General features: G+C 49.3%; 16 protein-coding genes and 2 long non-coding RNA genes across 62 annotated transcripts; 11 read left to right on the top strand and 7 right to left on the bottom strand.

Moving 5' to 3' along the window:
* The first annotated feature begins 10118 nt into the window (after window positions 1–10118).
* On the top strand, window positions 10119–85160 carry STAT3 (signal transducer and activator of transcription 3). 9 transcript variants are annotated; one of them, XM_054546200.2, is made up of 24 exons: window positions 10119–10459; window positions 50666–50794; window positions 52467–52611; window positions 53519–53617; window positions 59733–59828; window positions 60335–60416; window positions 60630–60724; window positions 60901–61052; window positions 64421–64579; window positions 64706–64798; window positions 66992–67051; window positions 68733–68762; window positions 68862–68955; window positions 69052–69099; window positions 72300–72383; window positions 73435–73533; window positions 73650–73785; window positions 74863–74915; window positions 75134–75228; window positions 75345–75484; window positions 75996–76208; window positions 81270–81312; window positions 81592–81704; window positions 82698–85160. In XM_054546200.2, the coding sequence occupies exons 1-24, from the start codon at window positions 10179–10181 to the stop codon at window positions 82751–82753; spliced, it is 2595 nt and encodes an 864-aa protein (XP_054402175.2). In that variant the 5' UTR covers window positions 10119–10178; the 3' UTR covers window positions 82754–85160.
* Window positions 85161–86533: 1373 nt separating this feature from the next.
* Window positions 86534–109346, bottom strand: LOC100461695 (signal transducer and activator of transcription 5A). Of its 4 annotated transcripts, XM_009251740.4 has the most exons (20): window positions 109212–109346; window positions 108484–108536; window positions 108266–108403; window positions 107788–107944; window positions 105754–105843; window positions 102000–102174; window positions 98544–98674; window positions 98158–98309; window positions 97569–97724; window positions 96997–97176; window positions 94021–94108; window positions 93798–93920; window positions 92742–92834; window positions 91997–92203; window positions 90941–91035; window positions 90714–90844; window positions 90105–90260; window positions 89331–89382; window positions 88945–89052; window positions 86534–87928 (listed from the first exon to the last, which is right to left on the bottom strand). In XM_009251740.4, exons 3-20 carry the CDS (start codon window positions 108391–108393, stop codon window positions 87766–87768), a joined length of 2385 nt encoding a protein of 794 aa, XP_009250015.2. In that variant the 5' UTR covers window positions 108394–108403; window positions 108484–108536; window positions 109212–109346; the 3' UTR covers window positions 86534–87765. The 4 variants fall into 4 exon arrangements, with proteins under 4 accessions (XP_009250015.2, XP_009250017.2, XP_002827563.2 ...); XM_009251742.4 differs by lacking the exon at window positions 105754–105843; XM_002827517.5 differs by lacking the exon at window positions 108484–108536 and having other exon boundaries at window positions 109212–109344.
* Window positions 109270–191283, top strand: STAT5B (signal transducer and activator of transcription 5B). Of its 7 annotated transcripts, none has more exons than XM_009251743.4 (19): window positions 109270–109350; window positions 158543–158680; window positions 163020–163148; window positions 165830–165919; window positions 167153–167327; window positions 170754–170884; window positions 171133–171284; window positions 171718–171873; window positions 172266–172445; window positions 173120–173207; window positions 173302–173424; window positions 174478–174570; window positions 178364–178570; window positions 180068–180162; window positions 180264–180394; window positions 182849–183019; window positions 187733–187784; window positions 188091–188198; window positions 188668–191283. In XM_009251743.4, exons 2-19 carry the CDS (start codon window positions 158678–158680, stop codon window positions 188792–188794), a joined length of 2211 nt encoding a protein of 736 aa, XP_009250018.2. In that variant the 5' UTR covers window positions 109270–109350; window positions 158543–158677; the 3' UTR covers window positions 188795–191283. The 7 variants fall into 7 exon arrangements, with proteins under 7 accessions (XP_009250018.2, XP_054402404.1, XP_002827565.2 ...); XM_002827519.5 differs by lacking the exon at window positions 109270–109350 and adding an exon at window positions 116254–116400 and having other exon boundaries at window positions 162992–163148; XM_054546427.2 differs by lacking the exon at window positions 109270–109350 and adding an exon at window positions 133526–133633 and having other exon boundaries at window positions 162992–163148.
* Window positions 191284–196161: 4878 nt separating this feature from the next.
* Window positions 196162–201616, top strand: GHDC (GH3 domain containing). 3 transcript variants are annotated; one of them, XM_024235440.3, is made up of 10 exons: window positions 196162–196293; window positions 196873–196956; window positions 197129–197409; window positions 197699–197820; window positions 197967–198468; window positions 199493–199685; window positions 199800–199871; window positions 199946–200079; window positions 200439–200524; window positions 200788–201616. In XM_024235440.3, exons 3-10 carry the CDS (start codon window positions 197142–197144, stop codon window positions 201001–201003), a joined length of 1593 nt encoding a protein of 530 aa, XP_024091208.2. In that variant the 5' UTR covers window positions 196162–196293; window positions 196873–196956; window positions 197129–197141; the 3' UTR covers window positions 201004–201616. The 3 variants fall into 3 exon arrangements, with proteins under 3 accessions (XP_024091208.2, XP_024091209.2, XP_054402400.2); XM_024235441.3 differs by having other exon boundaries at window positions 196164–196293; window positions 200350–200524; window positions 200788–200927; XM_054546425.2 differs by having other exon boundaries at window positions 196167–196956.
* Window positions 201617–204950: 3334 nt separating this feature from the next.
* HCRT (hypocretin neuropeptide precursor) lies at window positions 204951–207069 on the top strand. Its single transcript, XM_002827520.6, has 2 exons — window positions 204951–205328; window positions 206141–207069. The coding sequence occupies exons 1-2, from the start codon at window positions 205308–205310 to the stop codon at window positions 206513–206515; spliced, it is 396 nt and encodes a 131-aa protein (XP_002827566.1). The 5' UTR covers window positions 204951–205307; the 3' UTR covers window positions 206516–207069.
* A 2010-nt stretch (window positions 207070–209079) lies between these two features.
* Window positions 209080–231450, top strand: KCNH4 (potassium voltage-gated channel subfamily H member 4). Its single transcript, XM_009251745.4, has 16 exons — window positions 209080–209783; window positions 211623–211856; window positions 212171–212317; window positions 212421–212548; window positions 214348–214591; window positions 214915–215072; window positions 218628–218835; window positions 220317–220511; window positions 220942–221141; window positions 224076–224325; window positions 224941–225185; window positions 226143–226181; window positions 226353–226705; window positions 226977–227083; window positions 227991–228064; window positions 229850–231450. Exons 1-16 carry the CDS (start codon window positions 209708–209710, stop codon window positions 230243–230245), a joined length of 3054 nt encoding a protein of 1017 aa, XP_009250020.4. The 5' UTR covers window positions 209080–209707; the 3' UTR covers window positions 230246–231450.
* A 1700-nt stretch (window positions 231451–233150) lies between these two features.
* LOC134760491 (uncharacterized) lies at window positions 233151–234405 on the bottom strand. The gene is made up of 2 exons (XR_010137995.1): window positions 234287–234405; window positions 233151–233908 (listed from the first exon to the last, which is right to left on the bottom strand). It is a non-coding gene; the product is annotated as an uncharacterized LOC134760491 (long non-coding RNA).
* Window positions 234406–235062: 657 nt separating this feature from the next.
* RAB5C (RAB5C, member RAS oncogene family) lies at window positions 235063–265311 on the top strand. 5 transcript variants are annotated; one of them, XM_054546239.2, is made up of 7 exons: window positions 235063–235187; window positions 252492–252608; window positions 259723–259976; window positions 261515–261666; window positions 261924–262046; window positions 263456–263549; window positions 264392–265311. In XM_054546239.2, exons 3-7 carry the CDS (start codon window positions 259811–259813, stop codon window positions 264505–264507), a joined length of 651 nt encoding a protein of 216 aa, XP_054402214.1. In that variant the 5' UTR covers window positions 235063–235187; window positions 252492–252608; window positions 259723–259810; the 3' UTR covers window positions 264508–265311.
* A 689-nt stretch (window positions 265312–266000) lies between these two features.
* On the bottom strand, window positions 266001–268651 carry HSPB9 (heat shock protein family B (small) member 9). Its single transcript, XM_054546423.2, is given in 2 exon segments — window positions 266001–266723; window positions 266725–268651. Coding segments are annotated over 2 exon segments (477 nt in total). The 5' UTR covers window positions 267126–268651; the 3' UTR covers window positions 266001–266647.
* KAT2A (lysine acetyltransferase 2A) lies at window positions 268589–276628 on the top strand. Of its 2 annotated transcripts, none has more exons than XM_024234413.3 (18): window positions 268589–269000; window positions 269137–269260; window positions 269594–269739; window positions 269845–269934; window positions 270246–270427; window positions 270528–270719; window positions 271559–271665; window positions 271827–271937; window positions 272030–272166; window positions 272248–272456; window positions 272683–272809; window positions 274003–274113; window positions 274699–274842; window positions 275132–275246; window positions 275342–275378; window positions 275458–275521; window positions 275656–275740; window positions 275898–276628. In XM_024234413.3, exons 1-18 carry the CDS (start codon window positions 268662–268664, stop codon window positions 276089–276091), a joined length of 2514 nt encoding a protein of 837 aa, XP_024090181.1. In that variant the 5' UTR covers window positions 268589–268661; the 3' UTR covers window positions 276092–276628. The 2 variants fall into 2 exon arrangements, with proteins under 2 accessions (XP_024090181.1, XP_063574281.1); XM_063718211.1 differs by having other exon boundaries at window positions 268597–268853.
* A 211-nt stretch (window positions 276629–276839) lies between these two features.
* DHX58 (DExH-box helicase 58) lies at window positions 276840–288467 on the top strand. Of its 3 annotated transcripts, none has more exon segments than NM_001131127.1 (14): window positions 277067–277110; window positions 277544–277618; window positions 277838–278006; window positions 278236–278437; window positions 278820–279010; window positions 280370–280486; window positions 281660–281786; window positions 282033–282224; window positions 283857–284110; window positions 284682–284831; window positions 284925–285086; window positions 286056–286246; window positions 287559–287655; window positions 287925–288460. In NM_001131127.1, coding segments are annotated over 12 exon segments (2037 nt in total). In that variant the 5' UTR covers window positions 277067–277110; window positions 277544–277618; window position 277838; the 3' UTR covers window positions 288111–288460.
* A 2921-nt stretch (window positions 288468–291388) lies between these two features.
* Window positions 291389–362769, top strand: ZNF385C (zinc finger protein 385C). 4 transcript variants are annotated; one of them, XM_009251748.4, is made up of 9 exons: window positions 291389–291452; window positions 326563–326814; window positions 351763–351911; window positions 355272–355382; window positions 357827–357992; window positions 360582–360875; window positions 361412–361608; window positions 361932–362042; window positions 362526–362769. In XM_009251748.4, the coding sequence occupies exons 2-9, from the start codon at window positions 326565–326567 to the stop codon at window positions 362760–362762; spliced, it is 1515 nt and encodes a 504-aa protein (XP_009250023.1). In that variant the 5' UTR covers window positions 291389–291452; window positions 326563–326564; the 3' UTR covers window positions 362763–362769. The 4 variants fall into 4 exon arrangements, with proteins under 4 accessions (XP_009250023.1, XP_054402391.1, XP_054402389.1 ...); XM_054546416.2 differs by having other exon boundaries at window positions 291405–291452; window positions 361932–362027; XM_054546414.2 differs by lacking the exons at window positions 291389–291452; window positions 326563–326814 and having other exon boundaries at window positions 351077–351911; window positions 361932–362027.
* Window positions 297593–301128, bottom strand: LOC129054942 (uncharacterized). The gene is made up of 4 exons (XR_008519573.2): window positions 301014–301128; window positions 299606–300003; window positions 297970–298071; window positions 297593–297889 (listed from the first exon to the last, which is right to left on the bottom strand). It is a non-coding gene; the product is annotated as an uncharacterized LOC129054942 (long non-coding RNA).
* Window positions 338949–350955, top strand: C19H17orf113 (chromosome 19 C17orf113 homolog). 2 transcript variants are annotated; one of them, XM_024234895.3, is made up of 3 exons: window positions 338949–339084; window positions 346067–346797; window positions 348462–350955. In XM_024234895.3, the coding sequence occupies exons 2-3, from the start codon at window positions 346111–346113 to the stop codon at window positions 349947–349949; spliced, it is 2175 nt and encodes a 724-aa protein (XP_024090663.2). In that variant the 5' UTR covers window positions 338949–339084; window positions 346067–346110; the 3' UTR covers window positions 349950–350955. The 2 variants fall into 2 exon arrangements, with proteins under 2 accessions (XP_024090663.2, XP_054402381.2); XM_054546406.2 differs by lacking the exon at window positions 338949–339084 and having other exon boundaries at window positions 345351–346797.
* Window positions 362770–364025: 1256 nt separating the features above from the next.
* NKIRAS2 (NFKB inhibitor interacting Ras like 2) lies at window positions 364026–372235 on the bottom strand. 9 transcript variants are annotated; one of them, XM_024234896.3, is made up of 6 exons: window positions 372030–372235; window positions 369447–369775; window positions 367993–368100; window positions 367192–367265; window positions 367024–367094; window positions 365962–366016 (listed from the first exon to the last, which is right to left on the bottom strand). In XM_024234896.3, the coding sequence occupies exons 3-6, from the start codon at window positions 368084–368086 to the stop codon at window positions 365962–365964; spliced, it is 294 nt and encodes a 97-aa protein (XP_024090664.1). In that variant the 5' UTR covers window positions 368087–368100; window positions 369447–369775; window positions 372030–372235. The 9 variants fall into 9 exon arrangements, with proteins under 9 accessions (XP_002827570.1, XP_054402395.1, XP_002827569.1 ...); XM_002827524.5 differs by having other exon boundaries at window positions 364026–366016; window positions 367024–367265; XM_054546420.2 differs by lacking the exons at window positions 369447–369775; window positions 372030–372235 and adding exons at window positions 368639–368732; window positions 369382–369444 and having other exon boundaries at window positions 364026–366016; window positions 367024–367265.
* On the top strand, window positions 372227–412955 carry DNAJC7 (DnaJ heat shock protein family (Hsp40) member C7). Of its 3 annotated transcripts, none has more exon segments than NM_001132671.1 (14): window positions 372227–372316; window positions 389154–389242; window positions 392236–392360; window positions 393074–393187; window positions 394539–394613; window positions 399095–399213; window positions 399917–400070; window positions 400572–400736; window positions 401548–401639; window positions 405792–405865; window positions 407024–407170; window positions 407418–407570; window positions 412068–412130; window positions 412621–412955. In NM_001132671.1, coding segments are annotated over 14 exon segments (1485 nt in total). In that variant the 5' UTR covers window positions 372227–372239; the 3' UTR covers window positions 412659–412955.
* Window positions 412956–414225: 1270 nt separating this feature from the next.
* CNP (2',3'-cyclic nucleotide 3' phosphodiesterase) lies at window positions 414226–422663 on the bottom strand. 2 transcript variants are annotated; one of them, XM_054546198.2, is made up of 4 exons: window positions 421482–421737; window positions 420695–421367; window positions 417382–417521; window positions 414226–415935 (listed from the first exon to the last, which is right to left on the bottom strand). In XM_054546198.2, exons 2-4 carry the CDS (start codon window positions 421308–421310, stop codon window positions 415486–415488), a joined length of 1206 nt encoding a protein of 401 aa, XP_054402173.1. In that variant the 5' UTR covers window positions 421311–421367; window positions 421482–421737; the 3' UTR covers window positions 414226–415485.
* On the bottom strand, window positions 422574–464655 carry ODAD4 (outer dynein arm docking complex subunit 4). Of its 4 annotated transcripts, none has more exons than XM_024235086.3 (12): window positions 464394–464655; window positions 459957–460088; window positions 459543–459693; window positions 458758–458819; window positions 458365–458530; window positions 456512–456736; window positions 456121–456328; window positions 444985–445071; window positions 440284–440480; window positions 434360–434460; window positions 427867–427951; window positions 422574–424471 (listed from the first exon to the last, which is right to left on the bottom strand). In XM_024235086.3, the coding sequence occupies exons 1-12, from the start codon at window positions 464505–464507 to the stop codon at window positions 423981–423983; spliced, it is 2019 nt and encodes a 672-aa protein (XP_024090854.2). In that variant the 5' UTR covers window positions 464508–464655; the 3' UTR covers window positions 422574–423980. The 4 variants fall into 4 exon arrangements, with proteins under 4 accessions (XP_024090854.2, XP_063574894.1, XP_054402383.1 ...); XM_063718824.1 differs by having other exon boundaries at window positions 459962–460088; window positions 464394–464577; XM_054546408.2 differs by lacking the exon at window positions 464394–464655 and having other exon boundaries at window positions 459543–459821; window positions 459957–460030.
* Window positions 464656–475812: the final 11157 nt, after the last annotated feature.

Here is a 475812-nt window from a genome sequence, read left to right as displayed (position 1 = left end):
GGGTAGATCACTTGAAGTCAGGAGTTCGAGACCAGCCTGACCAACATAGAGAAACCCCGTCTCTACTAAAAATACAAAATTAGCCGGGCATGGTGGTGCGCGCCTGTAATCACAGCTACTTGGGAGGCTGAGGCAGGAGAATCGCTTGAACCCAGGAGGTGGAGGTTGTGGTGAGCCGAGATCGTGCCATTGCACTCCAGCCTGGACAACAACAATGAAACTCCGTCTCAAAAAAAAAAAAAAAAGAAAAGAAAAGAAAAGAAAAAAAGACCTGGTCCTGTCTGAGCCAACGAAATTTTCTGTGGCTGGAAATTAGAATTGCAAGCCAACAGACACATACACAGAGACTGAACATTTTCAGCAGCAGCGTCAAGTCAAGTCATGACAGGGGAAAAGCAGAACTTTTCCACAAACTCCCTCTGCTGAGGTTCCTGGAACTGCTGTTCCCGAGGTGTGGTTGTTCAAGTCTACTGGAATTTATGAGAGGTCTCAGTTTCTGTCCAACAAGTCCCGCCTCCCTCTTTGCTTTTTGTATAAGATAATAATGCCTAACATATATTGAGGAGATGCAATATGCCAGATGCTATATTAAATGATTAGCAGGTTGTCTCATTTAATCTTCACAACTACCTATGAGGTAGGCTCTTCCATATTGTCTTTTTTTTTTTTTTTTTTTGACAGCGTTTCGCTCTTGTTGCCCAGGCTGGAGTGCAAGGGTGCGATCTCGGCTCACGGTAACCTCCACCTCCCAGGTTCAAGCCATTCTCCTGCCTCAGCCTCCCAAGTAGCTGAGATTACAGGCGCCCGCCACCACGCCAGGCTAATTTTTTGTATTTTTAATAGAGACAGGATTTCACCATGTTGGCCAGGCTGATCTTGAACTCCTGACTTCAGGTTACTCAGCCTGTCTTGGCCTCCCAAAGTGCTGGGATTACAGGCATGCGCCACCACACCCAGCTAATTTTGTGTTTTTAGTAGAGACGGGGTTTCTCCATGTTGGTCAGGCTGGTCTCGAACTCCCGACCTCAGGTGATTCGCCCGCCTCGGCCTCCTAAAGTGCTGGGATTACAGGTGTGAGCCACTGCACCTGGCTTAGGACCTGACTCTTATCTGCTATGCTGCATGGTCAGCTGGAGAGTATCTTCCAACAAAAAACACTTTAATGCAAATTCACTAAAGTTAGAATTATGTTTTCTATTTGCAGATGAGGATGCTGAGGTTCAGAGAGGTTAAGGAGATAGCCCAAGGTTGCACAGCTTCTTCTGTGTCAGAGCCAGGATGTCTCGCCTCAGCTCCCCTCAGCTCTCAATTTAATGCAATTGCTTCTATCAACTGCTGTGACGGTCAAGGGACGAGAGAATGTGTAGGAAGGAAGAGGAGGATAACAGCTCTAGATTCAACGCGAAGTTAAGTAAAATGACTAATAAGATATCAACGTTTGGGAGGCCGAGGCGGGCAGATCATGAGGTCAGGAGATCGAGACCATCCTGGCTAATAAGGTGAAATCCCGTCTCTACTAAAAATACAAAACAAACAAACAAACAAACAAACAAAAACCTAGCCGGGCGTCGTGGCAGGTGCCTATAGTCCCAGCTACTCAAGAGGCTGAGACAGGAGAATGGCGTGAATCTGGGAGGCAGAGCTTGCAGTAAGCAGAGATCGCCCCACTGCACTCCAGCCTGGGCGAGAGAGCGAGACCCCATCTCAAAAAAAAAAAAAAAAAATCAACGTTGATGAGGAGGTCCCTGGTAGCCTTCAAGAGCTCTGTCCTATGAACAAGAGAGGGCAGAAACCACCTTGACGGAGCAAGTGGGGATGAGGACATGGGGCAATGAATGTGAAGTGATGGGGGTAACTTGAGGAAATAGCAAGGTCAATATAGGAGAAAGGAAGGATCTTCAAGTCAGAAAGAAGAGAACAAGTGGAGAAGATCAGGAAGGAGAAGAGAATTGAGAACACTCAAAGAGGGGAGAGGTGGGATCAAGAGCACTTCCATGCATTCATTATTTATTGAGCATCTATTATGTCAGCATGCTGACCGGGGAGTCAAGGGAGCCTGGAAGAGAGAAGACACCTCTTCCTGGAACTAACAGTATAAAGAGAGAGATAGATGAGAAACCCTGTAAACAGAGCTGGGTGTGGTGGCACACACCTGTAATCCCAGCTACTAGAGAGGGTGAGGCTGGCGGATGCCTTGAGCCCAGGGGTTCAAAGCTGCAGTGAGCTATGACCACACCACTGCACTCTTGCCTGGGTGACAGAGAGAGGTGCCAAACCCTGTCTCTACTAAAAATAGAAAAATTAGCCAGGGGTGATGGTACGCACCTGTAGTCCCAGCTATTCAGGAGGTTGAGGTGGAAGGATCGCTTAAGCCTGGTAGGAAGAGGTTGCAGTGAGCTGAGATCATGCCACTGCACTCTAGCCTGGATGACAGAGTGAGACCCTGTCTCAAAAAATAATAATAATAAAATAAGGCCGGGCACGGTGGCTCACGCCTGTAATCTCAGCACTTTGGGAGGCCGAGGTGGGCGGATCATCTGAGATCGGGAGTTGGAGACCAGCCTGACCAACATGGTGAAATCCCGTCTCTACTAAAAATACAAAATTAGACGGGCATGGTGGTGTCCACCTGTAATCCTAGTTACTCGGGAGGCTGAGGCAGGATAATTGCTTGAACCTGGGAGGCAGAGATTGCAGTGAGCTGAGATTGTGCCACTGTACTCGAGATCGTGCCACTGCTCTCCAGCCTGGGCAACAGAGCGAGACTCCATCTCAAAAAATAAAATAAAATAAGGCTGGGCGCGACGGCTCATGCCTATAATCTCAGCACTTTGGGAGGCCAAGACAGGCAGATCACCTGAGGTCAGGAGTTCAAGACCAGCCTGGCCAACATGGTGAAACCCCATCTCTACTAAAAACACAAAAATTAGTCGGATGTGGTGGTGGGCACCTGTAATCCCAGCTACTCGGGAGGCTGATGCAGAAGAATCGCTTGAACCCGGGAGACAGAGATTGCAGTGAGCCAAGATCTTGCCACTGCACTCTAGCCTGGGTTACAGAGCGAGATTCTGTCTCAAAAAAAAAAAAAAAAAAAATTAAATAAATAAAAAAGAACTGTGATGAATTCCACAGGAAACAGGATATAGAAATAGGGATTAACAGGCTGTGAATAACTTTAGATAGGCGTGATTAGACAAGGCCTGTCGGAGTAACAAGGAAACAGCCACAACAAAGCCGCAGAAGGAAAAGGAACAGCATATGCAAAGGTCCTGAGCTGGGAAGTGGACTGGCTGGAATTTAGTGGGCAGCAGAGATGTAGGTGGGGTAGGCAGGGCTTTGAAGGAGATGAGATAAAGAAGGACTGTATCTAAAGCCCCATGAGAATTGACTGGAAGAACAGAAGGACATGGTATGAATGATGTGTTAAGCGATACAGAAAAAAAATCATAGCCTTGAAAATATTGAGCTGGGGGCCGGGCGCGGTGGCTCACGCCTGTAATCCCAGAATTTTGGGAGGTCAAGGTGGGTGGATCACAAGGTCAGGAGTTTGAGACCAGCCTGCCCAACATGGTGAAACCCTGTCTCTACTAAAGATACAAAAAATTAGCTGGGCGTGGTGGTGCAGGCCTGTAATCCCAGCTACTTGGGAGGCTGAGGCAGGAGAATCACTTGAACCTGGGAGGTGAAGGTTGCAGCGAGCCAAGATCGTGCCATTGCACTCCAGCCTGGGCGACAGGGTGAGACTCGGTCTCAAAAAACAAAAAAGGCCGGGAGCGGTGGCTCACGCCTGTAATGCAGGCACTTTGGGAGGCCAAGGTGGGTGAATCACAAAGTCAGGAGACTGAGACCATCCTGGCTAACACGGTGAAACCCCATCTCTACTAAAAAAAAATACAAAACAATTAGCTGGGCTTGGTGGCAGGCGCCTGTAGTCCCAGCTACTCCAGAGGCTGAAGCAGGAGAATGGCGTGAACCTGGGAGGCGGAGCTTGCAGTGAGCCCAGATTGCGCCACTGCACTCCAGCCTGGACGACAGAGCGAGACTCCATCTCAAAACAAACAAACAAACAAACCAAAAACAAAAAAGAAAAAAAAAAGAAAATATTGAGTGGGGAGGACTGTTCAGACTGAAGGAAAGAGACACACCTGCATAACAATGTCTGAGGTGTTTCGGCAGAGAGAAGGCCCAAGGAGTTTGTGTTGCGCAGACCTGCTCTTCACTGTGATATTAGTGAGGGGGTTTTGGGCAGCCCTGGGTGAGCCTTTCTGTTGTTGAACCCCATGAGTTCAGCAACCCTCACAAGTTGCCCCTTGCTCCCTTTGGTCACTGCAGTGACTTGCCACCCACTTACCATCTCCAAGGTTCTCTTTCTTGCTATGCTTTCCTCTTGACTTTGGGTTTTACTGCTAATTCCTTCGGGGAAGAGGTGAAGCAGTTCTCACAGGATTAACGATAATTTTGGACACAAATATAGTTATAATTAAGGAAAAACAGATATTCAAGCTCTCAAATTAGACAAACTGTGCTTGAATCTGAATCCTGGCTCTGCCATTTACCAGCTGTATGTTCTTGGGGAAGTGACTTAGCCTTGGGTAAGTCTCATTTTCTGCATCTGTGAAGTCACAGTATTTGTTTGCCTCATGGGGTTATTGTAAGGATTAAATGAGTTCACAGATGTGTTACATGAATTACATGCTTAGAACAGTGGCTAATACATAGTCAACACTCTGTGTTTGTTAATGCTGATGTCATTATTCAAGACTTTTTTTGGAGACAGAGTCTCGCTCTGTTGCCCAGGCTGGAGTGCAGTGGTGTGACCTCTGCTCACTGCAACCTCCACCTCCCAGGTTCAAGCGATTCTCCTGCCTCAGACTCCCAAGTAGCTGGGATTACAGGCGCCCGCCACCATGCCCAGCTAATTTTTGTATTTTTAGTAGAGACAAGGTTTCACCATGTTGGCCAGGCTGGTTTCAAACTCCTGACCTCAAGTGATCTGCCTGCCTCAGCCTCCCAAAGTGCTAGGATTACAGGATGAGCCACCACGTCGGGCCTCAAGACTTATTTATTAATATTTAATTAATTCAGTCTTAGGTGAGCTCCAGGCTAGATGATAGATGCTGAGATTATGAAGACAGGCCTTAAGGGGTTCAAGTTTCCAGGAACCCACAGTTTAGGGGAAGATGTTTGTTAGCACGTGGCCAGAGAGTCAGCCAGACCTGATTTTCATTCTGAGTTTCCGCCTAGTTTCTAGCTGTGAGACCAGTCTTGAGCCAGTCTTTCACTTTCTCAGTCTTCGTTTCCTCAGTTGTAAAATAAGAATTATAATATTACCCACCTCACTGGGTTCTGGTGAGGATCAAATGAGATAATCTATGTAAAATGCTTAGCACAGTTCCTGGAACATAGTAGTACTTACTTAATCAATGTTAATTATTGTTTTTTTTCAGGAAGTAGGCCAATACGTGGATTTATTAGAGTTCAAGGTAGAGAATGTATTCTAGATGGGGAAACAACCTGCCAAAGGAGTCTGGTAGGAGATTAACTTTGCCAGTAAGCATAGAAGGAAGCCTAGAGGAGGTAATGTTGCAACAGGGCTTTGAAGAATGAGTAAGAGTTCTCAGGTAGGGACTGTGGAAAGGGAAGAGATTCCAGGTAGAAGGAAGACTATCCACAGAGGCATGAAGTTGCAGAAGGTGTAGATATGTTTGGAGGAAGGTAACACATTTAGTAGGGTTTGTGGGACTAGGCTAGAAAAGGAGGGATTCAGGTCAGCCTTTGTGGAATTTATTTTTTTTTGAGACGGAGTCTCACTGTATTACCCAGGCTGGATTGCAATGGCACAATCTTAGCTCACTGTAACCTCTGTCTCCTGAGTTCAAGCGATTCTTCTGCCTCAGCCTCCTGAGTACCTGGGATTACAGGTGCCCACCACCACGCTCAGCTAATTTTTGTATTTTTAGTAGAGACAAACTTTCACCATGTTGGTCAGGCTGGTCTTGAACTCCTGACCTCAGGTGATCCACCCGCTTCTGCCTCTCAAAGTGCTGAGATTACAGGCATGAGCCACTGTGCCGGGCCTGTAGGATTTTATGATTCAAATCAAGAGGGAAAAAGAAGGAACATCAATTGAGCTCCTACCATATGCATGGCACTGAATTATGGTGTTTTTTCTTTTTTTTTTTTTTTTTGAGACAGAGTCTCACTTTGTTGCCTGGGCTGGAGTGCAGTGGTGTGATCTCGGCTCACTGCAACCTCTGCCTCCCGGGTTCAAACGATTCTCCTGTCTCAGCCTCCCAAGTAGCTGGGATTACAGGCACCTGCCACTATGCCCAGCTAATTTTTTTGTATTTTTAGTAGAGACGGGGTTTCATCATGTTGGCCAGGCTGGTCTCGATCTCCTGACCTCAGGATTCGCCCGCCTCAGCCTCCCAAAGTGCTGGGATTAAAGGCATGAGCCACCGCGCCCAGCCATGGCACTGAATTAAATGGTCAGCTTTTTTTTTATTGTTTGTTTTTGAGACACGGTTGGTCTTGTTCTGTTGCTCAGACTAGAGTACAGTAGAACAATCATAGCTCACTGTAACTTCGAACTTCTTTCTAAGTTCAAGTGATCCTCTTGCCTCAGCCTCCAGAATAGCTGGGACTATAGGCATGCCACCACCACGCCCGGCTAATTTTTTGTAAAGTTGGTGTTTTGCCATGTTGCCCAGGCTGATCTTGAACTCCTGGCCTCAAATGATCCTTCTGCCTTGGTCTCCCAAAGCTTTAGGATTACAGGCATGAGCCACTATGCCTGGCCAGCATTTTTTAAATTTAACTTGGATTGGCCGGACACAGTGGCTCCCAGCACTTTGGGAGGCTGAGGTGGGCGGATCACTTGAGGTCAGGAGTTCAAGACCAGCCTGGCCAACATAGTAAAACCCCGTCTCTACTAAAAATGCAAAAATTAGCTGGGCATGGTGGTGGGCACTTGCAGTCCCAGCTACTTGGGAAGCTGAGGCAGGAGAATTGCTTGAACCTGGGAGGCGGAGGTTGCAGTGACCCGAGATCATACCATTGCATTCCAGCCTAGGCGACAAGAGGAAACTCTGTCTCAAAAAAAAAAAAAAAAAAAATTAACTTGGAGTTTATCTTGCCAGCAATAGGGAACCATAGAGATTTTTAAGCTGACTGTGACATGATTGATTTTTTTTTTTTTTTTTTTTTTTTGAGCCAGAGTCTTGCTCTATCGCCTAGTCTGGAGTGCAGTGGAGGGATCTGGGCTCACTGCAACTTCCACCTCCTGGGTTCAAGCAATTCTCCTGCCTTAGCCTCCTGAGTAGCTGGGACTACAGGCATGTGCCACCATGGCTGGCTAATTTTTACTTTTGTTTTGAGATGGAGTTTCGCTCTTGTTGTCCAGGCTAGAATGCAATGGCACGATCTCGGCTCACTGTAACCTTCACCTCCCGGGTTCAAGCGATTCTCTTGCCTCAGCCTCCCGAGTAGCAGGGATTACAGGTGCAAGCCACCATGACTGGCTGATTTTTGTATTTTTAGTAGAGACAGGGTTTCATCATATTGGTCAGACTCGTCTCGAACTCCTGACCTCAGGTGATCTGCCCGCCTCAGCCTCCTAAAGTGCTGGGATTACAGGCGTGAGCCACAGTGCCCAGCCTAATTTTTGTATTTTTAGTAGAGACGGGGTTTCACTGTGTTGGCCAGGCTGGTTTTGAACTCCTGACCTTGTGATCCACCCGCCTTGGCCTGAATGTTTATTTATTTAATTTTTAGGATGATGTCCCTGGCAGCCAGTGGAAGAATAGGATAGAGTAAGGAGAGAATAATCAGGTGGTTAAGGCAGTGGCCCAAGGGACAGAAATTGCAGCATTTAGCCAAGAGGAATTTGGCGGGGACATGGAGAAAGGCCAGCGTCTGGGCTGAAGAGAATTTTTGCAGGTCAAACCAATAGTCTCAGAGGTAGATTTTATGTGTTACTGGTGGGGAGGCCAATGAGGGAAACAGAGGCCAGCTCTTGAGAAGTCAGAAGCAGGGCAGAGTTTGAATGAATGGAACAAAGCTATGGGATGTAAAGGCCCAAAACCTGACTCTGAACCTGATATATTTCTGAGTATCTCTGTGATCTTGAAAATGTCATATTATGTTGTCTTTAGTTTTCTATCAGCGGATAATATGGCCTCTCCTATCTGCTACTCATGATTGTGAGAAAGAAACGAGGCAGGGAGTGTATAAGGTGTGTAAGTGCTTTGTAAGCAGTAAATCACTAAACAAATCCTAGACCCTATGTTATCAGGGAGGCAGTTAGCTGCATGGGATAGTGCAGTTACAAGAGAATATAGGCGGAGATGGGGGATATCTGTCCTTCAGTGTAGATAAACAGTCTAATCAATACACACACACTCTACAGGTAAATAAAACAATTTCCACACTGAGCTGTGTCTACCAGAGGGCAATAGGAGGTTCTCAATTTCCCACCACCAGTGACCCTATGAATTGCCCTGTAGATGCCTCTGACCCTCATTGGATATGAGGTGGTACGAGTGGTCTGAATCTGTAGACGTTAGACAGGCTTCATGTATCTGGGGAACCATGTGAGTAAAAGCTTGTATTGTTTCTGGGGCTAGAATCTAGTCTCCTTCAAACACTCAGAAGGATCTGTGACTCCCTTCAAAGGTTAAGAGTCATTGGCCGGGCGCGGTGGCTCACGCCTGTAATCCCAGCACTTTGGGAGGCCGAGGCGGGCAGATCACGAGGTCAGGAGATTGAGACCATCCTGGCTAACACGGTGAAACCCCGTCTCTACTAAAAATACAAAAAATTAGCCGGGCGAGGTGGCGGGAGCCTGTAGTCCCAGCTACTCCGGAGGCTGAGGCAGGAGAATGGCGTGAACCCCGTGGGACGGAGCGTGCAGTGAGCTGAAATCGCGCCACTGCACTCCAGCCTGGGCGACAGCGAGACTCCGTCTCAAAAAAAAAAAAAAAAGTCATTGATTTTTCTCACTAGAAATTAATAAGAACAGCTATCCTTGAGGAGAAGGAATGATGGGGGTAGCGAAAGATTTTCATTTAATATTTTTGACCTTTCTGAAGGGTCTGCATTTTCCAAACAGGAACATGTATTAGTTTCATTGAAAAAAATATGTCAGGGGTTATCTGAGCAGTGAGATAATGGGTCCTTTTTAGATTTTTGTCTTTATACCGGTTCGTATTAAACAAACACAAATATTAACAACATATTTTTAAAGACCCAAAAAAATAAAAATTAAAAACCCTGATAGTATCAGCACATACACAGAAATCACTCCATTATGCAAAGTTCATCCTCTATTATGAAAGGCAAAATGTCTGCATTTCCTATGAACCACTGGCTTAAATTCAGTAAAACTTGCATACCAAGTAGGCAAGGTGGAAAAGAAAAAGGCAGAACATTTCATGTATTTCAATTCAGACGCATAAAAATGTCAAGCCCTACACGTATCAGCTTTCGTATACACCGTCTTCTGCATTCGCCTGTACCGGCCAATGGGCTAGCTGGTCGGCGTTTGATGCTTGAAGTGATGGAACGGAGTACGGGGTTAAATCCACTACCCGCTCCCCACGCACTCTAGTAATTACTCTATTTCCACGTCATGTTTCCGGGTGTGTGTGTCCCTGCTCACGCAGAAACTGAAGTTCAAAGCAGGCGGAGTCACCCATGTTCTTTTTGTTGTCCCCAGAACCCAATTCAGGAGTTGGGTCCCCAGAGGATCTGGAGATACCTGGGGACTGTCTAACTAGCTGATTCCCACGTGGTAAGAGGCTCTCAACCTTGCCACCACGTGGTGCCAAGGGCCGGGAAAAGGGAGAGCGGGCAGGAGGGAGCTGTATCAGGGGCATTTAAAGTGCCTTGACGTCACGCACTGCCAGGAACTCAGCTGAGTTTTCAGCAGGACATTCCGGTCATCTTCCCTCCCTCCCCCCGGGCTTCTGTGCCCAAGTCCTCGGCTCTTCCCTCGCTGAGGCGGAGGGAGGAGCACCGAACTGTCGGAACAGCCAGCACAGGGGCGTATCAGTCTCCTCTTAGCTCCGCCCTTTCTCCTAGCTGCTCTCCTCATTGGTCAGTGGGCGGGGCTTAGGCTGCACCGCACACGCACTGGGACCTCTGGATGGCCGAGCGAGCTGGTCTTTCATGAATTATGCATGACGGCGTGCCTCGGCCAGGCTGGGGCTGGGCGAGGATTGGCTGAAGGGGCTGTAATTCAGCGGTTTCCGGAGCTGCGGCGGCGTAGACTGGGAGGGGGAGCCGGGGGTTCCGACGTCGCAGCCGAGGGAAGAAGCCCCAACCGGATCCTGGACAGGCACCCCGGCTCGGCGCTGTCTCTCCCCCTTGGCTCGGAGAGGCCCTTCGGCCTGAGGGAGCCCCGCCGCCCGTCCCCGGCGCACGCGCAGCCCCGGCCTCTCGGCCTCTGCCGGAGAAACAGGTGAAGGGGGTGCAGGGTGGGGCCGTCGGGGAGGCCTGGGGACCCGGGGGCTCCGCAGCGGCAGGGGGCCTCTGGGACCTTGGGGATGTTGTGATGGACGCTGCAGTGGGGCGGGGAGAGATGAAGAGACGCGGAGAGTCGCCCTGAGGGAAGACTCTTCGGGATGACAGGAGCGGGCCTCGGAAGGGACTCGGGGCGCTGGAGGGAAGTTTCGTTCTTCGGAGAAACAGTGAGAACGCGCTCGAGGGGGCACCGTGGGGCGAGGGCGCACTCGGTTGCGGCGGCAGGAGTGAGGGACAGTCCCCCGATTTCCTGCTCCCTGGGGCCCTGGGGACGTTCCGGCCACCGGAGCGACTGTCACGCCGACGGGGATCACCGGCGCGAGTGGGGGGTCGGAAAGCGCCTCCTCCCCGCCTGGCCGGCGGCTCCCGCTGAGCCACTTCCTCCGCTTGCCCTGTTCCCGCTCCTTCAGGAGCCAGCTGTGCCCTTCTGGAGGCAGGAATAGGTGTGTCTGTCCCCTGCAGCCTTACGGGCTGGCTGGTCGTGGGTAGGCTTTATTGCATAAGAATCAAGTTTCCTGTAGGGAAATTGACAGACCGGTACTCTTTCTAAATTCCCTCCCATCTTTTTCTAGGTTAAACTATGCTCCCCCCAGGTCCCCGCCTTGTAAAAAAGAGAGAGAAAAAAAGACAAAATAAAATCCCCATCAACCCGTCAAGCCAGCTCTAGAGAGAGAAATAAACCTCTTGACATTGTCCTTTTCCAAATACCTGGTAAAGTCGGCCAGAAGATAAATAATTGAGCCATTGCATTTACTGGATTGTGGTGTTGCTTAATTGCATAGGACAGAATGAACCAATCGAGAGGGGGAGTTTTCTGTCTCAGAGCCAAGATCTTGGGTAAATGCAGAGGAGAAGGAAACAAAGACAGGCTGGCCTTGAAAAAACCATGTGTGCAAACTTTACCTGCATTTGGGGGGTGTGGTTGCACTGAAGTTAACAAGATTCAAACTGTCGCCCAAGTTGGTATTTCCATGTTTGGTACACATCACTCTGTGCCATATCAGGTTGTTGTTAAGTGTGGTGACAAAATCAGTAGTTAGTCATTTTTTTTTTATTAAAAATGTGTATAGTGTGTACCTGCTGCTCTTACTGTATGTGCAACTAAAGGTTTACATAGTCTGTGTATGGGTTGTAAATTTTTGGCTGGCTGTGCTGATAAAGCATTGGGCTTGAATAAAGCAAAGCAGAAAATCATCTCAGTCTTTTATATGTGGATTTAGACTGTGTTATGACTTGGTTCAGCCAGTTTTCTATTTTATTTTATATTAAATATGTCTGTGTTCTCTGAGTCAGCACATTTATTTCCTTATTACATGTTCCAGACAGGAGTGCTAGCCCAGTTTTTGTTCAGTTTGCATAGTGGGATGGGGAAACAAGTCTGGAATTTAAAAAAAAATGTTTTAGAGGTTGGAGCCTTGATTTTAGTCTCTATATTAGCACATCCATCACAAAGAACCATTAGTAAATTCATGAATCTTTTGTTTTTTATGTAGTTCATTTGGGAAGAATAATCACTTAGAAATATCCACAGTGCCAGGCATGGTGGTGCACACCTCTGATCCCAGCTAATTGAAGGCTGAGGCGGGAGGATTCCTTGAGTCCAGGGGTTGAGTCTGGTCTGGGCAACGTGGTGAGAGGCCAGCAATTGGGTCTAGAGTCTAGTCTAAGCACCATAATGAGAACCCATCTTTAAGAAAGAAAGAAAGGAAAGGAGGAAGAAAGGAAAGAAAAAGAAATACCCACGGCACAGTTATGAATTAACCCACAAAGGACTTGTGAGGTGGGTAGTTCACATAACAATTACCCTAATATCGTAGATAAGAAAATTGAGGCCAAAGGATCAAGGCACTTGGCCAAGGCAGCAGAGTGCCATAGTGGTGGAATTTGTGCCTCCTTCTGTATATTTTGTGAAAAGTATCAGTGAAATTCTTTTTTTTTTTTTTTGAGTCGGAGTCTTGCTCTGTTGCCCAGGCTAGAGTGCAGTGGCGCAATCTTGTCTCACTGCAACCTCTGCCTCCTGGGTTCAAGCGATTCTCCTGCCTCAGCCTCCCAAGTAGCTGGGACTACAGGCACGCGCCACCACGCCCGGCTAATTTTTCTATTTTTAGTAGAGACCAGGGTTTTACCATATTGGCCAGGCTGGTCTTGAACTCCTGACCTTGTGATCTGCCCACCTCTATCTCCCAAAGTGCTGGGATTACAGGTGTGAGCCACCGCGCCCAGTAAGTATCAGTGAAATTCTAACATATATCTGAACAGTAAAATACCAACAATAGGCTGAAAGACTTCATGGGAGGTAAATATTCAATAAACAGGTGAAAAAAGAAATACAAATGGAGCTTGCTTAGATTATTTTTCTATCTAATTGCTATGTCTAACTCGGGAAGTGAAGAACTGTTTTTGGTCAGCATAATTTACCATCAGAATTTAGCTATTTACTAATGAAAAGAAATACTAATCTAGGTTTGTTTTAGATTAAGGACAGTCATGACCTAAATGTCATTTAAACCAGAGTGCATTGTGGCTTGATCAGTGGTCATTTCTGTCTCTAGAAAGTTGCTTTAACTTCCCTGCCTCTACGTGTCTCTTGACATTCAGATGTGAGATGGGGTAGAGGTGGTGACCAACTTTCCAGACACCTGAGTCCACACCTTTTTAGCTTACGGTTTTCTTAGGTGATGTGCAAATCAACAAATATATACTTTTTTTTTTTTTTTTTTTTTTTTTTTTGAGTTGGAGTTGCACTCTGTCACCCAGGCTGGAGTGCAGTGGCACGATCTTGGCTCACCGCAACCTCCTCCTCCCAGGTTCAAGTGATTCTTGCACCTCAGCCTCCTGAGTACCTGGGATTACAGGTGCCCACCACTATGCCCGGCTAATTTTTGTATTTTTAGTAGAGATGGGGTTTCACTATGTTGACCAGGCTGGTCTCAAACTCCTGACCTCAAGAGATCTGCCCACCTCAGCCTCCCAAAGTGCTGGGATTACAGGTGTGAGCCACCTTGCCTGGCCAACAAATATATACCTTTTGCAACTTTGTCAGAGTTGCTGTGAAGAATAAGTTGTATCTTGTTCACAGAAATTGCAGTCTACTGGGGGAGCTGATAAATGTTTTAACCATCTGGTGTAACATGTTGTCATCAAAGAGATGGTGAGACTTTACACTTGTGCTAACAAGGTAGCTGTTCTACATAAAAGAACATACAGTACAGATGTAGAACATTTCTGTTATCATAGAATGTTCTATTGGACAGTGCTACGCTGAATGCTACAGATCTTCAGAGAAAGGAGAGGTTATGAGGCCTGGAGTTGTCTAGAAAGTCTTTTTGCCAAAGAGGGATTTCAACTGGGTCCCAAATAATGGGTGGAATTTGATAGCTGTAAAGAATTTGTGGTGGCTTATGCCTGTAATCCCAGCACTTTGGGAGGCTGAGACAGGAGGATTGCTTGAGCCCAGGAGTTTGAGACCAGCTTGGGCAACATGGTGAAACTCCCTCTCCCCTAAAAATAAAAAAAATTAGCCAGGCCTGGTGGCGTGGGCCTGTAGTCCCAGCTACTGGTGAGACTAAGGTGGGAGGATCACCAAAGCCCCGGGGTGTGAGGCTGCAGTGAGCCATGATCCCGCCATCGCACTCCAGCCTAGGTGACAGAGTGAGACCCTATCTCCAAAAAAAAAAAATTCCTGGTAGCCCAGTAGACTAGGAGGGTAAGTAGGGGAGAAGTGATTACTTATAAAAGACATTGAATACAAGACCAAGGAATTTCAGTTCTGTTCTTTTGTAGGGGAAGCTTTTAAAACTTTGGGGGTGGCTGGGCGCGGTGGCTCACTCCTGTAATCCCAGCACTTTGGGAGGCCCAGGCTCGCGGATCACGAGGCCAGGATATTGAGACCATCCTGGCTAACACGGTGAAACCCCGTCTCTACTAAAAATACAAAAAAATTAGCCAGGCGTGGTGGCGGGAGCCTGTAGTCCCAGCTACTTGGGAGGCTGAGGCAGGAGAATAGCGTGAACCCGGGAGGCGGAGCTTGCAGTGAGCCGAGATCGCACCACTACACTCCAGCCTGGGTGACAGAGCGAGACTCTGTCTCAAAAATAAATAAATAAATAAATAAATAAATAAATAAATAAAACTTTGGAGGCGAAGCACTGATGTTTAATCATAGAGTTCTTACTATGTGTTAGGCACAGGCCTGATTGCCTGATGCTGGTTAATTTGTACAATGTAAATCAGTGCATATGCCCTCTGCCCTGGGGGAGTTATTAACTGGAGTCTGACATTGTACAAAGGTAGGTATCCTGACTAATTTGATTTGGTACTTTGGGTGAAAAAAGCATAGTGTGCTTAAGTGCAGAAGTGTTTTTTGAGGATTTTTGATTGGATACAAACCATCACTCATATTTTATGTCTTTTGCACTTAAAAATTTCACCATAACTTTTGAGTCATTTATAAAAATCACTGAAAGAGTACTTGAGGGACATCCCCGGATCCTGAGGAACTTCTGGTGTTCTGGAGCAGCCTCAGTGAGATCCAGGAGGATGACATTGCTGGGCTGGCCCAGTCCTTATTGATTATGGTGTAAAGAATTAATATGGTGGTTATATACTCTTTGTTAGGCATCTTGGCTTACAAGATGTAAGCGTAAAGTGTAGTGCACTTTAGTCAGTATGGCCACATGGTCCTTTGGTGGTAAACTGTTTGAGATGCCTCCAGTTTTTAAAAGGAGTGGCATATCGGGCCAGGAGCAGTGGCTCATGCCTATAATCCCAGCACTTTGGAAGGCCGAGGCAAGAGGATTGAGTCCAGGAGTTCGAGACCAGCCTGGGCAACATAGTGAGACCACTTCGTTTCTTTAAAAAAAAAAAAAAAAGGCAAAAACAGGCTGGGCATGGTGGCTGATGCCTGTAATCCCAGCGCTTTGTGAGGCAGAGGTGAGCGGATCACTTGAGGTCAGGAGTTTGAGACCAGCCTGGCCAACATGGTGAAACCCCGTCTCTACTAAAAATACAAAAATTAGCCAGGTGTGGTGGCACACGCCTGTAGTTCTAGCTACTCTGGAGGCTGAGCCAGGAGAAGTGCTTGAACCCGGGTGGTGGAGGCTGCAGTGAGCCAAGATCCTGCCACTGCACTCTAGACTGGGGGACAGAGTGAGACATTCTAACAGTGCTACACTGAATGCTACATGTCTTCAGAGGAAGGAGAGGTTATGATGCCTGGGAATAACATATGGAAGAATGAATTTCTGTTATGGTCAGTTCTCATTTGTCATGTTAGGATTACTGCAACTCTTACCCGGCCGGGTGCGGTGGCTCATGCCTGTAATTCCAGCACTTTGGGAGGCTGTGGGCGGATCACGAGGTCAGGAGATCGAGACCATCCTGGCTAACACGGTGAAACCCTGCCTCTACTAAAAATACAAAAAATTAGCTGGGCGTGGTGGCAGACGCCTGTAGTCCCAGCTACTCAGGAGGCTCAGGCAGGAGAATGGCATGAATCCAGGAGGCGGAGCTTGCAGTGAGCCGAGATCGTGCCATTGCACTCCAGCCTGGGCAACAGAGTGAGACTCCATCTCAAAAAAAAAAAGAAAAAAAAAAAAGGATTACCGCAACTCTTTAATTCAGATCAGCAAACATATTGAGAACCAGGTATTGCGTCAGGCAGGATCCAAGGATAATGAAATATTGTCCGTTTTCATGGAACTGGAGATATTGTAGAGACCAAGGTGTGTGCTGTGCCAGTATGGAAATAGGACAGGGGAGATGACAGGGCAGTGAGTGGTTCAAGACTCAGGCTCTGAAGTCAAACAGATCTGGGACTGAATCCTGGATCTGCCACTTCCTAGTCAGAATCTGAGCCTCTGTTTTCTTATCTGTAAAAGAAGATGATAACAGTACTTATCTTGTAGGTACCGTTGATGATTCAATAAGATAATGTGGATAAAATGCTTAGCATAGTGCCTGGCCCATAGTAAGAGCTCTGTAAATCTAAGTTCTTACTAAATATCCAAGAAAAGAGATTAATTCTCTTCAGGAGTGAGAGAAAGTCATCATTATTGAGGGGCTTTATCAGATGGGAACACCTGAATAGGGTTTTGTAGGATGAATAGGAATTCTTTCCAGGAAGTTGCGTTATAAACAGTTGCATTCAAGGCTGAAGGAACATGAGTGTGCAGAGGCTTAAAACAGCCTTGTGTATTCAGGGAGCTATAAGTAGAAGTTCTTAATTTAGGAGAACTAAACCAAGGGGAAAGGAGGCTAAGGAACCACAGTTCTTATCCCTTTTCTGTTAATAATTGGGTTTAAATGTCATTAAAATAAGTTATTTTGTCCTTTTTAGAAAAGTAATAACATGCTATTATAAAAAAATAAAGACTTGTAGGAATATAAAATGTGTGTTTTACATGTATCCTGTTAATTGACTTGGTTTTATTCTCCAGATTTTTTGCAGCCCTTTCTGTTTACCAGGTTATCTTGGACATATTTATTCCAAATTCCTTTTTTTTTTTTGAGACGGAGTCTCGCTCTGTCGCCCATGCTGGAGTGCAGTGGCGTGATCTCGCCTCATTGCAAGCTCCGCCTCCCGGGTTCACGCCATTCTCCTGCCTCAGCTTCTGAAGTAGCTGGGACTACAGGCACCTGCCATCACGCCCGGCTAATTTTTTTTTTATATTTTTAGTAGAGGCAGGGTTTCACCGTGTTAGCCAGGATGGTCTCAATCTCCTGACCTTGTGATCCGCCTGCCTCGGCCTCCCAAAGTGCTGGGATTACAGGCGTGAGCCACCGCGCCCAGCCTTCCAAATTCCTTTTAACAGCCTAGCAAAAGAATAATAAGGAAGGTAAATCTGCCCCTACAAGAAAATAATGCTTGGACGATCTGGCGTTCCTTCCTGCTACCCCCAGCCATAAGAATATATGACCTTGCTTATCGCTGAAATTTTACCTGACCTTTGAATTTTTAACTGCGTCAGCCAAAGAACTTATATTTTGAGTATCCTAAGGTGATTGCTATTGTAGTTTTGAAACACTTGGTTGGTATGTTTGAGGGTTTCATGGTCCAGAGTTACTATAGCAGTTAAAAAAGTGGACTATCAGGTCAGACCTCTTGGGCTTTAATCCCAGTTCTGTCTTCTCTTAGACCTTGGGCCTGCTGCTTTCACTTCTCTGGGTTTCAGTTTCTCTGTCCACAATTGTGGAAACGAGGTCCACTTGTAGAGTAGTTGAGAAGATGAAGCAAGATGATGCATATCAAGTACTTTGCATAGTGCCGGGCAGACAGGTAACATTCAAGTGCTAATAATTACTATTATTACTATTTATTTTTTGAAACAGATTCTCACTCTGTCACCTAGGCTGGAGTGCAGCGGTGAGATCACAGCTCATGACAGCCTTGACCTCCCAGGCTCAAGTGATCCTCCTGTCTCAGCCTTCGGGGTAGCTGGGGCTACAGGTGTGTGCTACCACCCTCAGCTAATTTTTTAATTTTTTTGAGTCAGGATCTGGTCATGTTGCCTAGGCTGAATTACTTTTATTAAAAACTATAATATCAGGCCGGGTGCGGTGGCTCATGCCTGTAATCCCAGCACTTTGGGAGGCCGAGGTGGGTGGATCACCTGAGGTCAGGAGTTCAAGACCAGCCTGCCCAACAGAGTGAGACCCCCGTCTCTACTAAAAATATAAAAATTAGCCAGTTGTGGTGGTGGGCACCTGTAGTCCCAGCTACTCAGGAGGCTGAGGCAGGATAATCGCTTGAACCCAGGAGGCAGAGGTTGCAGTGAACCGAGATCGTGCCCACTGCACTCCAGCCTGGGTGACAGAGTAAGACTCTATCTCAAAAAAAACGAAAAACAAAAAGCATAATTAGGGTGGTAACGCTTATACGTAGGGGCAGGTGGAATAAAACATAATTAGGAGGTCGGGCACAGTGGCTCACGTCTGTAATTCCAGCACTTTGGGAGGCCAGGGCGGGCCAGGAGTTCAAGACCAGCCTGTCCAACGTAGTGAGACCCCGTCTCTACTAAAAATATAAAATTTAGCCTGTTGTGGTGGCGGGTGCCTGTAGTCCCAGCTACCCCGGAGGCTGGGGCAGGAGAATCGCTTTTGAACCCAGGAGGTGGGGGTTGCAGTAAGCTGAGATCGCGCCACTGTACTCCAGCCTGGGAGACAGAGCAAGACTCCGTCTCAAAAACAAAAAAAGCAAAAAACTGTCATATCAAAAACTAAACTAAAATGGTAATATCTGTTAGATATTACAAAGTCAGGCAAATTATGATTCATGGCAGCCACTAATGACCCAAAGCAGAGAAAGAATAATTAGCAGATTCTAACCTAATGGGAAAAAAACTAAATGAATAGGGATGGGGGATTTACATTCTGTTAGAGGAAATTGAAGCTGTCATATAAAAGGAATAGGTAAGGCAAACTGTAAATTCCTGTTTACACAAATGCCCTTCTGATAAATCTCTGCATTGCCCACAGTCCATGATTACCTCTCACTTATTTTAAGTAATATTTAACACATTAAAAATGGATTACCACCCAAGGAATTGCTCCCGACCCAGAAAGTGCAGGTAGTGTTGAAGGTTTGAGGAGAAGAGGAATGATTAGAGTTGGTTGTGTCTCAGGAAGAAGCCAACAGGAGGAACCTTATTTTGAGTCAGGTAAAGGAGGTGGGAGTGAGGAGGCATCCCAGTGGCCAGGTATGAAGCTGGGAGCTGATTGCTGCACATTACTCAGCTGAATTAAATGTGCCCTCACATCTGTGTGTGTGCATACATGCAAATGTACATGTGTATGGGTTAGTTGGAGGGGTAGACCTTTATTTTCCTGTCCTGTAACTTTCCTTTGCAAACTAATCTGTAATCAGAATAGTGTTGCAGTTAAGAACCACCCAGCTTGTCCATGAAACAGGTTCTCTCACCCCATCTCCCCAGTTTTAGAGAAGGGAGGAAACAAAAGACAGTGCTTTTCTTTTTTCCTGGCCGTATGCGGGGCAGGAAGAAGCCAGCAGAGCTTGAAAGAGAAAGTAAACCTTCTGGGAAATAAACGGCTTGGCTTCCCTATTGTGGAGGAGGAGTGCAAATTATTAGGGGGATGTTTGGGTAGTTTTTGTAGAAGCCATTTCTGAAAACTGATTTGGATTAGCGAAGGTAAGCCCAATTTAGGAAAACCCTGCCCGGTCTGGTGTCAGCCACCTGTTTCCCGCTTTGTTTGATTGATTTGATTAGTTTGTGGTATTCTGACCTCTCATTCTTATTACGAGAGTTGGAAGATTTGAGTCTGAACTTGAGCACCTGCTTCGGTGAAAGCTTCCTAAAATGCATGTTTTTTCACATTTTTTCTCATGTTCATTTTGTTTTGATTTTTAGCAAACACTTTTTCTGACAGAATCTAAAAGCATTAGACTTTTCTTGTTTTCCCCTTCTGTCCCCACAATGTAATCTTGAAAACCCAGATGTTAGCTGTGTAATTATCTCTCCCGTAAACCAAACAAAGTGCAATATTGCATTGAATTAGCATTAAAATAGTCAGCCTTTGAATTTTTTTCTACTTGTGGTTTAGACATAATAAATATTTCATCTCAGACTGACTTTCTCTGACAAATCAGTTTTGCATTTGGGCCTCTTTTCATCAGTATGTTTAGGGAAAGCACATTTATTGAAACATTAACCAAAATGAAACATAATTAGGAGGCCAGGAGCGATGGCTCACGCCTGTAATCCCAGCACTTTGGGAGACCAAGGCGCGTGGATCGCTTGAGGTCAGGAGTTCAAGACCAGCCTTGCCAACATGGTGAAATCCTGTCTCTACTGAAAATACAAAAAACTAGCTGGGCGTGGTGACGCGTGCCTGTAATCCCAGCTACTCTGGAGGCTAAAGCACGAGAATCGCTTGAACCCGGGAGGCAGAGGTTGCAGTGAGTCGAGATTGTGCCACTGCACTCCACCCTGGGCAACAGAGACTCCGTCTCAAACAACCAAAAAAACAAAAACAAGCATAATTAGGGTGGTAACACTTATACATAGGGGCAAGTGGAATAATTGAAGCATTCTGGAGCCAGAAATAATCAATTGATTAAGAATAATCTGGCTGGGTGCAGTGGCTCACGCCTGTAATCCCAGTACTTTCGGAGGCCGAGGCGGGTGGATCACCTGAGGTCGGGAGTTCAAGACCAGCCTGACCAACCTAGTGAAACCCCATTTCTACTAAAAATACAAAAATTAGCCAGGTGTGGTGGCAGGTGCCTGTAATTCCAGCTACTTGGGAGGCCAAGGCAGGAGAATCACTTGAACCCGGGAGGCGGAGGTTGCAGTGAGCCGAGATCGTGCCATTGCACTCCAGCCTGGGAAATGAGCGAAGCTCCATCTCAAAAAAAAAAAAAAAAAAAGGAATAATTAATACTCATTCTTAATCCCATGTGTTATTTTCCATTTCTATTCTAATGAATAAATGAGTAGATTGCATGTAGCTAAAAGCATATGAGACACTTGAGAGTCCTAATTACTGTATTGAAGAGTCCTAGGTTCATAGAACCATCTAAAATTTCTGTTTCTCAAATGTGGTGGAGGATTTTGATAGTGGGGGAGGTTGTGTGTGTAATGGGTACAGGGGGTGTATGGGAATCTCTGTACTTTCTTCTCAGTTTTGCTGTGGACCTAAAACTGCTCTAAAAAAGAAAGTTTATTGTCTGGGCGCGGTGGCTCATGCCTGTAATTCCAGCACTTTGGGAGGCCGAGGCAGGTGGATCACGAGGTCAGGAGATGGAGACCATCCGGCTAACACGGTGAAACCCCGTCTCTACTAAAAATACAAAAAGTTAGCCAGGTGTTGTGGTGGGCGCATGTAGTCCCAGCTACTCGGGAGGCTGAGGCAGGAGAATGGTGTGAACCTGGGAGGTGGAGCTTGGCAGTGAACCGAGATCATGCCACTGCACTCCAGCCTGGGAGACAGAGCAAGACTCCATCTCAGAAAAAAAAAAAAAAAGAAAAGAAATTTATTAACTAAAAAAAACACATTCCTGGCTGGGCATGGTGGCTCACGCCTGTAATCCCAGCACTTTGGGAGGCCTGAGGCTGGCAGATCACCTGAGTGAGGTCAGGAGTTCGAAACCAGCCTGGCCAACATGGTGAAACTCCATCTCTACTAAAAATACAAAAATTAGCTGGGTGTGGTGGCACACGCCTGTAATCCCAGCTACTCAGGAGGCTGAGGCAGGAGAATCGCTTGAACCTGGGAGGTGGAGGTTGCAGTGAGCCGAGATCACGCCATTGCACTCTAGCCTGGGCTATAGAGCAAGACTCCATCTCAAAAAAAAAAAAAAAAAAAAAATCCTGTTTCTGCAGAAATATCCCAAGTGTCCTGGGTCAGCAGTGCCCCATAGATTCCATGGACGTTTACCCTAAGTTTTCCAATGGGAGTTCATACCTCTATAACCAGTGAGAATGTTTTCTGAGTAATGGGAATGGGATTGGAGATGTAGGGTAGAGAAGATCCATACAGTCTTTGGGTTAAACTTTTTCCCCTTTGCCTAGGAAAGATTAATGCTAATCTTAACCACAGATTTGTAGGAAGAATGTATCAGTTTTGTCATTCAGTTCTAGACTCCAGTTTTCTTTATTGTAATACCAATATTTTAGAGTAAATTTTGAAATGAATCAGTACAAAAGATATGTAGTAAGTGAAAAGTTAGTCTGCACCTTATCCTTGGGACTCTTTCCCAGGGACAGCTAGTTACCTACTATTTATCTCTCCTGAGTTACTTCATGTGTATGCATGCAAACATGTTATTCTCTGGGTGTTTTTCCTTCCATAGATAGCAGCAAATACACCAAAACCTGTATTTTGCTTTCTGTCACTTTATGTTAGAGAATACTCAATGCAAATACATGTGTATATACCTCATGTTTAAAAAATCTACATAGTAAAATTAGCCAGGCATGGTAGTGTGTGCCTGTAATCCCAGCTACTTGGGAGGCTGTGGTGGGAGAATCACTTGTACCCTGAGATCACACCACTGCACTCCAGCCTGGGTGACAGAGCAAGATTCTGTCTCAAAAAACAAAACCCAAAAAAACTACACAGTAGTATTCTAGGCTATGCATATCATAAATTTGATTTCCTAATGATAGGCATAGATGATTTGCCTGGGCGGCAAATTAGCGTTGGCTGTGTCTCAGGAAGAAGCCAACAGGAGAAACCTTATTTTGAGTCAGGTTCCAAAGACAGAAACATTGTTGCAATGAATATTCTGACATTTGTTTTTGGGCTTATATGAATAAATCTGTATACATATATTTTTAATGTTTTAATCATAATATGTATACTATTTGGAAATGTGGCTTTTTAGTTAACAGAGTGCATGTTTTACCCCATTGCACTTAAACATTAACTTGGGGGTAATTAAATGAGTCTGTCACTTGGACAGGCAGGAATTGTACCCCCCACAAACCCCCCATTTTTTTTTTTTTTTTTGAGACAGAGTCTCACTCTGTCGCCCAGGCTGGAGTGCAGTGGTGCGATCTGGGCTCACTGTAAGCTCAGCCTCCCGGGTTCATGCCATTCTCCTGCCTCAGCCTCCCAAGTAGCTGGGACTACAGGCGACCTTCACAACGCCTGGCTAATTTTTTGTATTTTTAGTAGAGGTGGGATTTCACCGTGTTAGCCAAGATGGTCTCAATCTCCTGACCTTGTGATCCGCCCGCCTTGGCCTCCCAAAGTGCTGGAATTACAGGCATGAGCCACCGCACCCGGCCTTTTTTTTTTTTTTTTTTTTTTTTGAGATGGAGTCTTGCTCTGTTGCCAGGCTGGAGTGCAATGGCGCCATCTCCGCTCACTGCAACCTCTGCCTCCTGGGTTCAAGTGATTCTCCTGCCTCAGCCTCCCAAGTAGCTGGGACTACAGGTGTGTGCCACCACGCACAGCTAATTTTTGTAATTTTAGTAGAGATGGGGTTTCATTAATATTCATTAATATTAGAAAATTGTCAGACTCACAGTGGTGGATACAAACTTTCTCAAATTCTGATTTTTACTCTAAAGCTCAAATTTTATCATTGGCAACAAATATTGTCAGTTGCTTTCCCTGAACAGACAGCTTCCCTTCTTTCATTTTTGAGAAAATATCTGCCAATATCCCAGTTGGTTTATCAGTCATTCTTTCTTATTTTTTTTGAGACAGAGTCTCACTCTGTCACCCAGGCTGGAGTGCAGTGGCATGATCTCGGCTCACTGCAACCTCCACCTCCCAGGTTCCAGCAATTCTCCTGCCTCAGCCTCCCGAGTAGCTGGGATTACAGGGGCTAGCTGCCACACCTAGCTAATTTTTGCATTTTTAGTAGAGACAGCGTTTTACCATGTTGGCCAGGCTGATCTTGAACTCCTGACCTCGTGATCTGCCCACCTCGGCCTCCCAAAGTGCTGGGATTACAGGTGTGAGCCATTGCGCCCGGCTCTATTATTTCTTTTCTTTCTTTCTTTCTTTTTTTTTGAGATGGAGTTTCGCTCTTGTTGCCCGGGCTGGAGTGCAATGGCGCGATCTCGGCTCACCACAACCTCCGCCTCCCAAGTTCAAGTGATTCTCTTGCCTCAGCCTCCCGAGAAGCTGGGATTACAGGCATGTGCCACCACGCCCGTCTAGTTCTGTATTTTTAGTAGAGACAGGGGTTTCTCCATGTTGGTCAGGCTGGTCTCGAACTCCCAACCTCAGGAGATCTGCCTGCCTCAGCCTCCCAAAGTACTGGGATTACAGGTTTGAGCCACCTGACCCGGCTTGCTTATTATTTCTTTTAAACTTAAAAAATAATAAATAAAGGGGCCATGAGAGCAGAGTTTGAGAAAGGTTGGTCTAAAGATTTTAACATAAGAATCCCTGGGTTATTTGCTTAAAAAGAAGAAAGAATCTATGCATCTGCCTGAGAGAGTCTGATTTAGTTTATCTGGGGTCATCCTCACAGGCATAGCAGATATTCTGATTCAGATGGTCCTTGGTCCTTAGTTTGAGAAATGTGGCTTTACAAGGACCATAGACTATAAAGTCTTCTTTGGATTAGTGAAGTCACGTCCACAGGGTTTAGAAAATGTTTTTGTTTTAGAGATAAAGGTAAGTGGAAGAGTAGACATGTAGTGAATGAGGGAAAATGCTTTAGAGATTTCTTTTTATTCTGTTTACTCTTCTTGGTATGCATGTACCTGAATATTAAGGATATTTTATGAAGTCATGACATTACCAGATTAATATTGGTTTTGTTTTAAGGTACTTTCTGACTGCTCGGGTTAATTTCTACAGATGATTCTGGTAAAGAATAGCCTTTAAGTTTTGTAAGTGTTGACTTATTTCAGATGTCTTAATAAAGTTAACTTCCAGTTATTACATGTAACATATATAAAGCTCTCATTTTCCTTTATTCTCGTTAATTGTTTGCATAACAAATTCAAAGGGAAATTTGCTTGGCAGAGATCAGATAGCAGAGATGAGATTTAAAAACAGGTAATTTGGCTGCTAGCCTGGGAGTTTGAAGACTCCAAGTTTGCATCCATGTGTAGTCACTTAACATTTCTGTCCTTATCTGTAAATGGGAATAACACCTACTTGATAGGGTTGTTACATTATCTTGGCCACCTCAGGTTCTCTTTGGCTGAGTGATTGACTGGAAAACGCAATGTGAATTCATGCTTCAGACTGGGTTCTTTTTTTTTTTTTTTTTTTTTTTTGAGATGGAGTTTCACTCTTATTGCCCAGGCTGGAGGCTGGAGTGCAGTGGCACAATCTCAGCTCACTGCAACCTCTGCCTCCCAGGTTCAAGCGATTCTCCTGCCTCAGGCTCCCGAGTAGCTGGGATTACAGGCATGCACCACCACGCCTGGCTAATTTTTTTCTATTTTTAGTAGAGACGGGGTTTCACTGTGTTGGTCAGACTGGTTTCGAACTCCTGACCTTAGGTGATCCACCCGCCTCAGCCTCCCAAAGTGCTGGGATTACAGGCGTGAGCCACCGCACCCAGCCCAGAGTAGGTTCTATATGGGTGTGCTTTTTGGAATTTAGATCATGAGCTATCCCCAACACAAACTGGATAGTGTTTCTTTCTAGATTCTCTCTAAGCGTGTATTCTCTTTCTTTCCTAGGCACGGCCACCACTTCACTTACGTTGTGGGATTATAATTTCATGAGTAGTGGAATTTCCTTAACCTTCTCTTGTGTGGGAGCTAATGGACAAAATGAGATATTCTCTGAAGAGTGGTTACATCATGCAAAACTATGATGTGTAATGAGGTCATTTAGTTTTCTAAGTACATTATACATTTTGATAAGATTTTCATAGAAAAGCTTGTCTCCTTGGGGAGATCACTCATCTTCCATCTTGACTATTATTTAAACTTTATGGATCAGATTTATCTTTTTAAAAACTTAACCATAAAGCTCAATTAATATATTTTAAAAATTAATAGACTTTATTATTTTTATTTTATTTTATTTTTGAGGCAGAGTCTCGCTCTGTCACCCAGGCTGAGTGCAGTGGTGTGATCTTGGCTCACTGCAACCTCCACCTTCTGGGTTCAAGTGATTCTCCTGCCTCAGCCTCCCAAGTAGCTGGGATTAGAGGCACCTGCCACCATACCCGGCTAGTTTTTGTAATTTTAGTAGATACGTGTTTTCTTTTTTTTCTTTTCTTTTCTTTTTTTTTTTTGAGATGGAGTTTCGCTGTTTTTGCCCAGGCTGGAGTGCAATGGCATGATCTCAGCTCACTGCAACCTCCGCCTCCTGGGTTCAAGTGATTCTCCTGCCTCAGCCTCCCAAGTAGCTGAGATTACAGTTGCCTGCCACCACGCCTGGCTAATTTTTTGTATTTTTAATAGAGACAGGGTTTCACTATGTTAGCCAGGATGGTTTCGATCTCTTGACCTCGTGATCCACCTGCCTCGGCCTCCCAAAGTGCTGGGATTACAGGTGTAAGCCGCCGCGCCCAGTCTAGACTTTATTTTTTAAAGCAGTATTAGTTTTACAGAAAAATTATGTGGAAAGTACACAGAGTTTCCATATACCCCTTACTTTCTCCCACAACTTCTATTATTAACAACTTGCATTAGTATAGTACGTCCCTTACAACTAATGAACCAACTTGATACATTATTATTAACCAAATTCCTGAGTTTATTTTATTTCTATTTTTATTTTATTATGATTATTTTTTAGAGGTAGGGTCTCACTGTGCTGTCCAGGCTGGGATGCAGTGGCATCATCATAGCTTGCTATAGCCTGAAACTCCTGGGCTCAAGCAATCCTCCTGCCTCAGTCTCCCAAAGTGTTGGAATTACAGGTGTGAGCCACTCTGTCCGGCCTGAAGTCCACAGTTTACATTACATTTCACTCTGTTGAGCATTCTATGGATTTTGACAAATGTGTGATGATGTATATTTGCCAGTACACAATTATATAAAATAGTTTCACTACCCTAGAAACCCCCTGTGCTCCACCTATTCATTCCTCTGCTGAACCACTGGCAACCACTGATCTTCTATACTATCGCCATAGTTTTGTCTTTTCCAGAATGTCATATAGTTGGACGTACAGTGTGTAGCCTTTTCAGATTGGCTTCTTTCACTAAATGATATGCATTTCAGGTTTCTTCATGTCTTTTTGTGGCTTGATAGGTTGTTTATTTTCATTGGTGAGTAATACTCTACTGTATGGATATACCACATGTTGTTTATCAAACATTCTCCTGAAGGATAGACATCTTGGTTGCTTCCAAGTTTGAGCAGTTATGAATAAAGCTGCTATAAACATTCCAGTGCAGGACTTTTCACCTCCTCTGGATAAATATCAAGGAGTGCAATTGCTAGATCATATGGTAAGAGTATGTTTAGTTTTGTAATAAGCTATCAAACTATATTCAAAGTGACTGTACCATTTTACATTCCCATCAGCAGTGAGTGAGAGTTCCTGTTACTCCACATCTTCACCAGCATTTAGTGGTGTCAGCATTTTGGATTTTAGCCATTTTTAATGGGTGTATAATGGTATACCTATTAAAATTGGTTTTTTTTTGGAGACGGAGTTTCGCAGTTTCACTCTTGTTGCCCTGGCTGGAGTGCAATGGTGCAATCTCGGCTCACTGCAGCCTCTGCCTCCCAGGTTCAAGTGATTCTCCTGCCTCAGCCTCCCAAGTAGCTGGGATTACAGGCGCATGCCGCCATGTTCTGCTAATTTTTTTGTATTTTAGTAGAGATGGGGTTTCACTGTGTTACCCAGGCTGGTCTTGAACTCCTGAGCTCAGGCATTCCACCTGCCTCAGCTTCCCAAAGTGTTAGGATTACAGGCGTGAGCCACCGTGCCTGGCCTCAATTTTTATTTTTTTTTCTGAGGCAGAGTTTTGCTCCTGTTGAACAGGCTGGAGTGCAGTGGCACAATCTCAGCTCACTGCAACCTCTGCCTCCCGAGTTCAAGTGATTCTCCTGCCACAGCCTCCCGAGTAGCTGGGATTATAGGCGCCCGCCACCACGCCTGGCTAATTTTTTTTTTTTTTTTTTTTTTTAATTAGAGACGGGGTTTCTCCATGTTGGTCAGGCTGGTCTTGAACTCCCCATCCTCAGGTGATCCGCCTGCCTCAGCCTCCCAAAGTGCTGGGATTACAGGTGTGAGCCACTGTGCCCCACCTATTTTGGCTTTTACTGTGAAGACGTGTTAGCCGCTGTGATGACTAGCAAGTGTGGCCCTCCACCCAGTCACTCTGGGCTCCCAGCTCCTGCATCCTGCTGCAGATTTGACATCTTCCCTCAGGTAACTTGTAGTTGTCTCCTGTCTACTTGCCCAAAATATAACTCTTAAACTTTTGTCTCCGCAAGTTTGTGCCTCTCTGCCTGTCTGACTTCCCCATCTAAATAAATGGTAGACCACCATCTACTGCTTTGTGCAAGCCAGAAATCTAGGAATCATCTTTTAAATTCCCTGTTCTGTCTTATCTCTGCTTTCATTCAAAGCATCAGCAAATCCTGTTGGTTCTGCCTCTGAAGTTTTCTCAAATACTGTTACTTGACTCATCCTGACTTCTGTTTCTGCTCTATGTTAGGCTAGATGCCCTGAAAGCTCTTTTGTACAAAACACCTAGAAATACTGGATAAACTGGGCTTAACAGAGAGGCCTGGTGTGGTGGCTCACGCCTGTAATCCCAGAACTTTGGGAGGCCGAGGTGGGCGGATCACCTGAGGTCAGGAGTTCCAGACCAGCCTGGCCAATACGTAGTGAAACCCCACCTCTACTAAACAAAAAAAAAAAAAAAAAAATTAGCTGGGTCTGGTGGTGCACACCTGTAGGTGGTGCATGCTTGAACTTGGGAGGCAGAGGTTGCAGTGAGCTGAGATCGTGCCACTGCACTCCAGCCTGGGTGACAGAGCAAGATTCTGTCTCTCAAAAAAAAAAAACAAAAAACAAAAAAAGAAAAACAGGAAAATCTTCAGAAGCAAAAACCAAACATAATCTCACCAAAGAAATGAGAAGATGGCTGGGCGTGGTGGCTCACGCCTGTAATCCCAGCACTTTGGGAGGCCGAGGCGGGCAGATCACCCAAGGTGGGCAGATCACCCGAGGTCAGGAATTCGAGACCAGCCTGGCCAATATGGTGAAACCCCGTCTCTGCTAAAAATACAAAAATTAGCCAGGTGTGGGGGCAGGCGCCTGTAATCCCAGCTACTCAGGAGGCTGAGGCAGGAGAATCGCTTGAACCTGGGAGGCGGAGGTTGCAGTGAGCCGAGATCATGCCACTGTACTCTAGCCTGGACGACAGAGCAAGACTCTGTCTCAAAAAAAAAAAAAAAAAAAAAAGGCTGGGTGTGGTGGCTCATGCCTGTAATTCTAGCACTTTGGGAGGCCAAGGTGGGCGGATCACTTGAGGCCAGGCGAACATGGCGAAACCCCATCTCTACTAAATATACTAAAGTTAGCTGGGCATGGTGGTGGGTGCCTGTAATCCCAGCTACTCAGGAGGCTGAGGCAGGAGAATCGCTTGAACCAGGAGGTGGAGGTTACAGTGAGCCGAGATCTCGCCACCGCACTCTAGTCTGGGCGACAGAGCAAGACTCCATCTCAAAAAACAACAACAACAACAAAAAAAAACCAACACATGGCCAAGGTGCAGTGACTTACATCTGTATAATCCCAATGTTTTGGGAGGCTGAGGCAGGAGGATCACTTGAGTCCAGGAATTTGAGACCAGCCTGGGCAACATAGTCAGACCTCATCACTAAAAAAAAATTTTTTTTTAATTAGCTGGGTTTGGCGGCATGTACCTGTAGTCCTAGCTACTCAGGAGGCTGAGGTGGGAGGATCACTTAGGCCCAGGAGTTTGATAGTTTGAGGTTATAGTGAGCTATGATCCTGCCACTGCACTCCAGCCTGGGCCACAGAGTGAGACCCTGTCTCTTAGAAACAAAACAAAACAAAAAAAAGAAACTGAATTAAAAACAACAACAAAAATGCTGCTTTTTGTTATTGAGTTGTAGCCCAAGTTTCTTGAGGATAAAGCATTGAAAAGCAGGCAGTAGATTTGCTATTTAAAGAGATTTACTTGCAGCACTATTCACAATAGCAAAGACATGGAATCAACCTAAATGCCCATCAGTGACAAATTGGATAAAGAAAATGTGGTACATACACTGTGGAATACTATGCAGCCATAAAAAACAATGAGGTCATGTTTTTGTTTGTTTGTTTGTTTGTTTTTGAGATGGAGTCTTGCTCTATTGCCCAGGCTGGAATGCAGGTGGCACGATTTCGGCTCACTGCAACCTCCGCCTCCCAGGTTCAAGCAATTCTCTGCCTCAGCCTACCGAGTAGCTGGGATTACAGGTGCCCTCCACCATGCCTGGCTAATTTTTGTATTTTTAGTAGAGATGGGGTTTCACCGTGTTGGGCAGGCTGTTCTTGAACTCCTGACCTCGTGATCCTCCCACCTCGGCCTCCCAAAGTGCTGGGATTACTGGTGTGAGCCACTGCGCCCGGCTGAGATCATGTTTTTGCAGGAACATGGATGGAGCTGGAGGCTATTATCCTTAGCAAAGTAATGCAGGAACAGAAAACCGAAGACCACATGTTCTCACTTATAAGTGGGAGCTAAATGATAAGGACTTGTGAACACAAAGAAGGAAACCACAGATACTGGGGTTTACTTGAGGGTGGAGAGTGGGAGGAGGGAGAGAAACAGAAAAGATAACTATTGGATATTGGGCTTAATACTTAATATTTTATCAAAATAAGCTGTACAGCAAACCCCTCTGACACGAGTTTACCTATATAAACAAACCTGCACGTGTAACCCCAAACCTAAAATAAAAGTTAAAAAAAAAAAAAAAAGGCTGGTTGCATTGGGAGGCTGAGGCAGGCAGAGCACTTGAGGCCAGGAGTTCGAGACCAGCTTGGCTAACATGGAGAAACCCTGTCTCTACTAAAAATTCAAAAATTAGCCAGGTGTGATGGTGCATGCCTACAGTCTCAGCTACCAGGGAGGCTGAGGCAGGAGAATTGCTTGAACTCAGGAGGCAGAGGTTGTGGTGAGCTGAGATTGCACCACTGCATTCCAGCCTGGGCGACAGGGCGAGGCCTTGTCTCAAAAAACAAAACAAAACAAAACAAAAACCTGTCACTTTGGGAATATCTCAAACCTAGTCATCCAAGTGGTTGTACAATTTTAGTGTCTGCATATCAATGTTTGGTGTGATCTACTTTCTTAGATTCTCAAATACTGCCAATGGGCACATGTCATGAAATAATGTCTTTTAGAGGACAAGAGAGTGCTAAAATCTCATTATTGCAGTTTAAGAAAAACAATTCTGTGACAGTGTAACTTTATAGGACATGCCTTTTTTTTTTTTTTTTTTTTTCTTTTGAGGCTTAGATTTTTATTTTTATGTTTTTAGAGATGGGGTCTTCCTGTGTTACCCAGGCTGGCCTCGAATTCCTGGGCTCAAGTGATCTTCCTGCTTCAGCCTCCTGAGTAGCTGGGACTACAGACATCCACTACTGCTCCTGGCTGGAAGTTTAGATTTTAATTTAAACTCTTCTATTGGGAAACTTTGTATGTTTGCTTTACCACTTATATTTGCATGCATTATTATACCTATTGTCTCCTACTTAAGGAAGGGCAGTTTATGCTGCTATATGAAGTGAATTAGCCTCCTATGGTACTTCAGTTTTCTCTATGCTAAAAGTGTGTTCCAGATTTTTGAAAAACTTATTTAATTTTCATTCATTTATTCAAATATTTGAGCATTCTGTAGTTGCTGGGGAAATAGCAGTGAACTGAAGGATGTCTTTGTTCTTATGGGGCTTAAGTTCCTAGTTGATCATATTGGAAGGAGATATATGAAAAAAGAAATATATGAACAATGGAGGGTGATGAGTACTGTAAAGGAGAATTCAGCAGGGGAGATGTTGCTGTTTTAGATAGAGGGGTGTCAAGGGACATTGTGCAGAGACCTGAACGAAGTGAGGGAGCAAGCCATGGAGATATCTAGGGAAAGAGCCTATCAGGTGGAGGGAGGAGTCCTAGGGCAGAAATGGGCAAGGTGTGTTCCAGGAGCAGAGAGGGGACAGCTGTGAGCAAGGGGAGAGCTGTAGGGAAGAAGGCAAAGAGAGACGTCTGGGGCAAAATGGATTGACCAGTGGGCTGTGGTAGGACTTTGGATTTTTTCCTGAGTGGGTTTTGAGCAGGGGAATGAAATGATCTGACTCTGGTTTTTTTTTTTTTTTGGAGACAAAATCTTTCTCTGTCGCCGAGGCTGAAGTGCAGTGGCGCAATCTCAGCTCATTGCAACATCTACTTCCTGGGTTCAAGCTATGCTCCTGCCTCAGCCTCTCCAGTAGCTGGGATTACAGGCTTGGGCCACCGTGCCGGCGAATTTTTGTTTTTATTTTTATTTTTATGTTTTTTGAGACAGAATCTCGCTGTGTCACTCAGGCTGGAGTGCAGTGGTGTGATCTCAGCTCACTGCAACCTCCTCCTCCCCGGTTCAAGTGACTTCTCCTGCCTCAGCCTCCCGAGTAGCTGAGATTACAGGCACCCGCCACTACACCTGGCTAATTTTTGTATTTTTAGTAGAAACGGGATTTCACCTTGTTGGCCAGGCTGGTCTCGAACCCCTGACCTCAATTTATCTGCCCGCCTTGGCCTCCTAAAGTGCTGGGATGACAGGTTTGAGCCACCGTGCCAGCCAGGACTCTTATTTTGAAAGGATCTGTAATGTGGAGAATAGAAGGTAGAGGGACAAGGATGAAAGCATCCAGGCCAGTTAGCCTAGTCTGGCTGTCTAGATAAGAGATGCTGGTGGCCTGGATTAAGGCTGCGTCAGTGGGAGGTTGCTGGTGGCCTGGATTAAGGCTGCGTCAGTGGGAGGTTGTAAGAAGGGCTCACTTTCCTTTTTTTTTTTTTTTTTTGAGACAGGATCTCACTCTGTTGCCCAGGCTGGAGTGCAGTGGTGCAATCTCAGCTTACTGCAACCTCCGCCTCCTGGGCTCAAGCGATACCCCCACCTCAGCCTCCCAAGTAGCTGGGATCACAGGCTTGCGCCACTATACCTGGCTAATTTTTGTGTAGTTCGTAGAGACAGGGTTTTGCCATGTTGCCTAGGCTGGTCTCAAACACCTGAGCTCAAGTGATCCACCCGCCTCAGCCTCCTAAAGTGCTGGGATTATAGGCCTGAGCCATTGTGTGCGGTCACTTCCAGATATATTTTGAAGATAGAGCCAACAGGATTTGTTAGTGGATTAGGTGTGGCAGGAGGAAGGGAAGGAGGAGGGGGAGGAAGAGAGAGAGAGACTGGAGTTGAAGTTAAGGCTCATTTCAAGGTTTTTAGCCTAAGCATGTGCAGGAATGGAGTTGTCACTTGCTAGAATGGGGGAGACTGGAGGAGAAGCTGGCTGGGAGAGGTTTTTAATGAAGGGGTTGGCTTTGGATACATTAAGTTTGACATGCATTTTAGACATCCAGGTTGGAGATATTGAAGAGGCAGTTGGCTATAGGTGTCTGATGTTCATATTAGTGGATGGAGCTAGAGACATAAATTTGAGAATTGTCAGTGTATAAATGTTGTTTTGAAAGAAAGTGGGGCTGAATAATTTAGAAAGGAGTGCATAGAGAAAATAAGTTTACTATTAAAATAGCTTTAACAGGCCGGGCGCGGTGGCTCATGCCTGTAATCCCAGCACTTTGGGAGGCTGAGGTGGGGAGATCAAAAGGTCAGGAGTTCGAGACCAGCCTGGCCAATAGGGTGAAACCATATTGTCTCTACCAAAAATACAAAAATTAGTCAGGCATTGTAGCGGGGGCCTGTAGTCCCAGCTACTTGGGAGGTTGAGGTAGGAGAATCATTTCAACCCGGGAGGTGGAGGTTGCAGTGAGCCAAGATCCCGCCACTGCACTCCAGCCTGGGTGACAGAGCAAGACTCCTTCTCAAAAAAAAAAACAAACAAAAAAAACTTTAACAGCAAAGCCTTTTCCTTTAAAATTATGAATTTTTTTCTTATGGAAGTTGGACTCTTTCATTATTAAGTCTACATTCAATCACTATGTTAGTAAAAATGTTGTTCTAGTCGCCGAATGCAATAAACCAGCTCAGACTTAGTGGCCTAAAGCAGCAATCATTTGATTTGATTATGTTCAAAGATACCGTGGGCAGGAATTTCAATAACAGCAGGGATGGCTTGTCTTTGCTCTGCGATGTCTGAGGTCTCACTGAGAAGACTCAAGCGGCTGGGGGCAATAATCATCTGGAATTTTCTTTACTCCTGTATCAGATGTCTGGGCTGCGATGATTCAAAGGCTGATTTCAGCTGAGACTGTAGACCACGTGCCTACTTGTGGCCTCCCCTTCTGCCTTGGGTTTCTCACAGAATGTGGCTGGTTCTGGAGAATGAGCCTTCCAATGAAATCAGGTGGAAATGACATCTCGCCACTTTCAGCATACTCTATTGGTTGGAACAGTTATGGACTTAGCTAGATTCAAAGGAAGGGAACAAAGACCCCCTCCTCTCAGAGAGTGCGGCATAATGAGAGAATTTAGGGCCATGTTATCCAACCACCACAAATGCCTTCTGAATTTGAGGTTCTGACTCAAAAGTTCATAGTTCCTTTGACTGAAGGACTTCTATATATCCAAGCATCGTCAGCCCCAGGTGTATTGTTCCATGTAAGTGACCAGGACTACCTTAGTATTTCGTATAGGGAAAGTGACCTGAATAAATTTGAGAAAAGAATCTTCCTTCTCTCCAGTAAGCACTGAGGTAAGCATTGAGCCATATTATAGGTTTATGACTTTGAGACTCAGAAATTTAAATTCTTGGCCAGGCGCAGTGGCTCACGCCTGTAATCCCAACACTTTGGGAGGCCAAGGCAGGCAGATCACTTGAGGTCAGGAGTTTGAGACCAACCTGGCCAAAACGGTGAAACTCCATCTCTACAAAAAATACAAAAATTAGCCAGGTGTGGTGGCGGGCACCTGTAATCCCAGCTACTTGGGAGGCTGAGGTAGAATGGCTTTAGTTCTCTTTATCTGCTTCATTTCAGTTGCCTCTCTTAGATGAATATTAATGACTTACATAGCATTTTAGATCAGTGGATGTTTTTCTGATTCTTTTATTTGAGCTTTGGCCAAAGATAACAGTACCCACAGGTTTTTTCCAGCTACTTGCCCTTCTCCCTTCAGTGGCCGTCGAGCCTGGAAAATCTGACATGACAATGTGCTTGCTCAACCTACCGCTGTTTTTCTTTTGAAAAGTTTGGCAGCCTGTTTCTGACTCCTATGAAGGTGAATTCCTCAGCATTCACAGTTTATTAGAAAAATACTTTGCTTCTCTCCAAACTCGAAATTCAAGATAGCCAAACCTATAGGCTAGAGCTGGTCTTTCAGGATGCAGTTGTCATGTTGATGCCATGCTTTTCAGTATTGTGGCCATCATCTGTTCAGTAGGGGAGGTGTACTTCTGTAATGGGAGGTGGTGTTTATGTGTGTGTGCAAGTGTTTATTTGGTGTCTTAAGTTAGCCTGTGGGAAATTCTAAATCAAGATGGTACGTGGTTGCCAGCAGAGAGCTGCTCCTCAAGTGAAGGAGGTAGAATCAAAGCCAATAGGAAAGAGCCTCAGATGCTTATATATGTACCGTGGGGATTCAGAGTGAAAGCAGTCATTGGACTAGGGGTGGGATTAGGGAGAGCCTGTCTGACAGACACAGGAAAGGGACAGATAATGCCACCCAGAGAAAAAAGCATTTTAGGCAAGAACAAATGAAAAAGGAACAAAGTCTGTGGGTGGGGGCAAGGAGGAGATAAGTTGACTTGAAGGAAGACAACACTTATGAAAGTCACCTGGAGGCTGGGTGCCATGGCTCACGCCTATAATCCCAGCACTTTGGGAGGCCGAGGTAGGAGGACAACTTGAGCCCAGGAGTTCGAGACCATCCTGGGCAACATGGTGAGACTGAGTCTCTACCAAAAAAAAAAAAAAAAGAAAAAAAATTATCCAGACATGGTGGCATGTGCCTGTAATCCCAGTTACTCAGGAGGCTGAGGTGGGAGGATTGCTTGAGCCCAGGAGGTTGAGGCTGCAGTGAGCTGTGATCATACTGTTGCATCCTAGCCTGGGTAACAGCGCAAGACCCTGTCTCAAAAAAAGAAAGTCATCTGTAGGCTGGAGAGAGGAACTGGAAGGGGCTAAAGTTGGCTGAGTAGTTAGCCTGAGATAAGGGTACAGATTTTGCATTGGACAATGAGATGTTACTGTGTGTTTTTGAGCTGGGGAGTGCTGTGATTTTACTCTTATTGAAGAGTCACTGAAGGATTATTCTTGAATCAGTGATTCTTGATCATTCTTGAATTTTTCAAACAGCAAAACTGGAAGAGTTGGCCTATTCCTCAGAATATTTTCTAATTGGGCGTAGTGTCCTCACTTGGGAGAACCTGGCTACACAGTTTAGTTGTAATTCACTCCAGTGGTTCATTCATTCAATACCTATTTTTAAGCACCTATTATGAGCCAGACACTATGCTGGATGCCAGGGTTCAGGGTAGGACACGCTAGTGAGCAAAAGCCAAGACTTTTCTTGTCTTCATGGGGTTTTCAGTCTAGCATAGTGGTTATGAGTCCAAGTTAATGGAGTCACAGTACTTGGGTGCAAGTCATGGTGATGGTGATAGAAGGAAGGCATGTGTGAGGGCCAGTGGCAGGCAGGAGCCTGGTGTTTTTGAGGACCTGAAGAAGGAGCAGAGTGAGTGCCAGGAACTTAGCCACCAGCTGGTACCAGCCATACGAGAGGGGCAGAGCCAGCCAGGATGTCGGTCATGCTAATAATGAGTACGAACACTTACATGCTGCATGCTCTTGGACTTCTGAGTACTACGTGTTCATTAGCTCGATGAATTTGTACAGCAACCCTGTGAGGTAAGCACTGTTTTCTCCCCTTTCTATAGATGAGGAAATTAAGGCACAAAGAGGATAAATAACTGGCACTAGCTACACGCTAAGTGATCTAAGTGGTGGAACAAGGATTCAAATCCATGCTATTCTGCCTTAAGATAACAAATCTTGTTTTTTAGCCTAAGAACAGAGCAGTCATCAGGAGGGTTTTAAGTAGGGGAGTGGCAAGATCAAGTTTGTGTCTTGAAAAGGTCTCTCTACCCACAGTGTGGAAAATGGCCTGGAGGCAAGCACACAGATGTTGGGAGACAGTTAACAGCTCTTGCCGTGGCCCCCTATGCATTTTGGCTCTGATGTTTCTGCCTGATTTTTCTCTTGCCTCTGCCTCTTTTCCTGAGGGGATGGCAGGTTTTACCAGTCAGCTGGAGTACAAACCCTGAACCCTTTTTGGTTAAATTATCTACTTTCTTTTCCTACAGCATTATTTTGAGTTGCTGCAGCTGTAATGTCTTGAGGGAATCGAGCCTGACAGTAATTTATAGAACAAACAGTTTTTAGAGACCGTGTGGCCCAATTGCCCTCTCAATGTTGGCACTCGTGCCATGACATTTACCATGCTGAGCATGTGACCGCCATCTGAACACCAAATGCCACAGGAACCTGGGAGGTTGTCACTTACTCCTCCCTTTCTCTGAGTCACCTTTGCCCTTCAATCAGTCACCAAGTCCCATCACATGTAGCTCTTTAATGTCACAGAAGATGGATGTCCGCCTCAAAGCACTTACAATGCTGCTACCTGAATTGGGCCGCCACCACCTCCCACCAGGATTATTTATTGCAGCCTGAGGGATTTTTTGAAATGTAAATCAAACTATCACTTGTCTGTTTAAAGCTTTTCAAAGACTTACCCCATTGCCCTTGGAAGAAAGTGCAGATATCTTGACAGGAGAGCCTTCTCCAGCCTCCTCTTCTGCCATGGTCTCCTTGTACAGTCTCTACAGTGTACCGCTTCATTAGAACCCTGGAGATTATTATTTGCTAGTTCTGGGCTTTGTAGAGCTCCTTAGGTGATTCTGAGGCGTATTCAGAGGGTGGAGACCTCTGTATTACTTCACAGGGAAGAATTTGGGAGAAGATGTTATGAGGAGACAGGTTCTAGTCCTGGAGTGATTTATCCTTTCTCGTACAGATTTCCAGGTATTTGAGGGTCCACTCTTCTGTAATTCATGTTTTTCTCTCCTAACCTCACTCCTGTTGCCTGCATCTTCTTGCTGAGCAAAATGTTCGAGGTCTTCAACTCCTCACACCCTGGTTGTCCCTCCCTGGATGTGTTTGTTTTTTTTAGTGTTCCATTTCAATTTTGATACACAGAATTAGAATAGCATCCAGATGTGGGTCTGTTACAGCTAGACTACTAGATCCTTCAAAATCCAAGTACTAGTATGTCTATTAAAATACCATAAGATCACATTGGCTAGTTACAATGGTTGGTTTGTGGGTTACTCAAAAATCAACTAAAATTCTTTTTTTTTTTTTTTTTTTTTTGAGATGGAGTTTTGCTCTTGTTGCCTAGGCTGGAATGCAATGACACAATCTTGGCTCACTGCAACCTCTGCCTCCCAGGTTCAAGCAATTCCCCTGCCTTAGCCTCCTGAGTAGCTGGGATTACAGGCATGTGCCACCATGGCCGGCTAATTCTGTATTTTTAGTAGAGATGGGGTTTTTCCATGTTGGTCAGGCTGGTCTTGAACTCCCAACCTCAGGTGATCCGCCTGCCTCAGCCTCCCAAAGTGCTGGGATTACAGGCGTGAGCCACTGAGCGTGGCCAAAATTCCCACTTTCTAATACTCCTGTAGTAGCTGGGTATGGCGGTCACATCTATAATCCCAGCACTTTCGGAGACTGAGGCTGGAGGATCGCTTGAGCCTAGGAGTTCGAGACCAGCCTGGGCAAGATGGCCAGACGCCATCTCTAATTTAAAAAAAAGAAAAAACAAGACTCCTATAGTGGTGAAGAACAGACATTCCGAAAACAGACTGTGCGTTATGATTCCAGCTCCATGCCTTTACTACCTGTGTTGTGACTTTGGATAAATCACTTAAAAAATTTTTTTTTTTTTTTTTTTTTTTTGAGATGGAGTCTTGCTCTGCTGCCCAGGCTGGAGTGTGGAGTGCAGTGGCACGATCTTGGCTCACTGCAAGCTCTGCCTCCCAGGTTCACACCATTCTCCTGCCTCAGCCTCCCAAGTAGCTGGGACTGCAGGCGCCCGCCATCACGCCCGGCTAATTTTTTGTATTTTTAGTAGAGACGGGGTTTCACCATGTTAGCCAGGATGGTCTCGATCTCCTGTCCTCATGATCCACCCGCCTCGGCCTCTCAAAGTGTTGGGATTACAGGCGTGAGCCACCGCACCTGGCCAAATCACTTAAAATTCTGTGCCTCAGTTTCTCCTCTGTAAAGTGGGATAAAAATAGTACCTATCTGATAGGGTTGTTACAATTATGAAATGAGCAAATAAATACGTCAAGTGTTTAAAACAGCGCCTGGCCTCTCGTAAGTGCTATATAAATTTTAGCTATAATCATTACTTATTTCAACTGCTCTTTAACCAAGGTTCTTATTTTTCATCTTTTTCTTTTGTTTTCAATATCACTTAGTGTTTTCACCTTTTACTCTTTTTAGGACCTAGAGCCATCCTAGGTGAAATACGTATGGAGATATTTGATCAGGTCACCACCCAGCTCTCCTGACCTCCCTTCTCTCCTTAAATTAACATGCCAAATCACAGCATCACTAACTCCTTCCCTCCAGATATGATAAGAGTGTGCATTGAAATGCATGTATTTTACTTAGCAGGGAAAGCTGATTGGTGATTATCACACTTAACCCCTAGTGAATCTGATGGATTAACCTGCTTTCCAGGGCACTAAGGAAATGGGTTTAAGATAAGAAATGTCTGGCTGGGCGCGGTGGCTCACGCCTGTAATCCCAGCACTTTGGGAGGCCGAGGCGGGCAGATCACGAGGTCAGGTGATTGAGACCATCCTGGCTAACAGGGTGAAACCCCATCTCTACTAAAAATATAAAAAATTAGCTGGGCGTGGTGGCGGGCGCCTGGAGTCCCAGCTACTGGGGAGGCTGAGGCAGGAGAATCACGTGAACCCGGGAGGCGGAGCTTGCAGTGAGCTGAGATTGTGCCCACCGCATTCTAGCCTGGGCAACAGAGCAAGACTCCATCTCAAAAAAAAAAATAAAAAATAAAAAAGGTAAGAAATGTCCATTAAAGGGAGACCCTGGGGGAAAGGAACAAAAAGGAACAATAACTGCAGCTCTGAGGATCTGGCACCAGCAGCACCAGTACAGAGGGATGCTGTACAACCATTATTGATTTTAACTTTACAACAGTTCTTCAAAGGAGAAAGAGTTCCCTGTTTTACTGAAGAGAAAGCCTATTTGGTAGTCAAATACCATTCCCAAAGACAAATAGCTAATAAATGTCAGGCAAGGTTTTGCACCCAGGCCCATCCAGCTCCCGTCTCTACTGTCCTTTCCCTCACACCACACTGATACAGAGGAATGTGTCTGGTTGGGGAAGTGGAAGTGTTCCCAAGTGGGGAGGTCATCTGATGTACAAATTTGGTCCGTTTTGTGGGTTTTCTTGTTTTAATTTTAGTTTTTGTAGAGCTCAGACCTGTTCTTAGGCAGCTTTAACAATCAACTGTGCACTCAGTAATTGACAAATCATGTTTGTTACTTTGAATTTAGAGGGAGTTAGGTTTGTTAAGCTCTTGCTCCTTCTTTAGAGATGGGGTCTAGCTCTGTCACCCAGGCTGGAGTGCAGTGGTATGATCACAGCTCACTGCAGCCTCAGTCTGTTCAAGTGATCCTCCCGCCTCAGCCTCCATGGGACTGCTGGGACTGCAAGCATGGGCCACCATGCTAGGCTAATTTTTAAAAAATCTTTTGTAGAGGCAAGGTCTCACTGTGTTGCCCAGGCCGGTCTTGAACTCCTGAGCTCGAGCGATCCCTCTTCCACCTTGGCCTCTCAAAGTGCTAGGATTATAGGCATGAGCCACCATGCCTGGCCTTTACTTCTTTCATATATTCAAATTTTGTCATATTAGTAGGGAACTATAACTCAAGTTTTCTTATAGGTTGATGTTCATTTTTACAAGCTTGATCTTCATTGGTTTTTAATTTTAAAGCAAATCCTGTTATATGTAATTGAACATTACAGTAATTATAGTAATTTGTTTCAGATTGGGCACTCAAGTGTTAATATTTTGTCTCTTTAGGAAATCAAAACTAGATTTATATATAGACTTCTTATTGCAAGTATCTAGTCTTAAATCTTATGAAGGTATTATTTGGACTTAAAACTATGAAACTGTGTGCTTACTATATAAGCGTACTTATTTTGAGTTATCTTTTAAACTTGAAATTCCATTCTTAATGTCTAGAGTAATTATGAACGGTTAAATTTTGAATGACTCTAATAGTTTAAAGGTATAGTATTTATTTATTTATTTATTTAATTTATTTTTCAAGATGGAGTTTTGCTCTTGTCGCCCAGCCTGGAGTGTAGTGGCACCATCTCGGTTCACTGCAACCTCTGCCTCGCAGGTTCAAATGATTCTCCTGCCTCAGCCTCCCAAGTAGCTGGGATTACAGGTGTATTTCACCATGCCTGGCTAATTTTTGTATTTTTAGCAGAGACAGGCTTTTGCCATGTTGGCCTGGCTGGTCTCGAACTCCTGACCTCAGGTGACCTACCCTCCTCAGCCTCCCAAGGATTACAAGCGTGAGCCACTGCACCTGGCCTACAGTATTTTAATGTGGACTCTCTGTCATCCATTATGCTGTTTATCCTGTGGTGAAAATTTTATGAAGATTGAGTGTTTTTCTCTAGCATGAATTGCTTTCTCTTACTTTTCTCATTTTTTTCCTTCCTAATCTACTTGCAGATACTTCAGATTATTTTTAGAACGTGGTATGGTGAGAACAAATAAATTGGGGTTTGCAAATCTAAATAAATTATGTGGCCCTCAGTGGGATTAGCAGTGTTGTATTGAAAACACCAATAGAAACAAAATAGTTCTTTTGTGTGCTTTAAATAAAAATTTCTTTTCAGGTCAGGCGCAGTGGCTCAAACCTGTAATCCCAGCACTTTGGGAGGCTGAGGCAGGCAGATCACCTCAGGTCAGGAGTTTGAGACCAGCCTGGCCAACATGGTGAAGCGCCGTCTCTACTAAAAATACAAAAATTAGCTGGGTATGGTGGCGCACGCCTGTAGTCCCAGCTTCTCCAGAGGCTGAGGCATGAGAATCACTTGAACTCAGGAGATGGAGGTTGCAGTGAGCTAAGATGGTGCCACTGCACTCTAGCCTGGGCAACAGAGTGAGATTCTGTCTCAAACAACAACAACAACAACAACAACAACAAAATATCTCTTTTCAGGCCAGGTACTGTGGCTCACGCCTGTAATCCTAGCACTTTGGGAGGCCAAAACAGGAGGGTCGCTTGAGACCAGGAGTTTGAGACCAGCTTGGGCAGCATAACAAGACCTCCACTCTATTTGAACAAACAAACAAACACAATACTCTTTTCATAGAAAAATGTTTACTACACAATAAACTTTAAAAGAATATGCAGCTGTATTAATGCTATGACTCCAATGTAAAAAAATATATATATATACACACACACACACACACATTCTGAAATAGATTTAAAGGAATTACATCAACATGTCAATTTTTTTTTTTCAGAGGCAGGGTCTCGCTGTGTCACCCAAGCTGGAGTACAGTGGTGCAATCACAGCTCACTGCAGCCTTGACTTCCTGGCCTCAAGTGATCCTCCCGCCTCAGCCTCCCAAAGTGCTGGGGTCACAGGCCACCACACCTGGCAACATGTCAGTTTTTGTTCTGGATAGTGGGATGGTGGGATATGGATGTTTTTATCTTTTATTTTCTTTTTTATATTTTTCTAAATTTTCCACAGTGAACATTATTTTATAATCTTTCAAACATATCTCTTAAAAGGACTGGTTCCTATAGAATTCAGTGCAAGAAATCTTCTGTGTTACTTTATACTTTGGTTGCCTTGATCACTGGGCCTTTCTTGATGGCAAAGAAGAGATTAGTGTAGGCAGCAGATACAACACAGGTATGCTCTATTTAAAATGCATGTATTTATAATAAAAGTATAGGTGGTACCCAAAGGAAAATGTCATGACACATTGCAAAGTGGAACAGAAATTATCTTTAGATCACTTTCTGTTCTGGATTAGTGTATGAGCCTGATTTTCGCCTCTCTTTCCACCTTCCCTCACCCTCGTTGTAAATCCGCTAGTGCATAGATGTGAAGTACAAGTCTTAACTTTAAAAAGTTTTATGAAGCTGTGTAGTAAATCCCTTTTGTAAGTGGTCTTGACTGCGTTTCTCAATATATCCTTTGGTTTCATTAGATTCAAGTATATAAATGAGAACTGTAACTTTGGACAGACTTTTTCAGTCCTCTTTACAGTAATAAGTTCCCCATTAGACAATAGTTGTTTGTTTTATGACTTGCTGTTGGTAGTTTATCCCCAAGGGGCTGAGAAATTCCTGTTTTGAAAAGTCCAAAAAGTCTTTGATGACTTGCTGTTTCATTTTTTTCTTTTCTCTTCAGTTATAGAAAACAGGATTACACCCACCTCGCCTTTGTACAGTAGCATCTACTATCTGCTGACTTAACCTGAGTAAATCCTTTGAATTGAGCCCCATATAATGTCCTAAGGCAGCCTATATAGAGTAATGAATTGTCTTCTCTCTTATGCACCCAGAATGGTACTTGGCACTCAAGTTGTTCCTCACATAACTTTGTGTGTTCTGGGGCTCAAAGAAGTAGTTATTAAGTCACAGCCTTGGGGAGAACATTCATCCTATGGCATTGAATGAAGTGTTGCCCAATTCTAGAATGTCTAATAAAATTTTTTTAAAAACCCTCAGGCTTAGAATTATTCCGTAGATATGAAGTAATGTAGTTAGAACTTAGTGGAGTTCTTTAGATTAACTTGTAATTTGAAAAACCAAAATTGAAATTGTGAAATAACATGGGCTTTTTGAGGTCTTTTCCAGTAAAACAGTTACAGTAAAGCTGCTTGGCAGTGATTTTCCTAGACACTTTGGCTAGTCATCTCCTGTGACTGCTGTTAATTAAATATGGTTTGTAGCTAAGCAGCCTATAAGGAGAAGACTATGGAAGTATTTGCATATTCTCTCCTTGAAAATACTACCTGGTCTTTGGCTTTAAGTTATACTTTTTTTTCCCCATGTAGAATAGCTATTAAAGTATTACCTATGGTGATTAGACTAAGAAGTAAAACATAAAATCAGTCATTCTTGGTGCCCTAGTGCCTTCCTTTTTTTTTTTTTTTTGAGACAGAGTCTCACTCTGTTGCCCAGGCTGGAGTGCAATGGCACGATCTCGGCTCACTGCAATCTCTGCCTCCCAGGTTCAAGCAATTCTCCTGCTTCAGCATCCCAAGTAGCTGAGACTACAGGCACCCACCATCACACCTGGCTAATTTTTGAATTTTTAGTAGAGACGGGGTTTCACTATATTGGCCAGGCTGATCTCGAACTCCTGATCTTGTGATCCGTCCACCTCAGCCTCCCAAAGTGCTGGGATTATAGGTGTTAGCCACCGTGCCCAGCCTGGTGCTTTAATTTTATGGAAAAAACTACTAGCTGGTTTCTGTTTTAAGAAATAACACAGGCCGGGTGCCATGGCTTGCGCTTGTAATCCCAGCAGTTTGGGAGGCCGAGGCAGGCGGATCACGAGGTCAAGAGTTCGAGACCAGCCTGGCCAACATAGTGAAACCCCGTCTCTACTAAAAATACAAAAATTAGCCGGGCGTGGTGGCTCATGCCTGTAGTCCCAGCTACTCAGGAGGCTGAGGCAGGAGAATCGCTTGAACCTGGGAGGTGGAGGCTGCAGTGAGTCGAGATCGCCCCACTGCACACCAGCCCGGGTGACAGTATTTCATCTCAAAAAAAAAAAAAAAAAAAAAAGAAATAACACAATTATTGTACTACTTACTAGCCCTCCTCTGTCCCCAGCTAAAAATAAGAACAGCAACAACCAAAAAATCCTTAGTTATATACTGGAAATGAATCAGATAATTTTCAATAACTTAACACGTTTTTAGGATATGTTAGTTTGAAAATGCAAATATTCATGCATGACCCCAGTGTTAATCTATGATGGAGCAGGTATAGTGGGATACTGTTTCATGGTTTAACTTGGATCTTCAGGGAGTAGACTGTGATGCCTCTGCATTTGTATCCAAGACAAATAATTAAATAGTCTATTTTTGGCTGGGCATGATGCCTCATGCCTGCAGTCCCAGCACTTTGGGAGGCTGAGATGGGAGGATCGCTTGAGGCCAGGAGTTCAAGATCAGTCTGGGCAACAAAGTGAGACCTTGTCTCTACAAAAACTACAAAAAGTTAGCTGAACATTGTGGCTTGTGCCCCTAGTCCCAGCTACTCAGATCCCTGAGTTAGGTGGATTGCTTGAGCCCAGGAGTTGGAGGTTACAGTGATCTGTATTTGCCACTGCACTCCAGCCTGGGTGACAGAGAGAGACCCTGTCTCAAAAAATAAAGTCTGTTTTTAAAATTAATTTTAAACACTGGAGTTTATTAGAAAAAGCAGATGGTTCTTTTTTTAAATCATTTTTTTTAGGAGAACCACCACTTTTTGGCTACATTGTCTAGAGTAGCAGTGTTCAATAAAAATAAGATCCAAGTCACATATGTAATGTTAAGTTTTCTTTTCTTTTCTCTTTTCTTTTCTTTTCTCTTCTTTCTTTCTTTTTTTCTTTTTTTGATATGGAGTCTCACTCTGTCACCCAGGCTGGAGTGCAATAGCACGATCTTGGCCCACTGCAACCTCCGCCTCCCGGGTTCAAGCAATTCTCCTGCCTCAGCCTCCTGAGTAGCTGGGACTACAGGCATGTGCCACCACACCCAGCTAATTTTTGTATTTTTAGTAGAGATGGAGCTTTGCCATGTTGGCCAGTCTGGTCTCAAACTCCTGACCTCGGGTGATCCACATGCCTCGGCCTCCCTAAGTGCTGGGATTATAGGCGTGAGCCACCATGCCCTACCAATGTTAAGTTTTCTAGTAGCCATATTAAAAGAAGTAAAAAGAAATGGGTGAAGTTAATTTTAATAATATATTTTATTTAACCCAATATATCTAAAATATTATCATTTCAACATGAACAAGATACTTTACATTCTTTTGTTTTTCACTAAGTCCTCAAAATCCAGTGTGTATTTTATATTGATAGCATATTTCAGTTTGAAGCAGCCACATTTCAAGTACTCAGTAGCCACATGTGGCTAGTGACTCCATACTGGACTGTGTAGATTTAGAGTTTCAGTAAATTTGTATGCAATAGAATCTACATAAATTGGCATATTATGCAGATTTCTTTGTATGCACATCAGTTCTTGCATAGCATAAGTCAAGTCATGATGCTTTTAGTCTATGAGGCAGTTTTTTTTTTTTTTTTTGAGACGTCTCGCTCTGTCGCCCAGGCTGGAGTGCAGAGGCACAATCTTGGCTCACTGCAACCTCCATGTGAGGCAGATTTTAACTTGGCCCTAATGCAAATATTGTAAGAGAGATCTAATGGCTTTTGATTTCTTTTGGAGGGCAATCAATACATGCCATGGTTGCAATGCTTCAGCATATAGCATGCACGTCAGCCACTGCTTTTACTCCAGCTAGTTCTTAGTGTACCTGTACTACTGCCCAGGCAGCATCTGTCCTGTGGCAGGTGAATCTTAGGGTGGAAGGAGGCAAGTAATATTGCTTTTTTTTTTTTTTTTTTTTGAGACGGAGTCTTGCTCTGTTGCCCAGGCTGGAGTGCAGTGGTGCGATCTCGGCCCACTACAACCTCCGCCTCTCAGGTTCAAGTGATTCTCCTGCCTCAGCCTCCCGAGTAGCTGGGATTACAGGTGGCCACCACCATGCCCGGCTAATTTTTGTATTTTTAGTAGAGACGTGGTTTCACTATGTTGGCCAGGCTGGTCTTGAACTCCTGACCTTGTGATCCACCCGCCTTGGCCTCCCAAAGTTCTGGGATTACAGGTGTGAGCCACCATGCCCAGCCTACATGTTTAAATTAATTAATTATAAGCAGGATCTCACTGTGTTGGCCAGACTGGTCTTGAACTGATAAGAGTTCAAGACCAGCCTAGGCAACATGGTGAACCCTGTCTCTACTAAAAATACAAAAAAAAGATTAGCTGGGCCTGGTGGTGCATGCCTATAATCCAGCTACTTGGGAGTCTGAGGCAGGAAAATCGCTTGAACCCGGGAGACGGAGGTTGCAGGGAGTTGAGATTGCACCACTGCACTCCAGCCTAGGCGACTCCATCTCAAAAACAACAACAACAAAGTAACATTGTTGGAATATTTAGTTAATTTATAGAAGCATATTGTCCTAACTGGGGCAAATACCTTATTCTGACATTCTCTCTATTTGCTTTACCGAGCTTTTTCACCAGTGGAATTTAAGCCCTTGATGCAGGAGGAGGGAAAATACCTTGGAGCTGTGCTGCCCATGTAAAGTACACAGGAGATTTAGAAAACTTCTTAGCAAAAAAAGAGTGTAAAGTATCTCATTAATAGTTTTTGTGGGCTGGACACGGTGGCTCAAGCCTATACTCTCAGCACATTGGGTGGCTGAGATGCATGAGTCTAGGAGTTCGAGACCAGCCTGGGCAACACAGTGGGACCCCGTCTCTACAAAAATAATTAGCCAGATGTGGTGCGCATCTGTAGTCCCAGTTACTTGAGAGGCTGAGGTGGGAGGATCGTTTGAGCCGGGAAGTTGAGGCTACAGTGAGCTGTGATTGAGCCACTGCACTCCAGCCTCGGTGACAGAGTGCCTGTCTCCAAAAAATAAATAAATAAATAAATAATAATATGTTTTGTATGATCATATGTTGAAATAACATTTTGGATATATTAAATGAAATAAAATACATTAAAATTAATTTCACCTGTTTCTTTTATTTTTTTTTTTGAGATGGAGTCTCGTTATGTCATCAGGCTGGAGTACAGTGGCACGATCTCGGCTCACTGCAACCTCCTCCTCCCGGGTTCAAGCCATTCTTCTGCCTCAGCCTCCCTAGTAGCTGGGATTGAAGGCATGCACCACCACACCCAGCTAATTTTTGTATTTTTAGTAGAGACGGGGTTTCACCATATTGGCCAGGATGGTCTCGATCTCCTGACCTCATGATCCGCCCGCCTTGGCCTCCCAAAGTGCTGGGATTATAGGCGTGAACCACTGCACCCAGCCTCTTTTAACTTTTTAAGTATGGCTACCAGAAAATTTAAAATGCATATGTGGCTTGTATTCTATTTCTGTTGGATGCTGCTGCCTTAGATTATTAATTATTCAATGTAAAGACTGCTGGGAGGTACTACCTGCACTTCCCTGAATATATGCTTGAGAGCTCCACCAGCCGTCTTCACAGTAGCAAGAGGGGTATTCTGAGTCTGTCCCCCAAAGAGGGAGGGAGAAGTGCAGCCCTCTCAGGTTCTGTCAGAAAACCTGATCCCAGGCCAGCCACGGTCGCTCACGCCTGTAATCCCAGCACTTTGGGAGGTTGAGGCAGGAGGATTGCTTAAGCCCAGGAGTTCGAGACCAGCCTGGGCAACACAGTGAGACCCTGTCGCTACAAAAATTTTTTTTAAAAAATTAGCCAGGTGCAGCGATGCTGCCTGTACTCCCAGCTGCTTGGGAGGCTGAATAAGGAGATTGCCTGAGCCCAGGAGTTAGAGGTTGCAGGAGTTAGAGGTTGCAGGAGTTAGAGGTTCCACGATCGCACCTTTCATTCCATTACACTTGCTGCCTTGAGAACAGAAGACCTGCTGGTTTTGTTTCCGGTTTGCTCAGTCATTTTTATGAAAGAGCCAGTGCTAACTAGGTGCTTCTTCGTGCCTTCTCTGAAAATCAAAAACTCTAGTATGTTTGCGTGTGTTCAGTCTCTCATTAAATGTTCTCACTATCCCAGAGAACCATCTCATTGGACCTCGGTCTGTACCTACCTTCATCTTTGGCTCTGACTTGTAATTATTTTTAGAACTTCTCCTTTTTTTTTTTTTTTTTTTGAGACAGAGTTTTGCTCTTGTTGCCCAGACTGGAATGCAGTGGCGCAATCTCAGCTCACCTCAACCTCCGCCTTCTGGGTTCAAGCAATTCTCCTGCCTCAACCTCTTGAGTAGCTGTAATTACAGGCATGCGCCACCACACCTGGCTAATTTTGTGTTTTTAGTAGAGACAAGGTTTCTCCAAGTTGGTCAGGCTGGTCTCGAACTCCCGACTTCAGGTGATCTGCCCGCCTTGGGATATATATATATATTATATATATATATAATCCCCAGAGTGCTGGGATTATAGGCGTAAGCCACTGCGCCCGGCCTAATTTTAGAACTTCTTAAAACGACTTGGCCTCTATTGGTATTTCCATGACCGATGCTATTCAGAAAGAGGATTACAGGTAATTAGCTGGCTGGGTTTCTCATACCAGAGCATTTCACTGCGATGTTCCTGAACCTGGGACAACTTTTATGCCTGGCATTTTTCTTTCCTTCTCTGTTGTCCCAGACTAAGCAATTTTTTAAATAGTTACTATTTGTTGAGTAGGAGAATCTCGGGCAGATCTTCCTGAATTCTCATTTATACTTTTAAACCTGTAGTCTTGGAATTAGCTGTCTGTCCCCCCACCCCAAACATCCAATTTCTACATTTTGGTCACAGTACAGGTTTACTGTGTATAACTAAAAGGGCTGTGGAGTAGAAAGAAAGGAACCGACATTTGTTGGGCATCTGTTATGTGCCATGCACTGAGCTGGATGCTGTAGGAATATCTCAATACCCCTGAGGCGTGGGAATTATTATCTCTATTTTATAGGTAAGGGAATAGAAATCTGGGAGTTAAGTAATTTTTTAATTTCACACACCTCTGGTAGATAATGGATTCTAGAACCTGGCATAATAGCCACTTGTCATCCCAGTATAAAAGAGATGTGTGGCCAGATGGGGTGGCTCACATATGTAATCCCAGCACTTTGGGAAGCTGAGGCAGGAGGATGACTTGAGCCCAGGAGTTCAAGACCAGCCTGGGCATGTTTTGTTTGTCTCACAAAACATTTTTTAAAAAATGAGTGTGGCATGGTGGTGTGTGCCTATAGTCCCAGCTCCTCGGGAGGCTGAGGGAGGAGGATCTCTTGAGCCCATGATCATGCCATTGCACTCTAGCCTGGGCCACAGAGCAAGACTCTGTCTTTAAAAAATAATAAAAATAAAAGGAGCTGTGATTATCCCAAGGTGGGGATTGTGAATGTGTTTGTATTGTTCTAAACTGGGAGAAACAGGCTGGGTGTGTTGGCTTATGCCTGTAATCTCAGCACTTTGGGAGGCCAAGGTGGGAGGATCACTTGAGTCCAGGAGTTCAAGGCCACCCTGGGCAACAGGCAAAAAATAGAGACCCCATCTCCATTTTTTAAAAATAAAATAAACTGGGAGAAAGAAGCAGGGTCCTCCCCTAGCATCTTTATCCCTAGTCGCAGACCTGACACCTGTGTTGGGCAATGGCTACTTCTAGATTGTTTACCCCTACTGGGACTTGTGGTGACCATATGCACACTTTGGTTTACAGTTGGGACCCCTGATTTTAGCAGGATGGCCCAATGGAATCAGCTACAGCAGCTTGACACACGGTACCTGGAGCAGCTCCATCAGCTCTACAGTGACAGCTTCCCAATGGAGCTGCGGCAGTTTCTGGCCCCTTGGATTGAGAGTCAAGATTGGTAAGTCCTTCTTAAGAGACTCTCCAAATTGTTAGGTTTTGGTTTGAGTCAAGAGACATGAACTCCTAATGTCATGCTTTGCTGTTTCATTAAAAAATGTATGGGTACAGGTGATGGGGAAAATGAGATCAGGAGATAAAGTGGCACCCTTTGGTCTTGTAAAGCCTTTTTTATATTAGAAGGGCTGTGGGCAACTGTCTTTGACACATTGAAACCGCCTGTATGGTGGTGGATGTCTTGAAGGTTGATTTGGACCTCATTTACTTGGGCAGATCCTCTATATATTCTGATAATCCAGTAATGCGGTAGACATATTTTTTCTCTGAATGTGAATTCTGTCATAGGTAGAACTTTGGGTTGATACTTGTAATTCCCCTTTAGTTAAAGGAAGGAGACACAGGGATGTATTAGTCTGTTCTCAATTTGCTATAAAGAAATACCTGAGACTGGGTAATTTATAAGAAAAGAGGTTTAATCGGCTCATAGTTCTGCAGGCTGTATAGGAAGCATAGCAGCATCTGCTGCCGGGGAGGCCTCAGCAAGCTTCCAATCATGGCAGAAGGCAGAGGGGGAGCAGGCAGGTCACATGGCCAGAGCAAGAGCAAGAGAGCAAGGCGGAGGCACCACACACTTTTAAACGATCAGATCTCACAAGAACTCACTGATACAAGGACAGTATCAACAGGGATGGTGTTAAACCATTCATGAGAAACCCACCCCCATGATCCAGTCACCTTCCACAAGGACCCACCTCCAACAGTGGGGGTTACATTTCAGTATGAGATTTGGGCAGGGATGTAGATCCAAACTAGATCACAGGATAAGGGAAATAGATTCCATTCACAGAGGAGATAATGGCACAGACGTCTAGCAACTATTTCCTTCACTTTAATATGCTCAGGCTCACCTACTGATTTTGGTTTAACTCAGGCCAGTGTTAATATGACCTGTTTTTTCCAGAATGCATACTCTGATTTGGTGAAAGGCCAGGAGGTGATTGACAGATGTTGGAGACAGGCCATCCCAGCCTGGGATTACTTATTTGTACTAATAAATCTGACCAGAGTTAATTGAAAGTTTAAAGCAAAACAGCGTATCTGTCTACTTTGCTCAAATATTTTACAAATACAACAGATTATGAGAGTGGATAATAATATCTGGAATAATTGTTTTTTTGTTTTGTGGGTTTTTTTTTTTTTTGAAACAGAGTCTGGCTCTAGCCCAGGCTGGAGTGCAGTGGTACGATCTCGGCTCACTGCACCTCTGCCTCTTGGATTCAAGCGATTCTCCTGCCTCAGCCTCCCGAGTAGCTGGGATTACAGGGGCCCACCACCACACCTGGCTAATTTTTTATTTTTAGTAGAGACAGAGTTTCACCATGTTGGCCAGGTTGGTCTGGAACTCCTGACCTTAGGTGATCCGCCTGCCTTGGCCTCCCAAAGTGCTGGGATTACAGGCGTGAGCCACCGTGCCTGGCCTGGAATAATTGTTAATAATTATTAAATTGATGGCATTTTATTGCTGAGCAAGAAGAATCTAACATGATGAATGGGTTATAGCATCAGGTTTGCTTTGTTTTTGTTTTTGTTTTCCTCTATCTTGATGGTGATTTCCGTGTTTGTGTGTATGCGTCGGCTTCAGAGCCATTCTTTATCATTCTTCCTTTTCCTAGGGCGTATGCGGCCAGCAAAGAATCACATGCCACTTTGGTGTTTCATAATCTCCTGGGAGAGATTGACCAGCAGTATAGCCGCTTCCTGCAAGAGTCGAATGTTCTCTATCAGCACAATCTACGAAGAATCAAGCAGTTTCTTCAGGTATGATGAGAAACTGAGGACAAGGAGAAACAGGACCCGCAGAGTCAGGTGTTAGCATTCTTTCCTGGAAGCATTTCTTTTCTCATTTGGCTAAGGAACGAGAATCTATCTTGTATTTTCAATCACAGGAGAAGTAATTAGCCCTTTCTCAAAGCTCTGTATACTTAGCCGTGAGCATCATTGCCTGAGAATCACTTCTCTTGTCATAGTTGAAGTAATAAAGTGATTGTTATGTTAATCATACATGTTAGCATGTTAACCGGGTCCACTGATATGAAGATGACTCTCACTGTTACATGTTAAAGGTTTGACCATAATGGGATACTTCTCGACTAGGTCAGTAACTTCCCTGCAAGACCAGGATAGCATACTGTGTAAAGACTCAGACAAGGCCAGGCACGGTGGCTCACGCCTGTAATCCCAACACCTTAGGAGGTTGAGGTGGGAGGATTGCTTGAGCCCAGGAGTTTTGAGACCAGCTTGGGCAGCATAACAAGACACCATCTCTACAGAAATTAAAAAAAAAAACTAGCCGGCTGTGGTGGCATGCACCTATAGTCCCAGCTACTCAGAAGGCTGAGGTGAGAAAATTGCTTGAGCCTGGGAGGTCGAAGCTGCAATAAGCCGTGATTGTGCCACTGCACTCCAGCCTGGCGGACAGAGTGAGAGCCAGTCTCAAAAAAAAAAAGACTCAGGCTAATGTGCCTTCTGTTACAGAAATAGTAACGACCTCCCCTTCGCCCCCCCCCCGACAGACAGCCTTCACCCAGGCTCTGAAGCCTTTGTTCCGTTGTTTCCTAGAGTAAATGCTTTCCTTGATGAATACATTAGTTTTAATGTGCCACAGTTCAGTCCACATCTCCATGGTCTGCTGCTGATTTTCATTCTCTTTCTCTCCTACTTATAGAGCAGGTATCTTGAGAAGCCAATGGAGATTGCCCGGATTGTGGCCCGGTGCCTGTGGGAAGAATCACGCCTCCTACAGACTGCAGCCACTGCAGCCCAGGTGAGACCTGAGACAAAACAAATCCCTGGTCTGGGAGGAATGGAAAATCAAACAACTTTATAATGAGAGAAATTATTAGATCTACTAAAAAAGAAGGAAAAGAAATTAAATAGATCAATAATCATAAAAATACATTGAAAAACTCTAAAAAAAAGAAAGTTCCACCCCCCAAAATACATTGAAAAACTCTAAAAAAAAGAAAGTTCCACCAAAAGAATCCAACAGACTCAATGGTTTAAAAGTTTTGTTTTGTTCTGACAAACTTTCTTTCTTTCTTTTTTTTTTTTTTTTTTTTGAGACAGAGTTTTGCTCTTGTTACCCAGGCTAGAGTGCAATGGCATGATCTTGGCTCACTGCAACCTCCACCTCCAGGGTTCAAGTGATTCTCCTGCCTCAGCCTCACGAGTAGCTGGGATTATAGGCGTGTGCCACCACGCCCAGCTAATTTTGTATTTTTAGTAGAGACGGGGGTTTCTTCATGTTGGTCAGGCTGGTCTCGAACTCCTGACCTCAGGTGATCCGCCCCCCTCAGCCTCCCAAAGTGCTGGGATTACAGGCGTGAGCCACCGTGCCCAGCCTGTTCTGACAAACTTTCATAGTACAGATTATTCCAATATCATTCAAACTTTTCCAAAGTATAGGAAAACAAGAGATGTTTTCAGCTTATTTTATGAGGCTGGAAAAATCCTCATATCAAAACCTAAAAAACAGCCAGGTGTAGTAGCTCACGCCTGTAATCCCAGCACTTTGGGAGGCTGAGATGGACAGATTGCCTGAGCCTCAGGAGTTCGAGAGCAGCTGCGGCAACATAGCGAGACCTCATCTCTCTTTTTTTTTTTTTGAGACAGAGTCTCTCTCTGTCTTCCAGGCTGGAGTGCAGTGGCGCCATCTTGGCTCACTGCAACCTCCGCCTCCCAGGTTCAAGCGATTCTCTTGCCTCAGCCTCCCGAGTAGCTGGGACTACAGATGTGGCCACCACGCCCGGCTACTTTTTTGTATTTTTTTTTAGTACAGATGGGGTTTCACCTTGTTAGGCAGGATGGTCTTGATCTCCTGACCTTATGATCCACTGGCTGCAGCCTCCCAAAGTGCTGGGATTATAGGCATGAGCCACCACGCTCGGCCTTTTTTTTTTTTTTTTTGAGACAGAGTCTTGCTCTGTTGCCAGGCTGGAGTGCAGTGGCATGATCTCAGCTCACTGCAACTTCTGCCTCCGAGGTTCAAGCTATTCCCCTGCCTCAGCCTCCCAAGTAGCTGGGACTACAGGTGCGTGCCACCACACCCAGCTAATTTTTTGTATTTTTAGTAGAGATGGGGTTTCACCGTGTTAGCCAGGATGGTCTGGATCTCTTGACCTCGTGATCCGCCCGCCTCGGCCTCCCAAAGTGCTGGGATTACAGGCGTGAGCAACCGCGCCCGGCTTAATTAAGGATCTTTCTAAACACAAGAAAGAATATTTATCAGAAGCCAAAGGGAGCACGATGCACAGTGGTGAAACACTATTCTCAGTAAAAACAGCAAAAGATAAGGATGTCTTTTACCATTGATACTTTTCTGAGGGATCCAGCCTATGCAAAAAGAAAAAGAAATGAGGGTACAAATATTGGAAAGCAAGGGACAGAACTCTTATTATTTACAGATAGATAGGTCTTCATCGAAGATCCAAGAGAAACAAAACTAACAGTAACAATTGGAACTAGCAAGGTTTAGAAAGGCCATTGTATACAAGATAAATGTTTTTAGAATCTGCAGTTCCCCTATTCAGTAGCAGCAGTAACCTGTTAGAAGATGTAATGAAAGTAAAGATCTGGGCCAGGCACGATATCTCATGCCTGTAATCCAAGCACTTTGGGAGGCCAAGGTGGGCAGATCACGAGGTCAAGAGATTGAGACCATCCTGGCTAACATGATGAAACCCCATCTCTACTAAAAATACAAAAATTAGCTGGGTGTGGTGGTACGCACCTGTAGTCCCAGCTACTTGGGAAGCTGAGGCAGGAGAACCACTTGAACCTGGGAGGCGGAGGTTGCAGTGAAACAAGATTGCGCCACTGCACTCCTGGGCGACAGAGCGAGACTCCGTCTGGAAGAAAAAAAAAAAAAAAAAAAAGAAAGATCTGATTCATAGTAGTAAAACTAAATGTATGCAATTTGCATATACTATTCGTATGTATGGGAAAATATCTGGAAACATATATACTAAATCATTAAAGTAGTTGGTCATAGGAGACTTTTTTACTTTCTGTGAGGGGTTTTACCTTCTTTAACATCCTATAATCAGGGACATTTTTTCTTTTTCTCCCTGACCCCCTGCTTTTTAAAAAATTGTGGTGAAATACACATAACATTACATTTCAAATTTACCTTTGTAACCTTTTTTTTTTTTTTTTGAGACAGTCTCATGCTGTCACCCAGGCTGGAGTGCAGTGGTATGATCACAGCTCACTGCAGCCTCAACCACCTGGGCCCTAGCGATCCTCCTGCCTCAGCCTCATGAGTAGCTGGGACTACAGGCACATGCCACCCTGCGCAGCTAATTTTTTTTTTTTGTTTGGTAGAGATGGGCTCTTGCCATGTTTCCCAGGCTGGTGTTGAACTCCTGGGCTCATCAACTGATGAGAAAGAGCTCTCCAGGCAGAAACATCATGTTCAAAGACAGAAACAGAAACGTGTGTATTCTTAGGAGAAGTGTAGAAAGTTCAGCATCTGATTGGGTCGGGGAAGACGAGCTAGTCAAGGCCACATGATGTTTTAATTAGTCATGCCTAACAGTTTACCACAAGGGGCCAACTGCTTCAGTTTGAACCCACAGCCCTGCCACTTGCTCTGTAACCTTAAGTAAACAATTTTTACTCTCTCTGTTCCTCCAATGGGAGTGATAACAATACCTTCTTCATAGAATTAATTCATACATGTAAAATGCTTAGAACAGTATCTGACACATAAGTGCAAGATAATTTAACTGCTTTCTGCTGCTGCTAACATCACTGTCATCACCCTCACCATTACTGTAGGAAATGGGGACCCAGTGAAGAATTTTTTTTTTTTTGAGACAGAGTCTCACTCTGTCACCCAGGCTGGAGTGCAGTGGCGCGATTTCGGCTCGCTGCAACCTCTGCCTCCCAGGTTCAAGCGATTCTCATGTCTCAGCTTCCCAAGTAGCTGGGATTACAGGCATGAGCCACCGCACTGGGCTAATTTTTTGTATTTTTAGTAGAGACGGGATTTCACCATGTTGGCCAGGATGGTCTCGAACTCCTGACCTCAGGTGATCCACCCACCTCGGCCTCCCAAAGTGCTGGAATTACAGGCATGAGCCACTGTGCCCGGCCCTAGTGAGGAATTTTAAGCAGAAAACTGATATGCTAAGGTGTGAGTGAGGTGGTAGATAACACTTAACTGTGCAGTGCCCTGTAGCCCAAGAGGTTAGCACACAGGCACTTGCCCAGGCAGCACTAGGATTTTCTGCTGAGGAAAACCTTTGTATTTTATCCTGCCCCACAAGATAAAAATAAGTGGTTTAAGTCAATTTGGATAGAGGCTCCAACTTACCATGGGAGGTAGGAAAGCCAAAGTTATCCCAAGGATGTTTTCAATCATATGGATTAGGGATCTGCAAACTGTGAGCGTGGCCCAAATCCAGCCTGCTGCTTGTTTTTGTGAATGAGGTTTTTTCGGAACCCAGCCACACTCATTTATCTATGCATTATCTGTGGCTGCTTTTGTGCTGCAGTGGCAGGGCTAATTTGTAGCAGGGACTGTATGATCCAGGAAACCAAAAATATTTACCCTCTGTCCCTTAGAGAAAAAGTTTGCAACCTCTGATATAAAGCTATAAGTTGGTTATTTGTGGCCTCAACCCAGGCCTCACTGCTATTTTTTCTGTTTACAATACCTGGCATGCTCTTAAGTGTCTAGAATGGGTTAAAGATAGAAGAATGGATGTAATCCCTGCTACCAGGGGCTGTCAGGCTAGTTGGGATTATAAGTACACAAACACTCAAAGTGAGAAAAACACAGAAGAGGATGTGTGTCATTTTGTCTAAGGAAGTTGAATAAGATTTCGCAGGAAAAGAAACATTTGAACTGAATTTGAAGGTGAGTGAGTTCAGGTGTGTTTGGGCTGAAGCCCAGGCCATGCTGAGTGGATAGCGGGTGGGGAGGGAGTGTGGAAACACACTGCATGCAGTGAAGAGTGGGGAGTCTGGGGCGACTGAGGCACAGAGAGGGAAAGTTTAAGTTATCAATTGTGTGAAACAGCTTTCTGTGTTGGCCTGAGATGTTTATAGCTGGAAGCAGTGGGGAGCCAATAAAGTTTTTTACAAAGGTATTAGAGGTGGGTTTCTGTGGGTGATCATCAATCACGTTTTCCCCCTTTAAGTGTAGTCCTGCTTGAGAAATAGACATGAGAGTGGAATGAAGTTTAAAACATCAGCTGTATTGTTGGTAAAACTAGAATGGAAAGTGTGGCTTGAGCTGGTAACCATAGGGGCTTTCCAATGCCTGTGCCCTGAGTTAGATCTTGGGGTAGAGAGACTGGGTGTGCAGAGCAGCACCCCCACCCCACCCCAGCCATCCATATGGAGCTTCAGCTGCATATGACCAACAAGGCAGAGGGATAGGCCTCTAGACCTGCTTCTAGAAACCAGGCTGCTGCTCTTGCTTGTGGTGGGCCCTAGGAAGGCAAGAGTGAGAGGAGGGAGGCACCAGCTTAGGTGCTGGGTTCTTTGAAGATCTATGTGTACACAGAGTCTTTCTCTCCATCTTACCAATCAGATGAGTCACTGTCACTGTGGGAAGAAGAAGCAGGGGCATGGGTCACCTTCCCAAAACTCCTAAGAAGTTTGTATTCTGTGGGCTTAGATAGGGACCATGGGAAAGGAAGAGAATGGTTGCCCATAAAACTGGCTGTAGTGTAGCCTCAAACTTCTGGACTTAAATGATCCTCCCACCTCAGCCTCCCAAGTAGCTAGAACTACAGGTATACGCCACCACGCCCAGCTAGTTAAAAATTTTTTTTTTTTTTTTTTTTTTTGTTGAGATGAGGTCTCTCCCTATGTTCCCTGGGCCGGTCTCAAACTCCCAGCCTGAAGTGATCCTCCTGCCTTGGTTTCCCAAAGTGCTAGGATTATAGGTGGGAGCTACCATGCCCAGCCCAAGCCTGTAATTTTTTTTTTTTTTTTGAGATGGAGTTTTACTCTTGTTGCTCAGGCTAGAGTGCATGGCGCAGTCTTGGCTCACCACAACCTCCACCTCCCGGGTTCAGGCGATTCTCCTGCCTCAGCCTCCTGAGTAGCTGGGATTACAGGCATGTGCCACCAAGCTCAGCTGACTTTGTATTTTTAGTAGAGATGGGTTTCTCCGTGTCGGTCAGGCTGGTCTCAGACTCCTGACCTCAGGTAATCCGCCCGCCTTGGCCTCCCAAAGTGCTGGGATTACAGGCATGAGCCACTGCGCCTGGCACAAACCTGTAATTTTTAAGTTTCATATGCTATTTATTTTTTGTTATTTCTTTAATTAATTCATTCGAGATGGGGCCTCACTATGTTGACTAGGCTAGTTTTGAACTCCTGGCCTCAAGCAGTCCTCCCACTTCAGCCTTTCCAAGTGCTGATATTGTAGGTGTGAGCTGCTACATCCAGCCTTCTTTCTTCTTTTTCTTTTTCCATGTGCTATTTGACGTTTTCCAAGGTATCAGCCTCCCCTTCTCCCCAAGATAATATCTTTTAATATGGAATTTCATCCCTAGGGCAGGACTTTTTTTTATTATCCCTCAGAAATATACTGGACACCACGTTTAAGTAGACATCCAACATCTGCTGTCATAAATTGTTTTGAATTTTTTGACATACTTGCCCATGAGCTTTTTGAAGGCATAGATCATGTCTTAGCTGAACATGTGGTCTCTTAGTGCCATAAGGGGGTTTATGGTATGACCTGTGTAGTGTCACCTGTGTAGTGACAGCACCACTGCCTCTGTCTCCCTTCCTCTCATGATGGCAGCAGCGTCTCAAGCCAAACAAGAAGGGTAGTTAGGGTGGGATGGAAGCTGGGTAGAGCTCTTCCTCTCCCCGTATTTCTGTGTTCACATGTGCATTGACCTCCTTTTTGGCAGCAAGGGGGCCAGGCCAACCACCCCACAGCAGCCGTGGTGACGGAGAAGCAGCAGATGCTGGAGCAGCACCTTCAGGATGTCCGGAAGAGAGTGCAGGTGATGCGAGTTACAAGCCTCGGGCAGGGAGCTTTCATTAATTTTTTTTTTTTTTTTTTTTTTTGAGACAGGGTCTTGCTCTGCCACTCAGGCTGGGCTGCAGTGGCATGATCACAGCTCACTGCAGCCTCGACCTCTCAGGCCCAAGCGATCCTCCTACCTCATCCTCCCAAGTAGCGGGGACCACAGGCATGCACCACCACGCCCAGCTAATTTAAAAAAAAAATTTGTAGAGATGGGGGTCTCCCTGTGTTGCCCAGGCTGATCACGAACTCCTGGGCTCAAGTGATCCTCCCAACTCAGCCTTTCAAAGTGCTGGGATTACAGGCGTGAGCCACTGCGCCCAGCCAACAGGGAGCCTTCTCTTGGGGATACTGCCTGCAGGTCCTGCATGTATCTTTTTTGAGGTTTTGGCTTCATTTGAATTCTCCTCAGGAACTTTATATTTTCTGTTCCCAAGGAAATCTTTCTTTACTTCTGTTTTTTTGTTTGCTTATTTTAAACAGGATCTAGAACAGAAAATGAAAGTGGTAGAGAATCTCCAGGATGACTTTGATTTCAACTATAAAACCCTCAAGAGTCAAGGAGGCAAGTGAATATTAGAGATGTTAAAATCTCTAGAAAGTGAGTTTGTGTTGTTGAGTTGAAAGACTCATTTGTCTTAACTCTGTTTAGATCTTAAGGCGGGCGGGGCACAAGGGAGTTATGGGTGCTCAAAGGAGCCTGGTCATTAAGGACAGGAGTATTCCCTCAGGTCAAGGAGTATTCCCTCAGGTCAAGGAGTTTTTTCTTCCTTCGCAGACATGCAAGATCTGAATGGAAACAACCAGTCAGTGACCAGGCAGAAGATGCAGCAGCTGGAACAGATGCTCACTGCGCTGGACCAGATGCGGAGAGTAAGGGCATCGGTCGGACCACTTCCCCCATGTGTCTCGCTCACTTGCGGGATTTCAGCATCTTGTGGCAGAACTTGCTTGGTTTCTAAGAAGTTCCTGCTCTGGAGTTGACTAAAGACTGTGGTTAGAGACGGTCTGAGGAAATGTTTTCTGACTTTGTTTTGGTTTCCAACCAGAGCATCGTGAGTGAGCTGGCGGGGCTTTTGTCAGCGATGGAGTACGTGCAGAAAACTCTCACGGACGAGGAGCTGGCTGACTGGAAGAGGCGACAACAGATTGCCTGCATTGGAGGCCCGCCCAACATCTGCCTAGATCGGCTAGAAAACTGGTAAAGGATGAAAGAAGCTTTTCCTTTCTTTCTCGAAAGCTAGATTAAATTCTGATCTTAACTGCAGGCCCACAGAATTGGTACTATATCTCCAACGTGGGGACTTTTCCATATTCAAATTTAGCCCAAGAATTAAAGTTTTTACTTTATTTCGGCCAGGCACTGTGGCTCACACCTGTAATCCCAGCACTTTGGGAGGCCAAGATGGGTGGATCACTTGAGGACAGGAGTTTGAGACCAGCCTGGCCAACATGGTGAAAACACATATCTACTAAAAACATAAAAAAATTAGCCGGGCGTGGTGGTGTGCACCTGTAGTCTCAGCTACTCTGGGCGGCTGAGGCAGGAGAATCACTTGAACCTGGGATACGGAGGTTGCAGTGAGCCGAGATCTTACTACCGCACACCAGCCACCCTGGGCGACAGAGTGAGACTCCATCTCAAAAAAATAAAAATAAAATAAAGTTTTTACTTTATTTGGAGAAACTTTGTTTTAAAAAATGTATTTACATTATTATATTTTAAGTATATTTTACTTAATAATTCAATTAAGGCTTTTGGTTTAACTATATTTAACAGATAGACAAACCTTTTAATTTTAGTTATTTTAGTTATCTAAAACGACACATGCCCTTTTTAAGGGAAAAAATTCAAATACAGAAAATTAAGAGAAGAAAAAATTTTTAAATCAAATCATCAGCAGTACTAGTAGTTAAAATTTCAATTGATGCTCAATCTAGACATCTGTCATTATGTATATACATGTTGTGTATATACACATAAAGATAGAAATTTATACAGTTTATATTAGGATCATTTTTTTTTTCTTTTTTTGGAGTCAGGGTCTCACTGTGTTACCCAGTCTAGAGTACAGTTATGCAATCATGGCTCACTGGAACCTTGACCGCCTGGGCTCAGGCAGTCTTCCCACCTTAGCCTTCTCAGTAGCTGGGACTACAGGCATGCACCACCACAACTGGCTAATTTTTAAATTTTTTATAGAGGCAGGGTCTTACTTTGTTGCCTGGGATGGTCTCAAACTCCTGGGCTCAAGGGATCATCCCACTTTGGCCTCTCAAAAGCTCTGGAATTATAGATGTGAGCTGCCGTGCCCAGCCCAGGATCTTTCTTTATATGCTTTTCTGTAATCTGCACTTCTACCTTCATCCAGCAAATCTTACTGCCCACCCTTCATGTGCAAGGCCCTATAGTGAGCACGTTGCACCAGCTTGCCTTAGGAGAAACTTGAGATACAGAGCCTGCACTGGAAATTTAGGGCGACTCTACATGAGAATGCCTGTCTATTCATATCCTCACTAACCCCGAGTGTTGTTAATTTACTGAAAGCAGTTTTAAATGCTTCCTGACCAGGGAACGAAGAAGCTTAAGTTCTGGGAATGGGAGGATAGAAGTGCCAGAAAAGAGTTGGGGAGTTCAGAAATCCCTGCAGCGGTCCCCCTCCCTCTCCTTTCACTTTCTGTCTTTCTGGTCTTTTGGTCTTTGTTACACTAGTGATAAACCATCAAAGAATGATGGAATGATGCTAAACTTCTCTATTTTCTTTTTTTTGAGACAGAGTCTCACTCTGTCACCCAGGTTAGAGTGCAGTGGCATGATCTTGGCTTACTGCAACCTCCTCCTCCCAGGTTCAAGCGATTCTCAGCCACAACCTTCCAAGTAGCTGGGATTACAGGCCCATGCCACCATGCCTGGCTATTTTTTTTGTATTTTAGTAGATCCACCTGCCTCAGCCGCTCAAATTTTTGGGATTACAGATGTGAGCCACTGCACCTGGCCTAATATTCTCTATTCCTGGAGATAGATTTAATGAGCTTTTTCTCCCTCTCTCTTCACTTATTCCTTGTGCATGTTATCAATATTTTGAAACATTATGTCATGTCCTTTGATCAGTTGAAGGCTGACATTGAAAAGGCTTATGGGGATTGGGTGTCGTGGCTCACACCTGTAAATCCCAATGCTTTGGGAGGCAGAGTCAGGAGGATCACTTGAACCCAGGAGTTTGAGACCAGCCTGGGCAACAAAGTGAGATCCCATTCCTACAAAAATTTAAAAAACTAGACATGTGCCATTACACTTCAGCCTGGGTAACAGAGTGAGACTCCATCTCAAAAAACTAAACTAAACTAAACAGGCATGGTGGCACACACCTGTAGTTCTAGCTACTCAGGAAGCTGAGGTAGGAGGATCACTCATGTCCAGGAGTTGGAGGAGGCAGTGAGCTATGATCATGCACTGCACTAGGCCACAGAGTGGGACCCTGTCTCAAAAAAAAAAGAAAGAAACAAAAGGAAGGGCTCATGTAGTTCAAGCCCTTCTCTTCATGCAAGGGGATGCTAAGGCCCATGATGGTGAAGGGCCTGGCAAAGCTTGCACAGATAGTGTGTGACAGAGCTGGCTCAAACCCATCTTTGGGAGCTGTCTAATCTCTTTTTCTGAGTCTTTATGTTCATAGACAAGTTAGGATGAGTAAAGTAAGTGCTAAATTCCATATTTCATGTTCTGCATATCTGGGCTCAGATGCTTGTCATTTTCCAATGGTAACTCCATCAATGCCTCCTAGTGGTATAAATTTTAATACTTCTTGTATGCCCAGCCCCCTTTTAGAAATTTGAGATTTTAGGAAGGGACTAGTAATAAAAGGTAAAATAAATTATTTTCTGGCCAGGCACGGTGGCTCACATCTGTAATCCCAGCACTTCGGGAGGTTGAGGTAGATGGATCACCTGAGGTCAGGAGTTCAAGACCAGCCTGGCCAACAAGGCAAAATCCCATCTCTACTAAAAATGCAAAAATTATCCAGGAGTGGTGGTGGGTGCCTGTAATCCCAGCTACTTGGGAGGCTGAGGCAGGAGAATCACTTGAACCTGGGAGGCGGAGGTTGCAGTGATCTGAGATTCTGCCACTGCACTCCAGCCTGGGCAACAGAGTGAGACTCTGTCTCAAAAAAAATAAATAAATAGGCCAGGTGCAGTGGCTTACACCTGCAATCCCTCAGGAGGCTCAGGCAGGAGAATCACTTGAACCCGGGAAATGGAGGTTGCAGTGAGCCGAGATTGTACCACTGCACTCCAGCTCAAAAAATAAATAAATAAATAATAAATTATTTTCTTTTTTTATTTATTTTTTCGGCATCCACCCAACATGGTGAAAAATTCCTCTTAATGTCACTGAACTGTAAACTTAAGATGAAAAATTGTAAATTTCATGCTATGTATATTTCACCACAGTAAAAAAATTCCTCGTTCTTATTGTAGTGGTCTCCATGTCTTCAGTATTTCCTTCCCCTTCTCCATCTCACCTGTATACATTCACTTTGGTAATTAGCACCTTTCTTAATTTATTGGCAGGATAACGTCATTAGCAGAATCTCAACTTCAGACCCGCCAACAAATTAAGAAACTGGAGGAGTTGCAGCAAAAAGTTTCCTACAAAGGGGACCCCATTGTACAGCACCGGCCGATGCTGGAGGAGAGAATCGTGGAGCTGTTTAGAAACTTAATGAAAAGGTAACTTAGCACCCTTGTCCCTTTCCCTCATCTAAAAAAATACCTAAAGACTCAAGTGGTAGAGCGAGAGGCGGGCTGACTTCTGGTCGCGGCCATGGCGCGTGAGCCCATCTTCTCTTTCCTCAGTGCCTTTGTGGTAGAGCGGCAGCCCTGCATGCCCATGCATCCTGACCGGCCCCTCGTCATCAAGACCGGCGTCCAGTTCACCACTAAAGTCAGGTAGGCCACGCCACTTGCGTTTCCAGTAGAGATTTTACTGAGGGACACTGTTAGGGGGAGGGTAGAGTTGGTGGCCAGGGTCGTTCTTTCCAGGTGTGGTGTCACAGGCAGTACACTGTTGCGGGGATGAAATTTGTTGCCATACTATCTGCTTGCTCTCTGATTCTGATGTCAAAAGCAAAAGAGCAGTCATCTTTTTGAAGGTACCTGGGCATATTCCTATGATTGTAGACCTGGAGTCTCAGGCCACAGCTTCTCCTTCTGCCCAAGGGACAAAATAATGTCGTCTATTTTCTGTTCTTTGAGGCTACTCTTCCCTGTGGATTTTAAAGGAAAGAGTAAGGCTTAGTGATGGGGAAGCTGAGAGGCCCCAGGGCAGGTGGGTGGTGGGCCTGTAGGGTGAGGTGTTACTTTCACACTCAAGTCAGAACAGGTGTGCTGGCGTTTTGACCTTCTGCAGCGAAATTTCCCTCCTCAGAAACTTAGTATGGTGTTCGGTTTCAGGATTAATAGAACAAAATGCCAGCTGCACTGCATGTGTTCCTGTAATATTTTTCATTATATGGCTTTGATTATCCTTTTGTGAATCTCTCACAACTTCAAGTTGTTAGTTCTTAGATGTTTTCTCAGTACCTTTGGCTTGAAGGGGTGATACTCATCTTTTGTTTTTGTTTGAGACAGGGACTCACTCTCACCCAGGCTGGTGTGCAGTGGCATGATCTCAGCTCACTGTAACCTCCATCTCCCAGGTTCAAGTGATTCTTGTGCCTCAGCCTCCTGAGTAGCTGGGAATAGAGGTGCGTGCCACCACACCCGGCTAATTTTTTTTTTTTTTTTTTTTTTTTTTTTTTTTTTTTTTTTTTTTTTTTTTGAGACAGAGTCTCGCTCTTTCAGCCAGGCCAGAGTGCAGTGGTGCAATCTCAACTCACTGCAACCTCCACCTCCCAGGTTCAAGCGATTCTCCTGCCTCAGCCTCCCTGAGTAGCTGGACCGACACATTCCACCATACCCGGCTAATTTTTGTATTTTTAGTAGAGACAGGGTTTCTCCATGTTGGCCAGGCTGGTCTCAAACTCCTGACCTTGGTGATCCACCCACCCCGGCCTCCAAAAGTGCTGGGATTACAGTGTGAGCCACCGTGCTCGGCCAATTTTTTTTTTTTTTTTTTTTGAGATGGAGTCTTGCTCTATCACCCAGGCTAGAGTGCTGAGGTGTGATCTCGGATCACTGCAGCCTCCGCCTCCCGGGTTCAAGTAATTCTCCTGCCTCAGCCTCCCAAGCAGCTGGGATTACAGGTGCCTGCCACCACGCCCAGCTGATTTCTGTATTTTTAGTAGAGACAGGGTTTCGCCATCTTGGCCAGGCTGGTCTCGAACTCCTGACCTCGTGATCCACCCGCCTCAGCCTCCCAATGTGCTGGGATTACAGGCGTGAGTCACCGCGCCCGGCCCTATTTTAATTTTTTTAAAGAGAGTGATAGGGGCCGGGCACGGTGGCTCTCGCCTGTAATCCCAGCACTTTGGGAGGCCAAGGTGGGTGGATCACCTGAGGTCGGGAGTTCGAGACCAGCCTGACCAACATGGAGAAACTCCGTCTCTACTAAAAATACAAAATTAGCTGGGCGTGGTGGCGCATGCCTGTAATCCCAGCTACTTGAGAGGCTGAGGCAGGAGAATTGCTTGAACCCAGGAGGCGGGGGTTGCAGTGAACGGAGATCGCGCCATTGCACTCCAGCCCAGGTAACAAGAGTGAAACTCTATCTCAAAAAAAAAAAAAAAAGAGAGAGAAAGAGAGAGAGATAGGATCTCGCTCTGTCACCTAGGCTAGAGTGCAGTGGCATGATCATAGGTCACTATAGCCTTGAACTCCTGGGCACAAGTGATCGTCTTGCCTCAGCCTCCTGAGTAACTGCGACTACAGGTACATGCTACCACACCCCGCTAATTTTTAAACTTTTTATAGAGGTGGGCTCTTGCTTTGTTGCCCAGACTGTTATGGAACTCCTGGGCTCAAGGGATCCTCCCAGCTTCACCTCCCACAGTACTGAGATTATAGATGTGAGCCTATAATTATAGACAGCTTGGCTTATTTACCTGTTGGAAATGAAGAATTATGAATTTTACATTTCTTCAAGAAAAGATTATGGGAGATTTTACTGACTTTTTTTCCACTGGATTTTTTCTTTTTAAATAGGTTGCTGGTCAAATTCCCTGAGTTGAATTATCAGCTTAAAATTAAAGTGTGCATTGACAAGTAAGTACTCCTATCTTAGCTCTTTTTTCAAATGAGGAATAGAAAAATGAGAACTTTGACAGACATCATTTGAACTAGAGACTCGATCTTTATTCAGAGATCTTCATTTTGTGGACAAAAGTTTTCAAAAGCCTTGGGGTGCGTTGTCATTTACGTGCCTGAACAAAGCCACAAAAGCTGGGGGTACAGATTTGATTTGTGGTTGCTATTGTGACAACCAGTCCCTCTTTTTCTTTGTTTAGTGTTTTACTTGTACATGTCATTCATGCATATTATATATAAGACTGAGATCATGTGTTAATGACTGGGATACGTTCTGCAAAATAGATCGTTAGGCAATTTTGTTGTGCAAACATTGTAGAGTATATAGTCCTTACACAAACCTGGGTGGCAGAACCTACTGCACACCTATGCTATGTGGCAGAGCCTACTGGTCATAGGCTGCAAACCTGTACAGTATGTTACTGTGCTGAATACCGTAGGCAATTGTAACACATCTCAATGAAGTAGGAATTTTTCAGCTCCATTATAATCTTATGGGACCACCTTCATATATGCAGTTTGTTGTTGACCGAAACGTCGTTATATGTTCTTTCCATAGATAGCACGTGGAAAGAATAGATCTCTTTTTTTTTAATTGTTCCACACTTTACCATATAATGGAATACTCAAAATTTCATAATACCTTTCAGGATGTGAAATACATATACCCTTTGACAACATTAGAAAAGAGAAAATGTGGGCTGGGTGCGGTGGCTCACACCTGTAATCCCAGCACTTTGGGAGGCCGAGGCAGGCGGATCACGAGGTCAGGAGATCGAGACCATCCTGGCTAACACGGTGAAACCCCGTCTCTACTGAAAATACAAAAAAACTAGCTGGGCGTGGTGGCGGGCGCCTGTAGTCCCAGCTACTTGGGAGGCTCTGAGGCAGGAAAATGGCATGAACCTGGGAGGTGGAGTTTGCAATGAGCCGAGATCACACCACTGCACTCCAGCCTGGGTGACAGAGCCTCCTTCTCAAAAAAAAAAAAAAGAGAAAATGCGGCTGGGCACGGTGGCTCACGCCTGTAATCTCAGCACTTTGGGAGGCTGAGGTGGGCAGATCACTTGAGGTCGAGAGTTCGAAACCAGCGTGACCAACATGGGGAAACCTCGTCTCTACTAAAAATACAAAATTAGCCAGGTGTGTTGGCGCATGCCTGTAATCCCAGCTACACGGGAGGCTGAGGCAGGAGAATCACTTGAACTCAGGAGGTGGAGGTTGCGGTGAGCCGAGATTGCACCATTGCACTCCAGCCTGGGCAACAAGAGTGAAACTCTGTCTCAAAAAAAAAAAAAAAGAAAAGATAAAATGCATACTTATTTTTAGTTGATGTAATTATGTGGAAATTTCATGAGAATGCACTGGAAAATAATGAAATAAGGGAGTTGACGAAGGTGGTAGGTTTAATAAGTACATATGCAATATGAAACATAGGTTCCCCTTCCTATGGGGAGGCAACCAACTGTGCCTGCTACGCAAAGGTGTTATGTTGCGCTGATCAACTGTAACTGAATGGTTTAAAGAAATGCCCAGGAGCACAGAGGTTTTTTCATGAGAGTAAATAACAGGTGGTCAAAGTAGGCTTTTTGAAGAAACACAGAGCCTATTTTATTAACAACGGTCTGTGTTCTTACAGAGACTCTGGGGATGTTGCAGCTCTCAGAGGGTAAGTTCAGCCTAGAGGCTTCCTTTTGTTCTGCTTAACCTAACTTCATCCTCCGGCTACTCGGTCACCTACATAGTTGATTGTTCCCCTGTGATTCAGATCCCGGAAATTTAACATTCTGGGCACAAACACAAAAGTGATGAACATGGAAGAATCCAACAACGGCAGCCTCTCTGCAGAATTCAAACACTTGGTATGTGGGAGGAGCTCCCCTTCACAAAGGGCCTCTGGCTGAGGGAGAGGGCTGGGGAGAGCCTCACAGGACACCTGCCTTTTTCTTTTCTTACAGACCCTGAGGGAGCAGAGATGTGGGAATGGGGGCCGAGCCAATTGTGATGTAAGTTTTGTTGGGGATGAAAGACAACTGGGGTGTTTTCCTTGAGGGAGAGGGGGTAAAGATCCTTCTTAATCTCCAGAATTAGAAACATCAACTTGTTCTTTCAGCTGTAGTTATTCCACTGTCACTTCCGGCCAAAGTGACATGAACAGAAGTTCCATGTGCCATGGAGCTCTCTGGCTTGGAACATTTCCGTGAATATCTGGGAGTTGGCTCCTCCTTAAGGAGAAGTGGAAAGTCCCTTGCTGAGTTGTTCTCCACACCCATGTGGTATAAAGCAGCTTTCCACCTTGCCTGGGGCTTTCCAAATTCCCCATCCAGCTCCTGCGGCTGACCCTGCTTGGCTCCATTTTTATGCTTGGCTCCATTTTTAGTGCCCTGTTTTTCTCTCCCACTGAGGTGGGATAGAGGGTGTAAAAGCAACAGATCTGAGTTAAACTTTAAAATAAATGACCACCTTGTGTTAGCTTGCTTAGGAAAAGGGTAAATAAAATAAAATGAACAAACAAAAACCCATCTTGTTCTTTATCCCCCTTATTTTCTGCTTTTCATTGACTCAGATTATTGGATTCTTATTGTCAAGAATAAACTTTAAACAAACAAACAAAAAAAGGTAAATGTGACCGAAAGCTAGTTTTTAGTCATTTTTAAAAATTGTGATGCCCTGTTCTTTTTCTCACGTTTGTCCCCTGAACAATTCTTCCTCTTTAAAATGTAGCAGTCCTAGCTGGGCGTGCTGGCTCACGCCCAGCACTTTGGGATGCCAAGGCAGGCTGGTCACTTGAGGTCAGGAGTTCAAGACCAGCCTGGCCAACATGGTGAAAGCCCGTCTCTACTAAAGATACAAAAATTAGCTGGGTGTGATGGTGCACGCCTGTAGTCCCAGCTACCGGGGAGGCTGAGGCATGAGAATCCCTTGAACCTGAGAGGTGGAGCTTGCAGTGAGCCGAGATTTTGCCACTGCACTCTAGCCTGGGCAACAGAGTGAAACTCTGTCTCAAAAAAATAAATAAAATAAAATAAAATGTAGCAGTCCTTTTAAAAAATGTGGAATTTTACTTGACAGTAGAGTGAAGTAGCCTGTATGCAATGATATGGGAAAATGTACATGATATATTTAGAAAAAGCAAAATGTAAAATAATTTGAATAGTATATTAGTATATGTGTTTTAAAAATACGCTATACTCTTATGTGTATTCATATGTATATTAAGAAATTCTGGAGGAATATACCAGCAGTGCTATGTGTATTAGTGCTGATGTTGGTATCCATGGCTATTCTAGACTGTCTCTATGATATTTGCATTTTAAACTGAATATATTACTTTTATAATCAGAAAAATAGTATTAAAAATGAATTATAAAATTATAATTCAATTTCTTTTTTTTTTTTGAGTCGGAGTCTCGTTCTATCGGAGTGCAGTGGTGCGATCTCAGCTCACTGCAACCTCTGCCTCCTGGGTTCAAGTGATTCTCCTGCCTCAGCCTCCCAAGTAGCTGGGACGGTAGGTGCACGCCACCACGCCCAGCTAATTTTTGCATTTTCAGTAGAGACAGGGTTTCACCGTATTGGTCAGGCTGGTCTTGAACTCCTGACCTCGTGATCCACCCATCTCGGCCTCTGAAAGTGCTGGGATTACAAGCATGAGCCACTGTGCCCAGACTAGAATTCAATTTCTGAGAATTCACTGACAACTCTTACTTAAAATAAGGTTGCTATACTGATGTGAGACATTGTTATAGTCAGTTTGGAAAACACTTTGGCAGTATAAAAATGAACATACCTGTAAACCAATGGTGCCATTCCCAGGATTTAATAGCAGAGAAATCTTTGCATATATGTCCCAGGAGACATGTATAAAGTGGACATCAGCCTGATTATAAGCTCTAAATGCAACCCAAATAAATGCCCATCAACATTAGAATGAATACGTGATTTGTGGTGTAGACACAATGGAATACTCCACAGCTGTGAAAAGGAGTACACTGCAGATACACATAACCATGTGGATTCCTTTCACATCAAGCGAAAAGTGAATCACGGAAGAATTCACTGGAGTCCGTATGTGTAAGGTTCACAAACGTCCCAAACTAAACAATAGCTACATTGCTTAGATAAACAAATATGGTAAAACTGTTAAAAAAAAAAAAAAAAAAGGCTAGGAAATGATAAACCCAAAAGACAAAATAGCAGTTATTTCTGAGGGAGGAGGGAAGGGGATGGGGTTGGGAAAGGGCACCCAGAGAATTTCAGGAGTGATGGACTTTTCCTTAAATTGAATGGTGGGTTCACATTGTTTTGTTATTCTTTGTGCCTTACGTATTTTACAAATAACCGATTGGATCTATGTAATATTATAATACAAACTGAGTAAAGGATTAGGTTGAGGATCATAGCATTGGAAGTTCTTGGTGTTGAAGAGAGTAAGTGCCGAGCAAGTTGTGTCCCTGGCAGTTTGTCTGTGACCACCTGGTGGCTTACCCTTCTTAGTGTGGTGAGGCTTGGCATGTCACTTTCCTTGGCTGTGGCTGTTAGTACTGAATGCCATTCTCTCTGAGGAAAAGCGTCCTTCTCTTTTTTATTGATTGATTGATTGATTGAGACTCACTGTGTCACCCAGGCTGGAGTGCAGTGGCGCGATCTTGGCTCACTGCAACCTCTGCCTCCTGGGTTCAAGCGATTCTCCTGCCTCAGCCTCCTGAATAGCTGGGACTACAGGCTCCCACTACCATGCCCAGCTAATTTTTGTATTTTTAGTAGAAACGGGGTTTCACCAAATTACTGGCCAGGCTGGTCTCGAACTCCTGATCATGTGATCCACCTGCCTCGGCCTCCCAAAGTGCTAGGATTGTAGATGTGAGCCATCACGCTCAGCATTTTAATTTAATTTTTTTTAAGACAGTCACTCTGTCACCCCAGCTAGAGTGCAGTGGCACAATCATAGCTCACTGCAGCCTCCATCTCCTAGGCTCAAGCCATCCTCCCACCTCAGCCTCTTGAGTAGCTGGGGTTATAGGTGTGCACCACCACACCCAGCTAATTTTTGTATTTTTTGCAGAGATGGAGTTTTGCTGTGATGCTTAGGCTGGTCTCAAACTCCTGGGCTCAGGCAATCCTCCTGCCTTGGCCTCCCAAAGTGCTGGGATTACAGGCGTAAGCCACCACACCTGGCCTAAGAGTGTCCTTCTCGTTACTGTAGGCTTCCCTGATTGTGACTGAGGAGCTGCACCTGATCACCTTTGAGACCGAGGTATATCACCAAGGCCTCAAGATTGACCTAGAGGTAAGTTCTGCAGCAGAATCGGTGAGAGGCTACATGGAGGGGTGACTCAGGACAAAAACTTCCACTGGGATTTTTACAAGAGAAGGTGGAATGATTACTGTTTGCTTAACACTGCATTTATTTTTGCTTACTTTTCTCCAAAAAAATCCTTGGCATCCCATCTGGCAATAAAGTCTTGCTTGAGTGCTTAGAAGATGTGTGTATATTGAGCTTTCAGCAAACTTGATATGAAAATCTCTATTTAGAAATTGATTGGCCGGGCGCGGTGGCTCACACCTATAATCCCAGCACTTTGGGAGGCTGAGGCGAGTGGATCACGAGGTCAGGAGTTTGAGACCAGCCTGGCCAACATGACGAAACCCCGTCTTTGCTAAAAATACCAAAATTAGCTGGGCCTGGTGGCGGGTGCCTATAATCCCAGCTACTCGGGAGACTGAGGCAGGAGAATCACTTGAACCTGGGAGGCAGAGGTTGCAGTGAGCTGAGATTGTGCCATTGCACTCCAGCCTGGGTGACAGAGTGAGACTCCGTCTCAAAAAAAAAAGAAATTAGAACTGACTTTATAAAGTTTGGGCATAAGAGTCTTAGCAGCCAGTGTGTTTAGTATACAGAAAATCATGGCAATGACATTCTTCTTTCCCAACTTCCTTGATTTTTAAATTAAGATATACCTAGAAAAGCAGGAATCCTGGTCTTTGATTCCTGAGACCTCCCTGTTTCATGTGAAGATACAGCTTCAAGTCTTGGAGAATGCCTCCAAGGTCTTAAGAATGGGGAATCTGTGGACCGTGAGTCAAGCTTTGAGCAAGTCAGGTTTTACAAGGGACCGGTATGTTCCGACAGCAGCCCGAGTTGTGTGGCCACACTGGGCATTCTTTCCACTCTGAGTGCTGACTGAGCTGACTCACTCACACTCTTCGCCTAGAGTTGGCAGCAGGTGTGGTTTATGGCATGCCCTTTCATTCTGAGCCCTGTGAGATGCGGGTGAAGAGATTTCCGAGGCTGTGAGAGCCCCGCTGCCTCCCCAGCTCAGTCCCCACTTCCTCCGCAGACCCACTCCTTGCCAGTTGTGGTGATCTCCAACATCTGTCAGATGCCAAATGCCTGGGCGTCCATCCTGTGGTACAACATGCTGACCAACAATCCCAAGGTTAGTGCCCCCTCCTTTTAGTTGGTGCCCCGGGATCTCTTGCGACTTATGGGTACCTAGTATAGACAATGAGCACCATCCCTCATCTAAACAAGCAAATGTGTTCTTTCCAATAGAACGTAAACTTTTTTACCAAGCCCCCAATTGGAACCTGGGATCAAGTGGCCGAGGTCCTGAGCTGGCAATTCTCCTCCACCACCAAGCGAGGACTGAGCATCGAGCAGCTGACTACACTGGCAGAGAAACTCTTGGGTCCGCATTTCACCCCTTCTCCCTCCCGCCCGCCCAGAAAAGGGATCCGGCCCATAGGGCTGTTCATTTGGGCCGTGTCTACTGAGCATTAGGCCATGTTTCTTTCCTGAGCAAGGCGCTGTGCTGGTGCCAGGAAACAGGGGAGTTGGGGAGTTGGGGTGCAGAGACAGTTTGCAGTTTTCAGTCGAGGTGATCATTTTTGAGGTGGGAGGTAGATTTCTTTTCTCCTGGTTGCTGTCTCATTCACCCACTCTATCTAACCTTAGAAGATCTTTTAAGTGTGTTGGAAGGTGGCGCTAAAGGCTTGACATTCCCTGTCCATTTTTTTAATAAACTATAGGCTAGTTGTTTTTTTTTTGTTTTATTTTGTTTTGTTTTGTTTTTTTGAGACGAGTCTTGCTCTGTTGCCCAGGCTGGAGTGCAGTAGTGTGATCTCGGCTCACTGCAACCTCCGCCTTCTGGGTTCAAGCGATTCTCCTGCCTCGGCCTCCCGAGTAGCTGAGACTACAGGTGCCCACCACCACGCCCAGCTAATTTTTGTATTTTTAGTAGAGACAGGGTTTTACCATGTTGGCCAGGATGGTCTTCGTCTCTTCATCTCGTGATCCGCCCACCTCGGCCTCCTAAAGTGCTGGGATTACAGGCGTGAGCCACTGTGCCCAGCCTAGGCTAGATTTTAAAAAAGAATTAGTGGAATATTTTATGTGCTACCTGGGCTAGAAGTAGCTTTGTTCTAATAAAGCTGTTGCCACCAAATACACCTGTCTGACACCCGATGTCAGCTTGTTAGTGAGTGCTGCTGTTGGTTCCCAGCCCGCCACGCGAGGTTGAGAAGAGCAGGGGGACTTGTTACATCACCCTCCATCCCTGCTGGGCTACCTAGCAACAAAAGTGAGTCAAATGATGGGGTAGTGTTTGTCCTCATGTGCACACACACAACAGTGCCTACCTTCAAAGATGTGAAAGCCAATTATTTTGTGGCCCATTGTGAGACAAATGTGTGTGTGTTCTGTTTTAAGAAATAACCTCTTGACTGCAAGCTGAAAATGTACTACTTGACTCTTTCTTTTCCTTCAGGACCTGGTGTGAATTATTCAGGGTGTCAGATCACATGGGCTAAATTTTGCAAAGTAAGCAGTCTTGTTAAATTCTCGTGGGAATGGGAATGCTCACCTGCACGGCTGTCGTTGAGGGCTCTGGCTTGAAGGCCCTGAACTCTTGGTCCATTGGCCAATAGGACCTGCCTGAGGGTAGACGGGCCTGAGGATTTGGGTGATGCACTGCACCCCTAGGAAGGGAAACGCTGGGATGGCAGTAGACTTGGCTTTCCCATTACTCTTTTCTGCAGGAAAACATGGCTGGCAAGGGCTTCTCCTTCTGGGTCTGGCTGGACAATATCATTGACCTTGTGAAAAAGTACATCCTGGCCCTTTGGAACGAAGGGTAGGTGGGACAGAGTGTGCACAGATGTAACCAAGTCCCCTGCTCTCAGCAAGCCAGTGGCAGGGGATGGATGCCCTGTTAGCAATAACAACACTGTTCCTCCTCCTTGGCGCCAGGTACATCATGGGCTTTATCAGTAAGGAGCGGGAGCGGGCCATCTTGAGCACTAAGCCTCCAGGCACCTTCCTGCTAAGATTCAGTGAAAGCAGCAAAGAAGGCGGCGTCACTTTCACTTGGGTGGAGAAGGACATCAGCGGTAAGCGAGGCTCCCACCCACCCCACCTGCTGGCGGCTGCTGAGGCCTCATCACCGCTTCTAGTTCCAAGCACCTACTGCCCCCTGGTGGGCGGAGATGGCCTCGACTCCCTGTTTCACTCAGACTCGCAAAACACATTTGGGTGACTTCTAAATCCTTCCAGCTGAAGGATTGGTTTGCTTTGTTTTGCTTGCTCCAGTGACTATTTGTTGAGAATTTTGCAATTTAAATTGTATTCTTCATCTCTTTTTCTACTTAACCCTGTTAATATATCTTACACAAGTAGTTATATTCAAGTTTATTTTCTATGACCCAACTGGTAGCCTCTTCTTAATTAGAAGCCAGCCTGAATATTTCCACAGTGCCAGGCCACTGAACAGGGTATTCAGGGTCTCAGCACTAGGGTGGCTTAAGTCTTTTCCCCTTCGAGGAAAGAAAAAATGGGCAGTTTTCTCTGAGATGACCTAGCTGTAGGTTCCATGATCTTTCCTTCCCACGTCCTGTGAGACAGGTAAGACCCAGATCCAGTCCGTGGAACCATACACCAAGCAGCAGCTGAACAACATGTCATTTGCTGAAATCATCATGGGCTATAAGATCATGGATGCTACCAATATCCTGGTGTCTCCGCTGGTCTATCTCTACCCTGACATTCCCAAGGAGGAGGCATTCGGAAAGTATTGTCGGCCAGAGAGCCAGGAGCATCCTGAAGCTGACCCAGGTAGTTGTTGATTTTCCATGTTCCTGGCATTTAATTTTTGGGAAAAGTTGGAAATTTGGGGATCCTTGGAGGATAGATAGGCAAATGCCTGAATAACCTGGGGGATCCTTATTTCTCCTTATGGGAAAGAATTGTAGTGAGTGCTTTTGTTGGGGTGACCGATGGGATTTGAGAGGAGAATCAGAATCACTTAGAGTAGTGCAGTTCCTGCTCCACAGAGAGTGCATGAGTCTAAAGAGGGGATACAGCCTGGGCAATGTGGTGAAACCTCGTCTCTACAAAAAATCCAAAAAAATTACCCGGTGTGGTGGCACACATTTGTAGTCGTAGCTACTTGGGAGGCTGAGGTGGGAGGATCACCTGAGCCAAGGAGTTCAAGGCTGTAGTGAGCGGTGATCATGCCACCGCACTCCAGCCTGGCTGACAGAGTGAGACACTGTGTCAAAAAATAAAAATAAAGAAGGGGTTAATACACATACGTCCCCCAAAACATGCCTACAACATGAGAAGGGAAAGTGAGGGCAGTTAACAGGATGCCCTGCTGGCACAGTGCTTCTTAGTAGATGCTAGAAGGTTTGAGGCCCAGATTTCAGCCCAGCATATGGCTTTTTGCCTGTAACTGAACCATGTCAGTGTGCCAGCTGGTCTGAAGAAAGGGTTTCTGGAAGAAATGATTATTAGCTGCGTGGGAGTGTGGTTTACAGCAGAGTAGAAGAGCTGGGAGCATCGTGTTTGAAGGGGAAGACAGTGACTGGGTGGAGGGGCAAGGGATTGGTATTTAGAATGTGCAAGTATTAAGAAGAAGGTATATTTTAATGTGTAAGAGGATATGTACTTATATGTTACGTATAAATTATTTTAGCTGGGCGAAGTGGCTCATGCCTATAGTCCTAGCACTTTGGGAGGCCCAGGCGAGAGGATCACTTGAGCCTGGGAGTTTGAGACCAGCCTAGACAACATAGTGAGACCCTATCTATACAAAAAAAAAATTTTTTTTTAATTAGCCAGGTGTGGTGGTTTGTGCCTGTAGTCCTAGCTACTCGGGAGGCTGAGGTGGGAGGATTGCTTGAGCCCAGGAGGTTGAGGCTGCAGTGAGCCATGATTGCACCACTGCACTCCAGCCTGGGTGACAGAGCAAGACCTTGTCTCACCAAAAAAAAAAAAAAAAAAAAGAGAGAGAAAAAGAGAAAAATTAAAAATACTGTAATCTCAGCTGGGCATGGGGATTCACGCCTGCAGTCCTAGCACTTTGGGAGGCTGAAGCAGGAGGATCACTTGAGGCCAGGAGCTCAAGACCAGCCTGGCAACATAGCAAGACCCCACTACACACACACACACAAAGAAAAGAAAGAAAAAAAAAAGAAACAAAACTGTAATCTCTGCAACTGTCCTCAGTGTGGAGGGGGTGGCCCTGTCTGTTCCCATTCAGCACTTGCTGTTTTGACTCTCTGGGTTCTGTGTGCAGGTCTTGATGTTGATGGGGAGTCTCTGGTTTGCCATTCTTTGTTTTATTTAACTTTCTGTAATCATAAAGCCAATGATGGGCTTTTTTTTTTTTTTTTTTTTTGGAGACTGAGTCTTGCTCTATCACCCAAGCTGGAGTGCAGTGGCACCATGTCGGCTCACTACAACCTCCACCTCCCGGTTCAAGCAATTCTCCTGCCTCAGCCTCCCGAGTAGCTGGGATTATAGGCTTGCGCCACCATGCCCAGCTGATTTTTGTATTTTTTGTAGAGAAAGGGTTTCGCCATGTTGGCCAGGCTGGCCTCAAACTCCTGACCTCAGGTGATCCGCCCACTTCAGCCTCCCAAAGTGCTGGGATTACAGGCGTGAGCCACTGTGCCTGGCCTAATGATGGGCTCTTTAATGTGTTCCTTTAGGGTTGGCGCCTTGCCCTAGTTGCTGTTGAAAAAACTATTTTTGTCCAAATAGCACACACACAGAAACCTACCAACTTCCCTCCCACTTTTTCCTAGGAATTCCTTCTGAGGGATTTCTTGGGATGGGGCAGAATGGGGCTTGGAAGAGGGAGTTGGAGCTAATTGACTGTTGCCTTTCTCCTTTGTTGGGGTCCTGAGTCTTGTTCCCACTGTAAAAGTTACTCACTTCCTGTCTGCCGCCTATCTGTCTTTGCACGTGTGCTTCAGTTGGGAGATCTGTTTATCAGCCCCTGCCACACGGCTCTTTGTTCCTTCTGCAGAGGACGTTGGGGTCCCACGGCTGGTCCTTTTGACTCATTTTGCTTTCAAGGTCCCACCTCCCAGTCTGAGGCTGCATCCTCCATTACCATCCCCCTTCCTGTGGGCTGGGAGGCCAGGTCCTTTCCTGCCCAGCGATGTCAGCGTTTCCTCAGGGGCCAGGCACATCAGGAGAAAGGAACTAATTACTTGAGTAATTTGCCTTGCCTTGCTGAGAGGAGTGTGCCCTGAGGGACTCCATGTGAGTGTAGTGACGGGTGTGGGGGTGTCCCTGTGTTATTATAAAATGGGTGCCTTCAGGACAATGAGCATGTGACCATTTCCTCTATTTCCATCACAAGAGTATTATGGTATGAGGGTCTCAGGGTTAGATTATCCTCCCAAGACTCTTCTCTCTTCCTTCTCTACTGGAAGCCCACATAGCATTTCCTTATGGCTTGAGGGAGAGGTTCGGAGCCACTTACAAATTAGATAAAGTACGTTTACAATCTTGTACAAAGCCACACATGAAGTCATTTTTCTCAGCTTTTTTTTTTTTTTTTTTTTTTTTTTTTGAGACTGAGTCTCGCTCTATCGCCCAGGCTGGAGTGCAGTGGCGTGATCTTGCTTCACTGAAACCTCTGCCTCCCAGGTTCAAGAGTTTCTCATACCTCAGCCTCCTGAGTAGCTGGAATTACAGACTTGTGCCACTATGCCCGGCTAATTTTTGGATTTTTAGTAGAGACCAGGTTTCACCCTGTTGGCCAGGCTGGTCTCGAACCCCTGACCTCAAGTGATCTTCCCACCTGGGCCTCCCAAAGTGCTGGGATTATAGGCGTGAGCCACAGTGCCCGGCCTTGTTTTTGTTTTGTTTTGACAGTCTGTCACTCTGTCACCCAGGCTGGAGTGCAGTGGTGCGATCTCACCTCACTGCAGCCTCTGCCTCCCAGGTTCAAGTGATTCTCCTGCCTCAGCCTCCTGAGTAGCTGGGATTACAGGCGTGCCACCATGCCCAGCTATTTTTGTATTTTCATTAAAGACAGGGTTTCCCCATGTTGGCGAGGCTGGTCTTGAACTCCTGGCCTCAAGTGATCCACCTGCTTCAGCCTCCCAAAGTGCAGGGATTACAGGCATGAGCCACTGTGCCCGGCCTCAGCTATCTTGATTGCTGGAGAATTAAGTCCTTTTCTGTCTAGGGTGTCAGCTCCCTAAGGGCTGGGCCAAAACGGTTGGATTTATAAGACACTGGAGCCCTGCCTCAGTAGCTCCTTTGAATTCTGCACTGAATTGATCAGTTTCTTGGCCCAAAGTAAACTCAGATGGCGGCCCAAGAGCCACTCTGCAGTGCCTTCTTTCACATGGTCATCATGCTCTCTGATCCCTCAGGTTCTGTCTAAGCCTCATGTTTTACGACCGTGCTGTTCTCAGCCCACCCCACCCTGCCCTATGCCTTCTCAATGGTTTGTTCGCCTGAATTCCTCAGATTTCATGCCAGTATCCCCAAGGTTCCTTGACCTCTTGGTGTAAGCATTCAGCATCTAAAATTCATTTTATTCCTGTCATCGCATTTCTAACTGTAGAACAAGAATTATAAATGACAAAGCTCATAGAAAATTGGCACCTTGTCTTCCCCCTCCCTCTTATTTTATACATAAAAGAGAACATGGGCTGGGCATTGTGGCCAAGGCTGGGCATGATAGCTCATACTTGTAATCCCAGCACTTTGGGAGGGTGAGGCAGACGGATCACCTGAGGTCAGGAGCTCAAGACCAGCCTGGCCAACATGGTGAAACCTTGTCTCTACTAAAATTACAAAAAAAATTAGCTAGGCATGGTGGCGGATGCCTGTAATCCCAGCTACTCAGGAGGCTGATGAAGGAGAATCGCTTGAACCCTGGAGGCAGAGGTTGTAGAGAGCCAAGATGGCGCTACTGCACTCTAGCCTGGGCGACAGAGCAAGACTCCGTCTCAAAAAAAAAAAAAGACAAAAATTAGCCAGGCATGGTGGTGCTGCCTGTAGTCCCAGCTGCTTGGGAGCCTAAGGCAGGAGAATCATTCTGACCCGGGAGCAGGAGGTTGCGGTAAGCCAAGATTGTGCCACTGCACTTGAGCGTGGGCAACAGAGTGAGACTGTCTCAAAACAACAACATCAACAACAGCAACAAAAGAGAGAGACCATGCCTTGCTCCAGGTCTCTTAGCTATTGAAGATGTACCTGGACCCAGGTCTCCGGCCTTCCAGTTGAAGCAATTGTACTGCCTTACAAAGTCACATTCTCTTTGGTGCTTTTTGATTGACATATTTATCCAGCTACAAAGTTACGCATGCCCTTATCCAAAAATGTGGTAGAGGCCAGATTAGTGCTGGTAGGAATAGGAGAGATAACCTTTGGCTTTGGAACCACAAGCATTAGCAGTCTCTATGTTCTTTAAAGACTCTATGTTGGTATTTAGGCTGGACACCACTGCAAAGACTACACAGGCTCGGTTCCTGCACGCAGAGAAGTTATCTAAGAGATATGACGAGGCCGGAATAGAATCCTCAGACCACGTGGAGGCTGTTAAACTTTTACATAATCTAGGGAAAGAAGGGACACAAGGTTGGCATTAGTCTAGGCTCAGGTGGGAAAAGGTTATGCTGAAAAGTCTCTGCAGCTCAGGACAGCTTTCTGCGAAGAACTGAAGTTCAAAGCTGCTAGTGCCTAGGAGATCAAATAGTATAGATGAGGGCAGACAACCCTGAGGGGCAGATGGAGCTTTCCAGACAATCTTGGCATGAGAATGGAGTGAGTTTCAAATCAGTCCTGCCGAGGCAGATGGCTTCCTCCGGCTCTGCTTAGTGAATGCGAAGTCACAGTCAGTAAGAAAACTGGTTTTCTTCTTCCCAGGCGCTGCCCCATACCTGAAGACCAAGTTTATCTGTGTGACACCGTAAGTGGCTTCCTTTCCCCATTTTGCTTTCATTTCTAATATCCTCAGTTATCCCTGGGAATAGGACACTGGGTGAGAGTTAATCTGCCAAGGGTTGGAAGCCCCTGGGCTATGTTTAGTACTCAAAGTGACCTTGTGTGTTTAAAAAGCTTGAGCTTTTATTTTTCTGTTGGAGACCAGAGTTTGATGGCTTGTGTGTGTGTGTTTTGTTCTTTTTTTTTTTCCATTGTGTCTTGTCAACCCCCCGTTTCCCCTCCTGCTGCCCCCCATTTCCTACAGAACGACCTGCAGCAATACCATTGACCTGCCGATGTCCCCCCGCACTTTAGATTCATTGATGCAGTTTGGAAATAATGGTGAAGGTGCTGAACCCTCAGCAGGAGGGCAGTTTGGTGAGTATTTGGTTGACACACCTTTTCCCTATAAGAGAAGTTGGTCCCCTTTGTGTGATGGTCTCACATGTACACACCGAGAGCTGGTCACTCGGAATGGTAGGAGGTTCTAGAGCTTTGCCCTCCAAAAGAAATGGTAGGAATGCCACATGTGTGAGTATAAATCTTCTAGCAGCCACACTGGAAATAGACGAAGTTAATTTTTACAATATATTTTATTTAACCCACTAAATCCAACATACTCTCAATTTAACATTTCAGAAAAAGTTGAGGCTGGGTGGGTGGCTCATGCCTGTAATCCCAGCACTTTGGGAGGCTGAGGTGGGTGGATCACTTGAGGTCAGGAGTTCGAGACCAGCCTGACCAAAATCTCTAAAATATAAAAATTAGCTGGGCATGGTGGCGCATGCCTGTAATCCCAGCTACTCAGGAAGCTGAGGTGGGAGGATCGCTTGAGCCTGGGAGGTGGAGGTTGCAGTGAACAGAGATCGTGCCACTGCACTCCAGCCTGGGTGACAGAGTGAGACTTCATCTCAAATAAACAAAACTAAACTAAAAGAAAAGAAAAAGTTGAGACCTTTTTTTATTCTTTTTTTTTCATACTAGGCCTTTAAAATCCAGTGGGCTTTTGACAGCCACAGCACAGCTCAGTTTGGACAAACCAAATCTCAAATGCTTGGTGGCCACGTGTGTCTCAGGGCTCCTGAATTAAACAGTAGATCAACGGCAGAAGATCTAAGGACAGCCTTAGACCTTCTGTAAACATGGAGATCTGGGAATCAGTTAAGGTGGGAAGGAGAAAGGACCCTTCCAGAGGCAGGATCCTCTAGGGAGGAGAGTAAATCTGGCTTTTCTGACCATCCCTGGGCCTTAAGGGGCAGGAGATTGGATAGCAGTGGTAGCCTGGGCGCTGTCCTCTGAAGGACTGGGGGCGTCGCCTGCCAGTTGCAGAGGGTGGACAACTGAACTAGTTTTCCCTGTCTGTCCCTCCAGAGTCCCTCACCTTTGACATGGAGTTGACCTCAGAGTGCGCTACCTCCCCCATGTGAGGAGCTGAGAACGGAAGCTGCAGAAAGATACGACTGAGGCGCCTACCTGCATTCCGCCACCCCTCACACAGCCAAACCCTAGATCATCTGAAACTACTAACTTTGTGGTTCCAGATTTTTTTTAATCTCCTACTTCTGCTATCTTTGAGCAATCTGGGCACTTTTAAAAATAGAGAAATGAGTGAATGTGGGTGATCTGCTTTTATCTAAATGCAAATAAGGATGTGTTCTCTGAGACCCATGATCAGGGGATGTGGCGGGGGGTGGCTAGAGGGAGAAAAAGGAAATGTCTTGTGTTGTTTTGTTCCCCTGCCCTCCTTTCTCAGCAGCTTTTTGTTATTGTTGTTGTTGTTCTTAGACAAGTGCCTCCTGGTGCCTGCAGCATCCTTCTGCCTGTTTCTGTAAGCAAATGCCACAGGCCACCTGTAGCTACATACTCCTGGCATTGCACTTTTTAACCTTGCTGACATCCAAATAGAATATAGGACTATCTAAGCCCTAGGTTTCTTTTTAAATTAAGAAATAATAACAATTAAAGGGCAAAAAACACTGTATCAGCATAGCCTTTCTGTATTTAAGAAACTTCAGCAGCCGGGCGCAATGGCTCACGCCTGTAATCCCAGCACTTTGGGAGGCCGAGGCAGGTGGATCACGAGGTCAGGAGATCGAGACCATCCTGGTTAACACGGTGAAACCCTGTCTCTACTAAAAGTACAAAAAATTAGCTGGGTGTTGTGGCAGGTGCCTGTAGTCCCAGCTACTCGGGAGGCTGAGGCAGGAGTATCGCTTGAACCCGAGAGGCGGAGGGTGCAGTGAGCCAAAATCATACCACTGCACTCCAGCCCGGGCGACAGAGTGAGACTCTCAAAAAAAAAAAAAAAAAAAAAAAAAGAAACTTCGGTTAACAGCCCTCCTTGGTGCTTAAAGCATTCAGCTTCCTTCAGGCTGGTAATTTATGTAACCCCTGAGACGGGCTTCAGGTCAAACCCTGAAGATATCTGAAGCTGCAGCCTGGCCTTTGGTGTTGAAATAGGAAGGTTTAAGGAGAATCTAAGCATTTTAGACTTTTTTTTAATAAATAGACTTATTTTCCTTTGTAATGTATTGGCCTTTTAGTGGGTAAGGCTGGGCAGAGGGTGCTTACAACCTTGACTCCCTTTCTCCCTGGACTTGATCTGCTGTTTCAGAGGCTAGGTTGTTTCTGTAGGTGCCTTATCAGGGCTGGGATACTTCTGATTCTGGCTTCCTTCCTGCCCCGCCCTCCCGACCCCAGTCCCCCTGACCCTGCTAGTGGCATGTCTCCTCGCGTGTTTAAAGGTCCCTTGTCCTGTTTGTTTTAGGAATCCTGGTCTCAGGACCTCATGGAAGAAGAGGGGGAGAGAGTTACAGGTTGGACATGATGCAGACTATGGGGCCCCAGTGACGTGTCTGGTTGAGCTCAGGGAATATGGTTCTTAGCCAGTTTCTTGGTGATATCCAGCGACACTTGTAATGGCGTCTTCATTCAGTTCATGCAGGGCAAAGGCTTACTGATAAACTTGAGTCTGCCCTCGTATGAGGGTGTATACCTGGCCTCCCTCTGAGGCTGGTGACTCCTCCCTGCTGGGGCCCCACAGGTAAGGCAGAACAGCTAGAGGGCCTCCCTGCCTGCCCGCCTTGGCCGGCTAGCTCGCCTCTCCTGTGCGTATGGAACACCTAGCATGTGCTGGGTGGGCTGCCTCTGACGCAGAGGCATGGCCGGATTTGGCAACTCAAAACCACCTTGCCTCAGTTGATCAGAGTTTCTGTGGAATTCTGTTTGTTAAATCAAATTAGCTGGTCTCTGAATTAAGGGGGAGAGGACCTTCTCTAAGATGAACAGGGTTCTCCCCAGTCCTCCTGCCTGGAGACAGTTCATGTGTCATGCAGAGCTCTTGCTTCTCCAGCAACACTCTTCAGTACATAATAAGCTTAACTGATAAACAGAATATTTAGAAAGGTGAGACTTGGGCTTACCATTGGGTTTAAATCATAGGGACCTAGGGCGAGGGTTCGGGCTTCTCTGGAGCAGATATTGTCAAGTGCATGGCCTTAGGTAGCATGTATATCTGGTCTTAACTCTGATTGTAGCAAAAGTTCTCAGAGGAGCTGAGCCTTGTTGTGGCCCCTTAAAGAACAGGGTCCTCAGGCCCTGCCCGCTTCCTGTCCACTGCCCCCTCCCCGTCCCCAGCCCAGCCGAGGGAATCCCGTGGGTTGCTTACCTACCTGTAAGGTGGTTTATAAGCTGCTGTCCTGGCCACTGCATTCAAATTCCAATGTGTACTTCATAGTGTAAAAATTTATATTATTGTGAGTTTTTTTTTTTTTTTTTTGGTATATTGCTGTATCTACTTTAACTTCCAGAAATAAACGTTATATAGGAACCGTCTGATAGCATGGCAGCTCTGTTTGGCTGGTGGAGGCTTCCTTTTCCCCTGCATAAGCTCTGAGGGGGCCTCACACACAGGTGGGGCCTGGGATGGGGGCCGGAAAGGGTCTTGAGAGGAGGTGGTTGCCTTAGTCCCCCCCTCCCCAACCCCCTTATGTTAGCCACCAGCCCGGAGGTAAGGGGTCCTGGAGGAGCAGGAGGTCAATAGTTAGAAAGGTGTCAGAGTGGAGGCCTCCCTCCCCGGCCCCCTCCTACCCCCCAGAGCGGCCTTGTCCTGTCTGGGGTCAGATAAGCCACCTAAGCGGGGTGGGGGGTAGATACTCCCACTGCACCAAGGCCTTCCCTTCCACAGTTGGCTCCTTTATCACTTTCCCTTCAGTTCACCCAGCGGGGACAACACGCAGACACCCGGTGGTGGCTGCAGGGCCCCCGGCAGCCAGCGGTGATAATGCAGGGAAAGGCGCCCTGACCTCAGCTACACGGGCGCCCACAGGGCTTCTCCCCACCCCTACACGTGCTCCAGCGCCCTGGAGACCGCGCCTGGGAGCTACGAGCGAGCACCTTCCCTCGCAGAGATGGAGCAGATTAGCCCCGTGGGGCGGTGGCACCTGCCCGTCCCCTCCCCTCCTCTCTTCTCCCACCCCCGCCTGCCCCCTGCTCTGGGCCCCCTGCGCCTCCCTCCTGGGGCCCACGAGCCGCCCCTCTCCCTCACTTCAGCTCTGAGCTCAGAAGGAACCTGCCCGCAAACCTGGCTCCCAGCCCCGCCCAGGGAGCGCGCGTCCCTGAGCCCAAGGGCCCCAGCGGCAATAGGGACTGGCTGCAGCCGGCGGTGCGGGGGTCCAGCTGGGGTGAGCCGGTCCCCGTTGCTGCACCCCCGCCTCGCACAGTCGCCGGCAGCCAGCTGAAAACAGCGCAGCCGCGTGGTGCCACCTGCTGGTCTCTGGGAAGGAGGAGGATGGGACGGTTGTTGCGGCTCTGGGACTGCCCCTGGCCCCGAGGGTTGAGAAGCATCTTGGCGCCGGGCCCTCAGCAGCCAGCTTCGAGGCTGCTGGGAGCAGCAGCTGCTAGGAGAAGCCTGGGTCAGAGTTCTGCCCACCCGCGCCCATCTCCATCTTTTCCCCAAACCTCGAGTCCCCTGCTTTTTAAGGAATCTGTGCCCCCTAAACTGGCTCCTTACCCTTGTGAGAAGCATTGACAGTATTCCAGGGGTGGCCAGCACCCTGAAAACCACAGCAAAGCAGGCAGAGTTAAAATTTAAGACGAAAAATGACAACATCAGGCATGCATGGGGGAAGGAACAGAACAACCAGCTCCAGGGGTTCCCATCACCCAGGGAGGCCACCAATGCCCCAACCAGGAGCCATAGCAGCAAATTTATGAAAAAAATATTTTATTCCAAAACACTGTTTACACAAATGTGTGGTCTTTGTACAAAGTACAAAAAAATCCCTCTTCTCATCCCCACCTCCCTTCAGAGAAGTTTAAACCTTGGGCTCCCAATCTTCCATGGTCAGCTGCCCCTGACTGCGAGTCCTACAGCCTCAGAGGGAGGAGCGTGTGGGGTTGGGAGCAAGGCCTTCCCAGACCACAGCCAGTTACGCAACAGCGCAAGGCCTGCTCCAGGCCCCACCTCCCAGCGGAGTCAAACCAGATCAGCTTTTACCCCTCACTCCAGATTCCACAGGCACGCAGCATATGGCTGATTTGCAGCTTGTCTTTCACCGCAGTTTTTTTTTTTTTTTTTCCCCAGGAGGCAAGAGGACCAACCCTCCAAGTCCCGGGGCCCCTGTCCACCCACCATATCCTAGATTCTTCCTCTTTGTCGACAAGGTTACAAACAGAGAGGCAAGCAAAGAAGGCTGGGGCCCGACGGAGGGGAGAGAATATATATCCCGGGGAACGTGGTCAACAGCATCATAGACTTGAATGAAGTCCAAGGCCAAGCAGCCAAGCAAGGACTAATTCAGAGCAGCTCAGAAACCCTCACTCAAACTGGCGGCCCTGCTGTGCTAAGGACATGGCCAGGCCCAGATGCGCTCTCAGAGGGTTCACTGAGAGTCTGGAGTCCACATTCACTAAAGTATAAAATACTACTCAAAAATGAACCCCAGCCTCCCTTCTGAGAGATGAATCGGTTACATCAACACATGAGGACAGATGCATTTACATAGACCCACACACATACTCTCTCTCTCTCTCAGGAGGGCAAAGCTTCTCACTCTGGAGTGAAACTTAAGCTTACAGACATTACCCGTCTCCCCTCCCTCTCTGAATCATCTCATTCAAATAGCTGCTGAGCAGATGAAGGGCACAGGAGGAATAGGTCTGGCTGCACTGAGTGCCTGCAGTGACAGAGGCTCGGTCTCTACCACGACAGAGATAGAGTTGGCGCATTCTTGGATGCCATGATCTGAAAAGGGCCACCTCTGCTGCAGCCACATCCCAGGACTGCACAGGGGAGGCAGGCGTAGCTCATGCACAAGGACACACACACACTGCACATGCATGCCTGCAAAGGTGTCAGTGTACACAGCCTTACTAAACTCACAACACGAATGCTTCACATTGAATATTGTTTCCAAAGAGAAGCGTGGGATTCAAACATTCATGAGAGGGAGCCTCTGGCAGAGGTGAAAAGACCGGCAGGGGGCGAGAGGCGCGAGTCAAGACTTTCCATTGGTCGGCGTAAGAGTTCCTCCACGTGCCTGGCCACATCCATGGTCTCATCCAGGTCGAATTCTCCATCCTGATCGAGTACGTGGTCAGGGCTGGTAGAGACGGGGATGTCAGAGGGAGCTGGCATAGTCTCACAGCCTCAAGCCCCCCTGGGGACAGCCTCCAGCCTGCTCTCCACTCAAACCTGTCTCATGAGAACAGGACCAGTTCTGGCTGGATGCCCCACCCCACTCCAAGCTGGGTAGCAGTCAGCCCACTGGCTTCTGCAGACCCCCACTCTATTTGCATCTCTTGCTAACTCACTGAATAATCTTAGGGAATTCATTTCCCCTCTCCCTGTCCTCATCTTAAAACCAGGTGGCTGACACAGTGGGCTCTGCCCACCTGCAATGATGCTCAGCTGCATGGTAGGCACCGCCCCATTCACTGAGCACCTAGAACAGCTGAATCTTTTCACTGAGCACCTAGAACAGCTGAGCCTATTGAGCACATGACTCCAATTTTTACAGCCACCTGGAGAGTGGTTATTGAGCCCGTTTTATAGACGAGAAAACCAAGGCCATGTCAGGAAGCTTGCTCTGGGCCACCTGGCTGGGAGGTGGTGGAGTCCGGATTGGAACCTGGGATCTTCAGTGGTCCCACTGGAAGGTGGTACCTCCCAGACATCCAGCCCTGGCTATCCACAGTGAGGAAGGGAATTAATTCTCTACCTTGTTCCCACCAGACTCAAGAACCACCACCCCATTCATAGCTACCCTGTATCAAGCCCTTCCAAGCCCCTCCCCGTGGAACTGCTTCACCCACACTGTCTCATTTTAATGCTCATCCCGTTCTCATGAGGCAAGCATTCTTGCCTCCGTTTTACACATAAGGAAACTTGAGCATCAGAGGCTCAATCATTTTCCCAAGATCGCAGTTAGTACTAGAGTGAGGACTCGACCCTGCTATGTCTAGCTTCAAAATGCTCTGTTTTCCTGGCTGATCTCACTCCTCCTGGACCTGGGCCTAACCAGAGCTCTGGACCCTTTGCCCACCAGCCCTCCAGGGGTCCAGCCTGGGGCCAAGTCCCCAGTTCTTCCCCTGCGGACCCCATGAGAACACCACCTACTTCTGTGGGTACAAGTTATAGTGAGCCTGGGGGCACACAGCTGGGGAGGGGGCCTGGTCCATGTATGTGGCGCTGCCGCCCCCGGCATCTGCAGATGCGTTCACAAACCTGCAGAAGGAAGAGAACAGAGCTTCAGCCGCCAGGGAGGCCGGGGCAGCTGACTTGGGGAGGGGACCGAGGGGCATGTTTGTCTTTCTCGGGGTGTAGAAGGACAAAGTGCCCCACTCGGCCCTGGGGCTCCAGCTACAGGAGTGGGGACTCCCTCCCCAGGGCTGAGACAGGTTCCCTGGGGGAGCGGAAAGCTGGGCCCAGGATCAGGATGGGAGGCAGGGTCTGGGGGAGGAGGAAAGAGGCAGAAGGAGAGCCAGAGCCACCTGGACACTTACTCAGGGACCACTTGCTTGATCTGTGGCTTCACATATCCATCAACAGCTTTAGCTGCCAAGGGAAGAACAGTGGTGAGAACCAAAGTCTCTGGGAACTCCCAAGTGGGCTGGAAGCCCACGCCCCATGCAGTCTCCCTCCTGCTCACATCACCTTGTGTTCTCAGCTGGGATGAGATTTCCCAAGGACCCCCAATAAACACCAGCTGATGAATCCTGCCTGAGGGTCACTGAGACCCCTGGCTTGAATCCCATTCCTTCTGGTTCTTTTTCTGGCCATTTGATTTCCCTCTCCCTGCTCCTACCCCTGTCAAAGAATGAGAATCAACAAGCAAACCCAACCAATGGATTTGGGGCGTTGGAAGAAGAGAGACTTCTCCCTTTTGCTGCCTGCACTCCACTCGGGGGAAGGTTTGTGAGCAGGGTGTGGAGAGAGCAGCTGGTGAGGTGGGGAGCTGAGCGCTATCTGTGGGCTCGAATGATCCCGGCCACTCCCTACAGTGCTGCCACCCCTTCCTCCGAGGGTGCAGAAGTGAGAATCCATGCAGCTTTCACTTTGCAGAGAAGAGAGCTGGGACGGGTTTCTCATTCTCTCTCCTCATCTGTGAGCCCTGAAATCCTTTCCATCACCCCATGGGCCAAAACCCACAGGGGACATGGCCCCTGGGCTCCTCCTGGGGAAGCCCCCACGGCGCAGCCCAAGGCTTTGTCTATGGGCTGGGGAAGAGCCCGGGGGAGTCAGCCGGCAGGGTCCTGGGGTCCTGGGGCAGTACTCACCCAGCACAGGAGTGTAGTACTTGGAGAAGACCTCATCCTTGGGGCGGTCAGGAAACACATAGATGAGATAGCTCAGGTCCCCCAGCCGGTCAGCCAGGGACCTGATGGAGAAATCCCGCGTGGTGAATGGTTTCAGGTTCCACAGGTTGCGTTCCGCTGTGAAAAGAACAGCCTCATTCCCATAATCCACCAGCAGCAGGAGGACCAAGGTTGTGGGGCTTTAGGGCAGGCTTGCAAGAGTCATCTGGGCTTTTATATACTAGCTTGCGCTGCAGCCCCAGCCTGTAGGGAAGAAAGCTGATGCGGGATGTTCTACTCAGCAAACCAGATGAGCAGATACCAACAAGGCTGGGTTGTGGCAGAGAGGGGAGGGCGTGAAACTGCAGGAGGACTCGCCCAGCCATCCTGGAGCCTATGGGGCTGGGGACTTCAGGTTCTCCAAAATGGAAAACAATAGAAAGAGAATACATTTCCAAGCCACAGCCCTCTCATACTAAGCTTCCCGCTGGGTACCTTCTAAGGACACAGGACCGATGGAGGGTGTGGGGGAGGGCAAGGGAACAGGAGACCGGGCCTTGGGGCTGGAGTGTGGGCAAAACGGGCACTCACGGGAGTCAAACTTCCAGGCGATGGTGATGCCCCCGATTTCTGAGTCACTAAAGCGCAACAAGAAGGTCCCATCGGGCTTGTTGATGAGCAGGTCATGGGCCTGTTGCTTATTCACAAAACCTAGGATGGCCCTGGGTGCACGGAGCATTGAGCGTCACCACTGGGCCACAGCCACAGTCCCTCTGCGCCCACAGCTGGCCCCTGACCCTGCGGCCCCCTTTCCTTACCCATCATTCCAGTGGGGCTTGTGGTGCTTCTTCAACACCTCCATCACCCCGTCAAACCACTGCCAGAAGGTGTAGTTCCAGCCCGGCAAGTTCTCCTGAGGGCCCAGGAACCCCAGAGTCAGGGCTGGTGCCCCAGGTCACAGGTGGCCCAGGAAAGTCAGGACCCTCCTGCCCCCACCCAGTCTTCTCCCAGTTCTTCACCCCTGCTTGCCACCACACTCCAGCAGACCATAAAGGGACATAGCCCCCAACTTGTACCCTAGGGACCCAGAGAGGAAACTCACTTCTAAAACACAGGGGTCCAAGACCAGCCCATGGGTGGGAGTAAGAGGTGTAGAGAATAATCCAGGCTGGATGGGGCCTCCAAAGTCATCCCCTCATTTTACAGGTGGGGAAACTGAGGCACAGAGAATGGATGGGTCTTCAAAAATTAGTGAGGAGAGAGGCAGAAGGAGAGTCAGAGCCACAGGCGCGGTGGCTCATGCCTGTAATCCCAGCACTTTGGGAGGCCGAGGTGGGCGGACCACCTGAGGTCAGGAGTTCGAGACCAGTCTGACCAACATGGTGAAACCCCATCTCTACTAAAAATACAAAAATTAGCCCAGCATGGTGGTGGGCACCTATAATTCCAGCTACTCAGGAGGCTGAGGCACAAGAATCACTTGAACCCGGGAGGCAGAGGTTACAGTAAGCTGAAATCACACCACTGCACTCCAGCCTGGGTGACAGAGTAAGACTCTGTCTCTAAAAAAATAATAAAAAATAAAAAAAATAAAGAAAGAAAATTAGCAAACACATCTAGGCCCAGAACCCAAGGATCCTGACTCCCAGCCCTGGGGCCCTCCGTCATCTCGCTCTTGGCTTCGCAACAGCACAACTCCTATAGCCCCTGCCTGCATTTCTTGAGGCTAGGGGCCCCCAGCTCTCCTGGTTGTAGGAGAGGGTGGTTGGGGGTGGAGAGTGGGGTGCTAGCCCCAGGCAGTAACCTGTCTGTGAGGCGGAGGAGCAACAGACCCCGGTGGGCCCTGGTGGGCGGCTGGCGGCCGGGCCCCTCACCCTGTTGAACTGGGACCAGGACACGGACAGGCCACTGTAGTCCTCCAGGTGGCTGCTGCTGTTGTTGAACAGTTTCTGGGCCAGGAACACGAGGTTCTCCTTGGTCAGGCCCCGGTTGCTCTGTACTTCGGCCTTGAATTTCATGTTGAGTGCCTCACACAGCTGTGGCCACAGCACTTTGTCAGGCACGGCAAATGGCACCCTGCCCTGAGAGGGAGACAAAGAGAGGGGAAAAGGTAGATTGAGGGAGTTGGAAATATTCACACGCACACGAGATACACAGACACCCAGAGACAGGGGAGACTGAGACAGATCCAGAAAGGTGACACAAATGCAAGGGCAGGAAATGCAGCGGCTTTTATATACTAGCTTGTGCTTTCTTCCCCAGCCTGCAGGGAAGAAAACCGATGCAGGGGGTGGGGGCATGTAGGGACAGAGACGCAGACCAGGCAACAGAAAACAGAGAGCAAGGACCCAAGCCATCTGCCAAAGGAGGATCCCAGACCAGGATCCAAAGACCAAGCTCACAGACCTCACAGACCCCAGTCCAGGAACCTGGAACCCAGACAGAGTGCCAAGGCCATGGCGGAAGGCAGGCACCCAGCACCCCAGCCCTTCTGGCCTTACTTCACCTCTGGGCTGGCCCTGGAGAAGGACCACTCAGCAGGGGCCCAAGGGGTGGGGCTGACCCCAGGTGAGTCCTAGGGCCTGGGGCTGCTGGGGTAGGGCTCTCACGGGCACTCACCGGCTCAGCAAAGGCGTTGTCCCACAGCACGGTGGCCGTGGCATTGTGGTCCTGGCTGCCGTGGACGATGACAACCACAGGTAGGGACAGAGTCTACAGGAGTCAAAGGAACCCAAGTTGATGGGGCGTGACCACCACATGCCCTCTGCTTAGGCAACATGCCCAATCTGCTTTATTTTTTTTTTATGTATTTTTTTTTTGATACGGAGTTTCACTCTTGTTGCCCAGGCTGGAGTGCAATGGTGCAATCTCGGCTCACCACAACCTCTGCCTCCCAGGTTCAAGTGATTCTCCTGCTTCAGCTTCCCAAGTAGCTGGGATTACAGGCATCTGTCACCACACCTGGCTAATTTTGTATTTTTAGTAGAGACGGGGTTTCTCCATGTTGGTCAGGCTGGTCTCAAACCCCTGACCTCAGGTGATCCACCCTCCTTGGCCTCCCAAAGTGCTGGGATTACAGGCAAGAGCCACCACGCATGGCCGCAATCTGCTTTATTTTCTTTGAGACAGGGTCTCACTCTGTTGCCCAGACTGGAGGGCAGTGGTGCAATCACAGCTCACTGCAGCCTTGACCTCCAGGGCTCAAGTAATCCTCCTGCCTCAGCCTCCAGAATAGCTGGGACTACAGGTGTGTGCCACCATGCCCGACTTTTTTTTTTTTTTTTTTTTTTTTGTAGATACGGGTTCTCACTATGCTGCCCAGGCTAGTGAACTCCTGGACTCAAGCAATCCTCCCTCTTCTGCCTCCCAAAATGCTGGAATTACAGGTGAGAGCCACCATACCTGGTCCCAACCCACTTTCCTCACCCACAGTTCCAAACACAAGCCCCTCCCAACAATATGTAGGCACAAGCAAACAAACAAAAACTACAACCGACTTCTTCTTAGCCCATTGCCTAAATTGTCTGGGTTAGTCCCAGATTATAACCTATCAAACAGGTACCCACAGAGTCAAAGCAGGCTGTCCGATGGCATTGCTGCCAGGAGTCCCGAGGCAGGCCCCACCACCTCTTGGGTGCCCTGGAGCAGTGGGGGCAGGAGGGCTGGGGGCCTCACCTTCACCTGGAACACAAGCTCATTGCTGCCAACACTGAACTGAGACTCAAACAGGACTGTGAACTTCTCCTCTGTCACGGACTCTGCACCCCGCCGGTCAGCACGCTTGATCCTCTTCAGTGACTGCAGGGTGGGAGATGACAGGGGAACAGGCAGATGGCGGCTACTTACAAGGACTCGGCTCTGGGCAGACCTGCCCTCCGAGGGTGGGCCCCGTCCTCACCATGTTCCTGAAGTGGGCGCTGAGGGTGCCCGTGGCTTGGTGGTACTCCATCACGCAGCAGTTGTTCAGGATCTCACCACTGCACTCACTGCAAAGGAGAGGGGGGTCCCAGCTCCACAGGGGCCCCAGGCCAGGAGCATGGTCCTGTCCATACCTTGGGCTGGGGTCTTCACTCAGGTCAGCCCTGCCAGCAGCCCCTGCCCCCCATCCCCTAAGAGTGTTTCTTGGTGTCTTTCTGGGTTACTGACTTCTCCATCAACCTGGTGTCCAGCACCCAAGGCAAGGTCTCCAATGGTGAGGTCTGGATCTATCATTAGAAATTCCTCGATATCAAGATTGACATGAGGGGCTTTGGGGACTTCCAGTAGCTTCTAATGCACTTACGATAAAAACCACAACCACAGTCTCTGAGGATCCCTATGGTCAACACCTACCCACCCCCCCGGCCTCACTGAATTCCTCTCCCCTCACTCAGGACATGCAAGCCCCATCAGCCCTGGCTGCCTGCTGAACACGCCAGGCTTGGACATTGGCCCTTGCTCTTCCTGTCACCCCAAACACTCTTAGCCTTCTCCTCCTTCAGGTCTCAGCCCAGACAGCTCCCCAGAAAGGCCTTCCTGGACCACTTATCTGGTGCAGCTTACCAGGCTGACCTTTCCTCACCCCCGCCTTAAACACATCTCCAACGCTAGCAGATTGCTCTTTTTTCTTTTTTTTGAGATAGAGCTTTGCTCTTTTTGCCCAGGCTGGAGTACAATGGTGCAATCTCGGCTCACTGCAACCTCCACCTCACGGGTTTAAGTGATTCCACTGCCTCAGCCTCCCAAGTAGCTGGGACTACAGGCACACACAACCATACCTGGCTAATTTTTGTATTTTTAGTAGAGATTGGGTTTTGCCATGTTACCCAGGCTGGTTTCGAACTCCTGATCTCAAATGATCCTCCCACCTCAGCCTCCCAAAGTGCTGGGATTACAGGCGTGAGCCACCGCGCCCAGCCTAGATTGCTCTGTCTTAACTTCTTTTCCAGTGTCTATCACCGGTTGGCCCTGCTGATCTTTTAAAGTGTATTATCATCAGTCTCCCCAGCTGCAATGCAAGCTCAAAGGCAGTGAGAAGATCATTTGTCTTCATCTTCACCCCAGATCACATGGTAGGAAATCAGTAAACTTTTTTTTTTTTTTGAAACAGAGTCTTACTCTTGTTGCCCAGGCTGGAGTGCAATGGCACGGTCTCGGCTCACTGCAACCTCCACCTCCTGGGTTCGAGCAATTCTCCTGCCTCAGCCTCCCGAGTAGCTGGGATTACAGGCGTCCACCACCACGCCCGGCTAATTTTTGTATTTTTAGTAGAGACGGGGTTTCACCATGTTGGCCAGGCTGGTCTCAAACTCCTGACCTCATGATCCGCCTGCTTCGGCCTCACAAAGTGCTGGAATTACAGGAGTGAGCCACTGCGCCTGGCCTTTTTTTTTTTGAAACAGAGTCTTGCTCTGTCACTCAGGCTAGAGTGCAGTGGCACAATCTTGGCTCACTGCCACGTCCACCTCCCAGGTTCAAGTGATTTTCTTGCCTCAGAGTAGCTGGTAGTTGGGACTAGAGGTCCAAGTAGCTGGAGCTACAGGTGTACGTTACCAAGCCCAGCTAATTTTTGTATTTTTAGTAGAGACAGGGTTTCACCATATTGGCCAGGCTGGTCTCGAACTCCTGGCCTCAAGTGATCTGCCCGCCTCTACCTCCCAAAGTGCTGGGATTACAGGTGTGAGCCACCTCGCCCAGCCTCAGTAAACATTTTTAATTGGATGACAAGGGATGGGGCCATGTCTTCCACATTACTCATTCACTCATTCCTTCATCCCCTGAATACACTGTGGGTGGCCTTCCCTGACACTGGACACTACCTCTCCACTCTCTGCCACACACAACGTCTCTGTACTCTTCCCTCAGGATGTGGCACATAGGCTCTGCCTGAAAGTCCTCCCTCTCTGCTACTTCCCTCCCTATCACTAGCTACCTCCAATTCCACCAGGAGCCTAAGACTGTCATTTCCTTACTCCTGCATCAAGACCCCCTTTCTCGGTGCCCTACACGTGCCCCTGCCACATGGCTACACCACCAGGCATTTCCCAGCATCTGCTGCCTGCTCTGCTGGTCAAGGGGCTGGGCGAGGAGACAGCCCAGTTCTGTTGGGATCACGGTTTTGTCCTCAGTGCGTAGCACAGGTTCTAGAACACGGCTGCAACACCATACTTTGTGAGATTATTTTGGAGACAGGGTCTCACTCTGTTGCCCAGGGTAGAGTGCCATGGCGCAATCATACCTCACTGTAGTATCAAACTCCTAGGCTCAAACGATCCTACTACCTCAGCTTCCCGAGTAGCTGGGACTACAGGTGCGTGCACCACCATGCCCAGCTAATTTTAAAATTTTTTGTAGAGATGAGGGTCTCCCTATATTGCCCAACTCAAACTTTTGGGCTCAAGTGATCCTCCCACCGTGGCCTCCCAAACTGCTGGGATTACAGGGGTAAGCCACCGCATCTAGCCTAGCGCCATGCTTGTTGCAGGGACAGGGAAGCATCTGAGTAGGAGGAGGGCAGTGTACCATCTGTCCCAGATTTAATGATGGCTTGACATGATTGTTTGAATTTACAATGGTGTGAAGCAATACACTTTCAGGAGAAAGTGGTGTGATAGTCTCTCACAATGCTGGGCAGTGGCAGTGAGCCTCAGCTCTCCGGCAGCCACACCATCCCTAGGGTAAAGAACGGATACTCGGCTGGGCGTGGTGGCTCACACCTGTCAACTCAGCACTTTGGGAGGCTAAGGTGGGAAGACTGCATGAGTCCAGGAGTTTGAGACCAGCCTGGGCAACACGGTGAACTAGGGGACAAGACGTAGCTGGATGCAAGGACAAAGACGGGGGTGCAGGTCCCCCACATCTAAGCTTGGGCAGGGGAAGGGAGAGGCACAATTACTTGCGGGTGTTCTCGTTCTTGAGCAGAGACTTGGCCTGCTGCTCACTGATGATGGTGGCCTTCACCTGGGGGGGGTTCATGTGCACGTTCAGCTTCCCGCCCACCAGCAGGCGCACAGTGGCTGCAAACTTGGTCTGGGTCTTCAGGACCTGAGGAGGCTGCTTCTCAATGATGAATGTGCTGCGTGGGACACAGGGACAGACACACGGTGATGGGTTGGTGCAGGGGAAAGGGCTCTCAGTCCCTCTGTGGTGGGGGTGGGGCTGCCTCCCGTGGGGCTCAGGAGGTGATGAGCTCGGGCACAACCTCTGTTCCCGGGGAAGCCGTGAGAGTCCAGGGAGAGGATGGAGAGGGGAGTGAGATAACACAGAAGCTGGCATGGGCTGCAGCCCAAGGGCATCTCTTGCAGTGTCCACAGGAGAAACTGGGCAAGGGCCACAGCAACTGGAGATGGAGTGGGGAGGGATGAGAGGCAGGAAGTGGATCTGCTGGTCTGGAAGGCACCTGTGGCTCCCCACACGCAGGCAGGAGCTGCCCCAAGCTCCTGGGAATGGCCAACAGGCAGCAGTCACCTGGTCACCAGGGCTGAGATGATGTCCGTGATGGTGGCGTTGACCTCGGCCAGCATCTCCTCCACTGGGCCGGGGATGGGCAGCTGCTGGCAGAGGTGCTCGGCCCTGCGGATCTGCTGCCGGTTCTGCCAGATGATCTCGGCCAACTTCTCACACCTGCACGAGAGCCCCAAGGCCAACAGGAGGACAATGGCTCCTCTGCACAGACGCCAGTCCCCAAGACACAGCTCCCGCTCCCCCAGGAAGGCTCTGTGCTTTCGCCACACTTCCCACCCATGGGAAGAGCAGAGCTCCCTGCCTCCCAGAATTAGAGACGTACACAGGAGGGGCGACCCTGACTAGGCCCAAACAGCCCGAGCATCACCCCACACACCCGAGCCCTGTCCCATCCCCAGGACAGCAGCCCCCTTCCTGGGGGAGGTGCACAGGATGGGGGCCAAAGTCTGATTGAGGAACCAGGCTCCCTGGAGAAACAAGAGCTGTCCCAGGATGGAGGGGGCCTGCTGCAGGAGCCAGCACAGGACGCAGAAGCAGCCGGGGTCCCCACCAGCCCCTCCTGCCCTGCCCGCTGGCCGCCCCACACCATTACCAGGACTGTAGCACGTCCAGGCTGCCTTCGGGGGGCCCGCCGTTCCCGGCCAGTTGCTGCCGCCGCTTCCACTGGATCAGCTCGTCATCCAGGATGATGGTCTGCTGCTTCCGCAGCAGCTGCAGGGTCTTCTGGTGCTTCTCGGCCAGCTCCTGAGGGAAGGAAGGAGAGCAGCCCCTTCTGGGCTCCCAGAAAACACCGCAGGGCCTTTCTGGGAAATGACAGGGCAGGGCCCAGGCCGTTCCCTCTCCCCGAGCTGCTCTGTCTCGCAAGGCCCCCAGGAAAAAAGGCCTCCTGCCCTCCCAGGTTCTGCTCTCATCCTGGTCCCAGCCCTCCCTCAGGTCCCCAGAGACTGACTTCATGGCACCCATCAGGACCCCACTCACCACGCGGTACTGCTGCAGCGTCTGTGCCTCACGCTGCAACCAGGCCTCCAGAGACACCTGCTTCTGCTGGAGGGCCGTCTCCCGGCTCAGACGCTCCTGGGGGCTCAGCTGGGCCAGTGGGCCAAACTGAGCTAGAGGAGGGGAGAGGAAACCATGATCATCACCTCCCAGTGTCCAACAGAAGGCCCAGAGAAGCCCACTCACCCGTTCTGGAGCGAGACCCTCCCGGGCTCAGATACTGCATCAAGAGCAAGTCGGGGTTCCTGACAGCCAGGGGGGCCAAGATGAATGGGCGCCCCAGGAGGCGCCTCTGGGCCCTGCTCACCAGCCTCCTGACTCTGAGCGTCCCCTCTGGGGGCACACGGGTGCTGGGGAAGCTGGGGAGGAGGCCTGCCCGTCTCCTGCCCGCCTGCCTCACAGGGCTGCCAGCCCTCTTCTCGCGGCCCGGTGTGGGTCCAGGCTGTCTGGGGTACAAGTGTGCCCATGCCCTTGACTGTAGGTGAACCTGGGCAAATCCCTTTCCTTTCCTGTGCCTCGGCTTCCCCACGTGTAAAACGGGAGATTCTCGGCACCTGCCTCAGTGGGGTGCTTGAAGATTAAATACATGAGGACATGGAAGATGCCAGAAACCTGCCTGACATGGGTGAGCTCTGTGTGAGGTTCATCCGTCTTGGTTAACGGGGAACAGGACAGAGAGAAGAGGTGACAGAGACAAGCAGCTGCTCGGCCCCATCCCTCCCGCAGCAAGGCCTCCTCAGGGAACCCCGGCCCCGGCGGCTCTGTCTCGTCCCTGAGCACAGCAGTCCCTCCTCAGGGGAGGATGAGATTCTTGAGGGGCTGGAAGGGGCCCAGCATGTTTGTCCAGGTGGGCTCACTGTGAGCCCAGCCGACCAACCAAGGGACACAGACAGACCGCAGAGGGAGAGCATGTCCAGGGCCACTGGGGATGCAGAGCCACCAAGATTCTCTCAGGAAAGGGAGGCTGGAGGGAGGCGGCTTCCCTCTACACCATCTGTGAGGAGTCTCATTGATGGCGGGACAGGGAGTAAGTCAGGCCTCATTACCTTTTAAAAATTATTATGAAATAGGTAAGACACAGGGAACGTGGAACACAGGAGCACCTGTGTATCAATAACCCAGCCTAAGAAAGTAAACATGTCCACAGTTACAGCCACCACCGCAGGCCCACCCCACCTCCCAACGACAGCCCCTCTCCACCACACTGGGACTATTAATCCCTTCCCGTCACCTTCTCAACAGCCCAGCGTCCTTGCTTGAGCTGAGTCAGAAGATGCGCGCATCAGCATGTCTCAGTCGACATGCTGGCCCCTGAGGGCCATGTCACCCTGACCCCAGCCCTGACCCATGGGATGCACAAGCTGGGACAGACAAAAGCAACTCTATGTAGCCAGGAACAGCCCAGAGCTAGAACTCAGAACTATGGCTCCAATCTCACTGCAGGTATCAAGCAGGAAGAGGATCATCCAGGCACGGACAGATCCAAGGCGTCTGCACGGCTACCTCGGGAATCCTGCCCAGCCACAGGGAGGGTGGTGGTGATCCCAACACCTGGGCCCAGCCTTCCTATGCAAGGGTCCCACTTAGGGCTCTCCTGGAAATTTGCAGAAGCTTTTGGGAAGGAGGCTAGGGAGACAGGAAGCAATTTCCCTATTCCACTGGAGGCAGCTGAGCCTTCCCTGGCAAAAGCAGATCAATAGTCTGTGTTTCTGCTGAGTGAACTTGACAAATGGGACTGAGAAGACACTACATGATAGATCCAAACCCAACCTGAATCCAAACCTAATCCACCACCATGCACAGGAAACAGAAAAGCCAGGCACGGGATCAGAAATACTGTTGACAGTCTAAGGACTTGGGTAGGAATAACCGCCCAAAATCTTCCGTTTCCATTCTCAGAAGGAGCTGCCCTTCTTCTAGGGCCAGTCTGGGATAGATTCAGATGAGGGGAAGTTCTCTTAGAATTATCCTGTCAGTATTGGCTGTGCGCAGTGGCTCACGCCTATAATCCTAGCACTTTGGGAGGCCGAGGCAGGCAGATCACTCGAGGCCAGAGGTTGCAACCAGTCTGGCCAACACGGCAAAACCCCGTATCTACTAAAACTACAAAAAAAAAAAAAAAAAAATTAGCCAGGCGTGGTGGTGCATGTCTGTAGTCCCAGCTACTCAGGAGGCTGAGGCATGAGAATAGTTTGAACCTGAGAGGCAGAGGTCGCAGTGAGCCGAGATCGTGCCACTGCACTCCAGCCTGGGCAATAATAAATAAATAAATAAATAAGCAAATAAACATTTAGAATTATCCTGCAAGTATTTGCATAATAGCTGCAATATTCAGGCATTGTGCTGGTCTCAGTGTACACAAGGCACTGACAGTGCAGGGTTAGGAAGAGAGCTTAAATAGCTATAATAGAATTCTAAAAAAATTAGCCGGGCATGGTGGCCTGCACCTGTAGTCCCGGCTACGCGGGAGACTGAGGCACGAGAATTTCTTGAAGCTGGGAGGCAGAGGCTGCAGTGAGCCAAAATCATGCCACTGTGCTCCAGCCTGGGCGACAAAGCAAGATTGTCTCAAAAAAAAAAAAAAAAAAAAGAAAAGAAAAAGAAAGGAAAAGAAGAAAGGTCTAAAATCAATGACCTAAGGTCTACCTTAAGAAACCAGATTAAAAAGAGTAAAGGAAAAAGCAGTTTGACCCCCCTTGTTCTCACTAAGATGGGGTGTTACATTTCTGGGGTCAGTCTGGAATGGGACATATTAATAGATGGGCCATGTCCCATGACTCCTCAAATTGGGGTTAGTTCCTTTCAAGCTAATTTGATTTTTTTACTTCCCCACATCTTTATCATGGGAGCCATTGGCGAACTACAGACCTAGGATACAGGAGAATTTTCTACTGTCACCCCTTCCCCCAGGCCCACATCCTATCCGTGAGGCTCAAGAAGGCCCACTTTGGAAGTTCCACCTCTCCCAGCCTGGTTCAACCAGAAGACTTCCAATCCAGGTCCTCCCTCTGGTTAGGGAGCACTGTTCATATTTACCTATTTGTGTAGATATTTACAGAATATATACCATTAAGGAGAGAATACTGGTTAATAAAGTACAGGAATTTTATGATATATCTCTAGTTGAGATCCAGTTCTGTAACTTACAGGCAACCTAGGCCAAGCTACTTGTTCTCTTTGAACCTCACTTTTACCATCTGCAAAAGGGGGGATAACACAACTGTTCACTTCATAGGCTTGTTGAGAGGGTTGAATTAAATAATGTGTGCCAAGTGTGACCTACGGCAGGGGCTCAATCACCGGGAGCCATTGCTTCTACCAGGCTTTGGGCAAAGTGCTGAGGAGATGGACACTGACCCAGCTCTACCCTCTAGGAGTCCATAGAATGTTCCTCACTTCCATCCTCGGGATGCACAATGTGCCTTCACTGCGCCTCACCTTGGATCCTCAGGCTTTCCTGGTACTGGATGATGAAGTACTCCTGAGTCTGCTGCAGCTTCTTCAGCTCATTCTCTGTGTCCTGCGTGACCAGTCGCAGCTCCTCAAATGTCTGGTTGATCTGAAGGTGCTTCTGGGACATGGCATCAACCAGGATCCCAGCCGGAGAGCTGCACTGGAGACAGATAGGGTGGAAATAACTCGGGAAGAGAGGATTGGAGAAGACCACAGGCATTAGAAAACACCAATACTACAGACCCCAAACCCCAAACCCCAAACTAGGGTAAGAAGGGAAACTAGGGCAAGAAGGGAGGGTCATTTGCCTCAGAAGGAGTCATTTGCCAGAAGTGGGATAAAAAAGGGAAACAGAAAGGAGAAACAGGTGACCCGGCAGATAATGGCACCTTCAAAGTGCAAATGTCTACGTCAGAGCTGCCCTCCACTAGAGTATTCCAAACAGGGTCCATCTAATTTCCCTCCCAGGGACTAGAACTCAACACGTCCCAGGTGTCACCTGGGTTTTCCCTCTAATGATGATGACCCCTCGCTCTACATTTATTTGCTGACTCAATGAGGTGGACTGCAGTAGATCCTAGGGACATAGGGAGGAACAGGGCTGTGTGAACACATATCATCTCACTTAAGACCCCCTTGTGATTGAAGGAAGAGGGAAGAGGCCGAACCTCTCACAGGCATCCTGGAGACCCCGAAATGAAGTTAGGGGGAGGCATCAACAAGCTCTCCTTGGATCCAGCCATTCCTTCAGCACATTCAGGAGAATCGCTTGAACCCAGGAAGGGGATGTTGCCGTGAGCCGAGATTGCGCCACTGCACTCTAGCCTTGGCAACACAGCGAGACTCCGTTTCAAAAAAAAAAAAAAAAAAAAAATAGAGAGAGAGGGGGTAGAAACCAGGTCACAAAGGGAGGGAGCACATGGCTGAAGGGGAGCAAGTCCTCAGAGCCTTTCCAATAAACTATTCTCAGAATAAAATCCAAACCCCTTCCCATGGTGTCTGCTGGCCATAGCCCTGCCTACCTCCAGCCCCAGCTCGCTGGGAATGTGTGCTTTCTGTTTCTGTTCCTTGAACACACAGGCATGTTCCTGCCCTGGGGCCCTTGCACTTATTGTTCCAACAGTCTGGAACATTCTGGCATCAGATCCTCCTGAGGCAAAGCACTTTAACTGGTACCATTGCAGAGGGGTCATCTCTGACGAGCCAGTTCACAGTAGTGCTGCTCCTATCTAAGTGTGTTGTTCTTGTATTTGCTTACATGTTTCTGTCTGTCTCCCTGCACAAGGATGTGAGGTTCCCAAGGGCTAGGACCTTGCCTTTCCTGTGTACTACGGAATCCCCAAGTCCTAGGACACCAGCGGTGTTCAGGAACAGCTTTATGGTTGGAGGAAGGAACGAGCTCCCAGATCATGACAGCACCAACACCATGGACATGGATTTGTCAATGAGGCTGAAGTCATTTTTAGGTTTGCAGATAGCTCTGTGATGGCAACAAGTCAGGGACACAGGGGCTGTGCTGGAAGACCCTTTGTGACCTGGTTTCTAACCCCTCTCTATCTTTTTTTTTTTTAATGTATATATACAGAGTCTCACTCTGTTGCCCAGGCTGGGGTGCAGTGGTGCAATCTCAGCTCACTGCAACATCCCCCTCCTGGGTTCAAGCGATTCTCCTGCCTCAGCCTCCCGAATAGCTAGGATTACAGGCGCCCGCCACCATGCCTAGCTAATTTTTGTATTTTTTAGTAGAGACCGGGTTTCACGATGTTGGTCAGGCTGGTCTTGAACTTCTGACTTCAGGTGATCCACCCACCTCGGCCTCCCAAAGTGCTGGGATTACAGGCGTGAGCCACCACGCCTGGCCCTCTCTATCTATTTTTATCCATGGCAACTCCCCACTTGGTTCCTTCTCCCCAGTTACACTGACCACTTACAAGTCTTCCAAAGTGATAAGAAGGTTCATGCCCTCCTGCTCTCGCAGCTGCGGTCTTTTCACTAGAAAATTCATCCCTCCTCTCCTGCCTTTCTCCACTGTAGTTCAGACATGCCTGTCCACAGGACACTCCCCTGCCAGCCTGCCCCAATCTGAGTTGGGTGTTTTTCCACCTAGGCCCCCTTAGCACTCATCTCATCTCTAGAGAATCCATCACTGCCAGAATTCCTTCCAGGCAAGAACCAGGCCTTTATGTGTTTCTCTTATGATAGCTCAGCATCGGACACACAGTAAGACCTCAATAAATGTCTACTGAGTAAATCCTGAAATCCGTGTCCACAACAATAAATATGTAATAGGCCGGGAGTGGTGGCTCATGCCTGTAATCCCAGCACTTCGGGAGGCCGAGGCAGGTGGATCACTTGAAGTCAGGAATTTGAGACCAGCCTGGCCAACAGGGTGAAACCCTGTCTCTACTAAAAATACAAAAATTAGCCGGGCATGGTGGTGGGCCCCTGTAATCCTAGCTACTCGGGAGGCTGAGGCATGAAAATCTCTTGAACCCAAGGGGCGGAGGTTGCAGTGAGCCGAGATCATGCCACTGCACTCCAGCCTAGATGATACAGTGAGACTCAGTCTCAAAAATAAATAAATAAATAAACAAATAAAGAAAGAAATAATAAATATGACCTGTGCTCCGGTCACTGTTCTAAGATTTCTAACTGTTACGTCATGTTGTGAAATTCATTTTGCTCTACTGCAGATAGTACAGCACTGTGCCATTGTACATGTAGATGCCCAGTGCCTTTATTATTTCAGAACTGGGGAGATGTGTCCCTGTTACCCCTCCCTGGGCCTCACTTCTCTGAGCCTGCCTGTGTTAGTTCTTCTGACACAGATAGGTATGATTGCTATCTCCATTTTACAAGAGTAGGAACAGGCTGGGTGCGGTGGCTCACGCCTGTAATCCCAACACTTTGGGAGGCTGAGGCGGGTGGATCACGAGGTCAGGAGTTCAAGACCAGCCTGGCCAACATGGTGAAACCTCATCGCTACTAAAAGTACAAAAAAAATTAGCCGGGCATGGTGGTGGGCACCTGTAATCCCAGCTACTCGGGAGGCTGAGGCAACAGAATTGTTGAACCTGGGAGGCAGAGGTTGCAGTGAGCAGAGATCGCATCACTGCACTCCAGCCTGGGTAACAGAGCAAGACTGCATCTCGGGGGAAAAAAAAACAGTAGGGGCCGGGCGTGGTGGCTCATGCCTGTAATCCCAGTACTTTGGGAGGCCGAGGTGGGCGGATCAAGAGGTCAGGTCGAGACCATCCTGGCTAACACAGTGAAACCCCGTCTCTGCTAAAAATACAAAAAATTAACTGGTCATGGTGGTGGGTGCCTGTAGCCCCAGCTACTCAGGAGGCTGAGGCAGGAGAATGGTGTGAACCTGGAAGGCAGAGCTTGCAGTGAGCCGAGATCACGCCACTGCACTGCAGCCTGTGTGACACAGCAAGACTCCGTCTCAAAAAAAAAAAAAAAAAAAAAAAGGAAAAAAAACAGTAGGAACAGAGGCTCAGAGGGATTAAGCAACTTGCTCAAGTCACACAGCTAGTAAGTGGTAGAGCCAGGGACTGGACCCAGGGGGTCAATCCACCCCGGCGTGCAATGCTGCCGCCTCTTACACTTGCCCACGTCCCTCATCTTCTTGGTGCTCTCCTCGTGCTGCTGTTTTATATAAACACAGTTGTTTCTGGAGAGAAGGGCATATGGAGGGACTTCTCAACACCCCTCCCCATCCCCAAGGGACACTCACATTGTTGGCTTCTCGGACCAGCCTCTGTTCATTGTACAGAATGTGCCGGATGCAGCGGACCAGCTCCATGGGGCAGCGGTCATACGTTTTCTGAAAGAATCCAACAGCAGCCTCCAGCGCCATCCTCTGCTCCAGCCATGCCAGCCCCATGCTATGCCCAGCCCTTCCTCTCCTTCAGCCTCTGCCTCAGCTTTTCCCAGGGAGCCTCGGGAACTATCCCCAGACACCTCTATATCTCTTTTCCTCATCCTCATCTTCCCCTCCAAGATCTTCATATCTGGTTTGGAGCAAATTAAAAACCCACAGTTTATGAGGCACTTTCTCTCTTTTTTTTTTTTGAGATGTAGTTTTGCTCCTGTTGCCTAGGCTAAAGGTGCAATGGCGTGATCTCAGCTCACTGCAACCTCCACTTCCTGGGTTCAAGCGATTCTCCTGCCTCAGCCTCCCGAGTAGCTGGGATTACAGGCATGTGCCATCACGCCCGGCTAATTTTGTATTTTTAGTAGAGGCGGGGTTTCTCCATGTTGGTCAGGCTGGTCTTGAACTCTCGACCTCAGGTGATCCACCTGCCTCGGCCTCCCAAAGTGCTGTGATTACAGGTGTGAGCCATCACACCCAGTCTTATGAAGCACTTCCAATCTACCATATCTTTTGACTCTAACACAGGGGTCCCAAACCCCTGGGCCATGGACTGGTACAGGTCCGTGGCCTGTTAGGAACTGGACCACACAACAGGAGGTGAGCGGCGGTGAGCAAGCGAGTGACGCTTCATCTGTATTTACAGCTGCTGCCTATTGCTCACATTACAGCCTGAACTCCACTTCCTGTCAGATCAGCAGTGGCACTGGATTCCCATAGGAATGCTAACTCTATTGTGAACTGCACCTGCGAGGGATCTAGGCTATGCACTTCTTAAGAGAATCTAATGCCTGATGATCTGTCACTGTCTCCCATCACCCCCAGATGGAACTGTCTAGTTGCAGGAAAACAAGCTCAGGGCTCCCACTGATCCTACATTGTGGTGAGTTGCATAATTATTTCATTGCATAGTACAATGTAATAATAATAGAAATAAAGTGCACAATAAATGTGATGCCCTTAAATCATCCAGAAACCACCTCCCTGCCCAATCCCGGTCCGTGGAAAAACTGTCTTCCATGAAACCGGTCCGTGGTGCCAAAAAGTGGTGGGGGACCACTGCACTAACAGCATGGAAACCCTAGGACATAAGCAGAAACTATAATCCCCATTTCACCAATGAGAAAACTGATGCTCAGACATTATGTACTCGTCCAGACGCAACCAGGTGAGAGAGCAGATGACTCCAGACTCAGAGCATCTGACGCCAAAGTCAAGGTACTTCCCACCATCCTGCCCCTGGCCTCCTATATTGCCTCCCCTCAGGCTTCTCCTCTTTTCCCCTCTTCTGGGATGGACTTGTATTTCCCTGGCACCCTGCTGTCTGTATTGAAGGGCTCTCTAGGAAACATAAGTGAGTTCCAATAAGTGCTTGACTGTGATCACTACCCACACCCCTTTCCTGCTTCCACAAAAACTCCCTCTCTTCCTCCATACCCCCTCCCCTCAAGTAAAGACGAAGCTACATCTTATTTCTAAACTCTCAATTCAGAGCCCTTGTGTCCAGCTCTTGTCTCTGGGATGGCTCCACTCTCACCTTAAAAGACCCCAAGAGGGAGGTCTGGTGGCCTCATTTCTAGAGTCTGCTGGTCTTCCCTTCTCCAACATAGGAATCCTGACTCAGTCTCCCTCCATCCCTTCTGCTGCTTCCATAAGGCCAGTTCAGCCATCTCCCTTTGTTGGCAACAAACACCTCCCACCCTTGCTTTGCAATATGCTAAAGAAATCCGACAGGTCGAATTTAGAAAGAGGGGGTGGGGGAAATCGAAGAAAAGTTCCCAATAAGTTCGTGGTCACATGGTGAGTCAGTGGCCAGGCCAGGAAAAAACCCAGGGATTCTGATGCTGGAACAAGATGATGCTGCCTCCCCGTAGGTGGCCCAGTGCCTACACCCACCTGGAGCTGCGTGGCATAGTGCCCCAGCTTGATCTTCAGTAAAAACCCATCTTCCCCCACCTGGTGCTCCGCCTTCTTCTGCAGCTCCTGCACCAGGCCCTCCAGGAGCTGGGTGGCTTGGGCTCTGTCCTGGGGATTGTCCAAGTCAATGGCATCCCTTGGGGTGGGGCAGGAGAGAAAAACCTACTGTGGCACCTCCTTGGGCAAGGAGGTCAGGGACCCGGAATAAAGTAGAAACCCCAGGCTCATGACCGAGGGCACTCCAGGGCCCACAAGACTTGTTCCCAGCAGCTCCACAGACATTCTAAAAACATTCTCTGTCCTCCCAGGCTTCCCCTTTCCCAGGGACACCACCCCTTCCGCACAGAGAAGGACAGGCAGGACCAGAGTCACGCCAAACCACCATGAGTAGAACTAGAGGCCAAAGGGCCTGGATGGTAGGGACCCTCTGAGGAGGGGCAGGGCGGGACGTGCCTACCATGGCTGGCTCTCAATCCACTGGGCCAAGTAGTGCCGGACCTCGATGGGGAAGTGCTGGCCGTACAGCACCTGCATCTGGCGCAGCGCGTCTCCCTGCAGCTGCTGGGCCTGGATCCAGCCCGCCATGGCCGTTCACCTAGGGCGAGCCGAGCGCTGAAGCGCTCTCTTCTGCAGAGGCCAAGGAACCACGCCTGCCCCTGGCCCTGCCATGCCTACCTATTCCTGGACTGCCGTCAGGCCAGGGCCCTCCCCTCCCGCAGATAGCTTTCCTGTATGGGAACAGAGATGGTGAGGAGTGGAGGGCGGCCCATCCCCTCCAACAAGGAACCCGCTGAAGGGGAGGGGAAGGTGCTCTGCAGAGGCAGGTGCCCTCCCCGTCTTCCTCTCCCCTTGCCCCACTGGAGCTTCCCCAGTGGGGGGGACAGCCAGAAACTGAAAGAGAAACTTGATGGCGGGAGGCCCACAGGCCCTCTGGAGAGGGCTGCAAGGATCCCCCAGCCCGCCTCGGGCTCGGTTTCTGGGAAGGGGAGATATTCCAACCCGAAGTTAGGCCAGCGCCGCGACGGCTCCCACTCGACGGCTAGGGCTTTTCGGGCACGTGGCTGGGGTTGTTCAGGAGACAGGGCTGAGGACTTGGGCGCTCCCCTCTTCGGCTGCTCCCCCAGCTGTGCACTAGTGTCTCCCCGGGTCCAGCCCGACAGTGCTCCCTCTCCGAGGCGTGCCAGGACGGCGCCCTCCCTGGCCTCTGCCTTTCATCCCCGACCCCTGTCCCCACGTCCCCCCCGTCCCTCGTCCCTTGTCTGCGCTGCGCCAACTCCCTCGCAGTGCCGGGGACTGATCCCCGCGCTGCGCTCGGCCGTCGAGCTCCGGGTGCCAGAGGCCGGGGCGGCAGTAGAGTGTTCCCTCTCCGCGCGCCGCCGAGGACGCGCCACCGGGCCACCCACCTGGTGGGGCCGCGCAGTCCGGCAGCCAGGCCGGCTCTGCTCCCCGCGGCTCTCGCTCCCGGCCGGGGCTCCTGGCGGCGGCGGCAGCGGCGGCTGTTACTACAGGAAGGAGCGGAGAGCAGCGATTTCCTCCTCAAAGGTCAGCTGCCTGCGATAGACCATACACAGCGCGCGAGCCCGCGCCAGCACCCCTCCCAGCCCCGCTTGCTCCCTCCCTGCCTCCACCCTCAGTCGCCGGCTCCCCTGCGAGTGCGCAACAGCGGCGGCCGTTCCCGGCGGGCGGCAAGGCGGGGCGGCGCCGGGCGTGGGGGCTGCCCCGACGGCGGGGTCCCCCGGGAGTCCCAGCCGGCCCTCGGCTGCGGCTCCGAGGGAGCGTCCCGGAACCGGGGCGGGTCAGAATAGCCGGGGGAATGTGGTTGTCGGGGGGTGCCGGGAAATCCCGGGCTCTGGAAATCCCAAACCTGGGCCTCAGTTTTCTCATCCGCAAAAAGGGAGGAGGGAAGGGTGGACCAATTGGCGACGCCTTCCAGCTCTGGCGCGTGTCATCTTTTGAGCCCCTAGATTAAAAAATAAATGTGTGGGGTGTGTGTGTGCACGCGCGTGTGTGCGCATGTGTGTCTTGGGGGCCACAAGTTTTGTGACCTCAGAGGCAAAACTGTAGGGAGGGGAAGGACTGGGGATTCTAGTGAAGCCAAGATCACCCCCACCACCGCGGCACCTCCCTCCTTCTTTTACTCCCGCCATCTAAACTCAACCCTGACTGAGGAACTGGAAAGAACCTTGGCAGTCATGTGTTTCAGCCCTCCCCCCTCCACAATTTTGCAGGTAAGAAATGGAAGTCCTGCGAGGCAAAGGGGCTTGCCCGGTGCCACCCAGGGCCACACAGTGGGCACGTGGCCTCACCAGCCGACTGTGATCCATAAACTAGCCAGCACCCCCGTTCACCCAGCCTAGTTACTTATGAGGCTGGTTCTACCTTCAGAAAAGTCCAGGGAGGGACCGTCTTGAGTCCTCCCAACTTCGAAACTGCCTACAGGCCTTGCCACAGCAGTGAACATCCTGTCTAGAGCCTCAGTCCCCCTCTCCAAGAGGCCCCTTCCCACAGGCCCAAGGGGTTTGGTAAGGTCGGGCTGGATGCCTTCCATCCCCTTTGCCCAGCTTCCCTCTCCTCTGGGCCTCCCCTCTGCCTGGCAGCGGGTTGGCAGCACCAGAGGAGGGGCCAGCCCAGCTGCCCACTCACAGCACAGCTGGGCCAAGACTGCATGTCCTGTTGGGGCGGGGGGTGCATTCTCATCTGCCTCCCTCCCCAGCTGCTTCTCAGAGCTGCCCTTTTCTCTCCATTTCCACTCTCCCTTCTTGCCCCTTACTACCTCTCCCAGTTTCATTCTTTTAACTTCAGAGGAAAAAAAAAAAAAGAACTTCAAAGCTGCAGAAGCCAAAATGTCTGGGTTCTCCCCACCTCTGTGTGGTCACAGTGTCTTAGTTGGCAGGATCACGAGGAAAGGAATTGAAAACTCTAAGGTGGTGCATGGAGGATGTAGGGAAGCCTTGCTTCCCAGATGCTCTGCAGGGGGCCCCAGGGAGGAGGAAGTAGAGCCCCTCTCCTCTCCCACTCTGAGCAATGGATTTGGCAGGGGAGGGTCAGACACAGAGCTAGGGGGTCACCTGGAATGAAAGCCAAGTGCCACAGCTGGAAGTGACCATAAAGATGATTTTACAAGTGGAAAAACAAAGGCCAGAGAGGGGAAGTGACTTCGCCACCATCATGCAGCCTGTCAGTGGCTGGATACAAACCCATTGCCACATTTGGGTGGGTCCCACTTGGCACCTGTGCCCTCCAGCAGTTGCCTTCAGGCAGGTGTGGAAGTCAGTTGATGGGAGCAGATTCCTCAGGTTTTCAAGTCCTCTTACCCAGGTCTGGAGGGCAGAGGGCCACCCTTGCCATGCACTGACATCTGGGCACCTGATGGGGTGGGGGTGGGGGTGCCTGCTTAAGAGAGGGGATCCTGCCTGCTCTCTTCCAGGCAGCCACCTCTCTAGACTCCTCCTCCAGGGCCTGCAGAGGCCTGTTGCTCCAGCAGGCAGCCCCACCCACCAAACATCTGTCTTGGTTGGGCTGGGCTTGGCTTTAGTGTGGGCAGTCCTAGGTCCTAAAAAGCTAGCATTGAGGTGCCAGAGAACAGAATGGGAAGGATGGGCCTAAAAGGGTGTGTGGCTGTGTTTTCAGAGCCCTCCCGTGCCTCCCACCCAGACCCTGTGCCCAGTGGCTGTGCTCTTGGTTGACCATCTCCTCATTTGGTCTCTGACTATAAGGCCTCGAATATCTGTGTCTTTCATTGCACATTTCCCCCTCTGGGTTTTTTTGTTGTTGTTTTTTTGTTTTTTGTTTTGTTTTGTTTTTGAGATGGAGTTTCGCTCTCATTGCCCAGGCTGGAGTGCAATGGCGCGATCTTGGCTCACAGCAACCTCCAACTCCAAGGTTCAAGCAATTCTCCTGCCTCAGCCTCCCGAGTAGCTGAGATTACAGGCATGTGCCACCACTCCTGGCTAATTTTGTATTTTTAATTTTGTATTTTTAGTAGAGGCGGGGTTTCTCCATGTTGGTCAGGCTGGTCTCAAACTCCCGACCTCAGGTGATCCACCCGCCTCGGCCTCCCAAAGTGCTGGAATTACAGGCATCAGCTACCGTGCCCGGCCCCTACTCTGGCTTTTATTCTCTCTGTGTCTCTCCCTTGTCTCATTAGGTCTCCATCTGGTTCTCTGATTCTGTCTGGGTTTCTCTCCATTTCTTTGTGCCTGTTCTCCCTTTGAGATGCAGTGGGGAGGAGGAGGAGCTATGGAACTTTTCCAGGATGGGCAAAGGGCACCCAAGGGAGCAGAGGGAAGGATGTCAGAGTTGGGTTGGGAAGAGGTGACTGTGGTCGTGGCTCCAGATAACACAACTACCCAGAAATGTCAAATTTGGGGTTTCTTTTTGCTTTCAGTCCCCTGGTTTGGCCTCTGCAATTTCCCACCACAAAGCGCCCTGGTGATTTTGGGGAACCAGGCTGTGGAGGAGAAAACTGAGGCCACAGGATGGGGGTTCAGGAAGATCAGAAACTGTCAAGGGTCTGACTGAGCTGCGGTCCGAGGCTGGCCTCCTTGCCCCTAACTGCTCTTCACCCCCAAATCCAAGTCACAGCATTAGACGGGGAGTGAGGAAGGATTTTAGAAATCTTACAGAAATATGTTCCCCAGGCTAGGTGCAGTGGCTCACGCCTGTAATCCCAGCACTTTGGGAGGCTGAGGTGGGAGGATCACTTGAGGCCAGGAGTTTGAGACCAGTCTGACCAACATGGTGAAACCTCATCTCTACTAAAAATACAAAACAATTAGCCGGGCGTGGTATCACGCACCTGTAATCCCAGCTACTCGGGAGGCTGAGGCACAAGAATCTCTTGAACACAGGAGGCGGAGTTTGCAGTGAGCCGAGATCATACCACTGCACTCCAGCCTGGGCAACAGAGTGAGACTCTGTCTCAAAAAAAAAGAAAAGAAAAAAAAAAAAAAAAGAAATATATTCTCCAAAAGAAGACCTCCTGTATTTTATTAGGAATAATAATAGTCTGCAGCCTAGGCTTCAGTTGGCACACTATGCTCGTATCCTGAACTATATCAAGGCACATTTGTGTACAAACATGGTTGTGCTCTTCAACTCAACAGATCCTTTCAATAACCTTGAAGGCAGTCAGGGCCAGAATCACACCCTTTGATTAGTCCATGAAAGAAACCTGCCCAAAGCTGTCTGGCCAGTAAGTGCACAGATGGCACCAGGATCCAAGTTGCCGGGCCTTGTGGGCAGGGTCTCAGTATAACCTTTCTAAGGTTCCCCAAGCTCAGCACACACTAGCAGAGTGAAGAGGCCTCTCTGGGCTGGGCTAGCCCACCATTTTTCTGCGGTGTGGAGCATGGCACCTCCATTCTCACCCAGCCTACACCCCTGCTCTATTGAATGGGATAGTGTGCTCTGTGCACACTTACATGAAGGTGGGTTTGAGTTTATGGATTAAGAGAATTATCCCAAAGGGCCGGGCACGGTGGCTCACGCCTGTAGTCCCAGCACTTTGGGAGGCTGAGGTGGGTGCATCACCTGAGGTCAGGAGTTCGAGACCAGCCTGGCCAACATGGTGAAACCCCGTCTCTATTAAAAATCCAAAAATTGGCTGGGCGTGGTGGCGCATGCCTGTAATCCCAGCTACTGAGGAGGCTGAGGCAGGAGAATCGCTTGAACCAGGGAGGTGGAGGTTGCAGTGAGCTGAGATCACGCCATTGCCCTCCAGCCTGGGCAACAAAAGCGAAACTCCGTCTCAAAAAGAAAAAAAAAAAAAAGAGGGAGAGAGAAAGAATTATCCCAGGTCCCCTTTCTGCCTTGCCCTTGGCAATCAGGTCTGCCCATGCCCCTACTCTGGGGAGAACAGATTGAGGTCACCTTGACCTGACCTTCCTTGGGGGGTGGAGGGAGGTGGTACAGAGATGCCTTTGTTTCCTGTGCTCCAAGTCCCTTCTTCAAGGAGAGTTCCTGTTACATGGGAGCCAGAGGGGAGGTGGGGTAGGGGTGAAGGGCCTTCCTAAGAAAGCTGGAGGCTTTCTAGGAAGTATCTTTTCACCCTGCGGCAAAGGGGAGAAGCCCTGGAGCACTTAAACATCCTGTTTCACCCCCACCTTGCCTCTGCTTGGACAGTCTACCTGCACTCCAGCCCCCACCGGAGAAGGCTTCTAGAAGTGGGGCCATGGGCCCATGCTCGGAGTATACCCCACCTCTGAGGCCAGGCCCTGGTACCTCCCTGTAGAAATGCCACCCCCATTCTTGTCCAAGAAGACAGAGCAGGACCTAGGGAGGGTGTGTGTTTATATGCAAAGGGTGAGGAATTCTGTGCAAATCTGGGGGAAGGGAAGGAGCTGCCGGAGCTTGGGTGAAGCCCGTTCCTGCTGCTGTCCCCTATCCACCACTCTTCAGGGAAGTCACTTTACAGTGAAGTCACCAAGAGAACACAAGGCCATCCTGCCTGAGGCATAGTGACTGTCCTCTGTTTCTGGGAATAGCGTGAGGGGAAGGGTGTGGGACTGGACAGGGTGGGTAGGAGGGGAGTCCTGCCTCTTCTGCCCAGCTGCCCAGCCTGCCTGCCCTGGGGGAGAGGCTTGTAGGCTGGTTTATTTCTGGACGAAGAGAAGAGGATGCAGAGTCTGTGCCAGGTTCACATTTCCCAGCCAGTCAGGTGGGCAGGAGGAGCCCACCCTTTGCAGCCCTCATTGCAGGGCCAGGCCCAGGAGCCTGGAGAGAGGAGCGAGGGCACACAGAGCCAGGCAGCTGAGTGGAATTGGCACTGTCCTGGGCGGCCCTGGGTCAAGCCTGGCTTCTCATCCTCATCCATGATGACTATCAGTCCTCTCTTCCCGCTGAGCTAGTTTCTCCTCCTTCCAGCCCAACAAGAAATCTTTTGTGCCTTGGCCAGCCCAGTACCCGACCTCAAGCCCTCTGGGGGTTGTGTTTGAGGAGGCTGAGCATCTTCCACAACACCTCCCAGTACTCTGCCACTTTCCTTTGTTATGACTGGAGGAGGTTCCTTTCTGTAGAATCTGTTTCTCATTGTTTCTTCGTTTCTTAAGTCTCAGATCTACCCACATCTTCCTTGCTCCAAGCCTCAAAAAAGTGCTTCAGCCAGGCCTTTCCCCTTACACTGGCCTCTCAACTCCAAGAACTAGCCCCTTTCATTCCATCTACCTGGAATGTCATTCCTCCCTTGGCCACCTGGTGAAATTGGCCTCATCTTTCCTAGGGTTAGTGTGGCCTCCAAGCTCCCTGAACCTACCCTGTGCAAAGCACTGTGTCAGGTGTTGGCCCAGAGTGTGGGACTGGAGCAGTGCCCTGGGTAGGCGAGAAGGGTTTTTTGACCAGCTGGAGACCTTTGTGGCTGGTGTCATTCTGGAGGTGAAGAGAAGGCCGCTGGAAAGAGCTGCCCAGGGAGGACTATGGGAGAACTTGCGGTTCTGGGCCATCTCTGGACATGAACGTTTTGCATACACACAGGGGAGCTCTGTGTGTCTGAGTGGGGCCGGGAGGGGTCCTTCGCTCTTTTTTGGCCCCTGCAGCTTGGCTTCTGGAGCTTTCCTATGTCTTGCTTTAGTGCTAGCCCTTGGAGGGTTGCCAGGGAAACCGCTGGCCAGCTCCGGGAGAGAGACGAGGCAGAGGAAAGGAGAGTGAGTGACTCAGGCTGGCTTCCCACACACTGCAACCCCCTCCTCAGCACGTGGAAAGGATCTGGGGGACCCCCTTCCCCTGGATCCTACAGATGACCCTGTTTATTCTTTCTTTGGAGAGAGCAGTCCCTCCCGCAGCTCTGACTGGTGGGAGCCAGCCAGATTTTCCCAGGAAGGGAACCGGCCCCAGTCGCCCCGTCCTCCGTAGGTTCACCCTGGAACACAGACAGGTGAATTCGGCCTGGGCGAATGTGAACTCCTGCCGTGCCCATGCAGGCGGCAGGAGCCCTGGCTGAGACGCCCTCCCGGGGGCAAACCCAGGATAATTATTGATCGGGGCCGCTGTGGACTTCTGACCTCGGCCTCGGAGGGAGAGGACCCGGAACGCGGGCCTGGGCTCCCAGGGAGGGAGGTGGGCGGGCCGCGGAGGGGGCCAACCAAAACGACCACGACAGTGCGCCCTAGCCCTGCTAGTGGTGGTCGACCCAACCCAAACAAAGCAGCATGTGCTTGCGGTGCGGGGTCGGCTAGGGAGCCGAGCCGGGAAGACACCCCACCGCCGCAGAAAGGGGGTGCGCGCGGCGCCGGCACCGGCCCCGCCGAGCGCGCTGCCACCTCGGGTTCGCCGAGGGGGTCCGGGTCCTTCAGGGGCGGCCGCGGAGGGGGCGCGAGGGACAGAGGGCTGGCGAGCGCGCGCCGGGCGGAACCAGGAAGCGGGGCGCGCTCCGGGCTGCCAGCGGCGCGCGTCCCTGGGCCTCCGCGCGTGAGCGGCGCGCGCGCCCCCGCGGGCCCCGGCGGGAGGAGAGTCGGCGGCCGGAGCCGTCACCCCGGGCGGGGACCCAGCGCAGGCAACTCCGCGCGGCGGCCCGGCCGAGGGAGGGAGCGAGCGGGCGGGCGGGCAAGCCAGACAGCGGGGCCGGAGCAGCCGCGGGCGCCCGAGGGGCCGAGCAAGGTAGGAGCTGCGGGGCGAGCCCTGGGCCCGGGGCCGGGGGAGCCAGGCCGGGGAGCCAGCCCGGGCGGGGCCCGCGCTCCAGCCGCTCAGCCGCCCGTCAGGGCCGCGCCGCCGCCATCGCTCCCGGGCCGCGGTGGCTGCGCGCTGGGCGAGGGGCGCGCGCGGGGAGAGGGGGTCCGGGCTGGCTGCCGGGGAGGCTGACGGCAATGCGGGGCGCGCGAGGGGTACTTGCGAACGCCGCGGCACCGCGGGGGGCGTGCGCTTTAAAGGCTGCGTGCGCGTGTGCCGAGTGGGTGTGTGGGGACCCCGCGCCGACCCCCTAGGAGCTCAGGGGGCTGCTGTCAGCCGCCTCACACCTTCACGTTGCAATTCCGAATAGCCCCAGCCGTCTTCCTTGCTTTAACTTCTTTCTTTCAAAAGAGGTGCCCGGGACTCCAGGGATGGGATGAGCCTGCGGGGGTGCCTGGTGCGGTGGGGGGTATTAGCAAAGCTTCAAGAAACAGGGCCTTATAAGGAGTCAAGACAACAAATACGAACGTTTCGATAAGACTCTGGGGGGCGGGATCCCACATCAGGACCCGCCAGGCCTGGGCTCGTGCGTGTGGCCGTGGGATGCAGTGTGGTTTTTCTTTCTAGTCAGGGATAAAGGGTTAAAACTGCTCCTGGTGTCGGGGATAGATATGGAGAGTCGGAAGGGGAGTTGTATCACAAAAGCTGGTCTGAGGCTAAAGGAATCTGGCAAGATGGTCGGGGTGATCAAAGAGGAAAGAACTCACGCGGAGCAAGAGGCGGTTGCAAACACTTGTAGCCAGCAGTGATGGAAAAGGCAAAGAAGAAAAACAAGTGCCAGCTTTTAGAAAGACGGGATTAATTAAAACCACAAGAATTTTAAAGGCTAAAAGAGATACCGATTCTCTCTTTGCCAAAGAGCCAGAGTCAGTTCTTTTCTTCTTGGTCCCTGTGATCCCGCCATACCTTCTATCAAATAAATAGTGCCAAAAGTTGGTCAAAGAATGTTAGAGCTGGAAAGGAACCCAGCGATGATGCCACATTCTTTTATTGTACAAATGAGGAAACTGAGGCCCAGATAGGTGGAGTAAGTGGCCTGCTCAGGTGACATGGCTGTTTGTTGAGTATCCAGGGATTGAAACTTCAAGGACTCTGAGATTCGTGCTCTTCCCAAAGCATCATGCAGCATATAGATCTTTGCCTAGATGCAATTCCATACATTTTCTCTGCAGTGTCCTCAGGGAATGCCCTTTGAAAGGGCCAGCGTGACACCGAATATCATACTTGGGCTTATGTCATTTTTTTCAGTCTTCAAGTGGTGTTTATGGTCTGCTTGGATCTTAGGTTTCCAAAGCTGTTGGATAGCCGCCTGGGCCATAATAAGCTTTCAGCTGTTGGGTCTACATTATTTCAAATAATTTCGTTATCGTTCAATTAAGATAATAGAACTGTGCCTCTCTCCCCAACATTCTGTTATTGTCCATTTGCTTATGTTATATTGCTTTATGTTCATTGCCTGTCAGTTCCTAGGTGAGGATGTATTTTATTGAGTGTGCCTTTCATGTTTTAAAATTTCATTTTGTAGCACTGTAAATATTGGAGTGGTTCTGATCACTTCAAATGCGGAGAATCTTACTGATTGATTTTATTTTAAGGCTTTGGGTTGTTCTGTTTATTCATTTGGGTACCAGTTTCCATCTCATGGAAGATCACAGTTGTTAGAATGGACATGGCTAAATAAGAGAAGGGGCTGCTGATTTTAAGAAAAACTTCCTGTGTGACAATTTGTGGTATCTGTTACGTTTAATTCAAACAACACCACACCTTGGGTCAGGTAAGTGCGTTATCTAGGAGATGACTTGTTTGCTACTGTAGCCTCTGGAAGATGAAATTTCAAGCTCCAGATTGAGACACAGGGAAGGAATGGAGAGTTTTGTTGTTTTTTTTTTGTAAAGCAAACCGTCAGAAAAAAAGAGTTGATTTCTATCACCAGCAGTTTGTTTATTGCATAACTTGAAGCTAAACTCTGCACAAAATCTTTGCTGTATACCCAACTAAGTAAACTATCCCACCTTCTCATCAGTTCTCACCTTTTCAGTGCTTGTATTTTTTGCCCACGGGATATTAATATGGATTGTGTTAAGAAATTTAAGGTGTGTACTTCATAATATGTATGATAGTAGGAGAAAAATGTGCTATCATCGTTTGGAGTGTTACAACATAAATATTTTGGTCAACACTTCCTATCCTGCTCTGACTTTTCATCTCATCTCCATTTTCTTCCTCTCTTGATTGTTTTTATGTCATTTACATATGTAAAAGCCACATCAAGACTAAAGTTGCCGTTTATTACTTTTTGATACTTAAGTCGAGTTTTTTCAAATCATAGTATTGTTAGTATTCAAATTGTCTGTAATTTTTGTTAGGCTTATATATTATGAATCCATTTGTTGTGGTTTATTTGGCTTTTTGTTATGTAGGTAGGTGACACAGGTAGTCTTATTGTAAAAGGAAGACGTTATAGATAGGTAAATAACATGCTCAAGATTAGATGCAGGTTACAGGTGGAATCGAAGGAAGCCTAACTATTTTCGTGCCCTACAAACATGTCTGTATCTCATAAAGTTATTCACAGATTTCTGGACATTCGATCTGTGACACATTTTTTCCCTTTCTGTTAAGAGTGTAGATTACTGCATTATTCCTACAAAAGGAAGCAAAATAACCCTAGTTTGTATGATTTTTCTGATAATTTGAAACTTATTCTTTTAAAAAGCTATCTGGCAATTCCAGGTTACTGGACTCTTCAGAAGAATATCCTTTTATTTTGATACTATAGAGTGTCAAAGTATCAAAATACTTTAACTGTGCAACTTAATAAAAATAATGCTTCAAAGTTAGCTCTACACTATCGCTGTCCTCAAACGTGTGGTATTTAAAGGAAGAAAATGTTTTTAATTCTGAGCTTTGTGAATAGAACTCTTCTAAAATCAGTTTTTTTTTTCCCCTGCAGTGTTGGAAACACAACAGTTTTATGCTTATTTCTGGGAATAAGAAAGTCAAACTTGACAATCTAGTTTCCATTGATCAGACAGTTTTTGTACTTAAATTTAAGTTCTAAGCATCAGAGTGATAAATATTTTTTAAAATTGTATTCACTCTTAATTATAGTGGCCTTATTTGAAGCAAAATCTTGACATTGGGTGTTTTATTAATGATGATCCTCTGCTACTGAAAAGCCTATGTCAGTTTGGAGAAGATTTTGCGCATCTAAATCTATGCTGTTTTTACTACTCAAAAGAGAAGAGTAATTTACAGGTGTTAGATTTTTAGTTGGTTGAATGAGACCCTCACTTTTGATGGTTTCAGAGTTGAAATGACGTTTTATTACTTTTGTTAGTTTGGGTCACACCCATCACTTCCTTGGAAGGTATCTTTGAGGTTTGGTTTCCTTTTTTTTTAAATGGTAATATTGGGGTGGGGGTGCTTCCTGTTTGTATTTTCAAAATTAGGTCCACATGTTAACCTTCTTGTAGTGTCACATTTTTATTTTAAACTTATACAGGCAAATATCAGATGCCATGTGGTTTGTCTCTGACCCTTTGCGCTACTTCATGACAGCTTTACTGAGTGAAGCCTGAATACCCAATCGGGAAGGCAAGATGTTCTTGTCTTTTCCCAACTCTCTTCAAAGTTTAACAGCCTTGGAAGGAGTCTTAGAACAGCAACAAAAGCACAATTAACAGAAAAATGGAGGTGCTGCTATCTGTTTCTCGCAGGTACTTGGAAAATGTACAGCACTAAGATAGAGTTGAAACATGTTATGTTGAGCCTTGAATGTCGGTGCTTCAAAGAGGAGTTGCTCTGGGTTTACATGATACAGAACCCCATGGTTTATATTAAGTAGTAATGATAGCCATTTTTCTGGACTCGCTTAAAAGCCATACACAGTGTCATGGAAAAGAGTTAAGAACGAGGTGAAATTTAGGGTATGGTATTAGAGCTCAGGAGGAATTACCTTCAGCCTTAAAACTCTTCCTTTACTCTCCTGGATCACTTAGGTGATAGGTCACTTTTAATATAAATGTTGCAGGATGAGTTAAGTGGAGCCTTGAGAAATATGTGTAGATTGTTTCAGTGATTAAAGCAAGTGTTCTTTTCCTGGCCTTTAACTGGCTTTATTCTAAGAAGTGTAATAACTAAATAGACTCCTAACTGAATTGACATTCAGATGTGTTTGCAGTTTAGGGGGAGTTTGCCTTTTCTAAATTTTCATTTGGATCCCATTACTAAAAGCAGTATTGCATTAGCATGGTGCACAATTATGTACAATTCAATTTGCAAATGAAGTTAATACTTGGAGTATCTTGACTTCCTATTCCCCTGCTGCCCCAATATTCAAGAAAGGAGAAGTTATAATTAGTCACATACAAGATGGTTTCTTCTTTGGGTTTATTCTTAATAACTATGTCCATTTTCACATGGATGACACCATTGAGATGATGAATACCTGTATTGATTGATTGATGAAGAACATTTATCTTTTTCTACCTACTTTTGGAAGCTAGCTTGAAAAATCTACTGCAACATTCACTCTTCATGTATTCTTCTATTACCTTTGGTACCCTGAATAACCTTTTAAAAAATTTTTGCACTTTTCTAATATGAGGAGAAATAGCTTCATATTCTATGCTAGTTTTTTGAGGTGCTTGTGCTGACTCATTTTTTAAATTATACTAAGATATAGAGCATGGTTTGAGAGCAGTAATGAGATTCTCAGAAAATATGAAAACTTTCCTTTCTGACTAGTTAGAGAAAGGTTGGGGAAGACAAGGGGAAATACATCAATGAGCCAATCAATTATTGTTATTTGTTGGGATTAATTCGGTGACTAATATTTTTAATGCCCATCAGGCTACTAAATGTGAATTTGGCTTTACCCTGTAATGATAACAGGACAAACCCAACAGGTTTCTAACATTGCTTGTTTTCCCCTGGTAGGGGATTTCTTTGCATATGGGAAATCAGGCCGAAGTTGCCAGTAACAGCCACATCCATGGTTTGTATTAAAAATAACTATTCATCATTCTGGGCTAGAGCTCTGCTTACCATGGCTCACCTGGGAAGATATTCTGATTATGTATCTAATCATTATGATGCCACCTTTCAAGAGGTGAGCAGACAATTAACAAGTCCTTCAAATTATGTTCAAAACCCAGAGTTTGAGAAAATGTTCCAATGCCTTCAAGTGTGAAGATAATAAAAATATTACCTAATGCTTAACCGTTCACTGACACTGTGCTGGGCAGACATTGTTTTCAGCTCTGGCCTTGTGTTAACTCATGGTTCTCAGAGGAGTGGGTATTATTCCCAGATGGAAGATGAAGAAGTGGCCACAGAGAAGTTAAGTAATTTGTCCAAGGTCACATTACTGTTCTTGGCGGGGCTGATTCCAGAGGCTGCATCCCTAACTAGTGTACAGCAAAAGCGAACTGGCCACTGCCACTTTGTTATAAGACATTTTGTTCTTTGAGGCTTGTATTTCTTTGTGTTCCCAAATGGAGTCTTGTTGGTTTTTGAATAGAAAATATTTTTATATGTTTAGGATTATTTTAAATGTTGATGAAGATGGTGATAAATATTTTTCCAATTAAAGTATATACTTCTGGTGGAAATTATATTAAAGCAGAGAAAGTCTTAATTTTTATTATAAATTGTCTTTTGTTCTTCTTCCCCTAGCATTACCGTATACATCATAGAAGAAGAGCTATAAGCTGTCTCCTTGGCCTCTGTTTACAAACAAAGGGATCATTTGTGCCAGTGTAGTGGGTTCATGTTGACATGCACGTCTGTACTAAGAACTCAACAATCCCACTCATTTTATTTACAACTTTATTTTGAGGGGATTTCTGTCCTATTCTTGTTGCATTAAAGCTTTTTAGAGCATCAGTCATGGTTTCTGAGACAGATTTAAGAATTTTACTTATTTGGGCTAATTTATTATTATTATTCTTTGAGACAGAGCCTCGCTCTGTCACCCAGGCTGGAATGCAGTGGCGCAATCTCGGCTCACTGCAACCTCTGTCTCCTGGGTTCAAGAGATTCTCCTGCCTCAGCCTCCTGAGTAGCTAGGACTACAGGCGTGTGCCACCATGCCCAGCTAATTTTTGTATTTTTAGTAGAGACGGGGTTTCGCCATGTTGGCCAGGCTGGTCTCGAACTCCTGACCTCAGGTGATCCTCCCGCCTTGGCCTCCCTAAGTGCTGGGATTACAGGCGTGAGCCACCGCGCCCGGCCTATTTGGGCGAATTTTTAAGGCAACTGAACTATTGTATGTCTAGAGCTCTGCAAAGGCCATTAGAAAATAGTCTCAGATTTTTTTTTTTTTTCATTTATGATGCTTACTTTCTCTCAGCACTTTTCCTTGGGAGTGGATTGTGAAGTTAAGTCTTGGAAACAGAATTCACAACCCTAAAGCATAGTGCTTTAACTTTGGAAGATCAAGTCACAGACAAGAAGAACTTCAATTCCCTGTGCAGAGTATAAACTTGTTCAAATAAACAGAGGATGTTAGCTTCCAGGATTGTCAACTGTCACCTTTGACCAGGGTTGAATTTTCTTTGAATGTTGGCAGAAGTTACAATGTCAGTGGAAAAAGCTTAATGTGAGGTATCTATAACTCAGAATTTCCTTATGTTTGTGTCAGTGAGATCCTACAATTAAAGCTGTTTCTTTTTTTCTATGTCTGATGAGTTTTAAAAGCCTTCACTGGGGTTTTCCAGCCTTTAGGTGAGAGTAAGTTAAAAAGTTTGTGAGAAACTATTTTTTGTTGTCTAAAATTCAGATCCTAGGTCGGGCCCAGTGGCTCACGCCTGTAATCCTAACACTTTGGGAGGCCGAGGCAGGTGGATCACGTGAGGTCAGGAGTTGGAGACCAGCCTGTCCAACATGGTGAAACCCCGTCTCTACTAAAAATACAGAAATTAGCCAGGTGTGGTGGTGCACGCCTGTAATCCCAGCTACTTGGGAGGCTGAGGCAGAAGAATGGCTTGAACCCAGGAGGCAGAGGTTACAGTGAGCCGAGATCACGCTACTGTGCTCCAGCCTGGGAGACAGAGCGAGACTCCATCTCAAAAAATAAATTAAATAAATAAATTCAGAGTCTATAGCTGGTGGCAAGTCACTAGTTTTGGAGGAGTGGGATTTTAAAAAATCTAACCTGGGCTAAATGTTAAGCTACATTCGTACATGTCATTGTAGCCTATATAAAAAGAAACTTGAACACTTAATCTCTTAAAGTACTAAAAATTGGAATTCATTGGCTTTGTAATATAGCATTCATTCTACAGTATATTTAAATAGGTAAAATGTTTTGTTAGAAATAATGCTAATTCTGTTTTTTTGCTTAATGTTTCTAAAAATCTTTTGGTCATCTTTTAGTTTAGGAAAAGTAGCAAATTAGAGATCTACAGAAATCTACAGCTCTTTAAAAATGAAACAGTTCACCCTGTGAATTTGTTTGCAGGATTGGTGATCTGTTTCTGATGCCAGGAAGGTGGGACTCCTATCTCATTTCTGATAGAAAGTGAGGGAAAGCTATGTATAGTGAGAACTGGTTACTAGATTCTTATCTCAAAGGTATGGAAGGTTTAATATGTAAGGATACAATGTAAATAGTCCCTCTTTTTGTATTTTTCTTTGGTTATTGTTACGTAACTATAGTCGTGTGTCACTTAATGATGCATGGTGACAAACTTCTAAGAAATGCATTAGGCGATTTTGTCATTGTGGTACCATCATAGAGTGTACTTACACAAACGTAGATGGTAAGCCCTACTGCACACCTAGGCTGTATGATAAAGCCTATTGCTCCTAGACTACAAACCTGTATAACACGTTACTGTATTGAGTACTGTAGGCAATTGTAACACAAGGGTAAGTATTGTGTATCTAAACATATCGAAATATAGAAAAGTTACGGTAAAAACATGGTATAAAGGATAAAAAATGGTACATCTGTATAGGGTACTTACCAGGAATGGAGCTTGCAGGACTGGAAGTTGCTCTGGGCAACTCAGTGGGTGAATGGTGAGTCAATGTGAAGGCCTGGGACATTACTGTACATTACTGTAGATTTTAAAAATACTGTCTGGTTAGGCTACACTAAATGTATTTTGAAAATTGTTTCTTTCTTCAATAATAAAAATTAACCTTAGCCTACTGTAATACTTTTACTTTGTAAACTTTTTACTTTTTTTTTTTTTGAGATGGAGTCTCGCTCCTGTGGCACAGGCTGGAGTGCAGTGGCGTGATCTCGGATCACTGCAACCTCTACCTCCCGGTTCAAGCGATTCTCCTTCCTCAGCCTCCCAAATAGCTGGGATTACAGGCGTGCACCACCATGCCCACCTAATTTTTGTATTTTTGGTAGAGACGGGGTTTCACCATGTTGGCCAGGCTGGTCTCAAACTTCTGATCTCTGGTGATCCACCCACCTCGACCTCCGAAAGTGCTTGGATTATAGGTGTGAGCCACCGTGCCTGGCCAACTGTTTACTTTTTACGCTTTTAAACTCTTTTGTAATAACACTTAGCTTAACACATAAACCTGTACAGCTGTACAACAATATTTTCTTTATGTTTTTATTCTTTTACTTTTTCTCTTTAAAAAAAATTTTTAACTTTTCAAAACTTTAAAAACTTTTTCTTAAAAGTGAAGACATAAACACACACATTAGTCTAGGCCTACACAGGATCAGGGTCATCAGTATCACTGTCTTGCACCTCCACATCTTGTTCCACTGAAAGGTCTTCAGGGGCAGTAACACATATGGAGTTGTCATCTCCTATGATAACAAAGCCTCCTGAAGGACCTGCCTGAGGCTGTTTTACAGTTAACTTTTTTTTATAAGTAGAAGGAGTACGCTCTAAAATAATGATAAAAAGTATGGTAAATACATAAACCAGTAACATAGGCATTTATTATCATTATCAAGTATTATGTACTGCACGCAATTGTATGTGCTAGACTTTCACATGACTGGCAGTGCAGTGGGTTTGTTTACACCAGCATTGCTACAAACATGTGAATCATGCATTGCATTACAACATTATGATGGCTACAGCGTCACTAGAGGATAGGAATTTTTCAGCTACGTTTTATTATCTTATGGGACCACAGTCACATATGTGGTCTGTCATTGACTGAAACGTCATTATGTGGTGCCTGACTACATATATGGAAACCCTGAGTGTAGTCATGTTTTACAAATGAGTTTATCTTGCAGTGAGTTTAAATATCAAGTGAAAACACTAATTGCGTTGTAATATATGAAGAGATTGGCCTTTCTCCTCATGTTGAAGGTATCAAAACAAAATAGAAAATATTTGGCTTTCTGAGTGGCATGGCTACAATTCACATGCTGAGTTGGTGATGAAGCAAGATCCCTTGACTTTGCAATACCAGAAAAATGCATATAGTTAAAAAAAAAGAGACAGGGGTCTTGCTATGTCTCCAGGCGATCCCTCCCACCTCCACCTCCACACCTCCCACCTCAACCTCCCACAGTATTGGGATTACAGGAATGAGTCACTGCATCGGGCCAAAAAGCATATAATTTTAAGGGAATGAGTTCTTTTTTATTTTTTATTTTTTGAGACAGTGTCTTGCTCTGTTGCCCAGGATGAGTGAAGTGTGCCAGGAATGGGTCCTTAAGTAAGAAAACTTATTACTTTAGACACACATTAAAAATTTTGTCCAAAAATGTGATATTTTCAAAATTTATGGTTTTGAATTTTATTATTTTAATTTATTATTATTATTTTTTAAAGAGTGGGGTCTCACTATGTTGCCCAGGCTGGTCTCAAAGTCCTGAGCTCAAGTGATCCTCCCACCTCAGCCTCCAGAGTAGATGGGACTGCAGGTGTGAGCCACTGAGCCTGGCTAGTTTTGAATTTTTATTACCCAAATGTGAAGAGGTCTAGTTTGCACAGAACTTAACATTATATTCCAGTTTTATTGGTAAATTTGAACAGGATATAAGTGACTTTAATAAATAACTAATAAAAGAAGATACATCTTATAGATATACATACATCTTTTTATATATATACATAAATATTTAAAACTTCTTTATGCCAAAAAATGCCAGAAACCAAAGCTAAGTGACAAAATAAGAAAAATATTTCTAATATATATGACAAAGCATTATGGGTAAATATTCGTAATATATAAGTAATTTATATAAGTAGTAAGAAAAAGATGATTCCCATAATAGAAAATGAACAAAAGAAGAACTACAAATAGCCAATAATCATATGAAACTGTGTTCACCCATACTGGAAATCAAGAAATGCAAATAAAAATGACAAGTTTTTTCAGTTAACAGATTTATGAAGACTAAAAATATTGAAAAATAAGAGCAGTGTTGCTTGGGAATGTGGGGAACTGGCACTTTCATACTCATTGGTTGAAATGTAAATGGGTGCTTTTTCGGAATGGCAGTTTGATACATGTATTGAGAGCCTTAAAAGAGTGCATACTCAAGCTGGGCTTGGGAGCTCATGCCTGTAATCCCAGCACTTTGGGAAGCTGAGGCAGGCGGATCACGAGGTCAGGAGTTCAAGACCATCCTGGCCAACATGGTGAAACCCCGTCTCTACTAAAAATACAAAAATTAGCTGGGCATGGTGGCACGTGCCTGTAATCCCAGCTACTTGGGAAGCTGAGGCAGGGAGTCAGAGGTTGCCGTGAGCCAAGATCACACTACTGCACCCCAGCCTGGTGACAGAGCGAGACTTCGTCTCAAAAAAAAAAAAAAAAAAAAGAAGAGTACATACCCTTTGACTTAGCAGTTTCATTTAGGTGAATTTCATTCTAGAACATCTGAAATATGTTTAAAGATTTGTACAAAAGGAGTGTTACTTAAAATAGCAATAAATTGGAAAAATCTTGGTGTTTCCATTAGAGGTTTAATAAACTAAATCATTTATTACACCTGTGTATAGCTGTCCAATGGAATACTGTCCAGCTATTTAAGTTATGTTATAAAACAATATTTAATGACCTACACAAAATTCGCTATATATTACTAAATGAAAAATGAAATTACAAACAATCATATACAATTGGGCCTGGAAAAAAGAACAGGCACTGAAAAAAGATTTCTTCTGGGTCGTGGAGTTCCGTGTGTGTGTGTGTGTGTGTGTGTGTGTGTGTGTGCGTGTGCGTGCGCATGCTTTCTAGTATCTTTCCATTTTTCTATAATAAACAGATTATGGCTGGGCACAGTGGCTCATGCCTATATTTCCAGCACTTTGGGAGGCTGAGGTGGGAGGATCACTTGAGTCCAGGAGTTCAAGATCAGCCTGGGCAACATAGCAAGACCCCATCTCTACAAAAAATTAAAAAATTAGCTGGGCCTGGTGGCACATGCCTGTGGTCTCAGCTACTTGGGAAGATGAGGTAGGAGGATCACTTGAGCCTGGGAGTTCGAGGCTGCAATGAGCTGTGATTGAGTCACTGCATTCATCCTGGGTGACAGAGTGAGACCTTGTCTCAAAAACGACAAATAAAAACAAACAAAAAAACAGATGATAATACAGGGAATCCTTTTGTAATCAGGAAAAAAGTTATCTTTAAAATGGCTGTGTGTATTGATTTGTCTTAGAATGTGGAATTTGTTTTTTGTTATCAGTGTTTTCTTTTTAGAAGCAGAAAAAGGAGTTTGTGATGTTTTTGTTATTTGTATAGTATCCTGTTTTTTGACATCTTTTGTAGAACTATGTTTAAATCATCATAATTTCATTTAACATTTTTAGAGTTTAAATAATTTGAACTTCAGGACTGTGTTATTTCCTATGCTTCGTGGTAGCCTGTATATTTTTACACAGAAGCTTATGGATAATTATATTGTTATATAATATAATAAATTGTTAGGGAGACAGAGGCGAAAGGATTGCTTGAACCTGGGAAGTGGAGGCTGCAGTGAGCTATAATGGTGCCATTGCACTCCCAAGCCCGGGCAATGGAGAGAGACCCTGTCTCTCTTTAAAAAAAAAAAAATTTGTTGTTTTTGGTTTTATATATATATACATATATACACACATATATACACACACACACACATGCTCTGCTAAGTTATTCATTTCATATTGAAGATGTTTTGAAAAAAAAGGTCGAGTTTGTTTTAACCTTGAACTTTGTATTATTTCAATATATTTTCTGCATTGGCTTTTCCCCTTCATGGTGATACCTATGAAGGCTGCTAGGCTATGGATTTCTTTTTCTTATAATTCCATTAGTCACACTTAATAACTTCTCTAAATCTTTATTATGGTACTTATTTGGGAATATCTGGTAAAGGAAATCTCTAGTGAAAGATATTTTCTCTTGGGTATAAGTCATAAGTCATTGCTAATACCAGAGATTTATGTTCTGCCTTAATTAAATTTACATTAAATAGTTTCTTTGTAACTAGAATTAGTGTTTAAAAGAATTTTCCTGCATGGACAACATAGCAAGACCCCATCTCTACAAAAAATAAAAATATTAGCACGGGGTGCTGGTGTACGCCTATAGTCCAGCTACTCAGGAGGCTGAGGTCGGAGGATTGCTTGAGCCTGGGAGGTGGAGGATACAGTGAGCTGTGATCGCTCCACTGTACTCTAGCCTGGGTGACAGAGAAAGACCCTGTCTCAAAATAAAAATAAAAGAATTTTAACACTTGACAGAGTTTAAAGAAGAGGAATGAAAGTAAATTATGAGTTGATATTTTAAGAGAATTAAAATAAAATTACAGCCTTAAAAATAGACATTTTTGAGCCCAGTAGACTTACTTATTTCATGTAAAATTTAATTAAGTAAAAATCTATTTTAGGCCAGGTGAGATGACTCATACTTGTAATCCTAGCACTTTGGGAGGCCGTGGGGGAAGGATTGCTTGAGGCTGGGAGTTCGAGACTAGCCTGGACAACATAATGAGATCCCATCTTTATTTTTATATTAAAAAAAAATCTGGCTGGGCATGGTGGCCCATGCCTTTAATCCCAGCACTTTGGAAGGCTGAGGTGGGCTCGTCGCTTGAGCCCAGGGGTTCAAAAGTAGCCTGGGCAACGTGGTGAAACCTCATCTCTATAAAAATACAAAAATTAGCTAGACGTGGTGCTGCGTGCCTGTAGTCCCAGCTACTTGGGAGCCTGAGGTGGGAGGGTGGCTTGAGCCCAGGAAGCAGAGGTTACAGTGAGCTGAGATTGCACCACTGCACTCCAGCCTGGGTGACAGAGTGAGACCCTGTCTCAAAAATAAATAAATAAAAATAAAAAATCTATCTTAACTTGATTGTGCATTGTAATTTATTATAGTGAAATTGCTATAACAGAATTTTATTTTAAGCCAGTTTGGGGAATACTGAAACATTTTTAAAAATCACGTAGTACTTTTTAGTGCTTTTAAAACCTAAATCCATAAAGTAGTTAATTAAAATGCATGAAGTAAATAAGTGTTTTTCTGTATTAAAGATAAAACTATAAACATATATTGTTCAATATGCCTACATAAATAAATCATTCTCTTCTTTTTGGTTCTTTTTTGCTTATCACCTCTTACCTCCTCTGCTTCCTAAAAACTTGATAATCTTGTTTAATTCAAAATTATGTTTTCTGGCCATACATGGTGGGTTATGCCTGTAATCCTAGCACTTTGGGAGGCCGAGGTGGGCGGACCACTTGAGTCAGGAGGTTGAGACCAGCCTGGCTCACTTGGTGAGACCCTGTCTCTACTAAAAATACAAAAATTAGCTGGGCGTGCTGGCGCATGTCTGTAGTCTCAGGAGGCTGAGGCAGGAGAATCACTTGAACACAGGAGGCAGATGTTGCAGTGAGCTGAGATTGCACCACTGCACTTCAGCCTCGGTGACAAAATGAGACTCCGTCTCAAGAAAAAAAAAAAAAAAAGGTAAGACATATAAACTAGGAAACTAAGCAATAATTGTGTACAGTATGTGGAATATTTATGTTATAGACGAGCACTGTTCAATGCAAATGTAATGTGAGCTCCAATTGTAATTTTCTTAGTCTGTATCACAATAAAAAGTAAAAATAAAATTAATTTTAACAATATACTTACTTTAATATATAAAAATTATCATTTCAACATGTGATCAGTATAAAAATTATTGATTAATGAGGTATTTTGGGCCACTTTGGGGAGCCAAAGCAGGAGGATCACTTGAGTCCAGGAGTTCGAGACCAGCCTGGGCAACATAGTGAGACCCAGTCTCTAACAAAAAAAAAAATTAGCTGGGCATGGTGATGTGCACCTGTAGTCCCAGCTACTTGGGAGGCCAAGGTGGGAGGATCACTTGAGCCGAGGAGGTTAAGGCTGCAGTGAGTCATGTTCGTGCTACTGCATTCCAGCCTGGGCAACAGAGTGAGACTCTGTCTCAAAAAAAAACAAACCAACCAACCCAAAAACCCACAAAAACACTGGGATATTTTACATTCCTTTTTTTGTACGAATGCTTCAAAATCTGGTGTGTATCTTACAGTTATAAAATCTCTCAATTTAGCCACCAAATTTTCACCAGAAATGCATGAACTGTGTTCAGATTTCATAAAACTTTCCGTTGATAAAGTAGATTCACATACTCAAGGTGTTCCAAACGTACTGAAAGGTTTTCCAAGTATTAAATTGAACACCAGTTTCCAGGTTTACATTTAAGTTAATTAAAATGAGATAAAATTTGCATTCAGTTCCCCAGTCGCACTAGCTACATTTCAAGTGCTTAGCACATGCTGCTAGAGGCTACCATAATAGACAGTGTGGTTATAGGCCTTCTAACGAAGGGAAATGAAATATAGGCTGTCTCCTGCTTTATAACATCTGGCTTACAATCAACAAATACAAATAGGGTCGCTTGGTGCAGCAAACCACCATGGCACATGTTTACCTGTGTAACAAATCTGCACATCCTGCACATGTATCCTGGAACTTAAAATAAAACAAAACAAATAGGGTCTCTTGCCCTGTGGGAACTGAAGCCACTGCTCTGTAGGAAATAAAAGTGTCTTTCTTTTTTGTTTTTTTTGAGACAGAATCTCGCTATTTTGCCGAGTGAAGTGACATGATCTTGGCTCACTGCAGCCTCCACCAATAGGTTCAAGCAATTCTCCTGCCTCAGCCTCCCAAGTAGCTGGGATTACAGACACCTGCCACCACACCCGGCTAATTTTTGTATTTTTAGTAGATACAGAGTTTCGCTGTTGGCCAGGCTGGTCTCAAACTCCTGACCTCGGGTGATCCACCCACCTCGGCCTTCCAAACTGCTAGGATTACAGGCATGAGCCACCACGCCCAGCACAAAAGTGTCTCTTACCCAACGAAAGTGATGCCCTTAAAGCTTCCTACCAGACCATCACCCCCAAGACACACCCAGACATCCACAGATGCACCCTCTTGTTTGAAAACTGCTGCATCCTTGCATGGCTGAAGCATTACCCATATCCTTGAAGCTCCTGCTTTCAGAGGACCTCTCATTTCTTGGGAGTAGAAAAGCCCTCTCTGGCCAGGTGCAGTGGCTCATGCCTGTAATCCCAACACTTTGGGAGGCCAAGGTGGGAGGATCACTTGAGCCCAAGAGTTTCAAGTCAGCCTGGGCAACATAGTGAGATCCTATCTCTGAACACAAAATTCTGAATAAAAATAAACAGCCCACCCTGTTTTAGGTATACCTCAACTGTCAAATCACTTTTAGGCAGGGTGTTTTGTTATTTTTGTTTTGTTTCAGAGTGTTGTTTATTTTTGAAACTGAATTTGTCTAGAAAAGAATCATATTCACCTTTTGGTCTTAGCTACTCTTCATTTTTATGAAATACATCAAGTTGATGCTTGAAATTGGGGATCGAGTTACAGATGAAATTTTTCCTTTTAAAAGAGAGTTCCCCCCAGTTTTGCTGTAGTCTTAGGAGATACTTAAGGGAGGGGAATCATTTTTAGTTCCCCCTAGGTGAGGCGGTAGCCTCCCCAAACTGCCAAGTTCCCACCATGACTGGTAACACCACCGTGTGAGGAATACTGAACAAACGGAGTTTCAGAAGGGAGACTTGTAGAGATTCTGGAATCTAGGTAGTGCCACTTCCTACTTAGTTTATCTTAATGGTGTTTGTTTGTTTGTTTGTTTGTTTTGAGACAGAATCTCGCTCTGTCACCCAGGCTGGAGTGCAATGGCGTGATCTCAGATCACTGTAACCTCCGTCTCCCGGGTTCAAGTGATTCTCGTGCCTCAGCCTCCCAAATAGCTGGGATTACAGGCACGTTCCACCATGCCCAGCTAATTTTTGTATTTTTAGTAGAGACGGGGTTTCACCGTGTTCCTCAGGCTGGTCTCGAACTCCTGACCTCAGGTGATCCTTCCGCTTCAGCCTCCCAAAGTGCTGGGATTACAGGCATGAGCCACCATGCCCAGCCTTAATGGTCTTTTTAAAGGATACCTGATTTCAGAAGGAACCTTTGAAGAAATGGCTAGAACTTCTGTGATTCTTTGGATATTGCCTGACATCTAAGCCAAATTAGTTGACCTTTTAATGTTAAATAAAATATTCAATAACTTTTACTAATGGGTGGGCTTTAGGGACCCCTTTATTTTACTACGTTGCCAAAAGTAGGTTCATTATAACATTGAAAACATCCTGATGTAATTTATTGAATGTAAAATTATTCCTCAATAAATTTGAGGATGATTTCCATAAAGGGAAACAAATTTCTTTCTTCCAAATATACTGTGACAGCCTATTTTGAAATATTTAAAATATGTCCCTAAAGACGAAAATTAAAGAGCGGACACAAAGTTGTTATGCTCTAAGGAGTCATTCTTTTGATTTAAAATTCATTATAATTCCCTGGTTGTCTAGTGTTAGGATTCAGCACTCTCATAAAATTCATTATATTGATTCTATAAAAGTATTGTGTTGAATTAAGAAACACGTGGACATTTTTAAGTGTTTCAAAATATTTTTGTTATACCTAGGTTTTCACTGTGATGGTATTTGTTGTTTTAGTGGAATTTGACCTATATTTTATTCTATAGGAAAAAGAAGAAAGTAAACATTGGCTAGCCATCTACCACGCTGTACAGCTATTTGTGTGTGGTCCCATTGTGAATTTTTAACTCCAGGCTCTATATTTTTAGTGCTTTGTGAAGATTGAATCTGCAAATCATCTTTGAAAGGTAAAGGATTTGATTTGATTGTGGCAATCATGAAAGTTGTCCTCTAAATAAAACTGTATGTCCTGGACCAAAGCTGGAATAATGCCACACTGAAATGATCTTAACTGTGGAATCCTTGATTGGACCCGATTTGTTTTGCACATACAATAGCTCCATAAAGATGATCGGCTTTCAGCAGAGATGAACAGATGTTCTGGTTTTATCAGAAATTGCTTTTGCATCACCAAGACTTCACAAAAGCCAGTAATCCCCCTGTTAGTCTGATGTTGTGGAGATGCTTTTAAAACTTTTTTCCAGATACTGGTTTGAATGCACAGACTTTGTCATTGACCTGTAAGATTCAATTGTCAGGTGGTATCTGTTTTCCCCCAACAGAAATAGAAGAAGAATAAAAACAAAAGCTAGAAAGTATAGCAGGGGCACAATTATTTATTTAAACTTTAAAGTATTTAATATTACATACCAGAATCTAAGTTCCATAAAGCATGTCTGTTTTGTTCACTGCCACATTCTTAGTACCTAGAACAGAGCCCGACATGTAATAGTTACTCAATAAGTATCTGTTAAATAAGTATAGTAGTCCTGCCTTATCCCCAAGGGATGCCTGAAACCTCAGGTAATACTGAACCCTATATATATATATAGTTTTTTCCTATGCATATATAATTCTGATAAAGTTCAATTTATAAATTAGGCACAGTAAGAGATTAAGAACAATGATAATAAAATAGAACAAGTATGTAGTCTTTTTTTTTTTTTTTTTTTTTTTTGAGACAGAGTCTCGCTGTGTCGCCCAGGCTGGAGTACAGTGGCGCAATCTCCACTCACTGCAAGCTCTGCTTCCTGGGTTCACGCCATTCTCCTGCCTCAGCCTCCCCAGTAGCTGGGACTACAGGCACCTGCCACCACACCCGGCTAATTTTTTGTGTTTTGTTTAGTAGAGATGGGGTTTCACCATGTTAGCCAGGATGGTCTTGATCTCCTAACCTCGTGATCTGCCCGCCTCAGCCTCCCAAAATGCTGGGATTACAGGCGTGAGCCACTGCGCCTGGCCAAATGTAGTCTATCTTAAAATACTGTATCTTACTATGCTGTACTGTGGGTAACAGAAACCATAGAAAACAAAATCTCAGATAAGGAAAAACTACTGCATTCCCCTTTAATCTCAATGTAGCAGGTGTATCCAGAGAGCTTCAACCCCCAGAAGGACTGAAAGTGTGCCTTTTACTGTGGAAGAAAGAAAAGAGAAGGGGCTGGCTCATGCCTATAATCCCAGTACTATGGGAGGCTGAGCCAGGAGGATCACTTGAGCCCATGAGTTAGAGACCAGCCTGGGCCACAGAGTGAGACGCTGTCTCAAAAAAAGTTGGGGGGATGGGGGAGAAGAGAGAGGAGACAGCAAATATCTCTTTGTTTCCTTTGGATTTCAGCATTAAAGATGGAAAAAATGTGAGTTTATTAGGCAAAAACTCATTTTTTAACCCCATTTTAAAGATTGTGGAGTTACACATATATATCATAAAATTTACCATTTTTAACCTTTTATTTTGAGATGGAGTCTCTCTGTGTCACCCAGGCTGGAGTGCAGTGGCGTTAGCTCATTGCAACATCCACCTCCTGGATTGAAGCGATTCTCCTGCCTCAGGCTCCTAAGTAGCTGGGATTACAGGTGCATGCCACCATACCTGGCTAATTTTGGTATTTTTAGTAGAGGTGGGGTTTCACCATGTTAACCAGGGTGGTCTGGAACTCCTGACCTTAGGTGAACCGCCCTCGGCCTCCCAAAGTGCTGGGATTACAGGCGCGAGCCACCGTGCCCGGCCATTTTCACTGTTTTAAAGTACAGTTCAGTGGCATTAAGCACATTCACATTGTTGTGTGACCGTCAGCACCTGGTCCATCTCCAGAATTTTTTCATCCTAAACTAAAATCCTGTATTCATTAAACAGTAATGAGAATAAAACTCTCCATTTGCCCCGCCCCGCAGGCTCTGACAACCACCATTCATTCTTTCTGTCTCTATGAGTTTGACTACTCCAGGCATCTCCTATCAGTGGAATCATACACTATCTGCCCCTTTGTGTTTATTCCTTTTCTCAACATGATTCTTTTGGTTGGAGACTTCACAGTTTTTCTTTCCTTTGATTGTTTAGTTTTTGCTTTGTACCTAGACCTGGCCAGTGATGCGTATGCAATGAGTATGCAAAGACAGGTTAATTCAGCAGCTTGTTGCGTACCACTAGGGAGTTATTAAAGCTTTGAAAATGTGATTCCTCATCTGTATGCCTGTGGCTTATCTACTCCAAGTCTTGCTGATAAACCTGCACTGACAGTAATAGCAAAGATTAGTCTTTCTCCATGTTTCATAAAACAAATTGTTCTCATTCTTACAGCCTGATTATGAACTGGAAAATTACAGGTACATTGTTGTAATTGTTTATACAGACAATGAGACATACTCTCCACAGGGGACCTCAGCTGCAGGGGAGGTTCTGATTGCGTGTCATTAAGAAATGACAGTTAAGAAACTCCTTTTTTTTTTTTTAGACGGAGTGTCGCTCTGTTGCCAGGCCAGAGTGCAGTGGCATGATCTCGGCTCCCTGCAATCTCTGCCTCCTGGGTTCAAGCAGTTCTCCTGCCTCAGCCTCCCGAGTAGCTGGGACTACAGGCGCATGCCACCACGCCCAGCTAATTTTTGTATTTTTTGTAGAGACGGGGTTTCACCATGTTGGCCAGGATGATCTCAATCTCCTGACCTCGTGATCCGCCTGCCTAGGCCTCTCAAAGTGTTGGCATGGGCCACCGCACCGGCCTTCTTTTTTTTTTTTTTTCATTTTAAAAAATTTTCTATTCGCATTACATCTTCCTTTCTCCCTACTTTTCCTTCCCTTCCCTTCCAGTTTGTCCCTCCCTCTCTCTCTTTCTTCCTTTTTTCTTTTTCATTCTCATTTTTCTGAGTAGTTGTTAAAGACACAGCCTGACCCTAGGGGTCCAAATATAGGTGAAACAGTCATAGCTCTCTAGCAGTTCACCTGGAGGGAGAGAGAAAAAGAGAGTAAGAGAACCAAAATGAAGGGGAAATATTCTTTTTTTTTTTTTTTAAGGACAGAAAGTAACTTGTTGAGGAAAAAGAGAAATATACTGGGAGTTCTGACTGGTAGGAACAAAGACAGGACAGCTTCGAAGAATGATTTGAAAAGTAATCTATGGAATTTAGCTTTAAAGCAGGATCTTGGGCTGTAGACTACTTTATTATTATTATTTTTTAAGAGACAGAGTGCAGTGGTGCAGTCATGGCTCACTGTAGCCTCAAACTCCCTGGCTCAAGCCATACTCCCACCTCAGCCTTCTGAGTAGCTAGGATTACAGGTACATACCACCATGCCTGGCTAATTTTTTAATTTTTATTTTGTAGAGATGAAGTCTTGCTGTGTTGCCCAGGCCGGTCTTGAACTCCTGGCCTCAAGTGATCCTCCTGCCTCAGCATCCCAAAGTGATGGGATGTTGTGGGCTCCTTTAGAGCCTCTTGAAATAGGGCTAGTAAAGTGATTTTCTACCACTGTATCTGTGCTCATTTACGTTGGGCAGATCACTTCTGCTTGACTTCATAGTTTCAACCTATAACATGAAGGGTCAACAGGTAGATTCGGAACCATCAGAGTTTAGGCCGAAGCCCATAGAATATGAAAGTTATTTTTAAAATTTATTTTTACAGTGTCTACAAATGCAGGTGTTAAAGTGCCAGAGACAGAAGTATTGACAATGAGAAATTATCCAAAACCAGGCCAGGCGCGGTGACTCACGCCTGTAATCCCAGCACTTTGGGAAGCAAAGGTGGCAAGATCACTTGAGGCCAGGAGTCAGAGACTGCAATGAGTTGTGTTCATGCCACTGCTCTCCAGTCTGGGCCACAGAACAAGACCCTGTCTCCAAAAATAATCATCATCATCCAAAACCAAGACTGGCTCATGTTGGAAAGCTGGAAATGGTTGTGATGGAATTCAGCAACACCAATACCTTGATATTTCTGACTTTCAGGATGTTAGGAGACTCTTTCAGTCCTTCCTGTTTAAATATGAATGGGTATGTATTGCCATTATTGCCCTGCCCCTGCATCTCCCAAATTTAGATTGCTAGTATTTATGTAAGTTTACTAGTCACAAATAGATTCTTGCATTTCCCATTTCTTGTCATAGGGCCCTCTTTGAGTTCAATATGCTTTTATTGGCACTTACTTTGGTTTTCTTTACAGCAGCAGCTGCTAATTAGTGACAGTTTCTGAGCAAGCAGCTTGTCATTTTTGGCAGAGATAGGGGACATCCATAGCAAGTCAAGACTATATTTTCATTTGCTAAATTTACTTTGCTACATGGAAATACATCTTGGATAAAAAATAGTCTGTAGTCAAAGGTGGCTGTGTTTACTGAATTATCTTCCTGAGTTGGCATTCTGTCCTGTAGTTGAAGAACTCACAGAGATGAAAAAGAAAGAAAGAAAGAGGTTCAATGTCTATCAGACTGATGCCATAAGTCCTGAGTCATCCTTCTAACATTAATCTACATTCTGGGTATAGAACCTCATCATCTTGTTTTGGCACAATCATAAATCTTTCTGGATTGTAGTTAGTGGCTATACATGGTAACTGAATGAATGAATTGTTGACAAATGTGCTTTTTGTTTATACTCAGCTTCTTTCTTGAGATATAATTAAAAGAAAGGTTAGTTTGCTTAGAGAAGATGCTTTCTTTGGAATTTTAGCTCATCTTATCATCATATTTCATGTAATTCTTTTTGAAATTGCTGCAATAAAGTGTTAGCTCTATTTTACAAACTTGTCATGATGTTTATGAGGGTGGCACAACTTGCTGTTTTGTTTACCTTGATTAGCACCAATGATGAGTCAAAACCTCCGTCATGGTTTCTATAAAGTGTGATTCACTCCCATTATTCCTGTAATAAGGATTCAAGTTAATGACCTCCACAGTGTTAAAAATATCCTGAAGGAAATAACTGACCTACCATCCATTTCCCCCAATTTAGGTCCTTTTTGTAACATGGAGGTCTATAAAAATTGTATTCAATACACAATTACTGAATACCAACTATGTGTATCAAGTACTATATTAGGGAAATCAAAATGAATCAGAGAGACATGGTCCTCGCTCCAGGATGGCTTACAGTCTATTAGTTGGCCAGCAGATAACTTAGTTGCTTTGGTTCTTATGCCCAGAGTGTAGGGTAAATTCTAATTCTAGAGGAGGAAAACATCCCATCTTTTAAAAACAGGATGATCAAAATGATCAAAGACATTGGATACAAATATTGTATTGATTCTATTTCTAGCTAAAGGTGTTAAAGATTGTTTGAGGCACCTTTCCTAGGCTTGTGGAACTGCCAGGCGTCCTTGTCCCAAATTTCCCCTTGATATATCGCACAGCACTGTTAAATTCAGAAGTTGCCTTCTGTATCAGAGTGTCTATTTCTTGATGGCATAGCTTGGAGAACCCAGATGATCTCCTAGCATTCACCTCATGCTTAATGTACATCAACAGTAACATAGTTATTTGTATATTTTCTTTCCTTTTTTTTTTTTTTTGAGATGGAGCCTTGCTCTGTCACCCAGGCTGGAGTGCAGTGGCACAATCTTGGCTCACTGCAACCTCCACCTCCTGGGTTCAAGCCATTCTCCTGCCTTAGCCTCCGCAGTAGCTGAGATTACAGGCACGCATCACCACGCCCAGCTAATTTTTTGTATTTTTAGTAGAGATGGGGTTTCACCATGTTGGCCAGGCTGGTCTTGAGCTCCTGACCTTGTGATTTGCCTACCTTGGCCTCCCAAAGTGCTGGGATTACAGGTGTGAGCCACCGCGCCCAATCTATTTGTATATTTTCATTTGAACATTTATTAATTATAGTAGGAATTTATCATGTGTACCTTGTCTCCAACCCAATGCACAGTGGCATCAGGTAAGTTGCTGTTTAGTTATTGGTATCATGTGAACAGGTATCCAGATGGCAGCTAACTTCAGTATCCTTTGTTATCCTGTCTTACACACTGGAGTGTTTTATAAGTTGCTTTCTCATTTCTATTAATGATATTTCCCCCTGTATGTAAAATGTTTTCTGCCATTAGAAAGCCTGAGTTTCAGATGTTCTGTGATAAATATTGGTGATGGATAATAATGTAACTAATGGAAACTCCTTAAGGAATTTGTGAACAAGTTTAACAAAGTTAACAACTCAGCTTCTTATAGGAAATGTTGCATTGCTAATTCTGACCACAAGCAGTCAGGATCTAGGTTTTGGCCTTATGGGAAAGTTACCCAAGCCCAGGACAGTTCTCGTTATTCTCCTCCCACTCACTTTTACAATCTAAAGCTTTTGGCTAATTTCTGATTGATTTAAAAGAATGAAGGTGAACCCCCCCACCCCCCCAAATATGACGTCCTTTGGTTGTGTTTGAAGGTTTGTCTTCTTAGTGCTAACCCTCAGGGAAGGGAGTCTTATTTAAAGCCTTTTTTTTGGATTGTTAAATAATCTTTTTGTATTCATTTGTGAATTGCATTTTGTGATAATTCATTTTGTGGCTCGTGTTATAAAGGAGTCTTAAACTGCAGGTATCACTGTCAGGAAAAACTCATTTGACTACCTGATTGATTTTTTTTTTTTTTTTTTTGAGACAGAGTTTCGCTCTATCACCCAGACTGGAGTTGCAGTGGCACGATCTCCGCTCACTGCATCCTCCACCTCCCGGGTTCAAGTGATTCTCCTGCCTCAGCCTCCCGAGTAGCTGGGACTACAGGTGCCTGCCACCACGCCTGGCTAATTTTTTGTATTTTTAGTAGAGATGGGGTTTCACCATGCTAGCCAGGATGGTCTCAATCTCCTGACCTCATGATCCACCCGCCTCGGCCTCCTAAAGTGCTGGGATTACAGGCATGAGCCACCGCGCCCGGCCTGGTGATGATTTTCAATAAGTAAAGCACTGTGGTTCACAGCCTGAGCTCTGAAGGTGGACGAAACTCCTTGAATATTTATTACTACTACTGTTATTATAATTCTATTACTACTGCTGCTAGTACTTTATTTTTCTCATTTCCCATGCTTATTCCTTTGCTATTATTTAAGGTTTGGTGATGAAGTATAGGAAAGGCTTGGAAATGAAGTCATTTATTTTGTTTCCAACACAAAACAGTTTCTAGTGTGGGTGTGTGGGTGGCTTAATTTAACATAACAAACTAATACGTTTTTCCTTGAACTCCATACTATCTTCATTTCAAACTAGGTATTCTCAGAGTGGGGTTAAAATACTCTCCATCATCAAAGCCCAGACTTTTTAGAACAAGAGCTTGTCTCACAAAAAGCCTGGTGTCTCTGTTGCCACCACAACCTGAAACTGACGAGTTAGAAACCACATAGAGCCGACGACATGGGGAACATTTTCTCGCAAGTTTTGTGTAGATAGTTAAGCCGGGAACCGATCTGGTTGAGAAAACGTTTAAAATCATCATTTTCCCTTCCTTCTCCTTCACTTTTATACTCAAAAGGGTCTAATTTTGCTCCTCTGGGAAGACTGAATGCGTAGGCTTTCATGTAGTTTAACACTCTCTTAATTTAAAGAAGTCTGGGTTTGGCGCAGTGGCTCACGCCTGTCATCCCAGCACTTTGGAAGGCCGAGGTGGGTGGAGCGCTTGAGTTCAAGAGTTCGAGACCAGCCTGGGCAACATAATGAAGCCCCGTTTCTACCAAAAATACAAAAAATTAGCCAGGCATAGTGGTACATACCTGTGGTCCCAGCTACTCAGAAGACTGAGACAAGAGGATTGCTAGAGACTGGGAGGCAGAGGTTGCAGTGAGCTGAGATCACGCCACTGCACTCCAGCATGGGTGACAGGGTGAGACCCTGTCTCAAAAAAAAAAAATTATATTTTCTATCCTCTTCCCCTTTTTGTTATGTGTTTTACAGTCTTTTCTCCATGTCTAATCTAAGAAACTTATATATTCATTGTCTATATACCTACTGGTTGTCAGCATTGAACCCTGCCTGTGCCCTAGCATGTTGTACAATGACTGACTTGACTTTATTTTGAGAATAAGTTCAAAATTTATTCTTTTTTTATCCCTAGTTGACTAGGGACTTTATCTGTTGTTGCATTTATTATCTCTAAAATACCATCTTCTTTTTCTTTTTATTTTTTTTGAGATAGAGTCTCACTCTGTTGCACAGGCTGGAGTGCAGTGGTGCAATCTTGGCTGTCTGCTACCTCCGCCTCCCAGGTTCAAGCAGTTCTCGTGCCTCAGCCTCTCGAGTAGCTGGGATTACAGTCACGTGCCACCACACCCAGCTAATTTTGTATATTTTTGGTAGAGACGGGGTTTCACCATGCTAGCCAGACTGGTCTCAAACTCCTGACCTCAAGTGATCCACCGGCCTTGGCCTCCCAAAGTGCTGGGATTACAGGCCTGAGCCACCGCACCCAGCCTACCATCTTATTTTTAGATGGAGACTTCTGGACATTGGTATAAAATCTAGATGGTTCCAGTCCTGACCTTTTCTTCATGTTTAATCTCACCTTCCTAACACTTCCACCACTGTTGAAAAAGTATAGCTCCATATGATCTTACTGCCCTTCATTCAGTCAAGCGAGACACTGACATTGCGTAGATTCTGGGTCTCACATTTGCTTTGTTTTTATCTAGAGCTTTACTGGAAACTAAATGCTATTGCGTACTAGCTGCAGAAGCAGGAGGGGAAGTTGGCAAGAATTCACTGCTTTCTGTTTGGTCTGTCTGAGGCAGCTGACCTTTTGGAAGGAAATCGCTGCTCTTTGCTTCTTCCGGTAACAGTGCCGCCTGTGAAAGAACACAGACACAGAAGGGCTCTGCCGTTATCCTGGCTGATGCCTTGCAGCATAAGCTGTTAGTTAAGAGGTGGGAGCCTTTTAGTGCATCTGTTGTGTGCTGTAGGAGCAAGCACTCAAGTTCCTACACCATGCTAAGTTGTGTGTAGATTTACTATTAGAGGTATAGTGAGAGACAGTCTGTTACCAGAAAAAGTAGGTTGCTTTAGCGAAAGTAATTGCATTTTATTTACTCCCACTGAGTGCTGTAGTAAATGTGGGCAATTATTTTGTGCACAATTTTAGTTCATCTTAATGTTAAATGTCCTGGTAATTGCTTTTTATACCTGGATAACCGTTTGTTTTTTTTTTCCCCAGCAGGACAAACATTTTGATTTGCTAAGACATGAGCTCTTATTAAATGTCATTTCTTCTCAGAATTAGAATAAGGTTCTTTTTTTTTTTTTTTTTTTGGACAAGATCTCACAATGTCACCCAGGCTGGAGTGCAGCGACACAATCACGGCTCACAGCAGCCTCAAATTCCTGGGCTTAAGCAATTCTTCTGCCTGTCTCCTGAGTAGCTAGAACTACAGGCATGCGCCACCACACTGGGCTAATTTTTAAACTTTTTGTAGAGATGGAGTCTCACTATGTTGCCTAGGCTTGTCTCAAACTCCTGGCCTAATCAATCTTCCCATCTCGGCCTCCCAGAGTGCTGGGTTTACAGGCATGAGCCACTGTGCCTGGCCCAGAATTAGCTTCTTCTTTTTTTCATACTTTTTTTTTTTTAGAGAATGAGTCTGGCTCTGTCGTCCATCTGGCATGCAGTGGTGCAATCATAGTTCACTGCAGCTGCTAACTCCTGGGCTCAAGTGATTCTCCCACCTCATCCTCCCAAGTAACTAAGACTACAGGTGTGCGCCACCACACGCTACTACTTTTTGTTTTGCTTTCTTTGTAAAGACAGAGCCTTGATATGTTGCCCAAGCTGGTCTTGAACTCCTGAGCTCAGGTGATCCTCTTGCCTCGGCCTCCCAAAGTGCTGAGATTACAGGTGTGAGCCACTACACCTGGCCAAAATTTAGCTTCTTAACAAACCTGCTACTCGTTGGATCCACTTTTTCTGCAGGACTTGTTTTACTTAAACACAGGTAGTAGGACACCCCACAACTTGGGATTATTTTCGGAAAGCTGTAGTTGGGTTTCATATCACCCAGTAAGCAAACAAGGGAACTAACCAGCTGATGAAGCATTTCTCTCTTAAAAGAGGAGATTTCAGTTTTGTATTGTTTTAACTAAAACATATTCAGTTCAGTTTTTATTTTGTTATTTGAAATGACATATTCAAGTTATGTCTAAGTAAAAATGAAACATTTTAATTCATGGCAAATTAAGAGAACACAGCTACCTGGAAAATGGGGCGAACTGCCATATCCTTCTGCGTTTAGTTTTGGTTCGGTGGATAGGTGTGCTTTTCTAAGGTATTATTGGTCTCTTCCCTAGATTTGCTGTTGATGGCAGAGATGGTTGGGTGAAGGTTTGTGTGGATGTACATAGAAGACATAGAGATTAGTACAGAGAGAAACATCTCAGGGCCTCCTTAGCAAGATTGCCCTGCAGTGCTTTTGTTCTTGGAAACTGGTCTGATCTGTTCCACTTTCAGGGGTAATGAAGAATCCAGGGGGAATACAAACCCTGCATTGGTTTTAGGTATAGGTTCTTGGCACAAAATAAATTGATATCAACAAAACAGGAAGATTTCTCCCCAGTTCTGTTGGCCTTTGAATAGGAGCAAAGTTAGGAACTAACAGCTGAGGTTTCCTGTGATCTGCTCTTGTAATGATAGTTTTCTAGACACCTTGAATTGTTACTCTTGAACTATCAACGGCCTTCACATAAGCCAGTTGTGTTCAGGTATGTGATTAGAGGTAAGAGATGTGTTTGTTTGTGTTTAGAAATGGGGTCTTGGTTTGTGGCTCAGGCTTGAGCACAGCGGTGTGATCATAGCTCACTGCAGCCTTGACCTCCTGGGAGCGCTCCCGTCTCAGCCTGCTGAGTAGCTTGGACTGCAGAAGTGAGTCACCATGCCCAGCTAGAAAGTTTTTTATTTTAAAGAAATTCTGGTACCGTTGTGAGTGGCTTTCTGTGTATTTCGTTCTAGTTACAGTTGGTACAAATTTGCTTAGTCATATCAAAGATGAAAGAGGGCCACTAATATATATAAATATATGTCAGAATTACAAATTAATCTGTTATTAACAGTCTTAAATCACTACTTGAAAACACATTTAAGGCACTATATATTTGAAAGTGAAAGAATTGCATTTCTTTAAAAATTTTTTTATAATTCTGAATTTTTACTTTATAATTCTGAATGTTCTACTTAAATCAAGGCGGCCCAGGTAAGGCAGTGTCATAACCTGGATATTATCATGTTAGGAAATATTTCTTCCTGTGTTTTATGTCTCTTTCAACTTGGTTCCTATGGGATAGTCAGTACCAATTCCCCATTGATTATTAAATTTATATCTCAAGTTTTACATTTTAAACACAATTTAATCAAAAACTTTACAAAAATTGTACCAAAAAACCCCTTCACCTAAATGTAACAACTGTTTACACTTCTCTTTGACCTTTCTGTATTTGCCCTCTTGCATACGTGTTGTATACACTTTTCATTTAACATTCTTTTATTTCTACTCTAAAAAAATGTGTCTATGGGCCAGGTGCGATGGCTCACATCTGTAATCCCAGCAGTTTGGGAGGCCGAGGCAGGAGGATCACAAGGCCAAGAGTTGGAGACCAGCCTGGCCAACATGGTGAAACCCCATCTCTACTAAAAATACAAAAATTAGGGCTGGGCGGAGTGGCTCACGCCTGTAATCCCAGCACTTTGGGAGGCCGAGGTGGGCAGATCACCTGAGGTCAGGAGTTCGAAACCAGCCTGGCCAACACGGTGAAAACCCGTCTCTATTAAAAATACAAGAAATTAGCCGGGTATGGTGGTGGGCACCTGTAATCCCAGCTACTCAGGAGGCTGAGGCGGGAGAATTGCTTGAACCTGGGGGGCGGAGGTTGCAGTGAGCCAAGATTGCACCATTGCACTCCAGCCTGGGCAATAAGAGCAAAACTCCATCTCAAAAAAATAAAAATAAAAAATTAGCTGGGCATTGGTGGCAGATGCCTATGGTCCCAGCTGCTCAGGAGGCTGAGACAAGAGAATTGTTTGAACGCGAGAGGTGGGGGTTGCAGTGAGCCAAGATCATGCCACTGCACTTTAACCCGGTTGAAAGAGCAAGACTCGGCCGGGCGCAGTGGCTCACGCCTGTAATTCCAGCACTTTGGGAGGCCGAGGTGGGCGGATCACGAGGTCTTGAGATCGAGACCATCTTGGCCAACATGGTGAAACCCCGTCTCTACTAAAAATACAAAAATTAGCTGGGCATGGTGGCACGTGCCTGTAGTCCCAGCTATTCAGGAGGCTGAGGCAGGAGAATCACTTGAACCTGGGAGGCGGAGGTTGCAGTGAGCCGAGATCGCACCACTGCACTCCAGCCTGGGCGACAGAGTGAGACTCCATCTCAAAAAAAAAAAAAAAGACAAATTAGCCAGGCATTGGTGGCAGATGCCTATGGTCCCAGCTGCTCAGGAGGCTGAGACTAGAGAATTGCTTGAACATGAGTGGTGGGGGTTGCAGTGAGCCAAGATCGTGCCACTGCCCTTTAGCCTGGTTGAAAGAGCAAGACTCTGTCTCAAAAAAAAAAAAATAAATAAAATAAAAATTTAAAAATGCGTCTACATGGTTTTTATATTTCAACATAGCTTTTATATTTCATTTAACTGGTTGCACCATATCCCATTAGATTAATATGTTATAGTCTAATCATCCCCCTAGTTTGGACATCTTGGTTATTTCTGGTTTCTCCCAATGGTATATATCCCTGGGAATTGGCCTAAATCAAGGCACTCGTCAAAGAAAATTTTGCTAGGTAGAAACTAAATACTAATTCTCAATGGTAAGAGGGAGGCCATGAACTTTAATAGGGAAAATATTGGTAACGTGTAGATTTATTAATAAATTGCCTGTTTTGTTTGTTTTTAACTTTCAAATAAGAGGAAAGGGATTTTGTTTCATTTAAGTAGTATAGAAACAGGGTATTGTAGTAGCTGAGGAGTTTTTTTCCTGAACTAAAAGATTTGAATTGTCCAAGAGACACATTCTAAGATGAGTTGATCTTGAATTACAGTACAAATATAAACCTTCACTAGAAATTCTGAGGCTGGCTGGGTGTGGTGGCTCACACTTGTCATCCCAGCACTTTGGGAGGCCGAGGTAAGAGGATCACTTGAGTCCAGGAGTTCATGACCAGCCTGGGCAACATAGCAAGACCCCATCTCTAAAAAAAAAAAAAAATTAGCCGGGCATGGTAGCACACACCTGTGGTCCCAGCTACTCAGGAGGCTAAGGGAGGAGTATCACCTGAACCCAGGAGGTTGAGACTGCAGTGAGCAGTGATTACGCCGTAGCACTCCAGCCTAAGTGACAGAGTGAGACCCTGTCTCAAAAAAAAAAGAAAAGAAAGAAAAAAATTCTGAAGCTAAGATAGGACTACATGGCAGCTTCAAATCATTTCTTATTTTTCCATAATGCAGATGGTCATTATTTTTGGGCTACAGCAAGTGCTTTTAGTCATCTGGAAAGTGATACAGATGTAGCTTCTTCCCAAAGGGATCGCTGAAGTTGCTGGCTGGATTTGGACATGGAGATAATGATAACACACGTACACTGTGGGCCACCATGGCACGAGAGAGCCCAACTTGCATGCTGGTGGCCTACAAGCTGCAGCACAACGTCTAAGAAGTCCAGATTTTTATTTACCACCAGGGACAGTTTCAAAGTGAGAGTCAAACCTCTGCTCTCATTGCTTTGTTTTTCTTTTTTGGAATGTTTATTGCCCTTAATTTTGATTTTGAAAAAAATGTAAATAACTGAAAAGCGGGAAGAATAGAACAATGAGTACTCGCATATACTTCACCTAGGTTGAGCCAGTGTTCACAGTTGTTAGATTTACTTTCCCACACTCCCCACCACTGTCACTCTTCCGTTTCTCCTCCCAAAGTAAGATGCAGACGTCATGGCCATTTACCCTCAAATACTTGACAGTGTATCTACTCCGAGCAAGGGCATTCTTCTACACAACCTGAATGCCATTGTCACTCTCAAGAAATTTAGCAGTGATAAAATAATATCTAATATATAATGATATAATGGCCTTTAGAGCTGTGGGTGTTTTTGTTTGTTTTGAGACAGAGTCTCACTCAGTTGCCCAGCCTGGAGTGCAAGTGGCGCAATCTCAGCTCACTACAACCTCTGCCTCCCGGGTTCAAGAGATTCTTGTGCCTCAGCCTTCCGAGTAGCTGCAACTACAGGTGTGTGCCACCGTGCCCAACTAATTTTTGTATTTTTAGTAGAGACAGGGTTTCACCATGTTGGCCAGGCTTGTCTCGAATGCTTGACCTTGAGTGATCCTCCGGGCTTGGCCTCCCAAAGTGCTGGGATTACAGGTATGAGCCACCGCACCTAGTCATGTTTTTGTTTTTGAATTACGCTCTTGGTGGTTGTGTCTCTTCAGTCTCCTTTAACCTAGAACAGTTCCACCTGTTTTCGGTGGGGGGTGGGATCATTGATTAGAGTCTCACAATTTGGATTTGTCTGATTGTTTCTTCATGATTTAGTTTGTGTATTCTTTTCAGCAAATCATATCTGGAGGCACATAATGTCAGTTTATCCCATGATTGGGGATGTTTGATCACTCGGTTAAGGCATTGTCCGACAGATTTATCCACGGAAATACACCTTTTCCCCTTTGTGAATAATAAGTAATATGTGAGTAGTACTTTGAGACTAAATGCTGTTCCCCAACAACTGTCACCTAATGGTTTTAGTAGCTGTGATGATCCTTGTCTGAGTCTACACTCTTTATTTTTGAGATTGTGCATTTTTGGCCAAGACTTTATATCCTATATTTAGATGAGAGTTTTAAATATGTAGTAACCTGCTGATTGAAACTTGATTTTTATATTTAGTAAGTAGGTCCTTTCTCTACCTTCTCCTTTATTCCCTCCCTTACCGTTTTCCCCTCCTCCATTCTCTGTTCTTCCCATTGTAATATGCAATGATTTGGCTGTGACATAAAGATTAATGACTGATTGTCTTCCCAGAATATTATCATCTCTGTGTTGCCTGGGCACATTTTTCCTTGTTTGCTTCTTTGTGAGCCAAATGCTTTTATTCTTTCTGTTCTCTTCCCATCTGTTTAATAATGTGATTTTTTAAAAAGAGAATTGGCTTCCTGATTGCGTGTAAGGTAGTATTTAGAAAAAAAAAATTAAAGAGCAGATGGCTCTGGTATTGACCTACTTCTAGATGTGATAGCCTTCTTACTTGATATTAGTCCAATTTTAATATGAATGAAGTCTTAATCCTTTATTGCTGCTATTGAATATTTTTCCATCCCTCAAAATCCCTATACTAGGCTGGGCATGGTGGCTCACGCCTGTAATCCCAACACTTTGGGAGGCCGAGGTGGGTGGATCACTTGAGGTCAGGAGTTCAAGACCAGCCTGGCCAACATGGTAAAACCTTGCCTCTACTAAAAATCCAAAAATTAACCAGACACAGTGGCACATGCCTGTAATTCCAGCTACTCAGGAGGCTGAGGCAGGAGAATCTCTTGAACCTGGGAGGCAGAGGTTGCAGTGAGCCGAGATCATGCCACTGCACTCCAGCCTGGATGACAGAGTGAGACTGTGTCTCAAAAAAAAAAAAAAATCCTTGTACTAGGTGACCACCACCATTTAATATATTTAATAATGTTGGTATCAACAGTAAAGCAGTAAATATAACTAGGGAATTTGCTCTTTTTTTTTTTTTTGAGACGGAGTTTCACTCTTGTTGCCAATGCTGCAGTGCAATGGTGCGATCTCAGCTCACCACAACCTCCACCTCCCAGGTTCAAGCGATTCTCCTGCCTCAGCATCCCAAGTAGCTGGGATTACAGGCATGCACCACCACACCTGGCTAATTTTTTGTATTTTTAGTAGAGACAGAGTTTCTCCATGTTGGTCAGGCTGGTCTTGAACTCCCAACCTCAGGTGATCTGCCCGCCTCTGCCTCACAAAGTACTAGGATTACAAGCATGAGCCACCACGCCTGGCCGGAACTTGCTCTTTATATTCTGTACAGAATCCTTAGTCATTCACTGGAGCTGATAGGTTTAACAGTTTTGAACCCTGGCTCCTTGCCTTGTACTTTTCAGATCAGAAGCAATGTTTATATGTCATCTCTTTCATCTGTCACGCAGCCCTAGCCTTTGCCAAAATCAGAGCCCCTCAGTATTAGTTTTCTTACTTTAATTTTTCATTCTTTGCTCTCTTTAAATTATGAAATATAACAAACAGGCAGAAAAGTACATAGAAAATGGCAAACCACCTTAAGTCCTCAACATGCGTGCAGCCTGGTGCAGGTTCTCAGGTAGGTCCAGCCCAGATAGTACCCCTTAGTAGTATGGGACCGACCCTGGAGCAAGTGTTTCACCTCTTTCTCTTTTTAAAAATAGCTTTACTGAGATATAATCACGCACTATAAAATTCACTCTTTGAAGTATATTCTCAGAGTTATACAATTATCACCACTATCTAATTCCAGAACATTTTCATCATCCCCTCAAAAAGCCCATACCTTTTAGCAATCATTCTCCATTTCTCCCTCCCCTCAGCCCTTGGCAACCACCAATCTATTTTCTGTCTCTATGGATTTGCCTATTCCGGATATTTCATAAAAATGGAATTTACAGTATGTTCCCTTGCATGCCTTTCACTTTACGTAATGATTTCAAGGTCATCCACACTGTAGCATGAGTCAGTACTTCATTCCGTTTTAACATCTGCATAATATTCCATTTTATTCATTGTATTTATCCACTTCTATCCATATTTATCTGTTTATCCTTTGGTGGGCATTTGAGTTGATTCCGCTTTGGGGCGATTATGGGGTGATTATGAATAATGCAGCTGTGAACATTTGTGTACCTGTTTTTTGTTTTGTTTTGTTTTTGAGACAGAGTCTTGCTGTGCTTGCCCTGTCATCCAGGCTGGAGTGCAGTGGCACAGATCTCGGCTCACTGCAACCTCCGCCTCCCAGATTCAAGCAATTCCCCTGCCTCAGCCTCCCAAATAGCTGGGATTACAGGCACCCGCCACCGTGCCCGGCTCATTTTTTTAAAAAAATTTTTAGTAGAGATGGGGTTTCGCCATGTTGGCCAGGCTGGTCTTGAACTCCTGACCTCAGGTGATCCACCCGCCTCAGCCTCCCAAAGTGCTGGGATTACAGGCGTGAGCCACTGCACCTGGCCTGTGTACCCACTTTCTGGGGACACATGTTTTCACTTCTCTTAGGCATATACCCAGGAGTGGAACTACTGGATAATGTAGTAATTCTGTGTTTACCCTTTTGCAGAATTGCCAGATAGTTTTCCAAAACTGTCTCACCACGTTACAATTCTGCTTAATCTTGATGACCCTCAATTTCCTCATCTATAACATGGGGATAATAATAGTGCCTATGTCTGAGGGATTTAGGATAAAGAGTAGATTCATAAAAGCACTTGTTATAAGTAATATAGTAAGTTCTTAGCTAGCTCTTGAATCTGGATGGGGGATAATAATAACACTGATAAATGTTATTTATTTCTCATCCTATTTCTGAAGTTTATTTTTATTTATTAGATGAATTGAAATATTTGTTGCTAATAATTCATAAAGCAGTATAATAAATTTCATTAGTTGTTTTTTGTACTTTAATTATTAAAAGTCAGATATGTCCTTGGAAGGAATAGGTAAAGGCATGGCTCCCTGCTGGCTTAGTCTTCTCTGTTCAACAACATATTGGAAGGAATGGAATGGGTAGTTTTCTTCTCCTTTTTTTTTTGAGACAGAGTCTCGCTCTGTCGCCAGCCTAGAGTGCAGTGGCATGATCTTGGCTCACTGCAACCTCTGCCTCCCGGGTTCAAGCGATTCTTCTGCCTCAGTCTCCTGAGTAGCTGGGACTACAGGAGCATGGCACCACGCCCAGCTAATTTTTGTATTTTTAGTAGAGATGAGTTTTCACCATTTTGGCCAGGATGGTCTCGATCTCTTGACCTCGTGATCCACCCGCCTCGGCCTCCCAGAGTGCTGGGATTACAGGCATGAGCCACCGCACCCGGCCTCTTCTTTTTTTTTTTTTTTTTTTAAGAGTTTAGTATGCATAGGGCAAAATCAAAGCCTTGCTGTTACTGTACCACCCTCACCCTTCACAATTCTCCGTTCTTTCATTCAAAGATAAGAGAACAGACTTCACAGTGCCTTTCCACCACCTCCCAAGAGTTCCTGTCTGTAGAAGTCCTTGTGCCAGTGAAATTGATTAAGAAATAGGAAAACCATCTTTTAAAAGGGCCCGGCACAGCCTGTAATCCCAGCACTTTGGGAGGCCGAGGTGGGTGGATCACAAGGTCAGGAGTTCAAGACCAGCCTGGCCAAGATGGTGAAACCCTGTCTCTACTAAAAGTACAAAATTAGCCGGGCGTGGTGGCGGGCAGCTGTAATCCCAGCTACTTGGGAGGCTGAGGCGGATAATTGCTTAAACCCGGGAGGCGGAGGTTGCAGTGAGCCCAGGTCACGCCACTGCACTCCAGCCTGGGTGACAGAACGAGACTCTGCCTAAAAAAAAAAAAAAAAAAAAAAGGCCAGGCACAATGGCTCGTGCCTCTAATCCCAGCACTCTGGGGGATGCTGACTTGGGAGGATCACTTGAGGTTAGGAGTTTGAGACCAGCCTGGGCAACGTAGTAAGACCTTGTCTCTACAAAAAAAAAAAAAGTTTTTTTCTTTAATTAGCTAGGTGTGATGGCATGTGCCCACAGTTCCAGCTACTTGGGTGGCTGAGGTAGGAGTATCCCTCAAGCCCAGGAGTTTGAGGCTGCAGTGAACCATGATCACACCACTGCACTCCAGCCTGAGTGATGGAGTAAGACCCTGTCTCAGATGGATGGATGGATGGATGGATGGATGGAAAAGTTTATACTGGAGGATATTGGTTAAGGAGAAGGATAGCAAGAGCTATTTGTGGAGGATTGATTTTTGGAAAGTTTATTAAATTGAGTTAAAATTAGAGATGGGAGAAAGAAGCCGGTTTTGTAAGTTTAAGGTAACAGTAAGAACAGTAGTGAGTACTTACAGAGCACCTGCTCTTAGCCAGACACTGTTTTAGGTACGTACATAAAACTAATTCATTCTTACAGCAGCCCCCTAAGGGGCATAAGTATTATTATTCCCATTGTACAAATAAGAAAACTGAGGCACAGAGAGGCTTAACGGGCTGTCCTTGGCAGAACCATATTTAGGTGAGTTCAGCATCATCTCTAAAAGTTTAACCCCAGTTTAGAGACTTTGGCCCTAGGATGGGGGGGTAGGATGGAGAATCAGAATTACAAAATGCTTTAAATTATACACATGAATCCAGCAGACCAAATCTACTGGATTCATATTATTCATATTATATCCATATTATTCATAATATTATTCATATTAACCCCCTACTCCCACCCCACGCTAGAATTCATTCACTGAGTTGGCAGATACACAGTGGGCCTTCTAATGTCAGACACTACTCTCCACTGCAGTTTAGCTAGGGCAAGACCTTCGTCACAGTGTTCCACAAGTCCTCAGAGAGAGTAATGTTTTTCTTTGTTATAGTTTGTATTTTACTTTTAGAAAGGAAAAGTATCTGAGAAAAGATATTTATGACTGAGACAAAATTATTCCAAATCCCACTCACTTATATCACTTATTTGTGTAGTGGACATTCATTTTTATGGTTTTCAGTAAGCCTGTAACATTATGAGCTATTAGACTTTGAAACTTTTATTAATAAGTGCCTGAGGGCCCGACTGATTTATTTGGCTCTCCAAGCCCATGGGTATATCCAGACATATAAGGTTGAAGTAGGTGCTTTATGCCTTCAGAAAGTACAGTTTTCTGCATCCAGGGCTGTCTTAGGTTGTTCTGAAATGCTTGTGAACACAGAGTGCAACTCAACCGAGCTCAAATAGTTCTCATCTTTGGCCTAAAAATAAGATTGCGAATCCATTTCCCAGTCTTTAGAGAATCCCCTGTGATGATTTACCAAAGAACAAACCACTTCCCTTGTCTGAGCATCACGCACTGAAATTGGAGCTGCCCGTAAATAAGCAGAAGAGGGCGGGTACTGGGGACAGAGGTACAGTCTTTGTGGATGCAGAGTAGCGTTCGATGGCTGGATGAATGCCAGTTAGAAGAATGAATGCCGGTTAGATGAATGCTACTCATATCAGGCATGTGGACATAGCTTGATAATGGGGTGAAGAGTTCTGACATGTATGAAGAAAAATACTACTTAGCTGCCAGGCACGCTGGCTCATGCCTGTAATCCCAGCACTTTGGGAGGCCGAGGCGGGCAGGTCACCTGAGGTCAGTAGTTCAAGACCAACCTGGCCAACGTGGTAAAACCCCATCTCTACTAAAAAAAATTAGCCAGGCATGGTGGTGAGTGCCCGTAGTCCCAGCTACTCAGGAGGCTGAGGCAGAAGAATCGCTTGAACTCGGGAGGTGGAGGCTGCAGTGAGCCGAGATCATGCCACTGCACTCCAGCCTAGGCGACAGAGTGAGGCTCCGTCTCAAAAAAACCACTACATAGCTTCTAGGTGTTATTCACATAACTGGGAAAACAGTTGGTTTTTTCCTAAACTGGGTATTTAGAATTTTATAATGATAATGTCAGTAAGTCATCTCATATTTCACATATAGATAATTTTCAGTTTAACAGTAAAATAAAAATGACTCTGTACTAGTTAGTGTACTTTTATTTTACACTTTTGAATAGCAGTGAGCAGAATCTACTCTCTAGCTCTATCAAAGCACTTACATGTAGTGAAACTATATTGTATTTATCAAAATAAGGTGATTGCCACTTGGTATTTACCAGCTGTTATCCTTCAAATGGGATGCTATTTTAGAAAATAATTATTATGGCATGTTCATAACTAGAATCATAAAAATATTCTACAAATTCTAAGAGCTCAGCATTCTACTCTTTGATGAAAACTAAGAAATAATCTAAAATTTAAGGCAAAATAGAGTGACATTTTTTAATACCCCTACATGCATGGTATATCACCACAGTATTTCTTTCCTAAAACAGTAAAAGGCTCCTAAATATGCTTGACCAGCAGGGCATGTTAAATATTTGTTTGTGTATTTATTCGCTCCGCAAGTATTTTTTGACCACTTTCCATGGGCAAGCCATTCTACTAGACACTGGGGACACAGTTGTGAATAAGATGTGCTTCTGGCCGGGCATGGTGGCTCACACCTGTAATCCCAGCACTTTGGGAGGCCGAGGAGGGCAGATCACGAGGTCAAGAGACCAAGACCATCCTGGCCAACATGATGAAACCCCATCTTTACTAAAAATACAAAACTTAGCTGGGCGTGGCAGTGTGTGCCTGTAGTCCCAGCTACTCGGGAGGCTGAGGCAGGAGGATTGCTTGAACCCGGGAGGCCCAGGCTGCAGTGAGCTGAGATCTCTGCACTCCAGTCTGGGTGACAGAGTGAGACTCCGTCTCAAAAAAAAAAAAATTGTAATTGATTATTTAAATGGAAATCTGTTCCGTTTTCATGCCTTGGTATTTCATACTGATATATTGTTCAATTATAACTTTGAAAAGAGCCGATAGAATCGGTCAAATTGTGTGTATACATTTATTTATGCAACAAAAAAATTATGATGCTTATGTGCCAGGTACCATTCTAGACCCAGGAGAAAGCACGGTGAACAAGGCAAAGTCATTGTGTTCATGGTGATTTCACCCTGGTGGGAAGTCAGTAAGCAAATATATGATCAATATCAGGAATTGATAAATGATAAGAAAAATAAAGCAGATTAAGAGGATAGAGAGTGACCAGAATGCCATTTTATTTGAGTGGACTGGGAAGGAGTCTCTGGGGAGATAAAAGTTTTCATAGCTTTCCTTCTTTTGTCTCTTGAGTCAGTTCACCTAATGAATGCAGATGCAAGAGAATTTTTGTATCTGTTGGTATCACTCACATATTCATTGAGAGCTATGGTGAGGGCCTACTTCTTATTCTTTACTACTTAGGAATACTAACACCCGAATTCTTCTCTTCATTCTTTTATCACTCTTCCATATACTTAAGTGCCTAAGCACCTTCATTCATCCATCCCTTATATAATTTTTTTTCTTGAGACAAAATCTGGCTCTGTTGCCCAGGCTGGAGTGCAGTGATGTAATCTCGGCTCACTGCCACCTCTGCCTCCCAGGTTCAAGTGATTCTCCTGCCTCAGCTTCCCAAGTAGCTGGAATTACAGACGCATGCCACCACACCTGGCTAATTGTTTTGTATTTTTAGTAGAGACAGGGTTTCACCATGTTGGCCAGGCTGGTCCCGAACTCTTGACCTCAGGTGATCCGCCCACCTCAGCCTCCCGAAGTGCTGGGATTACAAGCGTGAGCCACCGTGCCTGGCCATCCATTCCTTATCCTTCATCCAAAAATCATGATTTGGTATCTGTTCTGGTTCTCCAAAATCTTGCGATATGATTTATTTGATTAAAAAATATATTGTGCAGTTAAGTGACTTCCAGTGTTTGATGATAAAGTGGAATTGCTTTTGTAGAGAGCTCTTTTATCTAAGTGTTTTGGTGAACTCACAGCCACTGAAATTTGATGTCTTGGGTCAAATTGGGTCTTACAGTGATCCCAGCCTTAATGCCTAAAAGCCCTAAATTATACACTTCTCAAGTGTTCTATAGCATTGCACTAGTCTAAAATAGATAACTGGCACTCCCCTACACCTCATTGTTGGCTAACTGACTTGTCCCATAAATAGCCCAGTGTTATGTGATCAGACAACTACAACTAACAGAAGAGATTTTTGTTTCCTAACACACTTGTGCAGTCTCTGGTAGTAAACAAAATCCAAGTCCAAGTCACCGGCCCCTAACTGTAACCTAGTTCTTAGAAGAATTGTGCAAATCAGTAGCCAAATCATGTGGGATGGAATTCAAGATAACCCTGCCTTATACCAAACTCTACATTATGGAAAATAGTGTTAGAGCAAGATTCATTTTCAGCCCTTAGGGTTACTTGGAGTCCCTTCCCAGTCTACCCAAGTGTTTCTGCCCTAATCTGGTTAAACTCAAAGAGCATCTGCCAAATGAGTTAAAAATTGTCAGGTGAGTCTGAGGGGGCATCATGGTAGTTTTATAAAGCCGTTTTTTAAAAAATCAACAGCATGTTAAGAAAAAGAAACTACCGGCTGGGCACAGTGGCTCACGCCTATAATTCCAGCACTTTGGGAGGCTGAGGTGGGCGAATCACGAGGTCAGGAGATCGAGACCATCCTGGCTAACACGGTGAAACCCTGTCTCTACTAAAAATACAAAATATTATCCGGGTGTGGTGGTGGGCGCCTGTAGTCCCAGCTACTCGGGAGGCTGAGGCAGGAGAATGGCGTGAACCCGGGAGGCGGGGCTAGCAGTGAGCCGAGATCGCGTCACGGCACTCCAGCCTGGGCAACAGAGCAAGACTCTGTCTCAAATAAAAAAAAAAAAAAGAAAGAAACTATCTGCTATTGGAGTATAATGGTTCATATTTCCAACTCTTAGGTGGAATGTATTGTTTTTGTGTCTGAAAGATTTGTAAATGCTATAATTTAACAGAACATTGCTTCATAAATTCCTTAGGAGTAACTCAGGAGGTGAACCTTGGGGCATTTTTCCAGATAAATCTGTGCTCTTTGTGTGCAAAGCATTGCTGCTTAGGTAACTAGTGATAATGCATAGGGTTCAATCAACACTTTAGATATTTTCACTTTTCTTTTACTGGGCTTTTTCAAAATGGTGTATGTTTATTATATTTCTGAAGTCAAAATACCAAATCTAAAACATGTGATTTTTAAAAAAAAATCTCTCAGCTGGGCGCAGTGGCTCACACCTGTAACCCCAGCCCTTTGGGAGGCTGAGATGGATCACTTGAGGTCAGGAGTTTGAGACCATCCTGGCCAACATGGTGAAACCCCATCTTTACTGAAAATACAAAAATTAGCTGGGTGCGGTGGTGGGCACCTGTAATCTCAGCTACTTGGGAGGCTGAGGCAGTAGAATTGCTTGAACCTGGGAGGCAGAGGTTGCAGTGAGCCGAGATGATGCCACTGCCCTCCAGCCTGGGCGACAGAGCAAGACTCTGTCTAAAAAAAAAAAAAAAGCTCTCTGCTAATTATTTATTACTGTTGAAATGCTGCTTACCATGGCTGACAATTTTGAACAAAAGTAAAGAATATGTCTACGATGTCAAAGTTAGCAATTCTTTCCCTAATACTCCTTTTGTACTTTTGCTTATAAGACCTTAGTACGTTTCATAGTCAGAGCTTCATAGACACAGCTGTGTATCTTTTCATGGCCAGGCTGAGTGTCTACATTTTGAAAACATTTTAAAGTTAAAATTCAGTTCAAGAGTATTGTCTTTAGTCTACCAAAAGGGCTAAAAACATTTACTTTGGCCGAACGTGGTGGCTCATGCCTGTAATCCCAGCACTTTAGGAGGCTGAGGTAGAAGGATCACTTAAGGTCAGGAGTTCGAGACCAGCCTGGCCAACACAGTGAAGCCCCATCTCTACTAAAAATACAAAAATTAACCGAGCATGTTAGTGTGCGCCTGTAATCCCAGCTACTCAGGAGGCTGAGACAGGAGAATCATTTGAACCGGGGAGGTGGAGGTTGTAGTGAGCCAAGATTGTGCCACTGCACTCCAGCTTGGGTGGCAGAGCGAGACTCTGTCTCAAAAAAATAAAAATAAAAATAAATAATAAAATAAAAACATTTACCGTGGTAACTAAGTGAATATTTACTCTGGTGGATGTAAGGGGAAAATAAAGAAAAAACACCCAAAGCACTGATTATTTGTTCAACAGATTGTAAACCATGGCTGTGTGGATACAAGCTCAGCAGCTCCAAGGAGAAGCCCTTCATCAGATGCAAGCGTTGTATGGCCAGCATTTTCCCATTGAGGTGCGGCATTATTTATCCCAGTGGATTGAAAGCCAAGCATGGTAGGTAAACAAGGATGTTTGCATCATATTTTGTGAAACACAAGAATATTGGAGTTTGGTTAGAAAGATGTCATGATGGCAACTTTCAAAGTTGTATTTTTAAACATTTTTAAATGTGATCCATAAAAAGGTATTTAAAATTTTTTTTCTTTTTATAGGTGAAAGGTATTTAACCCCATCTTAGATTGAGGGGATGGAATAACTCTTGGGATTTTTAAAACAGTATTTGTTCCCTTTAATGGTAAATACTGTCTAAAAGCATTAGAATATTACTGCTAAGAAAGAGCAGCCAACAAATATGTTTCGAGTGCCCATGGGATGCCTAGCAGTGTCCTAAGTAGTAGAATTTATATGAAAAAAATTAAAGCCCAACATTGTGTTGTAATCCCAACACTTTGGGAGGCCAAGGCGGGTGTATTGCTTGAGCCCAGGAGTTCAAGGAAGGCCTGAGCAACATAGCAAAACTCTGTCTCTGTACAAAATACAAAAATTAGCCAGGTATGGTGATGTGCACCTGTAGTACCAGCTACTCGGGAGGCTGAGGTGGGAGGATCACTTGAGCCTGGGAGGCAGAGGTTGCTGTAACTCATGATCACACCACTGCACTCCAGCCTAAGCAACAGAGTGAGACCCTGTCTCAAAACAAACGAACAAAATTAAAGCCGTCATCTCCAAATAATTCAGTGTTTCACTGGACGTGGTGGTGCACATCTATAATCCCAGCTACCCAGGATGCTGAGATGGGAGGACTGCTTGACCCCAGCAGTTTGAGGCCAGCCTAGGCAACATAGCAAGATCCTATGTCAAAAAAAATAATAATAATTTAGTGTTTAATGGGGCAGATAGGTGTGAATATGCATATAATTTAATTATAATTTATTTCTTATAGTTTATTAAATATAAATTATTTTACATTTCTTAATAAGTTTACATCTAACAAAAAACTAAAATTAATAATTTAACAGTGGAGACATTGGTGTTTTTAATTTATATGTATTTTATATATACACATAAAGACTAAAAGAAAATTGGGTGAGTGTTGTGGCTCATGCCTGTAATACCAGCACTTTGGGAGGCCGAGGCAGGCAGATCACTTGAGGCCAGGAGTTCTGAGACAAGCCTGGCCAACACGGCAAAATCCCATCTCTACTGAAAATACAAAATATTAGCTGGGCGTGGTGATGGGCGCCTGTAATCCCAGCTACTCCAGAGGCTAAAGCACGAGAATCACTTGAACTCGGGAGGCAGAGGTTGCAGTGAGCCGAGATCGCACTGCTGCACTCCAGCCTGAGCAACAGAGTGAGACTGCCTTTAAAAAAAAAAAAAAAACTAAACAAAAATATACCCAAATGTTAACACTAATTACATTCTGGTGGTAGATTTGATAAGCATTTTAATTTTTCATTATTTTCCAGATTACTGATTACATACTTGGGGGAGGGGAGAGTTGTTTTAAATTTCTTTTAGAATTAGTACAGTGCAGTTGACTAACAGCGCAGGTTTTTAATTGGTATCATTATTACACACCAGGCAGCAGGATGTACACCGCTCTGCTCAGGGTCTGGGAGCTTGCTGGTTGGTTACAGTCTGTCAGTCGATCTGACATATTCATTTGATACTTCAAGCCTCACCGTCTTAGCCATGGGTCCTCTTTGACAGTCCCTGAGAGAACCAGCTTTGATGCTGCTATTTGCAAAGGGCCATATACCTGTCTGTAATGTTGCCTTAGAATAATCGCAATGTGTGTTAGTAGCAAATTTCTGTTTAGAAGCTAAAGATCACCAAAGAAAGGCAATTTTCTAGGCAATTAAAAAAATCTCAGCTTCATGTAATTGAGAGAAAAAAATGAGCTAAATATGAGAATGTCAGCTGTACCTCATTTAGTGCTTTCCACTCCCTTTTCATTTTTCTCTCCTGTTTTCCTGATTTGGAGGATTTAGAAAAACATGAGTAGGAAGTTGCTGTTAATTTCAGATTTCACTTAGCAGAGTTCTCATTTGGTGTTCTCACTGAATGAATTAAAAGACTTGTGTTGATATTAAGGAAAACTTGAAATTTTTTTAGCTTTGGTTTTCTTCAGAATATAAAGATTTTAATGAAGAATCTTCAATTCTTTTTTTTTTTTTTTTTTTGAGATGGAGTCTCACTCTGTCACCAGGCTGCAGTGGCGTGATCTCGGCTCACTGCAATCTCCGCCTCCCGGGTTCAAGCAATTCTCCTGCCTCAGCTTCCCCAGTAGCTGGGACTACAGGCGCCCGCCACCACACTGAGCTAATTTTTGTATTTTTAATAGAGACGGAGGTTTCATCATATTGGCCAGGCTGGTCTCTAACTCCTGACCTTGTGATCCGCCCATTTTGGCCTCCGAAAGTGCTGGGATTAAAAGCTTGAGCCACTGGGCTCGGCCAAATCTTCAGTTCTTTATGTTTAAGCCATCTAAGCAAGTCTTTTTTTTTTTTTTTTTTAACAGAGAATTAAGGTTTCAAGTAAAGAACCAATACCTGACTTCTGTGAGTTTTGCTCAGAGACTGGATCCTCTCAAGAGTGGGGTCCTGGCCGGGCGCGGTGGCTCACGCCTGTAATCCCAGCACTTTGGGAGGCTGAGGCAGGTGGATCACTTGAGATCAGGAGTTTGAGACCAGCCTGGCCAACGTGGTGAAACCCCTCCTCTATTAAAAATACAAAAATTAGCCAGGCGTGGTGGTGCATGCCTGTAATTCCAGCTACTTGGGAGGCTGAGGCAGGAGAATCACTTGAACCCGGAAGGCGGAGGTTGCAGTGAGCTAAGATTGTGCTACTGCATCCCAGCCTGGGCGACAGAGTGAGACTTCATTTCAAAGAAAAAGAGTGGGTTTCCAGACCAAGGGCATTGTTGCCAGTTGAAACAGAGGTGCAGGGCTGCCCTCATTCCTTCCAGCCTTTCATTTAACACATATTCTATTTAATACACAGGGCACACATATTTAGAATCTGACTTGCTTTAACTGCCTTCTCAAGGCGCAGATTGGGGTGTACTATTTGATGGAGTACGGTGTCACTGCTTTTTTTGTTTTGTTTTGTTTTGTTTTTGTAGAGACAGAGTCTTGCTCTGTCGCCCAGGCTGGAGTGCAGTGGCGCGATCTTGGCTCACTGCAACCTCCACCTCCTGGGTTCAAGCAGCTCTCCTGCCTCAGCCTCCCAAGTAGCTGGGACTGCAGGCACAAGCCGCCACGCCCGGATAATTTCTTTTGTATTTTAGTAGAGACGGGGTTTCACTGTGTTGCCTAGGCTGGTCTCCAACTCGTGAGCTCAGGTAATCCGCCCGCCTCGGCCTCCCAAAGTGCTAGGATCACAGGCGTGAGCCACAGCGCCTGGCTGGTATCACTGTTTTGATATACCTGTTGGTGCCTCTTTTTTGAAATTAGTTGCTATCTTCAGGGATTTAGGGATGGCAGAGCCTTTTAGCTACCACTATCTTGTTTGGCTGCAGACCCAGTCAGCAGTTATTGAATGTTATTTCAGTCCGACAGCTGTTTGGTTTCTTCAGTGACTAAGTAATTTGGTACTTCCCAGTGTCAATTGTTGCCTAAGTTGTAGAAAGAAAGAAAGAAAAAAGGAAAGAAGGAAAGAAAGAAAGGAGGGAGGGAGACCATCCGACCCCGTCACCAGTTCAGTAGCTTGATATCAATGCAAAGTCTGTAGCGTGGTTTCCCTTGTTTACTGGAAAAGTTGGCATTGCCTTCAGGTCCTGGGTCTGCATCTAGTGATATGAATGTCTGACTCGTATAAATTCTTGTAGGCACCCTCTGCCTGAATGTCTCATTTCCAGGGCTTCTTAGAAATAGCAATAACTTGTTTCACCTGTCTCTACCTAAGAAACCCGCAGATACCAAACTCCTTGAGTCTGGGAAGGACACGTAGCAGAGTCTTGGCCTTGTGCCTCCTTTACACCCATGAGGGGTAACTATAAATAGGAAATTATCCAAGTCCTTATTTCCTTCAGAGTACACAGAACCCTTTCCTTTTCCTTGCATTTCTCGGAGCAAATAGCATAAGCACCAAGCACATCATTGAGAGAAAGGAGGAAGGGCAGCATGTTGTTAAAAAAATTTTTTTTAAAAAAGAATGAAATCTGTATAATCCAACTATTTAGTAAATTACAAATAGATTAACGTAGGCATTGAGTCCATTTCTGTTGGGCTGTTTCTTAAAATTTGCAGTGAGGATTAAAAACATCACTTTAGTTGAAGAAAAAGTAGGATGTGTTGCGGCTGCATTTATACAGGCTCATGTGCGTGTATGTATACAGATTATGTAATTTTTTTCCCCTAGGGACTCAATAGATCTTGATAATCCACAGGAGAACATTAAGGCCACCCAGCTCCTGGAGGGCCTGGTGCAGGAGCTGCAGAAGAAGGCAGAGCACCAGGTGGGGGAAGATGGGTTTTTACTGAAGATCAAGCTGGGGCACTACGCCACGCAGCTCCAGGTGGGTGTGGGCTCTGGGGTCACACTTAATTACCTTCCCTCAGGGGTCTTCTTCCTGTAGAGACTTTCTCTCCTTCAGTCCAGCATTGTTGAGTTACACGTACATGCATAGGGTTCTTGTTGTGTGGTTTTGGTCTTTTTTTTTTTTTTTTTTTTTACTTTTTATTTGAGAATAATTTCAAACTTCCAGAAAGTTACGAGAATCATACAAAGATTCCCCACATATGCCCATATTCACCTGTTGTTGACTTTTATGTTGTTGTATACTCCTCGCTGTCTCTCTACACACACGTTTTTCAGTCACTGGAGAGTAAGTTGCATACCTTGTGTCCCTGCACCAGTAAGTACCTCTGTGCATTTTCTTTTTATTTATTTATTTATTTATTTATTTATTTATTTATTTATTTATTTTTGAGACGGAGTCTTGCTCTGTCGCCCAGGCTGGAGTGCAGTGGAGCGATCTCAGCTCACCGCAACCTCCGCCTTCTGGGTTCAAGCGATTCTTCTGCCTCAGCCTCCCAAGTAGCTGGGATTACAGGCTCCCGCCACCATGCCTGGCAATTTTTTTTTTTTTTTTGTATTTTTAGTAGAGACGGGGTTTTGCCATGTTGGCCACAATGGTCTTCAACTCCTGACCTCAGGTGATCTGCCCACCTCAGCCTCCCAAAGTGTTGAAATTATAGGCATGAGCCACCACGCCCGGTCCCTCTGTGCATTGTCTTTTTTTTTTTTTTGAGATGGAGTTTCACTCTTGTTGCCCAGGCTGGAGTGCAGTGGCGTGGTCTCGGCTCACCGCAACCTCCACCTCCCAGGTTCAAGTGATTCTCCTGCCTCAGCCTCCCGAGTAGCTGGGACTACAGGTGCATGCCACCACACCCGCCTAATTTTTGTATTTTTAGTAGAGATGGGGTTTCTCCATGTTGGTCAGGCTGGTTTCGAACTCCCGACCTCAGGTGATCCGCCCTCCTCAGCCTTCCAAAGTGCTGGGATTACAGGCGTGAGCCACACCGCACCTGGCCCCTCTGTGCATTTTCTAAGAATGAACCTTGTCTTGCATGGTTATAATACACTGACCAACTTCACTAAATTTAGCATTGGTATAATACTTTTAGGTACTCTTCTGAATTTCCATTTTGTCAACTAATTCAAACATGTCCTTTAGGGTATTTTTCCCTGCTGCAGTCCAGAATCCAGTCCAAGATCATATATTGCATCTAGTCATCATGTCTCTTTAATCTTCTTTAATCTGGAACCATTTTGCAACCTTACTTTGTCTTTCATTACATTGGCATTTTAAAATAATTAATGTAGGCTGGGTGCAGTGGCTCACACCAGTAATCCCAGCACTTTGGGAGGCTGAGGCGGGCAAATCATCTGAGGTCAGGAGTTCAAGACCAGCCTGGCAAACATGGTGAAATCCCATCTCTACTAAAAATATAGAAATTAACTGGGTGTGGCAGTGGACATCTGTAATCTCAGCTACTTGGGAGGCTGAGGCAGGAGAATCACTTAAACCTGGGAGGCAGAGGTTGCAGTGAGCCGAGACCGTGCCATTGCACTCCAGTCTGGGTGACAAGAGTGAAATTCCATCTCAAAAAATAATAATAATAATTCATGTACCCCCTGCTTTTTAAAGATAAAATGTTCCTCATTTGGGGTTTGTCTGATGTTTTCTCATGATTACGTTAACATTGCACATCTCCGAGCAGACTTCTAAATATAGTTGGCTGTCCATGTCCATGGGTTCTGTATCTTCCGATTCTACCAACCGCAGCTCAGAAATATTCAGGAAAAGAAAAAAAGTAACAACAAATACAAATAAAGATATGACAGAACAGCTATTTACATAGCATTTCTTTTGTATTAGATAGTATAAGCAATCTATAGGTGGTTTAAAGTGTATGGGAGGATTGTATGCGTTCTATGCAAAACGATGCCATTTTATATAAGGAACTTGAGCATCTGCAGATTTTGGTATCCAAGGGGGTCCTGGAACCAGCCCCCACAGATACCAAGGGACAACTGTAGGTGACGTTGTGTCCTTCTCGGGTATCACATCCAGAGACGGGCAGTGTCCCTCGTCCCCTCATTGATGGTAGTAGTTTTGATTGCCCAGTTGAGAGTGGCATCCAGTTTCTCCTCTGGCGAGGCTTTTAAAACTTACTTATTCCATTTTTAAGAATGTTCCCCAGATACTTTAGGCAAATTAAGATGCAAAAAGTAAAACAGCACTTTGGGAGGCCAAGGCAGGTGGATCACCTGAGGTCAGGAGTTCGAGACCAGCCTGGCCAACATGGTGGAACCCCATCTCTACTAAAAAGACAAAAATTAGCCAGTCATGGTGGCGGGCCCCTGTAATCCCAGCTACTCGGGGGGCTAAGGCAGGAGAATTACTTGAACCCAGGAGGCAGAGGTTGCAGTGGCCCAAGGTTGTGCCACTGCACTCCAGCCTGGGCAACAGAGTGAGACTCAGTCTCAAAAAAAAGGAAAAAGGAGTAAAACAATCTTACCTTTTCACTGTAATTGGATTTCCATGATGTGCCTTCTTGTTCCTGTTGGTATTGGAGGAACAGTGTCTCCTGTGATTCAGGAGGTCCCTCAGGAGGCTCCCCATCCTGAGGCATGGTTAGGGCCCATAGTGTGGAGTGGCACAAAGTGATGTCTGCTGTTGGATTCTTTCAGAACACGTATGACCGCTGCCCCATGGAGCTGGTCCGCTGCATCCGCCATATATTGTACAATGAACAGAGGTTGGTCCGAGAAGCTAACAATGTGAGTGTCCCGTAGGGATGGGGAGGGCAGTCGGGAAGTCTTTTCTTACCCACCTCCCTCTGGACCAACCTTTGTCAAGGTGACTCAGGGTGCACTGTTGGTGTCTCTTTAAAGAGAGCTTCGTCCTAAGGGGCACAAAAGAAATAGGAGACTTGACTGAGTGCAGCCCAGCACTTTGAGAGGCTGAGGCAGGCAGATTGCCTGAGCCCAGGAGTTCGAGAGCACCCTGGGCAACATGATGAAACCCTGTCTCTACCAAAAATACAAAAAAATTAGCTGGGCATGGTGGCACATGTCTGTAGTCCTGGCTGTTCGAAAAGCTGAGGTGGGAAGAGCCCTTGAGCCCAGGAGGTAGAGGCTGCAGTGAGCCATGATTGCACCCCTGTACTCATGGGTGATGGAGTAAGACCCTGTCTCAAAAAAAAAAAAAAAAATGAAATAGAAGATGTGGTCTCTGATCTTAACTGATTTATAACCTTGATGAGATTGCAACCACAAAACAATGTGAACAAGTGCAAAGTAATTTAACCTCAGCTGAATAATTTTTTAGTAAAGGCATGCTCATATTCAGGTGAGAATACTTAGGAAAGACTTTTTCCCTAGCCCCTGAATCAGGTGTGGAAGGAGTGGTCTGATCAGGTCACTTACAGGGCTGGGTCCACAGAGATCTTGTTTATGCCTCCCCCATCACTTCACCCTGGGGTCTCCAGGATGCCTGCGAGAGGTTTGGCCTCTTCCATGGTGGAAGCAAATGATTCCATCACGAGAATATCTTGAGTGAGGACACAGATGATGTGTGTTCACACGGCCCTGCTCCCCATGGCCTCCCTAATGCTTAATGCCATCCTTGCATTGGGTCAGTGAGTGGAAGAGGAATCACTCCACCTCCTCCTTAGTAGGAAAACCCAGGTGACACTGGAACAGGTTACGTTCTAGTCTCTCCAAAGGTAATTCAATGGACCTCGTTTGGGATACTCTGGTGGAGGTCAGATCTGAAATGGAAGCTTCTCCCATGCTTTGTGATCTGAGCTGTGATCTGTCCGCTCACTTGTTTCTCACTTTTGCCACTCCACCCTGTGTCTCATGATGATGTTTGCTGTTCCTCCCGACTCAAAATTTACCTTTTGGGGTCTTACCCTGGTTGTAGGAGCTGGCGTAGGCTTTTCCTGGGGATTAAGGCCTCAGGCTTCCTCCCATTCCCACTGCCTTGCACTGCCCCCCATCTGTTCCCAGGGTAGCTCTCCAGCTGGAAGCCTTGCTGATGCCATGTCCCAGAAACACCTCCAGATCAACCAGACATTTGAGGAGCTGCGACTGGTCACGCAGGACACAGAGAATGAGTTAAAAAAGCTGCAGCAGACTCAGGAGTACTTCATCATCCAGTACCAGGAAAGCCTAAGGATCCAAGGTGAGGTGCGGTGGAGGCACATTGTGCATCCTGAGGATTGGGCATGGGGACTGGAAAGCAGCTCTGGTGGGGTTGGGAGAAAGCCCGTTTTCCATTCGGAGGCAGCGACCTTTCTCTGAGTAGCAGGGACTTATTTGCATTGAAGACAGTGCTGAGAGGATGAGATTTAGGAAGGGGAGATGACAGGACGCCTGCCCTTGAGTGCATGTCTCACTTAGATCCCCACATCCAGGGAGCTTCTGAGCTGCCAGGGAAGACATTTCCTCTTTTGAGTAGTAGCTCACAGTCTAAATAAATACTAGCAGACAATACTTTTGTATATAGTAGGCATATTATAAGTGGAGCTTTACTAAAATGATAAATAGGAAATTATATAATTACATGTTTAAAAATTTTTCTGGCTGGGCACAGTGGCTCACACCTGTAATCCCAGCACTTTGAGAGGCTGAGGCAGGCGGATCACCTGAGGTCAGGAGTTCGAGACCAGCCTGGCCAACATGGTGAAACACCATCCCTACTAAAAACACAAAATTAGCTGGGCATCCCAGTGGCGCGTGCATGTAATCCCAGCTACTTGGGAGGCTGAGGCAGGAGAATCTCTTGAACCCGGGAAGTGGAGGTTGCAGTGAGCCGAGATCTCACCATTGCACTCCAGCCTGGACAAAAAGAGCAAAATTCTGTCTCAAAAAAAATTCTAAGCTGGGAGTGGTTTTGCACACCTGTAATCCTGGTGCTTTGGGAGGCCAGGGCAGGAGGATCACTTGAGGCCAGTAGTTTCAGACTAGCTTAGGCAACATAGTAAGACCCTATCTCTAAGGGGGAAAAGAAACCTTTCTAAGCAGGGACGTGTAAGTACTAAGGACCTGTCTTTGTAGTAATCTAATGGTCTGTGCAGTTATTCGCAGAGGTCTTCCTGGAACAGAGTACAGTTACACCCCTTAGGTAGCCCTTATGGACAGAGCTCCCCTAGCCTGGTATAAGTCCTGCTTAGTACTCGGGGCACAGAGAGCTTCAGTCTGTGGTGAGGCTGTGGAGCCCCACCAGCGCCCCCTTTTGACCCTGTAGCAATTTGGCAGTTTGAGCTTTAATAGTTTCCTCTCTCTGCTTCCATTCCCAGCTCAGTCTCAGAGAAGCCTTGGCTCAACCACCCAGCCCCTCCAAACACACACACACACACACAGCACACACACACCACACACATCACACACACAGCACACACACAGCACACACACGCACACCCCACAGCACACACAGAGATACACAGTGCACACATACAGCACACACACACACCACACACACAGCACACACACAGCACACACCACACACAGCACACACACAGCACACATACCACACACACACAGGCACACAACACACACACACAGCACATGCTCCTCTAATTCCATGTATGTAGGTTCCATTTTATGTCTATAGTGATACTATTTATTTACTCTTTATCTTCCCCACTGGAATATAAATCTTTGAGAAGGGACTATATCTTTTATCTCTGTACCCTGAGGCCAGCACAATGCCTGAAACATAACAGTTATTGAGTAAAGGTTGACAGGATGATTCTAGCCAGTCTTCCTTTTTTATCTGAATCCATCCTAGACTGACCCTAGAAGAAGGGCAGCTCCTTCTGAGAATGGAAACGGAAGATTTTGGGCGGTTATTCCTACCCAAGTCCTTAGACTGTCAACAGTATTTCTGATCCCGTGCCTGGCTTTTCTGTTTCCTGTGCATGGTGGTGGATTAGGTTTGGATTCAGGTTGGGTTTGGATCTATCATGCAGTGTCTTCTCAGTCCCATTTGTCAAGTTCACTCAGCAGAAACACAGACTATTGATCTGCTTTTGCCAGGGAAGGCTCAGCTGCCTCCAGTGGAGTAGGGAAATTGCTTCCCGTCTCCCTAGCCTCCTTCCCAAAAGCTTCTGCAAATTTCCAGGAGAGCCCTAAGTGGGACCCTTGCATAGGAAGGCTGGGCCCAGGTGTTGGGATCACCACCACCCTCCCTGTGGCTGGGCAGGATTCCCGAGGTAGCCGTGCAGACGCCTCGGATCTGTCCGTGCCTGGATGATCCTCTTCCTGCTTGATACTTGCAGTGAGATTGGAGCCATAGTTCTGAGTTCTAGCTCTGGGCTGTTCCTGGCTACATAGAGTTGCTTTTGTCTGTCCCAGCTTGTGCATCCCATGGGTCAGGGCTGGGGTCAGGGTGACATGGCCCTCAGGGGCCAGCATGTCGACTGAGACATGCTGATGCGCGCATCTTCTGACTCAGCTCAAGCAAGGACGCTGGGCTGTTGAGAAGGTGACGGGAAGGGATTAATAGTCCCAGTGTGGTGGAGAGGGGCTGTCGTTGGGAGGTGGGGTGGGCCTGCGGTGGTGGCTGTAACTGTGGACATGTTTACTTTCTTAGGCTGGGTTATTGATACACAGGTGCTCCTGTGTTCCACGTTCCCTGTGTCTTACCTATTTCATAATAATTTTTAAAAGGTAATGAGGCCTGACTTACTCCCTGTCCCGCCATCAATGAGACTCCTCACAGACGGTGTGGAGGGAATCCGCCTCCCTCTGGCCTCCCTTTCCTGAGAGAATCTTGGTGGCTCTGCATCCCCAGTGGCCCTGGACATGCTCTCCCTCTGCGGTCTGTCTGTCTGTGTCCCCTGGTTGGTCGGCTGGGCTCACAGTGAGCCCACCTGGACAAACATGCTGGGACCCTTCCAGCCCCTCAAGAATCTCATCCTCCCCTGAGGAGGGACTGCTGTGCTCAGGGACGAGACAGAGCCGCCGGGGCCGGGGTTCCCTGAGGAGGCCTTGCTGCGGGAGGGATGGGGCCGAGCAGCTGCTTGTCTCTGTCACCTCTTCTCTCTGTCCTGTTCCCCGTTAACCAAGACGGATGAACCTCACACAGAGCTCACCCATGTCAGGCAGGTTTCTGGTCTCTTCCATGTCCTCATGTATTTAATCTTCAAGCACCCCACTGAGGCAGGTGCCGAGAATCTCCCGTTTTACATGTGGGGAAGCCGAGGCACAGGAAAGGAAAGGGATTTGCCCAGGTTCACCTACAGTCAAGGGCATGGGCACACTTATACCCCAGACAGCCTGGACCCATGCCGGGCCGAGAGAAGAGGGCTGGCAGCCCTGTGAGGCAGGCGGGCAGAAGACAGGCAGGCCTCCTCCCCAGCTGCCCCAGCACCCATGTGCCCCCAGAGGGGATGCTCAGAGTCAGGAGGCTGGCGAGCAGGGCCCAGAGGCGCCTCCTGAGGCGCCCATTCATCTTGGCCCCCCTGGCTGTCAGAAACCCCGACTTGCTCTTGATGCAGTATCTGAGCCCGGGAGGGTCTCGCTCCAGAACGGGTGAGTGGGCTTCTCTGGGCCTTCTGTTGGACACTGGGAGGTGATGATCATGGTTTCCTCTCCCCTCCTCTAGCTCAGTTTGGCCCGCTGGCGCAGCTGAGCCCCCAGGAGCGTCTGAGCCGGGAGACGGCCCTCCAGCAGAAGCAGGTGTCTCTGGAGGCCTGGTTGCAGCGTGAGGCACAGACGCTGCAGCAGTACCGCGTGGTGAGTGGAGTCCTGGGCCTTTCCTGGGCATGGGTGCCATGAAGTCAGTCTCTGGGGACCCGAGGGAGGGCTGGGACCAGGATGAGAGCAGAACCTGGGAGGGCAGGAGGCCTTTTTTCCTGGGGGCCTTGCGAGACAGAGCAGCTCGGGGAGAGGGAACGGCCTGGGCCCTGCCCTGTCATTTCCCAGCAAGGCCCTGCGGTGTTTTCTGGGAGCCCAGAAGGGGCTGCTCTCCTTCCTTCCCTCAGGAGCTGGCCGAGAAGCACCAGAAGACCCTGCAGCTGCTGCGGAAGCAGCAGACCATCATCCTGGATGACGAGCTGATCCAGTGGAAGCGGCGGCAGCAACTGGCCGGGAACGGCGGGCCCCCCGAAGGCAGCCTGGACGTGCTACAGTCCTGGTAATGGTGTGGGGCGGCCAGCGGGCAGGGCAGGAGGGGCTGGTGGGGACCCCGGCTGCTTCTGCGTCCTGTGCTGGCTCCTGCAGCAGGCCCCCTCCATCCTGGGACAGCTCTTGTTTCTCCAGGGAGCCTGGTTCCTCAATCAGACTTTGGCCCCCATCCTGTGCACCTCCCCCAGGAAGGGGGCTGCTGTCCTGGGGGTGGGACAGGGCTCAGGTGTGTGGGGTGATGCTCGGGCTGTTTGGGCCTAGTCAGGGTCGCCCCTCCTGTGTACGTCTCTAATTCTGGGAGGCAGGGAGCTCTGCTCTTCCCATGGATGGGAAGTGTGGTGAAAGCACAGAGCCCTCCTAGGGGAGTGGGAGCTGTGTCTTGGGGACTGGCGTCTGTGCAGAGGAGCCATTGTCCTCCTGTTGGCCTTGGGGCTCTCGGGCAGGTGTGAGAAGTTGGCCGAGATCATCTGGCAGAACCGGCAGCAGATCCGCAGGGCCGAGCACCTCTGCCAGCAGCTGCCCATCCCCGGCCCAGTGGAGGAGATGCTGGCCGAGGTCAACGCCACCATCACGGACATCATCTCAGCCCTGGTGACCAGGTGACTGCTGCCTGTTGGCCATTCCCAGGAGCTTGGGGCAGCTCCTGCCTGCGTGTGGGGGGCCGCAGGTGCCTTCCAGACCAGCAGATCCTCTTCCTGCCTCTCATCCCTCCCCACTCCATCTCCAGTTGCTGTGGCCCTTACCCAGTTTCTCCTGTGGACACTGCAAGAGATGCCCTTGGGCTGCAGCCCATGCCAGCTTCTGTGTTATCTCACTCCCCTCTCCATCCTCTCCCTGGACTCTCACGGCTTCCCCGGGAACAGAGGCTGTGCCCGAGCTCTTCACCTCCTGAGCCCCTCGGGAGGCAGCCCCACCCCTACCACAGAGGGACTGAGCGCCGTTTCCCCTGCGCCACCCTCTCATAGTGCATCTGTCCCTGTGTCCCCTGCAGCACATTCATCATTGAGAAGCAGCCTCCTCAGGTCCTGAAGACCCAGACCAAGTTTGCAGCCACTGTGCGCCTGCTGGTGGGCGGGAAGCTGAACGTGCACATGAACCCCCCCCAGGTGAAGGCCACCATCATCAGTGAGCAGCAGGCCAAGTCTCTGCTCAAGAACGAGAACACCCGCAAGTAATTGTGCAGCTTCTTCTCGTTCCCTGCTACTTGTCTCATGTCCTGGCAACAGGAAAAAAAGAATTCTGCCTCCTGTGTCAGATCCCTGTTTGCCCTTCTGGCCTCTTCTGGGCATCAGCAAAGGAATATAAGGAAGTTCTTGGGCCTGGCGCGGTGGCTCACACCTGTAATCCCAGCACTTTAGGAGGCCGAGGTGGGCAGATCACCTGAGGTCAGGAGTTCAAGACCAGCCTGGCCAACATGGTGAAACCCCGTCTCTACTAAAAATACAAAAAAAATTAGCCGGGCGTGATGGCAGGCACCTGTAATCCCAGCTACTCGAGAGCCTGAGGCAGGAGAATCCCTTGAACCCGGGAGGCAGAGATTGCAGTGAGCCGAGATCACGCCACTGCACTCCAGCCTGAGCAACAAGAGCAAAACTCCATCACAAAAAAAAAAAAAAAAAAGTTCTCCTAGGAACTGTTTTCTGTGAAGATAGTTTGATCTTGTTTCATTTTGTAGAGATACGTCCAAGAAGATTACATGTATGTGTTATGTAGCTAACATTTCCTCTAAATGACGTACATTTTTAGCAAACTTCTCTATTTCCTGCTACCCCAAATTATATTATTTACTCCGCATGTCCTGAGACCCTGGCATGAGTTTGGAGCTGGTCTCTCTCTGATTTGCAGTGATTACAGTGGCGAGATCTTGAACAACTGCTGCGTCATGGAGTACCACCAAGCCACAGGCACCCTTAGTGCCCACTTCAGGAATATGGTGAGGGTGGAAGAAGAGGAAGAATGAATTTTTCCCTGGTCTTTGAGGGGAACAACTTACATCTTACGTTTCGTCTTATATTTCTTCTTTGTAGTCCCTGAAACGAATTAAGAGGTCAGACCGTCGTGGGGCAGAGTCGGTGACAGAAGAAAAATTTACAATCCTGTTTGAATCCCAGTTCAGTGTTGGTGGAAATGAGCTGGTTTTTCAAGTCAAGGTAAAGCCTTTCCTCAGCTCTGCGTGTGCGTGTGCGTGTGTGTGTGTGGTGTACTTTATGTTACAAAATAATTATTTTTATCACATAGCATCTTCTTCTTTTTGACTATTGGTAAACTGAAAATGGACTGACCTCACCCTGAGAACTGTTTCACTTAGATTCTCTTAAGACATGAACAAAGGCCAAGCACAGTGGCTCATGCCTGTAATCCCAGCACTTTGGTAGGCTGAGGCAGGCAGGTCACTTGAGGTCAAGAGTTCAAGACCAGCCTGGCTAACACAGTGAAACCCCATCTCTACTAAAAAGTACAAAAATTAGCCAGGCGTGGTTGCACGTGCCTGTAATCCCAGCTACTCAGGAGAATCACTTGAACCTGGGAGGCTGAGGTTGCAATGAACCGAGATTGTGCCACTGCACTCCAGCCTGGGCAAAAGAGTGAGACCCTGTCTCAAAAAAAAAGAAAAAAAAAGACATGAACAAACAAGGCCCAGTGCAGTGGCTCACATCTGTAATCCTAACACTTTGGGAGGCCAAGGCAGGAGGATTGCTTGAGTTCAGGAGTTCCAGACCAGCCTGGGCAACATAGTGAGACCCCGTCTCAACAACAACAAAAAATTAAAAAATAAAAAATAAAGCATGAACGAACAATAATGAACTGAACTAGCTGGAGAGGTAGACTACAAAATGGATATGAGAAACATTACTCAGGATGAATTTGAGTAAAGGTTGTGGTAAGTTTTAAATTTGTTATTTGTATTTTTTTCTCAGAAATATCTCCAATAGTCTTTTCTCTCTCCTGTTCTCCATGTAACTTTGAGAAACTTTATCCTTCAGAAATATCTAAGCAATATTGCTTGTAAAATATTTAAAATTTCTAAGATTGTGCCAGTATGAAAAGTCATATTATTCCTGGGGCCGTTTAGATTCTGTGTCTGAGAGGAACATTAACTGAAACTTGGAAAATAAAAGTGTTGTGATAATAAGAAAAAAAAAAAAGAGAAGGAGAAGAACTTGAGGCTTGTGGGCGCTCAGCCTTCTCTTGTGTCTTTTTAGACCCTGTCCCTGCCAGTGGTGGTGATCGTTCATGGCAGCCAGGACAACAATGCGACGGCCACCGTTCTCTGGGACAATGCTTTTGCAGAGCCTGTGAGTGGATTCCTTGGGCATGTGGGTCCCAAAATCAATGCCAGTGTCATGAATCTCATTCATGTATTATCCCTTAAAAAGCATAGGAAAAGGCCAGGCGCAGTGACTGACACCTGTAATCCCAGCACTTTGGGGGGCCGAGGCGGTTGGATGACCTGAGGTCAGGAGTTCAAGACCAGCCTGGCCAACATGGCAAAATCCTGCTTCTATTAAGCAATACCAAAAAATTAGCTGGGCGTGGTGGCACACGCCTGTAGTCCCAGCTACTTGGAAGGTTGAGGCATGACAGTCACTTGAACCTGAGCGGCAGAGCTTGCAGTGAGCCGAGATCACACCACTGCACTCCAGCCTGGGTGACAGAGTGAGACTCCATCTCAATAATAAAAAAAAAGCATAGGAAAAAAGACGCTGTTTTCTTTAGTGGGAGGCAGAATAGAAAGAATGTGGAAAGTGGAAAGAACATGGGCTTGACATCGGGCCAGGGTTTGAACTGAGACTCCACCGTTTCCTCACTGCATGACCACATGGGCAGTTCACTTTACCTCTCTGAGCCTGAGTTTCCAGCAAGTGTCTGCAGCACAGGGATACCCTTGCTCTACAGCCTTGTTAGGAAGATTAAATTAGATAACACAGAAAATGCTTGCCACACAGTCAGTACTCAGTAAATATTATTTTGAATCCTTGGGTGAAACTATGAATGGGATTTGGGACTCCCAGGTTCACTCCAGAGGTTAGATCTCTCCAGAGGCTTACTTTAGCATAGAAGTTGCTTCATACCCTCTTCCTTTCGATAAATGAAGATGCTGTTAAACGTCTTTTCCACATTTTAGTTTCTGTGATTCATTCCAGGTCTCATGAAGAATGAGATACTTTGCCTCAAGGAAGATATAATTTGGTGGATTTATGCACCCAAATGCTATCTGAATCCCACTAGCATGCTGCTTGATGAGCATTTTAAAGATCTCATAGGCTGGGTGCAGTGGCTCACGCCTGTAATCCTAGCACTCCAGGAGGCCAAGGCGGGCAGATGCCTTGAGCTCCAGACTAGCCTAGGCAACATAGCAAAATCCTGTCTCTACAAAAAATACCAAAAAATTAGCCAGGCATGGTACACCAGCCTGTAGTCCCAGCTACTTTGGGGGGCTGAGGCGGGAGGATCGCTTGAGCCCAGGAGGTCCAGGCTGCAGTGAGCCAAGATTGTGCCACTGTACTCCAGCCTGGGTGACAACGCGACACCCTGTCTCAAAGAAAAAAATTTTTTTAGTAGACAAGGTCATTTGTTACATATTTCCAATAGAGATTAGTCCATAAAAGCATGATAAAAGGGTAATCATTTGGGACATAAGAGTATGTCCTTCTCTAAGTATATCCAACAAACCTTGATTATGTTTTGTTTTGTGGCTGTTAGAATATAGGATTTGACTGTTAGTTCAGCAGCTCATTTACAAAACAGCATGGACAGCATGGGTTACCTTCCAGTTGTGTGTAAAGAAGGTGAAATGGAACCTTCTGGCTCATGTGGAGAGGCTTAACGTTTCCCAACAGTCCTCTTTAGAGAAAAAGTATTTTACTGCAAAGGTGAGATTTTTAAAAGAGTTTCTACCATGTTTCACTTACAAACTCTGAATTAGAAGCTCCTTTTTGAAACTGTCTGTCTGCCTCTTGTCCAGATAAGCCTCCTAGATAAGATTGCTACATCTCTCGTTTCCTTCCCTGCCTGTCCACAGATCACACTCTGTGTACCTTTGGCATCTCCTGCACCTTGTAATTACTCAAGTATCTTGTCTAAATAAATAAGCATTTTTAACATTCTCAGCTATGTTAATGACTACTTACATCTTATGCTATTTTATTTTTTTGAGACAGAGTCTTGCTCTGTCACCCAGGCTGGAGTACAGTGGCATTATCTCGGCTCACTGCAACTTCTGCCTTCTGGGTTCAAGCGATTCTCCTGCCTCAGCCTCCTGAGAAGCTAGGATTACAGGTGCATGCCACCACGCCCAGTTAATTTTTTATATTTCTAGTAGAGACCAGGTCTCACCATGTTGGCCAGGCTGGTCTCAAATTCTTGACCTCAAGTGATCCACCCACCTCAGCCTCCCAAAGTGCTGGGATTATAGGCGTGAGCCACTGCACCCAGCCGACCTTATGCTATGTTAAAATAAAGACTTTCAGCTGGGCACGGTGCCTCACACCTGTAATCCCAGCACTTTGGGAGGCCAAGGCGGGTGGATCATTTGAGGTCAGGAATTCGAGACCAGCTTGGCCAACATGGTGAGACTCTCATCTCTACGAAAAATACAAAAATTAGCTGGGTGTGGTGGTGCGTGCCTATAATCCCAGCTACTCGGGAGGCTGAGGCAGGAGAATTGTTTGAACCTGGGAGGCAGAGGTTGTAGTGACCCGAGATGGTGCCACTGCACTCCAGCCTGGGCAACACAGTGAGACTCTGTCTCAAAAAACTAAAAAATAAAAAATAAAGACTTGTGGCCAGGCACAGTGGTTTATGCCTGCAATCCAGGCACTTTGGGAGGCCAAGGCAAGCGGATCTCTTGATCCCAGGAATTCGAGGCCAGCCTTGTCAACGTGGCAAAACCCTGTCTCTACAAAAAACACAAAAATTAGCCAGGCATGGTGGTGCACGCCTGTAGTCCCAGCTGTTTGGGAGGCTGAGGTAGGATAATTGCTTGAGCCAAGGAGGCAGAAGTTGCAATGAGCCAAGATTGGGCCGCTGCACTCCAGCCTGGATGACAGAGCGAGACCTAAAAAATAAAAAACTTGTGGAAATTTATTCTCCAGATATATTTGCCTATGTGTCCTATGGGTCAAATTACATAAGAACATTGCAGCATTGTTAGTAATAGCTAAAGATGAGGCTGTAACACTGATGCCCATCTATGGGGGTCTGGTGAAATTTCTTTATGTGCTGATAGGAGGTCTCCCAGATAGAGGATTAAGTGAAAAGAAGATGCAGAACATGTGGATTTTGTGCTGTCATTTATGAAGAAAAGGAAAAGGTATATGTCATTGCTGGCATGCATAGAATATCTTTGCTGGGATACACAAGAAACTGTTAGGTGCCTTTAAAGAAAAGAACTGGGTTGCTGGGAGACAGGGATAGGGAGTGACTTCACTGTATAGCCGTCTATGCTTTTTGAATTTTAAATTGTGAAAATCACCTATTGAAAAAAATGTTTGTAACAAAATAAAATGGAGTACTATGGCTGAATGGGTTGAAAAGCAGTTTATTAAAAGTTAATGTTCTAACCTATTTCTCAATAAAGCCATCCAACTCAAAATTTCCACTCTTCCATACCAAGTTGTTTTACTTTGAGCTAGAATTCTTGGCAGAAGGAGTCGAAGGCAAGGATTCCACATGTGTACACACATGCCGACACGTGTACACACATACGCACACTCTCTCTGTTTGTACCTAGAGGACCAGTCTTTCAGATTTCTAAATTCCCAAGGTGTTTACAATCTTAAGAGCCAGACCTTGGTTATGTTTTGGTTTGTGGCCGTTAGAACAGAGGATTTGACTGTTAGTTCAGCAGCTCATTTACAAAACAGCATGGATAGCATGGGTTACCTTCTAGCTGTGTGTAAAGAAGGTGAAACGGAACCTTCTGAATTTCACAGAACCGTGTACCCCAGCAGAGTCCAAATTTATCCTCAGGCCCTGCAAGACAAATGTGTATAACCACTCCCAGCCATCAGTGTTTTTCTTTTGTGGCTTGAGGGAATAAATCATGCAACTGTTTTCTCATCAGATTCTGGCCTCTCTCCCTCTCAGGGCAGGGTGCCATTTGCCGTGCCTGACAAAGTGCTGTGGCCACAGCTGTGTGAGGCACTCAACATGAAATTCAAGGCTGAAGTGCAGAGCAACCGGGGCCTGACCAAGGAGAACCTCGTGTTCCTGGCGCAGAAACTGTTCAACAACAGCAGCAGCCACCTGGAGGACTACAGTGGCCTGTCCGTGTCCTGGTCCCAGTTCAACAGGGTGAGGGGCCCAGCCGCCAGCCGCTGTTAGATCAGTCCTTCCCGACCAGACGCTCTCAGGAGTCTCCCTGCCCTGGGCCCTTATTCTTCATGTCTCTAATACAATGTACCAAAAGTAATAGAAGCTTCTGACTAGATGGACAACTTGAGAGTTACCCAGGTCACATGTAGAAAATTACATCTTTGCATATTTTAAATAAGTTGACCTTTGTCTACAGTTAATGCATTTTCTTCCTTTGTAAAGGAAATAGAGCAAAGCAGATGTTAACATAGCTCATGAGAAGCAAAGCTTTTGAGGGGATGCGAACTCTGGGCCTCTCTCCCCTTCACTCTCTTATGTTCCCCATGTGTAATGCCAGATCAGGCTCCTATGGGACCCAGAACCCACAAAGAGGGATGCCGATGAAAGAAACTTCTCCTCTAGCATCTGCTAATTCAAACGTCACTTTGATTTTATTTTTATTATTTTTTTTTTTTTGAGACAGAGTTTTGCTCTTGTTGCCCAGGCTGGACTGCAATGGCACGATCTTGGCTCACCGCAACTGCCGCCTCCCAGTTTCAAGCGAGTCTCCTGCCTCAGCCTCCCAAGTAGCTGGGATTACAGGCGTGCGCCACCACACCCGGCTAATTTTGTATTTTTAGTAGAGACGGGGTTTCTCCATGTTGGTCAGGCTGGTCAGGCTGGTCTCGAACTCCCAACCTCAGGTGATCTGCCCACCTTGGCCTCCCAAAGTGCTGGGATTACAGGTGTGAGTCACTGTGCCCACCCTATTTATTTTTGTTTATTTATTTATTTTTGAGGTGGTGTCTCGCTCTGTCACAAGGAGTACAGTGGTGCATTCTGGGCTTACTGCAACCTCTGTCTCCCAGATTCAAGTGATTCTCCTGTCTCAGCCTCCTGAGTAGCTGGGATTACAGGCGCCCGCCACCATGTCCAGCTAATTTTTGTACTTTTAGTAGAGACGGGGTTTCACCATGTTGGCCAGGATAGTCTCAAACTCCTGACCTCAAGTGATCTGCCTACCTCAGCCTCCCAAAGTGCTGGGATTACAGACGTGAGCCACCACATCCGGCTGTCACTTTGATTTTAATTTAATTTTTGTTTCTTTTCCTACACCGCCCACCCCCAAGGTGTTTTAAATGTCCTTAATTTGGAGCCTAACAATGTGCATTTCTCAGAAGCTCCCAGGTGACACTGATGCTGCTGGTCACAGACCGCACATCGAAACTAGCAAGGGACGGGTCAGCCCAGCCCCAGGTGAAAGTGTCTGTAGCAGGAGCCCACTGGGTGTTGGTAACTGCAGTTTGGTATTTTCCCCTTCTTCCCTCTTTTCCTCTCCATGGGACCATTAGGTAAAACTCAGGTAGGCGGGGATATTTGTATGCCTCTGACAAGGGTAGATGTTTGTTTCCCATTTAATTTTTCCAATTAAATATGTGTATAATATTCCAAGTGTTACTCTTGTTTTCTTGTGTTCACTGTTGTATCTCCAACCAGGAGAATTTACCAGGACGGAATTACACTTTCTGGCAATGGTTTGACGGTGTGATGGAAGTGTTAAAAAAACATCTCAAGCCTCATTGGAATGATGGGTGAGAATCATTATTTCTTAAGGCACCCACAGAGTCTGAAGGTCTTCTTTCTGGCATCATAAGTCACACTCTGCTTCTGTCCTTTGTCCTTGGTGATCCAGGGCCATTTTGGGGTTTGTAAACAAGCAACAGGCCCATGACCTACTCATTAACAAGCCAGATGGGACCTTCCTGCTGAGATTCAGTGACTCAGAAATTGGCGGCATCACCATTGCTTGGAAGTTTGATTCTCGTGAGTGCCCCTCCCTTCTTATGTCCAAAGTTAGCTGCTTTCATTACAAAATTATTTTAACAAATAATTTAGTGGGTACTTACTATTTGTTGGGGTCAGTACTAATTATGGGAAACATAAATGTATAGCCATGACATACTTACTCATAATAAGGCAGCCTATGAAAAATACTATTATGGGAAACACAATTACTAATTTGGTTATACATGAAAGTATATGGCAACATGGTTATACATGAACGTTTAACCATGACATGGCTACCTATGATACAAGAGTCTGTGCAGAATCTCCGTTGCTTCCCTCTTAAAATGTTTGCCTGATTGTATTACTCTGCATAAAGCTTATTTCAGTGAAGAATTACTTTGATGATTTGGAGTTCTTACAGTAGTAAAAATATTCCTTTATCCTAATTAACATATGGATATTGCCATCTACCGTTTCTACCCAAGATGTTAGTTCTTTTCTTTTTTTGAAACAGGGTCTCACTCTTTTGCCCGGGCTGGAGTGCAGCGGCACAAACATGGCTCACTGTAGCCTCGACCTCCTGGCCTCAAGCAGTCCTCCTGCCTTAGCCTCCTGATTAGCTGGGACCACAGATGTGCACCACTACACCCATCTAATTTTTAAATTTTTTGTATGTTGCCCAGGCTGGTCTCGAACTCCTGGGCTCAAACAATCCCCCGCTTTGGCCTCCCAAAGTATTGGGATTACGGGTTTGAGCCACTGCACCAGGGCATCAGGAATGTTAGTTCTCTCCTCTGACCCTCACAATAAGAGTAGCTTGCTAGTTCATTTTCTGTGAATTAAAGTTTTTAATAACTTTTGGCTGGGTGCAGTGGCTCATGCCTGTAATCCCAGCACTTTGGGAGCCTCAGGCAGGAGGATCTCTTGAGGTCAGGAGTTCAAGACCAGCCTGGGCAACATAGCAAGACCCTGTCTCTAAGTAAATAAATAAATAAGTTAATTAGCTGGGCATGGTGGTGCTCATGGTGTGCGCCTGTAGTCCCAGCTACTCTGGAGGGTGAGGCGGGATGATCACTTGACCCCAGGAGTTCAGGGTTACAATGAGTCATGATCACATCACTACTCCAGCCTGGGCAACAGAGTAAGACCCTGTCTCTTAAAAAAAACAACAAAAAAAAAGTCTGGGTGCAGTGGCTCACGCCTGTAATCCCAGCACTTTGAGAGGCCAAGGCTGGCGGATCATGAGGTCAGGAGATTGAGACCATCCTGGCCATCACAGTGAAACCCCATCTCTACTAAAAACACAAAAAAATTAGCCGGGTGTGGTGGTGGGCACCTGTAGTCCCAGCTACTTAGGAGGCTGAGGCAGGAGAATGGCGTGAACCCAGGAGGCGGAGCTTGCAATGAGCCGAGATGACACCACTGCACTCCAGCCTGGGCAACAGAGTGAGACTCCATCTCGAAAAAAAAAAAAAAAAAAAATTCATCACTTTTAATAGCTCTTATGCTTTCTCTGGTTGTGGGCATGCTTCCTAGCTCATATATCTTTGTATGGGAAATCAGGCATTGGGGGTCAGTAAGAACTGTTTCTTCTACTGAGGGCCAGAATACTGTTAGAACTTGAAACGTCTGAGATCATTGGATCTCTTGGGAAGTGATTTGTGTATTACCTGCTTATCTACCCATGGCTTTTATTTTTATTTATTTATTTATTTATTTATTTATTTTTTGAGATGGGGTCTCTGTCACCCAGGCTGGAGTGCAGTGTCATGATCTCAGCTCACTACAACCTCCACCTCCCAGCTTCAAGCCGTCCTCCTACCTCAGCATAGTACCTGGGACAACGGATGAGTGCCACCACACTTGGCTGATTTTTGTATTTTTAGTAGAGATGGGGTTTCATCATGTTGGCCAGGCTGGTCTTGAACTCCTGACCTCAGGTGATCCACCTGCCTAGGCCTCCAAAAGTGTGGGATTACAGGCATGAGCCAACATGCCTGGCCCCCACCCATGGCTTTTAAAACTATTTCAGGCCGGGCATGGTGGCTCACGCCTGCAATCCCAGCACTTTGGGAGGCTGAGGTGGGTGGATCATGAGGTCAGGAGATCAAGACCATCCTGGCTGACATAGTGAAACCCCATCTCTACTAAAAATACAAAATTAGCCAGGTGTGGTGGCATGTGCCTGTAATCCCAGCTACTTGGGAGGCTGAGGCAGGAGAATCACTTGAACCAGGGAGTTGGAGGTTGCAGTGAGCCAAGATCGCACCACTGCACTCCAGCCTGGTAACAGAGTGAGACTCCATCTCAAAATAAGTAAGTAAATAAATAAATAAAAGTATTTCATCTATAACCCATGGTTATTTTTAAATGGAGATTTCTATTGGAGCCATTATAATGGCAAGCTTGAATTTATAGTATGTTTGGGTTTTAAGATTTCCTAATTCAGAAATCATGTTTAGAATGTGATTGTTCTGTTTATTGATCTAGAGGAAAGAATGTTTTGGAATCTGATGCCTTTTACCACCAGAGACTTCTCCATTCGGTCCCTAGCCGACCGCTTGGGAGACTTGAATTACCTTATCTACGTGTTTCCTGATCGGCCAAAAGATGAAGTATACTCCAAATACTACACACCAGTTCCCTGCGAGTCTGCTACTGGTAACAATGTTCGCATTCTGATTTGATTTTGTTGTGTGTGTGTGTGTGTTTGCATGCCTGCGTGTGTTATCTCTCTTGCATGAAAACCCACACAATTACCATTCAGTGAGAGCAGTTTGAGCATTTTCCAGGGCAGATGTAAACCTTGGGCCGGATTCTTCAGTCATACAGAAAACACATCTGCCACTAATCCCAAATATCAAATTGAAGAAAACAAATTCTTTTTAATATAAGCTTAGATCAAACAAAATTAGAGAGGTAAAATTTTGTTTTTCATGACAGAGATGGTTTTATTGCTTTCTGAGTTTAGAAGTATTACATATTTATTATAAAATTTTCAGAAGACACATAAAGGCATAAAAAAGAAAACAGCCTGGGTACAGTGGGTCATGCCTGTAATCCCAGCACTTTGGGAGGCCAAGGCGGGTGGATCATTTGAGGTCAGGAGTTCCAGACCAGCCTGGCCAACATGGTGAAACCCCATCTCTACAAAAAATACAAAAATTAGGTGTGGTGGTGGGCATTTGTAATCGCAGCTACTCGGGAGGCTGAGGCATGAGAATCACTGGAACCCAGGAGGTGGAGATTGCAGTGAGCTGAGACCGTGCCACCGCACTCCAGCCTGGGCAGTAGGGTGAGACTCAGTCTCAAAAAAAAAAAAAAGGAAGGTTGGGCGTGGTGGCTCATGCCTGTAATCCCAGCACTTTGGGAGGCTGAGGCAGGCGGATCACCTGAGGTCGGGAGTTCAAGACCAGCCTGACCAACGTGGAGAAACCCCACCTCTACTGAAAATACAAAATTAGCCTGGCGTGGTGGCACATGCCTGTAATCCCAGCTACTCGGGAAGGCTGAGGCAGGAGAATTGCTTGAACCCGAGAGGTGGAAGTTGCGGTGAGCTGAAATCGTGCCATTGCACTCCAGCCTGGGCAACAAGAGTGAAACTCTGTCTCAAAAACAAAACAAAACAAAACAAAAAAACAGATACCACACAACATCTCTCATCTAGAGATTAACCTCTGTGGATGATTTAGTGACTATTCTTGCACTCTATGTATAGATATGTATTATACATTGCATCACTCGATGCTTGAACTTCCTGTGTGGAGGTTATCTAGCAGCAGAACGAAGACCATAAACAAGGAAACATATTCAGGCCGGGCGCGGTGGCTCATGCCTGTAATCCCAGACTTTTGGGAGGCCGAGGCAGGCAGATCACCTGAGGTCAGGAGTTTGAAACCAGCCTGGCCAACATGGTGAAACCCCATCTCTACTAAAAATACAAAAAGTAGTCAGGTGTGGTGGTGGGCGCCTGTAATTCCAGCTACTTGGGAGGCTGAGGCAGGAAAATCGCTTGAACCAGGGAGGCAGAAGTTGCAGTGAGCCGAGACTATGCCACTGCATTCCAGTCTGGCGACAGAGCGAGACTCCGTCTCAAAAACAAACAAAACACAAATATATTAACTTAGTGATGGGCGCTCTGAAGACAAATAAAGCAAGGTAGAGGGATAGAGAAGTGGCAGGGAGGAGAGTGGAGGTGTTATTTTACTTGAGTGGTCAAGGAGGGTTTCTCTGAGGACATGTTTGGTTTTTTTGTTGTTGTTTTGTTTGTTTGTTTTTTTGAGACGGGGTCTCACTTTGTTGCCCAGGCTGGAGTACATTGCTCACTGCAGTCTCAAACTGCTAGACTCAAGGGATCCTCCCACCTCAGCCTCCCACATAGTTGGGACTACAGGCATGCACTACCAATCCTGGTTAATTATTTTATTTTTATAGATATGGGGTCTTGCTATGTTTCCCAGACTGGTCTCAAATTCCTGGGCTCAAGCAATCTTCCTTCCTCAGTCCCCCAAGGTTCTGGGATTATAGGCGTGAGCCACTGTACCCAGCCAGGATGTGATATTTGAAAAGACCTGAATGAAGTGAGGAAGCTAGCCATACAAAGATCTAGAGAAAAACATTGTATGCCAAGAGAACAAGTACAAAAATCCTGGGTTGAGAATGGGCATGTCTGGAAAGCCTCAGGAGGGCCAGGGAGGCTGGAGCCTCTTGAGCAGGGAAGATACGTGGTAGGAACTGAGGTCAGGGCACTCCAGCCTTGGAGTTCAGGGTGAAAGGTTGGGATTTGGACCATACCATATGTAATTTTTTGTGACTTTTTTTTTTTACTTGGAAATATATCCTAGGTAGCTGGGCATGGTGGCTCATGCCTGTAATCCCAACACTTTGGGAGGCCAAGGCAGGTGGATCACTTGAGGTCAGGAGTTTGAGACCAGCCTGGCCAACATGGTGAAACCCCGTCTCTACTAAAAAAAAATACAAAAATTAGCCGGGTGTGGTGGCAGGCACCTGTAATCCCACCTACTCAGGAGGCTGAGGCAAGAGAATCACTTGAACCCAGGAGGCGGAGGTTGCAGTGAGCCAAGATCACACCACTGCACTCCAGCCTGGGCAACAGAGCGAGACTCTGCCTCAAAAAAAAAAAAAAAAGAAATATATCCTATGCAGAGTTACAGCTCAGTAAATGTAATCTTCCAACCTCATTTTGATGATTGCATACAATCCCATTGTATGGTAAGTTACATGTTGGTTATTTAAGATACTTATAATTTGGGCCTGGGCACAGTGGCTCATGCCTGTAATTCCAGCACTTTAGAAGGCCGAGGAGGGAGGATTGCTTGAGCCTAGGAGTTTGAGACCAGCCTGGGCAACATAGTGAGACTCCATCTCTGCAAAAAAGAAAAAGTTAGCTGCGCTTGGTGGCGCATGCCTGTAGTCCCAGCTACTCAGAAGGCAGAGGCTGGAAGATTGGTTGAGCCCAGGAATTTGAGGCTGCAGTGAGCTATGATTGTGCCATTGCACTGTAGCCTATGTGACAGAGTAAGACCCTGTCTCACACACACAAAAAAAATCCTATTTCTGGCAGCATTTCTTTGGTTTTTAACTTCTTAGCCAATCTATAAAATTCTCTGTACACTGTAAAGCACAAAAAACATGTTATGAAAAGGTCGTTCCTGACACTTGAAGCCCTAGAAGAAGATTAGGGTAATAAGCAATTGGTGAACCCTGCAGCATTTCACCCTCTTGGGCTACTTAAATGATAAGCTCTTTGTCCTATAATCATAGTGTGATCGTCCTTGCCTAGTATAATTAATGTCGTACTGATTCCTATATTCACGTACCCAGAAACAATACTTCATTCTCTCATGTCAGATAATCATTCTTACCACCTGCTTACCTGGATTTCCATAGTCAGCCTTCTGAAAAGGTAACTGTGGTCGACCAGATCACGTGCAGGTTTATCTGCTCATCTGCCACCATCCCAGTGAGGATTCTGTGGGAAGCAAAGGACACATCGCGTTCTTGGCACCAACAGTGCTCACTGGGACTAGTGACATCAAAGTACCCCAAATGCAGAAACACCAGGTGTGAAGGAGCGTGCAGGTGCTGGGAAAAGTAGCCTTCCCTTTCCTGAAAGACTAGACACTCAGAGTTAGAGGAACCTCAGACATCATCAGATCAGATCAGCGGCTCTCCAGTGCCTAGGCCTTTCTGTAAGATCCCTGACATGTATGCACCTTCTGCTTGAAAACCTCCAGTGATGGCCAGGCACCATGGCTCACACCTGTAATCCCAGCACTTTGGGAGGCCAAGGCGGGTGGATCACTTGAGGTCAGGGGTTCGAGACCAGCCTGACCAACATGGAGAAACCCCATCTCTACCAAAGATGCAAAAATTAGCTGGGCATGGTGGTGCGCACCTGTAATCCCAGCTACTCGGGAGGCTGAAGCACGAGAATCGCTTGAACCCAGAAGGCAGAGGTTGCAGTGAGCTGAGATCGCACCACTGCACTCCAGTGTGGGCAACACAGTGAGACTCTGTCAAAAAAGAAAAAAAAAAACCTCCAGTGACAAGGAAATCAGTCCTTCCTAAGATAAATCATTTCTTTTCTGGGCAGTTCTACTTAGAACATTCTTCCCTACATGACTGAACATTTGTCCTCTTATGACCTGCCCCTCCTGGTCCTGATTGTATCCCCTGGGTCAGGTAGAACAAATCCTGTCTCTCTGCTGCATCTTGGACTTCAAGCTTTTCAAGGTGTTTTTTTTTTAATTAGTATGCAATTAGTGCTTGACTTAGATTTGTATTGAAGTCCATAGTTTCCATGGTTTGAAGAATTTATTGAAACATCCAAGCCAATTTGGAAGATATCTTGAATTTCAGTTTTAGTGCTGACCTTCTCCTCTACCAGGTCTTCCTAACAGATTGAAATATTAAATGCTTGGCCAAGTGCGGTGGCTTACGCCTGTAATCCCAGCACTTTGGGGGGCCGAGGTGCGCGGATAACTTGAGGTCAGGAGTTAGAAAACAGCCTGGGCAACATGGTGAAACCCTGTCTCTACTAAAAATACAAAAATTAGCCAAAGTGTGGTGTTGCACCTGTAATCCAGCTACTCAGGAGGCTGAGGCATCGGAATCATTTGAACCTGGGAGGCAGAGGCTGCAGTGAGCCGAGATTGCACCACTGTGCTCCAGCCTGGATGAGAGAGTGAGACTGTTTCAAAAAACAGAACAAAAAAATATTAAGTGCTTGTGTCATATCCTTAGATAAGTTAGGTGGTTGTGTTCTGTCCTAAGAAAAGATGTGATTCATAAGGAAGATCACATTTTTGTTTCACTTGAGAACTTTGATTCACCACGTTCTTCCCTTGGCAGCTAAAGCTGTTGATGGATACGTGAAGCCACAGATCAAGCAAGTGGTCCCTGAGTAAGTGTCCAGGTGGCTCTGGCTCTCCTTCTGCCTCTTTCCTCCTCCCCCAGACCCTGCCTCCCATCCTGATCCTGGGCCCAGCTTTCCGCTCCCCCAGGGAACCTGTCTCAGCCCTGGGGAGGGACCTGGGCTTGGTCACGCTATGCCAGTACCTGAGGCCCCACTCCTGTAGCTGGAGCCCCAGGGCCTAGTGGGGCACTTTGTCCTTCCACACCCCGAGAAAGACAAAGATACCCCTTGGTCCCCTCCCCAAGTCAGCTGCCTCGGCCTCCCTGGCAGCTGAAGCTCTGTTCTCTTCTGCAGGTTTGTGAACGCATCTGCAGATGCTGGGGGTGGCAGCGCCACGTACATGGACCAGGCCCCCTCCCCAGCTGTGTGCTCCCAGGCTCACTATAACATGTACCCACAGAAGTAGGTGGCATTCTCGTGGGGGTCCACAGGGGAGGAACTGGGGGCTCGGCCCCAGGCTGGCCCCTGGAGGGCTGGTGGGCAAAGGAATCCAGAGCTCCTCTAGGTCTGAGACCACCCAGCCCTGGCCCGGGCTCTGGCCTTTGGGAGGGAGAGATTTGACCAGAAGTGATTGGTGGTTTAGAGTCGGGTTGGGCAAATGTCATCTGTTCCCCTCTCTCAAAATGGAGATTTTTCTTGCTCTAAGGACTGAGTGGAGTTGTGATGTGTCTGGACAACCAGTGTGAGAGGTAACGGGAGGGCATTTCAGTCTGAATTGCTGTACAGCCAGCTGTTTGAATGGTTGTTCTTTTCCCATGAAGCCCCAGGCTGAGGGCATAGGCTGGCTCCAGACTGCTCCCCTGGTGGCTTGTGGGGCTTGGGGTGGTCTCTGACAGCCTTTCCCCTTCATCCCTCTTCTTTCCCTACCAAGCCCTGACTCTGTCCTTGACACCGATGGGGACTTCGATCTGGAGGACACAATGGATGTAGCGCGGCGTGTGGAGGAGCTCCTGGGCCGGCCAATGGACAGTCAGTGGATCCCGCACGCACAGTCGTGACCCCGCGACCTCTCCATCTTCAGCTTCTTCATCCTCACCAGAGGAATCACTCTTGTGGATGTTTTAATTCCATGAATCGCTTCTCTTTTGAAACAATATTCATAATGTGAAGTATTAATACTAGTTGTGACCTTAGTGTTTCTGTGCATGGTGGCACCAGCGAAGGGAGTGCGAGTATGTGTTTGTGTGTGTGCGTGTGTGTGTGTGCGTGCTTGCACGTTATGGTGTTTCTCCCTCTCACTGTCTGAGAGTTTAGTTGTAGCAGAGGGGCCGCAGACAGAGGCTGTGGTGGTTTTTACTTAGTGCAAAAAGGCAGTGAGTTTCGTGAAGCCTGGAAGTTGGCCATGTGTCTTAAGAGTGGCTGGACTTTGACGTGTGGCTGTTTGAGTAAGAGAAGGACAAAGGGAGGAGAAAGCACATGTGCTCCAGTGAGTCTTTGTCACTCTGTCTGCCAAGTAATTGATATATAACCGTGATTGTCTCTGCTTTTCTTCTGAAATGTAGATAACTGCTTTTTGACAAAGAGAGCCTTCCCTCTCCCCCACCCCTGTGTTCTTGGATAGGAATGGGAAAAGGGGCAACCTACAAAGATTGTTGGGGCAAGGGAAGTCACAGGTTTTCGGATGGGCGGTGGCTTTTCACAAAACATTTAGCTCATCTTATTCTCTCTTTGTCCTCTCTCCCCTCCTGGAATTGCCACTCAGTTCCCCTGGGTGTGCACACATGTTTGGAGAAATAGAGGAGAGAAAAGAGGGCCACGTAACTGAGAGCTTACAGTGCCAATGCCGTTTGTGTTCTGGCCAGAGTGGAGCGCGCAGCCCTGACTCCCAGGCGCTGAGACTGTTGCCTGGTTACCCAGGAAGCTACTGTTCCGGCTGCCCAGCCTTTCTCTGAGCCAGCGGATGCACAGTCCGCGGCGTTCTTCAGGCTTATTGATAATGCTTTTTGCAAATGTTGAATCATGGTTCTGTTTCTAAGTTGGATCTTTTTTGTTTTCTCCTTCCCACCCTAATTTGACATCAAAATTCTCTATTGTGCATTGGGCCCTGGGTCATTCAAACCCAGGTCACCTCATTTCCCTTCTCTGTTCACACCTAATGTCTTGAAGAGTAGGTGGCAGCAGTGTGGGCTGAACCTAGGCCAGCTTGCTCAGCGGGTCACCCTGCTGTGAAGTCCTGGCAGGTATTGGTAATGTGTGGAAATGCAGTCAGCAAGTTTGCTGGGGAGTTTGATAAAAGTATAAAACAAAACAAAAAAAGCCTCGGTATAATTTTGTTCCGTGACTGCTTCTGTAGCTTTACACCAGAAGGAAGGAATGGGCTACAGCAGGCAGTGGAGGAAGAGGAGGGTGAGCAGGTGTATTAAAATAGCTTACGGGTAAGGCCTAAAAGGTCACCCCTCGGCCACCTCTCCAAAAGAAGGGCATGAGCACCCCCAGGAGAGGATGGCCCCAAAAACCTTATTTTTATACATGAGAGTAAATAAACAGATATTTTTTTTACAAAAATAACTTCTGAATTTATCAGTGTTTTGCTGTTAAAAATATTCCTCTATAGTAAATTATTTATTGGAAGATGACTTTTTTAAAGCTGCCGTTTGCCTTGGCTTGGTTTCATACACTGATTTATTTTTCTATGCCAGGCAGTAGAGTCTCTCTGCCTCTGAGGAGCAGGCTACCCGCATCCCACTCAGCCCCTCCCTACCCCTCAAGATTTGATGAAAATTCCAACCATGAGGATGGGTGCATCGGGGAAGGGTGAGAAGGAGAGCCTGCCTGCTCAGGGATCCAGGCTCATAGAGTCGCTCCCTGCCCGTCACCCAGAGATGCTTCACTGGCACCTGCCTCTGAGACCTCGCTCTCTGTTACAGCAACCCTGGTTGGGGGGTCAGACTTGATACACTTTCAGGTTGGGAGTGGACCCACCCCAGGGCCTGCTGAGAACAGAGCAGCCAGGCTGTCCTGGCTCACTTTGCAACTGGCACTGGGTTGGGGAGGAAGAGAGCTGATGAGTGTGGCTTCCCTGAGCTGGGGTTCCCCTGCTTGTCCAGTTGTGAGCTGTCCTCGGTGTTACTGAGGCTGTGCCTAGAGAGTGGAGATTTTTGATGAAAGGTGTGCTTGCTCTCTGCGTTCTATCTTCTCTCTCCTCCCTGTTCCTGCAAACCACAAGAAAAGGTAGTGGTGTGTCTCGACCCCATCAGCCTCTCACCCACTCCCAGACACACACAAGTCCTCAAAAGTTTCAGCTCCGTGTGTGAGATGTGCAGGTTTTTTCTAGGGGGTAGGGGGAGACTAAAATCGAATATAACTTAAAATGAAAGTATACTTTTTATAATTTTTCTTTTTAAAACTTGGTGAAATTATTTCAGATACATATTTTAGTGTCAAGGCAGATTAGTTATTTAGCCACCAAAAAAAAGTATTGTGTACAATTTGGGGCAGTCACAAAGTTGTGTATTTTATGTTACAATAAAGGCTTCCTCTGAAGGGATGGTATTGAGTCCTGTTTTTACTTTTTTCTGTCACATGCCAAGGGAGGGCAGCTTGAACACAGGGAAAAGTTTCAAGTCATCAGCGTGACCCTGAAAAAGGGAACTGGTCGGATGGTTAGGAGTTGGCTGCCTCAGAGGGCACGTCATTAGCTCTGATGGCAGATGGGGCCTTTCATACCTTCCTGCTCATGTGATGTTTTGAAAATAAGAATGATGGTCTCCTAGCCTCCTGACTCCAGAAAGCTTGTCCTTTTTTCTTTTCTTTTTTTTTTTGAGACGGAGCCTGGCTGTGTCCCCCAGGCTGGAGTGCAGTGGCACAATCTTGGCTCACTGCAAGCTCCGCCTCCTGGGTTCACGCCATTCTCCTGCCTCAGCCTCTCGAGTAGCTAGGAATACAGGTGCCCGCCACCACACTCGGCTAATATTTTTGTATTTTTTAGTAGAGACGGGGTTTCACCATGTTAGCCAGGATGGTCTCGATCTCCCGACCTCATGATCTGCCCACCTCAGCCTCCCAAAGTGCTGGGATTACAGGCGTGAGCCACCACACCCGGCCGAAAGCTTGTCCTTAAGATTCAGCACATTTAGAGTACCTGACCCTGAGTTCAGCATTGTGTGTGGGATGAGAAATGGTGCCTTCCCCGCAGAGGCTCACAGTTGGAGAAAGGCAGCTACCACAACTGATGATGCTAGGATATCACTTCCTGCTGCAATTAAGGCATCCCAAAGTCATTACGCAAAAGAACATGCAGGAAGGCCACTGAGCAACTCAAGTTTTTTTTTTGTTTGTCTTGTTTTTTAATTGAGTAGCTGGGATTACAGGCGCCACCACTCCTGGCTAATTTTTGTATTTTTAGTAGAGACGGGGTTTCACCATGTTGGCCAGGCTGGTCTGGAACTCCCGACCTCAGGTGATCCACCTGCCTTGGCCTCCCAAAATGCTGGGATTACAGGCGTGAGCCACCATGCCCAGCCTGGAGCTGACTCTTAAGGAACAAATAGGGCTGGGCACGGTGGCTCACGCCTGTAATCCCAGCATTTTGGGAGGCCAAGGCAGGTGGATCACCTGAGGTCGGGAGTTCCAGACCAGTCTGGCCAACATGGTGAAACCCCGTCTCTACTAAAAATACACAAAAATTAGCTGGGCGTGGTGGCACGCGCCTGTAATCCCAGCTACTTGGGAGGCTGAGGCAGGAGAATCGCTTGAACCCAGGAGGCAGAGATTGCAGTGAGCCGAGATCATGCCACTGCATTCCAGCCTGGGCAACAGAGCAAGACTCTGTCTCAAAAAAAACAAAAAACAAAAAACCCAGCCACTCCACTTGTAGGTATCTACATAAGAACAATGAGAACATATATGTACAGAAACACTTGTGACAAATGTTCATAACAGCATTATGCATAATAGCCAAAGGGCAGAAACAACCCAAATGTCCATCAACTGATGAATAAACAAAATGTATTATGGTATATCTGTACAATGGAATATACAGCAATAAAAAGGAATGAAGTGCTGACACACAGGACATGATGTTCTCACGGATGAAGCTTGACAATATCATGCTAGATGAAAGAAGCCAGGCCGGGCACAGTGGCTCACGCCTGGGACTCCAGCACTTTGGGAGGCTGAGGCGAGGGATTACTTGAGTGCAGCAGTTCAAGACCAGCTTGGACAACACGGTGAAACCCCATCTCTACAAAAAAATACAAAAATTAGCTGGACGTGGTGGTGCACCCCTGTAGTCCCACCTACTCAGGAGGCTGAGGTGGGAGGATCACTTGAGCTGTGATCATGCTACTGCACTCCAGCCTGGGTGACAGAGCGAGGAAAAAGAAAAGAAGCCAAGTACAAAAGACCACATATTATATGATGCCATTTATAGGAAATGTCTGGGATAGGCAAATCTATGGAGACAAAGTAAATTTGAGGTTGCCTAGAGGCTGGGAAGGAGTTTGGAGGTAATAGTGAAAGGATACAGGGTTTGGGGGTTTTTTTGTTTTGTTTTTTTGTTTGTTTTTCTTGAGACAGAGTCTCGCTCTGTCACCCAGGCTGGAATGCAGTGGCGCCATCTTGGCTCACTACAACCACTGCCTCCCAGTTTCAAGCAATTCTTCTGCCTCAGCCTCCCAAGTAGCTGGGATTATAGGCGCTGGCCACCACACCCTGCTAATTTTTGTATTTTTAGTACAGACAGAGTTTTGCCATGTTGGCCAGGCTGGTCTTGAACTCCTGACTTCAGGTGATCGGCCTGCCTTGGCCTCCCAAAGTGCTGGGATTATAGGTGTGAGCCACCACGCCCAGCCTGAGTTTGGGGTTTTTTATTTTATTTTATTTTATTTTATTTTATTTTATTTTATTTTATTTTATTTTATTTTATCTTATTTAACGAATTGGGCAGTCTCCTGAGGCATAGTAGGCTCAGAGAGACTCTGCAGGGTTTGTTTTTGAGGTAATGAAAATGTTATAAAATTGTCTGTGGTGTTGGTTGCACGTATCTCTGGATATACTAGATCTTGAATTGTACACTAAATGGGTGATTTGTATGGTGTGTGAATTATATCTAATAAAGCTGTTATTGGGCCAGGCCTAGCGGCTCACACCTGTAATTCCAGCACTTTGGAAGGCCAAGGTAGGAGGATCACTGAGACCGGGAGTTCCAGACCAGTCTGGGCAACATAGTGAGACCCCCTGTCTCTACAAAAAAAAAATGTTTTTAATTAGCTGGGTGTGGTGGCACATGCCTGTAGTCCTAGCCACTCAGAGGCTAGGGTAGGAGGATTGCTTGATCCCCGGAGTTCAAGGTTGCAATGAGCTGTGTGTGACCAGGCCACTGAACTCCAGCCTGGACAACAGAGCGAGACCCCATCTCTAAATAAATAATAAAAGCAAATACAAGATCTCAGCAAGAAAAAACGTGAAAGTGAGGTGAGTTAGCCAGAGTGAGAACAGACCTGTTGAAAGAAGCTCAGCTGAGAAGGGAAGAGAGGTACTCAGTGAGTAGTAGCTCTCTTCTCAAAGGTATCCAGAAGCAAGTGAGGGGAGAAAGGGAGTGGTTTTAGTGTTTTGAGAGCCTAGGTCAAGAACACACCAGCCTGGGCAACATAGGGAGGTCTCGTCTCTACAAAAAATAATATTAGTTGAGTGTAGTGGTGCGTACCTGTAGTTCCAGCCCCTTGGAAGGCTGAGACAGGAGGATCTCTTGAGCCCAGGAGGTTGAGGTTGCAGTGAGCTATGATCGCACCACTGCACTCCAGCCTGGGCAATAGAGCAAGACCCTGTCTCAAAAACAAAAAACAACAAAAAAAGAGAAGTTTGTAATTTTCCTTGGGATAAAGGCAATAGGCTAACACAGATGGTCACTCAGTAACCAGGTAAAGTTAAGATAAACTATATGTGACTGGCTGGGTGCAGTGGCTCAGGCCTGTAATCCCAGCACTTTGGGAGGCCAAGGCAGGTGGATCACTTGAGGTCAGGAGTTTGAGACCAGCCTGGCCAACATGGTAACATGGTGAAACCCCGTCTCTACTAAAAATACAAAAAATTAGCTGGGTGTGGTGATGTGCACCTGTAATCCCAGCTACTTGGGAGGCTGAGGCAGGAGAATTGCTTGAATCTGGGAGGCGGAGGTTGCAGTGAGCTAAGATCATGCCATTGCACTCCAGCCTGGGCAACAAGAGTAGAACTCTGCCCAAAAAAAAAAAAAAACCAAAAAAAAGAAGTTTGTAATTTTCCTTGGGATAAAGCCAGCAAGCTAACACAGATGTTCACCCAATAACCACGTAAAGTTAAGATAAACTATGTGACTGGCTGGGTGTGGTGGCTCACACCTGTAATCCCAGCACTTTGGGAGGCCAAGGAGGGTAGATCACTTGAGGTCAAGAGTTTGAGACCAGCCTGGCCAACATGGTGAAACCCTGTCTCTACTAAAAATACAAAAATTAGCCGGGCGTGGTGGCACACACCTGTAATCCCAGCTGCTTGGGAGGCTGGGGCAGGAGAATTGCTTGAACCTGGGAAGTGGAGGTTGCAGTGAGCTGAGATTGTGCCACTGCACTCCAGCCTGGGCGACAGAGCAAGACTCTGTCTCAAAAAAAAAAAGATAAACTATATGTGACAAGTCCTCTTACTTGAGGACTGGTTATTGTTTATCTTGAAAACGTGTATGTAATGGGTTGTATGCGCTTGGCTATACAAAAAAGTAAGATTTCCTCCCTTCTTTGCAAGCTCTTAGCAGATCACCTGTCACGTACATCACATTCTGGTTGAATGCTTATTCAATAATAAAATTGTCTTCTTTCTCAACTATCTTGAGGGAGAGGATGGGTTTTTTGTTGTTGTTGTTGTTGTTTTGTTTGTTTTTGGGACGGAGTTTCGCTCGTTGCCCAGGCTGGAGTACAATGGTGCAATCTCAGCTCACTGCAACCTCTGCCTCCCAAGTTCAAGTGATTCTTCTGCCTCAGCCTCCCAAGTAGCTGGGATTACAGGCACGTGCCACCACATCTGGCTAATTTTGTATTTTTAGTAGAGATGGGGTTTCACCATATTGGTCAGGCTGGTGTCAAACTCTTGACCTCAGATGATCCACCCGCATCGGCCTCCTAAAGTGCTGAGATTACAGGCGTGAGCCACCATGGCCAGCTGAGTTGGGGTTTTAAGAGTTCTTAAGCTTGCCCCTCTCCCAGCTCAAGTGGCTTAATGGCGCTCTTTCCCACACACACCTTTCTGTTCCTTCACCTGCGCAAGTTTGAGGACCATGCTAGTCTGGTCCTAACTCCCCCAACTGCCAGCCTGAGCTAGCACCCAACATGAAGTCCTGTAGGCGATCTGCCCCTTTAAGAGCACCCCCCTCCTTCAGCTCCTCCCTCAGGCCTGGTGGCCGGATTTCCCAGTTGGGGCCCAGCCCTTTAAAGCCATCGCTCCTTCTTTCGGGCCGGATGTGTGCTGAGACCCAGAGTCACCCAGGGGTCTCCGTCACGTGCCGGGAGTAGGCAGAAGTGGGCTGTGACAGGTGCATGTGGGCATGGACCCCACAGCCTGGGGCTCAGGAGGGACAAGGAGCTGGGACAGGGTGGATCCCGAGAGAAAGCAAAGCCACTTGGGAGTGGGCAAGAGCTATCGTTTACGCAGCTGCTGTGTGCCTGACCGACCCTGTCCCAAATCCTTCCTGTACCTTCCCTTCCTCTGCCTTCTTTTTTTCCTTTTTTTCTTTTTCTTTTTCTTTTTTTTCTTTCTTTTTTTTTTTTTTTTTTTTTTTTTTTTGACAGGGTCTTATTCTGTTGCCCAAGCTGGAGGGCAGTGGCACGATCTTGGCTCACTGTAGCCTTGACCTCCTGGGCTCAAGCGATCCTCCCATCTCAGCCTCCCAAGTAGCTGCGACTATGGGTGTGACACCACGCTGGGCTAGTTTTTCAATTTTTTGTAGAGATGGAGTCTCCCTATGTTGCTCAGGCTGGTTGCGAACTCCTGGGCTCAAGTGATTCTCCTGCTTCAGCCTCCCAAAGTGCTGGGATTACAGGTGTTAGCCACCTCGCCCGGCCCACCCCTACCTTCTGAAAGAGGTATTCTTATTCTTATTCCCATTTTGCAGATCAGGAAACAGAGCTCAGTGCAGCCCGCTAAATTGCTCAGGGCCCTACAGCTAACAAGCGGCAGAGGCAGGATCTGCACTCAGGTCAGTGGGACTCCAAAGCTTTGATAGTCTCTCCTTTGCATCACCTGCCCCACAGAGTCCTGCCTTCTTCCCAACTTCATTTTTCCTTGGTTTTCCTGTATGCAGTAGAGCGTGGGAGGAGAAATGGATAATTGCTGCATGCCCCCATATCTGGGTTCCTTCCTTCTCCCAGGAGCTGCTTGGAGATGCTGCTGTGGCCACTCCTGCTGCTGCTGCTGCTGCTGCTGCCAACATTGGCCCTGCTCAGGCAGCAGCGGTCCCAAGATGCCAGGCTGTCCTGGCTTGCTGGCCTCCAGCACCGAGTGGCATGGGGGGCCCTGGTCTGGGCAGCCACCTGGCAGCGGTGGAGGCTGGAGCAGAGCACGCTCCACGTGCACCAGAGCCAGCAGCAGGCCCTGACGTGGTGTCTACAGGGAGCCCAGCGCCCCCACTGTTCCCTCAGAAGGAGCACAGGTGTGTTTCCCAGGGTCTGGGAAGGTGACCAAAAGAGAAAGAAACCCCACAGGACTGTCAGATTCCAGAGCCTGATGGCCCCCTTACCTCCTCCACTGCCAACGGAGTGGCCTGACCCAGAGACCCAGGACTGGCTCTCTTGTCCGAGATGAATTTCCCATGCTGGGTCCTTACATCCCCTCTACTCCAGGCCTATTCTCGGTTCCTCCCTCAAGGGTCTCACCAGTCTTGCCTGAAACTCTTGGGAAACTGGCTTCCTGAGGTGTTTCTGTTGTCATTGGGGCTATAGACATAAGCACCTTCCGGAATCGTCTCCCTCTGACCAAGGCCAGCCAGACCCAGGAGGAAGAGGGTGGAGAGCAGCCACTGCCCCCGACCTCAAACCAGGACCTTGGGGAGGCCTCTCTGCAGGTAATCTAGGATGGCCAGAGCCCAGTCCCACCAGAGACCTCTGACTTGCAGCCAAACCCTCCCATCATGGTGGGCAAAGAACCCTCAAATGGGGGCTCTGGGTCTGGCTCTGACACCAGACCAACACTTTCTCTTTCCTCCTCCAGGCCACCTTGCTGGGTCTGGTAGCCCTAAACAAGGCCTACCCAGAAGTGCTGGCTCAGGGACGCACTGCCTGTGTGACCCTTACGTCCCCTTGGCCCCACCCCCTGCCTTGGCCTGGGAATACCCTGGGCCAGGTGGGCACCCCTGGAACCAAGGACCCTAGGGCCCTGCTGCTGGACGCACTGAGGTCCCCAGGGCTGAGGGCCCTGGAGGCTGGGACGGCGGTCGAACTCCTGGATGTTTTCTTGGGCCTGGAGACTGATGGTGAAGAGCTAGCTGAGGCGATAGCTGCCGGGAACCCTGGAGCGCCTCTCCGTGAACGGGCAGCTGAGCTGCGGGAGGCCCTAGAGCAGGGGCCACGGGGACTGGCCCTTCGGCTCTGGCCAAAGCTGCAGGTGGTGGTGACTCTGGATGCAGGAGGCCAGGCCGAGGCTGTGGCTGCCCTCGGGGCCTTGTGGTGCCAAGGACTAGCCTTCTTCTCTCCTGCTTATGCTGCCTCGGGAGGTCAGTGGGACTCAAGGGCAGTGAGGTGGGGGCAACGGTCAGAGGTCACATGGCAAGCAGCCATGCATTGGGCCCTACATAATCATCTCATTTAATCCTCCCCAACAAGCTGCATGCTAGGGACAGCAGCCTCCTTTTACAAGCGAAGAAATTCAGGCTCTCTAGGTTAAGAGTCTTGTAGCTGGGTGCAGTGGCTCACGCCTGTAATCCCAGCACTTTGGGAGGCCAAGGCGGATGGATCGCTGAGGTCAGGAGTTCGTGGCCAACATGGTGAAACCCCATCTCTACTAAAAATACAAAAATTAGGGGGGTGTGGTGGTGCATGCCTGTAATCTCAGCTACCTGGGAAGCTGAGGCGGGAGGATTGCTTGAACCTGGGAGACAGAAGTTGTAGTGAGCTGAGATCATGCCATTGTATTCCAGCCTGGGTGACAGAGCAAGACCCTGTCTCACAAAAAAAAAAAAAAAAAAAAAAGGCCGGGGCAGTGGCTCACACGTGTAATCCCAGCACTTTGGGGGAGGCCAAGGCGGGTAGATCACCTGAAGTTAGGAGTTCAAGACCAGCCTGGCCAATGTGGTGAAACTCTGTCTCTACTAAAAATACAAAAATTAGCCAGGTGTGGTGGCAGGCGCCTGTAATCTCAGCTACTCAGGAAGCTCAGGCAGGAGATTCACTTGAACCCAGGAATCACTGAATCACTGAGCCGAGATCGCACCACTGCACTCCAGCCTGGGTGACAGAGCAAGACTCCATCTCAAAAAAAAAAAAAAGTCTTGCACACATTCATGAGGCACCAGGATTCACTCCCAGGTCTGCCCCCTCCAGCACCACAGCACTCTGCCTCTTTCCAGTGAGGGCCTAAGAGGCAGCCTGCTGAGCCTGGGGGAGCCAGGAAGGATGGGGTGGAAGGGCAGCAGGAGGATCAGGTGCTCAGAGGATCAGGCCTAGGGTCCAGGAGGGGCTATTGCCTGGCAGAAAGCAATGGCACCAGCAGACGCTGAGGAGGCTGCTTTGCTTCCACAGGGGTGCTGGGCCTAAACCTACAGCCAGAGCAGCCCCATGGGCTCTACCTTCTGCCCCCTGGGGCCCCCTTTATCGAGCTGCTCCCAGTCAAGGAAGGCACCCAGGAGGAAGCTGCCTCCACCCTCCTTTTGGCCGAGGCCCAGCAGGGCAAGGAGTATGAGCTGGTGCTGACGGACCGCGCCAGTCTCACCAGGTGATCAGCTGCATAGCCCCTGCTACCTGGGGCCCTATGGGACCATGCTGGGGGCCCGGGGCACGAGCTCAGAAGCCCTTGGGCCCGACCTCACTCCCACTTGCACCCCATCAGGTGCCGCCTGGGTGATGTGGTGCGAGTGGTTGGTGCCTACAATCAGTGTCCAGTTGTCAGGTTCATCTGCAGGTAGGTGACCCCGGGGAGCTGAAGGGCCATCCTTGTGTCCTGGGCTCCACTGCCTCTCCCTTCCTCCTCTTCAGGCTGGACCAGACCCTGAGTGTGCGAGGGGAAGATATTGGTGAGGACCTCTTCTCTGAGGCCCTGGGCCAGGCAGTGGGTCAGTGGGCGGGCGCCAAGCTGCTGGACCATGGCTGTGTGGAGAGCAGCATTCTGGGTGAGCTTCCCCACCGGCTCCTGCCTACCATCCTTGAGCTACCCTTCAACCCCTACCTCCCCTGCCAGGGGACTGCTAGGAAAGAGATAAGACTCAGCCTCCTTTACCACTCCTACAAAAGTCCTTCTCTGCATCTAACTCTCATCCATCCTGCTGCAGTCTCTACCCATTTTCTTTCCTGATCTGTCTCCTATTTAGGATCAAGCTCTAGGTTCCTCTCCATTTACCCCACTCCCCACCAAGAAACTCTTTTTTCCCTATGAACCTCAGAGTGGGGAAGAACAGATAGGGCAGAGGACACTAGACTTGGCAGCTGCCCATTCACCGGAAGTATGTGTGCACATGGGGTCTATTCACAGATTCCTCTGCGGGTTCTGCTCCCCACTATGAGGTGTTTGTGGCGCTGAGGGGGCTGAGGAATCTGTCGGAGGAAAATCGAGACAAGGTAAAGGAGACGAGGACAGGGTCTGACTGTAGACCCCTTCACTCTGCACACTCCCAGGGTGCCATGGAGATCAGGGCTGATGGGAAGGAGAGGGGTGGCGGAGAAGAAGCTCCCTGGGGCTCTGGGAGGGGAGGGCTGAGTCCCACAGACACACACCTGTCCACACAAAACTTCTAAACACATGTAGCCTGGGCACAGCCACGCATGCCTCGTGTGCACACTCACGGTCACACACCAGCTCACTCAGGCCGTTCTGTTCCCAGCTGGACCACTGCCTTCAGGAAGCCTCTCCCCGCTACAAGTCCCTGCGGTTCTGGGGCAGCGTGGGCCCTGCCAGAGTCCACCTGGTGGGGCAGGGAGCCTTCCGAGCACTCCGGGCAGCACTCGCTGCCTGCCCCTCCCCCTTCCCCCCTGCGATGCCCCGGGTCCTTCGGCACAGGCACCTTGCCCAGTGCCTGCAGGAGAGGGTGGTGTCCTGAGTCAAGGCCTGCCCCACCGCCCATCTCCCCCCAGAGGCCACCTCGCTCCTCCCTCTGGGACCCCTCCGGTTGGGGAGTCCTTGGCCAGGGTCTCTGACTCTGTGTCACCTGACATTTGCCCATGAGAGCCACTGGGCCTTAGAGAGGCCTTGGCCCAGCTGACCAGTTCTGAAGTATGGGCCTCTGGGGTTAGCAGACGCCAGCAGTGCCTGCCCGTGTCTCCGTGTCCGGTCATGAAGGACACTGCTAGAAAGTTACCATGCACACTGATGGTTTCCTGTATCACAGCCCAAGGAGGTTCTCTGGTGGCCACAGCTGTGTGCTCAGTCAGTGCACTGGGCAAGCTGGTAGTGTTGGGGGGTTAATGTCCCCAGGAGCAACCCTGAGTCAATAAGGAGCAGGACCTCAGCTTCATTGTCCTTGAGCAGGACAATTCTGAAGTGTATTCTACATAAACTCTCAGAGGATGCCCAGCAGGATGGAGTCCCAGTTGCCCGAAGCAGTAACCCATTCATTCATGTACTTCCTGCGGGGGCTCCCCCTTCCCTCTCTTCCCTACTCCCCCGCCTTGGGCTTCCTGGGATGGCTCCCAAATAAACCTCTTGCACCCAGATTCTTGCCTCAGGGTCTGCTTTGGGGAAACGGGAGTGGACCCCAGCCCAGCCATTCCCCCACTGAGCTCCAGGACTTTCCCCCAATATTCTGGTCTGGGCCTGGCAAGGCTGCATGTGCACACAGGAGTCTTGGAGGACTCGTGGCACATCCTAGGCCAGCACCCACAAACCACTTCTGCAGTGGGGAAGGGAGAGCTATTACTTCACATCATAAGGCATCGCCGTAGGAAGCAACTCTGGAGACCATCTGGGTTCACTGTTCCATACTAATGAGGAAACGCAGCCTCCACAAGGTTGTAGAGGCTAAAATAAAAGAAAGAAAGAAACTGGGCTAGATTTTGGCTTCCTTCCCTCCCACTGCCTGGGCTGGGGTTTTAAGGTTTTCCATCTTGGAGGCTGATGGGAGGAGCAGACCAAGACCCTGCAGCTCCTCCTCAGTAGAGGCAGCACTGGTTCCAGATGCCTCTGAATAGCTTCTCCATTCCATGTCCCACATCCAGGCCCTGGCTGCATACCCACCCAGCCCCCGCCTCCGCCTGTCACTCCATCCTGTTAAAATCTTCCTGTGAAGCTGGGCACAGTGGCATGAGCCTGTAGTCCCAGCTTCTCAAGAGGCTGAGGTGGAAGGATGGCTCATGCCCAGGAGTTCAAGACCAGCCTGGGCAACACAGCGAGACCACCTCGGAAAAAAAAAAAAAAAAAAAAACCCTCCCATGGTGGCCCCCATTGCCCACAGGATTAAGACCAATCAGCTTGGCCTATTAGACCCTTTGACCTTGGCCCTCACCTGTGTGTCCAGCTACCTCTCTCCCTGGCTTGAAAGAAGGCCTGGACTACGGACCACGCCTCACCTCCCATCTAAGGGTTGTTAAGCACTGTCAACTCCAGGAGTTTGCTCAAGTTGTCCCTTCTATGTAATGCCCTCCATCCCGCTGCCCCTGATGTAAACTAGCTTTCATGCAAGGCCTTTGAGGACCCCCTACCAGGCCCACCCCAGGCAGAGTGACTGGCTCAGCTTTGCTCACGTGGGCAGTAGTCCTCTCCTTCACTGAACTGTCATTATGCCTGAACTGCCTCCCACCTGGAATGATGAGCTCCTTGGAAACTGGGCTAGATCCTGTGCACAATTGCCCCCATGCCCAGTGCCTGGTGTGGCACACAGCAGGAATTCAATAAAGAGGTTGTAGGCCAGGTGCTGTGGCTCATGCCTGTAATCCCAGCACTTTGGGAGGCTGAGGCAGTCAGATCACCTGAGGTTAGGAGTTCAAGACCAGCCTGGCCAACATGGTGAAACCCTGTTTCTACTAAAAATACAAAAAATTAGCTGGGCATGGTGGTGCGCACCTGTAATCCTAGCTACTTGGGAGGCTGAGGCAGGAGAATTGCTTGAACCCAGGAGGCAGAGGTTGCAGTGAGCCAATATCATGCCTTTGCACTCTAGCTTGGGCAACAAGAGTGAAACTCTATCTCCAAAAAAAAAAAAAAAAAAGAGGTTGTGAATAAGAAGCTTGGGCCTGGAGATGACATGTGTTCTTCACTGCATGGCGGCTCACTCCGTGTTGACTGTAGAGTGGGACTACATTCCTCCCCTCCAGATAGCCTGAGCCAGGGAGAAAGCGGGGGAGGTAGAAGCTTTCTATCAGCCTCTGGTAGAAACTGAGTTTGGTCAGGGACAGTAGCTCACACCTGTAATCCCAGCACTTTGGGAAGCTGAAGGGGGAGGATGGCTTGAGCCAGGGATTTGAGACCAGCTTGGGAGACCCAGTCTCTACAAACAAATTTAAATATTAGCTAGGGATGGTGGCAAGCATCTGTGGTCCCAGCTACTTGGGTGGCTGAGGTGACAGCATTGCTTGAGCCCTGGCATTCGATGCTGCAGTGAGCTATGATTGTCCCACTGCACTCCAGCCTGGGTGACAGAGTGAAACCTTCTCAAGAAAGAAAATAAAGGGGGCCGGGCGCGGTGGCTCACGCCTGTAATCCCAGCACTTTGGGAGGTCGAGGCGGGCGGATCACGAGATCAGGAGATAGAGAACATCCTGGCTAACACGGTGAAACCCCATCTCTACTAAAAATAGAAAAAATTAGCCGGGCGTGGTGGCGGGTGCCTGTAGTCCCAGCTGCTCAGGAGGCTGAGGCAGGAGAATGGCATGAACCCGGGAGGCAGAGCTTGCAGTAAGCCATTGCACTCCAGCCTGGGCGACAGAGCGAGACTCCGTATCAAAAAAAAAAAAAAAAAGAAAAGAAAGAAAGAGAGAAGGCCAGGCATGGTGGCTGACGCCTATAATCCTAGCACTTTGGGTGGCTGAGGCAGGCGGATCACCTGAGGTCAGGAGTTCAAGACCAGCCTGACCAACATGGAGAAACCCCGTCTCTACCAAAAATACAAAATTAGCCAGGCATGGTGGCGCATGCCTATAATCCCAGCTACTCAGGAGGCAGAGGCAGGAGAATTGCTTGAACCCTGGAGGTGGAGGTTGCAGTGAGCCAAGATTGCGCCATTGCACTCCAGCCTGGGCAACAAGAGCGAAACTCCGTCTCAAAAAAAAAAAAAAAGAAGAAGAAGAAGAAAAGAAAGAAAGAAATAAAGAGGGAGAGAGTGAGAGAGAGAAAGAAAGAAATGCAGGAAGGAAGGAAAAAGGAAGGAAGGAAGGAAAAAAAAGTGGGGGGGGGGCCTGGTGCGGTGGCTCACGCCTGTAATCCCAACATTTTGGGAGACCGAGGTGGGTGGATCACTTGAGGTCAGGAGTTTGAGACCACTCTGGCTAACATGGTGAAACCCCATCTCTATTAAAAATATAAAAATTAGCTGGTTGTGGTGGCGTGCTCCTGTAATTCTAGCTATTCAGGAGGCTGAGGCAGGAGAATCGCTTGAACCCAAGGTGGAGGTTGCAGTGAGCCAAGATGATCATACCACTGCACTCCAGTCTGAGCAACAAGACCAAAATTTAGTCACACACACACACACACACACACACACACACACGCACAGAGAAAAAGAAAATTGGGCTTGGTTTTGGCTTTTTACCTCCCACTGCCTAGGCTGAGTTTTCAAGGTTTTCCATCTCAGAGGCTAGTGGAAAGGGCAGAAGGGAGAAAAAAAGCTAGGGGGAGGGGGGCAGCTAAGGAACTTTTCCATGAAGGAAGAAGGTCCTGGAGCCTGACAGTCCCCAGGGGCAGCGACAAGAAGCAGGGGAGGGAGAGGACTGCTGCTGGCTGCTCCACCCCCCACACACATAATGTGGGGTCTCGCGTCTGCATCTCTCCCGCCCCTAATTAGCAGCTGCCACCCTCCATATTGTCCCAGGCCAGCGCCTCTTTTGTGCTCCCAGATTCCTGGGTGCAAGGTGGCCTCATTAGTGCCCGGAGACCGCCCCATCTCCAGGGAGCAGACAGTCAGACAAGGGGGTGATCAGGGGCACAGTGATCCAACCCTGGCCTCTGAACGCCGCAGCGGCCATTCCTTGGGCCCGGCCTGGAGACGGCCCCCCTGCAGCAGGCTAATCTTAGACTTGCCTTTGTCTGGCCCGGGTGTGGACGCAAGTGCCTGTCAATTCCCCGCCACCTCAGAGCACTATAAACCCCAGACCCCTGGGAGTGGGTCACAATTGACAGCCTCAAGGTTCCTGGCTTTTTGAACCACCACAGACATCTCCTTTCCCAGCTACCCCACCCTGAGCGCCAGACACCATGAACCTTCCTTCCACAAAGGTAAAGATCCAGGGATGGAGGGGTGACTCACTATCCCAGAGAAGCAAAAAGAGCGCTTGCTCAGAGGGCTGGAAGAAAGGCCGAAGGTGTCTCCACTCTTGGTCTTTTCCTGGGTGTGCTCTGAGGCAGGAGCACCTGCCTTGGCTCACATTGGGTTGGGTGCTGTTTTGCTAAAAGCCTGTGTTTGCTGAGCTCTATGTGTCAGGTGCTCCGTTTGCACCTGTCATCTCTTTTCATCCTCCCAACAGCCTTGCAGAGTAGAAATTATTTCTAGTATACCCAGTTTACAGGTAAGGGAGCTGTGCCCTCTGAAAGGGCAGGAAACTGGTTCAAAGCAACGGAGTTCAGTCTCTCCTGCAAGGGGGCAGGCAGATGAGAGAGCATTCTGGAGTCTTGCTAGTTCCTGATTTCCACGTGTTTCCCTGCTGTGGAGAGGAAGTTGGGGGGACTCAGTAGGGCCCGGGTTTTTCCCAAGTTTACAACTTCTGCTGCAGACAGACAATCCTGTTTTCAGGTGGAGTGGTAAGTGCCCTAGTGGTGGCACAGTGGCCTAAGTCTCCAGAGAAGAGGGGGATTCACTCTGCCCAGGGGGTCTCAAAAGGCTTCCCGGAAGAGATGCTCTGCTGGGTCTTGAAGGAGGAGCAGAGAAAGTAGCCCGATACCAGCAAGGGCGCAAAACAAGGAGAACTAAGTGACAGCCAGAAAGGAGTGCAGGCCTGGAGGGGCGCGGCCAGAGGGGCAAGTCCTGGGCGTGGGAGCTGGTGGCGGGCGCCGTGGGAAGACCCCCCAGCGCCCTGTCTCCGTCTCTCTAGGTCTCCTGGGCCGCCGTCACGCTACTGCTGCTGCTGCTGCTGCTGCCGCCCGCGCTGTTGTCGCCCGGGGCGGCTGCACAGCCCCTGCCCGACTGCTGTCGTCAAAAGACTTGCTCTTGCCGCCTCTACGAGCTGCTGCACGGCGCGGGCAATCACGCGGCCGGCATCCTCACGCTGGGCAAGCGGCGGTCCGGGCCCCCGGGCCTCCAGGGTCGGCTGCAGCGCCTCCTGCAGGCCAGCGGCAACCACGCCGCGGGCATCCTGACCATGGGCCGCCGCGCAGGCGCAGAGCCAGCGCCGCGCCCCTGCCTCGGGCGCCGCTGTCCCGCCCCGGCCGCCGCCTCCGTCGCTCCCGGGGGACAGTCCGGGATCTGAGTCGTTCTTCGGGCCCTGTCCTCGCCCAGGCCTCTGCCCTCTGCCCACCCAGCGTCAGACCCCAGAAAAAAGGCAATAAAGACGAGTCTCCGTTCGTGTGATTGGTCTCTGTTCCTGTGCGGTCGCATCCTGCCCTTCGCGGGTGGCAGAGCGTCTTGCGGAGGACGGCTGGGCCTGGAAGCCCGGCTGTGGGGCACCAGCCTTTGCGTGGTTGAATCGGAAACACTCTTGGTTGGGGAGTTCCCAGTGCAAGGCCCTGGGGCACAGAGAGAACTGCACAGGTGCATGCTTGGATCGGGCCATGCGGGAGTCCTACGATGCTCTGCTAGGCATTCTGTAGCGGGGACTTTACCCAGAGACGCGGAAGGGGAAGGAAAGCAAGAAAGGTTGCACCGGTCGGGCGCGGTGCTCACGCCTGTAATCCCAGCACTTTGGGAGGCCAAAGCAGGAGGATCCCTTGAAGCAAGGAGTTCGAGACGAGCCTAGGCAACATAGTGAGTGAGACATCTCTCCAAAAAGTTTTTTTAATTAGCGGGGTATGGTGGACGAGAGGATTGCTTGAGCCCAGGACTTTGAGTTTGAGCCATAATTGGGCCACTGCACTCCAGCCTGGGCAACAGAAGGAGGCACTGTCAAAAAAAAAAAAAAAAAAAAAAGAAAAAAAAAAAAGAAAAGAAAAGAAAAGAAAGAAAGGAAAGAAAGGAAGGAAGGAAGGCAAGCTGCATAGAGGAGCAGAATCTAGCTAGGAAGGGGTGGGAGTCAATCCTGCTGAAAAGGCAAGGAATATGAACTTCAACAATGAGTCATCCAGAATGGCTGCATCATGGGGTACAGGGTGTGGGGAGTGGAGAGGCTCAGGAAGGGACACGGTTACAGTCAGTGCAGCCCAGCTCGCAAAGGCTCTCACAAATCATCAGGCTTTGCACTTTATCTTGTAGATAACAGAGTCATGGGACATTCTTAAGCAGGGGCAGTACAAGATTTTACTGCAACTCCAGCCAAAGACACCTGTTACTGGTGTTCCCAAAATCCATATGTTGAAGTCCTTACCCATGGCACTTCAGAATGTGGCTGTATTTGGAAATAAGGTCCTTCCAGAGGCAATTAGTTAAGATGAGGTCATACTAGAGTAGGGTGGGCCTCTAATCCACTGTGACTGGCGTCCTTATAAAAAAGGGAATTGGAACACAGAAACACACACAGGGAGAACCCATGTGAACATGAAGGTAGAGACTGGCTCCTACAAGCCAAAGAACACCAAAGATTGCCAGCACCCCCACCCCCACCCCCAGAAGATAGGGGAGAGGCATGCAACAGATTCTCCCTCACAGCCTTCAGAAGGAACCAACGCTGCCTTCACCTGACCTTGCTTGGACTTCTAGCATCCAGAACTGTGAGACAATAGGTTTCTGTTGTTTGAGCCACCCACTTTGTGGTATTTTGTTATGGCAGTCCTAGGAAACTAATATAACATCCAAAAGTAGAGACACAGGCTGGGCTCCGTGGCTTATGCCTGTAATCCCAGCACTTTGGGAGGCTGAGGCGGGCGGATCACTTGAGGTCAAGAGTTCAAGACCAGCCTGGCAAACATGGCGAAACCCCATCTCTACTAAAAATACAAAAATTAGCCGGGCATTGTAATGCATGCTTGTGATCCCAGCTACTAGGGAGGCTGAGGCAGGAGAATTGCTTGAACCCAGGAGGCAGAGGTTGCAGTGAGCTAAGATCATGCCACTGCACTCCAGCCTGGGCAACAGAGCAAGACTCCATCTCAAAAACAACAAGAACAAGAACAACAACAACAACAACAACAACAAAAGTAGAGACACAGAAAAATGCGGCACTTCTTAAGCAATCTAACATCCCAGATAATACCCAGCTCAGAGGGTGGGGAGAATTTAGCCTGCCCTCCTTGCCCATAGGGTTCCCACTTTCACTGCCTTCAGCTGTTTTGTCGTGGGAAGCAGCCACCCTCAGCCACAGAACTCAGCTGCCTCAATTTTCTGCATAGGTAGTGAGAAAGTCCTGTGTCTAGTCTCACTTTGGTCCCTCTTGCTGCTGTACTGGTTCCATCTTGGAGAAGTTAGAGGTCAAAGTTCACGTGTGCATCCTTGGAGATTTGCAAGCCATGACTCTGCCCACCTCGAAATTATCTTTTTCAGAGGTAGTTTCTCCCAAACTTGCCTCCAGCCTCTCTTCCACTTGAAGGGCAGCAGAGAGGAGGATTAAGACAGTAGGAAGAGGGAAAACAGGCAGGCAACTGCCCTCCAAGACACTTATTTTGTACCAAAGACATGCATTATGGTGTTACATTCTCACGGTAACTGCATCAGGTAAGAATTATCAGCTCCATTTTACAGGTGAGGAAAGTGGGCTTGGAGAGGCTATCACACGATTCGTGTCTAGAGCTGGGACTCTACCTGGTGGACTCCAAAGCTCTTTTCATTCCACCATGCTGTGTGCTCAGTAGGCAGAGTTCGCCAGGGTGTCTTGGGAAAACTGAGGCGGGAGGTAAGAGTGGTGCTTTCTAGAGTTGGGGTTTCAAGCCTTCCCATTGTCCATTCTCTACCAGCAAACTAGCCTCTTAACCCTTGCCATCTCAAACTGGAGCTACTGGCCTGGGGGTGCTGCGAAATACCTCAACTCCAGTAGGCGGCACTGTGAACCAGACACCAGCCCAGCGTGGACGGCGCGCGCGGGAAAACCCGCGAGGTGGAGCCACAAGGAGCAGCCAGGGAACCACGTGTGGGGGCGTGGCCACCATGGAAGAGGGCGGGTCTGTTATTCAAGCCCCGCCCATCATTTCAGGCCTCCCCTCCCGGTGGGCGTGCCCCGAATTCTCTCCCCGAGAGACACGCGTGGGCCGCTCCCCTCTGGGAGGAGGGCTGCCCAGAGGGGTGCGGGTGTCGCTAGCGGCCCCTCCCCGTGTGGGGCCACGTGGCGGGTGCGGGCCGAGCCCGAGGGGAAGAACCTGGCCCGTGGGGAGGTGGCGGGGGACAGAAACGGCGCTGAGCCGAGCCTAGAGCTACGGGGTTCGGAGCAGAGGCGGCGGCAGCGGCAGCGGCAGTAAGAGGGAGGGGAGGAGGCAGGCGGGCGCATGGGGCGCCCCGGCCCCTCCGACAGAGAGCCCCCTCCGGCCCGGCCGCGCTGAAAGCTCCCCAGCGCCGCGCCTTGAACCCACGCCCCGAGGCCATGCCGGTCATGAAGGGGTTGCTGGCCCCGCAAAACACCTTCCTGGACACCATCGCCACCCGTTTTGACGGAACGCGTGAGTGGGACGGAGGTCGGGGCTTGAGGTTCGAGCTGGGGGCCAAGTCTTCTCGGGGCCGTCTCGGGTCTCCTGGACATGGTGAGACCCGAGGCGAGGGGAGAGAATGGAGGTGCGGGTCTAGGAACTCCCAAAGCCGCGGTGCAGGAACAGGGCGGGGAGTGCCCTGCGAGGGGAGGAGGGGAAAGGGCCGAGAGCACGGGTGCCAAGGTTAGGGGGTGTGACTCGAGGCAGAAGACGCTCTTTGTGCGGCAGAGCGGAGGAGGGGCCTTTGGAGCCGCCCACTCTCGGGCAGAGCTGTGCTGGGGGCGTATATGGGGGTATCCGAGACACAGAAGTGGGGCAAAGTGGCCGGGCATTCTGGGGTCTGCTCCCAGACTCCAGCTCCCACTACCTCCAGAAAAAAAGGAGAAAAGATCAGACTTCAGCAGGACCTAGTTTGGATTGAGGTCGCGCGCCCCCAAATCGTGGGGCGTCAGTGTCTAAGGTGGATGAGGCAGGAGGAGGGGAGCGGTCTGTGCGACGGTGGGAACTCCCAGCTCGCCCAACGCAGCTTGGGTTTCAGGTTCAGCACCTTGGACAGCCACATCACTCCTTCCCCGCCTCTTCTCCCGCCATTCCCTCTTCCCACTCTGGAACCCAGAGATTCCCCGCCCTCACCTCCCCCAACCCCGCCATTCCCTCGGGAACCCTGGCCGGGATCTGGATGGTGGGGGAGCGGTACCCGAGGGCGGAAACTGAGCCGCGGGGCCCTACCCTCTTCCCCCCCACCTTGTTTCCATAGCGCCCATCACCGGGGCAACAGGCCCTGGGATGGAAGAAGGAGGCTGTGCCCAGAGCCCAGTGCCTCCCAGGCACCTTCAGTGTCCCCATCAGCCTCCCTGCCCCCAGACAGTCATCCCTCCTAGAGCACCAGGACTGGTTGTGTCACGGGCCCCATCTCTTAGCTGAGTCTCTGTCCCTGGATGGCCCACAGGAGTCCCCCGGGCCTCCCACCCATCGGTGCTGGAGGGAGACAGCTCGGGTTCTGCTGCTGAGGGTTGCTGGAGCTATATGCTCAATGCCCTCTCCCATTAGACTTTGAGCACTGGGGCAGATCCCCTGAAAGCAGCTACAAGAATGCTAAAAAGTGGACTTCCCTGGAAGGCAGGGAAGGAGGACAGCACTCATCACTGTCTGCCTCCACACTAAGGAGATCTGTGAGTTTGGATAATCTCTGCCTTTTGGTTTCCTATCAATAAATGGGTGTGGTGTCATCAGAATCTCTGCCCTGCTTACTCCGTAACAGGAAGAAAGCCAAGTGAACGTGGGGAAAAAATTTCACCTTCTCAGAGTAGCACTTACCATGTGCTAGACTTGTTCTCCCCAAGTTAACTCATGTAACTCTCACAACGACCATGTGAGGAAGGCCTATTACGCCACTTTGCAAATAAGGAAGCCTCAGGCACAGAAGAGGTCATCAACTTGCCCAAGGTCACACAGTTAGTAAGTGGCAGTGGAGGGTTGCAGGAGCCCAGGCTCTTACTCACCATGCTATACTGCCTTCTACAGTGACAGCTCACCAGTTGGAAGGCAGGGGGACGGATGGCATGACCTCCTGGAGTCCTTCTCCAACTCCCCATTAGACCTTGCTTAAGTCCTGTCTTAAGTCCTTGTCACTTTGCTCCATCTTCTCCTATTCTCAATTCAGAATATCCCAAAGTGGGGTCAGGAGCAACATGGAAACCTGGGAACCTTCTGGCTCTGTGACTTCTAACCCCAACTTAGAGGAAGTGCTGCCCACCTGGAAGCTAGCTTGCCTCCCAGCCTTGACCTGACCTTGACCTCTTCTTCCCACAGACAGCAACTTCCTGCTGGCCAACGCACAGGGCACACGGGGCTTTCCCATCGTCTACTGCTCCGACGGCTTCTGTGAGCTCACGGGCTACGGTCGCACCGAGGTCATGCAGAAGACCTGCAGCTGCCGTTTCCTCTACGGCCCAGAGACCAGTGAGCCAGCCCTGCAGCGTCTGCACAAAGCCCTGGAGGGCCACCAGGAGCACCGCGCTGAAATCTGCTTCTACCGCAAGGATGGTGAGGGGGCCCACCCCACCCTGCAGCTCTGCCTAGACCCCTAGCCTTATCCAGAGGGCACTGGGCACAGTAGGAGTCTGAGTGATTGTCCCCACACTGCCACAAGCTGACTGTGACGGAGAGTATCCCTGACCTCTCGGTCCTGGGTTCCCCCATTTGAAAGATGAAGGAATCAGCTGACAGAATCTCTGAGGTTCCTTTTGGTTCTTGCTTTGCCAAGCTCTTAACTATGTCTAGGAGGATGAGGGGGATAAGGAGAAAGGCATGCCACGGGGCTGCCCATGCTCCTCCCTTCCCTCTCTCCTTGCCTACAGGCTCGGCCTTTTGGTGCCTCCTGGACATGATGCCCATCAAGAATGAGATGGGGGAGGTCGTGCTGTTCCTCTTTTCCTTCAAGGATATCACTCAAAGTGGAAGCCCAGGACTTGGCCCCCAAGGAGGCCGCGGGGACAGTAATCACGGTAACAGCAAGTCCGGACGGGCAGTGTGAATGATCAGAAGCCCTCACCTAACCAGCCGCAAGGGATGTGCCCCAATGTATCTCTGCACCTTTCTTCCCAACAGAAAACTCCCTTGGTAGAAGGGGAGCCACCTGGAAATTTCGGTCTGCCAGAAGACGGAGCCGTACTGTCCTACACCGACTGACCGGCCACTTTGGCCGCCGGGGCCAGGGAGGCATGAAGGCCAATAATGTGAGTCCCACCCCCAACCCAACATCTCCCAAGTCCTCCAGCCTTGATTCTGAGGCACCTCTGCCACTGTCTCCCCGCTTCCCTGTCTGTCTGGTGTCCCTCCTTGGCTTGCTCCTCTGCCCACCCATTTCCCATATACTACTCTATAAGGTATATGCTCCATCCTATATCCTCCCCCAACATCCTTCTATCCCTATCTCCCTCATTCCCTTAGGTGATTGACATTACTTTGCTCCGATGATGTCACATTGCTCTAGCAGCAATGACCTCACCTGCCCGGGGGTGATAGGGTTATACCATGGATGGTGAAATTGCAAGCTGCTATAGTTCTAGGGAGAAAGCCCTCATTGCAGGCCTGGCATCTAGACCTGTATACCACCTCCTAGGATCCTGACCAAGCCAGGGGATTGAGTCCCCAACCCTCTGTTAGGGGTACAGGGAATGCGGTGGGCTATGCCAGCCTCTGCTCCCTGCTGGGATATACCCAGCCCCCACTGGGCCCCCAGAACCCAAGAGGAACTTAAGGGAGAAGTTAAGTACCCCTCAAGCTAGGGCACGTGCCGATTTGTCATAGTCTTCTTCTCAAGTAGGATGAGTGTTGGGCCAGGCACAGTGGCTCATGCCTGTAATCCCAGCACTTTGGGAGGCCAAGGCAGGAGGATTGCTTGAGGCCAGGAGTTCTAGACCAGCCCGGGCAACATAGTGAGACCCCTCCTCTAAAAAAAAAAAAATTAAAAATTATCTGGAGGCCAGGCTCAGTGGCTGATGCCTGTAATCCCAGCACTTTGGGAGGCTGAGGCAGGCGGGTCACCTGAGGTCTGGAGTTCAAGACCAGCCTGACCAACATGGAGAAACCCCATCTCTACTAAAAATACAAAGTTACACGGGTATGGTGGCACATGCCTGTAATCCCAGCTACTCGGAAGGCTGAGGCAGGAGAATCACTTGAACCCATGAGCCGGAGGTTGCGGTGAGCCGAGATTGTGCCATTGCACTCCAGCCTGGGCAACAAGAGTGAAACTCTCAAAAAAAAAAAAAATTATCTGGGTATGGTGGTGCATGCCTGTGGTCCCAGCTACTCTGGAGCCTGAGGCAGGAGGATAGCTTGAGCCCAGGAGTTTAAGGCTGCAGTGAGTTATGATGGTGCCACTGCACTCCAGCCTGGGCACAGAGTGAGACCTTGTCTCTAAACTTAAAAATGTAAAAATCAAGTTGGGTGAGTGTCAAGCCTTATAAATACCCTTGACAAGACATGATTGGTTCAAACAGGGGCCTGGGGCTGGGCACAGTGGCTCACGCCTGTAGTCCTAGCACTTTGGGAGGCTGAGGTGGGTGGATCACCTGAGGTCAGGAGTTCGAGACCAGCCTGGCCAACATGGCGAAACCCCATCTCTACTAAAAATACAAAAATTAGTCAGGTATGGTGGCATGCTCCCATAGTCCCAGCTATTTGGGAGGTTGTGGCAGGAGAATCACTTGAACCCAGGAGGCGGAGTTTGCAGTGAGCCAAGATCGCGCCATTGCACTCCAGCCTGGGCAAAGAGCAAGACCCTATCTCAAAAAAAAAAAAAAAAAAAAGAAAGAAAGAAAAGGAGGAGGGCCTGGGAAGTACTTGGCAGGAGAAGAAAATGTCAGGTGTCAGCCTCTGTGCCCCTCTCCTGGCCTTCTATCTCCTTTCATGGTCGAAAGTGCCCTTGCTGTGCCCACCTGCTCCCTTTCCCCATCCCCTGCCTTTCCCACCCCCCATCTTGGCTCCTCTTTCCCTCAAGTGTCCCCAACCGCCACCCCTCTCCCCTTAGAACGTGTTTGAGCCAAAGCCATCAGTGCCCGAGTACAAGGTGGCCTCCGTGGGGGGGTCTCGCTGCCTCCTCCTCCACTACAGCGTCCCCAAGGCCATCTGGGACGGCCTTATCCTCCTTGCCACCTTCTACGTTGCGGTCACCGTCCCCTACAACGTCTGTTTCTCGGGCGACGATGACACCCCCATCACTTCGCGACACACCCTTGTCAGCGACATCGCCGTGGAGATGCTCTTCATCCTGGGTCAGACCCTCTGCCTCACCTACCCTGGAGGGTCGGCTTGGGGGATCCACTTGGCCAAGCCTCACCCACTCCTGGGGCCCACATGACCCAGGCATTCAGAGCCCCTCCCTTTCTGCATCTTTAAGTCCCAATGGCCCATGTGTCCTGCTCCCCGCAGCTTTCAGCCTTGTGACATGTCCTCCCTAAGGACCAGCCAGAAGCCCAATCTATCTCTCCATGCCTGCCTCCTCCTCCAGTCTGGGTCTCCAAAGCTTGTTCCCAGCTTTCTCAGTTTCTTGACCCCTTGGCCAAGGCCCCCCAGTAATAGCCTCTTGCACCCCCAGATATCATCCTGAACTTCCGCACCACCTATGTGTCCCAGTCCGGCCAGGTAATCTCTGCTCCTCGTTCCATTGGCCTCCACTACCTGGCCACCTGGTTCTTCATTGACCTTATTGCTGCTCTGCCCTTTGACCTGCTTTACGTCTTCAACATCACCGTGGTGAGTGACCTCCGTCCCACCATCCAGCCCAACCTCCCAACTTCAGCACAGCATCTTCCAGGAAGGGACTGACCCCAAACCCAGATATGCCCCTTCCCATCAATCCATCTGCAGATATTTATCAGGCACCTGCTCTGGGCATAGCCCTGTGCTAGGTACTGGGAGGATCCCGGAGGGTCTGTGATCCTGGGGAGCTCAGCTCACAATCTTTGAGGTAAGCTGAGACAAATGAAAAGCTAACTATGGCTACCAAGGCGGCATTGGTCTGATGCCAAATGAGTGGTACTTTTCACATTTTTATTTAACAAACAACTGATGAGCATTTAGCTGTCTGCAAAGCACTGTGTGGGGCATGGCCACCGTGGGGAAAGGGAACAGTTCAGCCTCTAAACAGCTAAACTGGTGAGGGGGCAGGAATGCCGCAGAGCACATCAGGGACAGAAGAGGTGAATGGGGGTGGAAGATGGGGCCCGGGTATGCTACAGAGGGGCTGGGCTGACCTTGGAGTTCCAGGCTGGAACATGAGTGTGTGTAAAAATGATCTGAAGTCTGGCCAGCACCTGGGAAGCAAAAGCGCCCTTGTTGGGCAGAGGCTGGAGGGGTCTGGGAAGGTTTCCTGAGGGAGGCGGGAGTATAGCTAGACCTTAAAGGGTGAGTAGGATTTAGCTGGCAGGAGATGAGGACAGCAAGCATTTGGGGGAGCATAGTAAACCTAGACAAGAAGGTAGAGGCTGTGAGGTGAATTCAGAGGCAAAGAATGCCAGGACCTGAGTCCTCACAGATCCCTGGGGACACTCTGGAGGTGCTCTGAGTGGTCATCTGTGGCCCCAGCCAGCAGATAGTAGGTCTTCTCAAGTCCAGGGTGGGGCAGTGCTACCCCGCGTCCCCAGGCCCCCTTGGGTGTGGGGTGGGGAAGTGGGGAGCAGTTTCCTTGTGTGCTCTCTCCCTGCACTCAGCTATAGCAGGAAACCACCTACACGCAGCCGAATTTAACTAGCCGCCAACGGGCTGTGGGCCTCCTCTCCTGGCTGTGCACACGTGTGTGCACGCTCCCACACACGTGCATGTGTGTACGTCTGCCTCGAGGCTCTGACCATTCTGAGCAGATCTCCCTACCCCTCCCCAGGAGTGCGCCCACCCCTCTATGCCCACCAGGCACCATCAGCTGGGGAGTGGGAGACTATAGAGAGCCCCCTGCCCCTCCTCTCAGGTCCCTTTGGGAGCACATTACAGTTCCCTGTGTTCTTTCACACTCATCATCACATGGGAGCCCCACGGGGACCCTTCAGGGCAGATCCTTATCCTTTTTCAGAGGTAGGTACAGAGGCTCAGAGAGGTTCAGTGACTTGCTGAAGGTCACATAGCTAGCAGGGGCAGGCAGGAGATTAGAACCAGGTCTCTCCACCCTGGGCAATAGGTGAAACCCCGTCTCTACTAAAACACAAAAAATTAGCCGGGTGTGCTGGTGCGTACCTGTAGTCCCAGCTACTCGGGAGGCTGAGGCACAAGAATTGCTTGAGTCCTGAAGGTGGAGGTTACAGTGAGCCAAGATAGCTCCACTGCACTCCAGCTTGGCCGGGTGCAGTGGATCACCCTGTAATCCCAGCACTTTGGGAGGCCCAGGCGGGCGGATCACGAGGTCAGGAGATCAAGACCATCCTGGCTAACATGGTGAAACCCCGTTTCTACTAAAAATACAAAAAAATTAGCCAGGCATGGTGGCAGGTGCCTATAGTCCCAGCTACTCGGGAGGCTGAGGCAGGAGAATGGCCTGAACCCGGGAGGCGGAGCTTGCAGTGAGCCGAGATTGCGCCACTGCACTCCAGCCTGGGCGACAGAGACTCCGTCTCAAAAAAAAAAAAAAAGAACCAGATCTCTAAACTTCCAGTCTAGTATTTTTTCCAACATACCACCCTGCTTCCCAGGTAACCAGGGCCCCTGAGTGGATGGTCTGGTGAGATGAGGAATACCCCTGGGGGCCAGAGAGAGGTAGAGCAGAGACAGAAGATGAGCAGGCACTGGCAGAGCTGCAGACTTGAAGGAGCCAGGCCTGGATGTTCTAGTCCAAGGAGAATGACAGGAGTATCCCCAAGAGAGTGGGGCCCAAGGGCAGCTGACTGAGGGAAGCCCTGAAGAACTCAAGCTTGCAGTCAAGGGCTCTGGGAGCTGGGGGCAGGCATTAAATCCTGGCGAGGGTCCATGTGGAGGAATCAGAGCCATCTCCTTTCCAGTTCCTTCACCTAAAATTAGAGAAAAATTGCACAAGGTGGTCCAGGAGCAGTGTACGGCCAGGGCTGTGGGGAATGTTCCTGGAGGCCCAGGAATGGGCAGTGAGGGGCTTTCGTACCAAGTTCCCCAGGCACTGCCCCAGAGCCTCCAGTCCTAGCTGCCAGGCTGCTCCCACCCAGAAGATAAGCCCTGCCCATCTCCAAGATTGAAGGGCTAATCAATATTGATAACCACAATGCAGATGGTACTTGGGGTAATATTAGTGAATATGGGACACTTACTAGGTACCATTATCTCCATCAACCCCCAGCACAGCCCAGGCTCCCTCAGTCCCTGCTCTCCTGCCCCCTCAACTCTTCTGCTTGACTCTTCATCTGCAGCCGATCCACAAGAGGAAGTGTCCATAAACCTCCCCCAGCCCTCAAGTCCTTGCCTGTCCCCACTCCACTATGCTTCTCCATGTCTTGAAGGGGGGTCCCCATCACAATTGCTGCTGTCGCCACTGGGGCTCTACAGAGACTGTTGCCTATCACCTGACTCTGACCAGGGCTGGCTCGCCTACCATCTCCCAGTGCTTAGTGGCCGTACAGCACAAGGTGGACTGTGGTGTCAGTTAGCCCAGCTGCCCACCCTGAGTTCCAGCTCTATCATGTCCTTGGTCTGTGACCTTGAACAAGTCATTAGCCTCTCTGAGCCTTAATTCATTCATCTGCAAATTGGGAATGATGATGATAATTGAACTAAAGGTAAAAGTGTGTGTGTGTGTGTGTGTGTGTGTGTGTGTGTTGTTAAATAAGGTTACAAATGCTTAGCATAGTGCCTGGCTAAGCACATAGAACGTACTTACTAAGGCAGGGTACAGTGGCTCACGCTTGTAATCCCAGCACTTTGGGAGGCCGAGGCAGGTGGATCATGGGGTCAGGAGATCGAGACCATCCTGGCCAACGTAGTGAAACCCTATCTCTACTAAAAATACAAAAATTAGCTGGGGAGGGAGGCTGGGGCAATCTTGAATTGCTTGAACCTGGGAGGCAGAGGTTGCAGTGAGCTGAGATCTCGCCACTGCACTCCAGCCTGGCTACAGAACGAGACTCTCAAAAAAAAAAATAATAATAATAATTACAAAGCGTTAGCCACTGTTTGTTTTATTGTTATTATTCCCTTCCTGCTGCAATCCCCTGGCTACTTTCTCAGGACAGCAAGGACGTCTTTCCTGTTGCAGCCTGCCCTGGCTCCAGGGTGTCCGGTGGGAAGGCCCTGGGAGGGGACTCTGAGGGCTCGGAGGAGGTGTGCCTGCTGACAGCCTCCCCCGCCACCTTCCCGCAGACCTCGCTGGTGCACCTGCTGAAGACAGTGCGGCTGCTGCGGCTGCTGCGGCTGCTGCAAAAGCTGGAGCGGTACTCTCAGTGCAGTGCTGTGGTGCTCACGCTGCTCATGTCAGTCTTTGCACTCCTTGCCCACTGGATGGCCTGCATCTGGTATGTCATCGGGCGCCGGGAGATGGAGGCCAATGACCCGCTGCTCTGGGACATTGGTGAGCCACCGACCCCAAACTTTCACAGACCACCTGTCCACCTGTCCCATCCCCAAGCTGATGCCTCCACCGGTACCCACACCCCTCATCCCACATTCCTCTATCCATCCAACAAACATGCGTTGAGCTCTTTCTGGATCAAGCGTGGGAATATTGATTTGCAGACAAGGGCTCTGTTTTGGGGGGCAGGTTGGGGGGAACTCACAGCCTAGCGGGGGAGCAAGACCAGTGATAGTGATCAAAGTACAACGCAGGAAACACTCTGAGGGTGGAGGGGTGTGTTTCAGGCAGAAGGAGCAGCACGTGAAAAGTCCCAGAAAGAGCTTGGCATCTCTGCCCCCATCAATCCCTCCTTCTCCAAGCTTCATGGCCATGTGCCAGGAGACAGCCCCAGTCCCTTGGAATCCCTCTGAAAGGCCTGTCAGATCCCGGGCATGGTCCCTGACACCTCCCTTTCCTTTACCCCACACCTAGCCCACCATATCAATACCACCTCTCAAATGTCCCGTGAATCTGGCCTTTTCTCTCCATCCTCTCTGCCCCTTCCCAGTCCACTCCACCTCCCTTTCTCACCCAGGCCTGTGCAATAGCCTCCCTACTGATCTTCCAACCCCCTTCTCATCCCCCCCACAACCACCATCCTCACCACAGCCAAATGGGTGTTCCAGGATTCAACGTTGACCCGCCACACTCCTTCTGGGATTCCTTCAGTGGCTTCCCACTGCCCTCCAAATGAAGTCCACACTCACTGCACACCCTGGGCAGCCCCTCTCTCCCCACCTGCCTTCCTGTTCTCCCGTGCTCCCTGCGCTGCAGCCACACCAGCCTCTCCCCTGGGCCCAGGACATACTGCTTTCTCATGCTGGGCCTGGAACATGTTGTTTTCCTCTCTGGAATCCTCCCTCTTTTGTCTTCCCTGTCTACCTAGATGGGTTTTCTGTTCCCTGCCTCACTTGGAACCAATGTTCCTTCGGTTCCATGTGTCTAAACCAAAATGTCCTGTCCTAAGGAGCATGCCTTCCAGGCACCAAGTCCAGAACCCCCAACTGCCAATGGGTTGGCTTTCCCTAACCTATTAGGATTCCTAACACACCCTATACAATACTTTCCTTCCAGGAGCTCACCTCCCACCTGTAATGATTTATGTCATGTCTCTTTCCCCTCCAGGCTATAGGTTCCACCAGGGCAGGAAGAGTGTTTGGCTGGGTCAATTCCCCAACACTTTGTATACAGCAGGTGCACGATAAACTATTAGAAAGTTTCAGGAGCCTTTGAACACTCAGCAATGTAGTGAGTTGGCGGCCTTGGAATGCAACTGTAACCAATGCACCATGGGGAGACACAGGCCCAGGCCACTCCCCACATTTCCTGTGCCAACCCGTATATAAATACTTGCCGAAGGTCAAGCGTAGGTGGCTCAGGGAACCCTGGTTCTCCACTGCTGGCACAGCCAGGGCTCCCTGCATCCGTCCACCCTGCAGGCTGGTTGCATGAGCTGGGCAAGCGTCTGGAGGTGCCCTATGTCAATGGCTCGGTGGGCGGCCCATCGCGGCGCAGCGCCTACATCGCGGCACTGTACTTCACTCTAAGCAGCCTCACCAGCGTGGGCTTTGGCAACGTGTGTGCCAACACCGACGCCGAGAAGATCTTCTCCATCTGCACGATGCTCATAGGCGGTGAGGCCAGACCTGCCACGCCTCAGTGGGGCCCTGCGAAGCCCAGCGTGCACGGGGAAACTGAGGCCCAGAGAGGGCAAGACATCTGCCCGAGGTGTCTACCCAAGTCCAGACAGTCACGCATTCATTCATGGACGTTTCCTGAGTGCCCACTATGTGCTGGCCCTGGGGATGCCACAAACAGGCGTGGACTCTTGCAAAGGGGATGGGAAACCCAGGTTCATGACCTAATGGTGGGGAGGCCTGAGAGGAGCATGGGGTGTTACCCATCTCTGGATCACTTCCTATTCCCCACCCTTAGTCTAGTGCCTGGCACCCGGTAGGCACACAGGAGCCCGCTGGCTCTTGGTCCAGGACAGGGTGGGTTTGGGAGCTGGGGAGGTGGCCAGAGGGGTGGCCACCCCTGACAGGCCCGCTGCTGCTGCTGCAGCCCTGATGCACGCTGTGGTGTTCGGGAACGTGACAGCCATCATCCAGCGCATGTACTCGCGCCGCTCGCTCTACCACAGCCGCATGAAGGACCTCAAGGACTTCATCCGTGTGCACCGCCTGCCGCGGCCGCTCAAGCAGCGCATGCTCGAATACTTCCAGACCACGTGGGCCGTCAACAGCGGCATCGACGCCAACGAGGTAGCGTTCAGGGTCTCCCATCTTGCCCTCGCCCTGCCCTCTGCGTGGCCCTGCAGTGGGGTGGGGAAGGGGTCGCTGCCCCGGTGGCTTACAATGGAGGCAGGCCGAGCTCGGCTGCTCACACCTGTAATCCCAGCACTTTGGGAGGCTGAGGCGGGCAGGTCACTTGAGGTCAGGAGTTGAAGACCAGCCTGGGTGACATGGTGAAACCCTGTCTCTGCTAAAAATATGAAAATTAGCCAGCTGTGGTGGTGCACGCCTGTAATCCCAGCTACTAGGGAGACTGAGGCACGAGAATCACTTGAACCAGGCAGGCAGAGGCTGCAGTGAGCCAAGATCATGCCACTGCACTCCAGCCTGGGTGACAGAGCTAGACTCTGTCTCAAAAACAATAAATAAATAAAATGGAGGCGCTGAGCGCAGTGGCTCACGCCTGTAATCCCAGCACTTTGGGAGGCTGAGGCGGGCGGATCACAAGGTCAGGAGATCGAGACCATCCTGGCTAACACGGTGAAACCCCATCTCTACTAAAAATACAAAAAAATTAGCTGGGCATGGCAGCGTGCACCTGTAGTCCCAGCTACTCAGGAGGCTGAGGCAGGAGAATGGCTTGAACCCAGGAGGCGGAGCTTGCAGTGAGCCGAAATTGTGCCACTGCACTCCAGCCTGGGCAGCAGAGCGAGACTCTGTCTCAAAAATAAAAATAAAAATAAAAAATAAATAAATAAAATAAAAGGGAGGCAAACAGGGCCCAGGGGGTGAGGTATTGTTCACAAGGGCACACATTCACCCAAAATACAAATTCTTGTTTCTTTTTTTTTTTCTTTTTTCGAGGAGTCTTGCTCTGTCGCCCACGCTGGAGTGCAGTGGTGTGCTCTCGGCTCACTGCAACCTCTGTCTCCCAGGTTCAAGGAATTCTCCTGCCTCAGCTTTCTGAGTATCTGGGATTACAGGCACCTGCCACCATGCTCGGCTGATTTTTGTATTCTTAGTAGAGACGGGGTTTCACCATGTTGGTCAGGCTTGTCTCGAACTCTTGACATCGTGATACACCTGCTTCAGCCTCCCAATTTGCTGGGATTACAGGCGTGCACCACCACAGCCGGCCAAATTCTTGTTTCTTTGCACTTGAATATGGGAATGAAAGAGCTCAGGGCCCAGCTGATGTGAGTCTCCCTTCTGCCAACATTTCGTGAGTGCCTGCTTTGGGCCAGCCTTGGTGCTGGGCACAGAGAGCTTAGAGATGATGACACCCAGCCCTGGCCCTCAGGGAGACCCAGAATGGTGAGGGAGGCAGAAAGATGAACAGAGAGTGCGGCACTGAATGGGGCTGTAAAGGAGGGATGTCAGTGCCTTCAGGTCCTCGTTGTGCCTGGGTGGGAAGACGTCAAGGAAGGTGGCAATCCCAGGTAGAAATGGCCTTAGGAACACAGGCCAGAAGTGATGGCACAAAAGAGCAGAGTGAGCGCTTTAGGGAACTGAAAGTGGCTCAGTAAGCCTGCAGGAACAGGCATGTGAGTGCTGCGGAGGGAGAAGGCAGGGCAGGAGGGTACGATATGGGCTGGGAGGCAGCAGGCCCAGCTCAGGGATGGCCTAGAATTTAGATTTTATCCTGCTTAATGTTTAGGCTGGGGTGTGGTGTGGGGAACTTAGAGGGAATGGATTGGTGAGGTATCTCTGAGGATGGGATCTGTGGGACGTGGTGATCTCCTGCTGGTTGCCGGAGAGGAGCTCAGAGTGACTCCCAGTTTTCTGGCTTAGGCCAAGGGTGGGGATGGAGGTGTAACAGGGGGAAGATGGGCTTTGGGATGAAGGTGAGAGTCCCGGGTCAGGCCAAGGGGAGGGTATGGTGCCTGGGGGAGGTCCAGAGAGAGGTTGCCCAGTAGGTAGATGGGAATCAGCTCTTGGCTGGGTGCGGTGGCTCATACCTGTAATCCCAGGACTTTGGGAGGCTGAGGCAGGCAGATCACCTGAGGTTGGGAGTTTGAGACCAGCATGGCCAACATGGTGAAACCCCGTCTCTACTAAAAATACAAAATTAGCTGGGCGTGGTGGTGCATGCTTGTAATCCCACCTACTCGGGAGGCTGAGGCAGGAGAATTACTTGAACCTGGGAGGCGGAGGTTGCAGTGACCTGAGATCGTGCCACCGCACTCCAGCTTGGGTAACAGAGCGAGACTCTGCCTCAAAAAAAAAGAAAAAAGAAATCAGGTCTGGACCCAGAGTTAGGGCTCAGGGCACTCAGGTAGTAGGGAAGCCATGGGGCCAGTTGCCATGATGCAGGGAGAGTGCGGAAAGTGAGAGTCCAGGGTGTTGGCTGAGGAAGAGGAGCCTGGGAGGAAATGAGGAAGTGAGCAGTGGGAGACGTGGGAGGAACCAGGAGGAAAACCCTCACAGGAGCCCAGGGGGGCCAAGGGGAGAGTTCAACAAGCCAGGGTGGCCAAGGGGCTCCATATGAGGATGTGAACATGGAGTGTGGCCATAAGAGGTCATTGGTAGTGCCCACGGTCTAATACCAACTCTGCATTTTACAGACTGAGATACAGACTGGGATACTGAGGCCCAGAAAACGGAAATGGGTTGCCCAAGGTCCACAGGGACTTAGGAGCCGAGCTGACTCCTGGTCTCCTGACTCCCAGTTGAAGGCTGACCCCCAAGGGATGGCTTCTGAATGATGGGGTTAAGTGACCAGCATGTAGCCAAAGGCAGGGAACTGATGGGAGAAGACCTGGTCTCTGCCCCTGAAATTGGGTTGTGAGGTTCATGCAGCAAGCAAAATTGAGGTTAGACACAGAGGTTGTACTGAAGGTCTGGAATGGGTGACTTCAAAGAAAGGGCAAGAGGAATTCTCTCTTTGAAGACAGCTCAGCACATTTGTAGACTCAAGTAGTAGCTGCAGGGGGATGGCCAGAATGACCTATGCCCCTTATGCAGTTACTGCGTGACTTCCCAGACGAGCTGAGAGCTGACATTGCTATGCACCTGAATCGGGAGATCCTGCAGCTGCCGCTGTTCGGGGCAGCAAGCAGGGGCTGCCTGCGGGCCCTATCGCTGCACATCAAGACCTCGTTCTGCGCTCCGGGCGAGTACCTGTTGCGCCGTGGGGATGCCCTGCAGGCACACTACTATGTCTGCTCCGGCTCGTTTGAGGTGCTCCGAGACAACATGGTGCTGGCCATCCTGGGTAAGGACACCATCACCTCCTACTACCCACCCCGGAACCACCCCCCGCTCCCCCCGCTGAGGACTTGGGAATGGCCAAGATTCTAGGGAATGGGATACCCCTCATGGATACCTACAGTTCCTGCTGAGGAGTACTCTCTCGGTCCCTCCGCCCTACGGCCATCCCCTTTTGACAATTCCCCTCTGATTCTCCCCTAATCCCCTTGGGCATCCCTCAACCCATCAACCCTTCTCAGTGACTGTCCCCCAGCTCAGTTGATCCTTTCCCATTGCTCCACTTCCCAACCCCATTGACCTTTCCCCAGTGACCCTAAACTCCATTCACCTTTACCCTCTAACTGACCTGACCCCTCCGGCCATTGTGATTTTTATCACCCAATTCCATTGATCGTTCCTCTGGCCCTACTCACTCCCACTGACTGTCTCCCAACCTTACCAGTCATTCTCCACTGACCTTTTCCCAATTCCACTGGTTATTTCCACCAATCCCATTGACTGGCCCACCTTCAACCATCCTTCAAACACACTGACCACCCCTCAAATCCACTGAGCACCTCCAGCTGATATCCTTTTGTTCTCACTGCTCCAGCTGACTGTCCCCATCCCTTACCTACAGGGAAGGGGGACCTGATTGGAGCAGATATCCCTGAGCCGGGGCAGGAGCCTGGGTTGGGAGCAGACCCAAGCTTTGTGCTGAAGACCAGCGCTGATGTGAAAGCTCTGACCTACTGTGGCCTGCAGCAGCTGAGCAGCCAAGGGCTGGCTGAGGTCCTGAGGCTCTATCCTGAGTATGGAGCTGCCTTCCGGGCTGGCCTGCCCAGGGACCTCACCTTCAACCTGCGCCAGGGCTCTGACACCAGTGTATGTACACACCCCTGATGACCACCATCCTTCCAGAGTCCCTTCCTCCAAAGCAGACCTTCCCAGCCTGAGAGTCCCATGAACCTCCCTCCACCCTAAAAACATCATGCCTAAAGCCCAGGCACCCTCCTCCATTGCCCCTTACCTGCTTCATACCTTCCAACCCCGCTGACACTACACTGGCCATCACCCAGGGCCCTGGCCGTCTCTCATCGCCTTCTACTCCCAACTCTACTGCCCCATCTGCTGACCACCCCTCAGCCCCACTCCAGACTCCTGACTCCTTCAAAGGACCCTCCCTTTGTTTTTGTTTTTGTTTTTTTGAGACAGTCTGGCTCTGTCACCCAGCCTGGAGTGTAGTGGCGCGATCTCGGCTCACTGCAGCCTCTGCCTCCCGGGTTCAAGTGATTCTCCTGCCTCAGCCTCCCAAGTAGCTGGGATGACAGGCGTGCATGCCATGCCTGGCTAATTTTTGTATTTTTAGTAGAGATGGGGTTTCGCCATGTTGGCCAGGCTGGTCTCGAACTCCTGACCTCAGGTGATCCACCCGCCTCAGCCTCCCAAAGTGCTGGGATTACAGGCGTGAGTCACCATGCCCAGCCAGGCTCCTGCCTTTAGAAACAACCCCCTCATGTGCTCCTCTTTCAAGCCCCTCTCTGGACGGGGCATCATGCCCTGGGGCTTCCTCTTCTTTTCTCACCAAATGTCTCCTGAGTCCACTTTGTTTTAGGCTCTGGGCCAGGCCTGTACATTACACCTTGGGCCTTGGTCTTTTGCTGCTTTTCAGTCTCACTTTGCTATGCAGTGTTTGTTTGAGTTAGAGTTGTAGTTTCTGACTCAGCTCCACAAAAGACTCCACATTCTCAACCCCATAACACTGTTGGGTGGGACAGGGAGGGTCTGCGCTATGGCCACGGGAAGGCAGGAGTGGGCTTGAACTCTCCTATGTCCCCACAGGGCCTCAGCCGCTTTTCCCGATCCCCTCGCCTCTCCCAGGTAACACCCACGTCCTGGGTGGGGTTGAATTGCCTTGGGGAGAGGGTGAGATGGGTAGCAGCATCCCCCTTTCCCTGGATGGGGAGCTGCATCCGCCGGCGAAGGCTCTTACTTAATGAAGGGGTCTGTTGTTCACTGTCCTGCGACATCAGCTGCCCCCTCTGCCCGCAGCCCCGCTCAGAAAGCCTCGGCTCCTCCTCAGACAAGACGCTGCCATCCATCACAGAGGCCGAGAGTGGCGCGGAGCCTGGGGGTGGTCCCAGGCCCCGACGGCCCCTCCTGCTGCCCAACCTCAGCCCAGCACGGCCTCGGGGCTCCCTGGTCAGCCTTTTGGGCGACGAGCTGCCCCCATTCTCAGCCCTTGTCTCCTCTCCTTCCTTATCCCCATCCCTGTCCCCTGCCCTGGCTGGCCAGGGCCACAGCGCCTCCCCTCACGGCCCCCCCAGGTGCTCTGCTGCCTGGAAGCCCCCTCAGCTTCTCATTCCCCCACTGGGAACCTTTGGACCTCCGGACCTCAGTCCCCGGTGAGACGCCAGCCTTCCCTGCTTTCCCAAAACCCCTACTGGCTTCCAGAACCTTCTCTGGGCTCTATCCCTGGCGTTCCAAACAGTGCTCCATCCCGTCTCTGCCCGTGTGCCCACCGCACCCTTCCAACCACAGCTTGCAACCCCAACCCACTTTCACTGCCGCTCTTGCTCCGCCCCCTGGCACTGCTGCCCCCAGTCCCCCTCTGTCTGCTCTGCTCTGGCCCTTACCCTCACCCCATGGTGCTGATGAGCACTGCCCTGTCCCCAGGATAGTGGATGGCATTGAGGACTCTGGCAGCACAGCTGAGGCCCCTTCATTCCGGTTCAGCAGGAGGCCTGAGCTGCCAAGGCCCCGCTCTCAGGCGCCCCCTACAGGTAAGGGCCAACAGTGGACTTCAACCCCGTCATCCATCTGCCCATCTACCTGTCCAGCCATCCCATATGTAGTAGGGGCCTACCATGTGCCAGGTGCCATCCTGGGAATACACAGATAAAACAGACCTGGCCCATGCTCTTGGAGTGAGTCTAGCAGGGAGACACCTCTGTACACAGATAAACAATTCCAGATGCTAAATACCATGACAGACAAGAACAGGACTCTGTGGTAGAAAAGGAAGGTGCCCACTCGACTTCCTTGTAGAGGAGGGGATGCTTGGGTTGCTTCTTAAAGGGTGGGTGGGATCTTGAAGAGTGGAGCAAAACAGTTATTGAGCTGGGCATGGTGGCTCATGCCTGTAAATCCCAGCACTTTGGGAGGCTGATGAGGGTGGATCAACTGAGGTCAGGAGTTCGAGACCAGCCTGGCCAATATGGCAAAACCCCATCTTTACTAAAAATACAAAAATTAGCCAGGCGTGGTGGTGCACACCTGTAATCCCAGTTACTCGGAAGGCTGAGGCAGGAGAATTGCTTGAACCTGGGAGACAGAGGTTGCAGTGAGCTGAGAGCACACCACTGCACTCCACCCTGGGCAACAGAGTGAGACCCCATCTCAAAAAAAAAAAAAAAAACAGTTGTTGAAAGGCATGAAAACCAGAGGGATGTTGTGTTCAGACACCAAAGGGAAGCTCTGTACCAAGGTGGGGCAAGGGGCAGGATGAGGCTGGAGAGTTACACAGGGGCCTCAAAACCAGGCTAAGGAGTTTAGGTTTCCCATCTCACAGACCCTAGAGCTTTGTCTCCCCCTGCTTTCCGCCTGCCCAATGACAGGAGGATTCCAGCCCAAGTTATAGGCTCAGGTATTAATGCTCCATGAACTCACCTGCATCCCTTCACCCTGCAGGGACCAGGCCCAGCCCAGAACTGGCCAGTGAGGCTGAGGAGGTGAAGGAAAAGGTTTGCCGGCTGAACCAGGAGGTGGGTTGGGGCTGGCTCAGAGATGCGCCTGATATAACAGCATTTCAGACCCGACACAGTGGCTCACTTGAGGTCAGGAGTTTGGGACCAGCCTGGCCAACATGAAGAAACCCCATCTCAACTAAAAAATACAAAAATTAGCCAGGCACCTGTAGTCCCAGCTACTCGGGAGGCTGAGGCAGGAGAATTGCTTAAACCTGGGAGGCGGAGGTTGCAGTGAGACAAAATCACACCGTTGCACTCCAGCCTGGGCGACAGGGCAAGACTCTGTCTCAGAAAAAAAAAAAAAAAAAAAAAAAAGAGATATTCACGCTAGCTAGATGACCTTGGGCAAGTCCCACAACTGCTCTGAACTTAAATTTCCACATCTAAAATGGGGAAATAGTAATATGTGCTTCCCAGAGTTTTAAGGATGAAATGAGAGTGCATATGTGCCTGGTCCAGTCCCTGGCATGTCGTAGGCACTCAGTACCAGTTGGTTCCCTTCCTCCCCGACTGGCTCAAGTTTCCCAGCCTGATAAGAGGATCTCTTCTCCCTCCACCACTGTAGGACTCTTTCCTGCCCAGGCCCCACCTCTTTCCCTTACCCCAGCCGTGGGTAATGAGTGCTAAGCAGATGTGGGGGCAGGGGACAGGGAGGCTGAGAGGCCTTCAGGCCTGGGGGACCTGGATCCAGATGTCTGAACTCTGTCCAGGAAGAACCTAGATTCTATATGCTGAGGCACAGCCTCTGCCTCCTCCCCAAGGGATCTCAGAGTTGTCACCACAGAGCAACCAGGCCCAGCCCCTGGGAGCCGGCCTTCCCTGTGTTCTGATAAACATCAGGCATCCCAGAGGGGCGGTGCCTGGGCTGTTTCAGGCCCTGGGGCCTGGGCGGGGCTGGCGCTTGTTCAGCAAGCTTGAGGGCAAGTCCGCTCAAGGCCTCAGGCATCCCTCAGCTCTAGGCCAGTGGTTCCCAAACAAGTATCTATCAGAACTACCTGATAGGCCGGGCGCGGTGGCTCACGCCTGTAATCCCAGCACTCTGGGATGCTAAGGTGGGTGGATCACGAGGTCAGGAGATGGAGACCATCCTGGCTAACACGGTGAAACCCTGTCTCTACTAAAAATACAAAAAAAATTAGCCGGGCCTGGTGGCACACGCCTGTAGTCTCGGCTACTCGGGAGGCTGAGGCAGGAGAATCGCGTGAACCCGGGAGGCAGAGCTTGCAGCGAGCCGAGATCGCGCCACTGCACTCCAGCCTGGCGACAGAGTGAAACTCCATCTCAAAAACAAAAAAAAAAAAAAGAAAGAAAGAAAGAAAAAAGAAAAAGAACTACCTGACAACCTATTAAGTGCAGATTTCTGGGCCTCTTAGGATTGGGAATGTCTGGGGCGGAGCCCAGAAATGTGCCTTTTCAAAAGTTTCTCAGTTGATTCTATAGTCGCTGAAGTGTGAAAAGCACTGATAGAGACCCTTGAGCTTGTGCGATGGGATCAGCTGAGAATAATAAGGCTGTCACTTCACAGATGTGTGGCCTCTTTGAGCACATTTTTTGACATCTTGGGAAAGCTCGCGCGCACGTGTGTGTGTAGGGGAGGAATAGCAATATCTGCTGCCCCAAATCCTTTCTGGAAAGAGACTGGGGCATTTTCCATCTAGGCAAAAATAACCCTCATCCTGCCTTTTTCCCAGGGTGGCCATGAGCAGAAAGTGGCTGCGAAAGAGCTTTGTAAACTGGAGAGGGGGGTGCACCTTGTTATTACTGTGGCACCTGTGAAACAACTCGATGTGTTTTCAACAGATCTCTCGTCTCAATCAGGAGGTGTCTCAGCTTAGCCGGGAGCTGCGGCACATCATGGGCCTGCTGCAGGCCAGGCTGGGTCCCCCAGGCCACCCAGCAGGCTCCGCTTGGACCCCAGACCCTCCTTGTCCACAGCTGAGGCCCCCATGCCTCTCTCCTTGTGCGTCCAGACCACCACCCAGCCTCCAGGATACTACGCTTGCTGAAGTTCACTGCCCAGCCAGTGTGGGGACCATGGAGACAGGGACTGCGCTCCTGGACTTGAGACCTTCCATATTGCCCCCCTACCCCTCAGAGCCTGACCCTCTGGGACCCTCTCCAGTGCCAGAGGCCTCACCCCCAACCCCAAGCCTCTTGAGGCACAGTTTCCAGTCCAGGTCAGACACGTTCCACTGACCCTGGCCCAGGGCCCAGGCCTGTCTGGGGTGGGCGCTGCCGCTCACCACTCAGGGAGGACCTGGGCCCCTTGGCTACCTGCCTTGGGGTCAGCAGCCACCAGCTGGCCTGGTTGGCTCTGGATTTCTGGACTTTTTAACCAAGCGTGGTTACCTCTGATGCTATTCCCTTTTCCAAACCTTCCCCAACCTCCCCCTCTGTGAGGGGAGCCACCTGAGGGCTGTGGAACCCAGCAGGCATGAGATGAACCGCAGTGCCCATTGGGCTGGGCAGATGAGATCCTACTTTCTCCCCACGACCTGGAGGCAGGTAGAGATGGGGGAGCAGAGGGGATGGGCAAGGGACCCAGCTCCAGCCTAGGACATGAAGGCAAGACCAGGCAGGATCTTAGCGTCTATAGCAAGAGAGACAGGTTGTAGGATTTTGCCTGAAGATAGCTTAGTGATATTGTGAGGTCTTCTGTCTCAGCCCCTGGGTCTCTGCTGAAGACCTTAAGAGCAATGTTACCTAGAGACGGGTAGGTTTGAGATGTTGCTTGGAATTTGAACAACCCATGATTTCTTATGGGTTGTTCCCATAAGAAATGGCTCCACCCTGCCCACCATGAGCCCAGGCTAGAGAGGCTCACCTCATCCCACAGCCCACACAGGAAACAAACGGATAGCTCCAGATAGGTACTCTTCAGCTCTCACAGCATTATTTTCAAAATATGAGTTAGTTCCAATATTAAAAATGAGACAGGGCCAGGTGCGGTGGTGGCTCACGCCTGTAATCCTAGCACTTTGGGAGGCCGAGGCAGGCGGATCACCTGAGGTCAGGAGTTCAAGACCAGCCTGACCAACATGCAGAAACCTCGTCTCTACTAAAAATACAAAATTAGCCGGGCGTGGTGGCACATGCCTGTAATAACAGCTACTCGGGAGGCTGAGGCAGGAGAATCGCTTAAACCCGGGAGGCAGAGGTTGCAGTGAACCAAGATCACACCACCGCGCTCCAGCCTGGGCGACAGAGTGAGACTCTGTCTCAAAAAAAAAAAAAAAAAAAAAAAAAGAGACAGGTTATATAGGAATACAGATATTCCAGTTTCTCTAAAATATGTAGCACTGGGCACAGTGGTTCATGCCTGTAATCCCAGCCCTTTGGGAGGCCGAGGTGGGAGGATCGCTTGAGCCCATGAGTTTGAGATCCACCTGAGCAACATAGCAAGACCCTATCTCTATTAAAAAAATATATATATATTTTATATATATATATATATATTTTTTTTTTTTTTTGAGACGGAGTCTCGCTGTGTTGCCCAGGCTGGAGTGCAGTGGCACGATCTCGGCTGACTGCAAACTCCGCCTCCCGAGTTCACGCCATTCTCCTGCCTCAGCCTCCCGAGTAGCTGGGACTACCGGTGCCCGCCACCACGCCCAGCTAATTTTTTTGTATTTTTAGTAGAGATGGGGTTTCACCATGTTAGCCAGGATGGTCTCGATCTCCTGACCTCATGATCCACCCGCCTCAGCCTCCCAAAGTGCTGGGATTACAGGCGTGAGCCACCATGCCCTAAAAATATTTTTTAAATTAGCCAGGTGTAGGCTGGGCGTGGTGGCTCACGCCTGTAATCCCAGCACTTTGGGAGGCCGAGGTGGGTGGATCACCTGAGGTCCGGAGTTCGAGACCAGCCTGACCAACATGGAGAAACCCCATCTCTACTAAAAATACAAAAATTAGCTGGGCATGGTGGTGCATGCCTGTAATCCCAGCTACTCGGGAGGCTGAGGCAGGAGAATCGCTTGAACCTGGGAGGCGGAGGTTGCAGTGAGCCGAGATCGTGCCATTGCTCTCAAGTCTGGGCAATAAGAGTGAAACTCCGCCTCAAAAATAAATAAATAAATAAATAAATATTAGCCAGGTGTAGTGGTGAGTGCCTGTGGTTCCAGCTACTCCAGAAGCTGAGGTGGAAGGATGACTTGAACCCAGGAGTTCAAGACCAGCCTGGGCAACATAGCAAGACACCCCCCACCCATCTCTATAAAAATTAAAAAATTAGTCTGGTGTAGTGGTGTGTGAATGTGGTCCCAGCTACTCTGGAAGCTGAGGTGGGAGGATCTCTTGAGCCCAGGAGGTTGAGGCTGCAGTGAGCAGTGATCACACCACTGCACTCCAGCCTGGGTGACAGAGTGAGACCCTACTCAAAAAAACAAAACAAAACAAAACAAAACAACAAAACAAAAAAAATCTCAGGACCTCGGGCTACCGTGGGCCAACATTCCATCTGGCAATAATTGGCAATCAGCTGGGCTGGGTGGCCACTGTCCTCTTTAGATGGGATCTGCTCTGCACTCTACTTTGCAGTCACCACGTTTCTTGATCATCTCCCGACACCCAGCTAGCTTCCCTTGTTTGAAATTTTTATCTGGTCTCTGTGGGTATTTGAGTTCTCAAAACGAGTGTCCATCAGAACTACCTGAGCTCCTATTAAAATGCAGATTCTGCCAGGTGCGGAGGCTCAAAAAAATAAAAAAATAAAAAGCAGATTCCTGGGCCTCATCCAATTTGGAATGTCCGGGGTGGAGCTCAGGGGTTGAGTTTGCAACCCCTGCCTTACCTAACAGTGTGTTCCCAGGTCCCCGTGCCCAACAGGTGCTTTTTGGGCCCAGTAATATCTGCTTCTACTCCTAGGCGTGGGTCTGTCAACATCTCTGTTTCTGTCTCTCTGCAGGCTGTCTCTCAAGGTGGTCTCTTCTGCTGCTAGCAACTCAAAAATCCCAACAGCACTCCCTATCCTTTCCCTGACCCCAGACCGCTGCCAAGCCTGTTCTCCCCCATTACAACATAGTCTCACTCAGGGCCTGATCTGCTCCAAAACTCGCCCAGGTCTCCAGCTCTCCTCTACCACCCAACACCCTGGGCTCACTTTTGGATAGGAAATAAACTCTTTATTTTTGTAGTTATTGGCTCTGGGTGTTTCTGGGGGTTACTCTGAGAGCCCCAGGGCTTTGGAGGAGCCAACACAGCAATCACTCCCCACCCTCACCTTCGCTGTACCCCAGGGCCCAGTTGCTATCTCTAGGAAGGGCAGAGGCACCAGCCAATCTACTTGGCACCACATTCACACCACCAGGGGCCCCAGGGATGAGGAAGAAACTTAATTAGTCACTATAGGCCTATTATACGCCCTTCTCTCCCCTGCACCCCAGTCACAGCCATATACACACACAGTATGTGGGAAGGACAGAGTCCTGGCTTTGGCCCACCTCCAGCCTTGGAAAGGTGGGCCTAGGGGACTACCCATCCCTCCTGTATAAGGAACTGTTCCAGAGCTGGGTATGGCAAGGGGGCTGGGGGAAGAGCTTGTCACCAGCCAGAACCTGCTAGGAATCCCACTCTGCCCCATCCCCTCTGTCCTCCCAACAAGCCCTCTCTTCCCTCTTCCTTTTCACTTCTCATGATCACTGGCGCGGAAGTGGGGATTGTGCGTTATGGGTGTAAGAAAGAGAGATGCCCTGGTGACCAGATGGAACCAGATGTGGGCACAGTTTTGTGGCAGGTTGTCCAAGACAGGTAAATTCTCCAGCTGAGGCTCCAGGATATGCCTGGTGTTGGCGTTATAGGCACAATGGCCACAGCTGTCTCTGGTGAGCTTTGATTCCACACAGGTTTTCAGTAGTGTCCCTGGAGGGTGAGATGCAAAAGAAGAGGAGGTACTGGTTTGTGTTGAGAGGTAAGGGTGGGAGGAATCAGGAGCGGGCCCAATCCATATTGAGAGGAGCAGAAGAAACAAATATTCCTGATCCATAGCGGGGGAGAGTGCAGAGTGGGGGTGGTTCTAGTCTTTATTTACGGATGGAGAGGGCCGAGGCAGAGGTTGTCCAGCTCTGTATTCCGCGTCAGAGAGAAGAGCTGACCCTGGCTAGGAGCAGGGGAAGGCAGAGGCAGAGATGGTCTTTGTGCCGGCCCCCGCACACAGCAAGTAGGAGGTGCTGGCAGAAGCTCTACCTTTGATCTCACCCAGCATCCTGCAGAGAACCCTTCCTGCAGCGCTTTCCTCACCTTCCCCATCACACACGCCCCGAGCAACTGGGCGGAAAGTGCAGACAGGGGCTTCTCCAGATCAGCGAGTTCACAGGACTGAGGCCTCGCGTGCATATTCATTCGCACCACGTTTTTTCTTTCCCAATTCTGCACACACAATCCTCTGCCTTCTTCCAACGCTCCACCACCCGCCTTCCCTCGGGGCGTCCGGAACCGGCGGTGACGCGGATGAAAGGCTTAGCCTTAAAAACTTCCCGGCCGTAGGCTGGGCGCGGTGGCTCAGGCCTGTAATCTCAGCACTTTGAGAGGCCGAAGAGAGCGGATCACCTGAGGTCAGGAGTTCGAGAGCAGCCTGGCCAACATGGCGAAACCCCGTCTCTACTAAAAAATACAAAAATTAGTCGGGCATGGTGGTGCGTGCCTATAATCCCAGCTCCTCGGGAGGCTGAGGCAGGAGAATCGCTTGAACCCGGGAGGCGGAGGTTGCAGTGAGCCAAGATCGCACCACTGCACTCTAACCTGGGTTACAGAGTGAGACTCCGTCTCAAAACAAAAAAAAAGTTCCGGCCGGGCTCCGCCTCGCAGTCAGCCGGCTGCATCCTAAGCCCAAGTCCCAAGCAGCCACTGACTCCTCCCAGCGCTGCGAACTACAAGTCCCGCCATCCCTCGCGCGCTCCCTACGGCCGCTCCCGCGTTCCTACAGGCGCCGCTGGGTAAGTCGGCCAAGAGTGCCTCCCATTGGTCTCTTCGCCCTGTCAATCACCTGGGAGTATTGAGGGGCGGGGCGGAGGTGGAGATCCGGATCCGGAGCGGCTGAAAGGCGGAAGTGGAGGCCGGAGCCTGGGACACCGCCGGGGGGGAGAGAAGCGGATCCCGTCCGAGCCCCGGCCCCAAGTAACGCCGCCGCCCCGGAGCCGCCGTGAGTATGCTTGTCCCAGGACCTGGTGTCTCGCCTGCGTTGAAGCATCTCCAGGGCAGCCCTTCCTCCCGCCCAGCCCCAGTTTAGGGGGATACTGACCCCTCCCCCGACCCGTAGCCCCCCTTGAGGGGTTCCCCAGGCGTCGGGCCATAGGAGGTGGGGAGCTTCTTTCCTTAGCTTACCTGCCTTTCGTGAGCCTTAAGGAAACCGCTATGACTGTCCTCTGGCCTGTCCATTCTGGTTGTGGGAGAGAGGTACCCTAAGTTCCGCTCCCCCTGCTTCCAGAATCGGAGGATCTTTGCTAGGTGTGAAGGAACCTGTCCCTCTTCTCTTTTAGAAGTGACAGGGAGTGTTGTCTGTCGCCGTTTTCCTTCCTCCTGTCCCACAAAACCAGTTGTCCCCTCTAGCCCTAGAGGAATATCTCGATTTCCTTTGGGGGAGGGGGGTCGTCTGGGTGAGACCGTTCCACACGCACAGAAGTGTGTTTGCGCTCCCGCAACTCCTTACTTCCTCTCTTTCCTCAAGCCAGAGAACCAACCAGGACCTCAGCAGAGTTTAAAGTCTGGGTCACTTACTAGAAATGAGCTGTTTTCTTGCTTTGCCCCTTCTGTCTCCCAGCCCTGTCCTCTAGTTATGTTGTTCTCTGAGTGTCTCTCTCTTCCTGCCTCTGAAGAATTTAGCTGAGGTTTGCTCAATCCTAGCTACAGATCACAGATCAGGGTGGATGTGCCCATTCATTATCTTCTTTCCCCTCCCCCCTTGCTCCAGGCTCAGTTCTGTCCTCCCAGAGCACGTGAGTGGTTTCCCAGCCGCCTCAAAGGGACTGCTTTTCTTGGGACTGCTGTCCGTGTGTCTATAGGGAGGAGAATAAGACCCAAAATGAGGAGTCTGGAATTGAAGGGCCATCTCTTTCCCACTCCCAAACACACACACATACACCTCCCTGAGCAACAGGTCCACATCACGCCAGGGTCTGTCTGCAACCCCTTCTGGGCTTGGACTTATTACTGAGGACTAAGTCAAGATCACAATGGCAGTTCTGGATTTTTAATTGTAGCCCAAGGAATTCCCATACATGCCAGAAAGCGCAAGTTCCCTCAACCATATTGACTGATCCTTGTCTGTTGGTTGGGGCTTAGGTGTGTGAAATAGTTGCTGTCTCAGACCAAGCTCTGTTATGTGGCCAAAGTACAGGCCGGAGACTGTACCTTAACGAGGAGTAGCCTGGCTCTGAGGCCATGACTGACCCTTGCTATCTACAGTGGAGGAAGGGACGGAAAGCCGTGCAGTTTGTGGGAGCTTCTGTAGCTCTTCAGTGTTCTGGGCTACCTTTATCACCCTCGCTTGCCACTTAAAAGTGCTATGTTTTTTGGCCTTGAAGTGTGTTTGAGTGCTTCTGGACAGTGGCTAGTATCTGATTCCTACAGTCTTTTGAGTAGAGCTAGGATGTACTTAGTTCACTTTTTTGTTTGTTTTTGAGATGGAGTCTTGCTCTGTCGCCCAGGCTGGAATGCAGTGGCGTGATCTTGGCTCACTGCAACCTCTGCCTCCTGGGTTCAAGCAGTTCTCCTGCCTCAGCCTCCCGAGTAGCTGGGATTAACAGGCACCTGCCACCACACCCGGCTAATTTTTGTATTTTTAGTAGAGACAGGGTTTCACCATGTTGGCTGGGCTGGTCTCGAACTCCTGACTTCAGGTGATCCACCCGCCTCAGCCTCCCAAAGTGCTGAGATTACAGGCGTGAGCCACTATGCCCAGCCTACTTATTTCACTTTTTATCGGACAACAGAAGAAGCCTTCCTTATTAGGGTCAACAGCTGGATCACAGGCTCTGTATCTGTGTGGGCTCCTTTGGGGCTCATTGGAGACTTCTTCAACCAACCTAGTTTCTCTGATCTGGTCAGCCTGGGCATCTGAGGGGCAGGGCCAGAGAGGCCTGACTGCTCACTGGCCGTTGGTCTCTGACCAGACTTAACATCTTTAGTAGACCGCAGTTTGTCACTCTTCAGGAGTGCTGGGATGAGGCCGACCAGCCTTCTGAGGAGACCTTCTTTTCTTTGTCTGGACATGCTCTCCCAGCTCTGACTCTGAAATGACTTTTTTTTTTTTTTTTTGAGACGGAGCCTTGTTTTGTCACCCAGGCTGGAGTGCAGTGGCGCAATCTTGGCTCACTGCAGCCTCCGCCTCCCGAGATCAAGGGATTCTCTTGCCTCAGCCTCCTGAGTAGCTGAGATTACAGCCATGTGCCACCACGCCCAGCTAATTTTTGTATTTTTAGTAGAGATGGGGTTTCACCATGTTGGCCAGGCTGGTCTTGAACTCCTGACCTCAGGTGATCCACCCACCTCAGCCTCCCAAAGTGCTAGGATTACAGGCATGAGCCACTGCACCCAACCTGAAACGACTTTGAAGGGGAAGCTCTGCCATTTAGAGAGACGAGGAAGGCCCCAGTGCTTTGGGTCGTTATGCAGCCACTTCTGGCACCCAGAAATTATAGAGTCCAAGCAGAGGTCTGACTCTGCCTGGCAGAAAGAGCGATGGCTCCGTGTGCGACAGAACCCCTCCTTTCTGATGCTGTTCCTCTCCTGCCCTCTTGCCTCTCACAATTAGAGGGCTGTTAAACTGTAGAGGGGCAGTAACACTAATTTTTAAAAATCATTTTAAGATTGCAAAATTATTTTCATACATATTCCTCATAGGTGCCCTGGGAAATAGTGGGGCTTGTTTCCCCACTTTGTTTTTAATTTTTATTATTACTTTTTTTTTTTTTTTTTTGAGTAAGATAAGGCAAGTATGTGTCCCTGCTTTAGAAGGGATGCAGAAGGAACTTAAGTAGTTTGCCTAAGATCATACATTTAGAAAGTGGTAGAGCTGGGGCTTGGATTTGGGGTCAGATGTGACCTGATCTTCTAACAGTGGGCCCTTCTTCGGCCTGGTTTGTTCGTTAAATGAATGAACATGCAGAGTGAGCACGCCGCTGCACGAGGGCAGACTCTTAACTCTTTAGCCCTCCTCATCACTAGCGCTCCTCTGTTTTTGTTTTCTTCCCCAGCATCTACCCGACCTCCTGTCTTCTCTCTTGACCCCTTTCACCTCTGCCTCTGAGGGCCAAAACAGTTAGGAGTCCCAAGTCAGTACTCTTCAGGGCCTGAGAGTTTGCTGACATCTACGTGTCATTAATTTTTTTGGGACCCTGAAAGTCCTAATGGCTAGAAAATGAAAGTGAAAGTGAGTGAACTCAGGGGTCCCACTGGGCAGGGTTAAGGGGGAAGCAGCAGAGCGGGCCTCTGGTTAGTCCTCTGTTTCCCCTGTGGTGCCGCCTGCTGCTTGCAAGTGGGAAGAATGTGGCTTGCCACCAGGAGCTCCTGTCACTAGAATTTACATGGAAACAGAGCAAGATCATACAGTTAAATTCAGCCCCACCAAGCAAGTACTTAGACCTTCTACTTTTTTTTTTTGAGTCGGAGTCTCGCTCTGTCGCCCAGGCTGGAGTGCAGTGGTGCGATCTTGGCTCACTGCAAGCTCCGCCCCGCGGGTTCATGCCATTTCCTACCTCAGCCTCCAGAGTAGTTGGGACTACAGGTGCCCGCCACCATGTCTGGCTAATTTTTTTGTGTTTTTAGTAGAGATGGGGTTCTGCCGTGTTAGCCAGGATGGTCTCGATCTCCTGACCTTGTGATCCACCCTCCTTGGCCTCCCAAAGTGCTGGGATTACAGGCGTGAGCCACTGCGCCTGGCCAGACCTTCTACTTCTAACTCTTGCCCAGTAAATAGGCAGTGTGGTTGGGTGGAAGGCACTATAACTTCGGAGGCAGTTGGACCTGAGTTCTCATCCTGATTCCCCCACTTACCAGTTGTGTGACCCTGGGCTTGTTACTTGACCTCACTGAGCCTGTGTTTCTTCTGGTAAAATGGGGATGCTAAATACCTTGCAGAATTAGAAACAAAGAAAGGAGCTAGTTCAGTGCTGGCAGACTGGATGTCCACAAAATAGCAGTTACCTCTGATGGGTAGGTAGGGGTAGGGGTTTGAAGGTTTTTTGGTTTTTTTTTTTTGAGACAGTCTCATTCTCATTCTGTTGCCCAGGTTCAGTGCAACCTCTGCCTCCCGGGTTCAAGTGATTCTCCTGCCTCAGCCTCCTGAGTAGCTGGGATTACAGGCACCCGCCATCATGCCTGGCTAATTTTTTTTTTGTATTTTTGTAGAGACGGGGTTTGACCATGTTGGCCAGGCTGGTCTCAAACTCCTGACCTCAGGTGAGGTGATCTGCCTGCCTCATCGGCCTCCCACAGTGCTAGCATTACAAGCATGAGCCACCGTGTCCGGCTGATTTTTTTTTTTTTTTTTTTTTTTTGAGATGGAGTTTCACTCTTGTCTCCCAGGCTGGAGTGCAATGGCGTGATCTTGGCTCACTGCAACCTCTGTCTCCTGGGCTCAAGCGATTCTCCTGCCTCAGCCTCCTGAGTAGCTGGGATTACAGGCGTATGCCACCATGCCCAGCTAATTTTTGTATTTTTAGTAGAGACGGGGTTTCTCCATGTTGGCCAGGCTGGTCTCGATCTCCTGACCTCAGGTAATTGTGCCTGGCCTCAACACTGATTCTGATTCAACATGTGTACCAAATGTATGCTGGGGCTGGGCACAGCGGCTCATGCCTATAATCCCAGCACTTCAGGAGGATCGCTTGATCCCAGGAGTTCAAGACCAGCTTGGGGGCCAGGTGTGGTGGATCACGCCTGTAATCCTAGCACTTTGGAAGGCTGAGGCTGGCAGATCACCTGAAGTCAGGAGTTCGAGACCAGCCTGGCCAACATGGTGAAACCCCATCTCTACTAAAAATACCAAAATTAGTCAGGAGTGGTGGCACATGCCTGTAATCCCAGCTACTCGGGAGGCTGCGGCAGGAACCTGGGAGGCACTTCAACCTGGGAGGTGGACGTTGCAGTGAGCCGAGATTGCACCACTGCACTCCAGCCTGGGCAACAAACCAAGACTCTATCTCAAAAAAAAAAAAAACAAAAAACCCAGCCTGGGCAACATAATGAGACCCCATGTCTAAAACAAAAACAAAATGTCTGCTGGGATGCCTTGTACATTGCTTGATGGTTTCACAAATTGTCTCATTTCGTAGACATTGAACAGAATTGATGTGGGTTGTATTCACATTTTATGGAAGAGAACGCTGTGCCACTTCAGTTTTTCTCAGTTGTAAGCGTTTTAATATTAAAACAGTCCTGTAACTATTATAGATTAGAATGGGAAGTTTGCATGAATTGAAGCTATCACAGGAAACTTTAAAAAAATTATTTTTGAGACAGGGCCTCTCTCACCCAGGCTGGAGTGCAGTGGTACGATCACAGCTTACTTTGGCCTTGACCTCCTGGACCCAAGTGATCCTCCCACCTCAGCCTCCTGAGTAGCTGGGACTATAGGCATGTGCCACCATGCCCGGCTAGTTTTTGTATTTTTAGGAGAGACAGGGTTTTGCCATGTTGCCCAGGCTGGTCTCAGAACTCCTGGGCTCAAGTGATCCTCCTACTTCGGCCTCCCAAAGTGCTGGGATTATAGGCTTGAGCCACTGCACCTGGCCAAAGACAGTATTTTGGTTGTAGCCAGCTGCTTTGGGTTCAACTCCCAGATTTCTGGGAGTTTCCTCTCCCCTGACTTGAGTGAAGGGTACATATGTTCGGACTGTTTGAGAAGCACTGCTTCAGGCAGAATTTATAAACTAGGACGTGCCAAAATCCAGGTAATCATGCTTTCAACAACCTTGGCAGAGGAGAATTGGAATATTTTTGGCGTCCTCTGCATTAATAGCTTGGTATCGTAAGAGATTACTTTTCCAATTAAATAGCCCCATCCTCTATGTATAAGAACAGTAATACAAATAAAAGCTAAACTTTTATTTTTGCCATGTGCCAGGCACTCTTGTGAGCCCTATGTGTTGACTCCTTTAATCCTCCAACAACCCCAGGAGGTAGTTTCTGTGTTTAATCCCCATGTTAGAGTGGGGGGCTATGTAGTAATGGCAGAGAAGGGGTGTGCTCTTATCGCTATTCAATACAGCCTCTCCTTGACCCATCTCTGGGCTAAATGCCTACTGTTCACTTTGCCTAGAAGGCTCTTCTCCACCTCACGTGCCTGGAAACTGCATCTCCCTACTTTTCTCTGAAAGCTCAGTTTGAATGCCACTTCCTCTGTGAAGCCTTCCCTTGCCCCAAATGGCCTGAGGGCTTGTCTCCTACATGGGCTCTCCTCTCAGCTTCTATCTCATTGTTCCTTATTTGCCTCATTCTCTGGTGGGTGAGCCCTTTAGGGGCACAGGTCGGGTCCTGTTTGATCTTTGTGTGTTTAGGACCTGGCATGGCACTCAGCATAGTAGGCCCCCTACTGAAGTTGTTAAAGGAGCGGGCAGACATTCAAACCTGCCCTTAGAGCAAACACCAAACACCTGCCCTGCCCACTTCTTTTTTTTTTTTTTTTTTTTTGAGATGGAGTCTTGCCCTCTCACCCAGGCTGGAGTCCAATAGTATGATCTTGCTCACTGTAACCTCCGCGTCCTGGGTTCAAGTGATTCTCCTGCTTCAGCCTCCCTAGTAGCTGGGATTACAGGTGTGCACCACCACGCCCGTCTAGTTTTGCACTTTTAGTAGAGACGGGTTTCACCATGTTGACCAGGCTGATCTCAAACTCCTGACCTCATGATCTGCCTGCCTCAGCCTCCCAGTGCTGGGATTACAGGCATGAGCCACTGTGCCCAGCCTCGCCCACTTCTTTTTTTTTTTTTTTGAGACAGAGTTTTGCTCTTGTTGCCCAGGCTAGAGTGCAATGGCGCAATCTCAGCTCACCACAACCTCCACCTCCTGAGTTAAAGAGATTCTCCTGCCTCAGCCTCCCGAGTAGCTGGGATTACAGGCATCATGTGCCACCACGGCCGGCTAATTTTTTGTATTTTTAGTAGAGATGGGGTTTCTCCATGTTGGTCAGGCTGGTCTCAAACTCCCGAACTCAGGTGATCCACCCGCCTCAGCCTCCCAAAGTGCTGGGATTACAGGTGTGAGCCACCATGCCTGGCCGTCACCCACTTCTTTTAACACACACTTCCCTTCCTTTCTTCACACACTTCGGATGTCATGAACCTATGATTCAAACTTAAATCCATCTGATCCCACAGGTTGAGCCATATCTTTGGTCTTTCCCCCAGAAAGTTGCTCACAGACAAATGGGAGAGCAAACAGGTCAATAGAATCAATGTTACAGTACGGATGATGGGAAGCAGGTCACAAACTCAGTTTCCAGAAGTTAAGACTCTCCAAATCTCCATTTCTGGTGAAGGGTTTAATGGGACAATGAGGGCGTGGCCCTGACTGGCCACAGTCCAGCTGACTGGCTTCTGCCGTGTGTGTATCTGATGGCAGGACAGAACGACCGTGCTTCTGCAGTTGTGTGTGGTGAGGCAGCACTGACCCCAGACCAGTACTTAGCAAGGATCAGTGGAAGCAAATTTCGCTCTGCCTGTGGATGCTGTTCTGCATGTCTGCACAAGGCTCGTTCCTGAGTGAAGATGGCTTAAGAAAGTGGTGGCAGCAGCTGTTTAGACCAGTGGTATGAGCAGCCCTCACATGTGTATTCCACAGATGGGATCTTTAACATTCCCTGGTCCTGTGCCTGCAGTACTTGGATATATATCTCTGCTCACCTTGAGGCTGGTCTTTTTTTTCTTTCTTTCTTTCTTTTTTTATTTTTTTTGAGACGGAGTCTTGCCTTGTCGCCCAGGCTGGAGTGCAGTGGCGCAATCTCGGCTCACTGCAAGCTCCCGGGTTCACGCTATTCTCCTGCCTCAGCCTCTCGAGTAGCTGGGACTACAGGCTCCCGCCACCACGCCCGGCTAATTTTTTGTACTTTTAGTAGAGGCAGAGTTTCACCATGTTAACCAGGATGGTCTCGATCTCCTGACCTTGTGATCCGCCCGCCTCAGCCTCCCTTTTTTTTTTTGCTTTTGAGACAGAGTCTTGCTCTGTTGCCCAGGCTGGAGTGCAGTGACACCATCTTGGCTCACTGCAACCTCTGTCTCCTGGGTTCAAGTGATTCTCCTGCCTCAGCCTCCCGAGTAGCTGGGACTACAGGTGCACGCCATCATGCCCAGTTAATTTTTATATTTTCAGTAGAGACGGGGTTTCACCATGTTGGCCAGGATGGTCTTGATCTCTTGACCTTGTGGTCTTCTTGCCTTGGCCTCTCAAAGTGCTGGGATTACAGGTGTGAGCCACTGTGCCTGGCCAATTTTTGATTTTTTTGTAGAGACGGGGTCTCCCTGTGTTGCCGAGGCTTAATAAACTTATTCTTTCAGAATACTTTTAGAAAAGTTATGAAGATAGTACAGAGTTTTCTCACAATCCCCCACACATAGTTTTCCCTGTTATTAACATCTTATGTTAGTATGTATTTTACATTAAAGTCCATCCTTTATTCAGATTTCCTTAGATTTTTACCTGATGTCCTTTTGCTGCTCCAGGATCCCATGTTACTATATTCATGGTCTCCTTAGGCTCCTCTTGGCTGTGCCAGTTTCTCAGACTTTTCTTGTTTCTGATGACCTTGACAGTTTTGAGGAGTGCTGGGCAAGCATCTAAAGAGGATCTCGGCCAGGCGTGGTGACTCACGCCTGTAATCCCAGCAATTTGGGAGGCCGAGGTGGGTGGATCACTTGAAGTCAGGAGTTCGAGACCAGCCTGGCCAACATGGTGAAGCCTTATCTCTATTAAAAATACAAAAATTAGCCAGGCATGGTGGTACCCACCTGTAATCTCAGCTACTCAGGAGGCTGAGGCACAAGAATCGCTTGAACCAGGAGGCGGAGGTTGCGGTGAGCCAACATCGTGTCACTGTGCTCCAGCCTGGGCTGGAGACAGAATGAGACTCCATCTCAAAAAAAATAATAAAGAGAATCTCTTCTCAACTGGGATTTGTCCAGTATTTTTCTCTTTTCGACAGAGTCTTGCTCTGTCACCCAGGCTGGAGTGCAGTGGTGCAATCTCGGCTCAAGCCATTCTCCTCAGCCTCCCAAGTAGCTGGGACTACAGAAATGCACCACCACGCCTGGCTAATTTTTGTAGAGACAAGGTTTCACCATGATGTCCAGGCTGGTCTCAAACTCCTGAGCTCAAGTGATCTGCTCACCTTGGCTTCCCAAAGTGGTGGGAGTACATGCGTGAGCCACCACGCCTGGCTATGTCCAGTGTTTTTTCATAATTAGACTGTGCCAGGTTTTGGGAAGGAGGACCAGAGAGGTAAAGTGCTGTTTTCATCACATCATGTCAAGGGCACATACAGTCCACAAGCCTTTCCATGACTGATGTCAACCATGATCACTTGGCTGAGGTGACGTGTGTGAGGCTTCTCTGTAAAGTTGTTCTCCCCTTCCCCTTTCCATGCTGCATGCACCCTTTGGAAGAAAGTCACTATGTGTAGCCCACACTTAAGGAACAGGGACTTATGTTCATGTTCCCCTTGTTGAGGGCGGAGTAGCTACATGAGTTACTAAATTCTTTTTTCTTTCTTGAGGTGGAGTCTCACTCTGTCGCCCAGGCTGGGGTGCAGTGGCGCAATCTCGGCTCACTGCAAGCTCCGCCTCCCGGGTTCACGCCATTCTCCTGCCTCAGCCTCCCGAGTAGCTGGGACTACAGGCGCGCACCACCACACTCGGCTAATTTTTTTGTATATTTTTTTAGTAGAGATGGGGTTTCTTTTTTTTTTTTTTTTTTTTTTGAGATGGAGTCTGTCTCTGTTGCCCAGGCTGAAGTGCAGTGGCACGATCTTGGCTTACTGCAAGCTCCGCCTCCCGGGTTCACGCCATTCTCCTGCCTCAGCCTCCTGCGTAGCTGGGACTACAGGCGCCCGCCACCATGCCTGGCTAATTTTTGTATTTTTAGTAGAGATGGGGTTTCACCTTGTTAGACAGGATGGTCTCGATCTCCTGACCTCGTGATCCGCCCGCCTCAGCCTCCCAAAGTGCTGGGATTTCAGGCATGAGCCACCACGCCCGCCCTGAGATGGGGTTTCACCGTGTTAGCCAGGATGGTCTCAAGTTCCTGACCTCGTGATCCACCTGTTTCGGCCTCCCAAAGTGCTGGGGTTCCAGGCGTGAGCCACTGCGCCCGGCTGAATTATTAAATTCTTCTATACGAGAGACTTGTCTGTTTTCCCTCATTTATTTTTATTTATTTATTTATTTTTTGGAGATGAGTTTTGCTCTTGTCGCTCAGGCTGGAGTGCAAAGGTGCGATCTTGGCTCGCTGCAACCTCCGCCTCCCGGGTTCAAGTGATTCTCCTGCCTCAGCCTCCCCAGCAGCTAGGATTACAGGCACATGCCACCACGCCCGGCTAATTTTTGTATTATTAGTAGGAACGGAGTTTCACCATGTTGGCCAGTTTGGTCTCGAGCTCCAGGCCTCAGGTGATCCACCTGCCTCAGCCTACCAAAGTGCTGGGATTACAGGCGTGAGCCACTGCACCTGGCCTATTCTCCCCCGTTTATTTGTTCAATTATTTATATCAGTATGGACTCCAGGATATTTATTTTACACTTTGGTTTATAATCCAGCGATAAGGCCGGGCACAGTGGCTCATGTTTATATTCCCAGCACTTGGAGAAGCCAAGATGGGCGGATCACCTGAGGCCAAGAGTTTGAGACCAGCCTAGCCAACATGGTGAAACCCTATCTCTACTAAAAATACAAAAATTAGCTGGGTATGATGGTGCACGCTTGTAATCCTAGCTACTCTGGTGGCTGAGGCAGGAGAATCGTTTGAAGCAGGGAGGTGGAGGTTGCAGTGAGCGGAGATCCTGCCACTGCACCCCAGCCTGGGCAACAGAGTGAGACTTTGTCTCAAAAATAAATAAATAATCCAATGTTACTTTGTTTTATTGCCCAAAATGTTTCAGCTTTGCCCATTGGTTGCTCTTTTAGCCTCCTTTGACCTGCCCAGTCATTGTGAGGATTTTTGTTTTTGTTTTTTGGTTACTTCTTTACGTTTTGGCACTGCCGGATTTTTGGAGACAGACTCACTCTGTCCCCCAGGCTGGAGTGCAGCCGCAGGATCTCGGCTCACTGCAGCCTCTGCCTCCCAGATTCATGCAATTCTTGTGCCTCAACCTCCTGAGTAGCTGGGATTACAGGTGCACGCTACCATGCCTGGCTAATTTTTGTATTTTTAGTAGAGACGAGGTTTCCCCATGTTGGCCAGGCTGGTTTTGAACTCCTGACCTCAAGTGATCCACTTGCCTCAGCCTTCCAAAGTGCTGGGGTTACAGGCATGAGCCACCGCGCCCTGCCCCAGGCTTACTTTGTGTATTTCGTGCCAGAGTCGTAGATTCAGCTGGCTCTCCAAGGCCACTGCCTTTTTAGCAAATGTTTTCTCTCAGGTATGTTGACATAGAGTGATGTGGATGCCTTGAGTTATTTCTTCTCTTGATGGTTAGTCATAGTTACTGAAGACTCTGGAGTTGGAAAAGGTAGAGGTGGACCTGGGAAATCTACCCCCTGAGAATCAACTGCAGTTCTGGGAGTTCTTCTACTCACCCATTCATACTGCTCTTACCCCTGCCTGATGCTATGACTGATCCAAAAAATGGTCTGATTTGGTCTTTCCTTTGGAATTTACCTATGGAGTTGGGAAGATGAGGTATGTGTATATAATCGTTCTCTATTTCAGGTGCTAAGTTCTCCAGCTAAACCTTCCCAGACTCTGGGTCTTGTAAGAGATTCCACATGGTCCGGGCCAGTCAGTGTCTTTTGCTGCCCTTCCAAAATGGACTGCCCCCATGGGACGGTTTGTGGCTGTTGGCGGATTCAGGGTAGGCTGTCACTTTGTGCCATGATCCTGAATCATTGAATAGCTGAAATCCTTCCGTTGTACTGTCATCTCTCTGAAAGTGTGTAACTTGAGCCCTGCTGGAAACACTAACTTGGGATCTTAACAGTAGTTGGTTTACAAGCCTGTTGCCTTCTATTCATAGCTCCATGTATGTCCCCTTCAGGTGGCTGTCAGAGGCATCCCAGGCGTGGAGGAGGGTGTGGGTGGCCTCCCTAACCCTGGCTGCTCTCCTAGACATCAGATTGCTCTCTGAGCTGCTCAGACAGCATGGTGATTAATGACGCCAGTTTCCAAACCTCTAAGTATTTGCAGCCTGGTTTTTAAAAGGAACTCTGCTTTCTTTGTCAGCTGCTCTATTCCTGTCCCCTCCCCCTCTCCATAACTGAACTGCTTCTTCCCTTTCCTGAAAGAGGCTTTGAGATGGAAGGAAGGGTATTTGGGCTTTAAGATGCTTTGTGGGCTGGGCGCGGTGGCTCATGCCTGTAATCTCAGTACTTTGGGAGGCCAAAGCGGGGGGATTTCTTGAGCGCAGGAGTTTGTGATCAGCCTGGGCAACATGATGAAACCCCATCTCTACCAAAAAAAAACCAAGATGCTTTGTGTTAATGGGGCTTTTTTTTTTTTTTTTTTAAGAGGTTATGGTTTGCATGGTTGGGGCCTTCACCCCATGCAGATTTATTGGATGGTGATGGTTTCTGCCCTCCATTTTTGTGGTTTTGGGAGCTAGTCTCCAGAGGATACAAGATTGGGGTTGTTGACAGGACACTGAGTATCTTCTAGGAAACTGGGGAAAGATGTCCTCTTCAGCATTCTCTCCAAATGAGAGGTGCTGAAGAATGGAGTCCCGGGAAACTGGAGGTAAGAGGAATGTGTGAATGTTGTCTGAAAGATGAAGTGAGGAGTCCGCCTCCTTCACAGGGAACTGAAGGCGCAGGGGCTCCCCTGCTGCAGAACATGTACTGAATGCTTCCCCATGCCAGGCCCTTTGCTGAGAGTCTCACATGCGTCATCTTCCTGGCAGTCCTGGAGACGCGGGTGGTACTGGTCTCTCCATTTTACATGTGAGGAAATGGGTTCAGTGACAACACCAGGCCACCCTAGTAAGTGGTGCCTCCAGAACTTGAACTGAAGTTCAAGTTGTCTGACTCCAGCACTTGTGCTCTTAAGCCCTGTGCAGTAGGGACGGAGGAAGTCCTCCCTGGGGAAGTGAGGCAGCTCCTCAGCTGCTCTGTGGCTCTGTTAGGGGACCCGAGCTGTCTGGCAGATGAATGCAGATTTAAGCCCTCAACTTCCCCTGTTCACTTGCCAAGTGTAAGCAGGTGGTACCTCTCACATCCGCGGTTCACCGTATCTGTGCTTACCTACTATGGGTCAGGCTTGCTGTTATGTGCTGTTAACACAAAGGAAACCCATTGTCCAGCCTTTGAGAATTTTGTAATGTGGTTGTTTTCATCTGCAACAGTGCCTTTAATTTCTCTTGCTTTCTCACTCACAACCCTCAGTCCCCCAAGTTCTGCAGCCACTTGCCACCTACACTAGTCTTATGAACATTTGGGGCCATGGAAGCAGAAGTGTGATTCACTCATTGAATCTTGTTTAGACCTATTCATTGCTTGATTTCTTCACTGGGCACCACTCTACAGTTTGTTCAGCAAAAATTAAGAAAGATGCCAGACATGGTGGCTCATGCCTGTAATTGCAGCACTTTGGGAGGCTGAAGCAGGTGGATCACTTGAGTCCAGGAGTCTGAGACCAGCCTGGGCAACATGGCAAAACCCCATCTCTACAAAAAACAGAAAAATTAGCTGGGCGTGGTGGCATGCACCTGTAGTCCTAGCTACTCGAGAGGCTGAGGTAGGAGGATTGCTTGAGCCCAGGAAGTCAAGGTAGCGGTAAGCTATGATTGCATCACTGCACTCCAACCTGGGCAGCAGAGCAAGACCCTGTCTCAAAGATGTATGTAGAAAAAGAGCTGGGTGCTGTGGCTCATGCCTGTAATCCCAGCACTTTGGGAGGCTGAGGCAGGTGGATCACCTGAGGTTAGGAGTTCGAGACCAGCCTGGCCAACATGGTGAAACCTCATCTCTACTAAAAATACAAAAATACAAGCCGGGTATGGTGGTGCACGCCTGGAATCCCAGCTACTCAGGAGGCTGAAGCACGAGAATCGCTTGAACCCAGGAGGTGGAGGTTGTAGTGAGCCCAGATTGTGCCACTGCACTCCAGCCTGGGCGACAGAGCAAGACTCCATCTCAGAAAAAAAAAATATATATATATATATATGAATATATATATGAACATATATATGAATATATATGAACATATATATGAACATATATATGAATATATATGAACATATATATGAACATATATATGAATATATATGAACATATATATGAACATATATATGAACATATATGTTCATATATATGAATACATATACATATATGAATACATGTATGCATACGTATATGAATATGTATATGAATATGTGTATGAATATGTATATGAATATGTGTATGAATATGTATATGAATATATATGAATATGTATATGAATATATATATGAATATATATGAATATGTATATATATGAATATATATGAATATATGTATATATATGAATATATATGAATATATGTATATATATGAATATATATGTATATATATGAATATATATATGAATGTGTATATATGAATATATATATATGAATATATTCATTCTAAAATATTGTTCTTTGGTGCCCAGGCTTCTGAGAATAGCCATCGTCCCTCAGGTCTCCCACTGAGAACTTTGACTTTTTTCTTGTTGGTTGCATAGCCTCTGACCACGGTGTGTGTGTGTCTGAACAGGAGGCATTTGGCTTGCTGGTTCTCTTCTCCCCCACTTTCCTCTCAAACATGACCTCTGCTCTCTGTTTAGGAGCTGAAGGCAAAACAAAGGGACAGTGATTTAAATTGGATTTCTTTTGTTTTCTGTTATTTGTAAGGGCGGGAAGGGTTTTGGAGAGGTGTCTGCTGGTGTGAGTGGCTGGATGAACAGGTGCTGCTTCTGATCCTGACTTTCAACAGAGGTTTTTGGAGTCTTTCTGGGCCTAGGGCAGCAGCAGAAGTGGCAGCTGTCCTGGCTGGTGCTTCTGACCCCTGCAGAGCCCCTTTTGAGACGGGGGGAAGACGGGCTCTGCATTGATGAGATTCCAGTGAGAAATGTCCTAGCTAAATAGTAACTGCCTGAGCAAATGAAATACAGGATAGTTGTGAGGATTGTGGATCAACAGGAATCCTGCATCTGTCTATCCTGACTGGCTTCCATTTGACTCATGCCCCATTCCAGGACAGTGGCAGGGTAGGCTGGGGCCAGAAGAACCTTTGCCTTGGATGGCACTCTTCCTAGCATCCCACCTGGCATTGGCAGGTGAAGAACTGACTGGTGGCATGTGAGCCACCATACAGCCATGTTGTCATCCCTACCAAGCCCTGTGGCTGGGACATGTGTGTGGTTCTGGGCTGCAGAAAGATTCCAAGTTGAGCTTTTGCTTAGGCTTGAGAGAGCAGCCCTAGACAGGAGTAGAGAATCTGGCACAGCCTGGATCACAAGGTCAGGAAATCGAGACCATCCTGGCTAACATGGTGAAACCCCATCTCTACTAAAAAATACAAAAAATTAGCTGGATGTGGTGGCACGCGTATGTAGTCCTAGCTACTCGGGAGGCTGAGGCAGAATTGCTTGAACCTGGGAGCTGGAGGTTGCAGTGAGCTGAGATCGCGCCACTGCACTCCAGCCTGGGTGACAGAGCGAGACTCCGTCTCAAAAAAATAAATAAATAAATAAAAAGAATCTGCCACAACCTTGCTGACTGAGGTGTGCTGTTAGACACTGGGCCCTCTTAGGGAGAACAGTCTCTCAGGAATCTCAGCGTTAGGGCCTGGCCCCCCTGGTGCCTTTTGGAATCAGTAGGCTGGCCGAGAGCCTTGCCTGGTGCAGCTGCAGGCAGTGCCCTGTCTGTGGGCCTTCCGTGCTACCTGTCTCCTCTGTTGGCCAGCAGGGCCAATGACTGAGAGTTGTTGAGCTGCCCATGAAGCCTGGGGCCCTTCTGTGGACAGCACTGGCCGACCACACTGGCCAAGCTGTGCCAGCAGATCCATGGAGATGTTCTCCCACCCCAATAGTCTTCCCCGCTGTGGGTGCAGAAAGAGGGAGTGGATGCTGGAGGTTTCCATCCAGCCCTGACTGCTCCTCTCTGAGCCTCTCCAGAGAACCCATCTGTCATTGAGAGCTGGGAAGAAGCTCAGGGATCAGGGAAGGATTTCATGGTGTTCTGCTGGGGTAGAGTCCTGCAAAGCTAAGGGTCTGTCCCTCAGGGGTGTCTTCCACCTGAGTGAGCTTGGCATCTGTCCTGAGTGATACAAGACTTCCCACACAAGGGAAAGGGCTGCAGGAGCCAGCCGTGCTCTGTCCTGGCTGACTTCGGCAAAGTTCCAGGCTCAGTCTGCATAGTGTTTATTAAAGATCACTTGGTAATGCGTATCCAGGCTTTAAGCCTCTTGATGCCTCTGCACACTGGCCCCTTTTGCAGGTATTGGTCGAGTTGGTGTCTGCACTTGAGGCTCTGGTGGACCTCATCAGGGCCTGATTGTGGTGTGGAAGTCTAGGCACTAAGCCTCAGAAACCTTACTGAAAAAAGAATGAAATGAAAGAAATCCCAGTTAAGGAAGGTGGGGGTGCTTTCCCCGTGGTAGGGGACCCAGCTCACCTTGAGTGCCCCTCTGGGATGATTTACTTCCCTTTCCCCTGGAAAAAGGGTCATCTTCCTGTGGCTGTGGAAAGGCAGCACCTTCCTCCCTACTGCTGCCTCCCCCAAGTCTAGGTTTAAGAGCTGGACCTCCTGAAGATGGGAGGTGGAGCCCACCCTGTTCCAACACCCCCCATTGGGATTCGGCTAGATCTCACCCTGGGCTCTTAAGCTTCTGGCTTCCAGGGCCAGGGCCAAGCTTCCCCTGTTAGACTCAGGTAAGACACAGGCCCTGTATGAAGCAGTTCCATAGTCCTGGTCACACAGAGGACACCCTTCTCTTTGATTCCATCCCCCAACCCCTAAACCCCCCTTTCCTCTGCAGATATACTCTGGACTGGTTGGGGAGTGCAGAATATCATACTGTTATAACCTCTTTCTCCCCATCGAAAAGACATAAATGTCAGTTTCTCTTTATTATTGTGAAGCTTTAAACCACTTGAAAATCCTTTAGCCCACAGTTAAGCCCAAACAGTAAATATATCCTTAATACATATGCAGGAATCTTATTTTTTATGAGGAATCCCATTGTCTTGCACCTTATTTGTGTTTAACATTTGGGTATCTTTGTTCTCCTTTGGTCTTTTCCAATTCAGGTATCATCTTTTTGATTGTCTTTTTTTTTTTTGAGACAGAGTCTCGCTCTGTCGCCAGGCTGGAGTGCAGTGGCACGATCTCGGCTCACTGCAACATCCGCCTCCCGGGTTCAAGCGATTCTCCTGCCTCAGCCTCCCGAGTAGCTGGGACTACAGGTATGCACCACCACGCCCAGCTAATTTTTGTATTTTTAGTAGAGACGGGGTTTCACCATGTTGGCCGGGATGGTCTCGATCTCTTGACCTCATGATCCACCCGCCTCGGCCTCTCAAAGCGCTAGGATTATAGGCGTGAGCCACTGTGCCTGGCCCTTGATTGTCTTTAATATTATTTTCTTCATACTGAAGAGGCAGAAAATATTTTATATACAGAGGAGCTAGATTGCATTCATATCGTTTCCAAGCTTTAATTTTTCATGATTATATGCAAAATTCTATACCAGCAGCATTTTTTTACCGTTTTATTGACATGTGACTTATATAAAATAGTTTACAAATTGTAAATATAGCTCGATGGGTCTTTATATTATTATACACTCATGTATTTACCTCTCAAATCAAGTTATAAAACTCTTCCATCCAGCAGTGTGCTTTTTTTTTTCTTTTTTTTGAGACGGTGTCTCGCTCTGTTGTCCAGGCTGGAGTGCAATGGTGCGATCTTCGCTCACCACAACCTCTGCCTCCTGGGTTCAAGTGATTCTCCTGCCTCAGCCTCTCAAGTAGCTGGGATTACAGGTGCCAGCCACCACGCCCGGCTAATTTTTGTATTTTTAGTAGAGTCGGGGTTTCACCAGGTTGGACAGGCTGGTCTCCAACTCCTGACCTCAGGTGATCCACCCACCTCAGCCTCCCAAAGTGCTGGGATTACAGGCATGAGCCACCTCACCCGGCGGCAATGTGCTTTTTTCAGTTCGATAGAAACTCATTTTTCCCTAGCTAAAAGCTACATTTTTAAAAAGCATGCATAGAAGGTCGCAGTCCCTGTTATTTTTAGTAACAGAGGTTATGGTAATGAGATTGTTAATATTCTGGGGTTTTTCTTTCTGTCTCTAATAGGAGAGCCTTGCTTGAGTTATGAGTCTTGGGCAGGCTTGGGCTCTGCCACCAGCTGGCTGTGTGACCCTAGGCAGGTCACTTCCCCTCACCTTCATTTTTTTTCTTTAATTGTCAACAGTAGGATGGGGTCTTTAAGGCCCTTTTGGGCTCTGACTGCCAATTCTAGCCTCTAGGGTAATAAACCTGCCACTTGTTGAAAGCTGACCTTCAGCCTGATACTGTGCTGCATTGTTTCACTTGACCTGAACTACCGCATGCAATTAGTATTAAAGAATGCCAATTTTTAGATAAGGAACTAAAGCTGATAATGATCACTTGTGTGACTTGGCCAAGGTCACACGGCTAATAAACGGTGGAGTGGAGCTTGAACCAAAACCGGCTCAGCCTCCGAAGTCCTAACCTGCTACCCATGCTGGGGAAGGTGTGTGGGTACCTGTGTGGATCATGGCTGGTGTTGCTTCAGATTCTTCTTTCCTCTGGGTCTGCAACCAGCTAGAAGCCTGGATAGTCCTGCTGTGAGTCTGTCCTCTGTTTCTGTGTGCTGGCAGTGGTTTTCCCCTTTGAGGAAGAGCTGTGTTCTTGAGCCTATGGATAAATCATCTCCCCAACTAATCGGAGCCTCGGAAGCATTTGCAAAACCTTGACTCCAGTTGGCTTTTAAATCAAATGTCTTCCACTTTAGCCTTGGAACCGAGTTACCTCCTCCTGTGTCTCTTGCTCCCTTTTCTTTAACAACTCCTTTCTGCTGTTGTTTTTTTGGTTTGGTTTGGTTTGGTTTTGCTGGACTCTTGTTTAAATATTCAGGAATGCCTTTTTCCGGGGTAAAATGTAGCTGAAGAGTCACTGGTCGGAAGCACCTCCAGGGGACCCTGGGCGGGGTCGCTTGGTTCTCAGGCCACCCGGCTAACCTTGAGTGAGCTAGTCTCTACACCCCGCCCGCCCTGGTCAACAGTCTGATTGGTTTTCCTAATCAGCTTGCTCTCCAGGCTGTGCCAGGACTCTCAGCTAGAGGAAGTCTCTAAAGCAAACAGGAAGCACAAGAGACACTCATCAGCTGGAATTGCTCACCCTTTTACCAGGAAGGACAAAACATATGAAGTGGGTGACTTCATGGATTAGAGGAGAGAAAGGTGAAACTTTCAAAGGGAGGTTAGGGGGAGGAATTGCAGCAGCATCTAGTGTCTTGGAGAAGGCTCCAGTTGCTGAGTGAAGCTGAAGACCCCTCCCACATTCATGGACTTACACGTGCACACTTACGAGTTGTGCACAGCACTGATCGGGGATGCCTTTCTGTCTCTTGGATTTCTCCTTCCTTCCTATATCAACCGTAGCTCTTGTGCTTTGATCAACTGCTTAAAATCACTGGGAACTTATTTTTAAAATACTGATTTCTGGACTCCACCTCTAGAGATACTAATTCAGTTGGTCAGGGTATTTTCTAAAGGCCCTGGGTGATTCTGGTGAAAAAGAGTTTGACTGGAGGCTGAAATAGAAGGATTGCTTGAGCCTGGGAGGTCAAGGCTGCAGTGAACCGTGATTGCACCACTGCTGTAGCCTGGGCAGCAGTGAGACTCTATCTCCAAAAAAAAAAAAAAAATTACAGGTGGCTCACACCTGTAATCCCAGCACTTTTGGAGGTTGAGGCAGGTGGATCACTTGAGGCCAGGAGTTTGATATCAGCCTGGCCAGCGTGGTAAAACCCCGCCGCTACAAAAAATACACAAAAATTTAGCCAGGTGTAATGACGTATACCTATAGTTCCAGCTACTCCTAGAAGCTGAGGCATTAGAATCGCTTGAGCCTGGGTGGCAGAGGTTGCAGTGAACAGAGATCGTGCCACTGCACTCCAGCCTGGGTGACAGAGTGAGATTCTGTCTCAAACAAACAAACCAAAACTTAAGAAAAAAGAAAAAGAATTTGAGACCCACTGACCTGTAGTGTCCAGAGCAGAGGGAACCCTGGAGCAGGGAAGAACAGTGTCCCATTTTTCTTTCTCTTTCTCTCCCATCCTTGGCCCAGAAGTGCCTGTGCACAGGGCTGGGGTGTTTAGGAGCTTAGATCCCTTCTGCCCTTTCATGTGCATTGTATTAATAGGAAAATAGTGTGACTCCAAGTCCTTATACATTCTCTCCCCTTTCCTGTGGAAAACATGAGATTGGGACTGGTGCTTGTTCTTAGTGGCCTCTGAACAAGCCAGGGTTCTGATTTGGATGGTGGGTCCATGGCAAGGAGAATCTTTCTCCCTGGATCTGAAGCTCCAGCACTGCCATCGTACTTGTGAAAAAAAGTCAACTTTTTTTTGAGACAGAGTCTCACTCTTTTGCCCCAAGCTGGAGTGCAATGGCGCGATCTCAGCTCACTGCAATCTCTGCTTCCTGGGTTCAGGCAATTCTTGTGCCTCAGCCTCCCAAGTAGCTGGGATTACAGGCATGTACCACCACGTTGGCTAATTTAAAAAAATCAACTTTGACTGTAACTTTAGCTCTTATGGAGAATTTGATTTTTATCTCAAAGAAGCCTTTGAAAACGATGTCAGTTTTGGTTATAATTCCATCACCTGACTGCACAAGTGGATAATTTTTGCCAGGGGTTCAAAAGGAAAGATTGCCAGTAAGACACACATCCCTGGGAGGCAGGACAGCTCAGTGAATGCATTCACCTTTACTACCTGCCATGTCTTCAGTTTCCCAGGCTTGGGAGGAGAGAGTATAATGCTTCCTGGGGCTCTCGGTCTGGCCTTCCCCTGGTTTAGACACCCTCATACCTCCATGCGCCCTTCCTAGCAAAATTGGCTTCCTTGGGCTTTATTGACTGCAAAGGTTGGACACCACTGCTCATTTGATCACCAAGCAGGGCCAGGAAAACCACGAGGCAACAGACCATAAAAAGTGCTGGGTGTGCCTGCTCAGGTATCTCTGGAAGGCAAGACTAGTGACCAGGCAGAATATGTCACCAGCTAGTTTATGCCAGGGAGAGTCTGTCTCAGTTCATTGGGATGGCCAGAGTCTGTTCACCAATAGTCTTGGAGAAAGTGTTACAAATAACCGTGTCAGTACTCTTAGCCACTGTTTACTCAACATGATGTGTGTGAGACAGCTGGCAAACACTGCCATTAACCCTGATGTGCCCCATATTAGTGATGAGAACACTGAGGCTCAGCTCAGGTGGCTTCTACAACGTGATTCAGAAGTGGCAGGAGACAGTCACATCTGTGGTGCCGAAAGCCAGTGCCTGTGCTCGCTCTCTCTCTGCCAGATGCTCTAGCCCTGGCTGTGCTTCAGTGGCACCTGCAGATGCTGGGCTCTGTGCCAAACCTTCATGGGAATCTCGAGGGGCTAGCTGCACAGATGACTTCAATGTACAGACACCGTTGAGAACCACTGCAGGAGAGTTATTTGTCTCCCCTTCTGGCTTGTTTTTAAAAATCACATTCTGTCCCTCTAACCCTGTGGTTTGGTAGGGACAAGACTTAGATCTGTTACCTGTATTTTTCTCCACCTGTAGGTGCTGGTTACTCCCCAGCCCGGTACCCTAAGCACCAGCTGCTTTGGTTTTTTTGGAATCAGAGACTTGGTTTTCTATTACCATCTCCCAGTCCATTCATACCTCCTCCTCCAGTGCCCCAGCCACAGACTGTTGCTCAGCCAAGACTCTGTGTCACGTGGATTCATGGTAATAACCAACTTGTAATTCCACTGTGGTTTTCCCTCTGTCACTGTTGCCCTGCCTGGCTCTGGGCAGCTCCTCCCACTGTTGAGGGCACTCAGAAACTGCAAGATTACTGTGACTGTTGCTAGAGCCAGCTAGAGCTAGACCTTCCTGGACCAGCAAAGTTGCTGCCACAAAAAAGAAAGTTTCATTCACCTAGCAGCCCTAAAGCAAACATAGGGCAGGCACTGCCTCCATTGTTCTTCCACAGCAGGGAGGATGGCATCGTGTCTGTGGTGGGTCTGGGGGGTTCTGTCACCTGTAGGCTGGGTGACCATGAGCAGGACATTTAATATATGAATGTTAAATTATCTATCTGAAAAATGGAGGTTGTCGTAAAGCTTGAAGGAGATAATGGTTGTGCAATTGGGAAGCTGAGGTGGGAGGGTTGCTTGAAGCCAGGAGTTGGAGACCAGCCTGGGCAACACAGTGAGACTCCATCTCTGCAAAAAAAAAAAAAAAGAAAAGAAAATTTTAATTAGCTGGGTGTGGTGGTGTATACCTGCTGGGAGGCTGAGGCAGTAGGATCTTGGAAGCTGCAGTGAGTTGTGATCACACCACTGCACTCCAGCCTGGGCAACACAGTGAGACCTTGTTTCTTTAAAAAAAAAAAATATTTCCTTCAGTCAGCACTCTTTGAGTTCCTAGTATGCACATAGGCACTGTGAGGAAGACATCTCTAAGAAGCAGAAAGCCACAGACCTTGTCTCTTCATTGACTGGGGTGAAATGAGAAAGCATCTTAAACTATGAAATATTGAAATGGCATAACTTTGAAATATTTACATGGTATTTCTGGTTGCTGATTGAGACCCACCACCCCATACTTCCTTCCTTGTACTTTTGGGGAAGAGGTGGGCCCCATTTCAAACCTCTTTTCCTTTGGTTCTGTCCAGAAAGGAAACTGTTGTTTCTGGCTAGTGAATCATTCTTCCTGAAGCTCACTTTTTAAATGAGTTGCTGGGAGAACTTGGATGTGGAAAACGATTTGAGGTTGAACAAAACAAGCCCTTTGCTGTCAGCTTCTTGCATGAATGTGGACCATTTGCTTCCCACAGACACCTCCTGTTCATCCACATTGCTGTCCCTTGACCATGAGGGAATGTACTTCCCTTGCTCAGGGGCAGATCAGGGCTCTCCCTGGGATCTTAGACTCCATTATGCAAAGGGCAGCCTAATAAAAACCTTTTCTTTCCAACCCAGGTTCAAACGCTGAACAGTGTTCAGTACTTAATACTTACTCACAGGACCTGTTTGTAAAACATTCTGTATATATCCTGATGTCTGCTGACATCAGATGTATATGTCTGATGAAGACATCCACGTATGTCTTCTAGAGGCTTCTAGAGATAGGCTTCTCATGTGTCTGCAATTCTAAAACTTACCAAAAGCAAAAAGTTGAGCCTCTGAAGCTGTCACTAACCAAGTGATTCAGATGTCGGGACTGGAACACCAGCTGTTGGGGGTGCAGGACTTGGTCTCTGCCCTCCCACACCTCCTGCCTCTTCTTTCTCTCTCTCCATCGCCCCATCTCTGCCAGTAGAGAATGGAACTGAGGTCTCTATTGAAAAAGGGAAAGTTGGTAGCTGTGCTGACTGCGGCAGAGCTCTGACTTTGGTGTGTGTTTGTTTCGGTGTGTGTTTTGTTTTGGTGTCTGTTTTGGTTTATATTTCTGTGTGTGTTTTGGCATGTGTTTCTGTGTGTGTGTGTTTGTTTCAGTGTGTATTTGTTTTGGTGTGTGTGTGTTTCTGTGTGTGTTTTGTTTTTTAATGGGTGCGAGACTTTGGCCCATCAAAAATGAGAGAACTAGGGAAGAAGGCTCAGGATGAGAGAGTGAAACATTGCTTTGATTCTGGTGCACAGAGGCACACAATCCAGCCCTAGACTGAAAGTCGGTCAGTCCTTCTGAAGGTGGCAGGAGAAAAATGGCTATGTTAATAACAACTTGTGCTGGCCAGGCCCTAGTCCCTGAATGCCCACGAGGTTGGCCAAGCACCTTCTCTGAGGAGCTTTCTACCAGGACCTCCTGGGCCCCTGTCTGTCTCACCACTGTGGTCCTGGCTACCAGACTGGAACTTCATTGTTGGTCTAAATCCTAGTGTCTTCCTGAGCTTTTTTTTTTTTTTTTTTTTTTAATTTTGCCCCAAAAGCCTGTTGACTTAACTGTCACCAGGCTGTCACACATTCATTCATCGCCTGTGTGTGTTTATTTGTAGGTGAATGTACGTATTTGGGATCCAGAAGTCAATGTGTTTGCTCAGAACCATGAGCCTGAAGTTGGGAGACCACTCTCCTCTTTACGGCTCAGATGGTGGTAGAGCCAGTAGACGTCTAGTGTAGCCCAGTGAGGCCTCCTGACCTCTAGTGGGGAGGGCAGGGAGGTGAGGTGAGGGAAAGCAGTCAGCTAGGTCTTCAGCGAGGCCAGAGGGGAAGATCTGTAATTTAAGAAGGACACAGCGGGTGACGGCCTCTGAACTAACCCAGTACTTCTCATTTCTCCCTTACAGTTGGAGGTCCCCCTCCCCACTAAGTGCCTCTTTGCATAGCACCAGTCCCCACCCACACGCTCTCTGGACCACTACAGCTGGACGGGCAATGGCGGGTCGGGGAGGCGCAGCACGACCCAATGGACCAGCTGCTGGGAACAAGATCTGTCAATTTAAGCTGGTTCTGCTAGGGGAGTCTGCGGTAGGCAAATCCAGCCTCGTCCTCCGCTTTGTCAAGGGACAGTTTCACGAGTACCAGGAGAGCACAATCGGAGGTGAGTGGGCATGAGGGGGTCGGGGAGGGGCCTGAAGGTTGCCAAAGAAATGCTTTGACCTTGAGGAGATGGGAAGCTGCCTGTCTGCATCAGAGACTACATGCATCTGTGGTGGCAGCCCCACTTCCTCACCTGGGCCCTGGAATCGAGCCCAGCAAGTGGTCTCCATGCCAGAGTCCCCTCAAGCATTGTTAGGAAGCATTCGCTGGGAGTGGAAAGCTAGCTTCCCATCCTGTTTCTGCCCCTTCTTGATCTGTGTGGCCTTGGCTGAGGCCCTTTCACTGCCCTGGCCTCATGGAGGGAGAGGCTGACTCTGGATCTTTGAGGCCCCTTCTTACTATAACGGCTGGTCCATGTGCCCTGGCCTTTCCCACTTCCAGAAGAAGGAACAGCCTGGTGAGTCGGAGCTGGGTGATAGGTGGGCGTTTCTGAAGCTGACTTTACCCTTTCTGGAGCTCACAGCCTGTTGTTGATTCTCCAGTGGTCAGCATTTAGGATGTGAGTGAGGGTCTGGCCTCGGCCTCTTGCCTCCGTGGCTAACACACACATCAAGAGGCAGGGGCCAACGCTGGCCTTGGCCTTGAGTCATCCTTTCTCTACTCTCTTGGTTGGTAGGAGGTTTCCAGGCAGCTGGAAACAAAATGGGCCGTGTCAGCAGTCTCCCTGCTGCCTCCTCAGCATTTGGGTCAGGAGCTGGAGAGGGGAAGTGAGGCAGTGCCCCAGGTCCCTCAGTGAGCTGGGGGAAGGCAGACCAGGAAAGCAGCCTTCTACACATGGCTGTCCCGGGTTCTCTGCTGGGTCCAGGGGCAAAGGGCCTTTTGCTGTCTGTCCCAGCTCTGGACTTCTCCTTTGAAGCATGTGTACAGGCACCCTGCATTCCCCTGTCTAAGGAGTCACCTCTTAGTGACTGAAGGTCGGGTCACAGGGTGGCCATACAGGAACGGGTCTGGGTCAGAGCTAGGGGTGGTGGCTAGCTGGAGTGCCTGGAGGTGGTAGGGGTGGTTGGGAAGCCGGCCATCCAGCCTCAGCCTGGTGGTGGAACAGTGTGTACTTCCCCAGCATAGCTAAGTGTGTGAGAATGTCCTCAGGAAACCCAAGGTCAGTGACACCCCTGGCTGGAGCAAACAGGGGTGGAGAGGTCCCCAGCTGGTCTGTTCTCTGAGTGGCGGAAGAGGAGGTCTGAGGGCTCTCACCCTTCTGTGCTCGGAGTAGGCTTCCCCTAGGCTTTCCCTCTCCTGTCCCTGCTGCGTTCCTCTTCAGAGAGTGGTCCCGAGACGGCTCAGTGCATGCAGGCGTCCCTTCTCCTGCCCTTGCCTGGGCTGGGTCTGCAAAGCCTGTGCAGACCCCATCCCCCAGACACATACATAAAAATCCAAACTCCACCCCCCACTCAGGCCTGCTTTGGCTCCTGGGTTGAGGGTTCTCTGTGCCCATCTCAGTGGTGGGCTTCTGAGTGCCAGAGCCTAGAAGCAACAGTGGGATTGTGTGGGGTGGCTTCCAACTCGCTCTTGCCCATGGACGCTCCTTCTCTCTTACAGCGGCCTTCCTCACACAGACTGTCTGCCTGGATGACACAACAGTCAAGTTTGAGATCTGGGACACAGCTGGACAGGAGCGGTATCACAGTCTGGCTCCCATGTACTATCGGGGGGCCCAGGCTGCCATCGTGGTCTATGACATCACCAACACAGTAAAGATTTCCCCTTTGCTGCCCTTCATCTTCTCAAAGCCCCAGGGATTGGGTTATCAGAGCCCTGATTTCAGGCCGCTTAACCCTCTGTTCGTGGGTGGGGGGTGGGCAGATTTCCTGTTTGGGGACATTGCATCGGAATCTTTAGGTGGCAATGTCTTAGATAATTTGGCTGTGCCAGCTTGAGAGTCTCTAATGGGTGGCCCTGGGCAGAATGCCTTCTCTGTCCCTTCGACATTCTGTCCCTGTCTCCTCAGGATACATTTGCACGGGCCAAGAACTGGGTGAAGGAGCTACAGAGGCAGGCCAGCCCCAACATCGTCATTGCACTCGCGGGTAACAAGGCAGACCTGGCCAGCAAGAGAGCCGTGGAATTCCAGGTGGGGAGATGACAGACTTGGGGGAAGGAGTGGAGTAAGCAGCTCCCCCCGGCCTCGCCTGGGTTGCTCAGGGGCTTTGGGAAGGGCCATGCTAGGAAACAACAGGGAAGCTTCCATCTGCTGTCCTCTCGTGCCTCAGGCATGGGCCTAACATGGCTCCTGTCTGTAATCCCAGTGCCTTGGGAGGCTGGAGTGGGAGGATCACTTGAGGCCAGGAGTTCGAGACCAGCCTAGGCAACACAGTAAGACTCTGTCTCTACAAAAGATTTAAAAATTAGCTGGACTTGGTGGCACGCACCTGTAGTCTCAGCTGTTCAGGAGGCCGAGGCAGGAGGATTGCTTGAGCCCAGGAGTTTAAGACTGCCGTGATTGTGCCACTGCACTCCAGCCTGAGCAAGAGTGAGGCTCCATCTGTTTAAAAAAAAAAAAAAAAAAACAGCCAGGTGCGGTGGCACACACCTGTAATCCCAATACTCTGCAGGCTGAGGTGGGAGATCACTTGAGCTTAGGAGTTCGAGACCAGCATGGGCAATGTGGCAAAACCCCATGTCTACAAAAATACAAAAGTTAGCTGGGCATGGTGGTGTGCTACTCAGGAGGCTGAGGTGGGGAGGATCATTAGAGGCCAGGAGATTGAGGCTTCAGTGAGCAGTGATCGTGCCACTGCACTCCAGCCTGGGCAATACAGTGAGATCCTGTCTCAAAAAAAAAAAAAAAAAAAGAATAAAAAAAGCATGGGCCTAAAAGGAATTGCCTGTCACGTGTCTCTTCCTGGTTCTCTTTCTTTGGCGGTAGGGGTATGTGTATATATGGATCACTAGCCTTCTGCTTATCTTTTCTTGTAAGTTGACTTTTTAATTCAACTTATTGAAAAAGAAATACTTAAGTCTCTGCTAACCCTAGAAACTCAACTTCTCTTCTTCTAATTTCCCCAGTTTCTTGTCCTTCCAGAAATATGCACGTGTTTTTTAATCCCTTTCTTTACATTGATGGCAGTGTGCTATACATACTGTATATGATAATTTTTTACCAATCCCTAATAATAGCAAAAGACTGAAAACAGTGCTGCAGTAGACATCCACGTACTTTTGTGCTTTTGTGCAAACATGTAAGTGTATTTGTAGGTTAACTTTCTAGAAATATTTCCTAGCCTAGTGATTTTGAAGAGCAAGAAGGCAGGGTGGACCTAGGGAAACCCGGGTAAGACATCTGCCAGTGATTGTGAGCTGAAAGGTGCTATACATGAGCGGGGAAACCCAGATCAGGGCAGCCTTAGGCCTGAAAAACCCCTGTGTGTGTCCAGCTGATCTCTATTATGATAAGGCGCTCGAACAAGGAAGGTTTGTATCCTGGGCCCTGGCCCCTGCCAACATTTCCCTCTCACCTTCTCTCACCTCCATCCAAACCAGGAAGCACAAGCCTATGCAGACGACAACAGTTTGCTGTTCATGGAGACATCAGCAAAGACTGCAATGAACGTGAATGAAATCTTCATGGCAATAGGTCAGTTGCTTCTCCTCCCCTCCTCTCCGCCACAGCAAGGGCATATCACCTGTCTGCTGGTCTAGAGTGGGCCTGCGGGGTCCCTTCACCACTTTTTTTTTTTTTTTTTGAGATGGAGTCTCGCTCTGTCACCCAGGCTGGAGTTCAGTGGCGCAATCTCGACTCACTGCAAGCTCCACCCCCCGGGTTCACGCCATTCTCCTGCCTCAGCCTCTCAAGCAGCTGGGACTACAGGCGCCCACCACCACGCCCAGCTAATTTTTTGTATTTTTAGTAGAGACGGGGTTTCACAGTGTTAGCCAGGATGGTCTCGATCTCCTGACCTCATGATCCACCCGCCTCGGCCTCCCAAAGTGCTGGGATTACGAGCGTGAGCCACTGCGTCCAGCCCCCTTCACCAGTTTTAACCTTCTGATAAAATTGTTTTCATCGTCACCTGACTCCCAGATGTAGATGTTGGTTGTTCACCCGAGAAATTCCTGAAGCCTGGGCCAGAGTTTCAACATTTCACTCTCTGAGCCTGTAGCCTGCCACCCATTTCAGAGCCTGCCATCACTACCCCTACCCACTGCCTAGGAGTTTTTAGCTCATTTGGCTCTGGAATCTTCCTTCCTGGGTTGCAGATCCTGGCTCTACCACTCATTAGCTCTGTAGTCTTGGGCAAGTTATTTAACCTTTCTTTGCTGCAGTTTCCTGAAAACAATCAGAATGCACCTGACACATAGAAACCCTCAATATGTGAGTTATCACTGATTGGGTATAAAGGCCAGAATCTGCTCCAGTGGAACTGGGAGAGTTATTGGGGTACCCCCAACAAATGCACTTTTCCCCCTCCCAAACAGCTAAGAAGCTTCCCAAGAACGAGCCCCAGAATGCAACTGGTGCTCCAGGCCGAAACCGAGGTGTGGACCTCCAGGAGAACAACCCAGCCAGCCGGAGCCAGTGCTGCAGCAACTGAGCCCCCCTTGCCTGCCCGCTGCCCCCGCCTCCTCCGCCTGAATGACCCGACTGGAATCCACTCTAACCAATCGCACTTAACGACTCGGGCCACCACTAGGGGGGCAGGGGGAGGGGTCCACCATGATTTCTCCATATAATTTTGATCATAGGCTGGAGTGAGTTATTCCACCTGCACCTTTCTGTACAAATACTAATTCAATTTTAAGTCTTAAGTCACTTTTTTAATATATATGATCTTCTGCTCTTCCCACTTCCTCCCCTTTCTACTGCTCTCCCATTTTCCCTTGCTGGGAGTAGCCACATGCTCTTGTCCCCACACCCTTGTATATGGGGACAGTGGGGTCAGTGCAGCTACCCTTTCTTTCCCTCCTGCGGAACAGCGGACCCAGCAAGAGCATCCACATCCTCACCTTGTTCGGAGTGGTCTTGGGTTTGGGCAGTGGGGCAGACCTTGGGAAGGGGCTTAGGAAGGGAGTGGCAGCTCTTCCTTCAGCCGGCTCTCATCAGGCTGCAGCCCCCTCCCCGCCCCCACCTCCCTGCTGGGAAACCACAGCATTATCACAGCATTATTGTGACAGCCACGAACCCATTGCCCACAACCCCTCCACCCTCGGTCACCCCGACCTCTGGCTCTGAGCCCTGTTCTGACCAAATCATGATGATGAGTATTTGGGGGTGGGTGGGTAAGGGGGGGAGTGGGAGGGGACGGAACCGACTTTTTCTGTATTTTGTATTGTATGTTTTCTTCAACATGTAACCAATCAGTATCTTGTCAATATAGTCAGCCGATCGATCGACCTCACAATTGTCTTCCTTGTCTTTCTCTGGCAGTTTATCAGACAGTGCCCTCTATAGTTGAAGTTGATTTAAAATGAACCACTGAATCTTGTTAAACAAAATCTTCCCTTCTAATATGAGGGGATGCTGGTGGTCATGGTAACCAAGAGAAAGAGGCTCTTACTGTTAGCAGCTCAGATGAGGTAGCTGACCTGGGCTGACCAAGTTTGAAGTTTCAGGGCCCATGTTCACTTCTCCACCTCCCTTCCCCTCCCCCACCTACCGGATCATACTGGGGTGACATGCAGTGTGTATTTGATGATCATTAGTCTCTGAAACACCAGAAACAACCTCTTTGGGTTTTTTTGGTTGGTCTTTACCAGTGAGAGGGTCTGGATCCTCTCTCTCTTCCTGAAGAGGAAGGAATCCCAACAGCCCCTGGAACACTGAACTGGTCTTAAGGCCAAGACTGCAGCCACTGGCTTTCCTCACCACCTCTGTCCACATCACCCCTCTACACCACATCCAAGTTGCCCCAATCCAGCTCTCTACTGGTTCTGGAATCAGGTCTGGGCACTCAGCTCTCTGCTGCTACTTGTTGGAGCTGCTGCTCAGCTAAAGCCATACTCTCCTCCAATTTCTCCCAGGGCCACAGAGGCCTGATTCCCTTTTCTTTTTTTTTTTTTTTTTTTTTTTGAGACGGAGTCTCTGTTACCTAGGCTGGAGTGCAGTGGTGCGATCTCAACTCACTGCAGCCTTCACCTCCTGGGTTCAAGCGATTCTTCTGCCTTAGCCTCCCAAGTAGCTGGGATTACAGGCACCCGCCACCACGCCCTGCTAATTTTTGTATTTTTAGTAGAGACAGGGTTTCACCATGTTGGCCAGGCTTGTCTCGAACTCCTGGCCTCAAGTGATCCACCCGCCTTGGCCTCCCAAAGTGCTGGGATTACAGGCGTTAGTCACTGCGCCCAGCATTTTTTTTTTTTTTTTTTTTTTGAGATAGAGTCTCACTCTGTGGCCCAGGCTGGAGTGCAGTGGCAGGATCTTGGCTCACTGCAACCTCCCTCCACCTCCCAGGTTCGAACGATTCTCTTGCTCAGCCTCCCGAGCAGCTGGGATTACAGGCGCACACCACCACGCCTAATTTTTGTGTTTTTAGTAGAGATGGGGTTTCACCATGTTGGCCAGGCTGGTCTCGAACTCCTGGCCTCAAGTGATCTGCCCGCAGAGGCCTGATTCTTGGTGGACCACCACCTTGAGGGTGCCTTTCCTGCCTCCTGTGCCGCCAGTCCCTCTACCTCTGATTCGCATCCCCAGAAAAGGCAACGGACACCAAGGCTGCTGCACATCGTGTCGTTTGTTTACCGGGTCAGGTTGGAAGCCTTAGAGCCGAGACTCCTGAGTCTCGGGGATGGTCCTGTTTGGGCTTCAGGGAGCCAGCGCCACACACTGGCCTCTGACCCACAGCTGCCTGGAGGGGGTCAGGCAGCAGGTCATGGCGGTAGGATTCAGGTTGGACAGGAGCATTTTCCGGTGCACCTTCTGTGACATGCGGTAACTGACCCTTTCCCGGTCCCTGACGTCCAGTTGCTGCTGTCCGGTCACCATCAGCCATTAGCCATCCACCTGCACCACCAGTTCCTCCGGGGCGAAGCCGTGGGCATCCATCTTCATTTGGAAACCGTCTCTGGCATGGTCATTGTCCTCCTGAGCTGCCGGACTGTCCCTGAGCAGCCGCACCGGCATTGTGGCCACCTGGTTCCGTTCAGCAAGGCCCACGCTGGGACACCGCGATGCCACCCGGCTCTCGTTGGAGAAGGTGTTACCGACCCTCTGCATCCGAGTCAGCAACTAACTGCTGTCAAAGGGCGCGAGGCTCCGAGCGCAGAGCTAGGCGCACGGACGCCCGGAGAGGAGGGACCTCGCGCGGCCTAGCCTAGCTCAGCTCCGCTCACTCGGTTCCCTTCGCTTCCGCAAACGCAGGCGGAGTTCGGGATCAGCCACGCCCATCTTACCTCCAAGAGCCAGACTGTCAGCGCCCTGGCGCGCCCGCAGCTGCTCTCATCCCAGACTCGGACCCTTTCTCCGCCCTTCCCCACCTTCGTTAGTGGACCCGCGGAGGCCGCAGCTGTGAAGGAACTGGATCCACGACCAGGCCAGACCCGAGGGAGCCGGACCCTGGGGCAGCCAACAGCAGATTGATCCCCCAGCTGGAAGGGGGCTGTCTTGCCTTCTAAGGACCAGGCCTGGGGCAAGGATTGTTCCCAGACAGAGCCAGGGGAGGGCGGCCTTCCTGGGTCATCCACCCCACCTCTCCCTGACCACCCACAACCCCACGCGGACACACGACACGAGGAGGTGGACTGGTTTCTCCGGCTGCATTAATCTCCCCCGGGGCCTCCTGTGCTGCAGGCTGTGGTCTGGGCTCTGGGGCCACAAAGATGAAGACGCAGTTGGGGCTTCAGGAGAGTGGCTCCCAGTGCACAGAGAAAGACCTCACCCTCCTCTGCCTCACCCTCCACGTCAGTAGCCTTCTTGATGACCATCATAACCACAGCTATGCCTCTGGTGCTGTTATTTGATTATTATTATTTTTTTTAAGAGGGTATCATTATGTTGCCCAGGTTAATCTCGAACTCCTGGGCTCAAGCAATCCTCCCATCTTGGCCTCCCAAAGTGCTGGGATTACAGGCGTGAGCCACCTCGCCCGGCTTATAAACTTTACTTTTTATTTTTTTGTAGAGATGGGGGTCTCCCTATGTTGCCCAGCCTGGTCTCGAACTCCTGCAGGGCTCAAGCGATCCTCCCGCGTGAGCCAGCCACCGGCCTGATAAACTCCTTTTTGTTGAGTGATACTATTAAATACATACATACTGAAAAGCGCACAAAAAGGTGCAGGTGAATGTCAGGAGGAGAACACACCCAAGTCACCACCACACTATTGCAGAACTGTTGCTACGTTTCATCTCTACCGCAGCTGCAATTCCGTGTCCGGAGCCGCGTGGGGCAGGGCCTGTGCGGGAGTTGGGGGAGGGGGTTTAGTGGGAGAGAGGCGCGGGAAAGAGGCAGACCCCACGATTCTCCCCAAGACTCCTTGTCCCCAAGAGGACAGCCATCGTGACTCTCCCGGACTCCATTAAAAGAGATTACAAGTGAAGAGGGGTCAATGTGGGGCCTTCACTCAGGCCTCACTTGGCTGTCAGGGGCCAAGAGACAGGACAGAAAAGTCTGGAAGCTAGAGGCAGTGTGGTGAAGGCGCGGGAAGACTACAACTCCCGTCATGCGCCGCGCAGCAACGCCTGCGCACTGAGCGCCGGTTGCCCATGCGGCCCTAGGGCTGGGAGCGCGGCGCCGCTCTCCGCTGCGGGGGAGGCCATGGCGGAACCTTCCCAGGCCCCGACCCCGGCCCCGGCTGCGCAGCCCCGGCCCCTTCAGTCCCCAGCCCCTGCCCCAACTCCGACTCCTGCACCCAGCCCGGCTTCAGCCCCGACTCCGACTCCCACTCCGGCACCAGCCCCTGCCCCAGCTGCAGCCCCAGCCAGCAGCACAGGAACTGGGGGGCCCGGGGTAGGAAGTGGGGGGGCCGGGAGCGGGGGGGATCCTGCTCGACCTGGCCTGAGCCAGCAGCAGCGCGCCAGTCAGAGGAAGGCGCAAGTCCGGGGGCTGCCGCGCGCCAAGAAGCTTGAGAAGCTAGGGGTCTTCTCGGCTTGCAAGGTGGGGGCGGGGCCTGGGGTGAAGGGGCGGGGCTTGGGGCATCCCAGGGCTCGGGTGGGAATGGGGTCAAAGCTCTGGCTGCGGAGCGGCTCTTGCCCCAGAGGTATAGGTCATTGACTGATCCTTCCGCCTCCAGGCCAATGAAACCTGTAAATGTAATGGCTGGAAAAACCCCAAGCCCCCCACTGCACCCCGCATGGATCTGCAGCAGCCAGCTGCCAACCTGAGTGAGCTGTGCCGCAGTTGTGAGCACCCCTTGGGTAAGGCAGTCAGTGCCCTTGGAGCTGGGGGCAGGTGCTGGGTCCTGCTTGGACAGGGTGACAAGTGCTACAAAGCTTCATCTCTGAAAAAATCAAAGATGCCTCGAAGGAGGGATTGGGTTGGGGGGTGTGTATGCACCAAGGGAGGAGAAAGGAAATCTCTCAGCCCAGAACAGGCACAGGCAACCCAACGGTTGATATCGGAGCAGTCAGTCTCACTGTTGGTCACACTGGTTGGAGGGACAGAGTGTGTATCTTGCTTGGCTGTGAAGAGGATCAAGAAGCCTTGATTTCTTCTATCAATTTTTCCTAACTCTGCCATCTGTCTTGCAGCTGACCACGTATCCCACTTGGAGAATGTGTCAGAGGATGAGATAAACCGACTGCTGGGGATGGTGGTGGATGTGGAGAATCTCTTCATGTCTGTTCACAAGGAAGAGGACACAGACACCAAGCAGGTCTATTTCTACCTCTTCAAGGTGAGCTTCCACTAAAGGAGGGTGTGAGTGAAGGAGGTGGGGCCTTGAGGGGTTGTCTGCAGCTCTGCCCCGCTCCCCTCTATGCCCCCTTCCTCTTCTCTCCAGCTACTGCGGAAATGCATCCTGCAGATGACCCGGCCCGTGGTGGAGGGGTCCCTGGGCAGCCCTCCATTTGAGAAACCTAATATTGAGCAGGTGAGATAAGGGAATTGGAGATAGCAGATAGGAGAATTGGGGACAGCTTGGAGGAGTGGGGAGCCTGTGTTCTCCATCCTCCTCAAGCTGAGAACAAGGGGGAGGTTCAGAGAAGGGAGGGTGTTCTGTGCTAACCTCAGGGTGGGCATGGCGGTAGGGAGGGGGCAGAGCTTTTCTATAGAGAGCACCCAAGAGAGAGGAGAAGGAGAACCTTGTCCCTGGCCTCAGGGAGCATCTTCCTTTGTCTAAGAAGGCCCTGCGGGCTGCTCACACCTCATTCCTGGTTTTATTCCCCACCCACCCCTTCTCAGGGTGTGCTGAACTTTGTGCAGTACAAGTTTAGTCACCTGGCTCCCCGGGAGCGGCAGACGATGTTCGAGCTCTCAAAGATGTTCTTGCTCTGCCTTAACTACTGGAAGCTTGAGACACCTGCCCAGTTTCGGCAGAGGTCTCAGGCTGAGGACGTGGCTACCTACAAGGTCAATTACACCAGGTAGGCCCAGCCAGGGGCAGCTTCGGGGAAGGCTTGCAGGCCCAGCCTGGGTTCAGTGGTTTCCGCCCTCACTTGTCTCCCCCTCGACCCCCTACTCCAGATGGCTCTGTTACTGCCACGTGCCCCAAAGCTGTGATAGCCTCCCCCGCTACGAAACCACTCACGTCTTTGGGCGAAGCCTTCTCCGGTCCATTTTCACTGTTACCCGCCGGCAGCTGCTGGAAAAGTTCCGAGTGGAGAAGGACAAATTGGTGCCTGAGAAGAGGACCCTCATCCTCACTCACTTCCCCAAGTAAGGCTCCTTCTGGCCTATCAGGATTTGGCCCCAAGTTCACATCCTCCCTGTTGTCCCCTTTTTTCCAGGAAGGCTTCCTGGATTGGTCCCTCCTCTCCCTCCATGGGCCTTCTGGGATCTGGGCGTCTACCTGGCAGACTTGCCCATGGCCCAGAAGCAACTTGCTAGTACTAGTCTGGGGATGGCAGGTACATAGCCCAAGCTAACGCTGCCCCCACCCCACCCTACGCCCCAGTAGACGTTACTAATTGTTTCCCATGGGGGCCTGGACACAGCCTCAGACTCCTTCCCTGCACAGCTCTCCAAGAAACCAGAGCTTATGCTTGAAGTGAAACCAATTTCTACTCCTGTTCTGGTCTTTTCTGTACCATTTTCTTCTGTTTGGCCACACCTTTTAAAATCTGGGTCATAACTCCCCTGTTCAAAAAACCCTCACTGACTAATCCTGGCTCTAGTGCCCCCTGCCATCAGGTGGGAACAAGAGATGGCAAGGTGGGGTGGAGTCTGAGCCCATTTTGATACTGAGGGCAGTGAGGGGACTCAGGGTGACAAGGTGCCCTGCCTGGCCACACAGCACAGGATGACATCAGCTCAGACCTGTCTCCCTGTGCCACACAGCATGGTGAAGCTGAGCCTCTTTGATCTCTGTCCTGGATGTGTCCTGTCCTCTTACCTTCAATTGGAGGCTCCCAGAAGACAGAGGCTGTCCCCTCTTTCAGGTCCCCAGTTCCCTAAGAGCAGGGTCTGTCTCTGACCAGCCTCCAGTCCCTCTGCTGCCTGGCCCAGGCTGCACCCTGGAGAACAGAGTTGTGGGACAGACTGTGTCCTCCCTACAGATTCCTGTCCATGCTGGAGGAGGAGATCTATGGGGCAAACTCTCCAATCTGGGAGTCAGGCTTCACCATGCCACCCTCAGAGGGGACACAGCTGGTGCCCCGGCCAGGTATGTGCCATGGTACGCTCTGTAGGGTGTCTGGCCTGCCTGGCTGAGTTAAGCCTCCTGGGTGGAAGAGAGCTCAGCTGGGCTGGAGGCCCTGGATCCCACTGAGGGACCTGCCACCGGCTTCAGCCCCCCGTCCCTGACTTCTCTCTCTCTCTCCTCAGCTTCAGTCAGTGCAGCGGTTGTTCCCAGCACCCCCATCTTCAGCCCCAGCATGGGTGGGGGCAGCAACAGCTCCCTGAGTCTGGATTCTGCAGGGGCCGAGCCTATGCCAGGTGGATACTTGACCCCTGACCTCTGACCCTCATTCACTCCTTCCCAAACCTTTTTTACTGATCCTAAGCAACCTTGCCTGCCTCCCCAATAGGCGAGAAGAGGAAGCTCCCAGAGAACCTGACCCTGGAGGATGCCAAGCGGCTCCGTGTGATGGGTGACATCCCCATGGAGCTGGTCAATGAGGTCATGCTGACCATCACTGACCCTGCTGCCATGCTGGGGCCTGAGGTGGGCAGCCCAACCTGCTGACCAGTTGGGGGACCCCCACCAACCTGAGACCCCGGCTCACCACCGCTCTTTTGTGTCCAGACGAGCCTGCTTTCGGCCAATGCGGCCCGGGATGAGACAGCCCGCCTGGAGGAGCGCCGTGGCATCATCGAGTTCCATGTCATCGGCAACTCGCTGACGCCCAAGGCCAACCGGCGGGTGTTGCTGTGGCTCGTGGGGCTGCAGAATGTCTTTTCCCACCAGCTGCCACGCATGCCTAAGGAGTATATCGCCCGCCTCGTCTTTGACCCGTGCGTCCCCCAGAGAGCCCCTCCCCCAGGGCAGCATACCCAGGTCCCTTCCTCCTCAGCCTCTTCTCTCCTCAAAATTTGGGATCCCCTGCTCCCCACTTCTGAGGTTCATCCTTCGAGCATTCTTACTTCTCACTGCCCAACCCTGACTATAGCTCAGACTTCCAGGGCTCTGGGGACCTGAAGGGGACAGTCAGGGGCTGTAACTTGCCCCCCTCTCTCTTAGGAAGCACAAGACTCTGGCCTTGATCAAGGACGGGCGGGTCATCGGTGGCATCTGCTTCCGCATGTTTCCCACCCAGGGCTTCACGGAGATTGTCTTCTGTGCTGTCACCTCGAATGAGCAGGTCAAGGTGAGGGCGGCTCCCCGGCCCCAGCCCACGGTCCACTCCTAAGTTTGGGCCAGTTCAGAGCAGCGGGATGTGTGGGATGCAGCAGCCCCTTGCTCTTCTCTTAGTTAGTGGCCCGTTCCTCACATCCCCACAAGGTGGCAGCCATACTTTGATAACTGGATCAGGAAACCACCTGTTGACAGACAGAGCCCAAGCGGCAGCCACACTTTGGTGGACCTGTGGACTTGGGTTTTCTTCATCGCAAGAATATTTATATACATGGGGGAATTAATTACTTTACTTTTAATTTTTTATTTATTTTTTTGAAACAGGGTCTCTCTCACCCAGGCCGCAGTGCAGAGGCATGATCAGGGCTCACTGCAGCCTCGACCTCCCAGGCTCAAGTGATACTCCTGCCTTGGCCTCCCAAGTAGCTGGGACCACAGGCATGCACCACTACATCTGGCTAACTTTTGTATTTTGGTAGAGACAGGGTTTCACTGTGTTGCAGGGTTTCACCCAGGCTGGTCTCCAACTCCTGACCACAAGTGATTCACCCACCTGGGCCTCCCAAAGTGCTGGGATTACAGGCATGAGCCACTGCGCCCAGCCGAACTAATCATTATTACAGTAGCCCTATGCTGATAGTCTTGGCTTCTGTCCTTTGTTACAACAGACCCACTCATAGGGTGTCTGGCTCTGTGTGTCACATACCTCAGATCTGTGTGGTGCCTCATTGGCCCTGATGTGTGGGAGGCATTGCTCCTGCTGCTCAGGCCTCTGGTGGCTCCCTCTCCCTCTTCTCCCAACTCTGAGGCCCAGGGACTGGGAATCAGTGGCCTGTGTTGTGTTTGGACCCGGCCCTGCCACGGCTGGCAGCCTGACCTTGAACATATTTCCTAACGTAGCTGAGTTTCGGTTTTCTCTTCTTTAAAATAAAGGTGGTAATACTCGTCTCTGGGGTTAATTTGAGAATCGATCTGTAAAACAGGAAGCACTGCACCTGGCCCAGAGTGAGCTTAGAAAGCCCGCACCCTTCACTTTCTCCCCATAAACTCCCCTTTCTCTGTCAGCTGCCTTTCTTCCTCTTTGCCTGGATGCTCTCGCTCTCCCTACTTCCTTTCCAATCTACCGGCTCTGCTCTGGCCTCTGAGATCTCTCCAGCACCAGGCCCATCCTCAGCTCATAGTGAGTCCTGCTCCCCTCCCCCACAGGGTTATGGGACCCACCTGATGAACCACCTGAAGGAGTATCACATCAAGCACAACATTCTCTACTTCCTCACCTACGCCGACGAGTACGCCATCGGCTACTTCAAAAAGCAGGTGACCCGTAGCCTCGTCCCACACCGGTCCTTTGCCTGGAGCCTGGGGTAATTCTGTCCAGCCCCTCTGTGGATGGAGTAGGAGTCCCTTTGCATCCCTACTTCACCTGACACTTGCCAGGAAGGTCTCCATGCCTATCTTCTTTCCTCTGCTGCCACTGCCCCAGGGGAGAATGGGGGCCTGTGGGGCCAGTAGAGCAGGCCGGAGGAACTGAGGGGCCAGTAGAGCATCCTGGAGTAACTAGGGGGCCAGTAAAGCAGGCTGGAGGAACTAGGGGGGCACTAGAGCAGGCTGGAGGAACTGGGGGGCTAGTAGAGCAGGCTGGAGGAACTGGGGGGCCAGTAGAGCAGGCTGGAGGAACTGGGGGGCCAGTAGAGCAGGCTGGAGGACTGGGGGGTTCTTTGGGATGAGTCAGGAGTGGGCAGCTGACCTGGGATCTTTCCAGGGACAGTTTGAACCAGGAGGAGGTTCAGGAGCAGGAAGTGGCACATGGCACGTGCCACCCCTCTGGTGCTCCCAGGAGAGGGACTACAGAAGTTGGGAAATACTTATGGATGGACTGGGTTATGACCATCCACCCCTCAGGGTTTCTCCAAGGACATCAAGGTGCCTAAGAGCCGCTACCTGGGCTACATCAAGGACTACGAGGGAGCGACGCTGATGGAGTGTGAGCTGAATCCCCGCATCCCCTACACGGAGCTGTCCCACATCATCAAGAAGCAGAAAGAGGTGGTGTGCGCACGTGCGCATCTGTGGGATTTTTCATGAATGGGCATGCAGAGGGCGAGCACACGTGTGTAGACCTGTTCTACGTGTACATGCATGTATGTGCGTAAGTGAGGAGGGGACAGGCCAGGATCTTGGTTCCTTGCTCTGCTCCCTTGGGGAAGTTATGAGGGGAGGTGCTGGATTAGGTGGCGTTGCAGCTGGGTGGGTGCAGCCAGTGGCTCCGACTGTGGCCCTGGGAGGGGTTGTTGCTGGGGCTGGAGTTGGCCCCTCAGTCCCTTCCTTCCCTCAGATCATCAAGAAGCTGATTGAGCGCAAACAGGCCCAGATCCGCAAGGTCTACCCGGGGCTCAGCTGCTTCAAGGAGGGTGTGAGGCAGATCCCTGTGGAGAGCGTTCCCGGCATTCGTAAGCAGGGGTCTCAGTTGCGGGGTAGTGGGGGCAAGCTGCTTGGGGTGTGGACCGGCATTCTTAGAGACATTCTCCCACTTCCCACTTTGCAGGAGAGACAGGCTGGAAGCCATTGGGGAAGGAGAAGGGGTGAGTGTTTGTCAAAGGAGCCAGGTTGGGGGTGGGGCAGAGGGACTTGGAGCCTCAGACTTGGTGTCTCTCGCCCCAGGAAGGAGCTGAAGGACCCTGACCAGCTCTACACAACCCTTAAAAACCTGCTGGCCCAAATCAAGGTGGGGAGACCAGGTTTCCTTTCCAGGGCCCCTGCACCAATGGCTATGGCCTCTTGATGCAGTGTGGGGTGGGTGGTGGTCTCGGGCTGGCATGGGCGCAGTAGGGCTGTTCCCAGCTCGGCTCTTCTCTCCAGTCGCACCCCAGTGCCTGGCCCTTCATGGAGCCTGTGAAGAAGTCGGAGGCCCCTGACTACTACGAGGTCATCCGCTTCCCCATTGGTGAGGACCTTCCATTCCATCCCCTTCCTTCCTCTTCTGTCCCCACACCTGCTCCTGCCCTCACTGCGCCCTGCAGCCCCATGGGGCCCACCCTGGTGGACAGCCCTGCCGTGGTCCTCAGCCTCTTAAAGCTGTGCTCTGTCTCCTGCTGCCCCAGACCTGAAGACCATGACTGAGCGGCTGCGAAGCCGCTACTACGTGACCCGGAAGCTCTTTGTGGCCGACCTGCAGCGGGTCATCGCCAACTGTCGCGAGTACAACCCCCCGGACAGCGAGTACTGCCGCTGCGCCAGCGCTCTGGAGAAGTTCTTCTACTTCAAGCTCAAGGAGGGAGGGCTCATTGACAAGTAGGCCCATCTTTGGGCCGCAGCCCTGACCTGGAATGTCTCCACCTCGGATTCTGATCTGATCCTTAGGGGGTGCCCTGGCCCCACGGACCCGACTCAGCTTGAGACACTGCAGCCAAGGGTCCTCCGGCCCCTGATCCTGCAGCTCTTTCTGGACCTTCAGGCACCCCCAAGCGTGCAGCTCTGTCCCAGCCTTCACTGTGTGTGAGAGGTCTCCTGGGTTGGGGCCCAGCCCCTCTAGAGTGGCTGGTGGCCAGGGATGAATCTTGCCCAGCCGTGGTGGCCCCCAGGCCTGGTCCCCAAGAGCTTTGGAGGCTTGGATTCGTGGGCCTGGCCCAGGTGGCTGTTTCCCTGAGGACGAGGACTGCTCATTTTAGCTTGAGTGATGGCTTCAGGGGTTGGAAGTTCAGCCCAAACTGGAGGGGGCCATGCGTTGTCCAGCACTGTTCTGTCAGTCTCCCCCAGGGGTGGGGGGTATGGGGACCATTCATTCCCTGGCATTAATCCCTTAGAGGGAATAATAAAGCTTTTTATTTCTCTGTGTGATTGTTTCTTTGGTATAGTCCCAGCCTTAGCAGGCTCACCTTGGCCCCCAGGGACCTCTTGCAAACTGGAGGCTGCTCTCCCCAGCAAGCCTCAGGCCTGGTCCTGTGCTCCTGGGGTGATGGGTCCTACCTGGCTGCAGCCCCCCACCTCTCCCTCCTCCAGGCTGCTCCTGATCCAGATGCCAGGGCAGCAGGGGTCAGAACCTCCTGCCTTAACCTTAACCTGGGTGGACTTGGTTACAACTGACTGCAAAAGGGCCAGAGCGTAGAGGATCCTGTAGCACTGAAAGAGTGCTTCCCTGTTAGCACACGTGGTTCTTTTTTTCGGGGCAGGGATAGGAGATTTCTAAGTCGGGCTCAGCTGGCTCCTCCCCTCAGTTTCAGTTTCCATTTCCGATTTCTGCTCTCTGCGCTGAGCACAGCGGCACCAGGCTGAGCTAAGCAGGGCCGCCCTGGGCAGGCCTCCCTGGTGGTGCAGGTGAGACCCAGGCTGGGCAAGGCGCAGGTGTAGCCTGTGTTACTCCCACCCCCAACCTTTTGGCCAGAGCAGGCTCCTGATGGGTTTTGAGGGTGTCCTCCCCCACCTCCCTCAAGTGGGGTGGAGTCCTGGGCAAAGGGAGGTCTCTCTTCCGACCTGTCTGGCCAGGAGTTGGGATGAGTGGAGGGACCAGTGGGTCTGAGTCCCCTGCCATTTCCAGAATGGAGCTGTGGCCCTACCAGTGGGAGGTGATCATGCCTGCCAGGGTGCTGGCGCACCAGCAGTACTTTCCCGGAGTTTGTACTCGCGGCAGTTGGCGATGACTGTTAGCACAAACGGTTCTTTTTTCTTGGTTCTTTTTCCTGGGGCAGGGATGGGAGATTCCTAAGTCGGCTCAGCTGGCTCCTTCTCTCAGTTTCAGTTCTCATTTCAGGTCTCTGAGCTGAGCACAGTGGCACCAGGCTGAGTTAAGTGGGACTGCCCTGGGCAGACCTACCTACTAGAGCAGGTGAGACCCGGGCTGGGCAGGGGGCAGGTGTAGCCTGTGTTACTCCCGCCTCCCCCTTTTGGGCAGAGCAGGGTCCTGATGGGTTCTGAGGGAGTCCTGCCCCACCTCCCTCAAGTGGGGTGGAGTCCTGGGCAAAGGGAGGTCTCTGCACGAACTGGTCTGGCCAGGAGTTGAGAGGGGTGGAGGGGCCGGTGGGCCTGAGTCCCCTGCCATTCCCAGAATGGAGCTGCGGCCCTACCAGTGGGAGGTGATCATGCCTGCCCTGGAGGGCAAGAATATCATCATCTGGCTGCCCACGGGTGCCGGGAAGACCCGGGCGGCTGCTTATGTGGCCAAGAGGCACCTAGAGACTGTGGATGGAGGCAAGGTGGTTGTATTGGTCAACAGGGTGAGTGGTCTGTCCCTACCCCGCTCCCCCACCACCAAGCAGGGTCTCAGCTCTTCAGGCATCTCTCAGTCCCCACCAGAACTCCAAAGCTGCTGTGGCCATCGCTAAGCTCACCTGTCTTTCCACCCTGGCTCAGTACCCAGCCATGTCCTGCGGGTCACCTTACCTCCTCCCTACTTCCCTGGCGCCAGATTCAGCTCTCTTTTCCCAGCTCATCCTCCACCCCCAGGTGCACCTGGTGACCCAGCATGGTGAAGAGTTCAGGCGCATGCTGGATGGACGCTGGACCATGACAACCCTGAGTGGGGACATGGGACCACGTGCTGGCTTTGGCCACCTGGCCCGGTGCCATGACCTGCTCATCTGCACGGCAGAGCTTCTGCAGATGGCACTGACCAGCCCCGAGGAGGAGGAGCACTTGGAGCTCACTGGTGAGGGCCATGGCCGGGAGGAAAAAGATATGCATCTGGGGTACCTCCTCCCGCCAACCCCAGGGCACCTCCCGGAGTCAAGGTGTTGGGAGTTTTTGTGGGAGTGAGGGGTTGCCTGTTCACAAAACTACTGCAGGCACTCTAGTAGAAACAGGCCGGGCTATAGTGTAGGATCTTAGGCAAGTCCCTTCCCCAGCTGAGCCTCGGTTTACCAATCTGTGAAACGGAGAGAAATCATCCCTGCCTGGCTCCTCATCCTGGGACCAGCTGCAGGTTGTGAAGGGAAGAAGGAATTCTTACATCATTGTGGGGACTACCTGAAAGCTGATGGGAGGAAGGGCTTTGCAAACATAGGTCACAGCCTTCCGCCCTGTGCCCTCAGCCTTCTCCCTGATCGTGGTGGATGAGTGCCACCACACGCACAAGGACACCGTCTACAACGTCATCATGAGCCAGTACCTAGAACTTAAACTCCAGAGGGCACAGCCGCTACCCCAGGTGCTGGGTCTCACAGCCTCCCCAGGCACTGGCGGGGCCTCCAAGCTCAATGGGGCCATCAACCACGTCCTGCAGGTCAGCCTGGCCCCTGTGGGCCTCCCACTGCCAGACCCACCAGGGACTTCCCTCCCTCCCTGCCTGCCCTGCCACTACCCCATCCCCACCAGCCCTACCAGGCTCTCCATGGCAGGGTCTGGCCCCTTCCTCACCTAAGATCCAGCCTCCAGTGGTTTGGAGGCTGGATCTTAGGTTAAAGAATTAACTCCCAACTTTACTGTGGTTTCCAAAGTTCTACGTGATCTACCTCTCCACCTCATTTCTGTGCCCTCCCTGTTGTAGCTCATCCCACCGCTACACTGGCCTGCCTTCTGCATCTTCAACATGCAGGGCTTGTTCCCATCTCGGGGACCTTTGCATTTACCATTTCTTTTGCCTAGAATGCCCTTCCCTTTGAACTTTACCTGCTGCTTCCTCCTTGTCTTTCATTGAACAGCTTAATGCCATCTCTTGAAAGTCCTCCCTGATCACCCCCTCTGCTCTCTGTCATATCATCCAGTGCTATCCTCTTCAGAGCTTGTTAATGCGCTCTGCAAGGTTTTATTATTTTCTTTTTTTTTTTGAGACGGAGTCTCGCTGTGTCGCCCAGGCTGGAGGGCAGTGGCATGATCTCAGCTCCCTGCAACCTCCGCCTCCCAGGTTCAAGCGATTCTCCTGCCTCAGCTCCCAAGTAGCTGGGATTACAGGTGCACACCACTACGCCCAGCTAATTTTTTGTATTTTTAGTAGAGACGGGGTTTCACCATGTTGGCCACGCTGGTCTCGAACTCCTGACCACGTGATTCACCCGCCTTGGCCTCCCAAAGTGCTGGGATTACAGGCGTGAGCTACTGTGCCCAGCCTCTTTTTTTTTTTTTTTTTTTTTTTGAGACGGAGTCTCACTCTGTCACCCAGGCTGGAGTGCAGTGGCACGATCTTGGCTCACTGCAACCGCCACCTCCCGGGTTCAAGTGATTCTTCTGTCTCAGCCTCCCGAGTAGCTGGAACTACAGGCGCGTGCCACCATGCCCGGCTAATTTTTGTATTTTTAGTAGAGATGGGGTTTCACCACATTGGCCAGGCTGTCTCAAACTCCTGACCTCAGGTGATCCGCCCGCCTTGGCCTCCCAAAGTGCTGGGATTACAGGTGTGAGCCACCGCGCCTGGCTGGTTCTATTATTCTTTTACTGGTTTATTATCTGTCTCTCCAACTCCAATCTGAGTTCCTTTGTATCCCCAGTGCCTAGAACAAGACTGGCACAGAGAAGGTGAGCAATATTTGAGTAGAAGAATGCCCACGCTCTCCTGTCCTCAGCTGGGATCCATCCTGCCCCAAATCTTTGCTCATTGTCCCCATAGACCCTCCCTTTCCAGTAAAGTCCTCTCTGTTGCCCCCAGCTCTGTGCCAACTTGGACACGTGGTGCATCATGTCACCCCAGAACTACTGCCCCCAGCTGCAGGAGCACAGCCAACAGCCTTGCAAACAGTACAACCTCTGTCACAGGCGCAGCCAGGTACGTGGGGGCAGGGACACGGCGAGAGCGGGAGCCGGTGTGAAGTTAGGACACCTAGGCTTGGGCCCTGACTCCACCCTCAGTAGCTCTGTGACTTCAGGTCACTTGCTATGTATCCAAGCCTCAATTTCTCCTTTCTGTGAAATGGGACAGATACAGCCCATGCCCACAGCCCGCTCTTTGGATTGACTCAGAAGGCACCACCGGTGTCTGTCACAGCACTGACATGCTGGCAAGTGCACTACAAACCAGACAGCAGGGATACTTTGTGCTGAGGCTCTACTGAGCCCTCTCTAGTGTGGACATGGCCTGGTGTCTGCCATGACTGGACTGGACAAGGACTAGGTGTCAGGTCCATAACTACACCAAATGTTACACTCGGGGTCAGGTTTGAGCCCATGCTGTGGTCTGGAGGGAGGGAGGGAGTGCACAGATAGCTGAAAGAACCCTTGGGGGGCCATACGCAGGTGAAATGTAGTTTTATTCAGCAGCTCTCTCAGCAGCGGCTCTCTCACACTGTCCACCTTTATCTGGGCTGTCTGCTCCGGCTCTGTGGCTCCTGCTGCCCTCACGCCTGCAGCTGCTCTCCCTGGCCCGCAAGGCCAGCTCTGTCAGGGTCAGCAGCTTAACTCTTTCCCTCTGGGCACAAGCTGGTTCCTGGCTCCCCACTGCCCGCCTTCAAGGCGACCGGCTCTTCCTTACAGGGGTTAGTAGCGTTATTCTCTCTCTGGGCGTGCCAGCGTGCCCTGCCGTGCCAAGCTGAACCAAGCCCCGTGCACAGCGTCAGCAGGGCAATTATACCTTCTACTGACAGTAGAGTCCAGTATGAACTTACACAAACGGGTTATATAGCAAGTGGAGTACGTGCCTGCCCCCTAAACTCGCTGAGTCACTCTGGCCCGGATGTCCACCTGGGCCTGTTCCTTGACCAAGGCACGTCCATGTACCTCACACTAGGCATCACCGTGCCCAGGCCAAAGGGAAAGAACACATCGCCAGTGAGACAGGGCAGGACTCCCCCACACCCTAGCCGGCCTCCCTCTGGAGCTCACACCACAGCTAAGACAGATGGGTGAGGCAGTCGCGGTGTGCTACACGCCGGGGTCAGCACCCCTACTGGGTGCCCATCCTCCAATGTGTATGGGAATCCCCTCCAACTCTCCTCTTGATCAGGATCCGTTTGGAGACTTGCTGAAGAAGCTCATGGACCAAATCCACGACCACCTGGAGATGCCTGAGTTGAGCCGGAACTTTGGGACGCAGATGTATGAGCAGCAGGTGGTGAAGTTGAGTGAGGCTGGTGAGAGGGGCAGCCCTTCAGGCGGAGACGAGGATGTGGGAGGGGCCATGGGCGGGGCCTGCCGGGGCAGAGGCCTTTGGGGCGGGGCCTGCCTGGGTGGAGGCCTTCGGGGCGGGGCCTGCCTGGGTGGAGGCCTTCGGGGCGGGGCCTATCCACCCCAGGGGCGGAGTCGAGTGGGACGGCCCTATGGAGCAGGACAGGGAACGGGGCTGTGGGCCGCTCAGACCCTGCGCCCTCTCCCCGCAGCGGCTTTGGCCGGGCTCCAGGAGCAACGGGTGTATGCGCTTCACCTGAGGCGCTACAATGACGCGCTGCTCATCCATGACACCGTCCGCGCCGTGGATGCCTTGGCTGCGCTGCAGGATTTCTATCACAGGGAGCACGTCACTAAAACCCAGATCCTGTGTGCCGAGCGCCGGCTGCTGGCCCTGTTCGATGGTGAGGGGCGGGAGGGGGCTTCGGGGCCGGGGATGATGGGACCTGGATGCGAGGTCAGAGGCCAGGGCACAGGCGCCAAGGTCGGATGGGAAGGTGCCCGTGAGGATACTGGTGGAGATCCTATTTTTCTAACCAAAATCCAAGGCCATGGGTAGGACTGATTTATTTCCTCATTTGTGAAGGTTTTTGCATAGTTGTTAACATTAATTCACATTGTTGACTTTTTTTTTTTTTTTTTTTTTTTTTAAACAGTCGGGTCTTGCTCTTTCGCCCAGGCTGGAGGACAGTTGTGCAATGATAGCTCACTGCAACCTCGACCTAATGGGCTCAAGTAATTCTCACCCTTCAGCCTCCCAAGTAGCTAGGACTACAGGTGGGCACCACCACTCCCAGCTAATTAAAAAAAATTTTTTTTTTGAAGAGGCGGAGTCTCGCTTTGTTGCCCAGGCTGGTCTCTAACTCCTGGGCTCAAGTGATCCTCATGCCTCTGCTTCTCAAAGTGCTGGGATTACAGGTGTGAGCCACTGTGCCCCGCCCAGATTTTTTAAAAAGATTAGCTAGGAGTGGTTCCTTTAGACTGGGAGAGTGAGGCTGAAAGTCAGAGGGTGAAGTTTAAGGTTGCAAATCTCAGCACAGGCTGGGGCTCAAGAGATCTGGGTAGCAGAGGTCAGAGTTAAAAGCTCAAGGGTCATCCTGGTCACTGGGGAGAAGAGGGTTCTGGTCTAAGGTTCTGTACTGTATGACCCTGGTGTGAGGCTGGCCTTGAGAGTGGGCTCGGTAGGAGGCATCGTTTTTTGTTTTTGTTTTTTTGAGAAGGAGTCTCGCTCTGTCGCCCAGGCTGGAGTGCAATGGCACAATCCAACGATCCCAGCTCACTACAACCTCCCCCTCCCGGGTTCAAGCGATTCTCCTGCCTCAGCCTCCCGAGTAGCTGGGACTACAAGTGTGCATCACCACGCCCAGCTAATTTTTTTGTATTTTTATTAGAGACGGGGTTTCACCATATTGGTCAGGCTGGTCTCGAACTCCTGACCTCAGGTGATCCGCTCACCTCACCCTCCCAAAGTGCTAGGATTACAGGCGTGAGCCAATGCACCCAGCCAGGGCATCCTTAAATGTGTTCTTGGTGCTGCTGTGGGGGAGTTGAGCAGGAGTTCCATCCTTCCCCCACCCCCCACCCCCCACCTTCTGCACTCCTGCAGTCCTATTCCTGTGAGAACCTCCTCCACCAGTGCCCTCCCCACTCCAAGATCTGAATCCTCTGCCTCTGGGACTTTTCTTCTTTCTTTCTCTTTCTTTCCCTCCCTCCCTCCCTCTCTTCCTTCCTTTCTTTCCTTCTCTCTCTCTCTCTTCTCTTCTCTTTCTTTCTTGCTTGCCTGCCTTCCTTCCTTCCTTCCTTCCCTCTCTCCCTTTCTTTCCTTCTCTCTCTTTCTTGCTTGCTTGCTTTCTTTTTTTTTTCTTCCAGACAGAGTCTTACTCTGTTACGCAGCCTGGAGTGTGGTGGTGCAATCATAGCTCTCTTCAGCCTTGACCTCCTAGGCTCAAGCAATCCTTCTGCCCTCAGCCTCCCAAGTATCTGGGACTACAGACATGTGCCACTACACCCAGCTAACTTTTTGGGGTTTTCGACAGACCACAAGAATGTGCTGGCCCACTTGGCAACTCATGGCCCAGAGAATCCAAAACTGGAGATGCTGGAAAAGATCCTGCAAAGGCAGTTCAGGAGCTCTGACAGCCCTCGGGGTATCATCTTCACCCGCACCCGCCAGAGCGCACACTCCCTCCTGCTCTGGCTCCAGCAGCAGCCAGGCCTGCAGACCGTGGACATTCGGGCCCAGCTACTGATTGGGGCTGGGAACAGCAGCCAGAGCACCCACATGACCCAGGTGTGGGCTTCGGGGAAAGATGCTGGCACTGGGAGGGATTCCATAGGAGAGAAGTGCGGGGAACAGGGTCTTCAGCACAGAGAGGTGGGGGCAGGGAGACCCTGGGGAAAGAGAAAGTTGACTATCCCCAGGCAGAGGGGCAAGGAGCTAGGGGAGAGGGGCGGACACTGACCTCCCTGGTGCTGAAGCCTCTCCCAGTCTGGGGGTCCTTGGGGGCAGAAGGTTGGGCACGGGGGTCTGTAGGGAAAGAGGTGGGTGATGCAGTTCCTCAGGGCAGAGGATCAGGTCTGGGGTCCCTTGCGGGAGAAGACTATGGCTTGAGAGTTGTTCCTAGACTAGAGGGGCAGGGACCCTTAGGAGTCCCTAGGGAAGATGGGGGTTGGACAGTTACCTGGGAAGATGGGCAAGATCCTGGGGGTACCTGGGGATAAAGATGGGATTCAAGTACTCTAGGGAGATGGACCAAGATTGGTAGTGAGGGCTGAACCAGGAGAGGCTACTCTGGCAGGTGGAGTCAGCCTGAGCCACCTCATGTACCAGCCTCTTTCTCCTCCCTGCCCTCCGCCTGCAGAGGGACCAGCAAGAAGTGATCCGGAAGTTCCGAGATGGAACCCTGAACCTTCTGGTGGCCACGAGTGTGGCGGAGGAGGGGCTGGACATCCCACATTGCAATGTGGTGGTGCGTTATGGGCTCCTGACCAATGAAATCTCCATGGTCCAGGTACTCACATCCTCCTCCACTCGGCCGCCCTGATAATAGGATCCTGTGTGGGGCCCCAGCCCAACTCAGGACACCTCTTGTCTCCCTTCCCAGGCCAGGGGCCGTGCCCGGGCCGATCAGAGTGTTTACTCGTTTGTAGCAACTGAGGGTAGCCGGGAGCTGAAGCGGGAGCTGATCAACGAGGCGCTGGAGACGCTGATGGAGCAGGCAGTGGCTGCTGTGCAGAAAATGGACCAGGCTGAGTACCAGGCCAAGGTCTGCAGGCAGCCTGCACGCCCTGTGGGAGGGATGGGGAGGAGGGAGCCCCTCCCTGGCAGGTTTCTGACTGCACACATACGTCCCCCGTCCCCTCTACATCTCGGGGCTAATTTTGCCCACCTAGGGAAGGTTTAGATAGAGGCCAGGGGTGGGGCTGCCAGGGAAGGCAGTACCTGGACTCCAGAAGGCCTTAGGAACGGGCCTTGTCCAAGGCTCTTTATTTATCCTTGCCATGAGATACTTTATATATCTGGAAGGGCTGCATTACAGCCTTTCTGGAACCAGGCAGAGGGGACAAGATAAGTCCACATGCCGAAGATAAGCCCAGAACTAGGACTTATATCATCAGTTCCCCTGAGGCAGGGCCACCACCATCCTGCCTTGTCCAGGGTGCTCCCTGTTGTCCCAGCATAATTGTTAATGATGCCCCATGACAGATTCACAGAAGCAGCTTTGCCTAAAATCCTTCAAGATTGAGCAGGAAAGCTTACCCCTCCCACTGCTGCCCCTCACTACTCATACTGTTTTTCTCCACAGCTGTTTTTTGTTTTTTTTTTCCCGAGACGGAGTCTCGCTCTGTCACCCAGGCTGGAGTGCATGGCACAATCTCCGCCTCCTGGGCTCAAGCAATTCTCCTGCCTCAGCCTCCCGAGTAGCTGGGATTACAGGCGTGCACCACCATGCCCAGCTAATTTTGTATTTTTAGTAGAGATGGGGTTTCACCATGTTGCCCAGGCTGGTCTCGAACTCCTGACCTCGTGATCCACCCGCCTTGGCCTCCCAAAATGCTGGGATTACAGGCATGAGTTACGCATCATCACAGCAATAGAGCTTCTTTTAAGCTCCAGGGAGGGTTAAGGAAAGTCTGTTCCAGGTACAAATGATCTTAGGTCTTTGGGAACCTTTTGTCCCCCAAGGAACATTCTCTTAGGCCCCAGCCATGCCTGGTGTCTCCTCCCACCCCAGATCCGGGATCTGCAGCAGGCAGCCCTGACCAAGCGGGCGGCCCAGGCAGCCCAGCGGGAGAACCAGCGGCGGCAGTTCCCAGTGGAGCACGTGCAGCTACTCTGCATCAACTGCATGGTGGCCGTGGGCCACGGCAGCGACCTGCGGAAGGTGGAGGGCACCCACCATGTCAACGTGAACCCCAGCTTCTCGTGAGACCTGTGGAAGGGGCTATCGGGATGGGGGCGTGGGATGGGGACCTGGGAATCCTTCCTATCCAGACAGTGCTTTGAAGCTTTGGGAAGCTAAAGAGCATTGTAGCAAGTACTTACTCTGCATTTTCACAATAATCTGGTTAGACAGGTTTTATCCCTGTCTCCATTTTACAGGCAAGGAAATAGAGGCTCAGAGAGGCTACGTGACTTGCCCAAGTTCCCACAGCCACTATCTGGTTGAGCAAGAACTGGAATTCAGGATACTAAGTGTCAAAAGACCACACATTGACCCTCTGGTCCTACCTACTCCGAAGATATCAAGAGAGCTTGGCCATCCCTGGGCCATCCTCCATCCGCTATCTCCTAGAGAGTAACCTTCCCCCATCCTCCATCCATTCATCATGTTACGCTCTGTGTTCCAGGCCACTGTGCCAAGGATCTTCACACAGGTTTTCTCAATTGAGGAGGTTGCATTTCAGCTAGGTCTCAATGGGTCTGGTTTGAATGTGAGCGAATGAGAAGGTAACCATGGAGGGCCGGGTGCAGTGGCTCATGCCTGTAATTCCAACACTTTGGGAGGCCAAGGTGGGTAGATCACTTGAGGTTAGAAGTTCAAGACCAGTCTGGCCAACATGGTGAAACCCCTTCTCTACTAAAAAAAATACAAAAATTATCTGGGCGTGGTGGCCCATGCTTGTAATCCCAGCTACTTGGGTGGCTAAGGCATGAGAATCACTTGAACCCGGGAGGCAAGCCAAGATCGCACCACTGCACTCCAGCCTGGGCAATAGAGCGAGACTCTGCCTTTAAAAAAAAAAAAAAGTGACACCAGTTGACCTGAGTGGAAGGGACTGTGAATAATGAGATTTAGAAAAAGACAGACTAGCCCGTGGAAGATTTGAAAGGTCAGGTGTGAAAGTGTAGCCTTTATCCAGGAGGTTCCTCTTAGGATCTTGGATAGATTTTAAGGAACAGAATGTCAGGGCAGATTTATATTTTTAGATCCCTCTAGCAGTTGGTGGAAGGATGGCTTGGGATGGGGAGTAAAAATGGAGGCAGAGAGACCCGTTAGGAGACTGTGAAGACCAGGTAACCGATGCTGAGGCTTGAACCTGGGCACAAGGGAACGTGCGATGGAGGCCACACAGGTAGAACTCACCGAAGATTGGATTTCCTGGCCTGGGAAGTCTGTGCCTCTTGACCAGCAGGAGGGCCCAAGGTCCAGGCAGAGGCTTGGCCGGCAGGAGGGCATGAGATCCGGGGCTGAGGAGGGTCAATGAGGGCTGTGGCCACTCCCCTTCCTCTCCAGGATCTACTATAATGTCTCCAGGGATCCTGTGGTCATCAACAAAGTCTTCAAGGACTGGAAGCCTGGGGGTGTCATCAGCTGCAGGAACTGTGGGGAGGTAAGAGCTTAGGCCATGTCCCAGGCCCCAGCGTCCTCAGCCCCAGTCTTCAGAGGCCCTCAGGGAGCCCTCACTAGGACACGGGAGACAGTCCCACCCCATGGCCTCCAGTCTGAAGATGGAGGTCCAGCCCCTCCCTAAGGGAGCCCACAGTCTGTGACATATCAGGTGGGAGGAAAAGGCCCTGTATTCAGGGAATTCCAACTTGAGGAGAGAAACCCAGTCTGAGGCCAGAGACCCAGACCCTACCCTCTCTGTCTCACCTCCAGGTCTGGGGTCTGCAGATGATCTACAAGTCAGTGAAGCTGCCAGCGCTCAAAGTCCGCAGCATGCTGCTGGAGACCCCTCAGGGGCGGATCCAGGCCAAAAAGTGGTCCCGCGTGCCCTTCTCCGTGCCTGACTTTGACTTCCTGCAGCATTGTGCCCAGAACCTGTCAGACCTCTCCCTGGACTGACCACCTCATTGCTGCAGTGCCCGGTTTGGGCTGTAGGGGGCGGGAGAGTCTGCAGCAGAGTCCAGGCCCCTCCTTCCTGAATCATCAGCTGTGGGCATCAGGCCCACCAGCCACAGAGGAGTCCTGGGCACCCTGGCTTAGGCTCCCGCAATGGGGAAACAACTGGAGGGCCAGAGCTCAGTCCAGACCTACCTTGTACGCACATAGACACTTTCATATGCACTGGATGGAGTTAGGGAAACTGAGGCAAAAGAATTTGCCATACTGTACTCAGAATCACGACATTCCTTCCCTACCAAGGCCACTTCTGTTTTTTGAGGCTCCTCATAAAAATAAATGAAAAAATGGGATAGAAAATGTGTGGTGTCTTAATTTTGTTGGAATATAATTGGTAGAAAATAAACTGTTTGTGTAGTGTGCCACTGGGTACTTTTTAAAAATTTTTTTTATTTTTTGAAACGGAGTTTCACTCTTGCTGCCCAGGCTGGAGTACAGTCGCACGATCTTGGCTCACTGCAACCTCCACCTCCTGAGTTCAAGCGATTCTCCTGCCTCAGCCTCCCAAGTAGCTGGGATTACAGGTGCCCGCCACCATGCCCAGCTAATTTCTTGTATTTTTAGTAGAGATGGGGTTTCACCATGTTGGCCAGGTTGTTCTCAAACTCCTGACCTCAGGCGATCTGCCTGCCTCAGCCTCCCAAAGTGCTGAGATTACAGGCGTGAGCCACCGTCCCCGGCCTGGATACATTTTAACATGCATATCCTGCACGATCAAGATAATGAACATAGCCATCACCCTCAAAATGTCCTGTTTCTTCCAGTGGAATTTTCAAAGAACAACAAAAGTTTCCTGGTTCCCCATTGCAATCCATACCTCTCACCCTTCCCCATCCGATGACCTGCTTTGTAATTTTTAATGTTAAAAGTGTTTGGTTTTTTTGAGACAGAGTCTCACTCTCTGTTGCCCAGGCTGGAGTGCAGTGGTGCAATCTCAGCTCACTGCAACCTCTGCCTTCAGGGCTCAAGTGATCCTCCTGCCTCAGCCTCCCAAGTAGCTGGGATTACAGGTGCCTGCCACCATGCCTGGCTAATTTTTGTATTTTTGGTAGAGACAGGGTTTCGCCATGTTGCCCAACAGGCTGGTCTCAAACACCAGAGCTCAGGTGATCCACCCACCTCGGCCTCTTAAAGTGCTGGGATTACATGCATGAGCCACTGGGTCCGGCCTTGTTTGTTTTTGTTCTTATTTTGTTTTTGAGACAGGGACTCGCTCTGTCGCCCAAGCTAGAGTACCGCAGTACAATCATGGCTCACTTCAGCCTCAACCTCCCAGGCTCAAGCAATCCCCCCACCTCAACCTCCCTGGTACCTGGGACTACAGATGTACACCACCACACCTAATTTTTGGGGGGTAGAGGGGCAGTGTACAGACAAGGTCTCACTATGTTGCCTAGGCTGATCTCCAACTCCTGGGCTCAGGTGATCCTCCCAAAGTGCTGGGATCACAGGTATGAGCCACTGTGCCTGACCTAGTGTTGAAAGTTTTAGGCCAGGCGCATTTTCTCACGCTTGTAATCCCAGCACTTTGGGAGGCCGAGGCGGGCAGATCACCTGGGGTCAGGGATTGGAGACAAGCCTGGCCATTTCGGTGAAACCCCATCTCTACTAAAAATTACAAAAATTAGCCTCGCATAGTGGCAGGCCCCTGTAATTCCAGCTACTGAGGAGGCCGAGGCAGGAGACTCGCTTGAACCTGGGAGACAGAGTTTGCAGTGAGCCGAGATCATGCCACTGCACTGCAGCCTGGACGACACAGTAAGACTCCGTCTCAAAAAAAAAAAAAGTTTTAAACACTCCTCTTTAATAGCTCTCCTAAGCCTTATTCATAAAGGGTATCAACAGTCTAAACTTGAGGCCCATCAAGAGTGTGAGGGCTTCCTGCTCCCCCTACCCCATAATAGCTTCCAACCCCGATGTTCCCCTCTCCACCTTCCCTTAACCCTCAGATCATCTCCCCTAGGCTGGGGAAAGGCTGAGATCCAGGGTTTGAGGGGTGGGCTCAGGTAGGCATGGGGGTGGGGAAAATTACAAAGGCCTAAATTTTCTGTTCTCATTTTAACAAGAAAGAAAAAGAAAGGCAAGATCTAGGTTGCTTCATCAGGGAAAGGGCTATTTCTGTAGTACAAGGCCCAGCAGGCAGGAGACACCTTCAAGAGGAAGGGAGGGGGCTACGGCAGAGATTTGAGAACAGGATGGCAGTCCTTCCTGCCGTCCAACCTCCTTCCCTCCTGCTACATTCTTGGTTCTGTCCCCAGGTAGATGAGAAATGCACCCTCTCTTCTCCCAGCATTTTCTTTTTTTCTGTAGGCCTCTTGTCTGATTGAGGGCTGAAATTCCCGTTCACGTCTTTTTGGCTACCATCTCCCATAGAGAGTGTACTTCTCTTTCCCAAGGCCCCCTTCCTCCTCCTCTCCAAGTGTCCTTGGCCCTGGATCCAGGAGTCTCCTTCCTCCTCCCTCCTGTCCCATCTCCAGCTGCCTTCCCGGGGGGAGAGTTGCCCATCCGCTCCCCACTTTGCCTTCAGTTAGTGTACCGCCTGCCAGCAACGTGCCTTTTACAGGTCAATAAAATTAGCGACTCGGGGCAGAGGGAGGGGGCAGGGGCTCAGGGGTGCTAAGCTCAAAGGCCTTGAATGTGGCTAGACTCACGGAGTCAGGACGCCTGTCATTCCAGGGCTAAACAGTGACAGCTGGGGGACCTGGGCTGGCGCTGGGGGCGGAGGAGGGGCTATGTGGCAGGGAGAGAGATGGGCTGAGGATAAAGATGGTCTGGGTGCCTAATGGCCCCCTCAGCGGCCTAAACCCCTACACAGCTGAGCCCTGGAGAGGGCACCCTACCTTTAGAGGAGTGTCCCGTCTCACACCCACCCTGCCAGGCCAGAAGAGCTCAGATGGAAGGGAACTCAGGCCAGGAGAGGTTTCTGAGCTTTCTTCTTCGTGTGAGGGGTCTTTATATGAAGTCACCTGCTCCAGGGCATCTGGGCAAGGCTGTCTGAAGCGGGGGATTTCCACCCGCCCCCCGCACCCCCCGGAGTCCTAACTTCCCAGCCTTCAGAACTCGAGCCCCGGGCCCTCCCTGTGGCCCAGATGCTCTCCCGGGACTTCCCACCTGAATGAGCCCGCGCACCCCACCGGCGGGGCCTCGAGGAGGGGCCGGCCGGGCTCCCTCTCCCAGCCCCGCCCCTGCCCCGCCGGGCCCCGCCCCTCCCAGCCATCCCGACACGCAGCGTTCCCAGCCAGGCGAGAGCAGGTGGCCGCGGCGGGCTCCGTCTCTGCCCCGCAGGTAAGACGGCGACGCGGGCTAGTCCACGCCGAGGACCTCGAGGGCAGCGCGGGAGAAAGAGGCAGCCCCTTCCACCTGTCCGGTCCTCTCACCTCAAAATTGGGGGACCCCAAGGGACAGTGAGGATATGCCTATCTCGGCTCTGCGCGCCGACATTGGGCATCTGCTGGGCGGGACTGAACTCTGGGGCAGTTTGAGGGTCCTGGCTGGGTATCCCTGATGCCAGGCGGGCTCCAAAGGATGGAAAAGAAAGAGCCGGGCATTAGACACGCAGCTTTCTGGAGTGGGGCAGGTTGGGGATGGTGACGACGGGGCTCCGGAGTAAGGAACCTCGTTGACTGAGAGCGCGCCATGCCTCATCCAAGGGCAGCCTCTTCCCCACCCTAGAGGGTGATGGCTTGACCCAAACGGCTTCTGTTCCGTGGGCTAATGAGGTAAGAGCCGCCGCATAGCTGAGCTGGGGCCTGGGTTTTCTAATGAGCCCCAGGGCACCTGCATCATTTATTTACATCTGGGTACAGGGGGTGGGGGGGTGAGCAGGGGATTACCCCGATGGCCTAGGGAACCCAGAAAGTCTGGGAACTCAGTAGATCTTTTCTGTGTCTGTGTCACAGAGCCGGCTGGGGAAGATGATCGCAGATGTGGCCTTATTGTAGACAGGGGAGCATTTGCACCCTCAGTGTTCGGATTTGGGCTGTAGGAAAGGGGTCCTGCCTCCCAGGACCTCGAGGAAGTCTTCCTGGAAGAGGAGGACCTGGGCTGACAGCTTGAATGTGATGCTCAGAGCTCTGAGCCACTAAGGAGAGGCAGCCTTTGAGTCTTGGTGCTGGGTTGAAGTAGAGCAGAGGACCCTGGATTATAGAACAAAGGGAAGTCAGGACATTGTTGTCTGGGTCCAGCTGGGACCCCAGGGACCTTCCTGAGATCATCACAAGCCTTTAGACAGACACGGGTGACAATGGGGGGAGGGGGGCTTCCTTGTCTGTCTAGATTCCCCATTCCATTGCCTCATTCCACCATACAAACCATCAGAGGCAGAAGTTCGTTCTCATATCTGACCTTCATCCCTTCTGGGTCTGTGCCAGCTTCTTGCTTCTGGGAGGCCATGTGCTCTAGTGGAAAGAGTGGGGGCTTTGGGGTCAGTTAGAGCTGAGTTCTGACACCTCTACCTACTGCGTGACCTTGAACAAGTTTCTTAACCTCTTTGAGTTCACTTAATCACCTGTAAAATGGGGATAATAATAGAACCCACCTCATAGGGTGGCTGCAAGGGTTAAATGAGGGTACACATGTAGAGCGCTTAGCACAGTGCCTGGAGCCTGGCGAGGGCTCAGAAAGTACAAGTGTCCCCTCATGTGTCGATCTGCAGGGGGTGAGAGCGAGCAGGGGAGGGGGGAGTGGAAGGGTTTTTTTTTTTTTTTTTTTTTTTTTTTTTTAGCTAAGCTTGGCTAGAAAGAGTGCCCTTCACTGCACGCCCCCCCACCAGCCCCTGCCCCCTGCTGGTTCCTGGATCTCTGGACCTGTCTGGGCTGCCCAGGGCCCCTCACCTCCTCCTCTTTTAGTCACCTTGTTTGTGTTGCCTTTCGTTTCTGTAGACGGGAGAGAGTCCCCCCCCCCGCCCAAGGCAGGGACCAGTACCAGCAGGAGCTCACTTGGGGCTGTGCCTCAGTGGAACAAGCTCTGGCTTGGAGACCCAACCCGAAAAAAAATGCCCTCTTGTCATCACTGCTCTGCCCTCCCCACCTCCAGGAGTTGGGATCAAGTCGCACTAAATTTTTCCAGGAAGATAAATAATACAAGTGACTGAAAGTCCTGTTTGGGGATTGTCCAAGCTGTCCTCCAATGAAAGGACAGCTTCAGGCCCTGGCCTGATCTCTAGGCTGCCAGGGAAGGCTGAGTTCAGTAGCACCCTTAAACCTGGGCAAGGGAGGGAGTGCCCATGCCCTAAGCTGGGGGCTTTCAAAGGCTCCACTCTGGCCCTCCTGCTGCCAGTCCTCTCCCTGTGGGATGAGGCATCAGCAGGGCCGAGGGGATGAGACTGTGAGTCCCCTCCAAGGCCACATTCTCCATACCTGTGACTCTGGAGGTCCCTGCCCAGATGGTCACCATCTGGCTCCCAGCCCATGCCAGCCTCTTCCCTGGGCCTGTCCACCTCAGGACAGGTTATGCCAATAGTGTGTGCACCCCTAGGGACAGTGAAGGGACAGCTATTTGCAGGGGCTGTGGATGAAGCAAGGACATGAGGCTGGGTGTCCTTATACATGCACAAGAGTCCCTTGTGGTGCAGACGGGACTCGGCAGCAGGAAGGGGGGTGGCCAGGGTGCGAGTGGAGCTGTCTCCTCTGCACAGAGTCGTTCTGATGTGTAAAGCTCAGGAGGCAGACAAATCCAAATTTGTATCTGGTCCTCCAGGTTGTTAGTGAAGGTGTATTTGTCAGGGTGAGAGGTTAGAACATATTTCACAGTTTGCCGGCTTGATTTATAACTTTTAAATATTTAGACATATGTCTGTAGGCCGCCATTTGTCCCCTTGCCCCAGGCCCTGTGAGCGTTCCAGGTGGGCCTGGCTGGGCCTGTGACTTCAGCTGCCATATGGTTAATTCCTTCCCCGCTCTCCCTGTCCCCCAGTAGAGTAGTACCCCCATAAAACTGGGCTTAGAACATGCTTACCTGGACCAGGAAGGAGTTTCAAGGTGAAATGAAGATTGTCAGTTGTCACCAACAAGCAGTTCCCCTGTGGGCCTCCTGACCTCATTATCCACCACAAAACTGGGACAATTTTTTTTTTAAATGTCCTGTGATGCTTGAGAGGGAAGGGCTGGGGAGGAGAGGTTACTTCTCTCCTGTGTGTGGTGAGGGTGTGGGTCACTGGACCCCAGGAGCAAGGAGGGAGCTACATGGGGCCGCAGCAGCAGGCGGGATGGAAGCTACCCTGGGGGAAAGCCAGGGATGGACCCCACCATCCCTCCGGCTGCCCTTCTCAGAGGGAGCTGCGCCTGAAGCCCGGGAGGGGCCATGTGTCTATTATGTGGGTTCTCCCGTGAGTTTGGAGTTTGGGCTTGGGACAGGGGAGACTGTGGGGTCAGCTGGCCAGGCGGTGGGGGTCATCCCCAGTGGGAATGAATGGCACACTGATGTTGACTGTAGTCAAGTGCCCTGTGGCACCTGGACACACCATCTGTTCAGAAGAGGCATGAAACCTTTATTGTGGCTGTGTCTGCTCACTCATTGTTTCTGATTGGGCTATTTGAGGAACAGCCTGCCACGTTGGCCTCATTAGCATCGTGAGGCTCTTGATGGAACTGGACACACATGCACACACTCACAAACTCACTCAGGTACGCATGCCCACCTGCACTAACCCCCAGAGGTCTGTGTATAGGGTGGTGCGCTCCTAAACCCCACCCCAGGTCAGACCCACCCTGACACACACGGCTTGTGACGCCCATACCTTCACCCCAGTCACACTCTCACTGTCCCTTATTGGTGACTTTTCATTCACCTTGGGTGACCCGCCGGCTCCAGTGGCCAAGGGCTGGCTTACTAGAGGGTGGCTGGGGGCCAGACACCGGCAGCGGTTGGTTAAGCTTTGGGGACAGGAGGCAACAGCATTGCCCTTGTGAGGCCACCCCCAGTGGGGCTCGACCCCCAAGCACTTTGGCTTCCCCACGTCTCCCAGGAGAGTGTCTCCGAGTCCTGAGGCCGTCTGTCCTTGTGTAGTTCTTGTGAGCCTCTTTCTGCTTCAGCCTGTGAGTGTGTCTGGCCCCGCGCCTCCTGTGTGCTCCCCATCTCTGTCCTTTCCCCTCTCCTGACCCTGTCCTTTGCTATCTCTGTCTCTCCTCTCCACCTGTCTAGCTCTTTTTTCTGTGAGTCTTTCTCTCTTTGTCTTTTCTTCTTCCTTTTTCTCTGTCTCCTCTGTCTACCGCTTCTCTCTCTGTCACTCTCTCTCACACTCCCACTCTCAGCGTCTGACTGCGTGGCTATCTCTCTGGGTGGGTCTTTCTGTATCTTAACCTCTCTCTATACCTGCCTGTCAGTCTGGACATGTATCCCTCTGACTCTCTTCCTTAGTCTCTTGAGGAGTCTCGGGAAAAGGAGAGCCAAGAGTCCTGAAAGAAGGTGACAGCCAGGCACGGTGGCTCATGCCTGTAATACCAGCACTTTGGGAGGCTGAGGCGGGTGGATCACCTGAGGTCAGAAGTTCAAAACCAGCCTTGCCAACATGGTGAACCCCCGTCTCTACTAAAAATACAAAACTAGCCGGGCGTGGTGGCACGTGCCTGTAATCTCAGCTACTTGGGAGGCTGAGGTGGGAGAATCGTTTGTACCTGGGAGGCAGAGGTTGCAGGAAGCCAAGATTGCGCCATTGCACTCCAGCCTGGGCAACAAATGTGAAACTCCATCTCAAAAAAAAAAAAAAAAAAAGGTGATAATGCCTCCCAGGGGGCCACGATCACTTCTGGGCCCCTCCACTGCCAGGCAAGGAGGAAGGAAAGGGAACATCACGTCCTAGGGAGAGTGGATGAGCCGAGCGCAGTGGCTCACACCTGTAATCCCAGCACTTTGGGAGGCCAAGGTGGGTGGATTGCTTGAGGTCAAGGAGTTAGAGATCAGCCTGGCCAACATGGTGAAACCTCGTCTCTGCTAAAAAAGTACAAAAAATTAGCCTGGCTTGGTGATGGGTACCTTTAATCCCAGGTACTCGGGAGGCTGAAGCAGGAGAATTGTCTGAGCCTGGGAGGTACAGGTTGCAGTGAGCCAACATCGCGCCACTGCACTCCAGCCTGGATGACAGAGTGAGACCCTCTCTCAAAAAATAAATAAATAAATAAAAAGTAAAAAAAATAAAGAGCAGATGGCTCATCTCCTCCAACTCCTCTGTTGAGAACTCCGGCGTTTCGGCTCCGAACTCTGAAACATTCTTCAGTGATGAGGCCCGGGGTCATAGGCCTGGGAGCAGGGCTGGGGGTCCAGAGTCATCACTCTAGGAGATGAGGGATAGAGCCCCTTGTCTGTCTGGTTGACCTGATTGACCTTGAACTGAGGGAAGGGCGTTGGGACTTGGAGTCTCCCTCAGAAGAGGCGTTGACCAGAGTGGGGCTGAATCGACACTTTTCTTTCTCCTGGAAGCAGCCAAGCTCAGCCCACCCACCCCAGGCCCCAGCTTCCTGCTCCAAACCACGGCTGTGCTCCCCACCCTGTTCCAAATATTTCTGCCAACTGCCCCAGGCCGAGGGGCCTGTTTAAACAGCCTCCCCGCCCTCTCCTGGCCTCCCCACCTCCGTGGCCCCCCCATCGCTCCCACAGCTTCTTGCACAGGAGCCGCTGTGTTGGCTGTTTATTTATTTGATTAAGATTTCCTTGGGTGGGGCAAGGACTCACTCCATAGGTCCTTCTTCTCACTAGATGCCCAGACTAGAGGCCAGACCCAGCTTCGGCCTTGCCCCCTGCCCTGTCCAGCCTTCCCGGGACGCCCCCCCTCCGGTCCCAGATGTCTCTCCTACATCCCAAGCCCCAGACTTCTCTACCCTTCTGATCTCAGCTCTGTTCAGTCCCACATCTGATGCCAGCTGACCCCCTCCCCGGCCCCAAAGTTGAGTGCTCTGGCCCTGGAGGGCAGGATGGGGATGGGACACTCCCCCACCCCCTACTGAGAGGAGAGGAAATGCCAGGAAAAGGCATTGGGAACAGGAACCCTTGGGTTTTCTAGGGGTTCCTAAAGAGGGACACATGGGGTGTGGTCTTTGGAATGAGGGAGAAGCCTGCCCACTCTCCCCATTGGCAGAGGCTTGAGCCAGTCCTCCAGTGAGACTTTAGCAGAGGAATAATTCTCTAATGGGCTCGGGGCCCCTGCAAGAATCCATCTCCAGAACAATCTCCCTAGGACCCTGAAGGGCCTCCTAGCCTCTGATTTTGTACAGAACTTTGCAGTATACAGAACTGCCTCATCCCATCCTATGAGCACCAGTGGAGATCAAAATTCTTTTTTTTTTTTTTTACACGAATCTCGCTTGCTCTGTTGCCCAAGCTGGAGTGCAGTGGCGCAATCTCAGCTCACTGCAACCTCCCCCTCCCAGGTTCACAAGATTCTCATGCCTCAGCCTCCTGAGTAGCTGTGATTACAGGCTCGTGCCACCATGCCCAGCTAATTTTTTGTATTTTTAGTAGAGACAGAGTTTTGCCATGTTGTCCAGGCTGGTCTCGAACTCCTGAGCTCAGGTGATCCACCCACCTCGGCCTCCCAAAGTGCTAAGATTACCGGCATGAGCCTCTGTGCCTGGCCAAGATCAAAGTTCTTTTTGTAGATGATGAAAGCTCAGAGAGCAAAGGAACTTTCACAGAGTCAATCTTCTAGCAGAACCTGGACTAGAACCTGGGTCTCCTCACCCCTCACAGCCAGGGCTCCTCGCCGGACCATGCTGGAGCTGCTCCTTTGACTAAAAGAGTCACAGGCTGCAGTCACCCCTGGCTCTCCCTGAATCTCCCCCTCACCCAAATCTCCTCTACCTTCACACACCAAGACTCCTGGCCCCTGAGTCTCTGGCTGGGAGGTGAATATAGGGGCAGGTAGCATTCTTGTGACCTTATTCTGAAATTTGCTGTCCTAGTTAGCAGCTTCCTGAGGGGAGAGGGATACAAGAAGCTTTTAGAGATGGTTTCAACCCTCTGGGTGCTAATTGGGAATGAGGCTCTCCCTAGGTTGAGACTGGGGACAGCTATTCTGGGTCTGCAAGATGAGGTGTGGGGGTGGAGAGGCTGGAGCGGGGATCAGGAAGTTTCCCCAAATAGCCTGGCCTGAAGCCACATGTGGGAGCCAAGCCCCAAGGAAGTGGCCCAGATGAAGGGGTGGAGGGGGAGCTGTCCAGTTGGCACATGGGCCTGACCCTTGGGAAGCTGGGCATAGGGCAAAAATCAGGAGCAGGACTGGTTTTGTATCCTCTTTTCTTTTTTGTTTGAGATGAAGTCTCGCTCTGCCACCCAGGCTGGAGTACAGTGGCGCGATAACAGCTCACCGCAGCCTCCGCCTCCCAGACCCAAGCAATCCTCCCACCCCAGCCCTCAGTCCAGAGCCTCACGAATAGCTGGGACTACAGGCACACACCTGGATAATTTTGTTACATTTTCTGTAGAGACAGGGGTCTCCCTCTGTTGCCCAGATTGGTCTCAAACTCCCGGGCTCAAGAGATCCTCCTGCCTCAGCCTCCCAAAGTGCTAGGATTACAGGCTCATGCCTGTAATGCCACCACGCACAGCCAGTCTTCTCTTTGTTCTCCCATTGAAATGGGCTTCCCTGGAACTTGATGTCATAAGTGGGTGTGTCTCTACCCTGTCCCAGCCCCTACCCCCAAGCCCCAGCCTACTATCCTAGCTCTCACCCCAGTGACACTGATTTACTCATTCATTTAACAAATATTTATTGAGCACCTACTATGTGTTATACTTGCCAGCCTCTGCCCTGGGAATTCAAGGAGGAACAAGACAGGGTTCCAAGAGGGAACAAGATAGGTTCTCAAGAGGGAGTAAGAGGCTGGGTGTGGTGGCTCACGTCTGTAATCCCAGCACTTTGGGAGACCAAGGTGGGCGGATCACTTGGGTTCAGGAGTTCGAGACCAGCCTGGCCAACATGGTGCAACCCCGTCACTAACTAAAAATACAAAAATTAGTGCGTGGTGGCACATGCCCGTAATCCCAGCTACTCAGGAAGCCGAAGCAGGAGAATCGCTTGAACCCGGGAGGCGGAGATTGCAGTGAGCCGAGATCGCGCAACTGCACTCCAGCCTGGGCGACAGAACGAGACTCCATCTCAAAAAAAAAAAAAAAAAGGGAATAAGAGGAAATGGGAAGGAAGGAAATCTACCCTGGAGAGAGCAATGCAGGAAGGTGTCCTTCAGAGGTGATAGTTAAATATCAGCCATGAGAAGGAGGAGGGAGGGGTCAGAAGGAAAAGAGCACTCAAGGCAGAGAGAACAGGCTTTGAGAAAGCTCCCAAGTGAGGGGAAACTCGCTGTGCTCCAGGGACAGAAAGAGCCCAGTGTGGCTGGAAGGTGGGGAGTTATAGGAAACAGATCAGAGGGGTACAGGATATTTTAACCACTACGGATATTTTGACCCTAAGGATGTTTTGAATGCGAACATTTTAAACCAAAACATACCAACACTGAAAATGTTGTAAGAAGGTGTTCTCCAGCTTGAACTCTATTCATCCAACTTAATTCTTTGATCAGATTTTTGTTTTTCCCCTGTAGTACAGTTCAACAAATGTCCATGTTTTTCATTCTTTTGTAATTTTACTGAAACTGTTTTCATCGGCATCGATTCTGTACACATTTTGCTGCTGAGATTGGAGGCATCCATCAGTGTGGGGGCTGCAGGCTCTTGACACGAGTTTCTGCCATTGTGTGATTGACTGGGTAACCCCATCCCATTTTGGAAGATTTAAATGAAAACCAAAAAAAAAAGACTCGTGGTCCAGATTTGATTCTTTTGTGCATTTCAGTCAATAATGAGTTTTCTTATATCCAGTTCTAGCCATCCTCAGTGTTACTTCTACCTGTAATATTTTTAGGTGGAGAGTTGTATTTATATCTCAGTTAATCCGTGGGAGGAATCAAGTGGAAGGGGTGGACTGGGAGAGAAGGGCTTGGGGGAAGGGAAAGGCCCGGATCTTCCAGGCTGGGGCAAGCATTCTCCTAAAGCAAAGGGTGAAGGCTTTAGAGCTTTTATCCCAGAGCATGATGTGATCAGATTTGTCTTTATTTTTATTTATTTATTTATTCAGAGACAGGGTCTTATTCTGTCCCCCAGGCTGGAGTGTGGTGGTGTGATCACGGCTCACTGCAACCTCGATCTCCCAGGTTCAAGCTATCCTCCCACCTCAGCCTCCTGAGTAGCTGGGACTATAGGCATGCACCACCACACCTGGCTAATTTTTGTATTTTTTGTAGAGATGGAGTTGCCCAGGCTGGAGAGTTGCCCTTTTAATAGTCTCCTTCTGGCTGTGTGAAGATGGGACTGGGAGGGAGAGGAAGTGGGGAAGTAGAGGCAGGGAGACCAGTGAGGAGGCTGTTCTGCCAATCCAGGTGGTAAAGAGAAGTGAACCGGGCTAGGCATGGTGATGTGCGTGCCTGTAGTCCCAGTGTGTTGAGAGGCCAAGGCGGGAGGATCGCTTGAGGCCAGGAGGTCGAGGGTGCAGTGAGCTGTGATCGCACCACTGCACTCCAGCCTGGGCGACGGGTTACAGATAGAGTATGGGGTAAAAAAGGGCAGGGTAATCTCTGTCCCACTCCCCAGGATCCCACGCAGCCCTCCCCCAACACGCAGAATGCCCTCGCTGCCGTTCCCACACCCTTAGCTCCCTGCTCCTGGTATTTGAGGCAGCTTGGAGCCCTTCCCCCAACACCCAGGCTCTGGCCACTTGGAGTTTGCACAGAGTCGAGACCAAGAACTGGGGTGTTTCCCTTGGAGGTTTCTCCTTCTTTGCACTGAGGGAGAGTCAGGGATGCCCTGCTGAGGTTGGGGTGGGGGATGGAAGGGATGGGAATGGCCCTGGGATCCACCTACCTCGAATCCCCTGGCTGGAGCTGCCCAGGCGGCCACAGACCTGGCGGTGAAACAGACCCAGACACAGGGCGCTTGTCCGACCGTGCTCCGCCCTCTGGGTGTGACACTGGGCAGGGGGACAAAGGGGCCTCTGTCAGTGTGGGGCACTGCGCCCACCCAGGCCAGGCCAGGCGCCTGAGGAGGGAGGGAGGTGACCTGGGGGTGCTGGAAGAGAGAAGGTTGAAGGGAGACAGACCTCAGGTTTGAGTGCCATCTGGGCAAGTCTCTTCCTCTCCGGATCCTCAGTCTCCTCACCTGTAAAGTGGAAATCTCAGTCCCAACCTCCCAGACCCGGCATCAGCAGGACCGACCTTGTTGATTGACTACACTTGTGTTATTTAGCAAACATATGTAATGATTACCACGTGCCTGGTTGCTAAACACTTTACAAATATTGACTCAGGTAATCCTCATAACGACCCTCTAAGAGTGTCGATTAAAAAAAAATTAACCATTTAAAGAATTAAAGTTAGTTTTATTCAGAAGTCTTACGGAGGACTGTAGAGCAAGGCCTACAGCCCTAAAACAGTTTTGTCAGACTGTTTTAAATCAGTGTTTTAGCTTATAGTTTATATATAGGTAGTGGGGGTTCAGTATGTGCAAAATGACATCAAAACTTGTCTGTAAGAGTATATTGGTTATAGATTATGGCGGTATAATCACTAACTCTGTCAGACATTATTTTATGTGCAACAAAAGGCAAGGACTACGGTTATTTTATTTTTATGGAGACAGGGGTCTTGCTATGTTCCCCTGGTTGGTCTTAAGCTCCTGGCCTCAAGTAAACCTCCTGCCTCGGATTCCCAAAGTGCTGGGATTTACAGGTGTGAGCCACTGTGCCTGGCTAGGACTGGGGCCATTGATCTTTTAAGGAATATAGTGATTCAGGCAAGAGATGTGGGGCGGTGGGAGGTGCTGTGTTTTATCTTGTTTTGTCTTTAAAACTCTTTTCAGAGAGCTGCAGATAAGCACAGAGTCAGGAACTTTGTGAAATTATCCTGGTAAGCAGAAATGAGCAAATGGCTTCTGATGTTTGCTACTTTGTGTCACAAGTTTTTTCTTTTGGTCATAAATCAGCTGCCTGGTTGTATTTAAAAGACAAGTGCTAATTGTGTCAGGTAACTAGGAAGCCTCTTTTTTCAGGAAGATTGATTGTTTTCAGTTGTAGTTTTAAGCAATGAGCACTAGTCCCAGCGTGCGTATATGCCTACTTATTGGAAAACACATTTTGAATTGCATTTATTTTTTAACTAGCATGACCTAGGTTTTCATCAACATTGTCTTTTTTTGTACTTAACACTTTAATAGGGCTATTACAAGGATATTATAGATCATACATAGCAGTATATACTTAATAGTATTAAGGCTTAAGTATACAGGCCTCACGCCTGTAATCCCAGCACTTTGGGAGGCTGAGGTGGGCTGATCACCTGAGGTCGTGAGTTCAAGACCAGCCTGACCAATATGGAGAAATCTTCATCTCTGCTAAAGGTACAAAAAATTAGCCAGGCGTGGTGGTGTAATCCCAGCTACTTGGGAGGCTGAGGCAGGAGAATTGTTGAACCTGGGAGGTGGAGGTTGCAGTGAGCCAAGATCACGCCATTGCACTCCAGCCTGGGCAACAAGAGCAAAACTCTATCTAAAAAAAAAAAAAAAAGTATTAAACTGAGTTACATATGGGAAAAAACATAACTAATAAAACAAACTTATATTTGTGTTTTTAAATTAATTTTACTTTTTTCTTTCTGTATTTATATTTATTGGAGTTTTTTTTTTTTGTTTTTTTTTTTAGATGGAATCTCACTCTGTTGCCCAGGCTGGAGTGCAATGGCGGGGTCTTGGCTCACTGCAGCCTCGGCCTCCTGGGTTCAAGCGATTCTCCTGCCTCAGCCTCCAGAGTAGCTGGAATGACAGGCGCATGCCACCATGCCTGGCTAATTTTTGTATTTTTAGTAGAGACAGTTTCTCCATGTTGGCCAGGCTGGTCTCGAACTCCTGACCTCAGGTGATCCGCCTGCCTTGGCCTCCCAAAGTGCTAGGATTACAGGCGTGAGCCACTGTGCCTGGCCTTAGAGTTGGTTTTTAAAATTTATTTATTTATTTATTTAAGACAAAGTCTCACTCTGTTACCTAGGCTGGAGCGATCTCAGTTCACTGCAGCCTCTGCCTGCCTGGTTGAAGCGATTCTCATGCCTCGGCCTCCCGAGTAGCTAGGCTTACAGGGGTGTGCCACCACACCCAGCTAATTTTTGTATTTTTAGTAGAGACGGGGTTTCACCATGTTGCGCAGGCTAGTCTCGAACCCCTGACCTCAGGTGATCTGCCCACCTTGGCCTCCCGAAGTGTTGGGATTACAGGCGTGAGCCACTGCACCCAGCCGGTTTTTTAAATTTAAATTTAAATGTATTGTTATTATTATTTTTCGAGACAAGATCTTGCTTTGCTGCCCAGGCTGGAGTGCAATGGCACAATCATGGCTCACTGCAGCCTCAACCTCCCTGGCTCAAGCAATCCTCCCACCTCAACTTCCCAAGTGACCGGGACCACATGCGTGTGCCACCATGCCTGGCTAATTTTTAAAAAATGTTTTGCAGAGGCCGGGCATGGTGGCTCACGCCTGTAATCCCAGCACTTTGGGAGGCCGAGGCAGGTGGATCACGAGGTCAGGAGTTCAAGACCAGCCTGGCCAAGATGGTGAAACCTCATCTCTACTAAAAACACAAAAAATTAGCCAGGCGCGGAGGCAGACGCCTGTAATCCCAGCTACTGGAGAGGCTGAGGCAGGAGAATCGCTTGAACTCGGAGGGCGGAGGTTGCAGTGAGCCGAGATCGCGCCACTGCACTCCAGCCTGGGCGACAAAGTGAGACTCTGTCTCAAAAAAAAAAATAAAATAAATGTTTTGCAGAGGCCCAGCACGGTGGCTCATGCCTGTAATCGTAGCACTTTGGGAGGCTGAGGTGGGCAGATTGCCTGAACTCAGGGATTTGAGACCAACCTGGGCAACATGGCGAAACCCTGTCTCTACTAAAAATACAAAAAAAAAAGAAAAAAATTAGCTGGACGTGGTGGCGCACACTTGTAGTCCCAGCTACTCAGGAGGCTGAGCCACAAGAATCGCTTAAACCTGGGAAGTGGAGGTTGCAGTGAGCCGACATTGTGCCACTGCACTCCAGCCTGGGCGACAGAGCGAGACTCTGTCTCAAATTAAAAAAAAAAAAATGTTTTGCTGACAGGATCTCCGTATGTTGCCCAGGCTGATCTTGAACTCCTGGACTCAAGCAATCCTCCTGCCTTGGCTTCCCAAAGTGCTGAGATTACAGGTGCACGCCACCATGCCTGGCTAATTTTTGTGTTTTTAGTAGAGACGGGGTTTCACCATGTTGGTCAGGCTGGTCTCGAACTCCTGGCCTCAGGTGATCCGCCTGTCTTGGCTTCCTAAAGTGCTGGGATCACAGGCATGAGCCACCACACCCGGCCCAGATCTTTATAAATTTTAAATAGTGTTTAGATTGTTTATATAAATAACATATCTATATAAAATATGGAAAAGATTTAACATAATTAAAATTATGACTGGCCAGCCATGCTGGCTCACACCTGTAATCCCAGCACTCTGGGAGGCCAAGGTAGGAGGCTGGCTTGAGCTCAGGTGTTCGAGATCAGCCTGGGAAACATAGCAAGACCCCATCTCTAAAAAAAAATTTTTTTTTAAATTAGCTGGGCATGGTGGTGTATGCCTGTAGTCAAAGCTACTTGGGAGGTTGAGGCAGGAGGATTGTTTCAGCCCAGGAGGTGGAGGCTGCAGTGAGCCGTGATCATACCACTGTACTCTAGCCTGGGCAACAGAGTGAGACCCTGTCTCCAAGAAAAAATAAAATAAAATTATGATTGATAATATATTAGATTTTTATGAACTAATATAATTGTGAAACATTTATATTAATAACACTCATAAATATAACTGAAAGAAGATCTATTATTATTTATTATTTGACAATGTCTTTTATATAAGTCTATTTAGTTTAAAAAGGCTTAATTTAGGATTTTGATCTTGGAGAAACCTGCCAAAGATGTCAAAATGTTTAAAACACTTCATCAAAACAGAATCATAGGTCATTCTAAAATAATAGTTTTTTGTTTGTTTTTGGTTTTTGGTTTTTTTTTTTTTTTGAGACAAGCTCTGTCACCCAGGCTACAGTGTAGTGATGTGATAATAGCTCACTGCAGCCTGGAACTTCTGGGCTCAAGCAATCTGCCCTCATAGGTTGGACTACAGGCATGTGCCACCATGCCTAGCTATATTTTTTTTTTTCCAGATATGAGGTCTTGATATGTTCAGCCCAGACTAGTCTGGGACTCCTGGCCCCAAGCAAACCTCCCATCTCAGCCTCCTAAAACGGTGGGATTACAGGTGTGAGCCACTGCATTCAGCCAAATAATATTTATTTAATCAGAGTGATAAATGGCTTTAAAAGTGGCTGGGTATGGTGGCTCACGCCTGTCATCCTGGCACTTTGGGAGGCTGAGGCAGGTTGTTCACCTGAGGTCAGGAGTTCAAGAAGAGCCTGGTCAACATGGCAAAATGCCATCTCTACTAAAAATATAAAAATTAGCCTGGCGTATTGGTGGACGCCTGTAATCCCAGCTACTTGGGAGGCTGAGGCAGGAGAATCGCTTGAACCTGGGAGGCAGAGGTTGCAGTGATCTGAGATCGCACCATTGCACTCCAGCCTGGGCGACAGAGCGAGACTCTGTCTCAAAAAAAAAAAAAAAAAAGACTTTAAAAGCAATATAGAAAGTTACATGGATGTAAAAACTTTAATTCTTTTAAAGTTTAGTTTTTTTTAAGTAATCAAAAACTTAATAAAGACAACACAGGATTTTCTTGGTAAAATGTAAAATCTTTGTTTTTTGGGCCAGTTACCAAAAAACAAAGACCTCCTGTAGTGTGATTGGTTTTTTAAAACATTTTGTTATGGCCAGGCGCGGTGGCTCATGCCTGTAATCCCAACACTTTGGGAGGCCGAGGTGGGTGGATCATGAGGTCAGGAGATCGAGACCATCCTGGCTAACATGGTGAAACCCCGTCTCTACCAAAACTACAAAAAATTAGCGGGGGCGTGTTGGTGGGCGCCTGTAGTCCCAGCTACTCTGGAGGCTGAGGCAGAAGAATGGCATGAACCTGGGGGGCGGAGCTTGCAGTGAGCTGAGATCGTGCCACTGCACTCCAGCTGGGGTGACAGTGAGAGACTCCATCTCAAAAAAAAAAAAAAAAAAAAAAAATTGTCATGAGTCAGGAGCTTTGTGAAATTATGCTGGCAAGCAAAAATGTACAGAAATGGTTTCTTACATTTGCCACTTTGTCTCTCAAGAGGTACTGTTTTTTGTTGCTTTGTTTTTTTTTTGAGGAGTTTCATTCTATTGCCCATGCTGGAGTGCAATGACGAAATCTTGGCTCACTGTAATCTCCACTTCCTCAGCCTCCCAAATAGCTGGGATTACAGGCGTGCACTACCATCCCGGCTAAATTTTGTATTTTTAGTAGAGACGGGTTTTCACCATGTTGAACAGGCTGACCTCAAACTCTTGACCTCAGGTGATCCACCAGCCTTGGCCTCCCAAAGTGCTGGGATTACAGGTGTAAGCCACTGCGCCTGGCCTTGCCTGGCTAATTTTTGTATTTTTTGTAGAGACAGGGTCTCATTATGTTGCCCAGGCTGGTCTCAAACTCCTAGACTCAACCAATCCTCCTACCTCAGCCTCCCGAAGTGCTGGGATTACAGGCATGAACAGCCACACCAGCTGATACTTGGTTCTTTAGCGGGGATGGAGAGGGCATCCTGGAGCACCTTTGCCTGGGGGAACATAATTGTACACTGTCTGCCTTCCCAGGGCTGGCCCTTAGGGCAAGGCCAAGAGTGCAGTGGGTGGGAGAGAAGCCAGATGCCACAAGAGGAATCCTGGGACCAGAGACTCAGGTCAGGGGGTGGAGCAGGGATCTAGAGGAGCCAGTCACCACACTGCCACCTTTGGCCCAGTTGTGGGAGCAGGGGAGGCTGGAAGAGATTTGGTATTCCTTCAACAGAAGGTTGGTATTCCATCAGAATCTCTGGGAGGAGGTCAGGCGTGGTGGCTCATGCGTGTAATCCCAGCACTTTGGAAAGCTGAGGCGAGCGGATCACTGAGGTCACCCTGTGAGGTGCTGGGCTTGGTGCCACGTGCCATGGATGAGTTGGCCCTACCTCTAGGAGCCCAGGATTCAGCCAGACATGAAGCATGCCATGGAACAGGATGGCATAGGGGCTTCAGCCAAGGGGCTGAGGTGGTGGGAAGCTTCAGGCTTCATGGTAAGCCTAGGAGCAGGAGCAGGACTTGCCTGGAGAAAGGCAGGGGACTTGCTAGGCTGGGGGCAAGGCAGTGGGACAGTGCTCTTGGGAGCAGCAGGTGGTCCCATGCAGTGTGGCCAGGCTCAGTGTGAGGAAGGCTCTGAGAGCCAGTCTCTGGAGCTTGCCCTTGCTCTCCTAGAAACTCTTCAGAATCTGGGCACCTGTTGATGCTGGGCCTCACCCCAAGCTCCTGAATCTGAACCCCTGGGGGTGGAGCCCAGCCCAGGATGCCAGACAAGCTCCCCAGGTGGTGCTCCTGTAGCCAGGGAAGCCTGCTGGGCATGAGGCTTTCACTGCATGTCAATCACTTGGGCAGAATTTTACAGTCTCAGGCTGCACCCAGACCAAGCCCATCAGAATCTCTGGGAAGAGGCTGGGCGTGGTGGCTGACGCCTGTAACCCCAGCACTTTGGAAGGCTGAGGTGAGCAGGTCGCTGAGGTCAGGAGTTTGAGACCAGCCTGGTCAACGTGGTGAAACCCCGACTCTACTAAAAAATATAAAAATTAACTGGGCATGGTGGCAGGTACCTGTAATCCCAGCTGAGGCAGGAGAATGACTTGAACCCAGGAGGTGAAGGTTTCAGTGAGCAGAGATTGCACCACTGGATTCCAGTCTGGGTGACAGAGTCAGACTCTGTCTCAAAAAAATAAAATTCCTGGGGAAGAGCTTGGACATCAGAATCTCCCAAGGCTCCTCAGGTGACTCCCGTGAGTGGCTGTGGCCAAAAACCCTCAGGCGGGCCTGTCCCTCAGGTCAGCCAGGTCTGACAGAGCCCCTCCAGAGGGGCCCCTCCTGAGTACCGGTCTTCGGCAAGCCCTCATCCATCCTGATTCATGTGTTTATCTGCTTATTGTCTGTGCCCATCCTTCCCCCAACCCAGATTTGCAAGTTCCATGAGGGCCCTTTGGACTTCCGTTCACTGCTAGATCCCAGGGTACAGAATGGACGGGCTGGCATATAGTAGGTGTTCAATAAATGTTTATTGAGTGAATTTATCGACCCCCTACTCTGTGCCAGGCACAAAGGGAGACACGATCCCTATATCACCTCTTGGTTCTCCCAACAACCCCATGAGGTATATACTACTGAGTCTATTTTATAGATCAGAGAGGTAAGGATTTTGCCCAAGGTCTGATGGCTCCTGGAGCTCAGGCTCTGTCCTCCACCCTGCCCTGCCTTCCAGCCAAGGCCTCTGAGTGGCCCTGCTGTGGGAAGCTGCTTGGAAGCTGCACCAGCGGGCCTGGGGGTCACAGGACATGTTGACACAGCCTGTCCTCAGGGCGTTTCTTGGAACCTCTCAGCTGGTTTTGAAAGGCCTCCTTCTTCATGGCCTGCAACGGCTGTGTGCCTCCACCCACCAGACTGATTTGAGAGGAGGACTTTGATGTGGTCAGCAGCTGCTCCCTGGCCAGCAAGGTGGACCACGGATACCCTACCATCTCCCTCAGCCAATGGACTTGGAGGCTTTCCCTTCCCCACCCCAGGTGACCCTGGAATCTTGGAGTCATCCCCAATCTGCCTCCATCCTTGTGAGGTTAGGATGGGTTAGGATTAGTTTCTCATATTGAGGAGGAGGATAGGACCCCAAGGCCTGAATCAGTGGGCTAGGATGGGAGGATCCTGCTGGACAAACTGAATAAAACTTCAGGAAATGAAGGGAGGGTCAGGGAGACTTACAGATCTTAATTTCCGCAGGGTTGAACCTGGCTGGTAGTCAGGGCCTTTCCTTCCCAACACCTTCTGAATGCAGCTCTTTAAGTAAGAGGAAAGGTGGCCAAGGTCCCCGTGAGGACCCCTGGATCCTCAGGCTTTCCCTTCCCTTCCATGGGGCAGTATAAGGCTGTCCTCTTAAGAAGCTGACTGCCTTCTAGAATGCTGCGATTGCAGCTAATATTCTGGAGAGAGGGCCACCCCGCTGTTGGACACCCCAATTTCCAGCCTCCTTTCTTCCAGCTCTGGCCTCTTCTATACACCCCAGGTAGCTCTGCCAAGCTGGATGAGGAGGTTGAAATAATTTCCGTTGTGTTGGCAACAAATACAAGCTGAATAGAGGTCTGGGTTGGGAAAAATTGACGGCTGCCTGGCAGCCTCGGGAGGCAAGATGATGGGCAGGAGGGGAGCCTGCACATGGGGATGGGCACCCTGGGTTGGGAGAGTGGATTATTGATGAGTCTTTGGCATTCTACCCAAGCCTGTTTGTCTTCTTTCTTTTTTTTGCTCCATTAGTTTCCAGTGCACAACTATGAGGAAGTTCTTTCTATGGTCTTGTCGCCATCCCTCCTGCTGTAACTAATGACATCATCCCTCACATCACAGTGGGCTTTTACAGTTTCTAGGGCATTTTCCTTCTTTCTTTTTTTGGGGGGTGATGGGGGAAGACAGTCTTGCTCTTTCACCCAGGCTGGAGTGCAGTATCACAATAATAGCTCACTGTGGTCTTCAACTCCTGGGCCCAAATGATCCTCCTGCCCCAGCCTCCCAAAGTGCTGGGATTACAGGTGTGAGCCACTGTGCCTGGTCAGTATTTTTTTTTTTTTTTTTGAGACAGAGTCTTACTGTCACCCAGGCTGGAGTGCAGTGGCATGATCATGGCTCACTGCAGCCTCAATCTTCCGTCTCAGTCTCCCCCATGCCCAGCTAATTTTTGTTCATATATATATATATATATATATTTTTTTTTTCGAGACAGGGTTTTGTCATGTTTCTCAGGCTGGTCTCAAACTCCTGGGCTCAAGCAATCTACCAACCTGGTCCTTCCATCCTTCCAAGGCGCCAAGATTTCAGGCATGAGCCACCGTGTCTGGCTAGTATATTCTATGTTATCTTATTTAATCTTCTCAGACATCAGCGTTGAGTCAGAGGAGTTGTTATTAGGCATTGTTGTTACCATTATCTCCATTTTACAGACAAGGAAACTAAGATGTGAAGAGAAGGGACAAGTTCCCAGTCACACGGTTAGTGGCGAAGTTGCAACATAAACACATTTGCCTGACTTCAAGTTACTCCAGTTCCCCGCAGTCCCTCCAAATTACACCCGCAGACACACATGCTCACCTCTCTCCCCCACCTCCTCCCCCTTCCATCTTACCACAACCCTGAGGCCATCCCCAGGGAGATCATCCTGTCCATGCCCCTGCCTCTGCCCCAGCGCAGTGGAGCCTCCACGTGGCCTGTATCTGCAGCTCATCTGGTCATGGTCCAGGAGAAGGTGACAGTGGGAAAGTTGGGGGAGTCAAGGGTGTCAGCTGCTGCTGCTGCTTTTTGAGCAAAGACTTTGAAAGTTTAATGTGATAATCTCATCCTGATTCCTGCAAACTGAGGACCTTGGGCTTGTCCAAGAATCCATTACCAACCTCACATGAGGAGCAGGGAGGTTGCACTGGGTTCCCCACCTCCCTGCTCCCCCAGTCCCCATGCATACTGGGAAGGATCTGAGTCTTGGTTGATTTTTTTTTTTTCTTAATGGAAAGAAAGTGTTTCTGGATCATGGTAGAGATTCTAGGCTTCCTACCTCAGGACCTGGACCAGGAGACCCCAGCCCTTTACTTTTACATCTGGGAATTTAATATCCTAAAAAGTGCGGCTGGTTAGTAGGTTGTGAGGCCAGTCAGAAGGTGTAGAAAATCAGCCCAGCCAGGGATCCCCGGCCCTTGCATCCCCCCACCCCAATACACCGCCAGGGAAACTGAGGCCTGTTACTGTTGTCTCCACATCATCTCTGCCCAGAAGCAAACCAATTAGCACCGTGTCTGGTTCTGTGTTCCCAGTGCCTGTCTCATTATTTGGGGATTTATGTCCCGGTCACTGTGAAGGACAACTGTCCCAGTTTCCACTGGGGGAGCCTGGCTGGCGCTGGAGACCAGCGGTGGCAGGAGGTGGTGCCGTCCTCCTTGGGGCAGGATGGGGATTTGATTTCAGGGGGATTTGCAACCAGTGGGGAGCCGCCCTGGGCACATGGTGACTCTGGGCTATTTTAGGAGGCAAAACGTTGGGGGAGGGGTCACAGTGGACTTGTTCAAGCCAGTAGAGAGTCTGCCCTTTCAGTGGGGGCAGAAAGAACCCATGATGGGTGGGGTGGGACAGGCCTACCCACTGTTGGGGCCTCTCCCACCATCCTAGAGCCCAGGAGTCCAGAATGACGCCACCCGTCCGAGCCCCAGTCTGGGCTGTGGGCCGAGCAGGGAAGCTGCTGGCTGGGCCGGGGTCTCTGATCCTTGCCTGAGTCCCTTTGCTACAGGCTTTGCTTCAGCTGGGGCCCTTAGTGTTATTATTATGAACAATTCTTTTAACACCTCTTATCTTTGTAGTAGAAATGTTACCACTTATCAAACATCTGGGAAAGGCCCCAGGAGCAAGAAAAAGGGCACAGCCTTAAATCCAGGCCCATCAGCTGCTGTTCTGTATGGGCCTCTTCCAAGCTGTGTAATGTTGAGGGTTGCATAAGTTCCTTCACCTCTCTGAGCCTCAATGTCCCTCTCTCTAAAGCCAGGACCAGCAACACCTAATTAATGATGCCCCTACTATTAGTTGGGCACATATTATATGGGGTACTTTGCAGGCATGATGTCACACCATCCTCTACACTGTTACCTGTTAATTGCCCTGTTTTAGAGATAAGGAAACTGAAGCTCAGAGAGGGGAAGTAACTTGCCTAAACTCACACAGTCAGAGCAAGCTGCCTGATCCATTTCTCTTTGCACCCACAGTGAGAGTTGGTTCATTCCTCAAATCCAGCAATATGTCTTCGTTACTTTCTATGTGCCAGGCACTGTTCTAGGGCTGAAGAGTCATCCACAGACAAAACAGAGGAAGAGGAGACAGTGGATGAGACTGGCCAGTAGTGAGAGCTGGAATGGTCAAACTGGAGACTCAGAGGCTTTATTTAGACTAAGCGTCATTTTCTGGAGTGGCGAGGGCAATATTTAAGGGGCCTGAATCCCTCACTGGGCAAGTGGAAGGTGGACCAGGGAGGGCCAGCACCACCTCGCACCCCCAGCTCTCCATTACCAGAAAGAGCTTTTCCATTCGTTCTTCCTCTTCACCCCACCTTTGTAGGAAAAAAGTTACTGGGCATATTGGGATAAGGCCTTTAGAAGCACCATGGTATAAAGGAAAGAGACAGCCTAGAGTTTGGAGTCATCCAATGGGGTTCAAATCCCCACTTTGCCCCTTTCTAGCTATGTGACCTTGGGAGGGTAAGTTAACTTCTCAGAGCCTCCCCATCTTTGTTTTTGTTTTGTTTTGTTTTGTTTTTTTGAGACAGAATGTCGCTTTGTTGCCCAGCCTGGAGTGCAGTGGCGCCATCTTGGCTCACTGCCACCTCCGCCCCCCGGGTTCACACCATTCTCCTGCCTCAACCTCCCCAGTAGCTGGGACTACAGGCACCTGCCACCACGCCCGGCTAATTTTTTTGTATTTTTAGTAGAGACGGGGTTTCACCGTGTTAGCCAGGATGGTCTCGATCTCCTGACCTCGTGATCCGCCCGCCTTGGCCTCCCAAAATGCTGGGATTACAGGCATGAGCCACCGCGCCCGGCCAGAGCCTCCCCCTCTTTATCTTCAAAATTGGGAGAGTAGTAGCGACCTTTCAGGGTTAGTAGGGGACAATATGAGTGGGAAAGGGCATGGGAAGGATCTGGCACACAGAAGGCCCACAATAGACGGCAGTGTTTTGCCTGCGTGCAGAGTTGGAGTTTAGGGGTGTGTTATTCCTAGGTATCTAGGTGAAGCCACGTCTTTGTGGGTGGCACTAAGCTGGCACCTGTGGTCCTGCTGAATGATTTCAACAGGCTGAGCAGAATGGGAGAGCCAGAAGCCCAAACATGCGGTCTGGGCCTCCCAGCGCAGGAAACTACCACTCGCTCGGGGGGCTGGGATAGGGAGGCTGAACTCACCAGTGCATCACGTGAAAATAGACCTGGGGGTTTCAAGGACGCTCAGCTATATGTAGAGCTAGTTCAGGGCTGAAGAAAAACTGAGGGATGGGCAGCATTCACAGAGGAGGGCAGAGATGGGGGGAGGTTGTGCTGTCCCTTTTTCTGTTCTATGGAGGATACCAAAAGCCTAAAAGAGTTTAGAGGAATGTGCCGGGCGCGGTGGCTCACACCTGTAATCCCAGCACTTTGAGAGGCTGAGGCAGGCGGATCATGAGGTCAGGAGATCGAGACCATCCTGGCTAACACGGTGAAACCCTGTCTCTACTAAAAATACAAAAAATTAGCTGAGTGTGGTGGCGGGCACCTGTAGTCCCAGCTATTCGGGAGGCTGAGGCAGGAGAATGTTGTGCACCCAGGGGGCGGAGCTGGCAGTGAGCCGAGATCGCGCCACTGCACTCTAGCCTGGGCGACAGAGCAAGACTCCATGAAAAAACAAAAAAAAAACAAAGGAGTTTAAAGGAATGTAACTGGGTTAATCCAACACCCAGAAACCATTTATTCAACACATTTTTAATTAAGTGGTTTAGATCAGGTCAGTTGGTCACCATGCAAGGTACCAGGCAAAGGAAATGAATGAAGGCCCAGAACTACCCTGGGGGAGGAGCCCTCAGTATAGTCAGGTAACCAAAGCAGGGTTTGGGAGAGACAGTTTAATTAATACAGTGTGATAAGGGCAGTGTTAGGGTCTCATACAAGGTGCCCTGGGAGCACATACAAGAGGGAGGCACATCTTCAAAGGCTTCCTGGAGGAGGTGACCACGTCAGGGGAAGAATAGCTGAGGCAAATGGATCTCTTTAGCTGGGAGAAGAGCCCCTTTAGGAAGAAGCTGCCTGCTGTGTTTCTCTGGCTGTGGAAGGTGGAGTGCACGTTTTCTCTGTTACCAGGCAGCAGATCTAGGACCAGTACGCAAGCATTATAGGGAAACAGGTTCCAACCTCCCATTTTAATTAACGTTAGCATAGTGGAATAGGCCATCTTGTTAGGTAGTGATCTCCTCATCATTGGCATGTTCAGGCAGAGGCCAGAGGATACCTTGTCAAAGCTGCTACAAAAGGGACGGGATGACCTCTAAGATCCCTTCCAAGTCTGAACAACTGCAGTTCTCCATGGACAGCCACAGGATGTGGACTGTGATGGAGAGCAGTGTGACCGGATTAAGTTAGAGGATGCGTGTGCTGTGGGATAGTGAGGTACATATGGTATACCATGACTGTCCTCCTCACCCTGGATTTACTTTTTAAAAACATCTTTGGCTAGGCGTGGTGGCTCACGCCTGTAATCCCAGCACTTTGGGAGGCTGAGGCGGGTGAAACATGAGGTCAGGAGATCGAGACCATCCTGGTCAACATGGTGAAACCCTGTCTCTACTAAAAACACAAAAATTAGCCTAGCGTAGTGGCATGCACCTGTAGTTCCAGCTACTTGGGAGGCTGAGGCAGAAGAGTCACTTGAACCCGGGAGATGGAGGTTGCAGTGAGCCGAGATTGCGCCATTGCACTCCAGCCTGGGCGACAGAGTGAGACTCCATCTCAAAAAAAAAAAAAAAAAAAAAAAAAAATCTTTAGTAACTGCCTTATTGAAATATAATTGCATACCATACAATTCCCCCATTTAAAATGTACAATTTAATGTGGATTTATCTTAAAAGTGGAAATGCACTTATTATTCATTCAACAACTATTTATTGAGCATCTATTAAGTATGCAGTAAGCTTTGCACTGGTGTTGTGGATAGCTGGGAAATAAGGGCCCTGCCCTCATTGGGGAGACAGGTCAGGGTCCAAACCAAAGAATTACAACCTGAGAGATACCCTAAGAGGGTGGTAAACTGAGTCTGAGACTAACAGTGATGAAGCTGGGGAAAAGGGGTCCTGGGGAGGTAACATTTGAACTGAGGCCTGAGTGACAAGGAGGTATCTCTGTGAATGTCAGGAGGATGTTCCAGACTGAGGGGAGAGCAGGGGCAAGGCCCAGGGCAGGGGTGAGTTGGTGGATGGGTGGACCAGGAAGTGCTAGGAGACTTGGTGGCACCGTGGGTGAGGCATCCCTGAGGCTCCCCACCATGGGGCCTCCTCTCTGCGTGGCCTGGTCCCCAGTAGGCCTGCCCCATGCCAGGCAGGTGAGTGGCACCACCACTTCTTCTTTGGCTGCAAGAGCCCTCTGTGTCCGCTTTCCTTGGCTCTTTCTTGCTCTCTTGCCCTTTATTGCTTCTCCAATAACAGAATGGTGACAGTGCTCTTAGGAGGTCGTGCCACCAGCCCCTGCCTCCTGCTCTCCCTGGTTGGCTCTGTGCCCCGTGTGTGCCCACTGTGTGCTGGACCCTGTGCTTTGATCCCCTGGTAGGAATCAGAAAGGACTCTCAGCCACACACACCGGTGAAGTCTCCCCAGCAGACTCTGGCTGTCTCCCCTGACCTCCAGAGGCAGTGCCTAGGAGCAGCCCGGAGTCTCCCATTTAGTGCCCACTTCCTGTGTGACTTTGAACCAGTTACTTAAGGTCCACAATCTTTTTTTTTTTTTTTTGAGACGAAGTTTCACTTTTCTTACCCAGGCTGGAGTGCAATGGGGTGATTTTGGCTCACTGCAACCTCCGCTTCCCAGGTTCAAGCGATTCTCCCACCTCAGCCTCCTGAGTAGCTGGGATTACAGGCATGCCACTACCCCCGGCTAATTTTTGTATTTTTAGTAGAGACAGGGTTTCACCATGTTGGCCACGCTGGTCTCGAACTCCTGACCTCAAGTGATCCGCTCACCTCGACCTCCCAAAGTGCTGGGATTACAGGCGTGAGCCACCGCGCCCACCTAAGTCACCAATCTTTCGTTTCCTGGTCTGTAAAATGGGGAACTGCACCGCTCTGGGCAGAGTGGTTCTGAGGTTTCATTGTGATCCCCCGGCACCCAGCAGGTGGTCCATGAATGTCAACTTCCTCCCACTCCCTGAGTTTCCTCCCAAAAGAGGGGCCTGCTTGCCAGAGGTAGCAGACGGGGGCGGAAGGGGGTGCTGACAGGGGGGTGGGGTTTTGGGGTCCTCTTCCCTGAGCTCTGGGACCCCTGGGGAGGCCGTCAGGTACACTGGGCCTGGTCAGCCGGGGTAGGCGGGATACTCACCCGTGTGCCCAGCTCTTCAGCCAGGAGAGCCTCCGAGTCTCCCCTCTCTTCCTCCCAACCGGGGAGCCCCACCGCTGAGCCCCTCTCCCGCCAAGGCTCTCCTGGGCCGGCCGGGGCGGCGCGGCTCCTGGCACCTGCTCCCGTCGGGCCGCCCGGGGGCGGGCTCGGAGACGCGGCGGCTGTCCCGGGAGGCGCGGGGCCGGGAGCTGCGACTCAGGACCGCCCCGGGTGGCCGCGAGCGGCTGGACACAGCCGGGTTTGTCCGGGGCGCTCTCCAGGTAGGCGCGGGCGCCGGACTCGGGCCCGCACTCCCCGCCGCCCATCCCGGACCCACGCACCTCGGGGGCAGAGCCGGCGGGAGGGGGCCCGCCGCGTGCTCAGCGTTTAGGTGGCTCTGCAGGGCTGGGGGCAGCGGCGGAGACCCTTCTCGCCTGATGACCGGGAAAGAACCGCAACTTAGCCGGAAACTGAGGTCGCGAGGAGGACAGCAAGGGTGATGGCAAGAAGGACTTCCAGCTCCCATTAGGGGGAGAGAGGGAGTAGAGGGTGAGACTCCCCCTCTACTTCCACCCACCCTAAGGAGAGGACCATTCTCTGGAGATAGGGGGCGCGACCAAATAACCCACCGTCTTTTCTTAAGAAGTTTAGAGAATCCAAAAGTTGATCCACCCCTATCAACACTGAGATGGAATAGAAGGGAAGGGGTGGGGGAGGGAAGAGCAACAATTATCTTTTGGGGGGTGTAAAGAGTACTCCTGCTCCCCCACCCTCCACCTCATTCACAGTCATTGGAGGACTTCCTGTCCCGCCCCTTCCTAACCCCAACGTGCAGAATGTCTCAGCTTCAGCAAGGGGCATGGGGGGGCCCCTGGCCAGAGCACTCTGCCCCCACCCACAACTCAGGAACAGTCTAACTCAGGAGCTGCCAACCCTCCTCCTTCTGGCTTCCAGGACTTAGGCCCCTGCCCTGACTTGGACGTGGTGACTAGTGGAAGGCAGGGAGTGGGGTTTGAGGGAGCTCCCCTTCTGGGTCCTATGGGATTGGGCAGGGAGAGCAGGCAGGAGATAAACCCGGGCTGTGCCAGGATCCTGAGCCCTGGTGCTCCTAGGAGGGGGCATGGGGCAGGCGGTTCTCCTGTGCCTGCTGAGTGTGATCAGGGCAACAGGTCAGATTTCCTGGGCTTTGCCTGGCAGCAGAGGCAAGGACGGGGGGTACGGAGACAACCACCCCACCTTACAGGCAGCTGTTCTGTGTTGCCACTGTAGACCCTGCAAAGAGAGATGCAGGTTAGACAGCAAGAAGGACTTTCTTCCTGAGGGTAGGGGTCTTTGGGGGAGTCTCAGTGGCCAGCAGAGCCAGCCCCTGTCTTTGGGGGTGTCAGGAGGGACTGAGGCCCTCTGGAGGATGCAGACAACTGGGGGTGAGGACAGAGCAGACCGGGGAGGGGAGGCGGTGGGGGACAGTGACTTCACCTCTGGACCGTCCTGCTCCTTCACCTCCTATGCCTTCTCTCCCTCCCTTGGAGCTGGAGTGTTGGCTTTCAGCAGCTCACTCCTGAAATCCCCAGCACCCAGAAGGCCCCAGGGGAAGGTGACAGGCTTCCTCTGTCACCACTTCAGATGGGCAGACAGACATGGCTGCTTTGGGTGTGTCCAGCGGAACCCCTCACCTGGCACCTGGACCAGCTGTTGCCTAGCCCCTGGGTCTCCTGTTCTGGCAAAGCAGGGGTGTATGTGCTGGGGGCTGGCGCAGGTGACTTGACTCCTCTGGATCCTCTGAGGGGATCTCAGGGTGTGGCCCTCGGTGACCCCAGCTCCCTGGACCCATGGAATAGCTGGGATGGGTGCCACTCTATGGTGGCCACACCACTAAAGAGGGCTGTTTCCCCTTCCTTGCCCTGGGGAGGTGTCAGTGCTGGGAGAGGGCAGTGGGGAGGTGGCAGGGTGGAGAAGCCAAAATGCTCATTGACGGCCCCTCAGAGACACTCAGCGGGTACCCAGGCTCAGGAGGGCTTGCACTCTGCTAGGACAGGAACAGATTAAGCTTCTCTTCTTCCAGGCACTTCTCTCTGCAGCTGGGCTGGTGGGAAACGCCAGGATCCCACACTCCTGCTTGTGACCCCATGAATGACTGGGTTGGAGGCTGCCAGGGTCCTCACCCCTTGCCCTTGCCTCATAGAGTGGAGGAGACCTGGCCCTACCTACTTGCCTCTCTTTGTGACGCTGAGCCTCAGTTGCCTCATGTGTCAAGCCTCGCAGGATTGTTCTGAGGATTCATGGAGGCGATGTTTCTGTTGTGCTCTGGGGGTAACAGGCGCTTGCCACCAGGCGCACCCACCCTGCCTTTCTCCCAGGCTAAGGCAGAGTCATATACCTTGGCCTCCACTGCCTTCCACAGTAGCTGCTCTGTGTGGCCACCACAATTCAGCCTGCAAAGGATCTAGGAGCCCAATCCCCGCTCTTATTTATTTTATTTTTTATTTTTTTGATATGGAGTCTCGCTCTGTCACACAGGCTGGAGTGCAGTGGCACAATCTCGGGTCACTGCAACCTCCGCCTCCCGGGTTCAAGCGATTCTCCTGCCTCAGCCTCCCGAGTAGCTGGGATCACAGGCACCTGCCACCACACCCCGCTAATTTTTGTAGTTTTAGTAGAGATGGGGTTTTGCTGTGTTTGCCAGGCTGGTCTCAAACTGCTGACCTCAGGTGATCCACCTGCCTCGGCCTCCCAAAGTGCTGGGATTACAGGAATGAGCCACTGTGTCCAGCCTATTATTATTTATTTATTTATTTATTTATTTATTTATTTATTTTGAGATGGAGTCTCGCTCTGTCGCCCAGGCTGGAGTGCAGTGGTGCAATCTCGGCTCACTGCAAGCTCCGCCTCCCGGGTTCACGCCATTCTCCTGCCTCAGCCTCCTGAGTAGTGGGACTACAGGCGTCCACCACCATGCCCAGCTAATTTTTTGTATTTTTGGTAGAGACAGGGTTTCATCGAGTTAGCCAGGATGGTCTCGATCTCCTGACCTCATGATCCGCCTGCCTCGGCCTCCCAAAGTGCTGGGATTACAGGCATGAGCCACCGCACCTGGCTATTTTCTACTTATTTATTTATTTTTTTGAGACGGAGTCTCACTGTCTCTGGGGCTGGAGTGCAGTGGTGCAATCTCGGCTCACTGCAACCTCCGCCTCCCAGGTTCAAGCAATTCTCCTGCCTCAGCCTCCCGAGTAGTTGGGATTACAGGCACTCACCACCATGTTGGCTAATTTTTGTATCTTTAGTAGAGACAGAGTTTCACCATGTTGGCCAGACTGGTCTCAAACTCCCAACCTCAGGTGATCCATCTGCCTTGGCCTCCCAAAGTGCTGGGATTACAGGCAAGAGCCACCACACCTGGCCCCCTCTCTTTAAAGACAGGAAACCAAAGCCCAGCGAGGCAGGGTCTGGCCCAAGTTTGGCTGGCCAGCCAGCCTGGCCTGGTCTGGGAAGTAGGCTGCAGAGGCCGGAGGGTGGCTGTTGGCTGACATGGAGGAAAACGCCAGAGGGTAACTGGGCTTGTTAAGGGCTTGAGGAGGGAACCCTTCATGCTCTGCCAAAGGCTGAGGACAGGCCTCGAACCTTCCTCTCCGGTTACCTCTTTAGGAGAAGCAGCCTTTTCTGGAGGACTCCTTTCCCAGGCTGCAGCAGAAACAACCATCTGCTGCCTGTTTTCTGGCCTCCACAGCCCCCTCCATTCAGCCCTCTCTGGATGTACAGGCAGGGAATCTCATCACCTCACGGTGGCCAAGGACCCCATGGAAACCCAGGGACCTCACGTGCATTTGTCACCCAGCCAGAAGTGGTGGAGATGGGACCCCAGAGCCCTGCCTGAGTGCTCCCCTCACCCCACCCCCCCAGCTCCACATTGACGGACGCACAGGCAGACAGGCAGACAGAACCTGGGCTACACAGCTCTCCAGTGCAGGTGGTGTGAGGCTGCCTCCAAGTGGCTGGCTCCCTCCCAGGGCCCAACCCCTGCCCTCTCTGCAGCAGCCTCAGCCCATCTCTCAGGGAAGACAGGGAACAGAGGGAGATTTAACCAGCTTCCTGTAGGAATCCCAGACAGACAGACAGACGGATGGGTACATACACGCTTTTTTTCTCTGCTTTCCCCTTGTCCTTCCTCCCCACCTCTTTGGCCCTGGCCCCACCTCTTTCTACCCAGGGTGTAGCCCCTCTCTGCCAGGCACTGGGCCTGAAGGGGCTGCACAACCCTGCCCCTCCCTGGAGCCCTTCTCTGAATCCCTCCCCACCCCATCAGTTCAGGTCAGGGCTTGGCAGGCTTTAAGGAGAGGTGGGGTGGGGCAATGGGTAAGGACTTGGGCTTTGAGTCAGACAAGCATAGGTCCAGGTCCAGCCACAGAACCTCCCAAAGCCTGTTCTCTAATCTAGGCAGTGAGATAACAGGTTAATAATGGTGCTCATCTCATGGAATTGTGAAGTTTAAGAGAGATCCTGTCCGGGCATGGTGGCACATGCCGGTAATCCCAGCTACTTGGGAGGTTGGGGCAGGAGGTTCACTTGAGCCCTACGAGTTTGAGGCCAGCCTGGAGCCTGGGAAACGTAGTCAAACCCCATCCCCCCCAAAAAAGAAAAAAGATCCTTTTTGTCAAACACCTGGCCCACAGTAAGCCCTCAATAAATGGGGTTGTTATTTCATAAAGAAGACTTGACGTAAGCAGCTGGGGGGCGAAGAGAAAGACAGGGAAGCCTCTATAATCAGCTCATGCATCGTCTTTCCATTTGCTTTGAAGCAAGTCCACTGCCTTGCTCTAGGACTCAGTTTCCCCATCTGCTTAAGGCAGCATATGGACTAGGTCCCGTCCAAGTGTAGGTCCTGCTAGCGTGGGTCATGCTGGCTCTGAGTACGGGCCAGGGTTGGGGATGCCGAGCTGCCGATGCTCAGGGCAGGGTTAGATAGACCTGTGTGCCCCTGTCACTGCCCACCCGTCCACACTTTCTGACTGGGCTCCCCTAGCTTAGCTGGGGCAGTGTGGCTCCTAAGGGAACAGCTGGGAAGGCTGGGTCAGGCAGGGCAGGCTGCGGCAGGCCCAGCAGCCTGGCTGGGGGGAACACAATTAGCCTGGAATCCAGGCGGCCCCGTGAGCCCAGAGGCTATATATCACAGAGGTTTAATCAGCTGCATGGCAGATATTTGCTCTCTTGGGCCATGTCCCCGGCCCGCCTGTCATAAATTACACTGAGATTTCAAAATACCCCGTCCCCATGCTGGCGGGGCAGGCAGTTCTCCTTGGCAAGGCCAGGAAGATCTCATTCCTCTGAAGCCTCCACCCAGGGAATGGGACCTCTGCCCCCACCAACACTTGCACCTAAGACCTTCTTCCTGCCTCCTCCTGCTGGGAGGGTTGGGGAGGACATGGAGAGGCAGGAGAGTCGCTGTGATGACCTCCATCTAGAGGTGAGAAGGTGCAAAATATTGGTGGGGGGCTCCATGCAGTAATGGGGGCCTTCTCACAATGGCAGTGACCTCCAGTGTGCCCTCTGTGGGAACAGCTATACCCTGGATCCGTGGTGTGGCTCCAGGAGACAGCTGCGTTGCCCCTTGAGTGTGGGGACTGGGGTCTGTCATGTCCAGGGGATACCGAGTCTTCACCTACCTTCCCACTGGATGTTTGCTGCGCCACCTGGAGGCTATCTGTGGGACTGCCGCCCAGCCACAACATCCAAACCTTAGCAGCAGGGTTTGGACCATCAAATCACCAAGCACTTATGACCACACTAGGGTCAGATCTATGGCGCGTTAATTTGTTAGGGCTCCCATAACAAAGTGCCACAGGCTGGTGGCACTTAAACAATAGAAGTTTATTGTCTCAGTTCTGGATCCTAAAAGTCCAAGATCAATATGTGTCAGCAAGGCTGGGCACAGTGGCTCATAACTGTGATCCCAGCACTTTGGGAGCCGGAGGCTGGAGGATCTATTGAGCCCAAGTGTTTGAGGTTACGGTGAGCTATGATCACACTGCTCCACTTCAGCCTGGGCAACAGAGCAAGACCCTGTCTCTCTCTCTTTTTTTTTTTCTGAGACGGAGTCTTGCTCTGTTACCTAGGCTTGCGTGCAGTGGCACGATCTTGACTCACTGCAACCTCCGCCTCCCAGGTTCAAGCAATTCTCTTGCCTCAGCCTCCTGAGTACCTGGGCTTACAGGCGCCCACCACCGCGCCCAGCTAATTTTTTTGTATTTTTAGTGGAGACAGGGTTTCACCATGTTGGTCAGGCTGATCTTCAACTCCTGACCTCGTGATCCACCTGCCTCAGCCTCCCAAAGTGCTGGGATTACAGGCGTGAGCCACTGTGCCCAGTCAATTTCACCTTTTTATAAGGACACCAATCATGTATGTTGGATTAGGGGCCCACCCTATACCAGTCTGGCCTTATCTTAATAGCATCTGCAATGACCCTATTTCCAAATAAGGTCGTATTCTGAAAGTGCTGGGGATTAGGTTGTCAACATATTGAATTTTGGGGGACACAATTCAACCGATATCACATAGTGAGTCTCAGATGTTCAGTGACACTCTCATTTCATGGTCTGGGCACAACAACACCCACACCATGGCACAGCTACACTGTGACACGCACACAGAGTGAGTGACACAGATTCACCTCAACAAACAATGGGGTAACAGAGACATTTGCAGTGACCCAGGTACATCATGACAGACACACAGGGTGACAGACTTCACTCACAAGCTGCAAGAGACAGACACACTATGTATTAATAACAGCTGATTGGCCGGGCACCGGTGGCTCACGCTTGTAATCCCAGCACTTTGGGAGGCTGAGGTGGGCGGATCACGAAGTCAAGAGATCAAGACCATCCTGGCCAACATTGTGAAACCCTGTCTCTACTAAAAATACAAAAATTAGCTGGGAGTGGTGGCACGCGCCTGTAGTCCCAGCTACTCAGGAGGCTGAGGCAGGAGAATTACTTGCACCCGGGAGGCAGAGGTTGCAGTGAGCCGAAATAGCGCCACTGCATTACAGCCTGGGCGACAGTGTGAGACCCTGTCTCAAACAAAACAAAACAAAAACAAACAAACAAACAAAAAAACCAGCTGATTTTGTAGGGCACTGAGAAGCGTATTACATAGATTATAGGTCAGCTCATCTAATCCCCACAATGTGTGTATGACTTAGGAACTGTTATTGATCACTCCCATTCTACAGAGGTACAGATGAAGGAACTGACCTCAGGTCACACAGCCAGTGAATGACAGAGCTGAGATGTGAACCCAGGTGTGAATCAGCATGGAGCTCCTGGTCTTGGCTGGACATGGTGGCTCATGCCTGTAACCCCAGCACTTAGGGATGCCGAGGCAGGCAGACCACGTGAGCACAGAAGTTCGAGACCAGCCTGGGCAACATAGCGAGACCCTGTCTCTACTGAAATTTTAAACATACATAAAATTTCAAAGAGCTCCTGCCCTTATCGCTATGCTCCTCTGTTCCATCCACACACAGTCCCCACACTTGTCACGACAGACATGTTATGTGGGATCACTGCTCACAAAAAGGACAAGCAGCTTACTGAGAATGGGGGTGGCATCTGGGGACTACAGGCAGGTTTTTGGCCATGGGCTTGTAAAATTAATTTTCCTTGTTCAGATGGGGGCTCCACTGTTGGACGTATGGTCTTGTGAAGACATTGTGGCATCACTGGACTGGTCTGATCTGCAAAGTAAGCATGGGCCTCAGAACACAGGAAATGCCCTCTGGGGAGATGAGCTTGTCTGCTTAGGTTGCCATAACAAAGTACCACAGACTCAGTGGCTTCGACAGTGGAGATGTAATTTCTCACAGTTCTGGAGGCTAGAAGTCCAAGATCAAGGTATCAGGAGGGTTCATTTCTTCAAAGGCCTCTCTCCTTGGCTTGAAGATGGTCTTCCCTCTATAACTGTGTCCAAATTTCCTCTTCTTATAAAAACACCAGTCATATGAGACCCAGCGCGGTGGCTCCACCTGAAATCCCAGCACTTTGAGAGGCCGAGGTGAGCAGATCACTTGAGGCCAGGAGTCCGAGACCTGCCTGGCCAACATGGCACTGCCCCATCTCTACTAAAAAAAAATACAAAAATCAGCTGGGCGTGGTGGCAGATGCTTGTAATCCCAGATACTCAGGAGGCTGAGGCAAGAGAATTGCTTGAATCCAGGAGGCAGAGGTTGCAGTGAGCCGAGATTGTGCCACTGCACTCCAGCCTGGGTGATAGAGTAAGACTCTGTCTCCCACTGGGTGCAGTGGCTCATGGCTGTAATCCCAGCACTTTGGGAGGCCAAGGTAGGAGGATCACCTGAGGTCAGGAGGTCGAGATCAGCCTGGACAACATGGCGAAACCCTGTCTCTACTAAAAATACAAAAATTAGCTGGGCGTGGTGGCGGACACCTGCAGTCCCAGCTACTCGGGAGGCTGAGGCAGGAGAATCACTTGAACCCAGGAGGTGGAGGTTGCAGTGAGCCGAGATCACGCCACTGCACTACAGCCTGGGTGACAGAGCAAGACTCCATCTTGAAAAAAATAAAGACACCCATCATATGAATTAGGGCCCACCAGTATGACCTCATTAACTTAATTACCTCCTTGAAGACCCCATCTCCAAATAAGAGTTACTTTCTAAGGTACTGGGGGTTATTACTTCAACATATGCATTTTTAGGGGACACACTTCAGTCCATAATAGGAGAGATGGGCTCAGTAATGACTCACCCAGGCCCTAGCCTTGGGGTTGCCCCAGCCTGAGGGAGGGACACAGATCTTGCTCTCAGGAAGCCCCTGTCTGAAGCAGAGGCAAGAAGCATGCGTGCAGATTTCCAAGTGAAGGCAAAATTCACCGAGCAGCCCCAGAATAGAAATGGTTAGAGGCAGACAAGTCAGGTAGGGCAAGTTTCAGAGAAGTGACTTGGAAAGCAAAGACTGTCTATGGGAGATGGGGGCCTGGAGGGGCCACTTGAGGGTCCAGGAGAGACAGAAAGAGAAAGAGAGTGAGAGAGAGAGAGAGAGAGAGTGTGTGTGTGTGTGTGTGTGTGTGTGTGCGCGCATGTGTGTGTACGCGTTGGGGGACAGGGCGGGGGCAGGGGCGCTGTGTTCAGCTGAACCAGGCAGCAAGGCTCAGGTCTCTACCGAAACCACCAACTGTTGCCTCGGCCTCCGTGGCCAAGACAGCAGGGGGCATCTGGAGCCACGTGGAGCAGGGGTTGGGATGGCTTCACACACTGTCACCATTTGTGAATGTCACCCTGCTGGGTGCAGGGCACAGGAAGGTTGTGTTTTTGGCTGGCAGCTGCTGCATCTCCAGTAAGCGCCACATGCCTGGCTGTCACAGGATTGCCAGCGCTTGCTGCGGAGCTGAGAACAGGACTCTCGCTTCCTCAAATGTGACTCAGCTGGCCTTGCCGCTGCCTCTCCCTCAGTGACCACCTTTCCTCCAAGACCCCAGTCCCCCTCTCTGAGATATGTTCTGTGGCCCTCCGAGTCCCCAGGTGTCTTGGCCTCCCCGTGTGTAGACATGTCAGACACCCTTCCAGAAAGTCCCAAGTTTTTTTGTTTTTTCTTTCTGAAATGGAGTTTCGCTCTTGTTGTGCAAGCTGGAGTGCAATGACGCCCAATCTCGGCTGACTGCAACCTCCGCCTCCCGGGTTCAAGCAATTCTCCTGCATCAGCCTCCTGAGTAGCTGGGATTACAGGAATGCGCCACCATGCCCAGCAAATTATGTATTTTTAGTAGAGACGGGGTTTCACCATGTTGGTCAGGCTGGTCTCAAACTCCTGACCTCAGGTGACCTGCCCTCCTCGGCCTCCCAAAGTGCTGGGATTACAGGCATGAGCCACCGCCAAGAGTCCCAAGTTTTAATGCTGCTTTGCTTGAAATAGACCCCATTATGCGCCCTTCCACCATCCTCGGGCTGGGGCGTGTCAGAGGGATACAGAAGATACAGAGCTCCCTGTCTCCCGGTCTTGAGCCCCTTCTGCTCTAAGTATTCACAACCATTTAGCGTTCATTTGTCTCCCTCTCTATCCACTCAGATATGAAGCGGCCACTGAGCCCACCCCCACTGGCTGAGAAGGAGCCCCCCATATCTGGAGCTGCTGAGTGCCCCCCTCGGCCCCCAGAACCACCTAAGCCCAAGCGAGAGAGAAAGCGGCCATCGTACACGCTCTGTGATGTCTGCAACATCCAGCTGAACTCGGCGGCCCAGGCCCAGGTGCACTGCGGGGGGCGGGCCCACCAGAGGCGGCTTCGGCAGCTCAGCTTGGGGAAGAGCCCCTCAGGGCCAGGTCAGTGTGGAGGGACGCTGCTCCCACAAATTTGGTTTGGGGAGTATCTCTGTCTGGGCCCCTCGGAGGGGCTTTGGGTCTGTGGCCTCCCTCCATGGGGGTCTTTGCGTCTGGGGTGCCCTCAATGGGGTCTTAGGATCTGAAGCCCCCCCGATGCCAGCAAGTTTTATTCTGCATCTGGACAACCCTTCTGTAGGACCTCTCGGAATCTGTGGGTCCTTAGGCCGCCTCTTGGGTCTTTGTTTCTAGGGACTCTCCCTGTGGGATCTTTTGGGATCAGGACTCCTAAGCAGCACTTCTCCAGCCTGGAGCCTCCTGGTAGCCACAGGCTTTCAGGCAAGGGTCTCATCTGCGGGGTGGGGGTCCCAGGCTCCAGCTCAGGTCTGTGGTCTCTGAAGGCCAAGGCCAGCAAGGTACATAGCACTGCAACCCAGGGACAAGGGGGAGGCCCCTCTTCCTTTGGACTCCCGACCAGGATTTCTGCTTCTCCCTAGCTGGGGTGACTTTGCAGAGGTTTGGCTATGAGCTTGGAAGGGGCAGCTGGCTGCAAGGCAGATTTCTGGGGGAAATGGTGAATGCCTCCATGAGGGTGATTCTAGCTGACAGGTGCACAGGGGCCATAGGGATAGTAAGAACCGCCCAGGCTGCTGTTGGCAGAGCAAACAGATTCACATTCAGGCCCAGTGTGGGGAGGTGGGAAAGGCGGGAATTTACCCCTGGCTCCTGGGGGAGGCCAACAGAAACCTACCTTGCAGCCCAGGTTGGCAGTTTTGCCAGAGGCTACGCTCTGACCTCAGACACCCTCTTGAGGGCTGTCTTCTCTTTTGGTGATATTCATGGGGCACCCACTGTGTCCTCCGCTCCACACACACAATCCTGTAGGCCGGAGACAAGTAAGATCCAATCTCTCTGCTTACCACCCTCCCCAAGATTGAGTGGGTCTTTTGGGTGGAGACAGATGTGAAAAGAGATAAGGGTTGTGGTTGCCACATGGGACATACCCTCAGGGCACAAAGGCAAAGCTGCAGTCCCTGGGGGCACCAGGAAAGTCTCCTGAAGGAAGAGGGGGCTGAGCCTCGGAACATGGATGAGGGGAGTAGGGGCATTATAGGCATAGGTCACGGCATAAGCAAAGGCCAGGTTGCTCTGGTGACTGGGACCAGCTCCTCCCCACCCAATTATTTCAGGCTGGACACCAAAAGCGTGACTCTGAGCAAGACAGTATCTGACTGATGGGTGTTTCTGGAGCATATGTGTCTGTCTGGATTCGAAAGTCACTAATTGGCTGGGTATGGTGGCTCATGCCTGTAATCCTAGCACTTTGGGAGGCTGAGGCAGGTGGGTCACTTAAGGCCAGGAGTTTGAGACCAGCCTGGCCAACATGGCAAAACCCCATTTCTACTAAAAATGCAAAAATTAGCCAGGTATGGTGGCACACACCTGTAGTCCCAGCTACTCGGGAGGCTGAGGCAGATGAATCACTTGAACCCAGGAGGTGGAGGTTGCAGTGAGCTGAGATTGTGCCACTGCACTCCAGCCTGGGCGAAAGGGCGAGACCCTGTCTTAAAAAAAAAAAAAAGAAAAAGTAACTCATTAATTCACCAAACATTTATTGACCACCTACTATGTGTAAGCTGCTTTTGGGGGATTCACGTTTTTAAAAGATATCATATCTGCCTGTCAGGAAAAAGCTATCTAAATAACTACACATGCAGATGAGTTTGTTCCAAGATAATACCAGGCTTCCTAGAAGTGGATTCAGGGTGCCTCAAGAAGTCAGAGGAGGGGCCAGGCTCACGCCTGTAATCCCAACACTTTGGGACCCCAAACTGGGCAGATTGCCTGAGCTCAGGAGTTCGAGACCAGCCTGGGCAACACGGCGAAACCTCATCTACTAAAAAAACAAAATATTAGCCTGGTGTGGTGGTGGGCACCTGTAGTCCCCGCTACTTGGGAGGCTGAGGCATGAGAATTGCTTGAGCCCAGCAGGTGGAGGCTGCAGTGAGCTGAGATCACACCATTGCACTCCAGCCTGGGCAACAGAGGGAGACCCTGTCTCAAAAAAAAAAAATAAATAAATAAAAATAAAATAAAAAAAGAAGTCAGAGGAGGGAGAGGCAAACTGACATGTGAAGTGACATTGATGGTGGATACTGGAGACAAAGAGAGGATCCCAGGCAGGAAAGCCACCGGAGCAAAGGCATTGAGGCCTGCAAGCCCATGGCTCTTTGGGGCGGGGGGGCACCATCTTAGGGGTCATAAGGAGACATGAGGCCTGGTACTCCAGTCCAGATTGTTAAATTGGACCTGTGAAGTCACTGGCCATCAGCGTCCTGGGTGTGTGCAGGGAGTGTGCGGGGTGTGGAGAGGACAGCAGGAGCCACCTGCAAGAGCCTTGCCACCAGGCTGGGCTTTGACCTTTGTTCTGAAGGTGATGGGCATTGCAGAAGCCGTTTGAGCAGGAGCATTTAGTGTTTTTAGGTGTCTCTGGCTCGAGGGTACATAAGAAGGAAAGTGAGGTGAAATGGAGAAATAGATTCTGGAGCCTTTTCTTTAGTAGAACTGTCAAGACTTGGTGGCCAATGGGATGTGGGGTGTGTGGGGGGTGCCACGGACAGCTCTAGCTTAGGCAGTGCCACAGACGGCAGCTCAGTTATCAGAAAGGGGGGGCTGAGAGGGAGACAGAAATGGAGGGCTGGCACTGAGTGGGGAAGGCCAGTCCTGTGGCTGAGGATGTTGTCTGGTCTTTGTTCCTCTTGTAACACAGCCTCTTCAGGCCTTACTTCCTGGGCAACGGTCCCTGCGGTAAAAGCTCCTCCCTCCCCAATCCCACCACACCAAGATGAAGGGAGCAGGTGCGGGGAGAGGAGAAAAGACCACAGCTCCAGGGCCAGGTGCGGAGGCTCACACCTGTAATCCCAACACTTTGGGAGGCCGAGGCAGGAGGATAACTTGAGGTCAGGAGTTTGAGGCCAGTCTGGCCAATATGGTGAAACCCCAACTCTACTAAAAATACAAAAATTAGCCGGGCATGGTAGCACATGCCTGTAATCCCAGTTACTGGCGAGGCTGAGTCACAAGAATCGCTCGAACCCGGGAGGCGGAGGTTGCAGTGAGCTGAGATCACACCACTGCACTCCAGCCTGGGCGACAGAATGAGACTCTGTCTTAAACAAACAAACAAACAACAACAACAAAAAAGGTCACAGCTCCAGAAGAGAGTCCCAGCTAGAGACAGGCTGCCCAGATGGCTGCGGACTCCCCCCTCTACCTGGTTTCCCTCTTCCCGCAGTCCCCATGCACCTCAATACTGGGTCAGAACGGGGGCGTGGGGGCACTATCTTAGGGGTCATCAGGAGACGTGAGGCCTGATACTCCAGTCCAGATTGTTAAGTCGGACCTGTGAAGTCACTGGCCATCCATTGTGTGTCATCCATCACCTCTCCCTCCAGCCCTGTGCTGGGCTCAGGCGGGATGCTGGTCAGTACCACTGAGCAGTGCCTGGTACCTGCCTCTGGGCACTCACAGTCTAGAGGGGTAGGCAGACATGGAACCAGACCTTTTCAGCCACCCAACCTAGGAGGAGTGACCAGCACTGTGGGAGTGGGGCAGGGGAGGGGAGTGACAGCTGTGCCTAAGGCAGTGGGGATGGGTCCTTAGATTTCCAGGAGCCCTGGAATTCTGGGGCTCCAGCTAGAGAAGCTGTCTTCTCCATTGGCCTGGTGAACTCTGGGCCTGCCCTGGGCCATGACCCTCCCAACACCCACCCCCCTCCCCTGGCTTTCTCCTGTCTCCTCAGTTATCTGAGAGCTGGGGGTGGAGGGCGGCCCCCAGCAAGAAGATGCCAGCAACTTGGTCAGGCGCGGTGGCTCACGCCTGTCATCCCAACACTTTGGGAGGCCGAGGCGGGTGGATCACTTGAGGTCAAGAATTCGAGACCAGCCTGGCCAACATGACGAAACCCCATCTCTACTAAAAACACAAAAATTAGCCAGGCGTGGTTGTGGGGTACCTGTAGTCCCAGCTACTCGGGAGGCTGAAGCAGGAGAATCACTTGAACCCGGGAGGCAGACGTTGCAGTGAGCTGAGATCACGCCACTGCACTCTAGCCTGAGCGATAGAGACTCCATCTCAAAAAATAAAAATAAAAAAAGATGCCAGCAACTGCCCCTGAGGTGGAGGGCGCAGTGAGGGGAAGCACGTTGGGACCCTCAGCCGCCCTGGATGCCTCTTCCAGATCTGCCCAGATGGGGACTAGGCCAGTGTGCCCCTCTCCACAAAGCAGAGAGCCCTTAGGGTGCAGCTCCCCGGTGGAGGCTCCCTGGGGAAAATGCAGAGAGCCACAGCCATTCCAGGGAGGCTGAGGCTAAGTGTGGGCAGCCTTGAATGCGCTGTATTGGTCCTAGGCACTCAGTGTCCGGGGCGCCATGCCAGATTGAGACACGAGGTCTCGGGCCTGTGGCAGCCAGGAGCGGCACTTTTCCGTGGGAGCTGTCACTTTGATTAGGGGCCTGCAGGGCTGGAGGCTTCCACAGTGACAGGCAGTCACAGGCAGTAAGGCAGGGACCCTCTCCTGCTCACGTCCCCCGAGGCCGTCTGTGGGAGGGAGACTGGGGGGTGGTTCTCCCCTCTCTGAGCCTCTCTGCCAAGATCTCAGTCAGAGACCTCCTTCCTCAGCAGTATCTGGCTCCTGGAATTCTTACTCCCAGCGCTGAGTGAGCCCTGGAATACCTTGGAGGGGCACAGGAGGAGGAAGCAGCAGGAACCCACACTTCGTCTCCCTCCTCCAAGCACTGCCCCAACTTACCCTGCCCACTCCCCATCTGTCTCCTACCCAGGAGGCCCTTTCATTCTTTTTTCTTTTTTTTGAGACAGAGTCTCACTCTGTCGCCCAGGCTGGAGTGCAGTGGTGTGATCTCAACTCATTGCAACCTCCACTTCTCAGGTTCAAGCGATTCTCCTGTCTCAGCCTCTCCAGTAGCTGGGATTACAGGCACCTGCCACCATGCCCGGGTAATATTGTATTTTTAGTAGAGACGGAGTTTCACCATATTAGCCAGGCTGGTCTCAAGCTCCTGACCTCAGGTGATCCACCTGCCTCGGCCTCCCAAAGTGCTGGGATTATAGGCGTGAGCCACTGCGCCTGGCCTCTTTCATTCTTCAGGAATGCATCTTGAGCCTTCTTTCACCCCCTTACCTCTCCTCCCAATGGGGGTGTGGAACAGGGACCTTCCCCAGAAGAAGGCTGAACTCCATGACCCTATGGACCATCACACACACACACACACACACACACACACCCCTAAATAACTTGAAGTGATTCTCTGACATCTGCAAAGAGACAGAGGTTTGCTGTCCCCTCACACTAACCTCTGATGCAGATGTTGAGCCAGTACAGGGCATCGGGGGACAGCTGGGCAAGGAGCAATGACCTACCCCCAGCCCCACATGGAGGATCTGCTGAGGAGCTGAACAAAGCACTTGCACCTGCAGCATGGCATTCCCTCCTCACCCAGTCATCCTAGGCACGGACGATGACATTCAGTCTCACTTTATAAACTGGGAGAGTGGGGCTCAGGGAGATTAGGTAACACCCAAGGCCACACAGTTGGGTTTGGGTCCTGGGTTTCTGACTCTATTTTGTTTTGTTTTGTTTATTGAGACAACGTCTTGTTCTGTTGCCCAGGCTGGAGTACCTGGCACAATCATAGCTCACTGCATCTTTCACCTCCTGGGCTCAAGCAGTCCTCCTCCCTGGGCCTTCTAAGTAGCTGTGACTACAGGCATGTACCATCATGCCTGGCTAAATTTTTTTTTATTTTTAAAAATTTTTGTAGAGATAGGGTGTATTAGCCCATTTTCACGCTGCTGATAAAGACATACCAGAGACTGGGCAGTTTACAAAAGAAAGAGGTTGAATGGACTCACAGTTCCACATGGCTGGGGAGGCCTCACAGTCATGACGGAAGGTGAAAGGCACGTCTCACATGGTGGCAGACAAAAGAATGACAGCCAAGTGAAAGGGGTTTCCCCTCATAAACCCATCAGATCTCGTGAGACTTATTCAGTACCACGAGAACCATATGGGGGAAACTGCCCCCATGATTCAATCATCTCCCACTGGATCCCTCCCACAACATGAGGGAATTATGGGAGCTACAATTCAAGATGAGATTTGGATGGGGACACAGCCAAACCATATCACAAGGTCTCGCTATGTTGCCCAGGCTGGTCTCAAACTCTTGGCCCCAAGCAATCCTCCCACCTCAGCCTCCCAAAGTGCTGGAATTACAGGCGTGAGCCCTTGCACCCAGCCCCAGGTTTCTGGCTCTAGATTCTATCTCACACTCCTCTCCGATGCCCTGCTGAGGAGAACAGCATATATTAGGAGCAACTGAGCCATTTTTCAGAATGGGGAGGAGTATGGCCCAGAGAGGGCAGGCTGTCCCAACAGATGATTCCACAAATGCTCGGGACCTATGGCCACTCCTCTGCCCTGTCCTTTGGTGTGCTCAACTGAAAAATAGGGAGATGCCAGCCATCCGGCTAGGGATGGGGAGACTAGCTTCTTAAAGTCAACCAGTCCCTCCCTTGTCTCTTGGTAGAAAGAACCCAGTCATCCAATTCAGAGTGGGCCTGCCCCATGGCATCCGTTGCAACATGACACAAGACGGGAGAGGAGGGCATTTCTGAAATGACTTAAGCTCTGGCTTGCTGAAATGGCCTGAAGAACCTTAGTCAGGGAGTGCAAGCTAGACAGGACAGGGCACAGGATAGGAGAGATCGAGTCAGACTATAATGGATGCTAGGGCCAAGAAGGCTGCAGGTACACTACATGTCCCTGTGCCTTCCAGCGGGAGAGGGGTAGTGGTCAGAGTGGCAGGCCAAAGCTAGGCTCCCCTGCTTGGCATCCTCAGACCTCCCCTAGCTCCTGTTTCAATCAGTCCCTCCATCCCCTCTCCAAGCCTTTGACTGCAGAAGCCTCTGGCTGCATCCTGGGCCCCAGAGATCAAAGACCTTGAGCTCAAGTCACGCCTGAGTCACTGGCTTGATGAGTTTCTCACCCCCACTCCCTGCAGATGGATTAATTTCAGTCCCATCAGGAGGCCCCGGAAGCCCTCCAGCCTGTCTCCCATCCTTCAGTATCTCCCTGGGTTGCCGTTTCCTCCCCAGTCACCGCCTCCCACACACATACTGAGGCCTTTGGGTGCATGCTGCAAAGAAACTGTGCTCCCCCAAGGCCACTGAGAAGTTCTTCTTGCAGTCTGACCTGCCTCTGCCTCCTGCTGCTATTCTCCCTTGGTGGCAGGTGACAGAAGTGCCCCACGCTCTTCCTGAATGTCATCACATCCCCCTCCCCCAGGTGTGACCCTGACCATTGGCATCCCCCTCCCCCAGGACCACCAGGAAAAGCAAGGCTGTCTGGGTAGAGAATTAGGGGGCTTAGCTCAGATCCCTGCCCTGGAAGAAGACAAAGATTCTGTCTGTGTCTCTGGGTGGGTTAATTAGCTCTGGGCTTGAGTTTCCTTCCTCTCTCCACATAAACAACTCCTCCCCCCACAGCCCCTTCCTAACAAACCTGTTTTCAGGACCTGCTGCTGCCAACCCCTCCCAGATCTTCTTTGTGAGTGTTGGCTGCTCCAGAGATTACAGGTTATTGTCTGGTGGAGACAGGATGCTGAGGGGGTGAGGGGGCTAGCATCGGGACCTGGGCTTGGAATGTAGGACTGGATCCAGCTGTGGGCTGGCTGCCTCCTTCCCCCATTCCACCCCCTCCCAGCCACCAGGTGCTCAGGTCAGTAAAGAGCCAGCTTTTAGGAAGAGAAGGGAGAGGAAGGAGTGAATGGAGGGGAGAAGAATGGGGCTGGGGGATCTCGGGTGGGCATGGGAGGGGTGTCAGGAGTTGTAGCGGATCAGGCCGGGTGCTGTGGCTCACGCCTGTAATCCTAACACTTTGGGAGGCCAAGGCAGGTGGATCATTTGAGGTCAGGAGTTCGAGATCACCCTAGCCAACATGGTGAAACCTCCTCTCTACTAAAAATACAAAAATTAGCTGGGCATGGTGGCAGGCACCTGTAATCCCAGCTACTCTGGAGGCTGAGGCAGGAGAATCACTTGAACCTGGGAGGCAGAGGTTGCAGTGAGCCGAGATCTTGCCACTGCATTCCAGCCTGGGTGACAGCGAAACACTGTTTCAAAAAAAAAAAAGAAGTTCTAGTGGATCAGACAAACTCCCTCCTCTCCTTCCTGGCATTGCCCAGATAGCAGATCCAAGGGTCCAGGTGCTAGACTAACAGTGGCAAGACGCCTGGATCCCTGCTCCCCAAACCCCACGTGGCCAGTGCTCTTTGATAAAGTGGCAACACCTCTCTGAGGCTCAGTTTCCTCTTCAGCAACAGCAGTTAAACATAAGGGGATGGTGAGGAGAGGATGAGTGAGGCTGGGCAGGAAAACGGGCTCCTGCAGCAGCAAGTCCTGAGGCAAGGGGGCGGCAAGAGCCATCCAGCAGGCAGGGCAGGACCAGCAGCTCCTCCTTCCCTGGAGGTCCCTGTGGACAAAGTCAGTCCTTCCATCCCTTTGCTTCAGCGCTTCAGCGTAAGAGGCCCCAGGCAAGGGAATCCGCTGTGAGTGGGGGGTGAGGGATGCTCCCCGATACCCTCCCCCAGTTCTTGGTCTGCACATTTGCCCCCACACTTCTCCCCTGGGGGAAGAACATGCCCTGTTCTTTCCACCTGCGGTTGGGATGGGGGAAACCAGAGAATGGGCAGCTCCTTCCTGGCAAAGAGAGACAGGGCCCAGGAACGACGACGCTGCTTTCCAGGCAGAACCAGGAGTCCCTCCCTCGCGCCCTCCCCTCCTGTCCCTCACATCCCCCCCTTCCCTCTGTCACTCTGGCTGGGTTTCATTTGCTCCTCATTCTGCGCTCCGTGGTGCCTCCAAAGGCAGAGAATGCTCTTGGGTGAGTGCTGATGATGCCTGGGCTGGGAAGTGGGGAGAGGGCTTAGGTGAGGGTGGTCCTCTCCCCTCTCCCCAGCCCAATCCTTTCCTGCTATAGTTGGCCCCCAAAAGTTGTCTGTCAGAGACACCAGTAGCCAGTTACTCTCAACGCTTTTCCCAGGTCCAGGGCTGGGCAGGGAAGCCCCCACTCTGGCGGAGAACAAAGGTGAAAGGAAGGGCAGGAATGGTGGGGAGCTGGAGGTCCACCCTGCGGGAAACAGGGGTGCTGGACATCTGGGCAGATGCCTGTCCAGGGAGCCCATGTCAAAGGTTCCTTGTATCAGACCTCACCTTTAACTGCCTCTGAGGGGCCGGGGGAGGGGGAGACATCCGAGGTGAGTGAAGAGAGAGCTGTTACTGCAGCAGAGAAAGAGAGAGAAGCAGACAGAGGGGGACAGAAATCAGGGTGCCTCCTCCCTGAGATCCGGCCACTGCACTGGGGTCCACATCAATGCTCCCCTCTCCCTCTTTATCTGTGGTCTCCCAGCTCACCTCTCCACACAGACGGTTGCCTGGCCTTTTTTGAGGGAGACAGCCATCACCCATCAAAGGCTATTTGGGGGAACCCTTTCCTTGGGGGCAAAGGCCTGGAGGCAGTGTGACTGGGGGCAGAGTTTATGTTGTGACTGGGCTTTGGAGTCTTCCTCCAGCTTGGGGAGAGTCTGCACATCCTGAGTGCTAGATGACCCAGAAGTGGCTTGGGGGCTCTGGAGAATGTGGGGAGGAACCCCCGGCCATGGTGGGAGTGGGCACTCAGTGGGTCTTGGCTCAACCTCTCACTCCCCACTTTGGCTCTCTCTCCCCTGGACTCCCATATTCTTTGCAGAGTTTGGATTTTATCCATGATAGAAACGGCAGTGTCATTATTTGAGATGTGTTGTATGCAGGCATGTGCCTCTGGGAGGACCCTATCTTCTGCCCCGTGACTTGGGGGTAGGGGGATGGGGAAACAGTTGGAGAGAGACTGTTTGGAGATATGCTCTTTTAAGTCCGATGCATTTAACTTTGTAAGGGGAGTGTGTGTGCACACCGGTCTCTGCATCTGTGTATGGCTCTTTGTGTACATGCAGCTATCTTTGTGAAGGTGTGTGCCGCTGTGTGCCCATTGCTGTTCATGGTCTGTATCTGCATTTGTAGGGGTCTGCACATTCATGTGCATCTGTCTCTCTGGGTATATGTACACACAAATATGTCTTTGTTGCTCGTGCCCATCTGTGTATGCGTGCATGCTCTTGTGTGGCCAGTGTGCCTGCCTTTGCCTCCCGGCCAGCATGGGTATCTGTGTATCTTGGCATCAGTACCACCTCCATATGTATACGCATCTCGTGTGTAGATAGAATACATGGTCTAACTGTGGGGGGAGGTATGTATGTATGTGCCTTGATGTCTAAACCTGCCACTATCCATGGGTGATGTGGGCCTCAGGTTGTGTGTCTCTGTGCTCGTGTGTGTGTGTGTGTGTGTGTGTGTGTCTGTCTGTCTGTCTTTTCCCATTATGGCAAAACAGCAGGATGTGGTTTTCCCAGATCTTCTCCCTTGGTGGCAGCCAGGGTGATGTTATTTCATAAGATTTCTGCTCTGTGCCCTGCCCCAGCCTCGGTTGAACCTTTGGGGGCAGGCTCTTCTTCTGTACTGGTCTGGCTTGCTCATACCTCTGACCACACCCCACCCTCTTAAGGCAGTTGGCTAATGAGCCATGGCTGCTCCAAGACACTTACGGTGGCTGTTCTGCAGCAAAATGCCATCCAAGAAGGCCTACCCCCAACCTGACCCTTTCGGGGTGCAGAATTCTAGACCTGAGGGCTGTGTGGTGCTGTTCGGGGGCAGCTGTGGGGGCTGCGACATCTCCCTTCATTTGAGTGTAGCCAGGAGTCAGGCGGCCACACGTGTGTGTGCATGTGATTCGCGCTCCATCCCAGCAGCTCTGGGGCTGGGGTTCACAGTGAATGTCAGAGGCAGACGGTGGGTGGCACAGAGCAGTGCTGCATGGAGGATGCTGGGGCAGAGGAGTTCCCAGCAGCCACTGGTGGGGCTGGGACCTCAAATCAACATGCACCCTAGGCCTTTTGCAGAAGAGCAGTGTACCCAATTGTGAGGGGACTGGAAGGCATTTCTGGGTGACTTTGTGCTGTCTGGAAGGGGAGACTGGGTCATTGTCTTGACATTCCCTTGATCCACAGCAGCAGGCCAGCCCCCTCTCTGAATGGCCTCCACACCTAGCACCTCATTTGGTCTTCAGACCCATTTCTGTCCTGCCCTAGCCTCCTCCCCAAGTTGTAATTCCCACTTTACAGATGAGGAAACAGGCTCATAGCTAAGTGTCCAGTCCAAGGCCTCAGAGTTAAACATAACTGGAGCTCCATCCCAGGCCTCTGGACTCCACACCTCCACGTCTGCACATTCCTCCTGCAGGGAACCTCCTCAATTCACCTCTCAGAGTAACGCAGACTGGGATGAGGGTCGGCTGTGTATCAGAGTTTTAGAAAAAGGTCACGCCAACCTCCCTCCCTCTTCCCCACTCTGTCAACCCCACTGCAAATAACTCACTAGGCTAAAACAATGAGCTTCCCAGTTCCAACTCCTCCGGAGGAGGCTCCCCACCAGGTGGGACGGTCAAAATCCCCAGCATTCCCCTAGAGCCATCCAGTATCAGGCACTGCTCCTACCCACCCCAATTCTTCATGAACCTGCAGCGACCTGTCAACTTCCAGAGGGATCCTTGCTCTGCCATCCCACGGCCTGGAGGGCCCTTCCCCTAGTAAAAGTTCACTTACCCAGAATGCTGCTAACCCTAATTGACCCACCCTGCAGACCTTCAGCTGGTCGCCGGCTCCTTCGTGATCCCAAAGCACTTGCTTCCAAACTCTCAGAACACTTTGCAGCCTCTACCGCGCTCTACCTGTCTGTGGCTTAGGCTGTGAGCCCCTCGAGGAACCCCGGATACATGCGCGGACCGAATGAACCCCGGCACCGCGCTGTCTGCGGTCTAGCCTCAGTAGCTCCTGCTGCGGCGCAGGCGGCGGCCGGGGCCCGGGGGGGGGTGGGGGTGGGGGTGGGGCCGGGCCGGGCTGAGCGCGCTGGGCGGAAGGCGCGGCAGGTGGGCGCGGCTAGGTGAGCCCCGGGGGGCCGCCCGCCCTGCCCGCGACCCTGGCCGGCGCCGGCTGCTGGCGCCTCTTCGCCCCCGTTGCCGCTAGTGGCTGCTATCGCTCCGTGGAGCCCAAGGAGACCGCGGCCAGAGCGTCCACCGCCCAAGATGGTGGCTCCTGTGTCTCCGTGAGTGCGAGCGGACGGGGTAGGGGCGCCGGGCCGGGCTGGGCGCCCCCTCCCGGAGCGGGCGGGACGGGCGGGCGGAGGCTCAGTGCCTCTGCGGGACCCACCGAGGGCTCTGTCACCGCGCGCCCCCCAGAGGAAGTTCCCCAGCCTTCCCCGTCCCAGCCCCCGGGAGGATGCGTGAGAAGGGGTGCAGGGGAGCCCCTTCTCACCAGGGCTGTCAGAGCAGGGGGCGCCCGGCCCTGTCTGCTGAGAGCTGGGCTTCTCTTAGTGGGGTCCCAAAGCAAGGGGCCCCCAGGAGCCCGGGGAGGAGGCTCGGGACCCACGTTCTGGGGCCACATGAATACTGTTTGAGGCTTACATGCCTTGGGGTCCTTGTCAAGTTGTTCTGCTCCCATCCGGCTGGTCACGGTGTGGAGAGAAATGAGAGGAGACCTGGGTCTGCAACAAGTGTGCCCTCCTGGTCAGCCTTTGTCACAACTGGACCCATGGAGTTTTGTTTACACCTCACTCCACTCAGCCTGTTTCCTTGAGGTTGAGGTAGAGAGAATGTCAACGGAATTTGACCTGTTTAGAGCAGCTCTGTCCAATAGAACTTTCTGGGATGATGTAAATGTGCTGTCCAATGCAATAGCCACTAGCCACATTGGCTACTAAGCACTTGAAAAGTGCCTAGTGTGAGCTGAATGCTAATGTTTTATTTAATTTTAAGTAATTTAAACAGTTGCATTTACAATAGCTGCAGTGGCCAGTGGCTACTGTGTTGGACAGAGCCGTTTTAGAATCTCCACTTTCCTGGGCTCTACCTACCTGCCCTTTTGTTCTGCAGAATGGGCAGGACAGGCAGCTTCGATGTACATGGAAAGGATCTGACAAAATTCCAGAAGGGCATCACCTTGCTCTTGCACCCCTCTGCCCCCATTCTGAGATCCTGTGCGTAGTGGGCTGGGCAAGGTCATAGAATCACAGGATCTTGGGAGGAAAGGATGTCAAAGACAGCTGTTTTAATCACCTAACAGGCACCCAAGGGCCGGCTCCACTGCCCTCTCTGCCTGGGCACCTGCTCTTTCTTATTCACTGCCCAACTGTGTGGTGCACTTGCTGGGTGTCAGGCACTGTACCCGTCTCTGGGATTCAGACATGAAGAAGTTAGTTACCTTTCCTGCCCTCAGGGAACGTGCATGAGAAGGGGTTGGAGAGAGGGTGAAGCAAGAGAACTACACAGATAGAAGCAGAGATTTGTAATCTGTGGAGCATGCAATGGAGAGAACAAACAGGGAGCAATGACAGAAAAGAAGGGACTTCCTGGGAATGGATGGTTAAGCTAAAGCCAAAGGAGAAATGAAACAGGCCAGGTAAAGCATGGGAGGGCAGCTGGGAACATTCTGGAAGAAAGGACAGCACGGGCAAAGGACCCAGGGGATGGGAACCTGGCACTCTGGAGAAACCCAGAGAGAAGGGTGGTGTTACTAGGAAGGCAGGGAGACACAAGTGGCTACTAGAAAGGTCAGTAACCCTGGGCATTTGGCAGACCTCAAAGGAATTCTGGCACTGGCCTTAGAGGAGTGGGTGGTTGTGGAGGGGTCTAAAGCAGTATTTTTGTTTTTGGTTTTTTTTTTTTTTAGATGGAGTCTTGCTCTGTCTCCCAGGCTGGAGTGCAGTGGCATGATCTCGGCTCACTAAAGTGGTATATTTTTAAAAGCCCCCCTCTGGTTAAGAGACGTTAAGAATGGAAACCCAGCGTGCAGTCAGGAAGCAACTGCACTTGTCCAGGCAAAAGATAAAGGTGGCCTGGACAAGGCCGCCAGGCAGTGGTGTGGAGAGAAGGGACAAGTTAGAAGTGGATTTTGGAGGGAGAATCAACAAGACCTATGGATGGAGCAGGTTCTGGATGTGGAAGAGAACAGGGATTGAAGGGCAGGTTTCTGGCCAGGGCACCTAGGAAGAAGGATGGATTTCACTTCCTGAGACAGGGATGATTGGGAGAGGGGCATATTTGCTTTTGTTTTTGTTTTTAGAGACAGGGTCTCACTGTGTCACCCAGGGTGGCTGGAGTAGTGATGTGATCACAGTTCACTGCAGTCTCAAACTCGGGCTCAAGTGATCCTCCTGCCTCAGCTTCCTGAGTAGCTGGGACTACAGGTTTTTTTTGTTTTTTTTTTTTTTTTTTTTTTTTTGGTAAAGACAGGTTCTCCCTATGTTGCCCAGGCTGGTCTCAAACTCATGGGCTCAAGCAGTCCTCCCACCTCAGCCTCCCAAAAATGCTAGGATTACAGGTGTGAGACACCACATCCAGCCAAGAGTGGCGTATTTGTAAGGACAGATCAACAGTTCTGTCTAGACAGGCTGGGGAGGCAGCTGGATGGAGTGGTGTGGTGCCCAGGCTGGGTTTGTGTATTTCCCAGTGGTCTGCAGAGATGGTTCTGAAATGTTAGACAATTTGAAGTTGGGAAGGTAAGGAGGAGATGACCTCCAGAGGCTAAGGAGTGATGGACAGAGGAAGGAAAACCAAGGAACATGGGATCCTAGAAGCCAAGAGAAAAGAGGATTCCAAGGAGGGTGTGGTGAGTGTCACCAAGTGCCACTCAAGAGTCCCAAGGGCCAGGCACGGTGGCTCACACCTATAATCCCAGCACTTTGGGAGGCTGAGGCGGGCAGATCACGAGGTCAGGAGTTGGAGACCAGCCTGACCAACATGGTGAAACCCTGTCTCTACTAAAAATACAAAAAATTAGCTGGGCATGGTGGCGTGTGCCTGTAATCCCAGCTACTCAGGAGGCTGAGGCAGGAGAATCGCTTGAACCCAGGAGGTGGAGGTTGCAGTGAGCCAATATCGCACCATTACACTCCAGACTGGGCAACAGAGCGAGACTCTGTCTTGGAAAAAAAAAAAAAAATGTCCCAAGGAAGAGGGCCAAGAAGTTACACTTGCATCTGGCAGCCTTTCCTTACACCAAACCAGCCGGCCCTGGAACTCTCCTCATCTGCCCTTGTTTTACCCACCTACTATGTGCTGGTTCCACACAGGGCACTGGTATACATGTCAAGTGGACAAGACAGTTACTGCAGTCTCAGAGCTTCAGATCGTCTAATTGGGCCAGGCGCCTGTAATCCCAGCACTTTGGGAGGCTGAGATGGGCGGATCATCTGAGGTCGGGAGTTCGAGACCAGCCTGGCCAACACGGTGAAACCCCCGTCTCTACTAAAAATTCAAAAAAATTAGCCGGGGCCAGGCACGGTGGCTCACACCTGTAATCCCAGCACTTTGGGAGGCTGAAGCGGGCAGATCACGAGGTCAGGAGATCAAGACCATCCTGGCTAACATGGTGAAACCCCATCTCTACTAAAAATATAAAAAATTAGCCGGGCATGGTGGCGGGCGCCTGTAGTCCCAGCTACTCGGGAGGCTGAGGCAGGAGAATGGCGTGAACCTGGGAGGCGGGGTTTGCAGTGAGCCGAGATCGCGCCACTGCACTCCAGCCTGGGCGACAGAGTGAGACTCCGTCTCAAAAAAAAAAAAAAATTAGCCGGGCATGGCGCCATGTGCCTGTAATCCCAGTTACTTGGGAGGCTGAGGCAGGAGAATCGCTTGAACCTGGGAGGTGGAGGTTGCAGTGAGCTAAGATCGCACCACTGCACTCTAGCCTGGGTGACAGAGTGAAACTCTGTCTCAATTAAAAAAAAAAAAAGGAAAAAAGAGATCATCTAATTGACAGTCTCAGAAACAAGAGTTCTTTCATGTGGCCAAAATGAATCCATTCATTTCTTTTTTAATGTGTTGGCATTGTTTTCTATTTTTATTTTATTTTTAAATTTTATTTATTTATCTTTCGGAGATGGGGTATTGCTGTGTTGCCCAGGCTAGTCTTGAACTCCTGAGCTCAAGCGATCCTCCTGCCTTGGCCTCCCATATTTTTATTTTTAGTTTAAAATTTTATCTATTTATTTATTTTGAGACAGGGTCTCACAGTGTTGCCCAGGCTGGAGTGCAGTGGCATGATCATAGCTCACTATAGCCTTGAACTCCTGGGCTCAAGTGATCTTCCCACCTCAGCCTCCTGAGTAGCTGGGACTACAGGCATACACCACCATGCCCGGCTAATTTTTTTAAAAACATTTTATTTGTAAAGACAGGGTCTCCTTATGTTGCCCAGGCTGGTCTGGAACTCCTGGGCTCAAGAGATCCTCCCACCTCAGCTTCCCAAAGTGCTGGGATTACAGGTGTGAGCCACCATGCCTGGCCCTTTCATTCTTTTAAACAACCAACTTTTACTGAGAGGTATCTGTGTGCCCAGCCCCAGACAGGGACTTAGAGATATGAAAATGAACAAACATGGTCTTGGCTTCTAGGAACTCAGTGCGGAGATATGTACAGAATCCCTGTATTCACCATATTGTGTCATGAAGACTCGTGCGTAGGGAGCTGTGGGGAACTAGAGGATGGCTACCAGCCCAGGTTGTGGGGATCAGCGTGGCAGAAGGGATACCTGAGCTGCTGTCAGGCAGTGAGTGGGAATTAGTAAGGAAAGAGGAGGGAGAGGGAATTCTAGGCTCACAGGATGAAGGCAGGGACAAAGTAACAGCTTGGTGTCTACTGGGAATGCAAGCCTTCAGGATTGATTGGGCAGACAGGAGTGGCGGGAGGCTCTATTAACAGAAGTATTCAGAGGCTGGAGAGGGCCTCGCTGGCTTGTGGTTAGGTGTGTAGACTTAGGCAGTGGGATATCAGTAAAGAGGTGGAAGCCAGGGAGTGACACAGTTGGATCTATGTGTGAGCTTGCTGTCTCTGGCTGTTGGGTGAGGGATGAGTCTGGGGGAAATGACCATGCAGAGACCAAGGCAGCTGCAGTGATCCAGGTGATACCATGAGGGCCTGAACTGGGCCAAGGCTAGGCAGCTGGAGGGAGAGAGACGGTACAGACCAGGGTCTCAGTACAGCCTTTGGGGTCAGGAGGACGTGGGTTCTGATTGAGCCTCAAGCTACTTATTGCTTATGAAACCTGGAGCAAGCCAGTTAAAGTCACAGACCTCAGTTTTGTCCTCTCCGAAAGGATAATATCTCAGCCACAGAGAGGCATCTGGGTCTGCCCCTGGATCATTGTAAAGCACTTAGCACAGGGCCTCAGCTCACATTCCAGAAATGGTAGTTACAGTTAGGCATGAAGAGGAGGACACAGGTTGGAGAGATAATTAAAAGGTAGAGTTAAGGCCAGGCACGGTGGCTCACGCCTGTAATCCCAATGTAATCCCAGCACTTTGGGAGGCTGAGACGGGCAGATCACAAAGTCAGGAGATCGAGACCATCCTGGCTAACATGGTGAAACCCCGTCTCTACTAAAAATACAAAAAATTGGCTGGGCACGGTGGCTCACGCCTGTAATCCCAGCACTTTGGGAGGCCGAGGCAGACGGATCACAAGGTCAGGAGATCGAGACCATCGTGGCTAACACGGTGAAACCCCGTCTCCACTAAAAATACAAAAAATTAGCCGGGCGTGGTGGCGGGTGCCTGTAGTCCCAGCTACTTGGGAGGCTGAGGCAGGAGAATAGCGTGAACCCGGGAGGCGGGGTTTTCAGTGAGCCGAGATCACGCCACTGCACTCCAGCCTGGGCCACAGAGCAAGACTCTGTCTCAAAAAAAAAAAAAAAAGTAGAGTTGGTAGGTTTTGGCCAATGGCTGGACATGGTTTTTCAGTCCTGAACTGCTCATCCTGGCCTCGTGCCTGGGGAGGTGGCAGAGTGAGGGAGGTAGAGGCAACTGGCTAGCTGCCTTCAGTCTGGGGCCCCAGGTCTGGGCTACCCATCCCAGAACCACAGTACCGATGGGTATGAGTGTGAGTGTGTGTTCACCTGTGTGTGTAAGGAATGGAGCTTTAGAGAAAGCAAACCTTTCTGTGGCTTGGAAAGAATCAGCTTTCTGCTGATTTCTTTTCTTTTTTTTTTGAGACAGAGTTTTGCTCTTGTTGCCCAGGCTGGAGTGCAATAGCGTGATCTCGGCTCACTGCAACCTCCGCCTCCCAGGTTCAAGCGATTCTCCTGCCTCAGCCTCCCGAGTAGCTGGGATTACAGGCATGTGCCACCACGCCAGCTAATTTTGTATTTTTAGTAGAGACGGGGTTTCTCCATGTTGGTCAGGCTGGTCTCGGACTCCTGACCTCAGATGACCTGCCCACCTCGGCCTCCCAAAGTGCTGGGATTACAGGCATGAGCCACCCCACCCGGCCGTCTTTTTTTTTTTTTTTTTTTTTTTGAGACAGGGTCTAGCTCTATTACCCAGTCTGGAGTGCAGTGGCGCCATCATGGCTCACTGCAACCTTTGCCTCCCAGGCTCAAGCAATCCTGCCTCAGCCTCCCCAGTAGCTGGGACTATAGACATGCACCACCATGCCTGGCTAATTTTTATTGTTTTTTAGAGATGGGGTTTTGCCATGTTGCCCAGGCTGGTCTTGAACTCCTGGGCTCAAGTGAGCCACCTCCCAAAGTGCTGGGATTATAGGAGTGAGCCACCATGCCTGGCCTGATTTCCTTCTGATGAAATAGATGACAGTGGGCTGAAGGGCACAGTCATCTTTTGGTCTAGGAGTTGAGAGTTCTGAGTTTTAGTCCTGGTTCACTATGAATTCCTCATGGGCCCTGAGAACCACTACCTGTCTCCAGACTCAGTTTCCTCCTTATAAAATGCAGTTGCCTAGGTGATGCCAGCCTTTCCAGTTCTGAGATGCTTCATCAGTCAAAACGAATTAGTGCCTTGTCCTGAGTGGAAAGAGACCCTGGGAGGGGACTGGGGTCCCCATACCTCCCCTGCTTTGGATAATGCTCTAGGGCCCTTTGCATGACTCCACCCACTGCCCAGAGCCCCTGCCCCATTGAGCCCCTCCACCCCTCAGCTGGGAGGACTCTGTGGGCAGCATGAAGCCTACCACTCCACCCTAAACCTCCCCTACCATGACAGACCCCTAACACCTCTCCCTGTCTTTCATCTCCAGTCTCCCACCGGCGGAGCAGGAATAAACTCTCCAGGCTTAGATGGATGGGCCCTGTTAGCCTGGCGGCTGCCCCCAGCCTGCCTCCCCATCAACTCTCCTTGTCAAGGGAGGTGCCTCTGTGTGTGGGGGAGGCAGAGGGGCAAGAGCATTCAGGTGGGGGTTGGGGGTTCCTTGCTCAGAGAGCAAGAATGGTGCCCCCAGGGAAGAAACCAGCGGGAGAGGCCTCCAACTCCAACAAGAAGTGTAAGCGTTACTTCAACGAGCACTGGAAAGAGGAGTTTACCTGGCTGGACTTTGACTATGAGCGGAAGCTGATGTTCTGCCTCGAGTGCCGCCAGGCCCTGGTACGGAACAAGCATGGCAAAGCCGAAAACGCCTTCACTGTGGGCACAGACAACTTTCAGCGCCACGCCCTGCTGCGCCACGTGACCTCAGGAACCCACCGCCAGGCTCTGGCTGTCAACCAGGGCCAGCCCCCTTTTGAGGGCCAGGCTGAAGGTGGAGGGGCCTGCCCAGGCCTGGCTACGACCCCCGCCTCCAGGGGCGTCAAGGTGGAGGTAGACCCGGCCAAAGTGGCTGTGCTGACTACCGTGTACTGCATGGCGAAGGAGGATGTGCCCGATGACCGCTGCTCTGCCCTGCTCGAGCTGCAGAGGTTCAACCTGTGCCAGGCACTGCTGGGCACAGAGCATGGCAATTACTACAGTCCCAGGAGGGTGAGGGACATGCAGGTGGGTGACAGCCAGAAGTATGGGGGAAGGGCTTGGGAAGGGAGGACACTGAGCCACCTGCGAACAGCCCCAGCATGCCAGGTCCTTGGGGAGCAGCTAGGGCATTTCATTCATATCTTCACCCTTCAGAACCTTCCCTGAGAGCCTATGTCCCTGGTACTGGGCCAGCTGCAGGGGTACAACAGTGAAGAGGCCAGACCAGGCCTCTTAGCGGGCACAGGGGCACTCTTCTCACTGCCTAAATCAGACGTTGCAAACTGGTGGCCTGGAGGCTTGATTGACCCACAGATGTATTTACTTTTTTTTTTTTTTCCTGAGGAATCTCACTCTGTCACCCAGGCTGGAGAGCAGTGGCGCGATCTCAGCTCACTGCAACCTCTGCCTTCCTGGCTCAAGTGATTCTCCTGCCTCAGCCTCCCTATTAGCTAGGATTATAGGCACGTGCCACCACGCTCAGCTAATTTTTGTATTTTTAGTAGAGATGGGGTATCACCGTGTTGGCCAGGCCAGTTTCGAACTCCTGGGCTCAGGATCTCCTCACCTCAGGTGATCTGCCCACCTCAGCCTCCCAAAGTGCTGGTATTACAGGTGTGAGCGACCGCGCCTGGCCTCTGTTGTTTTTTTTTGTTTTTTTTTTTAAACATAGAGATGAGGTCTCATTATGTTGCCCAGGCTGGTCTTGGGCGTCTGGCCTCAAGCAATCCTCCTGCCTTGGCCCCCCAAAGTGCTGGAATGGAAATGGAAATGACTTCTGACTTAGTTTTCTTTTGGGGCTGTTTTCTGTGCCGAGCCTGTTTAATTGGTTTTCATAAGTGTTTTTGAAAAACTCGAATTTGTTTCAACTTCTAAAAAACTCAGGAGATTACATATAAAAATCTAGATTTGTGACTTGTGTTGAAAAGCAAGGTCCCCATGCTCTCAGAGCAGGATGTGCTGGAGTTGGAGAGCAGGGTGTTCCCTCTGGCTTATCCCTGGCCCTCTCCAAGCTCAATATCGCTCACATGGCCCCTGGAAGCATGCAAATTGCAGCTCTGTCCTAGGTACTAACTGTGTAAGTCCTGTGGGCTGGGTTGGAGGTGGGGGAGTTGGATCTCATCCTACAGAGATGACAAATAGAGAAACAGCACACAGCTGGGACCCAGGGTAACTGGTTGGGAGTTGGGAGTGAGTATGCCTATCAGTTAATTGCTGAGCTGGACAGTGGAAGGAGACCCCCAGGAATAGGGCAGACTAGGATGATGCTATAGAAAAACACAGTGAAAAAACTAGCTTTCCTAGAGCTCTTTATGATTCATAAAGTGCTTTTACCGCAACAAAAGTTGACATTTATAATTCACAACAACGCTTTGAGAAGATTTGGGGCTGGTTTTAGCTGACAGCAGGTATAAGAGCTGAGAAAACTAGACTGGGTGTGGTGGGAGGCCGGGATGGGGGGACTATTCTTAGAGAGGCCAGGAGCTGTAGAGGTGAGAAAACTGAGGCTCGGAGAGATGAAGTGACTGGCCGAAGGTAGCACAGCCAGTAAGTGGCAAAGCCAGGATTAGTCCCTAAGTCTGTCTGACCTCAAGGCCTGGGCTCTTTCCACCACCCTGCACTGCCTGCCTCCGCCTCTCAGGACAAGCCTAACTCAGTCCTCCCTCCGTTTCTTTTCCTGGCTGTCCCAGGTGGCCATTGCCAGTGTCTTGCACACAGAGGCCTGCCAGCGCCTGAAGGCATCCCCATATGTGGGGCTGGTGTTGGATGAGACCAGAGACTGGCCGGAGTCACACAGCCTGGCCCTGTTTGCCACTTCGGTGTCCCCCTGTGATGGCCAGCCCGCCACCACCTTCCTGGGCAGTGTGGAGCTACAGGAGGGTGAGGCCACTGCTGGCCAGCTCTTGGACATCCTGCAGGCTTTCGGCGTATCTGCACCCAAGCTGGCCTGGCTCAGCTCAAGCCTCCCCAGTGAGCGCCTGGGGAGTGTGGGCCCACAGCTCCGGGCCACTTGCCCGCTGCTGGCAGAGCTGCACTGCCTCCCTGGCCGGACAGATCCTGAGCCCCCCGCCTACTTGGGTCAATATGAGAGCATATTGGATGCCCTATTCCGCCTCCATGGTGGCCCTAGTTCCCACTTGGTCCCTGAGCTCCGGGCAGCACTGGACCTTGCAGCTATTGACTTGGCAGGGCCTCGGCCAGTGCCCTGGGCCTCCCTGCTGCCTGTTGTGGAAGCAGTGGCCAAGGCCTGGCCTGGCCTGGTGCCCACCCTGGAGGCTGCAGCCCTTGCCTCACCTGTGGCGGGGTCACTGGCCCTGGCCCTGCGCCAGTTCACCTTCGTGGCCTTCACCCACCTGCTGCTGGATGCCCTGCCTTCTGTGCAGAAGCTCTCCCTTGTCCTGCAGGCAGAAGAGCCGGACTTGGCCTTGCTGCAGCCCCTGGTGATGGCGGCTGCGGCCTCCCTCCAAGCTCAGCGCGGCTCAGGTGGGGCCCGCCTCCAGGGCTTCCTGCAGGAACTGGCATCCATGGACCCTGACACCAGCAGCGGACGCTGCACCTACCGCGGCGTGGAGCTGCTTGGTTACTCCGAGGCTGCGGTCCGGGGCTTGGAGTGGCTCCGGGGGTCCTTCCTGGACTCCATGCGGAAGGGCCTACAGGACTCCTACCCCGGGCCTTCGCTGGACGCCGTGGCTGCCTTCGCAGCAATCTTCGACCCCAGCCGCTACCCGCAGGCGCCGGAGGAGCTGGGCACGCATGGCGAGGGAGCGCTGCGGGTGCTGCTGCGCGGCTTTGCGCCTGCCGTGGTGCGCCAGCGGGCGCTGGGCGACTTCGCGCTGTTTAAGCGCGTGGTATTCAGCCTTGGGCGGCTTGGCCCGCGGGCCCTGTGCACCCAGCTGGCGTGCGCGCATTCGGAGCTGCACGAGCTCTTCCCCGACTTCGCCGCCCTAGCCGCCTTGGCTTTGGCGCTGCCCGCGGGCGCCGGCCTGCTGGACAAGGTCGGCCGCAGCCGGGAGCTGCGGTGGTGGGGGCAGAGCGGGGCCGGAGAAGGCCGGGGGGGCCTTCACGTGGTGAAGATCGCAGTGGATGGGCCCCCGCTGCACGAGTTTGACTTCGGGTTGGCTGTGGAGTTCTTAGAAAGTCGGTGGGGAGAGGGCTTCCTGGGGTCGCAGCTCACCTGAGGTGGCCTCCTTCCCTCGGCCCATCCAGCCTGGGGCCCTGGGCACTCTAAGGGCCAACCTAGGCTTGATCATGCTGCACCCAAGATGATCTGCTGACTGTAGCCTCCCAGGGGCCTGAGGCCACCCACCCACCCTTCTGGAGCTTCCCACCAACCCCCACCCTGTGGGCTGTGGAGGAAGGGACTGGCTCAAGAGGGGCCTGGGCGGGTGGGCAGAGATGCTAGGATCTGGCGTACCCTATTATTCCTGGCCTTTACACAGTTAGATGAGGAGTAGCTCACCCTTTTCCCTTCTGGACTCAGCCCAAGTTTGGGCCCCCCCAAAGATGGGAGTTTTTGGCTTGGGGAAGGAAGACTAGGTCTTGGAAATGGAGTGGCTGAGGGAACGGACACTCGTCCTTGGTCATTGTCTGTTTCTTTCTTTTTCTTTCTTTTCTTTTTTTTTTTTTTTTGAGATGGAGTCTTGCTCTGTCGCCCAGGCTGGAGTGCAGTGGTGTGATCTTGGCTCACTGCAACCTCTGCCTCCTGGGTTCAAGCAATTCTCCTGCCTCAGCCTCCCGAGTAGCTGGGATTACAGGCGCCCACCACCACCCCTGGCTAACTTACGTATTTTTAATAGAGACGGGGTTTCACTATGTTGGCCAGGATGGTCTTGAGCTCCTGACCTCAAGTAATCCACCTGCCTCGGCCTCCCAAAATGCTGGGATTACAGGCATGAGCCAGTGCGCCTGGTCCTTGGCTGTTTCTTAGCCCCACTCCCGGCAGTGTCTCCTCTTCAGCTATGACTGGGGAGTAGATGACCGTGCTTGTTTCTGACACACAGCACAGTGTCCTCTCTGTACACAAGCTGGTGGTTCAAGGGCCAATGGTTCCAGGGAGATAGTGGTTCCCTTCCTTCCCTCCTCACCAATAGGCGGCCTCAGGCCTTTTCTGTGTATAACTGTGTATATAGACATAAAAACCTACAAATGTGAAATAAATCTGTGCTATCTTTCATAGTGTTACCACACAAACATCTAAAAGGACTACTTTTGGTTTTGCAATGACAGGGTCGAAAAAAGCCCCAGATGGGCTGGATTTTTTTTTTTCTAATATTTTGTTCCTCAAAGTCCAGTTGCTCTCCAAGTTCGTACCCTTCCCCTGCCCTTGCCTCAGACCTTTAAGACCAAAGACTGCAAAACCACAGCGCTGTACCTGCCGCCTCCAAGCACTGGCGTCGAGGCCCAACCCAGGAACGTTGGCTTATTTGCCTCCTGGGGGAAGCAGTTTAGGCCTCATCAGAGCTGGGGAGCACATGCCTTCAGAGCCCATGGGTTTCCCATTCCCTCCTGTCAGCCCTGGCTGTGAAAGCCTGGGGATCTGGAGGGAGGGAGGATAGTTAGAGAGTGAGAGAGGCGAGGGCTGGCCTTTTCCTAATATCCCTAGGTTTGAGTTTAATTTGCAATAAAATGGAATCCCAGCACATCATGCAGTCTCCATGGTGGTGTGTGTGTCAGGGGCCTGCCCAGACCCCTCTGTCCCTCTCTTGGCTGGACTGCCCTGGAGTTCAGTATGCTGCCTCAGTAGGGGCAGGAGGGTCATCCCTCTGGGCTGGGAGCCTCCAATTGAGGACTCCCTCCCCTGCTTCCCCAGCTGTGGGGAGGAAGGGCACAGAGAAGGGGGCTATAACCACCCTGGGTCTGGCTGGTGCCACTCAGTGAAGAGAGACACAGGTTTCTGCCCAGCTCCACACCCAAGAAGCCCACCTGCCTCTTGTTCTGGCCACGGGGGTAGGACAGAGCCCGTTTCAGACCCTGCCCTTCTTCCTCCTGCAGCAGGCCCGGCCTCCGGCGCCCCCAGCCCCCTGCTGGCCTCCCTGCCCCTGCCCACCCGGCCTCTGCAGCCCCCGCTGGACTTCAAGCACTTGCTCGCCTTCCGCTTCAATGGCGCCGCCCCGCTCAGTCTCTTCCCCAACTTCAGCACGGTATGGGCTGGGCTGGCGGGTGGGGGCATGCTTACAAGCTCGTGGGTGGGCACAGAAGGTGGGTTCAGAGGGGCCAGCTCTCAGCAGCTGGGTCTAACCAGGAGCTTTTTCCCCAACATCCCCCAGAGGGGATCGGTGCTCCCCAAATAGGGACCCCTATTTGGGATCCTAAGAGAGGGCCCCGCTCTCTCTTAGGCTGGGGAGCAAGATGGTGTCAGCCCTCTCCCCACCCCCACCATCATAGCTGCTGGGCCTGCAAAGGCCTGTAGTCTGTGCATTCCACTTAAGCTTCTGTGTAGGGGTGTGTGTGTGTGTGTGTGTGTGTGTGTGTATAACCTGTGCCTTTTTGTTGTAGTTTCTATAGGTTTTGTATGTTATATGTGGGTGTGAGTTTGTGTGTTGGTGTCCAGCGTGTGTTTGTAAACAACTCTTTGTGCGTGGGTAATTTTATGTAATGAAGGTATGTGCCTGCGCAATCTGAGGGTTTATTGTGTCCTTGTGTCTTTTAAGTGTGTGTTTGGCATGTATCTGCCCTCTGAGCATGCATGTTTTTGTGTGGTTTGGGTGATTGTGAGTCTACCTGTGGTCATGTGCCCTTTGTGTGCATGAGTGTGAATTATTCTGCTTGTCTGAGCATTTGTAACTGCCTGAAGCTTCTGTGCTGTGCGTGTGTCCTAGTCTGTACATTTCCTTGTACATGTGTGTGCATAACAAGTGTATGAATTTTAATTCACTATATGAGGGATCAGCAACCATCTCTGTTTTTTTAAATTTTGAAAACTCAAGTGAAATCATGGGTGTGGCATGCCCCATCCTGAGCAGATGGTGGCAAACTCCACCTCAGTCACACTTAGGAATCCCTTCCCTCCCACCCTCCAGAGTTAGACAGAGGTCCTAAGGAGTCTGAGGCATTTGGGAGGTGGTCCTCTGGTCTTGAGTCTTTGCTGTCGCTTGCTGACAGGCTCACTGTTGAAAGGCATGGTTCCAATTGCAGGGGGCCCCTGCAGGCCATTCTCCTCTGAGGTCCTGTCCCCTGAGCCCCTTGCTGGCCCTGGGTGCTGTGAAAATTTGAACCTCTTTCTGTTCTCGGGGAAGTTTCTGCACCCATGTGCTTCTCTCTAAGCTGTTTTCTTTTCTTGGGAAGGTTTGGAAAGTTCCATTTTTATTTTATTTTATTTTTATATAAGCAGAGATGAGGTCTCACTATATTATCCAGGCTGGTCTCAAACTCCTGAGCTCAAGGGATCCTCCCACCTCGGCCTCCCAAAGTGCTGGGATTACAGGTGTGAGCCACCACGCCCGGCCTGGAAAGTTCTTGACAAGTTCAGACAACTGCATTTGGCCCAACTTCCTGAGAAAAGGGAACATAAAGCCTTAATTCTATAAAAGAAGAAAAAGATTTAAAATAAGGAAAAGAAGCTAGGTGCGGTGTTTCACGCCTGTCATCCCAGCACTTTGGGAGGCTGAGGTGGGCTGATCATCTGAGGTCAGGAGTTTGAGACTAGCCTGGCCAACAGAGATGGTGAAACCCCATCTCTACTAAAAACACAAAAATTAGCCGAGCATGGTGGCGGGCACCTGTAGTCCCAGCTACTCGGGAGGCTGAGGCAGGAGAATCGCTTGAGCCCAGGAGGCAGAGGTTGCAAGATTTTGGCTCCGCCATTGCACTCTAGCCTGGGTGATAAGAGGGAGACTCCATCTCAAAAAAATAATAAGGAAAAGAAAAAAAATCCAAATTAATATTCCAAAGAAACGATCCTACTCCTTGGAGAACCTTAGGTCTCCACTTGCTGCTCCCTGCCTCCCACTGGCCCCCACCTCCCCTGGCTGTGGCTCTCACTCTCTCAAGAGAGGTCGTCATGGCTGGGCGCGGTGGCTCACACCTGTAATTCCAGCACATTGGGAGGCCAAGGCAGGTGGATCATTTTGAGGGCAGGAGTTCGAGACCAGCCTGGCCAACATGGTGAAACCCTGTCTCTACTAAAAATACAAAAATTAGCCAGACGTAGTGGTGGGCGCCTGTAATCCCAGCTACTCGGGAGGCTGAGGCAGGAGAATCACTTGAACCTGAGAGGTGGAAGTTGCAGTGAGCTGAGATCATGCCACTGCACTCCAGCCTAGGCGACAGAGCAGTACTCCATCTTAGAAAAACAAACAAACAAAAAAAAACGGTCATCAGCAGCCTCAGGCCCTGTGAAAGTGGCAGAGCTGATGAGATAGGACTTATCTTCCCCCAGCCCACAGGTCCACACATGAAGCCTGGGTGATGGGAGAGGAAATTCCAACAGAAGGGTTCTTTGTCTCTTCCCTGCCTCTCCTTGTTTCCAACTCTCTGTCCCAATAGTTGTAATTATTGCAAAGGAGAGAAAAAAACAAAAATAATGACCTAAGGGGCACCAAGAGATGCCAAAGTGATCACCAGGACATGGTTCCATGTCCCAGAATCATGCTGGGCACTCTGGCCATTCCCCTGCTTCCAAGCAGAAGCCCAGGCTGACAAATAAAGACAGCCAGGGGGAGAGGCTGTGTATTTTTCTTTTCTTTTCTTTTCTTTTCTCTTCTCTTTTTTTTTTCTTTTTTTGAGACAGTCTCACTCTGTTGCCCAGGCTGGAGTGCAGTGGCTCAATCTCAGCTCACTGCAACCTCTGCCTCTCAGGTTCAAGCCTCCTGCCTCAGCCTCCTGAGTAGCTGAGACTACAGGCACATGCCACCACGCCTGGCTAATTTTTGTATTTTTAGTAGAGAAGGAGTTTCGCATGGCCAGGCTGGTCTCGAACTCCTGACCTCAGGTGATTCACCCATCTTGGCCTCCCAAAGTGCTGGGATTACAGGCGCGAGCCACTGCACCCAGGCAGCTGTTTCTTCTTCCTTCTTTCCTTTTCTTTTTCTTTTCTTTTTTTTTTTTTTTTGTGACGAAGTTTCGCTCTTGTTGCCCAGGCTGGAGTGTAATGGTGTGGTCTCGGTTCACCGCAACCTCCATCTCCCTGGTTCAAGCAATTCTCCTGCCTCAGCCTCCCGAGTAGCTGAGATTACAGGCATGCGCCATCACACCTGGCTAATTTTGTATTTTTTTTTTTTAGTAGAGACGGGGTTTCTCCATGTTGGTCAGGCTGGTCTCGAACTCCCAAACTGAGGTGATCTGCCTGCCTTGGGCTCCCAAAGTGCTGGGATTACAGGTGTGAGCCACCGCGCCTGGCCCAGCTGTTTCTCTTTCCAACATCCACAGGATGGAAAAGTTCTTCCTAGAAGCTGACCAAGGCCCTCTTCAGTCATCTTTAGTTTTGGGCATTTTGTGCTGCCCCCGACCCCTGCTTCTCAAGCCAACCCCAGAGTTACTATGCCCTCCCACTCCCTTCACAGATGGACCCGGTCCAGAAAGCTGTCATCAGCCACACGTTTGGGGTCCCCTACCCTCTGAAGAAGAAGCTGTTCATTTCCTGTAACATCTGTCACCTGAGGTTCAACTCAGCGGTGAGACAAAGTAGTGAAAGCAGGTCTGGGGAGGGGGCTGGGCAGGGAGAGGGCTGGAGGCTGGGCTTTCAGAGTCCTTCTGGGAGGAATACCAGTGGCAAAGGGGCTGTGGTCTGTATTTTCCACCCTGGCTGCAGAAGAGGCACTCTTGGTCCTTTAACCATCGCATCCTCTCCTCTCTCTAGATTGTTCTGCCCCTTCCCCTTCTGCCCAGCTATAGCCCAGTGGGATGCCATTTCCTTCCCCCCAGGCCTCTCTCCTGTGTTCTGGATCCTTCTGCAAGAGAGAAGACTGCCCTTCCTCCACTCTGGGTCCCAGGGGCCCATCTCATCAGCTCCTGGTCTGGAGCTGAGCTCTTAAGGCACCTGAGAGTTTACAGAATGTGGTCATGCCCATCCCCTTAAATAATAGTTTTCATGATACATCTGTGAGACGGGTAGAGGCGGGATTTTTTTGTTTTGTTTTGTTTTTTTAGACAAGGTCTCACTCTGTCACCCAGGCGGGAGTGCAGTGGCGCAATGTTGGCTCACTGCAGCCTCCGCCTCCAGGGTTCAAGTGATTCTTGTGCCTCAGCTTCCCTAGTAGCTGGGATTACAGGCATGTGCTACCACGCCTGGCTAACTTTTTTGTATTTTTGGCAGATACACAGTTTCACCATGTTGCCCAGGCTGGTCTCGAACTCCTGGGCTCAAGTGATCCACCCCCCTCGACCTCCCAACATGCTGGGATTACAGGTGTGAGCCACCGCGCCTGGCCTAGAGGTGTTATTATAATCCCCAATTTCCAGATAAGGAAAGTGAGCCTTAGAGAGGTTAAGTGACTTGCCTAAGACCACACAGCTGGTAAGTAGCAAAGCTGGGATATGAATCCAGGCCTGGCCAACCCCAAGGTCTATGACTTTCTACTACAGCCTACCCCTTTCTACTACATCTTACCACTAGGTAGAGGAGGAACCTCATTCTGGCCTCCCAGGGAAGGTCTACCTCCTGTTAGGCAATCTGGGGTTTTGGTTGGATGTCAGCAGAACTGCAGTGGTGTAGCATCCAGGGAGGGGCCGTGGGGGCCTGTCTTTCCCATGTTTCAAGGAGGTGGGCCAGGGAGCAGCAAGTGAGGACCCTTGGAGGGAGGACACTGACAGACCAGATTTGAGGATTCCCTTCAGGCCTTCTGGTTCCATGAGTCCTGCAAGAGATGGAGAAGAGGCTGGGCGTGGTGGCTCATGCCTATAATCCCAGCACTTTGGGAGGCCAAGGTGGGTGGATCACTTGAGGTCGGGAGTTAGAGACCAGCCTGGCCAACATGGTGAAACTCCATCTCTACTAAAATACAGAAGAAAAAAAAAAAAAGCAGCCAGTTGTGGTGGCAGGCACCTGTAACCCCAGCTACTCGGGAGGCTGAGGCAGGAGAATCGCTTGAACCCAGGAGGTGGAGGTTGCAGTGAGCCAAGATTGCTCCCATTGCACTCCAGCCTGGGTGACAAAGCGAGATTCCATGTCAAAAAAAAAAAAAAAAAAGGGAGGAGAGAATTCGTTCTGAGGGAGGAACCATGGCTTCTTCCTGCCGGACCCCAGGCACAGTGTCTGGCAAATAGCAAATGCTCAGTAATGACTTGTTGAACAAATGAACAAAAGGATGAATGTTCTGGGGTACATATGCCCCAAAGTGTGGGGATTGCTCTGCTTTCTCCATTTGTGCATTGATACACTTGATAACTAACATTCATTGAGCACCTACTCTATGTACTCGGCCCTTGTAATTCATGTTCCCATGTAATTCTGACAACCCCATGAGGTCAGTATTATCATCACAGGGTTTATGGGTGAGGAGACTCAGGCTCAGAGAGATGATGTTACTTGCCTAAAGATGTAGTTAGTGGCCGGGTGCGGTGGCTCACGCCTGTAATCCCAGCACTTTGGGAGGCTGAGGCAGGTGGATCACGAGGTCAGGAGATTGAGACCATCCTGGCTAATACGGTGAAACCCTGTCTCTACTAAAAATACAAAAAATTAGCCGGGTGTGGTGGCAGGCGCCTGTAGTCCCAGCTACCCCGGAGGCTGAGGCAGGAGAATTGCTTGAACCCGGGAGGCAGAGGTTGCAGGAGCCGAGATGGCGCCACTGCACTCCAGCCTGGGCGACAGAGCGAGACTCCATCTCAAAAAACAAAAAACAAAAACAACAACAACAAAAAAAGATGTAGTTAGTAAGTGGCTGAGTCAGATCTGAAGCCAGAGGCTGCCTGCCTTGGAGTTCATGTGCGAGAACGCATTCTGTAAACCTCAGAGCCACATGTGCTATGGTGATGATGAGGACAAGGACAAGGACTTGCCCTTTGTGTGGCCCGAGCCCTGCCTCCCTTTGACTTGTCCCCCTGCTGGGCTCCAGTTCACAAATGGGGCATGTGGACTCAGCCAGTGAATGGTGACCTCTTGCCCTCCCCTCCCCAGAACCAGGCCGAGGCACATTATAAAGGCCACAAACACGCCAGAAAACTCAAGGCTGTCGAGGCTGCCAAGAGCAAGCAGAGGCCACACACCCAGGCCCAGGATGGGGCTGTAGTGTCCCCAATCCCAACGCTGGCCAGTGGAGCCCCTGGAGAGCCACAGAGTAAAGGTCAGTCCTGAGCTCTTCTCTTTCCCACGTCTCCAGTCCACATCTGGTTTCTGACAAGGGGTTGAGAGATTTCTCCTTATTCTTTTTGCTTGTGTTGGAGTATTCCATACAGACAGGCAAAGGCACACAAGTGTACAACTCCATGAATTTTCCTAAACTGAACACACCCAGATCAGGAAACACATTACCAGCACCTCAGAAGCTTGTCTTGCACCTTCTCCTGGTCATTACCTTGAAGTATTCATTTCCAAGGGCTGCCTTCACAAATGACTTAATTTGTGAAGTTAGGAATGGTGGCTCACACCTAGTGATGGTTAACACTTTGGGAGGCTGAGGCGGGAGGATTGCTTTAAACCTGGAGTTTGAGACCAGTCTGGGCAACATGGTGTGACCCTGTCTCTACAAAAAATTTATTTGCCAGGCATGATGATGCACACCTGTAGTCCCAGCTACTTAGGAGGCTGAAGCAGGAGGATCTGCTTAAGCCCAGGAGGTCGAGGCTGCAGTGAGCTATGGTCATGCCACTGCACTCTAGCCTGGGTGACAGAGCAAAACCTTGTCTCTAACCTCCCCTACCCACCCAAAAAAAAAAAAAAGAGACTACAACCTGGGTGGCTGAAAACAACAAAAATTTATTTTCACACAGCTCTGGGGGCCAGAAGTCTGAAATCAAGGCGTTGACAGCGTTGGTTCCTTCTTGGGGACTTAGAGGAGAAAGTGTCCCATGCTTCTCTTCTGGCCTTTGGTGGCTGCCGGTATTCCTTGGCACTCCTTGGCTTATAGACGCATCACTCCAATCTCCACCTCCATCTCCACACTCTCCCTTGTGTGTCCCTGTGTTTCCACCAGCTCTTTTTATAAGGGTACCAGTCACTAGATCAATCCCACCCGAATTCAACATGACCTCATCTTAACTAATTTTATCTGCAAAGACCCTGTTTCCAAATAAGGTCACATTCTGAGGTTCCAGATAGACATGAATTTTGGGGGAGACACTATTCAACCAACTACAACCCCTCTGATGGTAAATACGATCCTGACTTTTCTCAGCATAGATCAGTTTTACCTATTTTTGGTGAAACATAGAGTGTGTAGGGGTTTTTTTGTATCTGTTTTGTTTTGTGGGTTTTTTTGTCTTGTTTTGTTTGTTTTTTGAGACATAGTCTCGCTCTGTCTCCCAGGCTGGAGCACAGCGGTGCAATCTTGGCTCACTGCAACCTCTGCTTCCTGGGTTCAAGCCATTCTCCTGCCTCAGCCTTCCAAGTAGCTGGGACTACAGGCACCTGCCACCACGTCCAGCTAATTTTTGTATTTTTAGTAGAAACGGGGTTTCACCATATTGGCCAGGCTGGTCTCGAACTCCTGACCTTGTGATCCACCCACCTCAGCCTCCCAAAGTGCTGAGATTACAGGTGTGAGCCACCCCGCCTGGCCTGTATCTAGTTTTTATTCATCTCTCACAAACATTCATCAACATTCATTATATCTGTAAGATTCATCCATGTTTTTGCGTGTAGCTATAGTTTGTTCTTTTTCATTGCTGTGTAGTACTCCATTGCAGATCATACCACTTTTTTTTTTATTTAAATTTTCAAAAACTCTTTTTTTTTTTTTTGAGACAAGGTCTGGCTCTGTCACCCAGGCTGGAGTGCAGTGGTGTGACCTAGGCTCATCTATCTCCCTGGCTCTCAAGCGATCCTCCTGCCTCAGCCTCCCAAGTAGTTGGAACTATAGGCATGTGCCACCATGCCTGGCTAATTTTTGTATTTTTAGTACAGATGGTGTTTCGCTGTGTCACCCAGTCTGGTCTCGAACTCCTGGACTCAAGTGATCTGCTAACCTTGGCCTCCCAAAGTGTTGGGATCACAGGCGTGAGTCACTGCATCTGGCCCATACCACTGTTTTTTTGTTTTTTTTTTGTTTGTTTTTTTTTTTTGAGATGGAGTTTCACTCTGTTGCCCAGGCTGGAGTGCAGTGGCGTGATCTCAGCTCACTGTAACCTCCGTCTTCCAGGTCCAAGCGATTCTCCTGCCTCAGCCTCCCGAGTAGCTGGGATTATAGGCATGTGCCACCACGCCTAATTCTGTATTTTTAGTAGAGATAGGGTTTCACCATGTTGGCCAGGCCAGTCTCGAACTCCTGATCTTAGGTGATCCACCTGCCTCGGCCTCCCAAAGTGCTCAGATTACAGACATAAGCCACCATATCCAGCCCGTACCATTATTTTTTAAAAATCTGCTCTCCTGTTGGTGGACATGTGGGTAGTTTCAGTTTTATGGTATTATGAATAGTGTTCTCTGAACATTCTAGTACATCTTTTTTGGTGATCTCTGTTTATTTAAGTCAGCAAATAAGAATATGAGGGCTGTGAGGGCTTTCTGAGACCACTGTGTCCAACTTAATGATCTCAGATGGAGAAACTGAGGCCCAAGTCTGCCCATTGAGTTGGTAGAAAAGCTGGGCCTGGAATTCAGTGCTGGTCATCCACCAGGGGCCTTCCAGGCCACCTCCATGGTCAGAGCTGAAGATGGTGGTCTCCAGCGTCATCTTGGGTCTCACACTCTGCCCCCATGCCTTCCATCTCTGCAGCAGTTCCTGCAGTCCCTCCTCTTGGGCCTCCACTCCAGCCACCACCAACTCCAGACCCTACATCCAGGGAGCCAGCCCACTCAGAGCTCTTGGATGCTGCCTCCTCATCCTCTTCTTCCTCCTGCCCACCTTGCTCCCCAGAGCCTGGGAGAGAGGCACCAGGGCCTGAGCCAGCGGCAGCTGCCGTGGGAAGCAGCGTGAGTGGGGAAGGCAGGAGCGAGAAGGGGCACCTTTACTGCCCCACGTGTAAGGTGACGGTGAACTCGGCCTCCCAGCTTCAGGCTCACAACACAGGTTAGTAGTCGCAGGAGCTGGAGCCCGGGGAAAGGGTGGGGCAGAAGCTAAGCCTCGCCAGATGAGGGCAGGCTTGAGTTCCCGGGTGCTTCACTCAAGGGTTGGGTGGCGGAGACTTTGTGCTTGTGTGTTACTGAACGGACGTTTCCGGGTCCTCCCATTACTCCTTGGGGAAGGAGAATTGGGAAGAGAAGTCTGAGGCAGCAAGAACTGAAGGTCGCTAAATCTCTGAAGGGTCACTCCACAGGAGACAGGAGACATCTGCCTCTCTCCTTAGATTACACCCAGAAGGAAGGGACTGAAATCAAAGCAAAGGGGAAGCCAGCTATTTGTAGTGCAGGAAGGCCTTTCATAGGAGGGGCTGGCATGAAAGGACAGAAGCTGGGAGGGGAAACCATGTGTGGCTGGAGGGCGATGTGTGCACAGAGCAGCCGTGAGGCTTACGGGGAGAGCCAAATTGCATGAGTGTGGAGGGGGTCTCTGTGGCCCCTGCAACCCCTTCCTGCTGCTGAGAGACTGCCTTCTTCCCTCTCCAGGAGCCAAGCACCGGTGGATGATGGAAGGTCAGCGAGGGGCTCCCCGGAGGAGCCGGGGCCGCCCGGTGTCCAGGGGAGGTGCCGGACACAAGGCCAAGAGAGTCACAGGGGGCCGGGGCGGCCGGCAGGGGCCCAGCCCTGCTTTCCACTGTGCTCTCTGTCAGCTCCAGGTCAATTCAGAGACCCAACTGAAGCAGGTGGGAGAAGTGAGGCGGTGACTGGGGTTGGTGCCAGGGGAGGGGGTTGGGGGGCAGGGCAGGAGAGGGAGGGACCCTGAAGAGGGCAGGCCGGGCACAGCAGAGCAGGCTGGAGGAGCGAGGCCAGCAGGCCAGTGGGCCAATTGAGGGCAAAGGCCAAGACTCACCTCCCCTTCCCAGGGCCTACCCCAGGGTGAGGACCCAGTCTGTGCTTTGGATGTATGAGCTGTGGATAGAGGAAGGGGAAGAGTCGAGGATGATGGTCTTGGGGTCCTTGGGCTTTGTCATCTTGTTCCCAGTCTGTCTGTCTGTCTGTCCATTAGCACATGAGCAGCAGGAGGCACAAAGACCGCCTGGCCGGGAAGCCCCCCAAGCCCTCCAGCCAGCACAGCAAGCTGCAGAGGCACGCAGCGCTGGCTGTGAGTATCCTCAAGGTATCTGTCTCCAGGCAACAGAGCTGGGACTGGGTCAGGAGGGGAAAGGGCGGGCTGGGAGGGCCAGACGGGGGGCTGAGGTGGGGCAGGAAAAGAGGCCACCCTGCAATGAGGCTGCTGGGCAGTGAGAGAGCTAGGCCTGGGAACTGGGATCTGCCCAGAGGAATTTCCGGGGAGGTGAGCTGGGGTAGTCATCCTAGGGGCAAGAGTGAGGGGTGGGCGTGCATCTCCTAGAGACCATCTCTATCCCATAAATCCTCCTCCCTTCTCCCATGCTGAGACTTTCCTCCCTCAGGACAGGAAGACAGGTGGTGGAGAAAGCCCTTCAGAATGAATGTTTGGGGGTGGGAAGGGAGGAGGATTTAGGTTTGGAACTCTAAAAGGCACGTTTTCCCTGCAGCAAAAAGCTTGAGGATGGGCCCCAGGGAGGGGGTGGGGTTTTCTGGGGTGGAGACTGTGTCCATTCCTTTCTTTTCTGTGTAGTCTAAACTGGCCTTGCAGAAGCAACTCACCAAGACGCTGGCAGCCCGCTTCCTGCCCAGCCCGCTCCCCACCGCAGCCACTGCCATCTGTGCTCTGCCAGGGCCCCTGGCCCTCCGCCCTGCCCCTACAGCAGCCGCTACCCTCTTCCCGGCTCCCATCCTGGGCCCAGCTCTGTTTCGCACCCCAGCAGGAGCTGTCCGCCCTGCCACAGGACCTATCGTCCTTGCCCCTTATTAGCCCTCATGGGGAGGCCAGAGCTGATTTCCCAATAGCCACTCCTTGTCTCCTCCTGTCCTGAGACACCTTGGTTTCCTACATGCCACAGGGACTGTGAACAGCTTCAGGGGTCCTGCCTGATCCAGAAAGAGTTGGGCTAGTTTTAAGGGCAGCTCCCTTCCAAGGACTGTCCCCACCCTCCTTTCCCAGGCCTTCCAGGGTTAATCCTAGGCTTGCCTGCATTTCCCACCCTGACAGACCCCAAAGATCTATGCAGAATCTCAGCCCCAGCCACGTGGTGCTCTCACTTTCCTCCACCCAAGACCTACACCAAGACCCACATGGCCAGACTCCAGGAATCTTAGCTTCTACAAGCCATCCTCTCCTACCCAGGGGACGACTCTCTGACCTCTATTCCTAGGCTCTGGGGCTTCACTGGAGATAGGGATGGGGTCTCTAGCTGCAGCAGGCTCAAGGCTATCAGGACAAGGTGACCATGGGAGTGTGACAGAGGACCATGGTGGAGAAAGGGGGACCCAGAAGTCCTTCGATCAGCAGTGCTAAGGGGGGGGCAGAACCAAGGAGGTAGTGGGGCTGGTTCTGAAAGCTTTTGGGAGCTTCATCTGCTCTGAAGGGGTGGGACTAAGAGAGGAGGTGATGTTCTGGTTGGGCCCAGGGTTTTGTTTGTTTTAATCTTAGTCTTCTGGGCATTCATGGGCCCAGTCTTTTTTTCTGTTTCAGAGTATCATTCTGTTGCCTAGGTTAGAGTGCAGTGGTGCAATCTTGGCTCACTGCAGCCTCTGCCTCCCTGGTTCAAGTGATACTTGCTGATGAGCCCAGTCTTAATATTGAGGGGGTAACTCATCCCTCAGAAGCTCTCTTCTTAGCCTTTCTCTGACTTCCTGAACCCCAACTCTTGGAGGGCGAGTGTGGGTCTCCCTCAGACTATGGACTCAGTTAACACCGAATCCCCCCAGAGCTCCCAAAGGAAGCACTTTCCCCTACAGCTTCCCACTCCAAACTGGTCCTAGCACTACATTCAGCTTTCCCTTCTCCCAACCAGCCCCTGCCACTGTGAAGCTGAGTGTTGGGAGGCAGTCTCACATGCACTTGCAAGACCCATTTTCATGCTGTCAATGTCAACGTCACAAACTCCCTTCCACTGCAGCACTGCCCCCTCCCCACCCCACAATATGGGACCCTGCCAGTATCCCCCGTATCTTTTTTTTTTTTTTGAGACATTTCCAATGGGAGAACCAGAAAAAGGGGGGAGGCGAGGGAAACTTTTTTGATAACAGTTGTGGTTTTATTGTGTCCAATCAATGCATCAATAAATGAACTTGAAGCCCAAGCCTGTGTGTGTCCTAATTCCACTCACCCAGCCCCGGGCACCTGCCCCACTCACCTCTGGCTTTGAGAAGGGGCATGTGTCGGTGGTTGCCTGGCTGCAGTGTCTCACCTAGGCTAGGTGTGCACCTTAGAAGCACAAAGCGGGCACAGTTGTGGGTAATAAGCTTACTCTGCAGGCCGCTGGGTGTGTGCCCACCCTCCTGAGCCCCGAAAGAGGACCTGTCAGCTCCTGAGAGGCTGCTACGGGTTTGCCTTGTTCTGTTCAGGCATCTGAGGTAAGAAGGAGGGGCCAGAGGAGCACCTTGTCCAGCCTTCACCATGACAGCGGGCATATAAATATAAATACAGGTAACTTATAAATAGAAGTCCAGCTCTGAGCTGAAAACCACAGGCAGGATAAAGAGCAGCCTCCAAGGGCGAGGCTGGCGGGCTGGGCACAGAGCGGCCACTCTGGTGACTGACAGCAGGTAGTGCACTCCTGCCCCCTGGTGGCTGGAGGGAGCAGCAGATCCCAGCCTCCCGGGCTGGTCGGCATAGCACCTTAAAAGAGGGAGAAGCCATTGGCTTTACAAAATCAAGAGAACTGGAAAGGATCTAGGAGATCATCTAAGCAACTCTGGTCATCTTACAGATGAGAAACTGACACCCAGAGAGGGGAAAGGTCTTGCTGGGTCACAAAGTGGGCTGGCGACTCATGGCCCAGTTATTCTATTCCATCTCAACCAGTGAGGCCCATCTGCTCCCTGAGCAGGAAGAGGAAGTAAAACAATTGGTGGGGTGGTGGGGAATTTTTTTTTTTTTTTTTTTTTGAGATGGAGTCTTGCTCTGTTGACCAGGCTGGAGTGCAGTGGCACGATCTCGGCTCACTGCAGCCTCCGCCTTCTGAGTTCAAGCAATTCTCCTGCCTCAGCCTCCCCGGGTAGCTGGGATTACAGGCATCTGCCACCACACCCGGCTAACTTTTGTATTTTTGGCAGAGATGGGGTTTCATAATGTTGGCCAGGCTGGTTGTGAACTCCTGACCTCAAGTAATCGACCCGCCTTGGCCTCCCAAAGTGCCGGGATTACAGGTGTGAGCCACTGAGCCCAACCAGGGGTGGGGGATTTAAAACAGAAAACTACACTCCCAGGAGGCTAACTTCCAGCCAAGAAAAGGACAGGAGAAAGGTCAGGGTGAGGGATGAGGAGACACCTAACGCCAGTATAGGAGCATATTTGTGTGTGCACAACTAAATGCATACACACAATACCTGGACACCCTTTTTCTGGAGTCCAGGCTGGTGCCATAAGTGTGTGTGTGTCGCTGACGGGAAGCCCAGAGGGTGGGGCCCCTACCTATAATAGGAACTCAACCCAAGAAGGGACCCTGCTGCGTGGTGACTCTGCTTCCTGTCTGGGGCAGCTGGAAGGGACGGTGACCCACAACTGCCCCAGGAGACAGTAGAGCAGATCCTATAAAAGCTGGGGTGGGGAGTAGGCTGGGAGGGCTGAGGAAGGGGATGTCAACCAAGAGTATTTGCACTTCCCAGAGGTGAGAGGGAGCAAAGTGGCTGGGGCCTGGCCTGGCGGGGAGCTCCCTGGTTGACTGGGAAAGACAGCTTGCCCTCTACTTTGCCCTCAACACATCTACCAGAGCCCCAGACACTGAAATGGGGCTGGGATCGTGAAGGAGGAACGGCAGCTCTTCAGCCATCCAAGGAGCCGCTGCCCTTGTTCTTCCGGCTGAGGGGGAAAGCAGACTTGCTCTGGGGTTGTGTCATCTTGCTGGCCAGGTAGACAAAGGGCTCCAGGAGGGAGCGCCGGTCCGCCACTGACACCTCCCACAGCTTCACCTTCTCTGACTTGGCCCAATGCTGAGCCACATCTGGGTCTACACGCCGCTGCTCCTGTAAGTCACACTTGTTGCCAAGGACCACGATGGTGACCTGGGGAAGAGGGACAGAGCATAGGCCTGTGAATGTACCATAGAACCAGGAATGGACATGGGGGCTGGCAACCACCTAGGAGTTCTATGAGAGGAAAGCTCAATGGCTGATATCTCATCTCTTTCTAGATTCCATACCACTCATTGTGGGGAAGGAGATAGTTGTTTTTTTTTCCTCTTTCCTCTGTTCAAATTCTGGCCTCCATCTAGCCCTCCTTTTAGGAGTTCTGTCACCAGCTCTGTATTGCCCATACATGCTCATTACTAGCAGTCAGTTTCTGGCTTAACAACTGGTAAGGAAGCACTCCCTGAACCCTGCAGCTTACAGTGGGATTCTGGAGAACAGAAGGGCCTTCGTGGCCAGATGCAGTGGCTCACGCCTGTAATCCCAACACTTTGGGAGGCTGAGGCAGGTGGACTGCTTGAGTCCAGGAGTTTGAGACCAGCCTGAGCAACATGATGAAACCCCATCTCTACTAAAAATACAAAACTTAGCCAGGTGTGGTGGCGTGCACCTGTAGTCTTAGCAGGCGGCTGAGGCAGGAGGACCACCTAAGCCTTGGGAGGTTGAGGCTGCAGTGAGCTGTGATCATGCCACTGTACTCCAGCCTGGGTGGCAGAGTGAGACCCTGTCTCAAACAAACAAACAAAAAAAAGAAGGGCTTTCATAGCTAAAAGCACGGAACCATCAGGAAGGACAACTATGTGGGGGCTTCATACAACTAAGTGGGGGCTTCATACATTAGGTCAGGGACCCCTTCAACAACTAAATGGGGGCTTCATACATTAGGTCAGGGACCCCTTAAACCACAAAGAGGCCTCTTTGGTTGAGCAGACTCAACATGCAGCCACTCCTGAGGGTAAAGATACCCTCAGTGGCCTCCACCCCACCTCTGGCTCCCAACTCACCTTGGAGTGAAGAATGGAGCCATGCCAGGCTTCCCAAACCAGCCCTCCACCCAAACTCTCTGACCACTGAGGCTCCCACCAGAAGCCTATGCCACACACCTCCTTCTTGTCCTTGGATTTGTCAATCTCCTTCTTGAGCAGCTCCACACGCTGAAAAGACTCTCTGCTATCTGTGCTGTAGACCAGGACGTAGCCATCAGTGCAAGAGAAGCAGTGTCGGGGCAGTTCGGCCCCATCTCGGAGCCCCCGGGTGTCATAGAAACGCACCTGCTCTCGCACCCCCCGGTCTGTCTCAATGGAGCCCACGTAGATGTCCTCCTGCGTCTCGATCATCTCCGAACCTGGTATAAAATGAGAAAACTGTCTGAAGTGGAGAGAGAGATGGGAAATGTGAGTGATGAGAGCATCTTAAGGCTGACCAGATGGGGAGAAAGGAATGTGGGGGGCTGAGGAGGCCAGAGAATTGACAGCCTGGCAGGACTGAAATGATTTGGGTTTAGGGGAACGAACATTAATTTCTTTCTTTTTTTGAGACGGAGTTTTGCTCTTGTTGCCCAGGCTGGAGTGCAATGGCGCGATCTCGGCTCACCGCAACCTCCACCTCCCGGGTTCAAGCGCTTCTCCTGCCTCAGCCTCCCGAATAGCTGGGATTACAGGCATGTGCCACCATGCCTGGCTAATTTTGTATTTTTAGTAGAGACACGGGTTCTCTAAGTTGGTCAGGCTGGTCTTGAACTCCCGACCTGAGGTGATCCGCCTGCCTCAGCCTCCCAAAATGCTGGGATTACAGGCATGATCCACCACACCCGGCCAATGGACATTAATTTTATGCTAATTCCATGCTAAGCATAAGTGTGACATGACAGCTTCCCCTTCCTATCTTGGACATAGAGCTTTCTCCCTCCGGATTTGTTCAGTGTTGTAGAGTTGATCTGTTACAATGTAAGTTTTATTCTTCCAGGGGCAAAAACCACCAGGAGCAGCTTTTAGCCTGTGTGTGTTGTGATCAAGTCCTATTCCTTATTTTTCAACTTCTTCCACTGTTCCTCCCCCTCCAACAACACTCACCCACTACATGGTTCCCATACAGAAGCTGCTCCAGGATTGAAGTTTTGCCCACAGACGCCTGGCCACACACGACCACCTTGCAGCTCTTCCCCATGCTTAGTTTTCAACCTTGAAGAACAGAAGCACGCTGGGTGAAGTGAGGAAAGAAAGCATCAACACAGAGGGCAGTTACTAGCAGATGTTTTCTGGTGGACAAAACCAAAAACCAAAAAAACAGAAGGCAGAACGTCCATAACTGAGAGCCCAAGTTCTAAACTGAATGTATAGTTCCAGGGTTTCAGCACCATCCCAATGCTAGTCAGAGGAAACCGATGTCTCTATGTCTACTACTGGACGGTAAGCTGTTATTTTATTCGTCCTTGTTATCCCCAGTACCTAGCCAGTATCTGTCACAGGGCAGGTGCTTGGAAATGCTGCCATAAAGGGAGAGGAAAGTCACTGGCCACTGGCCCAGGTTCCCTTCTGTGCGCAAGATGTAGAGGACCAATTAGTGAAGGCACCTCAGCCCAGCTTCCTCTCTTTAACCATGACCCCATGGAGAATTAAGCAGGAACAGTATTTTGTGTGGCTGTCTGAAGCCATCTGCTCCCTGGGGGGACTGAGCAAATAAAAAGGATAATCTGGGGCAGGGCACGGTGGCTCACACCTGTAATCTCAGCACTTCGGGAGGCCGAGGTGGGCGGATCACAAAGTCAGGAGTTCGAGACCAGACTGGCCAACGTAGTGAAACCTCGTCTCTACTAAAAATATAAAAAATTAGCCAGGCGTCTTGGCGGGTGCCTGTAATCCCAGCTACTTTAGAGGCTGAGGCAGGAGAATCGATTGAACCCAAGAGGCGGAGATTGCAGTGAGCCAAGAATATGCCACTGCACTCCAACCTGGGCGACAGAGCAAGACTCCGTCTCAAAAAAAGACAATCTGCTTTCCTGTACGACTCATCTGGATAACAATCAATTCCCTCTAAACCCCAGTCAAGTCTATGGCTAAAATGAACATAAGACAAGAGAGAAAAGAGTGAAGAAACCTAACGAAAAAAAGGCTTCAGAAAGGAGATACTTTTTGCTGCCCTTGGACTGACAGACACAAAAGAGAAAGCTCAGATACAGAAACCCTAAGAAGTCCCAGACAGATATCTCCCCGAAGGCAAACTTCCAAACACAAGCCCCCCAAAAGCTCCAGACAAAGATCCTCCCCAGAGAGCAGAGATAGATCACTCCCAAAGACGGTCCCTAACAGAAACCTCTCCAGGGGAAGCTCCTGACACAGACCCCCTCTCCATATAGCCAGCCCCACAATAAAGGACACCATAAGAGTGGGCCAGAGGGGCCTCCGCCACAGATTTTCCCACGGGGGAGCCCCCAGAGGGAATGAGAGGCAGAGACCAGCCACCTAAAGCGGCCCGGAGGCGGAAGCCGATCCTAGCGCCGGACGAGCCTCGCCTCCCAGCTCCGTACCTCCCGGGGCCCCCGCAGCACCAGCCGGGCCCTCGGAGCTCGCGGGGACCAGGGGAGGGGCAGCGCCGCCGCAAAGGCTCCAGTCTTCCTCCAGAGTCGGTGTAGGCTCCGCCAGGCCCCGCCCCCACCGCCTGCCCGCTCCCCGGCTTCCGTCAGGCAAGACGAATTCCGGCAGCGAAGGGCGGGCGCGGACCGCGCAGCTCCCCCAGAGGCCGGCGGGAGAATGACGGCCAGGACCTGGCCTGGGTGTGCGCGGGAGCCCAAGGTTCTAGACTCCCTCGACGCGGGCCGCTGGGTGTTCTGGTGTCTCTGAGGCCCAGATGTTCTCTCTGTAAAGGCGATCAGAGTACAGTAACTCTTCGTTTACTCAATCATTTATTCGTCAAATGTTTTCTGGGCATCATCTCTCTCTGTGCCAGGTGCAGGGCCATATACTGAAAGTGGACGAGTTATACGTGATGGCTGCCCATCAGAACTCACGGTCTAGAGAAGCTAGATGTCTAACAACTACTGAGGTGCTGTGGGGCACAGCAAAAGGGCATTTAACTTTGAGTCAGCGGACACTGAAGGGCCTGGGGGAAACGGTGTTCTAGGGTGGAGGAAACATGGCTACAAGTCATGGCATTTTCTGGAACTATGAGAACTTGGGTTCAATATTGGTGGTAGAAAGGACCTAAATATTGGTACTCAAATTAAATTATTAAAAAAAAGAAACAGATAATCAAAGGCTTTGTGTGGTAGGCCAAAGAGATCAAATTGACCGCAATGGAAAGCCACTGCCAATGAAGAGACATGATCAGTCCCTGAGGAAGGTCACTCTGGCAGAAGAGGGAAGACTGAACAGAGATGAAATTAGAGACCGATTAGGAGACTATTGCTGTATTCCAAGTTGTTTTTTTTTTCTGTTGTTTTGTTGTTGTTGCCGTTTTTGTTTTGAGACAGGGTCTTGCTCTTTTCTCCGTGCTGGAGTACATTAGTGTGATCATAGCTCACTGCAGCCTCTAACTCCTGGGCACAAGTGATCCTCCTGCCTCAGCCTCCCAAGTAGCTGGGACTACAGATGCATGCCACCACACCCAGCCTATTCCAAGATTTAAAAAAATGATGAGCGCCTGAATCGGGATGGAAAGATGGAGATAGATTTGGGAAATATTTGGTAGGAGAATCAACAAAACTTGGCAACAGATTGGAAGCCAAGAGTGAGAATGGTTTAATCCATTTAACAAGATATGGAATTTAGGAAAGATAATAATTACATCCAGCATTTGTTTTTTCTGTTGCTGAGGTGTGGGTAGACAATGAAAAGTTAAATTTAAATATGGTAAGCCTTGGGGATTTGTGAAACATACAAGAGATATCCGGTAGATAGTTGGATATACAGCCATGGAAGCTGAAGAAAGGTCTAGGTTGGAGATATGAAGAGTTGAGAGTCATCAACAGATGGAAATAAAGCTGTGGGAATAAATGAGTTGCCTTAGATAGAATATAAAGTGGGAAGATAGTGAGACAGGTTGGCTAGCATTAGACTGGACTATGAGCCACTGGCAGGCAGGGCAGGTGGTCTGTAAGTCTTGTGCCCTCACAACCTAGCACAGAGTAGGCGTTTTGGAAAGGGCTATTGAGTGACTGGCTCAACGAATGACCCCTCCTTTCCAACCTAGTGAGCTTGTCCTATCCCTCCCTACTCAGTGGTCGCTGTGGTTTCAGCTCCCTCCACACTGGGATAGGTAGAGCAGGAGCATTGGCACATGCTGTTTTCCTGGAACAAACAGGTAAATCCTTTTAAAATTCTTTTGCCCTCTTCTTATTTTACTCTTAGCTTTACATTGTAAAGCTACTCCTCATACTCCTCCAATTTAACCCCAGAAAGCTCCAATTTAATTCAGCTCCACAAATAGTCGTTTGGGTGAGGGAATAACAACAAAGACAGTTAAACTGTGCCCTTGTCCCCTATGAATTCTCAATCCAGACCGCATTCGGCAAGGCAAGCGTGATGAGTAGAGAGTTTATATAAGAGGTGGGAGTACTGGGGACACAAGAGCAGGGACCTCACCCCGCGAGCTTCCTTATAAACTCCAGGGCAGGGTCTGGGGCGCCATGTGTCAGCTTTCCTAGGCTTAATGCTGAGATGGCACTCCCAGGCGGCTGACATGAAAGAAGCCTTGTAAAAGGGTCAGCGTCATTAGGGTGATGAACCAGTTGGTGTTTGGAGATCCGGAGTGGATGAAAGGCGCAGGGTGAAGACGCCCTGCGTTCCCCTGGCTTGGTTGGGCAGGGCTTCCAGAGAACGATGAAAGCTGGGGGAACTGGGCTCGAAGTGTCTCTTGACTTTCCTGGGAAGAAGCTGTGGACACACTCCAAGGTCGGAAAGGTAGCAGTGGGGACTCTTTCCCTACAGAGTCTTGGGTCACCTGGTCCCCACCCAACCCAGACTCCACGAAGCCTTTCAGGAAGACTCTCTAGGATTGGAAGTTGCTATGGCAATGAGGCTCTTGGAATACTGAAAACAGCCAAGCCCTAGAGAGGCTACCACCCGTACACCCCGCCTTCCCACCCACGGGTAAAGTGGCGCCGCCTACGCACAGGCACAGTCCCTGGACTCCCGCCCCGGCGCGGAGACCACCGTGGACATCCGGGGGCAGGAGGCCGCTCTGGCCCCAAGCGGAGCCTCTCTCTGGTAGACGAGCCCGTGGGAGCCCTTCTGGGCGCGGCGCCGCTGAGCTGCTCTATGCTCCAACCGGAAGTGCTCTTCACCGCCGGCCTCCCACCCAGCTCTCTGGTCCCGGCGGTAAGATGGCGGCTGCCGCGGAGTGCGATGTGGTAATGGCGGCGACCGAGCCAGAGCTGCTCGACGACCAAGAGGCGAAGAGGTAACCGGGTAGTAGGGTCGTAGAGGAGGTGACCTGCAGCTCCGTGGCTCAGGGAAACCCGTTCCTGCCATGATGCAGCCCCCAGCTGTTGAGGCGATGCCCCGCCCTCCGCAAACACCCCCCCCCCATCTGAGATCAAGGCCGGATGGACCCCCTGAAGGGGCGCTCTTGGGGGTCGGCCTTCCTCTCCCGTTTCCGCCTGGCGTAGGAGCTGAGGCATGGCCTTGTTCTCCAGCTGAGAGGACGATCGTCCTTATAGGAGAGGCCGAGTCTCCGAGGGCAATTTCAGAGGTCTGGTGCGAGGTGGGGGAGGCGGCGCGGCGTCGATGACGACTTCCTTACATCGCCCCCGACCCCCGCCTTCTCTTGTTAACTTCTGTGCTTTGTTGCCTGTCTGCACTTTCTGTCTCCAAAACCTTTGCCCTCCTCATCCCGTTTTCCCTTGTAATTATACCCCAGCGATCACTAGTCTGGGTTCGAAGTGATTGTGTGTCTCCATAATTGACCTGGTTGCCCCGGGTTATCCCAGAAGTCAAAGATAATAGAGAAAAAAAGGAAGAGCGAGGGGCTTATCTCGTGTTCTCTACGTCAGACTCCTCTTCCCCTGTCCTTCCTGGGTGATCTTTATCCTTCCCAGCACTGTTCTTTCTTAAGTTAAGCACCAAGGAAGAGGGCAACTGCTTGGGCGCTGTTGGCACTCCGAAGCAGCCGCAGTGGTTCGAGATTGCCAGTCGGACTAGCCAAGGGAGCTGCTGAGTGAGTGGTTTTCTAGAACGCTCTAGATTCTGGCAACAGTTAGGCCAGATTATTGGAAGTGGGGTTGGAACAGAGTTTTGGGTAGTCATACTTGTTCTAATCCTAAAGCAGAATTGACAAGAAGGTTCTAGAAGTTTGGAGCTCTTTCCTTATCAGCTGCGGGTTAATCTGACCCATTTGTTCAAGATGTCTACAGTGCCCTCAGTCTCTTTGCAACATACTTTATATCTTCATACCAAGCCCGTTGTGTCTTCAGGCTGGGTAATTTGAGGTGGTGATGTAGAATTAGTTCATGAGATCTGAAATCAGGATTCTGAGATTTTTACTATCTGATGAGTTCGAAATATAAGAAGTACTTGGACGCAATGAATAGTTATCAAGCTTGAGGGTGGTTACCACAGCCAGTGTCTCAAGTTCCTGATCTGTTGGGAGCTGAGGGGCCTGACAAAGTGTAATAGGCCCCTGGGATATCAGAGAAGCCAGGACACCAGAGTCCAGTCTCTGTTCTTAATTTTGAGCTTTCATGTTGTTCCTACTTCTTTCTAGGTATTTAAAGCTAAGCATCATCAACCCTTATACATCATTAAAGAGCTGCACAGTGGGAAACAAAATTCCTCCCAGTGCAGACAGAGCTTAAATTAATTGTAGAGATTTATTTGTATTTGGAAAGAGTTCAGTGGTTCTTTATATTGTAAATAGGGATTTGGCCATAAGTTGTTTATTTTTTATTTTTTTATTTTTTGAGACTGAATCTCGCTCTGTCGCCCAGGCTGGAGTGCAGTGGCGCGACCTCAGCTCACTGCAAGCTCCGCCTCCCGGGTTCACACCATTCTCCTGCCTCAGCCTCACCAGTTGCTGGGACTACAGGTGCCCACCACCACATCCGGCTAATTTTTTTTTTTTTTTTGTATTTTTAGTAGAGATGGGGTTTCACCCTGTTAGCCACGATGGTCTCGATCTCCTGACCTCATGTTCCGCCCACCTCTGCCTCCCAAAGTGCTGGGATTACAGGCGTGAGCCACCGTGCCCGGCCGGCCATAGGTAATTTTAAAAACTCACCCTACTCATTGTAAATCTCTGATGTAGAGTGTCCCTATTTTGGACTTCATTTCATAGCCTCCTATCTTAAGCAAATACATTTCTTCAATCACAGCCTTAGAGGATATTCTATCATAAAATTGGAGTAAATGAACCTGAAGACATATAATAAAATAGGTTATGCTGTAATGTGACCACATCACACAAAACATGGTATTTGATAGCAGTACAACAAAATAAGGTAAACTACCTTATTTCATGGAATTTAAGTGTCATTAGGCCCGGCGCAGTAGCTCACGCCTGTAATCCCAGCGCTTTGGGAGGCCGAGGCAGGTGGGTCAGCTGAGGTCAGGAGTTTGAAACCAGCATGGCCAACATGGCAGAACCCTGTCTCTACTAAAAATATAAAAATTAGTGGGGCGTGGTGGCATGCACATGTAATCCCAGTTACACGGGAGGCTGAGGCAGGAGGATCACTTGAACTCAGGAGGTGGAGGTTGCAGTGAGCTGAGATCGGGCCATTGCACTCCAGCCTGGGTGACAAAGTGAGATTCTATCTCAAAAAAAAAAGTCATTGATTGCAGAATGCAAATTATTTTATCTGTCACTAAGAAAATGTAACTGTCAATTAAACATGACAACATGCATTATTCCTGTAGTTCAAATAGTGACAGAAAAAAATTAATTAAAAAAAGAAAAAAGACTGAGCATGGTGGCTCACACCTGTAATCCCAGCACTTTGGGAGGCCAAGGCGGGTGGATTACCTGAGGTCAGGAGTTCGAAACCAGCCTGACTAATACGGTGAAACCCCATCTACTAAAAATACAAAAATTAGCCAGGCGTGGTGATGCTGTAATCCCAGCTAGTCAGAAGGCTGAGGTGGGAGAATTGATTGAACCCAGGACGCAGAGGTTGTGGTGAGGGGAGATCATGCCATTGCACTCCAGCCTGGGCAACAAGAGCAAAACTCCGTCTCAAAAAAAAAAAAATCAATTAAAAAAAGAAAAAAATGCATTCTTATCAGATTTCTATGTTTCTCATATATAGCACTCTTTTTGACAGAATTAAACATAGTTATTTATTATATACCACTTTTGTGCACAAATCAAAAGGAAAATAGGCTGGGCGCAGTGGCTTACGCTTGTAATCCCATCATTTTGGGAGGCTGAGGTGGGCGGATCACGAGGTCAGGAGTTTGAGACCAACCTGGCCAACATGGCGAAACCTCATCTCTACTAAAAATACAAAAATAGCTGGGCGTGGTGGTGGGCACCTGTAATCCCAGCTACTCGGGAGTCTGAGGCAGGAGAGTCGCTTGAACCCGGGAGGTGGAGGTTGCAGTGAGCCAAGGTCACACCATTGCACTCCAGCCTGGGCGACACGGTGAGACTCCATCTCAAAAAAAAAAAAAAAGGAAAATAAGTGAAATAAACAAAAAAATCAGTTTAACTTTTTGCCATATCAGACATCCTTAGAAGAGTAAACATTGGCCGGGCATGGTGGCTTACGCCTGTAATCCCAGCACTTTGGGAGACTGAAGCAGGCTGATCACCTGAGGTTGGGAGTTGGAGACCAGCCTGACCAACATGGAGAAATCCCATCTCTACTAAAAATAGAAAAAAAAAAATTAGCCAGGCATGGTGGTGCATGCCTGTAGCCCCAGCGACTCAGAGGCTGAGGCAGGAGAATCCCTTGAATCCGGTAGGCGGAGGTTGCGGTGAGCCGAGATCGCACCATTGCACTCCAACCTGGGCGACAAGAGTGAAACTCTGTCTCAAAAAAAAGAATAAACATTAGGCTCTGTTAGTATGAAAAAGCCTTGTCTATGTATGATTTTTCCAGTGCTGAAAATGGGATGGAGATTTAGAAGCTTTGGAGGGAGGTGGTTTTATGTTTTTCATGTGTCCTGGATTCCTCTTGTGTGGCCATAGCAGAGGGCTGTGATAGGGGCATCCCTTACAAATGCCCTTTTACTGTCTGGCTTGGTTAGAGTTCTTTGGCCAAGTTCCTGCCTCTGTTGTTATGGTCCTCCTACCAGTTTATTTAGGGATCAAGAGTTAATGAGTCTCTCGGGTTGTTTTTGTGAGGTCCAGCAAGGAGTCCTTCCTTCCTTACAAGTCTTGGCTTCCTTCCTTCCTTACAAGTCTTCCTTCGTTCCTTACAAGTCTTGGCTTAAGACATGTCCTGCTGCTGCTAAGTTGTCACAGTCCCACAGGGGGGCAAAATGAGAGGAGCTTTTAAGATGGACTTCACGATTGCAGCATTTTAAATGGCTACATGTTTTATTTCCTTAGCTTTAGTGTTTCTGTAAAGAAAAGAGATGGATTTCAATTTTTTTGCACGTCACTCTGACAAAGTTCTGTTTCCCTTTACAGCAGCGAAGAAACTAAAATAAGGCTAGGCTTAGTGGCTCACGCCTGTAATCCTAGCACTTTGTGAGGCCAAAATGAGAGGATCGCTTGAGCCCAGTAGTTTGAGACCAGCCTCGGCAACACAGTGAGACTTAGTCTCTATAAAAACATTTAAGGCTGGGTGCGGTGGCTCACGCCTGTAACTCCAGCACCTTGGGAGGCTGAGGCCAGTGGATTGCTTGAGGCCAGGAGTTCGAGACCAACCCAAGCAACGTGGTGAAACCTGCCCCCCATCTCTGTAAAAAAAAAAAATACAAAAATTAGCAGGGTGTGATGGTGCATACCTGTAGGCCCTGCTACTTGGGAGGCTGAGGTGAAAGTATCACCTGAGCTGGGGGAGGTCAAGGCTGCAGTGAGCTGTGATCACACCAACTGCACTGCATCCTGGGTGATAGAGTGAAACCTTGTCTCAAAAAAAAGGGTTGGGGCTAAAATAAAAGATGTATTAGTTGGCACTCCAAAATAGATCAGGATTCTATGCATGAAGATTATTTCTCTTTGCTCACCAAAGCAGGCAAAGCTATTTATGAGCCAGAGGGTTAAACTTCAGATGTTTCACATTTCAACTAACTTAAGGCTTTATGTTTTCCTGGGAAGTTGCTGACTGCTTTACCTAATATGGGAATACCTGTCTTGAGTTAAGGATCTCTCGTTGTATCTCCTGGGCTGGGAAACAGCTTGATCTCTGTAGGGAGTCTTTCTTATGGTAAACTTGAGGGATTTCAAATTGTTTTCTGTTCTTTTTGACGGAGTCCCGCTCTGTCACCAGGCTGGAGTGCAGTGGTGTGATCCCAGCTCACTGCAAACTCCGCCTCCTGGGTTCAAATGATTCTCCTGCCTCAGCCTCCCGAGTAGCTGGGACTATAGGCACGTGCCACCACACCCAGCTAATTTTTGTATTTTTAGTAGAGATGGAGTTTTACCATGTTGGCCAGGATGGTCTCAATCTCTTAACCTCATGATCCGCCCACCTTGGCCTCCCAAAATGCTGGGATTACAGGCTTGTGCCACTACACCCAACCTCAAATTGTTTTTCAAAGAGAAAACACTTATGTGTCTCAGCATATACCTAGTGTGACTGGACAACAAGATCTAAAAGAATCAAGGGATCCATAGACTTAAGAGTCAGGACATCCTTACTTGATTCCTTGAGCTGATAAACTTAACTTCTCTGTATGTTTTCCTGATGGGCACAAATAAGAGCAATTCTTATTAGGCCCTTACTACCTAGGTATTGTAAACTCTTTGCGATTAGGATTTTGCCTTTTATTTCTCTATTCAGATTGTTAATGGGAACAACTGAACTCTGAATTCATGTCCCGGGTTTCCTGTAGTTGCTGTTTGTTTGCTGCAGCTTTGCATGGTGTTTTTGAGTTTGTGGACTTACTTAACTGAAGAGCTTGTGGGCATGCCTCCTCCACTTTCTTCCTTACCCGGTTTTAAATTCTTAGGAATGTGTCCTTCTAATCTTCCTCTTGAAGTTTCAGAGCAAGCACCTAGACATTTCAGTAAGCCTCCAAACTGAGTGGGAATTTATCTTTGACCTGGAACCCAAATCAGTGAGAAACACTATTTTCCTTTTGCTATGCACTAAGTGTAGTCAGATGTGAAGAAATGGGAGATGGGAGGAGAAATGAGTCATGGTTAAGGAAGGGATAAACCTAGGAATACAGAATTCTCAATACCAGCAAATTAATTGAACCCTGATGCTAACAGATGACAAAGTAGATAATCATAACTGGAGCAAAGGTAGAGTACAGAGAAAGGTTCTCTCTTAGTGCTTTAGTTCAGATCCACATGTTAACTAGTGCCAGAGAAACAAGAATTTTGAGAAAATATAGGCCCAAGTGAGTGGCAGTTGCTTAGAGTCCAGTCTACTCCCAACAACCAGAACTCTGATTGGCTGAAAGCCCAGCCTTATTGTACATTCCAGCCAATCAGGGATTAATTTAGTCATTGAAGTTTATATTTTAAAGGTTTTGAAAAGCTGAGTACTGGGCACTTGCTTTTTCGTTCTTCAGGACTTTAGAAGATTGGAGAACAATAGTCAGCAGTTGCCTAGTTGCTTTGTGGCCTGATGCAGAGTCCCTCTGAGAGCCCATTTCTCCCTTACTGCACTAGTCTTTGGTCCCCTCTCTCCAGCACTGAGTGATGTGGAAGTTACTCAGAAGTCTTTCCAGGTATTGTTTTAAACTTTCGAAGTAAGAACAAAATTCAAAGTGCAGTTATCCTAACAGGCTATTCATTTTATTGGAGTGACACTGTTTTTTCTTCTCCCATTCGGATCAAAATGGCAATTCCTATGTTTTACCCTCACCATGGGTAAGAATATGAGTGGTTGAGGATTTTGAGAATGGTAATAGGAGGAATATATGACTCTCAGGTCTTGTTCTGAGACCTGAAATTCTATTGGCATGTGACTTACAATTTGTGTGGGGAGGCCAGATTGTCAGATAAGCAGTGTTAACCATCTCTCTTGATTCTAATATTACATTTGGAGAGAGTGTGAGGGGCAAGCAGGACCCTGTCTTGTTTTTGGAGTTTCTGTCCTGAGAGTTCTTCCTTGGACATTTTGCCCTGAGACAGTTAACCACCTGTTGAACTAAGGAACCAAGACAACTTTGAGAAGTAAAATACCGTTGACAATCCAGGCTCCTCCCCACTCTAGTTCCCATCTCCACCGCACCCCACTCCACCCAAAAAAACTCAGGAAGCAGCCTTTATATATATTTTTTTTTGAGACAGAGTTTCATTCTTGTTGCCCAGGCTAGAGTGCAATGGCGCAATCTCGGCTCACTGCAGCCTCCACCTCCCGGGTTCAAGCAATTCTCCTGAGTCCGCTTCCCGCGTAGCTGGGATTACAGGCATGCGCCACCACGCCCGGCTAATTTTGTATTTTTTTTTTTTTTTTTTTTTTGTAGAGACAGGGTTTCTCCATGTTGGTCAGTCTGGTCTTGAACTCTCGACCTCAGGTGATCCACCTGCCTTGGCCTCCCAAAGTGCTGGGATGACAGGCGTGAGCCACTGCACCCGGCCTAGGAAGTAGCCTCTTTCTTTCTTTCTCTCTTTCTTTCTTTGTCATGGAGTCTTGCTGTGTCGCCAGGCTGGAGTGTGCAATGGCACGATCTCGGCTCACTGCAATCTCCGCTTCCTGGGTTCAAGCTATCCTCCTGCCTCAGCCTCCTGAGTAGCTGAGACTACAGTTGCACGCCACCACACCCAGCTAATTTTTTATATTTTTAGTAGAGATGGGTTTCACCATGTTGGCCAGGATGGTCTTGATCTCATGACCTCAGGATCTGCCCGCCTCAGCCTCCCAAAGTGCTGGAATTATAGGCGTGAGCCACCGCGCCAGGCCAAAGCAGCGTTTTCCTTAATTGTAGTTTCTCAGTTTTAAATTTTTGATGGGTGCTAGTGTCCCTATAGTGGGAGATGTCACAGAATAGGGAACCGAGGGATGGAAAATGGTGGGTTTGGGGATATGTTATGAAAACAAGCCTCTGGCTAATGCTGAAAAGCCAGTGACTTGTATCCTCAGAATGGTTTCAGAGAAGCTTGTTTCTCAGAAGTAGCTTCATTGTTGGGTCTCCTCTCTCCAGGGATAAGTGAAGGTTAGGTAGATGTAATAGATTGTGACACCTCTCATTTAAGGACCTAAAATAAATTTCAAACTCACCGTTGAGACAAGTATTTCCAAGTGAATATGTTTCTGCCTGCAGTGATGGGATTTCTGTAGGGATTGAATTGGTTGCTTGCTTTTTCTTCCTTACTGAATAAGGCATAGCCAGCTGCACAGCCAGGCACAGCTTGCTGGCTGGTGTCCGTCCCTGCCTGAACAGTAGGGAGTGCTGCTGCTTTGTGTAGACAGTCTGTGACTCCTCTGGTGCATTTTAGGTCCCTTCTGACTCTGCCCATGTTGAGGCTTCCCCTTGAATGTCCACCCAGAGGACAATTTGAACTGGTATGTTAAGGAATTTTCTTCATCTTCTACCTTCTCTTTATTAGCGGAGATGTGTGGAGGGTTGTTCCATTTGTGCTTTAAAGTGAAAACTATCTATTCTGTAGGAAATTGGGTAAAGAAAGCTGAGTAGCAGATAGCTTTGCTAAAAGGTAGCAGTTGGATAGCGCTCACTTTCTATTTTTTTCTGGACGAAGCACCCAGCATAAGTACCTTGCCATATTTATAGAATTATTCCAAGTCATATATCTATGGCTGGGCATGATGGCTCACGCCTTTAATCCCAACACTTTGGAAGGCAGAGATGGCCGGATCACTTGAGGTCAGGAGTTTGAAGACCAGCCTGGCCAACATGGCAAGACCTCATCTCTACTAAAATAAACAAAGATTAGCCAGGCATGGTGGTGGGGCCCTGTAATCTCAGCTGCTCAGGAGGCTGAGGCAGGAGGATCACTTGAACCTGGGAGGCAGAGGTTGCAGTGAACTGAGATCACACCACTGCACTCCAGCCTGGGCAACAAGAGTGAGAGTCTATCTCAAAAAATATATATCTGACCTGGTGCGGTGGCTTACGCCTGTAATCCCAGCACTTTGGGAGGCCGAGGTGGGCAGATCATGAGGTCAGGAGATTGAGACCATCCTGGCTAACATGGTGAAACCCCGTCTCTACTAAAAATAACAAAAAAATTAGCTGGGCGTGGTGGCGGGCACGTGTAGTCACAGCTACTTGGGAGACTGAGGCAGGAGAATGGCGGGAACCTAGGAGGCGGAGCTTGCAATGAGCCGAGATGGCGCCACTGCACTCCAACCTGGGTGACAGAGCGAGACTCCGTCTCAAAAAAAAAAATCTATATCTATATATATATATCTATCTATACCTGTGACTTCCACTTATCTATGTGAAACTTATATTGACATTTCACTTGTAGAATAGTGGATTTTTTTTTTTTTCTTTTTTGAGACGGAGTCTCACTCTTGCCCAGGCTGGAGTGCAATGGCACAGTCTCGGCTCACTGCAACCTCCGCCTCCTGGGTTCAAATAATTCTTCCGCTTCAGCCTCCCGAATAGGTGGGATTACAGGCACCCTCCATCATGCCCGGCTAATTTTTGTATTTTTGTAGAGATGGGGTTTCACCATGTTGCCCAGGCTGGTCTTGAACTTCTGACCTCAGGTGATCCACCCTCCTTGGCCTCCCAAAGTGCTGGGATCATAGACATGAGCCACCTTGTCCAGCCTAGATTTTTTTTTTACAAAAGAAACTTCTTGCCGGGCACATGCCTGTAATCCCAGCTACTTGGGAGGCTGAGGCAGGAGAATCACTTGAACCCGGGAGGCAGAGGTTGCGGTGAGCTGAGATCACACCATTGCACTCCAGCCTGGGCAACAAGAGCGAAATTCCGTCTCAAAAGAAAAAAAAAAGGGCAGTTTTTTCTGGCCAGTTGTGGTGGCTCATGCCTGTAATCTTAGCACTTTGGGAGGCTGAGGCGGTGGATTGCCTGAGCTCAAGAGTTTGAGACCAGCCTGGGCAACATAGTGAAACCCCATCTCTACTAAAATACAAAAACTTAGCCAGGCATGGTGGTGCATGCCTGTAGTCCCAGCTACTAGGGAGGCTGAGGCACGAGAATCACTTGAACCTGGGAGGTGAAGATTGCAGTGAGGCGAGATCTCACCACTGCACTCCGGCCTGGGCAATAGAATGAGACTGTCTCCAAAAAAAAAGAAATTTTTTTCTTAAAAAAGAAACTAAATGACTTGCTTTTGGTAAGATAGAATAGAAGTTAGGCTCCTGGGCTCCTTTTACTTTATTCTGTCATGAAGGTCAGGGAGAGTGCAACATGAAACAGGCCCTGTGACATGCCGCTGGGGACAAGAGGTCTCGGACCGTGGGAAGGAGGAAAGAATTTCTACTCTGACTGGCCAAGATCCCGTGAATTCTGAAGGGTGGAGGGCATTTCTAGATCAACAGGCAACTAGTAAGTTTGACTGAATAAAATAAATGGAGCACAACAATCATAGAGTAAGGTGACATTTGGGGAGTAGTAAATATAAGAGGAATGCATAAGGGATATTGACTCATTGGCAGTATAAAGTATTATTAACAATAGCCTAAAGGAAAAGAAAGATATCTTTTTCTTCTTTTTTTTTTTTTTTTTTTTGAGACAGAATCTCGCTCTGTTGCTCAGGCTGGAGTGCAGTGGCGCGATCTCAGCTCACTGCAAGCTCCATCTCCCGGGTTCATGCCATTCTCCTGCCTCAGCCTCCTGAGTAGCTGGGACTACAGGCGCCTGCCACCACGCCTGGCTAATCTTTTTTTGTACTTTTAGTAGAGATAGGGTTTCACTGTGTTAGCCAGGATGGTCTCGATCTCCTGACCTTGTGATCTGCCTGCCTCAGCCTCCCAAAGTGCTGGGATTATAGGCGTGAGCCACCGCGCCTGGACTTTCTTTTTTTTTTTTTTGAGACGGAGTCTCGCTCTGTTGCCCAGGCTGGAGTGCAGTGGTGTAACCTTGGCTCATCACAACCTCCTGTCTCCTGGGTTCAAGGGATTCTCCTGCCTCAGCGTCCTGGGTAGCTGGGATTACAGGTGCACGCCACCACGCCTGGCTAATTTTTGTATTTTTAGTAGGGACGGGGTTTCACCATATTGATGAGGCTGGTCTTGAACTCCTGACCTCATGATCTGCCTGCCTCGGCCTCCCAAAGTGCTGGGATTACAGGCGTGAGCCACCGTGCCTGGCCTGCTTTTGTTTTTTTTAAAGGCAGGGTCTCACTCTGTCACCCAGGCTGCAGGAACATGGTTTGCTGCAGCCTCGACCTCCTGGGCTCAAGCAACCCTTCTGCCTCAGCCTCCTGGGATTATAGGCGTGAGCCTATAATTTCCCAAAAATTAAATAAGTAAATAAATAAAGCTCTTTTCTCAAAAAAAAAAAAAAAAATTGGCCAGGCGTGGTGGTGTGTGCCTGTAATCCCAGCTACTTGGGAGGCTGAGGTGGGAGAATTGCTTGAACCCAGGACGTGGGGGTTGCAGTGAGCCGAGATTGCGCCACTGCACTCCAGCCTGGGTAACAGAGCTGACAGAGGTGACAGAGGTCAGGAGATCGAGACCATCCTGGCTAACACGATGAAACCCCGTCTCTATTAAAAATACAAAAAATTCAGCCAGGCATGGTTGTGGGCACCTGTAGTCCCAGCTACTCAGGAGGTTGAGTCAGGAGAATGGCGTGAACCTGGGAGGTGGAGCTTGCAGTGAGCTGAGATCGCGCCACTGCACTCTAGCCTGGGTGACAGTCAGACTCTGTCTCAAAAAATAAAAAAAATTAAATAAATAAATAAATAAAGCTCTTTTCTCAAAAAAAAATTGGCCAGGCATGGTGGCGTGTGCCTGTAATCCCAGCTACTGGGGAGGCTGAGGTGGGAGAATTGCTTGAACCCAGGAGGTAGGGATTGCAGTGAGCCGAGATTGCACCACTGCACTCCAGCCTGGGTGACAGAGCCAGACTTTGTCTCAAAAAAAAAGAAAAAACAAAATCAAACCACAGTGCAGTGTGCTTTTTGTCATATAAAATTCGGATCCACATTTCCTAGGTTACAAATGTTGCAGAATAATGAAACCATGCTAGTCTGTTTTTCATGCAGTGAGGTGGAATAAATTTTAAAATGATGAAGAATCTCATCCCTGTTTTAATAATCTGCAAATACGTGATATGTCAAGCAATTCCAGAGAGAACCCAGCCATGTTAATGACATTTTTAAAACTACCACACAATTAATTCTGCATTAGTGTAGGCTGACTAAAGTTTCTGATTGATGCTTTAATTGCTAAAAGTTAGACTAGTTGACCCAATGCAGAGATCTTGCTTAAGTGTTCAACTTGGAAGTATTTAGAGAGAAAATTGAAATTTTTATAGGGCATCTAATTTGGGGCATGTTGCAATGTCAACTATGATGTTTTAATGTGTTTTTAATTTAGTTGAGCTGTAAATGTGCAAAGTTGGCTAGCAACCATAAGCCCAAGTTGTCTGATTTAATCACATGATGCTGAGCCCTGCTAAGACCTGTGTGATACCAAATGATTCCCTTAGCAGTGTTTGTTGGAGTAATTAGTGTCAGCAATGAATGAATGCTGAATTCAGAGATAATATAACTACATGTCTAAAGGATATACAGATTTTAACGAACATTTATTGTAGAAGAGCAAGTTTTCAAAGCTGCAGTTTTCTTACTGGTGGGTGGTTTTGTTTTTTTGAGACAGTCTTGCTCTGTCACTCAGGCTAGAGTGCAGTGGTACAATCACAGCTCATTACAGCCTCAACCTCCTGGGCTCAAGTGATCCTCCCATCTTAGCCTCCCAAGTAGTTGGGACTACAGACATGCACCACCATGCCCAGCTAATTTTTAAATTTTTGTAGAGACAGAGTCTCCCTGTGTTTTCCAGGCTGTTCTCAAACTCCTGTGCTCAAGCAGTCTTCTTGTCTCTGTCTCCTAAAGTGCTGGGATTACAGGCGTGAGACATTGCGCCCAGCAAGGTTATTTTTGAAAAACAAAGAAATACATTTTAAAATAGCAAAAGAGACCACGAATGGGATGTCTTCTCTGAAGGCCAGGGCTTCCAGTGTGCTGATCCTGTTGTGAGAGATCCTCCATGCATCTAGAGAGGACAGATTTTTTTGGAAAACCTTTCAGTAGCTGTTTTCATACAACTTTATTACTGTCAGTTAAAATGAAAAGACTGGATTGGTGGAGGTGGAGTCATTCCCAGCATCTCTTGGTGAATCAGAGCTGTGAAGCTATTCTGCTTAGAAGCTGACCCAAGGATTTGGTGGGAGAACTGGATAAATTAGTTTTAATCTAAAAGCCTTGACACTAACAGGATGTAGGGGAAAACATAAACTTCTAGGACTTAGGAGACCTGTGCAGCCATCTTGGTTGCCTCACTAGCTCTTCCTCTGTTGGAGGATAGGTGAAATTGTTGCCATAACCACCTCAGAAGGCCGTTTGAAAATCTTGGCCAGGCGTGGTGGCTGATGCCTTTAATCCTAGCACTTTGAGAGGTCTAGGCAGGCGGATCATTTGCAGTCAGGAGTTTGAGACCAGTCTGGCCAACGTGACGAAACCCTGTCTCTACTAAAAATACAAAAATTAGCTGGGCGTGGTGGCACATGCCTGTAATCCCAGCTACTTGGGAGGCTAAGGCAAGAGAACACTTGAACCCAGGAGGCAGAGGCTGCAGTGAACTGAGTTCATGCCACTGCCCTCCAGCCTAGGCAAAAGAGTTAGACTCCATCTAAAAAAAAAAAAAAATTGAAAATCTTCATTGGAAATGCTTTGAAAATCGGAAACAACACTAGAAATATATTGTAGTTGTTAATAGTACCATCAGGTTAGTTATGGCCAAGTCTATATTTTGCTGTGGTATTATATTTAAGAGTTGAATCTGAATTTAATTTTGTAGCCACAGAAAATAATCTGTAGTTTAATTTAGTGCATTGGGAATCCTTTCTTTTTTTTAATTGGTCTAGGTGAAGCCAATTAATCTTAATTCTTCTTTTCTCAGTACTGGTGTGTTTCAGTAGGTGCATGTTACAACCTCACTTGGCTATCAGATGAATTGACCCTGGCAGTGAGTGAGTGACAGATGCCACCACCAGATTGCCTTCAATTCCAGTGTTAACCAGCTCTTCTCCTTCTTTTCCAGTCCCACGCCTTTGACATCTCATCCTTCAGTCCCTTTGCTGTAAAGGCAACTTGAACAAGCTTCAGCCCTTTCTCAGACTTCCAGGGCAGGACTTGAATGGATTTGACCCTGGAATTGTTCCTGATGCAGCCTTGTTCAGTTCTTGCTGCTGCCATGCTGGATTCCAAAGATCCACTCTTTCCTCGACTGGTCTCGCAGGGTCAGGCCCATTGGTTAAAGCTTGTTGTGTATTTGGTGGGGAGGTTCAAAATGAAGGAGGGACTCCAGTCCACTTTGGGCATTGGACCTGGAGGCAAAAAAATAAGCGTTCAGTCTAAAAGCACTAACTGCCCATTGTTTAGGCAGCTGTTAATCAGCCACGTTTCTGTGAAAATAAGTCCTTTTCATGAGGCAATTGTGTAGGAATAGCTAATTCTGGCCTGATGCTGTGCAGTGTGAGGTTAAAAACATGGCAACTTGTCACAACACAATTCTTCTTGTTCTTTTTGCTGTGGGCTGACTCTACATTACTTGCTTTGTTTGCTCTAGAATGGAATCTACTCACCATTTACTAAAATGAAATGCATTTCTTTGGGGAGGCAAAGTCCAGTTCACTAGGTCTTGCATCTTAAAGAGAAAGGAGCCCTCCTTCCTCTATGACTAATTGTTAGGAATGTCATTTAGCTTATTTAAATACCGATTTTGGTTCTGGGGTTGAATATTATATGCAGGGGGTACTGTGTGTCTTAGTTTAAACAAATTTATACGTATTATCCATGTCTTACATATATTGTCCCTGTCTTACTCCTCGTAGTACAGATTAATTTTCAAAATAGTTAGCAGTAAGTGGAGGCAAGCATTAGAGAGAAAGCTTGGCATAGTAGAAAGTGCACAAGTTTGTATTCTGACAAATGTGGGTAACATCCTGACCTCAAGCAAGTTATTTAACCCCCAGGCCTTATTTCCTCCTTTGAAAAATGGGAATAATGAAGTTCACCGAACTGTGTTTTATAGAGGATACTGTATGGAAAGTACCTGGCCTCAGTAGTTATTAGTAACTGTCCACCAAAATCATCCTTTGCATTTTTTCTAGAAGCCAGTCCTGAACTCCCTGACCTCCATAGGGGTAGTGTCTTAGGAAGGAGGAGACTAGGGGCACCTTTCAGCAGCCCTGTACATTATTTCACTTTCGACTAACAAGCTTTATACTGCTGACACAGTGTCTCCCCAGGTACCTAGATGTCTTCGTTTTCCTCAAAGATTTGTATATTCTTAGCCACTAGCCAACTGAAGAAGAGGCTAGATCTTCTCTGATAGAGTTTGGGCCTAATGTCTTACTTTGGAATTTGCTACTCCATTTCTTCACAGCAGTTTGACTAATCGAAATCCAGTTTTGGGGAAGTTCTTTGTTCAAATCCCTTGGCATGTCTGCTCTTAAAAGGATAGGCTCCTAAGAGTTTTTATAAGCACTTTGCTTAATTTAAAGTTACAGGATGGTGAATACTATGTAGTAGGATTTCAGTTGGTTCTTTAAATCTTGCAATTGGGGGATCTTTCTTGAAGATTTTTCATAGCAGAAGGTCTCTTCTCAGCATTGTGATAGTTGGTATAGACAGTTACTCAAGCAGATTTAGATCCATCACATTTCACAGCTGTCAGCATTTATGGGTCGTTCCCATTTGCCTTCTCCTTCTAGCAGCCTTTTCATATTAGTAGGGCTTGCCAGGACAGTGATGGAGAAGAATGGAGAGGGAGGATCACCTCAATAAAAGGAGGGCGACTTTGCCAGTTTGTAGTTTAAAATACTTAAGTAAATCACAAATCTCCCTAATGCAGATATCCATAGACTCAAGCTATAAATTGCTATACCATCACCAAGGTTTAAGAACTAGGACTTTTGCCCGAACTTCAGGCAACCCCGAACTAGGTTCTTTTTTGCATGTGAATAACAGGAAAAGAAAGATGTTTCTCATAACAAAAATGATCAGGTACTTAGTTAATGTTGCAATAATCATTTCAGTAAAGAATTATCTTTATCACTTGAGCAGTAGAATGATTTTGAGTATCTTGATAGAGGTTACTAGTTCTTTTAAAACGTTGGTCATGTCTGATTTGATTCTAGGTACTTGCTCAGGAATCTAATTCCCAATTATATAACATTGTTCCTTTAGGAAAGTATACTTTGTCTTATGGCACAGTTTCAAAAAATAGATCTTAGAGGTAGGGAAAAAATTCTGCTATCACCCAGTTGCTGAATATATAAGGTACTGGAGGGAGTACAAAGGGGGCAGCAAGTACCTACATGGTTGTGATGGGAAGAGGGAACACCAGTGGATGGGTGCTCCTTATAGTATGGCACTGGCAGCCTGTACCTCATATGTCCCTGTCATCCACAGTCTTAGTCTCTGCTGTCACTCAGCTCTGTTCCTGTCTGAAACACCAACATGCTATGCTTTTAACTCTTTTGCCACCTGCCTTTGCTCTGCTTGTTTTTCCAGTGACAAATGCATGAGCCACTTTTCAGGAGATGAAATTATTAAAACTCTTGAGGATGTGATCTATTTCACATTGAGAAATAAGTTGCCCTGAACGGAGTAACCATTTTTCCTGTAAGTTTGCAAAAGAGGCAGCAGTTGTGACACTGTGGAAGGAGATAGAAAAATTCCTTGCCATGAGGGAATGTCTAAATTTGTCCTGCGGGAGGATGACTACAGGTAGAAATAGTGAGGTGAGGCAGGAACATAAGAGGGGTTTTCTTGATTTAGTTTGAATGTATCTAAGTGACAAAAAGGAGCATCTGAAGAACTTGGATTCTTTCATTAGCACCTCCTTTTGGTCCATTGGCCTATTCAACAAATCTATAAATTCCTTCAAGTATCACACTAACTTTCAGCTCAGTGTGCTGCGGGCTCTAGACCAAAGATTGCTCCTGTAAGATTACAGAGGTTATTCCCTTTGTAAAGTAACATGATTCTCTTTCTCTTTCGTTTTCAGGGAAGCAGAGACTTTCAAGGAACAAGGAAATGCATACTATGCCAAGAAAGATTACAATGAAGCTTATAATTATTATACAAAAGCCATAGGTGAGAAAGAACTGATACTTAGGCTAGAAAACATTTACTTGCCAAATATTATTAAAAGTAGCTGCCAGTCCTGGTGTAATCCCAGCCCGTAATCCCAGCACTTTGGGAGGCCAAAGCAGGCGGATCACTTTAGATCAGGGGTTTCAGACCAGTCTGGCCAACATGACGAAACCCTGTCTCTACTAAAAATACAAAAATTAGCTGGGCCTGGTGGGGGGCACCTGTAATCCCAGCTACTTGGGAGGCTGAGGCAGGAGAATTGCCTGAACTCGGGAGGTGGAGGTTGCAGTGAGCCAAGATTGTGCCACTGCACTCCAACCTGGGCAACAAAGCCAGGTTGATGAAATTATTAATTTCATCTCAAAAGATTAAAAAAATAGGCCAGGCTCAGTGGCTCACGCCTATAATCCCAGCACTTTGGAAGGCCAAGGTGGGCAGATCACCTAAAGTCAGGAGTTTGAGACCAGCCTGGCTAACATGGTGAAACCCCATCTCTACAAAATACAAAAATTTGCTGGGCGTGGTGGTGCATGCCTGTAATCCCAGCTACTAGGGAGGCTGAGGCAGGAGAATCGCTTGAACCCAGGCGGTAGAGGTTGCAGTGAGCTGAGATCCTGCCGTTGCACTCCAGCCTGGGGGACGACCAAAGAACTCCATCTCAAAAATTAAATTAAAAAATTTAAAAAAGTAGCTTCTCTCTGAAAGTAGCCTTTTGCCTAATGGGTTGATAACTGTTACTGTATGAACTTCTTCAGGCTTAATGATCTCATGAAGGCCAGGCGTGGTGACTCATGCCTGTAATCCCAGCGTTTTGGGAGGCCGAGGCGGGCAGATCACCTGAGGTCAGGAGTTCTTCTCCCCTAATTTGCTTACCCCAACTCAGCATGCACATTTCATTTCAGCCTGGCCTGTTAACATGGTGAAACTCTGTCTCTAAAGATACAAAAATTAGCCAGGTGTGGTGGGCGCTTGTAATCCCAACTACTTAGGAGACTGAGGCAGGAGAATTGCTTGAACCTGGGAGGCAGAGGTTGTAGTGAGCCAAGATCACGCCACTGCACTCCAGCCTGGGCAACAAGTGCGAATCTCCGTCTCAAAAACAAAAAAAATCTCATGAATGATAACTTTTTTCTTTTTCTTTTATTTTTTTTTGACTCTTTAAATTTTTTAAAATAGAGACAGGGTCTTACCATGTTGCCCCGGCTGGTCTCAAACTCCTGGGCTCAAGGGATCCTCCTGCCTTGGCCTCCCAAAGTGCTAGAATTACAAGGATGAGCCACCATGCCCAGCTGTGATAACTTCTTCTAACTGGGGTGGGTAGTTTTTCTTTTGATAAATTAAAGGCAATTCCAGAAATACTGAATGTTATGGCAAAATCCACCTAAATACATTTCAGTCATTGTCAATTCATTTACTACCTTAGAAAATGGCCTTTGTACATAAAAGAAGTCTTAGTTATCTCCATGCTTAATTTGCCAGCATACTTTAATCCCGTGTCAGCATTCTTCTCATCTAATTTGCTTACTCCAACTCAACATGCACATTTCATTTTAATGTCTCATTATACAAAACACAGTTCATTAAGATTAATAAGCTGCCTCTCTCCTCAAAAGATAATCACTGCACTTTAAAGCTGTACCTTGTTTTGTTTTAAAACTGATTGTATCCTTGCTGCTGTCCATTTGCACAAGCTCTCAGAAATTTGGATGCAGCCTATTTATTTATTTATTTTTGAGACAGTGTCACTGTCACCCAGGCTGGAGTGTAGTGGCACAATCTTGGCTCATTGCAACCTTCACCTCCTAGTTTCAAGCGATTTTCATGCCTTAGCCACCTGAGTAGCTGGGGTTACAGGTGAGTGCCACCATGCTTGGCTAATTTTTTTGTATTTTAGCAGAGACAGCGTTTTGCCATGTTGTCCAGGCTGGTCTCAAACTCCTGGCCTCAAGTGATCTGCCCACCTCGGCCTCCCAAAGTGCTGAGATTATAGGTGTGAGCCACCGTGCTGGCTGTGGCGTTCTAAAGAGAGTGTGTCAGGGCTGGGTGCAGTGGCTCACTCCTGTAATCCCAACGCTTTTGGAGGCTGAGGCAGATGGATCACTTGAGGCCAGGAGTTCAAGACCAGCCTGGCCAACGTGGCAAAACCCCATCTCAACAAAAAATACAAAAATTAGCTGGATGTGGTGGTGTGTGCCTGTGGTCCCAGCCACTTAGGAGGCTGAGGTAGGAAGATGGTTTGAGCCCAGGAGGCGGAGGATGCAGTGAGCAGAGATCATGCCACAGCACTCCAGCGTGGGCAGCAGAGCCAGACTGTGTCTCAAATAAATAAATAAATAAATAAATAAATAAAAATACAGAAATTAGCCAGGCGTGGTGGCAAATGCCTGTAATCCTAGCTGCTTGGCTGCTTGGGAGGCTAAGGCATGAGAATCACTTGAACCCAGGAGGCAGAGGTTACAGTGAGCCGAGATAGCACCACGGCACTGTAGTCTGTGCAACAGAGTGAGACCCTGTCTCCATGAAGAAAATAGAGTTTATGAGCGTTACGGATAGATTCCCTTAACATTGTTTGGAGAGAGATGCCCTCTAAGTTTTTTTTTGTTTGTTTGTTTGTTTTTTGTTTTTGTTTTTTTTTTGAGACAGGGTCTTCTCTGTCGCCCAGGCTGGAGTGCAGTGCTGTGCTCTTGGGTCACTGCAACCTCCACTTCCAGATTCAAGCAATTCTTATGCTTCAGCCTCCCGAGTAGCTGGAATTACAGGGGCCTGCCACCACACCCAGCTATTTTTTTTTTTTTTTTTGTATTTTAGTAGAGATGGGGTTGTGCCATGTTGACTAGGCTGGTCTCGAACTCCTGACCTCAAGTGGTCTGCCCTTCTCGGCCTCCCAAAGTGCTGGGATTATGGGCATGAGCCACTGCGTCCAGCCCCCTCTAAGTTTTCAAAGCAGGGACCTGTTCTAAACTTTGTTTTACGTTCTTCTGCCTTTCCTATAGATATGTGTCCTAAAAATGCTAGCTATTATGGTAATCGAGCAGCCACCTTGATGATGCTTGGAAGGTTCCGGGAAGCTCTTGGAGATGCACAACAGTCAGTGAGGTTGGATGACAGTTTTGTCCGGGTATGTATGTAATGGGACTGTTTGGGGAAGGCTGGGTTGCTACAGTTGAGTTTCTCTAGCGCCGTGTTTCTCAACCTTGACACTATTGAAATTTGGGACCAGATTATTCTTTGTTGTGGGGGACTTTACTGTGCACTGTGGGATGTTTAGCAGCATCTCTAACTTTTAATCACTGAGTATGAGTAGCACCCCCTCTGCCCAGTTGTAACAACCAAAAGTGTCTCTTAACATTGTTAAATGTCCCCTGGAGGGCACATTGCCCAGGTTGAGAACTACTGCTGTAGTCATTTTCATTTTGTGTTAGTTTTGTTCATTTGTTTGTTTTTGTTTTTGAGATGGAGTCTAGCTCTGTTGCCCAGGCTGGAGTGCAGTGGTGCGATCTTGGCTCACTGCTACTTCAGCCTCCCGGGTTCAAGCAATTCTCCTGCCTCAGCCTCCAGAGTAGCTGGGACCACAGGCATATGCCACCACACCCGGCTAATTTTTGTATTTTTAGTAGAGACGGAGTTTCGCCATGTTGGCCAGGCTAGTCTCAAACTCCTGACCCCAAGTGAGTGATCCGCCCTCCTCAGCTTCCCAAAGTGCTGGGATTACAGGTGTGAGTCACCGCTCCTGGCTTCTGTGTTGGTTTTGTGTGGGTGTCTGTTGCTGCTGTTGATTTCTTTCCACTTGGCCAATCATGCTTCTTTTCTTCCCTCTTGGTGTTCTTTTAGGGACATCTACGAGAGGGCAAGTGCCACCTCTCTCTAGGGAATGCCATGGCAGCATGTCGCAGCTTCCAGAGAGCCCTAGAACTGGATCATAAAAATGCTCAGGCACAACAAGAGGTACGGGTCTGATCCTGTTCTGTCAAAAGAGGCAGTATGGTGTATTTGGGAGGAGTTGCTATTTGAAAGTCGGAACTGAAGTCTAGTCTCACTTCTGCCATCAGCACACCTGGGTGACTTTAGGCGAGTTTCATAGCCTGTCTAAGCCTCAGCTTCCTAATCTGTAAAGTGAGTTTTGAATATGATTGACAGCTTTTAAAAATCTGTGAAAACTGAAGTGTTTCTGAGATGGCTGGGGAATAGGCAAATGCTTCCAGGGACTGATTTGAGTGAGGTTAAAGAATTTAAGAGTTTGGGACTTAGTGAGACCCTGTCTCCACAAAAAAATTTTTTAAAGTAGGCAGGCCTGGTGCCATGCACCTGTGTTCCCAGCCACTCAGGAGGCTCAGGTGGGAGGATTGCTTGTGCTCAGGAGGTTGAGGCTGAGCCGTGATCACACCACTGCACTGTAGCCTGGGCAACAGAGCAAGAACCTGTCTCAAAAAAATCAAAAAGAATTTGAGTAAATTCAAGCCTTGATTAAATTGGTAGCAGCTAAAACATGTTTTAGTTCCGTCTCCATATATAGTATGTGTTGCTTAATGACAGGCATACATTTTGTTAGGTGATTTTGTCATTGTGCAGAATCATAAAGTATGGGTGGCATAGCCTGCTACACACCTAGGCTATATGGCAGTGGCTTCTGGACTAAAACCTGTATAGCGTGTTACTGTCCTGAATATCGTAGGCAGCTATAACACAGTGGTAAGTATTTGTGTATCTAAACAGAAAAGGTACAGTAAAAATACAGTATTATAATTTTACAGGAACACTGCCATATATACAGTTCATTGTTGACCAGAGTGTATGACTGTATATACAGTTTACCCTAGATGCATTTCAGTGAGAATCTCAAAACGTATGCTCAATCCCTGGCAATGCATTGCCTTTATTTCATGTATATCAAGCATAACACTTGTGTTCCTGACTTGAAGTTCAAACTGAGGGCGAAGATTGGGTCTAGCCCTTCTGTTAAGGAGTCATGACTGTATCTTCATCAATTTGATTTGTGAAATGTCTGTGGTTCTGATTTTCTTGAAAGAAAATCTCCTAGGGACCTCTATGAGAGGTTGAGTACCACCTCTCTCTAGGGAATGCCATGGCAGCGTGTCGCAGTTGCCAGAGAGCTCTAGAACTGGATCATAAAAATGGCCATTCACAACAGGAGGTATGCGTTCGACCCTGTCTTTATCAAAAGAGGCAGTGTGGTATATTTACTCAATTCAAATTCATCAAGGCCTTGTTAATTTTTTTGTGGTTGTTTAATCTACAGCTTCATTAAAACTTTCCTATGTCTGATTTTCCGGTGTAGTTCAAGAATGCTAATGCAGTCATGGAATATGAGAAAATAGCAGAAACAGATTTTGAGAAGCGAGATTTTCGGAAGGTACAGTACAACCATGAGATAATCTCATCTGCTCTTTGTCACAAAATTCCCATTCGTGTGTGTGTGTGATAATTAAGAGGAGTAGTATGGCACAAAAGCTCTAGAATAGTAAATTATCACTTAAATTAGGCTTCTGACTTTTCCTCTTAAAAATGTTTTGTGCTAAGGTACTTATTTTCTTAATTATATTTGGCCCTATGATAAAAGTAAAATGAGTGTGCCACTTGAGTTTGTTTCTATTGTTGATGTAAAGCACTGGTCTAATAGTGTACTTCTTAATAAAGGGAAAGCCAGCTGGAATTAAATATTAGGTTTGGATAATCTTTTTTTTTTTTTTTTGAGGCCTAGTTTCACTCTTGTCACCCAGGCTGGAGCACAGTGGCTAACTGCAACCTCCACCTCCTGGCTTCAAGCGATTCTCCTGCCTCAGCCACCCTGGGATTACAGGCGCATGCCATCACACCTGGCTAAGTTTTATAGTTTTGTTTTTTTGTTTGTTTTTTGTTGTTGTTGTTGTTATTTGTTTTTTGAGATGGAGTTTCGCTGTCACCCAGGCTGGAGTACAGTGGCATAATCTCAGCTCACTGCAACCCCTGCCTCCCAGGTTCAAGCGATTCTCCTGCCTCAACCTCCCGAGTAGCTGGGATTATAGGCATGCGCCACCATGCCCAGCTAATTTTTGTATTTTTAGTAGAGACGGGGTTTCACCATGTTGGTCAGGCTGGTCTCAAACTCCTGACCTCGTGATCTGCCCGCCTCAGCCTCCCAAAGTGCTGGGATTACAGGCGTGAGCCACCGTGCCTGGCCTTTTTTTTTTTTTTTTTTTTTTTTTTTTTTGTTGAGAGAGAGTTTGGCTCTTGTTGCCCAGGCTGGAGTGCAGTGGCGTGATCTTGGCTCACTGCAACCTCCGCCTCCCAGGTTCAAGCAATTCTCCTGCCTCAGCCTCCCAAGTAGCTGGGATTACAGGCATGTGCTGCCACGCATGGCTAATTTTGTTTTTTTTTTAGTAGAGACAGGGTTTCTCCATGTTGGTCAGGCTGGTCTCGTACTCCCGACCTCAGGTGATCCTCCCTCCTTGGCCTCCCAAAGTGCTGGGATTACAGGTGTGAGCCACCTCCCCGGCCAAAAGTTCTAGGTATCTTTCTAGACCTTGCAGTTATTATGCTTTATCTGTATAACTCCTTCTTTAGATGGTGCTTGGAAATAGTTTTCACTTGAGTTTCAAAAGGGGAGGTAGATAACCCCCAAAAGGTTAAAAACCACTGATCAGGAGAGATTTTCTGGATCACTTAAGTTTGTGACTACTCTGCAAGGAATAAAGTTGTCACTTCATATGTGGGAATTTGCTCAGTACTTTTTGTAGCTTGTGCTCAGTAAATTTTTTTGTTTTGTTTTTGAGGCGGAGTCTTGGTCTGTCACCCAGGCTGGAGTGCAGTGGCACGATCTCGGCTCACTGCAAGCTCCGCCTCCCGGGCTCACGCCATTCTCCTGCCTCAGCCTCCTGAGTAACTGGGACTACAGGCGGCCACCACCACGCCCAGCTAATTTTTTGTATTTTTAGTAGAGATGGGGTTTCACCATGTTAGCCAGGATGGTCTCGATCTCCTGACCTCGTGATCCGCCTGCCTCGGCCTCCCAAAGTGCTGGGATTACAGGTGTGAGCCACCGCGCCCAGCCTCAGTAAATGTTTTGATAAGAGGATACATTAAGAATCATTCACATTCACTGATGGTCTTTTATTTGGTAATGTATATATCTGATTAGCTTATGCAGAGTCCCGTCAGTAACTTATTAGCATCCCTCTTCTGTCCATTGGTTTTAATAACCACAGTTGTCTTTGTAGTGTAATTCATAAGTTTGTTTTGTTTGGCATGTGTGTGTTTGGAAAGCAATTCTGCCTGCTGTCAGTTTTCTGAGGTTTACATAGGCAAAAGCTTTGTCTTGAGAGGCAGTCTTTTGGGTTTCTTTTCTCTCTTGCCTACTCCAGAGCCAGAATCCTGAGTTTGTGACAGAATCCTCTGTTTGTGACATCCCAGCCCCCCCACTGTAGCTCATGGTGATGTCACAAATGAAGAATTATGATCCTGGCAGGGGAAACAGATGAACTTGGAAGAAACAAAAGATCTTCTTTGCCTGCAGCTGTCCCTAGTCATGGGGAGGTGGGGGGTGGGAAGTGAAGCACTGACGATCCCCATGATTAGCAGAACCAGCTCTGTACAAAACGGGGTCCTTGTGAAGGCAACAGGGTGTGGCTGCTGACATTTTGACTGACTTCTTCCTGTCCCCTCATTCCTTTTCCATCTGAGCGGGGCAGGACAGTTAGCACAACTCTACCTACGTAATGCTTAAGTTTTCATATTGTCCTTAGAACTTTCAGGACATGCCCAGCGCGGTGGCTCACAGCTGTAATCCCAGCACTTTGGGAGGCCGAGGCGGGCGGGTCACCTGAGGTCGGGAGTTCGAGACCAGCCTGACCAACATGGAGAAACCCTGTCTTTACTAAAAATACAAAAAATTAGCCAGGCCTGGTGGTGCATGTCTATAATCCCAGCTACTCAGAGGGCAAAGGCAGGAGAATTGCTTGAACTCGGGAGGCAGAGGTTGCAGTGAGCCAAGATCATGCCATTGCACTGCAGCCTGGGCAACAAGAATGAAACTCCATCTCAAAAGAAAACAAAAAACAAAAAAAACAGAAAACTTTCAGGACAGTAAACCTGTGCCACTGAAGGAGAGGCATTCCTGTCACTGCTGTGTGACACTGCAGAAAGTCTTCTCAGTGAAACAGCTGGTAAGCTGGTAGTGTTTACTGACTTGCTCATATTTTAAATTTCAGTTTTGGAATAGGTGCTATTCATGGTTCAAAAACTAGAAAGTGTTGCCAGGTGCAGTGGCTCATGCTTGTAATCCCAGCACTTTGGGAGGCCAAGGCAGGAGGATCGCTTGAGGCCAGGAGTTCGAGACCAACCTGGGCAACTTATTGAGACCCTGTCTCTACAGATAATTTAAAATTTTAGCTGAGTGTGGTGATGCGTGCCTGCAGTCCCAACTACTCATGAGGCTGAGGCAGGAGAATCACTGGAGTCTGGGAGGTCGAGGCTGCAGTGAGCCATGATTGTGTCACTAATACTCCAGCCTGAACAGCAGAGCAAGACCCCATCTCAAAAACAAAACAAACAAAAGTTAGAAAGTATGAAAAATATTCAGTGATGAGTGTCCCCTCAAACTTGTCCTCTCTCTGCCCAGTTCTCACTCCCCTAAGCTAACCACTGTTCTTATGTCTTCTATTTTCTTCTTTAGTTTTGTTGTACATATATAAAATAAAGATCCTTGATTTTCTCCCTTTATTTAGCGTGAAAGGTAGTGTGCTTTATGGCAGTTCTGCACCTTTAAAAAAAAAATCACTGAATAGCTCTTGGAAGTCTTTCCATATTAGTACATGAAGAGCTTCTTCATTCTATTTTAGAACTACATAGTATTCCATTATATGAATGTCCACGTTATCTAACCAGTCTCCTGTTGATGGAATTTGAATTTTTCTGCTTGTAAGTTTTCAGAGTTTATCTCTTCCTGATCCCCATGGCCAAATTCTTAGAGGGAATAGGTGTCCCTTAACTCCAGATTTCTCCTTTGGTTCATTTATTCTTGGTGTGAATGTGATTCAGCAAGGCTCTCCCAGGAATAAATAGCAGCTGAACCAAAACTGAAAGCTTAGAGGACAAACTAGTAAAAAGAGAAAAACAGAATATATGGAGATGCTTTATGAGGCTGAAAGAGTAAATTAATCCCCACCTTTTTGTGTGTGTGATTGCTCCTTGGCTTGTGGTTTGTATAGTGGCATGTTGGATAGTAATCTGATGTAGCCTATTTAGAGCCATTTAAAATAACTATTTTAAGGCCGGGTGTGGTGGCTCACGCCTGTAATCCTAGCACTTCGGGAGGCCGAGGAGGGCAGATCACGGGGTCAGGAGATCAAGACCATCATGGCTAACATGGTGAAACCCTGTCTTTACTAAAAATACAAAAAAAATCAGCTGGGCGTGGTGGCGGGCGCCTTTAGTCCCAGCTTCTCAGGAGGCTGAGGCAGGACAATGGCGTGAACCCAGGAGGCAGAGGTTGCAGTGAGCCGAGATCCCGCCACTGCACTCCAGCCTGGGTGACAGAGTGAGACTCCATCTCAAAAAAAAAAAAAAAAAAAGTGATAATATTGCCTATTTCATAAAATTGTTGTGAGGATTAAATGGGTTCATATATGAAAGTACCCAGTAAATGTTCACTGTCCTCATTATCATCTGGAATCTTTGCTGTCCTCATTTCAGTGCTTTTATTTAATGAATTAGGTATGTTTTTAAACTTTGGTATTACTTAACAGTGGACCCAAAGACTTCATTGAGCTTTGAGTCTGTTGCCTGTGACTAAACTAAAGTGAAGATGTTTCTGGAGTCCCTGATGAAGAGCCTTATTTGTTTTCTTCTTCCCTACAGGTTGTTTTCTGCATGGACCGTGCCCTAGAATTTGCCCCTGCCTGCCATCGCTTCAAAATCCTCAAGGCAGAATGTTTAGCAATGCTGGGTCGTTATCCAGAAGCACAGTCTGTGGCTAGGTATGCAGTCAGGCCAGTTGGACATTAAAATGCTAGATACCATTGGACTGATGGTGTCCGGCAGCTTCACCACAGGATATGGTCCCCAGAGTAGGCCAGCTAGGGCTGATCAGACCCTCTTGGGACTTAAAGTCAAAGATTAGACCAGCTTTGAAAACCCGTAGGGTATACAGCAGTATAGTAGTATAGCAGGTACTTGAGCTATATATGAAAGAACAGATTGTGTTTTTGTGGTTTTTGTTTGTTTAAGGTAGTCCTTTTCCTTCTACTCCACTGGTTGGCACACTTTCTGCAAAGGGCCAGATTTTAGCCTTTGCAGGCCACAGGGTCTCTGTTGCAACTAACTCAACTCTGCCATTGCAGTGCAAAGGTTGCCCTAGATAATAGATGAACCAATGGGTGTGGCTGTTTGAATAGTGTTTTATTTACAAAAACCAGTGGCAGAAAGGATTTGGCCCTGTGGGCTGTAGTTTGCCAAACCCTGTTCTAGTTTAATAAGGATTGTAAGACACAAGATGTGTATTAAAGATAACTATAGGTGGTTTATTTGGGGGAAGTTTGGGAACGGTTCTTGGGAATCTGTCTACCTTTGGATATTTTGAATGCTAGACATATGGTCAAGGAAGAAAACTGGCCACAAATGGTAGTAATGGTGGGGACATTCTATAGCACAGCTCGATGTGCCCTTTTCTGACTATTGCAGTGACATTCTACGAATGGATTCCACCAATGCAGATGCTCTGTATGTACGAGGTCTTTGCCTTTATTACGAAGATTGTATTGAGAAGGCAGTTCAGTTTTTCGTACAGGCTCTCAGGATGGCTCCTGACCACGAGAAGGCCTGCATTGCCTGCAGAGTAAGTTCTAGTCACCAGACCTAACTGGGAAAGAGCTTCCTTTTGGGACCTTTAAGATGGCTAGAGTGGAAGGTTTTAGAATCACAAGGAAAGTGATAGCTTTTCCTCCTGCTTTGCAAGGATGCTTGGTCTTTATTAGAAATGGTTTCAGGACTACTTGTATTTACCTAAAGGTAGATGTGATCATAGAGGGTCGGATGCCTTTAAGAGGGTTTTTTTGTTTTGTTTTTCCCCTCAGTGAAGTTAGATAGTAATACTTACCCTGGGAAGTGGAGGCAGACCCAGTAACATAGGTCTCATTGGTATTTTTGGTAACTCTTTTCCTGTCCACTCTGTAGAAAGCTCAAATGAGCAACAGATTAACCCAGATTGGGGGTTGGCGGGGCTCTGTGATGCTGAACTGCCGGAAGCAAAGAACTTGAAAATAGACTCTGGCCTCTCTGTGCAATGGTCTGAGGCTTTGTGGATATGAACCGATCCTCCCCTTGCTTTTTTCTGTAGAATGCCAAAGCACTCAAAGCAAAGAAGGAAGATGGGAATAAAGCATTTAAGGAAGGAAATTACAAACTAGCATATGAACTGTACACAGAAGCCCTGGGGATAGACCCCAACAATATAAAAACAAATGCTAAACTCTACTGTAATCGGGGTACGGTTAATTCCAAGGTAAGCTCTTGATCTAGATCTTGGGGCCTATATAGATATTTTTAAGGGACATCAAAGGGTCTTGGGAAATCTGCCTAGTGAGGGTAAGCAAGATGAAAGAGGGAAAGTTGTTATGGTTAATAGTTAGGAACTCCCTTCCAAGAGGCAAGCTTTTGTCATCTATGGAATTTGAGGGCAGTTGGACAATTTGCAAGGATATTCTCACCTGTTCATTAAGGTCCCTTTCCTCCAGTAAGAGAATGGCTAGGGGCTGTGGGATAATCTTAAGCAGCTACTGTTGCTTTTTTATTGTTTTGCTTATGCAAGTGATCATTCATTTTAGGAGTGATTTGGAGGAAGAGTATGAGGCAAGCTTGTTTTTCTCCAGTGTAATTGATGGTCACCATGCATGGTTGAAAATGGCCTGAGTGCTTTTGTGGCCCTACACAACATCAGAAACAAAAAGTAGACTCCTTGCCCTTGCAGAATTCTAGCAGTTAAAAATCAGAGTGATTTCTGATCCCTCTAGGTGACCTGGAAAAAAGGAGGGCAGGAACCAGCCTTTCTATTTTCATGTTTTCACTGGGCACTAACATGGAATGGTAAAGGTGGTTTATCCTTGAAGACAAATGTGCCTGGCTTGTATCATATACAAGAGAAATCAATTTTGAAGTTGCTGTCCATAGCCCTGGTGACAAAGAACTAGAACTTAATATGACATTTAAGGGGCCAGCATGACTGATCCTCTTAGAGTTTTGAAGCCATGCTCACAGCTTCTGGGCTCCCTCAGTCACCAAAGATGTGAAGTATGATTGCTCTCTCTCTCCTGAAGCTTAGGAAACTAGATGATGCAATAGAAGACTGCACAAATGCAGTGAAGCTTGATGACACTTACATAAAAGCCTACTTGAGAAGAGCTCAGTGGTAAGTGCCTCTGGTGGGTGGGGGGAAGAGGGAGTTGCCGCTGGCCTCAGGGGAATTGCCTTGCGGATGACGAAGCAGACCCAGAGATGTTGTGAGGTCATTTGGTCCTTCCCCCTGCCTCTAGGTGGGATTGTTCCAGCCCTAGACTATCTTTATAGACCTCCAGCGGAGGAGATTGCACAAGCTCCCTCAGTCTCCCATGCCTGTGTCTAACGCCCCTCACGGTCAGTAAGTTTCCTCTGATGCCTGACCCAAATTCCTTTTGTTAAAGTTTAAATCAATTTCCTTTGGAGATTTTATTTTGTGTTGTACACTTATGCTCTAACTTGGCACAGTGCTTGACACATAGGTGCTCACTGAATAAATGTTTTGTTGAATGAATGTATGGTGCTTGGAAGAGAAAGCAACTCTTAGAGACAGTTGAGAGTTGTACTTCATCCTGTTTGTTCTGGGTGAGGGAAGACAGTCTTAGAGTTGGAAGAGATGTAATCCGGCTCAGCCTCCCAGGATAAAGGAACTTCCTTTTGAAACACCCTGGATGGCTACTCTCTGCTTGAGTGTTTTGAGTGGAGGGCAGTCTGTGTCTGACAGGGTGATTATGAGTCAGGATGTGCCTACCTCTAATGCTCACATTTGCCCCAGAGTCAGGGTGTTCCCTGGCATCGTTGCTCCTCTTACTCTTAGACCCACCAGCTGATTTTCTCCAGATAGGAACAGGGCTAGGAGAAACCTTTCTCAGAAATCCACCTCTTCTGATTTCAGATTATTCTCTAGGCGGAGAAGAACTTCCCGTCTTTAAAGTTCTTAAAGAAGATGTATTTGTTGTATACTAATCCTCCAGCACCTTGCTCCACTCCTTATTATAAAATGTCATATCCAAAGAACAGATGCTGTCACTGATGCCTGATGAGCCAGTAGTTTAAGCTTCCTTGTCTCATCAGTGGTACAGAATATCTCATGGACTACCTCCCACTTAGTTTTCTCAAAATTATCTCACTTAAAATGGGAAAACTGCTGCAGTGTGTGATGCTTTTTTTAAAAGTGAATTTCTAAGTTGATGACTAAGTCTGTCCAACAGAAACATACAGGGAATTATAACTTCTGTGAGACCGACTGTCAGTCATTCCATCTTTGCAAACCACTGGCACACAGAAGCAGAAGCTTTGGAAGACAAAAAAAGCACCCTTTGATTCAGCCAAAGGCTGACTTTAACAGACGCAAAATGCTATATACATGAAGGTGTTTGCTGCAATTTTATCTATAATAGCAAAAAAAAAAAAAAAGGCGGGGGGAGAATCACCTACATGTCCAGTGGGAAGGAGGTGGCTAGATACTTGATACTGTATGAACTTAATGGAATGCTCTGTATATGGAATGCCAGGGGATGGGAAGAGAAGAGAAAAATCGCTTTGTTTTGTTTTTCGGGATGGAGTCTCGCTATGTCGCTCAGGCTGGAGTGCAGTGGCGCCATCTTGGCTCACTGCAACCTCCACCTACCTCCTGGGTTCAAGCGAATTTCCTGCTTCAGCCTCCGAAGTAGCTGAGATTACCGGCGCACGTCACTACACCCAGCTAATTTTTGTATTTTTAGTGGAGACGGGGTTTCATCATGTTGGCCAGGCTGTTCTCAAACTCCTGATTACAAGTGATCTGCCTGTCTTGGCTTCCCAAAGTTCTGGAATTAAAAGCAGGCGTGAGCCACCGCACCCAGCCTTTTTTTTTTTTTTTAAAGCAAGCCCCCAACACCATAGAAAATTCTTGATTTGCTTGGAGGATAATTGGATGAAGGATTATTTTCTTCTTTGTTTATGTGCAAGAAATGAAAATAAGGAATTGCTTTGATCAGACAACTTCTTATCTTTGTGGTAGAAACAGAACTGCCCTTCTTGGAGTGGCTCTGCCTCTGAGATCACTACAGGGGAGACAGCATGCCCTGTTCAGCTGGCTGAATATTTGGCAACAATCTCCTGAAGCAGCTGGAATTGACAAGAAGTACTGGAGATTAGCTCGGGCCAAACCCTTACATCTGGCCTGACTACTGCTGCAATCTGCCTCAACTTACCCCTAAAGTTGGGGAGATGCCACCCACCCACGTCTTTGCTACACATGCCATCATGAGCTAGAGTTCACCCTTTCTCGCTAAAGCCCTATTTACTTTTCTACTTCAACTTTAAAACAAAATTAAAATGTGAGGATATCCCTGAATTTTAAAAAACATGAAGTAAAAATGCAAATTAGTATAGTTTGTTTAATACATTAGATATAGACCTAAAGAAGGTTCATCAGGGTTAATCATTTGTCACATCATTCTATACCCAGGGCTATCAGCTATCAATTTTCCTTTTTTTTTTTTTTTTAAATTCAGGATCCAGCTCTGTCACCCAGGCTGGAGTGCAGTATCAAAGTATCATTTTTCTCTTACTTCAAATTATATTACATTTTATTCTGTAAATTGATTCTGAACTCCTAATATAATATTTATGTCCTGTATTTGCAGGCCATTGGTTTTTTTAAAGTCATAAATCAAAATGATGCCAGAAAATCAAAGATGCCAAAGATGTTGGGCTTCTCTTTTGCCAGCCACATTGGTAGCACTCTCCTGCCCTGGCCTCCAAGCTGGTGGGGATCTGTGATGTTTGTGAAAATGGGCTTATGCCAGGCACAGTGGCTTACGCCTGTAATCCCAGCACTTTGGGAGGCCGAGGCGGGCAGATCGGTTCAGGTCAGGAGATCGAGACCAGCCTGGCCAACATGGTGAAACCCCATCTGTACTAAAAATACAAAAAATTAGCCGGGCGTGGTGGCACACGCCTGTAATCCCAGCTACTCAGGAGGCTGAGGCAGGAGAATCACTTGAAGAAACCTGGGAGGCGGAGGTTGCAGTGAGCAGAGATCATGCCATTGCACTCCAGCCTGGGTGACAGAGTGAGACTCCGTCTCAAAAACAAAAAAAAAAAAAAAGAAAATGGGCTTGTGTGGTAGCAGGTAAGAAATTGAATCTCTGTTGTACAGCAGCTAGCTGTACTGCATGATCACTTCCCATTCCCCAGCTGACAGTGGCTGTCTCTGGAACTCCTACCACAGTCTTTAATTGGTAGGCCAGCCTTGGTGCCAGTGATTTTATCTGGGCATGGAAAATGCCACTTGCTTCTGTGGAAGAGACACTTAAAAGATCTGGCAGTCGGCCGGGTGCGGTGGCTCACGCCTTTAATCCCAACACTCTGGGAGGTCAAGGCAGGCAGATCACGAGGTCAGGAGATGGAGACCATCCTGGCTAACACAGTGAAACCCTGTCTCTACTAAAAAAAATACAAAAAATTAGCTGGGCGAGGTGGCGGGCGCCTGTAGTCCCAGATACTCTGGAGGCTGAGGCAGGAGAATGGCGTGAACCCGGGAGGCAGAGCTTGTAGTGATCCGAGATCACACCACTGCACTGCAGTCTGGGTGACAGAGCGAGACTCCATCTCAAAAAAAAAAAAAAAAAAAAAAGATCTGGCAATCATCCTGTCAAGCTTGATTCCTCCCATCTTGGGCCAAGGGCCCCTCCTTTCTTTTGTGCTACTGAAATAGAAGCAAACCTGTGTTTAGAGTTCCCTTTTCTGTCTCATTTACCTGCATCTCTCATTGATTGGTCTTAGTGGAGGGATTTGCCAGCAGCTGCCACGTTGAACTTAATCCTTTTAGTGGCTCATTAATCCCACTTCTATTCTGGATTGTAGCTAGTCCTGCATGTTTATGGCACTATAGGTTTCAAAGCTCTTTCATATCCATTTATTCACTTGATAATTTTTCTCTTGTGTGTTTCAACCCAAAGTAATCAAGTAGATCCCTTCACATTGTCTTTTCTAAGGCAGTCCAGTACCTCTTAGGTGGCTCTGTGTCAGAAGGAACTTTTTCCTCTTGATTACTTTCTGCTCAAAGCTGAACATCACTTTGCTGGTTGGATGCAAGTGCCATGCGGCCTCTGTTTTTATTTCCTCGAGGACTTGATAGCTAATTTTCTCTCACTGCTAGATTAAGGGCTCTTGTTTCTGAAGCATCTTACCAGAAGTGTGTGTCTCTTGCTTGAGCCATGCCTCTTGCCCTAGAGTGATCCTGAGAACCATTGCTATTTATGTCTTAGTGCTGTATTGCCTTGTATTTCCTTCTCAGTTACATGGACACAGAACAGTATGAAGAAGCAGTACGAGACTATGAAAAAGTATATCAGACAGAGAAAACAAAAGGTAAGTTTAAAAGCATTTGTTTTTCAGGGAACTTCTTCATAGGCCATAAATCTGTACACAAGGTAGTTTGATTCAGGGATCACGGATGTACCTAGAACATATTTAATCACCAGCCAGAGAGAAGTGAACAAAGGCTGGGCGTGGTGGCTCACGCCTGTAATCCCCAGCACTTTGGGAGGCTGAGGCAGGCAGATCACCTGAGATCAGGAGTTCGAGACCAGCCTGGCCAACATGGTGAAACCCCGTCTCTACTGAAAATACAAAAAATAGTGGGTATGGTGGTATACGCCTGTAATCCCAGCCACTCAGGAGGCTGGGGCACGAGAATTCCTTGAACCCGGGAGGCGGAGGTTGCAGTGAGCTAAGATTGCGCGACTATACTCCAGCCTGGGCGACGGAGCAAGACTTCATCTCAAAAACAAAAAAAAAAAAAAAAAAAAGAAAAAAAAAGTGAACAGAGATCTTGGGTTGGGGCATGAGGCACCTATTTTCTGGTTCCAGATCCTCCCTGTCGTTTTCATTTCATTTTTTGTGTGGTGAGGCTAAAGTGAGGAACCTAAGTCTGGGTAGATTTTCTTTTTTCTTTTTTTTTTTTTTTTTAAGACGGAGTCCTGCTCTGTCACCCAGGCTGGAGTGCAATGGCATGATCATAGCTCACTACAACCTTTGCCTTCCAGGTTCAAACAATTCTCCTGCCTCAGCCTCCCGAATAACTGGGATTACAGGCACATGGTACCACGCCTGGCTAATTTTTTATATTTTTAGTAGGGATGGGGTTTCATCATGTTGGACAGGCTAGTCCCGAACTCCTGACCTCGGGTGATCCATTCTGTCAAGCTTGATTCCTCCCATCTTGGGCCAAGGGCCCCTCCTTTCTTTCGTGCTACCGAAATAGAAGCAAACCTGTGTTTAGAGTTCCCTTTTCTGTCTCATTTACCTGCATCTCTCATTGATGCAGGCCTCCCAAAGTGCTGGGATTACAGGCATGAGTCACCGTGCCTGGCCGAGTAGATTTTTTTTCTAATCTCCAGAAGAAAGCACCGTAAAAGTCCCTGGCATGGTTAACAAGGCCTCTAACTCCCAGGCAGCTGGGCTGAGACCTGGTGAGGAAAAAACCAGAGCCAGATTTGTCCACTGATGCCAGATGTCTTCCTGTAGAACACAAACAGCTCCTAAAAAATGCGCAGCTGGAACTGAAGAAGAGTAAGAGGAAAGATTACTACAAGATTCTAGGAGTGGACAAGAATGCCTCTGAGGACGAGATCAAGAAAGCTTATCGGAAACGGGCCTTGATGCACCATCCAGGTAGAGTAGGTGCGGGGAGTGGGCTCAGTGTGAAGAACCCGCAGGGCAGGCCAACTGCCACACTCAGTCCAGAGGGGACCCCTTGGAGAGGTTCTTCAGCTGAGAATAAGGTGTTGCAGACTTGTGGACCCTCCAAATTTTGGGAAGTGCCAAATTCCAAAATTAGACATAAAGTAGTTTTTCTCTTAAACTTTGTTTTCTTGAAACTTTGATTTCCACTGAGTTGTTCTTTTACTCCCCACTTTAGATCGGCATAGTGGAGCCAGTGCTGAGGTTCAGAAGGAGGAAGAGAAGAAGTTCAAGGAAGTTGGAGAGGCCTTTACTATCCTCTCTGATCCCAAGAAAAAGACTCGCTATGACAGTGGACAGGACCTAGATGAGGAGGGCATGAATATGGGTGGTGAGTTGGCTGGGGCAGCCTGGGATGAATTTGACAGCTGTAGAATGTTAGAAATTTTTCCAAAGATGCTCCAGAGGGAGAGTCTGTTTGGGCCAAATCTGATCCCTGGTCCAAACAGTAATAGACATGGAGTCAAACAAATGCAGTCAAGTGTGGCAGGTTCACAGTGTGCAGTGAGCTCTGAGGAGGCGAGCACTAGCAGGGGAAGGCTTGGAAGTGCAGAAAAGCATGGCCCCATGGGTCATGCCTGTAATCCCAGCACTTTGGGAGGCCGAGGCGAGCAGATCACTTGAGGTCAGGAGTTTGAGACCAGCCTGGCCAACATGGTGAAACCCTGTCTCTACTAAAAATACAAAAATTAGGCCGGGTGCGGTGGCTCATGCCTGTAATCTCACCACTTCGGGAGGTCAAAGCAGGTTGATCACCAGAGGTCAGGAGTTTGAGACCAGCCTGGCCAACATGGTGAAACCTCGTCTCTACTAAAATACAGAAATTAGCCGGGTATGGTGGTGGGCGCCTGTAATCCCAGCTACTTGGGAGGCCAAGGCATGAGAATTGCTTGCACCCGGGAGGTGGAGGTTGCAGTGAGCCAAGATTGTGCCACTGCACTCCAGCCTGGGCGACAGTCGAGCAAGACTTTGTCTCAATTAAAAAAATAAGAAAGAAAAAAGAAAAATTAGCCAGGTGTGCTGGTGCACACCTGTAATCCCAGCTACTTGAACCCGGGAGGTGGAGGTTGCAGTGAGCCAAGATGGTGCCACTGCACTCCAGCCTGGGCAACAGAGCGAGACTCCATCCCTCCCCCTCAAAAAAGCAAAGCATGGCCCCTTTGGGGATCTGCAGGGGGCTCGGTCTAGGGAAGATAAAGGGATAGGGTGCTAGAGGCAGGTGGTGGTGGAAGGCCGGCAAGTAGCTGGATCAGAGCTCAGAGGCCATAAGGGCTGTATGTGGTAAGGAATATGGGCATTTTCCTATTATCTGGAAGTTCTTTTTTACCCACTGCAAAGTGTATGCTGACATTTATGTATGTCATACATTCCTATAAACACTCACAGATTTTAATTTCCCAAAAAGACTTAGCATGATATAAAGCACACCTATTGTCAATATTGTTGCTCACTGTGGGCTGTCAGAGATAAGAGGCCCTGACCTGTGAGCTGGGCGCGGTGGCTCACACCTGTAATCCCAGCATTTTGGGAAGCCAAGGCGGGCAGATCACCTGAGCTCAGGAGTTCAAGACCACCCTGGGCAACATACAAAATACCAAAAAAATTGTACTCTCTACTAAAATACAAAAAAATTAGCTGAGCATGGTGGCGCATGCCTGTGGTCCAAGCTACTCAGGAGACTGAGGCACAAAAAACTCTTGAGCCCGGGAGGCAGAGGTTGCAGTGAGCTGAGATTGCGCCACTGTACTCCAGCTTGGGTTACAGAGTGAGACTCCATCTCAAAAATTAATTAATTCAGTCAGTCAGTCTTCACTCTAAGTTGTCTGCAAAAAAATTTGCTGGGCATGGTGGCTCACGCCTGTAATCCCATCACTTTGGGAGAACAAGGTGGGCGGACCACAAGGTCAAGAGATCGAGACCATCCTGCCCAACATGGTGAAACCCTGTCTCTATGAAAAATACAAAAACTAGCTGGGCATGGTGGCACACGCCTGTAGTCCCAGCTACTTGGGAGGCTGAGGCAGGAGAATCACTTGAACTCGGGAGGCGGAGGTTGCAATGAGCCGAGATCGCGCCACTGCACTCCAGCCTGGCGACAGAGCAAGACTCGTCTCAAAAAAAAAAGAGGACCTGACCTGTGAATGGTGCACAGACCTACCATCTCTTCCACTAAGAAAATCTATTGGGATTTTGGCTTTTGTTTTGTTTTGTTTTGTTTTTTGAGACGGAGTCTTGCTCTGTCACCCAGGCTGGAGTGCAGTGGTGCCATCTCGACTCACTGCAACCTCCGCCTCCAGGGTTCAAGTGATTCTTCTGCCTCAGCCTCCCGAGTAGCTGGGACTACAGGTGTGCGCCACCATGCCCATCTAATTTTTGTATTGTAAGTAGAGATGGGGTTTTACCATATTGGCCAGGCTGGTCTGGAACTCCTGACTTCGTGATCCGCCCACCTCGGCCTCCCAAAGGGCTGGGATTACAGGTGTGAGCCACCGCAGCCGGCCTTTTTTTTTTTTTTTTTTTAAGACTGAGCCCAGTCTGGGTGCAGTGGCGCCATCTTGGCTCACTGCAACCTCTGCCTCCAGGGTTCAAGCAATTCTGCCTCAGCCTCCTGAGTAGCTGGGATTACAGGCACCCACCCCCATGTCTAGCTAATTTTTGTATTTTTAGTAGAGAGGGTTTCACCATGTTGGCCGGGCTGGTCTTGAACTCCTGACCGCAAGTGATCTACTGGCCTTGGCCACCCAAAGTGCTGGGATTACAGGCATGAGCCACTGTGCCTGGCTTTCCACTGCCATTTATTTATTTATTTAATTTTTTTTTGTTATGTTTTTAAGACAGGGTCTTACTCTGTCACCCAGGCTGGTGTGCAATGGCGCAGTCTCAGCTCACGGCAACCTCCACCTCCCAGGTTCAAGAAATTCTGTTGCCTCAGCCTCCTGAGTAGCTGGGATTACAGGCACCTGCCGCCACACCCGGCTAAGTTTTATATTTTTAGTAGAGACGGGGTTTCACCATGTTGGCCAGGCTGGTCTCAAACTCCTGACTTCGTGTGATCCACCCATCTTGGCCTCCCAAAGTGTTGGGATGACAGGCGTGAGCCACCGCACCCAGCCGGAATTTAAAATAAGAATGATGGTACTATAAGTCCTCTCCAGTTCAGTGTGGGGGTATTTGTGTTTAATAAACGTAGGTTCACCATAATAAACATGTTCCTCTCCCTAGCAGTTAAGATCTATAAGCAGTCAAAAACTAGTGAAGAGGTTTGTTTTGTTTTGTTTTGAGACGGAGTCTCACTCTGTCACCCAGGCTGGAGTGCAGTGGTGCGATCTCTGCTCACTGCAAGCTCCGCCTCCCGGGTTCATGCCATTCTCCTGCCTTAGCCTCCCGAGTAGCTGGGACTACAGGCACCTGCCACCACGCCCGGCTAATTTTTTTTTTTTTTTTTTTTTTTTTTTTTTTAGTAGAGACGGGGTTTCACTTTGTTAGCCAGGATGATCTCGATCTCCTGACCTCGTGATCCACCCACCTTGGCCTCCCAAAGTGCTGGGATTACAGGCATGAGCCACCGCGCCCAGCAGTGAAGTTTTAAGTAGGGGCACTGTGGACCAGATTTTGGCTCTGGAAATATATTTGTGATAGGGGTGAGGAGGTTGGGGTTGGAGGGAGTAAGGAGGATGGAGATGGAAGGAAGACACAAAAGGTAGGAAAGGACTGGAGGGCACAATCAGGGAGTTAGTGGTAGACTCAGCAGGAGTTGGTTGCTATTCAGATGTGTTGGGGAGAGGGATAGGCATAGCTGACTCGGGGTCATTCACTAAGCCAGAAGCCCAGGAAGACGCACAGATGCAAGCAGAGAAACTCACTCTGGGTACGAGGTGGCTGTGGGATCACCTGGTGGGGATCAGTCCTTCTGTGAAGCTTGGGAAGTCAATCAGCGATGGGCCACCAGACATGCTGTGGCCTTGCAAAAGTGCACAGAGCCAGTCAGGCAGGAGTTGGATTTTCCAGTTCTGCTGCTTTCGCTGCCATGCAATCGTGGGCAAGTTACTTGAACTACCTACATATGTTTTGCTGAGTATTAATTGGGAATGATACTTACCCTGACAAATCATGACTAGGATTAAGTAATGTAATGTATGCAAAGTACCTAGTACTTTGCACCTAGTAGGTGTTTTTGTTGGTTGTTTGTTGTTATTGAGACAGGGTCTTGCTCTGTCACCCAGGCCGGGGTGCAGTGTTGTGATCATAGCTTACTGCAGCCTTGAACTCCTGGGCTCAAGCGATCCTCCCACCTTAGACTCCCAAAGCACTGGGATTATAGATGTCAGCCACCAAGCCCAGCTAATAAACCATAGTTTTTTTTCTAGCCTAGAGTCTACGGAGTAAAAGACATGGAATCAAATACAGTAAATCCTAGATCTTGCTCTTATATTTATTTTTGGTAACATTTAAGTGATACATTTTATCCTTTTTAGTAGCCGCTCCAGCATTATAGGGAGACAGAGTATGGGGAAAGTCTTGTGTAAGTGCAAATGGCATTCCATTTGTTGAGAAAACAGCCCAAGGAAGCAAGCTGAAGCAGAGAAAGCTTCCTTTGGGGCAGCAGTTGGAAGGAGAAGGGAACATGTCCTCGGAGTGGGATCAGGTAGCATGTTTTGCACGGGATGGGGCAGGTCTGCTCACCTGCAGTCTGAAGTGTTGGGAAAGGAGGGGAGTGAGACTCTCCAGGAAAGCTTTGGAGATTTGTTCTCAGTGTCATCAGTTCTCTTCAAACATTTCTAATTTTTCACCTTTTCTTCCCTTCCATGTTACTTGCCCTGCTCTACAGATTTTGATCCAAACAATATCTTCAAGGCATTCTTTGGCGGTCCTGGCGGCTTCAGCTTTGAAGGTAGGTGGGCCTGCTGTTCTTGGGAGTTCCCAGATCACAAGCCAACACACTCACTGCCTTTTAGGCAGCTCTTTGGGAGTCAGAGGGGCCCATGAGCGGGGGCAGCTGAATTCTCATCTAGCAGGGCATCTATCCACTCGTCTGTTGCTAAGGATGAAGACAGGAAGGTTCCCAGGCACCCCTTGCCTTGGGACCTTTAGCCACTGCATCTCTGCAGGGTCAGGGAGGCATCTCTGACTGCCTAGTACCAAGGCTTCTCTGCAAGAGCAAAGGTACTATATAGATAATGCTGAGGTCAGAAGCTACCCATGTATAATATAGTCACGTGCTCCCTCTTGTACCCAAAAACAGCCTGAGCTGTTTGATACCCATAGAGTTTCTCTCTGTGTTTGAGTTAGAAGCAGCCCTTGAAGACTTTTCCATAATCAGAGCAAAGTGATCTTCCCTAGAAAATCCATAGCCAACTACCAACCCCTCTTTTCTCTTTCAGCATCTGGTCCAGGGAATTTCTTTTTTCAATTTGGCTAATGAAGGGCAACCACCCAGAACCCAGAAAATGCAGATTCACTCAGTTTAATCTTGAATGTGGAAACAGTTCACCTCCTCCCTTCATCACGTCTCCGTGTATTTAGAGCAGTTTCGTTTTCTCAGTTGGATGCCCTGTGTCTCTGTGAGTGGGGTGGAGCAAAGGGAACCAATGCCGAAGACCGCGGGCAGGGGAGGGAGGCGGGGGTGGACAGGGAGGCAGCTTGTGAATTTTTGTTTTACTGTTTAACTTTATTAAAAAAGAAAAAAAAAAGAAGAGAATAAAATGTTTTGACCCTTTCTGGCCCTTTGCTCTGGCATCTGCTTTGTCTCCAGAGTCTGTGAGCCAGAGCTGAGCCCGACCTGGACTTGGGGTGCAGCAAGCTGCCACATGCGGGCTGTGGGCACCGAGCCTAGTGGCAGGTGGGGCACTCTGCCTCTCCCAGACCTGTCCAGCATGTGAGTGCTAGGCAGGCCCCGGCTGTGCCTCTGGGCCCAGCCTAACATCAGTCACGAAGAAGCGAGTTCAGAAAGCATGCTCACTTTACGGTGGGGCCCCAGAAATCACTAGAAGCTGTGTGTGTCCAAAGCTCAGGTGGGTACTAAAAGCTGTGTGCGTCCAAAGCTCAGGTGGGTACTGACCTAGACAGGGCAATTTACTTACAAAGACTCTCACAGTTCCTGTTGCAGTGTGGGTTCGAGGGAGATGGTAGACAGAGATAAAACCCTGCCTCCTGACCCCCAGACCCATTTGAGGTGGGACAGGTGGCACCAGAGCTCTGGTCTGGCCACTCACTATTTTTAGCAAAAGCCCCTGGCCTTCTCTGCTCCCTTTCTGCATGCAGGAGACACACTGCTCACGGATGCGGCGGCACACACCATGCTGTCCTGTCAAGCGTGGTGTTCAAGGTGAGTAGCCTTCCCAGGAGCTCCAGGCAGAGACTTGAAGCTCTAGCTGAAGTTCAGAGATGGCCAGGGACAGGCCTTGACCTAGAAAGGTAACTTAGGATTTCTCTTCATCTGAGCTCCTGCCCCTTTCTTTCAAGTCTTCCCCAGCTGGTGCCTTAGCCATGGTGGAATGATGCCTGAGTCAGGTCTTGGAAGTTCCCCATGTGGCTGACTAGGCCTCTGATGGCCTGGAAGGGACTCAAATGTTAGGTCTTCCCTGGTGCTTGAAGTTGCAGTGACCTGCATGTGGCCTTCCCTAGAGAACTGGGAGAAACCCATACCAGGAGCTTCAGGTCCTACTGAGCTCTTTCTGCTCCAGTGGGCTGGGGACACCTGTGGGCTTGGTGCCCTGGTTAATGGGGGATGAGAGGCTTTTGTGCTCCACATCCCTCGTACCCAGCCAACCCCCACCTTCTGTATGAGTCTGAGGCCAGCCTCTGCTTTCTGCCTCCTCATGAAAGCCAACACTGTTCAGCTGCCCAACCTCACCACAGCTGTGCCCGGCCAGCAGAGGGGAGACAGGACCGATGGCCCCAAGCTGTGGGACAAAGCCAGTCCTAATACACCCAGCCCTAGGGAAGACTGAGCTGGGCACAGAAGGGTAAGAGAGACTGCACACAGCTAGGATTAACATGATTTATTTCATTATCAGTCTTACAAGTTGCTGAGGTTGGGCAAAGCCAGGATAGTAACTTAAATCCAAAGCACTTTTGTTGAGTGACAACCCGATTAGCAAGGCCCTGTTACTGAACAGAGGGCAGTGGAGGGCACCCCAGGAACCACAGCACACAGACCAGTGTTAGAAACCCCTTCCCAGAAGCAACCGGTGGGACTTGGCCCTTACCAGCCAGGGGTCTACTCCGTTGGCTCTTGGTGCCCACCAGCCCCCGTTAGAGGAGGCCCAGAGGCCTCCAGAGGCACCATGGAGGCAAGATGGGCTGGGTAGAGAGCAGGACTGGAGCTTCCTCACCAGGGTGCTGCCTCTGGCCCCGATCTCCCCATCCACACAGCGGAGCCACGCCACTGGAAAGGACGGCCAGTCCAGCCCCTTCCTGGAGTGAGGCCCCCAGCCAGCGGGAATGTGGCGGCTGCTTAACTGTTCTGCTTTCTTCCCTAGTTATCAAACTGTTACCTAGTTATGGTGTGAAGGGGAGGGGGCAGGGACTTAGGACCAAAGGTGGGAGGTAAGCTCCTTTTTCTACCCTGGTAAATAGCCCCAGCCTTCTTGGGGCTACACTGATTAAGAAATGGGATCACTCAGGAGGATTGCTTGAGCCCAGGAGTTCGAGGCTGCAGTGAGCCATGATCGCACCACTGCACTCCAGCTTGGGAAATAATAGCAGGACCCTGTCTCTAAAAACAAAGAAAGAAAAAAGACAAGGAGATGGAATCAAAGCCCAGAGATCCTCCCCTTCTCAGAGCCACCACTAGTTCTCTGTGACCATGGAAAACTACCCCCAGCCCCACTGCCTTTTGCCTCCGGTCAGTGGGTTTTGTGGGGCTCTGAGGTGTCTCCTCACTCACCCAGCTCTGGGCAGAGCGGCTGGGCTGGGCTGGGGCTGAGCTAACCAGAACCTGGAAGTAGGGCTCGGGGTTCTGGCTGTGGCCCCATGCCTGGCTTGGCCCAGCCTCGTTAGCTTTGGTCCAGGTTCCTGAATGGTGCCTCCCTGCCCACCTTGAGTTGGGAGTGTGAGCATTAGAGGGGAAGAGGGCGGACAGGAAGGGAGGGTCAGTTATTTTACAAGTTTTTAAAAAGTTACAGGTAGGTTAACTTTGAGTAAAAAAAAAAAAAAAAAAAAAAAAGTCACAAAACAAGGATCAAGCAGAGGGCACGTTTCCCTCTCCCCTTCCCTTCTAGGGGCATACGTGGTGGTGAGAACACTCATATGATGGTGCAGGACTGCAAGGCGCCCCCCTTCCGGCTGCCTTGCGTGGGCACGGGTTTGCCTTTCCCGTAGTACCCCGTGAAGATGGCCCTGACCTCCATGTTCTTGGCCAGGGTCAGCATCCAGCGCCCATTGCCCAAGGAATAGAGCTTGCCCCGGCTTAGCTCGCCCACCTCCTCGCCTCGGCTGCCTCCCTTCTCCTGCCGCAGAATCTCTAAGAGGTCAAGGCCCGTCTGCACGGCCTCTACGTCAGCTGCGCAGCCGAGGGTGATGTGGGCGCGGCTCCCCCGCGGCAGGTTGTCAGTGGGTGACAGCTTGTCCACATCACTCGGCCACAACTGCAGTTGCTGCTCGCTTAACTCCACCCGGGCCCCAGTCGTCTTGGGTGTCACAAAGAGGGCAGAGATGGTCAGTGTGAAGGCCTTGGAGTAAGATTTCTTTAACACCTGGGGAGAGTGAGAAAGAGGGGCCCAAGCTAGAGATGGTGGGCTCTTGAGGAACAGCTGACCCAGGGAGGGTCCCTCCTGGAGGAGAGAAGGGGAAGTCTAACAGAAGTGAGCACAGCTGAGCAGGGGTCGGGTATAGGCCCAGCATCCACTAACAACTGCAGCACGGCACCTTCCACAGGCGCTCCAGGCTCAAGTGAGAAATGCGAAGGCACTCAGACAGGGCCACACGGGGAGAGCCGGACTTCCTGAGGGAGCCCAGCTCCCTGCACACTCGCTTCCAGCCTCAGCAGGCTGGCTGACCTCTCGGTGCCTTGGCTTCGTCACCCGTAAAACAGGGAGAACCAGAGCCTACCTCAGAGTTAATGTGGTTATGGGAGTGACTAGGTAAAGAGCCCACAAGGGTGTCCGCACACACAACAGCTGCTACTGTTGGCACCGCTCAGCTTCCCCTGGGACCCAGGCAGCACCCTGGAGGGCAGGGTGAGGTCAGACTGAGGTCAGACTTGCCCTTGATGGAAACCTGCTCTTACACTTTGGTTCCCATCTGATGATATGTCTGCTTCTATCTGCTTCTTTGAGACAGCCCATCCCATCTCAGCATAAATGCTTTTCTATTTTTGCTCACGATCCCTTGTCCCAACAGTGTCTGGCATGAAATGGGTAGTTAATAAATGCTAAATGAAGGCATGGTTAGGGATGGTAGCTCAGGTGTTACATATTCATTCCACTATGCTAGGGTGCTGGAACCACAGGGGTCAACGAAACTTAAAAACTCGCCCTCAGGGGAGCTTCCATTTGGGAGGACACTCTAGTGAACAAACAAACGATTGTGCTAACCTAGGCAGAGAAGTGGGAGAGTGGGCTTGGGGTGGACACTTGGAAGTTGGAGACTGTGTGGATCTGGGCGACATGCCTGGCATTCAGGGATCACTGTCAGTGGCTGTGGGTGTAAGGTGCCAGCTGTGTGGTGCAGAAAGGTCTTGTACCCATTAGCCAATAAGCTTCACTATCGTATGAAACTCCCTCACTCTGGGGCCAGGCCAGACCTCAGACCTGGGGACAGGGACGGGGACCTCAGTGCACCAGGCTCCCTGGGGGCGAGGGACTCCTAGTCTTTGGAAGGCAAAACAGGCTCAGAGAGGCCAGAGCAGGAGCCCACTGTGGACCAACATTCTCCATGAATCTGCAGAAGGTGAAGGTGCTTGGGGACAGGCGAATGCACAGGCTGGCGGTACTGCCAGGGCAGGCTCCTTAGAACCTGCGGCTGAGGTCTATGCAGCTATACCTGGGGACAGGGGAGCTAGGAGGAGGAGATGCCATTTTTCTTGAGCTGCCATCTGGTTTTTGGTCCCTGCCTGGCACTGGTACCTATCTCCAGAAGATGCTGCAGCCCCTTTTCCCCCAACCTCCCACCTCCCCCATGTGTCCCTGGGGAAGACTCACATCTTGTTGAGCGTATTCCTCTGCCCCGGGAGCCTTCCCGTAGTCACAAAACTTGGTTGTGCAATGCAGCACGCCTGGGGGTCTCTTTCCAAAGTAGGTGACCAAGTCCATCTTCTCCCTGGGCTCATCCCCAGGGATGACTGCCAGGAGAAAAAGGGTGCAGTCAGGGCAGGGGAGCAGGGGCATACCAACACCCACCACCAGGACCACAGAGGCCCAGCACAAAACACTCGGACACTAAGCATCACCTCTTCAGCAACCCACTACAGCTCATTCATTGGTTAGTTGGTCAAACTAATGGCAACTTTAGAGCAATAAAAAGTTAAAATTCTCAGGCCAGGTGCGGTGGTTCACACCTGTAATCCCAGCACTTTGGGAGGCCAAGGTGGGTGGATCACAAGGTCAGGGATTCAAGACCAGCCTGGCCAAGATGGTGAAACCCCGTCTCTACTAAAAATACAAAGAAATTAGCCAGACATGGTGGCGGGCGCCTGTGATCCCAGCTACTTGGGAGGCTGAGGTAGAGAATTGCTTGAACCCAGGAGGCAGAGGATACAGCGAGCCGAGATAGCACCACTGCACTCCAGCCTAGGTAACAGAGCGAGACTCCATCTCAAAAAAAAAAAAAAAGTTAAAATTCTCTGGCTTTATGTTGTATAGATCTTTCCATCTCTTCTCCAAACTCTAAGGCATTTGTAACAGAGGCAGGCAGTACAGGCCAAGGGAATCTAAGATTTACTAGCACCACGTCTCAAAGGGGAAGCAAGTCATGGGAAGTGGGGTGGAAAGAAAACAGAGGGCTGGGAACAATGGGGTACGGTGGAAACAGCCAGAACACAGTGAATATCTCAGCTCTGCCGCGTACCAGCCATTGGCCTGGGGCAAGTGACCAATCCTATCTATCAATCCAGCACAATAGTTAGGGTGACCATACACCCCAGTGTTCCTAGGACCACCAGGGAACTATCAGTAGTGCCCCATTTCACTCGGGCCCATCTGGACAAGCAGTCACAACGTCACCATCAGTTTAATACACACCTTGCAGGCTGGTTTGGGGGATGAGAGCCTATGGGGGGCCTCCTGGTACAGGAAGGGTCTTGGGCTATAATGGGGTGACATTATGGGGCTGGAAGACACAAAGAGGAGTGGAATATCTGTGATTTTGATTTCAGACTCCACACCTGTGGCTGTCTTTGGAGTCACTCGCTTTTTCCTGTTACATTCTGAATTGAGTCCCCGTGAGGATGTCTCCCCCTCCACAGGGGAGGAAGGCCTCTCCTGAGAGCAGCCTTGCTGGCCCATTACATTTCTCCTGCTGTAACCCTGGACAGAAAAAGATTCCAGTTTTCCTTTACAAATAAAATAGGGCTGGGCATCATGGCTTGCGCCTGTAATCCCGGCAACTTGGGAGGCCGAGGCGGGTGGATCACTTGAGGTCAGGCATTTGAGACCAGCCTGGCCAACATGGTGAAACCCTGCCTCTACTAAAAATTTATAAATTAGCCAGGCATGGTGGCGAGTGCCTGTAATCCCAGCTACTTGGGTGGCTGAGGCAGAATTGCTTGAACCCGGGAGATGGAGGTTGCAGTAAGCCGAATTGCGCCACTGCACTCCAGCCTGGGCGACAGAGCAAGACTCCGTCTCAAAAAAAAAAAAAAAAAAAAAGATCTGGCAATCATCCTGTCAAACTTGATTCCTCATATCTTGGGCCAAGGGCCCCTCCTTTCTTTTGTGCTACCGACCAGCCTGGTCAAGATGGTGAAACCCTGTTTCTACTAAAAATACAAAAAAAAAAAAAAAAAAAAAATTAGCCGGACATGGTGGCAGGCACCTGTATTCCCAGCTACTTGGGAAGCTGAGGCAGATAATTGCTTGAACCCAGGAGGCGGAGGTTGCAGTGAGCCGAGATCATGCCACTGCACTCCAGCCTGGGTGACAAAGCAAGACTCCGTCTCATAAATAAATATTAAAAGTAACTTTGAGCAGTAGTCACTCCAGGGCAGAGCCACCAGCTCACAGGTACAGGGCTTGCTCCTGGCTAATGTCACTGCAAGCACCACAGTTCACTGCAGAGTTCAAGTTTAGGAGCTGAGAAAAAGCTCTCTGAGAACCCATACAGGCACAAATTCCCTGCTTCTGTGCAACATACACAATGTCAACAAACCGGAGTGGGGCTATTTCAGGTATGAAGATCATCTAAAATTGGGGGTGGCTGGGTGCAGTGGCTCATGCCTGTAATCCCAGCACTTTGGGAGGCCGAGGCAAGCGGATCACCTGAGGTCAGGAGTTCGATACCAGCCTGGCCAACATTGTGAAACCCCATCTCTACTAAAAATACAAAAATTAGCTGGACGTGGTGGTGCACACCTGTAGTCCTCGCTACTCGGGAGGCTGAGGCAGGAGAATTGCTTGAATCGGGGAGGCAGAGGTTGCAGTGAGCTGAGATAGCGCCACTGCACTCCAGCCTGGGCAACAGAGGGAGACTCCGTGTCACAATAAATAAATAAATAAAATTGGGGGCAACCAGAAATGGCCTAAAGGCATATAGATGGATTAGTGGGTGACACTTCTCCAACAGGTCACTCCAGGAGAGCCACCAGGACCCTTCTTTATCCCAAACCTATCACTGGAGCAAAAAGCCCATGCCAAGAGAGAACCCTGCTAGAGTGGCCAGAGTCCAGGGTTCCAGCCCGTAAACCCCACATCCCTCCTGGGTCCATGTTTTTCCATCTGAAAACGGGGGTTTTGGCCTAAGTGTGAGATTCGTGTCCTCTGGAGCTGTAAGATGCCACAAACCCATGAGTAAATCGAGTAGTCCGAGGCCTCAGAACCATCCCCAGTGAAGCCACAATAGTCCTAGTTTTAATTTTTTTGCAGCTTACAATTTCATGTCATTATTATTATTATTTTTTGGAACATGATTCTGCTGCTAAAAATGCGTTGGAAAACACTGGGCTTGATTCCCCCTCTAAGGGTACATTAGAAAACATATTTCCTGTTACTACAGTAATTTGTTTTTCCCACCTCCAAGAGAGGGGACAGTGGTCTACATTCAGGCTGGGAAAAGGCTGTCGGAGAGAAGAGGGCTAGAAGGAAAGGTGTGGTGGGAGGAAAGGCGCTCTGGGAAGCCCCCGTGTTCCCGATGTGCTGCCAACTCCCCAAGGCTACCACTGGGACGCACCGCTTGCCCCTGCCCCCGCTGAGGTGAGCCTCTCTCTGCCTCCTGCTGCTTCGTGCCCCATCCTTTGAGTACAATGATGGTCCTGTGCCCAGCAAGGTGGGCTTATGAATAAGGCCCCACCCTGCCACCTACATTGTCGCAGCTCCTTCTTGAAGGCCTTGTGGTTCCCCAGCTCTTCCAGGAAGACCTGGCCGGCTTTGCGGAGGGTCTCAGAGCTCTTCTTGGTCAGGAACCAGCCGAAGTAGAGCGGCAGGAAGTCCTTCTCCAGCCCAGGCTTCAGCTTCTTCAGGTCATCAGCCGACAGCTGCCACTGGTTCTTCTCCTTGAGCTGGGCACAGTCCAGCCGCCATGCCGTCTTGGGCTCCACCAGCACCACCTGGTACTGATACTGGTCGGCCATTTCAAAGAGCTGCTCCAGCCGTTCCCGTTCGTGGTTGGTGTCATCAAGCACAAGAATTCTGATGTCCCGGCGGCGGCAGTAGGCAGCCAGGTCCTCATCGAGCCGCTTGTACTCCTCGGAGAAGGCTCCTCGAGCGCCGGGGGTGATCTTGTAAGCGTCAGCTGACACCATCTTGGTGCCATCACGGTACTTGTCCACGATGACCCGTGCCAGCGTGGACTTGCCGCTTCCTGGCAGGCCGCGCAAGATGAAGAGAGTCTTGCACTCTTGCAGCGTGGCCACTGTGTCCTCATCCTGAAGGAAGGGAAACTGCAGCTCAGGCTTGTCCTTGGTCCCTGAGGATGACATCTTGCGGAAGAAGATCTTGGGCAGGAATGTGTGGCTTTTTCGGGAGAAGCCTCTGTTCTGTGTAAAGAGGGGAAGAGATGTCAGCCCAGGTCATTCGCGGGCTCCCCGCCGGCCTTACCCCTACTCCCTACACTGGTTGTGGGTGCCTTCCCAAGCGGGGCAGTGCTGAACCTTCTGTCCCTTTCGGTCCGGGAGCACCTTTCCGCTTCTGGTCGTGGAGGAGGATGAGGGAAGCTTGTCTGAAGCTCTCCTAAGCGTGCGCTTTCCCCATTGCTGCCACCTCGGAAAGGGAAACGTGCTGGAGGCATGCAGGGCGCGCCAGGAGCCTGCGGTTCTGGGACTGGCCTCACTCTTATATGCTTGGCACCTAGTAAGGACGTCCTCTTTGGAGGTGGGGGTCTCTGTGTCTGGGCCAAGCCACAGCTGCCAAGGCTGAGTGCACAGAGAAGGGTGGGGAGTAGAGAAGGGTGGGGAGTGGAGAAGGGTTACCCCAAGACTGCCTCCCTTCCCCCAACAATGGCCGCAACAGATAATACTCTCTTGTCTGGCATGCGGGGACAATGGTCCCACAGAAGGGCTGGTGGGGGGCAGGGCAGGAGAGCACTGGACAAAGGCCCTCTTTCACCGAGACTGCCACCTCCTCTTCTACCCTCTCCCGGCCCCCACAAAGTCGTGGTCTTTGTGCCTGTCCAGAACAGGGCAGCACAGGGCACCTGCAATTAGGATCCAGCTCTACCCGCCGCTGTGCTGTGTGTAAGAAGCGCCTTTCGGAGCCACTTGTTTTCCTATCTTCTAGAAGCCACAAGGGACGGCAGCTTTTACCGTAAAGGGTCCCCTCCTCTGAACTGGCTCCACCTCCCGCGCGCACCCGGGCGCGGGGCAGCGGTTCCGCGTGATGAGACTGGGCCCGGGGAGGGGGCGCCGAAACTGCTGCCCTAGCGCGGGCCTGCGTGGGGTCGGGAGCAGCTCCCGGGCTCCCGGCCCAGGCCCACCCTCCAGCTGGGGCTCCCAGGGGCGCAGCAGCTTCTGCGATCCCGAGTCCTCTCCTGAGAAACGCCACCGTTTCCCTCTCCAGCGGCCTCTCCAGCACCCCGAAACCCCCCCGCTTCTCCCAGACCTCAGGGCTGCCCTGAGTACCAAGAAAACTGGAAGTCGAACCCGGAGCCCCGGGTCCTCGTTTGCAAGACGCTTCCTCCCGAGGGGCCCCGACACTCGTTTCCCGCCCCGGTGCTACCCCGTGCCCGGCCCCGCCCGGCCTCTCACCATGATGAGGAGGGGCGCCGCCGTCGCCGCCTCTGCCGGCACCAGCGCTCCGGGGCCGCCCGCCTGCGCGGAGGGACACGGGAGTTCAGCGGTCGCACAACCCGAGCTCGGCCGCTTTACATAGCCCGGGGGCGGAGCGGGCACCCGGGCGGGCTGGGGGCGGGCCCTGTCCTCTGCGCGCAGGCGCCGCGAACCAAAACCCGAAACTCTCGCCGCGCGCGGGAACCCCGGCCCGGCCCCGCCCCCTGCGCGCGCCCGCTCCCCTCGCGCACCCACCCGCTACTCCTGCGAGCTGAGCGGCCGCTAGCCTTTTCTACGTGTTGAGGGGTCACTCAGTCACCCTCCCCGGTGCCGTGGATTAGCAGGAAGTGAGTGAGGCAGGGTCGTGCAAAGTCGGATCCTGTCTTTAATTTTTGATATTTTATTCATCGTGGACTTTGCATTGATTAAAAACTTTTTTTTTTTTTTTTACCACATTGGATTAAAATATTATCATGCAATTTGCTGGCATTCCGGTACTCTGCATCTGAAATGCTTCACTGGCCTCATTCGTCCAGGCCCAGTGCCAGGCGAAAGTCAGTCTCAGCCCCGACCTTTTTTCCTTCTAGGAGCTGTGGAGACAGACCAGGATGGCAATGGCCAAAGGGACAGATGAGTAACGGAGTGAAATCCTAACATCCTCTGAGGCCAGATGCTCAGCTGCCACCTCCTCTGTGAAACCACTGAGAGCTCCGTTGGATTTTTGAGTTTCCTGTCCAAGTGCTGTGCTAAGCACTCAGTCCTTGCAGCAACTCCTGAGGCAGGTATCCCATTGTTCAGAGGAGAAGCTAGCTTGGAGAGCCCGATTTACCTGATTGTGCCACCCAGAGGTGTCAGAGGCGGAGTCTGTCTGCCCTCCCGACTCCCAGGCCACTCCCCTATCTTTGGCCTCACTCCCAGCATTCGCTTGGTTCTGGCTTGCGGCATTCTCCTACCTGTGATAGCTGGGGCCGCCCCACCATTGTTCCATCCATAAAGCCTCCCCGCTGTCCTGCGCACTGGAGGGACTCAGTCAGTCACCAGTGTGTGGGAAGCACCTGTCCTCCCAGGCCTTCCCCTCTCCTCCCTGTGACTTCTTGTTCCCTGAGGCGCCCGTATCTTCACCCTCCTGAAACCCTTTCTTCTCGGCACCTTTCTCATTTCTTCCACGATGCTCTTCCAAGAATGGGCAGGGGTGAAGGCAAAGTGACAGACTCAGGGTTTGCAAGAGTGAAAGACACCTATTTAATGGCAAAATAGTGATGGAAAGCAGCAGAAGTAAAACCCTCATTTTTCCTAGAACAGATAAATCGCTTGAAAATCCAGTTTAATAAGATCCCATGATCCCTCTGAACACCAGCTTCCTGATCCTCATCTCTACCCACGGCTTCATTCATACTCCTTTTCCATCTCATTTCCTGTTTTTTTCATTTCTCCTATTTCTCCAAATTGTGTTTTTCCCAGTTCTTCTGGCTCTCTTCTGCTCACTTCTGAAAGTTTCTTTAGTTCTTCTGGTTCCTGTCTGCTGAATTCTCCTGAGAGTCTTTGGTCTAATTTTTCTGAAGGCCTTCTATAAATTTCTCTTGACTCTTTTCTGCCAGCTTCTAGTAGCTTCCCGCCTGTTTCTCCTGATCTTGTGCCTAATTCTCCTGACAGGCCCTTGGCAACTGCTCCCAAATCGCTTCTGGCTTTTCCTGCTTCCACACTCTGCTTTCCGCTTGCTGTGCTCTGCAGAGCTTCCCCAAAAGCCTCATCGTCCTCATCTGTCTCTTTCTCATCCTCAATATGGTCCCACTGCTTCACCACCTTCTCGGGCTCATCTTTCACTCTCCTCATGTCCTTCTCTCTTGTTATTATTCTATCTTCATACAGTGAAGTTTCTGAAAAATAAGAGAAAAGCGGGAAGAAAGATAAAAGTTTGTTCATGTCAGGCCAGGTGCGGTGCCTCACGCCTATAATCTCAGCACTTTGGGAGGCTGAGGCAGGCAGATCCCTTGAGGCCAGGAGTTCCAGACCAGCCTGGGTGACACAGTGAGACCCTGTCTGTACTAAAAATACAAAAATTAGCCAGGCGTGGTGGTTGGCGCCTGTAGTCCCAGCTACCTGGAGGCTGAGGCAGAAGAATTGCTTGAGCCCAGGAGGTTGGGGCTGCGATGAGCCAAAATCAAGCCACTGCACTCCAGCCTGGGTGACAGAGCAAGACCTGTCTCCAAAAAAAGAAAGAAAAAAAAAAAAGAAACTGTTCATCTCTGTGGAGGCTTGTGCTTTTGAGAGGCAGATGAGAGAAAGGCCCTGAGAATGACTGTTTTTGCCAGCTTTTTAAATTGGTGTTGACAGCACACCTTTCCAAAAGCAGAGAAAGGGAACCATCATTGAGCCCAGCTCCGTCCTGCACATCATGTGAGGGCTGTATAGCTTATCCGATCCAGACATCACGAAAATGCACACTGCAGTTGATTTGAGTTTGCAGTCAAGGGACCTAAGACCAATAGAAAAGAAATCACACAGCCAGGCGGCATGGTTCACGCCTGTAATCCCAGCACTTTGGGAGGCCAAGGCAGGTGGATCACCTGAGGTCAGGAGTTTGAGACCAGCCTGGCCAACAAGGTGAAACCCGTCTCTACTAAAAATACAAAAATAAGCTGGGCATGGTGGCAGACACCCGTAATCCCAGCTACTTGGGAGGCTGAGGCAGGAGAATCGCTTGAACCCAGGAGGCGGAGGTTGCAGTGAGCCAAGATTGTGCCATTGTACTCCAGCCTGGGCAACAAGAGCAAAACTCCATCTCAAAAAAAAAAAAAAAAAAAAATTAGCCGGGAGTGGTGGCACAAGCCTGTAGTCCCAGCTACTCAGGAGGCTGAGGCAGGAGAATCACTTGAACCTAGGAGGCAGAGGTTGTAGTGAGCCGACATCGCGCCACTGCACTCCCGACTGGGTAACAGAGGGAGACTCCATTTCAAGAAAAAAAAAAAAAGGCACAGCAGCTCATGCCTGTAATCCCAGCACTTTGGGAGGCTAAGATGGAGGTTGCAGTGAGCCAAGATTGCACCACTGCACTCCAGCCTGGATGACAGAACAAGACTCCGTTTCAAAAAAAAAAAAAAGAAAGAAAAGAAATCACACAATAGTCACACTGCAAGTGTGCAAGTGAGACAGAATTTGAACCCAGGACAGTCTGACCCCAGAGCACCTTCTCTTTTCCCTACAAGAAATAGCATAGGTGCTGGAAAACGACAGAAGGGTTTTCTCCAGCATCTTCATTCTGACACTTTCTCTTTGTCCCTGGGAAGCACATTCATTATTTGTTGGGAGGTTTCCTATGAAAATATAGGAAAAACATACGGAAAAAGATAGGTTTCCTATAAAGATATACACTGCTAACAGAAAGTTCGGCTGAAGAGTTATTTTACAAGCGAAGGGATCCTTGCTCCTAAATGGTTGTTTGTTTGTTTTTTTAATCAGTTATGGAGAAAAGTTACATCCCCTTCTGCGTCTGTCTTACATTCTCCTCCTGGAAACCACTAGTTACTGAGGTATCTGCAGAGGGTCTTGGGTCTCAGGGGTCACAGCCCTTTGGAGGTGAAAACAGATGCAATGCTGCCACCTGCTGTTCTGAGAGGGATGTGCCCGGCAGTTCTCCAGGCAGAAGGACGCAGGCCAGGGTAGGGAGACTGGGGTGTTGCCTGCTTCCCGGCAGAGTCTCTCTCCACAGCTGTTGCTCCTGTGGCTTCTCAGAGCAGCTCAAAGGGCATGTGGGGGCAGAGACAGAGCCCCTCTGAGGGGGTCCAGCCACCACAGAGCAGGTGCTGGATAATAAAGGGCTGTCATCTGGCTGCTCAGGTGCCCAGAAACCTCCAGCTGCCCTGCCTGGACCAGAAAGAATTTCAGCCTTGCAGCCTGGAGGGCTGCAGCCGAGAATCTGCATTGGGCTGTGTCCTCCCGGACCTCCAGCCCCAGCTCTGTTCACTGCAGTCTGGCTGGAGTGAGAGCTCCACAGACGGGCAGGAAAAGGCTGTCTGTGTCACTAGACACATAGGTTCTAGAGCAGACTGCCCAAGACTGAAAACCACTGTAGCCTCTAACCCCTCTACCTCCATGTCCTCCATAAAGTCAAGCTAATAACACGTGTCCTTCATAGTGTTCCTGAACGGATACAGATAGGATGAGTCCGTGCACACAAAGTCTTTGAAAGAATGCCTGGCCTGCGGGAAGCATGAATGGGGGTCGGCTACTGCGCTTAACACCCCTGCTCCTCTAGGCCCCTCTCCAGTGGGGTAGGGCTGCTCAGCCATCTTCTGCTTCTCCTTCTCTCACTCCCTCCCTGCAGGAAAGGAGAGCCCAAAGGCAGGGGGCCAAAGGCCTCTTTACTCCCTGGAGACCTTGTGAGAAAGAATGTGGTAAGGCACAGTTGTCAGGCAGCCTCTGCACCTCATGCCCCTCTGCACCTACCCATCACACTGCTGGCCTGAGAGCACCGCCGTAGGTGGGGAGAGTGGGGCCCCGGGTCACCCTTCCCTAGCTACATGACTCTGGCAGAGCACTCACCTCACTCAGCCTCCCTTTCCCCCCACAGCACCTACACCTCCTAGCGGGGTAAAGACCCAACAAGATCACTCCTGTCTGGTGCTTAACCCAGTGCCTGGCACGCAGTAAGAGCCCCCAGAGTGTAGCTACTGTTATTCTTTCTCTGTGCCTTTGGCCCTGCTGTTCCCTGCTGGAAAATGCCTTTCTTCTCCCACTTCTCTCCTGGAAAACTCCTGGGCATCTTTTGGAGTTGGAGGTAGATGATTCTTCCTCGTCGAAGCCTCCTCTGCCTCCCCAGAGGAGCCCATGCCCCGTTGCATGCGCCCTCATGGCAGCACACCTCCACCTCGGTGTAGCACCTGAGTGCAGGATCCCAGCAGCTGACAACTTCACTGGTCAGCCTTGCCCAAAGGGCCATGGGCTCCTCCAGGGCAGGGATGGGCCTCTGTCTTCCCAGAATCTAACACCTTCCAGGTACATGACAAGTGCTCACCATATACTTGATGAATCAATTGAAGAGAGAAATGAGTGCGCTCTGGGGCCAGACAGTCCAGCCCATGCTGGGCTGAATCCTCGCCCTCTACTGCCCCAGAGATAGGCTAGGGCTGCTGGTGGCACTGAAATTAGAATGCGTGGTGGGCAGTGCCAAGCCCCCAGATTGGGGAGCTGCTGTCGCGTGTGTCTCAGACTAGAGGAAAAGAAAGCAGAGGGAGAATGCTGAAGTTGCCTCTTCAGAGTTTCAGGAACTTACCTCCCTCACTTTTTTCTTTGAGATTCTCCATGTAGTTGGTTTTCCTCAATTCTCCGATGATACCCTTGTTGGCATCGTCCAAGGCCTGTGGATGGTAGAGGGAGCTTAGCCCCTATGTTTGGCACCTATACCATTAACTTTCCCCACCCAGATCAATCCCAGAAGGCAGGGCTCTGGTGGGAACCTGCCACCCACGGTTTCCCTCTGGCCCCTCCAATGACCCCTACCCTCAGGTTAATCTACACTTACTGACTCAGAATGATCCACACCAAATTGTATCTGAGAGATACATGACTGCGAGTCAGTCAAATGCATTTCTCTTGGGCTTAGGCATGTATTGGGAGTTGTGTCCATTTACTCATTTCTACCTTTAGATGAACTACCTAAAGCTGCTTTTGGCTTCAGTCAATGCAAAAAGACAATCCAAACCTGCAAGCATTCAGCAAGGCAGCACTGAAGAGACCTAGAAACGCTCCAAGGGGACAGGCTGGGGGCTGGCCTGCCTTCAGAAGGGCCTTCCAGGATGTCTGCAGTTTCCCAAACTCGAGTGCACGATCCATAGGGGCCTGGAGCTCAGCCTGTGAGCCTCTGGAGGGCAGGTCTTGCCTTCTTGCTCATAGCAGGCCCGTGGCTGGCACTGACAGAACACCAGCTACACGTGGTAGTGTCTACCGAGCAGCTCCGGGGCCTGGATGCACTCTCTTGTGGTGTTGGTCTGCCCACCCCCCACCTCCCTCCCACTGTGAGCCTTCCTACCTGGAGTTGCCAATCCAGGAGGGTGAGGGGTCAGGGGCCTGGTCCCATGAGGAGTAAGTGAGGGTCACAGGTACCTTCTCTCTGCCCCTAACCCTTCAAACTACTGCCTAGCTTTCAAGGTGACCTCAAATCCTCCTTGTTGGAAAGCCTCCAGCTCTGCCTCCCAGCTGGGGCTCTCTCACTCTGAATTCCCCTAGTCCCCTATGGTGCTGGTCATGAACCAGAGTTTGTGCTTTGTTTTTTTTTTTTTTTTTTTTTTTGAGACAGAGTCTCGCTCTATCACACAGGCTGGAGTGCAGTGGCGCGATCTCAGCTCACTGCAAGCTCCACCTCCTGGGTTCACGCCGTTCTCCTGCCTCAGCCTCCCGAGTAACTGTTTTTTGTTGTTGTTGTTTGTTTCTTGTTTTTAAGTGACAAGGTCTTGCTGTGATGCCCAGGCTGGTCTACAACTCTTGGACCCAAGTGATCCTCCTGCCCTCAGCCTCCCAAAGTGCTGGGACGACAGGTGTGAGCCACTGTGTCTGGCCTTTCGTTGTAATCTTCTTGTGGGCAAGGACAATGGCCGCACACATTTGGGCTTGGCAGCCTGGAGCCAATCTACACTCGGTGAATATTTCCTGAACTGAACGGCCATGCTCTCTGTCTGCAGGGCGATCACATGGAAGTATGTGGCGCATGGTACATCTGGCAGGGCTGCAGTGAGGTGGGTGCTCTTCGCCTGGAAGCCAGAGCTGGGGACACGGCGTATATGACGAGGACGACAACATGCTAGGCCTGGGCTTCCCTGGGCTGTGTGGTGGCAGGGGATAGACTGCGCCTGCTGGGGTCTTTTGGGTATGATTTCTCCGCCATGAGAGGGCAGTGTTAGCCTTACCATAGTCCTTACAAACAGCTCACCATGAACCTGCCTCCTAAAAAACAGAGATCAGGTCACTTTTCTGCTGTCCACAGCCCTTCAAGTCTAGGCTGGTGTGCTGACTGTCTGGGGCTCCGTCACCACTATCCCCCGCCACCAGGAACCCCCCCAGCTCTGGGACCCAGGCCAGGATCTCTCTTCTGCCGGCCACCGGCCCTCAGCGCCAGCCTCCCACGTCTTCAGTGCACTTGCCCCTCCTCGGCCTGGCCAGCTCTGCTGTCCTTGTCCTTCAGAGCACAGCATGAGGTCTTCCTCCCACTGGGAGTGTCCTGAGCCTTCACTTCTCAGGGTCCCTGCTCTCTTTGCCCGGTGCCTGCAGACCAGACCCCAGGCTGGTCCCTGAGGCCATGCCCCTTTGCTGCCCACAAGTTATGCAATCTGGCTTCTTTCAATGATGGCACAAGCTCCCCAAGGACAGGGGCCCCATTTACTTCACTCCAGCAGATACTTCCTGGGGTCCAGCTGCGTGCCAGTGGTGCTCTGGAATTCGGCTGTGAGAAGGGCTTAGGGAAGCTGTCTGGTCAGAAGCGGGAGGAAGAGGCCTGGGTGAGTGTGCACCTGTGAGGTTGGTGTGCAGACTTTACTGAGCTTGTGCGTCCACCTGGATGCACTGGGAGTGGGTGGGGTGGGGGAGCCCAGAGCACCTCCAAGTTTCTCCCCTGGTCTCTGCCTCCTGAGACAGTCTAGGCCAGCACTATTCAACAGAAATTTCTGTGACAATGGGACTATTCTAGATCTGTATTATGTAGCACCCATAGGCCACATGTAGCTTTTTCTTTTTTTTTTTTTGAGATGGAGTCTCACTCTGTCGCCCAGGCTGGAGTGCAGTGGCGTGATCTTGGCTCACTGCAACCTCCATCTCTCAGGTTCAAGCGATTCTCCTGCTTCAGCCTCCCGAGTAGCTGGGACTACAGGAGTGTGCCATCACACCTGGCTAAATTTTTGTATTTTTAGTAGAGACAATGTTGGCCAGGATGGTCTCAATCTCCTGACCTCGTGATCCACCCGCCTCAGCCTCCCAAAGTGTTCGGATTATAGGTGTGAGCCACTGCACCTGGCCTCACATGTGGCTATTAATGACTTGAAATGTGGCTAGTGTGACTGAGAATTTTACATTTTATTTACTTTTTTTTTTTTTTTTTTGAGACAGAGTCTCGCTCTGTTGCCTAGGCTGGAGTGCAATGGCATGATCTTGGCTCATGCAACCTCCACCTCCTGGGTTCAAGCGATTCTCCTGCCTCAGCCTCCCAAGTAGCTGGGACTACAGGTGTGTGCCACCATACCTGGCTAATTTTTTGTATTTTTAATAGAGATGGGGTTTTACCATGTTGGCCAGGCTGGTCTCAAACTCCTGACCTCAAGTGATCCATCCGCCTCGGCCTCCTAAAGTGCTAGGATTACAGGCATGAGCCACCACACCCAGCCTAGTTTTAATTAACTTTAGCCACACGTGGCTAGCAGCTGCCTCCTTGAGCAATGGAAGTCTAGGCAATTACAAGTGCACAACGTGGACTTTGATGGGGGACATATCAAGGCTGTGAAAGCCAGATGTGAGGGCTCTTCACCCAGACTGAGGGGTCAGAGAAGGCCGCCTCAAAGAGGGGACATCTAAGCTGAAACCTAAAGGTTGAGTGAGAGTTAGCCAGGTGAAGTAGGTGGGAAGGGAAGGTTTAGAATATTCCAGGCAGAGATAACAGCATATGTTATGAGGCATAAGAAACCTGTTTAGGCCGGGTGTGGTGGCTCACACCTGTAATCCCAACACTTTAAAAGGCTGAGACAGGAGGATCGTTTCAGTGCAGGAGCTCGAGACCAGCCTGGGCAATATAGTGAGACCTCATCTCTACAAAAAGTAAAAATTAAAAATATCAGCCAGGTTGGCCGGGCGCGGTGGCTCACGCCTGTAATCCCAGCACTTTGGGAGGCCGAGACTGGCGGATCACAAGGTCAGGAGTTCGAGACCAGCCTGGCCAAGATGGTGAAACTCCGTCTCTACTAAAAATAAAAAATTAGCCGGGTGTGGTGGCAGGCGCCTGTAGTCCCAGCTACTCGGGAGGCTGAGGCAGGAGAATTCCTTGAACCTGGGAGGCAGAGGTTGCAGTGAGCCGAGATCGTGCCACTGCACTCTAGCCTGGGTGACAGAGCAAGACTCCATCTCAAAAAAAAAAAAAAAAAAAAAAAAAAAAAATCAGCCAGGCATGGTGGCCGGCACCTGTAGTCTCAGATACTTATCTCTTGAGCCCAGAGATCAATGCTGCAGTGAGCTGTAGTCACACCACTGCACTCTAGCCTGGGTGACAGAGCAAGACTTTGTCTCAAAAAAAAAAAGAAAAGAAAAAAGAAAGCCTGTTTAGGAAGACGAGAAGCTGGTATTGGCTGGAGCTGGAATGCAAGGTGATGGGGGCTGGGGACTGACCAGCAGGAAGGCTGGAGAGGCCCACAGGGGAGAGCTTACCCAATGCCTTCCTACCCCTGTGGGAAAAAGTCAGAAACAGAGACACCCGGGAAGCAATAAAAGGTTTAGGCAAGAGAATGACGAAATCACACTAGATTTTTTGTCTCCTGGAGGTAGTATTTTTCAAACTGCAAGTCCTAACGTCAATTTAGACCCTGGGCCACAGACTGGTCCATGGCCTGTTAGGAACCAGGCCACACAGCAGGAGGTGAGCGGAGGGTCGGCAAGTGAGCATTAGGCTGTCAGATCAGTGGTGGCATTAGATTCTCATAGGAGGGAGAACCCTATTGTGAACGGCACATGTGAGGGATCTACGTTGCACACTCCTCATGAGAATCTAATGTCTGATGATCTGAGGTGGAACAGTTTCATCCCGAAACTATTTCCCCCACCACCGGTCCATGGAAAAATTGTCTTCCGCAAAACTGGAGCCTGGTGCCGAAAAGCTTGGAGACTGCTGATAAAAGAAAATGAGGGCTGGGTACAGTGGCTCAGTCCCAGCACTTTGGAAGCCCAAGGCAGGAGGATCACTTGAGTCCAGGAGTTTGATACCAGCCTGGGTAACAGAGTAAGACCCTGAGTCTACAAAAAATAAAAAATTAGCCCCCAGCATGGTGACATGCATCTGTAGTCCCATCTAGATGGGAGGCTAAGGTGTGAGGATTGCCTGAGCCCAGGAGGTCAAGGCTGCAGTAAGCTATGATCTCACCACTGTACTAAGCCTGTGTGACAGAGAGACACACTGTCTAAAAATAAATAAATAAAAAGTAAAAAGAAAATAAGAAAATAAGGCTAGGCACAGTGGCCCATGCCTGTAATCCCAGCACTTTGGCAGGCCAACGCAGGAGAATCATTTGAGGCCAAGAGTTTGAGACTAGCCTGGCCAACATACTGAGACTCCATCTCTACTTATTTATTTATTTAGAGACAGGGTCTCGCTCTGTCACCCAGGCCGGAGTGCAGGGGTGAGATCACTCCTTGTTACAGCCTCAACTTCTCAGGCTTAAGTGGTCCTCCCACCTCAGCCTTCCAAGTGGCTGGAGTGAGTCACCACGCCTGGCTAATTTTTTTTATTTTTTAGAGATAGGGTTTCGCCATGTTGCCGAGTCCCAGCAACACGTTGGGTCCCAGGCTAGGTCCCACCATGCCTGGCCCCGTCTCTATTTAAAAAAAGAAAAAAAAAAAAGGCTGGGCATGGTGGCTCATACCAGTAATACCATCACTTTGGAAGGCTGAGGCGAGCAGATCACCTAAGGTCAGGAGTTCGAGACCAGCCTGGCCAACATGGCTAAATCCCATCTCTATTAAAAATACAAAAATTATGGCCAGGTGAGGTGGCTCACACCTATAATCCCAGCACTTTGGGAGGCCGAGGCGGACAGATCATTTGAGGTCAGGAGTTCCAAACCAGCCTGGCCAACATGGTGAAACCCCATCTCTACTAAAAATACAAAAATTAGCTGGGCGCGGTGGGGGAGGCGCCTGTAATCCCAGCTACTCGGGAGGCTGAGGCAGGTGAATCGTTTGAACCCGGGAGGCGGAGGTTGCAGTGAGCCAAGATCACACCATTGCACTCCAGCCTGGGTGACAAGTGAGACTCAGTCTCAAAAAACAAATATAATAAAAAAAAAAAGCCAAGCACAGTTTACACCTGTAATCCCAGCACATTGGGAGGCTGAGGAGGGTGGATTGCCTGAGCTCAGGAGTTCAAGACATAGTGAGACCTCATCTCTACAAAAAAATGTAAAAATGAGGCAGGAGGATAACTTGAGCCCAGGAGGTCGAGGCTGCAATGAGCCATAACAGTGCCACAGCATTCTGACCTGGCCAACGGGAGTGAGACCCTGTCTCAATAAATAAATAAATAAATAAATAAAAATAAGAAAACAGAATGCAATAGGAAATATCAGCATGCAGAGTACATAGCAAAGGTAAATAGATTTTGTAAAATTTTTGTTTCTGGGCCGGGCGCGGTGGCTCACGCCTGTAATCCCAGCATTTTGAGAGGCCAAGGCGGGCGGATCACGAAGTCAGGAGATCGAGACCATCCTGGCTAACACAGTGAAACCCCATCTCTACTAAAAATACAAAAAATTAGCCGGACGTGGTGAGGGGCGCCTGTAGTCCCAGCTACTTGGGAGGCTGAGGCAGGAGAATGGTGTGAACCCGGGAGGCGGAGCTTGCAGTGAGCCGAGATTGTGCCATTGCACTCCAGCCTGGGCGACAGAGCAAGACTCTGTCTCAAAACAAACAAACAAACAAAAACAGCTGTGGAATGGCTGCCCAAGCAGGCTGAGGGGGAACTGAAGGCCTGACTACCCGACCCCACTCCTGACACCCGAAGCCCGGTGGGTGGAAAGGCTCACACTGATGATGGCCTGCTGCGCCTCGTTGTTATGCACGAGCTTTGCTCTCTCCAGGGCCTTCTCAAAATTGTTCACGGCTGACTCGAAGTCTCTCAGCTTCACTGGAGAGCAAGGGGAGAAGGCACAACACAGAGTGTGACAACGTGTGGTGCACGATGGAGCCTCTGGCTACTCGAGCACTGCCAGGGCCCATCAGAAGCTTGTGTGAGCTGTAGTGGGTCCCAGGCCCCAGGGAAGCATCACTGAGCTGCTCAGCACCATCCCTTCCACCTTGTTCCTGGGCTATGTCACCATCGAGAACCAGGACTGAGGAACCTGGGCCTCATTCAAAGGCATTGGTGAGAGAAGGGGACTGTGGTGCAGTCTAGTTCACACATCATATGTCTCTAGAGTGGAGGAGAAAACCGCATGCTGCTCCATCTTTAGATTGTTCCAGAACAGGAAATTCTTTTTTTTTTTTTTTTTTTTTGAGACAGAGTTTCACTCTTGTTGCCCAGGCTGGAGTGCAATGGGGCAATCTCGGCTCACTGCAACCTCTGCCTCATAGGTTCAAGCGATTCTCCTGCCTCAGCCTCCCGAGTAGCTGGGATTACAGGCACATGCCACCACACCTGGCTAATTTTGTTTTTTAAGTAGAGACGGGGTTTCGTCCTGTTGGTCAGGCTGGCCTTAAACCCTGACCTCAGGTGATCTGCCTGCCTCAGCCTCCCAAAGTGCTGGCATTACAGGTGTGAGCCACCGCTCGGCCAGAAATTCGTATTTTTTAAGTGGTCATTCATTTTTTTCAAAAATGATATGCAGACCAAAGCATAGAGGGCTGGATGCAATCCATGGGCCAGCTGCTGGAACCTCAGCTGTCTCGAGTCCAGGCCCCACTCAGGTACAATCTGAACCTATAGAAAAAGCGGCTGATCTGGGCTCTCCGTGCCAATTAGTGCTGGAGCTGGGACTGAAATGATTAGCAGATTGATTGAGTGATTGATTAGAGCCCTCAGAGCTTCACTTCATTTTAAAAAATTAAATACATAGGTCAGGCCGGGTGTGGTGGCTCACATCTGTAATCCCAGCATTTTGGGAGGCCAAGGTGGGTGGATTGCTTGATGTCCGGAGTTCAAGACCAGCCTGGCCAACATGGTGACACCTCATCTCTACCAAAAATACAAAAATTAGCCAGGCATGGTGACGGGCGACTGTAAACCCAGCTACTCGGGAGGCTGAGGCAGAAGAATTGCTTGAACCCGGGAGGCAGAGGTTGCAGTGAGCCGAGATCACGCCACTGCACTCCAGCCTGTGTGACAGAGCAAGACTGTCTCAAAAAAATTAATTAATTAAAAATAAATACATACATACATAGGCTAGGTGTGGTGGCTCACACCTGTAATCCCAGGACTTTGGGAGGCTAAGGCAGGCGGATCACTTGAACCAGGAGTTCAAGACCAGCCTGGGCAACATAGTGAGAGCCCCATCTCTACCAAAAATACAAAATTAGCTGGGTGTGGGGCTGCATGAGTGTAGTCCCAGCTACTCGGGAGGCTGAGATGGGAGGATCCCTTGATCCCAGAAGGTCAGTGTTGCAGTAAGCCCAGATTGCACTGCTGCACTCCAGCCTGGGTGACAGAGTGAGACCCTGTCTCAAAATATATATATATATATAATTAAATTAATAGAGACAGGGTCTCACCATGTTGCCCAGACTGGTCTCGAACTCCTGGCCTCAAGCAATCCTCCATTTTGGCCTCCCAAAGTGCTGGGATTACAGGTGTGAACCACCCTGCCTGGCCAAGAGCTTCATAAAGGAGAAAGTGCTTACCAGCCAAGGTCTTCACAAACCACTGCTTTCTTTTACAATTGAGTATATCCAAGATCTATCCTCCTCCCAAGCACTGCTTTGAGACCCATGGGGAAAATAAGCCCTTGTATTCATAAGTCAGACTTTAAAAGGTCATTACAGCCAGTCGTGGTGGCTCACGCCTGTAATCTCAACAACTTGGGAGGCCAAGACAGGTGGATCACAACGTCAGGAGATCGAGATCAGCGTGGCCAACATGGTGAAACCCCGTCTCTACTAAAAATACAAAAATTAGCCAGGCGTGGTGGTGGACGCATGTAATCCCAGCTACTTGGGAGGCTGAGGCAGAAGAATCACTTGAAATTGGAAGGCAGAGGTTGCACTGAGCTGAGATTGCACCACTGCACTCCAGCCTGGGTGAAACAGCGAAACTCCATCTCAAAAAGAAATAAAATAAAATAAAAGGCCATTACACTTGGCCAGACACCGTGGCTCATGCCTGTAATCCCAGCACTTTGGGAGGCCAAGGTGGGAGCATTGCTTGAGCCCAGGAGTTCCAGAACAGCCTGGACAACATAGGGAGACCCTGTCTCTACCAAAAAAAAAATTTGCTGGGCATGGTGGCAGGCACCTGTGGTCCCAGCAACTCGGGAGGCTGAGGAGGGAGAATCACCGGAGGCTGGGAGGTTGAGGCTGCAGTGAGCCATGAATACAGGGACATGACACTGCACTAAAGTCTGGGTGATAAAGCAAGACTCTATCTCAGAAAAGAAAAAAAAAAAGGCTATTACACTTGAAAGGAAATTTAAATGTAATTCTGAAAATATGTGGAGTTGCAGTATTCCTTCCAAGACCAGTGGGACTCTGACATTAAAGGTCTGCAGAGGAGTCACATGCTTATTCAAGAGAGTAAATCACTCAGAATTATTCTTTCATTCTTTCTTTTTTTTTTGGAGTGAGGGTCAGGGCCTCGCTCTGTATCCCAGGCTGGAATGCAGTGGCATGATCATGGCTCACTACAGTCTCAACCTGGGCTCAGGTGATCCTTCTACCTCAGCCTCCCAAATATTTGGGATCACAGGTGCCTGCCACCACACTCAGCTAATTTTTTTTTTTTTTTTTGAGACAGAGTCTCACAGTCGCGAGGATCTCAGCTCACTGCAGTGGCGCCATCTCAGCTCACTGCAACCTCCGCCTCCCAGGTTCAAGCAACTCTCCTGCCTCAGCCTCCCGAGCAGCTCGGATTACAAGCATGCGCCACCACGCCCGGCTAATTTTTTGGATTTTTAGTAGAGATGGGGTTTCACTATGTTCGCCAGGCTGGTCTTGAACTCCTGACCTTGTGATCTGCCCACCTTGGCCTCCCAAAGTGCTGGGATTACAGGCATGGGCCACTGTGCCCGGCCCTAATTTTTTATTTTTTGTAGTGACGAGGTCGCTTTATGTTGCCTTATTTTTTGTAAAGATGAGATCTCCCTATGTTGCCCAGGCTGGTATCAAACGCCTGGGCTCAACCGATCCTCCCACCTTGGCTTCCCAAAGTGCCAGGATTATAAGTGTGAGCCACTATGCCCACGCTAATTTTTTTTTTTTTTTTTTTTTTTTGAGACAGAGTCTCGTTCTTTCACCCAGACTGGAGCGCAGTGGCACAATCTGGGCTCACTGCAACCTCCGCCTCCTGGATTCAAGCCTCCTGCCTCAGCCTCCCGAGTAGCTGGGACTACAGGCGTGTGCCACCACACCCGGCTAATTTTTGTATTTTTAGTAGAGACGAGGTTTCACCTTGTTGGTCAGACTGGTACCAAACTCCTGACCTCAGGTGATCCATCTGCCTCGGCCTCCCAAAGTGCTGGGATTACATGCGTGAGCCACCATGCCTGGCCCCAGCCTAATTTTTAACTGAGTATGTAATTTAAAGTTATCTCAATGTGACAGGAAAATCACTTGACTCCGGGAGGCAGAGGTTGCAGTGAGCCAAGATCGCGCCACTGCATTCCAGACTGGGCAACAGAGTGAGACTCCTTCTCAAAAAAATAAATAAATAAAGTTCACCGGTTTGTAAGGATAAAGTTCAATGATTTTTAGAAAATTTACAGAGTTGAGGCTGGGCACAGTGGCTCACACCTGTAATCCCAGCACTTTGGGAGGCTGAAGCAGGTGGATCACGAGGTCAGGAGTTCCAGACCAGCCTGACCAACTTGGTGAAATCCTATCTCTACTAAAAATACAAAAATTAGCCGGGTGTGGTGGTGCACGCCTATAATTCCAGCTACTCAGGAGGCTGAGGCAGGAGAATAGCTTGAACCCAGGAGGCGGAGGTTGCAGTGAGCCAAGATTGTGCCACTGCACTCCAGCCTAGGTGACAGAGCAAGACTCCATCTCAAAAAAAAAAAAAAAGAAAATTTACAGAGTTGTACAATGGCCACCACAATCCCATTTTAGAACATTTCCATCACTCTAAAAGGTTCCCTTGGAGGCCGGGTGCAGTGGCTCATGCCTATAATCCCAGCACTTTGGGAGGCCGAGGCAGGCAGATCACTTGACATCAGAAGTTCGAGACCAGCCTGACCAACATGGTGAAACCCCATCTCTACAAAAATACAAAAAAATTAGCCGGGAGTGGTGGCACACACCTATAATCCCAGCTACTCGGGAGGCTGAGACAGCAGAATCGCTTGAACCCAGGAGGCAGAGGTTGCAGTGAGCCGAGATTGTGTCACTGCACTACAGCCTGGGTGACAGAGCGAGACTTCATCTCAAAAAATAAAAATAAATAAATTAAATAAATTAAAAAATAAAAGGTTTCCTCGGCCAGGCGCAGTGGCTCACACCTGTAATCCCAGCACTTTGGTAGGCTGAGGTGGGCAGATCGCTTGAGGCCAGGAGTTTGAAACCAGCCAATATAGTGAAACCGCATCTCTAAAAATACAAAAAATTAGCTGGGTATTATGGTGCACACATGTAATCTCAGCTACTCAGGAAGCTGAGGCACAAGATCACTTGAACCCATGAGGCAGAGGTTGCAGTGAGTTAAGATCGCGCCACTGCACTCCAGCCTGGGCGACAGAGTGAGTCTCCATCTCAAAAAAAAAAAAAAAGGTTCCCTCATAGGACTTGGGGAGTCTACTGAACCTCTCTGTGCCTCAGTTTCCCTATCTCTAAAATGAGGATGATAATGCCTACATCATAATGATTCAATACAAGAATGCTGGCTGGGTGTGGTGGCTCATGCCTATAATCCCAGCACTTTGGGAAGCTGAGGCAGGTGGATCACCTGAGGTCAGGAGTTCGAGAACAGCCTGGCCAACGTGGTGAAACTCCGTCTCTACTAAAAATACAAAAATTAGCTGGGCGTGGTGGTGTGCGCCTGTAATCCCAGCTACTCTGGAGGCTGAAGCAGGAGAATCGCTTGAACCTGGGAGGCCAAAGTTGCAGTGAGCTGTGCCACTGCACTCTAGCCTGGGTAACATAGTGAGACTTCGTCTCAAAAAACAAAACAGGGCCAGGCACAGTGGCTCACGCCTGTAATCCTAGCACTTTGGGAGGCCAAGGCAGTTGGATCACCTGAGGTCAGGAATTTGAGACCAGCCTAGCCAACATGGTGAAACCCTGTCTCTACTAAAAACACAAAAAATTAGCCAGGTGTGGTGGCAGACGCCTATAATCCCAGCTACTCGGGAGCCTGAGGCAGAAGAATCACTTGAACCTGGGAGGCAGAGATTGCAGTGAGCCGAGATCGCACCACTGCACTCCAGCCTGGGCAACAAAAGTGAAACTCCGTCTCAAAAACAAAATGAAACAAAGCAAAACAAAACAAAACAAAGTACCAAGGCAGAAGGAAAGTGGCTCAATACATGGGCACTGTTGTGAGGATGACACGATGCTGTGTGGGTCTGCAGCTGAGCTCCTCAAGGGCAGAGGTAGGCTCAAAGTACCCCAAGTTCTAACCAAACTTTGCTTAATGTAGGCACTTAATCACATGCTGGTCAAAAATGGAGTGGCTTATCACCACTCTCAGAATAATCTGGGAAGGAGAAACAATGGGATGGTAAACTCAGTCCACAGGACTCCTAGCCCTGGTGTGAGCTGGGCCTGAAGGCTGGAAAAGGTAGGGTGGTCATCTCTGAGCCCATACCTTGTGCCTGGGCCACCAGAACACTGGTGTTCAGTTGCCACTCAATGTCCCCTTCCTCCTCGGCACACTGCTGGGACTTCTCGCCATAATTCTGGGCCTGCCAGGCCTGGTCCAGCTCCAAGTAGCAGCGGCCGATCTCGTGGAACAGCCAGGTCTTCTCCAGGGTGGTTTTTGCCAGAGGGATCTTTTCTTCCCACCTGGAGACATGAAGAACCAGGGTCAGCTTCATCCCCCAAAACCATGCACTGGGCCACAGGATGCCAAGGCTTCCTGCTGGGTGGCGGAATAAAACTTGTTCTCCAACTACCAGTTCTTTTAGATACAAGGGTGGAGTTCATAAGCATAAAGATATTTTAAGACTACTGAGACTATTTTGGTAACATCTATGGAATGTGGAATTTAATACAACAGTTGAGGCTGGCATGGTGGCTCATGTCTCTAGCACTTTGGGAGCCTAAAGTGGGCAGATCACCTGAGGTCAGGAGTTTGAGACCAGCCTAGCCAACATGGCAAACCCTGTCTCTCTACTAAAAATACAAAAATTAGCCAGGCATGGTGGCAGGCGCCTGTAGTCCCAGCTACTCGGGAGGCTGAGGCAGAAGAATCACTTGAACCCGGGAGGTGGAGGTTGCAGTGAGCCAAGATTACGCCACTGCACTCCAGCCTGGGTGACAGAGCAAGACTCCATCTCAAAACACACACACATACACACAACACAAATAATGTTTAAGAATATTATTACCAAGTATGGTGGTTCATTCCTGTAACCCCAGCACTTTGGGAAGCCAAGGCAGGTGGATTGCTTGAGCCAAGGAGTTCGAGCCTGGGCAACATGGCAAAATCTCATCTCTACAAAAAAATACAAAATTTAGCCAGGCACAGTGGTGTGCGCCTGTAGCCTAGCTACTTGGGAGGCTAAGGTTGGGGGATCGCTTAAGCCTGAGAGGTTGAAATTGCAGTGAGCCATAATTGTGCCACTGCACTCCCACCTGGGTAACAAAGTGAGACCGTCTCAAAAAAAAAAGAAAAAAATTACTAAGAATATAAGAGAGAAAATCAAAACAAAAAAGATTGGAATGAAAAAACACAGTATCAATAAAAGAGTAGGATTAGAATCAGTACTTGTCTTTGGGTGGTGAGACTGAATACTTTTCTCTATTTTTCTGTATTTTCCAAATTTTTATATATATATATATATATATATATATATATATTTTTTTTTTTTTTTTTTTTTTTTTTTTTTTTTTTTGAGACGGAGTCTCCCTCTGTTGCCCAAGCTGGAGTGCAGTGGCGCAATCTTGGCTTACTGCAAGCTCCGCCTCCCGGGTTCACGCCACTCTCTTGCTCTGAGTAACTGGGACTACAGGCGCTTGCCAACATGCTTATTTTTTTGTATTTTTAGTAGAGACGGGGTTTCACCGTGTTAGCCAGGATGGTCTCGATCTCCTGACCTCGTGATCTGCCCGCCTCGGCCTCCCAAAGTGCTGGGTTTACAAGCGTGAGCCACCGCACCCGGCCAATATTTTTTACTTTTATCTTTATTTATTTATTTTTTTGAGACAGAGTTTCGCTCTTGTTGCCCAGTCTGGAGTGCAATGGCAAGATCTCTGCTCACTGCAACCTCCATCTCCCGGGTTCAAGTGATTCTCCTGCCTCAGCCTCCCGAGTAGCTGGGATTACAGGCATGCGCCACCACGCCTGGCCAATTTTGTATTTTTAGTAGAAATGGGGTTTCTCCATGTTGGTCAGGCTGGTCTTGAACTCCCGACCTCAGGCGATCCACCCACCTCGGCCTCCCAAAGTGCTGGGATTACAGGCGTGAGCCACCGCACCCAGCCATTTTATTTTTATTTTATTTTATTTTTTCTTTGAGACAGAGTTTCGCTCTTGTTGCCCAGGCTAGAGTGCAGTGGCGCCATCTTGGCTCACCGCAACCTCCGCCTCCCAGATTCAAGTGATTCTCTTGCCTCAGCCTCCTGAGTAGCTGGGATTACAGGAGTGTGCCACCACGCCTGGCTAATTTTGCATTTTTAACAGGGACAGCGTTTCCCCACGTTGGCCAGGCTAGTCTGAACTCCGGACCTCGGGAGATCTGCCCACCTCGGCCTCCCAAAGTGCTGGGATTACAGGCGTGAGCCACCATGCCTGGCCTGTGCTTATTTTTTATTTATTTATTTTTTTGAGACAGAGTCTTGCTGTGTCGCCCAGGCTGGAGTGCAGTGGTGTGATCTCGGCTCACTTCAACCTCTGCCTCCTGGGTTCAAGCAATTCTCCTGCCTCAGCCTCCTATGTAGCTGGGATTACAGGTGCACGCCACCATGCCCGGCTAATTTTTGTATTTTTTTTTCTTTTTTTTTAGTAGAGACAGTGTTTCACCGTGTTGGCCAGGCTGGTCTCGAACTCCTGACCTTGTGATCCGCCCGCCTCCATCTCCCAAAGTGCTGGGATTACAGGCGTGAGCCACCACGCCTGGCCCGGCCTGGCCTGGCCCGTGCTTATTATTAAAATATTAATTTGGAAAATGCACACCTGGGCACAGTGGCTCATGCCTGTAATCCCAGCACTTTGGGAGGCCGAGGCGGGTGGATCACCTGAGGTTGGGAGTTGGAGACCAGCCTGACCAACGTGGGGAAACTCCATCTCTACTAAAAATACAAAATTAGCCAGGCGTGGTGGCAGGCGCCTGTAGTCCCAGCTACTCGGGAGGCTGAGGCAGGAGTATGGCGTGAACCCGGGAGGTGGAGCTTGTAAAAACAAAAATTAGCCAGGCATGGTGGTACACAACTGTAGTCCCAGCTACTTGGGAGGCTGAGGCAGGAGAATCGCTTGAACCTGGAAGGTGGAGGTTGCAGTGAGCTGAGATCACGCCTCTGCACTCCAGCCTGGGTGACAGAGTGAGACTCCTTCTCAAAAATAAAATAACATAACATAAAAATAACATAACATAACATAACATAACATAACATAACATAACATAGGCCGGGCACGGTGGCTCACGCCTGTAATCCCAGCACTTTGGGAGGTCGAGGCGGGTGGATCACGAGGTCAGGAGATCGAGACCATCCTGGCTAACATGGTGAAACCCCGTCTCTACTAAAAATACAAAAAATTAGCCGGGCGTGGTGGCGGGCCCCTGTAGTCCCAGCTACTCAGGAGGCTGAGGCAGGAGAATGGCATGAACCCCAGAGGCGGAGCTTGCAGTGAGCCGAGATCGCGCCACTGCACTACAGCCTGGGCGACAAAGCAAGACTCTGTCTCAAAAAAAAAAAGAATAAATAAATAACATAAAATAAAATAGTGATAAATTGAGCTGGGCGCGGTGGCTCACGCCTGTAATCCCAGCACTTTGGGATGCTATGGCGGGTGAATCACCTGAGGTCAGGAGTTTGAGACCAGTCTGACCAATATGGCGAAACCTCGTCTCTACTAAAAATACAAAAATTAGCTGGGCGTGGTGGTGGCCGCCTGTAGTGCCAGCTACTCAGGAGGCTGAGACAGGAGAATTGCTTGAACCTAGAGGCTGAGGTTGCAGTGAGCTGAGATTGCGCCATTGCACTCCAGCCTGGGTGACAGAGCGAGACTCCATCTCAAAACAAAGAAACAAACAAACAAACAAAAGTGATAAATTGGCAGCCAGTGTCATGGAGAGGGCATTTCCTGATGGTCCACACCTATCGCACTGAAGTGTTAATTGAATGTAGGTGCCAGGGAGAAGCAACTTCCCAGGCATGCACATTAAGAGACAAAATGGTGGAGCATGACCTTCGGGGGGCACTCCACTGATGAGAGGAAGAAAGCCTCAGATAGGCATGTGTGCCACTTCCTAAACACACTGTGTGTGCTCACCTCCCAAGGGTAAGGAGGACGCTGCACATATGGGCAGCCAACCCTAAGGGAAGAATTGGGGAAAGGGGCCAGTCTGTAAAGTCCTAGCATCAAGGTTAAACACCAACACTGCACTTGTCCTTCTCAGTGCCCACTTGGGTCTCTTCCAAGTGTACGTTCCTTTCTTTCCTGCCCTAAAGGTTTTTTTTTGAGATTGAATCTCGCTCTGTCGCCCAGGCTGGAGTATAGTGGCACGATCTCAGCTCACTGCAACCTCCGCCCTCCGGGTTCAAGCGATTCTCCTGCCTCAGCCTCCCGAGCAGCTGGGACTACAGGTACGTGTCCAGCTAATTTTTGTATTTTTTCAGTAGAGACATGGTTTTGCCATGTTGGCCAGGCTGGTCTCGAACTCCTGACCTCAAGTGATCTGCCCAACTTGGCCTCCCAAAGTGCTGGGATTACAGGCATGAGCCACTGCGCCCGGCCTAGCTTTTTAATAAATTCCCATTCCTCATTCAAATTCTTTCTTCTGAGGAGGCAAGAATTGAGGTTGCTGCAGACCTACACAGATTCACCGCCAATAACTTGGATACCTTTCACTGGTAACATATTGTCTAGGCTGGAGTGCAGTAGTGTGATCATGTCTCACTGCAGCCTCAACCTCCCAGGCTCATGTAATCCTCCCACCTCAGCCTCCCAAGTAGCTGGGACCACAGGCACAGGACAGTATGCCCAGCTAATTTTTTTTTTTTTTTGTAGAGAGGGAGTCTTCCTATGTTGCCCAGGCTGGATTCTTATCACCGGAAACAAATTTTCATGTTATGGTGAGAAGTTCTAACTGTGGAGGTGGGGAAGAGGCAATTCTTGGTCACTCACGTGTCAATGGCTTGCTGGAATTTCCCAACTCTGGCAAAAACTCTGCCAATGTTATCAAGGGCTCTCGATTTTGCATCAGGAAGGTCACTGTGGGGAAGAAGCAAAACAGGCCATTCACTAGAGATCGGCTGTTATAGGCACTGTGGAAATAGGAAAGAAGGCAAAGACAGGAGCCCTGGCCTCAGAAACTCAGGGTTTCAGTTGGAGGGACAATGTCCAGCCTGGCAAGGATGTGGCACATCCTGTGCCCTGGGGCCAAGAATGAACATTATCAGGACTTTTCTGGAGAGTAATCAGTCAACAGCTTGCAAAGATGTCCCTTCGAACCAGCAATTGCCTTTCTAGGAATCTACCTCAAAAAGATAATGTGACAAGAACAGTCATTAAAGCACAGTTTATAATAATAAGCATTAAAAATAATTACTTTTTTTTTTTTGAGACAGAGTCTCACTCTGTTGCCCCGGCTGGAGGGCAGTGCCATGATCTTGGCTCACTGCAACTCCGCCTCCCGGGTTCAAGCAATTCTCCTGCCTCAGCCCCTGAGTTGCTGGGATTACAGGCACCCGCCACCACACCCAACTAATTTTTGTATTTTTAGTAGAGACGAGCTTTCTGCCATGTCGGAAAGGCTGGTCTCAAACTCCTGATCTCAGGTGATCTACCCATCTCGGCCTCCCAAAGTGCTGGGATTACAGATGTGAGCCACTGCACCTGGCCAAAAAAAAAATCTAAATGTTATCAGTACTCTAAGAAAGGCAATTTGTGTGTATGCGGGGGATGTGTGTGTGTGTGTGTGTGTGTGTGTGTGTGTGTGTGTGTGTGTGTGTGTGTATGCGTGTTTGGAGTTTGTTTTTTTTTGAGACAGAGTCTCGCTGTGTCACCCAGGTTGGAGTGCAGTGGCATAATCTTGGCTCACCGCAACCTCCGCCTCCGGGGTTCAAGTGACTCTCATGCCTCAGCCACTGAGTAGCAGGGACTCCAGGCACATGCCACCACGCCCAGCTAATTTTTTTTTTTTTTTTTTTTTTGAGATGGAGTTTCACTCTTGTGGCCCAGGCTGGAGTGCAATAGCACGATCTCAGCTCACTGCAACCTCCACCTCCAAGATTCAAGTAATTCTCCTGCCTCAGCTCCCTGAGTAACTAAGATTACAGGCATGTGCCACCACGCCTGGCTAATTTTGTATTTTTAGTAGAGACAGGGTTTCTTCATGTTGGCCAGGCTGGTCTCGAACTCCTGACCTCGTGATTCACCCGCCTCAGCCTCCCAACAATTTTTGTATTTTTAATAGAGATGGGGTTTTGCCATGTTTCCTAGGCTGGTCTCGAATCCCTGGCCTCCATAGTTCCCTGCAGCCTTAAACTCTTGAGCTCAAGGGATCCTCCTGACTCAGCCTCCTGAGTAACTAGGTCTACAGGCTCAAGAAACCACATCCGGCTAATTTGCCCAGGCTGTTCTCAAACTCCTGGTCTCAGGCAATCCTCCTGCCTAAGCCTCCCATGTCAGGCCTCTGAGCCCAAGCTAAGCCATCATATCTCCTGTGACCTGCACGTATACAACCAGATGACCTGAAGCAACTGAAGAATCACAAAAGAAGTGAAAATAGCCTTAACTGATGACATTCCACCATTGTGATTTGTTCCTGCCCCATCCTAACTGATACGATATATTCTCCCTCACCCTTAAGAAGGTATTTTGTAATATTCTCCCCCGCCCTTAAGAATGTATTTTGTACACCTATCCCAAACCTATAAGAACTAATGATAATCCCACCACCCTTGCTGACTCTCTTTTTCGGACTCAGCCCGCCTGCACCCAGGTGAAATAAACAGCCTTGTTGCTCACACAAAGCCTGTTAGGTGGTCTCTTCACATAGATGCGCATGATATTTGGTGCCGAAGACCCAGGTCAGAGGGACTCCTTCAGGAGACCAGTTCCCTGTCCTCACCGTCACTCCGTGAAGAGATTCACCTACGACCTTGGGTCCTCAGACCAACCAGCTTAAGGAACATCTCACCAATTTCAAATCGGGTAAGCAGTCTTTTCACTCGCTTCTCCAGCCTCTCTTGCTACCCTTCAATCTCCCTCTCTCACTACCCTTCAATCTCCCTGTCCTTCCAATTCCAGTTCTTTTTCCTCTCCAATAGAGACAAAGGAGACACATTTTATCCATGGACCCAAAACTCCGGCGCCAGTCACGGACTCTGGAAGACAGTCTTCCCTTGGTGTTTAATCACTGCAGGGATGCCTGCCTGATTATTCACCCACATTCCACTGGTGTCTGATCACCACAGGGACACCTGCCTTGGTCATTCACCCACATTCCCTTGGTGGCAAGTCAATTGCAGGGATGCCTGCTTTGGCTGCTCACCCACATTGCAGCCCAGGGCTGCTCCCCACCCCCCTTCTCCATGTCTCTACTTTTCTCTTTAAACTTACATCCTTCACTGTGGGCAACCTTCCACCCTCCATTCCCGCATCTTCTCCCTTAGCCTTTGTTCTTAAAAACTTAAAACCTCTTCAACTCTCGCCTGACCTAAAACCTAAGCATCTTATTTTCTTCTGCAACACCACTTGGCCCCAATACAAACTCTATAATGGTTCTAAATAGCCAGAAAACGGCACTTTTGATTTCTCCATTTTACAAGATCTGGATGATTTTTGTCGAAAAATGGACAAATGGTCTGAGGTGCCCAATATCCAGGCATTCTTTTACACATCGGTCCCTCCCTAGTCTCTGTTCTCAATGCAACTCATCCCAAATCCTCCTTCTTTCCCTCCCGCCTGTCCCTTCAGTCCCAACCCCAAGCGTTGCTGAGTCTTTTGAATCTTCCTTTTCTACAGACCCACCTGACCTCTCCTCCCCAGGCTGCTCCTCGCCAGGCCGAGCCAGGTCCCAATTCTTCCTCAACCTCTGCTCCCCAACCCTATAATCCTTTTATCACCTCTCCTCACACCTGGTCCAGCTTACAGTTTTGTTCCACGACTAAGCCTCCCCGACCTGCCCAACAATTTCCTCATAAAAAGGTGGCTGGAGCTAAAGGCATAGTCAAGGTTAATGCTCCTTTTTCTTTATCCAACCTCTCCAAAATCAGTTAGCGTTTGGGCTCTTTTTCATCAGTATAAAAACCCAGCCCAGTTCATGGCCCGCTTAGCAGCAACCCTTAGACGCTTTACCACCCTAGACCCAGAGGGGCCAGAAGGCCGCCTTATTCTTAATATGCATTTTATCACCCAGTCAGCTCCTGACATTAGAAAAAAGCTTCAAAAATTGGAATCTGGCCCTCAAACCCCACAGCAGGAATTAATCAACCTCGCCTTCAAGGTGTACAATAATAGAGAGGAGGTAGCCAGACAGCAATGCATTTCTGAGTTATAGCTATTTGCCTCCACTGTAAGACAACCCACAACCACGTCTCCAGCATACAAGAACTTCAGAACATCCAAGCCACAGCTCCCAGGGGCTCCTTCAAAACATCCTGGTGGACCTTGCTTCAAATGCCAAAAGCCTGGCCAATGGGCCTCAGAATGCCCGCAGCCTGGGATTCCTCCTAAGCCATGCCCTGTCTGTGCGGGCCCCCACTGGAGGTCAGACTGTCCGACTCACATCGCCGCCGCTCCTAAAGCCCCTGGAGCCCAAACCCAACATTCCTTGGCCAACTCCTTCCCAGATCTCCTTGGCTTAGCAGCTGAAGACTGATGCTGCCTGATTGCCTCGGAAGCCCCCTGGACCGTCACGGATGCCAAGCTTCAGGTAACTTACAGTGGAGGGTAAGTCTATCCCCTTCTTAATCAATACGGAGGCTACCCACTCCACATTACCTTTTCAAGGGCCTGTTTCCTTTGCCTCCATAACTGTTGTGGGTATTGACGGCCAGGCTTCTAGACCCTTTAAAACTCCCCAGCCCTGATGCCAACTTGGACAACATTCTTTTATGCACTCCTTTTTAGTTATCCCCACCTGCCCAGCTCCCCTATTAGGTCGAGACTTTTTTTTTTTTTTTTTTTGAGACGGAGTCTTGCTCTGTCGCCCAGGCTGGAGTGCAGTAGCGTGATCTCGGCTCACTGCAAGCTCTGCTTCCCAGGTTCACGCCATTCTCCTGCCTCAGCCTCCTGAGTAGCTGGGACTACAGGTGCCTGCCACCACGCCCGGCTAATTTTTTTTTGTATTTTTAGTAGAGACGGGGTTTCACCGTGTTAGCCAGGATGGTCTTGATCTCCTGACCTTGTGATCCGCCTGCCTCGGCCTCCCAAAGTGCTGGGATTACAGGCGTGAGCCACCGCATCTGGCCAGGTCGAGACATTTTAACTAAATTATCTGCTTCCCTGACTATTCCTAGGCTACAACCACACCTCATTGCCGCCCTTTTCCCCAGTTCAAAGCCTCCTTCACATCCTCCCCTTGTATCCCCCACCTTAATCCACAAGTATAGGACACCTCTACTCCCTCCTTGGCAACCGATCATGCACCCCTTACCATCCCATTAAAACCTAATCACCCTTACCCCACTCAACGCCAATATCCCATCCCACAGCACGCTTTAAAAGGATTAAAGCCTGTTATCACTTGCCTGTTACGGCATGCCCTTTTAAAGCCTGTAAACCCTCCTTACAATTCCCCCGTTTTACCTGTCCAAAAACCAGACAAGCCTTACAGGTTAGTTCAGGATCTGTGCTTTATCAACCAAATTGTCTTGCCTATCCACCCCGTGGTGCCAAACCCATATACTCTCCTATCCTCAATACCTCCCTCCACAACCCATTATTCTATTCTAGATAAACCTAGCTGACCCCATAGATCCTAAATCCTTTCCTCACTCCTCTTTCCGTTCCTTGAAGACAGCTTTAGAGACTGCTCCCACACTAGCTCTCCCTGACTCATCCCAACCCTTTTCATTACACACAGCCGAAGTCCAGGGCTGTGCAGTCGGAATTCTTACACAAGGACTGGGACCGCGCCCTGTAGCCTTTTTATCTAAACAACTTGACCTTACTGTTTTAGCCTAGCCCTCATGTCTGCGTGTGGCGGCTGCCGCTGCCTTAATACTTTTAGAGGCCCTCAAAATCACAAACTCTGCTCAACTCACTCTCTACAGTTCTCGTAACTTCCAAAATCTATGTTCTTCCTCATACCTGACGCATATACTTTCTGCCCCCCTCCACTAACTCTCAACAAGCTGAACTCATTGCCTTAACTCGAGCCCTCACTCTTGCGAAGGGACTACGCATCAATATTTATGCCGACTTTAAATATGCCTTCCATATCCTGCACCACCATGCTGTTATATGAGCAGAAAGAAATTTCCTCACTACACAAGAGTCCTACATCATTAATGCCTCCTTAATAAAAACTCTTCTCAAAGCCGCTTGACTTCCAAAGGAAGCTGGAGTCACACACTGCAAGGGCCACCAAAAGGCATCAGATCCCATCACTCAGGGCAACGCTTATGCTGATAAGGTAGCTAAAGCAGCAGCTAGCATTCCAACTTCTGTCCCTCATGGCCAGTTTTTCTCCTTCTCATCGGTTACTCCCACCTACTCTCCCACTGAAACTTCCACCTATCAGTCTCTTCCCACACAAGGCAAATGGTTCTTGGACCAAGGAAAATATCTCCTTCTAGCCTCACAGGCCCATTCTACTCCATTGTCATTTCATAACCTCTTCCATATAGGTTACAAGCCGCTAGCCCGCCTCTTAGAACCTCTCATTTCCTTTCCATCATGGAAATCTATCCTTAAGGAAATCACTTCTCAGTATTCCATCTGCTATTCTACTACTCCTCAGGGATTGTTCAGGCCCCCTCCCTTCCCTACACATCAAGCTTGGGGATTTGCCCCTGCCCAGGACCGGCAAATTGACTTTACTCACATGCCTCGAGTCAGGAAACTAAAATACCTCTTGGTCTGGGTAGACACTTTCACTGGATGGGTAGAAGCCTTTCCCACAGGGTCTGAGAAGGCCACTGTGGTCATTTCTTCCCTTTTGTCAGATATAGTTCCTCGGTTTGGCCTTCCCACCTCTATACAGTCCAATAACGGACCGGCCTTTATTAGTCAAATCACCCAAGCAGCTTCTCAGGCTCTTGGTATTCAGTGGAACCTTCATACCCCTTACCATCCGCAATCTTCAGGAAAGGTAAAATGGACTAATGGTCTTTTCCCAAAAACTCGCCAACCAAGCAAGTAATTACGCTGAACCTCCTTGGGCACTCTCTAATTGGATGTCCTGGGTCCTCCCAATTCTTAGTCCTTTAATACCTATTTTTCTCTTTCTTTTATTCGGACCTTGTGTCTTCTGTTTAGTTTTTCAATTAATACAAAACCGTATCTAGGCCATCACCAATCATTCTATACGACAAATGTTTCTTCTAACAACCCCACAATATCACCCCTTACCACAAAATCTTCCTTCAGCTTAATCTCTCCCACTCTAGGTTCCCACGCCACCCCTAATCCCACTCGAAGCAGCCTGAGAAACATCGTCCATTATCTCTCCATACCACTCCCCCAAAATTTTTGCTGCCCCAACACTTCAACACTATTTTATGTTATTTTTCTTATTAATATAAGAAGACAGGAATGTTAGGCCTCTGAGCCCAAGCTAAGCCATCATATTCCCTGTGACCTGCACGTATCTATCCAGATGGCCTGAAGTAACTGAAGAATCACAAAAGAAGTGAAAATAGCCTTAACTGATGACATTCCACCATTGTGATTTGTTCCTGCCCCATGCTAACTGATATGATATATTCTCCCTCACCCTTAAGAAGGTACTTTGTAATATTCTCCTCCTCCCCTAAGAATGTATTTTGTACACCTATCCCAAACCTATAAGAACTAATGATAATCCCACCACCCTTTGTTGACTCTCTTTTCGGACTCAGCCCACCTGCACCCGGGTGAAATAAACAGCCTTGTTGCTCACACAAAGCCTGTTTGGTGGTCTCTTCACATGGACACGTGTGACATCCCAAAGTGCTGGGATTACAGGCATGAGCCACTGTGCCTGGCCTGTGGTTATTTTTGAGAGGAAGACACATTCTTTTTTAAAAAAATAAAAAAATAGCAAGGAACTGCTTTGGTTTTAAAAATCCTACCTATGTATGTGAGTATGTAGGTAAATACATTGAAAAGGGGCCAGAGGACACATTCCAACAAGATCATCCTGGGAAGTGGGAAGTGGGTTGCGGGGGACAACTTTCAGGTTTTGCTCTCAGTACCACCCAGTTCTGGTTCAAGCCTGCAAGCCTGACATTGTAGTACTTGTGTAAAAACAAAACATGGGCACAATGGCTCATGCCAGTAGACCCAGCTACTCAGGAGGGTGAGGCAGGAAGATTGCTTGCACCTAGGAGTTGGAGGCTGCAGTGAAATATGATTGCACCACTACACTCCAGCCTGGGCAGCAGAGCAATACCCTGTTGCTAAAAAACAAAACAAAACAAAACACACACACAAAAAAACACTGGACCTTAGTGCCTGGGGGCTGAACCGGTTTCGAGGCATGGCATCCAGGCCTCCCACTGCCTGCAGGCCCTGGTCCCTAGCCCTGCCACACCTACCTACCTGTGGTTCTCCAAGTCCTCCATCCCTGCCACATCTTTCTGCCCTGCCCAAGGTCCCCTTCTCCCTCCCCCTTGCCCCCCTTGCTGACCCTGCTGCCTTCCCTGAGGCCCCTGCCAAGCTCCCACCTGCCTGTCTCCTTGGCCCCTGGGCCACACTGTGCACCTGCTGCTGTCACAGCCCGTCGGAGTGGATCCCCTCTTCTAGAGTGGGTACTCTGTTCTGGCGAGTTGAATGAGTGAATAAGCTGTAATATGTTCATTTTTCATAACAATATGTACTAAAAATCATAATAGCAAAAATAAAGCATGTGATCAAATAATTTATAGATTATTCAGAGAAATAAATGAGTGCCGTGGGCACTGAAAAAAACACTTAGATTAGTAAGTGGCTAATTTAGCAAGTGGCTGATTAGAATGAGGGAGCTCCTGGAGCACATGGGACTCACAAGGAAGACTGGAGTAAGCCTGGGTGAGGCCCATTCGTGGATGTTAAAAACTAATAGGCCGGGCATGGTGGCTCACACCTGTAATCCTAGCACTTTGGGAGGCTGAGGTGGGTGGATCACCTGAGGTCAGGAGTTAGAGATAGCCTGGCCAACATGGTGAAGCCCCATCTCTACTAAAAACACAAAATTAGCCGGGCTGCCAATAATCCCAGCTACTTGGGAGGCTGAGGCAGAAGAATCACTTGAACCAGGGAGGCGGAGGTTGCAGGTTGCAGTGAGCTGAGATCACTCCATTGCACTCCAGCCTGGGCAAGAAGAGTGAAACTCCATCTCAGATTATTCAGTCACTTAGCACACATTCATTACATGCCCACTGTGTGGCAGATGCTGGGAATAGCACCTTTCAAAGTCCAAAGTCTAACAGGACAGACAGGCTACCTGTGGAGAGGGAGCCCAGGGGAGGGATTTGTACCCCCTGGGGCAGGAGGCAGGCTTTTCTTTTTTCTCTTTTTTTTTTTTTTTTGAGACAGAGTCTCGCTCTGTTGCCCAGTCACAATCTCGGCTCACTGCAAGCTCCGCCTCCCGGGTTCACGCCATTCTCCTGCCTCAGCCTCCCAAGTAGCTGGGAGTACAGGCGCATGCCACCACACCTGGCTAACACTATGCCTGGCTAATTTTTTTTTGTATTTTTAGTAGAGATGGGGTTTCACCGTGTTAGCCAGGATGGTCTCGATCTCCTGACCTCGTGATCCACCCACCTTGGCCTCCCAAAGTGCTGAGATTACAGGCGTGAGCCACTGCGCCAGCCTGGGAGGCAGGCTTTTCAACCTTTATTGAAATGTTGAAGAATGGGTGGTGGCAGCTTGATAAAGCAAGTGCTGGGAAAAGGGAAAGCATTCCTGGGGCTGGAGGATATGCACAGAGCTCTGCACTGGCTGGGGCCCACAATGCCTGGGGGCCTGGAGAAAGCCAGGTCAAGAGAGGCCAGGAGAAGTCAAGGGAAGAAGGGCAACCTGTGTTGAGCAGGGCATTGAAACTTCATCCCAACCACAGGAGTTGTTTTTCAGAGAAAGGCCAGCTGAGCTGTAGGAAGCCCAGGTCAGAGGAAACAGGCAAGAAGTAAGGATGGTCTGGACTGAGTTGTGGGAGGGAAACAGAGAAAGTATGGACAGGACAAGACATGGCCGGTGCTGGGCATGAACAGTGAGGGGGCCAAGCACGGTGGCTCATGCCTGTCATCCAGACCAACCTGAGCAATATGGCAAAAACAGAGAGGGGAGGGAGGTATCTGGGAAGCCTCCGGGCTTCTGGCTTGGGACTGAGTGGCCAACAGTGCTATCCTCGGGGATGGGGAACCCTCAAGAAGTAAGTTTGGGAGGAAGATAAGGGATTCCGATTTGGACATGTTAAGTTTAGGATTCCTGTGGGACATCCAGATGGAAATGTCTTAGAATCTGCTGGACACACAGGTCTGAGGCTCAGGAGAGAGGTCTGGCGAGAAGTAAAGATTCCTAACTCATTTGTGCATGGGAGATGTTTGGATCCAAGGTATCATATATATACATCATATCTAATCCCCACAGTCCCTGTGGGTTGGTATTATTATGCCTTCATTAGAGATGAGGAAACTGAGGAGAGGAGCAACTTAATCAACTCCACACAGCTTCTAAGTGGCAGAGCCAGTTAGAAAACAGTTAGGGATCGAAGACAGGTCTGTCCCTAAAGCTGTTTTTTTCTAATATGGGATGGCCAGTATGGGATATTCCTGCTCAGCACAGTGAGAGCAGGTGAGAAATGAACTGGGAATAGAAAGCATGTGGGGCTTTGATCAGTGAAGAGGAAAGGGCAGGAGGCAGGAATGTTCAGGAGCGTTTGACCCCAAGGGAAGATTGCTATAAGACGGCAAGGGTGGGGTTAGAGAGGGCCTGAGGGCCAAGCAAAGGGGCTTGACCTTTAACCTGCAGGCAGTGAGGGGCCCAGGCCCACTTGTGAGCAGGGGAGGGAGAGTTCATAGCATGTGTCTCTGGAGATTTGTGGGAGGAGCTGGAGAGAGACAGCAGAGGCAGGGGAAGCAGCAGGACTCAGGTCGGCTGAGGGCTGGGCACTGTGAGGGCAAATGGGATGATGGGAGACCAAGGAGGCTCAGACTGGTGAGATGAGTAGAAACCAGGCAGGAAGGAGTCAAGAATGACTCCAAAGGGTAGAACCAGGATGCTGAGAAAGCGATGGAACCTCTGGGTGGAAGTCAGCAAGTCTTGAGAAGAGCTCATTTCTGGAGAGCTGGTGGTACTACTATCGTGGATACCAGGCACTGTCCTAAGGTCTGCACAGGTACTTCTGCATTTCATCCTCCCTTCCGCCCTACAGGGTGCCCAGCTAACAGAGGAGGAGACCCTGAGGCCGAGGGAGCTAAAGTGACTTATCTCAGATCCCACGGCTGGGCAGCGCAAGTTCCACAGCCTAGGTCTGCCTGACTCCACAGCCCGTGCTCTTGGTCAGCACCGGTTTTACAAGACCCTGCTTGATCCATTCCCTGCCCACTTCCTTCAGCCTCCTCTTGGCCACTCTCCCTGGCAATATGCTGTGCTCTCCAGGCTTAAGTACCCTCCTGTCTCAGGGCCTTTCCATAGGCCCTGTGTGTTCCGCAATGTCATCAAGTCCTCCTGGAATGTATTTCTCAACACACTGGATCCTGTACTTTTCTTTCGTGGCACTTACAACAATTGCAATTAATTAGCTATGTCCCTTTTTGCTTGACATCTGCAGGGAAATGGCCCTTGTGTCTGGTTATTACTGTGTTCCCACACTAGCAGCATCTGGCATGTCTGGGGCTTCATGCATGCTCGTTAAGATGATGTAAGAATATAAACATCCCTAAGAGCCAGATCATTGGGTAGCTTTTTGGAATTTTGAGCCACTACCCTTTTGGTGGCAAAAAAGCTAACAGTCTAGGTGCCCCCGCCCTCAGTCCTGGGCAGGTGGTCCCCACCTCCGGGAGAATCTACCTCAGGCATGCACAGCAGAAAATGGGAGTCAAGCCACCAGCAGCCCTGGCAAGGGCCTCAGATAGCCCCAGATGTTCTCCTCTGTAGACTCACGCCAGTGGCCTCCCCTAGGGCACTCACTATTCCTTGGCGATCTCCAGGTCCTTTCTGTGGCTCTGCAGGGCTGCCTCCATCTGCCCCAGCTCAATCTGGGCATTCCCTATGCAGCTATACAAGTTTCCAACCAGTTCGTCCTTGTTGGGTACCTCTTCCTTGTTCCATTCCAGTACCTTCTTCAGCACTTTCTCAGCTTTCTGAAGACTGCCTTCAGCACTGCCACTTGTGAGCACTGAGAAAGAAAAGGGGTGCTGTGGAGGCCAGGGCAGCCTCCTCTTAGCTGACAGGGTAACTCTTCTTCCTGCAGACACCATCTGCAGGTCTGAGAGACCAGGGGCTCAGATACCTGGTTGCTCCTTCCCCACCTGACAAGGCACTGGAGGCACCTGCCCCACCCTCTGAGAACAACACCTACACATATCAATGTCCTCCAGGCTCTTGAGGATGTAATGGGCTGTCTGTGAGGGACTGCGTTTGTGGTCCCGCAGCCATTTCTTTTGCATCAGCTTCCGGTCCCGCTCCCGGGCGTAGATCGGCTTCTGCTGCCTCCAGAAGTTGCTGTGAGTATCCAGGTAGTTGATGCCCGTCATGATGAGGTCCTCCACAGTCAGGCCGCCCTTCATGGTGCCTTTGATCAGGTCTGTGGGGAAGGGGTGTGAGGAGGCGCCAAGGAGAACAGGCCTCTAAGGGATTTGCCTCCTGTTTCCTCCCGGTGGCTGCTGCAGGGCCCTCTGTGAACTTGTTCTACTTGGAGTTGTTGAAACAGAGAGGAACGTGAGTGTGCATGGTGGCAGAGTGGGTTTATCCAGGCCAGGATGCAGCCAGAGCCCCACTTTCAGGGAGTTCCATGGTATGGGCCCCTTATGGCAAGATATGAGGAGCTAGCCAGAAGGGGCAGCTGGTGGATGGCTCGCTGAGAAGCCTCGGGGCTTCCCCAGTTCAAGCTGTGTCCTCAGATAACACTGAGTCTAAATGCACGATCTGGCCCAGGCTGCCAGTGCCCAGTGATTTCCCAGGTGCCCAGTGGGCCTGTGCATGCCGGGAGCTGGAAGGGGGGTGCCCAAGTCCTGCCCACTGCCTGGCCAGAGGTTACAGCCAGAAGCAAAGCTACTAGGCCACTTGAGGTAATATTCAAGCCACCCCTTCCCTCCGCAGCAGGTCCTCTGGAGAATAGGAGGCATTCAAGCCTGTTGCTAAGGAGATGGCCAGCAGTGAAGCTGTTCCTGTGTCACGGAACAGGGAACCCTACACATGACCTTGGGAAGCCAATTCTGGAGAAGAGGCATTTGATTCACAGGTGACCCTGCTCAGGCTTATCAGCTAATGGCAATACTCCCATCCCCATGTTGATGTGGGACATTCATCTCAGGCCTCTGTCCTTCATCCTGTCACTGGCAGCAGTGTGGTGGAAAGAGCACTGGACTGGCCAGGTGTACTGGCTCACATCTGTAATCCCAGCACTTTGGGAGGCCGAGGTGGGCAGATCACTTGAGGTCAGGAGTTCGAAACCAGCCTGGCCAACACGGTGAAATCCCATCTCTACTAAAAATACAAAAAATTAGCCGGATGTGGTGGTGGGCGCCTATAGTCCTAGCTACTAGGGAGGCTGAGGCAGGAGATTCGCTTTAACTCAGGAGGTGGAGGTGGCAGTGAACCGAGTTTGCTTCACTGCACTCCAGCCTGGGTGACAGAGCAAGACTCTGTCTTTAAAAGAAAGAGCACTGGACTGGAGGTCAGAGGCCTGGATTCTGATGTTGACTCCACCATGAACTTGTTTGTCAATTTATAAAAGTTCCTTCCCAATCAGGGTCTCTATTTCCTTATCTACGAAAGGAGAACTTGGACCACATGATGTTTCAGAGCATTCTAGAACTAATATCCTCGGATTTAAGCACCTGTCCGCTGGATTCCTTTGCCCATTGTAAGGATTGAAGGCAAAGGGGATGTCCCTTCAGGGACTATGGTGGTAAAGGAGACCAAATCTCTGTTGTTCCCTCCCAGGGTACCACAGCACTTAGGAGCATTGCTCTAAAATTGGACTTCCTGGATTCGAATAAAAGCCATGTCATTGCCTACCTATATATGACCTTAGTTTCCGTTGGTCTGCGCCTCAGTTTTCTCATCTGTAAAATGAGAATGCTAATAAAACCTGTCCACAGGTACATGTCAGCTCATATTATATGACAAGTTCTGCCTTCAGCTCATGCATGAAGCAGCCACCCAGATTTCCTTTCCCCCAAGGCCCTGTGCCAACAAAGTGTCCGAAACCTTCATCCAATAGGAGCTTCTCCAAATACTCTTTGTCCACGTAGAGCTCCCCCAGAAGCTGGCGGACAGTCTTCTCACTCTTGAGCGAGCCCTTCCGTTTGGGCTCTCCCTTGGTGGGGTGTAAGAGGTGTTTCATGGGCTGAGGCTTCTGCTGGGCTTTTATATTCTGAGAAAATGGAGCAATACCCAACAGAGCTTCAGCAAGGAGCAGAGTGTACCCAGCCATGGCCCTAGGGTCTGTGATCCCAGATTCCTCCAACTCCAGGACCTTTCTGTGGGCCAAGAGTCACGGAGTATGCCTGGTCGGGTTGCAGCTAGACTCCCAAGACCCCTTCTCAGGCACACATAGCCTCTTCCCTTGGAGGGATACAACCACAGAACCAGGGCCCTTACCTCAGCCTGCTTGCTTAAGAAGGAGAGGTCCCCTTTGTTCTCCAGCTTAATGGAAGAAGGACCTGCAAGGAAAGAAGCTGGAGCTCAGGTCGGCCAGACCCCCTAGGCATGACCTATCACATATTTTTATGTAGAAATGGCTGCCTTTGGCAGGGGGATGGTGGAGGCTGTGGCAAAGCTGGCCCTAAGCCAGCCTAGCAGGCAAATGGTGCAGGCTGTTTGGTATAACTCCTAGGAGCTAATAGCCCCCGCTAGCCCAAGGCTATGGCAGCCAGATTTCCAAACAAAGGGAGGCCAAGGATGCAGGGGAAACTGTCCATTTCCAGGCCCTGCCACCAACAGAGCAAGCTCTCACTTGCTCTCACTTGCTTCCCTTCTCCCCCTGCCATAATGCTGATGGCTAAGGCCAGCCCTTGGTATGCGTCTGGTGAGGGAGGAAGCCAAGGACTATAGAAGGCTGGGCTCAGGACTGCATTATAGCTTTTGACACCAGGCTAAAGACAGGCCTACTTTGAAACAGCCCTTCTAATCTGACCTTTAGGAAAACCCAAGGCTGCAGCGCTCAGAGATCAGTGTGTGCATCAGGGAATGGTCCTCCCAGCAGACAGGTGGTGCCCGCCACCATGCCCGGCTAATCCTCAACAACACTGCAGCAGCCAAATCCAGGTGTAGGACTCCCTGTGGGCCTGGTGGTGGCTGCTCACCTGCTGTAACTTAGCCTTCCTCTAAACCTAAGGATTCCAAGGACCTTCCTGGATAAGGGCATAGGCCCTGTGGTCACTCACTTCCCACTGAGTTGTTGATGGCTTCCTGGGCTTTCTGAATGCCAACTTTGAATTCCCGATCAGGCCTCAGCTTGTAGCCTCGATGATAGAATACCAAGGCAAACTCAAAGTCTCCCATGGTGTAGAGTGTCTCAGCCTTTTGTAAAATCCCCTGGAATGGGAGGAAATCAAATCAAAGTGACCAGATAAGGCCTTATAGGACTCACATGTGGTGGAACAGAAGGGTCTTGGGTTGAAGGTCAAGGTTGGAATACAGGGGGCAGGGACTTAGGCAATGACCTACGAAGAGAAAATGGCATCAAACACTAGGCAGTCTGGCTGGTTCTACTTGTAACAACTACTTGTTACAACTACTTGTAACCAGAAGTTGCTACAGGCAATGGCAGGATCGAGTCCTCCTGCCCATGCAGTCACCTTACAGAAAGCTGGGTCACTCTGGAGCGAAGCCTCAGCATCCTTCAGGGATCTCTCCAAGTCTCCCATCTTCAGGAAGCACTTTGAGCGAGCAACCAGGCAGTTCTTGTCTCCATCCTGAAGGTAAAGAGCCTGACAAAGAAACCAGTCAGGTTGACAGCCAGCATGAAGAGCAAGGTAGAAGCTGGAGTGGGAAGGGCAGCCCAAACCCTCCTGCCCTGGGGATTCTTCAGGCCAGCACACAGGCCTCTGGCTCCTAAGCAGAACAACTCCGATCTGCGCTCAGTCAACTTGATTATCTGCATATGGCTCAACTTGAACAAGGTCAAATCATGGCTGTTGTGGAAGCCACTGGCTGAAGAGTAGGAATATACTACTCTGTGGATACGCTGACTTTCCACCAATGTCTGAGAGCCCCCCAGTCCCCTCAGGCAATAGAACTGTAGGGTATTTTGTGCACACCAAACTCAACTACAAACCTGAAACGGCAACACATCATACTCAAAGCAAATTTCAAAGGCTAATAAGCATTCTGAAGTGGACTTGAGGACAATCTGCCATGCGGGTTAACCATTCCAGTAGCCTTCTCTTTTTATGTAGCTAATCAAGAACTAATCAGTATATCCGGGGATTAAGATGAAAATACCAGGAAAAGGCTGGGAGTGGTGGCTCACACCTATAATCCCTGCACTTTGGCAGGTCGAGGTGGGCGGAACGCTTGAGCCCAAGAGTTTGGGACCAGCCTGGGCAACATGGCAAAACCGTGTCTCTACAAAATACAAAAAAATTAGCTGGGTGTGGTGATCCATGATTGTAGTCCCAGCTACTCAGGAGGCTGAGATGGGAGGATTGCTTGAACCTGGAGAGGTCGAGGCTGCAGTAAGCCATGATCACACCACTGCACTCCAGCCTGGGTGACAGAATGAGACTCTGTCTCAAAAAACAAAACAAAACAAAACAAAAAGAGGCCGGGTGCAGTGGCTCACACCTGTAATCTCAGAACTTTGGGAGGCCAAGGTGGGTGGGTCACTTGAAGTCAGGAGTTTGAGACCAGCCTGGCCAATGTGGTGAAACCCGTTTCTACTAAAAATACAAAAATTAGCCAGACATGGTGGTCAGCACCTGTAATCCCAGCTACTTGGGAGTCTGAGACAAGAGAATCGCTTGAACCTGGGAGGCAGAGGTTGCAGTGAGCTGAGATCATGCCACTGAACTCCAGCCTGGGTGATGGAGTGAGACGCTGTCTCAAAAAAAAAAAAAGAAGAAAGAAAGAAAGAAAGGAAGGAAGGAAGGAAGGAAGGAAGGAGAAAAGAAAAATGAAAAAAAAGGAAGGAAAAAAAAAAGGAAAATGAAACTGTGATTTTGACCCTAAAGTGGGGTTGAGGGCAATATTCCCACTCCCAGTGTCCTCTCTTCTGTGTGAGATGATTACCATAGTCTGTGGTATACTGTCCTTCCTGAGGCATCTAACTGTACCCACCCCCCTTTTTCTTTTTTGAGACAGAGTCTCACACCGTCACTCAGGCTGGAGTGCAGTGGCACGATCTCTGCTCACTGCAACCTCCGAGTCCCGGGTTAAAGCAATTCTCCTGCTTCAGCCTCCCGAGTACCTGGGACTATGGGCGCCTGCCACCACACCCGGCTAATTTTATTTTTTTGAGATGGCGTTTTGCTCTTGTTGCCAAAGCTAGAGTGCAATGGCACGATCTCAGCTCACTGCAACCTCTGCCTCCCGGGTTCAAGTGATTCTCCTGCCTTAGCCTCCAGAATAGCTGGGATTACAGGCACTCGCCACCATGTCCGGTTGATTTCTTGTATTTTTAGTAGAAACAGGGTTTCACCATGTTAGCCAGGCTGGTCTCGAACACCTGACCTCAGGTGATCCACCTGCCTTGGCCTCCCAAAATGCTGGAATTACAGGCATGAGCCACCTGGCCTGGTCTTTTTTTTTTTTTTTTGAGATGGAGTTTCACTCTTGTTGCCCAGGCTAGAGTGCAATGGCATGATCTTGGCTCACTGCAACCCTCTGTCTCCTGGTACCCACCCCTTTCTAAGACCTTCCTACTTTTCTAAGAAGAGGAAGTAGCTACTGTCTTTCTGGAAAGTGACTGCTTCTCATCCAAGGCTACCCTTCCCTCAGGGTGTTCTTTTTTCTCTGCCGGGGGGTACTTCAGGATGGGACATGATCCATCAGGAGGAGAATAAGTGGGGACAGGGCTCCCAAACTCAATTGTTCACTTATCTGGTCATCATTTCTGGTTTTAGGGTGTGGTTGGTGACTGAAAGGGACAAACGACTCTGGGGAGCTGTTGAGAAGCTTGATCTTACAGGAAGTCTCAAGACTACAGGGTTATCCCACCACTCCATCTAGAATAAGAAGTGGGCAATTTGGAGCAAAAGAAATGGTCATAAAAACATGTTTTTAGGGCACTGTAGCTCATACCTGTAATCCTAGCACTTTGTGAGGCCAAAGCGGGAGTATTACTTGAGCTCAAGTGTTCAATACCAGCCAGGGCAACATAGCAAAACACCTATCTCTAAAAAAAAAAAAAAAAAAAAAAGAAGAAGAAGAAAAGAAAAAATTAGCCAGGCGTGGTGGTGTAAGCCTGTAGCTCCAGCTACTTGGAACACTAAGGTGGGAGGATCACTTGAGCTCAGGAGTTTGAAGCTGTATTGAGCTGTGATTGTGCCACCACATTCCAGCTTGGGAGATAGAACGAGATCCTGTCTCTGAAAAAAAAAACAAAAACCAGTTTCCTTATGCAGATGTCAGATGTGTAGTTTGGTGGTTAGAACCTCAGCACTGGAGTCTGAGCCCGGCTTTGAATCCTTCCTCTGCCACTTGCTAGTTCAGCGACCTTGGGCATGTTGCTCAACTTCTGTGTATTTCCTAATCTATAAAATTGAGTATGCACTGGGCAGGGTGGTTCATGCCTGTAATCCCAGCACTTTGGGAGGCTGAGGTTGGGGGGATCACCTGAGGTGGGGAGTTCGAGACCAGCCTGACCAACATGGAGAAACCCCGTCTCTACTAAAAATACAAAATTAGCCGAGCATGGTGGCACATGCCTGGAATCCCAGCTACTTGGGAGGCTGAGGCAGGAGAATCGCTTGAACCTGGGAGGTGGAGGTTGGGGTGAGCCGAGATTGCGCCACTGCACTCCAGCCTGGGCAAGAAGAGCAAAACTCCATCTCAACAACAACAACAAAAATCCAGTATGCTTAGCAGTGTGCCTGAGGCTGAGGCAGGAGAATCACTTGAACCCAGGAGGTGGAGGTTGCAGTGAGCCAAGATCGCACCATTGCACTCCAGCCTGGAGACAGAGCAAGACTACATCTCCAAAACAACAACAACAACAACAACAACAACAAAAACCATCACCCAATCCCCTTAGGGTGGGATGATGCAATTCATACTAGGGTTACTATAATAATGTTGCTGGTTGGTGCGGCAGCTCACCTCTGTAATCCCAGCACTTTGGGGGGCCAAGGCAGGTGTATCACTTGAGGTCAGGAGTTCGACACCAGCCTGGCCAACATGGTGAAACCCTGTCTCTACTAAGAATACAAAAATTAGCCAGGCGTGGTGGCACATGCCTGTAATCCCAACTACTCCCTAGGCTGAAGCAGGAAAATCGCTTGAACCTGGGGAGGCGGAAGTTGCAGTGAGCTGAGATTTCGCCACTGCACTCCAGCCTGGGCGACATAGCAAAACTTTGTCTCAAAATTGATAATAATAATCATATGTTGCTTACTGGCCACCTTTTATAAGCAGCGGTGTGCTGGAGACATTGCGGCTTCTGCATGCAACCTCCCATCCAATCTGCCAGCAAATGATGGGAAGGTAAGGCTGCTCTGTGGCAGGAGGCCGGTTAATCATGAAACATTTAAGTAAAAGTAGAGGAAAAGGTCACTGTTAACACAGAGAATGGAGATCGCAAGTGGGAACTGGTAGAAAATGGCCAAGCACAGGGCTTATCTGTGACAGCAGTGTGTCCATCAAAAATCAGTGAATAATAGAAACAATAGGGTCCTCCAGGCATCATCAAGACCTCAGTGTTATCTGCAATCAAAAGGTGAGGGCAGGGGGCAGGCGCAGTGGCTCACGCCTGTAATCCCAGCACTTTGGGAGGCCGAAGCGGGTGGATCACGAGGTCAGGAGTTCGAGACCAGCCTAGCCAACACAGTGAAACCCCCATCTCTACTAAAAAGACAAAATAATTAGCCGGGCATGGTGGTGCGCGCCTGTAGTCCCAGCTACTTGGGAGGTGGAGGCAGGAGAATCGCTTGAACCCGGGAGGCGGAGGTTGCGGCCAGCCGAGATCGTGCCATTGCACTCCAGCCTAGGCAACAAGAGCGAAACTCCGTCTCAAAAAAAAAAAAAAAAAAAAAAGTGACGGGTGATGGGGTGATGGATAGGTTCAGAGCTCGACTCACATTGCTGAAGCTCTGCGCGGCTTTAGAAAATTCCCCGCACAGGTAGAGCCGCTCGCCTTCGGCCATATAAGAGGGAAAGGTGCTTCGCAAGGTCTCGCCTTCGGGGTCCGACATGGTGACCGGATTTAGAGACGCTAAAGCAGAGACAATCGAAGAAAAGCTGGAGAACCTCTATCTGGTTTGTGGAAGCTCCGTTTCTTAGCAACCATGAGATGTACAGCGACTTCCGGTTCCGCCCCTGTCTGGCAAAGACCCGGATTCTGGGTACAACGTGCCGGCGTGCGCTTGCGCCAGTTCTGCCGCGGACTGGGCCAGGGAGTGATGAGTGCGTGGCTGACGGCTGGGCTCGTTAGTGTTTGCTGTTGCACGCTTTGTCGGTTCTCTCTGGAGTTGCTGCCTGAATAGGCTCCCTTGTAAGACAGCCAAGAAAACAGGAAGAGGGTTGGAGGCAAAGTTCCGAATAGGGATAAGGCATACGTGGTAAGGATATGTGCCCCGCGTACCGCCATTAGGGGGAGAGAGCACTGGGCTTGGAGTCAGTGGACTTTGGCTGACTTCACTCCTGTCACTTCCTAACTGCGTGACCTCTCGCGGGGCATGTAAGGGCTCCCAGCCTCGAATGTTCCACCTGCCAAATAAATATGAAAATAATGGAACACTCAGGGATGCGAGGATTTGCATAAGAAAACATGGAAAATAACGTTGGGTTCAACATAATTTAACGCAGTTATTTAAGCAGCTACTAGTAGCGGGCCTTGACCAAGGCATATTCTGACGTCCTTCCCCATTCCCTCACCATCACCACTCCTCCAAAAGTGGACTAGGTGCTTCTTCTGGGCTCCAACGATACCCTAAGTAGCTTTCTTAACTGCCTTTACTACGTTACTTCCAAAACGTCCTAATGTCATTGTTGAAGTTTAAATAGTAAAAAGATGTCCTTAACTACAAATGCACACACACACACACGGCATACATGTAAAACTGGGGATATTTGAGTAAGATCAGTAGATTGTATCTGTCAATTTTCTGGTTGTGTTATTGTACTAAAGTTTTTAAAGATGTTACCGTTGGGAGAAACTGGGAAAAGGGTACGTGGGATCTCTTTTGTATTTAGTTCTTATGAACTGCATATGAATCTATGATTATCTCAAAAGGTTTAATTCAAAAGATAAGAAATAATATGGTCCCTGCTTGAAGGAGTTTTATCTAATAGGGGAGAAAGATGTATAAACAAGTAATGGCCACTTAAAGTGATATTAACTAGTAATTAAAAGTTCTGTGTGCCTGTGAGGGAGATGAGGACAAAATGGTGTGAAACCCAGGCAAATGAATGATTCAGCCAGGGTTTGGGATGAGCTAGAGACATCTTCATAGAGGGGTAACATTTGAGCTGAGAGTGAGTAGGGTGGAACCCAGTAGACATAAGTGGAGAATGAGAGCTAGGTGTGGTGGCTCATGCCTGTAATCCCAGTACTTTGGGGACTGAGGTGGGAGGATCGCTTGAGCTCAGGAGTTCGAGACCAGTCTGGGCAACATGGTGAAGCCCTGTCTCTACCACAGATACAAAAGTGAGCTGGGTGTGGTGGTGTGTGCCTGTAGTCCCAGCTACTCAGGAAGCTGAGGCAGGAGGATCGCTTGAGCCTGGGAGGTCGAGGCCACAGTGAGCCATGTTTGGGCCACTGCATTGTAGCTTGTGTAACAAAGCAAGACCCTGTCTCAAAAAAAAAAAAAAGGAAATAACATGTGCAAAGGCTGGAGGTGTGTACATTCACAGGGTGTTTAAGGAGCAGCAACAGGTTTAAGGACCTGCAGTGAAACTGGTCCTGTTCTAGGTTAAGGTGGGCTCATTGATGAGTTGAGGACTGTTGCTAGAGCAACCAGGATTAATCAGAAAAAAACCTCCTGCAAGGAAGAGATCTATAGATGCAGTGCAGTCCCAATCAGAATTCCAGCAGCTTTTTTTTTTTTTTTTTTTTTTTAAGGTGGAGTCTTGCTCTGTCACCCAGGCTGGAGTGCAGTGATGTGATCTCGGCTCACTGCAATCTCCGCCTCCCGGTTTCAAGCTATTCTCCTGCCTTAGCCTCCTGAGTAGCTGGGATTACAGGTGCACACCACCATGCCCAGCTAATTTTTTGTATTTTTAGTAGAGATGAGGTTTCACCATGTTGGCCAGGCTGGTCTCGAACTCCTGACCTCAGGTGATCTGCCCACCTCAGCCTCTCAAAGTGCTGGGATTACAGGCATGAGCCACTGTGCCCGGCCCCAGTAGCCTTTTTTTTTCAGTAATTAACAAGCTAATTTTAAAATTTATGTGGAAATGCAAAAGACCTAAAATAGCCAAAACCATTTTGAAAAAGAAGAACAAAAGAGAACTTATATTCTGTGATTTCAAGATTTATTTTAAAGCTACGGTAATGGTATTAGCATAAATATGTAAATATATATGGATTAATGGAACAGAAATAGATCCACACATATATGATCAATTGATGTTCAATGAAGTTGCCAAAGAGATTCAATGGAGAAAGGATAATCTTTTCCACAAATGTGTGCTGAAGCAATTGAATAGCCATATGGAAAAACAAAACCCAAAATAAAAAACCTTGATCCTTACCTCACACTATATACAAAAATCAACTGGAAATATTTTAATGTAAATATTTAATTAATTTTTGTTTTTATTTTTTGAGAGAGAGTTGGCCTTGTCCCCCAGGCTGGAGTGCAGTAGTGAGATCTTGACTCACTGCAACCTCTGCTGTCTGGGCTCAGGCCACCTCCCACCTCAGCCTCCTGAGTAGCTGGGACTACAGACATGCACCACCACATCCAGCTGATTGTTGTGTTGTTTTGGTAGAGACGGGGTTTTGCCATGTTGCCTAGGCTGGTTTTGAACTCCTGAACTCAAGCAATCCTCCCACCACGGCCTCTCAAAGTGCCAGGATTACAGATGTGAGCCACCATGCCTGTCCAAATATAAATATTGAGTTTTCTTTTTTTGAGATGGAGTCTCACTCTGTCACCCAGGCTGGAGTGCAGTGGCGTGATCTCAGCTCACTGCCACCTCTGCCTCCCAGGTTCAAGTGATTCTTCTGCCTCTGCCTCCCAAGCAACAGGGACTACAGGTGTGAGCCACCATGCCTGGCTAATTTTCATATTTTTGGTAGAGACAGGGTTTCACTGTGTTAGCCAGGCTAATCTCGAACTTCTGACCTCAGGTAATCCACCCACCTTAGCCTCCCAAAGTGCTGTGATTACAGGCATGAGCCACTGCGCCTAGTCTAAACCTTGAACCTTACCTCATACCATATACAAAAATTAACTAGAAATATTTAAATGTGGCCGGGTGTGGTAGCTCACACCTGTAATCCCAGCACTTTGGGAGGCTGAGGCAGGCAGATCAAGACCATCCTGGCTAACATGGTTGAGCTATGATCAGGCCACTGCACTCCAGCCTGAGCAACATAGTGAGATCACATCTCAAATAAAATACAATTCTAGAAAATGCAAACTAACTGCCTGGGAACATGGCAGTAGGGAAGTGAGGGGTAGATTACAAAGTACAGGGAAACTCATGGAGGTGAGGAATATGTTCATTATCTTGATTGTGGTAATTGTTTCACAGGTATATACATATATTAAAACTCATCAAATTGGCCAGACTTGGTGGCTCAAGCCTGTAATCCTAGCATTTTGGGAGGCTGAGGTGGGTGGATCACCTGAGGTCGGGAGTTCAAGACCAGCCTGACCAACATGGAGAAACCCCGTCTCTACTAAAAATACAAAATTAGCTGGGCGTGATGGCACATGCCTGGAATCCCAGTTACTCGGGAGGCTGAGGCAGGAGAATCACTCGAACCCGGGAGGCGGAGGTTGTGATGAGCCAGGGTTGCGCCATTGCACTCCAGCCTGGGCAACAACAGTGAAACTCCATCTCAAAAAAAAACCAAAAACCTCATCAAATTGTACACTTTATGTGCAGTTTATTGTACATTAATTATATATTAAGAAAGCTGTTTTAAAAACACAATAAGGCCTGGCGTGGTGGCTTAACGCCTGTAATCCCAGCACTTTGGGAGGCCGAGGCGGGCGGATCACCTGAGGTCAGGAGTTCAAGACCAGCCTGGCCAACATGGTGAAACCCTGTCTCTACTAAAAATACAAAAATTAGCCGGACGTGGTGGCAGGCACCTGTAATCCCAGCTACTCGGGAGGCTGAGGCATGACAATCGCTTGAACCTGGGAGGTGGAGGTTGCAGTGAGCCGAGATCGTGCCATTGCACTTCAGCCTGGGGGACAAGAATGAGATTTCATCTCAAAAAAACAAAACAAAACAAAAACCAATAAAATACCAATCATAATGTGTGCTTTTCGGCAGTTTATAAAGCACTGTGAGCTTGACAACACCCTAGCGAAGTAAAGAGCCAGTCAGTAGTTTCCTGGTTTCACAGATGAGAAACTCTGAGGCTGAGAGAAATGACAAGGTTTGCTCCAGGCTACAGCACAAAGGATATAAGTGAGCTGGGTTGGGGCCTATTCCTTGGGTTCGATTAGCAGGATAAAGAGTGCTAGAATTGGATTCCAATGTGTCCCAACCATTTATAGCTGTGTTCCTCATGTTATTGCTTTATTTCTTCTTTTATTGTGAAATAGAACATAAGTAAACATACATGTCTGGCCTGGCGTGGTGGCTCACTCCTGTAATCCCAGCACTTTGGGAGGCCAAGGCAGGCAGATCACCTCGAGTCAGGAGTTCAAGACCAGGCTGGCCAACATGGTGAAGCTCCATCTCTACCAAAAATACAAAAATTAGCCTGATGTGGTGGCACACACCTGTAATCCCAGCTGTACCAGAGGCCGAGGCAGGAGAATCACTTGAACCCGAGAGGTAGAGGTTGCAGTGAGCTGTGATCATACCATTGCACTCCAGCCTGGGCGACAGAGCAAAACTCTCTCTCAAAAAAAAAAAAAGTACACCCATGTAGTCATCACACAGGTAAATCAAGAAACATATTGCTAGCAGGGGGTCCTGTGAGAGGCCCCTCCCCACTCACAGCTCCCTCTCCAGGTAACTACTGCCTTCACTGTGAGCCCTCATCATCTCTCTCCTGGATTATTTCAACATCCTTCTAAGTGGGTCTCCTTGGCCTCCCCTCCCCCACTTCCTTCTCAACACAACAGTCAGAAGATTACTTTTATTTATTATTTATTTATTTATTTATTTAGACAGAGTGTCTAAATAAAGGCTGGAGTGCAGTGGCACAATCTCGGCTCACTGCAACCTCCGCCCTCCTGGGCTCAAGCAATCCTCCCACCTCAGCCTCCCCAGTAGCTGGAACTACAGGTGCATGCCATCACACCCTGCTAATTTTTGGGTTGTGTTTTTTTTGGTAGAGAAGGTGTTTCGCAATGTTGCCCAGGCTGGTCTTAAACTCTTGAGCTCAGGCAATCCTCCTGCCTTGGCTTCCCAAAATGCTGGGATTACAGGCATGAACCATCATGCCTGGCCAGAAGACTCCTTTTATTTATTTATTTTTATTTATTTATTTATTTTGAGACAGAGTTTCGCTCTGTCGCCCAGGGTGGAGTGCAATTGCAGGATCTCGGCTCACTGAACCTCCACCACCCTGTGTGGTGGTGGGCGCCGGTAACCCCAGCTTCTCAGAAGGCTGAGGCAGGAGAATCGCTTGAACCCAGAGGGCAGAGGTTGCAGTGAGCGGAGATCGCGCCACTTCACTCCAGCCTGGGCAAAAGAGCGAAACTCCATCTCAAAATAATAATAATAATGATAATAAACTCATTCAGAGATAAGGTTAAACATGTCATATGTAAAAGTCAAGGGTAAGTGATTTATGTGTGTGGGAGGGGCTGCACAGGTTCTTCCTGAAAGAGGAGGGAATTTTATAGGAACATACCTGGTGGGGAGGAGGCAGTGGCAGTTTTTGAGAGAGAGTCAGAGTGGAGTGGGGGTGACTCTGGGAAGGGGCCAGCCTGGACCTGGTTGGGCTGCATGGAGAAACTTTGTTCTCTGAGCACAGATGCTGCATCCCCAGAGAGATAACTGCTGCCCGGGAGTGGAACTATCCATGCCTCCAGCTTCCCTGGTGGCAGGCAGCCTCTGTCAGGTTAGAGAGAGGGGCCCTGGCTGCATCTCCCTGGAGAGCCTTCCCCAGGACACACAGGCCCTTAGCTCTGATGGAAGGTTGGTCAGTACTGGGCAAAAGTGAGTGGTGCGGAAGTTAGAATCCTTGGCTCTTCACAGGGTGGATGATGATGGGGCTTTGCTGGAAGCTCCTGTCTCGGGCTGTTACAAGGAGAGAGGTGGGTTTAGAACTGGATACTCTACATAAAGAGAAAATGCATTTGAAAAAAATAGTAGCCGGGCACGGTGGCTCACGCCTGTAATCCTAGCACTTTGGGAGGCTGAAGTGGGCGGATCACGAGGTCAGGAGATCGAGACCATCCTGGCTAACATGGTGAAACCCCGTCTCTACTAAAAATTAAAAAAAAAAAAAATCAGCCAGGTGTGGTGGCACATGCCTGTAGTCCCAGCTACTTGGGAGGGTGAGACAGGAGAATCGCTTGAACCCAGGAGGCGGAGGTTGCAGTGAGCTGAGATCACGCCACTGCACTCTAGCTTGGGTGACAGAGCGAGACTCAGTCTCAAAAAATAGAATAAATAAAATAAATAAATAAAAAGAAAAAAATAGTAGAACTGGGCCAGGCGTGGTGGCTCACGCCTGTAATCCCAGCACTTTGGGATGCCGAGGCAGGCAGATCATGAGGTCTGGAGTTAAAGACCAGCTGGCCAACATGGCGAAACCTCGTCTCTACTAAAAATAGAAAAATTAGCTGGGCATGGTGGTGGGCACCTGTAATCCCAGCTACTCAGGAGGCTGAGGCAGGAGAATCGTTTGAACCTGGGAGGTGGAGGTTGAAGTAAGCCCAGATCACTCCGTTACACTCTAGCCTGGGCGACAGGCTGAGACTGCATCTCAAAAAAAAAAAAAACAAAAAAAAACTCCACAAAAAAATAGTAGAACTGGATGCTCAGGTAGACCATTCTCCAGGCTGCATCTCCTCCCTCCTCTCCCTGCCCTTCCCCTACAATTGCTTTCTTTCATTCACATATTATAAGGGCCTTTTTTTAGTTATGTTTACGGTGAATGCTTAATATGTGCCCAGTCCCATGCTAGGCACTGGGGATGCCAAAATGAACAAGGCACTCTCTTAGGCCTTGGGTTGCTTACAGTCAGATGAAGGAGATCCACTGGATAGGATCTTTCCCTCTTACTCACCTGCAGCAGGTTGCAGGGTACAGGCCCAAGGACTTGGAGTCTGAAGATCATTAGGTTAGTTGATCATAGGCAAAATGATGAAAACACTTAGTTAGCTCAAGTGGCTGCTGTGAGTAGTATGCCTTTCACATAGTAGGTGCTCAATAAATATTAACTAAAATTGGTCCAAATCTAGGAGGAAGTCCTTAGCCAGTTTTAGGCTTCTGGAACCCAGGTAGAATGCCCAAAACCTGGGCGTGGAGATGGTGCCTATAACCCTCTGTATTCTGATAGGGACCTGTCCTCTAGTCCAGTCTAGAAGAGGAGGGAGGTGATTCAAATGGGAAAATCAAAACAGTTTAGAGCTTTTATTTTATTTTTTATTTTTTGTAGAGATGGGGGTTTTGCCATGTTAGCCAGACTGGGTTTGAACTCCTGAGCTCAGGCAGTCCACCTACCTTGGCCTCCCAAAGTGTTGGGATTACAGGCGTGAGCCACTGCACCCAGCCTGGTTTAGAGCTTTTAAGTTAGAAAATAGAATGATGAGAAGATGGATTCTAGATTGATTAATTCAAGGCAGATGAACCTCTGTGGGTGCATGGTGGGGTAACGAGAGAGTCTTACTTGAGGAGGCTGGGGGTTGGGGGCAGAGACCTGGTATGAGACCGCTGAGTGAACTAGAAAACCTCAGTGGCTGGCTCATGGGCCCTCTGGCCAGCACCTCTCCCCGCTCACTCCCTGGACGTTATTTTTTGTTGTTCCTGCCCAGGAATAGTCAAACTTAGGCCTAGCGACACCTAAATGGAGGACAATCATTCAGCAAACATTTATTGAGTACTTACTATCTAACCAGTTCCTATTTAAACTGCTAGAAATACAGCAATGAAGAAAATAGACAACGATCCCTATCTTCATCATGCACATACGCAAGTATATCTGAAGGATAAATTATTAGAAGTGGAATTACTGGACCAAAGGGCAAGTGAATTTAAAATGTTTATTGATATTACCAAATTGACCTTCAAAGAGTTTATTATATTTTATGTCCCGCCTGGATGACCATTTCCCCAGGAGTGTATCTGTCTTTCTTTTTTTTTTTCTCAGACAGGGTCTCACTCTGTCACCCAGGCTGGTGTTCAGTGGTGCAGTCACGGCTGACTGCAACCTTTTTTTTTTTTTTGTCTCGCTCTGTCACCCAGCCTGGAGTGCAGTGGCGTGATCTCGGCTCACTGCAACCTCCGCCTCCTGGGTTCAAACGATTCTCCTGCCTCAGCCTCCTGAGTAGTTGGGACTACAGGCACGTGCCACCATGCCCGGCTATTTTTTTTGTATTTTTAGTAGAGCTCGGGTTTCATTTTGTTAGCCAGGATGGTCTCAATCTCCTGACCTTGTGATCCGCCCGCCTCGGCCTCCCCAAGTGTTGGGATTATAGGCGTGAGCCACTGCACCCAGCCAGCCTCCTGAGTAACTGGGATTACAGGCATGTGCCACCACATACAGCTAATTTTTTGTATTTTTAGTAGAGACGGGTTTCGCCATGTTGGCCAGGCTGGTCTCGAACTCCTGGCCTCAAGTGATCCACCTGCCTCAGCCTCCCAAAGTGCTGGGATTATAGGCTTGAGCCACCGCGCCCACCCAGCTCACTGCATCTTTGACCTCCTGGGCTCAAGTGATTTTCCCACCTCTGCCTCCTGAGTAGCTTGGACTACAGGTGTGTGCCACCATGCCTAGCTAATTTTTTTCTTTTTTTTTGAGACAATGACTCACTGTGTTGCCCAGGCTGGTTTTGAACTCCTGGATGCAAGTGATTCTCCTACCTTGGCCTACCAAAGTGCTAGGATTATAGGCGTGAGTCAGCATGCCCAGCTGCCCAGCTAATTTTTTATTTTTTGTAGCGACGTAGACTCACTGTATTGCCCAGGCTGGGTTGGAACTCCTGGGCTCAAGCCCTCCTTGGCCTCTCAAAGTGATGGGATTACAGGCCTGAGCCTATGCACCTGGCCTCCCAGGAGTATTTCCTTCCTTCCTTCTTTCTTTTCTTTTCTTTTTTTTCTTTTTTTTTACTGAGACAGGGTCACACCCTGTTGCCCAGGCTGGAGTGCACAATCTCAGCTCATTGCAGCCTTGATCTGGACTCAAGTGATCCTTCCACCTCGGTCTCCCAAGTAGCTGGGACTACAGGTGTGCACCACCATGCCCTGCTAATTTTTGTTTATTTTTTTGTTTTGTTTTGTTTTGTTTTGAGACAGAGTCTCACTCTGTGGCCCAGGCTGGAGTGCAATGAATGGCACGATCTCTGCTCACTGCAACCTCTGCCTCCTGGGTTCAAGCAATTCTGCCTCAGCCTCCCAAGTAGCTGAGATTACAGGCACCCGCCACAGTGCCCAGCAAATTTTTTTTTTTTTTTTTTTTTTGCTTTGAGATGGAGTTTTGGTCTTGTTGCCCCCGCTGGAGTGCACTGGTGCGATCTCGGCTCACTGCAACCTCCGCCTCCTGGGTTCAAGCGATTCTCCTGCCTCAGCCTGCTGAGTAGCTGGGATTACAGGCACCCGCCACCACGCCCAGATAATTTTTTGTATTTTTAGTAGAAACAGAGTTGCACCTGTTGGCCAGGCTGGTCTGGAACTCCTGACCTCGAACTCAGGTGATCTGCCCACCTAGGCCTCCCAAAGTGCTGGGATTACAGGCGTGTGAATCACCACGCTCGGTCTTTTTATTTTTTGTAGAGATTTGGTGGTGGTGGTGGGGGCTCTTACCATGTTACCCAGGCTGTACGTGAACTTCTGGACTCTAGCAATCTGCCTGACTTGGCCTTCCAAAATTCTGGGATTACAGGCATGAGACAGCGTGCCTTGCCTGGAGTGTATCTTTTTTTTTTTTTTTTTTTTTTTTTTTTTTTTGAGATAGAATCTCTCTCTGTCGCCCAGGTTGGAGTGCAGTGGTGCAATCTCTCCTCACTGCAACCTCCACCTCCCGGGTTTAAGTGATTCTCGTACCTCCACCTCCCGGGTTTAAGCGATTCTCGTGCCTCAACCTCAAGAGTAGCTGGGATTTAGGCGTGTGCCACCATGCCTGGCTAATTTTTGTATTTTTTGTAGAGATGGGGTTTTGCCTTGTTGGTCTTGAACTCTTGACCTCAAGTGATCCCCCACCTTGGCCTTCCAAAGTGCTGGGATTACAGGTGTGAGCCACCAAGCCTGGCCACCCCCATTTTAGGACAAGAGAAGAGAGGTGATAAGGAACTGCTATTTCAAAAAGATTAATGGGAGGGAAGGGACCAGAAAGTGACATCATCAGGGAACACTTGATTCAGGCATGGGTAGCAAGTTCAGTTACCTTACTCCTGGCAGCAACAGGACTGGGGGAGGGGGTCTTGGAGAAGATTTTGTCTGCAAATGTCGCAACACTGTTGCAGTGTGAGTATGACCCAAAGTGCTTGGCAGGGGCACAGGCCTGCTGCTTCCCTGCATTCTGGGCTGACCTCTTCATTGAGCCGGTCAGTGGATGCTTCTGGCCTCCTTCCTGGAGCTAGACAGCTGTTAGGCTTAGGGAGCAGCTCCGGACCTACAGGGTTGGGGTGCAGGTAGGGAGGGAGGCTGCAGTATGTCAGAGTGGTAAATACATGTCCTGATTTCCAGGACTGATTTCACATATTCTGCCCCACAAGTTCACCAGCACCTGTCAGACTGGATGTCCCAGTTTTTGGCTTGGAAAATTCGATCTGTCTCAGGTAATGGAGAAAGGGGAGACAGCAGTTCATTCATTCCAGTGTCTAAGCCTGTGGTTGGTGGGAGCAAGAGACTGTCTGGGATGGCTCCAGCCCTTCGCTGGAATCTCGCATTGAATTCCTAGCTCCGCCCTGATCCGTGCTGAGGCGAGCAGGTGAGTGGGACGGACGGCGCTGTGCCTGCACCCTCCTAGCCCCACTTGCTTACCGCGGCCCCTGCCCTATCCCACACTGGGAAGTATGCTCTGTTAGCCTCGGCTCAGCCTTGCCCCATCGGCCCAGTGGGGAGAGCCCAGGGAGGGGAGAGGCTCCACGTGCTAATGGAAAGCGGCCTGCCAGCCACTGCTGCTTAAGGAGACTGTCTAAGCAATCGGATTAGGTGCGGCCCAGATGAAGACGTCCGTTTCTCCCAAGGGAG

The sequence above is a fragment of the Pongo abelii genome, chromosome 19 (assembly GCF_028885655.2).
Source record: "Pongo abelii isolate AG06213 chromosome 19, NHGRI_mPonAbe1-v2.0_pri, whole genome shotgun sequence".
Lineage (NCBI taxonomy): Eukaryota > Metazoa > Chordata > Mammalia > Primates > Hominidae > Pongo > Pongo abelii.
The sequence above is the reverse complement of the archived record's forward strand: the minus strand, read 5'-3'. Positions and strand labels throughout refer to the sequence as shown.

Excerpts from the sequence above, each read along its gene's own strand:
- KAT2A (XM_024234413.3), top strand. The coding sequence starts at position 268,662 with ATGGCGGAACCTTCCCAGGCCCCGACCCCGGCCCCGGCTGCGCAGCCC. Across the intron at positions 269,740-269,844 it reads TCTATTTCTACCTCTTCAAG|CTACTGCGGAAATGCATCCT; the intron begins GTGAGCTTCCAC and ends TCTTCTCTCCAG. Across the intron at positions 275,247-275,341 it reads GGAGAGCGTTCCCGGCATTC|GAGAGACAGGCTGGAAGCCA; the intron begins GTAAGCAGGGGT and ends CCCACTTTGCAG.
- NKIRAS2 (XM_002827524.5), bottom strand. The coding sequence starts at position 368,086 with ATGGGGAAGAGCTGCAAGGTGGTCGTGTGTGGCCAGGCGTCTGTGGGC. Across the intron at positions 367,266-367,992 it reads GTATGGGAACCATGTAGTGG|GTTCGGAGATGATCGAGACG; the intron begins GTGAGTGTTGTT and ends ATTTTATACCAG. Across the intron at positions 366,017-367,023 it reads AATCCAAGGACAAGAAGGAG|GTCACCATCGTGGTCCTTGG; the intron begins GTGTGTGGCATA and ends CCTCTTCCCCAG.
- DHX58 (XM_024234128.3), top strand. The coding sequence starts at position 277,839 with ATGGAGCTGCGGCCCTACCAGTGGGAGGTGATCATGCCTGCCCTGGAG. Across the intron at positions 284,111-284,681 it reads AGAGCACCCACATGACCCAG|AGGGACCAGCAAGAAGTGAT; the intron begins GTGTGGGCTTCG and ends CTCCGCCTGCAG. Across the intron at positions 285,087-286,055 it reads AGGCTGAGTACCAGGCCAAG|ATCCGGGATCTGCAGCAGGC; the intron begins GTCTGCAGGCAG and ends CTCCCACCCCAG.
- HCRT (XM_002827520.6), top strand. The coding sequence starts at position 205,308 with ATGAACCTTCCTTCCACAAAG. Across the intron at positions 205,329-206,140 it reads TGAACCTTCCTTCCACAAAG|GTCTCCTGGGCCGCCGTCAC; the intron begins GTAAAGATCCAG and ends CCGTCTCTCTAG.
- KCNH4 (XM_009251745.4), top strand. The coding sequence starts at position 209,708 with ATGCCGGTCATGAAGGGGTTGCTGGCCCCGCAAAACACCTTCCTGGAC. Across the intron at positions 220,512-220,941 it reads CTGCACGATGCTCATAGGCG|CCCTGATGCACGCTGTGGTG; the intron begins GTGAGGCCAGAC and ends CTGCTGCTGCAG. Across the intron at positions 221,142-224,075 it reads GCGGCATCGACGCCAACGAG|TTACTGCGTGACTTCCCAGA; the intron begins GTAGCGTTCAGG and ends CCCCTTATGCAG.
- ODAD4 (XM_024235086.3), bottom strand. The coding sequence starts at position 464,507 with ATGTCGGACCCCGAAGGCGAGACCTTGCGAAGCACCTTTCCCTCTTAT. Across the intron at positions 456,737-458,364 it reads GAAGCTCCTATTGGATGAAG|ACCTGATCAAAGGCACCATG; the intron begins GTTTCGGACACT and ends CCTTCCCCACAG. Across the intron at positions 424,472-427,866 it reads CAAAGAAAAAAGTGAGGGAG|AAACTTCACTGTATGAAGAT; the intron begins GTAAGTTCCTGA and ends CTTATTTTTCAG.
- LOC100461695 (XM_009251740.4), bottom strand. The coding sequence starts at position 108,393 with ATGGCGGGCTGGATCCAGGCCCAGCAGCTGCAGGGAGACGCGCTGCGC. Across the intron at positions 105,844-107,787 it reads ACTATGCCACGCAGCTCCAG|AAAACGTATGACCGCTGCCC; the intron begins GTGGGTGTAGGC and ends GGATTCTTTCAG. Across the intron at positions 89,383-90,104 it reads GTACTACACTCCTGTGCTGG|CTAAAGCTGTTGATGGATAT; the intron begins GTGAGTACTGCC and ends TTCCCTTGGCAG.
- ZNF385C (XM_054546413.2), top strand. The coding sequence starts at position 351,426 with ATGGTGGTGTGTGTGTCAGGGGCCTGCCCAGACCCCTCTGTCCCTCTC. Across the intron at positions 355,383-357,826 it reads ACCTGAGGTTCAACTCAGCG|AACCAGGCCGAGGCACATTA; the intron begins GTGAGACAAAGT and ends TCCCCTCCCCAG. Across the intron at positions 362,043-362,525 it reads TGGCTGTGAGTATCCTCAAG|TCTAAACTGGCCTTGCAGAA; the intron begins GTATCTGTCTCC and ends TTTTCTGTGTAG.
- C19H17orf113 (XM_024234895.3), top strand. The coding sequence starts at position 346,111 with ATGGGCCCTGTTAGCCTGGCGGCTGCCCCCAGCCTGCCTCCCCATCAA. Across the intron at positions 346,798-348,461 it reads GGAGGGTGAGGGACATGCAG|GTGGCCATTGCCAGTGTCTT; the intron begins GTGGGTGACAGC and ends TGGCTGTCCCAG.
- DNAJC7 (XM_009251739.4), top strand. The coding sequence starts at position 392,238 with ATGTGTCCTAAAAATGCTAGCTATTATGGTAATCGAGCAGCCACCTTG. Across the intron at positions 393,188-394,538 it reads ATGCTCAGGCACAACAAGAG|TTCAAGAATGCTAATGCAGT; the intron begins GTACGGGTCTGA and ends TTTCCGGTGTAG. Across the intron at positions 412,131-412,620 it reads TGGCGGCTTCAGCTTTGAAG|CATCTGGTCCAGGGAATTTC; the intron begins GTAGGTGGGCCT and ends TTTCTCTTTCAG.
- CNP (XM_054546198.2), bottom strand. The coding sequence starts at position 421,310 with ATGTCATCCTCAGGGACCAAGGACAAGCCTGAGCTGCAGTTTCCCTTC. Across the intron at positions 417,522-420,694 it reads CAAGAAGGAGCTGCGACAAT|TCATCCCTGGGGATGAGCCC; the intron begins GTAGGTGGCAGG and ends TTCTCCTGGCAG. Across the intron at positions 415,936-417,381 it reads AGGAATACGCTCAACAAGAT|GTGTTAAAGAAATCTTACTC; the intron begins GTGAGTCTTCCC and ends CACTCTCCCCAG.
- STAT5B (XM_002827519.5), top strand. The coding sequence starts at position 158,553 with ATGGCTGTGTGGATACAAGCTCAGCAGCTCCAAGGAGAAGCCCTTCAT. Across the intron at positions 173,425-174,477 it reads AGCTGGTTTTTCAAGTCAAG|ACCCTGTCCCTGCCAGTGGT; the intron begins GTAAAGCCTTTC and ends GTGTCTTTTTAG. Across the intron at positions 178,571-180,067 it reads CCTGGTCCCAGTTCAACAGG|GAGAATTTACCAGGACGGAA; the intron begins GTGAGGGGCCCA and ends ATCTCCAACCAG.
- RAB5C (XM_024234294.3), top strand. The coding sequence starts at position 246,959 with ATGGTCCGGGCCAGTCAGTGTCTTTTGCTGCCCTTCCAAAATGGACTG. Across the intron at positions 259,977-261,514 it reads CCAGGAGAGCACAATCGGAG|CGGCCTTCCTCACACAGACT; the intron begins GTGAGTGGGCAT and ends TCTCTCTTACAG. Across the intron at positions 262,047-263,455 it reads AGAGAGCCGTGGAATTCCAG|GAAGCACAAGCCTATGCAGA; the intron begins GTGGGGAGATGA and ends CATCCAAACCAG.
- STAT3 (XM_054546199.2), top strand. The coding sequence starts at position 10,179 with ATGACGGCGTGCCTCGGCCAGGCTGGGGCTGGGCGAGGATTGGCTGAA. Across the intron at positions 53,618-59,732 it reads CTGCAGCCACTGCAGCCCAG|CAAGGGGGCCAGGCCAACCA; the intron begins GTGAGACCTGAG and ends CCTTTTTGGCAG. Across the intron at positions 59,829-60,334 it reads ATGTCCGGAAGAGAGTGCAG|GATCTAGAACAGAAAATGAA; the intron begins GTGATGCGAGTT and ends TATTTTAAACAG.
- GHDC (XM_024235440.3), top strand. The coding sequence starts at position 197,142 with ATGCTGCTGTGGCCACTCCTGCTGCTGCTGCTGCTGCTGCTGCCAACA. Across the intron at positions 199,872-199,945 it reads GTTGTCAGGTTCATCTGCAG|GCTGGACCAGACCCTGAGTG; the intron begins GTAGGTGACCCC and ends CCTCCTCTTCAG. Across the intron at positions 200,080-200,438 it reads TGTGGAGAGCAGCATTCTGG|ATTCCTCTGCGGGTTCTGCT; the intron begins GTGAGCTTCCCC and ends GTCTATTCACAG.